The 576,716-nt window shown below is 39.5% G+C and overlaps 1 protein-coding gene across 7 annotated transcripts; it reads left to right on the top strand.

The window, feature by feature from the left end:
- The first annotated feature begins 152,196 nt into the window (after positions 1-152,196).
- On the top strand, positions 152,197-513,753 carry LOC149251416 (Rab3 GTPase-activating protein catalytic subunit). Of its 7 annotated transcripts, XM_089459429.1 has the most exons (16): positions 152,201-152,528; positions 152,704-152,805; positions 153,033-153,118; positions 248,772-248,858; positions 270,820-271,029; positions 316,058-316,161; positions 401,689-401,888; positions 401,995-402,185; positions 417,000-417,365; positions 417,487-417,551; positions 417,748-417,796; positions 417,961-418,117; positions 475,965-476,049; positions 476,164-476,233; positions 512,849-512,992; positions 513,137-513,753. In XM_089459429.1, exons 1-16 carry the CDS (start codon positions 152,495-152,497, stop codon positions 513,479-513,481), a joined length of 2,295 nt encoding a protein of 764 aa, XP_089315555.1. In that variant the 5' UTR covers positions 152,201-152,494; the 3' UTR covers positions 513,482-513,753. The 7 variants fall into 7 exon arrangements, with proteins under 7 accessions (XP_089315553.1, XP_089315557.1, XP_089315552.1 ...); XM_089459427.1 differs by having other exon boundaries at positions 152,197-152,805; positions 402,007-402,185; XM_089459431.1 differs by having other exon boundaries at positions 152,198-152,805; positions 512,922-512,992; positions 513,137-513,394.
- Positions 513,754-576,716: the final 62,963 nt, after the last annotated feature.

Below are 576,716 nucleotides of genomic sequence, written 5' to 3'. Positions count from 1 at the left end.
CTTGCAACTTTGAATCTTTGCCCTCAGACTCCTCCGTGTATCTCCTATATCAGGAGAATTCTCTTCTCCTTGTTGCTCAACTGACTTTTCCCATTCCACTGGTTTTACGTCAGGCCTGAAAGAGGATTCATGTGAACTATATTCCACCACTCTACTCTTCATATTTGATCTTCAAACTCCTCCAAACATAGCATGTTAGATAAACCAAATATAAGACATAATCAAATTTATACCTCAGTGTATCTCAGGGGAGGCTATCACATCTGCACAAATCAGTCCATATTATCACAATATATATAATAATAGCTACGCATATCAACATCATGATGCATGCATAATAATAATACAAAATTGTAACAATAAATTCACACATGATAATCATAACCATCTACATGTACCCCAAGGTCAACTGTTGCAAATTCGCTCTGATACCACCTTGTAAACACTCCATCCCACATTTACCCACTTTTACAAGCTCTCTAGGATAAACATGAGTTGATTGTTACTATGACATGACCAAACCTCCAAGTTCCAGTTATGGAAGTGGGGTCTACTAACCGAAAACATATTTTCATCCCTTAGGGACACTAGATCACCCAAGTGACTGAAAACAACCACTAGTGATCAATCCCTGAGCTGGAAATTTCACTTCTCAAGATTTACACCCCAACTACATGCTTGACACACTGTGCATGTGATTGGAAGCCTCCGACTGCACTCATGATCCTTCCTGCATCTGGTTATAAGCAAATTTCTTCAGTTAAAAGGGTGTGGTTGCAATATTTGTGCCATGTTTTCAGGGATATCCTACAGTCCATTACCCAGTACCACCAATGTTAGGTCCCTATAATACGAGTGATTACCCCATTACTATTGTAGTTGTATCCCTTATTAATATTGTTGTGCCCTTATTGTCCCCATATTGTTATTACTGTGCCCCATAGAATCCCTCTATTGTTATTTTTGTGCCTTTATATTATTATTGTTAGGTCGGCTGGGTTATACTGTGACTCCTTAAACTCCTATATATAGAAAGGAGGTTTTGTCATTTGAATCATCAAAGAATCATTCATTTGTGTAATGTAAAGGAGGTTGCCCCCTCGAAGAGGCTGAATTCTAAGGCATTGATCTATCTTTTCTATCTTTTTGTGAGTTGGTTTCATAACATTTGGTATCAGAGCTTTGGATTCTAGGGTTTCGCTGCTCCAAATAGGTCATCGTGGCATTTTCACTATAAAAAAATTTATGCGTTGTTTCAGAAGCAAAAAAAAAACCCATTTGAGATGAATTCGCATTAAACCTCGGGTCTGAATTTCAAAGTTTTTCGTGTTATATTTGCAAAGATATGATCTGAGGAAGTTGGTCTTTTTGCAAACTCCTAAATTACATTCCAAATGGGTGACCTGGGGAAAATCATCATAACTTTCTCTCTGAGCATTGGATTGAAATTTTGTAAGAAGGTACAAAAAGAGTATGGACTGTAGTTTCTTGTATATATTTTTCAGAGCCAAAGGTCGACAAGGACACGTGGCACATTGTACAAGTTCGCTCTTCTGAACTAGTCTATAATCATGTCATTGTGTGAGATTTGGCATAACTCTTCCTTGGAGAATCCAATTGGGATCAAACTAGTGGCATTGGAAAGAGGACATAGAGGGCTACTACAGGTTGCAATTTCAGAACTGGATGGTCTGAAATTACAGATATACATCAGAGGCAATATCGAGCTCCTACAAAGTGAAAAAAGGTGTGTAGATTTTTTTTAAATTTTTGCTTAAGCTTGGTTTGAAAAATTATTTTGAAGGAATTAAAAGGGCATAGTAGAGCATTATTATCAGTAACTGATGCACCGAGGAATGAAAATGCAAACACCTAGTAAGCAACCTAAAAGCTCTAGCATGACTCATGAAGAGAGGAAGAAATGCTACATGACATATCAAAATTACAAGACCAAGTGCAACAAATTTCACTCTCACAAAAGCTAACAGAAGCTAAGATGAATGGTGTGGAATCTAAGATAAAGAGTGTGGAAGCTAAGATTGACGATTTGAAGATAGATTTGAAGACAGATTTGACAAATTTTCTACAAGAAATACTTACTAATGATGAAAGGGCAGTAAAGGAAACTCATGATGCGAACAAAAGAAATGTTAATCATGATTTCATAGACTCTAATTTTGGATCGAAGACCCACCATATTCCAAAAATCGATATGAGGAAGTTTGATGGCAAGGATCCCGCAACATGGATATTACAGATGGAGCAATTTTTCGATCTCAATAATGTGCAAAACACACAAAAGGTACGTATTGCAACTTTATATTTGGAACCAAATCATTTTGTATGGTATCAATGGCTTTGCTCTCGTAAACAAATTATCACTTGGGCAATTTTTAAGGAGGAATTGACAGCACATTATGAGGATACAAAAAGCAACACTTTTTTTAGCCAAATGATAAGTCTCAAACAAAAGGTTTCAATAATGGAGCACATTAAGGAGTTCCAAAAATTGAACATAAGGGTAAAAAAATTCCAGAGGAGCATAGGATTGATGTGTTCATAGGGACTTTAAAGGATAATATCCAACATGATGTTCGCCTTTGGGAACGTGATTCATTAGAGAAGGCATTCAGGTTAGCAAGAAAAATGGAAAGCAAAATTATGGCAAACAGGAAGCATACCAGTCACAACTATAAAGATGGAAGTGTTGTTTCCCCTAGTCTTCCACAACCTATACGGTTGACACCACAAAAATTGGAAGAAAAAAGAGCAAAAGGGCTTTGTTACAGTTGTGATAGCAAATACACTAAAGGTCATAAGTGTGCTGAGAAGAAATTATTCTACATAGATTGTGAAGAGGAAGAAGAAAAGGAGCAGGAAAGGTCAAAAGAAGAGGATATACTCCAAGAAAAAAGCCTAGATAAATAAGAAATGAATCTGACCATATCTTGTAATGCATTGGTTGGAATTACCACTCCTCAAACCATCAAGATAGAAGGACAAATCAAGAAGAAAAAGGTAATAGTGTTGATTGATTCAGGAAGTACCCACAATTTTATTCATTGTAAGGTAGCAAAAGAATTGAATTGCTTCCTATATCCAGCACCAAAGTGTTAAGTAATGGTTGCAAATTGAGGAACAATAAATTGCTCTGGAAAGTGCCATAATATCAAGTTATCCATGGGAGAATATATATTGACTAGCCCAATGCTTTCCATTCCAATGGGAGGTGTTGATGTTGTACTAGGAGTCCAATGGCTACAATCCTTGGGTACAATAGTTTTTAATTTTCAAGAACTTTTCATGAAATTTTATGCGGAAGGAAAGGAAGTTGAATTAAAGGGTATTGCAGGGAAACCGGGAAAGATAATCAACTCTAATGGTATGACAAAGCTTCTAAAAAAGGAACAAAGAGGTGTAATTGCACAATTATGTTCGCTAGATGTTTCCACATCGAAATCATCTATTTCTCCATATCTCCAAAAAGTCTTGGACAATCATTCCAAGGTATTTGAGACTCCCAAAGGTCTCCCACCTATTCGTGATCATGATCATGCTATTCATCTGATTCCAGGAAGTGTTCCTCCAAACATCAGTCCGTACAGATATCCTGATGCCCAAAAGAGTGAAATTGAACGTATGGTTACAGAAATGCTAGAGGCTAGTATAATTCAACCTATTCAAAGTTCTTTCTCTGCTCTAGTAGTATTGGTGCACGAGAAGGATGGATCATGGCGCATGTGTCCAGATTATAGGGAGCTCAACAAGCTCATTATTAAAGATAAGTTTCCCATTCCTGTCATTGATGAATTACTAGATGAATTGCATGGATCAATTTACTTCACCAAGTTGGATCTTCATTCAGGATATCATCAAATCAAAATGAAGACTGAAGACATTCTGAAAACAGCATTTAGAACTCATGAGGGTCATTATGAATTTTTGGTCATGCCTTTTGGCCTTACCAATGCACCTTCTACATTTCAAGTTTGATGAATTCCATTTTCAAACCCTTCCTTAGAAAATTTGTGTTAGTATTTTTTGATGATATACTAATCTACAACAAGTCTTGGAAGGATCATGTTGAACATGTTGACATGGTGCTACAATTATTGAAGGAGAAACAACTATATGCAAAAAGATCCAAATGTTTCTTTGGATTACAAGAGGTGGAATATCTGGGTCATATTGTATCTCATGAAGGAATCAAGGTAGACCCTAGCAAAATTAAAACCATTACGGAATTGAAAATCCCCACATCCATAACGCATCTACGAGGATTTCTCGGGTTGACAAGGTATTATGGCAAGTTTGTTAAGAATTATGGGAGAGTATCAGCACCTCTAACAACATTATTGAATAAAGATGCATTTTCATGGACTCCAGAAGCAACAAAGGCCTTCGAACATCTTAAAGAGGCAATGTGCCAAGCACCAGCCTTAGCTACACTAAACTTCACAAAAACCTTTATTGTGGAATGTGATGCTTCAGGAAATGGAGTTGGTGTTGTTTTAATGCAAGATGAAAGACCCATTGCTTTTGAAAGTCGTCCAATCAAGGGAAAGTTTTTACACAAAGCTATTTATGAGAAGGAAATGTTGGCAATACTACATGCACTTAAGAAATGGCGACCCTACCTAATGGGAAGACACTTCGAGGTAAAAACGGATCATGATAGCCTTAAATACTTTTTAGAACAAAGATTATCCTCTGAAGAGCAACAAAAGTGGGTCACAAAGATGTTGGGTTATGACTTTGAAATCTTCTACAAAAAGGGAAGCAAAATGTGGTGGCAGATGCACTCTCAAGAAAGGATGAGGATGTGGAAGCATTGTTGTGCGTCATTTCTATTATCCAACCAGATTGGATAAACGAAGCAAGGAAGGAATGGAAGAATGATGAAGAAGTGTGGGCACTTACTCGAAAGTTACAACAAGATTCCAATACATCTGATACATTTAGCTGGTAAAGTGATTCACTATGGTACAAAGATTGCTTATACCTCTATAAGAATTCCCAACTCAAACAAAAGATTCTTATGGAATTTCACACTTCTCCCTTAGGAGGGCACTCAGGATTTTTAAAAACTTACCACAGGGTTAAAAAGGAATTTTTTTAGGATGGCCTTAAACCGGATATTCAAAATTTTGTGGCAGAATTTTTAGTTTGCCAACAAAATAAAGTTGAAACAATTAAGACCCCGGGTCTATTATAACCTTTATCCATTCCAAGCCAACGTTGGGAGGAGGTTTCAATGGATTTTATCACAGGTTTACCCAAGTCTGAGGGAAAGAGTGTCATCATGGTGGTAGTTGACAGGCTTACCAAGTATGCACACTTTTGTGCATTATCACATCCATTTAAAGCCAGTACAGTTTCTACTGCATTTATGGAAACAATTCAAAAGCTACATGGAAACCCAAAGATTATTGTAAGTGACAAAGATCCCATTTTCACTGGAAATTTTTGGATAGAATTATTTTCTTGTCTCGGTACTCAGTTAGCTCATAGCTCATCTTATCATCCTCAATCTGATGGGCAAACTGAGATAGTAAACAAATGTTTGGAAGGATATCTTCATTGCTTTTTATCTGATAAACAGACACAAAGTGTCAAATGGTTGCCTCTCGCTGAATGGTGGTATAACACTTCCTTCCATACAGCAACAAAAATGACTCCATTTATGGCACTTTATGGATATCAGCCACCATCCATCACATCATATTTAAGAGAAAATTCTAAGGTTCAAGCAGTGGAACATCACATAGAGCATCAACAACAAGTCCTCCAACTCTTAAATGATAACCTCATGTTGGCACAGAATAGAATGAAACAACAGGAATATCAACATCGCAGCGAAAGAAGTTTTGATGTAGGTGATTGGGTATTCCTATGGCTACAACCACATAAACAAATGTCCCTCAAGCAAGCTAAGAAGGATAATAAATTATCACCAAAGTATTATGGTCCGTACAAGGTGTTGCAAAAGATTGGTACTATGGCATACAAATTGGAGCTTCCTGCAGCTTCTTGAGTGCACCTAGTTTTCCATGTTTCATGTTTAAAGAAGGATATAGGCGACAAGCTCCCAGTTCAAACAATATTGCCAAAACTTGACGAGGAAGGAAAAATTATATTGGAACCGGAAACAGTCACAGAAACAAGAACTCGACAGCTACGAAATCTATCAATTTCAGAGTATCTCATCAAGTGGATGAACTTATCCGCTGAAGATTCCACATGGGAGGATGAGAATTTTATACAGAAGCATCCAGAACTACTCAAGCGTTGAGGATAACATTTTTTTGAAGGAGAGGGGCATGTTAGGTCCCTATAATACTAGTGATTACCCCATTGCTATTGTAGTTGTATCCCTTATTAATATTGTTGTGCCCCTATTGTCCCCATATTGTTATTATTGTGCCTCATAGAATCCCTCTATTGTTATTTTTGTGCCTTTATATTATTATTGTTAGGTCGGCTGGGTTATATTGTGACTTGTTAGACTCCTATATATAGAAAGGAGGTTTTGTCATTTGAATCATCAAAGAATCATTCATTTGTGTAATGTAAAGGAGGTTGCCCTTTTCTATATTTTTGTGAGCCGATTTAATAACAACCAAGAACTCTTCAAAACTCATTCTAGAATGACAAGAATTATTTACAATGAATACTAAGGCTATAACTTGCCCAAACATGTTAGTCGCATGATAAACATTTCATCAAACATATGGTAAATAGAGTAGTTACAGGTCACGAATGTATATTTGATCATGATCTTATTAACTTCATCAAATAATCATTAAGAAGGCTCAATTCCCTCTCAATCTAGTTGCAACAACACTTGTTAGACCATGCATACATTAGCCATTCCATAACTAATCAAATCATGAACAAGATCCATAGTAAGAGCACATCATTCAACCATGCCTATAAAAAACTTATAACCAAAATAAAATCCATGAAAAACTAGCCACAAGATCAACATAATACCCAATACATGTGCTCATCAATCATAATAAGAAAATAGCTCATATTAATCATATGCAAAATCCAACCAAGTCAGGGAATTCTACATACTACCCAACCATAGATTGGGCTGAACCAAATCTCTCTTTTAGCCAATCACCCATGTTCCATATTCCAAGCATGAATGTGGGATCATATGGGTTAAACCAAAATACAACCAATCAGGGTGTCTAGAGGCCAAACCACCTCAACGCTCAACCACAATGATTTCACTTAAACCGATCTAGAAATAACCATGAAATAACTAACATAAAAATAAGCTTGGATTCCTCTGACTTCCTTCACTAGCTCTGGAGGAAGTTTCCTATTTACACTCATCCATCAAGAGTTCCAGGGGAAATCCCATCTCCACGCTTGATTATTGGGAATTTTCCCGATACCACCTCAACCAAGATCCAAGTATACTGGCCATCCAAAACTTAATCAAATAGAGAACCCACTACACCATGGCTATCCAGGAAATGGCAAGGCAAGACTGAAACCACTATCAACCCAAGAAAATCCAATGTTAATGACAAAAAAAAATAACCAAAGAACCACATGCATATACCATACATCCAAATCTCAGCAAGGAAATCAAACATGAAACATGTTACCTGCATGAACTTCAATTGTAGTTATTGACCCAACCTTGTTTTCTGCTGCCCACAATTTTTGTCCTTATCCCATGCTTACTTCTCTCCAAGTCCAGGTGAATGCTAGGATGCTCCAAGAATTCTCTAAGTGTGCAAAAGTGTAAGAGAGCTATAATGAGTAAGAGTTGAACCAAAAACTGTAAAAAATTGTGAATTGATCAAAAGTTTTGAATTGTTTCTCTTACGCCTTTTTTAATTGATGTCTAGAATCTTCCTTTCCTTTTTCCTTCTTTTCTTCATTTTTTCTCTAATTTCCCTTGCATGCATATTTGTGTCTCTTCGTCTTCTTTTTCTCCTATTTCCCTTTATTTCCTTAATTAAATTCCAATTATTGCCTCTTTGCCTTTACTAATTTCCATAGCCATTAATAAATTACAAGTGATGTCCACTATAATGTTTACCCACCATTCAACTGGGATATGTATCCCATGACCTTGGTTTTATTTATTTATATGAAAAATCAACTAGGGTTTATTACATTGTAGTATTTCACCAAGAATTCATATCCCTTGAATCCATTATAGATAAAACTTGGGAGGGGAGTGAACAGGCTTATGGCCAATTTGAGGAATTTATAACTATATATAAGAGGTTGCACCATAGTGACCTCTTCACCAAAATATTGTGCAACAATTTCCTCTCTAATATCATCATCAGTAGAGTAAAGACTAACCAAAAGTGTCATTTTATTATCAATAACAAATTTCATTGATGAAATAATAATTGGACACGAACTTGATATTGGAACTATGATAGACTCTACTAAAATGATGCATTTTTCCTATCATGAGGGAGTGTAAAGAACCACAACACCTATTGTGCTAGAAGTTAGTGATAATTCCCATAAATAGGTACATTTTGAAGATTAATATGCCATCATCCAGCCTTAAAACTGTCATTCTCTTGCATTAATTCACATTTTTCATTATATTATTCTTAGTAAGAGGAGTAAAAGGCGTTTGTCATAGTATGTGGCCTAATGTGATTTAATTTGAGGAAAATGAAGCATCTTTTAGGCTATTATTATGCAGGGGCCTAATGGAGACAACTATGAGAGAATCTAGGGTTTCCACCTCCTTAACTCCCTAAAATCGGCTTGGGATCACCATATCCTCTCTCACAAGTTCGATTTCATTAGCGGTCGAGTGACTCTTAGTCCAAGTGAAGATTAAGAAGGACAAGATCCACCATTTTCGAGATCAAGGAGGGAAACATTCCTACTTTCAAGGGAGCTTATTCAAATTCCCTTTTGTATAAATAAACTAGAAGAAGAGCTCATTATGATTTGAAGTTTTTGTTCAACTAGGTGTAGATATTGAGCTCTAAGCTTGACATTGTTACTTTCAACTCTTTTGTGAAGTATTAGATTTATGCTTTTTTATAATGAGAAGTTGGATTTTGAGCTACATCTGAGTTAGTTTCAAAGGGTTGAGACCCTTGGGTTTGGGCCTAACCTAGAGGATTTTTCTGTCTTCTTATACTTATGCTTCTTCTTAATTCCAAGCAGTTCATAGTTTCTTGCATTTCAGTAGAAATTAACCTATAAAATATTGTGGTTGTAGCCTCTACATCACCTCCCTTGTGGAAGAATGAGTGGAAGGATTCACAACCACAGCCCAAAAAGATTATGTTTATGATTTCTTGGAAATAGATTAGTGTGAGTTGTCATGTTTTGCATTTTCTTTTTGTAGTTTAGAATTTAGTTTAGTGGTTAGATCAGTGGTCCTGAATGAATTAGATGTCATTTAAATTCATCTTATATTTTCTATCATAAGTTATTTCATTTTATAAATGATAAATGGATGCATGCATGTGATTGATTACATGGTTGATTGATCTGTAGGGAAAGTCACCTTCACCACTTCCATCCTAAGCTCTTTCATCTCCTCCTTCCACATCCGAACTTTATCCCAAAAACCCTGTTTTATACGTTATTCTGCCTAGGTCAATGAGAGCACTCATCCTAGTGCAAGGCAGGTCTCCAAGAGGTTCTGAGCTTGGCTAGGGGCTCAAACCAACATCCTTTCATTTGCTTCAACTATTATCACCCTCTCCATACCCTCAAACCAATGTTTTTACCCTCAAAAACCACTCAAATGCCCTCATGTAGCATTACAGGCCTTCTTGTAGCATTACAAGCCTGTTGTAGCAATCACATGTAGCAAACTTGTAGCAACATTTTCCTTCATCATTTTTAACCTCCACTGCAACTTTAACTTAGCATATATGCATAATGACCCCCAGTTGTGATAACATGATCGGGGAAATCTCCTAGGCCACTCCAAACCTTCATCTTATTCACTGCAAAAATATAGTAGAGTTAGTTTCTTTATTATGCAAGTAGGTTATTTATTTATGAAAGTATGAGCTAGGTAGATGGTACATGCAATTCTGATTAGTAGTTTGATGAATCATGCAAGATAAACTAGTTTCATTTCTGTAAGTAAATGAGGTAATTTGATGAATTCTGCAAGATAATATAGCTTTATTTCTGCAAGTGGGTTAGCCTTTATCCTTTCATGAATTGAGTAGTTAGGGTTTTACAAGTTGAGTAAATGGCATTTCTATTTTCATAGCTAGAAGCAATTTCCAATTTTATTTTTATCAAGATTTCATTCTAATTCAATAGGAGGAAGGTTCTTTGAACACTTTTTGATCTAATGTCATAACTAAGGGTGGCATGAGTGGAATCTTATCTATTGTGCATATAGCATTGTCACCTCAAAGTTTGTATGAACCTCAGGTTGATAATTTGAGTTGAGGTATTAAATTCCTACCTAACCTTGTCATTACTCTTATTTTAATGTTTTGTTCGTGGTGTTGCACTGTCTTAGAAGAATTTCTTAATTGAATATGAACTTACCCAATGTTCACAATAATAAACAAGAAGAAATAAATGAAATGAACCTTCAAATCATTTTTTCCTTGTATATGTGTCTTAATTTGCAAAAAATTTAGGTTTTTCTAAGGACGTTAATGTTTTGGTTTGCCCCATTGTTGTTTTTATTTGAGAAATGTGCACATGCATCATTATAACCCATAAATAAACGAGACATGAGTGAATGAACCAAAAATAAGACAATCAAACTGGTCAATCTCCCTTCCTCCACACTCCTAAACTAATATTGCAATGGCTTGGTTAATAAGTAACTCTATCTATTCCTTTATATTTATTCTATTGGATTAGTCACTCAATAACAAACCATTCAATCTATGATTATTTTTCCTTAAAATATAAAACTCACATGCATTACCAATGCATCTACCTTCTATTTTCAACAAGTTTCCCCTAAACCTTATCAAAGTTTCACCTTAATACATAGAACCTTTAACCCAAAGTATCTCTAACTCTATGATCCCTAATCCTTAACACTATATATGGTCACATACATGACCTATATAGGTGATCCTCAACCTCCATTTATAAATATGAGGGACATTAGTAGGTTTTTCACACTAGGAATTGGCCTTGTGGTATTTAGCATGTCCGAGGAAGAAAAACAAGGCCTTTGGCCCTAAACGAACATTATTAAGCTCAAGTGCCATGAATGAAGCATTGAAGCACCATATTGGTCCTCTCTAAGGGAAATTTGACTTCTTTAAGGGATAATGATGCAACTAAAATGATTTATGCACCATAAATGATTTGTGGGATTAAGGGAGGAAAACAAAGGTCTTAGACCCTAATTGAAGATTAAGGTTAAGCATTGTGGAGTCCTTAAACCACCACCATATAAAGTCTTTATAGGTAACATATTACTTCTTATTACAAATATAGGTACTACTACCAACGATAGGCACCAATCCATAATAAGTATCAAAACACTTACTTCATAATACATCTCAGGATGTTAAAATAGAAATTAAAAAAATCATAAAAACTAACGAAACTAGCACAACCATATAAATTAAAAGGTTGGTAAATGCTAATATGCATCAATCCATAATAAACATCAAAGTGCTTACTTCATAATGCATTTCACATTGTTAAAAAAAAAAAAAAAAAAAAAAAAAAAAAAAAAAAAAAAAACTAAGTATATTATAACTTTATTATTATCATTATTATTATTATTATTTAAAAGAATAATAATAATAATAATGTATAAGTTAAGCATCTATACATTACATTTGAAGAAACATGGAACAAGATTTTTATCCATGGAGATTTATCTTCATTTTACCATGGGGATTTTTAATTTGTAAATTGACTTTGTTATAATACCATGAGCCAGTACCATAGTACCACATACCTAAAAAACCATAGCTTATTTTATATGACACATTCATATCACATTTTTTTAATTAATTAAAAGAATAAAAATGCATAACTATTTTGGAGATAAATTTCAACCTTTGGCGTATATATACTACTAAGAATATTCTATAATATTCCAGGGAAGTTAGATCCCTGCCATCTACTTAATAACTATTGATAATTAAATTAAAATTATGGAAAGTCTATTCCAAAATACACATGCCTATTAGCATAACTAGTCATTTATAAAAGACATGACTACTTTGAATATAAATCTCAATCTTTGTATGTATATAACTAAGAATATCCTAAAATATTCCATAGAAGTTAAACTCATACCATTCACCTAATAATTATTAGTATTTACACAGAAAATGTCTTTTTTTTTTAAATTAGTCATGCTAGAGATTGTAAAGTTTTTGAACAGAGAAAAATGGTAAACCCAGGTAGGAAGAAATACCTTTAAACTGTTTTTTTAACGTGTAATTGGGGTAATTTCATTCAATGAATTCATTAAACCAAGAAGAATATGGTATTACTCATCTAAAATTTTGATGTTGATTTAAAATTTAACGTTACAATTTACATAAATGGCCAACAAAAAAAATCTGTGAAGAGAATGTCATTTATTGTTCCTCTTGCACATCTATAAAAATATGTGTTTAACTAGTTTGTTTATGTTTTATTTTAATAATATATGTGTTTAACTAGTTTGTTTATGTTTTATTTTAATAATATTGGAGGTACGTTTTGATTTTGCACGCAAAAGGCACCACGCATTAGTTAATTTTACAAATTTTATGTAAAATTGAAAAGTTTTTAAAATTATAAGTTTTGAGTTAAGTACTATATAGAATCATAGTGTTTTATGGATTTTTTAATATATATTAAATTATTAATTAAAATTTATATTAATTTAATATGTTAAAATATTTATGTTTCATATATTTATTATAAAGTAAAAAACTATATAATTATATTTATAAATTTTAAATTAAATTATTATTATTAAAGAATTTATTTAATATTAAATTTTAATTGGATATCTATCTTTTTTTTTTGTGTAAGTTGAGGTTATATCATGGTCATGTCCAAGAATAACACCCAAATAAAGTGGAGAATCTATTCAAGGCCTTATAGACTAGTTAGAAATCTAAAGAATAATGTTTCTCCTCATTACTACGCATGTTATAGCTTAGATATAATACGTATATAAGATTTTGACATATCACTACATGTTATAGTTTGGATATAATATTTTGACATAGTGATATGATTGGAAAAATGATTTAACAACATCTGTGAGGCAAGTGTGAGATTGTTGCAAACATGAACGCATTTTCTCCCCTCCATCCTCCACCCTTTAGGTTGTTATCTTTCCTTTGCTACAACATTTATGCAATAACATCATAGGCATGTTCTATTCCTTCAGTGTATCTTTGCACCTTTAGGAGCAATTGCTAGTTAAATTAAAATTATAGAAAGCACATTCTAAAATATAGATGCATATTAGCATAATTAATTGAACTATAGTAGCCATATAAATTAAATTGTTAGTAAATGTCAATAGGCATCAATCCATAATAAGCATCAAAACACTTACTTCATCACACATCGAAATTGCTAAAATTAAAAAAAAATAAAATAAAATAAAAAAAAAAAAATCATAAGAATTAACTAAAATACAACATTACTTAAAATAATTAAATTATTATTATTATTGATGATAAAAAGAAAATATATATAACAAGATTCCTACCCACTTTATCCTGAAGATTCTTAATCTATCAATAGGTTTTGTTCCAATACCAAGGGTCAATATCATGGTTAACTAATACCACCAGATACTCAAAAGGCCATAACTCATTTCATATTACACTTGTTCATATGACATTTTTTAATTGATGAATTTAATTAAAATGGAATAAACACATAACTACTTTGGAAATAAATCTATCTTTGATTTGTGTATAATACCAAGAATATCCTAGAATATTCTATGGAAGTTAAATATCTACCATCCACCTAATAATTATTGATAATTAAATTAAAACTGTGGAGGTCCTATTCCAAAATAAACATACATAATTATAATTTTATTTTAAATTATTATTAATAACTATAAAAAAGAATTAATATATAAGTTAAACATATAACATTAAAAAAATACATGGAACAAGATTCTTAACCATGGATACTTACCTCCACTTTACCATGGAGGTCCTTAATATGTAAATAGGATTTGTTACAATACTATGGGCCAATTTCTTGGCACTGTCTTTTCATGGAGGGGACATTACAAAGTTGAGCCCTTAATATGTAAATAGGAATTGTTACAATACAATGGGCCAATTTATTGGCATTGTCTTTACAAGGAGGGGACATTACAAGGACATTACAAAGTTGGGCTAGCTCATCGAAAAACAGGGAGTCGTCCTATAAACTATTTTTAGTCTTATGGACATTAAACTATCATTCATTCATTCAATACCAAACACCAAAAAAACATAACTCACTTCATATGACACTTGTTCATATGACAGTTTTTTAAATAATCAATTTAATTAAAAGGAAAAAAGGATATAACTGCTTTGGAGATAAAAACCTTTGGTTTGTGTATATTATTAAGAATATTCTATGGAGGTTAAATCTATAACATGCACATAATAATTATTGACCAGCTTAGATCTTTCTTAACTTTGGAAGTGTTGAGAGGGATCAAACCTCTCAAGATGCAAACCTCTTTTTTTAGTACAAAACTTGAGGAAAAGTTTGCACCTCGAGAGCTTGATAGATCGAGAGCTCTTTTTTTAGTACAAAACTTGAGGAAATGTTTGCACCTAGAGAGTTTGATAGATCTAGAGTTAAGATGGATCTCAATAAGTTTAATTATTAATAATTAATAATTATAATTATTATTTTTATGTAATTTAAAATCACATTTCAATTTTGCAGGTCCACGCATTTCGATCACGACTTGGATGAATATAGTGATCCAACTATGTGATTATATTTAAAATGAACATTAAAGTAAAACAATAAAGTATTTAAATGAACATTACATAATTTATAAAATAATCAATACAAATGTTGAACAATTAATACATTAATTAATATATATAAAAAATAACTAAATTTATTCTAATTTTAATAAAATATTGTTTATAATAATAGGTTATTATTATTTTGATACTAACACCATTAGTGGGCCAACTTATCACCTAGCTTAATATTTAGCTCGGAAGCTTAAGCCTATGGTTGGCCTTTCTAAATCTTTTGTCAAGGATTCCTCCTCTTTTGTCAATGAGTTAAAAGGTTTAAAGCTTGAACCAGAGGAAATTCTTGTTAGCTTTGATGTTCTCTCACTTTACACCAATATCCCTATCAATGAAGTTGTTGAAGTGATCAATCGCATCACTAATACGGATATAAAAAAATTGATAGAGATATGCCTTACCTATACTTTTTTTAGCTTTGAAGGTGAGTTCTACGAACAAACCTGTGGTGTTTCCATGGGTTCCCCGCTCTTCCCTATGGTTTCCAACCATTTCATGGAAGATTTCGAATCCAAAGCCTTGGATTATGCTCCTTTCAATCCTAATCTTTGGAAGAGGTTCATGGATGATACCTTCATTAATTAGCCTCATGGTCGTGAGAAGTTAGATTTGTTCCTGCAGTGTCTAAATAATCTATCAAGCTCCACTAAGTTCAAAATGGAGGCTAAAATTAATGGCAGCCTTCCCTTCCTTGACGTTCTCATCTCCAAGAGAAATGATGTCTCTTTCTCTCACCATGTCTTTTGGAAGAAAACCCACACAGAGCAATACCTTCATGCTAACTCCCATCATTTTCCGGCTCAAAAGGTTGGTGTTCTCAACACTTTTTCCACTCTTGCTATAAATTTCTCTAATAAGGAAGACTTGGAAGATGATAAAACCCATCTCCTTAAGGTTTTTAGGAATAATGGCTATACTAAGTCCCAAGGTCTCAGATATTTCTTGAATGCGAGCAAAGTTCCAAAATTAAGGAAAGAACAAAGAGAATTGGTTACCAATGTTTAGCTTCCCTTTATCCAAGGTACCACAGACAAGATTTCTCTGATTTTAAGGAAGCACGGGATCTCTTCTACCTTTATACCCCTGAACACCATTCGTAGCTCCCTCAGATATATTAAATACTAGTTGGATCCAAAAAACATGAAAGATGTTTATTTAATCCCATGTTCCTGTGGGACCCCATACATCGAAGAAATAGGACACTCTATAAATCAAAGGATTTAGGAGCATGTTATTGATACAGAAATTGTAAGACGCACTCCTCAGCTTTGGTGGAACATGTTGAGAAAACTAAACACCACGTTTGTTTGGAATATTCTTAATTCATTACAAGGATTGACAACTTCAATCACCGGAAGTTTAGGGAGGCAATCAAATTTGATAAAAGGTTTATCACGTTGAATAGGGATGATGGGGGGAAGGTTAGCAGTTTTTGGATCCCATGTATTTTTTCCTAAGTTAGCGCCTTTCCCCTTCTCTTTTCTTTCTTAGTGTTGTTCTCCCTTATTTTTGGATGATTGTTGAAAGTTTTTTCTCATTTTTCTAATTTTCATTTTTCCTTTGTTCACTCATTCTTTTGTTTTAATTATGTTCCCTTATATTTATATATTGGATTATAACATCACATGAAGGGAAAATGGCTTTGTTTTTCGTGTCACCATGTCTGAGGCCACTTCAGGACGCGGGTTAGGGTTTCCTCTCGCACCATTCACACTGGATGGCCTGCCCAGGAGGTAAATTTTGAAGATCTCATAGTTTAGCATATGTTGATCTATGAGGGGATAATGTTTCTCATTAAAATGGGCAATGAGTGATTTTTTTTTCTACTAACAAGAGGCAATCTGGATCGCGGTTGACAGTGCGAGCAAGTATATTATTATTCCGGAATTTTTCTTCCATGACAAAGTGGAATTTCGGAATGGAGGAGTTGGTAGACTCTTCAGAAGATCCTGTCGTGAATATCTCCATTTAGACAAGCCCTCCACATCAGCACCAAGGGATGGTGATGGATCCGACATATGGAGGTGAAAATATGGGAATATTTTCTTCGTTGTTAAATTTATTGGAAGGAATTCCCATCCACTCTACAGTCCTCCCCAAACGCTTGATTTCTCGTAGAGCCGCCCCCAGTTTGAAGATGAAACACTCCTAGAAACCCTTCCCTATAATGTTCGGCACCATAAAAGAAACTAGACTGCCTAAAATATTTTTCAACATAAGCCCTAAGATTCGCGAAGACTTGTATAAACCCTAGAAGCCCATACTACACTACGGAACTTCGAATATCTGGAGGCTCAACTTAGGCAAGTTAGATTGGCGAGAAGCAAGAATTACAGCACGTAAAGGAAATTATTGAGGAAAGGGCACCTAACATTATTCAACATCTGGTGATTTTTGGCAATTCACTGGAACTCACAAATCCTAGTGGGGTAAGGAACTCTTAATTAGCGAGAGATTTCAGTGGAAATAGGGCATACAATAGATTACCCACATCGGCACTACAAGGGAATGAGGATCTGGCTGGGGAGCAGTATCTACACAAGGTTTTAGCTTCTCGGGACCAAGAGGGGAGTCATAAGAAGAAATCCAAGGAAATAAAATGCCCTAAAGTCAAGGATAAAAATAGGGCACTTGTGCTGAGGGAAGGCATTATAATTGATGAGATTATGGACATGACAGATAGGGTTTTGGTTGACAGAGTAAGAGGAATAAACTATTCCTCCTCCCGTCTCAGGAAATGGACACAAGAAATATGGGGACAAGTCTTAGAGGCCCTCACTCCGGTTTTCACTATGTAAAATGGATGTTTTGCAATGAAGTTCAGTAGAGAAGAACATGCAAGTTGGGTCCTCTCATGCTACTAAAACATTGAGATGGATCTGGTTTTATTGAAGCATTAGTCCCCAATGTTTGACTCGAAGCGAGAACATTTGGGTTCTGGTCCCATTTGGGTCTGACTTCTGGGCCTACCCCTTGAGCTCTGGAAGAAAGACATATTTCAATTCATAAATGAAGATTTAGGGCACTATTTGGATTTTGGTAGATCTTATTTAGAGACTGGCAGAATGTCCTTCGCATGGATATTGGTATATCTAGACACTAGGGAGGGTTTGGTGGATTATTTGATTATGCATTATAGAGGGCTTCTTCGCAACCAAATCCTAAACTACGAGGGTGCCCCTTTCATATGCCACTGGTGCCATCAGGTTAGGCATGTTTACAAATATTTCCCCATATCACTAACTGAGAATCGAAGTATCATCAATGATAGGAATGGAAATCCGTTGGTCGGAGGCTTTGTGTCTGCAGAGGAACAAGACCGTGGGAATCCTAAATAGCCTAATTGGGTTCCTCTAACCAGGATGGCTTAGAAAAAGGGAGGAACCCACAGAACTTAGTGCTTGGACTACACAAGGGTGAAGAGGATTCAAGGAGGACCCAACAGACATCAGCTAATCTTTCGGGTACTGATACTCTTTTTCCTTCTCTTTCTTGTAGCATTGTTTCTAAGGTATCTACATATATGACCTCTTCTATTTCTCCCTATTTTGTTGGCTATAATATCCCATCTCAAAATTTGAGGTTTCTATCCTACCCAGTAAATATTATATCTATTTGTATCTCGGCTCCATCTCCTACATTGCTCGTACCTAGTAAAACCTCCTCGGGGTTAGACAAGGGGCATATATACAATCTTTGATCCTTGTATAGACCTCCCATTAGACATGTATCTATCACCGGCCAAAGGATAGGTTTGAGCCCTCTCTGCCCCTCTAAGGTTCCTAAAATCTCTCGTGGGAGACAATCACATATAGCCAAATGCATGAATAAGGCTAGCCTTGATATTGTTGTAGGCAGACAACTTTCACTGGAAGGGTTTCTTAGAGCAAGGAATGTCTCATCTTCAGTTCTCCCATGAATTTGTTATCTTATAACTTTCAAGGGATAGCTAGTCCCTCCAAGAAGCTAGCACTCAAACACCTGATCCTATCAGATGGTCTCGACATCATATTCCTTCAAGAAACACTAGGTCCATGCTCTGAGGTTGATCATAAGCTGGCTAGTTTATTCAAGAACTGGAACTTCTTTGATGTCAATGCGAGGTGTCACTTCACGGGGGAGGTGGAAATTGGTATCAACTGTAAAATTATTCAAACCATTAATGTTTGGGGACATCACAATTATGTTACATCTGGCATTTTTTTCGGAAGAATTTGGAGTTCAATTTAGGCTTGTTAAAATATACTATCCTTGTCATAACCGAGTCTCCTTCTGGAATGATATGATGAATAAGTATTTTACGAATATTGATCATCTCATTATGGGGGGGATCTTAATTTATCTATTGGTAGGGATGAATGCTATTGATCATCTCATTATGGGGGGGATCTTAATTTATTTATCCCAGACTTTTTCTCCCACCTTCTTGAATCCCATCACCTCATTGGCATTGATATTGCCAAAATACTTCCTACCTAAAGAAATCGTTGTGTGTGGGGGGATATGATTACTAAACGACTTGATCATTTCTTGATTAAGGAACATTTCTTGGATCAATTATCTTGGTTCAAATAGTGGGTTGGTTCATGGGGTTAATCTGATCACCATCCTATCTATCTTCAGTTAGCAGGTCAATTCGACAAGTCTAGAGGCCCCTTCAAATTTAATGTCACTTGGCTTAAAGAGGATTTTAGGAACATGGTTATTGGGAATTGGCATCCATGTGAGTATACGGAGGAAAAATCGATAAATTCCCAATTTAATGAGAACCTTTGTAATATAAAAAGGAAAAAGTTGGAGTGGATTAAAGGTAAAAGACAAAGGGATGAGGAAGCTCTAAAGAAGATTGATGTTGAATTGGAACAATTGGAAAAGCCTGAAGGAGGGGGATATTCATCAAATGAATCAACATTACATCTTATACAATTAGAAATGGCTAGAAGGAGACTACTGGAACCAAGAGAAGAGTCTTGGAGGTTTAAAAGTAGGGCGATATAGCTACAGGAAGGGGATGACAACACTAAATTCTTTCAACAATATGTAAAGGGAAGGAAATCCATTAATACTATCTGGTCCCCCGTAAAATAGAAAAACATAATCTCAGGCATCAGTAGGACCCTGAACTATATCTGGAAAAATCCTTACTGCAATCCCTCAGGCAGCAGGCTCACCATCTCCAGCCTACGCCGAGATCCATAACCAAATTGGAGGATCTGAACATAGCTGCCAGGTTATAGAAAATTTACATTATGATCCTTTACAAGAGGGAAAATCGTGCAATCTAAGAGAAGGAGAGGGAGAAATGAGTGGAACTGCTAAGTCAAAGCCACAGTTGTCTGAATTAGGATTTCTTATGATCCTAGATCTGGGTAGTGCCGCAAAACCACCTCAGATTGAGAATACTCCACTTACTTAGATAGCATCCCCTGAACTCCCTGAGGGACATTGGCACATTTTTGACCAAATGGAAAACCAAGTACCTTAAGGTCAAACCTCGACATTGGAATACCCCATAGTCAACCCAATGGCCAATGCCCCGATGAAATCTATTCCCTTGCAAAACATCCCAACCTTTCATGGGACGACCACAAAGGATCTGGACGCTTTCTTATTTGAGTTTGACATCCTGTGTAGAGGATATGATTATACCACTGACCCTCAAAAACTGAAGTTGTTCCCTTCTACCCTAAAAGGATAAGCTTTGAGGTGATTCATGGGTTTAGGTGGACACACTAATAACCCTTGGGATGACATGAAAACTTCTTTTCTCACAAAATATCAGGACTATTGTAGGACTAGGGAATTAAAAGATGAAATCTTTAAGATGTCTATAAAGGATAATGAAACTCTAGATGAATATGTCGAACGTTATCACTACAATTTGCAAATATCCCCTCACTCCACATTACCAAAAGAAGTCCTTAAAGCCATCTTAATTAAAGGAATGAAAGACGAATGGATAGAAACTTTAAATTTGATGGGGAAGGGAGACATTTCTCAAGAGGATTATGATGAAATTGTTCGCTTATGTATCAGGTGTTCGTGAGGTAGCACACGCACCGGGTGAGGGAGCCAAGATCTTATGACTAGAGGAAGCAAACCTCACAATGGAGGCGTAACAAGAATAGAAATCGGTAACCTCCTGGAGGACTTCAAGACAGAAATCCTAGGCACCCTCACAATGCAGTTGGATGTCCTACAGGCCAAATAGAAACAAGCCTTAGCAAAACAGAACTTGGCCATTTTTTTCCCACACTGCCAGAAGAAGCACAATCAACAGGAGTGTCCATTGGACATGGTCCAGACATGTGCTATCTACACTAAGGACCATGCCATTGAGCAGTGTCCATCACTTCCAGAGCTGAAAGCAGTTTTTAAAGAAGCAGAAGAAGAGACAAAACTAATATACTTAATGAACCAGCGTCGATAGTGGCAAGGCCGACCCACAGGTATGTCATAAGACCCATATCAGTTCTTTCCTTCTTTTCCATTTAATCAACAACAGAATTGTGAAATAGCATGGAAAGGTTAATCACCTTTCTCGAATTGGCAGTCCCAACCATTTCCTATGTCACCTTGGCCAACTCAATCCTTTCCGGGTAATGGTTGGCCAAATTCGCCTTTTACTCCTTTTTGGCAAAGTAATCCATACCCATCCCAGTGGCCTGCCTCTACTTCACAAAATTCAAACTAGTCTTCGAATTGGCAACAAACTCTAGGGATAACTAATATGCCTATGGGGATAGGTCCTCAACCTCAACCTACATTATCAACACCATATCCATTACAACAAAATCCTCATCCCCAACTATTGGCTCAACCAAATCCAAACCCCAATAATAGACCAGTTCAGCTGGTGCAAATTATTGAAAACTCAAACTATGAGACCAAACAAAAAGAATGCAATGAACTTAGAGTGAGGGTAGGACACATTATCACTCCTGAGGAAGACAAAGACCAACCACTAATTGAGTTAGAAACCCCACCTGTACATACACCATCGACTATGACTAACATAGAAATCAAACAAGGAGAAGACATAGTTGAGAATAAAGATCCTGAAAAACGAGTAGTTACTTCTTCCCTGTTCCTTGAAAGATTAACAATACCTATACCATTTTTTTATCCAAACTTTTATCTCATAGGGGAACTAAAAAATAATTGCATTAAAATTCCTCTCCTCTAGGCCATCCAAGATATTCCTAGTTATGCTAAAACAATTAAGGAACTATGTGTGAAAAAGCCTGTGAGGAAAGTAAAATATCCACCCACTATTCATGTTGTAGGGACCTTGTCTAATTTACTCTTGGCTGGGGAAGCACTAATAAAATATGAATATCTTGCGAATCCCATAGTTACAGTCTAAATATATGGCCACTCCTTTCCAAATACATTAGTGGATTTGGGTGCAGCCATTAACATCTTAACCACGAAAACTTGTAAGGCACTTGGTATCACAGCTCTAGAACCAACCACCGCCCTACTAGAACTCAGTGATCATTCGGTGGTAAGACCAGAGGGAACTTTACAAGACATTATTTTTTTTGTGGATTCATGGGAGTACCCAGTGGATTTTCTTGATATAAACCCAAAAATTCGATTAGATGGGAACCCTATAATTTTGGGCTGACCTTGGCTAGCAACAATTGATACTTACATAGGCTTCTGTGAGGGCATCATGACCATTACTAAGGGGGATGCCGTAAAAAATCTGGTTCTATACCCTCTTGCCAAACCAAGTCCTCCCATTGTGAAAATACATAAACAACCATCCATATACCTGGAAGAAAGTATTCATTCACCACTTACAGTAGTAGAGGAACTTGAGTTCAAGAATCATATTAAAGATGATGTAATCAATAACTTTATTAATCAGCCAACCACTATGAATAATGTCAAATGTCAAATGTTAAAAGCAGTTCTTGACAATGAAGCCTTGGAAGACCCTTTGAAAGATACTAATGATCAGCATATCCAGACAACTATCGTTCATAACAGCAAGCCTATTGAAATTGAACCAGGAAATATTTTAAACATTAATGGTAGTTTGGACAGTGACCAACAGCAAAAGCTCATTCAAGTTGTGCAAAAACATAAAGGGGATTTTTCTTGGGACTATCCAGGCATGAAGGGAATAGACCCACAGTTATGTACGTATCATATCTATACCAAAAAGGATGCTCATCCTATACAACAACCTCAATGGAGATTAAATCCGCATCTCAAAGATATTGTAAAAGAAGAGCTACAGAAGTTGCTAGATGTGAATTTCATTTATCCCATTTCGGATAGCAAGTGGGTCTCTCCACTAGCAGTTATTCCCAAGAAAAAAAGGAAGTGGCGCATTTGTGTGGATTATCAGGCATTGAACAAAGCCACGCAAAAATATCACTTCCCTCTTCCATTTATTGATCTAGTCTTGGATACATTGGTAGCAAAACAATTCGTTTCCTTTCTGAATGGCTTCAGTGGCTACAATAAGATCCAAATCACCCCTAAAGACCAAGACAAAACCTCCTTTACCTACCCATGGGGTACATTCGCTTACAGAGTGTTACTGTTCAGCTTATGCAATGGCCCAACTACGTTTCAGAGGGCCATACTCAGTGTTTTTTCTGATCTGATAAATCAAGGACTTGAATTTTACATGGATGACTTTACCCTGTATGGGGACGTGTTATAGACATATTTGGGCACATCAACCCCAAACTTATATTTTGATGAACTAGGGATCATCAACCCCTAAAAGAGTTGATTCATACCCTAAATGAACTTAGTCATCTGAGTGCACCATTCCCAAAAAGCTCCACTTCAAAAATCATCCAGAAAGAGCCTAAATTGGACCATACTGACTGCTCCACTGATAAACTGCGATGCATACTGACTGGTACACTGTCAAGGTGTGATGCATACTTTTTAGGCCTTCTATAGGGTGCGATGGGCGAGGATGGACCAATTTCTGAGACTATTTGTTAGTTGGTTTCTCACAGAATCTTCTAGAAACTTCTCCTGTGCCACTTGCCTCTCTGAATTCCCCAACGGAATCGCCAATTTGTTTTTGGGAAACTTAGTGTCTTATCGAACAACTAACCCTCTAGGTTTGGCAGCTACCATAGAAACAATAGTTTAAAGCAATTCAATGATTTTTCCTACGTGTAACAAATAAGAGAAAGATAGTGGAACCAACCTGGAACTTCTGCTTAATCCCTTGCTTGATCTCTCTCTCCTTTGGCAGATCCTGCAACTCCTCCCCGTACTTAACACGCTTGGAGAGTACCTACACAAGTACAGCAACAAAGAACCGTCAAAGCATCGTGATCTATTACAACATAAACATTACAGAATCAGATATATAATGAACAAAATGATAGCATTCACAATTGCACAATCATATGGGAGGAAACTTGAAGAGCTTTATTAATAGAAAGGAGAATTATGACCTAGTTGTTTGATCCAGTGCCATCCTCCCAGCTTCAATCCTTCTTCACCTCATGAAATAGCAAGATAACACCAACAAGGATACAATACTCTCTCCTCAATCACAAACTATCAGCACTTACTTGCAATTCACAAAATTCCAGCCTTCTGATCTCTTGGATTGGAGATCCATTTATAGATGTTTGCAAGGGTGTGAGTCATCCATGGGGTTTGATTAATGTCATTCCACTTGTTACAATTGGTTCCACAAGAGATGGGAATTGGAGATGGTTTCCTAATTCCCATGAAAAGTAAACATAAAAAGTAGTTTTAACATTTCAGTTTCATCATTTCATTTCAAATTTGATGGAGTTTTGAGTAGGTTGAACAACTGATAAAAGAATCTGATGTGCTAAACAGTGAATTGAACATCTTTGACCACCAAGCAAAATTTTTGTCTTCTTTTCGAGCTTTGATTCAAAAATGAAAAGAAAACGATAGAGTCCTCTTTAAACCCTTTTCAGACTCGTTAAACATGAAAATATTGTCGAGCGCTTGTCCTTTCCAGCTTGTTAAAGTATTGGAAATGTCATCCCTCCTGTATTATTTTATCCTTTTTCGGACCTGAGGGATTATTTTACGAAAAAGAACTTATGAAGTTTTCTTTCTATCCCTTTTCAAACTCTTTAAACATGAAAAGGACCAAGTTATCTTTGTCGTTAAACTCGTTAAAATAATAGCGACAAACTTGTCCATCTAGATGAGACCGAGTTTCACTGTCGCTAGACTCGTTAAAACATTAAATAGCGACAGGTTTGCCCGAAGGACAAATTATAGAACAAGCATATGTTATCCTCCTCAAGCTTGACAAAAATAAAGAGGTACTGGTCAGCAATGACTGGGGAAAAAAGGAAAAAAAATTGAAGAATTTACTGTAGCAAGTCACTCTTGAACATGACACTTTCACTTTATCTCCATGATTGAGTTGGGTTGGGTTATTATATTCACCGGTCATCATACCATTGGTCTTTCATACCATCCATATTTTGGGGCTAACACTACCAATTCATCTTAGTGTCACCGACATGTTCAAGAGAAGTCATCTAGGTGAGAAGTCATACAGTTAATGTCTCATACACTGCAATACCTCCAACCTTCATTTTTTCATGACCACCATTCCTGAACCTTGTGTCATCAATTCATTTTCACCTCCAGAAATCATTTGCTTCGTTTCATGTTGTAGATGTGGGATACATCAAGGCCCTCCTATGATGAGTCGCTTCTTGTCGACATCAGCTCATTATTCAAGAATTTGACTTAGAAACAACCCTTTCAGTGCTTTGAAGCTTACATACATCAATGGCAAGTTTCTCACTTCCGGCGACAGGTTGACATCAATGGCCTTCAACCAAAAGATTTTGCATGGTGTTTGACATCGGATCATGTATTCACACCACGTGAATTGTACTGTAGTACCTTGAGGATCATTATCGTTATCGGTGATTCCTCTCGCGTCTGTTAACAGCTCACATCATTAGCTAGTAATCAGGCGATGTCTTTCCATGTTTGACTCCTGAACATCCCTTCACATGGTTTGACTTGTACATCGAGCGAAGATTGAACGAGTTTGAAGACCCCGGATCTAGTTTCATCCATTCGGGCTGCAATATATTCAGGGATATTAAAACGTCAAATGTACAAAGACTCTACACAGATGGCCATCCTAATCATGGATAATGACTCTATATCTGTAGAATCACTTGTCTGTATCTGCAGATGACTATCTGATCTATGTATATGAAATGAAATTTATAAAGCTGAGCATGGGAATGTCTCCCTCAGCTAGATCATGAAAATCATATTATGATGATGTGTTGTATTGTAACTTATGCAGGTCACCTTCCAGTTCGAAACTTCATATCCTCATGATAAATCATTTCACCCGACATGAATATTTATGACCTCATGCTTTAGGGGGCAACTGTTATAGACATATTTGGGCACATCAACCCCAAACTTATATGTCGATAACCCCTAAAAGAGTTGTTTCATACCCTAAAGTAACTTAGTCATCTGAGTGCACCATTCCCCAAAAGCTCCACTTCAGAAATCATCTAGAAAGAGCCTAAATTGGACCATACTGACTGCTCCACTGATAAACTACGATGCATACTGACTGGTACACTGTCAAGGTGTGATGCATACTATTTAGGCCTTCTATAGGGTGCGATGGGCGAGGATGGACCAATTTCCAGGACAGTTTGTTAGTTGGTTGCTCATGGAATCTTCTAGAAACTTCTCTTGTGCCACTTGCCTCTTTGAATTCGCCCAAGGATGACCAAGGGAATTAGGAAACCATCTCCAATTCCCCTCTCTTGTGGAACCAATTGTAACAAGTGGAATGACACTAATCAAACCCCATGGATGACTCACACCCTTGCAAACATCTATAAATGGATCTCCAATCCAAGAGATCAAAAGGCTGGAATTTTGTGAATTGCAAGTAAGTGATGATAGTTTGTGATTGAGGAGAGAGTATTGTATCCTTGTTGGTGTGATCTTGCTATTTCATGAGGTGAAGAAAGATTGAAGCTAGGAGGATGGCACTGGATCAGACAACTAGGTTGTAATTCTCCTTTCTATTAATAAAGCTCTTCAAGTTTTCTCCCATATGATTGTGCAATTGTGAATGCTATCATTTTGTTCATTATATATCTAATTCTATAATGTTTATGTTGTAATAGATCACGATTCTTTGATGGTTCTTTGTTGTTGTACTTGTGCAGGTACTCTTCAAGCGTGTTGAGTATGTGGAGGAGTTGCAGAATCTGCCAAAGGAGAGAGAGATCAAGCAAGGGATTAAGTTGAAGTTCCAGGTTGGTTCCACTATCTTTCTCTTATCTGTTACACATAGGAAAAATCATTGAATTGCTTTAAACTGTTGTTTCTAGGGTAGCTTCCAAACCTAGAGGGTTAGTCGTTCAACAAGACACTAATTTTCCTAGAAACAGGACGACTTTGATCAAGTGCTACATACATTATAGAAGGTTTTGGAATGATGCATTGCCATCAGGCTATGTTTAAGTAATATCAAGTTTCACATGATGATGACAAAAGGCATAATCCTAGGACACTACATTTATGAAGCTGGGATACAGGTAGATCCAGGAAAGATACAGATAATTCTCCTACTACCTACACCCTATACTCAGATGGAGATACGTAGCTTCCTTGGATATGCATGTTATTATCGCAGGTTTATCAAAAAAAAATCACAAATTGTTGCACCTTTGTATGCTTTAATAGGAAATATTGACTTTAAATGGTCTGATAAATGTGACACATCTTTTACAGATTTGAAGAAATTAGTTTTGACGGCACCAGTATTGCATGGACCCAACTGGGAGCTGCCCTTTCAAATCTCTATGAATGTGTCAGATGCAACAATAGGTGTTGTCCTTGGCCAAGACGAGGACATAAAGCCTTATGCTATGTATTATATCATCAAAAATATTACTACTACTGAACTTAATTATACAATAACATAAAAGGAATTTTTAGCTGTCATTTATGCCATAAACAAATTTAGACATTATATAACTGGCTATCAAGTTTTTCTATATACTGATCATTCCATCATTAGATACTTAGCTAACAAATGCATTACAAATGGTTGAGTGACTCCTTGGTTGTTACTTTTGCGGGAGTTTGATAACACCATTAAAGATCGTCCAGGGAAGGAAAACCCAGTAGCATATTTTCTATCTCGAATTCCAAAGATAAATGATCTGTTGGTAGTAGATGACCAATTTCCAGATGAACATTTGTTTATCGTAGCAGTTAAAACTCCATGGTATGCAGATGTAGCAAACTATCTGGCTGTAGGAAAGCTGCCCAGACACTTGACAACAAGGGAAAGGAATTAGATTTTCCACCGCAGTGCTTGATTTTCTTGGATTGGCAGATATATTTTTCATACAGGGTCTGATATGTGCATATGCAGATGAATTCATGAAGATGAAATCTACAACATCCTAAAGGCTTTCCATGACGATCCCTGCGGAGGACACTTTGCATATCACAAAACTGGGCATACAGTACTAGAGACGGGCTATTATTGGCCCACCATTTTTAAAGACGCTAAGAAATATGTTCAGGCTTGTGATAGCTGCCAAAGGATGGGTCGTCTTGGTCGATCTGACAAAATGTCGTTGCAGCCCCAATTGGTAATAGAACCTTTTGAATGATGGGCGTTGGATTTTGTTGGTCCATTTCATTTTCCATCAAACCAAAAGGCCTACATACTGGTTGCTATGAACTATGTAACAAAGTGGGTAGAAATAGTAGATTTGCCAAGAGCTACAAGAGAAGCCATAATTAATTTCCTTTTTGGATTATTTGTGCGGTATGGTTTACCAAGGGAAGTGATAACAGATGGAAGAGGGTCATTCGTAGGACATAAGATTACAGCCACTCTACGGAACCATCACATCACACATAGAGTCACTTTCCCGTATCAACTACAGGTGAACGGGTAGGTTGAAAGCACCAATAAGATCATCGAAGAAATTCTGACCAAGACATTTTTGACAAATTGGCAGGACTGGGCTGCTAGACTGCTAGTGGTCTTGTGGGCCTTTCACACAACTTGGTGAAATACTACTAGATATTCTCCATACCAACTTGTATTTGGAAAATAACCTATCTTTCCTATTGAATTTGAAATAAAGACTCCTAGAGTAGCCTATGAAGTGGGATTGGATATGACAGAGGCCCAAACTAAATGACTTCAACAAATAAATGAATTGGATGAGGCTCAACTTCTTGCTCTACAACACACCACAATTATGCAACAGAAAAGGGAAAAGTGGCACGACAGTCTTATTAAAAAGAAGACGTTTCAGAAAGGAGATTGAGCACTCCTCTATGATTCCAAATTCCAATACTTTTCGAGAAAGTTGTAGACAAGGTGGCTTGGCCCTTATGAAATTCAAGAGGTACACAATAATGGCACTCTCACTCTGGCTACCACTGATGAGACTGGCCATTCTTTCCGGGTGAATGGACATCGAGTGTGTCTTTATCATAAACTACTCACCAAAGAGTATTTTTTCCAACAGGTACGTGATGATCCCACTATGCAAATTTTAGCTGCAGGGAGTGATGACCTGACAACTTTACTTTCATAAAGTTTTATCTTTTTTCAGCTGTAAATAATGTATATATTCTTTTTACGGTTGGTTGCAATTTAGTTTAGTCACCACTATGTAAATACGAGGATTTCTCTTGTTTTTTTTGGGTGTGTTTAATAATTTCTATTCAATTGAACAATTGTTGTTCAGTCAATTGAACAATACTGATTTATTTTTGTGTGTTTTGTTGTTCAATCAATTGAACAACACTGATTTATTTTTTTGTGTTTTGTTGTTCAATCAATTGAACAACACTGATTTATTTTTGTGTGTTTTGTTGTTCAATCAATTGAACAACACCGATTTCTTTTTGTGTGTTTTGTTGTTCAATCAATTGAACAGTTGATGTTCAATAAATTGAACTGCACCTATTTCTTTTTGCGTGTTTTGTTGTTCAATCGATTGAACAACTGTTGTTCAATCAATTCAACAACACCGATTTCTTTTTGTGTGATTTGTTGTTCAATCAATTAAACAACATTGATTTCTTTTTGTGTGTTTATTGTTCAATCAATTGAACAGTTTTTGTTCAAGCAATTAAACAACTGTTGTTCGGTAGAACGAACAACTGTGATCTATTTTTATTGTTCCATCTATTTTTGTTGTTCCATCGTTGGTCATTCTTTTTTACCATTTTTCTCTCCCATGGTTTCTTAGTAAAACCATCTGCTTGGATTTTGAATTTCTACCTAAGGTAAAATAAAAATAGTAATATTAATACCATTATGACTTGTAAAACCTTTGATGGTCATATTTATTCCGAAATTGACCTGGTTCATCTATATAATGTCTGGTTGAATATATTCTCTTTGGACATATCATAAAATGATTTACTATCTTAATACCATGCTGGTTTATCTTTCACACTTTCAATTAATAATTCCCTTTGGTATGGTGATATAAGGATAAAAATCATAACTTTCATTGGCATGTTTTACTTCTCACGCCATCCCTGACTCTTAAGGAGTAAATGAGCCTTCTTCCCTTTACAATAAAAATATGAAAATGCAATACACATCTTCTTAAAGAGGATAGGGGGTCTCATCATGAGCCATCCTACCATGATCATAAGGGTGCAACAACTAACATTTCATTATGGCCACCACACCAGGGTAATGACCTTCTTGATAATAAAAACTGTCAAAAGAACAGGAGGTCTCATCACGAGCCGACCTGATCACTTTGTTATATCCTGGTGAATGGCACTATGATTATATGGTTACCAGGGCAGCATAGTGGTCTATTTATAGCAATGAAAAGGAAAATCATATAAATACTAAATGGAGTACTCTGGCTCATTTTTGGGTTAAAAAAAAACCTTGTTAAGGCTCTGAATGCCTACTGGAAGTAGTGGCTCTGCTTGTGGTATTGAAGTGCTATGCTATATTGCCAAATATTCCTTATCGTATTATTTCATATTGACTCATTTCTAAAGGTGAATTTACCATTTGAACAACATTTATAACTAACGTGCATGGTAAAATATATCCTTATATGCATTATATCATTATTGTTTGATCAATCAATACCAATAGTCATTATCATTTATCGTCGGTCATGTGTTTGTAACCTTTTCAACCTAAGGCAAATATCTCTTCACGTAATGATCCAATCTTTGTTTTATTCCTTTTACAGGCATTTCAAATCTTTTACGACCTGCACTGCTCCAACCATTTTTGTCGTATTTACGGCACTTTGATTGTTGTCTGGCTGCAGTTATGAATTCCCGACGCCCTTTCCCTTTTTCCCATGTTTTATGGTCATGGACGCCCTTTTTTGATTGGAGGGGGGAAGGTCTGCATTATGGATAGCATGTGTAATTATTATCAAACTATTTTCTGATTGGAGGGGGAAAGGACTACATTATGAATACACGTGCGTAATAATTATTAAACCATTTTCTGATTGGAGGGGGGAAGCTAAGCATTATGGATAGCATGTGAATTAATTATTAAGTTGTGCCAAAAATTGATGATGTGACAAACAACACAATTGCCTTTAATATTAACTCTAAAACAACGTCACTACTCTGTTAATAACTTTAATGTTTTATATACAGTTTATGATGCTCTTCCAAACTGTGAAATTGTGAGAAGAGTGCATGCAAAAGTGCAAGTGAACTAGCTACTGAGAAACAGAAACCATGCGAGGAAAAGCCATCCGTAGTGAACCTATAGTACTCCGAGTATCAGAATAGGCTCACGATATTCTTGAGCGTGCCGGCTGGCTTCAATACCTGACCAAATTACAGGGATTCCATGAGGAAATAACACTTGAGTTTTTGCAAAATCTATAGATGGAAGCACTACTATGAAGGGTAGAAATATAATAGTTTCTGAGGTAGTTATAGTTGAAGTCTCTGAACCTCCAGTAGAAGCCACAAGATGGACTGATAAGCATGTTCTTCTGCAGGACGCAGTCGCAGTATTTCAAGACCCAGATGAACAATTGGTTTGTAAAGGCAAATGGATTCACCACAGAGCTTTAAAGAAACCATGGTAGGAATTGGTGACCATTGTTCAGAGGTATATCACTTGTGATGGACATCAAGATGTGGTAAAACCTCGACAACTCAAACTATTAGCTATTCTGAAGCAGAAAATTACAGTTAATTTGCCATTTTATTTAAATTATTTATTGCATGACATTGCTAGTCGGGTCAGGAAGGCTAAGGACCCACATTCTGTCATCAGCCATCATGGTCTGATTAAGTTAATCATCATTCATGGACTGGCCCAACACCAATTAACTTGGGATAACCTTGTAAATCCTGCCTTAACCACACCATAAGAAAATTCATAGATTGAACAGTAGGGGGTAAAGGTAATATGTCCAAAAAGGACAAGAAATATAAGGAATCCTTCTTTGGCCTCAGGCCCAGCAAAGCGTAGGCGCTCTGCAAGGATAAAATTGTAGCAGCGCACACCAATTCCAATAAAAGAAGTAGGGTCGTCTCACATTCCCCCTCCAAGTCTGCAAGATGATTTTCTACAGGGGTATGAAGAAGAAATGGCTCGAGTATTAGAGAATATGGGAACATACTGTGAAGAAAAGGAGCCATCTGGAAACTCTGAAGGGCAAAACCATTCCCTTAACTAGTTTGCCTATGCCGACAGTTCTGGCCATGTTGAAACATTGCCATTTGTTGATAATTTGAAGGGTCAGAGGGAATCAATTCCCTCTATCAATGAGTCCCTTGAGAAAGAGGCCAATGCAGAGGAAATGCTCGGGGATGGAAATTAACCAGAGGTTACTATTCCATTGGAATCCCCAGAGAAGGAAGCCCCTATAGAAGAAACCCTAGAGGATGAAAATCAACCAAGGGATATTGTTTTAATGAAGTCCCTAGAGGACGAGGCCCATGCAAAAGAAGACCCTGAAAATGACAATCACTAAGGAGATATTGTTCCATTGGAGTCCCCTAAGAGAGAAGCCCATGTAGAAAAAGACCTGGAAGACAAGAATCCATCGAGAGATACTGTTCCATTGGAACATTATCTTGATATTGGCACATCTCCTCCTGAACCCGAAATAAACATAGTTGTGCCACCTCTGATCATAAACCCCATGACGAAGAAAATTTATAAGGATATATTGAGGAAGTTTCTTAAGAAGTATAGGAAGCAGAAGAAAATAGTTAAGAAATTGAGAGAATGGTTAAGGGAAGCAGTTAGAGTTTGAAAACTGAAAGTGGAATTGGAAACTGTAGGGACCCAAACAGAACACTGTTCTTTGGAGGATATTGAAACCCAGACTGAGAGTCCTTGTGTTTTTTTGAAAGGGACCCAAACAGAAAAATGTCCTTTGAAGAATATTGGGACTCAAATCGAAGGTCCTTTCGTTTGCTCAATGGAGACCCAAACGAACTTTCCCACCACAGATGTTGTTGTCCAAACCAATTCTAAGGAGAATACCCAGGAAGACTGTTGTATGCCCCAAGGAATAGTTGAAGTTGTTGTTCAAACTGATTTTGAAGGAAATTCCCAAGCAAATTGTTGTATGTCTCGAGAAGTGGCTGAAGCTGTTGTTCAAACTGATTCAGTGATAACACAAGATGATGAAACTCAGACAAAGGAAACACCTCACTACGTTCCTCTGGTAAGGGAAGCTATTATCATAAAATTGCAAAATGAATTAACCAAGACCCAGCAGGAGTTGGCTCAACATAAGGAAGAAGTAGTTCCGTTACAAGTACATCAGGAATTGCGGAAGAAATTCGAGGCACTTACTATAACATAAGGCAAGACGTTCACCAATTTCAAAGATGAGCAGAAGAAATTAGAGAAAGCACAAGCCAAGCTGCAGAAGGTTACGGAGAAAATTGAAACTATTTGTTCTCTTTACTCTGATGATTTGTCTTGTCAATCACTTGCCACCAATTATGCACTCTTCTTCTTAGAATGATACCGCTTGCTGAAAGTTAAAGTTGTCAAGGCTGGAAATTCAGCGGAATTCAAGACCACTCCAGACTTTGTCAAATGTTTTAAGGAACAAAATGAACAGGTACAATGCCTTCTATGCAAATTATACATGCACAATTTTTTCTTGGAGGATGAACTAGATAGTAAGCCGGCCCCTTCATTGGGGATATTCAATTTCAATATTTTCTCTCTTTTGCTACCAAACAGATTAAATGGGCTAAAGCCTATAACACTTTTCAAAAAATGGTATATGGTATAGATTTATGGGTCAAGGGAGAACCCACGAAACCCCTACATATTTTTGTCTAGCATAAACAGTTCATGAAACGAATAGCAGTCGTGGCTCAATTAGGACCACTCCATATAGATATCATATAGGCACAAAAGGAATACTTTCAGGAAATTAATGAGGAAGCTTTGTCAGCAGCAAGGCAAAGATGGGAAGCTTCCACTAACAATGTCAGAAATAGGGATCCATTTAGGTATAGAAATTTCAAAGATGCTATTACTCGCATACATAGATACAACAATATGGTCCTAAGCATGGGCCCTGACTAGATATGATGTTGCTACAAATGTCCTATTATCTGGTACCCTCCTCACAGGTATTACAATGATTATAATTTTCCAGATTACCATGTAAACTAGGCTTTTGCAATACTTAAACAAAAAAACGGTTTTAGGCTATATAAGGAAGAAGTTTATCCTACTTATTCTTTCACACAACTACACCTCAATCATCTTATTACATGAGGACATGCAAAAAGGTAAGCACGGGAGTATGTTGGGCCATGGAAAACGTATTTTTAATCCTCATATTAGCTTAATTAATCATTTGTCTTTATGTGTTTATCTTCGTTTTAGGAATAAATATAGAAGAAAAAAGTGTAGAAGCTAGATAAAATCGATCATTAATGAATTGGGTAAATCTAGGCATGAAAAGCTAACTTTCGCTATCTTTATATGCAGGAACATGAATTGAACATTGTTGTTCAAACAATGGAACAACAGCGACCAAGAAAGGAAAAAGGGCAATGTCTCGATTATGAAGGCCAGTGGAATACTAGGAGAACCAAGCCTATTTTGTGATGAAATCGAATTTTCGGTTGCGAAATCCTAAGGATCTCCTGATCCTGAGGATTTGCTTCTATCCATTTGTATTTCCTAGTTTATTTAAAGCCAATAGGTGAAATGAACAATTAGCTAGAAACTGCGAGATTGTAACTATTCATTTTTGACACAAGGTACTTTCATTACTATGACTTTGTAACTCTATTATCAAGTTTAATGAAGAAGAATGTGTTTTACCTATAATCGCATTCTGAGTATCTTTCGGTAGTGACTTCTGGAGACTTTGTACCTGGTCGATAGGAGATTTACTACTTCAATTGTGTCATATTTATTTATGTTTACTCTTACAATTGTTTATTACTGTTATGTCATGAAATTAAAATTATTCTGATTGTTGTGAGTATTGATTGTTCCAATTTACTTTTACTGTTCAAACTAGATTCTAGATCTTGTTGTGTTTTACATATACGTGTTAATCTTTACCGAATTTATCAAGTTAGTTTAAGTATTTGATTGTTGTTCATTCTGAAGTAGTGTTACCAAAGATATTAAGCTTACAATTGATTGCTTTCCGTGAGATGTTTGAAGAATTACTTGTTGTTCATTTGTTGTAGCTTTCCTTCATGTTGAACGAATTATTGTCTATACTAGTTACAATTTGCTAAGAGTGATTCCTTTTACTTGCATTCCAGTTCAGTTCTCTGCATAATAGATTAAAGTATATTTGAAAATTCTTTAAATATTTCTTCCAGAATTGTTTTGGATTTAACTTCGAGAATTAGATATTAATCATTGCAACGATTCTAAATCATTTCATTATGAATTAGCCTCTGAATTCACTTGCATATACAATTCTCAAGACTCTTGAAATAAACAAACTTGCCCTGGTTTGATAAGTCATGTAGGTATTAAGGTTTCTTTTAATAGTCATCTTCGTGCACCAACAGGGACTTCAACATTTCCAATCTCTAATGTCGACACCTTGGGAAGCCTCTCTTGGGGAAATCACGCATATTTCCTAAGCCTTCCCTCGATATTCTATTGAGGAGGACAATAAAGACTTATTGTAGCTCGTATCGACTAAGGAGTTGGAGGTTTTCCTTCACTGGCTCAAAAAGGATAAAATCCTAAGCCCTGATGGGTGGACTATAGAATTTTTTCTCAATTTTTATGAAATACATGGCCCTGACATGTTGAAATTCATGGAAGAGTATTGGATATCATGTAATATGTATGGAGCTTTCAACTCTACCTTTATAGCTCTTATTCCTAAACAGATACACCGACTACATTTTACGACTGCAAACTGATGTCGCTATGTAATGTCATATACAAGATGATAGCAAAAAGCATTGCCAACAAACTCATGCTGATTCTATCTCATCATATTTCACAAGAACAACTTGACTTCTTGGAGGACTAGAAAATAGATGAAGCCATAATTGTGGCTCAGGAGGGGCTCCATACATTCAAGACAAAGAAATTGAAGGACGTGATTCTTAAAATAGACCTATCAAAGGCACTTGATAGAGCTATTTGGCTTTATCTCATATTTATACTTACCCATTTAGGTTTCAACATATCCTTCATCAACTAGATTATGTGTTGTACGTAGAAATTTCTCTATAGATTAGCTAGCTCTGATACCATGTATAAATTCCACTGTAGATCAACAGATTATGCAATATACTAAATCAAAATACAAGACCTAATTCTACATCAAACTTTACGGAAGCTTAATCGAATATGAGCTATATCAATCAAAACACATATGATAGAGAAGAAGAAATCATACACATGAAACACAAAAGAAATAACTCGGGGAAAGCCTCAGCCCAAAACCCCAGTCTCTGTATTATCATACAAGTGGAAATCTTGTTCAAGTTACAAAAAGAATCAGCTCACAAGCTATCCTTCTCTCTTTGCAATCAAATAATACAGCTCACTGAATGAATAAACACTGTAGATGTCCTCCTGTTGATGCCTCGGAAATTGCTGCAACAACATCGGGGAAAACCACCTGGTCCAGACCTTAAAGGCATCTCCTTTTCTGTTTGGTGTGGTGGCTCCGATTGGAAATAATGGGACCAGTTTCCCAATGATTGGTAAATATGATGGATAAGTGGTTGATTCTCTAATATCTAATGATAATGGATGAATGATTTAATCTAAAAGTAAAATTATGAACAACTATCCTATCCCGGGAAATTTCTGCTTTAGTGTAACTTTTGATGATATTTATACACAAACATGCATATAGATGACTCTATTGGTAAACAAAGACATTTATTCATATGATAATTACTTTGTTCAAGTAGTTGAACAAAGTAATCAAGAAAACATTATTACATTATTTTTCATATATATCATAGACATAAATATGATTGAAAGAATAATACTCCTTAGACATTCAATAGTGATAAGTATAAGGATTACTGTTAACACACATACATATATCCAATGATAGCAAGATTAAATAAATGCTGATTCACATGCAAGAATGAGGCAAGAGCATAGATAATAGTACCATATGTTATTTGGATCACTCCCAATATCAATCGCATTCAAATTCCTTCTTCTAACTTAGAAACACTTCCACAATAAGGCAATAGTGCACATCTCATCAAAGCTTTCTTCGTTAAAATTCAGAATACTTGCCTAGTCTTCATAAAAAAATATATTAGATGCACAATAGTGTGACTTACTGATCTGAGTTCATACAAAAACTGAGGACCCTTTCTAAATGCATGAAAGGGCCTATAAATACTAATTAGGCTAACTAATTACAAAATAAAAATGCTATTAATTGGTACAACTAAGTTATGAGTATCTCCTCAAAATCGGCTTGTTTGCAGTCGGCAGCATGATTCATTGTTTCGGATGATCTCCCTTTGGCTTGAGTTGGCAGATAGCAAGCATCGGTTGCAATTCTGGAGGGCGACTCAGACGAGAATGTAGTTGGGCTGAGTATGTGGCATCATGGATTTCGAGAATCATGCAACGGATGGCGTCAGTTAAACATTTGAGTGCGGCCCTCTGACTGTATGGTTTAATTAAGAAAAACCAAAACGTATCCCAAGTTAAACTTTGGATGTCGGCGATTAATCTTCTATTCTTCTCCAATTCTTGATTGCACGTTTGTTCCAATGCTTTGGCTGACGTCAATTTACCTGGAGTGCACTACGAAATCATGTTAGACAGATAAAGACTGTCATTGATTAACTCAATTAAATTACTTGTTGATAATCTGCATCTTGAGGTTTCTCTCTCTGCTTTCATCAGTTGTGACTGCCATTCTAGAAAAAGGATTTCTTTGTGTGACTCTAGAATTTTAGGCAGATTCGCGGCTTGCCCTTCACTGGTGTCTTGCCAAGCAAGAAAGTTGGTTAAAGTCTCATCAGCCTGTTCTAAATCCTGTCTGGCATCGACTGATTTGTCAACTATTGATGCAGTAATCTCACAAAGGGGCTCAACCAGAGAAATGTTATGACATAGCAGTTTTAGCTGTGTAATCAATGCTTTATTGATTTGGAGAGCTTCAGTCCTGAACTCTACTAGTTGAGGAAGACTCTTGAACTTTTCTACTTGGTGTGACAGTTGAGCGATTTGCTCATCTTTAGTCTTACTCATTTGTTCGTTCATTGTCTTCAACCTGGCTAATGCTTCTGATAATTCCTTTTGTTTCTGTACTGCGCTTAAGTCTATCCTTTGCTTCTCCTTGAGCAATTGCTCATTTAATTGATTATTCATCTGTTGTTGTGTTGATAGTTGCTGTTTTAACTGTTCTATTTTTCAATGTGCTTTAGACACCTGTGACTGCAATGAAACAATTGTTTGATCTCTTTATTTAAGTAGATTGCTTACTTCCGAGGTTTTATCCATGGTGGCTGACGAATAGGCTCCGGCATACTGAGAAAGTTTTGTAAGGTCATTGGAAGGGTTAAATTCCTCCTTCCACACCACATTAGCCATCTCTGTTTATTCTGGTAAAAGGGAAGATTGATCAAGTCTCCTCCTTTTTCTTTGTCTTTTCACTACAGCCCTGTGTTTGGGATTGTAAAAGACATCTAATGGTGGTATGTCTTCTATCTGCAAAACAATCTGATCAGATGGATCTTTAGGAATTATTTCTGCATCTTTGTTGATGGATAGGCCGTTGGTTCCTTCAATTGGAACCGTAGTTGTTGTTGTTTCTTGACCGACTGTTACTTGAGGTGTGCCGAACCCTTGTGAAGTCTCGGGATTGCTTATAATAGAGTCAAATTGTTGCCACTCTTTGAGGAGTTTGGGATCAATCTGAGTATCTAGATCAATATATTCACTGTCCTGTTTCTTTTCTTTCTCCTGCTCTGTCTCCTGTTCTGGCTCTTTTCCCTTTTCGAGGATTTTCTCTGTAGCAGGAGGTTTGTCAATAATTCGTTGTTCAGGCTCACTTGACTGAGTTGTTGGGGTAGTAGCTAGTAAGTCCAAAGGCAGAGTTTGCAACCTCTGTTCTCTGAGCCTATTGAATTCTAGCAGTCCTTCATCTCTATATTTCATTTGGCCAACGTTTTTACCTGAAATAATGATTCTGATGAAGAAAACAGGTCATCAAATTGATCTTTTTCGTGGTCAAACTTTATAAGTTTGGCTTGTTCAAGCACATTATAGGCAACTTTCCTTGGGTCGTATTGTCTGTTGGGGATGGTTTCAAGTTTGAGCATGTTTATTTTTCTGTCTCTTTCTCCACATGTTTGTAATCATGTAGAGTGTAAACACCGCACCTCAAAGGAAATGTAGGCCATGACTGCTTTTTAGAATTCCTAAGAGTTTTGGATGTTCCTACTGTGGTTATCTAGTAGGCCAATTCTCGAGCCAACAGCTTATCAGGTATATACAAAGGAAGGACATGGGGTCTTGCGAGGCTACCATAAACCCTTATATATGTGAACTTTTCTTCCCCAAACCAATTCCCTACAGTAGTCAAGTCAATTGCTACCTCCTTGGAAATCCTTGGGGCAGGCTTATCAAAAATGGCATAATAGATAGGTAACGTGAAACCATTACAAATTTGGTACAATTGGTCTTTATAGTGTGCCTTCCATAACATCTGATGATAAATGTGGATTGGCTTAGGATCTTGTGCAGTCCATCTCCACCCGAGTACCGGATATTCGGAATTAAAGCAAAGAGTATCCATAATATAAGCACTATAATAAAAAGGGGGAATGGTTATGGTGGTTTTACGTGCATTTGTTCTGAAGTCAAGAATTGCAATGGCTAATTTATCGGACAATATGTTTACCCAATCCATCACATAACTATTAACCGACGCTTCCATTAAAGGAACCATTTCAATAGTAAACTTTGTTGAATCATGCATTCCATCATTGCCCCAGCATAACAGTAAGGAGATGATAATGAATCCACGGAGTACTTACCCGATGATTCATGTTTGTGCTTTGCGGGATTCTGTCTCCATTGCTTGATTGGGGCCGACTCAGTCTCATTCTCTGCTGCGAATTTCTCCAGAAAGGCTTTGTTGTATTTCTTTTTGGGTTCGGGTAAATGGTACATCTTCCTTAAGTCATCAGGCTGAAATGAACCAAAAATTCTTCCGTCTGCTGTGCAAAACGTTCTATTTGAAACTGGGATTTCTTCAACCACCCATCTGACTACATCAGTGTATGGAAGAATTTTCTCCCGTGCTGCTATCCTGTGCAAATATGAGTCAGCTAAGTCTTTCAGGGAAGCTTCTGATTTATTAGTTGAGTCTGCAGTAGCTTCTTCCGATACTTCCTCAGGATCCTCTGCTTCAATTAAATTATAGATACTTTTCCAACTTGTATTTCCAAGGCCGAGACATGTAGTGTCTGAAATTAAACCTTTTTTACTTGGTCCTGGATCACTGGTTGGCTGCACTGTTGCTGTAGGGGCCGCTGCTGCCGCGGATTTCCTGGATTTCTTTCCCATTTGTTTAAAACTTGTTATTTCGGCGGAATTCTGCACAAGGAATGAAACCAGCGTGATACAGAGAATAGGTAGTATGAGCCAATATGAAAGAATTATATCATTTAGCGAATAATAAAGGCTTATAGTGAAACTGCCGCAGATACAATCTAAGGGAAATCTCGGCATAACTGCTTCATTAATTGGTCGTTTAACCTGTCAATCAAGGTAAAGGAGTTTTTTAAATACCCATCATAACGTTTATATGATGAATGATCCATTCAAGCATGGCTTAGATTTTTGGCGGATAATCAGAATTAAATCATAATTGACAATTGGTAACGTGAACGGGAAGGTTTTAATAATAGTCCAAAATATCCTTCAATCACCAAAAGGTGATACAATGCATGCAAGCCTTTCCAATAGGTTTCGAAACACGCGCCTTGATTTAATGCATTGCAATCGGGGATGGGTTCAGGTCATGGTAGTTATGTCATTGCAAAATCGCTGATGGCGATACGCCTCATCGCATCGGAGGATTTGAAAGTGTCACAAGTCATGTATTGGGTTGTTACGGCCGATTGCCGATGGCGATACCTTTTATCGCATCGGGGAAATGGGGGAGGTGTTTTCTCTATACGATGTGTTTTTGCCTTTCCCCGATATCCGATAGCGATTTCCTTTTTTCGGATCGGAGTGAGTCAATGGGTCTTTTATATATGTTTTTCTTATTATTACGATATGCGATCTTGCGATCGCTTTATCGTAATAATAAAGAGCTTTATAATTATTTAAAAGACCTATTGTATTATTATTCAAAAGGTTTATAATATATCATTTCCATTGGACCTTTTGATGAGGGTTTTTCTAATGATGAGTTAATACCAATTTATTCACACATCTAAGTTTAAAAGGGACCCATTTCATATTATGATTTTTAAAGAAAAATTTATGAAATGGGGGGTTGTTGTACAACACAACACCTCCTCAAGCCCTCCAAGCCTCCTATTTCCTTGCGCAGTTTTTCCTGGGGTCTAGTGCTTCCACTTGTGTGAATTCCCACCTCACACTGCTCACTTGGCTCAGAAATAATTGCACAAACCTGAAGGAGATAAGTCCTTCTGCATGGATGAGTTTCCTATATAGGAAAAATCCTCCAACTGATAGTACATTGTCCCTTCCTCTGATCTCAACTGGGTCTCCGACTGAACTGACATGCATGAGTTATTTACGAGAGAATATTCAGTTATCTGGAGAGCAGCAGTTACATGCATGCAAGCATTAACTAATTAAACTCACAATTAATTCAACAAATTGTTTGAATTAATCTAACTAGACTTGAGTCAATTAACTGAGCCAACTAATTACAACTCAATATTGCAACTCATCCTTATCTTTTTAACTGATGGATAAATTCCTCAATGAATGGAGAAATTATTGCATGTCCCCACATAGACTTCATGTTTGATTTTCTACAACTAATTAACTCATGGTGAATTAATTAATTATTTTACAAACAACTACTAAGATCAAATTCGAATTTTACTTCTCAATTTTAGTTCAGGGACTAACTAAAATTGGAATCTAACCCGAAATGCTATTTATAGCAATGTTATTTTTAGCACTTCCATTTTTCATTCCTTGTTGCTATGTCCAACACTGGTACCCGAACTACTATTTATAGTAGTGCTATTTTTATCACTTCTACTTTTAGAATTTCTTGTTGTTGTTTTCAACACTCCCTCTCAACAAGAAAGGCATTCAAATCGAACCTGATCCTGAACCTTTCAAATGTTTTGCGTGCAACACTTCTCCCAAGTGTGGTTGCTCCAACAACTATAGAAACAAAAAAAACTCCCAACTGACATCTCTTTTGGGCTAGAAACATACTCTGATGGTGAAGCTCCCTCTGTCGTTGACAAGTTCTCCCTCTCTGACCTCTAAGCTGCTGCAACACTCCATGCATCTCGCACCATTGCAAACCTCCCATCCTGCACTGGTGCAACACTCTTGTGCCTCTCGCATTGTTGCAGCCTACTAGCTTTGCACTGTCTTGGGATTCCTGCACTGTATCTCTCTCTGCTGCTCCATCCGCATCTATCTTTACCCACTTAGACAGTCCTGCTATTCCTCGTCAGGGCTCCCGTAGCAAGGTCTAATCAAAGAGTTTGGGTACCTCAATGATCCTACCCCTATTCCAAACTTCTTGGAATTGTCACTCCACATTGCCCTACCTCCGACCTGGAGGTATGGATGCATGTGATCCCTCCGCCCACTTGGCTCGAAATTTCCCCCTACTGGAGGTCTCTACATGAGTAGATGTCTCTACTTGATCTCCTCTCGACTTCTCCAGTTGTGGCTGCTCCACAACCACCTGAATCTTTTTCACCAATTGTGGCTCCTCCACAATTATCTGAGACTTCTTCTGGCACTACATGTTGAGAGGTAATGTACTCTCCCTCTCATCCACCAAGTCTCTAACAGTTTCCTTGCTCCTCAAGGCTTTTCGTGCATCTTCAACCACAAGAGCATATAGGTTCTTGACTCGTGAGCCGATCTGCTTCACCTGTCCCATGGTGATGTGTCTAAGGAAAACCTTTCCCTTACTGAAGACTACATCATAGCCTTTGTCTTCCAGCATTGCGATCGACACCAAATTTTTCTTCAGTACTGGTACATACTTGACATCGGTCAAGGTAATGCGAGCTCCATGCTTCCTCTAAAAAACATTCGTGCCTACACCTGAGACACTATACTTTTCATCATTACCCATCGCTATGAGTATTTGGAGATCTTTCTCCTCTAAGTTACTGAACAAACTCTTGTCGCCGGTCATGTGGAAAGAAGCTCCACTATCAAGAAACCAACCACATCCCACCATGGATGAAACCATGCATGCGAAGAGGGTGAAATCCAACTCGAACTGTGAGGCCAATGCCTCACCTTCAAATCCTTCCTTAGATCCCATCTTGGATTTATTCAGTGGACAATTTGTAGCAAAATGGCCCACCTCATGACAATGAAAGCATCGCACTTTCGATTTGTCAAACTTCTTCCCACCATGAGAAGAACTGGATTTGGGATGAGAATCCTTCTCCTTCCCTTTCTTTTCCTTACTCGATAAGGCTAGAATTCCCTCATCATCTTGCTTCGATGAGCATCCATCTCTAGTGCTTCTTCTTATCTCCTCCTGCATTAGATCTGACCAAAGTTGTTCCCAATCTAGCAGTTTTTCCCTTCCATTAACTGAGTCTTGGTAGCTATGCCAGCTCTTAGGAAGATCGAGGAGTGCAAGACTCACCATATCATCATCAGCGGTCATGATCCCTACACTTCCAAGCTAATCCCTGCAGGTGGTGAGGTTGTTCAGATATGTAGAGATCATGTCGCCCTTTTCACACTTGATTTTCCGAAGCTTGTCTTTTAGCGCCAGCTTCCTCTGATCATTGTTGTTGTGATATAGATCTTTCAATGTTTTCCACATTGAAAACGATGTCTCCTTCCCATGGAGACTCAAGACTATGTGGTCTTGAACTCCCTCCAGAAGGACTCTCCTTGCTCTAGCCACACATTTCTTCCATTCCGCCAATTGAGTAGCATCAGTCGGCTTGGGGACTTCTTGATCAATGAAGTCCTTTGGGCCATTATCCTCTAATACTGCTTCCATGCGATCCTTCTAGGCTATATAATTCAAGCTGCCATCAAGGGCATACTCGAGTCTTAAACCACTGAACGCCATTGGTGAAATTGAGATGTGATAAGAACTCGATTTCTATATTTAGGAACCTCAAACTTCGAACTTCGAACTTCCTATATACAGTTCTCTCCTTTGATCACCTTTCCTCTGATACTATGTAGAAATTTCTCTATAGATCAGCTAGCTCTGATACCATGTAGAAATTCCACTGTAGATCAACAGATTATGCAATATACTAAAGCAAAATACAAGATCTACTTCTACATCAAACTTTGCGGAAGCTTAATCGAATATGAGATAGATAAATCAGAACACATATAATAGAGAATAAGAAATCATACACATGAAACACAGAAGAAATAACTCGAGGAAAGCCTCAGCCCAAAACCCCAGTCTCTGTATTATCATACAAGTGGAAATCTTGTTCAAGTTACAGAAATAATCAGCTAACAAGCTATCCTGCTCTCTTTGCAATCAAACAATACAACTCACAGACTGAATATACACTGTATATGTCCTCCTCAAGCCCTCCAAGCCTCCTATTTCCTTGCAAAAATTTTCCTGGGGTCTAGTGCTTCCTCTTGTGTGAATTCCCACCTCACATTGCTCACTTGGCTTAGAAATAACAACACAAACCTGAAGGAGATAATTCCTTCTGCATGGATGAGTTTCCTATATAGGAAAAATCCTCCAACTGATTGTACATTGTCCCTTCCTCTGATCTCAATTGGGTCTCTGACTGAACTGACATGCATGAGTTATTTATGAGAGAATATTCAGTTATCTAGAGAGCAGAAGTTACATGCATGCAAGCATTAACTAACTGAACTCACAATTAATTCAAAAAACCATTTGAATTAATCTAACTAGACTTGAGTCAGTTAACTGATACAACTAATTACCACTCATCCTTATCTCTTTAACTGATGGATAAATTCCTCAATCAATGGAGAAACTGTTGCATGTCCCCACATAGACTTCATGTTTGATTTTCTATAACTAATTAACTCATGGTGAATTAATTAATAATTTTACAAATAGCTGCTAAGATCAAATTCGAATTTTCATTCTCAATTTTAGTTCAGGGACTAACTAAAATTGGAATCTAACCTAAAATTCTATTTATAGCAATGCTATTTTTAGCACTTCCATTTTTCATTCCTTGTTGCTATGTCCAACACTAGTACCCAAACTGTTATTTATAGCAGTGCTATTTTGAGCATTTCTTGTTGCTATTTTCAACATTGTATCACATCTACATCATTTGTTGTATTGATTAATGGTGTTGCATCAAATTTCTTCCACAATGAGAGGGGGCTTCGGCAAGGTTTCCCACTATATCCCTTATTATTTCTACTAATAATCGGGAGGGTTTGAGCAGACTGATTCATAAATTGATAGGTCGAGGCACTCTCAAGGGGGAAATTGTTGTGGGCGAAGCATCCCTCTCTCACATTCTGTTCGTTTATGATGTACTGATATCCCTGGATGGATCACATAGTTACTTGGTAGAATTAAAATATATTACAGACTTTTTCTCCACGACAATAGGTATGTCTCCAAAATACCTAAAATCTACCCTCACATATAATGAATGTTCAAAGCCTGAAACAACTTTTTCTTGCTGTATTTTTCCCTTCCAAATAAAGACCCTCTTTGAAGGGATTAAATATCTTGGATTTCATTTGAAACAAAATGACTACAATCAAGGTGATTGGATGTGGCTTGTGGCAAAATTTGATAAGAAAATAAAATCTTGGTGTCATAAGTGGTTTCCTAGAGCAGGTAGGTCGGTGCTCATCAAATTTGTATTAGAAGCCAAACCAATATTCTAAATGTCTTTATCTTGGATTCCCAAAGGCATATTGAATACCATCCAAAGACATTATTGTGGCTTTCTTCGGCGAGGTGTGAAGAAAGGGCGAACCTTTGCATGGGTCAGATGGGAAAGAATTTCTCACCAAAAAGTGGGGAGGCTAGGCATAGAAGACCTATATTTCTTCTCACAAGTGTTGTATGCAAAGGTTGGATGGAGACTTATCATGACTCACATTCTTTGGACAAAATTTGTGACCCAAAAGTACATACATCCTATAAATACAAAAGATTGGATTCAGTTACTGAATAAAGTGAGATCTAACATCTCCACTATATGGAAACCAGTCCTAAAATCCTTCAACATTATAGCCTCAGGTCTTGACTAGTGAATTGGCTCAGATAATCGTGTCATAGTTGGAATCGATCCATGGTATGGATGTGACAATCATCATATCCCCCCCCCCCCAAATTTGGTTTCCTTCCTATCTTCCCACAAGATCAAATATCTAAATCATATTGTGGATCTGGAGCATACATATATGTGGGGGCAATGATGGTTCTCTGCGAATGCCCTGCAAATACGAAAACAATGGCACCAAGCTTGGAACAACTATATTGGGGGGCTAGCTGCATCTCACACTTGAATATTTGATCGGGAAGATGAATTACTGTAGGTGCACACCAAACATGAGTCATATTCACTCAAAGTTGGTTATTTATATATCATTGTCTCAAAGGAACGTGAAATTCACCACTAGTGGTGGAAGCATCTCTGAAATTTGAAAGGACCATCCAATGAAAGGATTTTACTATGGTGCATACTGGAAAATAAATTACCTACTGATGAAAATATGAAAAATCATTCCTTGCATGGCCCAACTTGGTGTGTTTTATATAAAAAATCTGAGGAAACTATTGAACACTTATTTTTAACATATATGTTGGCCTGTCAAGTTTGGAACCTAATTTACCATAGGTTGTCCATAAATATTTAATGGCAGGGAGAAAACCTCCCTCGGGCTTGGGAGAAATGGTGGAATGAGGCAACACCAAAACAATTGATGGAACATACCTCTAATTACTTGTTGGGCCATTTGGATTGGACGAAATCAAAATATTTTCTAGAATATTACTTTCTCTCCTGAACTTATGGCAGCACAAATTTTTGCGACATATAACCTCCTTCCTAATGATGTAAATAGACATGGACCTCAAACCATCATTGCAGAGTCTATTGATCATTCACTCCCCTAGGCATATTTTGATGGCTCCTCACAACAAGGTAGATGCACAAGTGGCAACTGGGTCAGGGTTCAAACGATTTTGCAGAGCTATATAGTTTAAAACTTCTCCACCTTTTCTATATTGAAAAAAAATTGTCAGCACCTACAGGGTTTTGGTGACTCAAAGGTGGTAGTTGACTAGTTTAATCAAAAATCCACATGACACACACACAGACACACTCAGAGGCATTTTGGATGAAGTTACGTTGCTAAAATCTCATTTTGATTCCATTTCCTGTCAACATATTTACAGGGAGTGGAATTGACTTTCAGAACAACGAGAGCCAAATCATTATCAGTATTATCGTCGCCCATTTAATGAGGATACATTGGACACAAAAGTCACACATTGATGAATATATTTACTTTTTTCATACCTAACTCATCACATTGGCTATGGAAGATTCACAAGTGAAATCATTTTGTTATATTTTTTCTTATATGATACAACACTCTACAGTACTCGCCACATATTCAGCTCATCATTATAGTTCTCAGACTTTTAAGTATTTTGAATTATGCTTTACAATGTATGTATATATATTAGTACTAGTTTAACAGACATTTTGTGGCTTGTTGATATTGTTGATATGATTAACAGTCATTTTTGGCATGATAATATGATTATATAGAATGTAATTTTCATCACCATATTAATTTTTCCTAGGCATATATATATGTGTGTGTGTGTGTTTGACCTTTTTATTTACTTCTTCTTCTTCTTTCTTCATCTTCCTTTTTTATCCTTTTTATGCTTTTTTTAATTAATATTTCTTTATTTTACAACTTTTATTTCTTTTATTGTTATAATAAGTCTTCAATATTAATATTATTACTTTATTAATATATAACAATAATAATAATAATAATATATTATTATTATTATAAACAATATTTTATTAAAATAAAAAAAAAAAAATTAGTAATTCTTTTTTATATTAATTAATTTATTAGTTGTTTAATTTTTATATTGATTATTTTATACATTATGTAATATCCATATTAAATATTTTATTATTTTTCTTTAATGTTCATTTCTCTATCTGTTTTGCATCTCTACAATATATAATTACATAATTGGATCAATTCGTTCATCCTAGTACCAATGATGAACCACACTCAAAATTGAAATGTAATTAGTACCAATGATGAACCACACTCAAAATTGAAATGTAATTTACATATTATCTTGAGTAACATTATGAATCATAGAAGTTTGCAGAGATTACAACAACCCTCCCATACTGGGTTGGAGAGTGTAATAAAATTAAATTTATAAAGAATATATGTATTTATAAAATATTTTGATTGTGAAATGAGAGATGGTTTTTGGGCATGTGGTATTGATGAGCCATGGAATTGGCCCATGGTATTGTAACAAATCATATTTACAAGTTAATAATATCTATGGTAAAATAGGGGTGAACATCCATAGTTAAGAACCTTGCTATATTGTAAGTATTAAGTTTTTATGTGCTTATTAATGAAATATGGTTACAAAATTATTTTTTTAATTTATATGATAAAATGGATAGCTACTATTTATATCTTATATATTTTAATTAGATAGAGAGTTTAGATATGGCTCAAAAGTAATTATATTATTTTTTCTTTTAGATCTAATTAAAAAAAATCAAATAAAATATCTATAAAATATTTTGATTGTGAAATGTATAGAAATTTCACCTGTAGATCAAACTTATATATGCAATGTACTAAAGCATAATACTTGATCTATTTCTACAAAACATTAAGCAGAAGCATAATCAAACTCGTGAGCATCATCAAGCATAAACACATATAACTAATCAAGAGAAATAATCACACATAACACAAGATATATCGCTGGGGAAAGCACCAGCATAAAGCCCCCAACACTGTATTATCAATCAAGTGGAAATCCTCTTATGTTTACAAAAAGAATTAGCTCAAGAGCTCTCATGTACTCTCTGTAATCAAAAGATGAAGATCATAGACTCCCTATGCCTCAATATATAGGCCACAAGTCCTCCAATCCCCTATTTCCTTGCGCAATTTTGATTGGGGTCCAATTACAAACATATGTGAATTGGGCCCAGATCATACCTGCTGTCAACCTCAGGTCCAACTACGCAATCCTTCAGGACACTAGTTCCTCCTGCATGCAAGAAATACTTACTAGAAATATCCAATCATCTGATAGTACATTGTCCCTCATCTAATCTCAACTGGGTCTCTGTCTGAACTGCCATGCATCAGTTATCCATGAGAAAATACTCAATTATTTGAAAATAATAGTTGTCACATGCATGCAAGCATCAACAAACTGTATCTCATTATTTTAACAACTTGTTAAAATAATCTAACTAGACTTGACTAAGTTAAACTAAGACAATTGATTCTCTCATTATAGAACTCATACTTAATTCCTCAATCAGAGGAGAGAATCAAGGATAAATTCCTCAATCAGTGGGATAACTAATTGCATGTTCTCACAAAGACCTCAAATTTAGTTTTCCATAACTAATTAACTCATGGAGATTAAATTAATATTTTAAACTGCTGGTAAGACCAAATTCGATTTTACTTCCTATAGTTAGACCAAGAACTGCTAAAAATAGGAAGGGACCCAGAAATGCTATTTTTACAAGATTCTATTTTTTAGTAGTTTCACCTCTCACCCAAGGTGGCCAAAATGCTTATTGGCCAAATTGCTATTTTTAGAAGTGCTATTTTTAGCAGTTCTATTTTTAGCACTTTCTAAATTTAGCATTTCTTGTTGCACACTTTTCAACACTCCCTCTCAACAAGAAAGGGATTATCAACAACCCTGATCCTGTCTCTATGGAACTCAAACTTACCCTTTGACAATGCCTTTATGAAAATATCTGCATCCTGTTCCTCGGTCGAAATGTACAGCAACATCATGATCATCTTGACCACACAATCCCGTAGATGATGATAGCGAACATTTATATGCTTGGATTTGTCTTGAAACACTGGATTCTCATAGAGTTTAATGCAACTCTGACTATCACAATATATCATGGTAGGATCCATCATCTGACCAAACAATCCCACTAGAATCTTCCACATCCAGATGGCCTCACATGCAGCCTGACTCGCAACCATGTATTCAGCCTCCGCTAAGCTAAGTGCAACTGATCTCTGTTTCATGCTATACCAAGAAACCGCAGCTGACCCAAGGTTGAAGATTCCTCTAGAAGTGCTCTTCCTGTCTGATGGACTACCTGCCCAATCTGCATCCGTGAATCCTTGGAGCTTCACTCCCTCTGTTCGCCTGTACCATAATCCATACTATGTAGTGCCTCTGAGATATCTCAGCACATGCTTTTCCGCCTTCCAAAATAAGTTGGTTGGCTGAACCATAGCTTGACTCAATTGGTTCACCGCAAAGCACAAATCCGATCGTGTGTTCACCAGATACATGAGTAAACCCACAAGCTACCGATAAACAGTAGCAGCTACTGCCTCTCCTGAAGTAGCATCCTCCTTCCTCCAGTTACCTACTAGAGAAGTCTCCATGGGCTTGCACATGTCCATGTGGAAGCGCCTGAGTATCTCATTGGCATACTTGCCTTGAGACACAAATACTTCCCCATCTCTCTGCCACACCTCCATGCCTAGAAAGTAGTGCATGAGGCCCATGTCCTTCATCTCAAACTCTCTTGCAAGGTCCTCCTTGCAAGACTTGATCAACTGATCATCACCTATCAAAATCAGATCATCGACATAAAGTACAATAATCAATAGCTTACCTTCTACCATGATGTGGTAGAGGTTCGCATCCGCTTCACTCTTGGTGAAGCCCAACCCAGTGAAATAGTTGTCGATCCTGGTATACCAAGCACGGGGTGCTTGCTTCAGCCCATACAATGCTCGCTTGAGCTGGCACACATGCGACTCATGATCAAAGGTCTCAAATCCCTCAGGCTACTCAATGTATACCTCTTCCTCAATCTCCCCATTGAGGAAAGTTGTCTTCACATCCATCTGATGGATCTTCCAACCCATCTGTGTTGATAGTGCTAGAATCGATCTAATGAGTACCTTGCAACAAGAGCAAAAGTCTCATCATAGTCAATCCCCTCAATCTGTGAGAAACCACAGGCAACAAACTTTGCTTTGTGTTTCTCAATACTGCCATTAGCTGCATGCTTTACCTTGTAAAGCCATCGGGAAGTAAACATTGACTTGTCCCTCGGTCTAGGAACAACATCCCACACACTATTCCACATGATAGAATCATACTCCTCTACCATCGCATCCACCCAAACTGGCTGCTGCACTGCCTCCTCAAAAGAACAAAGCTCGGTTGCTACACACTCCCCAACCAGGGCCATGTAGCCAGTGTATTTATTGGGAAATCTCCTCTGTCTGCGATGAGAGGATGGCTGCCCCACATTCTCTCTCACATCCTACATCAATCTGTTAGCTTCCCGTAAGCGTTTCCGCCCATCTCTGGAAGACTCTCCAGCAGTGGTGATCTCCACTACTGGAATCTTTGCATGCGGCTGCTCCGCATCATTAGGAGGCTCCTCCCCCTTAGGAACTAATAGTTCCTCATCATCACCATGCAACTTGAGCTCCCTCTCAAGTGACACTCGCATGGCTCACTGCTCATCAAACTTCAGATCCCTGCGCACTATGGTCCTCTGACTGGCAAGCAGAAACACCCGATAGTTGTGAGGTGTATCCTTGTACCCCACAAGTATTCCCAACTTGGTTGTTGGGTCTAGCTTATTCCGAGCATCTTTTGTCACATGACAGAAGACTGGTGATCCAAATATGCAGAAGTGACTCACATCTAGTCGCTTCCGCGAAAACGCCTCCATAGGTGTCTTCATCGCCAAAATACGATGAGGACTTACGTTCTGAAGATACATTGTTGTATTGCATGCCTCAACCCACAGATGAAGTGGTAGGCCTTGGTCATGCAACATCACTCGAGCTGCTCCCACAATAGATCTGTTCTTCCTTTCGGCCACCGCATTCTGCTGTGGGTTATGAGGTGCCGTGAGCTCCCGTTTAATTCCTTCTGAAGCACAGAAGTCCTTAAACTACTGGGAAACATACTCTCCACCGTTATCACTCCGCAAGGCCTTTACTTTCTTCCCTCATTATTTCTTTGCCAAAGCTTTGAACTCACAAAACTTCAACAAGGTTTGATCCTTCTTTTGCATGAAGTAGATCCAATATCTACGAGAAAAATCATCAACAAAAATAACATAGTACCTATGCTTCACGGTGGAGGCTGTAGAGAAGGGCCCACATACATCTGAATGAACTTGCTCCAGAACTGTTGCTGCTCTACTATCCTGATCATGAAATGAAGCTTTTGCATACTTACCCAAAGTGCAACCTTTGCATGTGCTCGTTTGCTCCAGCTTGCACTTGGGTAATCCGGTAGAAATTTGCTGCATGATCTTCAAGGCCCCATGATGCAAGTGGCCCAGTCTCCTATGCCATAACTCGCCAATATCTTGGCCATGCACCACCTTTGCTTTGGAACTCAATGCAGCACAGTCTTCTACCTGTAACTTATAAAGATTCTTAATTCGAATCCCTATCTGTTTGGTTTGTCCAGTGCCGATATGCCTTAGGAAAAACTTTCCCAAACTAAAGACTACATCATAGCCTTTATCCTCAAGCATAGCAATAGACACAAGATTCTTTTCAACCCTGGTACATACACGAATGGTGCTTACTGAACCTCCATAATATTGAGCAAGTCGAGTCTTATGCCGGTCATATAGAAAACCGACACATGGAGAAGGGGCTGGAGGAACCGGTCCATGGCTTAACATCGGTGGAATGCTACCTCCAATTCCCTGTATGTTTGTATCTGGATAATCTGGAATGCGATGTGGCATACCCGAAAGCCCCAAGAAATGCATGGGAAAGAAGGTCGAATTCACCCTAAAAAGAGTGATCCGAAGATGGATTTGACCTAAAGTTTCAGGGTATGTTCGACCAGGGATTTTACCCAACATTAGAAAGAGTGATGGGATAACCATGCTCCCTTTGAAACACAACTGTACCTTCACCTGAGACACGGTATTTTCCGTCATCGCCCATCTCGATCCGTATCTGGAGATCCTTCTCCTCCAAAGTGCTGAAAATATTCTTGTCACCTGACATGTGGAAAGAGGCTCCACTGTCCAAGTACCAAACACATCCCATGCTGGATGAAACCATGCATGCAATAAGTGAGAAATCCATCTCAAACTGTGAAGCTAGTGCATCACCATTAGATTCCTTGGAGGAACCTTTCTTGGACTTCTTCTTTGAGCAATTAGTAGCATAATGGCCCAACTCATGACAATGAAAGCATCTCACCTTCAACTTGTCAAACTTCTGCCCTCCTTGAGAAGACTTGGATTGGGATGCCTTCCCTTTCCCTTTCTTAGCTTTAGATGCTAAAGCCAAGTTCTCTTCATCATCATGTTTTGATGAAGAAGCTCCATCCCTGGTGCTCCGTCTCATCTCTTCCTACATCAAATCCGACCATAGTCGTTCCTAATCCGATAGTTTGTCCCTTCCATTCACTGAGTCCTGGTAGCTATGCCAACTCTTAGGAAGGCCAAGGAGTGCTAGACTCACCATATCATCATCAGTTGTAGTAACCCCTACACTTGCAAGCTCATCTCTATAGGTGGTGAGCTTGTTCAGGAACGTAGAGATAATGTCACCCTATTCACACTTGATCTTGCAAAGTTTGTCCTTCAGTGCCAGCTTCCTCTGATCACTGCTATTATGATACAAATATTTCAATGTTTTCCACATTGCATGTGGAGTCTCCTTCCGATGGAGGCTCGAAATTATGTGATCTCGAACTCCCTCCAAGATGATTCTCCTAGCTCTAGCCACACACTTCTTCCATTCCGCCAGTTGAGTAGCATCAGTAAGCTTAGGGACTTCTTGATCAATGAAGTCCTTAAGGTCATTATCTTCCAATACTGCCTCCATGTGATCCTTCCAAGCTATGTAGTATGAGCTACCATAAGGGCATACTCAAGCTCAAACCATAGAAAGCCATCGGTGAAATAGATGTGATAAGAACTGAGATCTATATCTCGAATAATAAACTTCGAATTTCTCTTGCCTGTATACTATTCTTCCTTGATCACCTGTTCTCTGATACAATGTAGAAATTTCCCCTATAGATCAAACTGATATATGCAATGTACTAAAGCATAATACTTGATCTAGTTCTACAAAACATTAAGCAGAAGCATAATCGAATCCATGAGCATCATCAAGCATAAACACATATAAATGATCAATAGAAATAATCGCACATAACACAAGATTTATCACTAGGGAAAGCACCAGCGTAAAACCCCCAACATTGTATTATCAATCAAGTGGAAATCCTCTTCTGTTTATGAAAAGAATCAGCTCAAGAACTCTCTTGTACTCTCTGCAATCAAAAGATGAAGATCATAGACTCCCTATGCCTCAATATATAGGCCACAAGTCCTCCAATCCCCTATTTCCTTGCACAATTTTGATTGGGGTCCAATTACAAAATATATGTGAATTGGCCCCAGATCATACCTGTTGTCAACTTCAGGTCCAACTACGCAATCCTTGAGGACACTAGTTCCTCCTGCATGCAAGAAATACTTACTAGAAATATCCAAGCATCTGATAGTACACTGTCCCTCATCTAATCTCAATTGTATCTCTATCTGAACTGCCATGCATCAGTTATCCATGAGAAAATACTCAGTTATCTGAAAATAATAGTTGTCACATGCATGCAAGCATCAACAAACTATATCTCATTATTTTAACAACTTGTTAAAATAATCTAACTGAACTTAACTAAGTTAAACTAAGTCAACTGATTCTCTCATTATAGAACTCATACTTAATTCCTCAATCAACTGAGAGAATCAAGGATAAATTCCTCAATCAGTGGGACAACTAATTACATGTTCAAGAAGGGACCCAGAAATGCTATTTTAGAAGATTCTATTTTTTAGCAGTTTCACCTCTCACCCAAGGTGGCCAAAATGTTCATTAGCCAATTTGCTATTTTTAGAAGTGCTATTTTTAGCAGTTCTATTTTTAGCACTTTCTAAATTTAGAATTTCTTGTTGCACACTTTTCAACAAAAAGAGAGATGGTTTTTGGACATGTGGTATTGATGAGCCATGGTATTGGCCCATGGTATTATAACAAATGTTATTTACAAGTTAATAATTTCTATGTAAAGTGGGAATGGATACCCATGGTTAAAAATATTGTTATAATGTAAGTTTATTGTAAATATTAAAGTTTCTTATTAAATAAATTTAAATAGCTTATTTTAGTTTTTAATTTATAAGGTAAAATGAATCTTAACTTATAGCTACCACTTATATGTTATATATTTTAATGTGAAATGTATATTATGATTTTCTTTTATTTAAAAAATATTCATAATTTTATTAATAAAAAAGAATTACAATATTCTAAAGCAAATAATATTGATGTGATTAATTAGAAAGAAATTTCAAAATATTCATTATGGATAAGTCTTAGATCAAATAGAAAAATTACAATACAAAAAATTGAATTTTATCATTTTTATTACTTTTAACTTTTTACGGACACTATAACCTTTTATTGTTATTTAATTGAGGCTAATGTAACATATTGAGTTGAGATGTGAAAATGTTTACATACTTTCTTACATTAAACTTACGCATCTCCCTTATACTAGGTTGTAGAGTGACTCTCAATGCAATAATTAAATTAAAAACGTGGAAGCTTTATTCCAAAATAGGCATACTACATAATTATAACTTTATTTATAATAATTATTATTATTATTAATTATACAAAAAATTAATATATAACACAATACATGTAAAAAAACATGGAATAAGTTTTTAATCATGGAGATTTACCTCCATTTTACCATGGAGATTCTTAATTTGCCTAGGACCACATTGCCAAGAAACCATAACTCAAGCCATATGGCACAACATTTTTTAATTAATCAATTTAATTAAAAGAGAAAAAAGAGCATAACTACTTTGGAGATAAATCTCAACCATTAATTTGTGTATGCTACTATGAATATTCCATAATATTCCATGGAGGCTAAATCTCTACCATCCACTTAGTAATTATAGATAATTAAATTAAAATTTTGAAAGCTCTATTCCAAAATAGACACGCCTATCGATGTAATTAGTAAGATTTGCACTTAGAAATGGGTTTATAGGTTATCACCATGGTTAAGGGGAGGAAAACAAGAACCTTTTTCCCTAAACAAAGCTTCTCAAACTCAAGTGCCATGAATTACAACTCAAATCACGGCAAAAATCATCTATAAGGAATCGTTGGCATGCATTGTGTTATTACGAGGTTTTGTACATCATGGATGGGACTCAAGGCCTTGACCATGGTTAGAGAAGCCACATAAGTTTTGTATGGCCTATTTTAATTTTATTGGGCTCAATCATTGTGATTAGCCCTCACATCACTACATAGGACTTCTAAAGGTAATAATCTATCTTAGATTATAACTAGCATTTGCACCACATGGTACAAAGGAAACGTCGTAAGGCAATGGCATAAGAAAAAATAACATAGAAGAAAGAAGTCAAAATTTTATGCAAAAGTTTATCACAACAATGACCTTGGATGCAACTATAATCTGCTTGGAGACCCAATACGTTTATAGGACCTCTTAGTCTTTAATCAGAATAAAAAACAAAATTAATAAAACTATAGTCAATGACTTCAATAAAAAAACGTGATTGAGAATCTTAATTTTTAAGAGGTTATTTCATTGGTTTAACATCTCTAATTATATATCAATTTTCCAAGTTTGTTTTGGTTCTGATCAGAGGTTAATTATGTACCAGGGTAATTATAGTGTTACAACAATGAACCTTCTTTACAATTACCTTGTTTTGGAGCGCTGCCAAGGTTTCTAGAGTAGTTACTTCTCACAAATGAGAAAAATACTTAGATTTGATTATCCCTTACATACTCCAGCAAAACCAAATTAACCTTTGTTGCAATTTCTTGTGGTAAACCTCACTACCAGACTCTAGGCAAATAACCAACAGAATGAAATGCTAATTTGTCTTGCAGTTCCTCTGCCTTAATTGAAAAGACATGCAAGTATCAAGATTCAGGGGAGCCTTAATTGAAAAGACATGCAGGTATCAAGATTAAGGGGTGTTTGATATCGTATAGGAAGATTGACAAGAGATTTAACACTTTATTTTATCACAACAATCACCTTGGATGCCCGATATCCCTCTCAAAAATTGATGTTTATGGTCAAGAGTCTTAGATGGAGCCAGTCAACATAAAGGGTTCACTAAGAAGTGAGTATGCATATCTGTTGACAAGCTATGAGTACCCGTAACTATATAGATCACTCGTTTGAATTATTCTCTTCATCATAATTCAAGAACTCTTTAATGGACATATGTAGAATAACTGTCTTATATTATAAGATAAAGATAATTAATCTCCCTACCTACCCAAGCCAGAAGAGCCCTGTGGTCAGCACTTCTAATAAGCTTTCTACTTGTTGCAAAGGTATAGACTGCCTATTCATCCAAAATCTATGGAATATAATTCCACAACAGGTGCAACTGCTACCTTAATGGTGGACTTACCTCTTATGGATCATCAGAAGAAAAGAACCATTAATGTGACCACTGGAAAAGCAGGCTGAACAGGTAACAATAACACATCAGGGTTGCCAACAAGAACCACCATCCAATGACACGAATAGGAAACCAGAGAAGAGAAAGAATAACAAATAGTCTTGCACAAGGACCTCACCAAGAAACAATCAGAAAATATATGCTCAATGTCCTGGTTTTGCCACACTGCAAGGCCATCCAGGAGGCCTGTCTCAACTAACCTATATTTGATGAAAAATGAGCATAGACATGACTTTGAGCTTAGAGCACACTAGGGAATACATACAACAGTAATTATTTTCAGCCACCTGCTTTTTTAAGTCTACCTTAATTGATAGCTAAAGGTCTTTGCCTAATGCACTGATAAAAAGCATGGGTATTATATCAGAAATACGTCAACCATTATGGCACCACCTTTATTTCCAACTTTATTTGCTTCATTTTAAGGCAAATTTGAAATTTGAATCTCACCTGAATAAAAGGCAGACATAATATCCATGTTGAGGGCTCATGTTTTTTGTGAGGCAATAATATCCCAGATAGATTCCTCTAGGAATATCAATCTCCTCTGACAGAATCCTAAAAATCCATCCAAGACGAGACCCCCAAAAGAGGTCATTCTCACTCCTCTTTGATTTTATTGGGGAAACAAGCACTACATTTTGGTGTCGGATAGTTGCTAAAAGAATTATAGCATTACAATAATGAACCTTCTTTACAATTATCTTGTTTTGGAGCACTGCCAAGGTTTCTAGAGTAGTTACTTATCACAAATGAAAAATTAATTAGATTCAATTATCCCTTACATACTCCAGTAAAACCAAATTAACCTTTGTTTCAATTTCTTGTGGTAAACCTCACTGCCAAATTCTAGGCAAATAACCAGCATAATGAAATGCTAATTTGTCCTGCATTTCCTCTGCTTAATTGAAAAGACATGCAAGTATCAAGATTCAGGGGAGCCTTAATTGAAAAGACATGCAGATATCAAGATTAAGGAGTGTTTGATATCGTATAGGAAGATTGACAAGAGATTTAACTCTTTAGTTTATCACAACAATCACATTAGATGCCCAATATCCCTCTCAAAAATTGATGTTTATGGTCAAGAGTCGTAGATGGAGCTAGTCAACATAAAGGGTTCACTAAGAAGTGAGTATGCATATATGTTGACAAGTTATGAGTACCCTTAACTATATAGATCACTCGTTTGAATTATTCTCTTCATCATAGCTCAAGAACTCTTTAATGGACATATGTAGAATAACTATCTTATATTATAAGATAAAGAGAATTAATCTCCCTGCCTACCCAAGCCAGAAGAGCCCTGTGGTCAGCACTTCTAATAAGCTTTCTACTTGTTGCAAAGGTGTAGACTGTCGATTCATCCAAAATCTATGGAATATAATTCCACAACAAGAGCAACTGCTACCTTAATGGTGGACTCACCTCTTATGGATCATCAAAATAAAAGAATCATTAATGTGACCACTGGAAAGGCAGGCTGAACAAGTAAACAAAAACAAAACAGGGTTGCCAACAAGAACCACCATCCAATGACATGAACAGGAAACCAGAGAAGAGAAACAATAACAAATAGTCTTGCACAAGGACCTCACCAAGAAACAATCAGAAAATATATGCTCAATGTCTTGGTTTTGCCACACTGCAAGGCCATCCAGGAGGCCTGTCTCAACTCACCTATCTTTGATGAAAAATGAGCATAGACATGACTTTGAGCTCAGAGCACACCAGCGAATACATACAACAACAATTCTTTTCAGCCACCTACTTTTTTAAGTCTGCCTTAATTGATAACTGAAGGTCTTTGCCTAATTCACTGATAAAAAGCATGGGTATTATATCATAAATACATCAACCATTATGGCACCACCTTTATTTCCAGCTTTATTTGCTTCATTTTAAGGCCAATTTGAAATTTGAATCTCACCTGAATAAAAGGCAAACATAATATCCATGTTGAGGGCTCATGTTTTTTGTGAGGCAATAATATCCCAGATAGATTCCTCTAGGAATATCAATCTGCTCTGACAAATTCCTAAAGATCCATCCAAGACGATAGACCCCCAAAAGAGGTCATTGTCACTCCTCTTCAATTTTATTGGGGAAACAAGCACCTTTTGGTGTCGGATAGCTACTTAAAGGCTACACAACTCATCAAATGTCTTTATAGCATAGCACATTTTATAAAGCTCCATTTGAGAGTTGGTTTGAAATCCAAAAAACTCTATAGCAATTACTGAAGACAAAAGTAAAATTGATTGCCAAAGGAAGTTGTTGAAAAGTTGAAATAATTATGCATATAAGTTGCATATTCCCTCATTTTGGGGATGTACCATAGCAAAGTAGTTGTGGATCTTGGAGGGATGTTGCATATTTTGCGTACTAGTTTGAGTTGTATGGTGTTGTGGAGCTTTGAACACCATATTGAGAAGCAGATGAAATTCCTCCATATGTAGTTTGTGTTGCATATGGAGGCTAAGGTGCATATGTTGAAAGGCCTGATTGGATATGATGAGAAACCAATTGGTGGTGATACAAAGACTGGTACCTATGGCCCTGGCCTATGATATGAGTTCAGGCTTGGATAGCCTGTTCCATAAGTTGTCTGCATATGTGGAGATACTGCAGGCTATGATGATAGTTTCTCCTTTTGACCATCAGCTGCAAGTTTCACAGTAACAATCCTTCCCTGCATGCCAAGCATAGGACATAGGTGTCAAGATCAACAACTGCCCTTCAACTAATATGACCAACATTATACAGTACTAGCTATTACTTACATCAATGGTTTTGTTTGGTTCCTTAAGAGCCTACTTTGTAGCCTCCACAGTCTTGAATATCACAAAAGAAAATCCCCTGTAGGTGACAAATACATACAACATTAACGAATACAAATACAACCAAACGAACTAGGCCTCGGAAAAACATGCATAAATCTCTAACAATAGAAGCATGTTAAACTGCCCATCATAAAGCAAACTGATGTATATTAGATTTGTAATCTGGATTTATTGGTATTCTTGTCATATGCAGCTGAACCTTCTTCTATCTCTCCATATTTGGAGAAAAAAATGTAGAAGCTTATCATCGGTCATGTCATATGAAAGACCACCAATGCAAAGTTTCCTTTGAGCCTGATCTACACTTTGACCAGGACCTGTGCTCACAATTGCCAGATTTCTTACAGTAATCTTCCCCTATACAATAAACAATAATGGATATAAAAATTACCAAAAATAGGTGTAAATAATGAATCAGAGTTTTTTGATGATAGATCTTCCACCCTATGTAACAATGGAGTACCATAGACTTTAAGAACTCTGAAGACTCAGACAAAACAACAATATATAAATGGAATACCACTTTTAGCAACAATAGTTGGATTGCTTTCATTTTTCTTCAAACAAGTTTGGGGTTTTACAATGAGCCTTCTTTACAATTACCTTGTTTTTGGAGCACTACCAAAGTTCCTAGAGTAGTTACTTCTCACAAATGACAAAAATAATTAGCTTTGGTTATCCCTTATGACAAAAATAATTAGCTTCGATTATCCCTTACATACTCCAGCAAACCCAAATTAAACCTTTGTTACAATTTCTTGTGGCAAACATCACTGTCAGATTCTATGCAATTAACAAGCAGAATGAAATGCTAATGTGTCTTGCGATTCCTCTTGCCTTAATTGAAATGCTAATGTGTCTTGCAATTCCTCATGCCTTAATTGAAAAGACATGCAAGTATCAAGATTCAGGGGAGTTTGCTACGGTATAGGAAGGATCACAAGACATTTAACACTTTAGTTTATCACAACAATCACCTTGGATGCAACTATAATCTGCTTGGAGACCCAATACGTTTATAGGACCTCTTAGTCTTTAATCAGAATAAAAAATGAAATTAATAAAACTCTACTCAATGACTTCAATAAAAGAATTTGATTGAGAATCTTAAATTTTAAGAGGTTATTTCATTGGTTTAACATCTCTAATATGAATTTTCCAAGTTTGTTTTGGTTCTGATGACAAGTTAATTGTGTACAAGGGTAATTATAGCATTACAACAATGAACGTTCTTTACAATTACCTCGTTTTGGAGCGTTGCCAAGGTTTCTAGAGTAGTTACTTCTCACAAATGAGAAAACTAATTAGATTCGATTATCCCTTACATACTCCAGCAAAACCAAATTAGCCTTTGTTGAAATTTCTTGTGGTAAACCTCGTTGCAGATCCTAGGCAAATAACCAGTAGAGTGAAATTCTAATTTGTCTTGCAATTCCTCTGCCTTAATTGAAAATACATGCAAGTATCAAGATTCAAGGGAGCCTTAATTGAAAAGACATGCAGGTGTCAAGATTAAGGGCTGTTTGATATCGTATAGGAAGATTAACAAGATATCATCACCTTGGATGCCCGATATCCCTCTCAAAAATTGATGTTTATGGTCAAGAGTCTTAGATGGAGCCAAGCAACATAAAGGGTTCACTAAGAAGTGAGTATGCATATATGTTGACACGCTGTGAGTACCCTTAACTATATAGATCACTCATTTGAATTATTCTCTTCATCATAACTCAAGAACTCTTTAATGGACATACACAGAATAATTGTCTTATATTATAAGATAAAGATAATTAATCTCCCTGCCTACCCAAGCCAGAAGAACCCTGTGGTCAGCACTTTCAATAAGATTTCTACTTGTTGCAAAGGTGTAGACTGCCTATTCATCCAAAATCTATGGAATATAATTCCACAACAAGTGCAACTGCTATCTTAATGGTGGACTTACCTCTTATGGATCATCAGAAGAAAAGAACCATTAATGTGACCACTAGCAAAGCAGGTTGAACAAGTAACAAAAACAAATCAGGGTTGCCAACAAGAACCACCATCCAATGACACGAATAGGAAACCAGAGAAGAGAAACAATAACAAATAGTCTTGCACAAGGACCTCACCAAGAAACAATCAGAAAATATATGCTCAATGTCCTGGTTTTTCCACACTGCAAGGTCATCCAAGAGGCCTGTCTTAGCTCACCTATCTTTGATGAAAAATGATCATAGACATGAATTTGAGCTCAGATCACACCGGGGAATACATACAGCAGCAATTCTTTTCAGCCACCTGCTTTTTTAAGTCTGCCTTAATTGATAACTGAAGGTCTTTGCCTAATGCACCGATAAAAAGCATGGGTATTATATTAGAAATACGTCAACCATTATGGCAACACCTTTATTTCCAACTTTATTTGCTTCATTTTAAGGCCAATTTGAAATTTGAATCTCACCTGAATAAAAGGCAGACATAATATCCATGTTGAGGGCTGATGTTTTTTGTGAGGCAATAATATCCCAGATAGAGGAGGCAATACTAAACTAAGTAATCTACTGTGCAAATGTAGCAAATACTATCAACTCAAAGCAACGTGTCACTTCTAAATTTATTAAGCCCAGAGAAAACTACACGATAAGTTAAGGATTTTAGTTGTTAAAAATATATACGCGACGTATAACACCTTGTAAGGCAGAAGTAGAGAAAAAAAGAGAAAGAGAGTGTCTGCAACACATCATAGATTTTAGGAAATGCAAAAAAAAAATCATTCATATCAGTGTATGATATAAGGATAAGATACGAAGTAACACAATATCGTTCGACACTCCTATTTCAGCAAACTCATAAAACAATACCACCTTTCTATCACAGAGGAATATAAAGTGGTAATCATGTACCGGACTTCTTAGAATACCCCAAATAAATTATTGCCAAAGCTATCCCCTGAAGCATGATTGAGAAGCCTTAGGCGATAGCAAGATTTTATGCAAAACTTCTAACAAGCAATGCATATATTCATGTGCATCCTCCTGCTGATACGCCGAGGTTGACAAATCTTAAAGGGATAACTTAAGTTCAAGACACAAGGAAAAGCATAATACATGTAATTTCAAAAACCTAGAAAACTAAGACAAGAAACAAAATAGGACTAGATAATGTAAGCACCTCAAATAGAGAATGGTAACACATTTGAAATTTCAAGTCAGACAACCAGAAAGGATTCATATGGAAGATAAACAATCGACCATAGATGCTATTGTTCCAAGAGATTATATGAAAAGGATACTGCAAAGATTATCAACAAGTTCAGAAGGCTCAATGACTCCCCCAGAAGGCTCAAGTAGTTCTATATTTTTAATATATCTTGATCTCACTGAGATATTTTAGGTTTATCAGAATTTTATTAGCTAAATATGCAAGTGGATTTGGATTTTTTAGAGATCCTTGTTTCACTAAGAAATTTTAGGTATATCATTGTTTATTTAGAAAACTGATTGACATCTTTTCATGTGATTGAGTTTGTAAAGAGAAACTATCTTCTCATTGGATATGAAATTTCAGAGTATAAAGGTGTGGATGATAGGTGTCTATTTTTTTCTATAAAACCTAGCAGCTAGGCATCTTCGCCATAAACTGAAACAAAATGACTCTGGTATTCATTTGAGTTAAATAAATAACCCATTTAAGTTGATAAGTCAAATAAATTTTTCTGTGATTAGGACTTTCTTATAGTTAGCCCATTGATAGTGTTTATTCAAGCCAAACAGAAAAGCTCATTTGTGTTGATTCATACACAATTTTGATTAACACATTCATATGATTTGGGATTCCTATTAAAATCCATTGTTGCTAGTAAGAATTCAGGGCACATCAAAGAACTTAATTTTAATGGCTCATCCTGGCTCGAACAATCTAAAAAAAAACAAATTGTATCTATGGAGGCAATATTAAAGAGTTTGTTTTAGAGAATCCATCTAGGGCTTACCTCAAGATACATATCCAAGGCTCTGTAAATCACATCACAAGAATCTATGGCATCGTCTAGCAATGATTCAAGAAGCAAGTAAAATTTTGAGGGCTTGAGATTTACATCGGGGGCCACCTCCGTAATATACTTGTCCATGAGGCTACCCACCCTCTTCAACCAACACTAGTAGAAAATGCCAAAAGTGGGCTCAGCGGTGCCCGTGGGAAATTCAGGTACAAAAACCATCGCCTAATCCATGAGGAAAATCTGCACATATCTGAGAACAAGATCCACATCATAGAGGCAACCCATCTTAATATACTTTTCCATGAGGCTACCCACCCTCTTCAACCGACACCAGTAGAAAATGCCAGAAGTGGGCTCGGTAGTGCCCGTGGAAAATTCAGGTACAAAAACCATCGCCTAATCCATGAGGAAAATCTGCACATATCTGAGAACAAGATCCACATCATAGAGGCAACCCATCTCCCAGGGTGTAGGAATCAGTATGTTATCTAATGTAGCATTGTCCAAATGTGATCCAATCATAGTGTCTAGTTGTTTCCTGCATAATTTAGAGGCATTTAACACAGTGGCCACTCTTAGGATCCCAAACAAGCTCCTGCATGTGACTATGCTTTCTCCAAAGAATGAAGCAAACCCACAACAGTTTCAAGATCTTCCCTTTGCATTTTTTGGGCATAATGGTGCATAATCTGCTTTTCCCTCCCACATTTTTCTTGGGGGATATGGAGCTGTAGCCAAGCATTGGCAAGCGAGACTTCAAGTAATGCAAAATAAATATGCTGATAACCTAGTTGTCCATTTTCACAGACCACCCAATGACAGGCTATGTTGGTAGAATTCACTAGAAGTAGGCTAAATTCTAGCAGAGCAGAAAGGAGTTGTTCTTCACCTTGCAAACCCTGACACAATTGTGTTTCACATCGCCACCTCTCCTACAGGTGGTAGTTGTTTCTGATCGAGAAGAGGTTATGGTGGAAGAAGCAGTAGAGCGAAACGGAACCAGTCTAGACTGTTGCGCCACGAAGGTATACATTTTTTCCATAATTGTGTGGCGTAACTGTTTTTCTAATTATTAATCCAAGGGCACAAAAAACTTTAATCATCTAACATCTGATTGAACACCCCAGATAGAGACACAATGGCAATTTGGGGAATGGTTTTCAAAGGGGAACGCCTTGCGGCATAAATATGAGCACAATTAGTAAGTTGTGCACACCATGAATGTATCACTTGGCCTTTATCATGGCTAATGGAGAAAAACAAATGCCTTAGGTCCTAAAATAATAATATCAAGCTCAATGTACATTAATAAGACCCCAAACCACCACATAAGCCCTCTCCAGGGGATTTTTAGCATAAGAATGGGATATAAACACCATTAGGAGGATCTACTCACCACAAATTGTTCTCATGATCTTAAAAATGGTTAGATAAGGAAAACAATAGTTATGGACCCTCATTAAATATTTGTGGGATTAATCATTATCAAGGATTCCCTTCAATGTATGTTTCCTTATACCCTCATCTTTTCAAAAATTTGATTTGACCATGTCCACATCAAGATTCTAGATCCAGTTTTTATGGACAACTATAACAATGTGGACACAAGGTTGTTGGGTTTGTTCTATGACCAAAAATATTCATTGTGTGTGATACATTGTTATATATTGTTAAGCATTCTTCTGGAAATAACTATTTATGCTTCAATGCAATAATGTCTTTAGACACCACCACTACTCTTGGATATGTTTCTCTCCTATGTAATTATTTATGTTTCCCAACATGGTATCAGAGTACCTAAGTTCATGATTATGATTCAGGGTTCTATGAAGAGAAACTAAGAGATATGGTATTTCTTTTCATGCATATGTATTGATGTCTTGATTGGTTGTTTGTGAGTGTTTTTTACTGCAAACTTGATGTTGAGATGTGTTTTGAGTATCTAGCCAAAGTCTAAAGAGTATATTGATTGATGCATCAAATCTTAACTAGAATAATGTGAGATCATTGACTATCAGTGTTGCAACTACTATATGTTTGTCACCTTCTAAGTCCCATGACCAACATAAAATAAAAACACCAAGGCTATTGTTGAACCGCAAGGATATAGCCTAATTTTTAGGATATGTCGAGCTCTGCTTTACTATATTGTTTGGTATTTAAGACTCGACTGTAATGAGACTTTCTTCATTTTTCTATTGTAACCCAATTGATGTTTCTAGTTAATTTCCATCGAATGGTAAGTCTCGACTTCATTCAACTAATACAAGTCTCATTTTTTTTTTAGAATTCAATGAACTAGGTTTCATTCAACCATGGCCCATTTTGACTATTTTTTCTGATTGAGCAATTGTCATTGACTGCGGTTCACTCAACCAAAAAAATTGAATTGACATCAACCTTTTTCTTCAACTTGGATGCCAACCTTCCCCTCTTCTCTCTTTCAGCCACTATTTACCATCATAAATTCGTACCCTTGTCAACTACTTAATATTCCACTAATATAGCTATATTGGGTGTTAACAAGAGAACAACTAGCTTGAGTTCAAGCCCACATGGATCGACTTCCGTGGTAGCTTTCATGAACAAGAAAAATTGGATTGAATCACATTCATATTTGATGTGTCTTGATGAGGAAAGTTTCCACTGATTTTTGTGGCCACTTCCACTTTTTAATTTATCTAGAGTTTGAAGTTGGACTTATTCTTCAAAATATTTTCCTTGCATTGGACAACTAATTTCCTCTAGGTTTGTTCTCTAGCAATTTTCCTTATTTACTTTGGAACTAAGCCCATTGAATTCATCTAACCTTTTTTTAATCGAATGAGGTCTCTAATTCAACTAGAGCATTGTTTACTAGTTCTTATTTACATAGCTTGGTTGATTATATTACTTGAGATTGAACTTATGCATTGGTCTTAAATATTCTGCCTTATGTTTTCTCTCTTACTAACTTGACGCGAAGTTAACATTTCAATCAAAATAGGTAAATAATTGAAGGAAGTCCATGAGAAGAAGGTTGATGATCAAATTCATAACAAAGTGGTTTCCCTAATGGTTTGCTATTATGTTGTCACAAACATAGAATATAGAGTAGAAAATTCATTCAAATAATCAAGCGTCTTTGTCCCAAACTACCATGTAATGAGAAAATAGGGAATATTATTTTATTTTTTCTAGAACACCATGGAATGTTTTGTTGAAAATAGCAACAAGAAATGCTAAAAACAAAATTGCTATAAATAGCAGTTCAACCAGTGTTGAACATAGCTATAAGGAATGAAAAATGGAAGTGCTAAAAATAGCATTCTATAAATAGCATTTTGGGATACCTTCCTATTTTAGTCAGTCCCTAAACTAAAATAGTGAAGTAAAATTCGAATTTGATCTTAGCAGCTATTTGTAAATTAATTAATTAATTCATCTTGAGTTAATTAGTTAAGGAAAATCAAACATGAAGTCTATGTGGGGACATGCAATAGTTTCTCCATTAATTGAGGAATTTATCCATCAATTAAAGAGATAAGGATGAGTTGTAATATTGAGTTGTAATTAGTTGACTTAGTTAACTGAGTCAAGTCCAGTTAGATTAATTCAAACAGTTTGTTGAATTAATGTAAGTTCAGTTAGTTAATGCTTGCATGCATGTAACTATTGCACTTCAGATAACTGAGTATTCTCTCATAAATAACTCATGCATGTCAGTTCAAACAGAGACCTAGTTGAGATCAGATGGAGGGGCAGTGTACTATCAGTTTCTAGAATATTCCATTGTGAATATTCCTTACATGCAGAAGGAATTCTTTCCTTGAGGATTGTGCAGTTACTTCTTCAAGTTTTGTGAGTGTGATTAGGCCAATTCACACATGTGGCACTGGACCCAAGAAAAATTGTGCAAGGAAATAGGAGGCTTGGAGGGCTTGAGGAGGACATATACTATATCTATTCAGTCTGTGAGCTGTATTGTTTGATTGCAAAGAGAGAAAGATAGCTTGAGAGTTGATTCTTTTTGTAACTTGAACAAGATTTCCACTTGTATGATAATACAGAGTTGGGGTTTTAGGCTGAGGCTTTCCCCGGGTTATTTCTTCTGTGTTATGTGTGATTGATTTCTCATTCTCAGTTATATGTGTTCTCTTTATCTTTCTCAATTTGATTAAGCTTCTGCAAAGTGTTGTAGAAGTAGATCTTGTATTGTGTTTTATTATATTGCATAATCCATTGATCTACAGTGGGAATTTATACATGGTATCAGAGCCAAGTTGATCAAGGTGAAGAACAGTATACAAGAAGGAGAAGTTCGAAGTTTGTGGTTCCTGAATATAGAAATTGAGTTCTTATCACATATCAATTTCACCAATGGCATTCAACAGTTTAAGACTCGAGTATGCCCTTGATGGCAACTCAGGTTATGTAGCCTGGAAGGATTACATGGAGGCAGTATTAGAGGATAACAATCTAAAGGACTTCATTGATCAAGAAGTTCCCAAGCCGGCTGATGCTACTCAACTGGCAGAATGGAAGAAATGTGTGGCTAGAGCAAGGAGAATCTTCCTGGAGGGAGTTCAAGACCACATTACCTTGAGCCTCCATGGGAAGGAGACACCATTTTTTATATGGAAAACATTGAAAGATCTATATCAGAACAACGGCGATCAGAGAGAGCTGGTGCTGAAAGACAAGCTTCGTAAGATCAAGTGTGAAACGGGCGACATGATCTCCACATATTTGAACAAGCTCACCACCTGCAGGGATGAGCCTGGAAGTGTAGGGATCACGACCCTGATGATGACATGGTGAGTCTTGCACTCCTCGGTCTTCCTAAGAGCTGGCATAGCTACCAAGACTCGGTTAATGGAAGAGAAAAACAGCCAGATTGGGAACAACTTTGATCAGATCTTATGCAAGAGGAGATAAGAAGAAGCACCAGAGATGGATCCTCATCGAAGCAAGAGGATGAGGAAAATCTAGCCTTAGCGAGTAAGGCAAGGAAAGGGAAAGGGAAGGCGTCCCATTCCAAATATGGTTCTTCTCATGGTGGGAAGAAGATTGACAAATCGAAGTGTGATGCTTTCATTGCCATGAAGTGGGCCATTATGCTACAAATTGTCCACAGAAGAAATCCAAGAAGGGTTCCTCGAAGGGATCTGATGGTGAGGCACTGGCCTCACAGTTTGAGCTGGATTTCTCACTTATCGCATGCATGGTTTCATCCATGGTGGGATGTGTGTGGTACCTGGATAGTGGAGCTTCATTCCACATGTCAGGTGACAAGAATCTTTTCAGTACCTTGGAGGAGAAGGATCTCCAGATGTGGATTGAGATGGGTGACGATGGAAAGTACCGTGTTTAAGGTGAACGTACAGTTGTGTTTCAAAGGGATCATGGAGCTCCCCTCACCCTAACTAATGTAAAGTATGTACTAGGTCTGAAGAAGAATCTTGTGTCTGTCGTTATGCTAGAAGATAAAGGCTATGATGTAGTCTTTAGTAAAGGAATGGTATTCCTGAGGCATATCGGTACTAGACAGACAAAGCGAATAGGGATTCGAGTTGAGAATCTCTACAAGCTGGAGGTAGATGATTATGTTGCATTGAGCTCCAAAGCTGAGATGGTGCAGAGCCAAGATGTTGGCAAGCTATGGCATAGAAGATTGGGCCACTTGCACCATGGAGCCCTGAAGATCATGCAGCAGATTTCTATTGGATTACCCAAGGGAAAACTTGAGTAGACGACTACATGCAAAGGTTGTACCTTGGGTAAGTATGAAAAATCTTCCTTTCTGGATCGAGATAGTAGAGTTGGAGCAAGTTCACTTAGATGTTTATGGACCTTTCTTTACAGCCTCCACCACTAAACAAAGGTACTATGTTATTTTTATTGATGATTTTTCTTGTAGATGATGGATCTACTTTATGCAAAAGAAGGATCAGACCTTCTTGAGGTTTTGTGAGTTTAAAGCCTTGGTAGAGGAAGAATCTGGAAACAAAATAAAAGCCTTGCGTAGCGACAATGGTGGAGAGTCTGTCTCCCAACAGTTTAAAGGCTTCTGCGCTGCAGAAGGAATTAAACGGAAACTGACGGCACCCCATAACCCACAGCAGAATGGGGTGGTCGAAAGGAAGAATAGATCGATTGTGGGAGCATCTCGAGCGATGTTGCATGACCAAAGCCTACCACTGCATTTGTGGGCTGAGGCATGCAATACAGCAGTATACTTGCATAACAGAAGCCCACACCGTATACTGGGAATGAAAACACCTATGGAGGCCTATTCCAGGAAGCGACCTGATGTAAGTCACTTCCGAATCTTTGGATCATCAGTTTACTGTCATGTGACCAAAGATGCTAGGAAGAAGCTAGACCCAAAAGCTGAGTTGGGAATACTTGTGGGGCACACGGATACACCCCACAATAATTGGGTGTACCTGCCTTCCACTCAGAGGACTATGGCATGTAGGGATCTGAAGTTCAACGAGCAGAAATCCATGCAAGTGTCACTTGAGAGGGAGCTCAAGTTGCATGCAGACAAGGAACTTTTAGTTCCTAAGGAGGAGGAGCCTCATATTGTTGCGGAGCAGCCGCATGCAGAGGATCTGGGAATGGAGACATCCATATAGGTTTTAACCCTGTATAAAAACTACCTGCATACAAATTCTAAAACACAGAAAATAAACAATGCGAGAGCATAACACATATACACAGAGATTTTCCCCTGGATCCAAAAACTAGGACTACCAGCTTGATTTTTCCTTATGTTCATTTCAATGTTACAATACATATTTATACATGCAGAAGCATCCAATGCCATGGACCGAAAACCATCGCGTCCAAAACCATGTCCAAAAAACATGCACAAAAACCATAGGTAGGTCCGCCCAACCTAATATAGGGTCCAAAACCAAAAAATTTCGGAGCACTACCCCGGACCCCATAGAGTGGGGTTACCTGCACCCCTCAAACCCCCTATGACACCCCCCACTACGCAATTGACACAACGAACAGGGGGTTGTTCCCCCCTTCTAATCCCCTGGTTAACTACGTGGTTAATCATTTCCCTACGTGGGCTAGTTGTGGAAAGAATATAACACAACCCAACATTCTCCCACTTGTTGTTTTCTTTCCACAAGGGGCTACAAGAGAGCTTAGTCATTTATCCAGCCCTGCAACGTCCATTATTTCTCTACACCAAGAGAACTTCTCAGAGCTCACATATTTTGTCAATGCATCTACAGTATTCTTCAAAGTGTCCACCTTTAGCAACAACACCTTTTTGTCTTCTATCATATCCCTCACAAAGTGATACTGAACATCAATGTGCTTTGTCTTTGAATGATATGCAGGGTTCTTTGCCAAGAAAATTACACTTTGGTTGTCACAGTCTATCCTTATAGCTCCCTGTACTAACCCCATACTTGAAGACAATCTTTGCAACCAAACTACTTCCTTGCTTGCATGAGTGGCTGCCATGTATTCTGCCTCTATAGTTGATAGTGCCTCTATAGGTAGGTCCGCCCAACCTAATATAGGGTCCAAAACCAAAAAAATTCGGGGCACTACCCCGGACCCCATAGAGTGGGGTTACCTGCACCCCTCAAACCCCCTATGACACCCCCCACTACGCAATTGACACAACGAACAGGGGGTTGTTCCCCCCTTTTAATCCCCTGGTTAACTACGTGGTTAATCATTTCCCTACGTGGGCTAGTTGTGGAAAGAATATAACACAACCCAACGTTCTCCCACTTGTTGTTTTCTTTCCACAGGGGGCCACAAGAGAGCTTAGTCATTTATCCAGCCCTGCAACGTCCATTATTTCTCTACACCAAGAGAACTTCTCAGAGCTCACATATTTTGTCAATGCATCTGCAGTATTCTTCAAAGTGTCCACCTTTAGCAACAACACCTTTTTGTCTTCTATCATATCCCTCACAAAGTGATACTGAACATCAATGTGCTTTGTCTTTGAATGATATGCAGGGTTCTTTGCCAAGAAAATTACACTTTGGCTGTCACAGTCTATCCTTATAGCTCCCTGTACTAACCCCATACTTGAAGACAATCTTTGCAACCAAACTACTTCCTTGCTTGCATGAGTGGCTGCCATGTATTTTGCCTCTATAATTGATAGGTCATGGGGAGCCAAGCTCAAAGGTACACTTCAGCTCAATTTTTCCTATGCTACAATTCCCGTTTTTGGTCAAATGAGGAAGTTGTATCGGGAACAAAAGATGAAATACATGATCACTAGTAAGGAAAAGCCCGTCAATCATCCTGTAAATTATATACAAACAGATTTAGAATCTTTCATTTTGTTTGCGGATAATTTCAATGAGATAGATAGTCAGTTAGTTCAAGCAGAAGATATACCAGATATTACAGAGAATTTTAGAGAAGTTTTGAGAAAGGAAAGTGAAGAAAGGTCTGCTGTCATAAAGCCAACAGCTGAAATAAATGGGCAGCAAACAGAGAATGCATCGACATCACATTTTCAGCACTTAGAAGACGATGAGGATGGTCTTTGGACCATGGATTTTGATGGCGCGGTGGGCAGCGATGGTGCTGGTATAGGTGTGTGGATTCGAAGCCCATTTTCAGTTCAAAACCAAGTCCCTAGCAAGGTACGGGTATGTTCATATAAATTGGCATTTGATTGTTCAAATAATGAGGCGGAATACGAGGCTCTTATTGCTGGTCTGAAAATCCTTCGGAAGTTGAAAGCAAAGAAGATAGCTGTATATGGCGACTCCGAGTTGGTTATCAAGCAAGTGAAAGGTGAATTTTAGGCCAAACATCCTCGTATGCGAGCATATCGGAATGTTGTCCTAGATATCTTAAAACTGTTTTCAGAACATACTTTGACATGTGTGCCCCAGATTCAAAATGGTGTTGCGGATGCATTGGCTAAGGCAGCAAGTAATCTGAAAATACCCATGAATTCCAGCAATAAGTTTGAGATATATGTGAAGCATCGTCCTACAGTTCCAGATAATCAAAGGTGTTGGCAAGTTTTCCAAGATGACGAAGAAATCAAAGATTTTCTGCAAATTGAGGGTAAATTCGAAGACATCTCAATAGACACGGAAGCAGATTTAACCTCTATAGTTGATAGTGCCACTACAAATCTTTTCTTACTCATCCAACTGACTGCACCTCCAAATAGGTTAAACACATACCCACTTGTAGATTTTCTCTGATCTAGATCTCTAGCCTAGTCTGCATCAACAAAGCCACGAATATCCAACACTCTGTCCAATCCTGGTCTTCCTTGGTAGCACAAACCATAATCACTAGTGCCACGTAAATACTTGAAAACCCGTTTCACTACTGTCCAATGCTCCTTTCCTGGTTTTGACATAAACCTGCTCAATACTCCCACTGCATGTGCAATGTCTGGTCTAGTACAGACCATTGCATACATTAGGCTACCAACTACACTTGCATATGGAACACAAGACATGTCCTCTTCCTCTTCTTGTGTCTTGGGACACTGTTCAGCATATAACTTTACACCTATAGGAATAGGAACCTTCACCGGTTTACTATTCTGCATATTAAACCTCTACAGTATTGTCTCGATGATCCAGATTTAAACAGGAACGCAACAAATTACAGAGATAACCATATACACAAAGATGCAGCGGCAATAATACTTCATTTTATTAATGGAAAATACTGAAATATGCTTACAACCAGAAATGGAAATAAACCAGCTAGGGCGATGGTAGCTTATCTCTAAGAAGAGATGTGATGGCTACATGCCTCTGAACTCTGTTACAATGAGGCTCGAAGGCCTATTTATTGTTGAGAAACAATGGAAAACCCTTAACATTCCAAAACCTAACCCTAGGAGATGAAACGCCAAACTGTGGGCCCCGTTTGGGGTAAATTGGTACATCAATTTCCCGGGGTCGTAACTTTGGCATATGATCTCCATTTGACGCGTACAATAGCTCATTAGAAAGATCTATCTGAGCACTATCATTGTTGGAACGAGAAACATCGGTCCATTCCATGGACCCATGTTGCCCCCGGATTCCCCAAAAAACGTCGTTTAGGGCCTCAAAACGGCTCCGGAAGTTCAGGACCCGAAAAACTACTAAAAATAGTAAGTTGTGCTACAATTAAGGAAACTGAAAATGCTGAGAAAGACAATGGTGGGGGTCCAGGTGGACTTGGCAGGTGGCCACCAATATCCACCTGGATCATTCCTCCCCCCTTAGGAAGCAATGGTCTCCATTGCATTGAGCTCCTCCATGAGATGAGGAAACTTCTGCTGAACTTGTTCCCTGGTGAGCCACTTGCCCTGCTGAAGGAGTTGGCCTGCTTTGACAACTCGATACAGTTGGATATTCTGTTGGCGAGTGTTCTTGATCTGTGTGTCCATGATCCGATCAGTTGCAGCTTGTTCCATGCAATCTGGATTTAATTCTGTGGGTTTGAGTTGTTCTGCAATGTCGGATGTGTCTATCAATGGTGGAAAGTATGGCCGAAGGCGGTCCACATTGAACACTGGGTGCAGGCCAAGGAATGGGGGAATGCTGAGCTCAAATGCATTGTCTCCCATAGCCTTAGTGATGGTGTAAGGACCATATCGGAGTGGTCTCAATTTCCGATAGGCTCCAGTAAGGCGTTCCTTTTGCAAATGCAACCAGACTTTGTCGCCCACCTGAAACTTGTGTGGCACCCGATGTTGATCATGTCGCTGCTTGTACTTGGCATTTGATTTCTCAAGAATGTCATGGACCTGCTGGCGAATATGTTGGATGCGCTCAATGAAGCTGGTGGCCTTATCTGTTTCGGATTGGACATGAGCTGAATTCATGTGAGTAGCTGCAAGTGGCATGGCCACATCAATGGGGCATAGTGGCTGGAATCCCAAACCCACCTGAAAAGGGCTATGGCCAGTGGATCTGTGAAGAGCTTGGTTGTAGTTGTGCTGAACATAGGGGAGGCTCTCGTCCCATGTGCGTGGATGCTTTGAGTTATACATGCGCAGAATGTGCACAATCATCCTGTTGACAACCTCTGTCTGGCCATCAGTTTGAGGATGGAAGGCTGTGGACTTCGTGAATTTGGTGTCCAGCATTGACCAGAGACTGGACCAAAATGTGCTGAGAAACCGACTATCCCGATCTGAGATGATAGATTGTGGGATCCCAAAGTGCACCCACACTCGTTCAAAGAAGAGTTTAGCAGTGGCTTCTGCTGTGATATTCTTCTTGCAGGCCACCATAATGGCCATCTTCGAGAACCTGTCGACGACCACAAAAACACAGTCATTTCCATGCTTAGTGGAAGGAAGGCCTGACATGTAATCCATGGAGATGGATTCCCAAGGTTGACTAGGGGTAGGCAACGGGGTATAGAGGCCGTGCTTCTTAATGGTCGGTTTGGCAATGGCACAGGCAGTACATGATCGGATGTACTTCCCAACATCCTGTCGAAGATTCAGCCAATAGAAATAATTTTGCAGTACTGCCATTGTTTTCTCGACCCCGAAATGCCCAGCAGCCCGACTGTAGTGTGCTTCCCAAATCATCTTGGCACGCTCGCTTGAAGGAACACAAAGGTGACCGAGGTGGCATAATAGGGCATCCTGGAGGTGAAAATCTGCAACATGTCGACCCTCCAAGAGTGTCTGGTATGTGTGGCCGAATTCTGGGTCACTTTTGTAGAGAAGTGGCCAATCAGAAGTCTCGTGCCCACAAGAGTTGAGCATGGTGGTTAGCACCATGATCGGTGGCCGACTGAGGCAATCTGCAACATTATTGGTGCTGCCCTTTTTATACTTGATATTCAAGTGAAACTGTTGCAGGTATGTAGACCACTTTTGATGGCGATCATTCTGCAATTTCCCTTGGGTCTGTATGAACTGCAGAGGTCGGTGGTCTGTGTGGATGACCGTTTCCTTCCCCAAAATGTAATGCTTACATTGTCGGCAGGCCTGTACAATGGAATACATCTCTTTATCATAAGTGGGGTACTTCTGGACTATGTCTGAAAGTGTTTCACTGTGATATGCCACTGGATGTCCATGTTGAGTAAGGACTGCCCCAATAGCATAGTCAGAGGCATCTGTCTCGACCTCAAATGGTTGTTGTAAATCTGGTAACGCGAGCACTGGTGCCGTGCAGAGGCGATCCTTCAACTCCCTGAATGCCTTCTGTTGAGATTCAGACCAAAAGAATTTTGCTTTCGCCCCGCCCTTGGTGACTTGACTCAAGGGCCAAGAAATATGAGAAAACCCCAACACAAACCTGCGGTAGAAGTTGGCAAGACCTAGAAAGTTGTGGAGCTCTGTTAGAGTGGTTGGAGAGGGCCAATCCCGAATGACTTGGATCTTGGCTGGATCGACATGCACCCGCTGTTCATCAATGATGTATCCCAGATACTGAACCTGGGTCATGCCAAAAGTGCATTTCTCCAAATTGGCACATAGCTTGTGCTGCCGCAGTGTTTGGAGAACCTGTCGGATGTGGTGGAGGTGCTCTTCCCAACTCTGGCTGAAGATCAGAATGTCATCCAAGTATACTACTACAAAGGAGTTGGTGAATGGCCGCAAGATGTCATCCATTAGCCTCATAAAAGTTGCAGGAGCATTCGTCAATCCGAAAGGCATGACCAACCATTCGAAGAGGCCCTCCTTGGATTTGAAGGCAGTCTTCCACACATCGAAGGGTTCGATTGGTACCTGGTGATATCCTGACTTCAGATCGATCTTGCTGAAATATTTCGCCCCCTTTAGTTGGTCTAGGAGGTCATCAATCCGCAGGATCAGGTACCTATTACGGACAGTGATCTTGTTCAGCGCCCGATAGTCAATACATAGTCTCCACGTCCCATCCTTCTTCTGTACCAACACGATCGGGCTCCCACAGGGCGATGAACTCGGACGGATGTGACCTTTCTGCAGGAGCTCCTGAATCTGCCTCTTGATTTCATTGTTCTCCATAACGGAGCGCCGATAAATTGGTCCATTGGGTAGCGGCGCACCTGGGGTCAGATCGATGGAGTGCTTGACTTGACAGTGCAGAGGAACCCCTGCCGGGGAGGTGAAGATGTCCTCGTACTCCGCCACAACCTTGTCCATCTGTAGTTGTCGTGCAGAGGGACCCCGTTTGGAGGCCGCGGCCACTGTCTTCTTCTTTCCTTGAGGGCGTATCATCAGGAAAACAAATTTCCTGGTTTTGGAAATGATCTTACTGCATTGTTTTGCAGTAATCAAAGAGATGGCGGCAGGTGGTGCTACCTCTGGTATCCTGAACAACTTATTTCCCAATGTAATAATAACAGCACGGGACCTTGATTCATACACAGCATGTCGCTTCCACAAGTATGGCTGTCCTAGTAATACATCACAAACTTCAAGGGGAGCAATGTCACACAATACCTCATCCGTGAAGGGCTTGAGGTTGTATGGACGGCGACACTGCTGGCTCATGTGAATATCTCGTCCTTGGTGAAGCCACCCAATGGTGTATGGTTGTGGATGTGTTGTGGTCGGTAAGCCCAACCGCTTCACGACCTCTGCCGAAATGAGGTTCTTTTGACTCCCGCTATCAACAATGAACTGTATCGGGGAGCCCTTTACCCACATCTGGGAGTGGAAGAGACGCTCCTCCTCCTCTGGATCTTCAGGTTCATTTTTCTGGATCTTTGCGGTAGCAATAGTGGCGCTGGGATCCGCATCAATGATCTGCTTCCCTTTTTCATACCCCTTATCGGGTTCTGACTCAGAGTCGGAACAGGCATCTGATTCTGAAACCTTTAGCTCAGCCACCAGTGACTGCTTGGCCCGACACTCACTTGTGTTGAGAGTGGAGCTCTTATGGAACTCGCACCATTTTCCAGTGTCCTTTCTCGGCTTCGCGGCACTGTTCTTTGCTTGCAGCTTCAGCTGGTTGTCTTGGGTTGTCCCGCCTTGGCTTTGTCCTTTGTTCTGTGGTTTAGGGGCACCTTTCCCCTGCTTTGGATTCGCAGATCCAAAGTCTCGCTTCTTTTGTTTAAACTTCTGGTCGACCTTGACGGCATATCGATATGCTGCGCCGAGCGAGGGGATGTTTAGGAATTGTATTTCTTCCTGGATGTACTTGTGCAGGCAGCCACGGTATTTGAGTATCAAATGTTGCTCCGAATCCTTGATACCCAACTTTGTGCGAAGGGTATGGAAAAGATTGGTGAACTCCGGCACGTCTTGGTCCCTTCCCTGCCGCAGCGTGGTCCACTTTATGTATTCATCCTCATAGCTTCCGACAGGGTAGTACTGCTCCTTGATGGCATCCCGGAACGAATCCCAGGTGGGTGCGGCTGAAAATAGTGAGCCAGTACTTTCATCCTTCTGCTCACAGTAGGTTTCCCACCAGTCCTTGACGTGGGGGGTTGCTTTGAGAAGAGCAAAAACAATCTTTTCCCGACTCGAAAATTCATGAACAGAAAAATAACCCTCTAGCAGATTTAACCATTTATCTACGGCATCTGCGTCTATCTGACCCTCGAATATGGGGATTTCAAAATTAACTTGTACCTTAAAGGGTGTGGCGTTTCCAGAGTAGCTGCTGGAAGCTGATGCGTTGCTTCTGGGTAGCCGCTGAAGGATCTGGGCAAAGCTGTCCATCATCGTGTTCCGCTGTCGCTCGAGGGCTTCTTCGAGCAAGATTTTGATGGGATCTCCTGCCCCCTCATCTTTCTTCTCGTCCGCCATGGGAAGCCATCGGGATTTGCGAGGCTGGTCTTGCAAAGGTTCAACCAGTTCAAGCCCTAACTCCTTATATCCCGACCTTGTTGGGGACATGCAAAGAAAAACAGAGAAAAAGCAGACCGCTCTGATACCACTGATCCGGATTTAAACAGGAATGCAACAAATTACAGAGACAACCATATACACAAAGATGCAGCGGCAATAATACTTCATTTCATTAATGGAAAATACTGAAATATGCTTACAACCAGAAATGGAAATAAACCAGCTAGGGCGATGGTAGCTTATCTCTAAGAAGAGATGTGATGGCTACATGCCTCTGAACTCTGTTACAATGAGGCTCGAAGGTCTATTTATTGTTGAGAAACAATGGAAAACCCTTAACATTCCAAAACCTAACCCTAGGAGATGAAACGCCAAACTGTGGACCCCGTTTGGGGTAAATTGGTACATCAATTTCCCGGGGTCGTAACTTTGGCATATGATCTCCGTTTGACGCGTGCAATAGCTCATTATAAAGATCTATCCGAGCACTATCATTGTTGGAACGGGCAACATCGGTCCATTCCATGGACCCATGTTGCCCCCGGATTCCCCAAAAAACGTCGTTTAGGGCCTCAAAACGGCTCCGGAAGTTCAGGACCCGAAAAACTGCTAAAAATAGTAAGTTGTGCTACAATTAAGGAAACTGAAAATGCTGAGAAAGACAATGGTGGGGGTCCAGGTGGACTTGGCAGGTGGCCACCAATATCCACCTGGATCACTCGACATACTTCCTCTTTTCCCAGTCTCTTTTAATTTCCATGCCCAAAATATAGTTTGCAGCACCAAGACCTTTCATGTCGAATTTGGAGGACAATTGGGTCTTCAAATCCTGGATAATTTCTTTGTCATCTCCAACCAGCAACGTATCATCCACATACAAGACCAGATAAATAACACGGTCACCAATTAATTTAAAGTACACACAATGATCTGCTTTGCTTCTGGTGAAGCCAAGTCCCTGTATAAATGTATCAAATTTCTGATACCACATCCTTGGTGACTGTTTTAATCCATACAGAGACTTCTTTAAATTGCATACCAGTTCTTTCTTACCCTTCACCGCAAAACCTTCAAGTTGCTTCATGTAGATCTCCTCTTCTAGATCCCCATGAAGAAATGGTGTCTTCACATCCATCTGTTCTACCTCAAAATCAAAAGTAGCAGCAATAGATAACAGTAATCTAATAGAAGTTACCTTGGCAACAGGAGAAAAAATATCACCAAAATCAATTCCCGGCACCTAGGAATAACCTTTTGCTACCTGTTAGCCTTGTTGGCAAATGGCCCAAAAAATGGATCCAAATATGCCCCAAAGTCTCCAAATTTGCTTAAAAACATGCCAATGGATCCATATATGCTCAAAGTCAAAACCATTGCATGCCAAGAGCCCTTGGAAGGGCATAAATACACTATCGGGAGGCAAAAACACTCCAAAACCATGAAAAACCATGAAAAATAGTCCAAATCACAGCAGCCGTTGGATCTGGCCGATCAACGGCCTAGATCTAAGCGGAAAATCGCAATCGACACAGGCAAGTAGCGGCAATAGGTGCAAGACATTGCGGATCAGCAATCGCCGATGATTGGATCAGCACATCACATCGGCGGATCGCAATCGGCAGAAACCAAGGGGCGAGGGCAACAGTGATCGGCGAATAAACAAGGACCGTCGATCGCGCGATTAGATCGACGGCACATCGCATTGGCAGATCACAATCGGCGGAAACCAAGAGGCAAGTGCAATGATGATCGAAAATTAGACGAGGACCGTCGATCACGCGATCAGATCGACGGCCCACATCGCATCGGCAAATCGTAGTCGGGGAGGCGAGTCATAGGTTATCGGCGCAGACAGTATGCAATGAGCAATCGCAATCGACGATTCAACATGGATTGTCGATTGCGCGCACAGATTGACGGCCCACATGGCATCGGCGGATCGCAATCGGGAAAACCAAGGGGCACAAACTTTACATGTATATGTGCGCGATGCAATAAGACCCGAACCCGATGGGTTTCAGAAGCAAATTGTATAATCTTTCACATCCGCCAAAGCCCATTTTCAATGTATTTCATTATATAATGAAATACAAAGGGAAACTCGGTAGCGCCGATAGCGATGAAGCCCAAACCCGAAAGGGTTCGGGAATGAAATCTGTAATATTTGAAGTCCGTAGGGAGGAGTTTTTCATGTATTTCCTGTGGTTTTTCAAGTATTTCAAGGAACAAAGGGAACAAAGGGACCATGCCATCTGTGATAGGCAACAGCGACCTAAAGGGCGGACCCGATAGATATATATGCCATGTTTAAGGACTTTTGAAGTCTGAAACGTTGAAGGTTTGGCAGGATTTCTCACAGTTGCATCATTTCTTCGTTATAACAGAAAGCAGTCCCCGTTTGCATTTAGAAGATAAAAGAGGCCCGAAGACCCATTATATCACATAAATAAAGGCCAGGAAATAAATTCCGGGAGACAGAGGCCGAGAAGCAATCATGGGCATCGACAGCACATCTCAGCAAACAAACAGAATGATTGTGGGGCATCTCTGGCATGATAGAGCTCTCAGACAGTGCAAACTACCCAAAATATCTGAATGCGGTTATTCCTTTGTCAGAAGAGGAAAAACGCCGAGCCATGCCTGCCTATTGAGGGAATCAATTAGTTAAACAAGACAGAGGGATAGATTAAGATGCCTGAAGCCTCAAAAGGCTCAGGACCATTGTAAACAAGATAAATAGCTGAAAACAAGATGTGACAAAGGTTCAACTTCTGGAGACTATTGAGACTTTGCTACTCAATCTTCTCATCTTCATTCTAGCAATATAAGCTTCTTTTACTATTATATGTTCAATTTCCATTTTCTCTTTTGTTCCAAGCTTGCACTTGAATAGGTTGTTCATGTTTCTTCTGTGTCTAATGCCAGATAACTGTCATCTTATCTCTGCATTGATAAATTAGATTTGCAAGCTTCTTTTACTTCCTGTAGTTGGCCATTCATATGTGTTTATATATGCATCTGCTGGTATAGTAGGTATTCTCCATCCATTCATTAAATCTACAAACTATTGAGCATTAGTGGTCTAAAGCCTTGTAAAGTTGAGGGTGTTCATGCATGTCTTGAGTAAAAACAGAGTTGAAATGGTTAATCTGGCTTGATCCAAACCATCTTTCATTCCAATAGTTCAGAGAACAATATTGAAGATTATATGTTACCAGGCATCTCTGAGCTACAACCATAGGAGAGTTTCCTGGAGTGCTAACATTAATTGGCACCACTGCCGGGGAGAGGAAACTGAAGCTCAGCTTCCCTAGGAAACGACACAGACCCAACTTTGATGATAGACAAAGTTTGGGCACATTTTTGGTTGTAATCATCTATTTGGCGACTCTACCGGAGGCCGAACCTCTTGGCGACTCCACTTCATAATTCTGGCTCAGTTTGTGAGGCATACTCGGAGAAATCCTCAGAAATCGCAAGCTGACCTAGTACCTGACCCGGAAAAGACCATCAAGGAGAAGAAAGTATTGCAGAAAGGAGCATCGGGTTCAGGTAAACCTAAACAATATTCTATATCTCTTCAAGAAGATCCTGCAATAGAAAAAATACATGTTGAGAGTACAGATTCTAATACTAGTAGTGAAGAAAAGCTCTCAGAAATTCATAAAGCTCCTTATTCTTTAGTTTTTCCTTTTGTTGTTAGCCCAAAGGGAACCTCACCTCCTATTCACCATACTCCTTTGGTCTCGTCAATCACTCCTCTGCCTTCTGTCATTCAGACTTCTAGTACTCTTTTAGTCACCACAGTTATGGCAGGTCTGCAAGCACCCACCAAAATGGAAAGAATCATAGCCGCTAGGTATGGACCTCTAATACTGCCCACTCCTTTGAATGTTATGCCCACTGGAGAGTATCAGAAGTATATGCCTAAGTTCACTGGGACTGAAGGTGTCACTGCTGAAGAACACCTTGAGTCATTTTATAGCTATGCTGATAATCTAGATATTGGTGAAGGTGATGTGTGGATGAGAGTCTTTGTCCAAAGCCTGGATGGGGAGGCTAGAAAATGGTTCAGAGAACAAGCCCCAAGATCTATAGCAGATATCGAAGCTTTAGATGATACATTCCTAAAACATTGGGGGGATAAGAAGGATCTCCTCTATTACCACACTGAGTTTGGGAACTTAAAGAGAGAAAATGGTGAACTGCTGTCTGATTTTAATAAGAGATTTAACTGCATGTACAGCAAGATACCAGCTGAAGTGAAGCCCACTACTACCTCTGCTAAACTCACCTATGCTAATGCTTTTGATTCTGACTTCTGCCTACTGTTGAGAGAGAGGCGGTGTGCTACTTTGGTTGACATGCAGGATGCAGCCTTGGAAGTAGAATCAAACATCATGGCTATAGAAAAACTCAAGGGAAATGCTGATAGAAGAAGACAGAGGGGTGAGTCTTCATCCTCCTCTGATCCTAAGACAGATAAAATGACCAAAATGATCGATTCATTAGCCTCCAAAATTTCCAAATTAAAGGTTAAGCAGCACTCTGGGAAAGGGAGAGTTCCCAATACCTTTTCTCCTAGAAATCCAAATCCAGATAGAAGAGCTAATGAACAGTTGCAGATATTGCAAAGAAGCAAAGATGCCCATGAAGACCAAAGAGTCAAGACCCCTTTCCAGAATGTAGTCATGGAGGAAGAGCAGTTTGAAGAAGATGATGAGATCCATTGCCTTGAAGACAAAGGCAATGCTTCCTTTTTTACAGCAGCTGCCTATGAAAAGTCATTATGCCATGACCAGACTAACCAAGAATGGGGTGATGGAGCTGTCCTACAAGATGAAGATCAGTGCAGATATAATCTGCGGTTGAAGATAAATAATGCTAAGGAAACTCCAGTTCAAAGAGCTGCTGACCCTGCAGTACAGCAAGCTAATAAGAAAAAACAACCAGCAGTTGATCCTATCATCCTCAAAGCTCCAGCTCATGAGGTAAGAGGCCTTGACAAGTCCCCTTCTCCTTTCAGTTTCAATCAGAAATTCAAAAGCTAAGAATACCTATGCCTCTAATTGAACTAGTGAAAAGTGAGTCCTTCAAAAGATCCATCCTCGAAGCCCTTGAGCCTAAAGCCATCCAAGCCTCCACCGACTGTGTAAATCTACAAGATGATAAGCCAGTTGTCATCCTCAGCCCAATGATTGAAAATGGTGAGGACAGCTCCCCATCATTCTATGTCTCTCTGAACATTCATGATAAAATCCTCCACAACTGCCTTTTGGACACTGGAGCTAGCCATAACTTAATGCCAAAGGCTGTCATGGACGAGTTGGGTCTCGACATCACTAAGCCTTATCATGATTTGTTTTCTTTAGACTCTAGAAAAGTGAAATGTCTAGGATTAATCAAGGACCTAGCCATCACTTTGTCTTAGCTGCCTATGAAAAGCATGATCATGGATATTGTGGTAGCAGATGTACCTCCCAAATTTGGCATGTTACTTTCTAGAGGTTGGATCAAGAGACTAGGTGGATCATTACAAAACAATCTAACCTATGCTACTGTCCCAGTTTTCGGAGGTGAGAGCAAGAGATTATACAGAGAGGCATAGTTGGCTTACATCATCAACAATGAGAAGAATCCCACTAATCATCCCATCTACATTGTTGATACTGATTTTGGAGCATGTATTCTTCATATTGAAGAGTCTCAGTTGGCCTCCACACAACTTAAAAAGCCAGTTTTCCAGATCACGTAGGATGGAAACCCGTAGATTTGGGGTATGTTCTTTGATGGGGCTTGCTCCAGAGAAGCTGCAGGGGTAGGTGTAGTCCTCGTGTCCCCAACACATGAATACATTCATTTGTCGTTCAAATTAGCCTTTCAGGTCACAAACAACATAGCAGAGTATGAAGCTTTGATTCTGGGCTTAAGCGCTGCTAAGGAAATGGGTATCAAAGGCCTGCAAGTGTTTGGGGATGCAGACCTCATCATTCAGCAGGTAAATGAACATTCCAAGCAAAGCATCCAAGGTTGCAATAATACAGGGATGAGGTATGGAGGCTCAAAGATTCTTTCAAAGTTTTCAGCATTTCTTATATTCCAAGAATGAAAAACCAGCTTTCTGACTCCCTTGTTGTCTCTGCTAGCACGTTTGTTCCCCCTTTGCCTCCTAAATTGACATATGAAGTTTAGGTAAAATACAAACCGTCCCTGCCAGACAATGTCAAGTATTGGAGAGTTTTTGAAGACGATGAGGAAATTAACAGGTTTTTACAAGTCGTTGAGGAATTTGCTAAAATGCACATCGACCAAGAAAATCAAAACGTGGAAGAAGTCGGCCAGTCCAAGCTAAAAAGTGAAATCGACCGAGAAAGCATCATCCAGTTGCCCAGTAATCACATACCAAAGGGATTGGTGCCTCTAGAGAAGCTTTTCGATCATAATGACGTGCCCTACAAGCCGGCCAAAATAGAGAATGAGTCCACTGTTTGTAAACATAATATAGGGAGCCCAGCCCATCCGAAATTCATCAATCTTTCTACTCATTTGTCTCCTACGCAGAATTCTGAGTATTTCTCCCTCTTGAAGCAATTCACTGAGATTTTTTCCTGGGAATACAACGATCTCAAAACCTATGACCTAGACATTATTCAGCATAGGATCCCACTGGAAAAGAACACCACCCCTTTTAAGCATAAATTAAGACCTGTCAACCCTCTCTTACTGACTTTGATTGAGAAATAAATAAAGAAGTTTTTGGATGCCAAAATCATAATTCCCCTAAGATATTCGAAGTGGATAGCCAACCTGGTGGTGGTAAGGAAGAAAAATGGAGAAATCAGGCTTTGCGTTGACTTCAGAAATCTGAACAAGTGCTCTAAAAAAGATAATTATCCCCTGCCCAAGATGGAACACTTGCTACAAAGAGTTTCAAGGGCTAGAGTCATGTCTTTCCTAGATGGATTTTCAGGCTACAATCAGATTGTTGTACATCCTGAAGATCAGGAAAAGACCGCCTTCACTACTCCTTGGGGCACTTTCATGTACTCCAAGATGCCTTTCGGACTGATGAATGTTGGGGCTACCTTTCAGAGGGCCATGGACATAGCCTTCGTGGGAGAGAAGGACAAGTTTGTCCTTATTTATCTTGATGACATAACAGTCTTCTCCAGCAGCCACAAAGATCATTTACAACATTTGAAGAAATTCTTTCTGGAGTGTAGAGGGTTTGGAATTTCAGTCAACCCAAAGAAGTCACAGTTTTCTCTAGAAGAAGGCAAACTTCTGGGACATATTGTTTCTGCTGAAGGTGTGAATATTGATCTAGCCAGGGTTCAAGCCATTCAGACATTCTCCATCCCAAGGTCGAAAAGGGACATCTAATCCTTCCTGGGTAAGATCAACTTTGTAAGGAGGTTCATTCCAAACTTTGCAGAGTTAGTAAAGCACATCACTTCCATGCTAAAGAAAAGATCAGAGATAAAATGGACAGCCGCTTCAAGAAGCTCTTTTGAAGCCATCAAGTAAGCTATCATGGAGGCTCCCACTCTAATCAGCCCAGATTACACTAAGGGGTTTTGTATCTCCTCTTTTGCCTCTTATGATACACTAACAGCAGTCTTGTTGCAGAAAAATGATGAAGGCATAGAGCACCCTGTGGCCTTTTTCAGAAAAATTCTAAGGGATGCTGAACTAAGGTATGACCTTATTGAGAAGCAATCTTATGCTCTCATAAAATCCTTGAAAGCATTCAGGATTTATATTCTGCATTCCAAAGTAATTGCATATGTGCCCTCAGCCTTAGTGAGAGATGTCTTGACTCAGCCAGATATTGATGGAAAGAGGGAAAAATGGATTGCAAAATTCATAGAATTTGACATAGAGGTGAAGCCCACTAAGCTTGTCAAAGGCCAGGGCTTGGCTAAGCTCATGGCTGAAGAAAATTGTAGCTTGTTAGCCATAAATTTCATGAGTTTAACTTCAGATGATGAGAAAACAAGGGTAGCATCAGAAGAGCAAAAGTAGAATCAGTCCGTGGCTGAAAGTCTAGGCACATGCGAATGGTATGCCAGCATAGTTCAATTCTTGCAGAAGTTGGAAGTTCCTCCAAGGCTTAGTTCAATTCAAGCTCGTACCACTAGACTCAGATCAGCCAAATTCTACAGTGACAAAGATCTTCTTTACTGGAAAGACCCATCAAGAATCCTCTTGAGGTGTCTAGATAAAGAACAATCTATAGAGGTCATACACCAATTTCATTCTAGCATCTGTCGTGGGCATCATTATTGGAAAACCACGGCTCACAAGATCTTGAGGGATGGGTATTATTGGCCTACACTGTTCTCTGATGTGTTTTCTTTTGTAAAAGCTTGTGACAAATGTCAGAGATTTGCAGGAAGACAACAGCTAAAATCTCTGCCCTTAAAGCCAATACATGTCAATGGTCCCTTCCAGCAGTGGGGCTTGGACTTTATAGGTGAGATTAACCCACATTCCAGTGGCCAACACAAATGGATCTTAGTAGCCACTGATTATTTCACCAAGTGGATTGAGGCTATACCCACTAAGAATGCCAATCATCAAGTTGTCATACAGTTCTTGAATGAGAATATTTTCACTAGATTTGGTTGCCCAACCAAACTAGTCACTGATAATGCAGTAGCTTTTAAGGCAAAAGAATTGATGGACATGGCTGAATCCATGGGCATTAAAGTGGTGCAGTCTACCTCATATTATCCTCAAGGCAATGGCTTGGCAGAATCATTTAACAAGATTATGGTAAGGATAATCAAAAAACTGTTAGAAGACAACAAAAAGAGCTGGGATTCCAAGTTGAAGTTTGCACTATGGGCTGACAGAGTTTCCATCAAAATTTCTATAGCAAACTCTCCACTTAAACTGGTTTATGGTGCTGATGTTGTTTTCCCTATCCAGCTGATCCTCCCTGTGGCTAAGTTCTTGCATGAAGAACAAGATGAAGAGAATGACTTAGTAAGAAGGATGAATAACCTAGTCCAATTACACGAGATCAGAGAGCAGCTAGTTGAGAAGTCACAGATCCATCAGAAGAAAATCAAAGGAACTTTTGATAGGAAGGCAAAAGTGGACAATTTCCAAGTTGGTGATTGGGTGCTCAAATGGGATGCATTGAAGGAAAAGAGAGGTAATCATGGCAATTTTGACTCCTTATGGACTGGTCCTTTTGTCATCACTCAAGTTTAGCGCAACAATACATTCATCCTGCACAATCTGGAAGGAGGAGAACCTTTTGGTAGCCCGGTAAATGGGCGGTTCCTGAAAATCTATTTCATTTAAGGCTCGAAAACTTTATTATTGTACATATGTTTTTTTTTTTTCTTTCAGTTTATGTTATGCTAAAAAGACTTCATGCCCAATGGAACACTAGGGGAAGAATTTAATTTTGTTTTATAGGAAAGGCATTGCTCTGTAGTTCTTCAAACCTCACAGGGAGGCTTTCATCCCCAGAAGGAGCCAGTGTCAGCCTTGTTGGCAAATGGCCCAAAAAATGGATCCAAATATACCCCAAAGTCTCTAAATTTGCTTAAAAACATGCCAATGGATCCATATATGCTCTTGAAGTCTTCAAAAGCCTATTAGGGACCATTCAAAATCAAAACCATCGCATGCCAAGAGCCCTTGGAAGGGTGGAAATACACTATCGGGAGGCGAAAACACTCCAAAACCATGAAAAATAGTCCAAATCACAACAGCCATTAGATCTGGCCGATCAACGGCCCAGATCTAAGCAGCAAATCGCAATCGACATAGGTAGGTAGCGGCAATAGGTGCAAGACATCGCTGATCAGCGATCTTCGATGATCGGGTTGGCACATCGCATCGGCGGATCGCAATCAGCGGAAACCAAGGGGCGAGGGCAACGGTGATTGGCGATTAAATGAGGGCCATCGATCGCGTGATCAGATCGACAGCACATCGCATCGGCGGATCACAATCGACGGAAACCAAGGGGCGAGGGCAACGGTGATCGGCGATTAAACGAGGACCGTCGATTGCGCGATCAGATCGACAGCCCACATCGCATCGGCGGATCGCAGTCGAGGAGGCGAGTCAGAGGTTATCGGTGCAGACAGTATGCAATGAGCGATCGTGATCGGCGATTCAACGTGGACTGTCGATTGCGCGCGCAGATCGACGGCCCACATCGCATCGGCGGATCACAATCGGGAAAACCAAGGGGCACAACCTTTACATGTATATGTGCGTGATGCAATAAGACCTGGACCCAATGGGTTTCAGAAGCAAAATGTATAATATTTCACGTCCGCTAAAGCCCATTTTCAATGCATTTTCAATGTATTTCATTATATAATGAAATACAAAGGGGAACTCAGTAGTGTCAATAGCGATGAAGCCCGGACCCGAAAGGGTTCGAGAATGAAATTTGTAATATTTGAAGTCCGGAGGGAGGCCTTTTTCATGTATTTCCCATGTTTTTTCAAGTATTTCAAGGAACAAAGGGAACAAAGGGACCATGCCATCTGCGATAGGCAACAACGACCCAAAGGGAGGACCCGATAGATATATATGCCATGTTTAAGGACCTTTGAAGTCTGAAACGTTTAAGGTTTGGCAGGATTTCTCACAGTTGCATCATTTCTCCGTTATAACAAAAAGCAGTCCCCGTTTGCATTTAGAAGATAACAGAGGCCCGAAGACCCATTCTATCACATAAAAAAAGGCCGGGAAATAAATTCCGGGAGACAAAGGCCGAGAAGCAATCATGGGCATCGACAGCACAACTCAGCAAACAAACAGAATGATTGTGGGGCATCTCTAGCACGGTAGAGCTCCCAGACAGCGCAGCAACTACCCAAAATATCTGAATGCGGTTATTCCTTTGTCAGAAGAGGAAAACCGTCGGGCCATGCCTGCCTATTGAGGGAATCAATCAGTTAAACAAGACAGAGGGATAGATTAAGACACTTGAAGCCTCAAAAGGCTCAGGACCATTGTAAACAAGATAAATAGCTGAAAACAAAAGGTGACAAAGGTTCAAATTCTGGAGACTATTGAGACTTTGCTACTCAAGATCCTCATCTTCATTCTAGCAACATAAGCTTCTTCTACTGTTATATGTTCAATTTCCATTTTCTCTTCTATTCCAAGCTTGCACTTGAACAGGTTGTTCATGTTTCTTCTGTGTCTAATGCCAGATAACTGTCATCTTATCTCTGCGTTGATAAATTAGATTTGCAAGCTTCTTTTACTTCCTGTAGTTGGCCATTCATATGTGTTTATATATGCGTCTGCTGGTATAGTAGGTATTCTCCATCCATTCATTAAATCTACAAACTATTGAGCATTAGTGGTCTAAAGCCTTGTAAAGCTAAGGGTGTTCATGCATGTCTTGAGTAAAAATAGAGTTGAAATGGTTAATCTGGCTTGATCCAAACCATCTTTCATTCCAATAGTTCAGAGAACAATATTGAAGATTATATGTTACCAGGCATCTCTGAGCTGCAACCATAGGAGAGTTTCCTGGAGTGCTAACACTACCAACCGAGCTTTGTTTTTCTCCACCTTTCCTTCTGCATTTGTCTTCTTCTTGAACACCCATTTGCTACCAATGGGTTTCCTTCCAGCTGGAAACTCCACCAGATCCCAAGCCTCATTTTTGCGCAAAGATGCCATTTCATCAACCATGGTCTTTTTCTAGAGTTTTCCATCCTCTAAATCTACTGCTTCATTCACAGTTCTAGGATCATCATCAGTAATAGATAAAGGAAAATTTGAACAGAAAGCAGATGGACTATACCTTTCTAGTTGCCTTCTTTCTCAAACTGATCTTCTCACACCTGGAGTTTGTGGCTCTTCATCTTCTGATTCCTCCTCTGCTATAGAGTCTGATTCTTCCTCCTTTAGCTCAAATTCTATCTTCTCAGGTTCCTTTGGTTGGAATTCATGTTTAATAACATCTTTCACCTCTCTGAACACCACATCTTTGATGTACACAACCTTCCTTGTTATTAGGTTCGAAAGCTTATAACCCTTTAAACCATCCTTATACCCAATAAAGATGCACTTTTCAGATTTACTATCCAACTTTGTTCTATTTTTCTTTCAAACATGTACATATGCATCACATCTAAATACCCTCACATGTGAAAGATAGGGTTTCTTACTAGTCCATACCTCCTGTGGAGTCTTATCCTCCAATGCTGATGAAGACGACCTGTTGACCAAGTAACATGCAGTCTCCACCGCCTCTACCTAGAATTCCTGTCCTAACCCGGCTGACTATGCTTCTTGCCCTTTCCATCAACATCTTGTTCATTCTTTCTGCAACTCCATTTTGCTGAGGTGTATATGGAGTAGTCTTATGCCGTGCTATACCACACTTCTCACAAAATTCTTCAAATTCCTTACTGCAAAACTCTGCACCATTATCTGTCCTCAGCACCTTTATCTTCTTTTCTATCTGGTTTTCCACTAGAGCCTTGAATTCTTTAAACCTGTTAAAGACTTCAAATTTCTTCTTAAGGAAATATATCCATGTATTCCTTGAGAAGTCATCTATAAATGATACATAGTACACAGACTTACCCAGTGATGGAACCTTCACAGGTCCAAACACATCACTATGCACAAGCTCTAATATATGTTTCGCCCTCTTACCACCAGAGTGGAAACTCACCCGATTTTGCTTCCTATATACACAATTTTCACATAAATCAAAATCCAGAGAGCTATTACTCATACCTTCTACCATACCTTTACCATGAATTATTCGAAGGCCCTTCTCTCCAATATGTCCAAGCCTTTGATGCCACAGCATGGTCTTCTCTCCAGAGACCACTAGATTTTCTGCTCCACTTTCAGGAAACACATAACTGTTGCACCCATCAACAACCGTGTTACCTTGTAGCTTGTACAGAGTTCCAATCCGAACTCCCCACATCAATACGAGTGCTCCTCAAACCATCTTGCAGGTATCCTTCTTAAACACTGTTTTACACCTGCATCATCCAACTTGCTTACAAAAATCATATTTCTGGCCAATGCAGATATATGCAGAACACCTAGAAGTGTTCTAACCGTTCCACCTTGCAACTTCAACTTTACTTTTCCGCGACCAACGATTCTAGCCTTCCTATCATCCCCTAAGAAGACATCACCACCATCGTATTTCTCATACTCGTAGAACCACTCTCTATGGGGAGTGAAGTGAAAGGATGCACCTGAGTCAATCAACCATGCCTCATGATCTACATGTGTACTTGAAGAAGCCAAGTACACATCCTCACCTTCATCTGAGGTGGTTTTGGCCTCTGCAGAAGGAGCATCATCAGATCCCTTTCCTTTATCAGGAGATTTAGATTTACAGTCCCTTTTGTAGTGCCCTTCCTTTCTGCATTTCTAGTACACCACCTTTACAGGTTTTCCTGGAGATTTAGATCTCCCACTCGATGACTTATTTTTGTTTCTATTCTGGGATCATCCTCGTACAAACAAGGCATCACCATTCTGTCTCTCCATATTTTTCCATCCCATCTCCTCCGTCAGCAAGGATGAGACTATTTCATCAAACTACAAGGCAGTTGCATTGCTACCTGTTGCAATAACCAGACTATCCCACGAATCTGGTAGAGAACACAACAAATTGATGCACTTATCTTCATCTGAAATTTTAATACCAAGAGATGCTAACTGACTTACCACAATATTAAATGCGTTCAGATGCTCTGTCACCGAGTCTCCATCTTTCATCCTCAAGTTATATAGCTTTTTTTACAACAATAGTTTATTCACTAGAGACTTAGATTGGTACAAAGTCCCTAACTTGTCCCACAAAACCTTCACCGTAGCTTCCCCTGATACATTCAGCAATATTGAATCTGAGACACACAATCGTATTGTGTTGTTTGCCTTCCGATCCAACTTCTTCCATTCTTCATCGGACACTCCCGTTGGTTTAGTACCTAGATCTACCGCGATCCACTGATCTTCATCCACCAACAGATCCTCTGTCTTGAGTTTCCACAACTCAAAACTCTGACCATTAAATTTCTCGATCTCTATCTTTCCACTACTCGCCATCTTCTTTTACCACCAAAATCGATCTCGCAGATCACCCACTGAACAGGGTCTACCATAGGCCCGAACGAAACCCCTCAACAACAAGGGTGTCCCCTTAAAGCCAAAACAACTCTGATACCAAATATAAGTTTTAACCCCATACAGAAATTACCTGCATACGAATTCTAAAACACAGAAAATAAACAATGCGAGAGCATAACACATATACATAGAGATTTTCCCCTGGATCCCAAAACCGGGACTACCAGCTTGATTTTCATTATGTTCGTTTCAATGTTACAATACATATTTATACATGTCGAAGCATCCAATACCATGGACTGAAAACCATCACGTCCAAAACCATGTGCGAAAAACATGCACAAAACCATAGGTAGGTCTGCCCAACCTAATATAGGGTCCAAAACCAAAATTTTCCGGGGCGCTACCCTGGACCCCATAGAGTGGGGTTACCTACACCCCTCAAACCCCCTGTGACTCCCCCTGCTATGCAATCGGCGCAATGAAGGGGGGGCTCTTCCCCCCTTCTAACCCCCTGGTTAACTACGTGGGCTAGTCGTGGAAAGAATATAACACAACCCAACAATCCACTTATGCTGATACTTCCAGAGATGGGTGGAAATGCTCAAGGGAAGCTAATAGGTTGATGCTAGATGCACGGGAACATGTGGGACAACCATCTTCTCAGCGCAGATAGAGGAGGTCACCCGAGGGATACATTGGGTATATGACCCTGGTTGAGGACTGTGTAGATACCAAACCTTCTTCATTCAAGGAGTCAGTGCAGCAACCAGTCTGGGTTGATGCAATGGTAGAGGACTATGATTCTATCATTCGGAATAGTGTGTGGGATGTTGTCCCAAGGCCTCAGGGCAAGTCAGTGGTGAGTTCCAGATGGCTTTACAAGGTAAAGCAGGCAGCTGATGGCAACGTTGAGAAACACAAGGCAAGATTTGTTGCCCGGGGTTTCACACAGGTCGAGGGGATCAACTACGATGAGAATTTTTCTCCCGTAGCAAGGTACTCATCGATTAGATAGATGTTGGCACTATCAGTTCCGATGGGATAGAAGATCCACCAGATAGATGTGAAGACAATGTTCCTCAATGGGAAGATTGAGAAGGAGGTGTACATTGAGCAACCAGAGGATTTCAAGACCTTTGATCGTGAGTCGCATGTGTGCCGACTCAAGAGGGATTTGTATGGGCTGAAGCAAGCACCCTGTGCTTGGTACACCAGGATTGACAACTATTTCACCGGTTTGGGCTTCACCAAGAGTGAAGCAGATGCGAACCTTTACCACATCACAGTAGAAGTTAAACCATTGATCATTGTTCTTTATGTCGATGATCTGATTTTGACAAGTGATGATCAGCTGATATAGTCTTCCAAGGAGAACCTTGCAAGAGAGTTCGAGATGAAGGACATAGGCCTTATGCACTACTTTCTAGGCATGGAGGTGTGGCAGAAAGATGGGGAAGTATTTGTGTCTCAAGGCAAGTATGCCAATGAGATACTCAGGCACTTTCACATGGAGAAGTGCAAGCCCATGCAGACTCCTATAGCTGGGAACTCGAGGAAGGAGGATGCTACTTCAGGTGAGGTAGTAGCTACTACTATTTATCGGTAGCTAGTGGGTTCACTTATGTATCTGGTGAACACACGACCCGACTTATACTTTGCAGTGAACCAGCTGAGTCAAGCTATGGTTCAACCTACCAAGATATTTTGGAAGGCAGCGAAGCATGTGCTGAGATACCTTAGAGGCACATCTTAGTTCGAATTATGGTACAGACAGACAGAGGGAGTGAAGCTTCAGGGCTTCACGGATGAGGATTGGGCAGGGAGTCCATCAGACCGGAAGAGCACTTCTGGAGGAATCTTCAACCTTGGTTCAACTGCACTTTCCTAGTACAGCACGAAACAGAGATTAGTTGCACTTCGCTCAGTAGAGGCTGAATACATGGCCACTAGTCAGGTTTCATGTGCGGCCATTTAGATGTGGAAGATTCTAGTGGGATTGTTTGGTCAGAGGATGGATTCTACAGTGATCTACTGTGATAACCCAGTTAACTTTCGTCATGTTTTTTTTCTTACCTCCATAATAAGAATCTGATTTAGAATGGTGTTATCACCAAAAATTGATCATCTAGCCATGAATTACTAGATGGATCGAAATACACCATGTAAGGCCAATTTTACCATAGTAAAATTGCTTTCACTATAAGAAATTACTTATTAAACCACATTTGTTAAGTCATTTCTGATTAAACCCATGAAGAATAATTAAATAAATCACTATTTATTTAATTATCTTCTAGAAATAATTAATTAAACCATTATTTAACTAATATTCCTTGTTATGTTTGACCCATCTATGAGAAATAAATAGATAAATAATTAATTATCTTATTTTTCTCTAGGAATAATTAATTAATCACTAATTAGTTATTATTCCTTGTCAAGTTTGACTAAATCCCCTAGGAATACTTAAATAAATCATTATTTGTTTATTCTTCCTTAACCATATTTCTTGAGATGATAAATAAATTATTTATTTATTTATTATTTATAAATAAAAGTATTTAACCAATTTAAATACTTTTTCCCTCCAACCAAATATAATAAAATATTCCAAATGGTTAATTCTAGAATTTGGTTAATAATTGTTGGTATCATCCCAAGACCCTTTTTCCTTCCCAAAAAAACATATCATTTATCCATACATTTTCATTATATATCCCTCAAAATCCTTGAATATTGATTATTAATCGTTTTATAGTTATTAAATTGCATAGAAATTAATTTAGGGGTTTTATGTTCAAGAATTGGAAGTTTTTGATGACATAGTTACAGGAAGTACCTACATCCTGTAATGAGCTTATCGTTTGACATGTGGCGCAGCAGATGAGCTAGAACGAAAGGCATGGGCGAAAAGCAGAATGTCCAAGCATGGACAAACACCTATCTCCCAGCCAAATCGAACCTCCTATGTATGCGGTCAACTCAAGTCAACGCAGGGCACTCTGACAGACAAAAGCAGCAACAACATTGTTCCATTTTCATTTTAGTTTTTTTGTTCTTTTTGAAACACTTGGCATGGAAACATTTTGAAAAGGCTTATGTGATAAAAGCGGCAACAGCCGAATGTACATTCATTGTATCGATGACATGGCTGTGCGTACGCATATGTAAATACAGTCAGGGTTATGTTTAGAGTTTAGTTGTTGAATTGTTGAATCGTTTTTCTCAGAACAGAGTTTTAAGTTAATACACAGACCTATTCACAGTCACGACGTGTGTATACTTCTTGCGTTGATTTGATAGCTGATCAGTTATAGCCAGTATACCCTTAGGCGCGGACGGGCCCTGCGTTCTTCGATTGGTATACTGTTCACTTGTTTTGTTACATTTCAGTTATCACATGTTCGCACAGTATTTATATTGGATTTGATTTATATCGCATATGGTTTGCATCACAGTTATGATTACATAGCTTTTGATTTATATAGCATATGGTTTGCATCGCAGTTACATAGCTTTCGATTTACACAGCCTTTGATTTTCATTGCATGTATATTGTGTGCGCTTATGAATGGTTTATGGTTATGTTGAATGGTCAGCACTAGGATCTGGAAGGGAGTCTTGTAAGGGATTCGATCCCTGTGTGACTCATAGAGACATTGTCATAAACTATGTTTTGCTTTACAGTCCATTTATGCTCTCTTTATATAGTTTGATAGTGTAAATATCTTTGCATGTTGTGTGTGTTTACCAAACAAGGGTTTTCTGGGTGATATCTCTGTAAGGAGGTTAAAATCATTGTTATAGTCATACACAGTACTTAGGTTCATGGTTTGATTTGATAGATGCATCTCATAACAAGCACTGTAATCAAGCATATCAGTAGAGTAATCTAGGTGTGTGAATGTTAGGCTACATATTCCGGTCTTCCGTAAAGAAGCCTTGTATCCTACATCCTAATCACTTGGCCAGAGATTCTTTATGTCTATATATTTTAGACCACGCCTCTAAGCTTACGCACCTCGGTCGATATTAAATATAGAGTCTAGTCTAGTACCCTAGTTGGAACCGCTACATTTTGGCGCCGTTGCGGGGGAGGCGTACGTAAAGGATTTAAACAAAAAGAAAAAAGAAAAAAAAAAATCAATACACAAAAACCAACAAAAACACAGTTAGAAATCATGCTCATTTATGCCTAGACTTAGGGACAATCAAGGGAGATTTGTAAGACCCCCCCACCATCTCAAAACTAACCCATCATCATCAGGAGCAGACTCTCCAGGGAATACAACACCATCTGAGGAGGATATCCAAACATTGGCAGAAAGATTTTATTCGGGACAGCACATTACTCTTGCTGAGAGGGAAATTCTATTTGCATATAAATCACAGCAGCAACCCTTTCCTAAATCTTCTACACAAGGGAAAAGTAGTACCATTACCAAGCAATCTTCCTTTCTCTCTTTTCCACCAAGAGACACCAAGAAACCAATTAGAATGGCTGAGGAGGGATCTGGATCAGTTCCCCATCAAGAGGAGGAGGAATCAACTTTTAAATTCCCTATACAAGAACCACAGGAGGATGAGGAGATCAAAATGAAAAATATACCCCCATCCGTGCTACCCAATTTCTATGGTATGGCTTCAGAGGATCCGGACTCGTTCTTATTCGAGTTTGACATTGTATGTCGAACTTATGGCTATACGGATGATGCTCATAGACTCAAATTGTTTCCAGCCACATTAAAGGCAGCAGCCTTGAAATGGTTTATGGGGCTAGGTGAGCATGCCATAGTAGATTGGGATGGCATGAGGAGAATATTTCTGAGGAAATATCAGCCTTATTGCAGATCCAAAGACTCTAAAGATGACATCTTTAGAATGAGTCAGCAGGAGGATGAAACCTTAGAAGAATATCTAGAACGGTTTGTCTATAACTTGCAAAAATCTAAACACCGAACAATGCCTCCTGATCTAGTCCGCACAATATTCTTGAAAGGTATCCGGGAAGAATACATGGATGATCTCAACTTAATGGGCAAAGGTGACATATCTGCCTTACCCTTTGAAGAAATAGCTGAATTGTGTGAGAAATATTAAAGAAGTAAAGCCAAAATGGGAAAGAGAACTTTGTCATCTAGGGTCACAAAAACTGCCTCTGCTAGTGTCACCCGGGCTGAAATTGGTAATCTTTTAGAAGAGTTCAAAACAGATTTGTTGAGCACTCTAGGAAACCAAATTGATACCTTAAAAGCCAAAAAGAAACAGGAGGAAGAAGACAATATCATGGCTATTTTCTGCCCCAAGTGTCGCAAGAAACATGCATTAAAAGACTGCCCTCTAGAGAATATCCAAGTATGTGCTTTCTGTACTGAGCATCATGATATGTTTAACTGTCCTAAAGTTAAAATTTTGCAGAACTGTAACATGGCAGCCAGCACAGAGATGGAGAACGTGTACTACATGGGTGCAAAGCGACCATGGCAGCCAAGGCAAGAACCCCCAGGTATGTTTCCTAATCAAAATATGCAATTTCCTATGAATGATCAGATGTATGCACAAAACTCATGGAATATACCTATGCCATGGCAGCATGGAAACCAACAACAAAATCAATGGAGACTGTCTCAATAGTATTCCCAATCCTACCATCCATATCCTCAATCATACCCACCTTACTCACAGTCATATCAGCAATACCAACAGCCATATCCATCACATTCACAGCCATATCAGCAGCACCCTCAGCAAGTTGTTTATCAGCCCCAACCCTCTCAACAGACCTTGCCTGCTCCTCCACAAATAAATGTACCACAACTTCAATTTCCAACTAACCCACAACCTCCCAGACCCACACAAATACCTACTCAAACTGTCCCAAATCCGAACAATAGAGCAGAGAGGCCAGCCTATAATGTAGAGGAAGGAATTTACTACTCCACACTGCCTTTGCAAAACATTAATCTGAGGTCTGGTAGGGTGCTTCAAAAGGATTCTCCAATAACAGATCAGCAAGAAGAAAACTTAGAAAAAGAAAATGAAATGACAACTCAAACAAAACCAAACAGTGAAACCAAGGACAAACAGATGCAATCACTGCAACCACCTTTTCCAGACCGTTTGGTCCAAGTAAAACCACCACTGCCTCCACCACAATTTGATGTCTTGGATGAACTTAAAAATGTCTACATAAAAATCCCTTTGCTGCAAGCTATAAATGACATTCCTATCTACACCAAAGCCATCAAAGACATGTGTCTCAAGAAACCTGCTAGAAAGAGGATTGATCCTCAGACCATTCATGTTTTAGGAAATTTAGCAGGCCTTATGACCAATACCATCTCTATGGAGAAGTATGTTGATCCGGGCATTCCAAAAGTGACCACCATCATTAACAACATACGGATTCCAAACACTTTGATAGATCTAGGAGCCGCAATCAATGTCATGACCCTTGAAACCATGAGAACACTCTAGCTTATGAATTTGCAACATACCACGATTGTTCTTGAACTAGCTGATAGGTCCAAAGTCATTCCTGAGGGGATTTTGGAAGATATCATTGTCTCACTGGACTCTTGGGAGTATCCAGTGGATTTCCTAGTCCTTCAACCCAAATCCAATCTAGGAGGACATCCTATCATTCTAGGTAGACCATGGTTAACGACTGCTGATGCATTTATTGGATGCCGATCAGGTAACATGATTATCTCTAGAGGGACCGAAAGGAAACAACTCACCCTCTATCCCTCGGCACAATCACCTGCAGTAACACATAACTTGTGGCTTGATGATAAATTTAATGACAAAGAGGAAGTACAATATGTTTTTAGCATTGACCAGATCTATGATTTCCACGAAGACAATAATGATTTGGTAGAACTATTTCTTTCTCAACCTTATGTATCTGAAAATTTGAGAAATGAACAATATAATGCTGCAGATGTACTTCTGGCTCAAAACTTTCAAGAAACATGTACTATCCACTCCTTGCAATCTACATTTCATGATATCTTTCCAGTTCAATCCATCACCAATACATAGAGTCAAGTCATAGAGATCAGTCCAGGGAAAACTTTGAACATAGGCAACCACCTAGACTCATCTCAACAAGAGAAATTGATTAGACTCTTGACGAAGTACCAAAAAGCCTTCGCTTGGGATTACACTGACATGCATGGGATTCACCCTGACACATGCACTCACCACATCTACACAGATAGCACCATTAAACCGGTGAGGCAACCACAAAGAAGAATGAACCCCATGCTCCAAGACATTGTCAGAGAGGAGTTGCAAAAACTTTTGAGAGTCAACTTTATATATCCTATTTCTGACAGTCAGTGGGTATCCCCATTGGTTATTGTGCCCAAGAAAAATGGCAAGTGGCGCATCTGTGTTGATTACAGACAGCTGAACAAAGCAACGCTTAAAGACTACTTCCCACTGCCATTCATTGACCAAGTGTTAGACACCCTAGCCGGCAAATCATCATTTTCCTTTCTTGACGGTTTCAGTGGCTACAACCAGATCCGGATTGCCTCTGAAGACCAGGACAAAACCACCTTCACCTGTCCTTGGGGCACCTATGCCTACAATGTTTTTCCATTTGGACTTTGTAACGCTCCAGCTACATTTCAGCGAGCTGTGTTAGCTATTTTTGCTGATTTGATTCATGATTGTGTTGAAGTGTATATGGATGATTTTTCAGTATATGGCAATTCTTTTGAACATGCATTAGAAAATCTAGAGAGAGTTTTGAAAAGGTGTATTGAAGCTAACCTGTCCCTCAGCAACGAAAAGTGCTTCATGATGTTAAATGAAGGGATAGTGTTGGGCCATTATATCTCTTTTCAAGGCATCCAGGTTGACCCAGCCAAGATCCAGATTATTGCCGATTTGCCTATTCCACAGAATCAGAGAGAGGTAAGAAGTTTTCTTGGGTATGCTAGTTATTACCGCAGATTCATTGAACATTTTAGCAAGATAGCCTTACCTTTGTTTAAACTTCTCGCCAAAGATGTACCTTTCAATTGGACTGCGAACTGCCAACATGCATTTGAACAACTCAAAAAGAAACTATCTACCGCACCAGTCCTGAGGGGGCCTAATTGGAGTTTACCATTTCATATTTTTACCGATGCATCTGACACTACAATAGGTGCATCCTTAGGCCAAAAAGAAGAATCTTGTACATATGCAATTTATTTCATTAGTAAAAATATCACCCCTGCCGAGCTAAACTATACAGTTACAGAAAAGGAAACACTTGCCATCATTTATGCTGTGAATAAAGTCCGCCATTACATAACTGGTTATGAAGTCTTTGTACATACTGATCATTCTGCCATTCGACATCTCATGAATAAACCAATAACTAGTGGCAGAGTTACCAGATGGTTACTATTGTTACAGGAATTTAACATCACAGTGTTAGATAGACCAGGCAAAGAAAACCAGGTGGCAGATTTTCTGTCTAGACTGCAAAATCCAGGTGAGATTGTTCCTGTTGAGGATTCTTTTCCGGATGAGCACTTATTTGTAAATTCCATAGTAACTCCTTGGTTTGCTGATTTAACTAATTACTTGTCTACAGGTAGAACACCTCCACATTTCACTGCAAAGGAAAGGAAAAGACTGATCAAACAAAGTGTTAGATATTCATGGCTTAATGGCGATCTCTTTTACACTAGTTTTGATATGATCATTAGGAGATGTGTACGAAATGATGAGGTAATTGACATTTTAAAATCTTGCCATGATGAACCATGTGGTGGGCATTTTGCAGCGAAGCGAACAGCCTTCAAAGTTCTTACTCTTGGATACTACTGGCCATCCATTTTCAAGGATGCCAAGAAGTATGTAAAGAGTTGTGACAGCTGCCAAAGAATGGGCAGACCAACAGCTACCGATCAGATGCCCCTTCAGCCCCAAGTTCACTTAGAACCATTTGATAAGTGGGCTCTGGACTTCATAGGACCTATCAACCCAGCCTCTAATGGTAAGAAGTACATCCTAGTATGTACTGATTACGTCGCAAAGTGGGCAGAAGCAAAAGCACTGGTAAGAGCAACCGAACACACAGTAGTCAATTTCCTTTTTGAGGAGATCTTTGTGAGGTATGGAGTGCCAAGAGAAATTGTCACTGATCAAGGTACTCAATTCACCTCCAAGCTCATGAAGGACATCACAGACAAGTACCAAATAAAGCATAGAAAAAGTACCCCCTACCATCTGCAGGCCAATGGGCAGGTGGAATCAACCAACAAGACTTTGGAGGGGATCATTACCAAAACTGTTGCAATGAACCGGAAAAACTGGGAAGAAAAGCTCAAAGACGCACTCTAGGCTTACCGGATTACTTGTAAAGATACCACCGGTTTTACACCATACCAATTGGTGTACGGTAAGGATGTCATGCTTCCTATTGAATTCCAAATTCACACTTTTAAATTAGCTGCAGATTTACTAATTGATTTGGATCAAGCACAAAAGGAGAGAATCCAGCAGTTGAACCAGCTGGATGAGATGAGACAGCAAGCAGAACAAACCACCACCCTCGTGCAACAGCACAGGAAGCAATGGCATGATTCACACATTAAGAAGAAGCACTTCAAGGAAGGTGATTGGGCTCTGCTTTTTGATTCAAAATTCAAGGATCATAAAGCTAAGTTCACCACTCATTGGATGGGCCCCTATGAAATTGTTCAGGCTTATGACAATGGTTCAGTAAAACTCCAAACTATTGATGGCGAAGGTCATTCCTTCACAGTCAACGGTCATCGCCTGAAGCTGTACAACAAGCCCATCAGCAAGCAAGATTTTCTCCATACACTATCTCAGCAAGAGGAGGTTGAGATACTGCAGCCCTCAGCTGCAGTATCACTGCCTTAGTTTCATTTCCTTTCAATTTAAAAATCAAAAAGAAAAACAAAAAGAAAAAAAAAAAGAAAAAAACAATTAAAAAAACAAAAAAAACAAAAACTAAAATAAAATAAAAAATAATAATGGGTTAGATGTGAAAACCAGTATCTGGCACAATCTAACCCCGAATTCCTACCTGAAAACCAATTTATTGGCGGGTATGAATTCTCTTTCTTTTGTTCATTGTTTCATTTCTCAGTTGAATCGTGACTTGAGGACAAGTCAACCTTTAAGTCGGGGAGAGAGGCATATGTTCTGTTACTTTTATCTCTCCCTTGTAAATACTTCAGATTTCTTATTCTATATTTCACTGTAAATTTCCAACAACAGCTTGTTACCAGCAGTAATTCCAGACTTTAACAAATAAGCTGTTATGTCATGATTTTATTTCAGAGGGACCTAGTTATAAATATTTTGCAGGGGGACCTGTTCTGTTCAGACATCTATGCTACCAACACTAGTAGTCCAACACCAGCAGCCATGGGACTTGTTTAAGATTTTCAGAAGGGACCTGTTAAAGCAATTGACACCTGTTAAGACATTCCAACCAGCAGTAATGGGACCTGTTTAAAACATTCAGTTGGGACCTGTTAAAACAAAGTTTTTGACACCAAAGGCTACTTCAACAGACTTTCACCAAGCTTTTACAAGGATTTGGGTACCAACACTTCAGCAAATGGCAAGCTCAGTGAACCTGTAACAATACAAAGAGCTGCATGAACATCTTCAGTTTTCTCAAAGGACCTGTTACATTCAGTTTTCTAAGGGACCTGTACATTCAATTTTTTTTAAGGGACCTGTTACATCTTCAAAAAAATTTCTCAAAAGACCTGTGCATTCAACCTCCCTCAAAGGACCTGTCAAAAAGAACAGTCAAAAAGAATTAGCAACTCAGCATGTCAAATGATCAACAAAGGAGTAATGTATTTCTGTTCTTAAGCATTTAATTTCCTAGATTGGTTTTTAATGTAACTTTGGTGACTATAAGCTGTTGTAATTGATTTCAAGGACACCCATATACATCAATCCATCACCCTTATCCCACCAATTCTCATCATTCCCCTACATTAACCTATCCATATCCATTACCAACACATCTACCTTGTCATATACCCTACAGGCATACCAACATTCTCTATGTGACCGAATGCTAATTGAAGAGGGCACGTGGTGAGCTGTGTATTTTTAAATAGAAAGGATGAGATAGATGTGGAAGCGGCCTATATATATATATTTCACTCCATACAGTTAAATCATACCAAGCGGCCTATATATATTTGACTCCACACACAGCCGAATCATAACTTCGCCACCCAGCATTATAGCCCAGCACTATGGGTACGCTCTCAGCGTTCTTGTGATAACATGCATGCAAGCGTACAGCACTCTGTTTTTAAATGAATGATTACATTGTAAAGTGAGTACAGGGTTATTTCACTTCCATAACGATGAATGATTCCCATAACTTCCAAGGTGAGAATCAAAAGCAAGGAGCGCGAGGAGATTATTATCATTTGGGTGGAGTTACAAAGTGAAACTCTGAAGCAAGGAGCGCCGAGGAGAGTATCACCGTTTGGGGTCGGTTTACACAGTGAAACCAGTGAACGCCGAAAAGGGAAAGCATCACCATTTTATTTCTAACTCCCATCACAGTCATATCGACCGGCCAAGCACCATATTGAAGACTGAAGGAAGCGATATATACCAGGTAACCAACTCGACATTTCTGTGCTTAAATTTTAAAGGGTATAGACAGAGAAGGGTTAGAGGCACAACCCTCTGCCATCACCATGACTAATAGGGTCGAACCCAGTATATTTGACAGCTTACAATACCATAAAGATTGCATTGAGATTCTTAGAGAAGCACAGTGGTTACCTTTTCTGGAAAAATTCCATGGGAGTAATGAGGAAATCACCAAGCAATTTGCCTTCACCTTTAATGGAGAAAAGGCCCTAATAGGCACCTTCTCCTTCAGAATCTCAGAGGATACTATAGCTCAGGCAATTGGAATTAGTCCTGAAGGAGAAAAGTACTTTAAAACCAAACAATTTAAGGAGAAATCATGGACACAGTTCATGTCCAGATCTAGAGTTTCCTCAGTAAACTGGAAGAAGGGTGTTCCAAGAAGTTGGTTAGTTCATCCTTGGGATGAAATGGTTTACATTCTTCAAAAGTTCATAACCTGTGAAGGTAGGTATAGTATTGTTTATCTATACCACATCAAGCTACTCCTCCATTTAAAGAAACAATGTGTAATCAGTGTGCCATATTTTCTGCTACAAAGTTTAACAAAGATGGCCAAAACTATCCAGAAGCAAAAAGGAAATGAAGACAAAAGCCTGTACCATTTTGGCCTAATTAAAATCCTCATTGAACATGAGTTGCAGAAGCGAGGGAAGCCATGGAAAGAATTCTTAGCTGTCAATCAAATCAGAGATGAGGAGGAAAAAGAGGAAGTGCAAGAAGATTCAGGGTTTATGAAGGACATTGATGAGGAAATTCCAGTGTCCAAAGCCAGCAGAGCACCTCTACCTGTGGGCAGCATAAGGACCAGGAACATGCAAAAAGAGGATGCCAAGAGGGCTGAGAAAGACAAAAATTTTACCACCTACTCACGAAGAACAAGGAGGACACCAAAAACTCAGCTCCAAGAAGAACAGTTTGAATCTTATGCACCTGCACAAATGGATTTTGAGAGTGGTGACCATTCACTACCAGCACCAGAAGTTGACATAGAGGTAGAGAGCCATAACAAACAAGAAAAATGTTCACCACCTCCCACCAAAAGACAGAAGAAATTAGAAAAACAAATTGAAGAATTGAAGGAAGAGCTCATGGAAGCTAACATGTTGGAAAAAGTTATAAAAAGGGAAAATGAAATGCTCAGGGCACAAAGCAAAGAAACACAGAAAACAAATGAAAAGCTAAAGGAAAGAATCAGTGAGTTGGAGACCGAGCAAACTGAGATTTCCAACTGGGCCACTAAGTGGTACAATCAGAAGAAGGCTCTTAAAGAAAAATATAAAAAGTTAAAGCAAGAGCTCAAGGGACAGAAAGATCACCAGGTGCAGAAGAATGTAGATACCTTGCTCAAGGCAGCAGAGATCCATGCAGGGACAGAGTTCAAGGGGAGTACTTCTGGGGTAGCATGAGGACATGCTAAGTCCTTAAGTCGGGGAGAGATGTTGGTATCATCCCAAGACCCTTTTTCCTTCCCAAAAAAACATATCATTTATCCATACATTTTCATTATATATCCCTCAAAATCCTTGAATAATGATTATTAATCGTTTTATAGTTATTAAATTGCATAGAAATTAATTTAGGGGTTTTATGTTCAAGAATTGGAAGTTTTTGATGACATAGTTACAGGAAGTACCTACATCCTGTAATGAGCTTATCGTTTGACATGTGGCGCAGTAGATGAGCTAGAACGAAAGGCATGGGCGAAAAGCAGAATGTCCAAGCATGGACAAACACCTATCTCCCAGCCAAATCGAACCTCCTATGTATGCGGTCAACTCAAGTCAAAGCAGGGCACTCTGACAGACAAAAGCAGCAACAGCATTGTTCCATTTTCATTTTAGTTTTTTTGTTCTTTTTGAAACACTTGGCATGGAAACATTTTGAAAAGGCTTATGTGATAAAAGCGGCAACAACCGAATGTACATTCATTGTATCGATGACATGGCTGTGCGTACGCATATGTAAATACAGTCAGGGTTATGTTTAGAGTTTAGTTGTTGAATTGTTGAATCGTTTTTCTCAGAACAGAGTTTTAAGTTAATACACAGACCTATTCATAGTCACGACGTGTGTATACTTCTTGCGTTGATTTGATAGCTGATCAGTTATAGCCAGTATACCCTTAGGCGCGGACAGGCCCTGCGTTCTTCGATTGGTATACTGTTCACTTGTTTTGTTACATTTCAGTTATCACATGTTCGCACAGTATTTATATTGGATTTGATTTATATCACATATGGTTTGCATCATAGTTACGATTACATAGCTTTTGATTTATATAGCATATGGTTTGCATCGCAGTTACATAGCTTTCGATTTACACAGCCTTTGATTTTCATTGCATGTATATTGTGTGCGCTTATGAATGGTTTATGGTTATGTTGAATGGTCAGCACTAGGATCTGGAAGGGAGTCTTGTAAGGGATTCGATCCCTGTGTGACTCATAGAGACATTGTCATAAACTCTGTTTTGCTTTACAGTCCATTTATGCTCTCTTTATATAGTTTGATAGTGTAAATATCTTTGCATGCTGTGTGTGTTTACCAAACAAGGGTTTTCTGGGTGATATCTCTGTAAGGAGGTTAAAATCATTGTTACAGTCATACACAGTACTTAGGTTCATGGTTTGATTTGATAGATGCATCTCATAACAAGCATTGTAATCAAGCATATCAGTAGAGTAATCTAGGTGTGTGAATGTTAGGCTACATATTCCGGTCTTCCGTAAAGAAGCCTTGTATCCTACATCCTAATCACTTGGCCAGAGATTCTTTATGTCTATATATTTTAGACCACGCCTCTAAGCTTACGCACCTCGGTCGATATTAAATATAGAGTCTAGTCTAGTACCCTAGCTGGAACCGCTACAATAATATTTTATTATTTCCCATTATTCGAGAATAACCTAATATTTTGTTATAAATATAAGCGTTTTACATTCATTCTTCACTTTTGATTCTTTTCATTGTTGTAACTTTGATTATTATCACTGTGGCACACCATTTTTCTTTTCCATTTGAGTTCTCATTTAGCTCAAACATTTTGTTTGTTGGGTTTTACACATTATAGAGGAGAGAGACTCGACAAAATATGAAGACATTGAGGATAGCCAAGAACCCATCCCATAGAGGGGGACTGTTAATATTATTTGTTCCCTTCACAAGTGTCATTTAATAAAATATATTCTTTATATATTTGGTTTCCATTGGATTATTGGGGTTTCTTACGCTTATTTTCGTATTTTGTTTTGTTGTTTAATTATTTTTGTCGCATAGAGGTAGGGTTTGTTTCTACCATTTGATGCAGATCCACATTGTTTAACAGCCACTTTTACAATTAGGGTTGTTTTTAATCCACAGCCTAAAGTGGTTTCTTTTCGTACACCTTCGAGAAAAATACTACATAACAAACTGGTGACTCCACTGTGTTTTTAATTCTGATTCAGAATCTTGGGTAACCTTCAGTTTTCATCTTAGGGTTTTTCTTTTCAATCTCTTAGTGTTGTTTACTAGCATTCTAACACTAGATCGGTCAAATTTCTAACTTCCACAAGTTTTCGAGTTATTTCCGCAGGTCAAAGGAACCAGTTGTGACAGAGATGGAAAAGTTTTCTGAGACTTTCCGCTCAAGAACCGAGGAGAATAAATCACACTTTTCTACCACAAACCTACGATCTGGAGGTCACGAATGCAATTTATGGCCCAAAAAGTGTGATATCCCCCTAAATAGGTCAGTACCTACGATTTTAGGTTTCTGGGATTTTTTTATTATCTTTTTATGGGTTTTGCCGAGAGCAGTCTACTGGTTTGGGTTACCACTGTCTTAACCCGCTTATGCCTTGATCTACTCGATTTCGCTCGTCGAGGTGGAATTTAGCCCTTTAGGGCTTCTAGTATGCTTCCACCTTTATAGGAGGAGCTTAGCTGAGTAAGAAGTCTGATTTTTTGCAGAGATTTCAGCCATATTTTCCATATTTGTACCTTCTTTCTTTAAATCTTCAAAGATAGGTTGTTTCCATCCAAAGTTCCCTCTTGAACCTTGTTTGGTCATTTGCCTTAGGGTACCACTGTTTGCCCTAGGTTTCACACCCATCGCCCTATCTTTTGCAGTGATTTTCCTCACTGGTTTTCGTTGTTGCTACACCACTTTCCAGTAGCATAGTGTCATTTGATCCCAGTCACACCAACACTTAGATCTCTTGGCCTTTTTCATGTGTTTTCAGTTGATTTCGCCACCAATTAGCATAGTGTTTGCAAACCCAGTTTGGGTGGGGTTTAGATAGTTGATTTACTTTCAGTTCATTTATAGTATTTCAACAATCTTTTTTCTTTTTTCAAACACGATCTGGGCTTAATTAATAAACACACTTGCACACACAAGCACACCTTAAGCGAAGGGCACTTGGTTTACACCACCAAGCCAAGACTTAACTTAATTAATTTATCTCCCCACATAGAGACAAAGACATTTTTATCTCTCTTCACCATTTTTGTGTCACTTGTGTCTTACAACCATTGCACCACCAAGCCATTTATCGTGGAGACTCTTAGGCCTATATCCCCAGTTTCTGCTTGGGCGTATTACTCCTCTCCATAGGGTTCAAGTTCATCCTCCCCCGAGTCCCCATACCGACTCTTCTTTTGGTTCATCTAATTCCTCATCTGATGCCAAGCTTCCTTCACCGCATACTACCATCATGTTAGGACCCACTGAAGGTGCAGGAAACCAACCTGGTATTGGCTCCGGTTCTACCCTGGTAGTCACATCTAGCGGAACCATTACATGAATCGTTCTAGCAACTCCAATTCTACCTTTCATGGTTGGGTTAAGCCTCCTCGATTTTAGCCATATGATTAATGACCCTATACACCATGATGTTGGTTGGCTATCTATGCCGACTAAGCTTCCCTCTGACATTCCCAAGTTTGAGGGTAATTCTAGAGAGGACCCCACCAATCACGCCTGCTCCTTCCATATGTGGTGTTCATCCAATTCCATCACCAATGATTCCATTCGTCTTTAGTTGTTCCAATGCATGCTCACTGGAGATGTTGCAAAGTGGTATGTTGACCAACCAATCGCTTCTAATTCCACTTTTGTGATGCTTACTAAAGCGTTCCTTTTATACTTTCAGTTACCTTTCTAATACGACAGTTGTATGAAGCTCTTGACTGCATTTTGTCAGTCCTCTTCCACCCGTCCTTCTGATCATGTTAAAGAATGGCGTAGAAGGAGGAGCATGTGTCGTGCCCCACCCTTCGAAGACCGTGTCTACCTCAATTAGTTTGTTAGGACCCTTTTAGTGCCTATTTCCAAAGATGTCGCGTCTCAGACAAAGGAAGAAGCTCTCCAAACTGCTATGAGATATGACTTGATTTAAGCTCAATCTAGTTGTCTATACCATTATACCAGACCTCCCTCATCCTTATGGTGCTAATGCACCAGGGGCATCTCATGTTGCCAACAGTATCATTGGAGTTATTTCACATCCTTCACCATATACTAGCAGAGTTATTTTTATCCGCAGGGGGGCACCAGTTCCTACAACACTTATCCCCCTCCTTCCAACAACATGTATTCAGGACAAAGCACATCTTATGCATTTACCCAACTACATCAGCAGATTCTAGGGCCATCTAGTAGTCAACCTATCTGTTAGGCCCCTATACCACTAGTGTAACCCCTTATTGTTATTAGTACAGCCCACTTATTATATTGATGTACCCATGTAGTGCCCATATTATTACTATTGTGCCCCATAGAAGCCCACTATTGTTATTATTGTGCCATTACATTATTATTGTTATGTCGGCTCTAATTATGTTATGACCCCTTAGACTCCTATATATAGAAATGAGGCCTTTTCATTTGTATCATCTAAGACTTGTTCATTTATGTAATGTAAAGGAGGTTGCCCCCTCGAAGAGGCTAAATTTTTAGGCGTTGATCTATCTTTTCTATCTTTTCTTGAGCTAGTTTAATAACATTTGGTATCAGAGCTTTGGATTCTAGGGTTTCGATGCTCCAAACAGGTCATCGTGGCATTTTCGCTATAACTTTTTTTCTACGACGTTTCAGAAGTTGAAAAAAAACCCATTTGAGAAGAAATCGTGTTGAACCTCGGGTCCAAATTTCAGAGCTTTTTGCGCTATATTTGCGGAGATATGATCTGAGGAAGTTGGTCTTTTTGCAGACTCTTGAATTACATTCCAAACAGGTGACCTAGGGAAAAGCGTCATAAATTTCTCTCTGGAGATTGGATTGAAATTTCGTAAGAAGGTACAAAAATAGGACGGATTGTAGTTTCTTGTATGCATTTTTCAGATCCAAAGGTTGAAACAGTGACTCATGGCACGTCGTACAAGTTCGCTCTACTGAACTAGTCTATAATCAAGTCACTGTGGGAGATTTCGCATAACTCTTCCTTGGAGAATCCAATTTGGGTCAGACTTGTGGCATTGGAAAAAGGACACAGAGGGCTACTGCAGGTCACAAATTCAAATCTAGATTATTGGAAAGTACAGAGATACATCAGAGGCAATATCGAGCTCCTACAAAGTGAAAAAAAGTGTGTAGATTTTCATAAATTTTTGCTTAAGCTTGGTTTGAAAATTTATTTTGAAGGAATTCAAAGGGCATAGTAGAGCATTATTATCGATAACTGATGCCCCGAGGAAAGAAAATGTAAACACCTAGTAAGGAACCTGAAAGCTCTAGCATGACTCATGAAGAAGAGGAAGAAATGCAACATGATATATCAAAATTACAAGACCAAGTGCAACAACTGTCCCTTACACAAAAAGGAACATAATCTAAGATGGATGGTTTAAAGAAAGGCGTAGAAGCTAAGATGGATTGTTTAAAGAAAGGTGTAGAAGCTAAGATGAATGACGTGGAAGCTAAAATGGATGATTTGAAGATAGATTTGAAGACAGACATGGAAGAATTGAAGATAAATATGAATAAGTTGCTACAAGAAAGGGTCACTAATGGTGAAAGGATAGTAAAGGAAACTCATGATGAGAACAAAGAAATGTTAATCATGATTCCATAGACTCTAATGTTGGATCAAAGACCCACCATATTCCAAAAATCGATATGAGGAAGTTTGAAGGCAAGGATCCCGCAACATGGATATTACAAATGGAGCAATTTTTCGATCTCAATAATGTGCAAAACACACAAAAGGTACGTATTGAAACTTTATATTTGGAACCAAATCAGTTTGTATGGTATCAATGGCTTTTCTCTCGTAAACAATTTATCACTTGGGCAATTTTTACGGAAGAATTGATAGCACATTATGAGGATACAAAAAGCAACACTTTTTTTAGCCAATTGATAAGTCTCAAACAAAAGGGTTCAATAATGGAGCACATTGAGGAGTTCCAAAAATTGAACATAAGGGTAAAATATATTCTAGAGGAGCATAGGATTGATGTGTTCATAGGGTCTTTAAATGATAATATCCAACATGATGTTCGCCTTTGGGAACCTGATTCATTAGAGAAGGCATTCAGGTTAGCAAGAAAAACGGAAAGCAAAATTATGGCAACCAGGAAGCATACCACTCACAACTATAAAGACGGAAGTGTTGTTGCCACTAGTCTTCCACAACCTATAAGGTTGACACCACAACAATTGGAAGAAAAAAGGGCAAAAGGGCTTTGTTACAGTTGTGATAGCAAATACACTAAAGGTCATAAGTGTGCTGAGAATAAATTATTCTACATAGATTGTGAAGAGGAAGAAGAAAAGGAGCAAGAAAGGTCAAAAGAAAAGGATATACTCCAGGAACAAAGCCTAGATAAAGAAGAAATAAATCCAACCATATCTTGTAATGCATTGGTAGGAATTACCACTCCTCAAACCATCAAGATAGAAGGACAAATCAAGAAGAAAAAGGTAATAGTGTTGATTGATTCAGGAAGTACCCACAATTTTATTCATTGTAAGGTAGCAAGAGAATTGAATTGCTTCTTATATCCAGCACCAGAGTGTCAAGTGATGGTTGCAAATGGAGGAACAATAAATTGCTCGGGAAAGTGCCATAATATCAAGTTATCCATGGGAGAATATATATTGACTAGCCCAATGCTTTCCATTCCAATGGGAGGTGTTGATGTTGTACTAGGAGTCCAATGGCTACAATCCTTGGGTACAATAGCTTTTAATTTTCAAGAACTTTTCATGAAATTTTATGTGGAAGGAAAGGAAGTTTAATTAAGGGGTATTGTAGGGAAATCGGGAAAGATAATCAGCTCTAATGGTATGACAAAGCTTCTAAAAAAGGAACAAAGAGGTGTAATTGCACAATTATGTTCGCTAGATGTGTCCACAGTGGAATCATCTATCTCTCCAGATCTCCAAAAAGTCTTGGACAATCATTCCAAGGTATTTGAGACTCCCAAAGGTCTCCCACCTATTCATGATCACGATCATGCTATTCATCTGATTCCAGGAAGTGTTCCTCCAAACATCAGGCCGTACAAATATCCCTATGCCCAAAAGAGTGAAATTGAATGTATGGTTGCAGAAATGCTAGAGGCTGGTATAATTCAACCAAGTCAAAGTCCTTTCTCCGCTCCAGTCGTATTGGTGCACAAGAAGGATGGATCATGGCGCATGTGTCCGGATTATAGGGAGTTCAACAAACTCACTATTAAAGATAAGTTTCCCATTCCTGTCATTGATGAATTACTGGATGAATTGCATGGATCAATTTACTTCACCAAGTTGGATCTTCGTTCAGGATATCATCAAATCAGAATGAAGATTGAAGACATTCCGAAAACAACATTTAGAACTCATGAGGGTCATTATGAATTTTTGGTCATGCCTTTTGGCCTTACCAATGCACCTTCAACATTTCAAGGTTTGATGAATTCAATTTTGAAACCATTCCTTAGAAAATTTGTGTTATTATTTTTTGATGATATACTAATCTACAGCAAGTCTTGGAAGGATCATGTTGAACATGTTGACAGGGTGCTACAACTATTGGAGGAGAAACAATTATATACAAAAAGATCCAAATGTTTCTTTGGAGTACAAGAGGTGGAATATCTGGGTCATATTGTTTCTCATGAAGGGGTTAAGGTAGACCCTGGCAAAATTAAAGCCATTAAGGAATGGAAAATTCCCACATCCATAAAGCATCTGCGAGGATTTCTCGGGTTGACAGGGTATTATCGCAAGTTTGTTAAGAATTATGGGAGAATAGCAGCACCTCTAACAACATTATTGAAGAAAGATGCAATTTCATGGACTCCAGAAGCAACAAAGGCATTCGAACATCTTAAAGAGGCAATGTGCCAAGCACCGGTCTTAGCTACACCGGACTTCACAAAAACCTTTATTGTGGAATGTGATGCTTCAGGAAATGGAATTGGTGCTGTTTTAATGCAAGATGAAAGACCCATTGCTTTTGAAAGTCGTCCAATCAAAGGAAAGTTTTTACACAAAGCTATTTATGAGAAGGAAATGTTGGCAATACTCAATGCACTTAAGAAATGGCAACCCTACCTAATGGGAAGACACTTCAAGGTAAAAATGGATCATGATAGCCTTAAATACTTTTTAGAACAAAGATTATCCTATGAAGAGCAACAAAAGTGGGTCACAAAGATGTTAGGTTATGACTTTGAAATCATCTACAAAAAAGGGAAGCAAAATGTGGTGGCAGATGCACTCTCCAGAAAGGATGAGGATGTGGAAGTATTGTTGCGCCATTTCTATTATCCAACCAGATTGGATAAACGAAGCAAGGAATGAATGGAAGAAGGACGAAGAAGTATGGCCCTTATTCAAAAGTTGCAAAAGATCCCAATTCAAACAATATTGCCAGAAATTGAAGAGGAAGGAAAAATCATATTGGAACCTGGAGCAGTCACAGAAACAAGAACTCGACAGCTATGAAATTGATCAATTTCAGAGTGTCTCATCAAGTGGAAGAACTTACCTGCTGAAGATTCCACATGGGAGGACAAGAATTTTATACAGAAGCATCAAGAACTACTCAAGCATTGAGGACAACGCTTTTTGAAGGAGAGGGGCATGTTAGGCCCCTATACTACTAGTGTAACCCCTCATTGTTATTAGTACAACCCACTTATTATATTGATGTACCCATGTAGTTCCCATATTGTTACTATTGTGCCCCATAGAAGCCCACTATTGTTATTATTGTGCCCTTACATTATTATTGTTATGTCGGCTCTAATTATGTTATGACCCCTTGGACTCCTATATATAGAAAGGAGGTCTTTTCATTTGTATCATCTAAGAATTGTTCATTTATGTAATGTAAAGGAGGTTGCCCCCTCGAAGAGGCTGAATTCTAAGGCGTTGATCTATCTTTTCTATCTTTTCTTGAGCTGGTTTCATAACACTATCTACCAAACTGTTGCCCCCTCACCATCTTACACCTATGCATTGTCGAGCGCTCCATCCCCTCAGGCATTAGCGCCATAGCCTCCCATGCATCCTCAGCCCCAGCAACCACCACCCCCTCAGGGTCAAGTGTATGCACAACAGAGTGTGACCAATCCCCAAAATTCAAAGAAAAATAATAAGGGGAAGGGTAAGAATGCTAAACAAGGTAACCAAGGTAATGAACCCTAGGGGAAGCAACCTAACACCAACAACCAACAACCAACAACAGGGCGACCAGTCCAAGTAGAACAAGGTTATTCGTACGAACAAGCCTTGTGCATGTTATGGTGTGTGTGGCCATTATACTCATGAGTGTCCCCTCTTACTCGAGATGCGCCAAATGTGGGAAGCCCAAGCAGCTTCTAGAGGTCAATTGCCCATGCAGCAATCGCCTCAGAATCCTGTGCCATCTCAACCAGCCATGCTCACAAATCCTTTCCCTCAGCAAGGATTTGTTGTTTCTCAACCTCAACAAGGTCAAGTAGCCCACCCTCCCCAACCTTCTGGTCCTGGTGACTACCAAATCCTCATGATGAATTCTGACAAGGTCAATACCTCTGATATCAACTTGCAAACTCAGTCGCGTCAATATGACAAGCCATCATCTTCATCCGCAACTGAGACCAAAACCAAAGCATCTACTGAGCCTCTTATGACACCAAATGGTCCATTACAAATCCCTCAACCTAAAGTTGAGTCAATTCCTAAGATCCCCAAGGGACCATTATGCCGTAATGCGGCTTCTAACCAAGTTTCCCATACATACATTATAGTAGACGACTTGGTGCAATCACTTGTAACATGTCGATGCTAGAGGTTCTCCAATCGAGCCCATCTCAAAAGAAATCTCTACTAACTACTTTGGGCAAAGTAGATCCTTCAAACAATCCTTTGATTGTCTTTCTTATTGATACGTTAAAACATCCTCCATTACCTGCATCCGTTGTTTTCCAAAGACCAGTCTGATTCCGTAATGCCATCATCTCCTGATGTATTATTGACAAAGTTGCATCCACCTGTGTGATGTTCACTGTTGTTTAGAAGCAACTCAATTCATGTGAATTTTTCCCATCCACCATCACTTTGCGTGCTTGGGATGGTCACCCCTCCCATCCTCTTGGCATGTGTCGCAATTGTCTAGTGACTCTTGTAGGGAAGATTGTTCATGTATACATTGAGGTTATTGATGCCCCTCTAGATTACAACATTCTATTGGTTCATAGTTACAGATATGCCATGTTAGCCATTGTGTTTGTGATTTTCCGCAAGATGTGCTTCCCCCATGAAGGGAATATTGTCACTATCGATCATATGACATATTATGAGTCGTCATCCTTAACCTTCCCTGAGTCCATTATCTCATCGATGTCCATCAAGAAGTCTACCACCCCTCTCACCAGTGTTTCACCCGGAGTCTACAAATATTCCACCTTTTTGGGTGCTTTCCATGGTCCTCCCCCTCCCATCTCTGAGACTAGATCTTTGAGTGTTTACATGTTACAAGCATCATGGGCTGCTCAAAAGTAGTTTGGTACTTCTAGTCAATAGCTAGCTCCTTCGCACTCTATTGTTACCATATTAGTCGAGCCATCCAGATCCACCCCCCCAGGACCTCCTCCGTTTGTGGATGCCTCTCCTTTGTTCCCACCAAGAACTATTCCTTTAGGTATTAACCATCTAAGATTTGTTCCGTCGAGACACTACCCTGCAGGACAAATACCTTTTTGGTTTCCACCTCCTAGAATCTTTTCTTTCCCTGTCATGGCTTCATTGACTCTCCCTAATATGACTTTTGGGATCCTAATCTAGTACATTGATCCCCTAGTGAACACTCTGCTTGGTCAGCTCATACCATATCATGCTTTGACCCCAGTTCAACTGGTCATTAAGACCCCTGTCGCTGCTTCAGTTCCACCGCAACCTCAACCAAAACCCACTCCTGTTGCGAAAGCATTTGGACAAGGCTCCCTAAGCTCCTCTAACCCCCAAAGCTCCAAATCTGACACCTTCGTGTTCTTTGTGTGAGGTTGTTGGGCATGCCACCAATAATTGTCCTGAAATTCCTCGTCTCAAAACTTTGGTTAATGAAACATTTATTGAGTCTTATATCCCTTAGGCCCAAGTTACTTTACCACATTCAGCCAAAATACTTAAACTGTTGTGCACAAATCACCCTTGTCCCTTGTGCGATCATTATGGTCATTATTCCCATTATTTTCCATATCTTAACGAATTTCGTGAATGCCTCCAAGTGCTTCGTGACTTTGAGGCCACTCGTAGTGGATCATCTACTCCTCTACCTGTGGATTCTTGTCCCACTAGTACACTAAAACAGGGGTACTTTGGTCCCACCATCCTGATCCCTCCCCCCGGAGTCGAGATGATGGAACCACAGTCCATATCCTTTACCTATCGTTGATTTCCTCATAGGAAAACCCTTCTGAGGTTTCTACGCGTGCTTCTATCAAACCTCCTTCGTCAGAAACCTAGGTTTCAACATCGGTAGATTTTCCATCTACTAGCTCGTCGTCTACCATTCCAGATGATGCGTATGTGAACTTTCATTCTCAAGATGATGCACCAGGTACCACCGCTGCATCTTGTAGTCAATATTTCTTCTGTCCGCACATCCTCCATTCTGATGAGGACATCATAGAAGATATGTCTACCCCTAATTACCCTTGGGATGATATGCACCATCATGGGTACTTCCTACCGCAGCAGTCTCACGACCAATATGTTGTGGAATCCAAAGACTTCATCCATGGTGAAGTCGATGGGTTTAGATTCCCTGCCTCGAATTCTTTTGAATCATTATGGATAATACCTTACATCATTCGTAAGACCTTAGGCAAGAGGGAATCTCTTCTGGAGGATTTTGAATTCCAACTCCTTCCTAATCCTCTCAATTCATTCCACCTTAAGAAATTTCAGCCATAGCATATCCCATTGATTTGTGTGTATTTATTTCTCTCATGCATTTAGGTAGGTTGCATCATCTCATTTGTTGTCTTTTGCACCTTTCATATTTATCCATAATCCACATTGTATATCGATTGTGTCGATGGTGCAAGTTGCTTCTCCAGGAATCTAGCCTTGGCATCGTGGTCCATTTTTACCCCCTTGTATACATTAGTCCATTCTAACGGCGTGTGCATTGGATCTGCCATCAATAACCAGGTTGAATATTATGCAGTGATAGGTTTGTTATTCGATGCCCTTGCTCATCACATCCTTCATCTTCATTTTTGTTTAGATTCCTTGTTTCTTGTCATGCAATTGAATGTTGTGTATCATGTGCATAACCAAGCCTTATTTAGAAAATATCTACACGTTAAGTTGTTGGTACGTGAATTTGAAACCATTACTTTCATTCATGTTCCTCAAGCCCAAAATAACTATCTAGATACCATTGGAAATAACATTCTAGATTGGCATTTATCACATGTATACCACAGAAGACAAGCATAACCAAAACAAATGGCGAACCACTATCGTCATATAAAACATGCATAACAAAATTATGTATCAACATATAAAAATAAATGTGTTTGGAGTCTACCACTCTAAATACATCCGGTACACCCATATCATACTAGGATGCACATAGACCCCTACATCTCCTTATCATCCTTTGGAGGATATCATGCCAAGTTGGGTCAAGATGCTTGAATCCCTTTTTCGAGCACTTGGAACATAATGGCGCTCCACAAACTCCTCCTAATAGGGGGCATCATTCCTTCCTTTGCATACCAGATCAGTCCCTCCATCACATATGCTTGCGGGCAGTATCCCGTGCTTGGGGACATAATGGTTTTCCCCTAGCCATCTTCTCAAATTATTAACATAATTTTTTGCCTAGACCCCACTGGATCTAGGTATGGTCGATTATCCTCCCATTCCTTCCATAGTTTTTCCTACTGGCCTCTCCGATGAGCCATATTCACATCACATATCGTAGACATTTGATAACATATCTTCAAATATTCTACTCTATGTCATACCACCTTTACCACATAGTCCCCATGTTTGACTTAGTGGGTGAGGATAATTCTAGCCCTCCTCTAAGAGTTCATTCACGTTTTTCTCTTCCCTTAATTCTTCACCAAGAACCATCATTCCAAGAAGCATTAAGGCCATCTTTAGACAAGTAAGGCCACTTGCCTGAAAGTCGCAGAACCCAATTCTGATGGTCAGTTTTTTCTGCTATGATCTCCACAAGATTTAGGGCCTTTTCCTTCTCTCCAAATTCACTACATCTCACTTAGTAAATGAATTCAAATTGGAGGGAAAACGTCCTTTTATGAAAAAACCCACAGTTTTTCTATCGCCCATTACGATCAAACCTTAGCTCAGTTTGATGAACTGTTAGCACCATTGGAAAGCTCTCATCGATTACTATAATGGGTCTTTCTTATTTTTTGATGATTTGACACTTCACCTGGAAACCATTTTTCCAAGAAGGGTCACTTCGTCCCCTCTTAAAATTGAATTTCTTCCTATGCGATGCTTGTACTTTGGGGACCACCCTCCCTTTGGGCTTATCGTCTCATGTGTCGATTTTCGTCATAGGAAACCATCATTTTCTCATGTTTTCATGGTCCCCATCGGGCTTATTCTATGTGGCAGCATCATCGAGTCACCCTTGTTCAAAGCATCCGCGATGAGTCACTTTTGCATCCATTGAGTCTGTTTCGCATCCCATTGTATCATGTCACAGTATTACATCCATTTTTGCATACCATTCATCCTGCATTTCCCATTTTGGCCTTCAGTCATACTGTCTAACATCCCCTACGAAGTCGATTCAATCACTGCCAGGTCAACCATGCACTTTATGCTCTCACAAGGGAAGTCGTATGTTTGTCCCTCAGACCCATTTTCCCCATTTTCCCTGGTGTCAGTCCATCAATCACATTACTATTTTCCCTCATGCCTTAGTTGAGGTTCCTCATTTCCTCACCTATGGCAGGCCCTATTCTGTCAACGTCAACACATCTATTCTAGAAGAACGGCCTAGAGGGTGATGCATCTTGGTTCCATCTTCCACTCTTGTTTAGTGCCTCAGATCAAGCAAAGGGAATCACCATTTCCCTTTGACTTCATTGTTTCATGATCGTGATTCATACATTTGATGGTCTAGTGATGCTCGTGATTCGTACATTTGTAGATCTAGTGGTGCTCATGGTAACAGGTCACAGCCTGTGCTATCATGCGCAAAAGCCTAGCCTAACGGTTAGGAACACCAAGAGTGTGGCGATGCAGCCTCATAGGTAACTCCTCGATTCGGATAGGCAACTCTGCTAAGGTCTCAGCCAAATCCAAGTCCCGGAGAACTGCTCTCCCGATGTTTTTTTGTGTTGGCCCACCTGCAACTTGTTGGCGTATTGTAAGTCAAACAATACCCACATCTGTATGCATAAGAGTAATTTTAATTTAGTCTTGGAAACATTAAAAAACACAAAAAACATGTAGAAACTTGAAAAATCAAAAAGCACTTTGGTCAAATAACTTATCCATAGCACCCCATTATGCTCCAACTGGTAGAATCAAATTTGGATCTCCACGATAATCCATCCTTGAGTATGGATGCTTCTCGATAACAACATGTTGTCATTCAAGCCAACTGAAAAATGCAGGGGAGAAAATGATTGTTGACTGACCAACATGTCGAGCCATCAATTCAACCCACCTCTGCATATGTGGATCTCTAGGACTAGCCAAACCCAGTGATACATGTTGTGGTTGCATCAATGGGATTTTCTCTAAGGAAAAAGCAATCAAGATCAAACCATAGTAGAAATTCTTCATCTTTCCGCTTTTTACCTTAGTCAGTTGTTCTTTCAGCAGTGAAAGTACAGCCTCGCTCCAGTTGAAAACTTTTGGCTCTAAACACTCCAGTGCATACTGCATATAAGATCTATTCGCCAGATGTAGTGTCACACTGCCAACCAATTTTGCGATCGTGAAGAGGATCATTCTTAAAGGCAAATCACTTACATCCCTGATATTTATTTTCTCGTCCTTGCTAGGCTGTGTACCTGGCCGACAAAACTGTCTAATGTAATCTCTCACTGATTCACCTCCACGGGAAAATCCAGAAAGTGAGATGGGGGCACCTCGCCTCGACAGTCCAGTAAGAAAGTAAATATCCTCAATGGTAATAGGGACCATCTTGTCCCTAATGTGAAATGTCTGATCTGTCAGATCCCATGCACGAATAAGGAACTGCAATAGTTCTATTTGTTGCCTCATTCCGGACAACTTAAAGTATTTGAGTAACCCGCAATTCCTGAGGGCCTCAACTATACCCGGGTTATTTAGGGAAACCATGTCTTGTTCTTCATGCTCTCTTTCTCGCCATGTAATCGACATTCTGATCCGATGAAATCCTGAAACACAATCATAAGCTAAATTAGGATCCTTTCCATGCAAAAAACAGGACAAATTTTGGAGCTAACAGCTAAAACAAACTTGGGAAACTCGCCCAGCGCAGCCCAGGCACAGAGACAGTGCACTGCAGAGCATCTAGCCTTCTATTTGGGTGCTCTTCAACGCAGTTTTCGATGTGAAAGCCTGCGCTGATCCCAGGGCAAAAAAAATGAAACCCCAGGGGCCCCAAAAAACCCTAAAATTTGCATGAAATGACAAAAGAATGGATTGAAAAGAAAGTAGAGAGGTTTAGTTCCTACCTGGTCTGGACGGCTCAAGAAATGGTCCACAAAATCTTTCACAATCAGCTGGTGAAGTTTGAGGTAAAAACTGAGCTCAGAGCACAAAACTAGATGGTAAGTTCCAAATGGTAAAAATGATATGGTAAAAACTTGTTTTATGTTTATTTCATGTTAATTAATCGAATAAACATTAAACATTAGTATTTTCCTATTTTAGCCTATGAAACAGATATTTTTAATCCATTTGGTGATGCTTTAAGCAAGTTTTACAACTGATTTGCAGAATTCAACGTGCTTGATACTTTTGACCACAAAGCACACTTTTATCTCTTTTTCAAGGTTTGTTAAAAACGAAAAAGGAACCCCCTTGGGGTCCTCTTTAAGCTCTTTTCAGACTCTCTAAACATGAAAATATTGTCGATTGCTTATCCTTTGCAGCTCGTTAGCGGATTGGAAATGATATCTCTCTTGTATTGTTTTACGCATTTTTGGACTTGAGAGATTAACTTACGAAAAATAACTTGTGGAGTTTTATTTTTGTACCTTTTCAAACTCTCTAAACATGAAAAGGGTCGAGTTACCTTTGTCGTTAAACTCGTTAAAAACATCCAATAGCGACAAAATTGTCCATCTAGACAAGACCGAGTTTCACCTTCGCTAGACTCATTAAAACATCAAATAGCGATGGATTCGCCCGAAGGGTGAAATTATACAACAAGCATATGTTATCCTCCTCAAGCTTGATAAAAATAAAGAGGTACTAGTCAGCAATGACCTCAGAAAATGGAGAAAGGGGAAAACCACTTGATGGTAGTAGGTCACTCTTGAACATGACACTTTCACTCCATCACTGTGACTATCTGGTTTGGGTTATGAGCTTGATGGTTATCATACCGTTGGTCTATCATACCATCCATCACTTTGTTTTGGGTTAATGCTACCAATTCACTTTAGTGTGCCAACATGTTCAAGAGAAGTCATCCAGTCAAAATCCATCATTTACAATACCATAAACCTTCATTTTCATGACCGCCATTCCTGAACCTTGTGTCGTCAATCAAATTCCATCTCTAAAATCACTACACTCGTTTGGTATCATTGATGTGGGATACATCAAGGCCCTCCTGCGATGAGTCACTTCTTGTTGACAACAACACATTATCCAAGAAGTTGACTTAGAAACACCCATTCAGTACCTTGAGGCTTGCATGCATCAATGGCAGGTTTCTCGCTTTCGGCAATAGGCATACATCAAAGGCCTTCGACCAAAATACTTTGTATGGTGTTCGACATCAAATCATCCATTCACACCATGCAAAATGTACTGCAGTACCTTGAGGATCATTATCATTATCGGTGATTTCTCTCGCATCTGTTAACAGCTTACGTCATCGGCTGGTAATCAGATGGCGTCTTCCCATTTTTGACTTTAGATCACATATTCACATGTTTAGACTCGTACTTGAGCGAACATTTGAATGAGATTGAAGACCCCAGATCTAGTTTCATCCATCCGAGCTGCGATATCAGGAGTATTAAATCATATGTACAATGGCTTTACATTGATAGTCATTCCGATCATGGGTCTATATCTGTAGACAACTATTTATGTACATGTAATGAAAGTTTATAAGCTGAGCATGGGTATGCCTTCCCTCAGCAATTCATGTAAAATCAAATATCATGATATATGTATTGTAATTGATGCAGGTCACCTTCCACTTCGATACCTCCTCATCACATTGTAAAGCATTTCATTCGACATTGGAATTTTTCCGACTTCATGCTTTAGGGGGCAACTGTTATAGATCCATTTGGGCACATCAAATCCCAACATTCAGATCAGTGTTTTAGGGTTCATCAAACCCTAAATTTAGTTGTTTCATGCCCTAAACAAGTCAATCCTTTGAATGTCTCCTTCCTAGACAATTTCATGACTTGAAGACATCTAGAAGTTGCCTCTAGAAGGACCAGCGCAGGTAAGCCCTTATGAAGGTGTGCTGCAGAGCAGTTGAGTCCACTGCCATGGTGCTTTGCATAGCACTTAGGCTTCCTTTCACCTGCGCTTGGCGAGAACGAGCGAAATTCACATAGGGTTTGGGGAATATTCTTATCTTTTGGAGTCATCTAGAAGTTTCCCTGTCTTATCAACTCTTATGAGCTCGAAAATGGATGAGGAATGAGTTAAGGAGCATCCTATTCTCTCATCCCTTCCTCCATGGAACTAATTCTAAGTATGGAAGGCCATTCAATGTCACCATTAATGACAAAACGTCCTTCATTTTCCTATAAATTGACCACTCATCTAAGTGATCAGGGGCTGGATTATGTTGAATTGTAAGGAGATAATGCTGCTATGAGACTTGACTTTGGAGCAAATAATGTGATGCCACAAGTTTGTCTTGCTTTTGATGTGATGTGGATGGGATCCAAGCAGGAGGAATGGGTTTGAATCAAACACTGAAGGTTGTAATTCCTTCTTCTATCTAATAAAGTGTTTGAACCTTTTTCCATATGATGTGTTCTTTCATAATGCTTATATGTATGAATTGCTTATGATTCCTTTCATTTATATTCAGTGGATTGCATGCTTTGATTGGTTTTCGTCTTCTGTTGCATTTACAGGGTACTTTTCAATCTGATTAAGTACGGGAAGGACGACAGAATCGATACAAGGGAGACGAGAGGAAAGCAGAACTACAGGTAGGCCTTTTATCCTCTCTTCTTATCTATTGCTTATAGGGAAAGTCTAAAACACTTTAAATTGTTGTTCTAGGTACATCTACTTGTCTAGTGAATTAGTATTTATTCATAGATGCTAAATTCTCCAAAACAATCTTGTTGAGGGCAGATTGGTTGTCGATTAACTAACACCAAGCCCCAGTTTTGTATCTTGTACTAAGGGCCATTATCCCTGGTGCGGGAGCCCTAGACTGTTGTATTATATGTTGTTAATATAATGAAGTTGGGTTGAAAACTGTAAAAAGTTGTCTATGTTATGTGCATGTGTGATTTACTACTTTATATTTCCATTGTGCAAAGTAGTTTATGGTAGATATTCTTGGTTGGGTAGCGTGAGTGATTTTAAGACTCTAACCTAGACCCAAGGTCGTGGAAATTCAACATCTATTACAAGGAAGTACAACCTCGAGCTACATGAGCATTTGTTAATGGAAACACTTTTATATCCAGATTGAAAATGCCCACCCACATATGCTACAAAGTATATGTACTATGTATAATAGTTGCCAAAAGTGGACTCGATAATGTTCCTATACCTTCAAGTCACTTCTCCTTATGATATCAAGCAATATAAGCCCCATCCTTGGCCATGTCTACATAATACCAATTTTTCATCATCCAACTCAAGGAAACAAGGATTGACAAAGAAGATGAGTAATGATGTTTATCATATTTCTTGCCTTGACCCGACTTCATAGTTAGCCAAGTTTCTAGATGTAGATCACTAATAGCACTGAGGAGGATTTCACAAAAGTTGGGATTCAAGCTACATTCATTTTCATGACTACCCCATTATGCATCATACTAATAACAAAGGTGGTGAATGAATGAGGATTCCCCGAATTCAATTAAACTTCTAAAATCCTTCCTATATGGCACTAAAGTTGATTGATTCTTATGATTCCATAATTAAAGTGAGTCCAATGGGCCTTTAAAAATTCTGGATTACTATAATTCATAAGGACTTAATCAAGGCAAGGGGGAAAATGTAACTTTCCCATTGATCTTAAGTTCCCTTAGTTTCAATTGCACTCCTTGACTAGCCATAACATCTGAGTTATCAACTCTTAGCACATGATAAAAAAAATTGCAAAAGTAAAAATGGGAATGATATCTTTGATCCTCTTGATAATATGCTTTAGTCTATTGTCACGAGGGAGGGAATTGTCTACTAAATAATTGATAATAAGTTTTGAATCACCAATATGATTCAAGGAAGGGATATTTTGAGTGTTTGCTATCACTAGCATTGGAACTATGCATACGCTTCCACATGGTTATTGGGAAGGGATCCTATACCCCAAGCTTAAGACAATTTTATGTTTCCTCTAGGGTAGAAATTCACCCCACACCCTCTCTCACATGTCACCCTTGAAAAAAAAAAATCATTTTTATTTGTGATTACTTTGACAAATTATTTTTGCTTCCTTGATATTGACTTTTGTTTTTTCTTGAAGGATCATTTTCGAGATGTTTTTAAAGTGATTTAATGAAAGTATTATCATTTTGACTTATTCTAATGTCCTAAAATGTCATCATCATCTTCTTACAGGGAAACATCATTTTTAAAATTTTTGCCATGATTAAAATGAAGGTACCTAGTTTTTCAACTCAGGGTAGATCAAGAATTATGTCGATCTCTTCTCTAAGCATAGTTGAACCATTAAATTGAGATATACATTCATAATTATCAATTGTCATTTGCAAGTCCTTAATTTCATATTGTCCCCTATTAAAAAAAGAAAAAACAACAACAACTAAACTTTTTTTATTTTCAATTATACTTAGCTCTAGAATTAATACTTAATTTGCCAAATTAATATTAATGTAATTTTCCCTAATTTACAGAAATTGATATTAATCTCTTCTCTTTAAATACTCTTTTTTAATATAAATAATTCACCATTAAACAAATTTTATTAAAAAATATTCCTTCCTTTATTAAAATTAATCTTAAATATTAAAATACTCCTTTTATCTTTTACCATACTAATTTCCGAAAAACCCGTTTGCATAACCTTACTGTATTTATATCATAACCTTATTGCCTTTATGATATAAGGTTAACCCTTAAATCTTTAATTATCAAAACTTATACTTCTTTATTTATTGTTTCACATTTTATAATCCTTTTTAATGGTTCCACTTTTATATATATATGAATGAGATTGTTTCTCAATAACTCTTTTTCTCCATTACGTTCACGTATATTTAAAAAGACTCAAACTATCTGATAACTCTTTTTCTCCATTACGTTCATGTATATTTAAAAAAACTAAAACTACATATACAAAACTTTGAGTAATTTCTTTACCTTTTCATTTATAAGATTCCTTGTAATTATATTTTATTTTCCTCAAAATTGGTTTCCTTGTACTATTTATTATATAAAAAATAAATAGTATTTTGATATTTTTAATTAATATATTCCACAGTAAGTAAATAACCTTAATACCCATAATGGTAGTTCAAGGATATAACTAATTATGTTGATGTCGTGTAAGGTCACAGTGTTTTTTTTTTTTCAGAGAGAAAATCCACATATGGCCGAAGCCTACAGATATATTTACAATACGGTCGAAGCCAGCAGCATATGGCCGAAGCCAGCAGAATACGGCGTAGCCGTTCGAAATCGCCAAGTGAGGAGCCGCCGCAGGACTCGATCACGGCTGGGGGGTGCGAAAGCCAACCGCCCCAGCCGTCCTAACATGCACGTCATGTGCAAGGTCACAGTGTTATATGAAATTGATTGAAATTAATATTGTTGAACACTTATATGTAGCGAAAATACCCTTATTTATGGTAGAATTTTTCAGGTAGAGACGGCTATTATTCACGTTTTGTGATAGATAGCAACATCAAACTATCAATACCTAGCCATATATATTATTCCAACTCTTATCAGAATAGGGTGACACAATAATTATATGGTAGGATTCTCTTCAATTTGTTTTTAGTATTCAATGGATTATGATATAGATTTCCTAAAATATAGTGTACGGTCTTTCTAGCTAAAATACATCTCAACAATTGTTTTATTCGTATAACTGGCATGCTAGATTTTGTGTCATGAGAAGATTCAATCATTCTGAGGAGAAAATAAAGCTCTAATATAGATGAATTGTGTTACTAACCATTTAACTTTTGTGATGTTGGTTTATAAGAGTTTACTTATAATAAATTTTTGTGAACTTCTAATGTTTGAAATGTGGTGTCAACACTTTTTTTTCATAATATTAATTTTTTTTCAAGCTTTTTAAATTCTTTTTTTTGTTGCAAGCTTCTCATTCCCAATAGAGAGGAATCTAAATTTTTCCAAGCCACAAACAAGTGACTCTATTATTCCTACGCCAAAATTACACATACATTGTTCATTTCATCACAAATTTACTATGTGACATGATCCATGAGCATACCTTTGAATTTATTTTCAGCTAGTAATTATTTTTTCTTTATTTTTCTCTTCTTTTTTTAGATTTGTTCATCAAATTTAAATTTGCATTGTTGCAACAAAATAACCTTCTTTAATGGATTTTTTAAGCTTTTAAATGGCCAATGGCTAATTTGTGGTCTTTGACTAAATTTTTAGAGAGACTTTGAGAAAATCAAATTTGGCGAAAAGCCAGACTAAACAAAGCCTGAACAAAGTGTAGTCAATGGCCAAAAAAAAAAAACTTTGATACCAAATGTGACAACCAAACTTGGCTCACAAATTAAATCTCCAAAATATTTGGAATGTACATATATTTATTTAAGATAAATATATAATATATTTAAATGTATGAGTAAAAATGATATGGCATCATTACATCTGAGGGCTTAGTATTTATATCTGAGTGATAATGTCCTTTCATTGAGAGTCATGTCCTTTAGTTGAGACATGACCTTATTATTACTAAATAACACTTATTAATTATTAATTAATGATTCTTTGTGGGATGACCGAGTGGTTGCACAATACGACATTATCTCTTCCACCCAGTTTCAAATCCCACGAGATGACATCTTTGGCCTGTTGTGATAATGTTCGAGGAGTAGGCTCCCCCACCCTCATGGAGTCTCAGCTCTTGCTAAGTCATAAATTTCTGGTATATCTAGCTTATGTGTTGTTGGATATATTCTTGGTGTTATAGTGCCAATGACCGAATTTAAACAGGAATGCAACAAATTACAAATATGACCATAAACACATAGATGCAATAGAAATAAAACTTCATTTCATCAATATCAAGGAACTGAAATATGCTTACATACATAATGGAAATAAACTAGCTCAGGCGATAGTAGCTTATCTCTGAGAAGAGATGTGGTCGTTACATGCCTCTAAACTATGTTATAATGAGGCTTCAAGGCATATTTATTATTGAGAAACAATGGAAAACCCCAAACATCCAAAGACCTAACCCTAGGAGATGAAATGTCAAACTATGGGCTGCGTTGGGGTAAATTGGTACATCAACTTCACGGGGTCGTAGTTTTGGCATACTATCTTCGTTTGATACCCATAACATCTCATTAGAAAAATCTATCTGAGGAATACAACTGCTGACAGAAAATACCAAGCTTAAATCTTTTATTCTGCCCGGTGATTTTCCAAAAAATGTCGTTTAGGGCCTCAAAACGGCTCCGGAAGTTCAGGACCCAAAAAACAACCAAAAATAGTAAACTATGCTACAATTAAGGAAACTCGAAGAAACAATGGTGGAGGTCCAAGTGGAATAGGCGGGTGGCCACCAATATCCACCTAGATCATTCCCCCCCCCCAAGGAAGCAATGGTCCCCATTCGTTGAGTTCCTCCATGAGATGAGGAAAATTTTGTTGAACTGGGTCCCTGGTGAGCCACTTGCCCTAGTGAAGGAGTCGGTCTGCTTTGATAACTCAATGTAGTTGGATCCTTTGTTGTCGGGTGTTCTTGATCTATGTGTCCATGATCTGATCAGTTGTGGCTTGTTCCATGCAGTCTGGGTTTGTTGGTGTGAGTTGTTCTGCAATGTCGGATGTGTCCAACAATGGTGGAAAGTAGGGCCAAAGGCGGTCCACATTGAACACTGGGTGCAGACCAAGGAATGGTGGAATACTGAGCTCGAAGGCATTGTCCCCTACTGCCTTGGTGATGGTGTATGGCCCATATCGGAGCGAACGAAGCTTGCGGTGGGGCCCAACGAGGCACTCCTTCTGCAAATGTAGCCAAACTTTATCGCCCACTTAGAACTTGTGTGGCACCCGATGCTGATCATGTCGTTGCTTGTACTTAGCATTGGCTCTGTCTAATATGTCATGGACCTATTGGTGGATGTGTTGAATGTGCTCAATGAAGTTGTTTGCCTTGTCATCTTCGGACTGGACATGAGTCGAATCTACCTGAGTAGTTGTAAATGGTATGACCACATCAATGAGACATAAAGTTTGGAATCCCAAGCCCACCTTAAAAGGGTTGTGGCCAGTCGAGTTGTGGAGAGTGTGGATATAGTTGTGTTGGACATAGGGGAGAATCTCATCCCATGTGCGTGGATGCTTTGAGTTTTACATGCACATACTGTGTACGATCATCCTGTTGACAACCTCTGTCTGGTCATCAGTTTGGGGATGGAAAGCTATGGACTTAGTGAGCTTGGTATCCAGCATCGACTAAAAACTAGACCAAAATGTACTAACGAACCTGCTGTCCCAATTTGAGATGATAGACTGTGGGATCCCAAAGCGTACCCATACTCGTCCAAAGAAGAGTTTAGCAGTGGCTTCTGTTGTGATATTCTTCTTGTAGGCCACCATAATGGCCATCTTTGAGACATCCTCATTGCCATGCTTAGTAGAAGGAAGGCCCGACATGTAATCCATGGAGATGGACTCCCAAGGTCGACTAGGGGTAGGCATCAGAGTATAGAGGCCTTGCTTCTTGATGGTCGATTTGGCAATGACGCAGGCAATGCAGGATATGATGTACTTCCTGGCATCTTGTCAAAGGTTCGGCCAATAGAAATACTTTTGCAGTACTGCCACTATTTTCTCGACCCTGGAATGTCCAGTGACCCGACTACTGTGCGCTTCCCAAATCATCTTGGCACACTCGCTTGAAGGAACACAAAGGTGTCCCAGGTCGCATAACAATGCATCCTGGAGGTAAAAATATGGAACTTGCTTACGCTCTAAGAGCGTTTGGTATGTGTGGCTGAATTCTGGGTCACTTTTGTAGAGAAGTGGCCAATCAGAAGTCTCGTGCCCACAAGAGTTGATCACGGTGGTTAACGTCATGATCGGTGGTCGGTTGAGGCAGTCTGCAACATTATTGGTGTTACCCTTCTTGTACTTTATATACAAATGGAACTATTGCAAGTATGTGGCCACTTCTAATGGCGATCATTCTACAACTTCCCTTGTGTTTGTTTGAACTATAGGGGTCAGTGGTCTTTGTGGATGATCGTTTCCTTCCCCAAAATGTAATGCTTCCATTGTCGACAGGCCTGCACAATGGAACACATCTCTTTGTGGGATACTTCTGTACTATGTCTGAAAGTGTCTCACTTTGATATGCTACTAGATGCCCCTATTGAGTAAGGACTGCCCCAATAACATAGTCAAAGGCATCTGTCTTGATCTCGAATGATTATTGCAAGTCTGGTAATGTGAGCACTGGTGCAGAGTAGAGGCGATGTTTCAACTTTGTGAATGTCTTTTGTTGAGATTCAGACCAAAATATTTTTTCTTTCGCTCCTCCCTTGGTGACTTGACTTAAGGGCTAAGTGATATGAGAGAACCCCAACATGAACATGTGGTAGAAATTGACAAGACCTAGAAAGTTGCGGAGCTCTATCAGAGTGGTTAAGACTGGCCAATCCCGAATGACTTGGATCTTGGCTAGATCCACATGCACCCCCCATTCATCAATAATGTATCCCAGATACTGAACCTAGATCATGCCAAAAGTGCATTTCTCCAAATTGGCACATAGCTTATGTTGCCACAATGTTTGGATAACCTATCGGATGTGGTGGAGGTGCTCTTCCCAACTTTGCCTGAAGATCAAGATGTCATCCTGTTAGGTTCCTATACCAATAGGTGTCGTATTTCATGATTGACTGTGGAAGTGCCAAATATGGTCATCCTTTACATGCTGCAAAGGTTCCATATTTCCCAAAAAATCAAAAAATTAAAAAATAAAAAGAGGGTATGCCCTAAAAGAAAAATCAAAGGGCAAACGAATAAAATGGTCAAGAACAATGAAAATGAACCCCAAAGAAAAGACCAGGAAAGTGTGCTAGTCCAAAATGCCACTACTGATTCATTTTTGAACAATTCCACTGTGTGCAATTAGTTGATTTTTACCACAGCTGACGGAGGGCCAAACAGCTCAATCTTGGCCAAGTCCATATTTGAATTTACTTGTTTTAGAAATAGAGAATAAAGTCTATCCAAACAGTTCAAGCTTGGCAGACAAATAGTTAGGTAGAGAAGCAAAGGGTCTCAACAGCTGAATCTGAGCCCCTGGAAGAGATAAGGGCAGACTTAGATAGGAGGGCAGTCAAAAGAAAACAGAAGAGAATCAGGGTTTGCTAGTTCAAATGCACCCAAATAAAATGAAGAAAAAATGTTAGGTGTAGCAGAATGGGTAGGTAATTTTGGTGTTACAGAAGCAGGTTGATGAGCAGTGCTGTCTATAGGAGGGAATTCATCTCTCATGAACATCATAAGTGCAATGGCAGTTGTTTGGTTACAGTTCAGGTGGAGCATGACTAATTTCCCTTCTCAATCTCCCCAAAAATCATTTACTAACATCCCCTCAAGGACATTGGGATCTGCCCAGTGGTCCTACTTCACTTCATTTTATGAGGAATACTAAGTAGAACTTTGTGTTTACTTAGCCAAAACAAGCCACATTTCTTGTGTAAAAAGATCCTTCCATTTCCCTTTCATTTCCCTAAAAACCTAAGTTTTTACCTTATAAACTTAGTGTTCCCCATTCATAAAACCATATTAACATTAACTTTACTGTATAGCTCCTTTATAATGTTTCCCCACCCCTATTTTATAAAAATATACATAAAAACCCCCAAAAAACTTAAATATTCCCTGCCCCGGCAATTATAGCCATAAACCATAGTGTTTTGGGAATTATAGGTTCATTTGGAACCTTATAATAACCCCTCCGTGGACATGAACCTTGGGATTTAATTAACATTCGGTTGATTAAATAACCAAACCCGAACAATACACCCAAAGCATGAATACATTAAAAACCCCGCAGAACATTACAAAACATTGAATATTATACGGGCGGGCCCCGCGCCGTACCTCCCTGCCAACTCCTCGTCCCGTCAACCGTCGGATCCGATCCCACAGATCGGACGGCTCGCGTCCATATCGGAACCCCTCCGATGTCCGAAAAATAGCGCCCGATGAAAAGCGGTATTCCCGCCGTACTACGGGACGCGTGTCGCCCCCACAGTTTATCGCGTCTGTTTGGCCCAAAACCACCATGGTACATAAAGCGGTGCGATAAAACCATAAACCGCCCCCGCTTTCCGCTGCTGACGTCGTCGCCCACGTCGGCACCCACGTCAGCTGCCACCCCGTCACTGTTTCGTCCGTCGTGTCCGCCACGTCATCCGACACGTCACCTTCCGTACCCCGCTACATGACAAAATTTACGTCATGATGACGTCATCACAAAAAAGCGCCAAAAAGCCCGTAAAGCCCAAATTTTGTTAAAAACCCGTGAAAGTGATTGTTTTCGTCCATTTCTATTCGTTGATTTGCGGAACCTGTGCATGCAAATTACGACGAATTTGCCACCAAAACTCCAGTCCGTCACCTTGACCACCATAATCCGGCATCCTGCTCTACAAATCATCGTCCAACCGGCCAATTACTCTCAGCGCGTCGCTAAAACACAGGTATTTCTCCATTACTCCCAAACCCTGAGTATTTCTGGTTTTTTCTCTGCATTCCACTCGAAGAACCAATAATCCAACAAATTCAGTCCATAACTCTTGAAAATACGCCCCAACCATACCTCTTTTGTCCTTTTTTTCCGCAAAAAACTCGACTGCCGCAGCTAAAAACACAGTGAGCTGAATAAAAACAGGAGTTTACCAATGTCTTCTTTCCAAGCCCCCTGTTTTTAACTTTCCTCTGCAAAATCTCCAAAAAATGCCCAAATATTGAGTTAAATTTGTCAAAACACCTGCAAAAGGAGCACCATTACCACTGTTTTATCCAGCTTTCCAACTAAACTCTGCAAACTTTGTTTTTTACTATGAATTTTACCAGTGAGGCGATTTCTAATTAAAACTCAGTCTGCAATTTCCTGAGAAAAACCTCAGAGCCAGTATTTTGTTTTCTGTTGCTGCACAGACCCACATTCCAATTAAAAACACAGACAGTTGAAGCATGGAGGCTCCAGTGGCCCTCAATATTTCCCCTCTCAATGCTCCACATAAAGAACTTGAATGGATGCCCCTTGCTGACAGGGATTTCCAAATTAAGGATATGATGGGTGACAAGCCTCACTTGCAAGCCTTTTGTGAAATTAGAAATAGCTACAGAAGCAACACTGATGTCTTTGGAATCTGGGAGTCCAACATGCCTATCTACTACCTCCCTTCAGTAAATGTGCTCCCTGATTTCATCCATTTATGCTGTGCAAATTATGACCCCACACAAAGAGCAGTTATGGCTCCATCTGGGACTATCCTCTTCTATATTACTCCTCAATCCATAAATGAGATGCTGAACTTTAAGCCAACTCAGCCTCTGGCTCCCCTCACCATGGGACTCTTGCTTGACCAAGGTGCCAAACTACCCAGTTCAGAGATTACCAGAATTGCTCAATTATTCATGAAACCAGACCGCCAGCCCAGGCATCCACCTCCTTTTAATCAAGTCTGGTTCAATGAAGCTGGAACACTCATTACTGATATGATTTCCTACATCTTGGGTTTCAAAACCAGTGAGCATATTGATGAGACTGTCTTAGTGTTGATGTCCATATTTACTCCCGGACAGCCCCCTGCTGTCAAATATGATTATGCCACCTTCATAGCTAATAAAATCCATGAGCAATTCATGAGCTTGGACAGAGAAAGAGTGTTCAAATACACATCCTACATCTATCATTTGTTGTTGTACTATCAACCTGATAGTTTTCAAATTTCTCTTAGAAGATTGGACCTCAAAGGAGAAAGGAGGTCTGTAATTTTCTGGACCTCAGTATTCCATGAAGTCCACAACTCCCCTTATACATATTGTGAGTTTATTGACCTGTTCATATATCCAGCCACTTCTTTGTTGATGACAACTCCTCCTGCCAGGCTCTCTGCTGAAATGCAGAAAATTTTACATCTCTCAAAGGACTACAGTATAGGTGACTGGTATTTTTACCAAAATCACACAGTGATCAGGATTTATGGCTGTGAATTATCCCCCTACAAGCTGCCAAAGTATGTCCCTATGAGACTCTTTGCCCTGGAATACTTCAGGCAATTTATTAGTTCATATTTGACTCATTTCTATGGTGCTAGGAAAAAGGCATAGCTCAAGATAAGAAATCAATTGGGCCCTTTTATCTTCAATAAAAGGGAAGAAGCCTGGGAAGAAGCAGATAAGATTTTAAGGGATCAACTTATGTTGAAACAAAGTTTTCATTGGTCACCATATGACCCTGAACATTTCATAAGTTTTAGAAGAGTCAAAAACAAGCTTACAGGATATGTTCACCACAAAATCCCTGAAATTCAACAATATGCTAATCAACAAGAATGGGTAGAAGGCACATTAGTTGAAGAGATTACTGAAGAAGAGAAATTAGAAAAAGCAATGAAAGGGCTTGAAAAAACACTTGACCTGGACTCTTTTGGACAGGTCCCTTTCATATTGCCTCAACACATTGGAGCGGGCACATCATCTACTACAACTTCACAACAACCTGCCCAAGAGAGTACTCCACCTGCAGGGACATCCAAAGGCAAAGAAGTACAACATTCAGAACAGCAAGATATAATGGCAGACCGGCCAGATACAGCAAAGGAGCAAAGCCAAGGGCAAGGTCCTTCAACACAAACAAAGGTACCTGAAATCCCTGTGTTACAAACTCCTCTCAATGAGGAAAGAGCCAAGAAAAGAGAGAGAGACAAGAAGACACACCTATAACTGGATCAGCAAAATAGCAAGGGGAAAAGAGGCAAAGGTTAAATCCTTACTTTGAAGAGGAACTCTCGGAAGAGACAACAGGCAACCTAAGGGGTGAGGGAACAACTGAACAACAGATTCCTCCAATTTTGGAAACATCAACTAGCTCATATCAACAAGAGCAAGAGAGGCAGCATGGTGTGGAGGTTACATCCACCAGGCCACAAAGCAAACAGCAAAGCAAGCAAGGCTTGGACATCAAGAAAGAATTTACTGAAATAAAGGCTAGAAATGAGCCGATAAGGATCCAACTTTATAATCAATTGCTGAGAATGGCCCCCACAAATCAACAAAGGTTAATGGCAGCTTATGATATACAAGAAGGAAAAATGACCCTTAGTCACTTCAGGCCCAAAATGCAGTAGCCACAGTCAACTATTGATTATATCAGGACCAATCTGGAAGTTCTCTCTAAAGACATCCACCCAATGGACCAGATTGAATTACATAAGCAAACCGGAGAAATGGTGTACTCCACCTTGGCAGACAAGGCATTATTAGCTCACAAATTGCAGAATTCATTGCACAATACCTCTGCCCAATTAGAGTTGGAAAAGGCCTCCTCATTAGCCAAGGATAACAGGATCAAATCCTTGGAGGAAATTATTATTGAGCTGGGACATGATCCCAAGGATCCCAAAGGCATCCAAGCATTAATAAGAAAGAAAGAAGAAGACATTGCAGCTCTTAGGAAGCAGCTCAAGCTGCCCATTACAATGCACCCACAAACCACAGAAGTTGCACAGCAGAAAGAAGAGGAGGACATGATGGGTTTACTGATGAGGATGAATGAGAGATTAGCAGAAACAGAGAAGGCATTGGAGGAAGCACTACAAGGAAAGCAGGGAGTGTCGACCTCCCAGCCACCAGAAACAGCTCCAATAAGCACAACAACTCCTCCTACAACTACAGCAGCAGTCCCTCCCGCTGTCCCAGCATCAACAACAGGTACCTCAGCTTCAGCAACAACTACAGCAGCAACAACAACAGTACCAGATACCAGCATGAGCATGGAAAAGTTGATGAAAGAAATAAAAGAATTAGAACTCCAAATGGCAGAGCTAAAGGAAGCCAAAGAGAAACTAGCCAAGTTAGAGGTGAATTATGATAAATCAAAAATAACTGTGGCTGAAAAAACAAGAGAGGTAAAGGCCTTGGAAAATAAGGTAAAATCCTTGGAGAAAGACCTTACTCTTCATAAAACTCTGTCAGAAATCAAAACAATTTTGTGGACCAAAATTGGCCAGTCCATCACTGATCAATGGAGATCAATACAGACTATCCATGAGCAAATTGAATTGATAGAAATAGCTCAAGTTGAGATTCAAAAGGCCAGAGCATTATTAGGGAACATGCCCGAACAAGCCAATAGACTAATTCATTTTTTGAACACTCACACCAGGGAACAACTAGCAGCTCTGGATATCAAGGACAGAACAGGCACCATTTTGACAGTGAAAAAGGTGCTGACCATGAGGAATTTTGTACAAAATCTGGAAAGAAAGTGCCAAGAAATGCAGACAGAAATAAATGCCTTTACAGAGAAGTTCACAGTCTTGCAGAGCAAAGGGTTACCCAGCTTATTGACCAGCAATCAAAGACTGTTGACACATGAACAATATGCTCACAGGGTGAATACATATGTTACCAATCAGATCACAGCATCATCAAGCACTTCAGAAGACATAGTACCTCCCTCTGGGCAGAGCTTATATGACAAGTTGGAAAATCTGTTCTATATCGAGCATGAAATAACACATCTTTTTGAAGTCCAACCCAATTACTACAGGTATACTGAAGCTGATGAAACATTGATAAAACTACAAAGACACCAGTTGCCAACAAACCAATGGTGGCAGGGCATGTTAGAGGTTTTACCAAGGTAGTTTTAGCTCTCTTTTTGATCATCTGCATTTAATTAAATTTAATGCGCGTGCCACATATTATAAAGATGAAAACAACAGAGGAAGGCAATCAAGCTAGAACTGTAGCTCATTTAAAGCAGAATCAGGCACAGATGGAAGGGCCGGGACAGCAACGCAGGAACGCAAATTAAAGAGACAGCTACCAGCTGACTTGTTGAGTCAAAAAGTCAAATATATCAGACCACCTAAGGCAGCCAGTACAGCGGAGTTACTCCTGCATTCATTGCGCTCTGTTTTCAATGTCATTTACTTCTTTGAAGAAGTAGATGGATAAAGTTATTGCTTGATATTTTCTCTATGAGATATTTTGTAACTCTTTTTATAAATACCTCCCTTAGAGATGTATTATTGTTGGTTGGTGAATATCATTCTGGACCTGCGCTGTAAATTTTGAGAACTCTTCTGAATAAAGATTGCTGGAATGCTTTGCTGATGAACTTGTTGGTTGTGGAATTAATGGCAGAAGAATATGTTACAGAATTCTCGTATTACCTCATGGATCAATAAGTCTTTTTAACTCTTGTTTATTGTTCCTATGTTTTGTATATCATCTATATATCATGTTCTAAATTACAGGAAAAAAGAATAGCCCAGAATTTACTTTGCTGTACTTTGTGTTCAATTCCTGTCATTTTTCATGTTTTCTACAGGACTAGCATAGGCAGGAATTCTTGACTGCTCCTGTCTCCCTGGTTCTTACACTCTGAATACAATTAGGGAATTCTTAACTTCTCCTTGATAGTATTTACTCATTTTCCCTCTGTTAGCATAATGAAATATTCTTAATTGCCTTTCATTCCCTGACTTCATTTCATCTTATTACAACTTGAAAATTGTTCTATGTTTAACTATCTTGCTCTGCAGTTCCTCCTTTTGCCTGAGAAACCATACCTAGAAGTTTATTTTCATTAGACTCCATTAACCCAATGGTCTGAACTTCTCATACTTTGCAGCTCCGTTTTATTGAATGTCACCTTCCAAACACCAAACAAATACTTGTACTTCATAACTAGCCTAACATATAGCAAAACAAAGCTAAATCATAAAGAGAGAGCCCTCTCTGGTTGCAGATTGGCTAGAATCTGCAGCTAAAAGACTGGTTAGTGGTTACCTCGGCCGTATTCCCTTTTCCACTGCTTTTGGGGAACAACCTGAGTGATAACACATCCAAGTATACCACTACAAATGAGTTGGTGAGTGGCTGCAAGATGTCATCCATCAACCTCATGAAGGTTGCAGGAGAATTCGTCAACCCGAAAGGCATAACCAGCTATTCGAAAAGGCCCTCCTTGGCTTTGAAGGTAGTCTTCCACACATTGGAGGGTTTGATTGGTACCTGGTGATATCTGGACTTCAAGTCAATTTTGTTGAAATATTTTCCCCCCTTGTGTTGGTCTAGAAAGACATTAATCTGTGGGATCGGGTACTTATTCTGGACAATGATCTTGTTCAATGCTTAATAGTCAATACAGAGTCTCCAAGTGCCATCCTTCTTTTGTACCAATACAATCGGCCTCCCACAGGGCGATGAACTCAGCCGGATGTGACCTTTCTGCAATAGCTCCTGATCTGCCTCTTAATTTCGTCGTTCTCCATAACAGAGCGTTGATGGATTGGTCATTTGGGCAATGATGCACTTGGGGTCAGATCGATGGAGTGCTTGACTTGACAGTGTAGAGGCACCCCTGCGAGGGAGGTGAAGATGTCCTCGTACTCCTCCACGACCTTGTATATTTGTTGTTTTCATGCGGAGGGGTCCTGTCTGGAGGTCGTGGCCATCGTCTTCTTCTTTCCTTGAGGGTGTATCATCAGGAAAACAAATTTCCCAATTTTGGAAATGATCTTACTACATTGTTTTGCAATAACCAAATAGATGACAGTAGGCAGTCCTACCTCCAATATCCTGTACAACTTATTTCCCAAGGTAACAATAACAACACGAGGCCTTGACTCATACACAACATCTCGCTTCCACAAGTATGGTTGGCCTAACAATACATCACAAACATCAAGAGGAGAAACGTCACATAATACCTCATCTGCGAAGGGCTTGACGCTGTATGGAAGATGACATTGTTGGTTGACGCGAAGATCCCGTCCTTGGTGAAGCCACCGATCGTGTATGGTTGTGGGTGTGTTGTGGTCAGTAAGCCTAGCCGCTTCATGAACTCTGCTGAAATGAGGTTCTTTCGGTTCCCGCTGTCGACAATGAACTGTAGCGGGGAACCCTTTACCCACATGTGGGAGTGGAAGAGGCGCTCCTCCTCCTCTGGATCTTCGGCTTCCTATTTCTGGATCTTCGTGGTGGCAATGGTGGCATTGGGCTCTGCATCGATAATCTGATTCCCTTTGTCATTCCCCTTGTCAGGTTCTGACTCAGATTCAAAACATGCATTTGATTCAAAAGCCTTCAGCTTGGCCACCAGTGACTTCTTGGCCCAACACTCACTTGTGTTGTGAGTGGAGCTCTTATGGAACTCACACCACTTTCCCGTGTCCTTCTTCGGCTTTGCAGTGTTGTTCTTTGCTTGTGGCTTTGGCGGGTTGTCCTGGACCGCCCTGCCTTGGCTTTGTCCTTTGTTCTGTGGTTTAGGGGCACCTTTCCGTTGCTTCGGATCGCAGATCCAAAGTCTCACTTTTTTTGTTTAAGCTTTTGCTCGATCTTGACAGCGTATCGATACACTGTGCCGAGTGAGGAGATGTCCAGGAACTCCATCTCCTCCTGGATGTATCTATGTAGGCAGTCACGGTACTTGAGTACCAAATGTTTCTCATAATCCTTGATACCCTACTTCATGCAAAGGGTATGAAAAAATTTGGTAAATTCCAACACATCTTGGTCCCTTCCCTGCCGCAGCGTGGTCCACTTTATGTATTTATCCTCATAGCTCTCGACAGGGTAGTACTACTCCTTGATAGAATCCCGAAACGAATTCCAAGTGGGTGCGGCTGAAAACAATGAGGGCGTACTTTCATCCTTCTGCTCACAGTAGGTTTCCCACCAGTCCTTGACGTGGGGGGTGACTTTGAGAAGAGAAAAAGTAATCTTTTCCCGGGTAGAAAAATCATGAACAAAAAAAATATCCTTCTAGCAGATTTAACATTTATCTATGACATTTGCATCTATTTGGCCCTCAAATGTGGGAATGTCAAAGTTTACTTATACGTTAAAAGGAGTGGTGCCTCCAAAGTGGCTACTGGATGTGGATGCGCCGTTGGTGGGCAATCGTTGAAGGATTTGGGCAAATTTATCCATCATCCTGTTCCTTTGTTTCTCGAGGGCCTCCTCGAGCAATATTTTGATAGGATCTCCTGCTCCCTCATATTTCTTTTCTTCCCCCATGGGCGGTCATCGGGTTTTGCGAGGCTGATCTTGCAAAAGTTCAACCAAATCGAGCCCTAACTCCTTATACCCCGATCTCATTGGGGACATGCAAAGAAGGATTGAGAAAGAGAAGACTGCTCTGATACCACTGATCCAAATTTAAATAGGAATGCAACAAATTACAGATATAACCGTAAACACAAAGATGCAACAGAAATAAAATTTCATTTCATTAATATCAAGGAACTGAAATATGCTTACATACATAATGGAAATAAACTAGCTTGGGCGATGGTAATTTATCTATGAGAAGAGATGTGGCAGCTACATGCCTCTGAACTGTGTTACAATGAGGCTTGAAGGCCTATTTATTATTGAGAAATAATGGAAAACCCCAAACATCCAAAAACCTAACCCTAGGAGATGAAACACCAAACTATGGGTCCCGTTGGGGTAAATTGGTACATCAACTTCTCGGGGTCGTAACTTTGGCATACTATCTCCATTTGACACCCACAATACCTCGTTAGAAGTCTCTATTCGAGGACTACAACTGATGACAACAAATAACAAGTTGAAATCTTGTATTTTCCACCGGTGATTTTCCAAAAAAAAACGTCTTTTAGGGCCTCAAAACGGCTCCGGAAGTTTAGGACCCAAAAATTTTCAAAAAATAGTAAACTATGCTACAATTAAGGAAAAAAAAATAGTGGGGGGTCCAAGTGGAATAGGCGGGTGGCCACTAATATCCACATAGATTATTATAATATATATAAATGTATGAGTAAAAATAATATGGCATGATTATATATGAGGGCTTAGTATTTATATATAAGTGATAATGCCCTTTCATTAAGAGTCGTGTCCTTTAGTTGAGACATGACCTTATTATTACTAAATAACACTTATTAATTAATGATGTCTCCTTGTGGGATGACCAAGTGGTTGGCATAATACGACATTATCTCCTCCACCCAGTTTCAAATCCCATGGGGGGACATCTTTGGCTTGTTGTGATAATGTTCGAGGAATTGGCTCCCCCACCCTCATGGAGTCTTAGCTCTTGCTAAGTCATAAATTTCTGGTATATCTAGCTTACAGGTTGTTGGATATATTCTTGGTGTTATAGTGCCAATTACTAAGTTCGATCTTAGGCCTCGCCCAAATTACTCCAATGAGTTACCGATTCACCCATATATATATATATTACAAAATTAGATTATTACAATAATCCATAATGAATATACTATGTAATATAATCATGAACCATGAACCTAAATTTAATAATTTTAGTATTTTATCCCAAATTTTGTATAATGATGGACTTTCATAAATCATTGGATGAATGGTTACTTTTTTTTACGAGGCTATAGATGTAAGTGAACAAAAACAAACTTCAAATTTTTTGTGATGATGGATCAAATTTAGAAATATCATGTAAAGGGATTAATAACACTTTTGAATGCCATTGGAATTTGAATGCCTAGATGATATACATGTTTACTATCTTATAATATAAAGTCATGGCGGGGGCTTCATAGTGCTAGTTTGTTTAATTGTCAATACTTTTCTAGGGCCCCTTTATTGTAAATTTTGAAGTTAGGCCTTGAATTTGATGTAGAAGTCACTTCATTTTGGAATTAGAAATATGGAAAGATTATTGAAGTATCCATATAAACACACAATACCTAGTGCCAAGTACATCTCTTTTGTTATTGATCCATATAGTATGAAACTAAGAAAATGGACTTGTCATTAGAATTTTTCGTTGTTGAATCCTTCTCACATGAATTATAATATATGCTTAAGGAACTACCTAAATGGTTGCATATCTTTTGTCCGACTTGAAAGTGATCCTTATCTTATAGATAGGCTTCTCTTTCATCTAATTGCAAGGAACATTATTTCCTTATCATTAAATGCCTAGTCATTTGTTTCCACACACAAGTCTAAGGAATATTAAAACCAATTCACCAGAAAATTATACTTCAACGAATTTACAAGAATTGCAAATCTATGTGCTTAGACCGTGCTATAGATAGATTCTTGATGAGGAGAATTGGAAATAGCTAAGGATGGTTGAACCTATACTCCATTAGGAAATTAAAGTAGGTAGACATTTGAATGTAAAATGTGAAAGTTCATAGGCTGAATGTGCCTAAGAGGACAATGGAGATTGATTGAAGATAAGAAATTGAGACAGATCTTTGAACATATAAATTCCAAAATTGGCACTCCATAACTAAAAAAAGTTGAGGTAGATCAAGGAAAATGTTGTCTCATTGCAATATATGTGATTGATTCATGCTTTGTTTCATAGACTTCGGGTATTCTATGCAAAATAATTAGTTTCCCAATTGCCTAGTTAGTGTTAATATAATTTAGCCATGAATTAACCCTTTGGACAATCACATAACTAAAACATGTAGTCTAACAAGGCCACAAATTTGCCCAAAAAATAGTGGAAATTCCGGATAGATTTTAACAAAATCTGGAAGAAAATTTTAAAATTTTGGGTTACAACTGTTAAACTTCAAGATTTTGGGTGCCCCAAGGGTTTTTGATGGTGTTGAATCCATTCTCACCATCGAAAACATGATTCAAACAATCCCATGGTCATATTTATTGAAAAAAACATTGCTAGATTTCGAAAAAAATGGTCGTCAGGGCAAAAGCTTAATTAAAATAACTAACTCACCATAATGATGTCATTTCTTTAAATATATTAAACAATTTGGCCTCAACATAAGGACAATGTTGAAACCTTAGGTTTTTAATACAACTCAATAGGTGCATGTCTTGCAATCACAGTCATAGCTCGCCAACTCTCTTTCCTCTTCAACCTACATAATTGAGAGAAGTGGATCTCCTTCTTTGCAATGTAATTCCTTGAGGTATCTCACCTCTTACTTGCGCTCTATCACATATTAGCACAGGAATCTCTCTGTCAGGAGTTATAAATAATCATTTATAATGTAACTTTCAAGGTGAATTTACAACCATAATAATAGTCTTCTATTACATGTTTAAATAGCAGGTGAATCCCTCCAAATTGTAGTTCGAATGATGCATAATGATGGCCTCATCCCACTAAACCTAAGATTAAATTTGCATGTTCCTATCTAGCCACTTAACACTCAAGGAAGTTCACTTCTCAACTAAATTGACACAGATTCCAAGGTTGATTTGGCCTTTTTGCATAAGGTAATGTAGGTTGCTTTAGTTACAATCTAAGATTATTTTCAGACTCCTCCCACCCCGACTGCCTGAGCCCCTTTAAGCCTCTCTCACATTTTTATCTTATGGAACCTTATTCATGTTCCTCTCATATCATAGCTAACAATGCATTTTATTAATAATTTTGATGTACCCATTTACATAGCTTGGGCCTCATCCATATTGTTTAATTTTCAACCTTGATTATATATATATATATACACACACACACACATAACATTAGAGTGTTTATAAAATAACATAGATATGATGCATTCAACATGTATTTTAAAATTATGTGTTCCACACAATATAAGTTGTACCAATGCCTCTTACATATGTACATACTAGTGTGTCTCCAATAATAACATACATAAACACATTGATGTTAGTGGTTCACAAGTAATACAAAATAACTTATAACATCATGTGTAATGCAATTCCATAAGTACAATGTGTCATTCAATTTTAAGTGTGTTTTCCCATTAGCAGTGTGTCAATGCAACTTGAATGCGATGTGATACAAAGGAAATTGTTCATATAAATACTATGGTGCACTGACATGGAAATGATGTATCACTCACGACACATCCAATGTTGAACTAAAATGTGGGTTTCTAGTAGCAATGCCATGCAATATACATACAGGACAAATAACATGTCTAGTGAACATAAAAGTGCTAGATAATGTAGGTTGATTAATCCTTTCTCACCTTCATGCATTTAAGACGATAGAATATACTATGTATAGTATGTGGCAACTTACACATTGACACATATGTAGGTGCACTTTACTTTGCATTGACAATGGTACATCTAAGCAATAAAAAATCATTGCAAAATCCACATTACACATGGTTGATTTTGTAATGCATTCAAGTTATTAATGTACAATATAATGCATTGACATGGGTGCATCAAGAGGCACACACATCTAGTTAACTTGAATGCACCTCATAACACTTATTGACATGTTTAATTTGATAAGACACACCATGTGTGGTGTATCATGCACAACACCATCGTCAATGCATGATGTGCTACACTATTGTGATGCTTTACCAAAACGAAAATGCACTAGATTTATGTGACTAGTGCATGCACCATCAATGATGCACACAATTTGTATTAGATCCATTGATGACATTTTAAATAAATGAAAAATTAATTACTCATTTTAGATTGAGAAATAATAAAAAAATAAAAAATAAACAACCTATAGAAATGAAAAGCAAGGGATAACAAAGAAAATTACTTGGTTCACTTTTTGTGATTGACAAGGCTTGGTTGTAGAAATGCGAAAAATATTTTGGACACTTTTTAGAATCAAATTGAGAATTTTAATCATTGTAGATGGAGAAAGAAGATCATATTTGGTAATTCAAAAGCATCAAACTTCGAGTAGTGGTACAATGAAAATAAACATCAATGCTTGGAAGGGAGAGAAGCACTAAAAGATGATAAAAATAGGAAAATTTATCAAGGTGATTCTATTGATTTACTTTCTTCTTTCATGTAACTAAACACCCCACCTCCATCACATAGGTAAGGTAGAAAAGCTCAGAGCCATTACAACAATATATTTGATATGAACTTAATGTGCACTTGTGAGAATTGAACTTGGGTGGGAAGGATAACAATCATTCCTCCCAACCACATAAGATAAAGCCATTTGATATATTTCATATACTTATGTATTATTATTATAAGTATATTTTTTACCTTACCTATATTGCGTCTTTATTTTAATTAATTGGGGCATTATTTCATATTGCACTCCAACACGCTTAGAGAATTATGGTTCATCAAAGTACCTTTTCTCATTAAACCTACATGGGAGAAAGTAAGGGAGAAGGGACTTTGATAAAACCTCTTTTTTTCCTTATAGTTAAATAAGTATTAATGCCTTGCTCTTATTATCTTTAATGAAAATGCAAATCCCATAGAAAGTTAATTCATTATGGAATAAATAAACACTATGGCCTTTTTTGGACTTCTATGATGTTACCATTCTTATCTTTTTTGTTTTGTTCCCTCTCTTACTCCTTTTGTGCTACTTTATTATGGAATCAAGAAATCAATACTATTGGAACCCCTTTTTTCTCTTGATAAACCTCAACTTCTTTTCTCTTCCCTTAGGCTTAGGGTTTTTTTCCTATTTCCCACTAGGGCCAAGATTTTGGATTCTCTTGATTGTTTTAGAATCTTCTTGGAAGGCCTTATATTGCTAGACCCACATGCACAAGTGACATGGGAGCTAATGTGGTTTCCACGTGGTGCTAAAGTGGACATAACGATAGTCAACTTGTTGAGGACAACACTTTCTCATACTCACTCCAAATAGGGTGCTTTTTAGCTCATGAGAAAGATATTTATAATATCTACAACACAAAAAACATGTAATGCATTTTACCCTAGGTTTGGACTTCAAAATTATGTTTAAAGTTTTGAATAGACTTTGAAAATTTGAGATCCAAAAATACAAAATCCAAATTTTTTCTTGAGATTGACTTAGTAATATCATAACTCTAATTACATCACTTTGTTTAATAAATGAAGAAGGAAAAATAAATATGATGATACTTTTAAAATCAACCTTACTATAGATTATATTAGTTAGGCTAGATAGATCAAAACTTAACTAGCCTTGAGGGTTAGTTGAAGTGGTAATGAGCCATACATGAGATCTTTCTCCCAAAGTTAGGGGGTCATGAGTTAAACTCTCTTGATCCTCTTAGGGTGAAGCTCCTTAATGAGGGATGATGGTTTACCTTATTTAACATTCATGTATCATAGGGAAGTACTCAAATTGTTTTTTGCAATGTTGTCTTTGGGAAAAAAGGTCAAAACTTAGCTAAAGAGTTTCAAACACTTAGAAAGATACAATCTTTGCCTTACTTTCCTATAGAAAAAAACAAAGTTGTGAAAAAGTATATTGAAAAACAAGAGTTGTTATGCAAAATTTATAAAGTAAAAGAAAAAAAACAATTAAATCATAATTAATATGAAAATAAATTAAAATTTTAAAATAAACAAAAATTTGAAAAATATATATTGAAAAAAAAATTATCATATTAATTTTTTTTTTTATAAAATTTATAGAGTAAAAAACAAAATTATAATTAATAAATAATATAAAAATAAATCAAATTCTTAAAAAATTAAAAGTAAAAATATTAAAATAATGTGATATGAAAGAAGCCCTTGATATGGTAATAAATACATATAATTCGAATCAAATAATACTTGAAAATAAATATATGAGAGAAATATTGGATATTAATACTAACTATTAGATTATGAAGGAATGAATATAAATTAAAATGACAAATATAATTAAAAGGAAAAAAAATTGTTAATAAAATATAAAAATTAAGTATAAAAGTAATAAAATTAAGGTAAAAGATGATGAGAGTTTTGTAAAATTTTGGTCTTGTAACTAAATTTTAGTAGTTGTGTTTTTTTGACTTATCATTTGCTTTTTTTTTTAAAGGCAAATGCTAGTAGAAGGAGAAAACCTCTTTTCTATAGTAGGATTAAAACATGATTGAATAGTTTGGGGCAATTTCTGCTTCCAATCCCAAAATTTTTGGACAAACTTAGTGGGGATCAACAAAATCTCCAATGACACATCACAAAATTAGGGAAATGAAGGCCAAGAAGTTGTCTTCCTAAAGCTGCAGTAGACCCTAAAAATGAAGTTCAATCTAGCCGCATCAGGGAATATATCCAATACATGCGAGATTACACACTAATTGTGAAATTTCTTGGTATTTGGCCTTTAGAAAAATCTCTCTTTCACTATATTAAGCTAAAAAGGACACCCAAGGGGCAATTTAAGATGGAATTTAGGGCCAAAGGTTTCTTTACCATAATATTTTCCAATATTGAAGTCAAAACTCGAGTATTTGAAAATGACCCATACATTTTTAACTTAGCAAGGTTGTATCTCTGCTTTTGGATAGGGTGACTTATGTTTGATAAGGAAGATTTTACTGCAACACCAATTTTGATCAAAATGTATTTACAATTGCAAGAATTCTAGGACAAGGAAACTCTAGTTGGTGTAGGTAATGCCCTTGACCATTTCATGAAAGCTTCATAACCAAGAAAGCAACGCAGGTAAATTACTTATACCCATATTTGTGTATATATGGATATTTTCAAGCCGCTTTCTTAATCCATTGATATTTATTATCAGGATAAGCTTTGGAAACAACCCCTGGATTACAAGCACATCCCTTTTTTATGTCGAAGATGCCATGAATGTGGCCGCCTTTATCATTTGTTGGCTATAAATGACAATCTTGAGCTATATTCCACTTCATATGATGAGGGTTTCACAAAATTTGGAGGCAATCGTAAGAACCCAAAAGCCCCTACCCTGCAACCCAGTCCCTTGGGGGACCCTCTTCTAACAATCATTTTGATCTACCACCCTTGGGATATCCCAAACCCCTCGAACTTCACCATCTCCTAAAATTTTCATGCATGACCCCATTTCGCCCCATCCTCCTTAGCTGTGTCGCCCTCCTCTTCTCTCGTTCCCCCGCCCCCTTTGCCAGTGCTCCAATCTTCCTCGTGAAAGGAGCCATATCAATCCTTAGACCAAAATAAGGATATGGAGCTGGACTCACTTGATCAGTCGGAGCTGGTTAAAGCCTATAAAGACAAAGATGCCTTTTCTCTTCTAGAACATCAAGTTAAAGTGTTAGGCCATGCATAGTTTAAATCCCACCATTTTGCCTTAAAATCAACATTAGGGCTATCTAACATGAGGCTGCTTGGAGTTCAATTCCAGTCATTGAAGGATCTAGTAAAACCTCATAGGGAGGAAAAGAAAAAAGGCAGGAAAAGAAACTAGCAAATCCTAGATGAATTGGGGGGTATGTTGGTTAACTCAGGATGCATCATAAAGATCACAAATGTCTTCCTTGCATCCAATATACCCATGACATGAAAATCATTTCATGGAATATCAGAGGCCTTAACTGCAACGACAAATAGAGGTTCTTCAAAGCAAAATGGTACTATGAAAACTTCAAGGTCATATAGGTCCTCTTTTTAATCCTTGTATGGTCAATTTTGATTTTTTTAAATACTATCATATCTTATGCCTCTCTACAAAGAGTAAACTTTTGGTTATTGTTTGATCTTCCTAATGAATGATCAAGCTAAGATTCTAATTTTTTCATATACTCTCTTGTTTAGAAGGGGATATAAAATTTACCTCACAAAAAGAAATAAGTAAAAGAAAAATAAGTACTAATTAGGGAAAACATGAAAAAAGTTGAGTGAACTAAAGATCAAAAGGTTAATGATAATATAATTATCAATGGAAAAATATAAAGTGAGTTTGAAATTTATTAATGAAAATGGTTTATAAGAGAATTTTAGGAGGTTTAACTCATATTAATCTATTTGATTAAGATGTTTATCTATTTTAGGTTCTTTTAATATTCAAACAAAAGAAAAAAGAATAAAAAACACAACTGCACGTTTGATTTAGTTAAAACAAATTAAATATTTAATATTATGAAAATAGTTGATAATGTAAATTTGGTTAAATATTTATGAAAAATATTAGTGACATGTTCTTTAAACTAACTAATGAATTTGAATGATGTTCATTAATAATTAATTTAATATTAATTTTATTATTATTTAATACCTAATATTTATACATTTTTAATAAATTATTAATGAGTTTATTTTTTAATTATAGTTTCTAATTTTATTTTATATCTATTTCTTCACATAAATTTGACTCCCATGTATTAATTTATTATGCATTCTTTTATTTATTATTTGGTTTTCGTTGCATATTTGATTTAAAAAGTATTGTTTAACTATTCCATGTTTTGGAGTTTTTGACATCCTACTAAACAATATTTGATCTTCGTTTTTTTTTTTAATTTATTTTTAATTGCATAAATAAATTCAATACTTTAAAATTCTCGAGCATTTAGATTGTAAATAGTTTATATATTAACTTTTGATTCCAACAAATTCTTGCTATACAAATTTGATTGTGACCAAACACAAAAAAAAACTTCCAAAACATAAAACAATTATACTAAGACACTTTTAACATTAATTATATTATATTTTATTATTAATATTGATTAATTTTACCCATTTTTATTTATTAATGAAGATTTTCGGAAAAAATCACATTACCAATATTTAATCCTGATTTAATTTAATTCCTTCATTTTCAAATTTTATAAATTTAACTTGATTTTATCATTTATTAATTTATTATTCAACAATTAACTTAATAAACTATTTGCTACACTTCCTCTCTCGTAATTTTTCCATTTTTTATTATTTTTTAAAATCCTGCTGGGACTCCAATTTCCTTACCACTATAAAAATTTTTAGTAAATAATTTAAAAATAAATAAATAAAAGTAAAATTTAATAGTAAAAAAAATGTTTAAAAAAAAAATACAACTGCTTTAAATATATTTATCTATAGTTATTGCAATTTATGTTGGTAAAACGAGCCCATCTTAAATCACATCAACCAACCTAAATGTAACCATGAAGTCGAGAGAGAGCTATCAATCATACAACATTTTATATAAGAAAAAAAATGAAAATGGGAACGCGAAATTTTAAAATCTTAAAAACGAATTTAAAATGTAAAATACATGAATCCACAGTATACAACACGTTTCGCGTACACAGAGGGAAAAGGTGTACCGAGGAATATCTCCCTGGATGCAAGAACCATAATATGTTAAATTTATGATAATGTCGCGCTCACAACCCGCTAAATTTATATTATTGTAGTTGAATTTAACAAATAACAAAGACCGTCGCATTAATTATGAATAAAAACAATAAAGTTATAATTAAAAAAAATATTGACTCGGCAACTGGATGGCATGGTATTAACATAGAAGAAGCTTTGGGCGGGGGGAAGTGTTGCTTCGTCCGCCCGATTGATTGATGCCGAGTCTGGGAGGGAGGGAAGGAAAAGACATTTTCTTTATTTCATGGGATAATACTAAAAGAAAACAGGAAAGGATTCTGGAATTAAGGATTCTGGGATTATGGATCCTGGAATTATCATTTGACAGAGAGACAGAAAAACGTGTTTCAATTTCGAATTCCACATCTTCTCATCACATTTTCTCGATACTCATGTATGGAGTCTTCGTTCGTTTTCAAAGCCAAAACAGGTGAGGTGGGGTGCGTTGCGTGGTTGGAGGTTCGAATCCCTGTCAAGTAGCACAGTCAGTTAGTCGATGTTGTGGAAGAATTTACGATTGTGCGTCTCGGTTTTTGATTTTAGAGGAGGATTGCAGATCATTGGTTGTGATTTCTTAATTGGATGGTACTTATTGTTTGGAACAGCACTTCATACAGCAGCCGCTAAGGCAGAGCGGGTGCTGACGGAAATTAAGGCAGATTTTAAGCAGGATTTTGGGCTGAACGGTGCTGCTTCTGCAAATTCAGGTTATTTTATTTGTTTGATTATTTAAAATTTTCCTCTAAATTTGCTGCGAGATCCTATGCGACAGAGGTTTGTTTGCTTTATCGTTGATGGAAGACTTCGGTTTGAATTTGCTGGAGCTATCCAGTGCCAAAATCTATGTCATTTAAAACAATTGTGAAATTTTATATCTGTTGCGACACATAAGATCCTAGATTGATATCTGTAAAACCAATTTTGTTGATTGCAGAGAGTGAAACAAAAGCAGAGTCGTCTTCAGTAGGTAATACAGAATATGAAGACAAGTGTCAGAATCCCAACCTTGTGGACCCAAAGGTAAGTAATTTCTCCCCATACATCTCGTTTCTTTTTTCGCACAACTCCATACATCCATTTCCTGTAATATGTGCACTTGTTTTTGCCATTGTTTCCTCATTAATTTGGAAGAGTCAAACCTTTTGTTTTCACTGGTAACATGGATACCGTGGAAAATAAATGATCTGCATCCTCCCAAGAGGGTTTCTTGCACTCACTTGCCAGTTCTGTATTAAATGAAATGCATATCATTTGGGAAACTATTTTATATTAATCTAGAAATTTTTAACCGGGTTAAAAAAAGTGTTTTACTTTCCTTAGAGAGACGGGATGTGTTGAGAAATCTAGGGCATGGGATTAGGTGATGTCTCTTCTATGCTAACTGCCTGTGATTCAACTTTTCTTAGTCTTTAATTGGCTTCTTTTTTCTCTTGATTAATGTTAATGTTTTCTATCATCAAACAACTACCAAAACATAAATAAGCATGAGACAAGAGACACAAAATGTAGGCGATTAGCCAGGGCCAAAACCTCTCCAACTTGAGAGGAAAACCTAAACGAATTCTTCTTCTTATAGAAACTTCAATTGATGAATACCAAGACCAAGACCCTTGACATATCAACCTCTCCAAGACCAAGTCACAAGACCCTTCTTCACTGCTTCTTCTTCTTGCCCAAGTCAACTTTAGTCAAATTGACTTCTAGCACTGCAAATTTTGGCTATTCTAAAATTTCGGCCCTCCTCCACAGTCCTGCCATTCTCAGCTGCCTGAAACTTCTGCAAGTTCACAGGTGTGGGATGAATTATAGATCTTGATAGTGTTTTCCTACTTTGCTTGACTTCAGAGCTTCTCCTTGTGACCTTGGCTAGCAAGAATGTTGGTTTAGTGACCTTCCTCTTGGCTTCTTCAAAGGCTGGTGTAACCCTACTGTAGAAACCCTAACCCTTGTCACATGTGTGAGAAAAATGACCCAAGAACAGTGCCAAAATACTTTGGTTTCTTCTCCTTCTTCCTTCGCTGGATGATAGGTTCCTATTTCTCTTTTTCTCACACTTCTTGATGTATTTCAGATGCTTGAGACTCTGTCTTTCAAGTGAGGTTGAGCACTTCTATATATAGTGACCTGTTCATGTAAAATAGGCCGGCTTTTGCCATTGGATGGACCGACATGCTTTTCTAGAATGATATTCATCTCCTTTTGAAGGCCGACATGAGGTAGTTCTTGAGACAAGGTCTTGGAGGGTTTGTGACTCAAAAAAATTATCTGTTTACAATGTGTAACATGCCCAAATGGGTCTTCAATACTTGACATTGACTCAATAGGCTTTATGACTTGATGACCAAATCTAATCGCTAACAATGGGAGCTTCATCTATAAAATAAAATTCCTTGAGCATGAAACCCATAACTCAAGCATTACAAAATAATTTTATTTTTCTTCTTTGCATCAATTACATAAAATCGTGATTACACATGTCATTATGAAGACTTAACCTAGTGACATATGTCAACACTCCCTCTTAACTAGGGAGGATTTCATAATCCATACAAGGTACTTGGACATTCTCAATCTGAAGAATTGTCATCAGAAGAGTCGGATTGGTAACCCATCTGCATCATATCATCCAACATTGTCACATAGCAAGCCCTCGACTATCAACTCTATCTCTCCATAAGGTTAGAGTACAATGCTGGTGAGACTAATGATTTATAGACACCCTCATCATTGTCTCTCTCAGAACATACCCCACTCGGGTTCTCTCAGAGTATGTTCCACCAGGACTATTCTTATCTTGGATTTCCAGTCCTCATAGAAAATTGGTCCTTTACGGCTACTCTGATCTTGGATGCCCTACCACATCCTCAAAGAGTATTGGATGCTAGATGCTTACCTAATCCTCCATTCTATCTTCCTAGGTGAAGACAAGAATGATCTGTCTATCTCTCCTCATGGCCTTCACTAAGACTTACGGCTATTAGTCCTGGTCTAGTGCATGACACGTGAAGTAGAGAGCCATATCTGTCACTCCCTCCTAACCAGGGATGACCAATCCATTCCATAAAAGGAATGTACCCAAGCTCCCTCTTAATTAGGGACTTATCCATGCTCCCTCTTGACTAGGGACTTGCTTCCAACGACTTTTTAGGTGGTGATCATGGGACAACCAATTGCTTGAAGAGCTCCTCCTTTTGATGTCATGAATTTCTTTTTCTTTATTCAAGAGTCTTTATCTTTTTGAGACTTCTTCATAGGGCATCGACCATCCATCACTTTCATTCATGAATTATGTTAGTCATGTCATCCTTTCTTTCGTTGGAAAGTGATCTATTAGTCCATATTTGGCCTTTCCTTCATGCCTTGCTACCTTCTTTGCATCATGTTTCCTTCCGGATCTTTCATCTTATCACATGAGTGTCAGTTGTAGATGACATCTACAACTCTTCCTTTGGTAGCCTTGCATTAGTCCATCTAGATATTATTCAAAAATAGAAAATGAATATTAAATCAAAATTACCTTTGTGATGATCTTTCATCATGGCATCTCCTTGTTTGCATCAACATCCTGCATATATATTGACACATCTCCAAAAAGGTATACAACATCAAGGGTCTCTTTTCTTTTTTCAGACTTTATAGGATCTTCATATCTTTCCCATGGAGATATCATAGTCAAATCTTCCTGTCCTTGGATGTTGATTTCCTTTTCCATAGTTGCATTTTCATGATCTCTTCCTTTCTTTATTCACACATTTCCTCCAAGGAACTTCCAATCATAGTCCTTTCAACTTTGTCAACCACCTCATATTTCATATGAGGACATATTATGTTGATTTCATCTAGTCAATGTGTGAACCATGCCTTCATGCATCCTTTCACAGGAAGAGATCCTTTCTTTTGATCATGCTCTTGAGGTAGAGCATCCATTCATGATATCTGCAACCATATGACATGACTTAATTAAACATATGCGTACATATCTCATTTCTTCCTTTAGGTCATCTAGACTTCCTTTAGCAACTTCCTTGTTTGAAAGAGCTCCAATCATCTTGACTTGCTTCGTATCTTATGACATCATAACTTTATTCCATGAATCCCATACAAGGTGGAATTCTCGAAACACTTGCTCCTTTCAATAGGTGAACCTTCCAGTGAAGATTCCAACGGAGGATCTTGATTATCCTCATCCGGCAAATGCTCCTCTTGAATGATGTATGATGAACTTTTTATACTAGATGAATTTCTTCTTTCCATAAGTGCTACTTATGCTTCTAATGAGCTTACCAAGAGCCACATTCTTTATAGCTGATTGCTATAAACCTCTATTTTAGCTATCTTTCATGTTGTCATGAGGTCTTGCTTTCACTTGTATGCTTCTATGATGCCATCTCCTAACATGATGCATCCTATCATGCTTCTAATGGTTCCTATCATGATCGTTATACTTCATAACAGGAAAACTTGAAAACAGAAACTTGAAAAGAACTAGGTGAGGAAGACTATCTCAATCATAGTAAAGATCTTTTACTTCCTCTTCTTGGATTTCTTCTTTTCAGCTTCCTCCACTTCTTTAGTGATATGTGCTTCTTCTCTTCCTCTTTTGATGTTGTCCTTCTTGAGTTTAGGACGATCTCTATTATAGTACCCATATTTTTGACATCCATAGCATTGAACCTTTTCCATGTTTTTCTTTCTTTTCTGAGGACCAAATTTCCCAAACTTCTCTTTTCTCTTTGCCATAACAACATATGCTTGAATCTAGTCCCTTGATCCTACATCAAATTTTGCCTTTAACCTGGTTTCTTCAATTTTGCATAGTGACCATAGATCCTTGAATGGAGTAGCTTCCTTCTTCCCATAAATGCTTGATGTAAAGTTACCCCATTCCTCAAGTAGTGCATTAAGTGCAATAGTAGCCATCTCTTTGTTAGACATAATTTCTCCCAAATCTTGAAGTTGATCCATTATTTCAGATATCCTCATAAAATATGAGGCTATTCCTTCTTCTTTTGATATCCTCAGTTTGTAGAGTTCTTGTCTTAACAAGATGACTTCTCCTGCAGTGCTTATGGAAAACAACTCTACAAGTTTTTCATAAATTTCTTTTGAAGTTTCTAGTTTAGATACATAGGGAATGAGGGGATCCTTGATGGATTCTATGAGAATCCTTTGAACCCTTACTTCCCCTTTCATATACCTTGCAAGTGCTTGAGCATCTTCCTTTGAAGGTTTAGTGAATGAGCTCTTAACATGTTCCATGACCTCATTTTCTATGAGTTTCAAACCTGTCCTCTTCTTCCATGCAATAAAATTTGAAGCCCCAACCAATTTGTTGCTTTTCTTGCAAAAAGACATTTTGACAGGTGCAAATGTAGACATAAATATGCTTACTTGTGAGGATGCTCCTTCAACCCGCTACCTTCTTGAATTTGATGATGATATAGGTAATTGAAATCTTCTTCTTGATGAAATTAGTTTTCTTCAAGAGTGATCCTTGACTCCAACGAGAGGGAGATCGCTTTTAGAAATTTTGATGATGATGACAATGTCCTCGTTCTTGCTTCTCTTGGATGAGTAGAGTTCAAGTTACTTTTATTTGTAGATCTCTTCAGCTTGAGTAGAGGTAGGGTCTTTGTGGTCTCTTTCTTTGATGATGAATTGAGTGAGAATCCCAAGGCTTCTTCTAGTGAAGAGTTCGTCTTTGATCGATCTAGAGTTTTGACACTTCCTTTAATGATGATGTAGACCTTGACTTCAAAATGATTTGAGGATGAGATGATCTTCTAGATGCTTTGATGCCCTTTGTTCTTGAATGCTTGAGTGTCCCTTGTTGAGCTGCCCTTCCTTCATTTGCCACCTTAGCTCTGATACCATGTTGAGAAATCTAGGGCATGCGGATTAGGTGATTTCTCTTCTATGATAACTGCTTGTGATTCCATTTTTAATGGTCTTTAATTGGCTTCTTCTTTCACTTGATTAATGTTAATGTTTTCTATAATCAAACAACTACCAAAACATAAATAAGCATGAGACAAGAGACACAAAATGTAAGCGATCATCCAGGGCTAAAAACTCTCCAACTTGAGAGGAAAACCTAAACGAATTCTTCTTCTTATAGAAACTTGAATTGACGAATACCAAGACCAAGACCCGTGACATATCAATCTCTCCAAGACCAAGTCACAAGACCCTTCTTCATTGCTTCTTCTTGCCCAAGTCAATTCTAGTCAAATTGACTTCTAGCACTGCAAATTTCGGCTATTCTGAAATTTCTGCCCTCCTCCATAGCCTTGCAATTCTCGGCTGCCTGAAACTTTTGCAAGTTCACACATGTGGGCTGAATTATAGATCTTGATAGTGTTTTCCTTCTTTGCTTGACTTGAGAGCTTCTCCTTGTGACCTCAACTAGCAGGGATGTTGGTTTAGTGACCTTCCTCTTGGCTTCTTCAAAGGCTAGTGTAACCCTACTGTGAAAATTTCTAAATAGAAATCCAATTGTAGTGACTAATATTATTTCTTCTACTTACTATTTCAGAAATAAGTTTTTCACAGTGTTTCTACAACAAATATCGAAAAAAATTCTAATGCAGCCTTCACAATTAAAATACTGTGGAAAGTAAATGCAAGGAAAAATACTAGCACAAGTATAATCACAATGACATAGTTATTTTTGGACAATTGTCCTCGGAAAAACCCAATGTGGGAAAACTGGTGCAGTAGATGAGGGTTTCTTTATTGATCTTCAGCAAAAATCTCATGTACAAGATACAACCAGCAGAATAGAAGAGGAATTTTTGTGAGAAATATTACATACGATATTCTCACGCTTCTTAGCTAAATTCCGACTCTGGAGAGGACCTACTGCCCCCTCTGCGTCTCATTGCGCCAGCTTCTGCATAGGGACTGCGCAGTCCCAACGTCATAGCCTCAATGTTGTCCCTCCTTTGCTCTGCGTCTTCTTTCTGCTCCTGCACCCCTGACTGATGCTGATGCCCTCTCTCCTTCTCACCTGCAACTCTCCCTCTCATTCGATTTCCTCTTGCTGAACTTTGACCAGTGAGAAAATTGATCTTACTTGGGTAATTGATTATTTGCCCGGTGTGTTTTCCAAATCCTTATAATCCTCCATTTGATTAATCAACGACCTAGATTCGAATCAATGGCTCAGATCATATTGACTTGATCCTCGTCTTCTTCTAGAAATTTCAGCCACAGTTTGATTAATACTCTTTAATTATTTTAATTTCCTAAGTTTAGACTTGGGCACCCATTAAAAATAATTAATTATTTTAATAAAACTGTCTTCGGGTGGAATTTCCCAAAACGATTTATGGGTATTATGGAATACATGTGTCCAAGCCTCCCTGCAAAATTTGAGGCTTAGAGCACATCTGATGCTACCATAAATCAACACTCCCTCTTAACGAGGAATGTGCTCTAGTAATGCAACCTTTTGAAGCATCACTCTGATTCTGTGACATCTCCCTCTTTGCTGCCGATGTTTGACACCACTATCCATCGACTACTGCACAAATGTTGCATCCGTACTGCTGCTGGCCTTGCCACCGCCAACACTGCATCTGTACTGCAACTCCCTCTCATTTCTTGCCACTGCAACTGAGAACCCACTTGTTTCTGCTACTGAAACAGATTCTCTACCATACCCATCTGCTCCTTAAACTGAATGAACTTATCTCTTCCTAGAGCTTTTGTGAGTATGTCTGCTACCTGATTTCCTGTGGAGACATACTGCAACTGTACTGCCCCACATTGAACACAGTCTTTGATAAAGTGACATCTGATATCAATGTGTTTCGACCGATCATGAAATACTGGATTCTCAGAGAGTTTAATACAACTTTGATTATCGCAGAAAACACTGGTCGCTTCCATCCTCTTCCTGAACAAACTCACAAGCAGTTTTCTAAGCCATATAGCTTCGCACGTAGCTGTGCTGGCCACCATATATTCTGCTTCTGCTGAGCTCAGAGCTACTGACTTCTGCTTCCTGCTGCACCAAGAGATCATTCCTGATCCAACACTGAAGCAATACCCAGAGGTACTTTTCCGGTCTACTGAACTACCTGCCCAATCTGCATCTGTGAATCCATTCAATTTGACGTCATCTCCTCGGGTGTATTTCAACCCATATTCGACTGTTCCACGCACATATCTAAGAATGTGCCTAGCTGCTGCCCAATGCACTCTTTTCGGTTCCACCATGCACTGACTAAGGGTGTTGACAGCGAAGTAAATGTCTCCTCCTGTTGCATCTATTTTCTTCCAGTTGGTGATCATGGGCGTAGCCATGGGCCAACAATCTTGCATTCTGAATCTCTTCAGAATCTCTATAGCATATCTTCCTTGCCCAAGGAAGATCTCTCCATTCTTCTGCCAATCTTCCAACCCTAGAAAATAATGCATCAACCTCATATCCTTCATGTCGAATTTTGCTTCAAGATTCCTCTTGCAGTACTTTATGAGCCTAGATGACACTGTTAGAAACAAGTCACCCACATATAATACCAGAATAAGTGGCTCATTCTCCACCACTAGATAGTAGAGATTGGGATCAACATCACTCTTGACGAATCCCAACTGCTGCAAGTAACTATCAATCTGACCATACCATGCTCTGGGTGCCTGCTTGAGCCCATACAGGGCTTTCTTTAACCTGCATACATGAGTTCTCTTTTCATGAGTTTCGAAGCTTTCAGGCTGTTCTATATACACCTCTTCTTCTATCATCCCATTCAAGAATGCTGTCTTGACATCCATCTGGTGAATCTCCCATCCCATTTGAGCTGCTAGGGATATAACGGATCTGATAGAGGTATATCTGGCTATTGGGGTGAAGGTCCCTTCATAGTCTATTCCTTCCTTTTGTGCGTACCCCTTAGCCATGAGCCTAGCCTTGTACTTCTAGTTCTCTATGCTACCATCTGCAACATACTTGATCTTGTAGATCCACCTTCATCCTACAATTGATCTATCCTCTGGTCTAGGTACCACTTCCTAGACATCATTTGTCATTATAGAACTATACTCTTCTACCATGGCATCCACCCAAACTTGGTGTTTTATGACTTCCTAAAAGCTGGAGGGTTCTTCAACCTGTGTTACCAAGGCTTGGTACCTATTAGGCCGTCTATGTTGCCTCTTCTCGATTCTAGGAGTTCCGACAAACTCCTCTGCTTCCCTCAGTGTTTGCCGTATTTCCCTGTTGGTTCTACCACTCATGGTGGGAGGCTTAATCAAATCCCCCTCCTATTCTTGCTGTTCCATCTTGCTGAGAACTGCTTGGATTTCCTACTTTTGAGGAAACACTGGTGCTGGTCACTGTGCTCGATCCAGGTGTCTGTCCTCCTGCTTGTCCTCTTTGTTGCCCTCTTTGCTGTTGGGCTAATGGAACATCTACTGACTGACCTTCTGTTGGCATCTCTCAAGATGTCCTGAAAGCTCTATCTTCCATGAACTTTGCATCTCGTCTTACTACAATATTCCTGCTGCTAGGAATGTAGATTCTATATGCCTTCGAAGTCTTGCTATATCCTACGAGGTACCTGTTGATTTGGGGTAGCATCGGATGTGCTCTAGCCATGCAAATTGGTGGAGAGGCTAAAGCACATGAGATCTCCAAGACCCAAAAATGGAGTTCCTAAGTCTAAACTTAGGAAAAATAAAATATTAATGGGTATTAATATAAAACTGGGTTAGAAGGGTCCAAAAGTCATGGATCTAGCCAAATCTAATCTTAGCCGTTGATTAGAGATTTAATCTTGGCATTTGATGGACCAACGAGAAAAGTATAAGAGGAGGATTGAGGGTCAGTTGGAGAACACACCGAGTTGATCAGTCATTCTATTCTCTAGAGTGGGGTTTGCTAAGAGAGATAGAATCAGTGATCTGAGTTGCAGCTAAGGGGCAGTGAATATATAGCAGAGAGGCAAAGTTAGCACTAGGAGGAGCAACGCAGAGTTGGGAGAGGTTGATGCAGAGCCAGCCAGAGGCCACGTAGGTTGACACAAGGCCAGCTAGAGGCCACGCAGAGCTAGAGAGGCCAACGTGTGAGACGCAGAGGGCTTAGGGGCTAACGCAGAGGCTCCAAAAGTTGACGAAGAGGTTCCAGAAGTTGACGCAGAGGTTCCAGAAGTTGACGCAGAGGCCACGTAGAGCCAGAGAGGCCAGCGTGTGAGACGCAGAGGGCTTAGGGGCTGACGCAGAGGCTCCAAAAGTTGACGAAGAGGCTCCAGAAGCTGACGCAGAGCCCAGAGAGGCTGACGCAGGGCCTAGAGGCAGCGCTGAAGGATTTTGTGAGACAGACTGGGAGCTGGAGAGCTAGATAGGGTGAAACAGTCCCTATCAGAGTGACGCAGAGCAGCAAAAGCTGTATTGTTGCTGTGGGATCGTTCATCTGGTGATTTAGCTGGAATATCTGTCTCCGACTGAGAGGTACTACTGCCGAGGGCATTCTCTATTGGGTGAGCCATTTCTGGCACCCAGGTTGTATTCTGAAATTGCATAATAATAAAACCCTCTGAATAGCTGCACCGGTTTTCCCTCATTGGGTTTTTTCGGGGACATTAGTCCAAAAACAACGGTGTCACTTGTGTGCTTGTTTACTTTCAGTTGATGATCTATATGTGTTGATACTGTACTTGTATTTATTTTCAGTATTTACATGATAAATAACTTGTTAAGTAAATGAACAAGTAGGAAGAAATAAATCAGATAGTACAGGAAGAATTTCTAACGGGTTAAACTTAGAAATTCCAACAGTACCCCTTTTCTGCAGTATGATCCAGTTTACTACGCTTCTCGTCTGAAATGTGGCAATATGCCACACTTCCGAATATCCTGAGATGATTCACCTTCGACTTCTTCCCTGTGAAGATACCTTCAGGCGTTTTCTACCCCAATGCTCAATGAGGAGTTCTATTCTGGATATACACCATTGTGTTGCAAGCCTTTGCCCATAAGAATCTAGGCAAGTCTTGGTCATACAACATCGCCTTTTCCGCCCCAACGATAGTTCTAGTCTTTCGCTCTGCTACTCCATTATGCTCTGGATTATATGGAGCTGTCCATTCTCTTTTGATGCCCTTCTTTGCACATAAATCTGTGAAGTCTTTGTCCATATACTGTCCACCATTATCTGAATGCAATACCTTTATCTTTTTCCCTGTCATGTTCTTTTCCTTGTTATGTTCTCTACTAGAGCCTTAAACTCTTTGAACCGATCAAATACCTCATCCTTGGTCTTTAAGAAATAGATCCAGGTTTTTCTAGAGTGATCATCAATAAAGGTGACGAAGTATTCGCCACCACTAAGAGCTCTTGTGGACATTGGGCCACAAATATCTGAGTGTATCAATCCCAATACGCCTTCCGCTCTGTTGTTACTTCTAGAAAAAGCTGCTTTAGTGTACTTCCCTAGTACGCATCCTCTGCATACATCATCATGCTCAGTACTAAGGACTAGAACTCCTGTAACAGTCTCTTTGAGCATCCTCAGTGCTCCATGGTGTAAGTGTCCCATTCGCCTGTGCCACAGTTCATTCAGTTCCTTTTCACCATTATGATTGCTGCCTATTAGTGCCATTGGAGACTCGAGCTGCAATCTATACAGTCTGTTGCTTCAAGCTCCAATTTGTCTCTTCTTCTTCCAGCTTGGATGTTTGACGTATACTTTCCTTCCAATGAAGTATACATCATATCCCTTGTCTTGTAACTGGGACACTGAAATCAGATTCATTCCTAACCTGGGCACATGCAGAACATTAGTGGCTCAGATGTTGGTTCTTGCTTCTGTCTGAAATGCTATGGTGCCTCTCCCTACTGGAGTACACTTCGTTCTGTTTCCCATAGTAATCTGGAAGTCCATTTGCTCTTCTTGATAGCTCGAGAAATATTCTCGTACTCCAGTCATATGGGCTGAAGCCCCGCTATCAATATACCAAACATCTGCTGACGCTGAACTTGACAAGCATGCGAATTCTTCTTCCAATCTGGAAGATAATTTAGAGACATCTTGATTTTCCATCCTTCTTTGTGCTATTTTTCCTATCGATTTCTGATGCTTTCCTGTCAACTGCTGTAAACTGCGTCTTGACCTGAAGATTGCTCTGTGTTGAAGCTTATGCACTGCTCCCTCTGTCACTGGCAACCTTCGATCTGGAAATCTTCCTCTCTGTCGACTCTCTCAGAGAGAGATTTTCGTATGAAAATTTTGCCCTCTTAGACTGGACTTATGCAATTCCTCTGCGAATTCGATTTTCTACCTATGCAACAATTTCGAATTCCCTTCTTCTCTTCAATGTTGGCTCTTTCTGTTTGCACTCTTGTTGAACTCACCTCTAATACCATGTGGAAATTTCTAAATAAAAATCCAACTGCAGTGACTGATATTATTTCTTCTACTTATTATTTTAGAAATAAGTTATTCAAATTTCACAGTGATTCTACAACAAATGTCGAAATAAATTCTGCTGTAGCCTTCACACTTAAAATACTGCAGAAAGTAAATGCAAGGAAAAATACTAGCACAAGTGTAATCACAATGACAATTATTTTTGGACAATTGTCCCTTGAAAAACCTAATGTGGGAAAACCGGTGCAATAGATGAGCGTTTCTTTATTGATCTTCAGCAAAAATCTCATGTACAAGATACAACCAACAAAATAGAAGAGAAATTTCTGTGAGAAATATTACAAACGATATACTCACGCTTCTCAGCTAAATTCTAACTTTGGAGAAGACCCGCTGCCCCCTCTGCGTCTCACTGTGTCAGCTTTTGCATAGGGATTGCGCAGTTCCAGCGTCAATCCCAGTGTCACAACCTTAGCGCTGCCCCTCCTCTGCTCCACGTCTTCTTTTTGCTCTTGCACCCTTGATTGATGCTGATGCCCTCTCTCCTTCTCACATGCAACTCTCCCTCTGATTCGATTTCCTCTTGCCGAACTCCGACAAGTGTGAAAATTGATCTTACTTGGGTAACTGAGTATTTTCTCGGTTGTTTTCCAAATGCCCATTGAAGTCCTTCTTATAATCCTCCTGTTGAGTAATCAATGACCCAGATTAGATTCTAATCAATGGCTCAGATCATATTGACTTGATCCTCGTTTTCTTCTAGAATTTTCACCCATAGTTTGATTAATACCCTTTAATTATTTTAATTTCCCTAAGTTTAGACTTAGGCACCCATTAAAAATAATTAACTATTTTAATAAAACTGTCTCGGGTGGAATTTCCCAGAACGATTTCTGGGTATTGTGGAATACATGTGTCCAAGCCTCCCTGCAAATTTTGAGGCTTAGAGCACATTCAATGTTGCCATAAATCAACACCTACTGCAAAAACCCTAACCCTTGTCACACGTGCGAGAAAAATGACCCAAGAACAGTGCCAAAATACTTCGGTTTCTTCTCCTTCTTCCTTCGTTGGATGATAGGCTCCTATTTCTCCTTTTCTTTCACTTCTTGATGTATTTCAGATGCTTGAGAGTATGTCTTTCAAGTGAGGTCGAGCACTTCTATATATAGTGATCTATTCATGTAAAATAGCTGACTTGTGCCATTGAATGGGCCGACATGCTTTTCTAAATGATCTTCATCTCCTTTTGAAGGCCGACATGAGGTAGTTCTTGGGACAAGGCCTTGGAGAGTTTATGGCCTAAAGTTTATTCTCTTTTTACAATGTGTAACATGCCCAAATGGGTCTTCAATACTTGACATTGACTCAATAGACTTTATGGCTTGATGACCAAACCTAATAGCTCACAATGGGAACTTCATCTATAAAATAAAATTCCTTGAGCATGAAACCCATGACTCAAGCATTACAATTTTTTTCTTTTTCTTTATGTCAATTACATAAAATCATGATTACACAGGTCATTATGGAGACCGAACCTAGTTACATATTTCAACAGGATGAACATCAACATAGATAACAACCTCAAGCCAAAGTGGTCCTACAAGAGATGCCACCGAAATTCCCTGTCATGTTAGTATTGGACTAAGAGAGGATACTATCACATCAACCCTAGGATTTGCACCCCAAATCCTTCTGCAGGATTGGCAAACTTGTTGCAAGTAGTGCCTTATAAACAGTCTCTATCTCGCAGTTGTTACTCACACACCCACAATTAGTAGGAGAGTATTAATGTGAAATGGAATTCTAATAACAGGATATACCAATGCAGTACTAAGGCTTGCAATTGTTATGGACATCGTCTAGAAGACTAGATCACAACCGTAAACCAGGGAGAGAGACAAAGATGCCTCAGTACAACTCTTGTTATCATGCGTGTGCAAGGATATTTCTACGCGTGCATTTGCAAAATTGAAAAGTTGTTACTTACTAGATCTTGCAATTAGCTTCTTCTTGAGATCATTCTGTACAAGACATTTTACTCATCCTATTCACCACTCTTTGCAGAATTTATATTGCAAAGGGAACAACTTCACATTGTTAGGAGGAGATGTGAATCCAAAATGACTAGGTGCTAAATTTGCACTATTTAAACTTTAAAGTCTTGATAGTTTATACATATCATTTAGTTGAGTGAATTCTACTCACATCGTTCATACCTTGTCTCTGCTTGTTTTTGAAGAAATTGATGCCCTGGCTTAAGTACAAAACTTTATTCCCTCAGATGTCAGTGGTCATGATGTCAAGAAAAATGCGCTGCAACATGGTAAATTTTGATAACCTTGCTGTTTACCAAACACCTTCCTTATGTGCACAAGGGCGATCCTTTAAGTTTTAAATCTACAGTGAAGTTTGAACCAGTGTTATCAGAACTGGACTGGAACCAGTGGAACCGGCTGGTTTGACCGGTTTGGGGACCAAACTGGTCCAGTTCGAGGTTTGGAACCGGAAATGGCCGGTTCGGCAATTCTGTAATGGAATCGACTTTTTTTCGCCAAACCAGCTGGTTTTGTATCGAACTAGCTGATTTTGTATAAGTTGATCAAAGATGTTTGAAATGCAAATTTTTAAAGAAAAAATAGGAATTTTTGAGTGGGGAAGCCTAATATTTAGGCCTGTGGCCCTGGTATTGTTGTGCAATTCATGGTAAAAGTGACATTCTGCTTTATCTTTCATTTTCATTCTTTTACTTAAATTTTTAACATTACCATGAAATGGCTCAGGATGTTTGAGAGTGGTTCTGACCTCATTGGATTTCATATGGAGAAAGTAGAATTTTAGATCTCACTCAAAATCCAGCAAACTTAAATAATTTTTCAGGATTTTAGGTCTGGGGGCATTGCAACGTTTCCATCAGATTTGGTTATGTACTCGGGTATGGAACTAGTATTTAATCAAGAGCACCAAACTCTCTTATGTACTTTGATGTTAGTAGCATTGGTTTTCGAACTCCCCTATCACGACCCTACTAAAAATGTACCCATCTCTCAAACAAAATTTTGACTCGACATGTTACGTTTTTTCTATGTTATTTTAATGCTTAGAGGGTGATATTGATGAGGAAAATCCCAATATGGGCAATCATTTTGATGACAGGTAGGCATTTGTTGTAGCATGATTTTTTTGGGATGCTAGAGGCCATCTAGAGCCTGTTTGTTGATGTATTTTTAGTTCAGAGACGGATTACACTCGATGCTATTATGGTCATGTGCACTCTTACATGCTATATAAATGAGAACTTTTGCTTATTTGCGCATAAATGATTTGGGTTCATATGGATGCACATGAATATATATGTTTTTCTTTAAAATTTGATTTTATGTGTTTTTGGTCGGCCATTTTTTGGTTCGGTGTTTTTATTGGTTCTGGGTTCTTACTGATTCCCGGTTCAGATGGTTTTCCATTTCGATCACTAGTTCCGTTCTGATAATATTGGTTTGAACCAATAGCTTGGACTTATATAATAGAAAGATGAGTCTAAGAGCGTGACCTCATGGGTCAAGATGATGGGAATATCCTTTGTAAAAAGCAACCAGTGGTCTGGTAGGATGTTAGACCACTCTTTAGGAAAAACTTTAAAAAGTGCATTCTGGGATAGCTGATATTCATTTTTTAAACTGACTTATTCTCATGAAGGTCCTGGTAAAAGGAAAGTCAATGCAATTAGATTTTTTGTGACATAAAAGCTTTCTTTGACTAATAGTAAAATGTTATGTAAAGAGATTTTATACAAAGAGGGCAGACTGCTCATGCAGCCTCAACAAGCACTGGCAAAAACTATTAAATACTTCAGAAACAGGCTCCACAATCACCCATCTACGGACAGAGACCCAGATTGAGTGAACATCACACCAGTATTGACATATATCCTTCCCTTTATAAAACTGAGGTATTCATTGAATGGAGCAGCATGAGGTTGGGGCCTGGGAATCGAAACCAGATAAGCATCCCTCACAAGTTGCTGATAAGGTGTGCAGGGAAGAACACACCCCAAGGCCATTGTGAATGGAGAAAAGCTGAAGTCAAAATCCCAAAAACACAATGGAACATGACAGCAGAGAGCTGCCTGCTAGGGTAAGAGATTAACTAGCACCTGAACCACTAGCGTCACTGAAAGATTATGAAAGCAGCATGCATAGGCCGTTGCCCATCTGAAAACAAACCCACCTACACAAACCACAAGCTCCATGGCAACCCAAAATGAGCTGCACACTATCGAAAGCACGGTCCCATATGGAAAGCCAGCCACCATCAACAGAAAGCCATGAAGTTGGGTGAGAGAAAATGCCTCCAGTGTAGATTTGTGTGGCTGAAACGCCACCAAAAGCAGAGAGAACAGAAAATGCCATGGCAAAATGGAAGCCCATAAGCCAAACTACAGTGAACATGAAGCAAGAAACCGATTTCTTTTCCAGAGGCATTGAGTCTCTGATATCCTCCCCAACTCAACCACCTCCTCACTCTTCCTGGCCACTGGCAAGAGACCTGTATTTTGTAGGCAAAACCTTGAAAGGGTTCGGGGCAAGGGTTACTGCAGATAGGAGGTGGAAATTGCCTCTCCTTCCTGTCTTACCATCCTTAATGCAGTCATATTTTAAGCAGAAGACGAAGGTAATTCGTAAGTGTTTTTCACTAGATTATTAGTTTTGGTGTTGCTCTTGAATAAGGATGCTGTAAGGCTTTCGACAAAAGTATGAAAACATAAATCTGATGTCTATACAGTAATGATCTAGCAGGAAGACCCCAAACTTTAATTGCACAAGTCTTTAAGGCTGTGTAGTCCTTCATAGTTTGTGAGACTGGTAAGAAATTGCATCAGTTAATTGTGAAGAACATGTTCATTTATGCCAATAGTTACTATTCTCAGGAAGTCGTTGCAAAATTCATAGGCCATATATTTCAAATAGTGACAGTGTTGATTATACAAGAAATGGATTGTTTCTCCAGCACAAGGTCAAATGTTACACTGTCAAGGGTTTCTTAGCCAAGAGAATTCCTGATATAAGATTCATAACAAATCTAGAATGATATCACAAAATATCACATTCACTTGAGAGTGTGTAATGTCCCTTTTTCTGAACATCCAACTCATGGAGGCCAACTCAGTAGCCTAGTCAATTCCCATAGGCTACCGATTATTTGGATTGTTGAAGGTCACTCAGCTAAAAGGAGCAACATGTGAAAGTGATGGGGATTAATTAAAATTAAAAGTGACTATAGAGAAAAATGAGAAATTTTATAAAGTCACTTTATTAAAAAAGGGAAAACAAGGAGACCTATGGTATTCGGATGACCCATGGTAATTTGATAGCTCATGATTAATAAGGAGGGATCATCTAGATTCCTCACAGGTGCTCAATTGGAGAAGATTATTTGTAGGAGATCATGAGAGTTAAAGGAGAGTTGTTTCATCATTGCAGTGGCTCTAAACGTTCACTAGGGTGTCCATTATAATAATTCAAAGAGGCCAAATTCTTATTTGTGTAAGTCGAAAATTCTGGCGAGGTTGAATTTCTTTATGCAGGAAGAGGCCGAATTGTTGTAAGTCAAGTTCATTTGCAGGGGTTGAGTTTAGTTTGTGGCTATGTTGCATGAAACGTCTAGGATTCTTTTTCATGCCCATTTGGGATCCTGGAATTGGCCATGGCATACAGGTTCTAGATTGTATCTTAACTATGTAATTGGGGTTCTTCATGTTCATTTGGGATCTTGGAATGCAGGTTTGTATTGCATGGGGAGATGGAATTCATTTCCAAGGATGGTAAGAAAATAATCCTAAGAGGCATGACCAAGGGTGCCCCTAGAATTGCCATAGCCAAGCAAATGAAGTGCATGATCAAGGATGAGTACATATCTGCGACAACATAAAATGTGGGCAACACATGACCTAGCTTGAGAGCATTGTCTCAAATTGATTCCATCTTTTCTGAAAGGCCAGTAGAAGCAATCTTACCGAGGGATTATAAGCACAAGAAAGTTATCTAAAGTAGAGCGAGGTAGCTATTTACAGCTTGGAGATATATTTTATATGCTTAAGCAACAGGTGCCAGATGCCTGTCCAGGTGAGAAAAGACGGATAATGGAGATTGAGCCAATAAGGATAGAGCTTCAAAAAAAGGATAATCCATGGAGAGAGTATTGGGTGATAGATAGAACAAAGAGTTATCTTGTTTTCATCAGTACACTAGCTCCCTGTAACATTTATTCCTACATTATCAACTGTTATTTCAAGCGGGTGAGATCTTTTTCCATGCTTTCGTATCTTGAACATAATCCCAGTTTAGTCATGCAACAACAACTAGATCAATAGGATTGCATCACATGTGGCAAAAAGGAGAAATCTATGGACCAGGGTAATGCTTTATAGGTCAAATACCATTATAGAAGCCCGCTACAAACTTGGTAGATGGAGCATGTGACAACATATGGCAACACTTAAGTCCTTTGATTGGTAATCTTGCTAATACTTTGTGTCCTGAGGACTTTGCATTTGTCAATAGTTCACTATTGAGTAGCATAATATGGCTTATCACAGGAGAACTTCAAGTTGTACCTGAGACTCAGGAGAATCCTCATTTAATTATAAAATATGATGTGTTTGGAATCCTCCCTGAAGGACACATGGAATACGCTACAGAGGGGGATCATGCGGAGCTATGCTCTTCAACTTTACCAAGATTTTTTTATGAAATATGGTTTACATTTTTGTGGATTGCTTCAAGATATGGTAGAATGTGGCGATGATGTAGAGTTAAACAGGTTTGAGATGATACAACAGTTATATGCTGAAGCATTCTACAAACATGTTTGGGATCTTGGTATTGATATGCAAGGTATAGATTTCTTGATAACAAGCAATTTCGGGAAGGGAGGATTGTATGTCCCTTTTTTCGAACATCCACTTATGGAGGCCGACTCAGTAGCCTAGTCAATTCCCATAGGCTATTGATTAATTGGATTATTGAAGGCTACTTGGGTAAAAGGAACAACATGTGAAAGTGATGGGGAATAATTAAAATTAAAAGTGACTATAGAGAAAATGGGAAAATTTATAAAATCACTTTATTAAAAAAGGGGAAAACAAGGAGACCAATGGTATTCGGATGCTATGTCACACGGTTCGAGTTCGAGTTCGAGTTCGACAACGATTAAGTTCGATTCGAGTTCGAATTTTCCGATCAGGTTCGAATGAGGTTTGGCATTAGGTTCGACTATACATATTTTTCAATATATATATATATATATATATATATATATATATATATATATATATATATTTATATATATATGACAAAATAATAGAAAATTCAAAATCAATCCATAAACACATGAACACAAATTCTTATTAGTAAACATACATCAATAATGTAATCATTCTAACATCTAGTTAAATGTAAACATACACAATAGTAGTTTGCAAAAAGAAATGACATAATTTTCAGTCTTCAAAATTTAAATGAATGTCAAATACTAGTAATCTTTTAAAAAATCACATAATCAAAACATGATCAAAATTTAAACATACACATCATTGTAGGACATCTTCAAATTTCAAAATTTTAAACATCATCAAAGTCATAATATCATCAAAGTCATCAACACATGGAATTCCATCATTTGGCTCATCATCATCAATGCTAATATAATAAGGAAGTCATAAAGACCATTGCCAAATAGTTATAATCCATAAAATTGTTCTAGGAAATTCAAAAAACATAGATAGTCTATACTTATGGCCTACTAGACTCTAGTATGATAAAAAAGCTCTCAATCATCATGTGCATATGGCATAGTAAAGGCACTAGAATGGGGATCATCAAAGTCATCAATAGATGGAATTCCAACATTTGGATCATCTAGTGAATCACCATCACTGCTAATATCATCTTCTTCTGGCTCTAAATCAGCATCAAACCATGGCTCGTAGGAACTGGATGCATCTTTGGCCACACTACTCAAGGCCAACTTCAAATTACTGCGAACATAAACAAGGTCTTCCAACCTTGTAGACAATAATTTGTTTCTTTTCTTGGACTGGATATGGTTAAAGCTACTCCAGTTCCTTTCACAAGCAGAGGCACTTGATCCCTGGCTCAAAATACGAACTGCAAAACGTTGCAATTCAGGAGTCTCTGATCCATAAAACTGCCACCATCTCCCTGGAGGAATATTGGGCCTATCTTGTACTGCACTAGACCTTGCAAATATTCCCTCTTCCAACCTGTATGCTCGGAGCTGCTCTCTAATTCTCCTGCATTCTTCTTGATCAGGGACCAACCGTTCAACTGCATCATAAAGGCCATTCATGACTTCTGCATCATTTGTTCTTTCTATCCCAAAGAGTCTAGGATCCAAATAACAAGCTGCTGCATGTAAAGGACTATGCAACATCTTCCATCTTTCATCAATCATCTCCCATATTGCAATGTACTCATTTTCCTCATTATTAAAAGATTTTGCAATGGCTTCTTTAGCACGATCCATGCCCTCATAAACAAAACCCATGGAAGGGGTATCACTATCAACCATGCGAAGCATATCAACAATTGGTTCACATACTTTTAAGACCTTCTCAGCATTGTCCCAAAAAGCAGTCCCTAAAATCACCTGTTCCAACTCCTTTCCTTTAGCTTCCTTTGAAAGATGAGACTTTTCCCACTCATTGTTGCAAAAAACACCTCTTATACTCCCTTTTTCTTCAACTAACCTTTTGATAATAATGTAATATGTGGCAAACCTGGTGTCACAAGGCCTTAGCAACTCTCTAGATGCTTTATTCCTATACAAGCTCAATGTGAGTTGATGGTTAAATATGAAGTGAGAAATTTGTTTCCCCTTCCGAACTGTCTCATTAATCCATGGAAACTTTGCCAAGTCATGTAACAATAAGTCAAGACAATGGGCAGCACAAGGTGTCCAATATATTCTTCTGTATTTATCCATGACCATTTTTCCTGCTCCAACACAATTTGAAGCACTATCTGTTATAACCTGGACCACATTTTCTTCTCCAACCTCAAGAATAGCTTCCTCTAAAATCTTGAAAATAAATTCAGAGGTCTTCTTATTCCCTGATGCATCAACTACTTTAAAAAAAAGTACCCCTTTAGGGCAAGAAACCAACACATTAATAAGAGGTCTATGATTCATATCTGACCAGCCATCTGATAAAATTGTGCACCCTGTTTCCTTCCAAGAGTCTTTGATCTTCTGCAAATTGTTTGTAACTCTTTCTTTTGACCTCTTCAAAATAGTGGTCCTTATGGTCTCAGAACTAGGAGGGAGATATCCATTACCAAAACCTGCCATCATCTTATATGCGTTGATGAAGTAAGGGCTTCTTGCCACATTAAATGGAATTGCACATTCAAAAAACATATCACCTACAACATCATCAACTGTTTGTTTCTGCATGGGCTTCCAAAGAGTATTTAATGTGGCTGTCCCACTTGATTTACTGATCTTAGACTGAGATGAACCCCCAACACCAACCGTGCTTGAAGAAAATGCAGAGAATGAATTGTAATTCATTGCAATTTCTGTTTGAACACGTTGTCTTTTGTTTTCATTCATTTTCTTAGCCTTTTGTATATTGTCATAATCTTTCTGAAGTGTCTCCTTGAGCTCTGCAGACACATTCTTGCAACCTTCAACGCCACCTCCTTTGCCATTAGTGACAGACAGTAAGTGGTCCATGACTCTAGTTAAAGATCCAAAAAATTCATTATTACATAACTTGCATTTCAAATGCCTCCCATGAGGCCCATCCAATTTCTCCACATATTTCCATCCTTCTGCCGTTGACTTTGGAGGTGCCATGACAAATATGTCTGCATTTTTGTTGGCAATGGCATATTAAAATTCGAATTTAAATAAATGATAAAATAATGAAATTCAAATATAAATAAAACTTGATATCTTGATTAAAAAGTAAGAAGTAAAAAAAATCTATTGAATCACGCCTATTGAGTCAAAAATTATGAAATAATGATTTCTAATGCATGTCAAAAGGCTGTGACCTCTAGTTGTTTGTGTTGAGGCAGCGAAGGGGTTAGGACTTTTTAATATTCTCCAAAGGCTACAGCCTAGTATGATCTCATTTGTACACAGCCTAGTATGAAACTTTCGACTTGAAGTTGAAGCCTTGAAAGTTGAAGAGAATAAAATTATAGAACTAATTTATAATCAAAGAAAATACTCTACAAATTGTGTGACATTTAGAAAATGAAAGGTTTCTGGTATAATGTAACATCTGCAGCATGCTCTATCACTATGGGCCATCCAGAAAGCAGGGCATCAAAACAATGCCATCATAAACATGTCAAGGCTCAACATAATAAAATAGGCATTTAAATAACCTCCTATTGATCATCCAGTAATAACATTGCAATGGATGTAAATATTGAAAATAGGCAGTAAAACTTAAAAGACAGTCATGTTCAGCTGCCAGCCTGCCAATACTGTCTACTATCAAGATCAGAGTGCTGGATTGCTTGGTGCTAGTAGGCTAGTAGCTACTGCTAATTGCTAATTTGCTATATAACAGCCAATTGTTGAAATGTTGATTACATAACTAAGGCCTAATGAATGACTATTGTGTAATTTTGTCATTGCATAGGAGGTTAACTTTGCTATTTACAAATTACCATGGGGACCTGGGGTAGAATCTATAGACCTAAGCTTTAGGAATGATGCGTGATTCTGGTGTATTTCTCACTGTTTAGTAATGAATATAAGATGCAATTAAAAAGGAAAAAAGAAAACAACTACTTGATTTCATTCTGTATTGTTATGAAAAGTTTGGCTTGGAGTAATGAAATGCAGAATCTATAAACAGTGGTGAGTCGGTGACCACTTCTGAGTCTCTGACTAGATGGGCTGGTTCTCGTCAGGCAGTTCAGAGTGGACTTTTGAAGCTGAAGGGAGTGGAGTTACTGACACCTCTCTGACTTTTTAGGAGTAATTATGGAAGTTCACGTCTCTGGAGAAGATAGTAAAGAAGTATTTCGTATTGTTCCTTACACCATCGGCTCACTGTTCTTGAAATTCAGAGACAAGTATATAACCCTCAATCGGAGCAGGCAGATCATCACATCCTGGTCCAGGTTAAGTTCATTTTACATTCCAAATTTTGGAACTCTGTGATTTTGTAGATGATCAACAGCAAGGTTGGAAACTTTAAAGAAAATGAAACATACATGGTAAGGAGGTTGATGGCCAGTTTTGCAAAACTGTGTAGAGGCAGGCACCAACAAGGGGCATCTAAACTTTTCACTAAACTGAACTTACAGGGAAAGATTAGGGTAAAGCCTTTGAAATATAAAAAGAATCCTTTCAAATTTAAATTGTAGATATTTACATTTCCAAAACTGACAAAAAAAGGCCTCATAAAGTGACAGAAGAATTCCAACAGTGAGAAATCTAATGAAGGTTTTAAGGACTCAATCGATTGAACATGGGTATACTTTCAAGTTTCAACAGATTCAGACTCAAGCATAGAGGTGAAAGAGGCAGAAGGAGATGAATTGTAGGAACAGAGAGAGCTGCAGGGGAAACGCAACATTGAAAATGAATTTAGAGAGCTTCCCAAAGACTGGTGGCATCAGCATGTTGAATGTACAATACGCTTAGACACCTAAATATTAAGGTTAACAGAGATGCAAAGCTGAGTTAGAACAGGAATAACTCAACATTGAAGTTAAACTAAACCAGAAAAATGCATACCCCAAATTAGTCCAATCACACCAATCAGTTTAAATAAACAAATGTACAAGAAACAATCACAATAATAGAAATATACAGACAATCGGTAGCTGAAAAGTTGATACAGATTATGACTAAGTAAAATGAACTCTAGTTCTCACCCATTGCATAACACAAAAACAAATCAGGTGTACAGTGAGTAATACAATAGAACTCAACCAATTTTGATCATCATGAACCACTACTTGGTTGAGAGTCGAGACCAGAAAGTTAGAAACCAGTGCTTGACTGTACAGTGTAAAGGATAGATCTGGAAAACCAGTGCTCTGTCATTAATTACAAGGTGGAGATTTGGTCATTCAGGACAGTTGTTTACTTGGGTATTTCTAAACCAGGATTATATTGATCTATCAGCACCCAGTGCAATACTAATATCAAATAAATTACACACAGAAAATATGGAATAGGAAAATATGGCTGCTTTCTTGTTTATCCCTGTGGAAAACTACTGGCATCTGGCAGCTTTCACGTAAATATTATCATCCACTGTAAGAGATCTGCGTGACCATCTATTGAAGTGTGAGACCATCCACTCCAGATCGCAGTGATACTGAGTAGAGAGAGATCATGTCGAAGTTAGAGCGAGACTATCCACAGGGAGAGCAGGCCATAATACGTAGAGCGAGGCTATCCTGAGGTAGAGCGGGACTATGCCAAAATGCTACTGTGATGGTAAAAGAATGGGAGAAAGTCTCGAGCAAAAAAGCTTGCACATTTTACATATTTTGAATCTTTGATAGGAAGCCAAATGATATCAAAACACCCGCAGGACTATTTTAGATACACAAACCAAACAGTAAACTTACAAGTTACAAGGTGAGAGTGTAACTGAAAGCTGAGGAAATGGGCTGCGGGCAGTGGCACTGGAGTCTGGGCCAGCAACTCACGTCGACGATCCGGCAGGCCGCAGCAAGAGTCACGACTCACGATCCGGCACGGGCAGGCCGCAGCAAGACAACGGGCGACTCAGGACTCACGATCCGGCAGGACTCAGGACTCACGACTCACCACACTCAAGAAATTCAGAACGCGATTCACAGAATCAGTCACTCAGCAATGACAAATGAAACCAACAGCTTGTGCCAAATGCCTCCAACACGGTGGTTTTTAAAGAAATTCTTGGCGGGAAGAGATGAAGAAAACCGCGAATTTTGTGACCCAAGGTTTTCTCATAAACAGCCAACTAAAACCGCCGAAACCATCGAACCTAAAAAAACCCTTGAAATTCGCGTCAAACTGTTCAAGTTCGATTTCAGGTTCGTTTTTTTCAGGTTCGAATTCTTCAGGTTCGAACAGGTTCGGGTTCGTTCAGGTTCGCCTTGAGGTTCGCCTTTCAGGTTCGGCGAACCTGAACGAATTTGAAAAAAAAATTTCGGGTTCGGCGAATTTCGAACCTGAAGCTTCAGGTTCGCCGAACCCTGTGACTTAGTTCGGATGATCCATGGTATTTTGGTAGCTCATGACAATAAAGGAAGATTGGATCTTGCTATTGGGCATGTATTGGATATTTGGAATTTTGATTTAGAGGGCTCTTAGAGTTGTGTGTAAGGGTGTGAAACCCTAGTGGGAGATTAGCTTTGGTGGTGAGACTATCCACCCTAATTGATCAAGATTGGTTTCGGTGGTGAAACTATCCACCCAAGCTGGTCAATAAGGAGGGATCATCGGTGAAACTATCCACTCTAGCTGGTCAATAAGGAGGGATCATCCAGATTCCTCATAGATCCTCAATTGAAGAAGATTATTAATAGGAGATCGTGGGAGCTGAAGGAGAATTGTTTCATCATTGCAACAACTCTTATCCTTCACTGGGGTTGAATTATTTCATTGGGGCTGAATTGATTCATTAGGGCCGAATTGACTCATTGGGGAAAAATTTAACCAGTGGAGCGATTTTTATTGTGGACACTGTTGGAGCAACACTTTGAGGAAAGATTTTGGGGATCTGTGCAAAGGAGCATCATGCAGAAGGTTTACACGCAGGAAATTCAGCTAAGAGTCAGCTTGCAAAATGCTGAAAATAGGGAAAGTCGTTAGGCTTAGATTAAGGGTTTTTGCCCATGGTAATAGTTATTGCCCATAGTAAAAGTAGGTTGTTTGTCGGCTATGTGCACTAATGTAAATCAATCCATAGCAAATGGCTTCATAGATTTGAGTTTTTAGAAGTTAAAGCAGATAACACAGCGGGGGGCATTCTCACTCTCTGGAACCCCCAAAAAGTCAGAGTATTAGATGTAGAGGCATCCAGAAACTACTTATCAGTAGTCATTCAACCAGTAGGGGTTTCTGAAACCTTCCTAGTCACTAATGTTTATGGTCCTCAAAGAATAGAGGATAAGCTCAGATTGCTAGAATCCCTCACTGATCTCAGGGACAGGCAAAATGGTATCCCTTGGATCTTTGGAGGGGATTTTAATATGATCAAATCTCTTTCGGAAAAGAAAGGAGGTACCAGAGTGCTAAACAAAGACTCATTGGCGTTTCAATTGTTCACAGAGAACTTGAAATTTGTTGACTCAGACTCAGATAATGGACTCTTTACTTGGAACAACAAGCGAGGAGGGGAAGCTCAGGTGGCCTCTAGGTTAGACAGGTGTATGGAATTACATTGAGACCTACGTATAGGGTATATTAATGTTCTATAAGGATTTTGCGTTGTAAACTTGATGGATTAGGCTGGTGAGCCATGACAATTGCAATGTAATGATGAATTTTCAGAAGTAATACAAATTTACAAAAGATTTTTCGGCGAAGATCACATGAAACATCATTTGACAAATGATGTTTCAAGTGATCTTCGCCGAAAAATCTTTTGTAAACTTGATATGGATCACAGAAGCCTAAACTCTACTAGTAATACAAATGTTTGTTTGGTTCCATTGTTTACTATTGCACACAATGTTGTGGATGATCTGATGTATCTGTTATATTTTGTTAATGATTGATTTACTATGTGAATTAAGGGTATACATCAAATTAATTTTTTTTTTCTTCGAGAATAATAACGACAACATAGGGTCCATGTCTCCTTCATCACTGTAGAATTGTCGAGGTTCCTGCAGTCCCTCATAGATGCCTCGGGTGAGACTTCACCTGCTCGTAGGTCATGCCGAAAGGGCTGGTGTCTGAGGGGTTTTGTTGGTTGTTTCACTCCAAACCTAGGTCTGCCCTTTGCGTGCAAACAAATGGTTCCGTTGGCGGGACTAGGATCTGCGATTGAAGCGGATGTGGTGTTGAAAAGTGTAACTAGGTTCGGTCTTCATAATGACATGTGTAAATATGATTCTATGTAATTGATGTAAAGAAGAAAATAAAATTATTTTTGTAATGCTTGAATCATGGGTTTCATGATCAAGGAATTTTATTTTAGTTAAGGTTCCCATTATGAACCTTTAGGTTTTGTCATCAAGTCATAAAAGTCAAATTGAGTCAATGTCATGTATGAAGGACCCTTCTTGGGCATGTTACATATTTGTATTAGTCATTAAAAGAACAAAAAGGCCCTCCAAGACCAAGCCTAAGCACCTCCTACAAGTCGCCATCAAGAAGGAATAATAAAGATACTCCAAATGATATGTCAGCCCAGGAAACTGTCAAGTCGGCTTATTTACATTGGCAAACCACTATAAATAGGCAACTCGACCTCATTTCAGAAGAAAGTAATTCTGTCAAGGTCTGAAACAAAAAATAAGTGCGAAAATCTCATAAGAAGTCTCTCTCTCCAAGCGAAGAAGGAAAAACTAGAAGATGATTTGTTTGGGTCTGTTTTAGGGTTGATCTCCACTCACACGTGCGAGGAAAAGGAATGTCACTGTTGTAGAAAAGGGCTGAAGTATTCCTTACTATGCTAGAAGCTGAATCAAGAAGTATATAAGTCAGTTCATCAAGCCGAGTTGGAGAAGAAAGCCATTTAGTCCAAGCGAAGGAGATTAAGGGGTTAAATCACCATATATCTCTCACATGTGCTGCAACTAGGGTTTCCAAGGAGGCTGAAATAGATTGCAGGTCTGAAGCAGAGAAAAAGGGAGCTGAATTCTGAAGGGTAGCCAAGAAGGAGGAAGAAGCAGAGGTTTGACTATTGTTGACTCAAGCAAGAAGGATCTCATCAAGGAAGCTTTGTGTCTTGGTCTTGGAGTGGCAGCTAGGTCAAGGGTCTTGGTATTCGTCAATTGAAGTCTCTATAAGAAGAAAAATTCATTTGGGTTTTCCTCTCAATTGGGAGAGGTTTTGGCCTTGGCTGATAGCCTACATTGTGTGTCTCTTGTCTCTTTATGGTTTATGCATTGGTAACTGTTTGATGAAGAAGAACACTATAATAACATAAGTAAAAGAAGATCCTAATCTAAGAAGTAAAAAGCATTCACAAGCAGTTATCTATCATAGAGAAATCACCTAATTGCTATGCCCTAGATTTCTCAACATGGTATCAAAGCTAAGGTGACAAAGTCAAGGAAGGGCATCTTATCAAGGGACACTCAAGGATCAAATCTCGAGGAAGGCATCAAAGCGAATCTAGAAGATCATCTTGAAGTCAAGATCTACAAAAGAAGTATCAAAAACCCTAGATTAAAGAAGAAGTCTACACTAGAAAGAAGTCTTGGAATCCTCAAGTCATCTTAAGAGACCTCAAAGACTCTACTCAAGTTGAAGGATTTATACATTAAGTTCCTTTCTAGAGAAGCAAGACGAAGATCGTTGTCATCAAGATTCTAAGGCGATCTCTCTCTCATTGAAGCAAGCTTCTTACCATTGAAGACATCATCAAGAAGTCATCATTGATCATCATCATCAAAGACATCACCATCAAAGGATTTAAAGAAATCTCCCTCTCTGTGGGATCAAGGATCATTCTTGAAGAAAACTATCTTCATCAAGGAGAAGTTTTCTATTCTCTATATCAACATCAACATCAAGGAAGCAGTAAGTAGAAAGAGAATCCTATCAAGTAAGTATATCTATGTCCACATCTGAATCTGTCAAAATGTTTTTTGCAAGGAAAGCAACAAATTGGTTGGGGCTCCAAACTATCTTGCATGGAAGAAAATGACAGATCTGAATCTCATTGAAAATGAGGTTATGGAACATGTCAAAGGATCTTTCACCAAACCGGCAAAAGAAGATGCTCAAGCACTTGCAAAATATATGAAAGGGGAAGTTAGGGCTCAAAGGATTCTCATACAATCCATCAAGGATCCCTTCATTCCATATGTATCAAAACTAGAAACTTCAAAAGAGATTTATGACAAATTGGTAGAGTTGTATGCCGTAAGCATTGCTGGAGAAGTCGTCTCATTAATGCAAGAACTCTACAAGCTAAAGATGTCAAGAGAAGAAGGAATAACCTCATACTTTATGAGGATATCTGAAATCAGGGATCAACTACAAGATCTGGGAGAAGTCATGTCTGATAGAGAAATGACTACAGTTGTACTAAATGCACTACCGGAGGAGTGGGGTAACTTTACTTCAAGTATTTATGGGAAGAAAGAAGCTACTCCATTCCAGGATCTATGGTCACTATGCAAGATTGAAGAATCTAGGCTAAAGGCCAAATTTGATGTAGGATCAGGTGAGCAAAATCAAGCTTATGCTACAATGACAAGAAGAAAGGGAAAATTTGGAAAGTCTGGTTCTCAGAAAAAGAAAAGGAACATGGCTAAGATTCAATGCTATGGATGTCAAGAATATGGGCATTACAAAAGAGATTGTCCTAAGATCAAGAAGGACAATAACAAAAGAGGAAGAGAAGAAGCCCATATCACTGAGGAAGTAGAGGAAGTTGAAAAGAAGAAATCCAAGAAAGAGGAAGTAAAATATCTCTATTATGATTGAGATAGTCTTCCTCTCCTAGCTCTTTTCAAATTCTTTTTTCAAGTCTTCCTGTTGTAAAGTATAGCTATTAGGAACCATTAGAACCATTAGAAGCAAGAGCTCCTGACATCATCATAGGGAAGCATGAATGATAATTGAAGTATTATATAGCTCTTGGAAACCTCATTCGAAGCATTTAAGGGAAGTCATCTGGTACAAGGCTCATCATGCATCTGTCAAAAGGAAACATCTGCTGGATGAGGATACTCAAGGTCCTCTATTGGAACCTTCGTCGAAAGGATCACCAATCAAAAGGAAGCAAGGGTTTCATCAAGAATTCCAACTTGTGGAATTTATGGGATGGTGGTATGATGATAGAAAAGGTGAAGGAGATCATGGGATTGAAGTTCCTTCAATCAAGGAAGTTGATGAAGGAAGTCTAAGATGACCTAAAGGAAAATGAGGTATGCATGCTTGTGTTCGATGTTGTAGAGTCATGTCATACGGTTGCAGGTAAACATTGCTAAATGCTCTATCTCGAGAGTATGATCACAAGAAAGGATCTCCTCCTTTCAAAAGGATGCAGGAAGACATGAGTCACACATTGTCTAGATGAAATCAACATAATATGCCCTCATATGAAATATGAGGTGGTTGACAGTGATTGGAGGAACTTTGATTAAAAGTTCCTGGGAAGAAAATGTGTGAAGAAAGAAAGGAAAATATCATGAACTATGCAACTATGGAAAAAGGCAATCAACATCCAAGGACTGAGAGATTTGAATATGATATCTCCATGAAAGATATGAAGACTTAGATGAAGTCTGAAAAGGAAAGAGATCCTTGACAATATATATCTTCGGGAGATGTGTCAATGTGTATGCAAGATGCTGATGCAAGCTAGAAAATGTCATGATGAAAGACCATCACAAAGGTAATTTTGATTTAATGTTCATTCCTTTATTTTTGAACAATATCTAGATGGGCTTATGTAGGGTTGCCAAGGGAAGATCTATGTATATCTTCCAACCATAATGTCCATGTAGTAGGATAAAAGATCCTTAAGGGAACATGGCGTGAAGAAGGGAACATGGCATGAAAAAAGCCAGATAGGAACTGATGGATCACTTTCCGATGAAAGGAATAATGACATGACTAACTCATGGATGAAACTGATGGATGGTCTGTGCTCTACGAAGAAGTCCCAAAAACATGGAGACTCTTGAATAAAGAAAAGAAGTTCATGACATTGTGAGGAGGATAGGGAAAATTTTAAGAACCCCCCTAAATTTATAAATATAATAAATGGGCGAATCTCCATGGTATATAGGAAAAATGGAAGGCGATTTTATCAATAATATAATATGTATATATAATTTTTTGGCGAATCTCTCACCAGGCATGGCGAATATTTTACTCAATTATAAAATCTTGTAAGATCTTGGCAATTCTTTCACTAAATAATAAAACTTTGTAAATTCCTAGTGAATCTTAGCATAGGTCCCATTTAAATAGGCTACATTCCAGGTGAATACCATGGGTCAATACCATGTGCCATTTTGGTGAATACCATGGGTCAATACCATGTGCCATTTTTATTTTTATTAATTCTAATATTAGGGTTAATAATGGTTTTTTGCATGGTATTAATAACAATCGAGTCCATGGTATTTGTCCCATAGTATTTTGGCCATAGGTTTCACCTAAATATAACCCATTTTTTGAGTGTTCGTAAATATAAGGTGAATTATGGAGTAAATATAAAAAAATGTTTTATTTGTTTACCATACCTCTCGTTTATTTATATTTTTATTAATTTACTATACCTCTTTTACAAATATGGTATTTGGCCCATAGGATTCACTTAAATAAAACCTCTTTCTTGAGCCTTCATAAATAGAACGAGGGTTATGGACTAAATATAAAAAGAGGTTTTATTTATTTACGATACATATAGTTTATTTATATTTTTATTTATTTACCATACCTTTTGAGTAAGTATAAAAAGACGTTATATTTATTTACCATACCTCCACTTTACTTATATTTTTATTTGTTTACACCCTTACATGTATATAAGGTGACTTATGGAGTAAATATAAAAAATGTTTTATTTATTTACCATACCTCTCATTTATTTATATTTTTATTAATTTACCATACCTCTTTTATAAATATGGTATTTGGCCCATAGGATTCACTTAAATAAAACCTATTCTTGAAAATGGGCGAATGGATTCACTTAAATAAATTATAAAACCTATTCTTGAAAATGGGCGAATGGAAGGTTGTAAGTCCTAATTTCAAGGGCTAAATTTACCTTCTCTACCCTCTCCCTTAAAATAAGGTGGGCTATTTGAGGTGATTTGTAAAAATGTACTATGATACAAAATATTCGCCCACTAAAAATTTAAAACCCCTTAATTTCGCCAAAGGGCGAACATTCGCCCCTAAAATTATCCTTGGAGGAGGAGTTCTTCAAGTTGTTGGTTGTCCCATGATCCATCATCTCCAGCTAAGGAGCTACTGCAGGTCCCTAATTAAGAGGGAGCCTAGAAACAAGTTTCTTACTTGGTAGAAACTTGGAAGCAAATTCCTAAGCCAAGAGGGAGCTTAGGTACATTCCTCCCGTAGGAATGAGTACATCCTTTCATTGGAATAGGTATGTCCTACCTGATTAAGAGGGAGAGATAGACACATCATTCTTGTCTTCACCGGGGAAGACAAAATGGAGGATTTGGTAAACATCTGGCATCCGATGCTCTTTGAGGATGAGTTAGGGCATCCAAGATAAGAGTAGTCGTAGAGGGCCGATATTTTTTAAGGACTGGGAATCCAAGATAAGAACAGTCCTGGTGGAACACACCCTGAGAACCTGGGTGGGGTATGTTTCGAGAGAGACAATGATGAGGGTGTCTATACATCATTGGTCTCGCAAACATTGAGCTCAGATCTTGTGGAGAGATAGAGCTGTTAGTCAAGGCCTTGCTATGTGACAATGCTGGTTGATATGATGCTATATAGATGGGTTACCAATCTGACTCTTCTTATGAGAATTCTTCATATTGAGAATTACGAAGTACCATTATGAATACCTCCCTAGTTAAGAGGGAGTGTTGAAAAGTGTAACTAGGTTCAGTCTTCATAATGATATGTGTAAATATGATTTTATGTAATTGATGTAAAAAAGAAAATAAAATTATTTTTGTAATGCTTGAATCATGGGTTTCATGATCAAGGAATTTTATTTTAGTTAAGGTTCCCATTGTGAACCTTTAGGTATTGTCATCAAGTCATAAAAGTCAAATTGAGTCAATGCCATTGTCATGTCCCTTCTCAAACACATTTGTAACAAGGTGTTTCCACACATTTTTGCACAATTTTGGCTTAGGCAAAGAATGCAACATTTTCAACTTAGGGACTTAGGAGGAAATTTGACTTAATTTGGTTGCTAGTGGAAGGTGGGAGCCACTCACATGGGAATTCGAACTAGGTCATTCGAATGGTTTGGAGGGAATTCAAAGGGCTGGATGGAGGGGCCCACATGAGGCAAGGAAGGCCCACAAAGATAAAGGGAGGAGAGAGTTCTCATTTGGATTCATTCTTACACCTTGTAATCAAAATTACTTGACTTTTCGCTTTGCTGTTTAGCTGAGTCAACTGTCTGTTTAGCCACGAATCTCTCAAGCAGGAGTTTCAACCTCTACTTCGGGGGACCATTCGTGCCCACCCTAGAGAGGCAGTTCCATAAGTATTTTAGGAGTTCGGGAGTGTGTACAACACTATCATTCAGCCACAACTGGGAGTGCGTATTTTTGGCTAGCTGGCGAATACACAGGGGGAGTTTGGAGCTATCAGATATCAAGCATTTGCCAGGAGAGTTAGAGGATTGGGAGAGCAACAAAGGGCCAACCTTTCTTGTGATTTTTGGAGCCAATAGAGCCAACATCCCAGCAGTTTGATTTACAGTTACTCGGGGCCTGCGCAAAGAGCCACCACTAGGCTCACGTGGGAGTTGGAGGAAGGAATTGTAGAGTTGGAGCTGGCCGGGAGAAGTAGGAGATCACTTGGAGGGCCATTTGAGGAGGATTGCTGGAGTTGGGAGAGCAAAGATTGACAGGATCAGTCACAGCAACAAAATTCGAAATTGGAGGAGGGCCAAGCTGTGAAAGGTCAATTTTTGAAGGTTGGAACCAAGGGAAACCCTTTCTGGGTTTTGGGCAAGGATCACACTCTTGAAAATTATAGAATTTTCTGGGCAGATCTAAGGGGCCAAACAGGGGTCCCAACTTAGCCAACAACTAGAGGAGCTAAGGGGAATTTGGGCCAAAATTCCGAGGTCAACATTTGGCCAATTCCTTCGTGGGTTTTTTTGGGTTTAGGCCAAGGAGCAAGGAGTTGAAATCTCATAATTTTCTGAGCACGGGAAGTAGTGATTCCAGCCCTTCGAAGTCAGTAGACAGAGCAGTTTCTTGGGGCATTGTAGTTCAATTTGGTGTTGCAGTTATAGCAGCCATTAGTTCAACATTTTCTCTCCTGTGTTTTGTCAAGCTTGTCCATTGAGACAAGCCCAGGTGCACCATTCTATTTTACTATTGTATTTTTCTCTTGAAGAAGTAATAAAATGGCTCAACGATTCTCTATTTCCAGTGTTTCCATGGTTGTTTAATGTATATTTCGTTTTTCTGATTGCTGGATTGTTTGCATGCTTTGTATATCACTTACATTCCTGTTTAGGATCATTACAGCCATGTATGAAGGACCCTTCTTGGACATGTTACATATTTGTATGAGTCATTAAAAGTATAAAAAGGCCCTCCAAGACCAATCCTAAGCACCTCCTACAAGTTGGATTCAAGAAGGAATAATAAAGATACTCCAAATGACATGTCGGCCGAGGAAACTGTCCAGTCGACTTATTTACATTGGAAAACCACTATAAATAGGTAGCTCGCCCTCCTTTCAGAAGCAAGTAATTCGGTGAAGGTCTGAAGCAGAAAAGAAGTGCGAAAATCTCATAAGAAGTCTCTCTCTCCAAGCGAAGAAGGAAAAACTAGAAGTCGATTTGTCTGGGTCTGTTTTAGGGTTGATCTCCACTCACACGTACGAGGAAAAGGAGTGTCACTGTTGTAGAGAAGGGCCGAAGTCTTCCTTATTGTGCTAGAAGCCGAATCAAGAAGTATATAAGTCATTTCATGAAGTTGAGTTGGAGAAAAAAGCCATTCAGTCCAGGCGAAGGAGATTAAGGGGTTAAATCAACATACATCTCTCACATGTGTTGCAACTAGGGTTTCCAAGGAGGCCGAAATAGATTGCAGTTCTGAAGCAGAGAAAGAGGGAGCTGAATTCTGAAGGGTAGCCAAGAAGGAGGAAGAAGTACAGGTTTGACTGTTGTGTTGAAGAATCTTGGGCAATTAGGTGTAGTGTGATTCTTCTTGACTTGATAACAAGGCACTTTTACAATTATCTTAGCTTGATCTTCTTCTTATTATTAGTGTGTGCATTTCATCAAATTGCTACCAAAAACATAAAGACAAGAACACAAATGTTGGCTCTCTGCTAGGGCCAAAACCTCTCTCCTCTTGAGAGGAAAACCCTTTGATAAGTTTTCTCTTATTGAAGCTTCTTTCTTGATCAATGCCATACCCTAGACCCTTGACTAGAAGATCCTCCAAGCACAAGTCAAGTCCTTTTCTCTGCACTATGTTTTCTCGACACTTTGTTCACCTCCTTCCGGCACTTCATTTCCTAGCACTTCGTTCTTCTTCCGACACTTCGTTCTTCCTTAGTGTGACAACACTACAACCCTAATTCTTGCACGTGAGAGAGGTACCCTAGAGAATTAGGGTCCTTTTTCCTTCGATAGAGAGAGTTTTCTTTGCTTGGCTTGAGAGGCCTTGTAGGCTTAATTTCTGACCCAAACAATGATGAACATGTGACTATGACCTTACTGCTGATATAACTGCAGACTGTCCTATCCTTTCTCGCACGTGTGACTTTATTGACCCTAGAAAACAATCCTTTCCACTTCGACTTTTCTCCTCCTTCCTTCGCTGCCCTAGAAGACCTCTTCTTCGTTCTTTGTTACCCTTTTTCTAGCCTCTTCTCTTTGCAGATTTCAGAGCTACTTGGTTGACGTTGTAATGGAGTGGACAACCTCTATTTATAGAGGACTGTTCCTCCTTTTAGGCCGACATGTAGACTGTTTGCAGGCCGACTTGTTATGCTTACTTTGGATGGTTTCTTTGGTGGTGTCACATGCTTGAAGGAGACTCTTTGATGGTGCCTTTGCATAGGAGGGGATTTGACTTAGCTTGGAGGTTATTTCTTTGACTCTTATACACAATGGAACATACCCTTAAGGTCTTTAACATTATTCTTTTGACCTTTTGATTTACCTATAGCACTTTAACATGTGCTAGACCTACTTCAATGAGCAAGAAATTCATTGATATATATTATAAAAATAATATTTCTTTTCTTGAATAAATATGAATATCAAAAGTACATTTATGAAGAACGAACCTAGTTACATTTCCTTCAACACTCCCTCTTAACTAGGGAGGTATTTATACAATATTACAAGGTGTTTGGCTATGTTTCAGTGTTGAAGAATTCACATAAGAGAAATAAGATTTGCAATCCATCTATTATAGAATCATATTAATCAACATTGTCATAGTGTAAGGCCTTGACTAACAACTCCGTCTCTTCATGAGATCACGAGCTACAATGCTGGCGAGACCAATGATTTATAGACACCTTCATCATTGTCTCTTAAGGTACATACCCACCCGGGTGTTCACTGAGTATGACCTTCTAGGACTATTCTTGTCTTGGTTTCCTAGCCCTCAAAGAATATCGGTCCTCTTGCATACTCTTGTCTTGGATGCCCTACACATCCTCAAAGAGTATTAGATGCCAGATGATTAACTAATCCTCCCATTCTTTCTTCCAAGTGAAGACAAGAATGTTGTGTCTATCTTGTGTTTACATTTCCATTCATGGCCTTCATCTAGACTTACGATTGTTAGTCCTGGTCTAGTGCATGATACGTGAAATGGAAAACACAATTGTCACTCCTTTGTAATTGGGGGTGATCCAAAACTCCCTCTTGATCAGAGACCAATCAGAGCTCCCTTTTAATTAGGGACTCTTTCATTCATCATCAACTTCTTCTTTGTGGGTCCTTGAGCTGCTTGATCTCCTTCCTTTCTTTGATGTCATGAAGTCTTTGTTCGAACTTCTTCTAGGTAGGGCACCATCCATCAGTTACTTTCCTTCCTAGTTTGTCATGTTATTGCTTCCTTCGTGGAAAGTGGCTTTCTTGTTATACATTAGGATTTCTTGTCATCTGGCTACTCCTTTGTCCTCTGTCCATGCTTTGAGATACTCTTCACATGGATGCTTTGTTGTACTTGCTTTTTTACATGCTTCGATCTAGTAGCCCATCGTGACTTCATCTTGATATTGCTTCAACATTGCTTTTTCTTTTGCTGGATGGCTTCTTCATCACGACATCGTTGTAGAGTAGAATCAATTATCTGCATGTTTCATATCTCCAAGGCCTTCATAGGTGTCAAGGGTGCTTCCTTCCTTTGTCAGAGTTGTCCTTCCTTTTTTCGGGAGTTATCTTCAAAGTGTCTTGTTAGATAGTGATTCTTGGTGATCATGGTGTTCTTCACATGCTTGATCTCTTTCTTCATTTGCTTCTCTTTGGATAAATTGGTCAACCATCTTATGCTCCTTGAGAGCACTTCTCCATTGCTTTCTTCCTGGACTAGTCAACATTTCTTCTTGCTTCTTAGTCAGCAATCTTATACTCCTTATGTGAGCATATTCTTTTGTTGACCTTCATTGCATTGTAGTACATGCCTTCGAGCATGTCCTTGGTGAAAGAGATTCTTTCATACTTGACCATGTTATAGAACTATTCCCATGACTCAATATGATAACATGACTAAACTTTGATGCATACATACCTCATCTTGATTCTCCTTTGATCATCTTAGCTTCATTTGGTTGTCCTTGGTGTGGATCTTCTTGCTTCATCTTAGCTTGCCTGCATATCATCCTTTTCTTGAATCCCATGAATGGGATTCCCAATGAGACATCTGCTTTGGTTCATGAACCTTCTTTTGAAGATTCCATCATAGGATCTTAAAGACCCTTGCCTTGCAAATGTTTCTTTTCTTTTGATGATAGATGTCTTCTAAGATTCTTAATCATGATCAATCTTTTTTCATCGTGGATAAGGTCCTATACTAGGTATGCTCCTTCTACATGAATATCTTGAGCTATATCTACCATGCTCCTATATTCTAGAAGATATTTCTAACCATGCATTTTATTCTCATTATAAATGCTACTTCTTCATGAGTATCGAGAACTCTATGTACTTCATGCTTCTAGATTCTAGAAGATGTTTCTAGTCATGCAATTTTATTTTGTTCCTACATGCTCCTATCCTACTCAAAACCTTGAAAGAAGACTTGAAGTAAAGAGTTTGACTTAGTCATAGTAGAGATCCGGAGGATCTTCCTTCTTTTGCTTCTTTTCTTCTTCTTTCACCTCTTGAGTCATGTGAGCTTCTTCCCTCTTTCTTTTGTTGTTGTTGTCCTTATTAAGCTTAGGACAATTCCTTTTGTAGTGTCCATATTCTTGACATCCATAGCATTGGATTTTGGACATGTCTTTGTTGTTTGTTCTTCGTGGACCAAATTTGCCAAATTTACCCTTTCTCTTGGCCATGGTAGCAAATGCTTGCTCCTTTGATCCCACATCTTCCTTTGCTTTAAGTCTGGTTTCCTCTGTCTTGCATAGAGACCACATTTCACTGAGTGTGGTTGCTTCCTTCTTGGCATACATGCTAGATGTAAAGTTGCCCCAATTCTCAGGTAGAGCATTGAGTACTACATTTGTCATTTCTCTGTTAGACATGACTTCCCCAAGCTCTTGAAGTTGAACTCTCATCTCAGAGATCTTCAGCTATTCCTTCCTTTGATATCTTCATCTTGTACAATTCATTCCTTAGAGATATCACTTTTCCGACTGTGGATATCGAGAATAGCTCTACTAGCTTATCATAAATTTCTTTTGATGCTTCAAATTTGGAGACATAAGGAATGAGAGAGTCTTTGATGGATTATATTAGAATCCTTTGAGCTCTTGTCTCATCCTTATTATACTTGGCTAAGGCTTGAGTTTGTTCCTTAGCAGGGATAGTGATATTCCCTTTGACATGTTCTAGAAGTTCATTCTCCTTGAGAAGTAAATCAATCCTCTTCTTCCATGCAAGAAAGTTATTGGTACCTACCAATTTGTTGCTTTCCTTGCAAAAAGACATTGATGTATATTCAGAAGGGGACATATACTTACTTGATAGATTTTGAAATGTAGTTGACTTCTTTTCTCCTTGAAGTCTTGATGGCTTGCTTTCCTTGAATCTTGATGTTCCTCAAGATGTCTTCTCCAAGTGGGCTTGCTTGATGATGAGACTTGCTTGATGATTTGTGGCTTGATGTAGGTCCCTCTTTGATCTGCTCTTCTTTGTAGGTGCCTTTATATAAGGCTCTTCTTCTCCTTGAGTGGATTTGGCTTGATGCTTCAACCTTGTAGATGCCTTTCCTTGTTGTGTCACCTTAGCTCCGATACCATGTTGAAGAATCTTGGGAAATTAGGTGTAGTGTGATTCTTCTTGACTTGATAGCAATTTGTGAGGCACTTTTACAATTATCTTAGCTTGATCTTCTTCTTATTATTAGTGTGTGTGTTTCATCAAATTGCTACCAAAAACATAAAGACAAGAACACAAATGTTGGTTCTCTGCCAGGGCCAAAACCTCTCTTCTCTTGAGAGGAAAACGCTTCGGTAAGTTTTCTATTATTGAAGCTTCTTTCTTGATCAATGCCAAACCCTAGACCCTTGACTAGAAGGTCATCCAAGCACAAGTCAAGTCCTTCTTTTCTCTGTATTATGTTTTCCCGAAACTTTGTTCACCTCCTTCGGCACTTCGTTCCCTAACACTTCGTCCTTCTTCCGGCACTTGTTCTTCCTTAGTGTGACAACATTGCAACCCTAATTCTTGCACGTGAGAGAGGTACCCTAGAGAATTAGGTTCCTTTTTCCTTCGATAGAGAGAGAGTTTTCTTTGCTTGACTTGAGAGGCCCAGGCCTAATGTTTGACCCAAACAATGATGAACATGTGACTGTGACCTTATTGCTGATATAACCGCAGACTGTCCTATCTTTTCTCACACGTGTGTCTGTATTGACCCTAGAAAACAATCTTTTCCACTGCGGCTTTTCTCCTCCTTCCTTCGCTGCCCTAGAAGACCTCTTCTTCGTTCTTTGTTACCCTTTTTCTAGCCTCTTCTCTTTGCAGATTTCAGAGCTGCTTGGTTGACGTTGTAATGGAGTGGACAACCTCTATTTATAGAGGACTGTCCCTCCTTTTAGGCCGACTAGAAGGCCGACATGTAGACTGTTTGCAGGCCGACTGATCTGATAATCACCCTATGAGTGACCTCAGTAAAGATTTATTTAACAGGAGGTATTACAGACTCATGTGCTGGTGTGTGTGTTCTGTGTTATTGAAACAACAGATCGATCAGATTGCCAATACACAGACATTTTGAATGGAGAGACAGCAGAGAAATGTAGTAAGCAAACACAAAGACACAAGCAATTTTTAATAAGGAGTTCACCCTATTCTCCAGGGCTACGTCTCCGGTCCAGCTTCAGTGGTGGCCTTGTTTTATTATGTCTTTGAGTAGAGAAATTACAATACAGGGACTCAATATGAGTTCTCTTGAAGCAGATTTTTGCTTGGCAGGGTGGTTCTTGGATTCCCTAAGCCACTTAGAGTACACAGACTCTTGTTCTTCCTACCTACTCTGTGACCCTCGGTCTACAGTGGAAAGAGCCAACTGTGATGCTCAATCCGGACAGATCCCTCTATGGGAAGGCTTGATTCTTCAAGCTCTCTGGTGCTTAATGCTGCCTGTGGTCAGCTCGGCCCTCTGTCTCCTCTGCTTGGCTTTACTGCTCTCTGTGCTCAGTCCTCCTCTCGGTGTTCACTGTCTCTCTTGGTCACTTGGACTCTTCGAGCTGAATCTCCCTTCTGATCTCTCCCATTCGACTGCCTTCGTTCATGGTTTTAGTCATTCGATCCTTGGCTTGTTCGTTTCCTCTTCTTCCTGCGTCGATTCCCTTGTCGCCTGTGTGCTTGGAATTCCCTGTTCGGCGTCAGCATAACGCTCAGGAAGTAGCCACGTGTCTCCATCGGAACTGCGCCAGCCCGCTTGTCGATTCGTTGCTTTCTCCACCGTGGCGGTCAACGGATTCCAAATCCTCTTAAATCGCGGCTTTATCCCCTATCAATTCCGCTCTGTCTATCAGGGCAATCTCAGCCGTCCGATCTGGGCTCCTCCAGATCCAACATCATTTGCACGTCGAGCATGGTTGACTTGCTCGACCGATAACACGCGATCGCGGCGGTTTCTCTCTCTCCTTCACTGCCACGCGTCGATCGTTGATTGTGATCGCTTCGCTTTCTCCAAAACCTCTTACCGTTCAAGGGCATCCCGATCAAACCGCCGGTTTCCAGGCCGTGGGTCCCACCATCATACATTGGCGCTTTTTCCTTTTTTCGCCCGCGGTCCTCTGGCTCCCCGATGTGACCGAGTGCTTAAGCCCTACCATTTCGGCCCTGTTTGCCCAACAACGCGCATCGAAAACCAACTCCTTTTCCCATTCCGGGGCTCCCAGGGGCTATTTTGACCTCCTGCACAGTCTCCATGGGCCTCGGTCAGCGCGCTTTGACCGAGGTCCTCGTCGTTCCACGCCGGCTGCCATGGCCACTGGTTCAGGGTGTTTTCGATTGCTGTTTTGGATTCTTCAAGGATTTGTTCGACCTGTTTTAGTCACGGTTCTATGACAGTCGTTTATGGATCCGATTCGGATCACGACCTCCCAACTGAAAAGCTTTTGGACCACCAAAAGTTGGTTTTCTTTTAAGCATCGACTAAGTGAGGAAATTGCTGTCTCACTTGTCCAATCTCAATCCACTTCACATTGCTCGGCTTCGAACCTTTAAGCCCAATTCTGAGGTATTCCACCTGTCCACTACACGTCGTCCTTACCTTTCTGTCCAACACTGTATCTTCCTGCAGCTCATTAAGATATTCCAGTAGTAGATCATCGATAGAAGGCAATTGACTCTGCTCTTCAGGGTCCTCAATCATTGAAGGTTCAAACAATCTCAAGCAATCTGCGTTCACGACTGAGTAGATGTGCATGTAAGCTGGCAGATCAAGGCGAAAAGCATTTTCACCAATCTTCTCAAGTATCCTGAAGGGTCCATACCTGATAGGTTTTAGCTTCTTACCTTCACCTTGCATCCTGTCCTTGCTGATATACAGCCAGACTTGGTCTCCAACTTGAAAACTATGCTCCATCCGATGCTTATCATGCCTAGCCTTGTACTTGGCCTGGCTCTTTTCCAGCTGTTCCTGTACTGCCTGGTGGATCTCCTGGATCTGTTCAATGAACCTAGTTGCTTTGTCCACATCACTATGTCCATCGACCATGGTATCTTTACCAAAGGCAAAATCCAAGGGAGACCTTGGTATGAAACCAAAGCAGGTCTCAAAAGGAGATCTCTGTGTAGAAGAGTGTTTGGCTCTATTGTAAGCATGCTGCACATAGCACAAGTGCTCATCCCAAAGCTTAGGATGTTTGCTGCAATATCCTCTCAGTAACCGGATCATTGTCCTGTTTACTACTTCTGTCTGGCCATCTGTTTGTGGACGAAAAGCTGTGCTTTTCTTTAATTTGGTGTCCATTAGTTCCCACAGACTGGACCAAAACTTCCCCATAAATCGGGTGTCTTGATAAGATATAATAGAAGTGGGTAATCCAAAGTGAACCCATACATGTTCAAAGAATAATTTTGCAGTTTGTTCAGCTGTAATCTGTTTGCTACAAGGTATCAAAATACACATTTTGCTGAACCTATCCACAATGACATATAGATAATCATGACCTTTCCTAGACTTAGGCAGTCCTCCAACAAAATCCATGGAAATGCTCTCCCAAGGGTGAGAAGGAACTGGCAATGGAGTGTACAGGCCTAGTTTTCTATTACTGGGCTTGCTTTTAGCACACATGGCACACCCCTTTACATATCTAGAAACTGTCTCACTCATTCTTGGCCAATAGCAGAACCTTTGCAGCTGTGCAACTGTTTTACTTACCCCAAAGTGATCTGATATCAGAGAAGTGTGTGCTTCCCTAATTATCTTTTCTCTCTCAGTTTGTGGAATGCAAAGTTTCCCACAATGATATAAGAGTCGGTCTTTCACATGATAGTCCAATTCTTCTACTCTCTTGCCTTGACTCAAAGTTGCATATACATCTTTAAAGTCCACGTCCTGAGCATACTGTTCTATGTAGCTTTCATGTAGTACAAAATTATGCTTAAGGATGGTAGATGCATTTATAATGGGTCTAGATAACATGTCTGCAACCTTGTTATGTATGCCCTTTTTATATCTGATGACTAAATGAAACTGTTGTAGAAAACCCATCCATCTGTAATGTCTTGATTGTTGCAACTTAGTTTGGGAGTGTAGATATTGAAGTGGCTGATGATCAATATGTATTACTGTTTCTTTGCCCATTAAATAATGTTTCCACTTTTTCACACTCTGAACTAATGCATACAATTCTTTATCATAGGTAGGATAGTTAACTACTGCAGGATTAAAAGTCTCAGAATGATAACATATGGGTTTACTGTGCTGTGTCAACACTGCTCCCATGGCATAGTCACTGGCATCAATTTGTATCTCAAATGGTCTCTGTAGATCTGGCAGTGCCAGTACAGGCGCTGTACTAATTTTGTCTTTCAAGGTGTCGAAGGCTTTCTGCTGTTTGCCTCTCCACTGAAACACCTTGTTCAATCCTATCAAAGCATGTAAGGGAGCTGCAATGGAGGAAAAGTTTGAAATGAACTTCCTCCAATACTGTGCTGCTCCTAAGAAGCTTCTCACTTCTGTAGCAGACTTGGGTTTAGGCCAGTTTACAATCACTGCCACTTTAGAGGGATCTATTTTCAATTCACCTCCCCCTACTATATGACCCAAATAATTTAGAGAGGTTTTGCCAAATTCACATTTTGAGAGTTTAACATAAAGTTTTTCTCTTTTCAAAACATCTAATGTCTGCTTAACATGCTTCAAATGTTCTTCCCACGTTTTACTAAAAATCAGAATGTCATCTAGATACACAATAACAAAATCATCAAGAAAAGGTCTGAGTACATCATTCATTAATCTCATGAAAGTAGCAGGGGCATTGGTCAAGCCAAAGGGCATAACCAGCCATTCATACAATCCCTGCTTTGTTTTGAAAGCAGTCTTCCATGCATCTTGCTCTGCAACTCTGACCTGATGGTATCCACTGTGCAAATCCAGCTTGGTGGAATAAACAGCTCCCTTCAATTGATCTAAAAGATCATCTATGCGAGGAAGGGGATAACGATTTTTGATCGTTATTTTATTCAGTGTTCGGTAATCAATGCACATTCTCCACGAGCCATCTTTCTTTCTCACCAAAACGATTGGTGACCCACATGGTGATGTGCTAGGCCTGATGAACCCTTTCTTGAGCAACTCGTGCACTTGCTTCTTGATCTCAGCATTCTCTAAAGCAGATAATCTGTACATCCCAATGTTAGGCAAAGGAACATCTTGCTGCAAAATAATATCATGTACTATTTCCTTTTTGGGTGGCAGACCTTGAGGTTCTTGAAACAAGACATCATACTCTGAAACAATATTTTCTATATCAGCTTGCTGATCAGAATTACAGCCCTCAAATACATCAGTTTTATCAGTTTTCTTTTCTTTTACAACCATTAGTAAGAACTGTTTGCATGAATTTATCATTCTTTTCATTTGTCCTGAGTTTATGAGAGTATAATTATTCTTGAGCTTATGAGCTCTTACAAAGTATTCGATTCCATCTTTAACAAGTAGATACTTGTTCTCAGCTCTATAGAAAATAGCCTTTCTATCATACAAGTAAGGACTTCCTAAAACAATTCCACATATATCCAAAGGAATTACATCTAACTCAACCTCATCTACAAATGCTGACCCAAAAGAAAACTTGAGTTTGCACTGTCTAGTCACTTGTAGTTGTGCTTTATCATTCAACCATCCTAATGGGTATGGCTTCTTATGAGGTGTAGTTGCTAATCCCAATTTCTTTACAATTGCTTCAGAAATCAAATTTACTTGTGAGCCGCTATCAAACAAAGTATCAATCTTTTGATATTTGGAAACAACTCGAATATGGAAAAGCTCATGCCTTTTTCTCTCATGTTCTTCATCAATAACAGATTGAGCAGAATTACTAGTAGATGCTTCAGAATTCTTACCTTTTATACCTGTGGCTGCTATGATTGTTTCATCTCCCGAGTCTGACCCCAAATCTTTCTGAATAACTGCAGCAGTCGTCTTCTTCTTGCCCTCGGACTTCTTAGGTCTCAGCTCTGGATGCAGAATCCAACAGTGCTCATCATCATGCCCCTCCTTTTTACAGTGAGTGCATGAAGCTTTGCCTTTTTGTGCAGTGTTGGCCTTCCTTGCTTTCCATTTCTATGTTTATTTCTCCGTGCTTTTGCTTACAGTGGGTTGGGATGGTCCCCCAACTTCTGGATTTCCATTCTTTCCTCTTGCTTCTAGATGAGTAGCTTGTACAGATACCTCATCTATACTAGTGGGATTAAACATGAGGATAGTGTGCCTCATGTAGCTGTGTAGACCCCCAATGTACTTCAAAATAGTTTCTGGTGAGTCTAATGAAATACAGAACATCAATGCTCTCTTTCGGAACTCTTGAGTATACCCTTGTACACTTTGCCCTTTCAACTGCCGAAGAGTTTGCCAACTCGTCATGGCCTGTTGCATGTAGGCCAATGGATAGAACTGCTTTCTGATGGCAGAAACAAAGTCACTCCAGACAAGGATGGTCTTACCATGCTTCTTCATATCAGCTTGGGTTTTGCCTTCCCACCAAACCAAGGCAGTGCCTCTTAAGCGTAGGCTTGCCAGCTGAATCTTACTCTTGTCTGAGTCTATGTTCTGCACCCTGCAATACACATCAATTTGTCTTATCCAGTTGTCCAACTTTTCAGCATTCAACTCTCCATCATATATAGGCAAATCAAATTTAACATCTAACTTAATCAAAGATGCTTTCTTATTATGCACAGGGCTACTAGGAGGTGTAAGGAAGCTTTCTTCTTTTTCCTTCCCTTTGGAATGGTCATGGGAATGAGGTTCATCTTCTTATTTATCTTGCTTAGAGCCTGATGTATCCTCACCCTTACGCTTTCTAAAGTCCCTATACATTTCTTCCACCATGGACTTTATAGCTAGGAAACTTTCTAGGAATTGAGGGTTTGGCCCTACAAAACCTTCTTCTGACATTGTCTTTCGAGAATAGACTCTTCCATTTTTAGGATTAGTTTCCTCCAATTCTCCTTCTCCTACTCCTAATTTGAGCTTTGATCTAGTGATCATTCACAGCTAAACAAACACAAGCTTGTCTAACCTTACAGCCTAGTGCTCTGATACCAATTGATCTGATAATCACCCTATGAGTGACCTCAGTAAAGATTTATTTAACAGAAGGTATTACAGACTCATGTGCTGGTGTGTGTGTTCTGTGTTATTGAAACAACAGATCGATCAGATTGCCAATACACAGACATTTTGAATGGAAAGACAACAGAGAAATGCAGTAAGCAGACACAAAGACAAGCAATTTTTAATAAGGAGTTCACCCTATTCTCCAGGGCTACGTCTCTGGTCCAGCTTCAGTGGTGGCCTTGTTTTATTATGTCTTTGAGTAGAGAAATTACAATACAGGGACTCAATATGAGTTCTCCTGAAGCAGATTTTTGCTTGGCAGGGTGGTTCTTGGATTCCCCAAGCCACTTAGAGTACACAGACTCTTGTTCTTCCTACCTGCTCTGTGACCCTTGGTCTACAGTGGAAAGAGCCAATTGTGATGCTCAATCCGGACAGATTCCTCTATGGGAAGGCTTGATTCTTCAAGCTCTCTGGTGCTCAATGCTGCCTGTGGTTAGCTCGGCCCTCTGTCTCCTCTGCTTGGCTTTACTGCTCTCTGTGCTCAGTCCTCCTCTCAGGGTTCACTGTTCACTGTCTCTCTTGGTCACTTGGACTCTTCGAGTTGAATCTCCCTTCTGATCTCTCCCATTCGACTGCCTTCGTTCATGGTTTTAGTCATTCGATCCTTGGCCTGTTCGTTTCCTCTTCTTCTTGCGTCGATTCGCCTGTCGCCTGTGTGCTTGGAATTCCCTGTTCGGCGTCAGCATAACGCTCAGGAAGTAGCCACGTGTCTCCATCGGAACTGCGCCAGCCCGCTTGTTGATTCGTTGCTTTCTCCACCGTGGCGGTCAACGGATTCCAAATCCTCTTAAATCGCGGCTTTATCCCCTGTCAATTTTGCTCTGTCTATCAGGCGCAATCTCAACCGTCTGATCTGGGCTCTTCCAGATCCAACGTCATTCGCATGTCGAGCACGGTTGACTTGCTCGACCAATAATGTGCGATCGCGGCGGTTTCTCTCTCTCCTCCACTGCCACGCGTCGATCACTGATTGTGATCGCTCCGCTTTCTCCAAAACCTCTTATCGTTCAAGGGCGTCTCGATCAAACCGCCGGTTTCCAGGCCGTGGGTCCCACCATCGTACATTAGCGCTTTTTCCTTTTTTCGCCCGCGGTCCTCTGGCTCCCCGATGTGACCGAGTGCTTAAGCCCTACCATTTCGGCCCTGTTTGCCCAGCAACGCGCATCGAAAACCAGCTCCTTTTCCCATTCCGGGGCTCCCAGGGGCTATTTTGACCTCCTGCGCAGTCTCCATGGGCCTCGGTCAGCGTGCTTTGACCGAGGTCCTCGTTGTTCCACGCCGGCTGCCATGGCCACTGGTTCAGGGTGTTTTCGATCGCTGTTTTGGATTCTTCAAGGATTTGTTCGACCTGTTTTAGTCACGGTTCTATGACAATCGTTTATGGATCCGATTCGGATCACCGACTTGTTATGCTTACTTCGAATGGTTTCTTTGGTGGTGTCACATGCTTGAAGGAGACTGTTTGATGGTGCCTTTGCATAGGAGGGGACTTGACTTTGCTTGGAGGTTATTTCTTTGACTCTTATACACAATGTAACATACGCTTAAGGTCTTTAACATAATTCTTTTGACCTTTTTATTTACCTATAGCACTTTAACATGTGCTAGACCTATTTTAATGAGCAAGAAACTCATTAACATATATTATAAAAATAATATTTCTTTTCTTGAATAAATACAAATATCAAAAGTACATTTATGAAGACCCAACCTAGTTACATTTCCTTCTACATATTGTTGACTCAAGCAATAAGGATCTCATCAAGGAAGCTTTTTGTCTTGGTCTTGGAGTGGCAACTAGGTCAAGGGTCTTGGTCTTGGTATTCATCAATTGAATTCTCTATAAGAAGAAGAATTCATTTGGGTTTTCCTCTCAATTGGGAGAGGTTTTGGCCCTGGATGATAGCCTACATTGTGTGTCTCGTCTCTTTATGGTTTAAGCATTGGTAACTGTTTGATGAAGAAGAACACTATAATAACATAAGTAAAAGAAGATTCTAATCTAAGAAGTAAAACGCACTCACAAGCAGTTATCTATCATAGAGAAATCACCTAATTGCTATGCCCTAGATTTCTCAACATGTGGAGGTTGACTAAAGAAGAAATACAACAGTGGACACAGACGAACGAACACAAATTTGCGATAGAAGAAATCAGACATCAGCGAATCGATCCGGAAGAATGGTTGCAAAGGTATGTCTTTACAGACTTGCACGAAATTTTCTCTGCTGAATTCCCTGTTATTCTAGCCAAGTGGTTTTCGCGGTTGTTAGAGAACATTGGAAATTGGCACCCTATTGTACCACATAACTAGAATTCGAAACTGGTCTGTAGAGTAAATTTTATAAGTAACAAAGTTTCGTGCGCAGTTGATTTATGGTTAAATAGCATATTGGAGGGTTATATTGTTGAGTTTGCGATAGGTGCTACTCAGTCGTATAGTGTAGCTAAAAGGAAAATTTTCAAAGGGCTGTGAGGGAAATTTGTAAAATCGCTATTTACTTGGATAAAGATGCTATTGTGCGACAAAGGAGTAATGATGCTGGAATCTATGATGGGGAATTTAGGGGTTGATTAGTGCATGGCTTGAGGGAATAAAGGAGAGGGATACAATAGAGCAAGTAGAGGACTAACCTAACGATGCCGATACATCAGAGGGATAAAAGCGCAGAAGATACAAGAAGGGTTAGAGCATATATATTGGCATAGGAAGCAAACACAACAAAAGAAGCTAGTGGAGTGCTGCACAGTGGAGTGAGATTTTGGCACAAAAGTGAACGAAGAGAGAGATTTGCGTCGGAACTTGCGACAGACATAAGTATAGTAAAAGAATGAAGAAGAAGGGAACACAATGAAGATTGGGGAGAAGGAATAAGCGCAAATCACTTGCTTGAGGGAGTGCCATATGATAACAAAGAATTGCGCAAAAGAAGAGGAAGGACTAAGGAAGGAAATCCTTAGCTTAGCCCGGAGTGAGAAGAACCAACATATCCTAGTGACCCTACTCAGTCCATACTCTGCATTGAACCCACGACCCCACACGCATCGCCAAGCCAAGATTCTCACCTAGTAAGTTGTTGCAATTAGTTTTAGTTAGTGAGGAGAATAGTAAAGGTAGTCAAGATAGCAGAAATAGTCAAACAGGACCCAGAATACCATTGAATCAGCCACAAGTATCACAGAGCAGAACTGCGTAGAACACTTTGATCGACGTTGGCCCTTCTATGTGAATGCCGATCTTTTAGGTGCTGGGTCAGAGGACCCTGAGCAACATCTTTTTGTTTGTGAAGTAGTATGGACTGTCAAGTAGGTCCAAGACAAACAAATAAAGGTGGCATAGTTAGAGACCACTTTCAGGGATTGCACATTAACTTGGTATATGAAATTTAAGAATACTGCGCTGAGTGGACAAGGTAGTGCATTGGGAGAAGTCAGACAGACATTGCTAAAGGAGTTCCAGAAGTCAAACCAGAATCTCAGTGTATCACAAAGGTCAAGGAGATTAAGTAGCACGTTGTCAAGTCATATGCAACCAAATGTTTGAAGTTTTGTTGGATTGATTATCATTCCTGATTCTGGATGCACAACATAAAGAATATTTTATTGCAGGTTTGTTGCTGCATATACATGTTTCGTTGACTCAGTAGAAATTTGCGTTGCAATCTGAAGCCTTAAAAACTGCGATGAAGCTAGAAGCATCCCCTGTAGGTAGCAATAATAGTGCAGGGATGGCCCAAGTTCAGTCACAACTATCAGCTTTATCAATACAGTTGCAGGACCTGACAAAAGGCAAAGAGACTCGTGAATAATTTTGGTGCACAATATGTAGGAAGGAGGGCCATCATAGAAACAAATGTCCAATGATGACAACATATATGGCTACAAGCACTGCGAATTCATTGGTGCAAGGTAGGGGACAATCATGTGAGGTTTGTAGAGTTTGGGGACATATACCAACATCTTGTTTGATGATACAAAAGTATTAAAGCTCGGTTAAGACTCTGTTTTGCGATTTTTGCAAATCAATAGGACATGATATACATGTCGCGTATTAGATTTAATGAGAGAGCACCCTACAGATACGTACTAGGTACCGGAAGCAAAAGAATCTGAAACTGCGATGCCAATTTATAACTCACCTCGAGCATATAATCAAGGAAAACGTCAAGGGATGCAGGGAAGGGGACAAGGATTTCCTGATAGAGACAGAGGAGGATTTGGAAGAGAAAGGGGCTCGATAATTTGTTATAATTGCAGGCAACCAAGACACATTGCAGGGGATTTCCCTAACCCTTGCACAACATGTACATATTTTAGGCAATTGGATCATGCCATCGAAGATTGTCCCCAACTTATTGCTAAGTGACAAGAGAAAAAGGCACAAAACATGCAAATGATAGCTGCTGAAGAGTGCGCAAATCGTCCATAAGTAGGAGCAATTATGTGTGAAGGAGCAAGGACGGGAGCAGATGCAAGTGGACAAGGGATCCAACCTTATAAATGGGTGTGAAAAGTGACAGAGTCACCTCTTAGGTTTGACCTAGTAAAGGAAAAGGAAACCTATAAGGAAGCTAGAAGAGAGCTGGTTGCAACGGAATGGTGTATGTCAAGCTCGAATGTGCAACAAGCACAACCAGTATACGACATGCCACCAATATATGACATATCTGCATCAAAGGAAGGGGGTGAAGAGGGGAGTACCATCACAACATTTTTGAAAGGTTGTTTAGACTTAATAAAGGTTGGTTTGACTTTGGATAAGTTGCATGGGATGAAATACTAGTGTGCACAAGAATGAGGAATGTCGACAAAGTGCGCAATTAAGCATATGATGCACAAGAAGAGAATGAGTAGGGAATTAAGGCTTAATGCACAGATTAGAGCATATGATATGGACCATATTATCCTAGACCTCAGTTTGCATGTGAACATTCTTCCGAAGTAGACATGGGAGATTATGGGCAGACCAAAAGTTAGTTTGGCCACCTATCCAGTTGATAATGGCCAATCAATCCAAAATCTTTCCCATTGGCAGATTAACAAGGGTAGAGGTGAATTTTGATGGAGTAAAAAGCATTGCTGATTTTGAGGTGATTGAAATTGTGGACCATACTAATCCTTATCCTGCGCTACTTGGGATCGACTAGGATTTTGACAATCAAGTTATAATCAACCTCAAGAGGAGGCAGATGATCTTCGAATCATAGGGGATTTGAGGGTGATGGTGCCATTAGATCCAACAAAAAGAAATCGATATGTAGTACCAATGAGGGGTGGATTGAACGCAAAAAATCTCGATAACATTTACAATGTGACTATGCGTAGGGATGATCGCATTAATCTAATTGCTAATGGGATGCTAAGCTGGCAAAGTGTTAGTTCTCGTGCATCAAATTTTGATGAAGCACTTGAAAATTGGTAGCATAGATTGTATGAGGTATCCACGAGACGATGAAATCATATTACTTGCGTAGCGCACTAGATTGGGACAGAGGTACATGAACCCCCAAAGTATGATGATGGAATGACAAATGTAGATGTTTTTGTAAAAGAATTCGAGTTATAGGTGCCAGAGCAGCTCAAATTGCTAGCCTTAGATGTAGCTTTGAAAGCAACTCCAACACAATGGTGGGCTGCGCATAAAAATGGAATGGAGAATTTGCAGAAATTGTTATAGATCGTGCATAGGATGTGGGAAGGAAGACTCTGCAAAATGGTGCACACTCTCCAAAGTACCGAACAACTGTCAGGCACAAGCAAAAGGAAAACCGTAGAAAACGGGAAAATGTAGGAGACACTGGAAAAGTTCAGGGTCTATATAACTGTAAAAGCATTACATTGATGACAATTCGGTTGTGCTTTAAAGACACAGTCCTTGCAAAATGGCAAATTTGGCTAGTACATCTACACACGCGAGTCCATGCACTGAGGTAGAATGAACCTGAAGGAATAAATATGAAAGGATGCCAAATCACACTTGACAGATTTGGAGTATTGCGGCTAGAAAATCGCGCAGTAAGGTGGTTAAGTATAAGTGGGGGAGACATGATCAACAAAGCTCATTTTGCGTACGGTATTTGAAGAGTGGAGAGAAGGTCGAAGCTGTGAGATATGCCTTAGTTGTAGAGCCAAGAACCATGACATTTGTTAGAGGAGGAACCTCTGCCCCGACACGGAGAGCAAGGACAAAGGCACCAGGGGTGCCTTCGACCCTTGCTCAACCAGTAGCAGTAGCAGAACCAACATCAACAGAGTCGATAATAGGGAAGTTTCTAATGGTATTTACACTACCAAGAAAAGTCTCAACCCCACCAATGCAACTCCAAAAGGATCTCAAGTATCAAATGGTGACACCTCTAATCCTAACTACAATGCTCTCTAAAGAAAACATGATTGGTGCAATTGAGGAGTTAAAGTTTCATACCATGACATTACAGACATAAAGAAATTTACAGAGCTTGCGTCGGACAAATACCTCCAAGCGGTTGGGAAACCAAATGACTTGGTCATCACAGTGGAGCTACTGGACTGGGCGCATAACTTGAAACAATCATGTTTTTTAAATTTCTTTGAAATCTCGGATTTTGGAAGAAGCGCATAAATTAATATAAAGGGTCAAATACATATTGAGTTGCGTTCATGAATGGTTCTTATTGCGCTGTATTTCTCTACATGCCCGAGTCCATGCACTGAGGTAGAATGAACTTGAAGGAACAAATATGAAAGGATACCGGATCACACTTCACAAATTTGTAGTGCTTGCGGCTAGAAAATCACGCTGTAAGGTAGTTAAGTATAAGTGGGGGAGACATGATCAATGAAGCTTATTTGCCTATAGTATTTGAAGAGTGGAGAGAAGGCCAAAGATGTGAGATACGCCCTAGTTGCATAGCTAAGGACCATGACATTTGTTAGAGGGGGAACCTTTGCCCTAACATGGAGAGTAAGGACTAAGGCACCAGGGGTGCCTTCGACCCTTGCGCAACCAGCAGCAGTAGCAAAACCAACATCAACCAAGCCGATAATAAGGAAGTTTCTAATGTATTTACACCGCCAAGAAAATTCACAACCCCACCAATACAACTCCAAAAGGATCTTAAGTATCAAATTTTCTCTCTCTTTCCCACATGTGTGAAGCTGTGAAACTGCTGTAAGGGGGCCGAAATTTTGCAGTAACTGGGAGGCCAAAATTCTGCGACTGGGAAGTCGAATTACTGGATTGAAGCTGCTGGATAAGAAGAAGCTATTATATCAACTTAGAAAGTTGACTTGGTGAAGGAGGAAGGTCTATTGTTCTAGGGTATTGGTCCATCTCAATTTGAATTACTGAAGGAAGAGTTCTTAACTAGGTTTTCCCCTATATAGGGATTTTAGCCTTGGCTGAGTGCCTATATCTGGTGTCCCTGATCTTTGTGTTTTGGTTTTGGTAATTGTTTGATGAACTAAGATAAAAAGGAACATAATAAAAATAATAAGAATTCAAAGATGTCACGAGCAATTATCAAGAAGAGAAAATCTATTTGCCTTTCTAATTTTCTAACATGGTATTAGAGCATAGGTGAAAAAGAAGGAAAAAGGTAGGTTAAAGGCTCTATTGAGGAAAAATGAGATCAAGAAAGGACATTAAAAGGGGATCACATAAGAAGACAAGCCTACTATTTACAGGAACAATGAAAAACTCAATGAAGGGAGAAAACAAATTAGAAGGGGCCTCCAACTATAGGGCCTGGAAAAAGAGAATAGATCTCATTCTCGAAAAGAACAAAGTTTTAGATCTTGTTCAAGGAAAAGTCAAGAAACTTACTAATGAATCAAGTAATGCAAAGAAAGTGAAGTTTAGAGAACTTGAAATCGTGACTATGAATCTAATAGTGGATGGAGTTAAGGATAACTTAATTTCATACATATCCAACATAAATTTTGCTCAAGAAATGTATGAGGTTCTCTCCAAGTTATTCACAATCAAGAACATTGGTCAAATAGAAAGCCTCAAGAATGAACTAAGAACTGTTAAGATGACAAATGATGATACTGTTTCATCATACTTTATAAGGATATCTATAATCAAAGATGAACTCCAAGCAATAGACGAAGTTGTCCCAGAAAAGGATTTATCTCCCTTTTAGGACTACCTAAATCTTGGAGTGCTTTTGCATTAGGGCTTAACAGTTGGAAGGATACTCCAACATTTGAACAAATGTGGAATGCATGTAGTTAAGAAGCGAAAATATCAATGGTAAACAACAAGGAGGATGAAGAAGAAAACACCTCGAATGCTTATTCTGCTCATCACAAGAAGAAGGGAACCTCAAGAAGTTCAAAAGACCAGAGAAGAAAATGGATCTATCCAAAGTTGAATGTTACAATTGCCACAATATGGGACATTACAAGAGTCATTGTCTTGAGAATCCAAGAAATAAGAAGAGAAATAGGGATGAAGCTCATGTCACTGATGAAGCTCCATCTAAAAAGAACAAGACTGAAGAAGAATCAGAAGTCAAGGACTGATATTACTAAGTCTTTCCTTTCACATATCCTCCTTGGTCTTCTATTCTAAGTTTTGAACTTCCTTTATGTTTTAATTTCTAAAATTTGTAGGTCTAACATGTTGTGTTAAGACACTTTTGAATTATTTTTAGAAGTTGTAGGTATCCCTCAAAGATTGGATTAAGAGGGAGCCTCCATCATTTACCAAAAGATAAGTCATGTTACTTGTTTCATCTTTTCATATTTAGCTTCTTCCTCACATTAAGGTTTGTATTATATGCTAATAACTTGTTCTTCATGACTTTCCTTGGTAGAAAAAGCTTGCAGAATGCACAAAGGCTATGAAGGAAACCTCAAGGGATAGACTTAAAGCATGAAATAGGTTCTATTGAAGCCCTTCAAGCATTGATGTCTTACAAGGTTTGGTAAGAAACAATCCAAGGTATGTCTTAGCCTATAAGTTTTTTTACAAAGTTCTCTTCACATAAAGGTACGATCATTCTTCTTTTAAATTATTTTGTTCTACATTACTAAAATTGTTATGTCTAGGGTTTTGAATCGTTAGAGATTCTTGATTAGGTGATTAATCATTAGATTGAATCTACCCTCATTATATTTTAATCATTCATATGGAACCCTAAAAGGTTCTCTATAAAACCCTAACCTAAGGGTATGTCTATAAAACCCTAGTCTACTTAGGGTTGATGATAAAGTTTAGAAATTCTATTCTCTTAATGTTTAGAGTCTTGGTATTGTTATAGAAACCCTAGTCCTTTAGGGTTTGCGGTTATTGTTTAAATAAAAACCTTAGATCTTTAGGGTTTGGTGCATTAGGGTTTGTGAACAAAGCCCTTGTAAGTAAGATTCTAGGAATGAAACCCTAGGTGTATATTAGTCTGATCGAAACCCTAGTCTGAATGAAATTGTTGTATACCTAATTTTGATGTATTGATGTTTGTGTCTTGGGTTTACCTAGTAGATATTGTTGTACATAATTATGAAATCCTAGATATGTATATGTGAGTATGCTAACCTAATTATTGATGCTCATAGTTTGTGAATTCTAGGATTTGTAACAAAACTTTAGTAGAAGATTGATATTCTAGGATATAATGATATTGTTTCCAATATGATTTAGTTTTGTTGATAAAATTTAGGGTTTGCAACAAACCCTAGTAGAGTCTAACATATAAATTCTGAAAATTGTTGATCCCTTAGATGCATTGTAGAACTGATATCTAAGGCTTTATGTCTCGAAGATGGATTCTAGGGTTTGCAATATATCATAAAAGAGGCTGTCATATATCTCTGAAAGTAATATTGAGGCCCTAGATATAATGAGACTGATATCTTGATTGAGTTGCTCGAAGATGAAGTCTAGGGTTTATGACAAAACCCTAGCAAGAAGTTGATGTCTAGCATATGTGTCTCGTAACTAGGTTCAAGTATTTGAATGTTTTGATGCTTCAATTATATTGACATAATTAACTTCATGCTTCTATATATTTGTATTTGGTTGTACTTGCTATTAAAGGTACATAATCTTCAAGATGATGAAGATGCTCAGATGATATTAATAAGCATGATGAAGGAAGTTATATAAATAATGATGATCAAGATAACCTTGATGCCGTAAGAAGGGATGGAGCCATGAAAGGTTCTCCAATGTTATAGAATAAGGAAGCAGTTGATCTCCCTAAGTTGAGAGGGAGCCAGGATAGAAGAAAGGGTATATCTCCCTAGTTAAGAGGGAGGACATATTATGACAATGAATACCTTGAAGTAAGCAAAAGTACTATTGATGAATATGAATTTGCAAACAAAAGACTTGAGAAGATCTGAGGATGTATTTGGTGCTGCTGAAGAAATGAAAGAAGAAGAATGCTTCCAACAAATTATATATGAATAACTTGATGATGAAAGGAGGATTGGGATTATTGAGGACCTCAAAGGTTTGTGTTTACTTATATATATATTTGAAAGTTTATTGCTGATTGGGGTTTGTACAGGTAAATCTCTCCTTGAAGAAGGATGAACACTTGGGAAGCATACTTGGACAAATGGATATATCTAGTTTATTAGGGAGAGTACAAGCATCTAATGGCGGATGCTTGGGAGGACATCTCGCCGACCTGTGTTTTGATGTCTAGATCTCGAAGAGGGAGGGTGACGTTTGTCTTGGAGCTCTGACCTTGGATACGTGCCTAGATCCCTGGGTTGATTGTTAGTTAGTAAACCCGATGGTATGTAGACTGGCTGAAAGCTTTAGTCCAGCTTAGTCCTGCCTAGATAGATAACCTGGGTCATGTATCTAGTTCGTGGCACCGAGTGTGCCTGAACTCTTCGTAGTTCATTTGGAGATCTTCCATGTACCTCTATATAGTTGTAATTATGAATACCTCCCTAGTTAAGAGGGAGTGTTGAAGAATGTAACTAGGTTCGGTCTTCATAAATGTATTTAAGTCACAATATAATGTATTTGTCAAAAGAAAGAAAATGAAATTTTATTATTATTAAAATTGACTTATTAAAGCATGGGTTTCATGCTTGGGTCAATTATTTTTAGGTCAAAGCCTCCATTGTAGGCTTCTAGGGTTTGTGTCAAGTGTCCTTGTCCATGTCATAATGTAAAGAACCCTTCTTGGGAATTATTTGTCAAGAAAGAAATTTATTTTATATTAAAATTAGTCTTCTAGGCCTCCTCCACCAAGTTGGCCTCAAAACTAGACAAGTCGGCCTAAAACTGGGCAGTAGAATCACTATATAAAGGCAGCAACTCGACCTCATTTGTCACTCACTCACAACAAGTTCGATCTGCAGTTTCTGGGCTTAGAAAAAGTGCGAATTTCAAGGAAGAAGGAGAAGAAGGATAGTGAAGAAGGTCTCTCTCAAGCATAAAAGGTCAAATTTTTCTCTCTTTCCCACACGTGTGAAGCTGTGCAACTGCTGGAAGGGGGCCAAAATTCTGCTGCTGGGGGTCGAAATTCTACAACTGGGAAGTCAAATTACTGGATTGAAGCTACTGGATAAGAAGAAACTACTATATCATCTTAGAAGGTTGACTTGGTGGAGGAGGAAGGTCTATTGGTCTAGGGTCTTGGTCCATCTCAATTTGAATTACTGAAGGAAGGCTTCTTAATTGGGTTTCCCCCTATATAGGGGTTTTAGCCATGGCTGAGTGCCTATATCTGGTGTCCCTGATCTTTGTGTTTTGGTTTCGGTAATTGCTTGATGGATTAAGATAAAAAGGAACATAAGAAAAATAATAAGAATTCAAAGATATCACAAGTAATTTTCAACTAGAGAAAATCTTTAAGCCTTTTTGATTTTGTAGCATAAAGATTATTGGGTTTTCCCCCTTGTGGGGTTTTGTCCCAAGAAATTTTGGTGTCTCTTGATTTATTGTTTTCTGTGATCTCTATTGCTCTATTGAAGTTTATGGTTGAAATTTTCAAGTATAGCTACTTAATGATTGGAATGCTCTAAAGAAATCAAATTGTATCATTGGAAGTGGTTATTAGTTTGAAAATTTATTCTAGTCTTGCTTGCTACTAGAAAACACCATTGTATCATAGCTTTGGTGAAGGAATAGAGCCTTGAAGGGAATTGAGATCACCTTGAAGAACATTGAGCTCACCATGAAGAGCATTAGGATTCTACATCTTTTGTCTTAATTGATCATCCTCATCATGAATTCCTTCATGAAGACATAAAACAAGCTTGAAGGAGCTACAAACCTCAAAGCATGGACGACTAGAATTGACCTAGTGCTTGCAAGGCATAAGGTCTTGAAAGGAAAAGTTATTGAACCAACTGATCAAGCAGGGAAAGACAACTTTCAAGAAGATGACATCTTGGCTATGAGCATCATTGTGGACTCTGTTAGAGATCATCTAATTCCTTATATTACCGATCACAAATCCTCTAAGGAAATGTATGATGCTTTCATTGGATTAAATACCATCAATAACATTAATAAATCTATAAGTCTAAGGAATCATCTTTGTGATGTGAAGATGACAAAGAATGATACTATAGCATCATACTTCATAAGAATATCTTAATCAAGAGATCAACTCAAAGCTATTGATGAAGAGGCATCCGACAAAGAATTAGTAGTTGTAACCATTGGTGGTCTGCCTGACTCTTGAGATTCTTTTGCATCAAGCATTATTGGCAGAGAAAATGCACCTACCTTTGATAAAATATGGGCTGCTTGCACTCAAGAAGAATCAAGGCTCTTGTCTAAAGGTACGATTCCAAACATAGGTGAAGATTCTCTAGCCTTTGCAACACACACAAGGAATAGCAAGGGAAGAAGAAATTTTGGAAGATTTTAAAGAAACACAGGAAGAAGACCCACTCTAAGATCTGCTCCAGAAGAGGACTTGCTCCACAGAAAAGACCTCCTCCTCCCTCTCATGAAAGAAGTGACATGTCAATTGTTCAATGTTTTTATTGCCAAGCAGATGGTCACTATCAAAATGGGTGTCCTCAAAGGAATGATGATCAAAAAAGGAAAGGGAAGCAACGTGCTTCTGCGACTGATTTAATGAACCATCTCATAAGAGGAGGCCTAGGGAGAAAGATTCTGATGATGAATATTCCTTTTATTCTGCTTTTATAGGTTCAATTGTAGGTCATGATGGAATTTGGCTGGTGGACAGTGGTGCCTTTAGGCACATGACTGGAAGTCGTGATAATCTCTCTTGAAAGAACCTTAAATGAAGCAGGACATGCAACACCTCGTGGCACCATCAGAGAAAGTAAGAAGCCTAAGCAGTATTTAGGTTATGCAACAATGATATGTAAGATCATTGAGTCTGAGCCATCCACCTATGAAGAGGCAGTTGAACTTCAAGTTTGGAAAGATGTTATGATTGAAGAATACCAGTCCATATTGAAGAATGATGTATGTGAAATCGTGTCAAGACCTAAAGGAAAATCTATTGTGTCTTCCAAATGGATCTACAAAATCAAACATGTAGCCGATGGAAGCATTGAGAAGTACAAGGCAAGATTTGTGGCCCGTGGATTCTCCCAGAAAGAGGGAGAAGATTATGAAGACACATTTTCTCCTGTTGCTAGGTACTCTTCTATTAGATCTATTATTGCTCTTGCTTCTATTGCAGGTTGGAAACTACATCAAATGGATGTTAAAATGCTTTTCTTAATGGAGTCATTGAAGAGGAAGTATATATTGAACAACCTCAAGGCTTTGAGATACATGATAGAGAGACACATGTTTGTAAATTGAAGAAAGCCTTGTATGGGCTTAAGCAGGCTCCTCATGCATGGTACTCTTGAATTGATGGCTATTTATTGAGTCTTGGTTTCACAAAGAGCGATGCTGATCCAAATTTGTACTTCAAAGTTGTTGAAGGTGAGCCTTTGATTTTCTATTGTATGTCGATGATTTATTTCTGATAGGGGTTGAGAATATCATCGTGTAGTGTAAGAGGGAGTTGATTTCAGATTTTAAGATGAAGGATGTTGTTCTTATGCATTACTATTTGAGATTGGAAATATGGCAAAATCTTGATGAAATATTTGTTGGACAAGGAAAGTACATCATTAAGATCCTTCAGAAATTTGGCATGATGGATTGTAAGTCCATGGATACTCCCATGGTGACAAATTTGAAGAAGTTGTGAGATTGTGATTTTGATTTGGTTGATCCCTCTATGTATCGTAAATTGATTGGCTCTTTGAAGTTTGAACTATCTGGTTAACACCAAACCTGATATTTGCTATGGTATGAACACATTGAGCCAATTCTTTGTTGAGCCCCGACATGTGCATTGGGTTGCAATGAAACATATATTGAGATATCTACGTGGCACCATTGATTATGGTTTGAGATATGTTTCTAATGGAGAATGACAACTGCATGGATTTTTTGATGCTGATTGGGTTGGATGCACTAAAGATAGAAAGAGCACTTTTGGTTTCTGTTTTAGCTTGGGCTCTGCTATGATTTCATGGTCAAGTAAGAAGCACACTTCAATTGCTCTTTGTGCGGATGGAGTTGAGTATATAGATGCTTGTTCAACTTGTTGTGAAGCAGTTTGGCTTCGAACACTGTTTGTTGGTTTGTTTGATCAGGTGTTGGAATTGATCATTGTATATTGTGACAACCAAAGTTGTGTAAAGTTTTCTGAGAACCTAGTTTTTCATGACAGGTCGAAGCACACTGAGATCAAATATCATTACATCTGGAATATTGTCTAGAGAGGAGCTGTGAGGTTCGAATACATTCCCACTGATGAATAGGTTGCTGATGTTTTGACGAAGCCACTTCCCAAATGAAACTTGCTTATTTCAGAGAAAAGCTTGAAGTGGCTATGAATCCCTCTCTTGGAGAGAGAGAACATTGATTGTATAACATCATGAGATTGACAATCTTCCTTGGGCTTAGTTGAGAGACCATGGTCTATGGTTGGGAATATTGTCCTAGCTACTCCCTTGGGTCATTGAGATTGATTGAGAAACCATTATGATTAGGGAGTTTGGTCTTGAGGCTTGGAGTGATCCCTTAATTCGTTGTGTTTGAGAGACCAACGGGTTTGGTCAAGGAGATTGTTTTTTGAGTTCTCTTCTTGGAGTCATTGTGTTTGATTGAGAGACCAAGTGGACTTGGTCGAGAAGATTGATTTTTTTTTAAGTACCCTCTTGGTCATTGTGCTTGACTGAGAAACCATTGCATATGGTTGGAGAGTTTGGCCTCATTGATTGATTCCATGGTCAGTTGGGTTCTAACCTTGATGGAATTGGGTTGGCTTGTGGGATGAGTTTGATGCTATGTATCTTTCCTTATGATGAGACTTGTATATCTGATCTCCCCCTTAGGCCATTACCGAGAGATCAATGGATTGGTCGGGGAGATTGATCTTGAGAGAGAATGAAAACTACCTCCCTAGCTAAGAGGGAGCGTTGGAAAATGGTAGCTTTAGGCGGTATTTTCAAGGTAAAATTGAAGAAGAAATTAATTATTTTCCAATTGTCAAAGTCGGCCTCAAATGGACAAGTCTATCCCACCACTTGAAGGGGTTTGACCCCTAGGTCAAAATCCTGCTCTTGACTCATATATATACTGACATTTGTTGATCTAATTTGGAACACACATCAAATCATCCATTTCATCTGAAACAAGGAGTTCTGTTTACATGTGTGAAGGAGGAAAAAGGCAAAAGTTTCCAACAAAGTTTAACCTCTCTTATCTCTGCTTGGACCAGCATTGACTTGGATCTTCTTCTAGCTGTTTGACTGCGTTTTTGACTAGTCTTGGAGGTCGAATATTCTCTGATCCATTCACTGTTCATTGACCAAGATTTTGTTCCTTTTCTAGGTGTTGACCGAGGGTTGATTGTAGGGCAAACCCTGTAATTTGACCGAACTTTGAATAAGGCATTTCAGACCGAATTTTGGCCCTTTGACCAGACTTTGACTAGTAAGCAATATGTTGACTTTATCTTTTGACTTGGAAATTAATGTGGTTAATGGTTGACCTTTGACTCAAATATTTTGATGTACATTTTGATGAATTGAACACTCTATCATAAGGAAATATTACCAAGTTTTTCCCCTTGTGGGGTTTTGTCCCAATCAATTTAGGTGTCTCTTGATTTATTGTTTTCTGTGATCTTTATTGCCCTATTGAACTTTATGGTTGAAATTTTCATATATAACTGCTTCATGTTTGGAATGCTCTAAAGAAATCAAATTGTATCATTGGAAGTAGTTATCAGTTTGAAAATTTGTTCTAGTCTTGCTTGCTACTAGAAAATCAATATTTTTCTCTTCATGAAGTGATTCTTTCTCCTTAATCGTTTGATCTTCAATGAACTCTTGCTCTTCAAGAGAAGATTATTCATCTATGTTTGCTTTATTTGCATAATCCTTGATGGAATATGCTTCTCTCGCAATGGGTTTTCAAGTGCTTGTTCTTCCATGGAATCCTGAGGTGCCTCTTCTTTCATAGGTAGGAGTGCCATGAAACTATTGAAATTATGTAGCTGCGGTCGGTGTTTAAGTCAACAAAGTAAAAAAGAAATAAAATATTATTTTACTGTTCATGTCTACCCCAACTTGATAGGTCTGCCCCAACTCTTGAAGGGTTTTAACCCTACCCACATGGTTTGACTCCTATATATTGACATTTGGACCTCCTCATTTGGCATCTCATCAACTTGGATATGTTAAAGAAGACTTCTGTTCACTCGAGCAAAAGAGAAGGACACTTGAAGTTGACCAATGAAGTTTGACCAACTTTATATTTGTTTGACCAATGTTGACTTGGCATTTTTGTGTTGCTTTGACTTGGAATCTTTAACTGGTTATTGGAGCAAATATTTTGGCTATCTTTGATTGAGCAATGACCAAATCTCTGGGCAGAAATCTGGACATTGACTAAACTTGTTTGACCAATGTTGACTGTACGTAATGTCCCCATTTGTATCTTCCTCCATGGTACAACCAGAGTGGATTTCCAGGGCAGGTGATGGTCAGGTCAGTGGAGCGGGTTTATGTCATCAGGGATCCCGATGGAGTTTTTGTGGGGTTTGATGGCATTCTCTTGGCATATTCATCATCATGAGTAGTGCCGCACATCTTGTTTTTGGTTCTGTGACTTTTTGATAATTCCCATAAAACGGGGTTATTATTGGCATAACTTAATTAATTATGCTCGAGGTGGCATTACGGGGAGATTAATTGATGGAACACCTCAGTGTAATAGCTCGTTGGAACCGAAATGAGAAGATGTACATGATGGGATGTTGAGAAGTGACTTCCAGTGGCCAAAAAGAGTATGGTGGGCGATTTACCATTTTCCTTAGTTAAAAATGACTTTAATTAGTCATTTAATTAGGGAAAAATAATTAATTAGGGGAAATGGGCCAAAGTGACTTAAGTAGAATAAAATAAAATAAAAGGGTCACTTAAGATAAAGTCAATGGAGGAGCTTACAGAATAATAATAAAGTAATAAAATAATAAAATAAGATGCTTTTAGAGGCTTGGAGATCTATCCTTGAGATCTATAAAAGAGGAGGAGAAGGTCATTTGGAGACATCTTGGATCTGATATTGTTTTTTGTATGAGAGGTTGAGAACCCAGTTCTCTACTCCCGCAGTAGCCCCAGGATGAGAACCCTTGGGTTATTCAATGAGAGTGGGCGAGCACCCATCTCTTCCCTTGGTGAATCCATTCAAGATTCACAGGTTGCAGTTTATTGGTTTTCAGTTTGTTTTGGAGGCCGATTGCGGCATTATTGTAGATCTGTTTGAGGCCAGTTTATCTCAGCTATATGGGTTGTATGTGCATGTAAACCCCAATTTATCTAATATAATAAAGCTGAGGTTGTTCCTGTTCATTGTGTTATGGGATTGTAGTGCTTTTTCTGTTTAATTATACATGGCAATCTTCTGTTAAATGTATGATATTTTTATGTGAAGTGTCAGTTCCAAATTTTTTCCATTTGGGACATTAGACTATAGGTCAATTGTGACAGTTCGACCAAATTTTCGAGGAAGTTGCAGGGCCAAAATTCAGCCCCTTTGACTGTAGTTGACTAGGAGCAACAAAGACAAAAATTCAGCTTGTTGACCAGACTTGACTAGCTGAACATAAGGGACTTTTCTCTCCCCTTTGACTAGGTTTGACTTGGAAAGTTGTGTGGTCAATTTGTTTATGTTTTGATTGGAAAATTCAGATTACATTTGATTAAATTGGACAATTGTTCCTAGGAATAGATTGCTTGGTTTTTCCCAGAATATTTTTTTTTGTCTTTTGTTCATCATTGATTTAAACTTTTATTGTGATCTCTATTAGTTTGTATAGCACTGGACACAAGTTCTAATCTCAAATGACGCTAAGAGGCTACGAAACATTAGATCTCCAAAACCCAAAAAGGGTTTCGCGAGATAAGCTTGGGAAACACCTTAATTAAATTAATTTGCCCTAATTAAATTAAATTCCTGCTACGCGGTCTTTGTGGGGACTGTCATAGCCGAATTTTTCAGTTTGGGCCACGAAGGTTGCTGTCAACGACAAATTGGCTGTCGGTTTGACTACAGGAATTATGACGCGTCTACATTCCATGCAATCATAGCACAGTAAGGAGTTTGATCTATAGAAGAGATTCCACGTCCAAACGTGTCGTAGGAGCTAAGATTGTTGAGGATTGTTGTTGATGGATGCCCGTGAATCTTGAGCGTCAACAGAGGAGATGATTGATCAAGTGCCATAGTGAGGAGGTACATCGACAGTATAAAATACCTGATAGAGGCATTTTATATCCATAGTGACGAGTTAGTTGAATGGATCCTTTAATCTTGCTGACCGAGTTCCATCAACAAATTGCATGAGACCAAGATCAAATTAGGGGCCAACTATTTACAGTCAAATCAAGTGCGCAACCGAAGGTTCCATGATCGTTGCCTGATGGAAGGTCAGAGGTCGAAGTATAAGATAGCTAGAGTAGGATTCCACTTGTACGATGTGTCTCTCTCGCAATTGCATACCCGAATGGTATATGTATGTGCTCTTGTCTACGACTGATGTGTTGGTCCAATATGGAGTGAAATGAACGACGACCAAATCATGGATTGCTGTCAGAGCATGTGTATTGGATAGAGCAGATATTTAACAATGCCATCGGAACCTGTACTAGTACGCTGGTAATTCCTGAAAAGGACCTGTAGCCGACATTTCTCAGATCAGTGACATAGAGGAGAAGTGTATATTGATTGTTTGAGCTGTAGCTGGTCACTGGGATCGTTTTGCTGGAGCTGACTGTTGAAACTCTCTGGAGCAGCGTATGGAAAGTAATGCATTGTCATCCTGATGTCTGAAACAACTCATTTCAAGGAGGTCAAATTGATAGCAGATTTATAACAGCTCTGGAAAGACATTTCTATACCTTTAGCGACTTTCTTTAGAGTATAGCCAAATTGTCCCGAAGGTGTTATTCAGTGGCAGCAACTTATTGGAAGGGACAACAGTGGTACTTTTGGACTATATCACTAGCTGGAAAACATAGAGGGCACCCAGAACAAAGAAAACGACCATCTATAGTAACCAGGTTCCACTGTATATGTTTTGTCCTTGGTTATTTCTTTTTCTGCTATGAAAATGTTAGAAATATTGGACGATGTTGAATGTATACTTCATATTCTGGACTGATATTCAGAAACGAAAGAGCCTTTGAATATATGAACTTGTGTGCTCATTCTCATAGCCCCTTATTATTTGAAATAAAAATGCTTACAACTACATCATTGTTGGAAAAATTAATAATACATAGAGTTGACTGCATTTGGAGTTATGCCTGTAGCAGCATTTTAGAAGGAATCGAGTTGGTTGTCAAGCTCAGTTTGGATCAGATTACTTTCCCAGGTGTCAAAGAGGTTTCTAATATTTTTGGAAACACTTGCTTGAAAAATTGTGCACTCTATTTGCTTGGTACACTACAGTAGCCACTATGGATGATTGGGTCAAAGCCTTCATAAACACCCTTAGTAACAGTTCATCACTTGATTCCATGAGCCAAAGAAGAAAACCAAACAACAAAGTTTTTTCAAAAAGGGTACATGCTATCTTACAACTGGAGCAAATAAGGGATTTGCAAAAGGAACAGGAGGTAGGAAATTGGCTTTATGCACTTGGATCAGACTTGAAGGACATGAAGGTGACTGAAAAATCCCTCTCTTATTTGAAGAAATTGGATTCACATCTTTCTAAAGTGAGCCAATCCGATTTGAGGGTTCTAAATTGGGCACTCAAACCAACAATGCTTGCCTTGATCTAGCAGAGATTCTTGGAGCACACTTGTGAAGGGGTCAGACTTACAGTTTCCTCCTGTCTCAGTAGTATCATGATGTTGACCGCACCTACACCCCCTTACAATGATGACATTATGAGGAGAGTCTTCAAGCTGATAGTAGGGACCTTTCAAGACCTGGATAACAGTGAGGACCCTACCTTTCAAGACCTGGATATGGCAAACTCCGAACCTATGACATCATGTTTGATCTAGAGTGTGATGATCTGATTTTTCAGATGTTCCAATACTTTTTCAGCATGAAGAAACATCATCCAAACATGGTCAAAGCACACATGCAGTCCATCTTGTCTTCAATTATGTGAGATCGTGATGCCATTTGTAGGGAGTTACGGACTAGATTGTTGAGCATTTGGAGGAGAGGACCACTGGTCTCACCTTTTTCTTATGAGCTCGCTGAAAGGTTGGTTGAGCAGAACATCAGGTTGTTCAGGAGACAGTTGACCAGGGAGGAGCTACTCAAGTTTGGTGGATCATGCAGCAAGAATGAGTTGAGGAGGAAGGGACTTTGCTTCATTTGCAAGGGACCTTGGGGACCTGACCACTCATGTTTGGGTGACGCCGAGGAGGTGATATAGGTAGAGCGGGAGGAGATTCCTTTTGACTTTTAGGGTGAGGATTTTTCTTTGGACGAGTCCATGGGTTCATATGATGATACCTCTGAGGAGCACGAGCAGTCATGTGGAGTTGATGACAGTAGCCCAAATGTGCACCCATGTGTGGTAGAGGAGTATGACGAGCAACTAATTGTTCTCATGAGGGAAGGAGATCCGAGATTAGATGAGTGACTGATGATTTAGCATAGAGAGCACATAGATGAGCATGAGACAGATGACACACACAGTGTGCAGGATGGGCCAGCGTTGGAGAGTCAGCTAGTGGCTCATGTTGAGCCCATGATGGAGGATGAGCAGACACCCTTGGAGCCAACCATTGGAGTGGAGCAGACAGATGTGCAGGTAGCCTCCAGGGAGGCAGTATTTGCAGACACTTGTCCTCAGGAGATGTTGGAGATTGACAGGGTAGTCTTGTAGGAGGTTAGTAGATGACAGGAGCTGCTGGAGATGGTGGTGCATCCATCTTTGGGCCAACCCACTAATGAGGTGCGGGTAGATGCATAGGCAGTTGGCAGAGCTGTAGGACTTTCAGGGAGCAACCCTCTCCAGGAGTACATAGATAGGGCTTGCAACACAGTTTGGCTACTTGAACCCATTACAGGGAGAGAGGCAAGGCTTTCTCGATGGATATTGTTGACTGACCAGACAAGGTTGCATGAGTGGGGCATGGTGCAACATAGGGGACTTATCACCTATACAGATGCCTATGCATCCGATCCTTCCCACAGGTTGGATTGGTGAGAGATCATGAGTTGGTATCCTATTGATGGTGTGATATCCTTAGTTAGGGGCGTAGTAGAGTGGAGACCCCCAAACATGTCAGAGACTACATGCTCCAGTTGGCAGTGGGATACAGGTCGACGACTCTTCAACATTCCTTCCTCGGCATCAGGAGAGTAGGATTAGCATTAGATTGAGTCAGGGGTTGGACTGGAGAGAGGTGATGAGTTGGTACGTGGTAGATGGAGAAACATTCATGGTTGGTGCTATAGCACAACAGGAGCCGTGGAGCATTGATGCTCCTTCTTGGTGGCATTGGGATCCAGGAGGATTTGTTGATGACAGGTTCAGTTGGAGATTGGTCTGGGATCCGGGCATTGAGGAGTCTATTCATGGTGGGTTGACACAGGAGCAGAGCATCACCCAGTCGTTTGTATGGGATCTTGGCATTGGGTCTCAGTTGCGTTGGGCCACCAGATTGGTCCACAAATTTGGATTCCTTGAGGGCAAGCAATCTTCGGGCGAGAGGACAGTAATGTCCCCATTTGTATCTTCCTCCATGGTACAGCTAGAGTGGATTTCCAGGGCAGGTGATGGTCAGGTCAGTGGAGCGGGTTTATGTCATCAAGGATCCCGATGGAGTTTTTTTTTGTGGGGTTCGATGGCATTCTCTTGGCATATTCATCATCATGAGCAGTGCCGCACATCTTGTTTTTGGTTCTGTGACTTCTTGATAATTCCCGTAAAATGGGGTTATTATTGGCATAACTTAATTAATTATGCTCAACGTGGCATTCCGGGGAGATTAATTGATGGAACACCTCAGTGTAATAGCTCGTTGGAATCGAAATGAGAAGATGTACATGATGGGATGTTGAGAAGTGACTTCCAGTGGCCAAAAAGAGTATGGTGGGCGATTTACCATTTTCCTTAGTTAAAAATGACTTTGATTAGTCATTTAATTAAGGAAAAATAATTAATTAGGGGAAATGGGCCAAAAGTGACTTAAGTAGAATAAAATAAAATAAAAGGGTCACTTAAGATAAAGTCAATGGAGGAGCTTCTAGAATAATAATAAAATAATAAAATAAGATGCTTCTAGAGGCTTGGAGATCTATCCATGAGATCTATAAAAGAGGAGGAGAAGGTCATTTGGAGACATCTTGGATTTGATATTGTTTCTTGTATGAGAGGTTGAGAACCCGGTTCTCTACTCTAGCAGTAGCCCCAAGACGAAAACCCTCAGGTGATTCAGTGAGAGTGGGCGAGCACCCATCTCTTCCCTTGGTGAATCCATTCAAGATTCACAAGTTGTAGTTTATTGGTTTTCAGTTTGTTTTGGAGGCCGATTGCGGCATTATTGTAGATCTGTTTGAGGCTAGTTTATCTCAGCTATATGGGTTGTATGTGCATGTAAACCCCAGTTTATCTAATATAATAAGTTGAGGTTGTTCCTGTTCATTGTGTTATGGGATTGTAGTGCTTTTTTAGTTTAATTTTACATGGCAATCTTCTGTTAAATGTATGATATTTTTATGTGAAGTGTCTGTTCCAATTTTTTTTCATTTGGGACATTACACTGTAGGTCAACTGTGACAGTTCGACCAAATTTTCGAGGAAGTTGCAAGGCCAAAATTCGGCCCCTTTGACCGTAGTTGACTAGGAGCAACAAAGACAAAAAATTCAGCCTGTTGACCAGACTTGACTAGCTGAACATAAGTGACTTTTCTCTCTCCTTTGACTAGGTTTGACTTGGAAAGTTGTGTGGTCAATTTGTTTATGTTTTGATTGGAAAATTCAGATGTACATTTGATTAAATTGGACAATTGCTCCTAGGAATAGATTGCTTGGTTTTTCCTTGGTTTGGGTTTTCCCAGAATATTTTTTGTCTTTTGTTCATCATTGTTTTAAACTTTTATTATGATCTCTATTAGTTTGTGTAGCATTGGACAAGAGTTCTAATCTCAGATGGATGCTAAGAGGCTACGAAACACTAGATCTCCAAAACCGAAAAAGGGTTTCGCGAGATAAGCTTGGGAAACACCTTAATTAAATTAACTTGCCGTAATTAAATTATTTCCTAAGTCTAACTTAGGAAAAGTGGTAAATTAAAGTCGATTAATTAAGGATGTTCAAGGTTTCTCTAGAGACTTCTATTGATGAAGTCTAATTGATCTTAACCGCCAATGGAGATTAAGTCGTGGTTGTTGAAGACTCAACGAGAGATTATAAGAGCAGGTCAAAGGGCTTGGAGATAGCATCAGCGAGAGGTCAGTATGATCAAGTTGTGAGAGGTAGATTGAGCTACCCAGTTTGCTGTCTTCAACAAGGGTACAATTCGAGCTAGAGGGAGAGCATCAAAGAGAGGGAGCAACAAATAATTTGGAAGCAGAATTCTGGAGAGATTCCCTGTTTTTTCAAGTGCCAGAGTATTAGGAAAAGAGAGGCCGAACTTATTTGCAGAGGAGGCCATACAAGCAGTGCGAATAGCCAAAAACCCCAGTGCGAGTTGGCAGAAGAGTCACAGATCAGTAGTTAAAGGCTAGATCTATTTCCGGAAGGCAGAGCGAGTGATTTCTAGTGACAAAAGAGGGCAGGATGGCTTAGTTAGAGCAAGTTTCCAGGTAGTGCGAGTGGATCCACGAGCCACTAGTGCACATTTTGGGCAGAGGTGCGAGTTGCCAACAGGGAGTGCGAGTGGTTGGATAGAGGTCGAGTTGGTTTGTAGAGGAGATCTGAGATTTCCTGATCCGAATTGGATCATTATATTTTTGTCATCCATCTCGATACATTTGGAGTGGAAAAAGTGGAGGAATTAGCTCATGGGACTGTTTTTACTGGCGGGACCTAGTTTGGGGCAACAGGGTCTGAAACCTTCTAGGAGCGTTTTGAGGCATCAAACAACGTTTTTTGGGGGTAAAACTTTGCCGCAAATGCACAACAACTTTTTATGCTATTGTACACACAACAATCTTTCCAACAACGCAAGAATCGTGTCAATCGGAGTCCGTATGCAAAAGTTATGCCACCCAGAAGTTGACCTTCTTGTTTACACACCTATAGTTCGGGAGGATGCTGTGTCAACCCCCATTATTCATGAAAAATGGGCTAGCCACGTGTTTGTGATGTAAAAGACTCTAGATGGGTCTATGTTGTAACTCTTGTTAAGAGTTGATGTAGTCAAAATTAAGCACTAGTAGGCTATGGGGCTGTGTTATTACTAGGCCACTAGGAGGAAGAGGCAATCCATTCTTTCAAGACAATTTTGTTCCATAGTTGAGCAAAGATAGCCAGGAGAGATAGGAGGTAGAGCACACAGAGAGGATCTGTGCATTGTAGCAACCCATGGGCCACAGAGATTACTTCTTTGTATCTTCAGCCATATTTCCAGACAAAGGAAGAGAGCGAAGCGACCTCACTTTCCAACTGGGTTTTCTCTCGAAAGAGTTTCCTAGAGAGAATATCTTGTGTATTATGTGTGTGTGAGCTTATTTTGTCATTCTCTACTTTTATGCTTGATTTACTTTTACATGCATGCACTAATTACAGTTAGTTTTATAGATCTAGAAATTAAATAAAATTGTAATAGTGTAGAATATTAGATTTTTAATATAATATTATCAGATCTATTATGACGAACTGTCCAGTGGAATATCCACGACATTTTATGGATCATCTCCAGTATACTTTGCCAATTGTTATCTTTATTTTCCGGAGGATTGCTAGCTGGGCATCTAGTTGTAATAATTTTCAAATTGTTGCATAATAAAAAATAAACCTCATTTGTTGCACCGGTTTTCCCTTTGGGGTTTTTTCGGGGACGTTTAGTCCAAAAACATTGGTATCATTTTTATTGTATGTGCATTTATTTCTCAGTTCCTGATTTATAATTTTGCAACATATTTTTATTGTGAAAAATGCATAAGTGATTTAATCGTTATTTTCTGTAAACAAATAAACTGTTAACATTTAGAATATTAAACTCTAGTTGGTGCATTTGTGGAAATTTCACATGGTATCAGAGCATTGAAGATCAGATCAAAGGCTTAGAAGCGAAGGAAGAAAATTGTGTAGTTTTAGAGGGAGATATGAGCACAATAATTCAATATGTACACAGGCCAGCCAGGTAGTGCGAGTAGCAGAGAGGTAGAAATCGATTTCTAGTTCAGAGTGAAGGAAAAGCTCGATTTGCCTCAAATCTATAGCAACGGGCAATGGATTTTCTAGATTAAGGGTTCCAGTGAGCAAATTAGTGATTTCACAGAGCAGATCTGGACTCAGAGAATTGTAGGAAGGGTTGGCAATTGTAGATCTGTGTAGGGTAGGAAGAGAAAAACACATGAAGGATTATACCCAGGAGTTCTCCAGGGTATATGAAGACTTAGGTTTTCTAGGCTGTAGAGAGATTCAACATTCAGGAGGTTACGTGTTGTCTTCCAGATTGGAAGATTAATTCGCTCAGATAGCTTGTCTCTCTAGCTCAACTTCACAGGGTGTTTGGTATATAGACACTGGAGCATTAGCTCATGACATGTGTTAGATATTACTTCTCCAGCTACATGGAGGAGGAGATGGAATTCTAGATCTAGATGGGAAACAAGAGTAATTGTACTCTAGTTGGGAGAGGTACCATTGAGATTTAGAGGTAGTCATGGGCAAGCACTAGTGTGACAAATGTGCTGAATGTATCCATCTTAGGCATGAACCTAATTCTAGTGTCAGAACTATAGGATAAGGGATATGATGTCTACTTTGTAGGGAAGAAAGTGTTCATCAAACACTAGAATTGGAAGAAGGTGAAGCAGATTGGAGTTCATAGCAACAGTGTTGTACAAGTTGCAGTTCGATTCTCCAAAGGCATTAGTGAGCAACAACAACAGTGATAACAATAGTAGTGGGAGAGACCTGAATGAACTATGGCATAGGAGAATGGGTCATCTACAACATGGAGCACTTAGGATGCTCAAGGAGATAGTGACAGGTGTTCCAAAATTAAGCACAAAACACGATGATGTGTGCAGGGGGTGCGTACTTGGGAAATATGCTAAGGCAACATTCCCAAGAAGTGACAATAGATCACATGGTGTGTTGCAACTTATACGCTCAGATATTTGTGGTCCTATGTCCACCAGATTCCTCAGAGGGTACGTGTACTTCATCACCTTCATCATTGACTACTCCTGGAAAACCTAGATCTATTTCTTGAAGACCAAGGATGAGATCTGCAATCATTTCTGAGAGTTTAAAGCTCTAGTGGAAAATGCGATAGAAAAGCGGATCAAGGTGCTTCGCACGGATAACGAAGGAGAGTACATAGACAATGACTTCACGGGCTTCTGTGTGAAGGAGGGCATCAAGAGGGAGTGGACAACTCCATACAATCCACAACAGAATGGAGTAGTGGAGTGAAAAAACAAATCTATAGTCGGGGCAACAAATGCTATGTTGTATGACCAGGACATGCCCAAGTTTCTATGGGCTAAGGCATGTAACACAACAATGTATATACAAAACAGGGTTACTCATAGGGTGTTGGGGAAGATAACACTAGAAGAGGTTTTCTCAGGGAAGAAGTTAGAAGTCAGTCACTTCAAAATCTTTGGTAGTGTAGCGTACTGCCATATACCAAATGAGAACCGCACTAAGTTAGATTAGACTGTAGAGAAGGGGTTCTTTATTGGGTATAACAAAACCTCAAAGACATACAAGATCTATATTCCTAACAACAGGAAGATTATCGTGAAACAAGACGTGAAGTTCATGAAGGACAGTGCCTTCAAGAGATCTTGCGAGATGCCAGCAGGTGATCAGAGTGAGCTAGCAGAAGTTTCGTTGGTCCAGCATCAGGGGTAGCCATAGGGACAACAACAAGGATAGTCACAAGGATCTAGTATAGTTACCAGTACTAGCACGACCTCAGGTGTAGGAGATCTTGTGAGTTTGCAGTAGAGGCAGGATGAAGCGCTGGTCGAACCACCCACCATTAGTAGTCGAACCAACAGAGAAGTTTGTTAGACGTTGAGGGATGTGGAGGAGTTTATGGGAGCTCCTAGGACGAGCAAGAGAGAACGCAAACAACCAGACAGGTACCAAGCATTGGTGGCACATGTTGTTGAATCTTCCAACTATCAGGAGGCTGCACAACATTAGGTGTGGCAGGATGCCATGGTGAAGTATAACTCCATCATGACTAACGATGTTCGGGAGGTAGTGCCGAGACTTGTGCATAGGTCAGTTGTGGGCTCTTAGTGGATCTATAAGATCAAATACGCTGCAGATGGCAATGTGGAGAAGTGCAAGGTTAGGTTCATGGGAAAGGGGTATGCACAGAAGGAAGGCAGAGATTATGAGGAGACCTTTGCCCCAATTGCCAGATATACTTCCACCCTATTCGTTATATCTCTAGCAGCGCAGATGGGATGGTAGATTCACCAGATCGATGTTAAAACATCATTCTTGAACGAGGTGATAGAGGAGGAGGTATACATCGAACAACCAGAGGGCTTCGAGACACATGAGGGGCACACGTGTGTGGACTGAAGAGAGCACTATACGGGCTCAAATAGGCTCCCAGGGCGTGGTATGGCCAGAGTGACACTGCTTGCAGCAGATGGGATTTTTCAAGAGTAATGTAGATCCCAACTTTTACTATCTTATGGTAGAGAGTGAGAAACTCATCCTAATGTTGTATGTGGATGGCCTCTTTCTGACAGGGTCATCAGGGTTCATGGAAGACTACAAGTGGAACCTGGCAACAAAGTTTGACATGAAGGATCTGGGATTGATGCATTACTTCCTAGGTCTGGAGGTATGGCAAAGAGACAGGGAGATCTTCCTTGGTCAAGGGAGATACACCACAAAGATTTTGAAGAGGTTCGAGGATGAGGACTTGGACCTTACCTTGTATGAACAACTTATCGGTTCACTCATGTATCTGGTCAACACCAAGCTAAACATCTGCTTCGCAGTCAACACTCTTAGTCAGTTTATGGTGGGACCCAAGAGAGTGCATTGGACAACGAAGGCATATACTGAGGTATTTGCACTGCACAATCGAGTATGGGTTGAGATATACTCGAGGTGATGGTGTTAGGTTATGTGGTTTTATAGATGCAGATTGGGCAGCGAGTTCAGCAGATTGGAAGAGCACATCAAGGTGTTGCTTCAACATTGGATCAGGGGTTGTATCTTGGTGCAACGGGAAGCAAAAATCCGTGGCACTGAGCTCTGCAGAAGCAGAGTACATGGCAGCTAGCATGGCCACATGCGAAGCTATTTGGCTTCGGAAGCTGTTAGTGAGTTTGTTCAGTCAGAAGATGGAAGCGACCAATATCTACTGTGATAATCAGAGTTGCATCAGGCTCTCTAAGAATCTAGTGTTTCATGATAGGTCGAAACATATAGACATACAATACCACTTCATCAAAGATTGTGTGCAGCGTGGACCATTCCAACTACAACATGTTCCCACATAGCATCAGGTTGCAGATATACTACGAAAGCTTTAGGGAGAGTTAAGTTCATCTATTTCTGAGAACAAATGGGTGTAGTAGAGAACACCTTCATTGGTAAGAGGGAGTGTTAGTTTGTGTGGCATCAGATAAGAGTTCTGGTTTCAGATGATGCTAAGAGGCTAAGGATCACTAGATCTCCAAAACCCAGAAAAAAATTCGTGAGATAAGCTAGGGAAACACCTTAGTTAAATTAATTTTCCCTAATTAAATTATTTGCTAAGTCTAACTTAGGAAAAGTGGTAAATTAAAGTCAATTAATTAAGGATGTTCGACATTTCTCTAGAGACTTGTATTGATAAAGTCTAATTGATCTGAGTTGTAGATGGAGATTAAATCGTGGTTGTTGAAGACTCAACAAGAGACTGTAAGAGGAGGTCGAATTTGGAGATAACATCAAAGAGAGATCAGTGTGATCAAGTTGTGAGATGCAAATAAAACTACCCAGTTTGCAGTCTTCAGAAAAGGTGTAGTTTGAGCTAGAGGGAGAGAATTGGAGAGAGGGAGCAACAAATAATTTGGGAGCAGAATTCTGAAGAGATTCCTACTATTCTTCTAGTGCCAGTGTGGCAGAAAAGGGAGGTCGAATTCATCTGCAGAGGAGGTCGTACAAGCAATGTGAATAGCCAAAAACCCCAGTGCGAGTTGCCGGAGAGCCACAGATCAGTCGCTGAACGACGATTCTATTTCTGGAAGGCAAAGCGAGTGGTTTTCATTGACAGGAGGAGGTAGGACGACTTAGTTAGAGCCAGTTTCCAGGCAATGCGAGTGGATCCAAAGCCACTAGTGCACATTCTAGGCAGAGGTGCGAGTAGCCAACAGGGAGTGCGAGTGGCTGGATAGAGGCCGAGTTGGTTTGTAGAGGAGATTTGAGATCTCTAGTATATTTTGCCAGTTGTGATCTATATTTTCTGGAGGATTGCTAGTTGGGCATCCAGTTGTAATAATTCTCAAATTGCTACATAATAAAATAAACCCTCATCTGCTGCACCAGTTTTCCCTTTAGGGTTTTTCCGAGGACGTTTAGTCCAAAAACATGGGTGTCATTTTTTGTGTGTGTGTGTGTGCATCTATTTCTTAGTTCTCGATTTATAATTTCGTAGCGTATTTTTATTGCAAAGAATGCATCAATTATTTAATCATTATTTGTCGCAAATAAATAAACAACTAACAATTAGAAGATTAAACTCCAGTTGGTGCATTTGTGGAAATTTCACAATATCTACTGCCCTATTGTATTTATGGTTGAAATTTTCTAAAGTGTAATTGCTTAATGATCTGGAATCCGCTAAAGATATAGTTGTATCATTGGAGGTAATTATATGGTAGAAAATTGTGCTTATCTTAATTGCCCTTAAAAATCAACATGGTATCAAAGCTTTGGTGAAGGAAAAAGTGCATTGAGATCACTCTTGAAGAAATCTACTTCTACAATCTGAACTTTTGACCAAATCTATGACCATGAGTTCCTTTACTAAGACAAAAAACAAGTTGGAGGGCGCTACAAACTTCAGGGCATGGAAGACAAGGATTGATCTTATTCTTGCAGAGAATGATGTTTTGGAGCATGTGAAAGGCAAGGTTACTGAACCACAAGATAATGAAGGAAAATCAAGGTACAAGAAGAATGAAATCACTGCCATGAGGATTACTGTTGAATCCTTTAGAGATCACCTTTTTCCGTATGTTTCAGGATTGGATTCTTCAAAGATGTAAGATATCATAATGGGATTGTACACCGTCAACAACATTAGTTAGAAAATGAGTTTGAAGAATCAACTTCGATGTTGCATGAAGCGGGGACGAAACGGGGACGCGGAAGCGTCATTTTCTAAAAATCTAGGAAGCGAAGCGTCTGCTATATATATACATTTTATATTTTTTTTGCATTTATATTCAAAATAAACATCCCAAATACCAAATTAGTGGTAGAAGACATGAAAACATGCATATTTTTGCATAAATCAAGATAGATATGGCATCCATGATTCCATTTTAGTTACTAGTATGTACATCAATGATTAATTATTTGAGCATCAACCATCTATATTCTAGCAATTACAAACATACATCAAATTTTTAAGCATATTATAAAACATAAAACATTTAAGCATATTATAAACATAAAACATTGAGCATATTATGATTTATTTAGCAAGTGAGCAACTGTCAACATTTGTCATGTCCAAAATTCAAATAATAATGTTTACAAAATAGGTCACTTAGTCACCGCCAAGACAAAAAGGTTCAAATTCACAAGCCTACAAGTCTAATGATTAATTTATGACAAAAGTAGTAAATTGTGAATATATCTACTAATCTCTCCTTCCACCACGAAGAGAACATGGCAGTAGGCCTCCATGTGGTGGCAATGAAGAAGATTGTGCCTGTGGAAGTTGTGGCACTGAAACTGATGAAGACGAACCCATTGTTGCTGGTGTTGAACCATGGAACCTAGGAACCAAGGGACCAGATGGGGGTGGCATCTCAACTCAATCATCATCATCTTGGAATCACTAATTGCATGCATGCTCCCGAATGGACCAGTGCTAAGCATATAGTTGCTCAATTATCTTCGTACGAAACACATTTCGGACAAAACCGGAACGCATTTCGGAAAAACCGAAACACAAATCCAGAAAACCGAAATGCAGATAAGAAAAAACTGAAATGCGTTTTGGAAAAAACCAAAACGCAGATAAGAAAAAACTGAAATGCGTTTTGGAAAAAACCGAAAAGCAGATCGGGTCGTAAGGTTTTGAAATGGTAGGAACCACATCTTTTAGCCCGATCCACGTTTTGGAGGGCGGATCATCCATAAATTTCTACGGATCGCGGATCGGGCTTTTGATCCGGGGAGGGGACGTTTCCTGCAACACTGATCAACTTTGTGATGTCCAAATGACAAAGGCTGATACATTGGCTTCATATTTCATGAGGATATCTTAATTGAGAGATCAACTTCAAGCTATTGATGAAGTTATTTCTGATACCTAACTTGTGATTACAACACTTAATGGTTTTGTCTGACCCTTGGGATTTGATTGCTTCTAGTATTTGTAGCAGAAAGGATATTCTAAGTTTTGAGGATCTACAGCCTCATGTACTCAAGAAGAATCTGTACTTGTCTCAAACAGGAAGATTCCAAGACCTCAAGATGGTGATTCTCAAGCGTTTGCATCCCACTCTAAGAATGGCAGAGGAAGGTGAAATTTTGGAAGGTTTAAAAGGAATGCAGGAAGAAGTCTTGCTCCAGGAAGACGACCTCCTCCCTCTCAAGGAAAGAAGGATATGTCGAAGGTTCAATGTTTTTGTGGCACAAGTATTGTCACTATCAAGAAAAATGTCTTAATGGAAATAATAATAATAATAATAATAGGAAGAGGAGGGGCAACCAACATGCCTCAATTGCAAATTTTGTCAATGGCCATAAGAAGAAATCAAAGAATGACAATTCTAACGATGATAATTATTTCTTCTTTTCTACTCTTATAGGGTCTATTGCAGATGACATTGACATTTGGCTGGTTGATAGTGGTGCTTCCAGGCATATGACAGGAAATCGTGAAAGTCTCATAGAGTTGGTGGAAAAGAAGACTACACAAAAGGTGGAGCTTGGTTACAATGGAAAATATGCAGTCAAAGGCATTGGCTCAACATCCTTCCAGTTGGAATTAGGAGGTAACAGTTTTATTAATGATATATTGTATGTACCTGGTCTTAAGGAAAATTTGCTTTCCACTTCTTCTTTGGAAGACAAGGGCTATAGAGTTGCTTGTGTTGATGGTCAAGTTCTGGTATGGAAGAAAAGCTCAAGTATAGATTCTACTAAAGTGATTGGTGTTTGAGAAGGAGGCCTATATAGACTTTTGGGATGATCAATTCAAGCATTGATACATAATAACACCGATCTATGTGAATTATGGCACCAAAGATATGCTCATATTCATTAGAAGGCTTGACCTAGATTGATTGAGATGGTAACAAGTTTACCACAAATACAAGTGGACCATGAAGGTGCCTGCTTGGAAATACCAAAGGACCATTTCCAAACAGTGATAGTAGGTCCAAAGGAGTTTTGGATCTAATACATTCTGATGTATGTGGACCCATGTTCATGATATCCTTGGGTGGTTTTATGTACTATGTAACTTTCATTGATGACTTCTCCCGGAAGACATGGATTTATTTCTTGAAGACCAAGGATGAGGTCTTCAACAAGTTTCAGGAATTCAAGGCTCAAGTGGAAAATTTTACAAGGAGGATTAAAATTCTAAGGTCAGATAATGGAGGAGAGCACACCTCCAAGGAACTTATTGCCTTTTGTAGGGAAGCTGGAATTAAGAGGGAGTTGATAGTCCCTTACAATCCTCAACAAAATGGAATTGTTGAAAGGAAGAACAAAGTTGTCATGGAAGTTGCCAAAGCAATGTTTCATGATAAAATCTAACTATGTTCTTATTGGGAGAAGCATCTAAGACAACAATTTATGTTCAAAATAGAAGTCCTTGCCGAATATTGGGGAACATGACTCTTGAAGAAGTCTTCACAGGTGAGAAACCCAAGGTTGGACATTTGAGGATTTTTTGCTGTCTTGTTTACATTCATGTACCCAAGGAGAAGAGGACCAAGTTGGAGCCTTCTGGGAAGAAGGGAACTTTTGTTGGATACAATGAGTCATCAAAAGCCTACAAAATTTATGTTCTAGGACAACAACAGGTGGAGATTAGTTGAGATGTTACTTTTGATGAGGATGCTGTTTTCTGGAAGTCCAAAGGATCTCACTTAGATATTGATCATGAGGAGCATGAGGCTCCCAAGGATGTGGGTTTAGGACATGTAAAACAAGAATGTATGGAACATCCCTTAGATCAAGAAGAAGAACCAAAAGGGACAAACCTGTGGACCCACCTAGGGTCATTGTTCTAGAGATCAAGAAGAGGGTGGCATGGGTTCAAAGTACATTGCAGGAAGTAGAGGGATGTGCATCTCCTTGTGAGACTTTTAGAGAATCCAAATGTGTTAAGAGATACTCAGGATATGCAACATTGATGAGTAAGATCATTGAGTCCAAACCATCCAACTATGAAGAAGCAACAGGTCAACAAGTTTCGAAAGATGCTATGTTAGAAGAGTACAAATCTATTATGAAGAATGACATATGGGAAATCGTGCCGAGACCTAAAGGGAAGTCAATGGTGACTTCCAAGTGGATATACAAGATTAAGCATGCAGTTGATGGCAACATAGACAAGTACAAAGCAAGATTCGTGGCTAGAGGGTTCTCCCAGAAAGAGGGAGAGGATTATGAGGACACATTTTCTCTAGTTGCCAGGTACACTTCCATTAGATCTATTATTCTATTGCTTCTATTGCAGGTTGGAAACTACATCAGATGGAAGTTAAAACCGCTTTCTTCAATGGAGTGATTGTCGAGGAAGTGTACACAAAACAACCTCAAGGCTTTGAGGTACATGAGAGGGTAACTCATGTTTGTAGAGTAAAGAAAGATTTGTATGAACTCATTCGCTAGTCTCTACCGACATCCGCTAGTCTCTACCGACATCCGCTAGTCCTGCTACTCTTTGGGGCTCCCGTAGCAAGGTATAATCCAAGAGGTTGGGTACCTCAAGGATCCTGCCCCTCATCGACTGTAGTCCTCTTGACTACAGCTCGATGTCTCCCCACGTCTCCTCAAGTGGCACATGAGCACCCATGGCATAATCGTCCTCCACCTCGACTTCTTTCTCCGCCTTTGCAGGCGCTGCCTTCGAGTCTGGAGCCTCTCCCTTACTCTTCTTCCTAGGACACTGGTTCACAAAATGACCTAGTTCCCCACAATGGAAGCACTTGACCTTGGAGAGGTCCTTCTTCTTCCTCTTCTCCCGCTTTCCCGCAGATGCTACAGTCGCATTTTCTTCTTCCTCCTTGATCTTGACCCCTTTTCCGCTACTCCCCGCCTTGGCCAGCCATCTGATCTCTTTTTGACGAAGAGCCACCCACAGTTCTTCCCAATCTAGAAGACTCGTCCTGCCCAATATGCACTAGACAAATACCTCCCAATCCTCGGAAACTGTGTTCAGTGCGGTCCTCACCATCAATTCCTCATCCGTTGTGGCCCCTATGGAAGTTAGCTGGTCATGGATCTCCTTCAATCACCGAGATAGACATCTATCTTCTCTCCCTTCTGCATTTGGTATGCCCTTAGCTGATTTTCAAGTAACATCTTCCTCTACACGGAAGTATGCTGGTACAATTTCTTTAGGGCAACCCACATCTCATTTGTCGTGTCCTTCTTGGCAATATTCGACACCACATGATCCTTGACCCCATCAAGGATGATGCACTTCGCCTTGGCCATTGCCTCCTCGTACTTCTCATTTTCAGCTGGATCAACTGGGATCACTATTATTTTCAAGGCGAAGTCCTTGATGTGATATCTGTCTAGAATGGATAAGATCCTGGCCTTCCAGACTATGAAGTTGGAAGCTTCGTCCAGTCTCTCCTGATCTCTTAGCCCATTCATTGCCATCTCGCTGCTCTTCTTTCGACTCCTTCGAGTCTCTCTACTTCCCTTCTGGAAGTCCTCTGATCAACTCCTGTTGAGTCTCTCAACTTCCCTTCTGGAAGTTCTCGGTTTGACTCCCTTTGAGTCTCGATTTCCCTTCTGGAAATCCCTCTGCCTATGTCGAGTTGCCCCACTCTGATCGTTTGTGCAACTGCACCACTGATCCATATTTCTTGTCTAGAAATCTGCTTTGGTAGCAACTCCCTCAACCTTGGTCTTGCAAGTTACCCATAGCCCCCATGCCCTAAGAACTGAAGAACTGAGCCTCTACGCTCTGCGCAATCCCGACACCAGAAAAATCTGCACCTCTTGGCCACAGCATCAATCCTTCCTGACTGAGAAAGATGACCGGGCACTTTGTAGGTCAGGTCTGCTCCTTTTCGCCACTGCGCTGATCCTCCACTTGGCTTGAACTGATGACGCAAGCCCTCTGTGTCACCCCTTCCTTGCCGCTTTCTGCTAGGAACAACTTCTGTCACTTGGGACAGCTGTTTTCCATTGCTACTGCTCTGGTCGGCCGATGCCTTCAGTTATCCTGTGATCTGCAACCACGCTTTGATACCATGTTTGAATTTCTAAGTTTAACCCGTTAGAAATTCTTCCTGTACTATCTGATTTATTTTTTCCTACTTGTTCAATTACTTAACAAGTTATTTACCAGGTAAATACTAAAAATAAATACAAGTACAATATCAACACATACAGATCGTCAACTGAAAGTAAACAAGCACACAAGTGACACCGTTGTTTTTGGACTAATGTCCCCGGAAAAACCCAATGCGGGAAAACGGGCGCAACTATTCAGAGGGTTTTATTATTATGCAGTTTCAGAATACAACCTAGGTGCCAGAAAATGGCTCACCCAACAGTGAATGCCCTTGGTAGTAGTACCTCTCAGTCGAAGACAGATATTCCGGCTAAATCACCGAATGAACGATCCCACATCAACAATGCAGCTTTTGCTGCTCTGCGTCACTCTGATAGGTACTGCGTCACCCTATTCGGCTCTCCAGCTCCAGTTTGTCCCACGAAATCCTCTAGCGTTGCCTCTAGGCCCTGCGTCAGACTTTCTGGCCTCTGCGTCAACTTCTGGAGCCTCTGCGTCAGCCCCTGGACCCTTTGCGTCTCACTCGCTGGCCTCTCTGGCTCTGCGCAACTCCTGATTGCCTCTGTGTGGCCCCTAGCTGGCTCTGCGCTGATCCTCCTGGTACTAACTTTGCCTCTCTGCTATATATTCACTGCCTCTTAGCTGCAACTCAGATCACTCACTCAATTTCCTCAACAAACCCTGCCCTAGAAAATCGAATTCTTGATCTTTCTTGGTGTATCTTCCAACTGACCCTCAAGCCTTCTCTTATACTTTTCTCGTTGGTCCATCAATGACGGAGATTAAATCTCTAAGCAACGACTAAGATTAGATTTGGCTTGATCCATGACTTTTGGAATCTTCTAACCCGGTTTTATATTAATACCCATTAATATTTTATTTTTCCTAAGTTTAGACTTAGGAACTCCATTAAAAATATTAAGTATTTTAATATCTCCCAAATCGGTTAGAACTTGCCCAAACCATTTTTGGGTCTAGGAGATCTCATGTGCTTTAGCCTCTCCACCAATTTTCATGACTAGAGCACATCTGATGCTACTCCAAATCAACATGCTCTAAGCCTCAAATTTTGCAGGGAGGCTTGGGCACATGCATTCCAAAGAACCCAAAAACCGTTTTGGGAAATTTCACTTAGAGACAATTATATTAAAATAATTAATATTTTAAATGGAGTTCCTAAGTCTAAACTTAGGAAAATTAAAATATTAATGGGTATTAATCTAATTGTGGGTGAATTTTCTAGATAAATATGGAGATCAAGTCAAAATGATATGAGCCTTTGATTAGGAGTTAATATAGGCCATTGGTTATCCAACAGAAAGATATAAGAAGGGGTTTGAGAGTCATTTGGAAAATACACCAAGAGATCAAAGATCGAATTTCTGAAGTGAGAAGTTCTCAGGAGGAAATTCTGATCGAAGAGAATTTTTGCAGTAGAAGGGTAGGGACAACGATTCGAAGGAAGATTTCTAGATCCGAAGAGGCAGTAGCAAGAGGCTGAGTTATTCCCAGTGCAAGAACGCGAGTGCAGGAACGCACAAGTGCAAGAACTAGTGAATGCGGGAACAGGTGAGTGTAGGAATGTGAGTGCAGGAACGTGCAAGTGCAGGAACACGCTAGTGCAGGAATGCGAGTGCAGGCAACACGAGTGCCGAGGTTGCTTAGGGAATATCTCAGCCAACTTTTCTTGCTGTTTGGATTGCCGGTTGGACATCCATAGATGTACTCAGATTTTACTGCTGCTTAATAATAGTAAACCCTCGGAACTGTGGCAATGGTTTTTCCGGGGACATTTCTCCAAAAATAAATGTGTCCTATGTGTTTGTATTTCCTTGCTCAGTTTCTATGTTTCATAATTATATTTAATTTGGTGTAGGCTGCTTCAGTGATTTACTTCAATGTTTCAAGAAGAAATCTGAAATAAGTTTGTAATTTAATTTACGAGCTAGGTGAAGTAGATTCAGTTGGTTGCAGTAGGATTCCTGAGATTGTTAGATCTAGGAATTTTCACATGGTATCAAAGTTGTTGATGTGAAATAGGAAGAGCTGATCTAGCACTGAAGCAAGGGTCAACATGCTGCAACAAGCAACAGTTTGAATCCCCTAAGGGATTGCGCAGTTCTAGCCAAGAGGGCTATATTTTCGTGGGTGTCACTCTCTGATTGAGCTGATAGAGAGGTAAGACTACCAGATTGAGAATTTGCCAAGGCAGAGGGAACCACGCAGATTATCAATGCAGAGCTAGAGGGACGCATTTTTCTGCAAGCTAAGTGTTGAAGTTTCTAAGTTTACTTCATTTAGAAACTGTTCATGCACTTATTCTGATTTATTCCTACCTACTTGTTAATTTTGCTTTAACAAGTTATTTACAAGGTAAACACTGAAAATAAACACCAGTGCATGCTCAACATATTACAGATCAACAACTAAAAGAAACAAGAACAAACACACCACATGACACCATTATTTTTGGACCAATGTCCTCGGAAAAACCCAATGCGGGAAAATCGGTGTAGCTATTTGAGGGTTTTCTTATTAAGCAATATCAGAGTACAATCTGGGTGCCGTAACTGGCCTACCCAACTGAGAATTTCCTTAGTAGCTATATCTCACAGTTTGAGAGAAATCTCCTCGTTGAAACCTCGGAAAACCCTTCCTGTAGCTCCTCAGCACAAAACTGCTCCTGCAACCCCAACGTCTGCCCAATTTGGATTGCATCAGCCCCAGGAGGCCCTGCATCAGCTTTGGGAGCCTCTGTGTCAACTACGCTGGCCCCTTTGGTGCTTTGCGCAGCACTTGGCTGCCCCTGCTTGGCCCTGCGTGAACCCTTGCTGGCTTTGCGTCACCCTCCTTGGCTGCTGCGCTACTCTCCCGACACAATCTCTGCCTTCTCTGTTCCTCTGTACTCAATGCCCCTCAGCTGCTCTCCCGATCACTGATTCTATCTCTCTTACCAAACCCCGCTCTAGAGAATAGAATGACTGATCACTCTGGTGTAATCTCCAAGTGACTCTCAAGCCTCCTCTTATACTTTTCCTGTTGACATCTCAACGACCGAGATTAAGTCCCTGATCAACGACTAAGATTAGATCTGGTTTGATCCATGTCTTTTGGACCATTCTAACACAGATTCATATTAGTACACATTAATATTTTATTTTCCCTAAGTTTAGATTTAGGGACTCCATTAAAAATATTAATTATTTTAATATCTCCTGATCTGTTTAGAATCTACCCAAACTCTTTCTGGGTATTGGAGATCTCATGTGCCCCAATCTCTCCACCAAATTTCGTGGCTAGAGCACATTCGATGCTACCCCAAATCAACACTGAGCGCTGGGCAGAAAAGCCGTCGGAAGAAGGAAGCAGATCACATAGTGAGGGAATACTTCTTGAGTGATTTCTTGCCGAGGAAATCAATATTTCTCATTTGTTAAGCAACAGAGGAGCAACAGATTTACTAGCTCCATCAAGGAGTGCGTAAGGAAGCCTAGAAGCTACGCAGTAGGGAGAAAGAGGGAGCTGTTCGATAGTTTTCGGAGGATATGGCAACCAGTGGCTTGAGGGATTAGGACAGGTAGGACGGAGCTTCCAACTACGTCATCTAGAAGACTAGAATGTCCTTCCTTCTAGATGAGCATGCCCTTAAGATGTATGTTGATAGTGTGGTAGCCGTCCCTGCAGATGCAGATTCGCTGAAGAGGTACAGATTTGAAATGGCAAAGGCCAAGAGGATGATCCTGGATGGAGTTAAGGATCACGTGGTGTGCCACGTTGCTAGCTGAGCAATTGCTAAGAAGATGTGGGATGCTTTGGCCACATTGTATCAGGGATCTTCTGAGTAGCGAAAGATGTACTTGGAACAAAAGGTGAGATTTGTAAAAATTTCTCATTTCCCACCCTGGTTTTCAGTTTCACCTTATTTCTCCAAAATAGTTAAATGCCCTTTCCCATATCCATACATTCAACAACTGGAAAATAAATTTTGCTGAAAACACAAATTCTGGAAATTTTACAGAATGCTCGAAAAAGCAGAAATATAAAAATCAACACATACAAACAGCCATTCAACACATTTAAACATAGTGATTTTTGGTCAAGGTGACCCTGGAAAAAACCCCTTACAACTCTTGGGGAAAACCAGTGTGAGAGCTCTTTCTTATTTCTGGAAATGCTTTTTACAGTGAGAAATATTTAGCAAAAAATCAGCAATCAAAATTTTACAACTTATCTCGTTTTCCGTGCCTCACAGCCAACCGGAAAAACTTGCAAACAGCAAAACGGAACAGTAATAAATGCTGTACGGCCTCCTAGAAAAGCGTGCAAACTGCCATAAATACGCTGTACGGATTTCCTCGATTTGCATGCAGAAAAAATAACAGTACAGTTGTACGAATTTGCCTCGATTTGCGTGCCAAGGTACAACCACTTGCTGTATGGATTTCTGCTCCTCGATTTCTGTGCACTTGTTGTACGGATTTCTAGAAAATCGTGCCCAATATCAGCCTTTCACTTTGTGCTAACTCAGCTGTACGGATTTGCTAAAATGCTGCCTTGGAATGTGTGCCAAGCTGCTGCCTCCTCCTCCCTGTCCAGAAATCTCCCTTGCTCTCCTTCTCTCAATTTGCTCATGAAAGAATGAATGACCTTTTTCTCCTTTTCCTCCTTTAATCTAACCCTAAGTGACTTTTGGGGAATCCCTAAATCCAATGGCTGAAATAAATTGAGATCTAGGGCTGAGATTAAATGCTCATTTAAATCTCACTTTTTATTTTTTAATTCACCCTACTTTAATAAAGATCCACTTAGTCATTTATTTCCAAAGTCACTTTTCCTTTTTAATTTTACATTGACTTTATTAAAGTCACTTTAAAATTAGACTTTAGTAACTTTATCACTTAAAATCACTTTTAAATTAGATTTGACTTTATAAAAATTATAAAGTCACTTTAGGAGAAAAAATTAAATTCTTTTGGACACTTTTCCCTAGGCCAAAGATCAAAGCCTTAGGGAACCACCTGTCCTCTGGTACCAAATTTTAATACTCCCTCTTACCGAGGAAGGTGTTCCTCACCACACCCATCTTGTCTCTGAAGTAGTCATGCTTGCCCCGTGGTAAGGCTTTGGTAAGAATATCTGCAACCTGCTCATCAGTGGGAATATACTCAAGCTTCACAGCGCCCTTCTGAACACAGTCTCTGATGAAATGATATTTGATCCCGATATGCTTTGACCTGTCATGAAACACTGGATTCTCCATGAGTTTAATGCAACTCTGATTATCACAGTAAATCACTGAAGGTCTTAACGGCTGACCAAATAAGCCAAACAACATCTTGCGAAGCCAGATGGCCTCACAACTAGCTAGACTGGCTGCCATATACTCTGCTTCCGCTGAACTCAATGCTACTGATTGCTGCTTTTGGCTGAACCATGACACTACTGCCGAACCCAACCCAAAACAACACCTTGAAGTACTCTTCCTATCAGAAGCACAACCTGCCCAATCAGAATCAGTATAACCTGCCAATCTCACTCCATCCCCCTGCCTGTAGTCCAGACCATAATCCACTGTCCCCTGCAAGTACCGCAAAATGTGTTTTGCAGCCACCCAGTGAACCTTCCTAGGCTCACACATAAACTGACTCATCGTGTTGACTGCAAAACAAATATCTGGTCTAATGTTGACCAAATACATCAAGGAACCAATCAACTGCTTGTACAATGTGGGATCCACAAACTCGGAATTCGAAGCATGAAGCTTCTTCCAGTTGGTGATCATCGGTGTCGACATGGGTTTACTATCCTCCATGTGGAATCTGCCAAGGATGTCCACAATATACTTCCCCTGCCCCAGGAAGAAATGCCCCTCCTCCTGCCACACCTCTAAACCCAAAAAGTAATGCATCAAGCTGATGTCCTTCATCTCAAACTCCGCCGCAAGATCTCTCTTGCAGCGCTCTATGAGTCTCTCTGCACCTGTAATGACCAAGTCATCCACATACAACACCAGAATGAGAGGCTCCTCACCAATTACAATATAGTAAAGGTTCAGATCTGCCTCACTCTTTGTGAAACCCATCCCCTGCAAGTATGAATCTATCCTAGAGTACCAAGCTCTGGGAGTTTGCTTCAGGCCATAAAGGGCCTTCTTCAGTTTGCACACATGGGACTCCTTCCCATGCACCTCAAAGCCCTGTGACTGCTCAATGTACACCTCCTCCTGTATGAAGCCATTGAGAAATGCAGTCTTCACATCCATCTGGTGGATCTTCCAACCCATCTCTGCTGCTATCAATATAATGGAGCGGATCGAAGTATATCGAGCCACGGGAGCGAAGGTCTCCTCATAATCAACTCCCTCTACCTAGGAGAACCCTCTAGCCACAAACCTCGCTTTGAATTTCTCAACGCTGCCATCTGCAGCATGCTTTACCTTGTAAAGCCATTTGGAAGTAACCACGGATTTGCCCTCAGGCCTCGGCACCACCTCCCAAACATCATTCTTCATGATAGAAGAATACTCCTCCTGCATGGCCTCTCTGCAGACCTGCTGGCCAACTGCCTCCTCATAGCTAGAAGGCTCAGAGTCAAGGATGCTGGTAGCCATTGCCATATAGCTACAAAACCTCTCAGGTGGTCTACTCTCTCTGACCGGCCTCTTAGGCTCAGCAACAGATGTGGCATCTCTCAAGGTGTCTTGAAGCCACTTGGGCTTCCTCTTCCCTGAGCGTACTTCTCTCGTTGGAGAATGAAATTCCTCCTCCTCATCATCATCAGGAGCCTGAACTCCTGACTGTCTGTCTGCTGTCCTCCTGCTTGCACCTGAACCTGTAGAAGCTGAGGTACCGTGTGAACTGTCCATCAGTGGACTCCCTAGTGAATTGCTCTGTGGACTGCTCTGCATGCTGCCTGGAGCACCACCCCTCTGGCTCGGCGAGCCACTGCTCACTGACGGACCTGACATCCTCATAGATGTACCTCTGAATCCTCCTGATCCCTGCCCACTGGATCCCTGCGATTGAGTCAACTGCTGTTGAGGGTCTGGCTGATCCAGATACTCTAACTCCCGTGACCTCCTAAAGGCCCTGTCCTCCTCGAACTTCACATCCCGCCTGACAACAACTTTCCTCTGTGCAGGAATGTAAATCCGAAAGGCCTTTGAGGTCTCACTGTAGCCCACAAAGATACCCTTCTCTGCGGTGGGCTCTAGTTTGGTCCTCTTCTCCTTGGGTATGTAGGAGTATGTAATGCACCCAAAGATACGAAGATGACCAATATCAGGCTTCTTCCCAGAAAAAGTCTCTTCCGGAGTCGTGCTCCAAGGCACGATGCGGACTCTTGTTTTGCAAATAAACAGCTGTGTTATCGGCTGCAGGGCATACACCTCATGATTAAGAGTTAATGAGACTGGCCCTAAATTCTGTCTCGGATGAGTGGCAAGTCTTTGTCCAGAGTATCTTGGGCAAAGCAACATTGCCTAATTGGGATGAGATGTGGGCAGCTCTAAAAAAAGAAGAGATGAGGAGAGATCTGGTCAAGGTCAAACTTGACGGAAGCAGCAATAGTAGTGGGTCGAAGCCCAAGGAGGAGGAGGAGAATGCAGCCCTTGCATCGAAGGGTCAGCAGGGGCAATAGAGATGAAAAACGGACATCTTCAAGGTGAAGTGTTTCGGATGTGGTGAGATGGGCCACTATGGATCCCAATGTCCCTTGAAGAAAAAGGACTAGGATGAGAAGCACGATCCTAAGGTTGCAGATGCAAAGATCGAACAAGAGGACGAGTTCGCCATGACAGCCAAGATACCTCCAGGAGGGAGGTGGGTTGATTTAGAACTGTAGTTCAATAGATCTACAAATGGGCAGGATCCTTGAGGAGCCCACCTCTTGGATCATTGCCTTGCTACAGGAGCCCATGATCAGTAGTAGCGGGATGAAGGAGTTCTCAATTAGTGCCATGGAGTGTTGATTTGGTAGATGCAGTAGTTAGTAGTGCCAGAATGTGAGCAGCGCAGAGTAGAGAGGCAACATTGCATGGAGGCATAGCGCAGAGCTTCAGAAATCAGTGTGGTTCTAGCAGCAGTCAGATTTTCAACACCAAGGTGTATCCACGGGATACTTATCCAGTTTTGGGTGTTTTCAGTTGCTTCACTTAGCAACTGAGTTGTAGTACGGATGTAGTGTTAGTAGTGGCAGTGCTAGAAGCGGAACGCGCAAGTGTAGGGACGCGCAAGTGCAGGAACGTGAGTGCAGGGAACACGAGTGCCGGGGTTGCTTAGGGAATATCTCAGCCATATTTTCTTGCTGTTTGGATTGACAGTTGGGCATCCATAGATGTACTCAGATTTCACTGCTGCTTAATAATAATAAACCCTTATAATTGCTGCATCGGTTTTCTCGCATTGGGTTTTTCCAGGGACATTTGTCCAAAAATAACAGTGTCCTATGTGTTTGTATTTCCTTGCTCAATTTCTATGTTTCAGAATCATATTAATTTGTTGTAGGCTACTTCAATAATTTAATTCAACGTTTCAAGAAGAAATCTGAAATAAGTTTGTAATGTAATTTATGATCTAAGTGAAGTAGATTCAGTTGGTTGCAGTAGGATTCCTGAGATTGTTAGATCTAGGATTTTTCACACCAGGCTCCCTCTTAATCTCAGGGAGATCTCTCTTATTCAGGCTCCCTCTTAACCTAGGGAGATCAACTTATTTTCTTCGACATCGGAGAATCTTTTGTGGCTTCCCATCATTTCATCAGAGTTATCATTATTCACATTTGCTTATCACATCAATGAACATCTTCACCATATTGAAGATTGTGTACCTGCACAACTTAGATAGCAAGTACAACCAAATCTATAGAAGCATGAAGTTAGCCATATCAGAATTACAAAAGCATTTCAACTTTATATATATCAGATACCCAAACTTAATTATAAACAAGAGACACATACTCTTCAACATCTTGCTAGGAACTTTGTCATAAACCCTAGACTACTACATAACAACTTTCATTACATCTAGGGTTTCAATGTTTCTTTCAAAGGTATGACATACTCTACTACAACATATAGCAAACCCTAGAAACAATTCAAACAAATATAGATCTACAAGGCATCTAACAACTTTCAGAATTCATATGTTAGACTTCCCACTAGGGTTTCATACAAATCTTAGATTTCATACAAGAGAATTAATCAACATGACCAACTTCCACTAGGGTTAGTTGCAAACCCTAGTTTTGTCAATCAAACATCAATCACAATTAAAACTCAGATTTCAACAATCTTACACAAATCTCAGATTATCACATTGTCATCTGGAGATTTTCACTTCTACTAAGGTTTAACTCCAAAACCCTAGAATTTCACAAATACTATCATCCTAGAGAAACAAACTTTGACTAGGGTTTTGTTCCAAACCCTAGGATTCATGGCTACTGACAAATAGGTCAACTCATATATCTAGGACTTCATCATATAGGCATTTCATATCATGTGTTAGTAAAACCCAACTTCACAAATATCAATAAGAGTTAGGCATACAACAAACTTGATTAGACTAGGGTTTGATTGGACAAACACACATTCCAAGGTAATCATTTCTAAGACTTTATAAGGGTATTGCTTACACTATCCACCAAACCCTAATGCATTAGGGTTTCAATATAAGAACATAGCAAACCCAAAATTACCAATACTTCAAAGGTTCAGTTTTTTAGACTTTATCATTCAACCCTAACAAGTTAGGTTTCGTCGATCATACCAAAACCCCAAACATGACATCATCAATAAAAAAACTTCAAGTAACATTTCTCAATAACCCTAAGCAGTTTAGGGTTTCAGACATTCACATTAGCATACCCTTAGGTTAGGGTTTTTCAGAGAACCTGTCTAGGGTTCTATAACCAGTTAAGAATTTGAGTGGGGTAGATTTTTCAAGTGATGAATCACCCAAAACAAGAATCATTATGATTCAATATAGCTAGACATAACAATGTTAGTAATAGATTGTTAAGTGAATAAACATTTATTATAAAGAAATCAATGTTTTGTAGTTTAAGGCATACCTTTGTTTCTTGACAAACCTTATCTTGGGTGGCTTTCTTCCATACTCCTTGAGGATATAGTAGATGTTTTCCTAATCAAGACAATAGAGGGAGAATGGTGATTAGTGTTTAATATAATCAAAACTTAAAACCAAAAATTGAAAGCAATTGAAATACTTATCTTTGGGAGATGTTGGGGGCTCCCTCCAAAGCTTGAGGGATACCTATAAACTTATAAAAACAAAAAGAATGTCTTTTCCAAAAACATGTTAAAAACCTATAAATTCTAAAACATCAAAAAATACAAAATAAGATATCTAAGACTACAAGCAAAGGACTTAGTAGTGTAAGTCCCTTATGTCAGATACTTCTAGTTTGGATTTCTTTGGATCTTCTTCTTCAACAATGTTAGCATGATCTCTATCTCTCTTCTTATACTTTGGATTGTTTGGACAATCACTCTTATAGTGACCCTTCTTATGACATTGATAGCATTCTACCTTGGACATATCTACTTTCTTCCTTGGTCCTTTTGGTTTCTTTCCTTTTTGTTGAATAGTGTAGGCATTTGAAACTCGTTCAGGATTGGCAACTAGTGAGATCCTTAATTCTTCTTGATTGCAGGCAGTCCATAGTTCTTCAAAAGTGGAAGCTTCCTTCCAACTGTTAAGTCCCGCAGTAAATGCACCACAAGTAGGTGACAATCTTAATAGATCAGTGATCACGAGTTCTTTGTCTGGAACAATTTCATTAATGGCCAAAAGATCATCTCTGATTCTTGCTATCTACACAAAGAAGTAGGCTGCTGCGTCTTCTTTAGTCGTTTTTGTGGTCCTTAGTTCATTCTTCAAGCTTGCTGCTTGACCATTGTTCTTAATAGTGAATAACTTTGACAGGCCCTCATACATTTCTTGAGCATGATTAATGTTGGCTATAAACGGAACAAGGTTGTCCTTTATTCCTTCCACGATTAGGGTCATGGCAACTAATTCTAATTCTCTGAACTTCACTTTATCAACATCATTGGAGTCATCTGTAGGCTTCTTTACTTTTCCTTTGACCAAGTCTAGAACCTTGTTCTTTTCAAGGATGAGGTCAATCCTCTTTTTCCAAGACCTGTAGTTAGAGGCTCCTTCAAGTTTGTTCTCTCCCTTGATTGTGTTGGACATCGTCCTTGAAGATAGTAGACTTCTTCCCTTGAATAATCCTTTTGAATGATTCCTTGATCAAGTGCTTGAGACTGCCTTTTCCTTCTTGCTTCACCAAAGCTCTGATACCATGATAAAAAATTAGAAAGACTGAAAGACAGGAAGATTTTCTTATACTTGATAATTACTTGTGATGTTCTTGAATTCTTATTAGGTTTCTTTATATCTTCTTTGTTTTAGTTCATCAAACAATTACCAAAGCAAAAACACATAAAACAATGGATACCAGATATAGGTTCACAGCCAAGGATAAACCCCTCTCTAGGCGAAAACCCAGTTAGTAATTCTTCCTTCAATAGTTTTTCGTAGATATTCCAAGGCTCTAGACCTTGACACAAACTTTCCTTCACACCAAGTCAACCTTTCTCTTCTCTTGCAGATGATCCTACTTCACCTGGTAGTAGCAACAACAGTAGCAACACTTTCTTCAACCTAGCCACTTCGACCTTGCTTTGGAGACTTCGAACTTCATTGAAAGACTGAAATCTTTACATAAGAACTTCGATTTTTGGCCCAATACAACTTCCTGAGGCAACAACACCCAACACCAACAACTTCAACCTATACTTTGATTTGGTAGGAGCAACATACGACAATTGGCTACGGCATCAACAAGAGAACTTCGATCTTAAAGTTCAGGGTATGAGAGAGAGAGATAGATACACCAAAATTTCGATCTTCTTCCTTTCCTTCTCCTAGACCAAACTCGCACTTCCTTCTCTTCCTCCTTCTATTTCACACATTTTCCAGCTTCAAGGAGATATCGAACTTGCTTGTGAGAGAGTGCTTCAAATGGAATTTGAATTGCTTCATTTATAGCCCTTTGGTGAGGTCGAATAGCCCTCTTTGAGGCCGACTTGATCATCTTAAGGCCGACTTGGTGTGGAGACAACATAATTCATATTTGACTCAATACTTAACCTTTTTACATGATTCAAAAGCCCAAGAAGGGTCTCTTTAAAAGTACAATGACTCTATTAACTCATAATAAATCCTAGAAGTCCTCAATGGGGACTTTGACCTAAAACATGATGACCCAAGCATGAAACCCATGCTTTAATAAGTCATAATAATAATAATAATAATAATTCTTTTCTTTATTCTTTTGACAAGTACATTACAAGATGACTCAAATACATTAAATGAAGACCAAACCTAGTTACATTTTCCAACAATTTCGAGTCTAGAAAGTCTTTGAATCTCCAAGAGTACAAGTCGCCCTAAAGGAGGGAATTCAACCCCTTGAGAAGGCTATATAAGGAAGCAATTCAACCTCATTTGGAGACACCACTCAAAAGTTTGATCTATCAAGGAAAGAGTACGATCTATAGCTGGGAAGCTGGAAAAAGGAGAGCGAAAGTCTAAGAGAAGTAGGGAAGAAAATTTTTGTTGTTTTTGGGCTCTATCTCTCTCACACGTGCGAAGGAGCTAGGGTTTCTGTAGCCAGAAAGAGGCTGAATTTGCAGGTCTGAATTGCTTGGGAGCGAAGTTGTTGCTGGGGAGCAGAATTGTAGGAACAAGTTGCTGGGTAGAGCGAAATTCTTGTCTTGACCTTTTGACTTTGGGGAGAGTTGTTTTGCTCTAGGAAGGTCTCAAAAGGAAGATATATAGAGTTTCTGCAGTAGTTGTTGGGACATAGTTGTTGGGTCAAGTAGTTGCGCAGTTGCTGGCACGTCAAAGTTGCAAGGAAGAAGCAGTTTAAGGGAAGGTCTTGAGGAAGGGCTGACTTGGTACTGGGAGAAGGACTTGGTCTAGGGATTGGGTCACTGTATCTCATTTGAAGCAGATTCTAAGAAGAGAAGAGTTTCCGGGTTTTCCCCTTGGAGGGGTTTTGCCTTGGCTGAGAGCCTATATCTATGTCCTCTTTTATTGTTGTTGTTTCTTGATATTGTTTGATGAAAAGATCTAACTAAAGAACATAAAGAAGATAACTAAGTTTCACAAGCAAGTATCAAGGTTAAAGAAAATAAGTTATAATTGCTGCCACTTTACATTTTCTAACATGTAGTACTTTGATCAATGTGATTCCTCATTTACATACCTTAGATTCAGTGGAAGTGCCACTTCAGCTTCATATTGAGCAAATAATAAATAGTGAATAAATCTCCAAAGGGACAAGTTGTTATATTTAAGGATTGAAAAGGTGGAACATAAATAGTATTTTTGCAGGATTATATCTATGTTTTTATAGTTGCTGAATTTCATATTGGATCACAAAGCACCCAATAATTGTTACAATATACCTTGTCAACAGTGAATTACAATCACTTTTCTCTTATTGAGGTTTGAATTGAATTGAATTCAGGATTGATGGGTGCATTTACATTTTACAGGGACCAAAATTCTTATTGGATAAACAAATTGAAGAAACAACAGTCAATGGATCTTCTGTAAGACAGTATTCAGACGACATTTCCAAGGTGTTGTCTTATTCTCTTGTGCAGGACATTTTGTTGTTTATTTTGCTTCAGTTAGCTCATACAATTTCTCATATTTGTACATTGTTACTGTGAATTATTTGTCACTGTATGATGCTCTGGATGATTGTGACTGATTATGTAATTCACAGTTACCATTGCTTTTCAATTTCCCTTGCTGAGGAATCAGGACATATTCAAGTCTATTTCACTTCAATCAGGTCATATAATTGCTGGTATTGTTTTACCTTTAGTCAGGTCACACTTGCTATTTTACCTAGAGATGGAGCACATGGGTTCAGAAGGATTTTTGTGTGCTTTCCTTCTTAACACATGCTATTATTACCTGGAGATGGAGTGCATGTCTTGAGGAGGATATTTTTGGAGTTGGAGGAGCTTTTCTTGGCTTCTATTTATCAGGAAAATACTTTTTTATATACCTTGAATGCACACAAATTGCTTGAGGAGTCTTGGAGGTTATTCTTGGAGATTAGAGTGTTACTCTCCCACCTTAGCTATTCTTCAAGGAAGTTTCACTGGTGGAGTTCTTTTCTTAGTAAGATTTTGTCTATTATGATGGGTTTCCATTATATTGTTCATGTGACCTAGTTGAGGGTTGCTTTCTTTGACTTATCTTTAGCTCTTCTATTGATGGTTGTGCTATAGGTACACCACCAAGACTATTCTGTAAAAGCTAGTGGGGTAGTGAGGAGAGGGGTTCTTTGGTTCATGAGATTTGTTATTGCTGGAGTTCTCTTGTCTTCATACCTTACATTTTGGTTCGAGTGAGTGAAAGAGAACATATTATTCATTGAGAGTTATAGGTCACTCTCGTTTTGTTCACTTGTTTATAGCTAAACATTGGTGGGAGAAAGCTATTTGGAAGCAGTCTGACATCCTTTGAAGTGCTTTGTAGTTGAAGCCATTATCTCCAAACCTTGTACTTGCAGTTTTGGAATAAAGGTAACATCTTTTTTGGCGGCTAGATCTTAGTTGTTGGATGTTTTTGCTTGATTTTTTTTGAATCAACTAACATTGGGACTTAATCTGGCTTAGTTGATTTTGTACTGCATAACCCATGGAATTGAAGGCACTATGGTCACAGTTACTTAGACTTAAAGCTGGCTGTTTTTTTATATTTCTACACACAGATCTGCACTTTAAAGGGCGGATTGCACAGTTTCAAAGGAGGAACTATATGATGAGGTGTAAATCTACATTATAGCTTCTTGTCTGTATTAATTTTACGCACATTTTAGGTCTGATTTTTATATCACAGCAATTATATTTTAGAGTTTGGAAATTTTTTTGGTCTCCCAGGTTCCTATTATGTTTCTAGAATGCATAGGGACTCCCCCATGGGTTTAGGAAGCACTAACCTGATGTGCAGAGACATTGTATGAGGTGATAGTGTACTTTCTTGAGTTACCTTGGAACTCTTCCAATTTCAAGAGTTAGCATGCATATTACAATAATGGGGTTATATGTTGTAATGTTCCTTGCTAAAATATGCTAACTCAACTTGCCAAATTTTTTTAATTCATTCTGACAAACATTTTGTATGCAAGCATTTCTTGAAACACTTTGTATGCTAATAAAATGAAACATTTACAGCAGGGATATTCTTCAAATATTTGGCATGCAAATAAAAATGAAACCTTTAATAGAGTTCCCAAAGCCCAGCACAATTTTATTGAATTTGATCAAGAAATTACATGCCAAATATTAATTTCTTGAACCTGTGAGCATCTCCGACAAATTGGCTCAATTTCCTCCAGATTAATTCGGCCTTCATAAAGAACATGACGCTCTCAAGGATTTTTGTCCTCAACAAAATTAATCAACTTCCTCGGGGACAAATGCAGCCTTCACATTGACGAACTCGATACAAAAGATGAATATAGCTTTGGCCCTTCATGAAATAGCTGTGGCCTCCACAAGAATAAATGTGGCCTCCTTGTTGAGAAACTCAACCTCCACTTATGAGCTCGACTACTGCAAATGAATTTGGCTTCCACCAAAACGTGCGCTGCTGAAACTAACTTGGCCCCTCAACATAAACTCAGCATCCAGAAATAATGTGTCCTCTCCAAGTAATTCTACCCCCAACAAATGGAAACTCAACCCCCTGCAGATGATCCTGTAATTACAATGACCAAAGCTCAGAATATTAACCCCTTCAACCAAGGGTTTCTCCTCTGGAAATCTGTTCCAAACACCTGCAAATTTCTTGACTGAACACAAACGGAAGATCTGAAGTGACCTCTCCCAAAGAGCCAACTAGGGTGGCACTCTAAGTCCACCGAAATCAGCTGAAGAGTTACACTTGAAACCCTTGCACGAGACTCACTTGAGCCAAATTGATTTTCAGAGAAATGATGAATATAATAGAATGATTGAGAAGTGACCCCCTCTCCCTTTTTAAAGATTTGCTGGATCTTTCTCCAATCTTCTAGAAGCACCTTATTATTTTTATTTTTAATTGATAAAGTCACTAAGTGATTTTTTCTTATTTTCTCCAAGTGACTTTTGCCCCTTTTTGTCCTTTTCTCCAATTAAATAATAAAAAGCACTTTTCCCCTCTTTTATTTAATAAAGTGACTTTTATTAACTAATTAAAGTCACTTTTAAACCCAGGAAATGCTTAATTTGCCACCATGATTATACCGACCACCCCAAAACCCCTTTTTGTCATTCTGCCTTGTAGATATTTCGTTCTGATTCTGACAGTCTATTACACTAAGGTGTTCCTCCAAATAATCAGTCCTAAATAACACCTTAAGCGTAAATATTTAAAATATGCCTGATAATAACCCCGTTTTATGGAAATGATTGGAATGCAATAGAACCAAGATTGAATTGTGCGGAACTGATCCTGATGATGAAATATGGCAAACGAACCCAACCGGACCCCATAAAACTCGTCCAAACCTCCAGGCCTACCAATGGTTTAATCCCGGTCCTATGACCTGGTTGACACAAGCTCTGGAAATCTCCCTTAACCACATTACAAGGTAATCCAAAAATTGGGTACATTACATATGTTTTCAGTGTGCCTTCTTTGAATTTGGTTGTATGAAACTTCTAACATTGTTATCAGATCCTTCGGATTGAATTGGAATTGAATTGTGTGAAATGGTTCACAAAAACACTGAGAACCGAATGCTAAATTTGGATAAAATTCATTGGTTCTAATTTGGAGTGGTCCCTGAAAATCCAGGTCACCCCTGTGCACCATCATGCCCAAAATATCAAAATTTTTAAATTGATCTGCTCTATAACTCTATTTTCAACCTGGATTTCTGGGTAGTTCTAGTTTAACTCATGCGTTTGGTCCCAGTTTTGGTTATCATAACATTGATTTTTAGAGGGGCTAAAAACATTATAATTTTGAGCCCTATATTTTATTTTTATAATGAGAGAAATGTCTGTAAAAATAATATGTACGGTGTGAGGTGTTTTAGGGGCAAATAAGAAATGGGCTATGGGTGTGCTATGTTGAGTTGTCCGATAGTTAATTTGCACCCTTTGTAATTTTGATGGGGGACTGTAAATAGTGGGTCTATCGACCTCAATTATTTTGAAAAGATTGTAGCTGGGGTAACAATGATTCACATATGTTAAGTGGACGAGTAATAGTATTTGACAATTAACATATTTATGAGCAAGTAAACAGCACACCAGGACTTTTTGTGCAACAGTAGAAGTGATATCAGCACAGGAACCAAGCCAGACTTGTCCTAACATTGTGTTAAGGTAAGCTTTTGTAAATTTTGCTCTAGACACACATGCCAATAACTTGCCTCGAATTGACAACACTTAGCCTTGTATTAGAAGACCAACACACCACACAACTATGTGTCAGACTGCCACCAACACTTGGACACCTGGGGCCAACAAGATCATGCATGGTTGCCAAATCTTATCACTGCTCTGTAACACATTGTTCTCTCTTTTTGCTCCTTTGTATTCTCTTAAATACTCTATGTAGTTTTAGTTCAACTCACACAGGACTTTTGACAATCTTACAATTAATTGTATTAGTCTTTTCTTAACCTTGTCATGGGTTTTGGACACCTAATCCTCAATGGGTTAGTGTGGAAGCCGAATGGACAAAAGGAGTCCAAGAGACCTTGGGATGTGGAACCCAACGGTCAAACAATGTACTATAAATGTATATCAATTATTAATAAAAATTGTATTGTCATGATTTATCTTTTATATTTCTCTTGCTGTCCATGTGTGTTTAACATGGTATCAGAGCAGGCGTATTCCTGCCCTGCATAATTAATTTGAGCCATTTGTTTTATGGCCTTTTTGTGCAAGTTATTTCTGCCATGAACTTCATGAATATTTTCTCATGAATATTTCTTCAGCTAAATTTTAGCTGCAACCTGTTAATACCGCTGCTGGTATCTGCTCTTCTCTGAGCGGTTTTTATAATCCTGATACATATAATGTTGCGCTGCCCTGACGCTATTTCATATAATTTGCTGTTCATTGCTATTCCTGTATTGCCCAGCGCTGAGAACTATGTTTAATGATGCGCTGCTCACCTCTGCCATATGACTGCATTTGTTAGAACTGTGTTTAATGATGCGCTGCTCACTTCTGCCATATGACTGCATTTGTCAGAACTGTGTTTAATGATGCGCTGCTCACCTCTGCCATATGACTGCATTTGTTAGAACTGTGTTTAATGCGTTTTTATGCCGGTTTCATATTCTTCTCTGACTGCAATGCTCCCACAGAGAAACGCCCAAAATTTGTAACGCTGGTCCGTTGATTTGAATCCTGGTGTCAGAGGATTTCATGTATAACCGCCACAGTACGCTTCTCCATTTCCACCGAAGCTGGATCTAGATGTCTGGCATCTAATAAGGTGATATGTATGGCTGTTCCATCCAATGCTCCGTTGTTTAATGCTGCTCCGTTCTTGTATTGCGTAAAAGGATTTACACTGCTCCAGTAGAGGCTTTCCATGGTCTAGCTTAGCAATAGGCTGTCCTCTTACATTCCAAACTATACAAATTCTTTTGCTCGACTCTGCAGCGACTCTATTAGGAGACCGAAGTCTAATTGTTGATCCATATATGAAACTGCAATATGATTGTGCGCAGATGCTGCACACTTGCGCGTTATCGTGATGTTGATATATGTATCAGAACCAAAAATGCTATGCACGATCTATAGAACCAGTAGCAGAATTTGACGGGACGAATGATTTAGTAAATAGTGCGAAATCAAGAAAATGGTGTTAGAAATGGGGCAAAACCTTGTGGTGGACCGGTTATGGCTTCGACTGCTCTATGTGAAACTTCAACTCCTTATATTGGTGGGAGTGGGAGCTTCAGCTGTAGCTGTTGCTGCTCGTTCATTGCATTAACGTCTACGTTGAACGTGTCGTGTGAAGTTGAAGAACAAGAACCAAAGTTTCAATGCCCCTTCGTCTATCCTGTCTGCGCGCCAGCCTGTCTGGAAGGAATGTAATCTGAAACGACAAAGATCCAACCCGGCTACAACTATCATTGAAGAGCGCTTGAGATGTGAGTATGTATTCAATGAAGTTGAGTAATTTTTCGTACCCAAATAACCCTCCGTGCGAGACAACGTGCAGCCGTATCTGTTTAAGATCGAGACCCAAGAATCATTCGTTATAGTTTACTCGTTCTGCAATATAATCTATTGTTTATACATTTGATTAGAGAGCTTGGTCCAAATCTCCTTTTGTTAACATGGTATTTCACCATTGCACGAATAGTGTACCATCGTTGTCCATTCAAGTAACGCTGTCTCATGTGACTTTAAGTAACGCTGCCTCCATATCACATTGTGAGTTTCCACCTAACAGTGTCACGGTAAAGGGTCCTCACATTATGTTGTGTTTTTAATTATGATTGCTTCCACACGTCAATTGTTCAGAAGATTCTGTGCTGTCATTAATTCTGCACGCTGCTGAAGCAACTCAGAGTCAAAATCGTCTAACAGTGTTACTAAGGGCGAGAGGAATGCAACTTTTGGTTGGGTCAATTTGTTACTGTGCTTCAAGAGATGCACTCACCGAAAATTCTTTGACAGATAATATTTCCTCACTTCTTGAACATGTATCAATCAGAGTTTAATTTCCTGGGATGTATTTAGGTATTCCTTGCTATCAGCAGAGTTAGCTGCTCGCTCATCAAAGTCGGATGCAATTGCAAGAGGCTGATGTGTTAAGGAAGGCCACAAGCTTGGCAATTGTAAGGTATTATTATTTGAAACATTATTGATATTCATTGCTGCAGCAGGTTCCAGGTTCTTATTTTGTACTGTAAACTCTTATTTGTAAGTTCAGAAATCAGTAGAGATGCATGGCTAGTATCTTCTGTGTTGTTTCCAGTGAGTAAATTACTCCTAGTGACTGATGTAATGTGCTCAACGGTGATTTAATTTAATGGTGAAATCATTGAATATATTATATTGCTGATTGAGAGGTTTCTGGAGGCATTATACTCTCACTGTGCATCTCAATTTGGAGTAAAACTCAATAAATATACTTACAGCTGTCTGTGATCAAAGTGTTTAACTAAACTCCTCGCTGAAAAAATCCCATCTAACTCAGAAAAACTCAGAACTATTTTGGAACTTTTCCAAGAGGAATTTCACAGTAGGCCAAGGAGCCACTGATCATATGTTCCAGAATTAATAGTAGACTTATCATTTCAAAGGGGTCGAGTAGCACTTGTTAGTGGTGCCAACTCTAGACAAAGAGGAGCCTATTTCAAGAGGTTGAGTTGGTTGTAGCTTATCCAAAGAGGAAAAGTTGGTTTCAAAGACATTTGCAGATCAGTCATAGTTGCCTGTTGTGTGTTGAGGACGAATTTCCGGGAACAAACTTATCCTTATTACTGTGCAAACTCGTGATTGTTCCAGGTTCCTTTATCAATACAACACTTCTTTGCCTTGCTTCCTTGATTCATTTGCTGCACATTTATAAAGGATATTGCTGAGTACTGTGAGTGATATTACTTTTCTGCGTTGAGTAGTAGTTGTGTTCAGTTTTTAAGGTATCATTCTGACAGTAAAAAAAAGAAAAGAAAAAAGGCCAGAATCAATGAAGTATTAGAGTTCCTCAAAACTCTCATATTGTCTACTACTCATGATACATTAAAAGTCAACAAAGTTTGTCTCACAGACATTCAGGTCTGTCTACAAAATGCACAAGAGAAAATTGATTTTTTGCAGCTCGAATCCCAGCTACAGCAAGAAGAACTAAAACAGAGGAGTCATCATTCTGAACCTGTTTCTGTTCAGAAGATTGAAACAGACCCCCATAAAGCAGCAGTTGTACATGCAGATGTAGAAACTCAGTCTGCACTTCCCAAGCCCATCATCAGACCTTGGGAACAGCTTGTCCACAACAAGCACATAACCGGTCTTGGATATGAGAAGGACTTGTCCTTTCATATTCCAGACTACTCAAAGCCCATTCAGTTTCAGAGTGCAGGATTCATTCATGACAGTTCACCTGCTCCTCATGACAGTTCAGCGTCAGCTGTTCCAGATTCTGCCCCTCTTCCACAGCAGCAACAACAACAGATTGTGAAATGCCAACAGTGTGACCGAGTTGGCCATTTGAAAGATCTCTGTTTTGATCTTCATCCATGTAAGCACTGTCATAAAACCAGCCATTCTTCACACAGATGCTTCAGAGATAAACGTCCTGCAAGAACAAAGATTCATCTTGGATGGATCGCTTCTTGGAAATGGGCATCAACAGCCAAGAAGATATTACAAACACATGTCAGAACTTGTTCCAGAGTAGTGAACAATCTTGCAGTCGAGTTTTCTCCATCATCTCAGCTTGTATCTGACGGGGGGGGAAATGATGGTCATCTACAAGCTTCAAAGCCACATCAAGCGAGCCTGAGCCACAACTTGCCACACCAGTTTCAGATTCAGAAACAAAGATGCCCGTAAACATGCCTTCAGTTGGCAATCTGGGACACTTCCTCTAGCAGAAGACTTTAGCTTCTTGCCAGTTTCGGAAGAATTCTAGGAACAAAATTGAGAACACTTCCTCTAGCAGAAGACTCCAGCTTCTTGCCAGTTTTGGAAGAGTTCCAGGAATTGCATTAAGCATTCCAGAGTTGTTGGTCATCCTTAAACCATCACAGGTTGAGACTTCCCTTTTCAGGTTGAAGTTCTCCCTTTTATGCGGGGTGAGACCTCCCTTTCATGGTTGAAGGTTTCCCTCTTCAAAACAATAGGAGCACTTCCTCTAGCAGAAGACTTCAGCTTCTTGCCAGTTTTGGAAGAGTTCTGGGAATTGCACTAAGCGTTCCAGTGTTGGTGGTCATCCTTAAACCACCACCCTTTATACCAACATTTCAGAGAGCACATTCAGCCTAGTGTTGCCATGCATTTTTGCACATTTTGTATTACAACTTTCTTCTTGGACTCATACATAACCCTTCGGATTAAGGGGGGGAATGTTGGACACCTAATCCTCAATGGGTTAGTGTGGAAGCCGAATGGACAAAAGGAGTCCAAGAGACCTTGGGATGTGGAACCCAACGGTCAAACAATGTACTATAAATGTATATCAGTTGTTAATAAAAATTGTATTGTCATGATTTATCTTTCATATTTCTCTTGCTGTCCATGTGTGTTTAACAATGGGACTATCCTTACAACACATCTTTGGGTCCTAGCATAGAGTCTTATGGCTAACTACTCATGTTCATTGTAATATATTCATGGAAAACATATAGCATTATAGTAGGATATTCGATGTCTTGATGTTATGGTTGTGTTGTGCCAACCATTGTATATATAGTGTCATGTTTTATTTGAGTGTCTGTTACCCACCATTTTGTGGGTGATATCCCTAGGAGAAATTTTTCTCCAAGATGGTCCTGAACCGGCAGCCACCAACTAGCTTGTTGTGCCATTTCTCCGCCACCTGAGCCAGCCATGTGGTCCCTCACCCATTTGTCATGATTGTATGTTTGAAGGTGGGCCTCCCGAACCTAAAGGTATGCCTTGTCATTTGGTAATTGAGTATTGTAGTATGCTTATAATGGACACTTTTGAGCATGGATTAATGGGGGGATTCGGCGGAAAGAGTGGCTAGGTCTGTGCTTCTGTCCCCTAGACCTCTTTTGGATGTTACCCTTGGATCTTAGAATTGTGGGATCTCTTTTACTGACCTTTGGGTTTTAGGGTGGTACTACATGGGAAACCCCGATTTTGGTTGTGGTCCCGCTCCCTCATCCACATACATTACCCCCTTTCCATTCATTATTCTTCTTACTTGGGTCCACATTGCCCCACTGGGTCCACATAGGGTTGGCCTCCCCTTCCCCTTGCCCACACCTTGGGCCGGGTTTGAAACGATGCCCCAGATGTTGATGCAACTAGAAAAAAAAGTAAAAGCATAATTGGCCACATTCAACAGGAAAATGTACAACAAAATGCAAAATATGGCTGGGACAAACACATTTAGCACGTGGGCAAAAGCTAATTGCATGAGCTCTACCCCATACCCATGGCCATCACCCTGGTTCCTAAGGCCCTAGATGAGCCTCCTTTATCATTCTAGAACCCATGATTGTCCCCACCCTTCGTGGGCAATGAACTGCCCTACCTTAAAAGGGGTATCTACTACCATACCTCACACATCATGCTCTTATCCTTTGATCCCTGAGCAGTGAATCAAAGAAAAATCATAAAAGGCCAAAAGCATATAAAGAAGGGTGGAAAAATCAAGACCGAGGTGTTGAGTGCACTACGATTTCTCCCTCCTATACATTATATAGCAAAGTGTAGGCTTCCCTTTATTAGCTACCCTTGTACCTCGACATGTGGCCCATAATTGCCCCTCTCATTCCCTATTCCATTCATCTCTTTATCACATGCCACCACCATTTGAAGGATGTACCTTGGACATACTATCCCCTCTAAAGGTAGAAACCACCTAATAATATACTTGGTTAACCCCCTTTGGCGCTTGGAGACATTAGCACATGTCAAAGCCCACTATGGAAGGGCATGCCATTATGAAGTTCCCACCTATTGTCCATGGTTTGTAAGTTCCTTAACTAGATTTCTTTAAATAACTGGTTGTACTGGAAGGCTAGGGGACGCATTGGATCTTATGAAGGATTGCAGATGGTTTCCATTTTGGCTTTGGTCTCCCTATACGGGGTCCTAACTCTCTAGAGGGTTACATTGGCACATGTAGGGTGTGTGAAGAGAGACATGGGCCTCCACAACAGTAGAAATTTTTTCATGGATCCCAGAGATGTTAAGAGATTATCCGAGATTCACTTATTGGACGAGGAAGATGCACCTGGTTCACCATGCCAAACTGGCCCCATAGTTGTACCATGCACTTGTCAGATGACCTAAGACTTGTATGCTGATGTGGCATCACTTACACCATCATCTGAGCCCTTTCAGATGGTCTATAGACATCTTCGATCTATTTGGAGACCCATGAGGTTACTTGTGTGCCCTCACACCCATTGGGAGCACCACATGTTTATTATTTGGAGAACAAGGGGCCAATACCTTGTCCACTACTTTTTGGAGTCCTATTCATCATTATGGGACTTATGGACTTCATGAGGCTTCTTAGAAGGTCCAACGACATCTATTATTGATCATTCGACCTCTTGAGAGGGTTATTCTTTTGTTTATGATCTAGTTTGGTGGGCTTGTTACCAATAGTTAGTTATTTTGCACATTATTTAATTCTAGGGGCTAATGTAGGCCTAATTAGCTAAATCGAACTCATTAGATTTTTATAAATACAAATGATGTGAATTCATTTTAGCATTATCATTTGGATTGGACTTGTATCTCTCTTGAGAATTTCGCTATACTTCTTGGAGGACGAATTTTGGAGCATGGAATGAATTTTGATGTTTGGATTATTTTCTCTTGTCTTGGAGCTTCTTGATTGACAAATTATTGATGGTTGATATACTCTTAATACATGTAAGTGCAATTTAATGCTATTTTATCTTTCTATTTTTGTCACATACATTGTTGCTGGAATTTCACTATACTAGGGTAAATTACTGCATCCATTTATGCGAAGTTGTGGAAATTCGGTTTCTAGATAGTGATGCTTCATGTATGGGCCATGTATTATGAATGAATGCTCCTAGAGATGCTTCTTCATTGAAATTCATCTTGATAAACCATCAATTTTGCAAAACGAAGTATAAAGTTCTTGAAGCTGCTTTTGCTGCTATCCTAATGCTATGCAAAGTTGTCTTTGAGGCCTCCTTGACATAGAAATTCCAAAGTCCATAATCATAATTTACTTGACTTCAATCTCCCCAAAAGGATTAGGCACTAGTCCTCCATAGGCAATCACCTTAAAGCTTATTTCTTTCACCTTCCCCTCTTTTCTAGGTCTAGCCTACATAGGTCACCTAGGGCATCAATTATCTCACAATCTAGACATCCAAACACTTCTATTTTCAGTCCACAACTGCGCTGGTGTGTCCTCAAGAAGCCCTCCAAATTTCATGAGATTCCAACGGTGGGATCTTGAGATATCGCAAGCCCTAGCTTGAATACAGATTCTTGCCCCTGGTTTCCTTAGGCTAGAAGCCTCATTGGGATCATTGCATTATCTTTCATTGAAAATTCATTCCTTGATCCCCTTCTCCCCCCTGATTAGGTCAAGTATATCATTGGTTGCTAAACTCTACCACCTTGACCTAACTCGGGTCCACTTGGTCCCACAACTTATTGAAGCCAATTTCACAGAGACCACTTGGAAGCCAAGTTTCCACAAGGATTTTAGGAGCTAAGAATCTTCTTGACAAGTCATATACTCAAACCCAAGCTCTTAGAATTCCCCTAAGCCCTTCCTAGAGAGCCTTTCATCTTGGTTTCAAGGCAAGCAAGCCATATATTCGAGCCTCTCTTGTGAATAGGCTTTTAGGATCACCTCTCATCCTATCATTGATCCATTCAATTTCGTGATCCTTATTATAATGGGTCTCCTCCCATCGATGACAAGCTATAAAGAGTAGGGAGCCTTAGCTGAGGTGATGGTGGGTTATTGCTCCATTGTTGCCCTTGATCTAGTGGTAGCCCTTCAAGGATCCCCATTTAGGACCCCTGCTAGTTTGAGCGGTAAGAATGTCCAACTACTTGCAACATTAATATTTGAATTGTGTTGTCTCTCTTTGCACATAATGATGAATGATTATAGGGTTTCTCATAAGCATTCACTTCCTCAAACTGGTGGTTGCCCCTTATTTTTATTCCTTGGAACACATAAATTTTGTTGGTCACACTTGTGAAAGTGTTCTCAACTACACACGTATCAAAAATCAATGGTAATAGAGTACTTTGCATTCCAATTTTTTGAATACCTATCTGGACAAGAGTAGAATGAAAGAAACAAAGAATTTCTCCTACAACTCCACAATCAGACCTGCCTTATAGCTCATTGTCATCTCAATGGCAACCCAACATCATTGTCAATGCTTTCCTTGATGATTTTAGTGCGCAACAATAAAAGAAGCATTTTAAAGGCAGGAAGACTAGATTTATGGCCAATTTTCATAGATCTTGATGAGGCTTTCATCCTATTTAGTACCTTGTGCATACAAAACTAGCTTTATCAATGACTTTAACTCAATTCAAGGTTTGATAGTTGTTAGTTTGAAGATAGAACAAATGCAGAGGCTTTAGATGGCTAGTTGTAGGTGGAAGCATATTTTACTATTACTCATATTCTCTATGATGAAAAGATGACATTTCCTATTTGTAGATTCGTGTTACATGCACTAAACTTATGGGAATCACACAATAGAAAATGGAGTACAATGTAATGCCAATTAGATTGTTGAGAAAATTCTTGGAAGGTGTGCATAGTGAATTTTATCCTTTGAAGTAGTATGACAACTGATATATGAAATGGTACTAGTTACATAGTGCAAAGGTCCTAGAAATCAGGGCTATACCAATGAGTTTAATATGAAAATAATAACAACAATGGAAATACTCACAACTAACAATGCTAAAATGCAAGTATGCAAGCATTAGATAAGATTGCTGAATTGTACCCTTGTTGTACTCTATGCTGTTGAGGTTGTAGCTTGGAAGGTGATTTTGCATGGATCAGGTGATCTTAATTATATCCTATGGTAGTTAATTGATGAACTTCCTAAGTCAAGACTTGAAACGACAATTTAATTTAATTGTTGGGTACCTTTTTATAAAAGGGAAAATAAATCAACAACAGATTAAGTCGTAGTCGTTGATCTTAGTGAGTCGAGATCTAATCTCAACTGTTGAGATTAAGGATTTCACTTGAGATTAGGATTTGATCTTTTTAATAGGAGGTTCGAGCCAAAGGAGAGACATATTCTATTTGACAAGAGTTAGGATTTAGCGGAGTGCAATATTTGGCAGTGAGAGCAAGAAAAGGCTAGACTGACCTAGCTAGAGCGAGATCAGGGCAAGCGAGATTAATCGAGAGGTCAAGTTTTCTCTTTTGCCAAGAGGTTGAGTTTCTTGAGTTTCTTTGTACCTATAAGTTTTCTTTTGGTCGGCTTGTGTGGGTCATGCAAGAGCCGAGTGAGTGAGAGGGATGAGATCTTTTATTGGGTATTTGTTAGAGAATTTTTTTGTGTAAATGTCATAAGAAAGTATTTCTCCTGAAGCTGAATAAGAAGCCCAAAATTTGTGTAATATACACGAGTAATTTAGACTGCTCAATTAAACTTCTTCAACTAAATATTTCCAAAAATGTTTATTAATTCTCTGTGACACCTTTCTACAAACAATTTGAATGCAAACTCAAAAATTCTACTCAAACAGATAACACAGAGGTATTGTTAAACAGTTTGTATGCAAATTGGAATGGAATTAATTTGAGGCAAAGAATGAACTTTCATTGAGAGCAAATAACAAGATTACAATGCCACTGTGGAATTTACACCTGGAACATGCATCCACGAACAAAACTTGATTTGAGAGAGTTTGGAAACTAATTTGGCCTCTCAAGAAAGTATGCTTCAGGTCTAATACCAATTTGTCCCCTTCAAAATTGTTGGAAAATGTAACTATGTTCGATCTTCATTAATGTACTTGAGTCGTCATGTAATGTACTTGTCAAAAGAATAAAGAAAAGAATTTTTATTATTATTATTGTGACTTATTAAAGCATGGGTTTCATGCTTGGGTCAACATGTTTTAGGTCAAAGTCCCCATTGAGGACTTCTAGGATTTATTCTGAGTTAATAGAGTCATTGTCTTTTTAAAGAGCCCCTTCTTGGCCTTTTGAATCATGTAAAAAGGTTAAGTATTGAGTTAAATATGATTTATGTATCCACCACACCATGTTGGCCTAGAAGAAGATCAAGTCGGCCTAAGAACCCTATTCAACCTCACATGGAGCCTATAAATACAAGCACATTTAATTCATTTGAAGCATCATTCTCTCACACAAGTTTGATATCTCTTGTAGTTGGGAAAAAGTGTGAAGCTCTCTTGTAGCCGGGAAAAGGTGCGAAGTCTATTGCCGGGAAGCCGAAGTGAATGCGAGTTTGGGGAAGTCTAAGGAGAAAGTGTTGAATTTTCTAAGTGTATCCGTTAGAAAATTAATCTGTATTCTGCTGGTTTATTTCTTCTACTTGTAAATTTTGAACAAGTTATTTAAAACATATAAATAACGAAATAAACACAATACAGTCTCAACATCTACATATCATCGGCTGAAAGAAAACAAACACACAAGTGACACTGTTATTTTTGGAAAAATTTCCCCGGAAAAACCCAATGTGGGAATATTGGTGCAACTATTATGAGGGTTTATTATTATGCAATATTTCCTTGAGTACAATTGGGTGCCTAACTGGCTCACCCGACAGAGAAAAATACATGGTAGCAATACCTCTCTATTCGGAAACAAGTATTCAGAAAACATGTCCCACGAAACCCTCTCCAGCAACTCTGAAGCTCTGCGCTGGCCCTTCTGGCCTCTGCGTCAACCTCCTGCTGCTCTACATCAGCCTCAAACCTCTCTGCGTCAGCCCTCCGAGGCACTGCGCAATTTCTGGGACCCTCTGCGTCACTCTCTCTGTCGTCTACAAGGATGACACAGTTCCTCTGGGCTCTGCGCTGTCTTTGCTGGGCTTTGCGTGGCCTGCTCTGGCTGCTGCTTCTCACTCTCTGCTTTTGCACTGGTCTCTTGGCACTGTCTCTACCTCTCTGTCTCGTACTCACTGCCCCTCGCTGCTGATCATTGATTCAACTTTTCTTAGCAACCCTGCTCTAGCAAAATGAATGACTGATCACGCTGGTGTGTTTTCCAATTGACCCTCAAACCTCCTCTTATATTTTTCTCGTTGGTCCTTCAACGGCCGAGATTAAATCTCTAATCAACGACTAAGATTAGATTTGGCTTGATCCATGACTTTTGAAACCTTCTAACCTAGTTTTATATTAATACCCATTAATATTTTATTTTTCCTAAGTTTAGACTTAGGAACTCCATTAAAAATACTAATTATTTTAATATCTCCTAAATCGGGTACAATCTGTCCAAACCATTTCTGGGTCTTGGAGATCTCATGTGCTTTATCCTCTCCACCAATTTTCATGGCTAAAGCACATCCGATGCTACCCCAAATCAACACTCCCTCTTAGCGAGGATTGTGCTCTAGTAATACTCCACACTGAGCATCACTCTGATTATCTGGCACCGATACCTGTGCTGATGCTAGGCCTCCCCGCCCAACATCCTTTGCACTGCTGCATCTTGTGCTGCTGTCCATGGCCCTGCCACTGCCACTGTTGCATCCGTATGACAACTCCCTTTGCATCCGTGTTGTCGCTGGTCCATCCTCCCAACACTGCATTTGCACTGCATCCCCCTCTCATCATGCTGCATTGTGCTACTGCATACTGCTATTGCATTGCAACTCAGTTACTAAGAAGTAAGTAACTGATCCACCCAACTTCTGACATCCCTGTTAGGCTAGAAACACTCCCGATGCTGAAGCTCTCTCTGCCGCTAACAAGTGCTCGCTCTACTGACCTCTACGTTGCTGCAACAACTCCCTGCATCTCGCACCGCTGCAAACCTCTATGTGCCATCGTGCACCGTTGCAACACATCCGTGCCTCTCGCACTGTTGCAGCCTGCTAGCCTCACGCTACCTGGGGACTCCTGCACTAAAGCACTCTCCGCCACTTCATCTGCATCCATCTGTACTGACATCCGCCAGTCTTGCTACTCTCTCTTCGAGGCTCCCGTAGCAAGGTATAATCCAAGAGGTTGGGTGCCTCAAGGATCCTGCCCCTCATCGTCTGTCGTCCTCCTGACTACAGCTTGATGTCTCCCCACCTCTTCTCTAGAGGCACATGAGCACTCATGGCACAATCGTCATCCTCCTCGACTTCTTTCTCCGCCTTCGCTGGCGCTGCCTTAGAGTCAGAAGCCTCTCCCTTGTTCTTCTTCTTCGGACACTGGTTCGCATAGTGACCCAGTTCCCCACAATGGAAGCACTTGACCTTGGAGAGGTCCTTCTTCTTCCTCTTCTCCTACTTTCCCACAGATGCCAGAGCTGCATCCTCTTCCTCTTCCTTCTTGATCCAGACTCCTTTGCTGCTACTTCCCACCTTGCTCAACCGCCTGATCTCCTCTTGATGAAGAGCCGCCCACAATTCTTCCCAATCTGGAAGATCCACCCTGTCTAGTATGCTCTGGACAAATGCCTTCCACTCCTCGGACACTGTGTTAAGTGCGGTCCTTACCATCATCTATTCATCTGGCGTGGCTCCTATGGAAGTCAGTTGGTCCTGGATCTCCTTCAACCGATCGAGGAAGTGATCTATCTGCTCTCCCTTCTGCATCTGGTATGACCTTAGCTGATTCTCAAGTAACATCTTCCTCTACACGGAACTATGCTGGTACAATGTCTTCAAGGTGTCCCACATCTCCTTTGTTGTTTCCTTCTCGGCAATATGTTGGACCACATGATCCTTGACCCCATCAAGGATGATGCATTTTGCCTTGGCCATTGCCTCCTCGTACTTCTCATTAGCTACTGGGTCAACTGGGATAGCCATTGTTCTCAAGGCAAAGCCCTTGATGCGATGTCTATCTAGAATGGACAAGATCCTGGCCTTCCAGACCACAAAGTTGGACGCTCCATCTAGCCTGTCCTGATCTCTCAGCCCATTCATGGCCATCTCTCTGCTCTTCTATCGACTCCTCCGAGTCTCTCTACTTCCCTCTGGAAGTTCTCCTTTTGACTCCTGCTGAGTCTCTCTACTTCCCGCATGGAAGTTCTCTGCTGGACTCCCTCTGAGTCTCGATTTCCCTCCTGGAAATCCTTCTGCCAATTGTCAAGTTTCCCCTCTCCGATCGTCTGTGCACCCGCAACACTGATCTGGATTCCTTGGCTAGAAATCTGCCTCGGCAACAACTCCCTCTACCTTGGTTTTGCCCTGTTAGGTATTGTTCTGACCACAGTACCCCACTAGCTTCGCTCCCACAAACTTCCCACAACTTCCTATGCCTTAGCAACTGAAGGAATGAACCTCTAGGCTCTGCGCAATCCCGACACCGGCAAAAACACCTCCCTCAGCCACTGTGTCAATCCTCCTGGTCTCTGCGTGGCTCTGTGTGAGCCTCTCCTTGCCCTCTTCAGCCTCTGCGCTGGCCTTTCTCTGGCCTAGACTGATGATGCAGTCCCTCTGTGTCAACCCTTCCTCTGTCGCTTCTGCAAGGATTAGCTACTGTCACTCGGGACAACTGATTTTGTTGCAAATTCTCTGCTCAGTTGATGCCTTCAGCTCTCTTGTGATCTGCAACCACCTTTTGATACCATGTTGAATTTTCTAAGTCTATCCGTTAGAAAATTAATTTGCTGGTTTATTTCTTCTACTTGTAAATTCTGAACAAGTTATTTAAAACATTTAAATAACGAAATAAACACAATACAGTCTCAACATCTACAGCTCATCAGTTGAAAGAAAACAAACACACAAGGGACAGTTATTTTTGGACAAATGTCCCTGGAAAAACCCAATGCGGGAAAACCGGTGCAACTATTCTGAGGGTTTATTATTATGCGGTATTTCCTTGAGTACAATTGGGTGCCTAACTGACTCACCTGACAGAAAAATACATGGTAGCAATACCTCTCTATTCGGAAACAAGTATTGAGAAAACCTGTCGCACGATACCCTCTCTAGCGACTCTGAAGCTCTGCGCTGGCCCTTCTGGCCTTTGTGTCAGCCTGCTGCTGCTTTGCGTCAGCCTCAAACCTCTTCATGTCAGCCCTCTGAGGCACTGCATAGCCTCTGGACCCTTTGTGTCACTCCCTCTGCCCTCTGCGTGGATGACACATTCCCTCTGGGCTCTGCGCTGTCTCTCCTGGGCTCGTGTGGCCTGTTCTAGCTGCTGTTCCTCGCTCTTTACCTCTGCGCTAGTCTCTTGGCAATGTATCTACCTCTTTGTCTCGTACTCACTGCCCCTCACTGCTAATCACTGATTCAACTTTTCTTAGCAACCCCTCTCTAGCAAAATGAATGACTGATCACTCTGGTGTGTTTTCCAACTGACCCTCAAGCCTCCTCTTATATTTTTCTCGTTGGTCCTTCAACGACCGAGATTAAATCTCTAATCAACGACTAAGATTAGATTTGGCTTGATCCATGACTTTTGGAACCTTCTAACCCAGTTTTATATTAATACCCATTAATATTTTATTTTTCCTAAGTTTAGACTTAGGAACTCCATTAAAAATATTAATTAATTTAATATCTCCCAAACCGGGTACAATCTATCCAAACTATTTTTGGACCTTGGAGATCTCATGTGCTTTAGCCTCTCCACCAATTTTCATGGCTAGAGCACATCCTATGCTACCCCAAATCAACAGAAAGGAAAAATCAAAATTTTGGTGTCTCTCTCTCTTTGTTTCGTGTCCTAGATTGGGAGATCAAAGTCTTCCAAGTTTCTTTGTTGTCGGAAGCTGCCAGTTGCCGGAAGCTGTTGCCTAGTTGAAGTTGCTGGAAAGGGGTCAAAATTATGAGAGGCTGACTTGGTGTGGAGGGAGGGTCTTTTCTTGGTTTAGGGTGAAGAGTGTCAAGAATACTATTGAAAGGAAGAATTTCTTGATTGGGTTTTCCCCTCGAGGGGGGTTTTTCCCTGGCATAGTGCCTACATTTGGTGTCTATTGTTTTATGTGCTGCTGCTTTGGTAATTGCTTGATGAACTAAATGAAAGAAGATATAAAGAATTATAATAATAAGAAACATCACAAGTAATTATCAAGAATAAGAAAATCTTTCTGCCTTTCCAATTTTCTAACATGGTATCAGAGTTTTGGTGAAGAAGGAAGTAAAAGGCAGTCTGAAGCACTTGATCAAGGAACCATTCAAAAGGACTATCTCAGGGAAGGAGTCTACTATATTCAAGGGAGACGTCTAACACAATCAAGGGAGAGAAAAAAGTTGAAGGGGCCTTTGACTACAGGTCCTAGAAGAAGAGGATTGACCTAATCTTTGAAAAGAACAAGGTACTGGACCTGGTCAAAGGAAAAGTAGAGAAACCTACAAAGGATTCCAGTGATTCTAACAAAGTGAAATACAGGGAATTAGAGTTAGTGGCCATGACTCTGATGGTAGAAGGATTAAAGGACAACATCGTCCCATTTATAGCTAACATCGATCATGCTTAGGAAATGTATCAAGCCTTGTCGAAGTTATTTATTATTAAGAACATTGGTCAAGTTGCAAGACTGAAGAATGAACTAAGGACCACGAAGATGACTAAGAAGACACAGTGGCAACCATCTTTGTGAAGATAGCTAGAATCAGGGATGATCTCTTGACAATTGATGAAATTGTTCCAGACAAAGAACTCGTGATCACTGCTCTATTAGGATTGCCATCCTCTTGGGGTGCATTTGCTGTAGGTCTTAATAGTTGGAAGGAAGCTCCCACTTTTGAAGAACTATGGACTGCCTGCAGTCAGGAAGAATTAAGGATCTCATTAGTTGCCAATCCTGAAGGAGTATCAAATTCCTACATTGCTCAACATAATGGAAAGAAATCGAAAGGACCAGGGAAGAAAGTTGACATGTCCAAGATAGAGTGCTATCAATGCCATAAGAAAGGTCACTACAAGTGTGACTATCCCGACAATCCAAAGAATAAGAAGAGAGATAGAGATCATGCTGTGAAAATTCCTAAACCGGAATTCCTACTGCAACAATTGATGATATTTCTCCTATTTGTTAGATTCCTTTAAACAAATTACTTGCAGTTTCATACGAAAAATATTGAAATACATACACTGCAACGCTCAATTAAATTATATGCAGAACCAAGAAACTGAGCAAGAAAGAAAATACAACACAATAACACCGTTATTTTTGGACAAATGTCTCTGGAAAAACACAATGCAGGAAAACTGGTGCAACAGTCCTTGAGGGTTTTATTATTATGCAGTCGTAAATCTGATTACAACTTCTAGATGCCTTCCCGACAATCCAATTACAAAGTATTACTGACAAAGAAATTTGTGAGGTTACCTCACACTATCACTAGAAGTCTTGGCTAATCCAGCCTTCGAGTAAAGAGCCTCTGGCTGCCTCTGCGTTGTCTCTGCGCAGTGTTTGCATCAGGGCAACATCACACTGTCTAGGATCTGCGTCACTCTTCCCGGTTGCTCGATTTGCCTTTGGAAATTTGACTTCTGCTCTCCCAATCTCTCACCCCGGAATCCAGCCATAGAAATCGATTTCCCAACAAATTTTCTGACTTCCTCTTGGCTTCTGCGCTGCCTCTGCATCAACCTGTGCTGCCTCTGCATCAGCCTGCGCTGCCTCTCCGTGGCCTTGCATCAGCCTCTCTAGCTCTGCTCTGCCACTGCTGGATCTCTCTCTGTCTTCTCTGCTAAGTAATCTCTGACTGGGAATAATTCCCTTCGGATACTATCCCTGCCCCTCACTGCAAAAGCTCACTTCGAATCTCTCTCTGTATATTGTAATTTGTAGCTGACAGGATTTTTTCTGCAAAATTGCAAAAGCAAAGTTTTTGGAATATTATCAACTAGTTTGGTTGCTTGTTTGCATTTCAGCATTCCTGTATCAAAAATAGATTGGCATAATTCAGTTCTCTACACACTTTGCTTGGCACCCAATCTAGAAACATCTTGTTTGAGCCTTGTATTAAATGTTCATTTGTTTTTTTATCAATGAGGTTTGATGGCTCATTTTTTCAAGAAATCTCTGGCTGTATAACTTTGTGATGCCATGAGCTAGTTTTTATTATTTGTAAAACCTCCCATATCTTGGGGTCATACCGCCGCTCAAGAACAAAAATCCATTTCCACATTCACCACCTGCTTGGGTGGTTATTCATAAACGGGCTACTAATAGAGGACACCATGGATTAGCCTGAGAAAGATCAATATTTGGCCACACTTTGATTGCTTTTTGATACTTTGTACATATAATGTGCCCTTGTAAGTTATTCCCCATGAGCCTCCAATTGTGCAGAAGCTGGCAAGAGCTCTTCAGTAATTTTTGCTGCCTCTAATCTTCACATTGATGAACTCAAGTAGGGTTAATCTGTGAACTGGTCAAATTCAAAGGCAACTTCTGGGAGGAATAGCTAGTACTAATATACTTTTGTGTCATAAATATTCTATTTTCTGTGGTCTGCTTCATATTTGGCTCAATATATACTTCTGCATTGGTACCAGCTTTTGTCCATGTGTGATTCCTTTCAGAGTGCTTAATGTATTAAATATCAATCGAGTGTTGGATGACATTCCTATGCAACTCGTATGCTGCTTTATGTAAATGACAGCAACATAGATTTTGGATGAAAAAATATTAGTATAGACTCTTGTTATGAGGTAGTGGTTGTTTGATTCCCACATTCTACATCTAGTGTCTATCTGAGATAACCATAATGGCTTGTTACAGCAGCTTGATGGAAATTTGCAGGATGACAGTACAAATCATGTACCCAAGAAAATGAGGGAGCAGGAGTTTTGGAGACGTTGCTTTGCAACAGTAAAACAAGGGAAGCACAACATCTTGGAGAAGGATAAGAAACAAGATATATCTGTTGTACCACTAACTCTAGATGAAGGATCCTGCATGAATGCAGCAGTGCCAAATTTAGAGATGGAGGTAACCATCCATAATTTTTGTTCTTGCATTTTTAGTAAGAAGGTGCTTCGTCAGTAGCTCCTCTGCTCTCTCATGTAATCCATGATGTAAGCTTGTTAGAATTGAGTGCAATATACAACTAATTTCTTTAAAATTTCCTTTTTCTAATCTCTTCTGGGCACTAATCAAACAGTAAAGGGCCAAGGCTGCATAATATGGTATCTTTTTTATAGATATACTGGTGTAATTATTGTGGGCAGTGGCACTGTTAAAAAATAATTTTTTTGTTTTAGATTTTCTATAAGAGCTAGCTAGCTTGTTTCCAGATAACTTATTCGACCATTTATCTATAATTTCATTAGACACTCCATCTTACAACTTTACTGACTTTCTTAATGAGAGATTGATCTGTAGTTCCAAACAGAAGTCATCATCTGCAGTAAAGAAAAAGAGCTCAGTTTTTGTTATCATGAAGATGGCTCAAGTCTTGGCTTCTTTCATAAATAAAAAGCTAGGGCTGAATGGTTCAATATAATGTTATAATGAGATTTTTGATTTCGTAAGAAGTTCCAAAATCAATTCCAGGATATATTAGAATCTATATTTTGCAGTCAACAAAGCTTTTCACTCAGCCCTTCACTCTAGAACTAAAAACAACCCTTCCTCTACCCCACCTATAGCTCTTGTTTCTTTCTGCTACAATCATGGCGTTACTGATCATATTTTAAAGATCCTAGCTAAATAGAATATCAAAAGTCTTTTTAAGCACCATAAAACCCTCAATCATATTTTAAAACCACTAAGGATAAATCTGACCCTTGGCGAGGCCATGGAATTTACCAAATTCTATGCTCTTGTGGCAAATCTACACTGGCCAAACAGGTGGATCAATTAAAACATGCCTTAAAGAGAATATAGCTGAGACTATCACTGAACACTCCAACTATTTATAAAACATTATTTTTTTGACCTTGCTAAAATCATTGCAGCAAAACCTTATTACTCTTCCCATATCATTTGAGAAGTTCTTGAAATTGAAAAGCACCCTAATAATTATAATCAGGAAGATGGTTACTAACTTAGCCAATAATGGGAGCCCATTATCCATCAACTAATTCAATAACTCTCTTCTTTCTTATATTACCCCACCCCCCCTGATTTATTTTCTCTTCTGTTTTTTCTTTAATTTCTCAAATCTCTTTCTTGCTTTCTTGTCTGTGTTAATTTTCCCATTGAACCTAGTACGAAGCACTTTATTAACCTAGGAGATTATAGATCTACTGAATAAATGCATAGCTAGGTACTTAATACAATTAGCAGAACCAAAATTACACCAATCTAAATCACAAGTGACACGAACAGATTCAACGCAATCAACAATCCTTCATTCATAACTCAAAACCTACTTGGGCTCGCATCTTGGGATAATGGCCCGCCACCCAACTAAAGAAAATAAAATTACAACATACCTTGGATATGATCCAGTAAATCTGGCCCTAGAACTGCTTTTGATCTCCTTGGCTGATCTGTATCTTCCATGCTACACTTATACTTTCCTCAGATTTGGCACACTTAAGAGTCACACTCCTCACTTGAGAAAATCCCTCTCTCAATGTCTATTGCTGCTGTATGGTGTGTCTTTCTCCTCTCCTTAGCCTTGTTTTTACAACTTTACATTGAGCTAAATCCTTGCCCCTAATCTTCATCGATATTAGATCTTGCCTCACTTGAGATCAATGGTTGAGAATCGAGATTAAAACATAATTCCTAAAGTAAATTACTTTACTTTTCCTAAGCTGCCTCAGCTCAATAGCCAACATAATTAATTATATGCTTTTCCTAAATTAGACTTAGGCTAAGTTACAGTAGCAACTTGCTCACACTTGAGTGCTAAGTCACCGGATTCGCCGTATTTAATCCATAAAATTCGAAATTCGCCGTATTTCAAGCTCAAACGAATATGTTCGTTCCAGTTCGCCGTATTTCATGCCGTATTCGAATTTCATGCCGTATTTGAATTTTTGTCGATTAAATTCGCCACTAAAATCGTTTAGATGCGTTGGAATTCGCCGGCAGCGGATTAAAATTCGTTTTTTTTCGCGCCCGCGGGTATGAGTGTTGCTGTAGCCTGTTTTAGGTTTCTTTGGTTTGGTTGTTTATGTTTTCATTGCCGCCGCAGACGCCATAGACTACAGACTACAGTCTACAAATATAAATATAGGTTATTTGCAATGCAAAAAGACTGGTACAGAAATACTGACAGTGGCTGGTTTTAAATTGGGATTGAACGAAGATTTCTATTTAAGACGTTTCGTTGTTCTCTGTCACAAAATAAGACGAGAAGATGAAGTGATGGTGACAGAGATTGAGTAAGGTTTGTATATAATGATGATTTGGAACTGTAACGTCTATTTTCATATAAACCAAGTGTCCCCTTCATCAAAGTTTAGATCTGAATAGAGTTACCATTGGGATTTTTTCTGGCTATATTTCTTTTTATGATTTCTTTTAAAAATGTTTTTCTTTAAGAATTAGAATTAATTTATATAATTTAAAAATAATAAAGTTTTTGAAAGAATTAAATTACGTTTTAAAAATACAAAATAAATAATAGAAAATATATAATATATTTTTTAAGTTTAATTAATGAAACATATATATATGTTTCTCGATATATAAGCACTTGCCAACATATTTTTTGTTAATTGAAATATTACCCACACACAAAAAATAAAAGATAAAATATCTAATTATATAATATTAATCTCTAAATAAATTTTGATTAATATCATTAAAATATTATATATCAAAAATTTCAAAGAATAAATAATTGATGTTAGTCCATGTTAAAACTTAATAGGATATTATCTATCTGAATAGTTTGATAGTTTAAAGGGAAATAGGAACTTTTATATCAAAATTAGAATTGTAGTGACTTGTAATATTTTAATGATAATATCTTTAATTAATATTTATTTTTCTTCTAGAAGGTTGAAAAATAATTATTATACTTAATTCAATTATATGAAGATTATAATTCAATTATAATGGTTCCCTCCTGGTCAAATTTATGGGTATTCCATAGCTGAATATGAAGTATATTTCAGTTAATATAATTTCTAACAATAAAATAGTCTTTATAAGTGTATAAATCTGCCCTCTATCTTTAATATACATTTTTTTTTTCGAATTTCTATATGTCGAATTTAATGTCGAATTTTATCGACAAAATTTGAGTTGCCGAACTTTATTCGAATTTCAAGGTCCTCGAATTCGAACTCGAACTCGAACCTGGTGACTTAGCTTGAGTGAGGGTCGTAAGGAGACTTTAGGTGACTTCTGCATGCCTAGACACTTAGGCTTATGTAGAAATACCTACCCAAGCTATAAACATCAACACTCCCTCTTATTGAGGGAGGTACTTCTGCTCTTTAGAACTAGCTTCGATCCTAGAATTGCATCCGCTGCCATGGCTACTCCCTATGAACTGGAAGCCTTCCCTGCCATCTGGTTTGGAATTATTCTCGAAGACCGGCTCCCTTTGGACTTGTTCCTAGAGGCCTCCTACACCTGAACATTCTTGTAAGGTTATCCTATACCAAGAGACCTTCTTGATAGAATTGGAGGGATCTACTGACGACTCTTCCTTGAATCTGAAGGCTAGCTCCCTTTGAACTGCTCAACCTTCGGAGCTTCCAGCTCCTTGTTGTCTATCACTGTTATGCTTCTTTCCATTGCTTGAGTAGGTTGGCCCTTTAGCTTATACAGGTTCCTCTCTTTAACTCCAGTGACGCAATCCTTGTTAGAGCTACATCCCATGGGTCTGATCAGTGCCTGTCCATCATGGAATGCTACATAGAACCCCTTCTTCTCTATCATTGATACTGAGAACAAACTCCACTTGAGTTCTGACACTTATAAACATAAATATGTATAAAATTTTAAATAGTATAAATAATAATAATAATAATAATTAAGAAGTATAATTAATGATTATGAAAAGAAATGTCACAAAGGACATGGCTGTTCATGAAAGGGCATTCCATCTAGTATATACACGGTGCCCCTTTGTACTTTCATATCATATTATTTTACTCAACATCTATATATATTATTTATTCGTGCTTCTGGATATTTTCATATTCCAGATATTATGAACATTTTGTGTGTGAACGAACTTTGTTCGTCTCATTTGGTATCAAAGCCTTGTTATCTGATTTAGCCCCTTTTGGCCACACTCATATCAGAGCTTTGTTTCTAATCTTAACCATTGACCATGCAGGTTATTAACAACACTGAAAAAAATTTCAGAGTTCTTTAAAGAATTGGTCTTTGATTATAATGGGCCCTTGGCCATTTGGAATCCAAAATTCCACTGCAACGTGAAATCCCACTACCAAGAAATAGAAAAAAAAGGAAGAAAAAAACCGTAAATTCTCTTAATTAAAAAAACTTAGTTCACTACAACTTAAAAAAAAATCAGAAGAGCCAAGCCATACAATTGTACGACCACATATTACAAGACCATACTATCTAGCCGCTAATTCATACTAATTTTGTGAGATTTCATTGCCATACACCTAGTCTTCTGTTTGGTTGTACACCCAACAACACGCTTAATTAAAGTTCAGTTGTACAATCTGGTCTACCTATTCATATTGGTTGTACACTACATATTTCGATCCGTGCAGTCATTGTACCACTTGTGTCTGTAAAATCACAATTAAAATTTAGTTGTACAATCTGGTCTACCTGTACATAGTGGTCGCACACTACATATTTCAATCTATGCAGTCATTGTACCACTTGTGTCTGTACAATCACTTAAAAATAATTATGTTTGTGCTGTCCCAACCACTGTCATACCAATTTCATGTCCCTAGGTATCAAAGTCAGCTACCAGCCATTTAATGAAAATTAAATTGCCTGTGTAGTAGCCAACTGCTTCACACTGTTTCAATATCCGACGTGTCTGTATGGTAGTAAGCGTATATTTGCCACTCACATTTTTGAACAAAATATGATGGAGCTTACAACTGAATGTACAGCACCATTACCGTACTACCTAGGTATAGCCACAGCTTTAAAAATTTGTGTGATAGTGTGGTTGCAATGGAAAGAAGTTGATTGGTAGCATGACGTATTGATTGCACCAATAGTCACGACCCTAAGTATCTACAACAAATCATTAAAGTTAAAAATCATTAAAAAGGATAATGTTATTTTCATGCGGTGAAGGGGAAACAAAAGCAATTTCATATGCCACTTCATATGTTTTATAATATTGAAAGTATAAAAGTTGAATAATTCAAATTATAAAGGGTGTTAAAATTAAAAGTGAAAGGGGATACTTTTAAAATTGAATTTCATTAAAAGTTCTCTAAAGTTTTGATTCAAGTTATAAAAGGAGTAATTATAAACTTTCTTTTACAAGTAAAGAGTGATATTGTTACGAATAAAATATATAAATCATATAAATATAAGTAACGAGGATAATTGTAATAATGATTAGTTAATAATAATCAGTAGTTAGGTTGAAGAGGCATGTCTAAATGGGACATGACTCTCCATGAAGAGACACTTGCGGGATATATAAGCAAGCCTCTCGTTCTTATTGTAAATCATTCTCATTCATACATTTAATATATAATATTTGTATCCTCATGGATATCTTTATATTCCAAGTCTTTTGGAGTAATTAATTTATAGAAGGAACTTTGTTCGCTTCATTTGGTATCAGAGTAGTCGATCCACTGGCCGCTCCACCGCTGCACAGGGTCGTGTTCTTTGATCCAAGTCCTTGACCATCAAATTCGTCAACATCGTTGCCGTTAAAGCGTTTTGCTACCAATTTCTGGAGATTCTCCATACTACTGTCAGGCCTTTGGCCATTTAAAAGATTCAGAAGAAAAAAAAAAGAAAAAAGAAAAAAACGCTGACCTATATATTCATATAAAAAGAAAGAGGTTATATATAAAAAATAGATTGATTAAAAAAAAATGACAGCCACTGATCGACAGAGTCGCCCAATGGGTAGTCACGGTAGACAAAACCACTGACAACATCGCCGTGGCAGTGTCCACCACCATCCACCACTGCTCCGTTCGAACTGTTTAAACGCCTTGTTGCCCTTTGTTGCCCAAGCCACGAACGACTACCACAACCGTCATATTGTTTTGTTTGCCCTGACATTTTTTTCAAACATCTGCATCCACTACCGGCTCCTCACTCTGCCTTTTCAGCGCTGTGTCCGCTCCTTGTTTCCGCCCGTTACCCTCGTTATTCGCTGCGTACACTGTCACAGACCTGCGTACCCCTGCTTCGTTGCCGCTGCATCGACTGTCCACACTCCCTTCACTCGTGCTCCCTTCCCTTCCCCGTCGTCTAGTTGCAGTGCAGCCCGATCCCTTTCCCTTCCCCTCAGTCTAGTCGCTGCTCGACCACTGCATCTGTCATCAACTGCCACCACCACACAAACAAACCATTGCTCGATTTATTTACAGCGCAAACAATTGAGCACAAATTCTCGATTCTCCACTGTAGTTTAGGCTTGTAACTGGTAAAAAACCCAATATAATGAGTCTGGAAGATGCTGAAATTATTTGGAAAGTTTCCGCCGTGAATCGTTGTGACTATTAAAATAGCCACGATTGATATATATATATATATATGGTTAACAAAGAATCATAAAAGATATACAAGGTTGATATATTAAGAAAAAAAAGTAGAGGAGCACTTATAATATTATTAATGCATACGTGGGCACGAAGCATTAGTGTAAAAGTAAAAGATTTCCTTCAAAATCAAGAGTTTTAAAGCTTTAGAATAGTTAAAAACTAAAAAGTAGAATTAAACATAATTATAATATTTTATGCAATAAAAAATATAAAATTATATAAAAAAGAAAGAGCTATATATATAAAATAAAAAGAGAAATTATATAAAAAGAGAGTTAAGAAAAAAAGGTGATTTAAAAAAAAAGTATTTAATATTTAAGAAGTAAAATGGAGACTAGTAATGAAAGGTTTCCTAGAACCTTTAGTAAAAGAGTTGATACATTATTTAAAGTCAAAGGATCACTCGCAGGAAGAGATATCATAATCTCTATCAGTCTTGCTGAAGAAAATAATTATGTTAGTCATAAATGTGCTAACCAATTGGTGATTCCTGAATCAAATATAATTGAAACAAATTGTTCTGGCATATGTGATAAACAATACGACATAAGCAATCTACACCTAAGTATTGGAGATTACACTTTTACCTCGCAATTCATCGTGAAAACCTTATTTCTTGACGATAGTGACATTGTTTTGGGATCACCCTGGATGGAAACTCTAGGATCTGTCATCTTAAATACGAAGAAAAAGTTTTTAACATTTTTTTACAAGAAGAAGAAAATAACGCTCCAAGATTTTACACTAAAACCAAATTCAGTAACACCAGAAGATATTTCAAATATTTCAAAAGTAATGTCTCAAGAAGGGAAAAAGGTATTACAAAATATGCAAAAAGAAATTGACAAAATCAATGTTGACAAAAATGAAGAAGTTTCTCGATTTAAAAACCATAGCGAAAAATTACTGACGCAAATTAAGAAACTTAAGAAGGATAAGAAGTCATTAGAAAACAAGGTACAACAACTTATCGAGAAGGAAGCATCAAATGTAAGAATTCAAGTTGATGACAAAACAACGAATACTGACCTAGTGAATATGACAACTCAAGAAGACAAGCAAGTTGAAGAAAAGACGCACTTAGATGTTGCAGTTCAGACAATGAACATCCCAAGTGAATGTTCCATAACCAACTCAACAACATCTTCGCCAGAAGAAAATATAAAAATTGTCACATGCCCAAAAAAGGAAAGTCAAACCAAAAAAGTACCCTATCAGCATCAAAATCATGAGAATAGAAAAATCAACCATGCTATGTATCGGGACTGTTGTCGCGCAGATTGACACGACAACCCTCAGACCGGGGGCTGTCACTTTGATCCCCGATCCCTCCGTTTAAGCCTGTCTCTCGCGGCTAAGGGGGGTAGACCCTGTGAGATGATGAAGACCAACTGTTGACCAGTTTGTTGGGAGACACGAGACACGATATGATAAGCACTAGATGGATTTGATTAATTTAGCAAACCAGTGCCTTAAGAGATTGTTGTAAAAACAATTACTTGTTAAATGATATAGAAACATGAACCATGAACAACAATCATTTGTCATAAAAAAGGTATCATGCTAAATCACAATGACCAAAACGATATCCAGCAACTGAAAATTTTAAGAAGATAAATGCTTTAAACCACCACGAGAATCGTAAATCATTAACCAGATATCGTATTCGTATCTCGACTTGAAAAATTTTAGATCTCAGCATGAAAGATGATAATTCCCGAAAATAACTGGATCTGACGAAGAAAATTTTCCACAAAATTTTTTTATACTTTTTTCGAATTTTTTTTTTTTAAATAAAATCTAAAAATGAAAACTAGAAATCCAACTAGATAAAAAAATTAAACTAAACCTAAATTAATTTAAATAAATCCTTTTTTTTTTTAAATTATAAAAATTTAAAATACAAATTAAACCAAAGTCTAATCTCAAATCTAAAGACTAAGTATTAAAATCTATATACTAAAACTAACACTCTAACCTTAAACTTAAATCTAAAATTAAAATAACCTAAATACCATATAAAATCCAAAACAAAATGAAAGTCGATTTATATATATTTTTTTTTTAATTTTTCATTTAAGTTAGAACCTAACGCATGAAAAGTAAAGAATGAAAAAACTAAAGCAATACCTTTTACCTTTTCAGAACTTGGATCGATATTACCGTCTGCGTAATGAAGGGAATAGGCCTGCTGCCGGCGCGAATAAGTTTTGATGCCCATGCGAATTTTAGAATCGGAATACAATTTCAGGATATCACCTGCGCCGATGATGAGGACACTAGACAAATTTCAGTGATTGAGGATCGAATCGAAGCTGGTTTTCTTACCTGGAGCTCCCACTGTTAATGTTTTGATACCTCCACGCACAACGCAGCGAAGGGACTTGACAGCGGATGCTGAGAACAGATATACCTCCGGTCGAAATCGGTTTAGAGCTCCACTGTCTGCTACTGACAGATCAAATCATGTTTCTTGAATGCACACACGCATCAGATCATGAGCTTCCAGCTCCCGTCGAGGTGATAGCTCAAATCAATTTAAGATGGCTCTCTCTTTAATGAACCCTGCCCATGTAACAACAACGTGGTCTCTTGCGAACCCAAATGGATTCTTCCATGGACATGAAAGACCTCAGAGGATTGGCTTATGTGGGATTGAGAGTCATGGCTCTAATGTGATGAAAACGATTACGAATATGGCCTTCAATAATTCTGATACCGATAGCAGCTATTCAATCTCCGGCAAAGTAATATTAGCTTTCCAATGGCTTGAATCTGTACTCTGGATTTTGAAATGGCACGACTATCTTCTGCTCCTTATGCATAGTATGTCTGCTTGTCAATTTTGACGGTGGTATGCTTGGCTCAAAATTTGTTTGATGAAACCCCGAACCTCTAAATCGCGTGACCCATTATTGCAAAGAGACAAAACCCTATGCCTGCAATCACAAAAGAAAACAAAAACCCAGTTGAAAAATCTATGCGAAGCAGAAATTTAGAACCCTAGGACAGCTGATTAATGTACAGATTTGGCCCCTTAATAACCAGATTTAGCAATAAGCACGGAAATATTTTAAAGAAATAAAATTTTAAGGTTTTCACTGTGAAGAACTTCAGAAAATCTCTCATGCAACTTAGAAAAATAAAACGAATGATAGACCCAGGATCAAATCCAACTGGGCTCAACAAAAAATGCTTGCGGGAGTTGGCTGGTTCAGCCGAGAACTTCCCCGAACGCCCACAAAATTCCTTCAGAAAATGTTTTCTGCACAACTCAGAACAACCATCAGTAAAGAGGGCAAAATTGCTGCTAGATCTCAAAAAGTAATGGAGATACCTGCCATCACTTCAGAAACCCTAACAGCACTCAAACCCTAGCAAGTGAACAAGATACCTGTGCTCACACTACTCCACAAAAAGCTATTATTAATGGCTGAAAATGAAATATGCAGAAAATTTAAACAATCTCACAGCATTTCAAGAGAGTAACACCAGCAAGATATGGACCCCAAAGTCTTCTTTTATTAACCAGAAATAGATTTACAAGAGAGCTTCTTCAGTACCAGACTCACAGATCTTCTTCCTCTGAAATGACCCCTAGCACCCTATATAAAGGAAATGATCCCAACGGCTAGTTCGAGTGATCCATGTCGAAATGATCTCGACTGTCGATGAAGATCAAGACATCTCTTAATCCCATCCGTCGAATTATTAAAAAATAATATTTTGCATGCATTCACTTAAAATATTATTATTTTATTAATTAGGGTTTTTTGCTTTTTTTTTTTTAAATTTATTTATTTAGTTTTTTAATTTTTTTTATTTTTTCAAATGGATCATCGAACTAAGCCTTTGGAAACATCACCTAGGACCTAGGACTTAGGACTCATGAGGGGATTTAAAACATTTTTCAACCCTCAAGACACATTACATCATGACTTTTACAATTTACATCTTAAGGGGACAAACCCACTTAACATAGACCCTCATAAATCACCCAGTTCTGCGACACGACTATAATCTAGCAGATTAACACACTAGGATTCTCCTAAAGTTCTAATAACAAAATGCATCCCGGCTTTGGGGTCAGGCTGAAGGAAAACTCTGCCGATCGTAGATCGGTGAGACGAAAAACCTTCCGGGACGTAGATTATCATTAGAAAGTTAGGTCCACCTAGGCAACTTTACATACATGACTCTGATCTGCTAAGATTATTTACATTTCATACATGCAGACTGGGTTTACAATCAAAATGATTAAGCTGCTGATGACTACAGGATGGCACGGACACGCTGATCAGGTGCTGCCCCTTTTTACAAAGAAAAAGGGGGGTGTACTGCATGGGTAGTTGACCGGTACTGGTCAACAGGGACCATTCAGACCAGAAACAACAAATTGATGTTCCAGAGAATAGTGATGTAACATCAATTCCGTCTTATACTGACAAGTCGTTACAAAATTCCAGTGATCACAATACTACGCAGAAGATTAATCTAGGATGCTCTGATCCCTTCTCAGTGCGACAATTTTGTTTATCACTTAGAAGATCATATCAGCTTGCATCGACAAAGATGACTGTTCCGAGCCAGAAAAACATTCGAAGCCGAAAAAGAGATCAAGCCTTTTTCATTAACAAGCTTTGAGTGCACCACATTCTGCACACCAATCTCCCAAATGAACGCATCTAACAACTCACATATCGTTGCTGCATCTTTGATATGTTCTGATGCATCCACTGATTTAATAAACATGGTACCTTTAAGACAATGTACCAAGAAATTTAGAAGGGTCCTACCCTTCCTACTTGTCCAACCATCAGAGATCACTGTGCATCCAGTAACTTCCCATGTTTTTTTCAACTCCGCCAATCTAGAGTTGATGTCTTGTTTTTCTGCTTGAAGAATTGGCCCCCACAACTCCTCATATGTAGCACTTTTGTACCCTGGGCCCACAACAGCAATAACATCACACATTGTCTGCCAAAATGGATTGGTTTTGGTGATGTTGAGAGGTAAGTCGCTCCAGAAAAGACACCTCCCCATGACTTTATCTGCTTCTTGCTTCTTATTTTTAACAAGTGATTTTATGCCAGGTTGTGATCCATGTCCTGTTCGTGGAACAAAAAATGATGACCTCGCACTAGAAGTAGCTGGTGATGCTGTGGAGCCCCTCCCATTACCCTCAGCATCAAAATCAGGAGAAGATATCCCGAAAGATCTACCTGCACTTTCAACCTTGTTTCTTTCTATCTCTTCCTTCTTTTGTCTTTTTCATCAATTGCCTCAAGAGCTTTTTGTATAAGCTCCGGACTAAAAACTGTACAAATCCCAACATCATGTCTAGTGAGTCTAGCCAAATGGTATTCAATCATGTAACCCCTCCTGTCATCCTGGTCCCACACAATTTGCATGTAAGATATGCTCGATTTGTCCCACCATCAGGCTCCCCGTACTCCCAAAATGGGTCCAAGGCTTTTGGCATGTTTGAATTTTGTAGTGAGCTAACTCAAACCTAGGGCACCAAAAAAAATTAATTTGGAATTAATAAGTAATAATCACCTCATTTTACAAAATAATTTTTTTGCTACATTATTTGCAATGTTAATTCAATGAAAAACCATAAATGACAATAAGAGGGTGCATTTGAAAGTTAAAAAAAAATGGAGTTTGCTGTCCAAATATGGAGAAAACCCTTGCATTTGCTCATGGGCATGAAAATCATAGCAAATGGAAAAAAAAAAACAAGCAAAACGTTTGTAGGCAAATAGGCAAGCAAGAATAATCCTAAAACTATCAAAAAATTCATTAACATAGGGGTTTATTTGAACATACCTGTTAATGGAAGAAATGAAATTGTCTCATTGTTCTTCAATCTTAGATCAACAAAATCTTTGTTGTTGGTGGCGATAATGGCTATTTAACACTCAAATCCTCCTTGGCAGCGAGCACATAGCTCTCCCCTTCCTTTTCCAGCAATCGGAAATGAAAATGAATGGAAAAAAAAAACAAAATCGACCTTCTCTAGCCGCGACGACAAGTTTTTTCTGTGCCTGGGCGATATTTTGCGTCATAGCGCAATATTTTCCCGAGATATCGCTGATATTTGGGAAATATCGCGATATTTTCGGGGAGACAAAATATTGCGATATTTCCTCGGCGATATCTCGTCTCCCTGAAAATATCGTGATATTTGCAAATATCAGCGATATTGTCAACACTGCTTGAAAGAAAGAAAGCTTGATGATATAGAGGAAAGAGGGAGTCAGGCAGTGATGGAGAACTGGTAGCTGATACCCTTATGAAGACAAGTTGTAAGGCTTGTGATGATGATTTCCCAAATAGAAAGGAAGTCTAGATCTCCTCTGATTTTGAGAGGGAGTAAAGGAGTCTCCTTGTATAGGAGCAAGGTTCTATTCTCAAGATTAAAGGAGAATAGGGATGTCCTCTTTGGTTGAGAGGGAGTGATGTTGGACATCACATGCACATTCTTCTCTTTAGGTGATGAAGAGAGAATGGCAGAGGATTGGATAAGCATTTGTGGTTTCCTTGAGGATATAGCATCCAAGAAAGGAAAGGGATTGATACTCTTTGAGGATGTGACAGGTATCCAAGAGAAGAGTGGTTGAAGAGGACCGATATTCTTTGAGGACTCAGGATTGGAGATCCAAGATAAGAATAGTCCTAAAAGGACATACCTTGTAGACATCCGGATGGGGTATGTACCTTGTAGAGGTAGTGCGGTATCACACGTAAAACCTCCCAACATAATGCTCTTGATTAAAGTAGAGCTTGTCCAGTTAGGCCTCAGGGACAATGCTGGTCATGATTATGATGCTTACAGTATGGCTTATTAGTCCAACTCTTCTTGTGAGAACTCTTTACTTTGAGATATGATGTTGTGCTAGTTGTACAATTATGAATACCTCCCTAATTAAGAGTGTGTTGAGAAATGTAACTAGTTTCAGTCTTCATAATCATTGTACTCATTTCATTATGTATCTTATGTAACAAACAAGAAAAGAAAGAAAATTATTATTATTAAAGCATGGGTTTCATGCTCATTATTGATGGTCTTCTATGTAAAAGCATGTTCTTCACGATTCTAGGGTTTGTTAGGTCTTAGGATTTATTGTCATGAGTCAATGGAGTCAATATCATGTTTATAAGACCCTTATGGGCAATTTGTAATTACAAAAAGAATTATTTTTCGAGTCTAGAAAGCTCTGGAATCTCCAAGAGTACAAGTCGGCCCTGGGATCATCAAGTCGGCCTAAAGGAGGAATTTGACTCTTGAGAAGGCTATATAAAGGGGCAGTTCGACCTCATTTGGGACACTCTCACTCACAAGTTTGATCTACAAGAAAAAGTTCGATTTGTATTTGGGAAAGGCTGAAGAAGGAGAGCGAAGGTTTAGAAGAAGCTGGGAGGATGAAATTTCTTGTTTTTGGGCTCTATCTCTCTCACACATGCAAAATTCTAGGGTTTCTGGGTTGTAGAAAGATGCTGAAGTTGTAGGTCCGAGTTGCAGTAGGACAAAGTGCAAAAACTGGTAGTTGGAAGAGGGAAAACCCTTATCTTGACCTTGTTGACTTTGGGAGAGTTGTCTTGCGCTAAGTAGGTCTCAGGAGGAGGCTATATTAGGTTCCTAAGAAGCTGCAAGGACGAAGTTGTTGGGTTGAAGTTGCAAGTTCAGTAGCAGTGCTGTAGCTGGCAGGTCGAAGTTGCAAGTTGTAGTAGTTTGGTGTAGGATAAAGGAAGGACTTGTGAAAGGGTCAACTTAGTACTGGGAGAAGGACTTGTTCTAGGGATTGGGTCTTTGTATCACATCTGAAGCAAATTCTAAAAAGAGAAGAGTTTCTGAGTTTTCCGCTTGGAGGGGTCTTGCCCTTGTTGAGAGCCTATATCTTTGTCCTCTTTTTGTTACTGTTATTGTTCGATGAAAGATCTAACTAAAGAAGCTAAAGAAGATAACTAAAGATTCACAAGCACTATCAAAGTTAAGGAAAATAAGATATAATAGTTGTCGCTTTACATTTTCTAACACAATGAACTATGGCTTGAGGTATGTTGCAAACAAGGATGTACAACTTCAGAGTTATATAGACGTTGATTGGGCAGGAAGTGCTAAAGATAGGAAGAGTACCTCGGGAGTATGCTTCAGTTCGGTATCCGTTATGATATCGTGGATGATCATGAAGTAGAGATCGATCGCACTCAAAACTGCTGAAGCAGAGTACATTACAAGCAATGAGGCATGTATTGAAGAAGTATGGTTTCAGAGGTTGTTTGCAGGATTGTTCGACCAAGAGTTGGAACTGAGAGTGATACACTGCGATAATTAAAGTTGTGTGAAGCTTTAAGAGAATCTCGTGTTTAATGATAGGTCGACACATATTGAGATCAAGTACCACTACATCCATGCAATGGTGCAGAGGAGAGAAATAAGGCTCAAGTACATCTTCACCGATGAGCAAACAACTGATGTTTTAACGAAGTCGTTGCCAAGGGACAAGTTCGTGTATGTCAAAGATAAGTTGGGCCTCGTGGAGATCACCACTCTAATTGAGAGGGAGTGCTGATTTGTATGCAACATGGATGGACATTCCCCCAAAAGGGAGAATGGGTCCAAGAGACCCAAAGTGCTCAAGAGGGAGTGTTGTGTGAGTGTTCCTTGGAGGAGGACCCCAATCACACACCAGAAATGGAGGAGTGAGGTCCTGAACTCTAATCATACACCAGGCACGGTGGAGTGAGGTCTTGAACTCTGATCACACACCAGGCATGGTGGAGTGAGGTCTTGAACTCTGATCACACACCAGGCATGATGGAGTGAGGTCCTCCAACATCTGGACCCTGATCACACACCAGAAATGGTGGAGTGAGGTCCTGGACCCTGATCACACACCAGAAATGGTAGAGTGAGGTCTTGGACCTTGATCACACACCAAGCATTGTGGAGTGAGGTCCTTCAGCATCTGGACCTTGATCACACACCAGAAGGGTGGAGTGAGGTATTGGACCCTGATCACACACAAGGTAGGGTGGAGTGAGGCTCGGTTCAACATCTAGATCCGATCGCCAACCAGGAAGGGGTTGATTGAGGTCTTGGCCCAAATTGCTCACTAGGAAGGGTGAGTGAGTGCTTGCTAGTTGAGGTTCTCAACATTTTTAGCCTAGGTGGTAGCCATGGGATTCAAGGACTGATCTCTCTAGAGGTGTAATGTTCCAAACTAGGAAAAATAGTGTTACGCAAAGCAAACAATAAAAATAACACCATAAAATCGAAACATTCAGTGCACACCCATAAAAAGTCCAGGAATTACCAACAATTGAGCCATTTTATTATAATCTAGGAGAAAAGTACAATAATGTGGAAGTGGTGCACCTAGGCTTGCCTCAATGGCAAACGTGATCAAGCCCAGGTGGTAATATGTCAAGCCCAGATGGCACCAATAATTGCTGCAATGATGCCCTGCACTACCCTTGTGAAACGGTGATGTCTGTTGCAAAGATGCTACTGGAAACCCCACCTTCGGTGCTCAGAAAATTACGGAAAATTAACCCCGGCCTATCCACCAAATACCCAAAATAACCCACGAAGGAATTGGCCAAATGTTGACCTCAGAGTTTTGGCCCAAATTCCCCTTAGCTCCTTTAGCTGCTGGCTGAGTTGGGACTCCTGTTTGACTCTTTAGATCTTCCCAGAAAATTCTATAAATTTAGGAGTGTGATCCTTGCCCAAAACCCATAACAACCCAGAAAGGGTTTACCTTGGTTTCAACCTTCAAAAATTGACTCTTCACAGCTTGGCCCTCCTCCAATTTTGAATTCTGTTGCTGTGACTGATCCTGTCAATCTCTGCTCTCCCAAATCCAACAATCCTCCTCAAATGCCCCTCCAAATGATCTCCTAGCCTCCCAACTCCAAACTCCCCCGATGGTGCTGCCCCAAAGAGTCTCACTCCAATGACTGCGCAGTCATGGAGGAGATGACACAGTCCTGCATGTGATGAAATGAGAGTTGCGTGTAGGATGGCCCTCTTGTCTGTAGCTGCCCTCTATACTCCTAAAAATGATGAAGGATGCTCCTGTCTCCCCAACTTCCCGGAGTGCCTCACACTGTGACTGTGCAATCCCTGCGTTGTTGTTACTCCCCCTGCTGCTGGTACTCAACTTACAGCGGCTGTAACTCGTCTCCCTGCTGCTGCTACGAACTGAGATGAAGAAGAACTCCCTTCTAGGGCTGGCACTCGAAGTCCACGGAAGCAAGGGTTGAGATCTTCGCTCGGAGATGCTCGTGTGCTAAACAGGACAGTAACCCAACTAAGCAGCTCGAGCAACTAAGATTGAGTTCAATATGTCAAAAGATAAGATGCTGAAATGAGGAGAGTTGCCTTATATAGATTTCATGGAGCACTTTTCTCTCCATTTTCCCTCCATTATGGGTCCCTCACTTAACCATCGTTTTCCCCTCCACGCAAATCGAACTAGGGAATGCGTATTCTCCTAGTGTGGGTGCCCCCCACGTACAAATTAACCACATCGAAATAACTTCTACTAAGTCTAGCCTCCTAATAAAATCGAATGGGTCCCATCACCTCCAAAATTGGGCTCCAAAATGTAGAAATTAATCCTATTCCAAAATAATTTAAGAAGGGACATTACAGGAGGTGTGAGTCCTGATATGCTGATGACTTTGCCATGGGTTTGGTACCACCTCAGATATGGCTGCCAACAGATGTTGATAATAGATGATGATGGTGGTGATAATGGATAACCTTTTCCTTCAGAGAAATTTGTTCAATTTGAAAATATCTATGATGATGATTATGAAGACCTCACTAGTTAAGAGGGAGTGTTGAATTTGTAACTATGGTCGGTCTTCATAATGTACTTTTTGTCACTTGATGTAATTATATTTATCATTGTAAAGCATATTTATAAATGTTTGAGTCAAAGGAAAATTTATTTGGGTCAAAGTCCCATTGTGACTTTAAAAAAATGCAACTTTGAATTTTTGAAATGAATTTTTTGGCTCCAAGAGTGACAAGTAGACTTCCCTCCAAGTCAAGTTGGCCCTTGCCAAGACACATGACCATTCACCCTAGATAAACTACTATATAAAAGTAGCTCGAGTTTCTCATTTGGGAAATTCACATCTCTTCTCATAAACATCTTTTGGGAAAGCAAGCGAAGGAACAAGAAGTCCATGCAGGGAACAAGAAGTGCACATGTGTAATAGGAAGTCCACGCGAGGAACAAGAAGTTTGCATGTGTAACAAGAAGTCCACACGAGGAACAAGAAGTGCACAGGTTTCATAGGAAGTGTGCAGGTGTCACAGGAAGTGCGCATGAGTCACAAGAAGTGCACGAGTCATAGGAAGTTCATAGGTGCCATAGGGATTGTGCATGAGTCACAGGAAGTGCGCATGAATTACGGGAAGTGCGCATGAGTTGCATGACTTGCAGGGGTCGAAATTATGAATCAGATTGGGAGGCTTGACTTGGAGGAGAAGACCAGGTTTGACCATAGGTCTAGGTGCATCTCTTATTGAACTAGAAGAATTTCTCTATTAAAAAGGTTGCTGGGTTTTTCCCTATAGTGGGTTTTCCCAAGGTAAATCTTGTCTCTCTTTTGTGCATTGTGATCTCTACTGTTTTACTGTTCTTTATTGTTGAATTTCTGAAGTATAATTGCTGAATGATATATTGGAACAAGTTAAAAGAAGATCTACATCAAAAGTAATTATCAGAATTTTAGAAATATTGTGCTAACCCTAATTGCACTAGAAAATCAACAAGATGTTGATTTTCCCATCCCACTAGATTCAAAAGATTGAGGTCCTTTATTCTTTTTAGGTGGGTATAGCCATGACCAATCCTTCGTGTGTGCCTTTGCCCATGCATCCACTTCCCTTCCTAGGTTCTTGTGAAGCTCTACAAGCTTCCACGAAGACTTTGCATATTCCTTCCCAGAAAATTGATTACAACTGCTCCATCTTTAATCAACTCTCAAGGTTGGCAGGAGAGCCAACTCTGATGCCAATGTAATGTCCTAAGGGGATTTTTCCCTTAGGGTTTAGAAAAATAAGAGGCACCAAAATTACAACACTTTTTTCAACTATTCTTAATGGTCATTAATATGCAGTAATAGAAAGATAAATAACATCAACAGAATCCCTTAATTTATATTTCTCACAGTTTACTTGCTAATGCAGTTATAGCATTTGGAACTTAGGAACAACAGTACACCAGAAAATTGTATTTCAACTATTCATAATTCATAAACATGAAACTAGGTCCTCATATATGGATTTAATCCATAATCCACCAATAATTCACATTACAGCTGAATTAGTAGCTCTTGTGCTAGCCTATTAAACTGCCTGACCTCAACTTCAAAAATTGTTTACTGGCTGTACTCCTACTGTTGCTTGTTATAGATTGACTTGCGGCCTCAGCTTGATGTGATCCTTAACCTGGGTTAAAGCCTCTTTTGCTGACAACAAAGGTCATTCAGATGGGGTCTGTAATGGTACACTTGCGGCTAGACTTGGTACTGTGGTTGCAGCCTGCGACCCTGCGACTACGGTTTGCGGCTGCAGCTTGTGGTCTGTGTCTCATGGTTTTCAGCCTCAAAACCTGCAGTTCAAACTTCAATTTGCTCAGATCTTTACTAACTGCTTCAGATAGGCTTGATCCTTGGTAGAATGGCCATAATACATCATAGGATCCTTGGTTCTATATATATGTTGTTTTAGAATGCATTGAACCTTTGCCAAAAAAGAACAAAGTATCCCAAGAGATCAAGTTATAACATAATAGAAAAAGAGAGATCTTTCGCTGCTCCTTGAATAGAGTTGGTTGACCTAGGAAATGTCCAGAGAGAACTTCAACCTTGCTGTGCCAGAACAAAGAAAGGGGTGTTTAGGTAGGGTGGGATTAGGTCCACAAGAACTAGACAAAGGATTAGGTAGGGTGGGATCCCTGGGGTCGTAAAACCCTTAGAGCCTAGGCTCAAGAAAATCGGAGATATTCCAATCGAAATTGTTGATCCAAAATGATTCCAACTCCCCTTTATTTATAGTTTTTCACATGGAGTTCTCTCAATGTGGAGGGTTAGAAGTGCAACCTCCAATTTGGGCTTTTTGCACTAGCTGACCCAAAATTTACCTAATGTTGCCCCAAACATTGGATAATTGCATTTTCCCCCTTTATCAAGACTATAACCTACAAGTTTGGATAGGCTACTTTGTCCTCCCGCAGGTAATTAATCCATAGGGAAAATTACAATGGGGGGCGAGTGATTTTGTTGTATTGGAGAGGGGGCCCCGTAGCGGGTGTACGTTTGCGACATACCCTCAGTGGTAAACTACCTTTGTAACATTTCATACCTCCTCATCTGTTATCCATCACACAACTTGGGGGGGCTGAAATGATCCTCTGACGGTTGATCTATTCCCATGGATGATGCACCTATCGAAGAAGCATGTGCTTTAATGTGCCATGGAATAGTGGCAAAATTTTTCAAATTTTCAAAATTTTCCTAATTTTATTTAATCAAAATAAACTCCTGTGCATAGTAAAATTCCTAAATGAAACCTGTGCACACCAAAAGCTGAGTTTTTTTGAGCTGCAACATGTCAGAAGGAAATATTTCGTATATGAAGCACCATACCAATAACTTTGAAGTATTCAACAATTACTGAGAAGTTTACCGGTTATTTACTAGCATTTTCTCTGAACCATATGAAGTTTGCATGCAATTCCATTCATCTCACCTCCTCAGGATGCATAAATTATTTTAAAAGTTTACTAGTAATTTGTCCAAATTAGAGGTAGTTTGTAGGCAGTGCCCTTCATCTTCCCTCTAGGATCTATAAGTTATTTTAGAAGTTCAATGATCAATTTCTATCGTTTTCTCAAAAGTCAACAGAAAATTTGTAGACAATTTCCTTCATTTCCCCCACATTCTAGATAGAAAGAAATAAAAAAAGAACAAATAGGAAAAATAAAACTAATCCTAGCACCCATTATGAATCTAGAATATGTATAATACAATAACATGGGTGCCCTTTCTATCCTTGAAATATTTGAGACAAGAGTGGATATTAAAAGCATAGTATGAGGAGAAGTTAGTTGAGTTTAAAGGTATGTGACATAAGGACAATATGTTGTAGTTGGTAGTCTGCAAACCTGTAGATAATGTTTAATGGCCACCCTAAATCTTTTAGGAAATGCCTCTTATAATGATCATTGCCACTTGGTCCATGCACATGAATTGACAATGACCTCATTGATTCGTTGCATGTGACTCCACCCTTTTGTCCCATAACAACATAGAGAAGATATCATAACCATTGTGCTTTAGAGCTTTGTAAATTTCACCACTAAAATTCTATTACAACGACTGTAATTAATTATTCTAAATGTAAATTAATTTAGCAGCTTATTGCTACGACAACAACAAATTAATCACACTACCATCTTCACAAATAAAAATATTGCTGAAGATAAATTGGATACTGAAAAAATACTAGCACACACACAAAAATATAACACCATTATTTTTGGACAAAAGTCCCTTGAAAAACCCAATATGGGAAAATCGATGCAATAGCTGAGGGTTTTTATTATTAAGCAACGGTGAGAATTCTAAGTACAATAAATATCGCCAAATTGGTAAATTTGTCCAAGAGAAATATTGACAAAAATTCACTGAGGGATTTCACCCTCTTTTTGAGCAATCCTGACACTTCATGACCTTTGAAAAGCTCGTCGTCCATGTGGTTTGCGCAGACCCTGCGTCACCCTAGTGTTGCTTGCCACACGCCTTGCCTGAAACAACTGCCAATCTAGCCGGCCTGTTTGTTGCTGACTGGGAAAATGCTTCATCGACCCTCTGGAAAATCTTCTTGGCCTCTCTAACTGAAAACGTTTTCCTCTTCAGCCAAATTGAACTGCCCACTTGAGGCTTTGCATTGCCTTTGCACAACCTCTTGGAAAATTTTTTCAGCCTCCTCTTTTTGACTGTCCATAACTGGAAAACTTACTCCAGATTCACTGTCTCTACCCCTCTCTATCTTTGCTTCCCTTCTTTGGCTTGAACTCTTTCGGCAAAATGCTATTGCTTTCTAGAAAGTTGAACTGCCCAAGGAAATTCATCTCAAGTATGTTCCTCCATCTACCCATCGACTTCTTCTTATAATCTCACTATGGGACTCCAACGATCAAGATTAAATATTAATCAATGGTTGAGATTATTTCCTAGTCGATTTGTGTGAATTTTTAGAGAAATCTCACCTTCCTCAATTAATCACTGTTAATTAATCATTTTCCCTAAGTTAGACGTAGGAAAAATTTAATTACTGATTAATTAACTTAATTAACTTAATTAAGGTATTTCTAGGTGGATTTTCCTGAAAGCTTTTCTAGGTAATGGAGTCCTAGTGTTTCTTAGCCTCTCTAACAACTGTCGAGACTAGAACACCATTCTATGCATCGTCCTCTTTACACGTTGCTGATGTTGGCCACTTTGATTGCCTGCCACTGCCCATCAACCATTGCACAACTCCAATGCTGCATTTGTGCTGCTGTTGACACTGTTATACTATTGCCAACTCTGCATCTGCACTGCAGCTCCCTCTCAATTGTTGTTGTTGCTACTGCAACTGAGAAGCATCCAAAATATTGAATCAACTGTGTTTCTGTGCTGCATTTGTCTCCTGAGCATCTAACTTCTACTAGCCTCCACACTGTCGACTAAGGAATGTGCATCGCTACTGACTTTGCTACTGAGTCTCTTGCTCGGCTGTCAACACTGCTCTACACTCCTTAGCACCTGACTGCAACTAGTTTGGAACTGTCACTTTGGAATTTCACTGCATCATTGACATTGATCCATCTTGCTACTGAATACTGTGGGCGTCTATAGCAAGGTAATGATCCATGACGAAGACACCTCAATGGACCCTGCCCAAACCTCTGGGCAACTTTGGGATTATAGCTCCATATCGCCCCACCTTACTCCTGGAGGTATCGCTGCAAACATGGCGAAATTTTCCTCCAACTTGGAGGACAATTTGTCTATCTCTGCGGATGCTACCGCTTGGTCCTGCTTCTCCTAGTTGTCCTTCTTCCTTTGAGGACATTGAGTACTGTAGTGGCCAAACTCGCCACACCTGAAGCACTTTACCTTATATAGGTCCTTCTTTTTCTTCTTCTCCCCTATCCCTGACTGGGACCCTTTGATGCAAGGGCCACATTCTCTTCCTCCTTCTCACCTTTCGAACCCTTACTACTGCTTTCATTGATGGAGGTCTTCACAAGAGCTCGCTTCATCTCCTCCTGCTGCAGGTCTGACCGCATCCTGTCCTACATAGGTAGAGTATCCTGTCCCACATAAGTAGAGTATGTCGTCCCAAAATTCCTTGGACGAAGATCTCCCAATCCTCTGAGACACTGTTTAGTGCCAAACACACAAGCTCTGTGTCTTGAGGCGCCTCCCTAGGAACAACTTCCCTGCTTGGAAGGATTTTGATATAGCTGAGCAAGAGCATCCAACATCTCCTTGGCAGTATTCTTGCCAGATATATGTGAGACTATATGGTCCTAGAATCCATCCAAGATCATCCGCTTTGCCTTAGCCATTTCTTTCCTGAATTCCTTTAGCTGATCTGCATCAGTAGGTTCTGCCACAACATTCTCTACATAGGTCTTCGGGTGAAATTCCTCTAGCAGGAAGGACATCCTAGGCTTCCTGTTGACATAGTTGGAGGCTCCCTCTAACCTATCCCGATCTCTAAGCTCAACTGTGGGCATCCTTGAAACTGGAATGGAAATTTCCCTCTTTCACCTGCTCGACTACTGAATCTTCTATTTGCACTCCCTTCTGGAGTGGGAAAATTTGCTTGCAGTTACCATTGGCTGCAATTGAAAATTTGAAGTTCTAAACTAGAAACCCTCTAAGAGAAATTCCCTCTGTGTGCGCACTTTCTCTTCCATTCGACACTGATTCTGCTCTAGCAAAACCACTGCAAAACCCTTCTGTGTCCAAACAAGGAATTTCAACATAAAAACTGATTTGCTCTATCGGAATTGCTTCCTAGCTTTACTATTGCCTGCTGAACCTACTACCGGGCTTTGCGAATTTTTTTAGCCACTTGTTCTGGAAAAATCGAATCTTTTGCCCAACAGTTCGAACTTCCTCTGCACAAATTTGGAAATCGAGCTGCCAGACTAGCTTTGAATCTGGATGATTTATTCCTTCCGCTTTTGAGCTTCCTGTCTGATCAAATTTGCTTTGATACCATGTGAAAATTTCATCACTGAAATTCTATTGCAGCAATTGAAATTATTTCTTCTAACTGTAAATTAGTTTAGTAGTTTATTGCTACGACAACAACGAATTAATCACATTGTAATCTTCACAAATAAAAATACTGCGGAAGATAAACTCGAAATTGAGAAAATACTGGCACACACACAAAAATATAACATCGTTATTTTTGGACAAAAGTTCCTAGAAAGACACAATGTGGGAAAACTGATGCAACAATTAAGGGTTTCTATTATTAAGCAGTAGTGAGAAAATTCTTAGTTCAATAAATATTGTCAAGCTGGGGAATCTATCCAAGAGAAATACTGGCAAAAAATTACAAGCGGTTTTACCCTCTCTGAGCAATCTCGACACTGTTTGACCTCTAAAAAGGTAGCCGTCCAAGTGGTCTGCGCAGGGCTGCATCACCCTAGCACTGCTTGCCACACACACTGCCTGAAATAACTGCCAATCTAGCTGTCCTATTTGTTGCTGACTGGAAAAATGCTTCACCGTCTTTCTAGAAAATCTTCCTGGCCTCTTCTTCCATGCAAGAAAGTTTGATGCCCCAACCAATTTGTTTCTTTCCTTGCAAAATGAAGTCATTTTGATTGCAGATTCAGTCATAAATATAAAGGTACTTACTTGTCAGGTGAAGATGCTCCTTCATGACAATATCTTCAACTTGATGCCTTTTTGATTTTGATGATGATGTTGATAATAGAAGATGTCTTCCTTCAAAAGTGATCCTTCAAAGAGAGGGAGATAACCTTGATTCATTGACATCGCCTCTTCTTGCTTCCCTTGAATGTAGAGACTTCGAGATGCTTCAAAGTGTAGTCCTTCTAGGTAGGGTCCTTGAGATCTTCTTTGATGATGATGTGCAAGCTTCCCAACAATGCTTCAAGTGAGAAACCCTTCTTTTGATAAGCTAGGGTTTTGAGGTCTTCTTTGCTTGTACTTAGTCCTTGTGAATGTCTTCTTGATGGTACGATGTCAATTTTTGATCTTTCTTGATACTCCTTTTGATAGTCCTTCTAGTGCTTTGGCCTTTGAGTGTCCTTCTTTTAGCTACCTTTCCTTGTCTTGTCACCTTAGCTCTGATACCATGTTGAGAAATCTAGGGGTAGCTAGAGTAGATGATTTCTCTTACTTTGATAACTGCTTGTGATGTATTTTTACTTAACTTGATTAGCTTTCTTCTTTCACTTGATTATTATGAGTATTCTCTTCATCAAATAGCTAGCAAACCATAAAGAACAATAAGACAAAGGACACCAGATATAGGCGATCAGCTAGGGCCAAAACCTATCCAAATGAGAAGAAAACCCACAAGAATTCTTCTCTTCTTAGAAAACTTCAATTGACGAATGCCAAGACTTATGACCTTGTTGTGGTCACAACCACCACGCTATCAAAACTTACCTTGGTAGCAATTTTGAATGGGTCCCCTAAAAGTTGGTCTTCTACCTCTCCGAATGATCTGTTTAGTCCCAGAGACTTTAACTCGCTGCCGAGCCAAATTTTCATTTCTTAATGGTTAAGACCTCCTTTTTAATCCCTGTTGCACAGTCCATTCATCACCCAGCCTAGCTCTCCATTCATTCCCCCCATCGGAAACTTTTCAGCCCTCAAAACCTTCTATCCCATCATTATTCCCATCAGAACTCTTTATAGTAGAAATACTTCGCAAAACATGCATAAATCCCTTTTTGTGGCCTATCACAATTAACAATACGCACTGTTTCCTTCCGGATCCGACGACATTATCAACCCAAATTCATAATTTTCGGGTCCCTGAGCCATGTCGCAAGTTGCTATCGGCCAAGCCCAAGGCTATATGTATAAAAGGCGCATATGTCTTCCGAACCCGAAGGCTGTATTAACCACGATATATATTTTATCGGGTCCGCCCCCCTAATCGCTTATCGCAATTGGCGGGTCTAGGGGTTATACATATATATTGCGCCATGGTATACCGGACCTGCCAGGGCTATTAAAATATAATGCATATATATATCAAGTCCAGCCTAATCGCATCGCAATTGGTCGGGCCCTAGGCCTGCGCATATTGCGATATGCGATATGGCGGACCCGTCGATCCGATTAAACATAATATATATGCTATTGGGTCCGCCCCTCCCCATTGCAAATCGCTATTGGCGGGTTCTAGTGTTGATGCATAAGGCGTGACACCATACGCCGGACCGACTGATAATTTTAGGTTCGGGCATATAAAATTTGAAGTTCGGCTGTACTGCTTGGACGCAGGTTTTTCCTGTGTTTCTTGTGTATTCGGTAAAATGCGATGGCCGCGGTTCTTTATGGGAAATGCCTTCTGTTGGACCCGATAGGGTATAGGTTCCCGCCCATAGTATTTCAAGTTCAGGTTTTGGGTTTCGCTCTGTGTTTTGCAAGGATTTGCAATGTAAATTGGATTTACATTCACGGTACTTAATCAATGTATAAATTAAAAGGAAGGGGGGATTCTTTCACATTTGATGTTATAAACACAACATTCATGTTTTGTAGGCCTGTTTGCCATATGTCCCACCGTCATAGCTGATATGGATTATTTTGCAGGCAAATTCGAGCAGACCTGGTAACGGATAAAGGTGAGTTGTATCAAGATGACGCCTCTGCCCTACCGATCCAGGAAGGGGAACGCTCCACCAAGGGTGACCTCAGCGTGTCAGCAGTTTCACGGACCGTTCTCATCTGCATATGCTGACCTATGTAATGAAATGGGGGAAATGAAAGGTCATGGAAGACCGAGGGTCATTTAAGGCTACATAAGTATTACCGTGAATAAAGAAAGACTGTTTGGTTCAATAAGGAGCCTGTGTTTCAGATTGATTTTCCTCTTCTTTTATGTGTTTTGATCAAAATGTTGTCGCTGGCATAAATGCAAATGTATGTTTGTTTTTTTTTGTGCATATTGATAACTTACAGTTCATGGTTATGCTTGGTTATTTGAACATGATTCAACATCATGGTTAAATCATGAAAGGTTGTTGATTCGAGACTATGTTGGACATCAGTTGCAAGCTTTTCTTCCAAAAAATGGAATGTGTATTCTTGTATGAATGATTGGATTGCAATTAGGATTTAATACAACCTTGTTCTTAAGTGGACCAGTAATTGATTCATTTGGACTTGGGATTTATATATGATGTTTAACCTCCTTCGTTTGCTCCTGCAGATAGGTTAGGATAGTTAGGATATAGACTAGAGTAGTTAGAAATAGCTTAGATAGGATTTGATACATATAGGTTAGCTGTTTTATTTTGTTGATTTAATTGAAGTATTCTTCCCAGAAGCAATCTTTCAACTCATTTAACAGTTCACGGGGTCCCTTAAAACCCGTTGGAACTAGCCATTCCAAGCGAAAGTAGGTCTAATTGGGGCTTGCGATCAGGTTAGTTCCCCTCGTTAGTATAGCGAAAATTCGCCATGTCAACAAATTGGCGCTAGAAGGAGGGCCTGAACTGCCGTCCACAACTTTTTATGATTTCATTTATAAATGTCTGCATGGACTCGAAAAGATTAATGCATGGATAGTGAAGGTCGAAAAGACCCTTCCTCTCATTCGGAAAAGCCTCATTTCGAAGAAGAGACACTGTGGGAGCATCCTGTCACTTAGGAACAACCAGTCATAAGACTTACTTGGGCTTATGCTCGTTCCCTATCACAACTTCCTATCTTTCAGTCATTACCTCCAATAGCAAAAAGAAAGCCAAGGGTCTATCACATAAACGAAGAGACATCTGCAGCCCCTTCTCTTGAAGATATTGTGCTTGATTCTTTGCAAAGTATTGACTCTCCTTGGGAAGAAATTCCTGAGGATTCCCCTTCTGAGGGCAATCCCTAGCCTGATTTGGAAAATCCTAACGAAGAAACCCTCAACCAGGACATCCCTATCCTCGATATGGCTAATATTCCTCAACCGGGTGGAAACCAACTCCCACCTCCTCCGAGAGCACTTCCTCCCTAGCTCGCTCAGGACGCCGTAGCAGTACCTGGGCAGCAACATCCCTTACCCAAGAATGCAGAAAGAGTACTGCCTAAATTCGACCCTGAGCAGGGAGACATTGCTGAAAACCATATTCATTCTTTCTTCCTGGCTGTGCGCATGCTGGGGGTAGCTGATGAAGATATAGTTTGTCTCCTATTCCCTTTTACCCTGATTGGTGTAACTTCCACATGGTACTTTAGCTTGAGAACAGGATTAATAACTTTGTGGGCTGCCTTTCAATAGGCCTTTTTAGACAAGTATGGCGATGACAAAACCCCTGCGGCCTTAGTTCTAGAACTATCCCGTTTGAAAATGGAAACGAAAGAAAAGGTCAAAGATTTTAACATCTCGTTCAACAGAATCCCTGCCACCGCTAGACCTACTGAGGAGGTGCTCATGGAATTCTACATCACTACTCTCCTTGTCCCTACTGCGATGTGGGTCAAAAGGAGTAACGCCAAAAGGAGTAAAAGTCGAGAATGAAATGCTTAGTCTCACAGAATGCCATCATACAACCAGAGAAAAGAAAGTGTCCCAAGCATCTAAGAAGAATAATGGGAGTGATAACAAAGGGGCTAAAACCAAAGCAAAGGATACCAAAAATGTAGAAGGTTTGCATCGGATCATTAAGAAGTTGACAAATACAGTCATCGATATGAAAAGGAATTCTGGAGAGAGTACAAGCGGGAGTGGAGGAGAGTATAACAACAGAAAACCTTTCAAACCTTTCTATTGTAAGAAGGTAGAAGGTGGTCATGGTCCACTTGCATTGCCTGCCCCGCTCAATGAAGAGAATTTAAGTACAGAAGAGCTGGCTCTTATTAGATTGCTCCTTAACCAAGAAGAACCTATATTGGAGCTAGAACCAGAACATGAAGATGAGGAAGAATACCAAGTAGAAGAGCCCTTGGAAGAAGAATCTCAAATCAACGTACTGTGGGATTTCTATACAAACGAGAACGATGATGACCAAGGAGATAGTATGGTAGAGATCCACACTAATGAAATCCACGCACAAAGCAAAAGGCCACTTGCTGGTGTGATGAAGCCTGTAGATCAGACCAAGAAAGATGTCCACCCTGTGAAGACACCCACTCCCAAAGTTCCTGTTGAGAAGGGTAGACCTAGTGGTCAGTCCAAGAATACCCCAGTGGCAAACCATCCAGAGAAAGAAAATGCATCTCCCACTGCAACCAAGGCGACTCAAAATGGTAAACTCCCACCTAGGAATGGAAAAACCGGTATGTTTACTTTGCCCTATGCTGTTTATAACATTGATTACAATATTGTGGATGATCTTAAGAAATCCAGGGCTAATATCATGTACTTTGATTCGCTAAAATTAACGCAGCAAAGAGATTTGCTCTTGAAAGCTATGAATGAGCGGAACTGCAAAACTCCCACCACCCTGAGCAGCCAAACCCAAAAGTCAGTCTCCAGACCTGTTAGTACTACCAGGTCAACCCAAAAGCCAGCAGCCATGGAAGCCACCCTATCAAAAATGAATCAAAAACCCCAAGATGTCAGTGTAGCCATGATAGGAAGGAAATCAAAATCCATGACTCCCCCTTTCCTTATCACATTTGAAATCTTCAACATGAACGTACACAATTGCTTGGTGGACTCAGGTGCCTCGTCCACTGTGATGCCTTACGCTGTTGCTAAAAGACTCCATGCGATACCTAAGAAGATTGGGACTCGAATCATGCAATTAGACAAGACAAATGTGAAAGTAATTGGGGAATTGAAAGATGTGTTGATCCGGGTGACTGCTAGACCATAGTACACACAAGTCATTGATATAGTGGTAGTCGATATACCCGAGGCTTATGGAATGCTACTTAGTAGGGATTGGTCAACAAAACTCAATGGATATTTCTCAATTGATTGGTCCCATCTCTTGCTGCCTCAGAAGGGAAAAGGTGATATGCTGAGAGTTGATCGAGAAAGATACATGAAGTATGTGGTAACGGAACTAAATGGTCCCAATGAACCTGTAATGTTTACCAACTCTATCCTTGGGAACTATAGTTTCAATGTTTATGCTACAGAAACCTATTTTGGAGAATTCCATGCAGAAACAGTTGAAGAAACTTTGACATACACACAGTTGGAAGCTCCCTCCCATAATCCAACTGATGAACTATCCTGTATTATAGTAGATGATAGGACTAATTTCGTAGATAGCAGTTCAATTGATGTAACATTAGATTCTTTATTTTGGACACTCTATTTTGATGGCTCTAATTGCCTTGAAGGTGCAGGTGCTGGGAGCATTCTCATTGACCCGCAAGGGAACCAACATTTGATGGCCAACCGGTTGGAGTTTGCATGCATCAACAACATGGCAGAATATGAAGGCTTGCTGCAGGGCTTGAAGAAATCCATTGATTTGAAGGTGAAAAATCTTAAAGTCTTTGGTGACTCGTAGATAATTGTGGACCAGGTAAGGAAGAGGATACACTGCAATTCGCCACACTTGGTGAGGTACCAGCATGAGGTATGGGGCCTAATTGACAATTTTGATTCTTTTAATATCACATACATACCTCGAGGGCAAAACCAAGATGCCGATCTGATGGCTAGTATGGCTGCTAAACTTTTGCCTGATTTTAGATTGAAGAAGAATAAATGTTATGTTGAATTGATTTTCAGACCATCCGTGCTTGATAACATCTCAAATTGGCAGGTGTTCGAAGATGACGAGCAAATCTTAGAGTTCTTGCACTGCGAGAAGACATTCAAGAATGCAGTCATTGATGAAAAAGAGCACGATAGGCTTATGAGCGAGAGGGAAGATGAGGAAAAGGATCAGTCCAATATGATTCCCAAGTCAGTTGTCAAGATGGAGCACTTGTATGACCTGCATAGTAAATTCATGAAGCCAACTAATTGCAAAACGCATAGCTCCTCCATGGAGTAAGAATCAGTCAACCTTGAGACCAAAGAAGACCCAAAAACTGTTAATTTGGGCTTGGGTTGCTCTCCACAAGAAAAGGCTGCATTTGTCAAGCTATTTAAAGAATACAAGGACGTCTTTGCATGGACATATGGAGACCTAAGAACTTTTGATACCAACGTTATGCAGCATGTAATTCCTTTAGAAAAGGAGGCTAAGCCCTACCAACAAAAGCTTTGCAAGATGCATCCAAGCCTAGAACCGTTGGTGAAGAAAGAATTAAACAAGATGCTAGACACTAAAATCATCTTTCCGGTCAGACACACCCGCTGGGTAGCCAATCTTGTGCCAGTAAGGAAGAAAAATGGAGATATTAGGCTGTGTATTGATTTCAGAAACCTAAACAAAGCATCACAAAAGGATAACTATCCTGTCTCTTCTATGGAACACATCCTTAAGTGCGTTTCTGGGTCTGAAATGTTGTCTTTATTAGATGGTTTTTCAGGATATAATCAAGTGTTGGTATCTAGTGGGGATCAGCTGAAGACAACCTTCAACACTAAATGGGGCACCTACGCATATCGTAAAATGCCTTTTGGACTTATTAACACGAGCGCCACATCCTTGAGAACTATGGACATAGCTTTCTGAGGGTTGATTAACAGATCAGTAGTGGTTTACATGGATGACATCACTGTGTATTCATATCACAAAAGGGGTCACATTTATCCCCTGAGACAGATTTTCGAAAGATGCAGAAGGTATGGAATATCATTGAATCCCAAGAAGACCGTCTTCGCAGTCACAGAAGGGAAACTACTGCGTCATATCCTCCCTAAAGAAGGGATTGTTATTGATCCTGAAAGAATAGAGACTATTATGAGAATACAACCCCCTGCAAATAAGAAGGCCATGCAATCTTTCTTCGGGAAGATCAATTTCGTCAGGAAATCTGTCTCAGGTTTCGCTGAAATAGTGCATTTCATGCAGCGAATGATGAAGAAAGACGTTGTGTACAAGTGGAGCGATGAAGCCAAGAAAGCGTTTCGGCGAATCAAGGAAGCCATCGCTGAAGCTCCTGCATTGGTCAACCCCGATTTCGGCAAGGAATTCCTCTTGTACGCTTTTGCTTCTGATGTTTCATATGCCGCAATACTGACCCAGAAAAATAAAAAAGGCAACGAAGTCCCTATTTCTTATATGAGCTCTAATCTCCAAGGGGCAGAACTCAACCACCCAGACGTGGAGAAACAGGGCTATGCAGTCTTCAAGGCCATAAAACATTTCCGCCCTTATTTACTAAAGGCCAGAACCAAAGTAATCGTCCCCCATCCTGTTGTAAGAGCCCTCTTCGTGCAGAAGGAAATGGGCGAACGGAGAGGGAACTGGATAACCGCCCTTTAAGAAATCGACCTCGAGATAAAGCCGACATAGATAGTTCGTGGGCAAGGACTTTATAGGCTAGCAGCAGAAGCCTTGTCGGATAAAGAAGGGGCATCCGAAGAACCAGAAACGCAGAGCATGCAATATGCACAAATGGAACTTAGGGAGGAGCCCTTATGGATTAACGAAGCGCTGATGTATGAGTGAGAAATGTCAGAAGCCTTTTTGGACCTTGAGTCATGGTACTACGACATATGCTTCTATCTAGTACGAGGATCATGTCCTGAACACATGGATGTATCACAAAGGGGAGCACTCAGAATGAAATCCAATCAGTATCATTTGGCCAATAACATCTTATACAAAAAAAATTACGATGGAATCTGGCTGAGGTGTTTAGAAAAGGATGATGCCATCCATGTCTTGAAAGAAATGCATGACGACCCAGCAGGTGGTCACTATGGGGGAGAGACCACTGCTCACAAAATACTAAGAGCCGGATATTATTGGCCCACAGTGTTCAGAGACTCGCATACCTATGCCCGCAAATGCAAGGTGTGTTAGACCGTCGCAGGACGAGAAAGAAGGCCAGCTTTTCCCCTCAGGCCTGTTATGATTTATTGACCATTTTAGCAATGGAGCCTAGATGTCATAGGCGAGATCACTCCAAACTCTCCGCAACAGCATAAGTATATACTCACAACGATCGACTACTTCACCAGATAGACTGAAGCCATCTCGCTTCAGAAGGTGAACGAAGATGAGGTAACATCATCCATTGAGAAATTCATTATCAATAGGTATGGCATCCCTGACGCTCTCATATTTGACAACGCTTCTTACTTTTCATCATTGAAATTGACTGAATTTGCTATTGATAAATCAATCCACATAAGGTATGTGACAAACTATTACCCCCAGGGAAATGGAGTTGCAGAATCCTCAGATAAGAACTTCATATGCAAAATTCGTAAGTTTGTCGTAGACAACCAGAGGAACCGGCACAACGCTCTAACAAATGCCCTTTGGGCCGATAGGGTCACCCCAAAAGTGGCCTTAGGAAACTCCCCATACTTCCTCGTCTATGGACAAGAAGCCATCCTGCCTCCCAACATTACCCTTCCCTCTTTACAGCTCTCCCAAGTTTCAAGAGGAACCCCCTCTGCCTTACTCCAAGAAAGGATCAACCAAATGGTGAAGTTGGAGGAATTGAGAGAGAGCCAGAAATAAATTCAAAAATCACCAAATGATTGTAAAAAGATGGTTCGATCATCATCTGGCAGGAGATAAAGACTTCCAAATGGGAGAACTAGTCCTGAAATGGGACAAGTTGAGTGAGCCAAACGGTAAACACACGAAATTCGAACACTTATGGCTGGGCCCATTCCAAGTTGTGGAAAAAATTGGTCAGGGAACTTACAGATTGAAAACTTTACAGGGAGAAACTGAAAAACTCCCTGTTAATGGCCAACATCTCAAAAGATACTTCCAGTAGCCACCACATGGTGGTTACCTCCTGAGTAGGTTAGGATTTATTTTATTTTTGCTGTTAGTTTAGTTGCACTTTTGTCCTTTCCTTTTTCTGCAAAGTTTATTTTCTTGTTGTTTTGAATCATAGTCCTTTTCAGCCAACCGATTTCGGTCCTCCTGTCTTGTTTTTCTTTTCTCAGATTTGCCCTCATTCACCACCTTCAGCCTTTCCCTTCCTTCTTAACTTGCTGATGAGTCTGCTAATCCTAAATCCATCATTACCTTGCAAATCAAACGAATTTTCAAGAAGCCCATGAGAACTAAAAATCAGAAGTGGAATTCAAACCGGGGCCACTCATTGGCCTCTGTTGGGAACCTGGGTAAGATCTATTGGTAACTTGGATTTCTGGAGCATGTGGGGGCATCTTTATAAAACAAAAAATGTGTAACTACAACTGGACTGGCATGGAGGAACGCTGCATTTTAAATAAATCCCACTTAGACCTAGCCTATACTTGCCTGTAAGGTTTTAAGTCATTCTCCATTGGTCCCATCCACCACACTAAATTTTCTAATACCTGTCATCTACAAGTAAACCTCCTTTCATGGGCTAAACTCACTGTCATATACCTGTGGCAAATCCAATTATGCTCTAGTCTTTGTGCCTGAAACTGGAAGGACTTGTTTAAAAGGAAAAATGTGAGGTCCTTGTGCCAAACTGGAAGGACAGGTTGTTTGGGAAGCCAGTTAGAGTAGGGACTGTTGCTGGGCTCAGAGTACTGGTTGATACAGCAAGCCCAACCTTGCTTAAGTGGTTTAAAAATATGGCAAGATCCATGACTGCGCCCCATTCAATCATATGAAAATACAGCACTGAAATTCTTATATAAAGTGCAGACATCAAGTTGATGAACAATAAAGAGCTGAGTTAGACACCTAAACAGGTATGGACAGACCAGTGATGGCCCCAAAAGGATTTTTGAAAGTGGGAAACAGGTAAAGGGAGGTTAATAAACCCCATAATATTGCCATCGGAGAATGCCTGTCAAAATCCTATCAGTAAGTAGAAGCTATTTGTCTCTATCCCACCTAAAGCAATTAATGTTGAAGTGGAACCCATGCTTGTCCATCTATATAGTCTGCATTTCAAGTTTATCCTAACACCCTGATGTTCTATTGATCCAAGGTTTATTTGGAAACAGAGATAACTGGTTCGCCCAACAGTTTGCCATTTGTTGTGGTCACAACCACCACCCTATCAAAACTTGCCTTGGCAGCAATTTTGAATGGGTCCCCTAAAAGTTGGTCTTCTGCATCTCTGAATGATTTGTTTAGTCCCAGAGAGTTTAACTCGCTGCCGAGACAAATTTTAAGTTCTCAATGGTTAAGACCTCCTTTTTAATCCCTGCTGCACGGTCCATTCATCACCTAGCCTAACCCTCCATTCATTCCCCCCATTGGAACCTTTTCAGCCCTCAAAACCTTCTATCGCATCATTATTCCCATCATAACTCTTTATAGCACAAATACTTCGCAAAACATGCATAAATCCCTTTTTGTGGCCTATCGCAATTAACACTACACACTGTTTCTTCCGAACCTGACGACATTATCAACCCAAATTCATAATTTTCGGGTCTGGAGCCATGTCGCAAGTCGCTATCGGCCAAGCCCAAGGCTATATGTATATTTTATCAGTCCACCGTCCCAATCGCTTATCGCAATCGGCGGGTCCAGGGGCTATACATATATATTGCGCCATGGTATACCGGACCCGCTGGGGCTATTAAAATATAACGCATATATATATCAGGTCCGGCCTAATCACATATCACAATTGGTCGGGCCCTAGGCCTGCGCATATTGTGATATGCGATATGGTGGACTCGACGATCCGATTAAGCATAATATATATGCTATCGGGTCCACCCCTCCCCATCGCAAATCACTATTAGTGGGGTCTAGCGCTCATGCATAAGGCGTGACACCATACGCCAGACCCGCCGATAATTTTAGGTTCGGGCATATAAACTTTGAAGTCCGGCTGTATGGCCCAGACGCGGGTTTTTCCCGTGTTTCTTGTGTATTCGGTAAAATGCTATGGTCGTGGTTCTTTATGGGAAATGCCTTATGTCGGACCCCATAGGTATAGGTTCCCGTCCATAGTATTTCAAGTTCGGGTTTTGGGTTCCGCTCTGTGTTTTGCAAGGATTTGCAATGTAAATTGGATTTACATTCACGAGACTTAATCAGTGTATAAATTAAAAGGAAGGGGGGATTGTTTCACATTTGATGTTATAAACGCAACATTCATGTTTTGTAGGCCTGTTTGCCATATGCCCCACCATCATAGCTGATATGGATTATTTTGCAGGCAAATTCGAGCAGACCTGGTAATTGATAAAGGTGAGTTGTATCAAGATGACACCTCTACCCTACCGGTCCAGGAAGGAGAACGCTCCACCAAGGGTGACCTCGGCGTGTTAGCAGTTTCACCGACCTTTCTCATCTGCATATGCTGACCTGTGTAATGAAATGGGGGAAATGAAAGGTCGTGGAAGACCGAGGGTCATTGAGGGCTGGATAAGTATTACCTCCTGATAGGAGAGGAGGGCTTTTTGTTGGGAAAAGGCAGCTTTGATTTATTGTGAATAAAGAAAGACTGTTTGGTTCAATAAGGAGCCTGTGTTTCAGATTGATTTTCCTCTTCTTTTATGTGTTTTGATCAGAATGTTGTCGCTGGCATAAATGCAAATGTATGTTTGTTTTTTTTTTGTGCATATTGATAACTTATAGTTCATGGTTATGCCTGGTTATTTGAATATGATTCAACATCATGGTTAAATCATGGAAGGTTGTTGATTCAAGACTATGTTGGACATCAGTTGCAAGCTTTTCTTCCAAAAAATGGAATGTGTATTCCTATGCGAATGATTGGATTGCGATTAGGATTTAATACAACCTTGTTCTTAAGTGGACCAGTAATTGATTCATTTGGACTTGGGATTTATATATGATGTTTAACCTCCTTTGTTTTCTCCTGCAGGATAGGTTAGGATAGTTAGGATATAGACTAGAGTAGTTAGAAATAGCTTAGATAGGATTTGATACATATAGGTTCACTGTTTTATGTTGTTGATTTAATTGAAGTCTTCTTCCCAGAAGCAATCTTTCAACTCATTTAACAGTTCACAGGGTCCCTTAAAACCCGTTGGAACTAGCCATTCCAAACGAACGCAGGTCTAATTGGGGCTTGCAATCGGGTTAGTTCCCCTTGTTGGTATAGCGAAAATTCGCCATGTCAACAAACCCTTGACCAAGACTCCTCCAAGACCTGGTCAACTTTCTTTCTTGATTTGCACAGCTTCCAACAACAAAGTTCGACCTTCTAGCAACTTCGACCCTCAACAACAATTTCTGCAACTTCGACCTAGTAGATTCACAACTTTGACCTTGATGTAGCTTTACAACTTTGACCTTGCAGCTTCATAGCATCGACCTAGAAGCAACTTCACAACTTTGACTTTGCAGCTTCATAGCTTTGACCTAGAAGCAGCTTCACAGCTTCGACCTTGCAACTTCACAAATTCGACCTAGAAGTAGCTTCATAGCTTCGACCTTGCAACTTCACAGCGTCGACCTAGAAGCCACTTCAGAATTTTGTCTTGCCCCAAAACTATAGAAACCCTAACACAAGAGATAAAGAGAGAGAGAGAGAGATGCCTAAAACTTTGATCTTGCTCCTCTTTTTTTTGTCCCTTTTCCAACTTCTATCTTAGGAGATCGAACTTGCTTGAGAGTGTGTCCAATTGAGGTCGAGTTCCTTCTTATTTATAGGCTTTTGAGGGGTACAGATTGCTATCTTTAGGTCGACTTGCCCCTTCATGTATGCCGACTTGATCTTTGTACCATGACAAGGTCTTGGAGGGTCTTTTGACTCAATTTTTTTTTCTTTACAGTATGTAACATGCCCAAAAGGGTCTTTCATACATGACAATGACTCAATTGTCTTGTAGGCTCAATGGCAAGCCCTAGAAGCACTCAATGGGTGCTTGACGTAGAAATAAATCTCCCTTGAGCATGAAACCCTTGCCTCAAGAATAACAATACATTTATTTTTCTTTTTTTCATTAAATACATAAAATCATGATTACATATGTCATTATGAAGACCGAACCTAGTTACAGATTTCAACAGGAAGGAGGGTAAGAATTGTATAAATTGTTGCAAGGGTTAGGTCATGCCTTGTCTTGGTGTATCATGCTGGACTTGGAATGTCATAATCCCATCATTGAAATGTTTCTACATTTCTTTGCTGCTGCTAGTGAGAATCACATAGAAAATGTCTTTGTTTCATTGCAATTGATTATGACTTTGGGTTTTGGATGAGATTGAAGATATTTTACAACACATATTATTTTTGTTGTCAAACTTGAAGAGATAAGAAAAGATATTTCATTACTGTCAAACATGAATTTCCTTCACCTTAGCAGCTTGGCAATTTATTAACCTAGAAGATTATGCAGATCTACTGAATAAAAAGCATGACTAGGATTTTAACATAAACAAAGTAATCAATAGAAGCAAAATTAAACACCAATCTCACAATCACTTGCACACGATATTTCTGCCCTTCAGAATTTCTTCTTCATTCATTAAATTTCAGTTTACAAGGGATCCTTTCTTGGGATAATGACCCACCGAGGAAAACACATACAACAATAAACTAGAACTGATCCAGCTGATGAAGCCCTACATCTGTTCTTTGATCTACTTCCCTGATTTGGATCTCCCTTGCTCTTCCTTCCACTTTGCTCAAACCCAACACACTTGAGTGGAAATCCTTCACCACCAAAGAAATATGAACTCACTCTCATTATGTCTTGTGTGTCTTCTCCCTTAGCCTAGCCTTTCTTTTATAAGTTGGAGTCACTAACTGAATCCGCAACCCTAATCTCTAAAGTGACTGATGGTTCAGATTAGATCTCACCTCACTTGAGATTAACGATTGAGATTCATCTAATTCACTAATGCAAAATCCTTTGCATTTCATTAGTTTAACTCATTTGTTCTTATAAAAGTCAATTACTTTAATATTTAAAGTAATTGCCAAGGTTGAGGTTCAATTAGGTGACTTCTGCATGCCTAGACACTTAGGCCTGTGTAGAGGTACCTGCCCATCAACAAAACAAAAGACCACATTAGTAGGTTTGGTACAAAGTGGGTGTTGCAAGGTATATCCTATAGCAACCCTAAAAGCAAAGAGATTATAAGATCAACAATCAAAAAGCTGGTTAGAGACTAGATGGTAAAGATAAGTCAACCAACACCACATCCATGGAGGAAGAGATGATCACTCCATTTTATGCTCACGACAAATCTCAGAGAATCAAGATAACCTTCATCTGAGATCCTATGTCACCTCTTGAATCCCAGTGTTGAGATCCTTCTTGAATTACTTTTGCTATATCGTCTTCTACTCACTATTTCTCACTGACTTGTCATATTTGCAAATTCTTCTAATTGCTCAGGGAATTTAGCTACATATCTTCATGATAAACGAGGTTTTTGTGCACCAATTTAAGAATATGATATGTTTTTCTTTTTGTCTCTGGCATCAGTCTGCTGATCTTGCTTCATGGGGTGTTGACCACTACATGTCAACGACCCATAGCAGTACACCCCCTTTTTTCACAAAAGAGATAGCACCTGATCGACGTGTCCGTGCCGTTCAACTATCATCATCAGCTTGATCATCATGTTATATTGTAAACCCTTTCTGCATGTGTAAATTGTAAATAATCTCAGTAGATCCGTGTCGTGTATGTAATTGCCTAGGTAAACTTATTTTTCTTGTGATGATCTACATTCCGGGAGGTTTTTTGTGTCACCGATCCATTCTTGGATGGTCGGCAGAGTTTTGTTTCAGCCTTACCCCAAAGGCGGAGTGGATTTTGTCACTGAGATTTTAGGGGAGTCCTAGCGTTCTAGATTGAGTCTATGTAAAAGTGATTTGGGAATAATCCTAACTATTTGGTTAGGTTATTTTATTACAAATTGTTTGATTTGCTAGATTATATTTGTGTCGTAGAACTGGGTAGTCTGTGAGGGTCCTTTTCAGATGGGTTTTTCCCATTGAGATGTAAAAAATGTAAAAATCATGATGTAAAGTGTCTTGAGGGTTGAAAAAATAATTTATCCCCTCATAGGTTAATTAATTAAATTTTCTGGCAAAAATTAATTAAAATCCTAAGCCAGAAATTTAATTAATTCTAGGTCCTAGGTAAATTTAAATTCTCCGAAGGCAAAATTCGTCGGTTTTAAAAAATTAAATTTTAAGACGTCCAGGGACTAAGGTATATTAATTATTTTGCTGAATTTTAAGCCTTTGGTCCATGGGGTTAAGTCAATGTCAAAATTTTGAGGAAATTAATTTAAAAATTTAATTTTTGAATTAATCAAAATGCATTTAATTGAAAAATTCGAATTTCCTCAATAATTTAAATTTTCGACGGATGAGATTAAAACAAATTTTGGTCCTCATCAATGGTCGAGATTGCTTTGACGAGGATCACTCGAACTAGCATTTGGAGGATTTATCTTTAAATAGGAGATCATTTGTCAGTAAGTTCATCTGATCTGTGGATCGTGCACTAAGCTCTCAAGCTCTCTTGTATACTTTTTTGAATTAATGCAAAAGTCTTTGGGGTTTCACCGTGCTGTAGTGTTCCTCTTCAAGAATTTATGGTAACATTGTTTTAATTTCTGCTTAAGATTATGTGAAAACTATCAATCAGTAGCTCTCTTAGAATAATCTGAATACAGGTATCTTATTTAGTTTGTTGGATCTAGGGTAACATTTTTAATTTTGATTGAAGTAGTAGGTATCTCAATTTCTTCAGAATTTTATTGTTGTTCTATTTCTCTACTTGATTTGATGGTTGATATAGTGTTTGCAGATGATCTCTCAGGTTTTCATTGAGCGTTTGGGGATAGTTCTCGGTTGGACCAGCCAACTCTCAACACATATTTTCTGAAGAGCCTACATCATATAAGCCTCAGGATTTATCTAACGATAATATTTTTTCTGCAGGGTGTTTTTGGGCTAGTACCTCTCTAAAATTTCAAAATCTTTTATATATTTTGTGGAAATTTTGATAGATCTGGCTATTAAGAGCCTTATAGTATCAGATCTGGGAGCGGAGTTGGACTCATACTCCTCAGATCTGATAGATCTGTAAATTATTTGTATAGATCTGCTATTTACTTGTGTAGATTTGAAATTTTTTTACATAATTTTGAATTTTAACACTTGGGTTTTTGGGATTTTCTCTATGTGTGTACATATTGGGTATTGGGATTTTCTCTTTTCACTTGTGTAAAAATAGATTTGAAAAATTAGCCAAGAAAATCTTTAGATCTGAGCTAGATCTAGACCCTGGAGGGCAAGATCTAGGCTCAAAGATTGTTTGCAGGAATAGATATGAGAAATCATCCAAGAAAATCTTCAGATCTAAGCTAGATCTAGACCCTGGAGGTTAAGATTTGGGCTCGAAGATTGTTTGCATGAATAAATCTGGGAAATCAACCAAGTAAATCTTCAGATCTGAGATTTTTTCAAGTAGATCTGGGGGTTTTGAGACGGATCTAGGTCCTGGAGGGAAATATCTTGTCCCAAATATGTTTGCAAAGCCAACCATTAAAGATTTTGCAATAAATCTGAATATCTGAAGCAAAATAATTTTTTCAAAACACGGGTTTCAAGCTTTGGGGCTCCTAAGCCCAGATCTGTCTTCTCCTAGCCCAACGTTAGTTCTATTGGGCCTAATGTTCGCTCTCATTGGCCCTAGATTCCCCTTGCTCCATTTCTGATTTGAATATTTGATTTTCTAAAGCTAATCATTGGTGGGTGTTTTGCAGAAAATTTGGTAAAAATTTGTGTTTCATGTATTGAAATTTTTTTGGCAACTTGGGCAAGTGATCTTCAAGGCCTAGGGCCTAAGGGTTTAATCTCTAAACCATCTTTTTCCTCACTGTTTGCCACAACAATCATATACCTTTCTAATAGTGGTGAAAAACACATCTAAGTGGTTTGAAATTAACTAAAAAAATTGCTAAATACATTAATAAGTCATTTATGTTTGATGTGTATAAAAAATCTGGCCTAGATCTACATTTTAGGTGACTGTTATCTCTGAATAATTCTGTTTCTGAAGTTTGAAATATAACAGTGGCAAAATTTCATGTGAGTTAGCCTAAAATTAGTTCCTAAGTTGTCTAATACATTAAATAATTAATTTCTTGTGTTGGGCATTCATCATTAGACTTATTTCATGTTTTAATTGCTCGTTGTAATAAGTATATCAGATCTGATATAATTCTGGAACTCACATCATAACAGGTTGAAATTTTTTGATAATTCATGTGAGCAAGTTTGGAAACTTTTCGGAAATTTTTTGGCATAAAGGTATCATTGATAGCTTATTGTTTTCATTGTCATATTGTTGTTGTCATAAAGTTTTTCTTACTGCTGTCCTAAAAACTAATTTTCTGAAAATTAAGTACTTTTTCATGGAATTGTGATAAAATGCATATCTTTTGTTTCATAAACTGAGTATTTTTTGAGCATCTGTTGACATTTATTGCAAATAAGTTTTTATTCCCTTTGAGATATAATTGTATCAAAAAAGATTTGAAATAAGCTTGTGGTTTAATTGTAATATTTTCAGGGGTTTATTTTAAAGTCTTCATCCAATAAAGCGAACATTTTATTTTGGTGATTAAGGGCTTTTGCGACACAAGTGTTTTTAATTCTCGGGTCTAACTTCTTCTCATCATCTGGTGCATTTTCATACCAGTTAACTTTGCATAGAAAAATTTACTTCCAAGCATAAGCTTGGTCGATAGGGAGATAGGTATCCATCAATCTTTGCTTGAGAAGTTTGTTTTAATAGTACTTAAAACGGTGACCTTGTATTCGTCAGAGCCACAACTCTCTGCAGCGCCAGAGGCACCGGATATGTTCGAATTTCAGGAGAGATATTGTTAATCACACCTTAGTGTGCTTCTCCTTATCTTCTCTCTGCCAATTACCATGAAATCAGGCTCAACACAGAAAATATTTAAGGATTCACATTTAAATAGACATTTAACTAAAATTAACCAAGATTCTTGCATCTCACATTAGTTTTAGGATCTGCATTTCATATAAGACAGTCATTCATCTAAGCAGCAGTAGCTAATCGATTATTTGGTCTTAATTTCCCTAGCAAGTTCGTTGACTCCATAAGGCACGGGTATCAATCATTTAACATCTAATCAAATCCCACGTCTTGTTAAATCTTAATCAAGTACTTGATCGCCTCATTGTGTCTCCCGAACTGGTTGGTTCCCAAGTAGTTCTTCTTCATTCCATTTTTCCATAGGGTCTACCCCCTTTAGCCTGCTATAGGGAGACAACTTAAACAAAGAGATTGGGGATCAGGGTGACAACCCCCGATCTGAGCCGTAGTTGTAGTGCCTAGACATTCTGTGCGACAACAATGGGCAAAGCAAGTCATGTGGGAAACATGTAATGAACATAAATTACATTACATTAGTTATATTAATAATTCCTAAGATTACATCCCTTAGTGTGGATGTGTCTCTTAGAAACTACTGAATGTGCCTTCTTGACTAGCAATGGCATTTATGAGGTTCTTGTGCCTTTTTCCATCATGGCTCCGTGAACAAACTATTTGGTTCGTTACATCTACTCCAAGATCAGGTCAGTAATTGCTCCAACCTTATTAAAAGATGAATACACAATATACACGATGCACAAGAGATGTGGAAGATATGATTTTTATCTAAATGGAGTCATCGGATACAATGAAGGAGATTCCATTAATTTTCTTCATTACATAGTTGTTCTACCTACTCGACCTAACCACTTTATGTTAGTGACACTTTGTAAACTATAATGGTCACTTAATCTGATCGTTACTGCATATCTAATTCAATTTATTGAGCTTGGACTCAGTATATTAGTGTTCCTGACAATTTTTTTGTTAAGACAAGGACATAATTCATTTAATATTTCCTATGGAAAAAAGTCCTTGGACCTTGGGACTGATATCACTCAACTCTATGCCATTTTTGCCATGTTAGGCTGCAAGCAATACCATATTAAAGAGCTGTGTAATTTTCCTACATCAAAAATAATACAAGAATACATTAAAGTTGGGCAATAACAGAATCAAGTTTGGATTTAGAATTCACCATGGTAGTAGATTATTGGGCTGCAGAGGTCTTGTTGAAGTAATGCATGCCTCCATAGTGGATGATGCCCACTTAGAATCAGATGATATCTCTTGTAGATGATACAGCCAGGAGTAGAAGACTAGATAATTATTATCTGAAATAACTAATGCATGTCTTCAAATGAATGTATCTATCATTGTTTTTCACGGATGTCCTTGTTTTCTCCTAAATGCTATCCTTGTACATGATCTGTTTGAACTCCAATATTTATAATATATGAAAATTGTGATATTCAAAATTGCTTAACTGCTCACCTAAAATCAATTGTTTGTAACTTTCTCATACTTCATCTTTTTGGGACTTGTGACTGCTTGATTTGATTGCCAAGATCAGCTCTACATAATGGTTATTGAAATTGCTCTTATGTTTTCAGCTTTACCAGTTCTCCAATATAAATTTCTTCAGTAAAAAGGTTTCCAAAATGTACTTTATTTGTTGATTGATGGCTAATTGGGCATTTGAAAGACTAACTAATTAATTCCAAGATGTTCTGTAACATTTGGTCTTTTTCTTTCACGCCACCCATGCTTTGGTAGGTTTGGCCATCATATAATATCGATTATAAATGTCAAGTTACCTGGAAAAGTAATTGTTTTAATTTTTAAAGTACCTAAAAGAAGGCTTGGATAGCAATTAAGAGATGAACCTTGAATGTTCCGCTGGTGTACATAGAGTTTAACATTGTCTTCTATGTTTCAATGGAGTGGTGTTGGCTTAAGTACTCCACTGGCATTCATCTTCTCTTTCCTTTTGCAGCATTATATACCTATCAGTCCGCATGCAATATCTAGATTAAGGAAGTTAAAGTTGTGCATTTACTTATTCTGCTTGATATTTAGTTTACTGTTATTTTTTTCTATTCATTAGACTTTATTTGGTAAGTTCAAGAATTGTTGTTTGACTATGGGCATCCAAAGTTGCATATGTATACATCTGCAAGTACTTAAAATGTGATTTGTAATGTGGTATTTTGGGTTAATTTTCCAGAGCCCAAAGAAGGATCCTGCAGAAGAAGAGGCCTATGCAAAAGCCTTCACCATGGTTTCAATCCCTCCTTCATTAATTGTTAGACAGTTAGCGTCGGCTGTTGAGTAAGGATTTTGTTTCTGAATATTACATCTCATATGTATTTGAAAGCTCTATGAATTTTTGGCACAACTAAAATTTCATTGCTTCAACAACACCTGTCTATGGAGTGGTTTCTATTCTTGTTTGAGTCACTTAACTAGTTTTTTTTGAATTTCCAGGCATTAAAAGCTCAAGCTATAAATTTTATATCAGGCATTATTCTTGTTTCTTTCATTTGGTTTCTAGTTGTCATTTTCTGCATTTAATATTCAAGGCCCAATGGTTGAATTTTTAGTATAGTTAATTCTATTACCACAGGATGGGGTGTATAATTATGTTTTTTGAGAATGTTGTTGTCTTCATAGTTAAAGACTTGAAATCATGCCAAGAAGTTTGTACTAGTTTAAAATGGCAGACATGGTAAATGGTATCTGAGATTTTTAATGTAATTATTTTAGTTAATGTCTTACTGATGTTCCTTCAAAAAAAATACCTTTCAGGAAACGATGTTAGCCCTGAAATGGTCATTGCTATGAGTAATGTAATTATGTACATGCAATAAGAGTGATATATATATATATATATATATGAATGTCATTTAATAATGATGAGCTAAGTCACCTGACACGATGACATGGGACATGTAGGACATGGATAGATGAGTGTCCGACATAGGACATGGCAACCCTGGAAACAGGTGATGAAGTACAACTAGTACTATATCGATGATGATAAAATGACAAACACATGAGAAGTTAGAACCATAAACTGCAGTTTTCTCATTAAGCCTTCAAAATCAAAATGTATTACATAGATATTGAGTCATTGCTACTATACGTGGTAGTGTTGATGGAAATTACAAAATAAAGTAGATACTAGATACTAAAACCGTAATTGATAACGTCCATGATTTTAATGGTAAGATCAGTGTTGCAGGAATCGTCCCCCCCTCCCGGTTCTAAGGGCATATTCGTGTCCCATGCGGATCTGTGGGCGAACCATGGTTCCACCTAAAATTTGCAGTTTTTGGACATTCAGAACCGTGACAGTTCCGAACCACGGTTCCGCAGCCCTGAACTGTGTTTTTGGCACGGTTCAATAGGATCGAATTGTGGTTCCACCATAGTTTTGGAAACCACTCGCACGATTTTGAGTGGGTTTCCTTTTTTGGAATTTTCGAACGCTATGTGAGGAACCATGCCTCTTGGACACTCCCAAGGTGTGTTGAGAAATCTATAGGGCAATAGTTGGGACGATTTCTCTTTCTATGATAACTGCTTGTGATGTCTTTTTACTTATTAGCTTTTTCAATTATTATTATGTTCATATATCATCAAACATCTACCAAAACAAGAAGAACAATAGTAAACAAGAACACAGAATGTAGGCTGCAAGCCAGAGCGAAAACCTCTCCACTTGAGAGGAAAACCCACAAATCTCTTCTCTTCTTGTAGATTCTTCAATTGACCAATTCCAAGACCTCTAGACCAAGACCAATACCCTTCAAGACCAAGTCCAAACCTTTCCTAATGATGTGCTTCCTTTGTCCAAGTCAAACTCAGTCAAATCTCTTCCAACAACACAACTTCGACCCCCAACTTCAGAATTTTGGCCTCTACTACATGTCTGAAATTTTTGCCCCCAGCTTCAAAATTTTGGCCTCTACTGCATGTCTGAAATTTTCGGCCCCTAGCAACTCCTGCTGCAATCACACGTGTGAGCGAAATTAGCTTTACAAGGCCTCCTACCAACTTCGCTTGCCTTGCTTCCTTATCTAGGGCTAGTAGATGACCTATTAGGTCCTTCTTCCAACAACTATGCTCCTTTTCCAATAGATAGAGAATTTCGACTTTGAAGCAACAAACCCTAGGTTCACTTCTTCGCACGTGTGAAAGAGTATTAGCCCAGAAACAATCTTTCTTCGTCCTCTTCCTTCTTTGCTAGCCTTCTTACTCTTCTCCTTCGCTTGAATGAGTGAGTGATGAATGTGTCTCAAGGAGGTTGATTTCCTTCCTTTATATAGGCTTCTCATGGTGGACGCAGCTCGCCAAAGTAGGTCGACTTTCCAGCTGCGAGGCCGATTTGCTCTTGAAGGGTATTTTGACACTTTTAATGAAAAAAATAATTTTCTTTACAAGTAAAAATGTGCCCGACGGAGTCTTCAACTTATGACAATGACTCATTTGACTTCTTGACCTAGGAAAAACCCTAGAAGCACCCAATGGGTGCTTGATTTCTAAAATAAAATACCTTCAGCGTGAAACCCATGCTAAAAAATAACAATAATATTTTTTCTTTCATTTTACAAAATAGAAGAATCAAAAGTACATTTCATATTTATGAAGACTGAACCTAGTCACACATTGTTAGATCTAAGACTTTTGTGATCCATAATGTAGATAAATGTCTTTCGGATTAATCACATTATTAGGATTTGGTCCTAGTTACACATTTTTTCAACAAGGTGCTCCCTTGATGCTCCCTGGACATTGGGGCACTTTCACATCACCACTTACACAGAGTTCGCTAGGAGATTGTTGGAGAGATTTGAGAGGAAGGACCCGAAGCTACACTTCAGAGAGCTAGCCCACTTGAGACATACTAGCAGTGCAGAGGCCTACATTATGGAGTTCCAGAGATTTGCAGTGATGGTGACATATATTTTAGAGGCACGACTGGTCATGTTGTTTGTAGAGGCGATTGTTGAGCCTCTGTGTGGATGGGTGAGGGCTTACAAGCCCACATCACTACAGGATGTTATTTCTAGGACCTGGGACATGATCGATGTAGTGCCCAAGAACTGAGCCTTTATTCCCACGAGACCCACAGCCCCACAGGGGAACATAGATGCAAGGCCACCATAGAGATGGAGGACACAGCCAGTTGGATGATGACACCCGAAGGGACCTCAGGAGGAGGAGGTTGTGTTTCACGTGCCAGGAGCCTTGGGCACTGGGGCATAAGTGCACCAAGGGCAAAGCCCATTTCATCGAGGTGTTCTCAGATAGCGAGCCTAAGGAGGAGGAGGCCGAGGCAGTAGAGGAGCCGGGAGATGAGGAAGGACCATCATTAGGAGGGTCACCACCGTTGCCACCACCACCTAGAGGAGGGCTGTTTGCCCCAACCAGGGGAGTCCTTGCTTCACTTCGGAGTGTGTTGAAGTATGTAACACTCAGGATCAGGGGGACTATACAGGGATAGTGTGTGTTAGTCTTGGTTGACCGTGGGGCCACCCACAATTTCATTGATGACTAGATGGTGGAGCGTAGGGGCATCCAGACAACTACATTTGAGGCGTTCTCAGTTTTGGTACTTGGAGATCGGACCATGCAGTGTACTAAGTATGTACCCGGGTTGACCTTGAAGATGGGGAACTACTCACTCACTGACCATTTCTTCGTGGTTATTGTCCGAGACACCAATGTGGTGTTGGGTGTCCAATGGCTGTTGCATTGGGGAAGGTCACTACTGATTGGCAAAAGCTCGAGATGGAGTTCAAGGGGCTGGATGGGAAGCCGATAATACTAGGGGGAATGCACTCTTATCCCCCTCAGACAATTTCATCCCACCGGATGGAGGCAGATTTGCGACATGGGGATGTGGAGTGGGCAGTTGAGTTGCAGATTTCTGAGTCGGGGACACGGGCGCAGGCCACACATCCAGACATACTAGCCTTATTGGAGAGGCACCAGGGGTTTTTTGGGGATGTTCCACCAGGTAGGCCGCCAGACCATGGATTTGAGCACACCATCGAGCTAGAGGAGGGGGTGAACACAGTCATCACCACCCCTTATAGGCACCCAAAGGCCTATAAGGATGAGATAGAGCGGGCTATCCAAGAGTTGTTGAGATTGGGATACATCAGGCCTAACTCAAGTCCATTTGCTTCTTCCATGGTGCTAGTGAAGAAGATGTCGATTTGGGGTAGCATCGAATGTGCTCTAGCCTCGAAACTTGGTGGAGAGGCTAAGGCACATGAGATCTCCAATACCCAGAAATGGTTTGGGTAGATTCTAAACAATTTGAGAGATATTAAAATAATTAATATTTTTAATGGAGTCCAAAGTCTAAACTTAGGGAAAATAAAATATTAATGTGTATTAATACAAAATTGTGTTAGAATGGTCCAAAAGTCATGGATCAAGCTAGAATTAATCTTAGCCGTTGATTAGGGACCTAATCTTGGCAGTTGATTTGTCAACGAGAAAAGTATAAAAGGAGGCTTGAGGGTCACTTGGAGAAAACACCAAGTTGATCAAGATTTTGACTTTTTGGGGCTGGGTTTGCTGAGGAAGTTGAGAGAGTGACCAGATTTGCAACGGAGGGGTAGTGAATACATAAACAGAGAGGCAAAGATAGCACCAAGAGGATCGGCGCAATAGCTAAGAGTGAGGGACGCAAAACCAGCCAGGGGTTCATGCAGAGCCAGCCAGGGCTCACACAGAGGTAGCCAGGAGTTGCGCAGTGCCTCAGAGGGCTAGCATGGGTGACGCAGAGGGCCAGAGGGTTGACACAGTGCCTCCAGAGGTTGACGCAGGCCAAGCCAGAGTGACGTTGGGCAAACACTGGACCAGAAAGGGTTGACACTATCCCTAGAGGCTGACGCTGGGGTTTCGTGGGGCAAATTGGAGCTGTAATGCTGCCGGAGTGATTATTTGGGGTTTTAGCCGGAACATCTGTCTCCTACTCAGAGGTACTACTGCCGAGATTATTCTCTGTTGGGTGAGCCAGATTTGGCACCCAGATTGTATTCAGAAACTACATAATGATAAAACCCTCAGATAGCTGCACCGGTTTTCCCGCATTGGGTTTTTCCGGGGACATTAGTCCAAAAACAACAGTGTCACTTGTGTGCTTGTTTTTGTTTCCTTCAGTTGATGATCTGTAATGTGTTGAGCATGTACTTGTATTTATTTCCAGTATTTACATGGTAATTAGCTTGTTAATTAATAAAACAAGTAGGTAGGAATAAGGGTTTCTAACAGTTAGACTTAGAAATTCCAACATGGTATTAGAGTGTGGTTGCAGATCATAGGAGATCTGAGGACATCAGTCGAGCAGAGCAGCAACAACAGAAAACAACTGTCCCGAGTGACAGAAGTTGTTCCTAGTAGAGTAGCAGCAAGGAAGGGGTGACGCAGTGCCTGCATCATCAAGATTGAGCCAGGAAGAGGCCAGCGCAGAGATTGAGGAGGGCAGAAAAGGCTCACGCAGAGCCACGCAAAGACTGGGAGGGTTGACGCAGTTGGCTAGGGGAGCATTTCAGCCAGTGCCTGATTGCGCAGAGCCTAGGAGCTCTAACCTTCAGTTTGCTGGGGTTTAGGAGGCTGTGGGTAAGTTGCAGAGTGGAGCTAGTGGGGTACTGTAGTCAGAATAGTACCTAACAAGGTAAGGCCAAGGAGGAGGGAGTTGCTACCGAGGATTTCTAGCCGAGAAATCCGGATCAGTGGTGCAGCTGCACTAACAATCGGAGTGGGGGCATCTCGACATTGGCAGAAGGGTTTCTAGGAGGGAAATCGAGGCTCAGAGGGAGTCACACCAAGAACTTCCAGGAGGGAAGTAGAGGAGCAACGAGATGGCAGTGAACGGGGTAAGAGACCAGGACAGACTAGACGGAGCCTCAAACTTCGTAGTTTGGAAGGCCAAAATCTTATCCGTTCTAGACAGGAATCGTGTCAAGCACTTCGCCTTGAGGACGATAGCAATCCTAGTTGACCCAGCTGATAACGACAAGTACGAGGAGGCAATGGCGAGGGCCAACAGCATCATTCTTGACGGGGTTAAGGACCATGTAGTACCACATATTGCCGAAAAGGACACGACAAATGAGATGTGGGAGGCCCTAAAGAAATTGTACCAACATACTTCTGTGCAGAGAAGGATGTTACTAGAAAATCAACTGTAGTCATACCAGATGCAGAAGGGAGAACAGATCGACCCCTTCCTCGGTCGATTGAAGGAGATCTGGGATCAACTGACTTCCATAGGAGCCATGTTGGATCAAGAATTGATGGTGAGAACAACCTTGAACGCAGTCTCAGAAGACTGGGAGGTGTTTGTCCAGAGCATACTGGTAGGGCAACTCTTCCAGATTGGGAGGAAATGTGGGCGGCTCTTTGCCAAGAAGAGATCAGAAGGTTGAGCAAGGCGGGGAGCAAAGGCAAGGGGATCAGAAGCAAGAAGGAGGAGGAGGTGGATGCTGCCCTAGCATCTAAGGGAAAGAAGGAGAAATGGAAGAAGAAGGACCTCTCCAAGGTCAAATGCTTCCACTGTTGGGAGTTGGGTCATTATGCGACCCACTGTCTGAGGAAGAAGAGCAAGGAAGAGGCCTCCGAGACCAAGGCTGCGCCAGCAAGGACAGAGAAGGAAGTGGAGACAGACGATGATTGTGCCATGAGTGCACACACATAACTTGAGCAAAAGTGGGGAGACATCGAGCTGTAGTCAGACGGACTACAGGCGATGAGGGGCAGGATCCTCGAGGTACCCAGTCTCTTGGATTAGACCTTGCTACGGGAGCCTCGAAGATGAGTAGCAGTACTGGTGGATGTCAATAGAGATAGATGTGGATGGAGCAACAAAGGGAGCTACAGTGCAGGATTCCCATGATAGCGCGAGGCAACAGTGCGAGAAGCATGGGAGTGTTGCACCAGTGCAAGATGGCACAGAGAGGTGTGCAACAGTGCGAGATGCATGGAATAGTTTCAGCAGCGCAGAGGTCAGAGAGGGAGCACTTGTCAGCGATAGAGGGAGCTTCAACATCATGGGTGTCTCTAGCCTGACGTAGATGTTAGAGTTGGGATATCAACTACTTACTTCTTAGTAACTGAGTTGCAGTGCAGCAGTTAGTAGTGGCAGTGCTATGGGCAACACGATGCAGCATGATGAGAGGGATTGCAGTGCAGATGCAACAGTGGCAGTGGCTGTGGCAGAGCCATGGGTAGCAGCACAGATGAAGAGGGAGTTGTTGTATAGATGCAACAGTGGCAGTGGCAGGGCCATGGGTAGTAGTACATGACGCAACAACTTCAGAGGATGTTGGGCAGCAGGCCTAGCATCAGCATAAGGGCCAATGCCGGATGATCAGGGTGATGCTCAATTAGGAGTATTACTAGAGCACAGTGCTCGCTAAGAGGGAGTGTTGATTTGGGGTAGCATTGGATGTGTTCTAGCCTCGAAACTTGGTGGAGAGGCTAAGGCACATGAGATCTCCAATACCTAGAAATGGTTTGGGCAGATTCTAAACAATTTGAGAGATATTAAAATAATTAATATTTTTAATGGAGTCCCTAAGTCTAAACTTAGGTAAAATAAAATATTAATGTGTATTAATACAAAACTGTGTTAGAATGGTCCAAAAGTCATGGATCAAGCTAGAATTAATCTTAGTTGTTGATTAGGGACTTAATCTCGGTCGTTGATTTGTCAACGAGAAAAGTATAAAAGGAGGCTTGAGGGTCACTTGGAGAATACACCGAGTTGATCAAGATTTCGACTTTCTGGGGCTAGGTTTGCTGAGGAAGTCGAGAGAGTGATCAGAGTTGCAGCTAAAGGGTAGTGAATACAGAAACAGAGAGGCAGAGATACCACCAAGAGGATCAACGCAGTATTCGAGAGTGAGTGACGCAGAACCAGCCAGGGTTCACGCAGAGCCAGCCAGGGCTGACGCAGAGGCAACCAAGAGTTGCGCAGTGCCTCAGAGGGCCAGCATGGGTGATGCAGAGGGCTAGAGGGTTGGTGCAGTGCCTTCAGAGGCTGACGCAGGTCAAGCCAGAGTGACGCTGGGCAAACGTTGGGCTAGAAAGGGCTGACGCTGTCCTTAGAGGCCGATGCTGGGGTTTCGTGGGGCAGGTTGGAGCTGTGAAGCTGCCGGAGTGATTATCCAGGGTTTCAGCCGAAACATCTGTCTCTGACTGAGAGGTACTACTACCAAGATTATTCTTTATTGGGTGAGCCAGATTTGCTACTAGATTGTATTTAGAAACTGCATAATAATAAAACCCTCAGATAGCTGCACCAGTTTTCCTGCATTGGGTTTTTCTGGGGATATTGGTCCAAAAACAACGGTGTCACTTGTGTGCTTGTTTTTGATTCCTTCGGTTGATGATTTGTAATGTGTTGAGCATGTACTTGTATTTATTTCTAGTATTTACATGGTAAATAACTTGTTAATTAACAGAACAAGTAGGTAGGAATAAATCAGTAAAGTACATGAAGGGTTTCTAATAGTTAGACTTAGAAATTCCAACAGAAGAAAGATGGAACGTTGTGCATGTGTATTGACTATCGAGCTCTCAATAAGAAGACCTTGAAGAACATATATCCCATTCCACGCATTGATGAGTTGATGGACAAGATTAGGGGAGTTAAATACTTCTCTAAGGTAGATCTGCGTTTGGGGTATCACCAGATTTGCATGAGGGAGCCGACTGCAGGACATTCCGAAGACTACTTTTCGCTGCCAGTATGGACACTTTGACTTCTTGGTGATGCCCTTTGGGCTAACCAACGCTCCAACTACTTTCCAGTCTTCTGTGAACCACGTTTCCTGTGGGCGGCTGAGGCGCTTTGTCCTGGTTTTCTTTGATGACATACTCTTTTACAGTAGGACATGGGAGGTGCACTGTTAGCACTTGGAGTAAGTGCTTTGAATTCTTGAGGAGCAACAACTGTATGCGAAGTTGTCCAAATGTGAGTTTGGACTAACGAGGATGCTGTATTTGGGGCATGTGATCGGGGAGGATGGAATGAAGGTGCATCAAGAGAAGATTCAAGCTATATTGGATTGGCCAACACCCAGGAATGTGACGAAGTTGAGGGGGTTCTTGGGAATTTGTATGTATTACAAGAGATTTGTGAGAGGGTTCTCATAGCTTGCAACACCTCTCACGGATTTGACGAAGAGGGGAGCTTTTGAGTGGACGCAGGTGGCAGAGGAGGCTTTTGAGTGCCTCAAGAGGGTCATGAGCAGCTGCCTGGTTTTAGCCTTGCCAGATTTCACACGGCCCTTTGTGCTGGAGTGTGATGCCTCCGGTGAAGGGGTTGGGGCTGTTTTGACATAGGGGGGCCATCCTATTGCGTTTGAGAGCAGGAAATTGTTGCCTCATGAGCGGTTGTACTCCGTGTATGACAAGGAGATGTTGGCAGTGATGCATGCACTGGCCAAATTCAGACAGTATCTAGTGGGCAACCGGTTCAAAGTGAAGACTGATCACAATAGTCTTCGATTCCTCCTTGAGCAGTAGTCATTAGAGGAGAGGCAACAAAAATGGGTGAGTAAGCTCTAGGCTTACGATTTCGAGATTGAGTATGTGAAGGGTAAACACAATGTGGTAGCTGATGCCCTCTCTAGGAGACCAGCAACGTTGTCTTTGATGGATGTCACGTAGGATTGGAAGGCTCAACTATTGGTTGAGTACTCCAAGGATAGGCAGGCTTGCGATATTTTGGATGGCACACACAGGGATGACCGGTTCAGGGTGATGGACGATGTGATTTACTATAAGGACTGAATCTATTTGGTACCAGGATCTCAGCTGAAGGAGAGGATCATGCAGGCAGCCCATGATTCCCCCCTAGCAGGGCACCCAGGCTTCCTCAAGACATACCGTGCTGTCAGGGAGAGATTCTCTTGGCGGGGGCTCAAGGGAGATGTGTTGAGGCACGTGAGGGAGTGCGTGGATTGCTAGAGGAACAAGGTGGAGTTGACCCACCTGGCCGGTTTGCTACAGCCGCTTCCCATTCCGGAGAGGAAGTGGGAGAGCGTATCCATGGACTTCATCACCGGGCTACCAACTGTGCAGGGGCGAGACTGCATCTATGTGGTGGTCGACAGACTGACCAAGTTTGCCCACTTCTTTGCTATTTCATCGAGATCTTCTTATGGGGGCTTTTAGCGCAGGAGTTGTCTGGGGAGTGGGGACAAAACTTACACACAACACTAGCTATCACCCCCAAACCGATGGGCAGACAAATATTGTGAACAAATGGTTGGAAGGGTACCTGCGCCACTATGTGACTGGGCAACAGAGAGTGTGGATCAAGTGGCTACACCTCGGGGAGTTCTGCTACAACACGACTTATCATATGTCCATTGGTATGTCTCCTTTCTGAGCACTCTATGAGTATGATGCACTTTCTTTTTCTAACATGGTGTTTGGAGATAGCAGGGTGCCAAGGGCAAAGGATTGGGTTCAAGAGAGCCAGGAGATTCTCCGAGCTCTCAAGAACAACTTACAGGTGGCCCAGAATCAACAAAAGGTATATGTTGATAAGCACAGGGTGGAGAGACACTTTGAGGTAGGAGACATGGTCTACCTACGCTTGCAACCATACAGGCAATCTTTGCTCAAGCAGAAGGGAGCAGAGAAGCTTCGACCTCGATTTTATGGGTCGTATAAGGTGGTTCAGAAGGTTGGAGAGGTGGCCTATGAGCTAGAGCTACCTATGGAGAGCCAGATTCACAATGTGTTCCACGTCTCATGCTTGAAAAAGGCATTGGGACAACATGTTACAGCAGCAACTGAGTTGCCTCCTTTGGATGATGAGGGGCACTTAGTTTTGACACCTGAGACCATATTGGAGACTCGGGAGAGGAGGTTGAGGAATAGGGTGATCAGGGAGTACTTGATCAAATGGAGGGATTTGCCAGAAGAGGATGCCACATGGGAGAGTGAACAAATCTTGCAGCATCCAGTTTTGCAGTTGCTTGGGGACAAGCAACATCTGGGAGGGGAGGACTGTAATGTCCCTTCCTAATTGTTCTCCCAAGGAGAGGAAAAACAATTTTGGCAATTTTGTTATTTTTGGCTTAATGCATTTTTGGTGGAAGAACTTAGGAGAAAAGGGGGTCGATATGCCTTTAGTGGATTGTGGGGGCCACTCACCCACCAAAAATACGCACCCCTTGGAGGCAACTCGATTTTCCTAAGTTGGGGGTCGAAATATTTGATGGGACCCACGTGGGGCCCAAGGGAGCAAGCATAAATAGAAGGAGAGGAGCAACATTTGGGGCCTTTTGCTGATTTGAGAATTCATTGTTGCTTTGGCTGTTCAACTAAGCTACAACGTGTTGTTTAGCACAAGAGCTTCCCAAGGAGTGAAGCTCACCCCTTTCTTCGGTGGACCTCGAGTGCCACCCTAGGAGGGCCTTTCCTTGCAGTTGGAGACAAAGAGAGTGACCACCATCAGAGGATTGTGTTGCCTTGGCTCAGCAAGGACGCAGTGGGAGCAACAGGGACGCAGTGGGAGAGACTGCGTGTTTGTGTGGAGCAGTAGAGTCGGGATTTGGGAGTGAAGTGGTTGTTGGAGGCATTCTTATCAGGTTTTCATCTCAGAGGAGTGATATTACAACAGGAGGAGGAGCCAATCACCCAGGTCGAGTTTTTGGTGCAAGGGACTGCGTCATCTTCACCCAGGACTGCGTAGTCACTAGAGGGGGTTGTTTGGAGGGAGTTTTACCTGGAGGATTGAGGAGTTGGGTTGTGGGGAATTTGTTGGGAGGCTGATTTGGGAGGTTTCTTGACATTTTGGGAGCAGGATACAACAATTCCAGCTACAGGTGTAGATTCCCAGTGTTGGAGGAGGGCCAAGCTTTAGGAGGCCGAAATTGAAGGGTCAAAACCAGGGAAAACCCTTTCTGGATTTTTTCTGGGTTTTTGGCAAGGAGTACACTCCTAAATTTATAGAAATTTCTGGGTTGTTTTGAGGGGAGAAATCAGAGCTTGAAGTCAGCTAGCAGTGCAAATTTGGAGGGACAACACAGTTTTCTGGAGAGAAACACTTCTACAACAGTTGGGCTCTTTTGTATTGATCACTTGTGGCTTGTAGCTTGCCTTGTGCAAGCCCAAGTGCACCTCATCCATCTTCTATTGTACTCCAACATATTTTATTAATGAAAATGAGCCAGTTGGGTGTTTGATGAAGAAATTTTTGTTTTTGTGTCAATTGCTGAGTACATTTTGTTTTGAAAATTATTTCATGTCTTTGTTATCACTGCAAATTTTCCATTAGGAATATTACAATATATATATATATATATATATATATATATATATATATATATATATATATATATATATATAACGCTTCGCTTTCGAGGATATTTGGAAAATGATGCTTACAACACTTTGCTTCCAAAACACATCCCAGTTTCGTGCAGCATTGGCTAAGATGTACCCTCTCCCACCTATTGAAATATGTAACTAGGTTCGGTCTTCATAATGTCTTATGTAAATTTGATTTTATGTATTTGATGTAAAAAGAAAAATAAAATATTATTATCTTTATTTTGTAGCATGGGTTTCATGCTCAAAGTCATTTTATTTAGAGGTCTATGAATTTGTCATGAAGTCAAGAAGTCAAAGAGTCATTGTAATATGTAAAAACCCTATTGGGCATATTGTGTCATGTCAAGAGAGTTTGTGTAAGTCAAAGTCATGTCTAAAGTCCCTCCAAGATCAAGTCGGCCTGCAGTCAACATGTCGGCCTACAAAAGATGACAAGTTGACCTCATAAGGGCTACTTGACCTCCACATGAAGCATATATATAAAAGGTACTCGACCTCATTTGTGACACATCCAAGTAAGTTCATTCAAACACAATAAAGATAAGAAGACCTAGCGAGGAAGGAGAAAAGATCTAAAGAAAGAGAAAATCGAAATTTTATGACTGTTTTGGGCCACATGTGCGAAACTAGGGTGTCATTATTGTTGCAGCTAGACCTCGTTGCAGATCTATCAAGTGAAGTTGAAGTCTGGAAGCGAAGGAATCAAGAAAGGAAGTTGAGTTACCAAAGAGGAGGAAGTCCCCTAAGCGAAGGAGAGAGAAGATCAAAATAGGCCTAAAATTTGTCACACGTGTGAAGGAGGAGGCCGAAAATTGCAGGTTAGGGAGGCTGAAATTGCAGTCATAAGTTGCAGGTCTGAAATTGAGGTCGAAGAAGAGGTTATAACAATTGTGAAGTGAGTTTGGCTTGAGTTGACTTTGTGGAAGAGAAGCCCATCAAAGTGAGGTTGACTTGGTCTTGGAGGGGTCTTTGTCAAGGGTCTTAGGTCTTGGAATTTGTCACTTGAAGATTCTATAATAAGAGAAGAATTCTTGTGGGTTTTCCTCTCAAGAGGAGAGGTTTTGGCCCTAGCTAGCAACCTATATTTTGTGTCCTCTTGTCTCATTGATCTTTATAGTTTGGTAGCTATTTGATGATAAGAACACCATAATAATCAAGTGAAAGAAGAAGCTAATTACAATTACATCAAGTTAAGTAAAAGAACATCACAAGCAGTTATCAAAGTAAGACAAGTTACCCTAATCTAGCTGCCCTTGATTTCACAACATGGTGTACCATTTCATAGCTAAGGTGACAACAACAAGGAGAGGTAGCTTGAAGATCACTCCATTGAAGAAGGATACATAAGGGCTGAGCATAAGGAGATGATCAAGGAGAACTAAATAGCATCAAAGAAGACTAGTCTACACATCATCTTAAAGGAAGAAATTCTTGAAAGAAGAAAGAAGACCTTAAGGACCACACCTCCACTCAAAGATTCTACACTACATCCAAAGGAAGCAAGAACGTGCACTCCATCATCGAAGGAATCTAGGCAACAAGACAATCTCCCTCTCTTGAAAAAGAAGCATTATCATTTTTGAAGAAGACATCATCAAGGAAGCAATCATCATTAAGGAGGCATCTTAAATTATCAACAACAAAGGAGTAGTGGATGTCAACATCTTTGCTTGCGAAGTAAGTATTCTATATTTTATGTCTCAATCTACAATGACTTCTTTCTGCAAGGAAAACAAAAAACTTGTTGGGTTATCGAATTACCTTGCATGGAAGAAGAGAATAGATTTGATCCTCATAGAAAATGAGTAAGTGAATATGTCACAGGCTCTATCACCAAACCTTCTCAAGAGCAATCTCAAGCACTATCAAAGTATATGAAAGCAAAAATAAGAGCTCAAAGAATCCTTATTGAGTCAATCAAGGATTCTCTCATTCCATATGTAGAAAAGTTGAAGATAACGAAAAAGATCTATGAAAAATTGGTGGAATTGTTCTCCGTAAGTACGAAATTGTATTATTAAGAATTGAACTATACAAGATAAAGGTATCAAAGGTAGAAGGGGTATCGTCATATGTTATGAGGCTATCTCAAATAAGAGATCAATTACAAGAGCTAGGAGAAGTAATGTCTGATCGAGAGATGACCACCATTGTGCTCAATGCACTACTTGATGAATGGGGCAACTTTGTATCAATTATTTATGGAAAGAAGGAAATTACCCCATTCAGTGATCTGTGGTCATTATGGAAAATTGAAGAAACCAGATTGAAGGCAAAGAATGATGTTGGATCAAGTGAACAAACTCAAGCATATGCAACTATGGCAAGGAAGAAAGGAAAGTCTTGAAAAAGATTTCAAAAGAAAATCGACATGTCTAAGATTCAATGCTATGAATGTAATGAATATGGGCGTTTCAAAAGGAATTGCCCTAAACTCAAGAAGTGTGAAAATTTGGTGACCTCGAATCCTACTACAACTACTGATAATGTTTCTTCTATTTTTTAAATTAATCAACAAATTATTTGCAGTTTCCTACGACAAATATCGAAACATATACAATGCAAGCTTCACAAAATAAATATTGCAAAAGAAATAAAAACACTGGTAGAATAGATGCACACACATAATAATACACCATTTTTTTTGGACCAATGACCCCGGAAAAACCCAACTTGGGAAAACCAGTGCAGCAGCTAAGGGTTTTATTATTATGCATTAGTAAATTTCAGTACAAATCTATGGAAGCTCAAATCTAGCTTTCCATATAGGGAAAATGACTGACAAACGTCTAGTGAGAAAATATCACTTCCACCGATGATCCGACACTGACCTTAGCTCAAGATGAGCCGCTCTCAATTGCCTCTGCGTCACCCTATGCAGATCTGCGTCAGCCTTGCTTAGACCAATGTCTCTCACACTCTGTTGATCAACTGCTGCTTTGGAAACTCGAACTTCTAGACTCTGGGCTCCCACTCTGACTCCTGCCTTTGAATCTCAACTTCTCCTCAACAAATACAGATCTCCCTTTGAAGCTCTGCGCTGCCTCTCTGGACTGCGTTAGCCTCTCTGTGGAGTACATTGTCTCTTTGCTATGCACTCACCGGACTGGAAAATCTTCCTTTCGACCTTACTATCCCTGCCCCTCTCTCACTGCTTCGAAACTACTGAATCACCTTCGGCAACACACAACTACTACTCTGGAGTTCGATTTCCCAGCAATATCGAATTCCTTGCTCCTCAAGTGTGTTCTTCAACTCACATCAAATTTATTCTTATAATCTCTCGTTGAGGCCTCAACGACCAAGATTAAAACATAATCAATGGCTAAGATTAACTAGAAATTGATCCATGTCTTCTTCTAGTAGATTCTCACCATGACTTAATTAATACCTTTTAATTAACTAGATTTCCTTAGGAACCATTATAAAAAATTTAATTATTTTAATTAAGTTGTCTCTAGGTGGAATTTCCAGAAACGATTTCTGGGTTTTGGAGAATACATGTATTCTAACCTCTCCACAAAATTTAGTGGCTAGAACACATCTGGTGCTACAAAAATCAACACTCCCTTTTAGCGAGGAATGTGTTCTAGTGCTGCAACCCACTGTAGCAACACCCTGTCTCTGCACCACCTCTTGTTACGCTGCTAATGTATGGTTGCTGTTGCCCACCAACTACTGCGCAACTCTGATAAACGCTGCATCCGTGCTGCTGCTGGCCCTGCTCTATTGCTTCCAACACTGCATTTGCACTGCAACACCCTTTCCATCTATTGCGGCTGCAACTGCAACAACTGCAATGGAAAAGCATCCAAAATATTGAACCAACTATGGTCAGTATGATGCATCTATCACTTGAGTCCTCATTGCTGCTAGACTCTGCGCTATCACTGAACCGTCTGCATTGCTGCTGACTCTGCTCTGTAACAACTGCACTGTTGCCAACTCTTCACTACGTTGCCCAACATCTGACCTGCTACTAGCTACTGCATCTGTCACTCTGGCACTTGACTGCACCAATTGCCACTGATCCATCCTGCTATGGGCTCCCGTAGCAAGGTATTGATTCATGAGGTGGACCTCCTCAAGAATCCTGCCCATCCTGTAGCTCTTTGGGGCTACAAAACCAAATCACCCCACCTCTCTCGTGGAGGTATCTCGGTGATCATGGCTTACTCTTCCTCCAATCTGGAGTACAACCTGTCAATCTCGCGATGCAGCCTGCTGATCCTGCTTCTCCTCCTGCTCCTTTTTTTGAGAGGACATTGAGTGTTGTAGTGGCCAAGATCACCATACCTGAAGCACTTGACCTTGGAAATGTACTTCTTTCTCCTGCGCTGCTCTTGCTGCCCCTTTGATGCGAGGGCCATATCTTCCTCTTCCTTTACTTGCTTCGTCCCACTGCTGCTGCTGCTACCATTGATGGTGATCTTCACCAAATCTCTCCTCATCTCCTCCTGCTGCAGATTAGCCGACATGCGATCCCAGTCTGACAACTTTTCTCTGCCCAGAATACTCTGGACGAAGACTTGCCACTCTTCGGAAACATTGTTTAGAGCAAAACGCACCAACTCAGTAGGCTGAGGTGCTAACCCTGCTACAGACAGTTGATCTCGGATATACTGAAGCCTAGTAAGGAATGGGTCTATGCGTTCCCCTTTCTGCATCCTCCTGCATCTCAGCTTCTCCTCAAGATACATCTTCTGCTGCTCGGAAGATACCTCGTATAGTATTGCAAGTGCTTCCCACATCTGCTGGGCAGTATCTTTGCCAGCTATGTGAGACATCACGTGATCTCGAATCCCATTGAGAATCAACCTCTTTGCTTTTGCCATCTCCTTCTTGTAGGCCTTAAGCAGATCTGCATCTGCCGTACAACTACCACATCGTTGATATAAGCTTTTAGATCGTACTCATCTAGAAGATAGGAAATTCTCACCTTCCAGATCACGTATTTGGAGCCAACTGAACATGATCTCTCAACCCTGCTGATGCCATCTCTGCAAAAATGTCGAAGTCCTCTTCTTCTCTGCGTAGCTGTTGGCCAGCTATTCACACTCCCTTATGGAGTGAGAAACTCTGCACACAACTACTGCTGCTCTGCTAGGAAAATTCGAACTTCTGTGCTAGAAGTCCCTTGACGAAAGAATTCCCTCAGTGTGTGCTCTTCCTTCCTCCTGACGCTATTTGACTAGCAAGCTGCTGCAAAATCTGCATCCCAGCTGAATATCTGCTCTGCAAGGAAAACACTGTTGTTCCCTTCCGCCTCTGGTAAGATTCAATCTAGAAAATCTAATTTCTCTGTCGACTCACTCAGAGAAATAAACCTCTCCTCAAAATTCGACCCTCTTGGTCCAAGGACAACGCTGCCTCTGGGGTTATGAATTGTTTCCTATGCAGAAATTCGAACCTCCTTCTCCTCTTTTGCTACTAAGCTCTTCAGCGTACGATCTGTGCTCTGATGCCATGTGAAAATTCGGTGACCCCGAATCCTATTGCAGCTACTGATAATGTTTCTTCTATTTGTTAAATTAATCAACAAATTATTTGCAGTTTCCTATGCCAAATATTGAAACATATACACTGTAGCCTTCACAAAATAAATACTGTGAAAGAAATAAAAACATTCGAAGAATAGATGCACACAAAGGCGCTGTGGAAAGATAGGTCTTTAGATCTTGCATTGTAAATTCTCCTTATTGATCATAATGTGTAAGTGGTGTGTATGCTTCACACCTTGCACCTCATCTATGTGTGCAGTTGTATGCGCACATGATGGAGTTGAAGCTGAATGATGGGTCAAGGCTCATAATTCTACTGGATCTGATAGATTTCGTTTCAGGTTGAAGCATTTGGTTGAATGAGTAGTTGGTCAAGTGTTGAAAGGTAGCGGAATCAACTCTTGGTTCGAGCAAGGAGTGATGGAAATGGGAAACAAGGATTAGTTCAACAAAGGTCATATGGGCCCTTACCTTTCACTCTTCCGAACAACCAACACTCTCTAGCGTAGCAATTTGATGACTTTTTAGTAATACACCGTTTTTTTTGGACCAATGTCCTTGGAAAATCCCCACTTGGGAAAACCAATGCAGCAATTGAGGGTTTTATTATTATGCAGTAGTAAATCAGAGTACAAATCTATGGAAAATTCAAATCTAGCTTTCCATACAAAGAAAATGATTAACAAACGTCTAGTGAGAAAAATATGACTTCCATCGGTGATCCGACACTGACCTTAGCTCAAGATGAGCTAATCTCAATTGCCTCTGCGTCACCCTACGTAGATTTGCATTAGCCTTGCTTGGACCAATGTCTCTCTCACTCTATTGATCAACTGCTGCTCTAGAAACATGATCTTCTGGCCTCTGGGGCTCCCACTCTGACTCCTGCCTTTGAATCTTGACTTCTCTTCAACAAATAAAAATCTCCCTCTAAAGCTCTGTGTTGCCTCTCTGCACTGCGTCAGCCTCTCTATGGAGTACACTGTCTCTCTGCTATGCACTCACCGGACTTTAAAAACTTCCTTCTGACCTTACTATCCCTGCCCCTCTCTCACTGCTTCGAAACTGTTGAATCACCTCTGAAAACACACAACTGCTACTCTGGAGTTCGATTTTCCAGCGATACCGAATTCCTTGCTCCTCAAGTGTATTCTCTAACCCCCATCAAATTTCTTCTTATAATCTCTCGTTGAGGCTTCAACGACCAATTCTTCTTATAATCTCTTGTTGAGGCTTCAACGACCAAGATTAAAACATAATCGATGGCTAAGATTAACTAGAAATCGATCCATGTCTTCTTCTAGAAGATTCTCACCATGACTTAATTAATACCCTTTAATTAATCATATTTCCTAAGTTTAGACTTAGGAACCATTAAACAAAGTTAATTATTTTCATTAAGTCGTATTTAGGTGGAATTTCCAGAAACGATTTCTGGGTTTTGGAGAATACATGTATTCTAGCTTCTCCACAAAATTTTGTGGCTAGAACGCATCCAATGCTACAAAAATCAACAAGAAGGACAATAAGAAGAGAAAGGAAAGAAATACAGCCTGTTGTCGCACAGATTGTCACGACAACGCTTAGACCGGGGGTTGTCACTCTGATCCCCTATCTCTCCGTTTAAACCTGTCTCCTGCGGCTAAGGGGGGTAGACCCTATGGGACAATGAATGACCAACTGGAGACCAGTTGGGTTGGGAGACACGAAGGGAAACCAACACTAAATTGATTTTATTAAATTAATAGACCAATGCCTTATGAAACAAATGATTAAACGATTATTTATCAAATGCTGCAGAAATATGAACTTATCAAAATCGCTTACCATCAAACAAAGTTTAACTTTTACCAAATGCGAAATAATCAATAAATGCTCAATGACTTAATGATACTCCAACAATTAAAATTTCGAAAAATAAAGTGCTTCAACCACGTAAAATGCTAACTAGAGATCACATTCATGTAGTTAATTTTCAAATGAACATTAAAGCATGTTAAACATTAATTCCCACATCAAAATTTTAGCCTCAGCAGAAAAGATAAAACATAAGAAATTCTTGAGCCAAGACTGAAATTGGCAAAAAATTTCCCAAAATATTTTTATATTTTTCTGATAAAACAAAATTTAAAATAAAAAATCTAAATAATATTAAAATCTAAACTAAATAAAAGAAACCCTTTTTGTTTTTTATAATTTTATAATTTTTTATGAATTTTTAATAAAATAAAATTTAACTAAACTATAACAAATCTAATTTAAACCTTTTTATCATTTTTTTTTTAAATTAAAAAAAAAAAATCAAATATTTTAAAAGAAATAAAAAGGGGACTTTTTTATTTTTATTTATTTTTTATGAAATTTCTAATTTTTCATATAAAATCCTAAGCTTGATATACATATAATCTAAATAAACAAACCGAAAATTAATATTTAAATGATACAACTCAAATCTAAATTTAAAACCAAATAAAAATCTAAACTAAAATTTAATTAAAAAAAGAGCTAACGCCTAATCTAACCTAAATCATATAAACATAAAAAAGAAATTTAAAATCGAAATTTTTGCTTTTTGTGATTTATTAAAAAAAGAAAAAAGAAAAACTAAAACAAAAATAAACCTGAACTAACAGCCAATAAAAAAATGAAAATCGATTTGTAAAATTTATTTTTTATTTTTTTATTTATAAAACAAAAAGAAAATAAAATTTTAATCTAAACCAAAAATCAAAACTAAACAAAAAAAAACTTCAGGATTAAAACTTTTTTATGCTTATATATATATATATATATATATATATTTTTTATTTTCTATTATTTTATTTTTATAAAATAAAACAAAACTAACCTCTAAACTTAAAAAAAAAAAATTAAACTCAAATTTATTCTAAACTAAACTAAACTAAAGATTTTTTTTTTTTTTTTCAATTTTAATTAATTAATTTTTTTAAAACCAAAGTAACTAAAACTTAAAATTATTAAACTAAACTAAATAAATATGTACAAAAAATCTAATTCTAAAAAAAACTAAATAAAGATTATAAAAAATCTACCCTAACATTTTATTTTTTATTGATTTTTTGAATTTTAAAGCAAGGTGAAGATTTAATTTAAAACTAAAAGCTAAGCTAAAAACAAAAAAAAAGAACTAACATCTAATATATATAACAAAAATGAAAATTTAAATCTAAAAAAAATAAAACTCAGACTTAAAAATCTAAACTTACCAAAATGTTTACCATACGTATCACCATGAAGACTCGTAAAAAAAAAAGGTCGAATTTGCTTTGTTTGAGATTGCAGGTCAGCGTGAGGGATTTTGAGGGACGTGGGTAGCGTTTGTTTTGCAGGCAGAGAGCGGAACGGAAGGGATGGGCAGCGTGCTGGTGATGACTGCGTGGGAATTTTTGTTTTTTTGCAGGCGTGAGGATGGAACTTTGGAGAAGATTCGCAGGAGTTTGTTGCGGATCTGGAGAAAGCTGCGGGAATGGAAGCTATGTTTGCAGGTTTGCATGGAACGTGGAGGAACGCAGAGCTGGAAATGAGGGTTCGCTGGCGAGGAAGAAAGGCAGGCAGTGAGGAATGGAGCTGCGTGAGAGGTGAATGGGACAACGAACTGCGGGTTCCTTCGTTTTATTTTGCAGGCATTGAAAGCAGTGTTGAAGGCTATGGGAAATGCAGAAAGATTTTGAAAGCACCAGCAGCAATGAGAGAGGCCTGAGGGTCTTGAAAATTTTTCGAAATTTTGATGCAGCATGAAACCCTACCAGTCAGCCAATCGATCCAAACAAATTTCACCAGAAAAATATTTTCCAGAAATCTTAAAAAATTTAAACTGATATGCTTTAGATTTCTCAATGAAAACCTTCGAATAACAGTTCCCAGATCCAAAAAAAACTTGGACTGCAGGAGTAATGCCTCTGCAAGAAATGGTTCTGAGCCTAGATCTTACCCTCCAGGGCCTAGATCTGGCTTTCAGTATCAGATTTCGACTTCAAATCTGCAACCTGCAACTTGTAAACAGACAGTCAGAACCTGAAAATGCTAAAAAAATAAATGAAACCCTAAAGACCCTAAGAACAACTAAATAATTACAATATTTAGAAATTGAAGGCTCTAAGTAGCGAGATTTATCGTTATGCCATAGAAATATTTTCAGAATTTTAAACTTAATGTGAGGTGCTTCAGGAAAACCTTGCATGCATTCATAAAAAATTTCAGATGATAAGCCCGGGATTAAAATTGGCTGGGCTCTTTCAGAAAACGCAACAGGGAGTTGACTGGTTCAGTCGAGAACTTCCCCTAACGCCCGGTAAACTCAAAACTAAGATTTCTTGCACAACTTAAAATCAACCGTTAACATAGAGAGAAAACAATAGTGAAATCCAGATCAAATGGAGATACCTGCCATTATATTTCAGAATCTAAACTATCATTCAAACCCCAGAGATCAGACATGATACCTGTGCCTGAATCAATCTTCATCAAGCTAAAATCAATAGCTAAAAATAAAATTATGCAGAAAAATAAATCATCTTACAACACTTTCAGAAGAGTAACACCAGCAAGATTTTCAACCCCAAAGTCTTTCTTTATTGCACAAAAACTGACAACAAGAGAGCCTTCTTTAGCACCAGACTCTCAGATCAAATCTGATCTCAAATGACCCCTAGCACCCTATTTAAAGGAAAAATTCCCAACAGCTAGTTCGAGTGATCCATGTCAAAATGATCTCAACCGCCGATGAGGATCAAGATTTCTTTTAATCTCATCCGTCGAATTTTTAAATGCATTAATTAAAATTCTGCATTTATTTACTCAAAAATTTGACTTATTATTATTTTATTATTTTTTAATTTTTTTTTAAATTTTAATTTATTTTATTTTTTAATTATTTTTAAAATTTTATTATTATTTTTATCTATTTTTTAATTAATTAATTTTTTTAATTTTTATTTTTGGATCCTCGAACTTAGCCTTTGGAAAAATCACCTAGGACTTAGGACTTAGGACTTATGAGGGGATTAAAACATTTTCTAACCCTCAAGACACTTTACATCATGACTTTTACAATTTTACATCTCAAAGGGGAAAACCCATTTGACATAGACCCTCATAGACCACCCAGTTCTGCGACCAAATATAATCTAGCAGATCAACACACTAGGATTCCTCTAAGATTCTAATGACAAAATTCATTCCGGCTTTGGGGTTAGGTTGAAGGAAAACTCTGCCGATCATGGATCAGTGAGACAAAAAACCTTCCGGAACGTAGATTATCACTAGAAAATTAGGTCCACCTAGGCAATTTACATACATGACTCAACTCTGCTAAGATTATTTACAATTCACACATGCAGACTGGGTTTACAACATAAATTGATCAAGTTGACGATGACTGTCAAATGGCACGGACATGTCGATTAAGCGCTATCCCTTTTGCGAAAAAAGGGGGTGTATTGCTATGGGAAGTTGACACGTAGTGGTCAACACAGCCCATGCCACCAACAAAGTGGAAGAACCAGAAAATAAGAAGTCAAAGGAGGAAGTGAAAGACCTCTACTATGACTGATATAACATCATATACTTAGTTCTTTTCAGTTTGTAGAAGATATCAAGCATCACAAGTATGATAAGATGCAATATAGTAGAGATTGAGATGACATCATCATAGAGGCATGGAAGGATAGCTGAAGTAGAACTTTATATGGTTGAAGTAGTCATAGTATATGATAGAAGGAAGTAGCTCATGGCATCTTCATTGGAAGCATAGAAGGATAATCGAAGTAGCAATCATTAAAGCAAGTCATCTAGCAAGATAGAAAGATAAAAGTTTGTCACACCCCATCATCATTAGAAGGAAGCATTTGTAGAATGAGGATCATCAAGATCCTCCATTGGAATCTTTGTTAGAAGATTCACCTCTACTTAAAAGAAGCAAGTGTCTAATAGATGTGAAAATTTCTGAATCTAGCACATCAGAAACCCCTACTGCAATATCTGGTTTATTATGTCCTACTTGTTCTTTACATTAACAAGTTATTTATATGCATAAATATCAAAATAAACACAATTGCAACCTTCACAAACATACAGATCAACAACTGAAATAAACTGAGACAACACAAGGGACACCGTTATTTTTGGACAATCGTCCCCGGAAAAACCCAATGCGGGAAAACCAGTGCAGCAGATATGAGGGTTTTATTATTATGCAGTTTTCTGAATACAAATAGGGTGCCAGAAATGGCTCACCCTTCAGAGATTTTCCTTGGCAAAAGTACCTTGCTCTGGAGACAGATATTCCGACTAATCAGCAACCAGATGATTGGCCCCACAATAACTTCGATTGTTCCTTAGCTGGACAACGAAAGCTGCTCCAAGCTATCTTCTGGAACTATGTCAACCTATAGGCACTGTGTCACCCTTCTATGGCTCTGCGTCAGTGGATCAACTATCAGTCTGGCCCACGAAATCACCTTAGTGCAACCTCTTCAGCCTAGTGCAGCTCTGCAGCCCTCTGCGCTGCTTGCATCAGCTTCTGCTTCCTTTGCGCTGGCCTCCTCAGACTTTGCGTCAACCTTCCTAGGCTCTGCACTATCTCTATGGCAATTTCTCTCTCTGATATGTATTCTTGGCCTCCTACCGAATTTCCCGTCGCTGCAACAGATCACTAACTCAATTTCTCAGCAAACCCTACCCCAGAAAATCGAATTGACTGATCAACTTGTTGTGTCTCCAACTGACCTTCAAGCCTCCTCTTATACTTTTCTTGTTGACAACTCAATGACCGAGATTAAGTCTCTAATCAACGACTAAGATTAGATCTGCCTTGATCCTCGTTATTTAGAACTTTCTCACCCATATTATATTAATACACATTTATATTTTAATTTTCCTAAGTTTAGACTTAGGGTCTCATTAAAAATATTAGTTATTTTAATATCTCTCCATCCGGGTGAGATTTCCCCAAATGATTTCTGGGTCTTGGAGATCTCATGCGGCTTAGCCTCTCCACCAATTTTCATGGCTAGAGCACATCCGATGCTACCAAAAATGAACAAAAGATAGTCTACATTCCACATAGTTTGGGATCCACAGTTTAGAAGGATGATGGTATGATGACAAAGATGTGCAACATGTTAAGTTGGTTGAAGTATTTTCATCTTCAAGCAAGGAAAGGAAGCTGCTAAAAAGTCTAAATGACCACATAAAGTAAGAGGTATGTATATAGTTGGTAATAGATAGATAAAATCATGTCATCACATAGTTGCAGATAGAATGGTTAGAATGTTCTATCTCATGAGCATGATGAAAATAGAAGAAACTCTTCCATTAGAATGATGCATGAAGGCATGTAGACACTGCGCCTTGATCTCTTCTACATATTGACAAGATGAAATCAACATAATATGACCTCATGCAGAATATGAGGTGGTTGACAACTGTGGTTTCTATGATGAAGGAACCATGTATAGAAGATCCGAGAAAGAAATATGTGAAGAAGGTGAAAGAAGAATTCATGATAGATAGTCATGTAAGATAAGATAAGTGATCACCATCTGATAACTAAAAGGATTAGCTATGAAATCTCCATGAAGAAGGTATGAAGACCCTGATATGTATGTTGGAGAAGGAGAACCTTGGTAATGTATGTCTTGGAGATGGATTCATAGTGTATGCGGAAGGATATTGATGTTGCTAAAAGCAGATGTCATGACAAAGGGCCATCATAAAGAGGTAATGTTGATTTGACATTCATTTTTGATTTTTGAAAGAAAACCTCTAGTTGGGTTGTAACAGGGCTACCGGAAAAGGGTTGTAGAAGTTCATCTACAAGTAAGATTGGATGGAAGATCCTGGAAGGGACATGACTTGGAAGAGGTAGTAGTATGAAGGATAGCTAGATGTTGGTAAGAAGGTCACTTCCTGATGAAGAGAAGGATGACATGACTATTGGTTCAACACTATTGTTCATTGAAGGGAAGTGATGGAGAAGATGTCTAAAGCCCTACGAAGAAGTTCTGGAAGAAGGCTCGATGTTGAAGAAATTGAAGTTCATGACATGATGCAGAAAGGAGGAGCTCTACAAGCAATTGATGGTACCATGATCTCCACCGAATAGCAGATAATTGCTATTGATAAGAAGTCCCTAGTTAAGAGGGAGCTTGGGTATATTCCTTTTATAGGAATGAGTAGATCCTCTCTGGTTAAGAGGGAGAGATAAAACACATCATTCTTGTCTTCATGCTATGAAGAAAGAATGGAGGATTGGGTAAGCATATGTGTTTTGATACTCTTTGAGAATGAGGTAGGGCATCCAATAGGTAAGAGTAGTCGAAGAGGAAATTCCTTTAGGATGTGTTAATCCAAGACAGGAATGGTCCTAGAATGACATACCTTGTGAAAATCTAGATGGCGTATGTGCCTTGAGAGACAATGATGAAGGTGTCTATAAATTATTTGTCTCTCCAACATTATGCTCTAATCTTGTGGAGTGATAGAGTTGTTAGTCAAGGCCTTGCTATGTGACAATGTTGGTTGATAGATGCACTGATATAAGCTGAGAAGATGGCTTACCAATCCAACTCTTCTTATGAGAATTCTTCAGTATGAGAATGTCCATGTACCTTGTATGTATTATGAATACCTCCCTAGTTAAGAGGGAGTGTTGAAATATGTAACTAGTGTAAGAGTCCTATCCTATAGTAATCAAAGTCAACTTTAGTCTTTTTTTCATTTTGGTCAATTTGTAAAAGTGTTGCTATGATCTCATAGAGATCAAGTCCTTAGTTTTTGTGAAGAGTGTGAGATCAGAGTTTTGGCACTCCTTTTTATGTATGGAGGTTCAAAGAAGGTATTTGATATTGTCAACATCATCCATCAACCATTTTTCTCGGTCAGAGACTTCAACACTTGGTCAAACCCATGCAAGTGAAGTTTCGTTGTGCTCAATCACTGCGTTTTTTTTGTAGGTGATGATTTTCAAGAATGGAGGTTTGCAGTTTGAACATATGTTTTCTAATAGGTATCTGATGTTTTAGGGGTTGTCTTCGACCTGTCTGACACATTCAAAAGTCTAGGAGATGATCAGAAGTACGAGAATGATGAACTCACTGTGTTTTTGTTGCACTGTTTTCTGAAGAAGTAACGCAACAAATTTGCTGCGCTTCTACATAGTCAACAATTTAACCTTTCAACCTGACTCCAAACCTCTTGAAATCAGTTTATATGGTTATGACAAGTTTCCTTAAGTGTCTTGCAGATTCACATCCACAGGTTTTATATTTTCCTTTCAATATGTGCAAGTTTAGTCACAGGTGTATGAAAAGATGCCAGGATGATCAAATTATTGTTTTGGTATGTTGAAGGATGATGTGTAGACTGATACAAGTTCATTAGTATGCTCAGAAGACATCAACATTCAAGCATTGATTATATAGTATGAAAAGGAAATTTGTTGCGTTTCCGCTTGTTTTCTTTTGGAGAAGTGTATTGCTGCATTTTTGATTGTTTTAACAATCACCTTCAAGATTAGTTTTTGGCCAAATGGAGAAGAATCTGGAAAAACCAAAAGAGCTTTTTGTTAAACACGAGCTAAATAACAAAAACCTCCTTCAGTTTCTTCACAGTGTCATAGATTGGAAGATTCAAATGAATCTTTATAGACTATTTTTTAGATTTGATCATTTCTTGTTTAGTCATGATCTTTGGGTGCAGATTTTGAGGAGTTGGAGAAGAATTTTCGAAAACTGAGAGAGGTTTCTCTCAAGCACAAGCTCATCTACAAAAACCTCCTTCGGTTTTGTAACAACTGTCATGATTCAAGAGATATGATCTAATCTTTGACCCATATTTTCCAGAAATTTGATCCCTATTTCCTAGCAGGTAGTTCTAAATCTTAATGTAACTGATTCTATCTTTGGGGAAATGGTTGAACTCAACCTCCTTAGCTTGGGAAAGTGTTTTTTCTTTATATTTTGTAAATTTCTATGAGAAGAGGGTTGGTCAGTGTGTGATAAAAATAGACATTGTGCATTGTATAATTTCATTTTGAAAATTTCAGTGAATGATGAGGCAGAAGTCAACTTGTTTAGGGATACCTGTGTCAATCATTTATGGTGATGTTTATCTCCTGTTTATGTTTCTTTATCTTCTGTTATAGCCATGCTTAAATGTTATGTCTTCAGTGTTTAGTTAAATAAATTCATTTCAGAATTCACTTTCAGGTGCTCTGCTATAAGTAACTAAACATTTCAGTGTTTTTTCCCTCCACCATAATATCTAAAATTCATCCTCAGCTAGATGCTTTAGATATTATCAATTTCATTATTCCTCTACTCACCTCTCTACAATGAAATTTGACAAAGACACCATAAATGATTGCCTACCTTGCCCTTGTCTAAGGATTCTTCATTTTCCCATCATAGCACTGAAAATCATTAGCTTAATTTGACTCCATGCCCAATGGATTTTCCCTCTCCCCTGCCATCAAATTGTTGAAATTATTCTACCTTAATCTATAGACCTAGCCTAAGATCTAGAAGATTTCATAAGGGAGAGCCCTCTATGGGTTTTGAAGTTCTAGCTTCCAGTCCTAAAGATTGGTTTGTGGTTACCTTTGGGTTCCTCTCCTTAGCGTGGAGGAATTACAGAGTGTTAACAACTAGGTTTGGTTTTCATAATGTCTTATGTAAATTTGATTTTATATATTTGATGTAAAGAGAAAAAGAAAATTTATTATTGTTATTTTGTAGCATGGGTTTCATGCTCAAAGTCGTTTTATTTATAGGTCAAGTACGCATTGAGTGCTTCTAGGATTTTTTCATGAAGTCAAGAAGTCAAAGAGTCATTGTAATATGTAAAAGACCCTATTGGGCATATTGTATTGTGTCAAAAGAAATTGTGTAAGTCAAAGTAATGTCTAAAGACCCTCCAAGATCAAGTCATCCCGTAGTCAACAAGTCGGCCCAGAAAATATGACAAGTTGACCTCATAAGGGCTACTCGACCTCATTTGTGACACATCCAAGCAAGTTCATTGAAACACAAGAAAAACAAGAAGACCTAGCAAGGAAGGAGAAAAGATCTAAAGAAAGAGAAAATTTAAATTTTAGGGCTGTTTTGGGCTGCATGTGCAAAACTAGGGCGTCATTGTTGCAATTAGAGCTCATTGCGGATCTATCAAGTGAAGTCGAAATCTGGAAGCAAAGGAATCAAGAAAGGAAGCTGAGTTACCAAAGAGGAGGAAGTCCCCTAAGCGAAGGAGAGAGAAGATCAAAATAGCCCTAAAATCTGTCACATGTGTGAATTTGCAGTAATTGCAGGGGCTGAAAATTGTATGTTAGGGAGGCCAAAATTGCGGTCATAAGTTGCAGGTCGAAATTGAGGTCGAAGAAGAAGTTACAACAGTTGTGAAGCAAGTTTGACTTGAATTGACATTGTGGAAGAGAAGCCCATCAAAGAGAGATTGACTTGGTCTTGGAGGGGTCTTTGTCAAGGATCCTAGGTCTTGGAATTTGCCACTTAAAGATTTTATAAGAAGAGAAGAATTCCTATGGGTTTTCCTCTCAAGAGGAGAGGTTTTGCCCTTGGGTAGCAACCTATATTTTGTGTCCTATTGTCTCATTGATCTTTATAGTTTGGTAGCCATTTGATGCTTAGAACACCATAATAATCAAGTGAAAGAAGAAGCTAATTAAAAGTACACCAAGTTAAGTAAAAGAACATCACAAGCAGTTATCAGAGTAAGAGAAATCACCCTAATCTAGCTGCCTTTGATTTCTCAACACCACCAATCTTATTGGAAATGTAACTAGTGTCGATCTTCATAATGTAATTCAAATGTACTATTGATGTATTTATTATTATTTTATTTCCATTCAAAGCATGTTCTTCATGCTTATAGGGTCAATTGAGTCAAAAAAGAATTTATTAAGAGTCAAAGAAATGTAATTGAGTCAAAGTCCCATTGGACTTCTTATAAGAAAAGGAAAATTATTTTTTGTCTTGACCCAAATCTTCAGCATTAACTCAATGACAATATGCTCCCACTACAAATTGTTCTTTGTCTCTCCATCAATACATCAACCTGACTTCACTACAACTCAACTACTTACCCTGCTCAAGCATTACTACAATACTTGTGACTATATGTGCACTCATTACTGACAACAAGACAAATAAATTTTCCATCCTAGTGTCACCATGAAATATTAAGGATTCTGACCCGGTACTAAACTCATCCACACACACATTTTTGTAACATAGTATATGGAAACTATATACAATGCTAGCAATGTGACAGTATATTGATAATCCTCAAAACCCAGCTACAAAAACGACTCAGGTAGACTGATGGCAATATCTAAAAAAATGAGGGCTCGCAAATTGCATTATAGAAAAATCGATTAATCTCCATACCTCTGCCATCGATCCACCAACAACATAAAACTTACAAGGCTCAATTAATTGGCCCAACATCGAATGTATGCTCAACGCATTTACAGTTATATCAACACTTTGAAATTCAAATATATGCAATGGACCTCTGGTAGCTGCAATCTTAACACCCTTAAGCACATTCTCTTCTACACTGTACAACAACACACAATTTCATGCTTCAACTTGACGACAATTGATTCCAACGTACAACTCTATAGTCTGCAATACGCCTATAACACAACTAGCATACTAATGTTCGTCCACAATCTAGGATCCGCTTTTATAACGATCCCTTCTCTTCAATTTTGAACTGAAGGCGGTTCCCTGCAAATATGAATATTCGACTATGGCCCACTAGGAGACAATAATTTTGGATGACTCTTTTAATGACTCCTTCAAAAATGAAAATTGATGATGTTTGGTCTCTGCAAGTGAGTAATCAACTCCACCATGAGTCCTCCAATTTATGAGCAGTGGATCAGCAAATCGATTCCAAACAGGTTGCATCACTAGAGGGATGATCTAGCCCACGTACACTGTTATTCTGAATATGTATTGGCTTCAATCGCACAACTTCAAGGGGACTTGATTGAACGCACACACCAATTTATATCTCCGTGCATACAATGACTGTGTATGGTATCTACAACAACTGCTCCTGCAATCTGGATCAATTTCGGCTCTTGTTTTAATCGCACAACATACCAAATTGTACAACATCTAGCGTTTAAAACTGCAAAAGCTACGCCCCTTATATCAATACTAGATTTGATCCTGGCTCTTGTAATTTCAACAGAGCTGACTAGTGGATATACCGATCTTCATAGAGTTAACAATTAATATTGATCCCCTTGCAGAGTATGGCTCTGTCCAGTATTGAACAAATTGAGTCTCTGTTTGCAATAAATGATGTTGCAAACAATTCGGTTTGTGCTCTTTGGCCCAGAGAAAAACACGTTGTTGGAAAACTTGGCCCTGCAGCCACTCACAAATTAATATCGTGATTAATCTTTTGACGACTGACTCATTCTTTGTATGACTCGGTCTCCAGTTATTCTGACAGGTAATATTTTGCGATTCGGCCTCAAATGAATATTCTTCCTTCGTGCTTTATTCCTGGTATTGGCTCGACCCTTGTAAGCATGCAATAGTGCAACCCACGTGATTAGATCTTTGTCCCACGATCCACCAACTCGTCCGCTCACTACTATCAACCCTTTGATCACAAATCTGACCAAATAATCAGTCGACCTCCACCGCTCGACATAGTGCATGCACATAACAATCCTTTGAACTAGTCGATCCCAAGTAGCGAGCCGCATGCATCAACTCGAACTTCTAGATAAAAAATAGACTTGACGTATTACGTCCTTCTCCAGTTTGTGGCAGACTTAGCGAGGGAATCGAGCCATCTTGGAGTGTAGCGGCGCACTTTGTTGCGATTCTCTTTGACCAATTTGACTTTCGACTAGTATTTTGGCTTCCACCGTGTTACAATATGCCTTGTGTTGCACTTTCTAGATTGCACTGAGTAACCCTTGCCAACTCGTTTTCCCCGGTCTAACAAGGATGCGGTCCCACTACGAGCTCTCGGTATAATTAAAATATGTTGGTCGAGGGATCAACAAAATTTTGTGTAATGAATGTGTTGAATGATAATTGTGTCTGCAATAATTTGTTCATAATTTGCAGGACAATAAGTGCGAGAAATTTGTAATTATTGAGCTTGATATACCCTGACCATGTTCTTTAGCAATGATCTAGCTTCTTTGGCAAAACCCTCTAGCAATAATAACACTTTTGATCTTCTTGAAATTGATCTGCAATTAACCTGTAGGCTAGCAAGATGCACTGCTCTGATACCACTATAATATCCCATACTCAAATCTTTGCAACTTCTCGAAATTAATTCAACAAATGCTCCATATAAAACTTCCATTCATTAACAAAACATTGCCATGTAAAATTCAACAACATAGAACAACAAAATAACAACATAATGAGCAAAAATAATCTCAACTTTATTTATAATATATATAAACTGTGGGTTTTACATGCTGAAACAACTACTATAGATGAGATAGAACTGGCCTCAAGAATTTGCTCCAATGTTGCATTGGCCCTCTACCAAAACTGAACTAAACTGCCACTGCTAAGCTCTACTGTGAATTTTGGATGAATTCACCAAGGGGAGATGCATACTTGTCCAATCTCACTGAATCACCCGAGGGTTTCCGTCCTAGGGCTACACATGAAGTAGAGAACCAGGTTATCAAACCTCTCATACAAGAAGAAGATCAAATCCAAGATGTCCTCTAATGGCCTCCTCCTCCTCTTTTTTATAGATCTGATGGACCCCTCTAGAAGCTCCTATTTTATAATTATTTTAATCATTGAGCACATTTCCCTTAATTAAAATATTTTTTTTAATGTGGGAAAATGATAAATTGGCCACCATGCATTCTCAAGCTTCCGAAAATCACTTATATCCATCCCATCCTGTAGATATTCTAGTTTCGGTTCCAACGAGCAATTACACTAAGTTGTTCTGCCAAGTATTCCTCCCGAAATGCCACCTTAAGCATAATTAATTGAGTCAAGGCCATTAATAACTCAATTTTTTGAAAGTTGGTGGAATGCAACAAAACAAAAGGAAAACTGTGCAAATGATGGAATATACCAAGCGAATGCCATCAAACTTCATAAAAGCTCCCCAAAACCCCATGAAACACATCTAGAAGCCCTTGGGCCCGTTGATGAAGTGAACCTGTACTTGTGACCTGTCTGCCCCAACCCTGAAAGTCCATCCTAACCATGTCATGAGGAACACCAGAAAAAGGAACATTACAGTCTTGGTCTTGGGTTTTGGATATCTCACTTTGATTTGATTCTATAAGAAGAGTATTTTTGGGTTTTCTCCCTTGTGGTGTTTTGCCCTGGCTTGGAGCCTAATTTCTGGGGTTGTTTGTCTCTTTGTGATCTTTATGTTTGGTAATTACTTGATAAAGAGAACATAATATTAATAAGAAGCCAACAAACATTCACATAATTACCAAGTTAAGAGAAATCATCATTATCTACTTTCATTTGGTTTCTCAACATGGTATCAGAGCTGAGATGAAGGAAGGAAGCTTAAAGATCACATCTTGTTGGCACTCTTTGTTTGAAGATATTCTTATAGCAACTATCCTCTCTGTCCCTCTCCAAATGGAAAAATACATGAAGGAAGGTCTCAAGACTCTTAGGAGTCTCTTTGAATCCATTAAAAGATGCATCTCAAGCTCATTTCTAAGCTGTCTAAAGAAGTCAAGGATGGAAGTCTCTATTTTTCTCTTATAGGTTCATTTGAAGTTGATAATACATGGGTAATTGATAGTGGAGATTCAAGACATGACAAGGGAACATAGTCAACTCAACACTCTATCCAAAGGAAACTCTTCTCACATAGTTGAACTTGGAGACAAGAAAAGCTGCTCGGTCAAAGGGATTGCATCTATCTCTTTAGAGCTGGAATCTGTTGGGAACATTCATCCCAACAACATCCTCTATGTTCTAGGTTTGGGATTTGCTTTCTATTTCTTTCTTAGAAGATAAAGGAGATAGGGTAGCATTTGTTGATGGCAAAGTTATTGTTTAGGCAAATGGATCTAGTATAGAAAATGCAAGGAGTATTGGGATTCGTGAGGGGAGGTTGTATAGACTTCTAACTCCTTCTCAAGCTCTAGTACATTTAGACATCGATCCATGTGAATTATGGCACATAAGCTATGGTGATCTCCATTACAAAATATTGCCATCATTGAATCAAATGGTTATTGGTATGCCTCAATTAAAAGAAGAGAATGAAGGAGTCTATAAGGGATGTGCTCTTGCTAAGAATGTGAAGAAACCATTCACTAGCAGTGACACAAGATTCAAGGAAATATTGGACCTAATACACTTTGATGTTTGTGGACCTATGTCAGAGAAGTGATTGGTCATTAATACTATGTAACATTTATTGATGATCATTCCTGAAAGACTTGGATATATCTCTTAAAGAATAAAGATGAAGTATTCAAGAAGTTCTAAGAGTTCAAGGTAGAAGTGGAAAATATGACAAAAAAGAAGATCAATACCTAAGATCAGATAATGGTGGAAAATATACTTCTAAAGAACTTGTGGCCTTTTGTAAAAAGCATGAATTAAGAGGGAGCTAATAATTCCCTACAATTCTCAACATAATAGTGTGGCCGAAAGGAAGGACTGATCTATTGAAGAATGTGTAAGAGCCATGCTACATGACCAAGACCTTCCCAAATTCTTATGGGGAGAAGCCTCTGTGATAGCAGTCTACATACAAAATAGAAGTCATCACATAATTCTTGATGACATGACCCTAGAAGAAGCATTTACAGGCAAGAAGCCGAATGTTGATCAACTTAGAATCTTTGGATGTCATATTTACATTCACATTCCCAAGGACAAAATGAAGAAGTTAGATCCGGCAGGTATGAAAGGTATCTTTTTTCGATATAGCACCTCATCCAAAGCATATAGAGTCTATATCAAAGAAGAACGTCGTATTTGATGAAAGCGTTGCATATAAGAAGTCCAAGGATATCCCCATTGACTCTGATGAAGAAGAACCTATCTTTCCCAATGAAGAAAATTCAACACAGGACAACCCTCCAAAATCTACAACTAATCATCGTGAAGGACCAAAAAGACCAAGTGAACCGGTACAAGCAGTCATCATTCTAGAAACTCGAAAAAGACTAGCTTATTTAAGATAAACTCTACATTAAGTTGAAGGACATGTAAGAACAAAAGGGACATTCAGAGAATGCAAGAAAACCTAGAGATATTCAAGCTATGAAAGTTTGAAACATACATGACCAAACTCATTGAAGCAGAACCTGCCTCTTACGAAAAAAACGAAACATAAAGCATGGAAAAATGCAATGTTAGAAGAATACCAATCTATAATGAAGAATGATATTTGGGAAATTGTTCCTAGACCAAAAGATAAATCGTTTGTGAATTCCGAATGGGTGTACAAAATCAAGCATGCAGTGGAGGGAAGTATTGACAAATATAAGGCAGGATTTGTGGCAAGAGGATTCTCTCAACAATAAGGAATTGATTAGAAAGAAACTTTTGCTCCAACAACTAGATATATAACCATGAAATTCCTCATTTCTATTGCAACTACTATGGGATGGAACATTCATGAAATGGATGTAAAGACAACCTTTTTGAATGGGACAATTGATGAAGAAGTCTACATTGAGCAACTTCAAGGACTTGAATTATGGCAGAAATCTAGCGAGATTTATCTTGGTCAAGGAAAATATGTGATCAAGATTTTACAAAAATATGGTATGATGGATAGTAAAATGATGACAACTCCTATGATCACCAATTGAAAAAGTTAAGAAATTCAGACTCAAGTTTTGTTGATCCAACATCCTACCGACAATTGATTGGTTCGTTGATGTACCTTGTGAACACCTGGCCAAACATATGTTTTGCAGTAAACACTCTTAGCTAGTTTCAAATGGAGCTAAGGCATGATCACTGGATAGCAGACAAACACATTTTGAGATTTCTTTGTGGGACTATACATCATTTTTTGAGATATGCTGTAGGAAATAAGTTTCATTTATTAAGCTACACAGATTTAGACTGGGCAAGCAGTGATGCAGATGGAAGAAGTATGACAGGTGGATATTTTCATTTGGGATCCTCTATGGTTTCATGGATGAGCAGAAAATAAGACTCGGTTGCATTAAGTAGTGTTGAAGTTGAATATATAGCAGCTAGTGAAGTTGGTTAAGAAGCAGCTTGGCTTTGAAAGTTTCTTGCAGATTTATTTGAAGGACCTTTGGAATCTATTATCATATGTTGTGATAACCAGAACTGCATAAGGTTGAGAGAGGACCCGGTTTTCCATGCAAGGACAAAGCACGTTAATATCAAGTACCACTACATTCGAATCTTGGTGCAGGATGGGGTTGTGAAGCTACAATACATCTCCATTGATGTATAGGTAGTAGATATATTGACAAACTTTGTTCCTAATAGGAAGCTTGAGTATTTGAGAGACAAGCTTGGGCTTGCGGATATCTCCTCCCTAGTTGAGAGGGAGTGAGGGTGGACACCATATTCTCCTTGTGTCATGTACTATGGCCAGGACTAACAACCGTAAGTCTAGTAAGGGCAAGAAGCAGAATGGCGGATGGGATAAGCATCCGAGACCGATATTTTTTGAGGATTTGTATCCAAGATAAGAATAGTCTCGAGGAGCGATATTCTTTGAGGATGTGTATCCAAGATAAGAATAGTCCTGTGAGGACATACTTGGTGAACATATAGATGGGGTATGTGTCTAGAGAGGCAGTGGTGATCAAATTTATGCCTCCCAGCATTATGCTCTGATCTAGTGGAGAGATAGAGCTTGTTAGTCAAGGCCTTGCTATTCTTGACTATGTTGGTTATGATGATGCTTATCAATCTAAATCCATTCTTATGAGAATATTTCAACTTGAGAGTATCTTGTTGTGCCATTATGAATGTTGAAGATGTAACTAGGTTTGGTCTTCATAATTATCTTTGTACTTGTATCAATATGTATTCCTTGTAAAAGAAAAAAGAAGAAAAAGATATTTTACTATTATTTTATAGTCAAAGAATGTTCTTCATACTTCTAGGGTTTATTGAGTCAAGAAGAAAGTTTTTCATGTGTCAATGTCCGATTTGGACAATTTGTAAGAAAAATAGACTATTTTGAGTCAAAAAGAGTCATTTTGTCCCACAAGACCAAGTCAGCCCTGCCTTGTCAAGTCGGCCTTGAAGATGCGCTATTCAACCTCCTAGATGGTTTTAAAAGGAAGAGAGTTTGACCTCATTTGATCACTCACTCACACACTTCGATTTCTATTCAAGAGAGAAGAAGAAGTAGAGTGAAGGCCAAGAAGAGAGAAGAATCTAAGGAAAGAAGGAAAATCAAAGTTTTGCTTGTCTTTGTTCACACGTGTTAAGTTGCTGGGGTAACTTTGCAAATTCAGGGCCAAAATTTTGTCTCTGCGAAGGTGCTAGGGCAACTCTGCAAAGTTGAAGGTCCAAAATTCTGATTAAAAGAGGCTTGGCCAAGTTTGATTCTTGCTGACTTGATTTGGTTGAAGGAGATTTGAAGGAGGGATAGCTTGGTTCCTTGTGAAGGTCTTGGTCTTAGTCTTGGTCTTGGATGTCTCGCGTTGATCTGATTCTATAAGAAGAAAAGTTTGGGTTTCCCCTTTGTGGGGTTTTGCCCTAGCTTGGAGCATAGTTCTTGTGTTCTTTGTCTCTTTTGATCTTCATGCACTTTATGTTTTTAGTAATTGCTTGATGAAGAAGACATAATAAAGTAATAAAAGCAAACAAACAATCACAAGTAATTAACAAGCGAAATCAACCCTAATCTACAAGCATATTGATTTCTCAACATGGTATCAGTGCTAAGGTGAAGGAAGGAAGTTTGAAGATTAGATCCTTGTTGGCGCTCTTGACATTCTTGAAGTATCTACATATCTTCTCTCTCCCTCTCAAATGGCAAGCTATATGAAGAAAGGCCTCAAGACTCTTAGGAGTCTCCTTGAATCTATCAAAGGTTGCATCATCAAGTTCATCTCCAAGCTATCTAAAGAAGTCATGGATGGAAGTCTTTATTCCGCTCTTATAGGTTCATTTGAAGATGATAGTACATGGGTAATCGATAGTGGAGCTTCAAGGCACATGACAGGAGAGCATGGTCAACTTTAGACTCTATTAAACGGAAACTCTTACCACTCAGTGGAACTTGGAGACAAGAATAACTATTTAGTCAAAGATATTAGATCTACCTCCTCGGAGCTAGAATCTGATGGGAATATTCATCTGAACAATATTCTATATATCCCAGGTTTGAAAAAGAACTTTCTTTCTATATTTTGCTTAGAAGATAAAGGTGATAGGGTGGCATTTGTTGATGGCAAAGTTATTATTTGGGCTAAGGGATCTAGTATTGAAAAAGAAAAGACTCTTGGGATTCGTGACGGGAGGCTGTATAGACTACTAACACCTCCTTTTCAACCTTTAGGGCATTTAGATATGAACCCTTGTGAATTATGAAATAGAAGGTATGGTCTCCTTCATTATAAGATATTGCCATCATTGAATCATATGGTATCCCTGTTGATTTGGGGTAGCATTGGATGTGCTCTAGCCACGAAATTTGGTGGAGAGGTTGGGGCACATGAGATCTCCAATACCCAGGAAGGGTTTGGGCAGATTTTAAACAAATCAGGGGATATTGAAATAATTAATATTTTTAATGAAGTCCCTAAGTCTAAACTTAGGGAAAACAAAATATTAATGTGTATTAATATGAATCTGTGTTAGAGTGGTCCAAAAGACATGGATCAAGCCAGATCTAATTTTAGCCGTTGATTAAGGACTCAATCTCGGCCATTGAGATGTCAACAAGAAAAGTATAAGAGGAGGCTTGAGGGTCACTTGGAGATCACACCAGAGTGATCAATCATTCTATTCTCTAGAGCGGGGTTTGCTAAGAGAGATAGAATCAGTGATCGGGAGCGCAGCTGAGGGGCATTGAGTACAGAGAAACAAAGAAGGCAGAGATTGTGCTTGGAAAGCAGCGCAACAGCCAAGGAGGGTGACGCAGAGCCAACAAGGGCTCACATAGGGCCACGCAGAGGCAGCCAAGTGCTGCGCAGAGCGCCAAAGATGTAATGATCCACCTATAGCTATAAATAAAATACAAGTATTAGCATACATATGAGACCTCCATACGATAACTACTTATGCATGGACCTGTATGTAACGCACTATATATATGATAAACCCTCAAACAAACAGAAAATGTTAGTTTTAATGTTAAATTTTAATTTGTAAATTAAAATTTATGAAATTAATTAATTAAAATTATAAATTAAATAAATTAAATAAATTCATTAAAATAATAAATAAACTTTATCAAATCAAATTTAGATATTCGAGTAAAATCACCAAATAAAATCAGATTTTGTTTTATAAAATTAACACGTATCAAAATTAGGACACGAAGATGGAGGGAGGCGGTGAACGGAGACTTAAAAGAAGGAAGGTTATCTTGAGAGAAGCGGGGGGAGAAAAGAGGGATCAGAGGGCGGTTTGAGGAAGGACAGTTGAGAGGAGGAAAAGTTGTAATACGAAGTTATCGACAGTAAGGACTGAGCCTTGTTTATTTTGAAGTTTTTGGGCACGGGGGAAACAGATTGCAGCAATTGAGAAACATTCTGGACAGAGTACCTAGGTTGTACTCAGTTTGGTTGGGAGGTTATGGTCGTTTGGTAACATGAGCGAGAGTTGGAGCAATTTTGAAGCCTTTTCATCTACAGGAACCCAGGTAGGTACTTCTCATCAAATCAATTAATTTGATATATGAAATTTTGTTAAATTTTAAAGCAGGTTCATGAAGAGTTCATATTCTGTTTAGACTAAATATCTGGTTAAGTTATTTTTTAAGCATTACAAAAGAGGCTAGCGTGTCTGAAGCTGAGGCCCAAAAAGCTAACGCAGGGCCTCCTGGCGCTGACGCAGGGCCAGCGTGAGATAGAGAGGGGCTGACGCAGTCCAGATTAGGCAGACGCTGGGGTTGCAGAGCAGTTTTGTGCTGAGGAGCTGCCAGAAGGATTTTCCGGGGTTTCAGTCGGGAGATTTCTCTCAAAAATGTGAGGTATAGTTGCTAAGTAAATTCTCTATTAGGTAGGCTAGTTTCGGCACCCAGATGGTACTATGATATTGGTTAATAAGAAAACCCTCAGATAGCTGTACCGGTTTTCCCACATTAGGTTTTTCTGAGGACATTGATCCAAAAATAATGGTGTCATGTGGTGTGTTTGTTCTTGTTTCTCTTAGTTGCTAATCTGTAATATGTTGAACATGCACTGGTGTTTATTTTTAGTATTTACTTTGTAAATAACTTGTTAAAGAAAAATAAAAGTAGGTAGGAATAAATCAGAAAAAGTGCATGAAGGGTTTCTAAACTAAGTAAACTTAGAAACTTCAACAACCCCAACAATAGGCTAAGGGGGGTAGACCCTACGAAAATGGAGTGGAGTAGTTGGGAACCAACCAGTTCGGGAGACACGGTCAAGCGACCAAGTATTTGTTTTAGATTTAGCAAGACTTATAGGATTTGATTAGGTTTAAACAATTGATACCGGTGCCTTATGGAGTCAACTATCTTGCTAGGAAATTTAGGACCAAGTGATTGATGAACAACTATTGTTTGAATGAATAACTATCTTATATGAAATGCAAATCTTAAAACTAATGTGAGATGCAAGAATCTTGGTTAATTTTAGTTAAATGCCTATCTAAGTTTTAACGCTTCAATCCTTTCTATATTGAGCCTGATTCCGTAGTAAGTGGCAGAGAGAAGATAAGGTGAAGCACACTAAGGTGTGATTAACAATATCTCTCTTGAAAATCTAACATACCTGGTGCCTCCAATGCTGTAGAGAGTTGTGGCTCTGACGACTGCAAGGTCACCATTTTAAGTACTATTAAAAGCAAGGTTCTCAAGAAAAGATGGATGGATACCTATCGTTCTATCGACCAATCTTATGTTTGGAAGTAATTTTTGATTTTGTAGAACTAACTTAATATGCAAATGCATGAAATTATTAGAAGATGAGATGAAGTTAGATTCAAGGATTTGAATGTACTTATGCCACGATTTATTTTTGATTTAAATGCCAAAGCCTTAAATGGAAAAATCAATATTCACTTCACTAGATAATAATTGAAAGATAAATTTCTCAGCGATATGCTTAAAATATCACAATATAATGCCCAATTAAATCACAAGCTTATCACTTCAATTTATCTAGATTCTTTTCAATGCGATGTTAGCTCAAAGAGAACAAAAATCTCTTCACAATTTAATATCAATGCCAATTATATAAATGCTCAAAGATACTCTGATTAGGAAGCAAAACATATGCAATTTACCACAATTCCATGAAAGAGTACTTAACAATTACTTGAAAAATTCGCCAAAAAATATGCAATAAATATCTAATAATTCAAGTAATTAAGCCACAGTTAGGATTAATTAAATGACGAGCAATCTCAATAGATGTCAAACATAAAAATGTTCAAAAAACCCTTAGCATGCAAAGACTTAAGCAATTAAATTTCGAAAATTAATTACCATGTAGAACCATGAAATTCAAATGCTAAACAGTTCAAACAATTCCGTATTTAAAATATTTTTCTTAAGTGACCCAAATCCAGAAACATTTATTGTTTTCTTATAGTCAAACTTTAGAGATGATTTAAAAAATATTTAAATGTGTTTTGACTATACAAAAATTCAAATTTTTTTTAACACCACAAAATTTTCCCTTTTAATTTTTTATTGCCCCAAACACCTAACACAAAAACCCCAAAAGGAACTTTAGGTTAACAATTTAATTATTCCTTTGGCAATGAAGAATTTTTTAAATGTGGCAAATATGAGAAAAAGGGTTAGTTAATTAAAATTTTTAATGGGCCAAAGGCCACATAAAAAATTTAACTTGATATTGTTGAAGCCTTTTAAATTTTCCTTTAAATTTAATTCCTTTTTTTAAAGCCCAAATGAAAATCGAAATTTTAAATCTCTACAAATCAAATTAAAAAAAAAAAAAAAAAAAAAAAACCAAAACGAAAGCAAATAAAAAAATTGATTTATTTCTTTTTATGAAACTTAACTAAAAAAATAAAAATTCAAATCTGAAACTTCCCTGCAAACGAATTGTTTATGCGACCATATTTTGCCCTCTAGGGCCTAGATTTGCCTAAGATCTTGAAAATTTTCCTTGAAAAACATTCAGATCAACACTTGCAAAATAAGAAAAACAAAAATGCCCAGATCCCAACATACAAAAATAAATAAAACCCTAGAAACCGAAGTTATAAAATTTTCAGATCTATACAAGAAATTTACTGACTTATGCAGAAGAGTTGCGGATCTGTAAGATTTGAGGAGTATGAGTCCAACTCCACTCCAAGATCTTAAGATCTAAGGCTCTTAATAGCCAGATCTATCAATTTTTCTACAAAATATTTAAAAGATTTTGTAATTTTATAGAGGTACTAGCCCCAAAACACCTTGTAGAAAATCTTTTTATTTTTAGATAAATACTAGAGCTTATATGAGGTAGGCTCTTAGAAAATATGTGTGGAGAGTTGGCTGCTCCAACCGAGGACTACCTCAAAATGCTCAATGAAAACCTGAGAGACCTCCTGCAAACACTAGATCAACCATCAAACCAAGTAGAGAAATAGAACAACAATGAAATTCTGAAGAAATAGAGATCCCTGCTATTTCGATCAAAATTAAAATGTTACCTTATATCCAACAAATTGAATAAGATCCCTGTGTTCAAATTATTCTAAGAGAGCTATTGATTGATAGTTTTCACGTAATATTAAGTAGGAATTAAAACAATGTTACCATGTTAATTTTAGGTATGTTCTATGCTAGAGCAATTTATTTCAATTTTTACAGTTAGCTCAATATCTTTTCCAAATTAGCAATCACATCAGCATTAAAGTAAACTGCAGATAGAACATAAATATAAATCGTAGAAGACAAGCAAAGACAAGAGGACACAAGATGTGGCGCTAGCCAAGGACAAACCCCAATGTGGGGAAACCCTTGATCAATTCTTCTTATATGTTCTTCAATAGTTTAGCAGAGAGAGAGAGAGAGAGAGAGAGAGAGAGAGTACATTTACAACAGAAGTCAACACTTAGACTTTCTAGATTCATCTCTACATGAGACCAGTTGAAGACATGCTGCTTCAATTGATTCTCCAATGTGACTCCTTCACCTATCATAGTGCTGCATCTCGTCCACATGTTGCACCTCACCGTGCTACACCATACTGCTCTCAATTGCTGGACGTCATGCTACCACTGCTGTCCCATGTACCATACTACTGTCCCATAGTTAGTGACATTGTCATTCCATGCTTGCCATACTGCTGTCCTGTTTGGTTGCTCCATCAAGCTTCATTGCTGTCCCAAGGCTGCACTATATAGCACCATATGTCTTCATCATGCTGCCACCTATCACATCATTATGCTACTGTACATACTTTGCACTGATCTGCCCCAAGCCTATCCACATTGTCTCTTGTTTTGAGGTGATAAGGCCTGCTGCCTATCACAGTATAGCTGTCATCTACAACTCTCTCAAACTATCTTGATTGCAGTCCAAACTATATTGATTTCAGTCCAAACTATCTTGATTTTTGGCTTGGTCACCACAACCATACCCGCAGCTCCTTTATCCTTGAGACAACCTTGTTCAGGATCTCTTTGCACCCTCAAATAGCCCTCATACTAATCTGCTCTTCAACAACAACTTGGCCTTTGATCTAGGCTCTCCATGCTGTCCTGAAGTGACATTACCTTGTTGTCTCTTCTTGCTGTGGCAAGGGCATCCAATCATCATCTTTGGGCTGCGTTTGGCTATGTATAGACTGCGGCTAAGTCTCCTTGTTGCTGCGTCTAAGGGCTGTCCTAAACCCTTCCAAAACAGTGTAGTATGACTGCGTTTAGGTCTTACCTTGTTGCGTATAGATGATCCTCTAAACAACTCCCTTCTTGCTGCGGCTAAGTAGCCTCTGGTGACTGCTGTTAGGGCATTCTTTTAGACAACGAGTTAGGGCAGGCTAGGGCAGCGTATAGGAGCAAGTTAGGGCAGCGTATAGGGCAAGTTTGGGTAGCGTATAGGAGCAGGGATCTCCTCTCTTGGATTGTGGCTTAAACCACCCTCTTTAGGACTGTGGCTAGGGAAGTATTGACCTCTTCATGGCTGCGACTAAGGTTCTTTTGAACATCGTATAGGTCTCTTTCCTTAGGGCTGCGTATGGGTGCCTTTTAGGACAGCGGATAGGGTCTCTTCTAGAGCAACAATTAGATCTTTCCTTGCTGCGTTATGTAGACTTCATTAGGGCAGCGTAGATCTCCATTAGGGCAGCACAGATCTCTTCTCCATGAGGGCAACATTATCCCTTAGGATCTCTCCTCCTACTAAAACCCAAAGACAAGAAGAGAGGAAGAGATCCCAAGTGAGTGTGTAGAAATGACTTTAAGGCCACCTCTATTTATACTAAAACGTTGAGCACAAGTGGGGTTTGTTTGGTTGCTGGTCAACCTTGACGAATTGTCCCATCACACAAATAAATTCATATCTTCATGAATACTTATCGAAATCGGATGATCTTTAGATCAATTTTACACTTTGATGAGAGGGATCCAAGAAAAATATCAGCTGCCATTAATAAGATGACCCAGTTGGAGTTTGGCCCTAGTTGCCAATTTTAACACTCCCTCTCAACTAGGGAGAACTCCATCCGCTGGTCCATATGTCTGATTGTACTATCTTTGCCATCAGTGGCCTACAATGCTCTGCTCTGGTGTGCTGTGCTGAGCTATGCTGTGTTGTGCTGTGCTGAGCTCAACTCTGCTATGTTCTGTTGTGCTGAGCTCTACTCTGCTCTGCTCTGTTGTGCTGAGCTATGCTTTGCTTAACTGAACCATGAAGAAGAAGAATTGAACGAGAATGTCTCATATCATTCTCTACTGACCCGAAGTCAGTTTTATTGATCCCACATCAATATCGCAAGAGAGCGTCTCAAACCACTCATACTGATCCCAGATCAGTTGAAGGTCATCCTAGCATAGGGAGTACAGTGGATACAATGATGCGTCCATCAACAGTACTACTATGGTCCCTAACCCCATTTCTCTGCTCATTGATCAGATGAGAGGTACTTCCCATGAGTCCCAGACTGCATGGGTAGGATGCCTTGATAGGAGAATTAATCATCCTGGCTCATAGGAGAACGAATCATCCGGTCCCAAAGTCACCTCGGGGTATCACAAGGAAGGGTGAGCTATTCACCCTGTACACAGCGCACCATTAGGGGAGGTTGAGTCGCCCTATGTTCGTGTGTTGCTCCAGTAAGTACCCCAAGCCCCCAGAGCTCCTAGAGCTCAATGCATGCAACATGCAGGACCCTTATACGAAGGTCTCTCAATGACTCCAAGTCGTTTGGGAAAGCCACAGATTTGACCTTTCCCCGGGGCTTTGACAAAATATTTGCGACCTGTACATCAGTCTCAATGCGGTGGAGCCTCCTCGTTCATTGACTTACCATATCCCAGATAAGGTAGTATTTGATGTCTATCTGCTAGAGCAATCATCGAATACGAGATTCCTCAATAATTGAATCCCCCCTGGTTGTCACAGAGAATCACAATGGTATCCATCATGTGTACAAACAGTGCACTGAAGAGCTTCCACAACCAGGTAGCTTCATACGAGATCATACTCGTAGCTATGTATTCTATCTCGGCGGTGCTTATAACAACCGACTTTTGCTTTCTGCTCATCCATGATATCGAAGCAGAATCCAAAGAGAACCAACACTGAGAAGTGCTCTAGTGATCCACCACACTGCCTGCCCAGTGAGCATTCGAATAATCATGCAACGTCAAATTTCTGGCAGTGTATCTCAATCCATGAGAGATTGTTCCCAGAAGATATCTCAGAGGATTCTTGGCACCAATCCAGTGAGGCTCAATCAAATATGAGCTCACCATGCAAACTGCAAAACATGTATCCGAATGGAAGTTCACCAAGAACATCAATGCAAATGAGTTTATGAAACTGAAAGGCATTTCCCAAATCTGGTCTGGCATCACCACCATGTAACTTCTGAAAGTTAAGCTCCTAGAGGTAGTCACGGGCTTGCAGTTTACCGTTCCATATCCGGAATCCAACTCCCTCTTACTTCTGCAAATGAGAGGGTCTACACCAGTGTTGCGGGGGAGCGCCCCCCCCCCCTCGCTCCCGCTCCCGATCCGCGCTCCGGGCGGGAGCGACTCGGGAGCGGGTCGGGAGCGGGAGCGATTTCGGGAGCGCGCTCCCTAAAAAAAATTTCGCTCCCTGCCTTTTCGGGAGCGTTTTCGGGAGCGTTTTGCCTTTTTTGCATTTTTTTTTTTTTTGTAGTAATGTTCGAAATGCAATTTTTTTTGAAAGAAACAAATAGTTTTTGAGTGGGGCAACTTAATGATCAAGTCTAGGCCCTAGTATTGATATGCTATTCATGGTAATGTTAAATTCTTAAAGTAAAAGTGACATTTTCTTTAATTTTCATTTTCATCCTTTTACTTAAATTTTTAACATTACCATGAAATGACTCAGGATGTTTGAGAGTGGTTTCGTCCTCATTGGATTTCATATGGAGAAAGTAGAATTTTAGATTTCATTCAAAATCCAGCAGACTTATCAGTTTTTCAGGATTTCAGGATTGGGGGATTGCAATGTTTCCATTGAATTTTGTCATGTATTAGGGTATGGAACTCATATTTAATCAAGAGTACCAATCCCTCTATGTACCTTGATGTTAGTGACATTGGTTGTCGAACTCCTCTATCATGACCCTTCTAAAAATGTACACATCACTCAAACAAAATCTTGACTTGACATGCTATGCTTTTTCTATCTTATGTTAATGCTTAGAGGGTGATATTAATGACAAAGATCCCTATACAGATACAAAGGTAATGACAAAGATACCTCTGGATATTAATGCTTGGAGGGTGATATTAATGACAAAGATCCTGATTTTGCAACAAGACTAAAAAATTAGACATTTCTCGTGGTGGCAAGAGGCCCAAGCATAAGAAATAGATAATAGATTTACTTCTCTTTTCTAGTTTCTAGTAGCTTTTATAACTATTGACTGTTTCATATTTATTATGATATTTTTTTAAACAATATATGACAATTTAAGTTTGAAGTTGGCAATTATAACTCATTAGTAATGAATTATGAATATGATGCTTCATGAAAGTTGAAAGTTATTTCATTTCATTTCATTTTATAACATTTCATTTCATGTTAGATATTATTTGTTGTAATGGTTACACTTAGCTTACAAGTACAACTTTGGTGATCAATGATGATAAATGTTATATATTGAATTTTGAAAGCTTGAAACTTTAAGATTGATGAATCATGAGACTCAATATGTTGTATGTTACTATGTTACTAACTTGCGGACGTGGTTGATGAAGATTATAACTTCTAGATGATTGTTGTTATATGGTTCAATCTATGCCTTTTTATGTTTTTTATATCTAATTCATCATTCTACATGTTTTTGTTGACATATATGTATCAAAAATTAAAAAATATAAAATATATATATTTTTAAAAAATCGCTCCGGGATTCGCTCCCAAACCGGGAGCTTCTGAAAATGGTCGCTCCCGCTCCCGCTTCCGCTCCCGCTCCCAAGTAACATTGGTCTACACCTGTCAGAAATAGGTCGTCCTTGGAAGGTGCTGGTATGAGAGGTCTATCATCCACAACCTTCAAGCAAAGGTTTGGATCGGCTTCACTCCTAGTGAATCTCAGCTTCATCAGACAACTATCAATCCTCTCATACTATGCTCGGGGTGTTTTGCTCTAAGCCACAGAGGGCTTTCTTCCACCTGTATACATGAGATTCCCTATCATGAATCTCAAACTCCTCGGGTTGTTCCAAACCTGTGGACTTGCTACATAAGGGCAATGGTCCCCTTGTAAGATTTTCATTCGGTACATCTCAGACATGTACCTTCATGGTCTTCTTGAATTAAAGCATCCCTGTCACCTTCTAACCCACATTGGGTAGGGCCCCACAATAAGTAGACCTCCGGGGCTATAGATGAGATGTGTCAACTAACATGGTCCCTAATGGACCATCCTGCAACTTGGTACAAATTTCCAATCTTGAACCCATGAGTAAGAGCATCTTTGAAAATTATATTTTCATACACGTACCTTTCCATCATTGAATGCCACCCTGTAACCTTTGATTGTTGGCATTATGATGTATGTGTTGTACTTGATGGCAACCCATTTGTAGTAGAACAACTCACTTGTATGTGGTAACTAGATGAATCTACAGAAGAGATATCAGATGTGACAGACAGATGTGATGCAGGGCAGTTCAAAGGAATTAGTTCAGAAGTAATGTACAATGGCAACTCAGTTCACAGTGCAGCAAGTTAACATTGCCATCAAGTCCAAAGGGGGAGATTGTTGGCATTATGATACAGGTGTTGTCCTTGATGGCAACTCACTCAGATGAAGATCAAAGTACTGCAGGTTAACAGTATTGAATTACAGTTCAGGCTACACAGAATGAAGAAAGAAAGGTATACACAGGTTCACCTTGACCAACCCGCGTATACACGTAGGTTCATTGAACAAAAGGAGCGTATACGTACACACGCACTTTCACAGAAGGAAAAGCGCGTATATCTTGGGAAAACAAGTTTTTGGGTCCAAGGTATTTCTTTGGTCCAAGGTATCTGACCCAAGGTATTTGGTCCATGGTATTGGTCCGAGGTATTTGGTCCAAGGTATTGGTCCTAAGTGGTTTTGGTCCATGGTATTGAGAAAGGCCTAAAACTATATAAGGAGGAGAAGATCATTAGGCCAAGGCAAGCAAGTATTGAATATCTGATGAAGTATGAGATCAAGTATGCAGGTTATGGGTTTGTGATGCTTTGCTTGATCTGAACTAAGGATGCACCTTTATGGCTGATGAAAGTTGATGGATCGGGAGCATGAAGACTTATATGTATTATCATTATGTGGTTTGATCTTGAACATTCTAGATCTGAATACTGACGCATGTTTTTATTATGTAAATGTGATGATCTAGGTATGAATGAAGTTTGAAATAGTTGTGATGCTTTAAGTTAGCATTTCCAGATCTGTACGCAGGTTGGCCTTGGTAAAACAGCGTATACACACTGATTCAGCATACAGAAGTAGCGTATACATCACAGAATGGAATTTGCAGATCTGTACGTTGGTGTCCCTTGGTAAAAGGGCGTATACATGCTGGTTTGGCTTATGGATGTAGCGTATATCTTCTGAAGTATGATCTATAAGGGTTCTGTTTAATGTTGCAGTATTCTGGGTTTTGCATTGTGTTCTGGTGACTGTTTTCTGGTAACAGTATTTTGCATATTCAGATTGGTTGATTGTGATTAGCTTCAGTATTGATGGATGAAATCTAATGAGGATCTGATAATGAATGGACTAGATCTGATCACTAACACATGTTTCATCCTCTATGTGTGATTATGTCTGAAGTCTGGAAGTGCAGCAAGGTGTTTGCAGATATACACGCTGGTTGGCTTCAGGGAAGCTGCGTATACACGCAGGTTGGCTTCTGCCAAATAGCGTATACAATCTGAAGCATGGTTTTAAGATTACAACTGATTCTGAATGATAATGTAACTCAGATCTGTGTACTGGTTAGAGTGATTTATCAAGTGATCTATCTGTTGCAGTTGATTGGTTAAAGTATGATTGATTCAGTTGTGTCAGAGGTTCAAAGGTTGTTCGTGATTGATTGAGTTTGGTTGATTTAGATTGAGTTTCAGTAATGGGTTGATGCAGATATAGTTGATGGATATATTGCAGTGGTGATTGATTTTGAGCTTCAATGTTGTTGATGGGTCCAGTATGAAAATTGGATGAAACGTGGCCTTCAGATTATGATGTTGTGTTCCAGGAGTATCCAGTCTGAAAATTTATGAAACGTGGTCCCTGGAGGAAGAGAGAAGGTCGTAGCCTTCTGTAGGCCGACACCTACGTACTAGTAAATATATCAGCTAGTACAAGATCTAGGGGGTTGTAGCTCCCTTCCAGTAGAAGCTGGAGAACAAGAGAAGGTTGTAGCCTTCTGCAGGTAGATGCCTGCGTACTGGTATGAGTCTGCGCCAGTACAATGTTGTAAACAGTTTTTTTAATATTAAAAGAAGACAGAGACAACAGCAGCAGGTGCTTTTCACCCACATTGGGTTTCCACCTTAAATCATGGTGTTCATGTGTGTTTCTTATGTGTGATGATTTGCTCTGTTTTTACTACACCTGGTTACTGTTTATATGGTTAATGAAGTTCTGATGCATTGATTAAAGATCAACATATGATGAATTCACTGAATCATAAGTTTGCTTGATATATGCTAGTTGCATTAAACACAGTTGCGTGTACACGCGAGTTCCCTTAACTGAAGTAGCGTATATGAATCTGATTATGGAAATGAAAAATGTATTGATTTGCTAATACTGATTCACCCCCCCTCTCAGTATTATTTCCAACAACTTCCATTGCTGAAATGGACACCAAGTTCTTCTTGCGATCAGGTACATAAAAGAGATTCTGTAAATGAATCGAGTTACCCTCATTCAATAGAGGGGTAATGTTTCCTACACCCTTTCCGGGATAGGTGGCATCAACTCCAGGGATAATCTCACAATTGTTCCCATCTCTACCAAATTAGAGAGAGCACCCTTCTATCTGTTGAAGTGCTTTGGAGTACTACAATCAATAAGCCAAATTCCTAAAGAATCTGAAGGAAAGAGCCAATACAAGATAACGCTTCTTTATTTTATCAGAAACAGCATTTGAATCTTCATACCTGGGGTTCCTTGCTTTCTCTGAAGAGTCGGCTGTTTCCTCGATGACCTATATTACCTGTCATTCCTCTAATCATTGAAGATGTCCTTGGAATGATTGTTATTTTCATCAAGTGATGTGTCCCTAGCATTCGGACACTCCTTCACATAATGGCCGAACATATCATCTGCCTTTCCTTCCACCCTTAGATCCAGACTTCCCAATGAAGAGATCTTTTGGTAGGCCATCATAAGCTTCCGCTTTGCCATTCTGATAATGTTCTCTTTTTCGATTTCATCCTTGGTGAATATGAAGAGGGATGAGGAATCCATTGATCCTTTTGTCCTTTCCCAACTGTCTTCAATGATTGCTCTTTCACTCTTGCTTGGGTATTGTCTTCATCTCAGCTCTAATACCATGTTAATTTTAGATATGTTCTATGCTTGAGCAATTTATTTCAATTTTTATAGTTAGCTCAATATTTTTTCCAAATTAGCAATCACATCAACATTAAAGTAAACTGCAGATAGAACATAAATATAAATTGCAGAAGACGAACCAAGACAAGAGGACACAAGATGTGGCGCTAGCCATGGACAAACCCCAATGTGGGGAACCCTTGATCAATTCTTCTTATATGTTCTTCAATAGTTCAGCAGAAAGAGAGAGAGAAAGAGATAATACATTTACAACAGAAGTCAACACTTAGACTTTCTAGATTCATCTCTACATGAGACCAGTTGAAGACATGCTACTTCAATTGATTCTCCAAGGTGACTCCTTCACCTATCATAGTGCTGCATCTCGTCCACATGCTGCACCTCACCGTGCTGCACCATGCTGCTGTCAATTGCTGGACCTCATGCTGCCACTGCTGTCCCATGTACCATACTACTGTCCCACTGTTAGTGACATTGTCATTCCATGCTTGCCATACTGTTGTCCCGTTTGCTTGCTCCATCAAGCTTCATTGTTGTCCCAAGGCTGCACTATACAACACCATATGTCTTCATCATGCTGCCACCTATCACATCATTATGCTACTGTACATACTGTGCACAAATCTGCCCCAAGCCTATCCACGTTGTCTCTTGTTCTGAGGTGATAAGACCTGTTGCCTATCACAGTATAGCTGTCATCTACAACTCTCTCAAACTATCTTGATTGCAGTCCAAACTATCTTGATTTCAGTCCAAACTATCTTGATTTTGGGCTTGGTCACAATAGCCATACCCACAGCTTCTTGATCCTTGAGACAACCCTATTCAGGACCTGTTTGCACCCTCAAATAGCCCTCATACTAATCCGCTCTTCAACAACAACTTGGCCTCTGATCTAGGCTCTCCATGCTCTCCTGAAGTGACTTTACCTTGCTGTCTCTTCTTGCTGCGGCAAGGGGATCTAGTCATCATATTTGGGCTGCGTTTGGCTATGTATAGACTGCGGCTAAGTCTCCTTGTTGCTATGTCTAAGGGTTGTCCTAAAACCTTCCAAAACAATGTAGTATGACTGCGTTTAGGTCTTACCTTATTGCGTATAGATGATCCTCTAAACAACTCCCTTCTTGTTGCAGCTAAGTAGCCTCTGGTGACTGTTGTTAGGGCATTCTTTTAGACAACGAGTTAGGGCAGGTTAGGACAACATATAGGCGCAGGTTAGGGCAGCGTATGGGGTAGGTTTGGGCAGCGTATAGGAGTAGGGATCTCCTCTCTTGGACTGTGCCTTAAACCACCCTTTTTAGGACTGTAGCTAGGGCAGTATTGAACCTCTTCATGGTTGCGGTTAAGGTTCTTTTGAACAACGTATAGGTCTGTTTCCTTAGGGATGCGTATAGGTGCCTTTTAGGACAACAGATAGAGTCTCTTCTAGACCAACAATTAGATCTTTCCTTGCTGCGTTATGTAGACTTCCTTAGGGCAGCGTAGATCTCTTCTCCATCATGGTAGCATTATTCGTTAGGATCTCTCTTCGTACTAAAACCCAAAGACAAGTAGAGAGGAAGAGATCCCAAGTGAGTGTGTAGAAATGACTTGAAGGGCACCTCTATTTATTCTAAAACGTTGAGCACAAGTGGGATTTGTTTGGTTGCTGGCTGACCTTGACGAATTGTCCCATAACACAAATAAATTCATATCTCCATGAATACTTATCGGAATCGGATGATCTTTAGATCAATCATACACCTCTCGATGAGAGGGATCCAAGAAAAATATCAGCTGCCATTAATAAGATAACCCACATGGAGTTTGGCCCTAGTTGCCAATTTTATCATACCACAAATTCATGAAGAGGAACACCACCGCATGTTGAAACCCCAAAGACTTTTTCATTTATTCCAAAATGTATACAAGAGAGCTTGAGAGCTTAGTACACGATTGAAAGATCAGATGAAAAGACAGACTAACACTGACTTCTAATTTATAGGTAAAATTTCCAACGGCTAGTTGGTTTGATCCCCGTCAAATTAATCTCAACCGTTCATAAAGATTTAATTAATATTTAATCATTATCGTCGAAATTATTTAATTTTTGAGGAAAAATCGAAGTTTTCATTTAATTGATTTTTAATTAATTCAAATTAAAAAAATGACTTTGACTTAACCACCAAAGCCCAAGGGTCCAAAATTTCTTGATTTCTTCAATATTCCCTTGGCTGGAGACCTCTAAAAATTAACTTCTTTAAAACTCACGAATTTCACCATTTGAGAATTTAGTTTACCTAGGACACAAAATTAATTAAATTTAGGATTTTAATTAAATTTTGCAAGAAAATTTAATTAATTGACTTATGAGGGGATTAATTATTTTTCCAACCCTCTAATATTTAGCCATGGTGTCTAATTATGAGGGACCATGCACTAAATCAAGATTTTCCATTTTGACATGGAGGGGGAAAACTGGTTCGTTATAGACCTAAAAAAAATACTCATTTCTGCGACACAATATAATTCAGTAGACCAAGTGACTTGTAATAAAATTATCTATCCAATTAGCTAGGATTATTCCCAAATCACTTTTACATAGACTCGATCTAAAACATTAGGACTTGCCTAAGATCTTAGTGACAAAATCCATTCTAACTTTGGGGTAAGAGTGGATGGAAAAACTATGCCGATCATTTGTGTCTAAAGATAAATGAATCAGTGAGACAAAAAACCTCCTAGAATGAAGATTGTCACCAAAACCATAGGTTTACCTAGGCTGCTACATACAAACATGTTAATACTAGGATTATTTACATTATACATTAAAGCCCAAAATGAAACTCGAAATTTTAAATATTTACAAATCAAATGAAAAAAAAAAAACCAAAACAAAAACAAAAAAAAATGATTTATTTAATTTTATGAAACTTAACTCTAAAAAAAACTAACACAAACTATGAAAAGGAAATCAAATAGAAAAAAAGAAGTCAAACACTAAGAAAAAAAACTAACACAAAATATGGAAAGGAAATTGAATTAAGAAAAAGGAGTCGAGGTTGCGTTTTACAAGTTGGAGCGGTGGCAATTAGAGCAAGCTCAATGGAGGAGATAAAGGGAGTATTGATGTAGGTTTGCAGGTTGAGGGAGCTTGGGCAGCAAGGGAGGAAAGTGAATGCAGGGAAAAAAGGGATTACGCAGCAGTGGATGGGAAGAATGCAGGTCGAGGAGAGAACGCGTATGAGGGAGGATGCAAGGATGAAATGAAGCTCGCGGAAGAAGGGAAACGATAGATGAGGGAGCTGGGGGGATCGAAGAAGAATGCAGATGCAGAGAGGGAGGAGCTAGGACGCAAGCAGAGATGAGACTAGGGCTGTAGAGTAGAAAAGGATGAGGAGAAAGGAGGAAGGGTTTCAAAAAGGGTTGAGCAGACAGGGAAAGAAGACAAGAAAAACACAGTAGAGAGCCGAGGGTTTCGAAAAGGAGCAAAGAGAAAAAAACACAAATGAGAACCTTGGCAGGAATGCTGATGAGGGGAGGAAAATTTCAGAAATTCAAAGTAGATAGCTAGAGCCTCCATGCATTGAATAGGGTAAAAATGGTAGACCAAGAACCTTGAAAATTTTCCAGAAAATATCAAACTGATATATTTCTGCCTCAAGGTTTTTTTCTATAAGAAAAAAAATCAGATTTGAAACTTCCAGGCAAAAGAATTGTTTATGAGATCAGATCTTGCCCTCCAGGGCTTAGATTTGCCTCAAATCTTGAAAAATTTCCTTGGAAAACCTTCAGATTAGCACCTGCAAAATAAAAAAAATAAAAATACCCAGATTCGAACATGCAAAAATAAATAAAACCCCAGAAACCCAAGTTATAAAATTTTCTGACCTGTACAAGAAATTTACAGATCTATGCACTATAGTTGCGGATCTGTAAGATTTGAAGAGTATGAGTCCAACTTCGCTCCCAGATTTTAAGATTTAAGGCTCTTAATAGTCAGATCTATCATTTTTTCTACAAAATATTTAATAGATTTTGAAATTTTAGAGAGGTACTAGCCCCCAAAACACCCTATAGAAAAATAATTTAGTGTTAGATAAACCCTGGAGCTTATATGAGGTAGGCTCTTTAGAAAATGTGTTCAGAGTTGGCTGGTCCAACCGAGGACTATCTCCAAGTGCTCAATGAAAACCTGAAAGACCTACAAACACTAGATCAACCATCAAACCAAGTAGAGAAATAGAACAACAATGAAATTATGAAGAAATAGAGATACCTGCTACTTTGATCAAAATTAAAAATGTTACCCTAGATCCAACAAACTGAATAAGATACTTGTATTCAGATTATTTTAAGAGAGCTATTGATTGATACTTTTCACATAATATTAAGCAGGTATTAGAACAATGTTACCATAAATTCATGAAGAGGAACACCACCACATGTTGAAACCCCAAAGAATTTTGTATTTATTCCAAAATGCATACAAGAGAGCTTGAGATCTTAGTACACGATTCAAAGATCGGATGAAAAGACGGATTGACACAGACTTCTAATTTATAAGTAAAATCTCCAACGGCTAGTTGGTTTGATCCCTGCCAAATTAATCTCGGCTGTTCATAAAGATTTAATTAATCTTTAACCATCACGGTCGAAATTATTTAATTTTTGAGGAAAAATCAAAATTTCATTTAATTGATTTTTAATTAATTCAAAATTAATTATTTTGAGTTAATTTCCTAAAAAATTTGACTTTGACATAACCACCAAGGCCTAAGGGTCCAAAATTTCTTGATTTATTCAATTCCTTTGGCTAGGGACCTCCAAAAATTAATGTCTTTAAAACCCACGGATTTCACCATTGGAGAAATTAATTTTACCTAGGACACAAAATTAATTAAATTTCTGGCTTAGTATTTTAATTTAATTTTGCAAGAAAATTTAATTAATCGACTTATGAAGGGATTAATTAATTTTCCAACCCTCTAATACTTATCCATGGTGTCTAATTATGAGGGACCATGCATTAAATCAATATTTTCTAGTTCTGCATAGGGAAAACCTATTCGTTATAGGCCCTAAAAAAACCCATTTCTGCGACACAAAATATAATCTATTAGACCAAGTGACTTTTAATAAAATGATTTAGCCAATTAGCTAGGATTATTTCTAAATCACTTTTACATAGACTCGTTCTAAAACACTAGGACTCACCTAAGATCTTAGCGACAAAATCCATTCTAGCTTTGGGGTAAGAGTGGAGGGAAAAACTCTGCCGATGATTTGTGTCTAGAGACAGATGAATTAGTGAGACAAAAAACTTACTAGAATGGAGATCGTCACCAAAACGATAGGTGATGATGAGATGCCAAAATGAGGTGACCATATGGTGTATTTATGGTGGTCAACGTGGGAGAAGGGACATGTCTTTTCAACAATGAGCCGACTTGAAAAAATTCCTTTTGTAGGTGTGCAAATATTCTGATTTTGAAGGAGAAGGGAGATGCCATCAAGGGTGATCAAAATGTGTCATGAGGCATCAAAGGAGGGGCTTCCAAATGGGTGAATTAGCCCCAAGTTGCACTCTTCAACACGAATTGAACTAAAAGCATGAAGGAGTCTATAAGGGATGTGCTCTTGGAAAGAACGTGAAGAAACCTTTTACTAGCAGTAACATGAGATTCAAGGAAATTTTTGATCTCATACACTCCGATGTTTGTGGACCTATGGAAAAGAAGTCGCTTGGTGGTTATCAATAATATGTAACATTCATTGATGATTGCTCTAGAAAGACTTGGATATACCAACTAAAGTGTAAGGATGAAGTATTTGAGAAATTTTAGGAGTTCAAGGAAGAAGTAGAAAATTTGACAGAAAGGAAGATCAAAACCTAAGATTTGATAGTAGTTGAGAATATACTTAAAGGGAATTGGTAGCTTTTTGCAGAGAAGCAAGAGTTAAGAGGGAGCTGATAGTTCCCTACAATCCTCAATAGAATGGTGTGGCTGAAAGGAAGAATCGATCCATTGAAGAATGTATTAGACCCATGCTACATCCAAGACCTTCCCAAGTTCTTATGGGGAGAAACTTCTATAACAACAATCAATATATATATATATACAAAATCGAATTCCTAATAGAATTTCTAAAGACTTGAACCTAGAAGAAGCATTCACAAGAAAGTAGCCAAGTTTTGATCATCTCTGAATTTTTGGATGTCGTGTATATATTCATATTCCCAAAGACAAAAGAAAGAATTTGGTCCCAACAGGTATAAGAGGCATCTTTGTTTGATATAACACTTCATCAAAAGCATATAGAGTCTACATCAAGTAAGATTGTCGTATTTGTAATGTCCCCAATTAAATTAATTTTGTTCAGAAGAATTTCCACTTTTGCAATTTGGGAATTGGGAATTTTTTGGCATGTAAAACTTAGAAAAAGTGGGTTAAGGGATTCCCCACTTAATTTTTGGAGAAATGGAGGCCACCAACATTAGGGAAAAATAAAATTAAATTGGTAGTGGGGATGTGGGGGCCACCCAAAGGGGGAATTCGAACCCCACAGTAACTTCGACTGTTTCTTAGCGGGACAACGAAAGCTGCACCAAGCTATCTTCTGGAACTGTGTCACCCTTCTACAGCTCTGCGTCAACTAATCAACTCCTAGTCCGCCCCATAGAATCACCTCAGCGCAACCTCTTCAACCCAGCATTAGCCCTGCAACCCTCTGCGTTGCTGCGTCAGCTTTACAACCTTCTGCTGCGTCAATCTTAGCTACCTCTGCGTCAGGCCTTCTTGGCTCTATGCTGGCCTTCTTACCCTCTACGTCACACCTCCTTGGCTCTGCGCTCTCTCCGACACTTTCATTACCTCTCCGCTATGTATTCTCGGCCTCTTGCCGAATTGCCCCTCGGTGCAACAGATCACTTGCTCAATTTCCTAAGCAAACCTCGCCCCAAAAAATCAAACTCACTGATCAACTTGGTGTCTTGTAGTCTCCAACTAACCCTCAAGCCCCCTCTTATACTTTTCCTGTTGATGATTCAAAAGCCGAGATTAAGTCCCTAATCAACGGCTAAGATTAGATCACATGATGGATACCACCGTGATCTTCTGTGTCAACTAAGGGGGGGATTCGATTGTTGAGGAATCCCCTTATTCTATGATTGCTCCAACATATAGACATTAGATACTACCTTATCTGGGATATGGTACATCGATGAGCGAGGAGGCTCCATTGCATTTAGATTGATATACAGGTCGTAGACATTCTGTCGAAGCCCCGAGGAAAGGTCAAATTTGTGACTTTCCCGAACGACTTGGAGTCGTGAGAGACCCTCTTATGAAGGTCCTGCATGATGTATGCATTGAGCTCTGGGAGCTCTAGGGGGCTTCGGGTACTTCTTGGAGCAACAAGCGAACATAGGGCGACTCACCCTCCCCTAATGGTGCGGTGTGTACAGGGTGAATGGTTTAGCCTTCCCCTGTGATATCCCATGGTGACTTATGGACATGATGAGTAGTTCTCCTGTCGAGGCATCCTACCCATGCAGTCTGGGACTCATGGGAAGTACCTCTCATCTGGCCAATGAGTAGGGAAATGGGGTTAGGGACCATAGTAGTACTATCGATGGATGCATTGTTGTATCTACCGTACTCCCTATTCTAGGATGACCTCCATTGATCTGGGATCAATGAAACTGATCTGGGATCAGTATAAGTGGTTTGTGACACTCTCTTTTGATATTGATCTAGGATCAATTGGAGCTAACTTCGGGTCAGTAAGAGTGATATGACTCACTCTCTTGGCACTGATCTGGAATCAGTAAGAGTGATATGACTCACTCTCTTGGAACTAATTTGGGATCAGTAAGAGTGGTATGACACACTCTCTTCATATGGAACTGACTTCAGGTCAATAGAGAATGGTATGAGACATTCTCGATCAATTCTTCTTCTTCATGGTTTAGCAGAGCAGAGCAGAGCAGCAGAGCTCAGCAAAGCAAAGCAGTGGACGACACAACACTGATGGCAAAGATAGTACAGGCGGATAGATGGATCAACAGATGGAGTTCTCCCTAGTTGAGAGGGAGTGTTAAAATTGGCAACTAGGGCCAAACTCCATGTGGGTCATCTTATTTATGGAAACTGATATTTTTCTTGGATCCCTCTCATCGAGAGGTGTAGGATTGATCTAAAGATCATCCGATTCTGATTAGTATTCATGGAGATGTGAATTTGTTTGTGTTATAAGACAATTCGTTAAGGTCGGCCAACAACTAATCAACACCCACATGTGCTCAACGTTTTAGTATAAAAAGAGATGACTTGAGAGTCATTTCATACACACTTCTCTCTTGATTCCTCTCCACTCTCTTTGGGTTTTAGTGGAAGAGAAATCAAGGAGTGGAAGTGCTAGACTTTAGGGGAAAGGAGGCTGCCCTAGCCGCAACAAAGAAGACAAGCCAGCGAGGAAAAAGTTTAACGCAGCTATGGAGGAGGCCTTAATAAGCCCTAGCCGCAGTCCTAAAGTAGCCCTAATGCTGTCGTAAATCTGCCCTAATTGCAGGTCTGCCCAGCCCTAACTGCAGGTTTGTTCAAGCCCTAGACATAGGTCGATTGAGGTGTCTTGGGTGCAAGAAAGGGCAGCGTATGACAATAAGAGGCCAAGGCAACGAGGGAGTTAAGGTCTGGTTCAAGGCTAATCGAGCTGTTGTTAGAGGGCCGAGGAGCTGAGCTTGGAGGCCAAGTTGAAGAAGGGTGATCACAGGTCTGTTTGGGGCAGCGAAAAGGTAAGGGAATCTTGTTTTGAGTGGGCTGTAGGTGACAGCGTGGGACTGTGGTAGGCCGTAGTCCTAACCACCTCAAAACAGGGACAGCGTGGAGAGGTTGAGGGCTCAAACATGCCCAAAACGACAATGTGCTAGGGGAGGTGTCTCATGAAGGTGTGCCGTAGCCTTTGAGGGCTGTTTGTGGATTGTTAGAGGAGTTTATGGCTGCCCTAGTGCCCTAACCAGAATAGCCACGAACAACAGTATCCTAACATATTTAGAGCAACATTTGTATGGTGTGTTGGCAGCTAGATACATGGGACAGCAAGGTCACTTAGTGGAGAAAGAAATAGGACAACAATCAATGACATGGTGCAACAAGGCTACAATGGGACAAGAACAATAGCATAGTGTTGCAAACTCATTAGGACAGTAGCAAGGTACAACATGCCAAATGGGACAGCTAGGCAATGGTGCTTGTTGGAGCATAGCATATGGGACAACAGTCTGCCAAACATGGAATGGCAATGTCACTAATAGTGGGACAACAATATGCCACATGGGACAGCAATGGTTAGCATGATGCAGCTATGGCACATGGGATAGCTTTGGCAGCATGGTGCAACAATGACACATGGGACAATAGTGGCAGCATAAGGTGCAACAATATGATGTGTGCAACATGGTTATGAGGTCCAACATAGTGGCAGCGTAAGGTGCAACAATATGATGTGTGCAACATGGTTATGAGGTCCAACATAGTGATGATGGGTGCATCATGGTGCAGCACGGTAAGGTGCAACATGGTGCAGCACGGTAAGGTGCAACATGGTGCAACACAGTGAGGTGCAACACAATGATGAGGAGCAACACAATGATAGGTGCAGCATGGTGATGGAGTCACCTAGGAGAATCAGTTGAAGCAGCTTGTCTTCAACTGAGTTCATCTATCTCATGTATCATCTACTTAGAGATGATCTATGTTCTTACTTAGATAAGTCAAAGTGTGGACTTTTGTTTTGTATGTACTATCTCTCTCTCTCTCTCTTTGCTGAACTATTGAAGAACATATAAGAAGAATTGATCAAGGGTTTCCCACATTGGGGTTTGTCCTTGGCTAGCACCACATCTTGTGTCCTCTTGTCTTGGCTTGTCTTCTGCGATCTATGTTTATGTTCTATCTGCAATTTACTTTAATGTTGATGTGATTGCTAATCTGGAAAAGATATTGAGTTAATTGTGGAAATTGAAATAAATTGCTCTAAGCATAGAACATACCTAAAATTAACACCGATTGATGCATTGGTGGAGACAGTTGAGCACACTCCCATAGGACCATCCATTGATGAGGTCCCGGTAGGCATAGAGGTACTTAGAGCCGTGACAGAGTTCCCAAACGACAGCGACCTACAACAACATGGACAACACCTTGAGGAGCATGAGCTAGATGAGGATGTTATACTTGAGGAGCTACCTGTGGTGGGGCAGCTCGAGACTCTTGTTGAGCCCATGATGGAGGAGGATGGACAGTCATCTTTTGGGTTTGCCATCGACGGGGAGCAGATAGATGTGCAGGACGCCAATAAAGCGACAATACTTCTAGGTAGTAGCTCTCTTTGGGCTTACGTAGATGGGGCGTGCAGTATTGTTACGTTACCTCTGCGCGTAGGAGGGAGAGTCACTGAGTTACCAAGATAGATTGTATATGTTGACTGGGCTAGTGAGACGAGGCGACATGAGTTGCATAGGGTGCAACACTCTAATGATGGACTTGCTAGGTACTTGGGGGCTCTTGCATTTGAACCCTCTCATGGGGTTGGGTGGCGAGAGGTATTGAAAATTGGCTAGGTTTTTGGATACATCCATGGTTGAGAGCATAGTTCAATAGGGGTTGTGGTTTGCTAGAGGGGCTCGAGGAATGGATCATTGTTGGGATCTAGGTGGGACTCCCCACCACTCCATGGATTGGGTCAATCATGGTATTAGTAGGATGGTGGATCCAGTGATTGGACTTACCCCCATTTTCATATTCCCACCAGAGTTCTGGACAACACCAGTGACAGGTCGAGATCAAAGAGGAGTAGACATACTCCATGAGTTGTCTTGGCATGTTGGCTGTGTGTGGGGGCATTGGATGATCAGTGTACCTTGGCAGGAGGTTGTCAGAGGAGGTGGCATCAATAGGCCACTAGATAGAACCTTGCATGGAGAGGAGGATTTCCCATGGATATATGGGGCACAGGTGTCACCAAGGGGCAACACCCTAGTGATAACCCCATAGGTACATAGGGAGATTCACCTGTCAGATCTCTCTGGGAGGATCAAGATGGGAGGTCCACTCATCCAAAGTTATGGAGAGAGGAGAGTGGATACTGTGGTACTGACGAGATGTGTATGCATACTTATTGACTCAGTTTTAGACCATGGCATCCAGGGATGTATACGGGCATGTAGCAGTGTGCGACGATATGCAAAGGTGCACGATGGTGTGTAGTGGTGTGCAAGGTCACACCGGGGTTTAGGAGGAGCGGTTCACATCGTAGTGCATTTCCTCATAGTGTAACAGACGCATCGATACAGGAGGAATGCTAGTTGATTCGAGACGATGTGACAACTTGTAACAGGGTCCAGCGGTGCACAAAGATGTGCAATGGGTTGCAGTTGTATGCCAGGGGGATGAGGACCCATGGTTATATGCAACAACGTGCAGGGCTGCAATGCGGACCGGGGGAGTGTTGCTAGTAGGGAGGCTACTTGACGAGAGTATGAGGCATGCCTTTGTGGGGGACATACCCAGGTTTGGAGAGTGGTTCGCTCATGGAGTTGGTAATTAGTGTCCACATGGTTCTCGACCATAATCGCCAGAGCCCAGGGATCGCTCACTCATTGGCATTGTAGGTAGTTGAGGAGAGATTTGGTGTGTTCGATCGAGGCCTACATTGTGGATAATAGGACTTGGGAGACTTGCTTGAGATGACTTTATGGGATTTAGTGCATCAGAGGCACGATAGGGATTCCCCGGTGGAGGAGTGGGGTTGGTACTCAAGTCGGTAGCCACAGACTAGGAGATGAGGTGATCTTCTGCAAGGGTGGTATACAATTTATCTTTGGGCCCACACTTGGGGAGTTGATCATGGGCGAGACATGTGCCTCTACTTCACTAGGGCTTGTTGGGATCTTGCATGAGTAGGGGATACCTTGTGCAGTTGAGGCAATTTTCCAGTGGGTATCCGAACTTCAGACATTGTATTGGCACATTACGGAGGGTGTAGATGGCAAACTCAGTGGTGATGGTTGGCAGGAGCAGGATGGATCCACATACACTCAATCGATTGCAAGTATCAAATACCCATTTATTGGTTGCATTCAAGGGGTAGCTATTTGGCACATGTGGTTTCTAGTTGTCATCAGTACTATGCAGTGGCAGGTACATGACAATTTATCATGCATCAGATTAGTTCATGATATATGGAGCCTATATATTGGTTTCATGCAGGGACTAGAGACGAGGCATAGATGGATTCCAACAGTTGTCAAAGCTATCCTGCCGCAGGTCTGGCTATGGGATCCAAGGGTTCAGTTGGTTGATAGATCACTCTGTCTTGTGATGAGCAAAGTCATGGCAGAGAGTGATCTAGTTCACTCTTGGGTTGACACGTGGGGTTCGTGGATGCCTTCATCGTATGGTGAGGCAAACTTTCCCTGTTGGTGCACACGTTCGGGGTTAGCTTTGGATGAGTAGACTTTGGCATCATGGAGATGCTTGGGCATAATGTATTGGGTCTTTATTAGTCTTTCACCATCGGGTTCCAGAAGAGGAGGATATGGCATGCAGATGATGGGCAGTCAGTTGTAATCAAAGTAGTGCAACGTTGGCATCATGGCATCTTTTTGAGATTAGCATGGGACCTTGATATCGAGGGATTCATTTATGATAGGATGGTGCACAGATTCAGGGTGACATAGTGGTACATTTGGGACTCCGGTATTGTGTGTAGTGATTGTTTGGGTTAGCTGATCGAGAGGGTGCTTGTTTAGGCATTGCTTGAGGACAAGAAATTTTTAGTGGGGGGGGGGATTGTAATGTCCCCAATTAAATTAATTTTGTTAAGAAGAATTTACAGTTTTGCAATTTAGCGTTGGGAATGTTTTGGCATGTAAAACTTAGGAAAAGTGGGTTGATGGAATCCCCACATAATTTTTGGAGAAATGGAGGCCACCAACATTAGAGAAAAAGAAAATTGAATTGATAGTGGGGATGTGGGGGCCACTCAAAGGGGGAATTCGAACCCCTTTGGAAAATCGAGCTAGGGAGAAGAAGGGAGAGAAGGAGGTTGAATTGGTGGAGCCCATAAGGAGAGAGAGGGGGCAACAAAGATAAATAGAAAGAAGAGGCACCATTTTGGGTTTTTTTTGACAAATTGAATTTCTGATTTAGAGTACTCTTGAGCTGCTTAGCCAAGACTACCAGTGCTGCTTAGCACAAGGAGATTTCCAGGCAAAGATCTTAGTTCTCTCTTCAGTGGATTTAGAGTGCCACCCTAGGAGAGAATTTCAGAGCTTATTGGAGAGGAGATTGCAAGAGTTTGTGGGTCATTTCCAACCATAATTCAGTCAGTTCGAACCTCCAAGAGGATGCAAAGCTAGAGCTTGTTTTGCTTGGTTGTGGGGTCTACAAGGGGAATTTTAGTGGGAGAAATTAGGAGTAAATTCCTTGATTTTGTACCGGACTTAGTGGGGAGTTTCAGGGCTAGAGATTGCTGATCCAGTGAGAACCAATTTCGACATTTCTAGGGTCTGCGCAGTGTTTTCTTGGGTAGAAATTCGTGGGGTTTGCTTGCTGGGTGGTGCAAGGATTGAGGAGTAATTCACTTTCATCTTCTGGAAGAGTTTTGTAGGAAGACTTACAGCCTTATGGGAGGAGTTGAGACCAAAACTGTAGCAGTGGCTTGAAGGTGATGCAGAACTAGCGAATGAGGGCGTAGCACAAAGTTGGGTAATTCCGGGAGGTCAGAATCAACCCAAAACATTTCTGGGTTTTGCTAGCATCAAGGAGCCTGCTCCTAATTTTGCAGAATTTTTGGAGGAGTTTCGGTGCACCAAACACCATAAATTTTCTGTAGTTGTTTGGCAGCTAGTTGGGAGGAGTGAGCTTAAATTTTGGGTCCTAGGTGGTTGGTAAAATTTGCCCAAACCTTTTTGGGTTTTATGTGGGGAGACTCCAGCTAAAATTGCAGATTTTTTGGGCACTTTTGAGGGGTGTGATATAGGGTTGTTTCCATGTTCAACAATAGTTTACACTAGACAGGGGACAATTTCTTCTGGGAGCTTTTCCGGCACTTGGAGCCATTGATTTGACACCTGGCTTTGGCCTTGCTTGTTGTAGCAAGCCCAAGTTTCTCTTATCACAATTATTGTACTCATAATTTATTATATTAATACAATGGCTCAGAGTTTTTGCCCACATTTCAGTGTTTATTTGTGTATGGTTGTGCATGCTTGAATTTTATAGCTGTAGCTAGTTCTTTGCTTCTGTTATCTACTGTATTTTTCCATTTGGAACATTACAATATTGAAGTAAGCAGAAATGTCAGTTTTGACGAAAATATTGCATATAAGAAGTCCAAGGACATTCCTATTGATTCTGATGAGGAAGAAGAACATATCTTTGCATATGAAGAAGTTTCAAGGCTCCAGAACCTACAATTAATCATGAAGAAATTGAAGGACAAAGTGAACTCATGCAACAAGTCGTGATCCCAAAAATTCAAAAAAGGCCAACTTGGTTAAGGTCAACTCTACAGGAAGCTGAAGGACATGCAACAACTAATGGAACATTAAGAGAAAGCAAGAAGCCTAAGAGATATTCAAGTTGTGCAACTTACATGACTAAACTTATTGAAGCGGAACCTACCACTTATGAGAAGGCAACCGAACATGAAGAATGGAAGAATGCAATGCAAGAAGAATACCAGTCAATAATGAAGAATGATGTTTGGGAAATTGTTTCCAGACCTAAAGGCAATTCAATTGTGACTTCCAAATGGGTGTACAAGATCAAGCATGCAGTTTTTGGAAGTATTTGCAAATATAAAGGAAGGTTGTGTGGCAAAAGGATTCTCTCAACAAGAGGGAATTGATTATGAAGAAACTTTTGCTCCAACAGCTAGATGTACGACCATTAGATCACTCATTTCTATTGTTGGTACTATGGGATGGAACATCCATCAAATGGACGTAAAAATAACCTTTCTCAATGGGACAATTGATGAAGAAGTTTACATAGAGAAGCCCTAGGGATTCGAAGTTCATGATAAGGAAACACATGTTTGTAGGTTAAAGAAGGCTCTATATCGCTTCAAGCAAGCACTAGAGCATGGTGTGCTAGGATGGATGCATATCTACTAAGATTTGGTTTTCTCAAAAGTTCTGTAGATCCTAATCTCTACATCAAGCTGGTTAAGAATGAACCTGTGATCATATTACTATATGTGGATGACCTACTAATAATTGGTGTGGAGCGTTGTATTCGAGAATGCAAAAAGTAACTTGCAACTGAATTTGATTTTAAGGACCCTGGACTAATGCATTACTACTTGGGACTGAAAGTATGGCAGATGGTGGTATCTATCTTGGTTAAGGGAAATATGTGATCAAGATATTGCAAAGGTTTGGTATGATGGACAGTAAACCGATGAGAATTCTAGTGATCACTAATTTGAAGAAAGGAATTTAGATTTGAGCCTTGTTGATCCCACATCCTACCGACAATTGATTGGCTCGATGATGTACCTCGTGAATACCCAACCAGACATATGTTTTGTAGTAAACATTCTTAGTCAATTCCAGATGGAGCCCAGGCATGATCATTGGATAACAACTAAACATATTTTGAGATATATTTGTGGGACTATACATCACTGTTTGAGACATGTTTGTAATGAGATGCAGTTATTGGGCTAAACATATTCAGATTGGAGAGACAGTGATGCAGATGGAAAGCGCACTACTAGTGGATGTTTTAGTTTGGGATCTTCCATGATCTCATGGATGAGCAGGGCACAAGACTTAGTTGCATTGAGTAGTGTCGAAGCCGAATATATAACAGCCAGTGAAGTTGGTAGAGAAGTTGTTTGGCTCGAAAAGTTGCTTTCAGATTTCTTTGAAGGACCTTTGGACCCTATCATTATACATTGTGACAACCAGAGTTGCATAAGGTTGACAGAGGACTTAGTTTTTCGTGCTAGGACAAAGCATATCAATAATAAGTACCACGATATTAGAAGTTTGGTACAAGATGGGGTCATGAAGCTACAATACATCTCCACAGATAAACAGGTAGCTGACATATTGATGAAGTCTCTTCCAAATGAGAAGCTTGAATATTTGAGAGACAAGCTTGGACTTGTGATATTTCCTCCTTGTTTGAGAGGGAGTGATGAGGGACATCGTATTCTCCATGTGTCATGCACTAGGCCAGGACTAACAGCCATAAGTCTAGTGAAGGCACTGGTAAGGAGAATGGAGGGTTGGATAAGCATCTAGGACCAATACTTCTTGAAGAATGGAATCCAAGATAAAAGTAGTCTTGAGGACCGATACTCTTTGAGGATGGGGTAGGGCATCCAATATTAGTCTTGAGGGCCGATATTCTTTGAGAATTAGGAATCCAAGATAAGATTAGTCCTATAAGGACATACTTGGTGAACATCTGGATGGGGTATGTGCCTTGAGAGGCAGTGGTGGTGGTGTCCAAATGTATGCCTCCTAGCATTGTGCTCTAATCTAGTGGAGAGTTAGAGCTTGTTAGTCAAGGCCTTGCTATTTTGTAATTGACAATGTTGGTTATGATGATGATGCTTGATGATGCTTATCAATCCAAACTCTTCTTATGAGAATATTTCAATTTGAGTATCCTTGTATCCCGTTGTGTAATTATGAATACCTCCCTAGTTAAGAGGGAGTGTTGAAAATGTAACTAGGTTCGGTCTTCATAATTATCTTTGTACTTGTATCAATATGTATTCCTTGAAAAAGAAAAAAGAAAGAAAATATATTTTATTATTATTATTTTCTAGTCAAAACATGTTCTTCATGCTTCTAGGATTTATTAAGTCAAGAACAAAATTTGTCACGTGTCAAAGTCTCATTTGGACAATTTGTAACAAAAAAAATATATTTTGAGTCAAAAAGAGTGTAATGTCCCTTCCTAAATTAATTTGTCTCAAATTTATTTCGACAATTTTGGCATTTTTGGTGACCATGGGACCCATGAATTTTTGGGAGAAAGACTTGGGAGAAAAGGGAGGCCGAAATATCTCGCTAGTGGAGCGCAGGGGTCACACGCATAGAGGAAAACACACTTGCCCAGGAAGGAATTCAAATAGCCAAGAAAAGGAGGTCAAATAGATTGTTGGAGGGGCCCACGTGGGAAAAAGGAACTCACAAATTATAAATAGGAGAAGCTCAGCCTCATTTTGGGTCTTTTGCCAATTGAACTTACTCTTGTTGCTCTAGCTGCTTAGCCATGTCACTTTGCTGTTCAACAACGAGTTTTCCAAGCGGAGAGATCACCCTTTCTTCAGGGGACTTCAAGAGCCACCCTAGGGAGGTCAATTTGTACCAATTTGGAGAGGCGTTTGGAGGGATTCAGAGCTAGACACTGAGCCACTCACTCAACTAGTGCGTATTCCAGGAGGACGCAGAAGGGGATACGCTTGGGTCATTTCAGTTTTCTTCCGGGTAGCAATTTCCAGGAGAAATTCGGCATAGGAGCTTTAGGGAGAGATCAACCTATTGGAGGAATTTTGGAGTAGGAGATTGCTGATTGAAAGCAACACGATTTGGTGCATCTAGGTCCAACGCAGAAGTTGCTCACTGGGCACACGTGGGAGTTTTTGGGATGCGTTTTGGAGCCGGGTTTTGCCAGGAGAAATAAGGAGAATTTTGGGGTAGTGTGAATCAACGTTTTGGGAGTGATTGGAGGACTTTTTTGGGGTTTTGTAGGCAGACAACATTTCCCAGCTATTGGAGGAGGACGTGGTATTTGGGGCCGAATTTCGAGGGTCAGAACTAGATCAAACCCTTTCTGGGTTTGGGTGGGTTATTTGTGAGGAGATTTGGGCTAATTTTATAGAATTTTCTGAGCACTAGAAGTGGGGTTTTCAGCAACGGCTTTCCAACAGACAGTGCCGTTTTCTAGGGCAGCGCAAGGCATCATTGGAACAACATATTCTATCATATGGGATTTCTATTTTATCACCTGGGTCTTGCCAAGCTTGCCATTGAGGCAAGCCCAGGTGCACTCCTTCCACACTATTATACTATTGCTCCAATTACTTAATAAAATGGTTCAACTAGTTGTCATTTCTAGAGTTTACATGGGTGTTCACTGAATGTTTTGAAATTTTGTGTTGCATGTGTTGTTTTGCTTTGCATATCATTGTTTTTCCTAATTAGGAACATTACAGTGGTATCAGAGCTCCGATCTTGGCTCAGCTGTGGGGGTACTTTCCTATGAACGAGGAGTATAGGCAGAACGTGACTTACCAGAGATAGAGGTACCGAGCAGGGAAATGGAGTTGGAGATTACACCTGATATGGAGGCATGTGGGCAGGTAGTAGTAGTAGCAAATATGGGGGAGCCAAAGCATAAGGAGGAAGTAGCATTTGATAGCCTCTTGAAGGCCCTAAATGATTTAGCTAAGGAGCAGAAGGAGATGTTGGAGGAGATCAAACAACAGAATAGGGACAAGAGCATTCATCATGAGTTCCTATTTGGAGAGACTTTAGGGGCGTCACAACAGTACGACCACCCTTCACCAGTGACTCACCAACCAACTTTCAATCGGCAAACTTGAACCACGCTACCTACTTTTCTACCATCAACACCTAGTGAGCAAGGAGGGCCGGATGACCAGATGCCCATGGGAGATTTCTTCAGGGAGTGGCAATCCATGGGGGGAGATTTCAAAGCAACCTTGTCATTTAGAAATTATTGCCAGTTCAAACAGAATGAGAAGGGTAGGTACAAGTGGGGACCAAGCACACAGAGCTCAAAGTTGCAATGTATTATTGGGAGGATGTCCTTCCCCACATATGATGGCTCTACCAAGTGCACAACTCGAGCTTGGGTGGAGAAGTAGGATACTTATGGGAAGCACACAATTGGTGGTTTATTGGCTTGTCCACACTAGGGCATGCTTGCGTGACCTCTTATGAGGACTCCACACGGAGAGTGGTAGAGCGTTTTGATAGGAGTGACATGGAGGCTCACTTCAGGGAGTTGACCCAACTCAGACAGACTGGCCACCCCGAGCATTACATATTAGAGTTTTTGAGGGTTTTAGTTATGGTGCCAGACTTGTTCGATGCCAGGAGAGTATACATTTATAGAGGGTTACAACAGCCTTTGCGGGGACTGGTGAAATCTCACAGACCCTCTACCTTGTAGGAGGCTGTGACTTGTGCCAGGGATTTGCAAGGGGAAATCCTCAAGACTAGAGCACCCATTCCATCATGAACTCCCTACCCAGGCCCCCACCATAGCGACTAGCCAAAGGGTGTGGGCAGTTAGATGAGGAGACCAGGAGAGACCTACAGAGGAGGAAACTATGTTTTACTTGTCGGGAGCCATGGGCACCTCGCCACCGATGCGCAGCGGGCAAGGCCCAGTACATCAAGGTCTTCGCAGATAGTGACCAGGAGGACGATGTGGAGTTGGAGTTTGGAGGGGGAGACAACGAGGGTCAAGCATAGAGGGGACCACCACCACCACCACCACCTAGGGGAGCACCTTTCACACCACTAGGGGAGTCCTCACTTCGTTGCGTGGAATTCCCAAATTTTTGACCTTGAGGATCCGAAGCACAATGCAGGGACAATGTGTCTCACTTCTGGTAGACATTGGGTAAACCCATAATTTCATTAATGTCTGGATGGTTCAGAGACAGGATATCACTACAGAGGAGTTTGAGGGGTTCTCTTAGTTCTGGTACCAGGGGACAGGACTAGGCAGTGCACCCGATATGTCTCTGCTTTGATAGTGACTATGGGGAACTACTCGATGATAGATCATTTCTTTGTTGTGGATGTGCTAGACACCAATGTGGTGATGGGTGTCCAGTGGCTTTACTCCCTTGGCCGGGTAACGACTGATTGGAGGAAATTGGAGATGGAGTTCATCGGGCTGGATGGCAAGGTGGTGGTTCTTCGGGGCATGCATTCATACCCTCCACAGACAGTTTCAACATATAGGATGGATGCTGACTTGAGGCATGGGGACATATCATAGGCAGTGGTGCTAAGGATTTCAGAGGTTGGGGGATAGCGCAAGCCACCACACCTAGACATACATGCCATCTTGGATAGGTTCTCGATAGTGTTTGGGGAGATACCACCAGGGTAGCCACCTAACAGGGGATTTGAGCACACGATTGAGTTGGAACTTGGGTGCAAGCAGTTATCACCACTCCTTATAGGCATCCCAAGGCCTACAAGGACGAGATTGAGCGTGCCATTGAGGAGTTGTTGGCGTTGGGGCACATTAGGCTGAGTTCTAGTCCCTTCGCTTCATCAGTTGTTCTGGTGAAGAAGAAGGATGGGACTTTGCACTTGTGCATTGATTATAGGGTGCTCAACAAGAAGACTTTGAGCACTGCTACCCCATCTTGCGCACTGATGAGTTGATGGATGAGCTTAGAGGAGCCAAGTACTTCTCTAAGATAGATTTGCGCTCGGGGTACTGCCAGATGAGGGTGAAGGATTAGGACATCCCCAAGATGACTTTTAGTTGCCACTATGGGCATTTTGAGTTTTTGGTCATGCCCTTTGGGTTGATCAACACACTTGCCAATTTTCAATCGTGCATGAATCATGTATTTCGTGCGCCGTTGTGGAAGTCTGTAATGTTGTTCTTCGATGATATTTTGATTTACAGCCAGACGTGTAAGGAGAATTTGCAACACTTGGAGATGGTATTGCGCATCTTAGAGGAGCAATAGTTTTACGCCAAGTTGTCCAAGTGTGAGTTTGGATTGACAGAGATGCTCTACTTGGCACACATCATTGGCGCAAATGGAGTGAGAGTGCATGAGGAAAGGATCAGGGCCATCCGTGATTGGCCAGAGCCCTGGAATGTGACCGAGTTGAGGGGATTTATAGGCATATGCACCTACTATAGGAATTTCGTAAAGGGCTGCTCACAGTTGGCTGCTCTCCTCATAGATCTGACAAAGAAGGGGGCTTTTGCATGGACGGACAGAGCACAGTCGACATTTGATCGCTCAAGGAGGTGATGAGTAGTTGCCCAGTTTTGGCATTCCTGGATTTCACTCAATTGTTCACCTTGGAGTGCGATGCATTAGGTGAGGGGGTGGCGCAGTATTATCTCAGGATGGACACCCCATCGCTTTTGAGAGCCAGAAGCTCCTTCCGCACGAGAGGTCATATTCTATTTACGATAAGGAGGTGTTGGCCATCATGCATACATTGGCCAAATTCTGGCAATATTTGGTGGGAAACAAATTTCGGGTGAAGAATGATCACAATAGTCTTCGTTCTTTTATGGGGCAGCGGGGCCTCAGTGATAGGCAACAGAGGTGGGTCAGCAAGGTGCAGGCTTATGACTTTGATATTGAATATGTCAAGGTCAAGCCAATGTGGTAGCAGATGCATTATCCAGGAGCCTCGCGACACTTTCACTAATGAGCATTTTCCATGATTGGAAGGCACAGTTGTTGGTGGAGTATCCAAGGATAGGTGGGCATGTGAGATTCTGGAGGGAATTCACACTAAAGAGTGTTATAGGGTAATGGATGACGTCATATACTACAAGGGGCGCATATTTTTCGTGTCGGGTTCACAGTTGAAGGAGAGGATTCTCCATGCAACTCATGACTCTCCACTATTAGGGCACTAGGCGTTCCGGAAGACATATATGACGATTAGAGAGTGATTCACATAGAAAGTGTTATTCACGAAATCCCTTCAGCAAATATTAAAATAAATTCTACTGCAGTTATCACACAATTGCCCAGAGAAAAATACATGCACAAGAACAGATCATGCCAACATGGTTGTTTTTGGACAATTGTCCCCGGAAAAACCCAATGCGGGAAAACTGGTGCAACAAATGAGGGCTTTATTAATCTTTAACAGCAATTGCTTTTACAAGGAATGATTTTATAGAGAAACTGAAAGAAAACACTTGAGACTTTCCCTTTGAGACTTTCTGACACTTTGGAGACCCTGCTCCCACTCCTGCGTCACTTCTGCGTCACTCTGCGTGGCTCTGAGTGGCTCTGCGTCCCTCTGCGTCAGCCTGCGTCTCTCCTTTGGACAACGTCTCTCTCTGCGTTGTCTCCCACTGTCCCCGTATCACCTCCTGCTCAGTCACTACTTGCTGCTGATGCCCTCCTCTTCCTCCACCCTGCAACTCTCCCTCTGAAATCAATCTCCTTTACTTGAGAATCGATTTTCCTAGAGATACTGAGTATCTGCCGGTGTTTCTCCAAATGATCCTTAAGTCCTCTCTTATACTTTTCCTGTTGATGAATCAACGACCGCGATTAAGTCTCTAATCAACAGCTAAGATTAAAACAGACTTGATTTTTGTCTCTTAAAAGCTTCTCACCCTTATCTTTATTAATACCCATTAATATTTTTATTTTCCTAAGTTTAGACTTAGGAACCCGTTAAAAATATTAATTATTTTAATAACTCCTCATGAGGGTGGACTTTCTGAAAACGATTTCTGGGTCGTGGAGATCTCATGCGCCTTAGCCTCTCCTCCAAATTTCAAGGGTAGAGCACATCCGATGCTACCAAAAATGAGCACTCCCTCTTACCGAGGAATGTGCTCTAGCAATGCTTCACTATAGAAACATCACACTGATTGACCGCATCGTTACCCGTGCTGATGCTTGGCGTGCTGCCTCACATCCCTGCACTACTGCTTCCTGTACTGCTGCCCACGGCGCTACCATTGCCACTGCTGCATCTGTACTGCAGCTCCCTTTCAACATGCTGCCCATAGCACTGCCACTGTTGCACTGCAACTCCTGACACTTATCCATTTGTGCTACTGAAATGGATTATTTACCATCCCCATCTTCTCCCTGAAATAAACAAACTTTGTTCTTCCTAGAGCCTTGGTGAGGATGTCTGCCACCTGTTCTCCTGTAGGATTGTACCTCAACTGTACTACTCGTTGGACATAGTCTCTGACAAAGTGACACCTGATATCAATGTGCTTCGACTAATCATGAAATACTGGATTCTCAGAGAGCTTGATGCAACTCTGATTATCACACATGATCCTGGTCACTTCTATCCTTTTCCTGAATAGATTAACTAGCAATGTCCTAAGCCATATGGATTCGCACGAAGCTATGCTAGCTGCCATATATTCTGCTTCAGCTGAGCTCAAAGCCACGGATTTCTGTTTCCTACTCCACCAGGGGGTCATTCCCGATCCATTGTTGAAATAGTACCCAGTTGTACTTTTCCGATCTACTGAACTTCCAAGCCAATCTACGTTAGTGAACCCACTCAACCTGATGTCATTGCTTGTGGTGTACATTAGTCCATGCTTGACCGTTCCTTGTATATACCTGAGAACATGTTTGGATGCTGCCCAGTGCGCCCTCTTAGGTTCCACCATGAACTGATTGAGGGTGTTGACAGCGTAACAAATGTCTGGCCTAGTATTGACCAGATATATCGGGGAGCCTATAAGTTACTTGTACAAGGTGGGATCAACGTCTTTATCTTCTAATGCATCAATCTTCTTCCAGTTGGTGATCATTTGAGTAGCCATAGGTCTACAATCTTGCATCCTAAATCTCTTCAAGATCTTTGTAGAATATCTCCCTTGTCCAAGGAAGATCTCATCCTTCTGCTGCCAAACTTCCAACCCCAGGAAATAATGCATCTGTTCCAAATCCTTCATGTCGAATTTTGTGGCTAGGTTCTTCTTGCAATCTTTGATGAGCCTGGATGATCCTGTCAGGAAGAGATCATCCACATATAACACTAGGATTAGAGGCTCATTCTCTATGACAAGATAGTAGAGATTAGGGTCTGTGTCACTCTTGACGAACCCCATCTTCTCAAGTTGCCATCAATTCGATCGTACCATGCTTTAGGCCACTGTTTAAGCCCATACAAGACTTTCTTTAATCTGCATACATGAGATTTCTTGTCATGTGTCTCAAAACATTCTGGTTGTTCAATGTATACTTCTTCTTCTATTACCTTGTTCAAGAATGTCGTCTTGACATCCATCTGATGAATCTCCTACCCCATCTGTGCTGCAAGAGATATGATGGTTCTAATAAAAGTATACCTGGCTACTGGGGTGAAGGTTTCTTCGTAGTCTATCCCTTCCTTCTGAACATACCCCTTAGCCACAAACCTAGCTTTGTATTTCTCCACACTTCTGTCTGCAACATATTTGACCTTGTAGATCCATCTCGAATCTACCACTGATCTGTCCTGAGGCCTAGGTACCACTTCCCAAACATCATTGACCATTATAGAGCTGTATCCCTCGACCACAACATCTACCCATACTTGACGCTGAACGACCTCCTGAAAACTAGAAGGTTCCCCAACATGAGCTACCAAGGCTTGATATCTGTCTGGCTGTCTTCGCTCCCTTTTATTAGTCCTGGGTGCACCAATGAAGTCCTTTGCATCCCGTAGAATCTGTTGGAGTTCCCTGCTCGTTCTTTCACTGGTAGTAGGCACATCTATCAGTTCGTCCTCTTCTTGAGATTCCTCTTGTTTTGAAGCTTTATCTTCAAAAGAATTTCTAGTACTAGTTTCTGTTGGTTGAAGTGGTTTGACCAACGGCTCGTCTTTCGATTGCTCCTTCGAAGGCATTTCTCGGGATTTCTGAAAGCTCTGTCCTCCATGAACTTTACATCCCGCCAAACTACTTCCTTCCTACTCCCTGGAAGGTAGACTCTATATGCCTTAGCATTCCCTCTATATCCCAGAAGATAACCTTTCTCAGCAGTTTGATCTAATTTCTTTCTCGTTTCTTTGAGTATACGACAATACTCTAAACTCCCAAATATCCTGAAATGACGGATTTCAGGTGTCTTCCCTGTGAAGACCTTCTTCGGAGTGATTTTGTCCAATGCCCTGTGTGGAGTCCCGTTCTGGACATAAATTGTCGTGCTGCATGCTTCTGCCCACAGAAATTTAGGCATATCTTGATCATACAACATTGCTCTAGCTGCTTCCACAATAGCCCTGTTTTTCCTTTCTGCTACCCCATTCTATTCCGAATTGTAGGGAGTTGTCCACTCCCTTTTGATGCCTTCGTTAGCACAAAAATCAGTGAAGTCCTTGTCAACATACTCTCCACCATTGTCTGAGCGCAACACTTTTATCTTCTTTCCTGTTAGATTTTCCACTAGAGCCTTGAACCCTTTGAATCGACCAAAAACCTCATCCTTGGTTTTCAGAAAGTAGATCCAAGTCTTTCTGGAATGGTCATCGATGAAGGTGGCGAAGTATTCAGCACCATTAAGAGATTTTGTGGACATCGGTCTGCAGATATCTGAGTGTATGAATCCTAGCACACTCTTAGCCCTATTGTTACTTCTGGAAAACACTGTTTTGGCATACTTGCCCAGAGCGCATTCTCTGCATACATCATCTCGTTCAGTACTTAGTTCTGGAACTCTTGATACTGTTTTCCTGAGAATTCTTAGAGCCCCATGGTGTAAGTGTCCCATCCTCCTGTTCCATAGTTCATTCAAATCTTTGTCTCCATTACTCCCTATTAGTGCCATTGGTGATTCTAGTTGCAACTTGTACAACCTGTTACTTCTGATTCCAATATGGGTCTTCTTTTTCCAACTCGGGTGTTTGAGATATACTTTCTCCTTAATGAATAAAATGTCATAGCCCTTGTTTTGAAGTTGAGATACGGAGAGTAAGTTCATCCCCAATCCTGGCACATGCAGCACATTGGTTGCTCGAAGCCGCTCTCCTGCTTCGGTTTGAAAGACCACAGTACCTCTTCCTACTGGAGTACACTTTGCCTTATTTCCCTCGACCGTTTGAAAATTCATTCTTTCTTCTCGATAATCTAAAAAAAATTCTCAGATTCCTGTCATATGCCAGGAAGCTCCACTGTCTATATACCAAACCTCAGAGGAGGCAGAGCTTGCTAAGCAAGCGACTTCTTCTTCCAATCTGGAAGCTAACATAGAATAATTGTAATTCATGTCCCTTGTGCATTCTTCTGGAAATCTGCGCGAGTCCCCTTGAGTGGATGCCTCTGCATCATGCTCTTGACCCATAGTTGATTTTCCTCTCCTGTTGCCGGATCTCTGCTCTGATACCATGTGAAAATTTCTAAACTGAAATTCTACTGCAGCAACTGATTTATTTCACCTACTTATTATTCACAATAAGTTATTTACGAAATCCCTTCAACAAATATTAAAATAAATTCTACTGCAGTTATCACACAATTACCCATACAAAAATACATGCACAAGAACCAATCATATCAACACAGTTGTTTTTGGACAATTGTCCTAGGAAAAACCCAATGCTGGAAAACCAGTGTAGCAGATGAGGGCTTTATTAATCTTCAACAGCAATTTCTTTTACAAGGAATGATTTTATAGAGATACTGAAAGAAAACACCTGAGACTTTCCTTTTGAGGCTTTTTGACACTTTAGAGACCCTGCTCGCACTCATGCGTCACTTTTGCGTCACTGCGTGGCTCTGAGTGGCTTTGCGCCCCTTTGCGTCAGCCTGCGTCTCTCTTTGCGCTGTTTCCCACTGCCCCTGCGTCACCTCCTCCTCAGTCACTGCCTGCTGCTGATGCCCTCGTCTTCCTCCACCCTGCAACTGTCCCTTTGAAATCGATCTCCTTTACTCGAGAATCGATTTTCCTAGAGATACTTAGTATCTGTCGGTGTTTCTCCAAATGATCCTCAAATCTTCTCTTACACTTTTCCTGTTGATGAATCAACGACCGAGATTAAGTCTCTAATCAACGGCTTAGATTAAAACAGATTTGATCTTCGTCTCTTCGTCTCTTAGAAGCCTCTCGCCCTTATCTTTATTAATACCCATTAATATTTTTGTTTTCCTAAGCTTAGACTTAGGAACCCATTAAAAATATTAATTATTTTAATAACTCTTCATTCGGATAGAATTTCCCAAAACATTTTCTGAGTCTTGGAGATCTCATGTGCTTTAGCCTCTCCACCAATTTTCATGGCTAGAGCACATTTGATGCTACCAAAAATTAGCAAAGGCCTCAAGGGGGACTTGTTGAGATATGTGTAGGAGTGTGAGGCTTGCCAGAGGAATAAGGGGGAGTTGACCCATCCAGCTGGGTTGTTGCAGCCACTTCCCATCCCCAAGAGGAAATGGGAGAGTATCTCCATGGATTTTATCATAGGGCTCCCTACGTGCAGGGCAAAGATTGTATTGATGTCGTGGTGGATCGATTGACCAAATATGCTCACTTCATCGCCATTCCGACACGGTATTCAACATCACAGGTCGCCGAGTTGTTCTTTAGGGAGGTTTTTTGCTTGCATGGACTCCTTAAGACCATAGTCAGTGACAGAGACAGTCGGTTCATGGGGGCATTATGGCAGGAGATTTTTAGATTAGTGGGCATTGACTTACACCCAACACTAGTTACCACCCGCAGACTGACGGTCAAACTCAGAGGGTAAACAAATGGTTGGGGGGCTATCTTCAGAACTGTGACCGGGCAACAAAGAGCATGGATTCGGTGGTTACATTTGGGCGAGTACTACTACAACACCACCCATCACATGTACATTGGTATGTCACCTTTACGTGCCTTGTACGGTTATGATGCTTTGTCTTTTGTTGACATTGTTTTTGGAGATAGTCGGGCCCTAAAGGCCAAAGATTGGATCCAAGAGAGCCAAGATATCGTCAAGGCTCTCAAGGATAACTTATTGATAGCCCAAAATCAGCAGAAGATGTATGTGGATAGGCACATGATTACAAGGCAGTTTGAGGAGGGGGACTTGGTATTTCTGCGGCTACAACTATATCGCTAGTCTACATTGAAGCAGAAGGGGACCAAGAAGCTATAACCACGTTTCTATTAGCCGTATAGGGTGACTAGGAGAGTTGGGGAGTTGGCGTATGAGCTGTAGATTCCACCAGGGAGCAAGATTCACAACGTCTTTCATGTCTCATACCTCAAGAAGGTGTTGGGGAAGCAGGTGACAACAGCGACGAAGTTGCCTCCACTTGATAATGAGGGGCATTTGGTTCTGGAACTGGAAGCCATTTTGGAGACTAGGGAGAGCAAGTTGAGGAGAAGAATTATCGGGATTACTTAGTACATTGGAGAAGCTTACCAGATGAGGATGCCACCTGGGAAGGTGAACACGTACTTGAGCATCTAACACTGAAGTTGGTTGGGGACAAGCAATATTTGGGAGGGGAGGATTGTAATGTCCCTTCCTAAATTAATTTGTCTCAAGTTTATTTCCACAGTTTTAGCATTTTTGGTGACAATGGGACCCACAAATTTTTGTGAGAAAGACTTAGGAGAAAGGGAGGCTGAAATATCTTGCTAGTGGAGCGTGGGGTCACACACATATAGGAAAACACACTTGCCAAGGAAGGAATTCAAATAGCCAAGGAAAGGAGGTTGAAGAGCTTGTTGGAGGGGCCCATGTGGGAAAAAGGAACTCACAAATTATAAATAGGAGAAGCTCAACCTCATTTTGGGTCTTTTGCTAATTGAATTTACTCTTGTTGCTCGAGCTGCTTAGTTGGGTCACTTTATTGTTCAACACCGAGTTTTCCAAACAGAGGGACCACCCTTTGTTCGAGGGACTTCAAGTGCCACCCTAGGGAGGTCAATTTATACCAATTTGGAGAGTAGTTTGGAGGGATTCAGAGCTAAACACTTAGCCACTCACTCAGATAGTGCGTATTTCAGGAGGACGCAAAAGGGGATACACTTGGGTCATTTCAGTTGACTTCCGGTTAGCAATTTCCTGGAAAAAATTAGAATAGGAGCTTGAGGGAGAGATCAACTTATTGGAGGAGTTTTGGAGCAGGAGATTTCCAATTGAAGGTAGCACAATTTGGTGCTTCCATGGCCAGCGCAGAAGCTACTCACTTGGCACACATGGGAGTTTGTGGGACGAGTTTTGGAGCTGGGTTTTACCAAGAGAAATAAGGAGAATTTTGGGAATGATTGGAGGAATTTTCTGGGGTTTTGCAAGCAGGCCGTATTTCTCAGATGTTGGAGGAGGACATGGTATTTGGTGTCGAATTTTGGTGGTCAAAGCCAGACCAAACCCTTTATGAGTTTTGGTGGGTTATTTGTGAGGAGCTTGGGGCTAATTTTATGGAATTATCTAAGCACCCGAAGTGGGGTTTCTAGCAACATCTTTCTAGTAAATAGTGTAGTTTTCTGGGGCAGCTCAGGGCATCATTGGAGCCACATATTCTATCATTTGGGCTTGCTATTTTATCACTTCGGTCTTGTCAAGCATGCCATTGAGGCAAACCTAGATGCACTACTTCCACACTATTGTACTATTGCTCCAATTACTTAATAAAATGGCTCAGCTGGTTATCATTTTTGGAGTCTACATGGGCGTTCATGGAATGCTTTAAAATTTTGTGCTGCATGTATTGTTTCGCTTTGCATATCACATTTTTTGTAATTAGGAACATTACAAAGAGTCATTTTGTCCCATAAGACCAAGTCGGCCTTACCAATTCAAGTCGACCTTGAAGAGGTCCTATCTGACCTCGTGGATGGCTATAAGCGGAAGAGAATTTGACCTCATTTGATTACTCACTCATACACTTTGATTTCTGTGCATGAGAGAAGAAGTAAAGCGAAGGCCAAGAAGAGAGAGAAGAATCTAAGGAAAGAAGGAAAATCAAATTTTTGTTTTCTTTGTTCACATGTATGAAGTTATTGGGGTTACTTTGCGAATTACATGGTCAAAATTATGTTTCTGCGAAGGTGCTGGGGCAACTCTGCAACGGTGCTAAGGCAACTCTGCGAAGTTGTAGATCCAAAATTCTGATTAGAAGAGGTTCAATGAACTTTAATTCTTGTTGACTTGGTTTGATTGAAGGAAATCTAAAGGAGGGATGACTTGGTTCATTGTGGAGGTCTTGGTGTTGGTCTTGCGTTTTGGATGTCTAACTGTGGGTGAAACTTCTAGAAGAAGACGAAGATCAAGTCCAAATGATCTGAGCCATTGATTAGAATCTAATCTGAGCTGTTGGTTCTCAACTGGAGGATTATAAGGAGGACATCGATGGGCACTTGGAGAACACATTGAGTGAAGATCAGAATATCGATTTTTTGAAGTAGAGCAGCTGTCGGAAATAATTTCGAAGTGATCTTTTATAGAGAGGGGAAGGGATAGTATTTGATGAGGAGTCTTTTATTGGGCTAGAGAGTACAAGGCAGAGAGGACAAAACGATGTCCAAAGAGAGGTTGACGCTGGCTCACATAGTGCTGATGTAGTGGCAGCACAGAGCCTAGAGGGAGATCGAATTTCCTATTGAGGGAATCGAGTTTTAGAAGCCGGGAGTCGGGGTGTGAGCCCATGAGGTTGGAAATCGAAGTTTTTGGGCAGTAGAGGATCCAAAGGAGGAGCAACGTAGTCCCCAACAGAGGTGATGTAGATATTGCGTAGGGTTGACGCAGTTCTACTCAGAAGCTGACGCAAAAGGGACACAGAGCCTCTTTCCAGTGAGATTAGGGTCAGATTTTTCCAGTGACAGGGTGAGCATCTCACTACTTGTTTTGTCCAATTTCTCTCTATATAGGATAGCCAGTTGGGCATCCAACGAATTGTACTTAGAATTAGTACTGCATAATAATAAAACCCTCAGCTGCTGCACCGATTTTCCCGCATTGGGTTTTTCTGGGGACATTTGTCCAAAAATAACTGTGTAGATGTCTGTGTGTTGTATCTCTTTCCTGTTCAATTTCTTATTTCCGCTTATAATTTAAATGGTGTAGGCTACAGTGTATTCGTTTCAGTGTTTACTGTAGGAAACAATAAATAATTTGCTTCAATAATTAAAAAATAGGAGAAACATAATCAGTTGTTGCAGTAGTGATTCGGGATTCCGAATTTTCACATGGTATTAGAGCTACAGGTGAAGCAAGAGAGCAGAGTCAGAAGAACCCAACGATGAAGAGCAAGGAGTTTGAATTATCATTTGCTAAGCAGCAACGTAGAGGGGTAGATCTACAAGCTCTAGCACGGAGTGCATAGACTGGTCTAGTGTTGTGCAAAGGAGAGAGGAGGCTATTCGACTTTTTCGTTTGGCAAGGATGGCAGCTAGTGGGTTGAGAGATTAGGACTGGTTGGATGGTGCATCCAACTATGTGATCTAGAAGAAAGGATGTCGTGCCTTCTGGATGAGCATTTTCTCAAAACCTACGTTGACAACGTGGTAGTTGTGCTCGCGGATCCAGATCTGCTCAAGAAATATAGGGGAGAGATAGCGAAGACAAAGAGAATGATCCTTGACAAAGTGAAGGATCATGTGGTCTGTCACATCACTGGCAGAGGGACTGCTAAGGAGATGTGGGATGCATTGTCAACGCTGTATCTGCATCTCCCGAGCAGCGGAAGATGTATTTAGAGCAGGAGATGAGATCTCTGCAGATGTAGAAGGGGGAGCGCATTGATTCGTTCCTCACTAAGCTTCAGGAGACCCGAGATGAGCTAGAAGCTGTGGGGTCAACACCTCAAGGTTCTGAGATGGTAAGATTGGCCCTAAATTCAGTATTTGAGGAGTGGCAAGTCTTTGTCCAAAGCATCCTGCGCAGGGCGACTTTTTCAAATTGGGATGAAATGTGGGAAACTCTTAAGCAAGAGGAGCTGAGGAGAGACTTGGTCAAGTGTAAGCTTGACAGAAGCAGTAGCAGTGGGTCAAAGCCCATGGAGGAGGAAGAGAATGCAACCCTCGTATCCAAGGGACAGCAGGAGCAACGAAAAAAGAAGAAAGATGTTTTGAAGATCAAATGCTTCAGGTGTGGTGAATTTGGTCACTACGCAACACGATGTCCTCTCAGGAAGAAGGAAAAAGATGAGAAGCATAATCTGAAGGTTGTAGCCACGAAGAACGAGGAGGAGGAGTTTGCCATGACAATCGAGATACCTCCAGGATGGAGGTGGGCTGATTTAGAGCTGTAGTTTGAAACATCTATAGATGGGCAGGATCCTTGAGGAGCTTGCCTCTCGGATCAATTCCTTGCTACAGGAGCCCGGATCAGTAGTAGCAGGATGGACCAGTGTCAGTTGGTGCAGAGGAGTGTTGGAGTGACAGTTGTAGAGGCTAGTAGCACCAAAGACTGAGCAGCACAGAGCAGCGTTGGCAGTATTGCAGATGGCACAAACAGAGGCTTCAGAGTGTCAACATAGAGACTAGCAGCAATTAGACTCCGGCAACGAGATGCATCATATTGAACACTAGTTCAATAATTTGGGATGCTTTTCCGTTGCTGATGCAGTAGCAACAGTAGTCAGAGAAAGTTGTAGCGCAGATGCAGTTGGTAGTGGCAGTGCTAGCAACAACATGGATGCAGAATTGAGAGTGAGTTGCATTACGAATGTAGTGTTGACAGTGGCAAGGTCAGCAACAGTACAGATGCAACATTTGTGCAGTTGTTGATAGACAGAATGTCATACATCAGCAGCGCAAAAGGAGATGTTACAGAATAGAGTGATGCTTCAACACAATGCATTGCTAGAGCACATTCCTCGCTAAGAGGGAGTGTTGATTTCTGGTAGCATCATATGTGCTCTAAGTCTCAACATTTGCAGGGAGGCTTAGACATATGCATTCTCCAATACCCAAAGACAGTTTTATTAAAATAATTAATTATTTTTAATGGGTGACTAAGTCTAAACTTAGGAAATTAAAATAATTAAAGGGTATTAATCTAACTGTGGGTGAAACTTCTAGAAGAAGACAGAGATGGAGTCCAAATGATCTAAGCCATTGATTAAAATCTAATCTGGGCCGTTGGTTCTCAACTAGAAGATTATAAGAAGGACATCGATGGGCACTTGGAGAACACATCGAGTGAAGATCAGAAGATCGATTTTATGAAGCAGAGCAGTTGCCGGAAAGAATTTTGAAGTGATCTTTTGCAGAGAGGGGCAAGGATAGTATTTGGTGAGGAGTCTTTTCCTGGGCTAGAGAGTACAAGATAGAGAGGACAAAATGATGTCTAGAGAGAGGCTAACGCTGGCCCACCCAGTGGCAGCGTAGAGCCCAGAGGGAGATCAAATTTCCTGCTGAGGAAATTGAGTTTCAGAAGCCGAGAGCCAAGGTGTGAGACTAGGAGGCTAGAAATCGGAGTTTCTGGGTAGCAGAGGATCCGAAGGAGGAGCAACGTAGTCCCCTACAGAGGTGACACAGAGACTGCGTCGGGTTGACGCAGTTCTGTGCAGACGCTGACGCAGAAGGGACACAAAGCCTCTTTCCAGCGAGATCAGGGTCAGGATTTTCCAGTGATAGGGTGAGAGCATCTTACTACTTGTTTTGTCCAATTTCTCTTTGTATAGGATAGCTAGTTGGGCATCCAACGAATTGTACTAAGAATTACTACTTCATAATAATAAAACCCTCAGTTGCTGCACCGGTTTTCCCGCATTGGGTTTTTCCGGAGACATTTGTCCAAAAATAACTATGTAGACGTGTGTGTGTTGTATCTCTTTCTTTTTCAGTTTCTTATTTCCGCTTATAATTTAAATGGTGTAGGCTGCAGTGTATTCATTTCAGTGTTTACTGTAGGAAACAATAAATAATTTGCTTTAGTGATTAACAAATAGGAGAAACGTAATCAGTTGCTGCGGTAGTTATTCGGGATTCCAAATTTTCACACCATATACCTAACTAATAACTGCCAAATTAATTACTATATTAAATACCTCATTATTACATCATTTATTAGTGAGACTTTATTATTATGTCTAGTCTAAGTCTTAATATGCCAGAGTTTTAAATATGACCATTATCTCTAACAACATGTTGGTTGCTCCAGCAAGTATTCCTCTCTGCCGACAGTAACTCAAAGTAGTTTCTAAAATGGGCAACTATTTTGTTACTTAGATGCAATAGGTTTTAGTGATGGGGAATATATGACTTCTAACATAAAGAAAGCATATGATGTAGTTAAAGCAATGGGGATGATGTTGATTCCATAAAGCCTAAAAATAAGACTTGCTACTACAAAAAGTTCAACAGTTATGCTTCAATGTCACAGTAATGTTTTGATTCTTGAGACACAAGATGGATATCAACAGACCAAGAACCTACTCAATCTGGAAATGGCAAACCTCAAAATGAGCTTTGGGAAGAATGGATTTGAAAATGTAGCAGAAATGACACACATTAGTAATGTCTGGGCTCTGCTTACAAAGATGTTTGAAGTAGTTCTTAGATAATTAAAGATAAAATCTATCAACTGTTGACAGTGAAAAATCAAAATGAGTTTATAAATTATATAGGAAATATCAGACTAGCGATTGAAAAATAGTTTATAAACCAGTATGATTTGAATGAAGATGGATACTGTGTAAAGAAAAAAAAAATTATTCTTTGGAAAGAGAGGTATCTTCTCTGTTTACCTTGTATTTCTGTTTGTGTTACATGGATTACTACTAATCTTGTCTTTTTGATTTTGTTCTTTCTCCTTCTCGGTTTTATGTAGACTTAATGACTTCCTTTTTGTAAACAATTACGGTTGTAACTTGTATAATATGTACATGCTCTGTATAGGGTAGGACGGAGCTTTAAATTAATGAAGGAGTTAGCAGTGCTAAACAGGGATCCCTTGCAAGGAAATGATTGGCCTGGTTTTGTGCCTAGTTTTTCTGCAATGAAAGTTCTATCCCTCCGAGACAAGGATGGAAAGTTGAGGGCACAACTTGACATTGATGGAGGGAATCATTCGTTGCTTTGGTCTTTATTTGGTTCAGGTATAATTCTCTGTGAATGCATATTCTTCATGTGGAAATCAAAAGTTTATTCTCTAGAATCCAACATTCTTAGTAATTTTGTCATTGCATGTTGTAATTCTCTCAGATAGAGTTGCAGATACAACATATTCCAAGAAAAAATGTAATGATGGGTCTATTCTTTCTCCAAAGGCACAATTAGCAGGAGATGTTCATGGTGCTCCTCCAGGGAGCTTTGTTTCTCAACTTGCTGAAATCATGGCAGGCATCAAGACTACACAGAAGATGGCTGAGTTCTGGTTACAGGTTGTTGCTGAGGTGTGTTATTCTCTGCTTAAAAGTTATTCTGATATAGAAGAGGTGATTGAATACTCTTTTTGCATTATATCACAATGAACCTCTATGTTAACTGCATATTCCCAATGGCCATAAACTTGTATGCACCTTTCAATAACCAAATCTGATCAATAGGATCACTATGTACACACACATGACAAATAGCAATAGGGGGACGAGCAATCTCCCACCAAAATCTAAGAGTAAAAGCAATTCCCGTCGAAATACCTATGATGGAAACTACAAATTGGAAAGGAATTTAGTGTGGTATGGTTGGTTTTGATTTGTGGCTAGGATAAGTGCTGTGCATCCATGAGATAAGGTAATATAATCTTATTAATGTCCAACAAATGCTCACAAAATTCGGTCAATGGGACCAAATGAGTACATCCTGGGTAAGTACAAAATGAGAGTGCGGATGTGACTCACATCAATGCTAAAAGCAGGAAAAGTCATAACGAACTATGTACCTAGCAGATTAAATGTTTAGCTAAGAGAAGACGTAAAATAAGGTCAGTGGGACTAAATGCGTACATCAAGTGTAGGTGCAAAGTGAGTGTAAAAGTGACTTCTACACCAGTACAAAAAACAGGAAAAGAAGAAAACAATTGTGTGCCTAGCTAAAGGCTAAATGTCTAGCTAAGAGAAGATATAAAATAAGGTGCAAGTGTCATGTCAAGCCAAGCTGGACCTAAAGCTGTCTGCAGATGATGAGCGAGGGGGACCATGGTACAAGCTTCTCATTGGAGCCATCAATAATTGTTAAAAGGCTAATGTATTGGCAGATGATATCTTCTGGAGAGTGTCCAGTTACAGTACTGAGAGGGCCTGGCTGCATGATAATGGAGGGAACACGAGAGAGGAATCTCAACACTTATAACATTCAAAGTTGTGGCGAAGAAACTCTGGATGGAATACTCACTACTGAAGCAAACCTGAGGAATATGGTATCCTCGTATAACTTAGACTGTTCATCTACTACTGGGTTTATGAGGGTTTTAATTAGATCTGTTTGTAGATTCCCTAATATTGTCTTGGGTAGTCACACTTTTCTCGACATTTGAGGTAAAATTTACTTTTGTCATTGCATAAAGAGTTGGTCACGCAATTGCATCACAGTAGCTTAAGTTGTGACCAAGCTTCAGTTGTCTATGACACATCTTTTATTGGCCTATAGAAATGTGCTTTCAGGGCATGTGTTGGAACTTGGGGGACATTGTTTTCTGATTACTTTTGACTTGGACATCCTCATATACCTATAGGTGCAATAAGTTGCAAAGATGGGGGCATTTTGTAACTTGTTCTATTCATTCCTAAGCTGCACGAAACACCGAAACGTTTTGGAGTTTCTGAAATGGGTACGTTTAGAAACGTCACCTCCCAAAAATGAAAACATCGGCTGAAACGTCAACCGAAACTTCATATATATATATATATAAGTGATCAACACATCATCTTGCAAGAAAAAATAGAATAAGACCCATAGATGACAATTTAGAAGGAAAAACAAGTCTATATTAACTCTCATAGATGATTACATGATGGTCGAGTTTCGGCCAAGTTTCAGAGTTTCAGGTACGGGTACGGCCAGAAACGCAGGGTTCGTAGAAGTTTCGTGCAGCATAGATTCATTCTCAATGCAGGTCTACTTCTCTAGTGATGGAACATACCTAGATAATGAGGGTATATATCTGAATTTCTTTCAAGTTGAAGATGGAGCGGGGTTCGCTGAGAAATTCGAGCTAGTGGTCTGGAGAGCAGCAAGAGGCAGTGGGTACGGAACAAAGAGTCAGGAACAACACTAGAGGACTGATGCAGAGGTTAGAGAGGCAGACAGAACTGTGCAGTCATTGGAGGGCCTTCGTGAGTGATGCAGAGAGGCCTAGTGATGATGCAGAGAGGCAGGCGAAGACGCAAAGGGTTTGGGAGTTGCGTAGAGGCCAACAAGCCTGACGCTGAGACTGGGAGAAGTGCTTGAGAATTTTTTCTCTATTGGGTAAGCCAGTTTGGCACCTAGTTGTACTGAAGAATTGCTAAATAATAAAAATCTTCCTCTGCTGCACCATTTTCCTGCATTGGGTTTTTCCAGGGACAATTGTCCAAAATATTAGTGTTGATGTGTCTGATTCTTGTGCATGTATTTGTTTCTGTATTATGGTGTGATATCTGTAGCAGAATTTATTTTAATGTTTACTGAAGGGTTTTCGTAAATAACTTATTGGGAAATAAGTAGGTAAAATAGATCAGTTGTTGCAGTGATAGAATTTTCACAACCTCCTCAGTCACTGCCTGCTGTTGATGCTCTTCTCTTCCTCCACCCGGCAACTCCCCCTCCGAAATCGATCTCCTTTACTTGAGAATCGATTTTCCTAGAGATACTAATTATTTGCTGGTGTATCTCCAATTGATCCTCAAGTCTTCTCTTATACTTTTCCTGTTGACAAATCAACAACCAAGATTAAGTCCCTAATCAATGGCTAAGATTAAAACAGATTTGATCCTCGTCTCTTAGAAGCCTCTCACCCTTATTTTTATTAATACCCATTAATATTTTTATTTTCGTAAGTTTAGACATAGAAACTCAGTAAAAATATTAATTCTTTTAATAACTCTTCATCCGGGGGAAATTTCTCATAATGATTTCTGGGTCTTGGAGATCTCATGTGTCTTAGCCTCTCCTCCAAATTTCAAGGCTAGAGCACATTCGATATTACCAAAAGTCAACAGGCAGTGCCAATAGCAGCACGGATGCAGACATTCAGAGGGAGTTGTAGTAGAGATGTAGCATTGGCAGTGGTAGTATCAAAGGCAGTAGTATAGTTGCAGTAGTTGGTGGACAACATGTCAGACATCAACAACGCAGAGAACGATGCTTCAGAGTCAGAGTAGTATGCAGTACTAGTAAATTGCTAGAGCACATTCCTCGCTAAGAGGGACTGTTGATTTGGGGTAGCATTGGATGTGCTCCAAGCCTCAAAATTTGTAGGAAGGCTTAGACACATGCATTCTCCAATACCTAGAAATCGTTTTGGGAAATTCCATCTGGAAACAGTGGTATTAAATAATTAAGTATTTTTAATGGGACCCTAAGTCTAAACTTATGAAATTAAAATAATAATGAGTATTAATCTAAACTAGTGTTGCGAAAATTGCGATTTTTTCACTGAAACGATTAAATTGACGATTTTTTGGGAAAAAATCTTAATTTTGATTTTTTTTTTTTTTTTTTTTTTTTTTTTTTTGCCGATTTTTACCGATTTTATCCCAATTTTTACGATTTTTTCCGATTTCAGACCCTCGCCGATTTAATCCCGATCGCGATGTTCGCAAAATTAATCTAAACTATGGATGGAACTTCTAGAAGGGAGGGATCAAGTCAAATGATCCTAACCATTGATTAGAATCTAATCTGGGCTGTTGATTGATCAACGAGAGGATTATAAAAGGAGATTTGATGGGCACTTGGAATACACAACAGAGGAAGATACTCAATTACTTGAGTAAAATCATTTTTCTCACTGGTCGAAGTTCAACAAGAGGAAATCGAGTCAAAGGGAGAGTTGCAAGTGAGAAAGAGAGAGAGGGCATGAGCATATTCAGAGAGTGCAAGGCAGCAAGACGCAGAGCAGGAACAGGGTGATGCAGAAAGAGGTAGCATAGAGGCATTTTGATGCAGAGCCTGCGTGGGCAGCTTGATGCTGATCCAGGGAGAGTAGTTTGACGAGAGAGGATCAGATGGATTCCGGGGAGTAAGAAGTGCTTCACCTTGGGTAGAACTTGGTCAAGAAGTTTCTGTAAAATTTCTCATTCCTATTTTGCTGGCTGTAATTTGTACATGAGAATTTGCTGAAGAATAATGAAACCCTCATCTGCTGCATCGGTTTTTCCACATTGGGTTTTTTCGGGGACGATTGTCCAAAAATAACTGTCATTGTGATTGTATTTGCACCAGTGTTTTTTTCGTAAATTTACTTTTTGCAATGTTTTAATTGTGAAGGATGCAATAGAATATATTTTGATATTTTCCGTAAGAATACTATGGATAACTTATTTCTGAGGTAATAAGTAGAAGAAATAATATTAATCAATGTAGTGAGATTTCTATTTAGAAATTTTCACAATCAGGAGTTGGGATAGTGGATTTCATTGCATGGTCTGGCAAGAGCAGGGTAGGTTGGCATGCTTGGGACAAATTCGTGATACTTGGGGTCTGCCTATGGTATACATACAGGGGTGAGGGATGAGGACTATATGAGTTCTAGAGGGTCGTAGTGCTACGTAGCGATAACCCATGAGGTGTGGGAGTTGTGGACCCCTAGTATGGTTATGGGAACTAGGGATCCAGTTGATGTGGGGGACACTCCATTACTTAGTGAGTACGGTTAGGATAACCGGTGACTTGGTTCATTATTAGGTTAAAACACTGGGGATCACTGAGGTCTTCATCATATGACGAGGCAGGGGGTTGTTTAGGATTGGGGTCAACCATGGAGTGATAAGCGTGGGCATTGCTAAGTCCCCTTGGAAAGTTGGGCATAGCCTTGATCATCACATATATTATGGAAGAGAGTTGTAGGAGATGACATTTTGGTACGAGCATGTTAGATAGTTAGTCATGACTTGAGTGTTGCAGGGGCTACATGATAGTTTCTTCCTGCGATGGGCTTGGGACACTGGCATCACAATACTTGACGATTCAACTACCTTTAGGGGTGAGCTGGGTTTGACAGGGGAGATCATTCTGACCTTCCATTGGATTTTAGTGATTCTTTATTGGCATGGGGGACTTCACCAGCATGGAGGGATGACCAACAGGGGGAGTTCAGGGGAAGCTCGTGCGGGCAAGGATTTATTTCCAGGAGTTGGATTGTATCTTCAGGTGCCCACCCTTCGAGTACATGAGATGGATGACTCAACAGAGCATCTGCACGGGGAGATAGACATGGCTTTATATGATCGTGTTGCTTTCTTTACTAATGGTATGCAGAGGGCTTCAGGTGCCTATACTAGGTTGGACAGTGAGTGGAGCAATGGGTGCTTCACATTGACCAGGACGACTTAGGGTCCTAGTATCGAGGGACTCCTTCATGACAGGATAGTGTTGGGGACAAGGATGGCTCAGTGACACATTTGGGACCCTAGTATCATTTGCAGTAGCCATTTGGGTAAGCTAATAGAGGGGGTGCTTGTTCAGGCACTGCTTGAGGACAAGTATTTTTTGGTGGGGAGCACTGTAATGTCCCCAATTAATAATTTTGCTAAGAGAATTCTCAATTTTGCAATTTTTGGTAGTTAGTAAATATTTGGCATATAAACTTAGGAAAGGTGGGTGAAAAAGGAAATTTATAAAGGTGCCAGCCCCAAACATTATAAAAGCCAAGAAATTCGATGGGAAGTGGAGAGTGGGGGCCACTCCAAGGGAATATGCACCCCTTGGAGGAATTCAAATTGGGTGAGAGAGGGAAATTGATGGGTGGAGCCCAGAAGGAGCATGAGGGATGGCTAGCTATAACTTGGAGGTGAGGCTCTCATTTTAGGGGCTTTTTGACATTTGATTATCCATTGCTACTCTAGCTGTTCAGCTGAATTACAAGTGCTTCTTAGCACGAGCTTCCCAAGGAGTGAAGCTCAACCTTCTCTTCGGTGGACCTTGAGTGCCACCCTAGGAAGGATTTCTATCTTATTTGGAGGCTGGGAGAGAGGCATTACAAAACACCATGCCATTCTGGTTTAATTGAGACGCAAAGGGAGAGGCCACACAGTGATTGGGAGGATTGGTGCCAGGAGTTGGGGTCTCTATTGCTGCAGGGGTATTCTTGATCATATTCCAACCAAAGGAGGGAGATTTTGGGAGGAAAAAGGGAGTCCCTCACTACTGTATGAATTTGTTGAAGCTTGCTAATGCGTCATCTCTCACAGTGTTAAGTTATGGTATGTTCTATGCTTATAACAGTTTACTTCTTTTTCTTATTATATTCCACCGATTAGCAATCACATGTACATAAAGTGAAGTGCAGATAGAACATTAAACGATCGACAGAAAACAAGCCAAGACAAGAGACACAAGATGTGGCGGCTTGCTAGGGACAAACCCCACAATGTGTGGGGAAACCCTTTGATCAAATCTTCTTTTATCTTCAATAATTCAGCAGAGAGAAATAGTAGAATAAATCTGATTCATATCAGCAGTAGCAAACCCTAGATCAGCAGCATCAGTATTAGCGGCTTCATTATCAAACTAGGGCAGACGATATCTCACAAACCGACCGTCGGATTGACTTCATTCCACCACTAAAAGTTTCAGCTTCCAGAGGAGGTTTAGATGAACCTACAACGCATTTCAGATGAGGAGATCTTCTAGGCCACGCAAGTCAATCTTTACTTCTGCAGTTGCAGCTTCAGTTTCAGCAGTTTCCGGCTTCAAACTAGGGCAGTCGATATCTTGCAAACCATTCGTCGGATTGACTTCATTCCACCACCAAAAGTTGCGGCTTTCAGAGGAGGTTCAGATGAACCTACAGTGCAGTTCCAAAGATGAGATCTTCTAGGCCACGCAAGTCAATCTTTACTTCTGCAGTTGCAGCTTCAAATTCAACAGCTTCCGGCTTCACATGTGTGAGAGAGAGAGACCCATTTCAGCGCAGTAGAGAGAGAGAGATGTGATGAGATGAGTGAGTCCAAATGAGGAAAAGTCCTCTTATATTTATACACAACGTTGGTGGGTGAATAGATGCGACTGTTGGGCTTCTGAGCCTACATGAGTTGTAGGTCGGCTTGATAATAATTCCATAATCAAAATAAATTCATATCTCCATGAATACTTATCGGAATCGGATGATCTTTATATCAATCCTACACCTCTCGACGAGAGGAATCTAATAAAAATATTATTAGCCATGAATAAGATGACCCACATGAAGTTTTGCCCTGGTTTCCAATTTTAACACTCCCTCTCAACCATGGAGAACTTCATCTGCAATCTGTCTATCGGTCATTACTATTCATCCATCAAATGCACTGCTCTGTACAGCCTGACCCTTGCCCTGCTCTGCTCTATTCTGCCTGTTCTGCTTTGTCTTGTTCTGCCCTGCACTGATCTGTACTGTTTTGCTCTGTTCTGCTTTGCTCTTGCATTGTTCTGTTCTGCTCTGCTCTTGTCTGAATTATGAAGAAGAAGAAATGATCGAGGATGTATCATACTGACTCAAAGTCAGTCTCAGAGTATGTACCACTGGTCCCAGACCAGTCTCAACCAACCCGAAGTCAGCGTCATAGTGAGTACAACTCCACTGGTCCTAGACCAATATCATCCACCACTGACTCAAAGTCAGTCTCAGAGTATGTACCACTGATCCCAGACCAGTCTCAACCGACCCGAAGTCAGCGTCATAGTATGGTACAACTCCTACCATCGGTCCCAGACTAGTATCATTGATCCTAGATCAATGGAGGTCATCCTAGCGTAGGGAGTACGGTAGATACAACGATGCGTCCATCGGTACTACTATGGTCCCTAACTTCATTTCCCTGCTCATTGATCAGATGAGAGGTACTTCCCATGAGTCCCAGACTGCATGGGTAGGATGCCTCGACAGGAGAACTAATCACATCAATCCTGCTACAATTGCCATGGAGAACACATCAATCCAGGCCTCACAGGAGAACACATCAATCTTGCTACAATTGCCATGGAGAACACATCAATCCAGGCCGCCATGGAAAACACATCAATCCAGGCCTCACAGGAGAACACATCAATCCTGCTACAATCGGCACGGAGAACACATCAATCCAGGCCTCACAGGAGAACTAATCATCCTGCTACACAGGAGAGCGAATCATCCTGTTCCACAAGAGAGCGAATCATCTTGTCCCACAAGAGAGCGAATCATCTTGTTCCAGTGTGCACCACCAGGGGAGGGTGAGTCACCCTGTGGTCGTATGTTGCTCCAGTAATAACCGCAAGCCCTCAGAGCTCCCAAAGCTCAATGTATGCAACATGCAGGACCCTTGTACAAGGGTTTCTTACCGACTCCAAGTCGTTTGGGAAAATCACAGATTAGATCTTTCCTCGGGGCTTTGACAAGGTGTATCAACCTATACATCATCTTAATGCGATGGAGCCTCCTTGCTCATCAACTTACCATATCCAAGATGATGTCTATTTGCTGGAGCAATCGACGAATACGGGATTCCTCAATAATCGAATCCCACCTCTGGTTGTTATAGAGAATCACAGTGGTATCCAATGTAAATCCAAACAGCTCACTGAAGAGCTTTCGCAACCAGACTACCTCACACGAGGTTATGCTAGCAACAATATATCCTGCTTCGGCGGTGCTCAAAGCCACCGACTTCTGCTTCCTGCTTATCCAGGATATCGAAGCAGATCCCAAGGTGAAACAGCACCCGGAAGTGCTCTTATGGTCCACCACACTGCCTACCCAATCAACATCAGTATATCCAAGTAGTCTTACATCTCCGGCAGTGTATCTTAATCCATGAGAGATTGTGTCCTGAAGACATCTCAGAAGATTCCTGGCATCAATCCAGTGAGGCTCAACCAAATATGAGCTCACAATGCTAACTGCAAAAAATATGTTCGGACGGAGGTTCACCAAGAACATCAATGCGAATGAGTTTATGAAACTCAGAGGCATTTCCCAAATCTGGTCCGACATCACTACCATATAACTTCTAAAAGTTAAGATCCTCGAGGTAGTCACAGGCTTGCAGTCCATCATACCAAATCTTTCCAATATCTTTACCACATATTTTCCTTGAGATAGGAAAATTTCCTTTGGCTTCTGCCACACTTCAAGTCCTTGGTCCTTCATTTCAAATTCAGAAGCTATCTCCCTCTTACATTTGTGAATGAGAGGGTTTGCACCTGTTAGAAAGAGGTCATCCACATACAACACCAGTATGAGAGGCTTGTCATCTTCAACCTTAAAGTAAAGGATAGGATCGACTTCACTCCTAGTGAATCCCAGCTTCATCAAGTAGCTATCGATCCTCTCATACCATGCTCGGAGTGCTTGCTTCAGCCCATAGAGAGCTTTCTTCAACCTGTATACATGAGATTTTCGATCGTAAATCTCAAATCCTTCGGGTTGCTCCACGTAGACCTCTTCTTTGATCGAGCCATGCAAGAACGCAGTCTTGACATCCATCTGATGTAGGTTCCATCCTTGTGAAGCGGCAAGGGCTATGATCGAGCGGATGGTCGTATATCTGGCAACAGGTGCAAATATCTCATCATAGTCTATACCTTCCTTTTGGGAGAAACCTCGAGCAACAAAACGAGCCTTATACTTTTCCGTGCTTCCATCTGCTGCATGCTTTATCTTGTAAAGCCATTTTGAAGTAACAATTGTCTTGTCCAGGGTCTGGGAACTACTTCCCAGACATCATTCTCCATAATAGACTCATATTTTACGGTCATAGCATCCTTCCATACTTGATGCTTGACGGCATTTGAGAATGACGAAGGCTCATTTTGTATGATCGTGCTCATGATGGTCAGGTATCCTTGATACCTATTAAGTTTCTTACTTTGACGGAAGGTTCCTCAGGGTGCAACATGTCCTTTAGCATCATCAAGTATCCCTCTAAGCCATGAAGGCCTCTTCCTAGAAGAGGAAGGCTCATGTGGATGAGAATCTATCAGATCCATGGGTTCTTCTACATCAGGCATTGATTCATCATCCTTTTCTTTCGGTTCCCTGGTGTTGGCTTCTTGAGAGCTCCTCAAAGTCGAAAGATTGTTCACCTTGCGATGAACTTTTCTTTAGGAGTCTTGGAACCCAATGCTTGATGAGGGCATCAATTTTGTACATATACGACGATGATTGTAGTTTCAGCCCATAGAAACATCAGAAGTCTTTGATCATGTAGCATGGCCCAGACATCTTCCATCATCGTGCGATTCTTCCTTCCCACCACACCATTCTGCTCAGGAGTATGTGGTGTAGTAGTCTCCCTCTTAATGCCAACCTCAGGTATGCCTGAGTGAACCAATTGTAATATATCAGAGGTCTTGCTTTGGCTTGAGGGGAATGGTCCCCTTTTGAGCTTTCCTTCGGCACATCCCGGACATACACCTTCTTTCTCTACTTGGAATTCAGGCATCCCTGTTACCATCTGTCTTACATCGGGTAGAGCTTTGTAATGAAGGTGGGCAAACCTCCGATGCCAAAGTTCGGACTAGAGAGTTGTGTCACAAGACATGACACCTAGCGGACTTCCATCGACCTGATATAATGAATCAACACTAAACCGAAGAGTAAAGGCATCTTTAACATTATTTTTCCATATACATACCTTGCCATTGCTGAAGGTTACCTTGTAGCCTCTGTCTTCCATTGCCAAGATGGACACTAGGTTCCTTTTGAGGTCAGGTGCATTTAGTACATCCTAGAATTTCTAGCTTTCTTGAATGCTTGTTCTCTTCCTTGATTCCCTGCTCTCCTCTTACCTTTGCTGTTGAATTTGTCATTCCTTTGATTGCCATCAGAGGGATTTCGAGTTGCACCACTGCATACTGTACCATGCTTCTCTAATCATGATTATCATCATGCTGCCCATGTCCATGATTTTATCCATCATAATGCTGCTCAAACTAGTGTGCATCATCATCATGCTATCCTATATGTCCATGATCTCATGTTGCCCTTTATGTCCATGATCTCATTCATCATCATGTTCTCATACATAGTGACTTGCTTTATCGCAAATGTAACATCATCATTTTCTTCTAGCCTTAGGTCCAGCCTTTCCTTTTGATTTAGTCCCAGAATTATTTCTTTTCTTTGCATGAGAAGAAAAGGCAGCAGGAGGACCTTTAGGCATGGGCATTTCTTGCACTTCTTCCCTTGTTTCTTCTTGAATGCATCTAGCCATTCGAAACCAGGAGTTACATTATAGTTCAGAAGAGTAGTCCTGAACACATACCATTCAGATGGTAATCCTTCAAGAGTTGTGAGTGCCATTTCTCTGTCAGTAATAGTTTCCCCAATAGATAGGAGATCGTTCTTGATCTCGGTGATTCTTAAGAAGTATGCTTGCATACTTTCATCTTTACCCTTCTTGATTTCCCTCAGCTTATTTCTAAGAAACAAAACTTGATTTGCATCATTAACTTTAAATAAACTCACCAGTCTGTCGTAGATTTCCTTGGAGGTGTCTAGATCAGAGATGTAGGCCACTAAGCGCTTGTCGATAGAGTCTCGGATGATCTTCTTTGTTTTGACTTCTCCATTTTTCCATTTGTTCCAGGCAGCAGCAGATGCATTTGATGAAGGCTCAACACTCCTTGATCTTCAATGGTTAGATCAATAGACATCTTCCATCCGTGATAGTCAGCTTTCTCACGGAGCTTGTCTTCGGCAGGAAAGAGTGTTGAGGACCCCATAGTTCTTTTAGGATAGCCTTGCCAATCTTCTCTTCAATGATTGCTCTTGCTCTTGCTCGGGCTTTGTCTTCACCTCAGCTCTGATACCATGTTAAGTTATGGTATGTTCTATGCTTATAACAGTTTACTTCTTTTTCTTATTATATTCCACCGATTAGCAATCACATGTACATAAAGTGAAGTGCAGATAGAACATTAAACGATCGACAGAAAACAAGCCAAGACAAGAGACACAAGATGTGGCGGCTAGCCAGGGACAAACCCCACAATGTGTGGGGAAACCCTTTGATCAAATCTTCTTTTATCTTCAATAATTCAGCAGAGAGAAATAGTACAATAAATCTGATTCATATCAGCAGTAGCAAACCCTAGATCAGCAACATCAGTATTAGCGGCTTCATTATCAAACTAGGGCAGACGATATCTCACAAACCGGCCGTCGGATTGACTTCATTCCACCACCAAAAGTTTCAGCTTCCAGAGGAGGTTCAGATGAACCTACAGCGCAGTTCAGATGAGGAGATCTTCTAGGCCACGCAAGTCAATCTTTACTTCTGCAGTTGCAGCTTCAGTTTCAGCAGTTTCTGGTTTCAAACTAGGGCAGTCGATATCTTGCAAACCGTTCGTCGGATTGACTTCATTCCACCACCAAAAGTTGCGGCTTTCAGAGGAGGTTCAGATGAACCTATAGTGCAGTTCCAAAGAGGAGATCTTCTAGGCCACGCAAGTCAATCTTTACTTCTGCAGTTGCAGCTTCAAATTCAACAGCTTCCGGCTTCACATGTGTGAGAGAGAGAGACCCATTTCAGCGCAGTAGAGAAGAGACTCATATCTGCGCAGTAGAGAGAGAGAGAGATGTGATGAGATGAGTGAGTCCAAATGAGGAAAAGTCCTCTTATATTTATACACAACGTTGGTGGGTGAATAGATGCGACTGTTGGGCTTCTGAGCCTACATGAGTTGTAGATCGGCTTGATAATAATTCCATAATCAAAATAAATTCATATCTCCATGAATACTTATCGGAATCGGATGATCTTTATATCAATTCTACACCTCTCGACGAGAGTAATCTAATAAAAATATTATTAGCCATGAATAAGATGACCCACATGAAGTTTTGCCCTGGTTGCCAATTTTAACACACAGGCCTACACAATTTTCTTAGGCGATTGTTATGTGGAGTGTTGGTTGGAGGATTTAGGGGCTGAGCTGCTAGGATTTCATTTGGAGCGATATTGTGGGGAGATTGCTAGCATTTTGGAGTAACAATTCATCATTTTCTGTTACAGGTGAAGCGTTCTGGTATTTGAGGAGGACCAAACTATTTGGGGTCGAATTTGGAGGGTCAAAACTAGAGAAAACCCTTTCTGGGTTTTTGACAAGGATCACATCCCCCAATTTACAGATTTTTCTGGGTAGTTTTGAGGGGCCAAATCAGGGTGCCAAGTCAGCTAGCAGTGTAGAAAAACTGGGCCACTGCATATTTATGGAGGGACAAACTATTGCAGTAGTTGGGCATTGGGAGATTGATCACTTGGGTATCGTAGTTTGCCTTGAGCAAGCCCAGGTGCTGTCCTTCCAATTTTATTGTACTCAAGCAGTTTATTTATAATAAAACTGGCCATTTTGGGTGTCCCAGAGCATTTTTCTGTTCATGGGTGTTTGCTGAAATTTATTGTGTTGTTATTTCTGTGCATGTCCTTGATTATCTTTTTAAAATTTCTATTTGGAATATTACAATATGCATGTCTCATATGCATGCTAATATTTCTATGTTCCCTATAACTTGAGGTAGGTCATTACACTGGTTCTGTAACTTTTCCCAATACAATACCAAGACCTTACGCCTTGCAAGGACAAGGTCAATTCTAATCTTCCATGTCTTGAAATTAGTAGCTCCTTCAAGTTTGTTTTCTATCTTCATGAAGGAATGCATGATGAAGATGACCAATCAAAACAAAATATGTAGAATCCCAATGCTCTTCAAGGTGCTCTCAATGCTCTTCAAGGTGATCTCAATGGTCTTTCTGTTCACCAAAGCTCTGATACCATGTTGATTTTCCAGTGCAAGCAAAGCTGGTACAATTTTTCAAACTGATATATATTTCCAATGATACAATTTGACTTCTTTAGAGAATTCCAATCATTAAGCAGTTATACATGAAAAATTTCAACCATTTACTTAAGTAGAGCAATAGAGATCACAATAAAATCAATGAGACAAGAGACACCAAAATTTTGGTCAACGACGAAGGCAAAACCCCAGAAGGGGGAAAACCCAGCAATCTTTCCTTATGAGAGAGAGTTCAATTCATCAAAATGTACATCAGAATATTCCAGTCAAAATGCCAATCTCTGACCTCAATATTTGCCAAGAGAAACCATTCAAATGAGGAAAAAATCAGCGCACTGTCAAAGTCAAATATTGCAACATAAGGGCTGAATTTTGGCCTGAGGTAGCTGGTGAAAGGGTTGAAATTTGGCCTGCAATACCACAGTCAAAGTCTCAGTCAAATCATAGGAATTGACCTGCAGTCAACCCTCGGTCAACAAGCCATAACAGGAGCAGAACTTCGGTCAACCACATTCAACGAATCACAGATAAACTTGACCTCAATATCCGTCAAAATCTCAGTCAAACAGCAGCAGGAAGTCCCAAGTCAACACTGGTCCAACAGAAGTCAAGTAGCTGGTCAATGCAAAGACAAATCTTCTTCTTCTCCTTGCACATGTGAACAGATCTTCTTGTTTTGAGATTGAATGGATGAGTGATGGATGGATCCAAATGAGGTCAACGAATGCCAATTTATGTGTGCTAGGAGGTGGGTTTTTGACCGTAGGGTCAAGACTCAAACCCCTTCATGTGGTGAGGCCGACTTGTGCAAATGATTCCGACTTGGTCAACATAAAAATACATAATTTCTCCTTTGTTTTTGCCAATGAAAATACTGACAAAAGCTACCAATTTTCAACAATTTTATTACTCGTCCTTTTTAAGAGACACCTTAGGTATTCTTGCATTGACATTTTGAATGTACTTTAGTGTGCCATTAACTTTTTTTTGGTCATTTGCATACATTAATATAATTTCTATCTTTGCATCTGTCTATCTGTTCTTTCCTAGAAACTCTCATAAGGTCTAGGGCAATCTGAAAGCCAAGGATAAGTTTTGAAAGCTTCTGCAATACCCATGTTGCAGTCATCATTTTCTTTGAGATCTTAAACGTTCCTTAAATGTGGTCCTGCATTTACATAGTTGATTTCGGCTTTCTCTAAAAGGACAAGACACTCGCAGTAAACCTAGGCAGATTGTAAAATGCAATAGAGCACATACCATATTTTTTTGCTTTTATAGTGATATTATTGCCTTGGTCCTACAGCTAAGGCGACTTTGGAATGAAGGACAGCCAATACCATGGTTGCCAATTGATGACAGTCCGGACTTACAATATTGCCTTTTGCATCAACGACTTCAAGTTATAAACTGCTGTATTGCCAGGAAGAAGCGACACCTTGCAGCTCTGAAAATGCTAGATTCAGGAAATGAGGAAGATGATCCTAACAATAAAGACCAGGTGACTTATTCTGTCAATGAAACATGGGCACAGAATTTGAATACAATTGCTCCTGCATTATATGCAAAAACTAAGACGGGGGAGCTTGTTCCTAGACTTGGAGTACTTCATCCAGCAGAAAATTTAACGATGTTGGAAACTGGTGAACCTGTGTTCTCTCCTATAATTCAGGTGTACTACTCAGCTTAGCGTTGGTGTTATGTTCCTCTTTATGGTTGAAAAGCTCCTGTAAATATTTTTCTCGAGCAGAGTTTTTAGTGAGTTGATATATTTTTATTGTAATCTGATACAGGAGGGTCCTGTATTGACTGAGGATTTAATTAGAGAAACAGAGGAGTTAATTCTTCGAACGGGAAGGTGAATTTATAAGTAACCTGATGCTTTCATTTGCCAATTGTTATGCTTTGCTGATTTCTCATAAATAATTATTGAGTTCTTGCACCACAAAAAATGCATACATGATTTCTGCCACTTATAAAATCTGCAATATTTGTTGTAGTTATTGTTTAAAAAGGGAATAACTCATTTTCTGAGACTTACTTTCTGTTCTCAGTGTTGGTGCTGGATGTTCTCAACTTTTATCTGATATGCAGGCATTCAAGGTATGCCAACATTGATGAATCCTTAAAGGATTGTTATTGGTATTTTTAGATTCAATGATATTGATCTTCAGATTGTTAACCTTGAGTCATTTCTCTAATGAATGACACCCTTTTAGATGTTGCCACATTATGTAACTTTCATATCTGTCTTGCTTACTTTGTAGGCTGCCAATCCAGGTTGTATCTTAGAAGATTTTGTGAGATGGTACTCCCCACCTGATTGGAGTGAAGTTGAAGTGGATCATCTTTCTGATGAGACCAGTGCTAAAGATGACGTTTCTAGCAGACGTGGTCGTCTTAGTTCAAGGATGCAATCTAAAGGTAGCACCCATCAAATTTTAATTTGCCTGTCCTCGTTTTGACTTGATAAGAGAGTTAAACAAATCTATAATGATTTGAAAGAGTATTTTTTAGTACATGTGAGTGGATCTCATGGTTAACCATTATCTATAAACTTTTCTTTTTGTTTTTATTGGCTGTGAATTTTCTGTTTTCCGCTGTTTCAGTCGAAAATTACTTAGTGTCTCTGTAGTGTGAAGATTCGGTGATCCCAAATCCCTACTGCAGCAACTGATTAAATTTCTCCTACTTGTTAATCTCTGAATCAAGTTATCTACAGTGTTACACAATAAACATTGAAATAAAATCTACTGCAGCCTTCACAAAATAAAATACTGCGGAAACAAAATACTGCACAGCAATGAAATAAACACACACTCGTACACGGTTATTTTTGGACAAATGTCCCCGGAAAAACCAAACTTGGGAAAACCGGTGCAGCAGTTGAGGGTTTTATTATTAAGCAGTAGTTTTCTGAGTACAAATCATTGGATGCCCAAATTGGCTATCCGATACAGAGAATAAACTGGCAAAGAGGTAGTGAGAAAATATCTCACACTGTCACTAGAGATTCGACACTGATTCGGGCTCTGGATGAGCTGCCCTATGCTATCTCTACGCAGTCTCTGCGTGGGCTCATGCAGTGACTGTGTCACAGCTCAAGGGACTGCGTCACCTCCTCCTTTTGAACTTCTGCCAACTGGAAACTCGACCCTCTGGCCCTCCAGACTCACACCCCGATTTCTGGCACGGGATCTCGACTGCTCCTTAGCAAAATTGCTGACTCCCTCTGAAGCACTACGCTGCCTCTCTGAATCTCTGGATGCCTTCTTTGCCCTGTACTCACCGGAACTAGAAAAATCCCCTTTGGTCTACTATCCCTGCCCCTAACTGCAAGAAGATCACTCGATCTCTTTCTGGCAATTCAGCACTGCTACTCTTGAGAATTCGATATCTAGATCTCAATATCTCGGTATGTTCTCCAAGTGCCCATCCGACTCCTTCTTATAATCTCTCTTTGGAGCACCAACGACCAAGATTAAAACATAATCAAAGGCTAAGATTAACTGAGAGTTGATCCTCATCTTTATCTAGAAGTTCCACACCAGATTTAATTAATACCCTTTAATTAATCACATTTCCTAAGTTTAGTCTTAGGAATATATTAAAAATGATTAATTATTTTAATTAGACCATCTATAGGAGGAATTTTCTAAAACGATTTCTGGGTTTTGGAGAATACATGTATTCTAGCTTCTCCACAAAGTTTCATGGGTAGAACACATCCGATGTTACAAAATCAACACTCCCTCTTAGCGAAGAATGTGTTCTAGCGCTGCAACCTACTGAAGCAACACCTTGTTTCTGTAACACCTCCTGTTACGTTGTTGATGTTTGGCTCTATTGCCCACCAACTATTGCACAACTCTCATTTCTGAATCCGTGTTGCTGTTGGCCTGCTGAATTGCTGCCAACACTGCATCTGCACTACAAACTTCTCCAACTGTTGTTGCTACAATTCAACAACTGCAACGGAAAAGCATCCAAAATACTGAACCAGCTGTGGTTAGTATTAGTATGATGCATCTGTCACCCAAGTCCCGATTGCTGCTAGACTTTGCGCTGCCATTGAAGTCTCTACATTGTTGTTGACTCTGCTCTGTGCCAACTGCACTGCTGCCATCCCTGCTCTGCACTGCCTAGTATCTGACCTGCTACTAGCTACTTCATCTGTCACTCTGGCACCTGACTGCACCAATTGCCACTGATCCATCCTACTACTGCTTGTTTTGGGCTCTCTTAGCAACGTATTGATTCATGAGGTGGACCTCCTCAAGAATCTTGCCCATCCTGTGGCTCTCTGGGGCAAAACCAAATCACCCCACCTCACTCCTCGAGATATATCGGTGATCATGGAAAACTCTTCCTCCAATCTGGAGGACAACCTGTTGATCTCAGCGGGTGCAGCATGTTGATCCTGCTTCCCCTCCTTGTCCTTCTTTTTGAGAGGACATTGAGATCTGTAGTTGCCAAGCTCACCACATCTGAAGCACTTGATCTTGGAAATGTCCTTCTTCCCACACTGCTCCTGCTGCCCCTGTGATGTGAGGGCTGCATTCTCCTCTTTCTTTACATGCTTCACATCCCACTACTGCTACTGCTACCACTAATGGTGCTCTTCACCAAATCTCGCCTCATCTCCTCCGGCTGTAGATCAACCCACATATGATCCCAATCTGGTAGATTTTCTCTACCTAAGATACTCTAGACAAAAACTTGCCATTCTTCAGAAATGCTATTCAGAGCTAATCGCACCAACTCTGCAGGCTGGGGCGTTGACCCTACTAAAGGCAACTAGTCCCGGACATCCTGAAGCCTAGTATGTAAGGGGTCTATAATCTCCCCTTTCTGCATCCTTGTGCATCTTAGCTTGTCCTTAAGATATATCTTCCGTTGCTTGGAAGATCCTTCGTATAGTGTAGCTAGTGCTTCCCACATCTGTCGGCAGTATCTTTGCCAGCTATGTGAGATACCACGTGATCTCAAACCCCATCAAGAATCAACCTCCTAGCTTTCGCCATCTCCTTCTTGTACTTCTTAAGCGGATTTGCATTGGTGGGTACAACTACCACACTATCGATATAAGTCGTGAGATCATGTTCATCTAGAAGGCAGGAAATTCTAGCCTTCCAGATCACATAGTTGGAGACTCCCTCCAATCAATCTTGATTTCTCAACCCAGCTGATGCCATCTCTCAGAAAACGTTGAATTCCTCCTCTTCTTCGCTGCGCAGCTGTTACCTAGCTATTTGTACTCCCTTTTGGAGTGAGAAATTCTACACACAACTAATGCTATTATTCTAGGAAAATTCAAACTTCTTGTCTAGAAGTCCCCTGAGGAAAGATTACCCTTAGTGTGTGCTCTTCCTTCCTCCTAACACTATTTGCACTAGTAAACTGCTGCAAAATCTGCGTCCTAGTTGAAAAATATTGCTACTCCCTTCTGCCTTTGGTAGGCTTTGATTTGGAAAATCTAATTTCTTTGTCGATTCACTTAGAGAAATAGACTTTTCCTCAAAACTCGACCCTCTTGGTCCAAGGACTGTGCTGCCTCTGGGGTTTCAAATTGCTGCCTATGCAGACATGCGAACCTCCTTCTCCTCTCCTGCTCTGAGCTCTCCTTCTTACGATCTGTGCTCCAATACCATGTGAAAATTTGGTGACCCTGAATCCCTATTGCAGCAATTGATTAAATTTCTCCTGTTTGTTAATTTCTAAATCAAGTTATTACAGTGTTACACAATAAACATTGAAATAAAATCTACTGCAGCCTTCACAACATAAAATACTGTGCAAACAAAATACCGGACAGGAAAGAAATTGTAATGTTCCAAACTAGGAAAAATAGTGCTATGCAATCAAGCAATTAAAACAACACCATAAAATTGAATCATTCAATGTACACCCATAAAAAGTCCAAGAATAACCAACAGCTGGGCCATTTTATTATAATCTGGGAGGAAAGTACAATAATGTGGAAGTGGTGCACTTGGGCTTGCCTTAATGGCAAGCTACAAGCACCAGGTGATGAATACCAGAAAGCTTAACGACTACCATAACCAACTCCTCCAGAAAAATGCGTTGCAGCTCCAAAGTTCAAACTACATTGTTGCCTGACTTCGCCCCCTGATTTCCCCACTCTAGAGTGCCCTGAAAATGCTATAAAATTAGGAGCGTACTCCTTGCCAAAAACCCAGAAAGGGTTTCCCTTGGTTTCAACCTTCAAAAATTGATCCTTCACAGCATGGTCCTCCAAATACGAATTTTGTTGTTGTAACTGATCCTGTCAACCTTTGCACTCACAACTCCATCAATCCTCCTCAAATGGCCCTCCAAATGATCTCCCAACTCCCCAGATCCAAATCCCCGGGATAATGTTGCCCCAACAAATCTCATACCAATGGTTGTGCAGTCCCTGCACTGTTGTTACTCTCCTTGCTCTGCACTGCTGCTACTCTTCCTGCTGCTAGAACATAGCCTCCTTGTTGCTATTTTCCTACTGTTGCTCCTTTCCTTGCGACTGTAACTCGACCTCCTTGTTGTTACTTCCCCGCTGCTGGAACTCGACTACAACCGATGTAACTCGTCTCTGTACTGTTGGAACTCAACTATAGCTGTTGTAACTCGTCTCCTTGCTGCTGCTATGAATTGAGATGAAGAATAAGTCCCTCCTAGGGCTGGCACTCGAAGTCCACCGAAGCAAGGGTTGAGATCTCCGCTCGGAGACATTCATGTGCTAAACAACACAGTAACCCAGCAAAGCAGCTTGAACAACTAAGATTGAGTTCAATATGTCAAAAGATGTTGAAATGAGGAGAGCTGCCTTCCTTATATAGATTTCATGGTGGACTTTTCCCTCCATTGTGGGTCCCTCACTCAACCATCAATTTCCTCTCCATGCAAATAGAACTAGGGAATGCGTATTCTTATAGTGTGGGTTGCCCCCACGTATAACTTAACCACACCAAAATAACTTCTACTAAGTTTAGCTTCCTAATAAAATCGAATGGGCCCCATCACATACAAAATTGGCCTCAAAATGTAGAAATAATCCTGTTCCAAAATAATTTGGGAAGGGACATTACAATCCTCCCCTCCCAAATGTTGCTTGTCCCCAAGCAATTTTAGTGCTAGATGCTCTAGAATGTGCTTGCCCTCCCAAGTAGCATCCTCATCTGGCAAGCTCCTCCAATGCACCAAAAATCGCTTGTTCTCAAGCAATGCCTGAACAAGCATCTTCTCTAACTGTTGCTCCCGACTATCACTGCAAAATGTGTAATGTCCCTTCCTAAATTATTTTGGAACATGATTTATTTCTACATTTTGGGGCCAATTTTGGAGGAGATGGGGCCCATTCGATTTTATTAGGAGACTTAGGAGTTAGAAGTAAGTTATTTTGGTTTTGTTCACACAAGGAAAATAAGCACCTCTCGCGCTGTTTAGCTAGGTCACTTGCTATTTAGCAAGAGTTTTCCAAGTGGAGAACTCACCCTTTCTTTGGGGGACTTCGAGTGCCACCCTAGAGAAGTTCATCCATTATCATCCGAAGGAGATTTGTAGAGAAATTTCCAGCATTTGTATACAGTTCGCCCCAACAGTGCGTATTTCTGGAGGACGCAGTAGTGTATCTAGTGTGACCATTGCAACATTCTACTGAAGGACTATTTCTTGCCAAGAGAAATAAGGAAAGTATTGGTGGAGTTGATTGCTACATTTTCGGAGTGTTTAAGGAGGATTTTTCTGATGTATTGGCGGGCATTGTGCTTCAATAGATTTGGAGGGCATAGAGCCTTTTGGGGGTCGAATTTGGAAGGTCAAAACTAGACCAAACCATTTCTGGGTTTTTGACAAGGACCCCAGATATAAATTTTCATAATTTTCTGAGCATTGGAGGTGGTGTTTTCAGCCATATCTTTGCAAGAGACAATGTGGAATTGCTGGGGATTGCACAGTGCCTTTGGAGGCCGAATTTGGAAGGTCAAAATCCGGCCAAACCAGTTATGAGTTTTTCTGGGTTTTGGACAAGGATCCCAGATATAAAGTTTCAAAATTTTCTAAGCATCGGAAGTGTGGTTTTCAACCATATCTTTGTAGCAGACAGTGAAGAATTGATGGGGATTGCACAGTGCCTTTGGGGGTCGATTTTGTGAGGTCAAAATCAGGCCAAACCATTTTTGGGTTTTTGTGGGTTTTGGTCGAGGAGTTTGGGGCTGAATTTGTAGCATTTTCTGAGTAGTGGGAGTGGGGTTTCTTGTAGTTTCTTTCCAGCCAACAATGCAGTTTTCTAGGCAATGTAGAGCATTAGAGGAGCATACATTTTCTAGTACTTGATATCATTGTCTCATCACTTGGATTCTGTCATGCTCGCCATTGGCAAGCCCAGGTGCATTCATCCATGCTATTGTACTGCTCCATTGATTAATAAAATGGCTCAACTGGTTCTTACTTTTGGAGTTTTAATAAGCATTTGCTAATTGTTTTTATTCCTTGTGTCACAAATTGATTTTGTTTTGCATATCACTATTTATTTAAGTTTGGAACATTATAATGGTATCAGAGCATGATCTTGGCCCAGTTGTGCATAACGAGTAATATCAAGGGAAATTTGGGCATGTATGCATAGTGACAGGTTACACCCATGGCTCAAGGGAGATTCAGTATGCAAGAATTCTGGGGTGGAATCTGCTGGAACGATAAGAGGTTGGCTCAGTTGAGGAAGGTGTCAGACCAGATCCATCCTTGTCCTTACAACAGAGACACTAGATCTGCACAAGCCATGGGAGTACAACCATCTACACTATGTGGGGAAAGCCGACAGAATCAGGGCACCGAATCTCTTTTAAAGGAGTAGGCAGGCCAGAGATAGTTAGAGGATGAGACAAGGAGACAATTTCGCTGGTGGAGACCTGGTTCTAGACAATGGGGGCCTGAGGAGGAGATTGAGCATGAGGCAGAGACACACAGGAGTGTGAGGAGCACATTAGTATACCCAGTGTGGCACAGGAGTCACCATTGTTGGAGACCTCTTTGATAGCACCAGTTGACACCTTGGGGGAGAGAGAAGAGAATACACCCATAGGGTCATCCATTGATGAGGTGCCAGGAGACACAAACATGTCCATCGTTGAGAAGGTGACATCCCTTGTTGAGGTATCTGGGCTTGTGACTGAGTTTTCAGGTGATAGCAACGCACGATGGGATGATGAGGTGACAAGAGACATGACCACCCTTGATGAAGATCCGATAGGTACAAAGGCACCCAGATCTACAATAGAGTTGCAGGATGACAACCACCTACAACAACATGGAGAGAACATAGAGGGGCGTGAGCTAGTCACGGAGAGGCAGTTTGTGACTCATGTTGAGCCCATGGTGGAGGAGGATGAGCAATCTTCTTTGGGGCCAACCACTGACTTAGAGTTGATAGATGCATAGACCGTCAACAGAGTTGCAGTACTTCTAGATAATAGCTCTCTCTGGGATTATATAGATGGGGCTTGCAACATTGCTAGACTACCTTTGCACCACAGAGAGAGAGATGCAGAGACTCCCCAACAAATTTTATGTGTTGACTAGGATGGTGAGTTGAGGCGACATGAGCTGCGCAGGGTGCAACACTCACAGGATGGAGGGCTTGTTCTATGTGCTAGAGTTTGTGCATTCGATCCCTCTCTTGGGGTTGGATGGCGAGAGATTTTGAGTTGGTACCTGGTGGAGTGGGCTAGACTCATGGAGATGGTCGTACTCCTGAGTAAAGCTTAGTGGGAGCTCTCAGACATCAAGGGTGCTGGAGGCCCAGGTTAGCATTGGGATCTAAGCGAGGCTTCCTATCCAATATCAGATATGAGGGATGGCTATGGCATTGATGAGGTAGTCAACCTCGTGCTTGAGCGCATGCATTCCTTAGGGGAGTTCCAGTTGACGCTAGTGGCCAGGTGGTTTGTGAGCAGACTCCATTGGTTGTTTTGGCATGTTGGTTGCGCATGGGGCCGCAGGATGATTAGCATTCTCTGGCAGGAGTTGGTTGGAGGAGGTGGCATGGGTAGGCCACCAGACCAGATATTGTATGGAGACGATGTTCTCCCATTGAGGTTTAAGACTCAAGGGTCACAGAGGATCGGCACAACAGAGATATCCCCTCTAGCAGGAGTGGAGTTAGGGTGCTCAGGTCTACCAAGATGGACGAGGGGACATGATGCGTGTCATGGTGGGGTCACTATTAGGGTGGCAGACACTTTGGCACATGTGGGATACCATATGTTACAGGGTGGTATGATAGTAGGCAGTGGTACACAAGAGTGCACAGAGTCAGGTTATAGTGTTGAGTGTTATATAGAGGGATGTGGTCTGATGCATACAAACCCAATTCTAGGCCATATTACCCAGTGGTGTGCAGGCCTATGCAACGAGGAGTAGTGGCCTGCAGAGGAGCATGGAGATACATGGTGGTATACCACAACATGCTGGTTCACACTGTGGTGTAGGTGAAGTGACTCGTATCGCATTGAGTACGTGCGAGGAGTGACAGGTGCAGTGACACAGGCAGAACACAGGATGGTACAAGATGGTATAGACATAGCTGGGGGTATCCAGTGGTGTACAGGGACAGGTTGTGGCATACAATGGCATGTCGAGGAGTGTGGTGGTACTTGGTGGTATGCAATGACACATGATGTGGTGCAACGAGCTCTTGGAGCGTTCCCTCTGGGGAGACTTATGGAGAGGGACAGTAGGTGTACCATTGGATGCAACCCACCTAGGATTGATGAGGACATTGTCGAGCATTTGGGGACACCATTTTTAGTGGAGGTAGGGCCTTGAGGGAGTTATTAGCAGATCCGAGGCGGAGAGAGGGTCGTTCGTAGGATTACTCTTGAGCATTCCAGCCAATGTTTTTAAAACCGGAACCGGTGACCGGACCGGTCCACCTAATGAACCGGTTTACCGACCGGAACCGGTCTAACCGGCACTGGTTTGGTCTAAACGAACCGGTTTTAAAAAAATACATTAAATAATCAATTTTTAATGAAACAAAACTATTTTTAGATGTAAAACCATGATTCCAAGCCAATAGAGACAAAATATGCAAAGTTTGCTCATTTATATACCATGTAAAGGTGAATACATCAAAATGGCACCGAGTGCAATACATATCATCAACAAAATAGCAAAATACATAACAAATGAGGCTCTAAATGGCCTATAAAGTCCAAAAACATTGCTGCAAGCTATGAGGCCATTGGCCTACTACAAGTCTACAGTATACACATGATCAATCATCAAGTTCATTACCACTACTAGTAGTAGACACAAGATCATCATCAGGAGCTACATAGACATCATCTGGTTCAGAGTCTGAGGATGCCTCAGCCTGATCTGCAACCTCAGTATCAATGCCACCAATGACAATAGAAGTGGACCTAATGGAAGCACGAGTTTGTCGACCTGCATGACTAGTGCCTTCCATTGGTTCCTTGCCTTTCCTTGATGCCGCTATTGATCCTGGTTCTGTTGCCACCACATAATCTGCTTCATCCCCTGCCAAAGCCATGTCGATATCAAAATCAGCGTCAAACACAGGTTCTTCAGTCTCCTCCACCCATTCTGATGTTGGATCAATATCGTCCAACACAATGGGATCTAGATCAGGAGTTTTTCTTATCATTTGGAGCTCTAATTGCATTTATTGTTTACCCCTAAACCATGAAATCCTGAAAACCATTAAGTCTGCTGAATTTTGAGTGAAATCTAAAATTCTAGTTTCTCCATATGAAATCCAATGAGGTCGAAACCACTCTCAAACATCCTGAGTCATTTCATGGTAATGTTAAAAATTTAAGTAAAAGGATGAAAATGAAAATTAAAGGAAATGTCACTTTTACTTTAAGAATTTAACATTACCATTAATTGCCAACATTGTTAGGGTTGAAACACCCTTAGTCCCCCCCCAAAACCCCTCAAACACAGTGAAAAACATGTTTTTTTAACTTTATGGTGGTTGTGCCTAAAACCGGCTGGTTTAGAACAAAACCGGCCGGTTTGTAACAAACTGGTCGGTTTTCACCGGTTAGGGCCAAAAATCGGGCAAATGAAGGGTCTGACCGGGTTTTTAGGCCGGTTCGGACCGGCCAGCTAGCTAACTGGCCGGTTTGACCGGTTACCGGTTTTTCTGAGCGGTTTTTAAAACTATGATTCCAGCAGACTCTTGATCATACTCTTTGAGACATACCCACCCATCATCCTCCAGTGTTGCTTACAGTCGCAAAGAGTTTGGTTGTTGCACTTTGACACTCTCCATTCAGGTAGCAGGGCATGGGGAACTCACCCTAGGCACTTGGATGAGACACCACGTGTCATGGGTCGAGAGGAGACTCTCCAGTTGAGACACTTGGTAGGTGCACGAGTTGACGGTTATAAACTTAGGGATGGCATGGTTGATTGTCGAGGTAGCATATGTTCCACCCCTAGTCTCACATTTGGGGAGGTGACCGAGAGGGAGTTACATGGTGTTTTTTCAGTTGGACAACTTGAGGCATTAGGGGAGCATGAGGTGCGAAGGACGGTAGTCCTTGTTGGCAGGATGATGCCTATGCTTTTGGCAGTACCTGAGCACATCATCAGGAGTTGGGATAACAGATCTCGCTATGTGATTTGGCAGGCACAGAGCTGCTAGATATTTGTGACACAGGTTCTTGATGCTCGGTGCCTACCTATTAGATACCTACAGGAGGCAGAGATGGGGCACCGAGGGGTCCTAATAGCTAGCAACATATCACAACGACATACAAAGAGGATTGGAGGTTGTGGCCCACCAGTATGGTTATGGGATCCAAGGATCCAGTGGGTTGGTGGGATACTCCACTCAGTGAGCATGGTCAGGATAACAAGCGGATTGATTCATTCACAGGTGAACACATGGGCAATCACCGAAGTCCTCACTATAGGACAAGGCAGATTGTTGCTCAAGATTTGGGCTAGCCATGGAGTGATAGGCGTTGGCACTGTTAAGTCACCTTGGCAAGATTGGCCTAGCCTCGATCATCACATAGATTATGGCCAAGAGTTATGGGAGAGGAGGTCCTGGTACAAGCATGCTAGGCAGTCATTCATGACCAGAGTGTCACGATGTCAGTAGGATAGGTTCCTTCTGCGATGCGCAGGGGATTCTAGCATAGCAGGGCTGAGCAGTGCAACTACCTGTATAGGTGCGCTGGTTTCTACAGGGGAGGGTCATTCAGATCTTCCATTTGGTTTTAGTGATTCATTGATGGTGTGGGGAACTTCATCGGTGTGGCAGGGTGATCGATAGGAGGAGATCAGGGGAGGCCTGAGTAGAAGAGGGTTAAATTTCACTAGCATTGGATTTCATCTTTAGGAGTTTACTCTTGTAGTGCATGAGATAGACTACTCAGTAGGGAAATTTCATTGGGAGTTGGGTAGAGTCCTACATTATCATGATGCTCTACTTATTGCTAATATGCAAAGGGCTTCTAGTACCTGTATCTGGTTGGATAGCGAGTGGAGCAAGATGTGCTTCAGGATGGATTGGGACCCTGGTATCGAGGGATTCATTCATGTTGGGACAGTGCTGAGATTGGGGATGACTCAATGGTACATTTGGGACCCTGGTATTATTGGTGGTTATAGTGGTGATCAACAATTAGAGAGGACACTTGTTCAGGCATTGCTTGAGGACAAGCAATTTTTGGCGGGGAGGACTGTAATGTCCCTTCCTAAATTATTTTGGAACATGATTTATTTCTACATTTTGGGGCCAATTTTGGAGGAGATGGGGCCCATTTGATTTTATTAGGAGACTTAGGAGTTAGAAGTAAGTTATTTTGGTTTTGTTCACACAAGGAAAATAAGCACTTCCTAAGCCAATAGTTTGAATTGCATGAGAGGGAAAATCGATGGCTTAGTGAGGGACCCACGAAGGAGGGAAAATGGAGGGAAAAAGACTCCACGAAATCTATAAAAGGAAGGCAACACTCCTCATTTCATCATTCTTGGCTTATTGAATTTGATTCTGTTGCTCGAGCTGTTTAGCCGGGTCACTTGCTGTTTAGCAAGAGTTTTCCAAGCGAAGAACTCACCCTTTATTCAGCGAGTTCGAGTGCCACCCTAGAGAGGTTCATCCATTATCCTCTGAAGGAGATTTGTAGAGAAATTTCCATCATTTGTATACAATTCACCCCAACACTGCGTATTTCTGGAGGACGCAATAGTGTATCTAGTGGAACCATTGCAACATTCTACCAGAGGACTATTTCTTTCCAGGAGAAATAAGGGAAGTATTGGTGGAGTTGATTGCTACATTTCCGGAGTGTTTGAGGAGGATTTTTCCGGTGTATTGGCGGGCGTTGTGCTTCAATAGATTTGAAGGCCATAGGGCCTTTTGGGGGTCGAATTTGGAAGGTCAAAACCATACCAAAATATTTCTGGGTTTTTCTGGGTTTTTGACAAGGACCCTAGATTTGAATTTGTAGAATTTTCTGAGCACTGGAGGTGGTGTTTTCAGTCATATCTTTGCAGCAGACAATGTATAATTGCTGGGGATTGCACAATGCCTTTGGAGGCTAAATTTGGAAGGTCAAAATCCGGACAAACCATTTATGGGTTTTTCTGGGTTTTGTGACATGGATCCCAGATATGAAGTTTCAGAATTTTCTGAGCACCGAAATTGGGGTTTTTAGCCATATATTTGTGGCAGACAGTGTAGAATTGTTGGGGATTGCACAGTGCCTTTGGGGGTCAATTTTGGGAGGTCAAAATCAGGCCAAACCATTTCTGGGTTTTTGTGGGTTTTGGTCAAGGAGCTTGGGGCTGAATTTGTAGCATTTTCTGAGTAGCAGAAGTGGGGTTTCTTGCAGTTCCTTTCCAACCAACAATGCAGTTTTCTGGGCAGTGCAGAGCATTAGAGGAGCAGACATTTTCCAGTACTTGATATCATTGTCTCATCACCTGGATTCTGTCATGCTTGCCATTGAGGCAAGCCCAGGTGCATTCATCCATACTATTGTACTGCTCCATTGATTAATAAAATGGCTCAGCTGGTTCTTACTTCTAGAGTTTTAATGAGCATTTACTGATTGCTTTTATTTACTGTGTCACAAATCGATTTTGTTTTGTATATCACTGTTTATTTAAGTTTGGAACATTACAAAATGTGCCAAGGTCCTAGATGTGCTACTGAATCGTCCCTGACCTCGACATTGTCCTAATATGAAAGAATCCTTCAATATCCGGATCCCAGGCCTTCTTGTCCAATATGAAGCTCCCCTTGCTCCACTCACTATCCTGCCCAATACAGGTACCAAAAGTCCCTTGCTCCTTTAGTTACTCACTAAAGCCCAATGTAAGATCTGTATGATCTCCCCCTGTAGTAGCCAACACATTCCTAAAGGTTATTGAGTTGTGATGCCCCAGTTCCCTGCTAGTCCCAGAGTGGTGTCACCATGTTGACGCTGTGCTACTCTGGCTATGACATACTTCCCATCGTGTCCAGACACTATCCTCCTCTCCTGGAACTCGATGGTGGAATACTGATAGAGGCGAGACACATCTTGCCCCGACATCTCCATGATGCCAAAGTCTACCCATCTAAATCTAACTCCGAACCGGTGCCACCACAAAGAAAGTCTGCCTCGCCATTTGATGAAGGCCATTGTGTACCCCAATGTGCCAATCCCAAATTGAACTAGACCACTCTCTTCCATGACTCCGACCATCATGAGATAGAGTGATCTATCAATCAACTGAATCCCTGCATCTCCTAGTTGGACCTGCTGCAACATAGCTCTGACAACTACAAGGATCCATCCATGCCTCATCTCTAGTCCATGCATATGACCAATTTATAGGCTCTGTTGACCACTACATGTCAACGACCCATAACACTACACCCATTTTTTTCACAAAAGGGATAGCATTTGATCAATGTGTCCGTGTCGTACAACTATCATCATCAACTTGATTTCCATTATGTTATGTAAATACTTTCTACATGTGTATAATGTAAATAATCTCAACAGATCCATGTCATGTATGTAACGACCTAGATAAACCTACTTTCCTAGTGACGATCTCCATTTTGGGAGGTTTTCTTGTCTCACCGATCCATTCTCGGATGGTCGGCAGAGTTTTCCTACAATCTTACCTCAAAGTTGGAATGGATTTTGTCGCTAGGATCTTAGGCAAGTCCTAGTGTTCTAGATCGAGTCCATGCAAAAGTAATTTGGGAAGAATCCTAACTATTTGGTTAGGTTATTTAATTAAAAATTGCTTGGTCTGCTAGATTATATTTGTGTCGCAGAAATTGGTAGTCTGTGAAGGTCTATTATAAATGGGTTTTCCCCCTTATGATGTAAAAAAATATGAAAATCATGATGTAAAGTGTCTTGAGGGTTGGAAAAATAATTTATCCCTTCATAGGTTAATTAATTAAATTTTCTGGCCAAAAATTAATTAAAATCCTAAGCCAGAAATTTAATTAATTATAGGTCCTTGGTAAATTTAAATTCTCCGAAGGCAAAATTTTCTGGTCCTTAAAAATTAATTTTTAGAAAGTCTCGTGACTAAGGTAAATTAATTATTTTGCTAAATTTTAAACTTTTGATCCCTAGGGGTTAAGTCAAAGTTAAATTTTTGGGGAAATTAACTCAAAATTGTTATTTTGAGTTAATTAAAATGCATTTAATTAAAAATTTCGAATTTCCCCAAATATTTAAATATTTCGACAGATGAGATTAAAATAAATTTTAATCTTCATCAATGGTCGAGATAGATTTGACGAGGATCACTCGAATTAGCCGTTGGAGGATTTATCTTTAAGTATGAGGTCATTTGTCAGTTGAATCATTCGACCTTTGAGTCGTGTGCTTATCAAAAAGCTCTTGTGTAATCTTTTTCTGGATAATAAAGAAAGACTTTGGGGTTAAATTTTGCGGGTGTTACTCTTCATGGGAATACTGTAAGATGTGTTGTTTTCATGCATAATTTTTTCTAAAGCCATTGATGATAGCTTCTGATGAGTGATTTGAGTACAGTTATCTTGCTCAGTCGCTGGGGTTTGAATAATAATCTAAATTCTGAACGTAATAGCAGGTATTTCTATTTGTTTGATTTTTTTTATTATTTTCTCGCTCTATTTTGATGGCTGGATTGAGTTTTGCAGGGAATTTTTGATTGTAGATCTTTAGGCGTTAGGAGAAGTTTGCAGTTGGACTAGCCAACTCCTGATCTGTGTATTCTGAAGAGTCCAACAAAATTAATCTTGGGCTTATGATAAGATTTTTTGCTGTATTGATGCATGAGGGTTTCGAGTTAGCACCTTTAAAATTTAAAATCTTTTAATTTATGTGCAACATAATGGTAAATCTAGCTGATTAGAGCCTGCAATTTGTAAATTTTTACTTATTTTTCTAACATGGGTTTTTCTGGTTTTAGTTTTTATCATTGTATATATTGTTTGGGTGTTTTCTTGTTGTCATGCAACTACAATTTGAGAAAGAAATTTGTGTAGAGTCCAGATCTAAAGCCCTAGAGGGTAAGATCTGGATCTCTGGGGTTTATTCACATAGTTTTCCAGGGATATTATTCAAATTTTTTGGAGTCCAAGGGTTTAAAATTTCTTGGATCTGGCAATTTTCATAAGGGTTTCAGGGATAAATTTGAAGGAAAAGGATTTAACATTTTAAGAAGAATTTTTGGAAATGTTTTAAAGGGTTTTCTGGCTACCATTTATCTGAGTTTTCCGATCTGCGGGTTGGGTTTTCGATTCGCTGCAAAGACTTCGAATATATTTTTTTTCTCTGCTACCTAAGCTCCCTGCTCTTCTTCGTTCCTCAAACCCTCCTCGCAGCCCTGCCTTCTTGCTTGCAGCTCCAATGCTGTAGCTCCATCCCTCCAGCAATGCATTACCTCTACGTCCCTCTTCCATGCAACATTTCCATAGTATGTTCCCTTCATGACCCTCCCTATTCTACCCTCAAAACCCCTCGTCATTGCTCAACCCTCATTCCTTCGCCGTCAAACGCTGCCATCGAAGCCCCTCGCTGCCTTCCGCCACCATCCAAGCTTCAACCTACAAGCAAATCCTCATCCTCCGTTGCTGCCAAAGCCCCTCGCTGTTATCATCGGTCTCCATCTCCCTGTGTGTTCCTCCATCCGCAACCTCCTCACCTATCCGCATAAGTTTCTCTCTTTCCCATCATTCCTTGTTGCTCTCCCACACTCCTTTGTGTCTCACAACTGCTCTTGCTGCAACCCCATTGCCCCTCCGTCGAGCTGCTCGCTACCTCTGTCGCCAGACCTTCATATCCATGCTCGCAGTCCCTTCCTCGCTCTGTCGTCAAAGTCTACCTGCACACACAACGAACCAATTTGATTTTCTTTCTTATTCATTTGTATGCGTTAGGGTTAGCTCTCCCTTAAAATTTCGATTTCATTTTTTTTTTTAGACTTTGGTTAAATGTTTGATGTTTTATAAACATAAAAAATAAAAATCTACTTTTTTGTTTAGGTTTCATTTTTAATTTTTAATTTATTTATTTTCTTTTCCTTTTTTTATGTTTATTTTTTTTTTCATTTTAACTTTTTATTTTTTAATTTTAATTTTTGTTTAAATTAAAAAAGAAAGAAAATTAAAATTTTGATTTCAATTTTAATAATTTTTCTTTTGAGTTAGATTTCCTTTAAATTTTTGCTTTTCCCCTTCGGTTTTGATTTTTTTTTAAGCAAAAAACTAAAAAAATTTAAATTTTTTTTTTCATTCTTGTGACTATGAGATTACTAAGTAATTAATCAAAAGAGGACCTACACTTACATTTTAAACATCAAATTTTTATGTGGCCTATGGCTCATTAAAAATTTTAATTTATTAAAGTCCTTTTGATTTTTATTTTTTTTTGTCACATTAAAAAATTCATTTGCCACATTAAATTTGGTTCATAAGCCTAACACATTAAGCTTGCCTAAGGGATAATTAAACTATTAATCTAAAGTTTCTTCTTGGTGTCTTTTGTGGTAGTGATTTCTCTATTGTCAGGTGCAATTAATGTTTTAAAATCATTGACTATTGGAGAGTGATAAATTATTCTAGATCTGGGTTATTAATAAAAATCATTTTAAATCTGGATTCTGGAATCATTGCTTAGCATTTAAATTTCATAATTATTCACATGATTTAATTACTTGAGTATCTTGTGTGATAAGGTTTTGTGCATTAACATTTAATTGTTCATGATCATCGGTTTTCCATATTTATAAATTGCTTGGGATAACTTGTTTCTGTTTAGTCTCTGGTTAATTGAATATAAAGGCATTAGTCTATAATTATTTTTATCTTGTGGTTGTGTTTTATTTTAATCTATCCATCTCAGTTGACCAAGATTTGTTCTAAATTGATCAAGTTGTCTATTTTTAAGTCTCCTAGAGCTTGTGTTTCACAGGCTATTCTCATTCATTGACCTTAGGGACTACCTCCCTTGACTTGTTTAGGAGAGGCTCTAAACAGAGTGAGTAAGGATTAAAGTGACAACCCTTACTCTGAGCATTGTTGTGGTGCCTAGACACTTTGTGTGACAACAGGCTCCATATATCATGGGATAATTTGATGCATGCTAATTTGCGCTGTGCCTGCCACTGTGTAGTATCGATGATCATTGGAAGCCACGTGTGCCAAATAGCCACCCCGTTAAAATTGGCAACAAGGGCCAAACTCCATGTGGGTCTTCTTATTTATGGCAGCTGATATTTTTATTGGATCCCTCTCGTCGAGAGGTGTAGGATTGATCTAAAGATCATCCGATTCCGATAAGTATTTATGGAAATATGAATTTATTTTGATTATGGAATTATTATCAAGCCAACCAGCAACTTGAGTAGGCTCAGAAGCCCAATGGACATGCCTATTCATCATCTACGTTTTAGTATAAATAGAAGAGGACTTGAAGTCATTTGTACACACTCTTTATGTGATCTCCTCTCCACATCTTGGGTTTTTGGTGAAGGAGAGACACAAGAGTAAGCTGGGCTAAGTGTATGATGCCCTAGCCGCAGGTCATAAAGATTCTTATACACAGATCATGGAGACCTTATACGCTGTACATATATGCTGCTCATAGTGAATGATATACGTTATTCATAGTGGATACGCTGTGGATGTTATACACTGGTTTCACGCAGTCATAACAAATATGTTTATGCAGTCATGGGAGATATTCACGCAATCAATGTTCATGTAGTCATGGGAGATATTCACGCAGTCCATGTTCACGTTGTACATGTGGACACTAATACGCAGATCAATGAGTCTCATATATGCTGTACATGATGACACTAATACATAGTTATAGAAACTCTTATGCACAAATCATGAAGATACATATCTGCAGCAAATGGTGGAGACCTTATATGCTGTATACGCTGGTATGAGGGACACTAATATGCAGTCATGAAGACTCATGACCTTGAAGACAGATACGCTGTCAATGATGTCATCCTAACACAGTTGTAGAGACACTTATACGCTGGTATATAGAGAAACTTATACGCTGGTATGAGGGACACTAATACACAGTCATGGGAGATATGTTCACACAATCATTGTCATGAGAAACATGTTCACGCAGTTAGAAGAGACATGTTCATCCTCTGCTCATGGATTGACATATAGCTGCTACCATAATAACAATGGTCACATATATCATCTGCGGCTCAATATTATGACTTGTTTAGGTACTATGACTTGATGGGTAGTAATGTGTATAGCAGTCAATGGTATAATCTAGAATCGAATTGTGTCAGCATATGCATTGACATGGCATGGGATGGAAGGCACACTATGTATAATGGCAGAGGGCAGCATGATGTATGGACAACATGATGTAGATCATGAGCAGCATGATGTATGGGCAACATAGTGAGTAGATCATGGGCAGCATAGTGATGAGAGCATGAGCAGCATGATGATGCATGATGCAGCATGATCATACTACACGGTAAGGTGCAGCAAATGGACGAGATGTAGCACTATGATAGGTGAAGGAGTCACCTTAGAGAATCAGTTGAAGCAATACGTCTTCAACTGATCTCTGTAAATATCAAAAGTCAAAATGTTGACTTCTATTATAAATGTACTATCTCTCTCACTTTCCCTGTTGAAATTTGAAGAACATAAAAGAAGAATTGATCAAGGGTTTCCCCAGATTGTGGGGTTTGTCTTTGGCTAGCGCTACATCTTGTGTCCTCTTGTCTTGGCCTGTCTTCTGCGATTTATATTTAAGTTCTATCTGTAGTCTACTTTAATGCTGATGTGATTGCTAATGTGGAAAAGATATTGGAAAATTAAAATAAATTGCTCTAGCATAGAACATACCTAAACTTAACATGGAATCAAAGCTGAGGTGAAGACAATGCCCAAGCAAGAGTGAAAGAGCAATCACCAAAGACAGTTGGGACAAGATAAAAGGATCAATGGGTTCCTCATCCCTCTTCAAATTCACCCTGGGTGAAGTCGAAGCAGATAATATTATCAGAATGGCGCAACGGAAGGTTTTGATGGCCTACTTAAAGATCACTTCATTGGGAAGTTCGGATCTAAGGGTGGAAGGAAAGATAGATGCCTTGGTTACAATAGGTTCGGCCATTATGCGAAGGACTGTCTGAATGGCAGAGACACTTCTCTTGATGAAGATAAACAAATCATTCCAGGGTCAAGGGAATGATAGGTAATACAGTTCATCAAGGAGAAATGGTCGACCCTTCAAAGAAAGCAAGGAACCCCGGGCACTTCATCGGATAGATAATTGTGGGATTATACTTGGAGCCGATATCACCTATCTCGAAAAGGATGTAGGTAATGTTACCCCTCAATTGAATGAGGGTAACTCGATTCATTTACAGAATCTCTTTTATGTACCTGATCGCAAGAAGAACCTGGTGTCCATGTCAGCAATGGAAGTCAAAGGTTACAGGGTGGCACTCATCGATGGAAAGGTACGTGCTTGAAAATAGATTTTTCAAAGATGTTTTTGAGTTCAGGGTTGTATCAAGTTGTAGGAAGTCCACTGGGAACCATGTCCATTGACACAACACCAGAGGTCTGTGAGTCAGATGGTGACAAGGATGCCTGAATTCAAAAAGAGCATGAAGGTACATGTCTGAGATGTACCGAAGGAAAATCTTATAAGGGGACCATTCCCCTCATGCCACAGGTCCACAGGTTTGGAACAACCCGAGGAGTTTGAGATTCATGATCAGGAATCTCATGTATGCAGGTGGTAGAAAGCCCTCTATGGCTTGAAGCAAATCACCCCGGGCATAGTATGAGAGGATCAACAACTGTCTGATGAAGCTGAGATTCACTAGGAGTGAAATCGATCCAAACCATTACTCGAAGGTTGTGGATGATAGACCTCTCATACTGGCACCTATGTCTGCTAGGTGCAGACCCTCTCATTTGTAGGAGATAGAGGGAGTTGGATTCCAAATGTGGAAAGATAAACTGCAAGCCTGTGACTACCTTGAGGATCTTAACTTTCAAGAAGTTATATGGTAGTGATGTCAGACCAGATTTGGGAAATGCCTTTGAGTTTCATAAACTCATTTGCATTGATGTTCTTGGAGAACCTCTGTCCGGAAATATGTGTTACAGTTAGCATGGTGAGCTCATATTTGGTAGAGCTTCACTGGCTTGGTGCCTAGAATCTTCTGAGATATCTTTAGGGCACAATCTCTCATGGATTGAGATACACTGCCTGGAATATTTCAAATGTTGAGTGGGCAGGTAGTGTGAAGGATCACTAGAGCACTTCTGAGCGCTGGTTCTCCTTGGGATTTGCTTCGATATAATGGATGAGCAGGACGCAGAAGTTGGTGGCTTTGAGCACCGCTGAGGCAGAGTATATTGCTGCTAGCATGGCTACCTGAGAGGCAGTCTGGTTACGAAAGCTCTTCAGTGAGCTGTTTGGATACCACTATGTTGCAGGATTTTAGTGCTCCTGTGAGGTCTGGATGATGTGTTCTTCATGACAACTATGTAGCAGGATGATTAGTTCTCCTGCGAGGTCTGGATGATGTGTTCTCCATGACGACTATGTAGTAGGATGATTAGTTCTCCTGTGAGGTTTGGTTGATGTGTTCTCCATGACGACTATGTAGCAGGATGATTAGTTCTCTTGTGAGGTCTAGATGATGTGTTCTCCATGACGATTATGTAGAAGGATGATTAGCTCTCCTGTGAAGCCTGGATGATGTGTTTTCCATGGTGATTGTGTAGCAGGATGATAAGTTCTCCTGTGAGGACAGGATTGATTAGTTCTCCTGTTGAGGCATCCTACCCATGCAGTCTGGGACTCATGGGAAGTAACTCTCATCTGATCAATGAGCAGGGAAATGAGGATAGGGAAAATAGTAGTACCAATGGACGCATCGTTGTATCTATCGTACTCCCTATGCTAGGATGGCCTTCATTGATCTGGGATCAATGATACTGGTCTGGGACTAGTTGTACGAGTTGTACCTACTATGACGCTGACTTCGAGTCGGCTGAGATTGGTCTGGGACTAGTGGTACGTACTCTGAGACTGACTTCGGGTCAGTATAGGACTGGCCTGGGACCAGTGCAAGTGGTACATACTATGACGTTGACTTCGGGTCGGTTGAGACTGGTCTGGGACCAGAGGTACACACTCTGAGACTGATGATACTAGTCTGGGACCAGTGGTAGGAGTGGTGCCCCCTATGACGCTGACTTTGGGTTAGTTGACACTGCTCTGGGACCGGTGGTACGCACTCTGAGACTGACTTCGGGTTAGTGGAGAATGGTATGAGACATTCTCGATCAATTCTTCTTCTTCATGGTTCAGCAGAGCTAAGCTGAGCAGAGCAGAGCAAAGCCAACAGAGCTGAGCAGAGTAGAGCAGAGCCAGCAAAGCTGAGCAGAGCCAGCAGAACTGAGCATAGCTAGTAGAGCTGAGCAGAGCTAGCAGAGCTAGCGGAGTTGAGTAGAGCAGTGTAGGGCACTGATGGCAGAGATAGTACAGTCGAACATATGGATTAGCGGATGGAGTTCTCCCTAGTTGAGAGGGAGTGTTAAAATTGGCAACTAGGGCCAAAATCCATGTGGGTCATCTTATTTATGGCAGCTGATATTTTTATTGGATCCCTCTCGTCGAGAGGTGTAGGATTGATCTAAAGATCATCCGATTCTGATAAGTATTTATGGAGATATGAATTTATTTTGATTATGGAATTATTATCAAGCCGACCAGCAACTTGAGTAGGCTCAGAAGCCCAATAGACATGCCTATTCATCATCTACGTTTTAGTATAAATAGAAGAGGACTTGAAGTCATTTGTACACACTCTTTATGTGATCTCCTCTCCATGTCTTGGGTTTTTGGTGAAGGAGAGACACAAAAGAGTAAGCTGGGCTAAGTGTATGATGCCCTAGCCGAAGGTCATAAAGATTCTTATACACAGATCATGGAGACCTTATATGCTGTACATATACGCTGCTCATAGTGAATGATATACGCTGTTCATAGTGGATACGCTGTGGATGTTATACGCTAGTTTCACGCAGTCATAACAAATATGTTTATGCAGTCATGGGAGATATTCACGCAGTGAATGTTCATGTAGTCATGGGAGATATTCACGCAGTCAATGTTCACACTGTACATGTTGACACTAATACGCAGATCAATGAGTCTCATATATGCTGTACATGATGACACTAATACGCAGTTATAGAAACTCTTATGTACAGATCATGAAGATACATATCTGTAGCAAATGGTGGAGACCTTATACGCTATATACGTTGGTATGAGGGACGCTAATACGCAATCATGAAGACTCATGACCTTGAAGACAGATACACTATTAATGATATCATCCTAACGCAGTTGTAGAGACACTTATACATTGGTTTATATAGAGAAACTTATACACTGGTATGAGGGACACTAATACACAGTCATTGGAGATATGTTCACACAATCATTGTCATGAGAAACATGTTCATGCAGTTAGAAGAGACATGTTCATCCTCTGCTCATGGATTGACATATAGCCGCTGCCATAATACCAGTGATCACATATATCATTTGCGGCTCAATATTATGACCTGTTCAGGTACAATGACTTGATGGGTAGTAATGTTGATAGTAGTCAATGGTATAATCTAGAATGGAATTGTGTCAGCATATTCATTGACATGGCATGGCATGGAAGGCACACTATGTATAATGGCAGAGGGCAGCATGATGCATGGACGGCATGATGTAGATCATGAGCAGCATGATGTATGGGCAGCATAGTGAGTAGATCATGGGCAGCATGATGTATGGGCGGCATAGTGATGAGAGCATGAGCAGCATGATGGTACTACATGGTAAGGTGCAGCAAATGGACGAGATGTAGCACTTGATAGGTGAAGGAGTCACCTTAGAGAATTAGTTGAAGCAATATGTCTTCAATTGATCTCTGCAAATATCAAAAGTCAAAGTGTTGACTTCTATTGTAAATGTACTATCTCTCTCACTTTCTCTGCTGAACTTTGAAGAACATAAAAGAAGAATTGATCGAGGGTTTCCCCACATTGTGGGGTTTGTCCTTGGCTAGCGCCACATCTTGTGTCCTCTTTTCTTAGCTTGTCTTTTGCGATTTAAATTTAAGTTCTATCTTTAGTTTACTTTAATTTTGATGTGATTGCTAATCTGGAAAAGATATCGGAAAATTAAAATAAATTTCTCTAGCATAGAACATACCTAAACTTAACACACCCCTTGAATGCAACCCAAAGATGGGTATTCGATACTCATAATCGACTCGGGGTATGTGGATCTCTCCTGTCCCTGCCAACCATCTCCCTTGGGTCTACCATCCACCCTCTCGATAGTGTGCCAATATAAGGTCTGGAGCCTGGACATATACTGTGAAACTACCTCAGCCACTAAGTTGCACGAAACGGGGAAACGGAAACGAGTTTCCGAAACGGGAAGCGAAACGAAACGCAACCTCCCCAAATTTTGGAAACGGGGAAACGCGAATATATATAATATATATGTATATATATATATTAAAAATATTTAAAAATTATTATTATATATATGTGCAATCATAAAGCATGAATGATACATTTACATTATATGATTATAATTTATTACATTTAAACATTAAGATTAAATTTACATCACATTTACTCATGAGTCATGAATGATCACATAATGAAAATAAAAATATAGGAAAATCCAAAATCAGCCTTTATTTATATTAGTATATGAGGCTGCAAGTACAATAAAGACTATAAGGCAAGAACTATAGAGACAAGTCACAAAAGACTAATCCTCATCATAACAATCCTCATCAAAAATAGAAGCAGCGGAATGCTCAACAGTGGATGGTGGTGCTGAAGAAGATGATGCACCAATTCCACTTCCAGAATCGTCCTCAATATTCAGGGCAGCAAGAGAGAGATCCAAATCAGGATTTTCTGCATCCACATCCCATTCTTTAGAAGGACCACTGTTGTATTCTGGACCCCTACGAGATGCAAGGCGAAGGTTGGAGTGCACATAAACAAGATCCTCTGCTTTCTGTGAGCCCAACCTATTGCGCTTCACAGAATGAATAAAACCATAAGTGCTCCAATTCCTTTCTGCTGATGAAGAGCTTGCCACTTGTGAAAGAATACAAATGGCAAGGCTTTGCAAATGTACACCATTTGCTCCATGACAAATCCACCACCTAACTGGATTCATGGTGCTTCTCTCCTCCAAAGCTGATATATCTGCATAATCATCTATTCCTGCAGCAAAACTGGCAAATTCCTCCTTTACCTCCCTATGTAGATGAGAAGGAAACATTCTCATAAGTGCTTTTTTCACCCCAGTAGCCACCTCTCTATCCTTATGGGGTGCCTTCCTCTTCCCATTGCTTTTAGCAATAAGCTCATCATCATAAAATTTGGGGTTCAAAGCATGTGCTAAAGTGTGCAATGGTGTATTGAAATTCTTCCACCTGTCAACAATGATTTTCTTGATCAAACCAGCAAAATGATCATCAACAAACAAAAGTTGTGGAGACTCCTGCGAAATGATTTCCATAGTTTTCTCAACCATGGAATCCATGCGATCATATACCTCTCCCAAGAAAGGTTGGTCAGTGTCAGCACTCCGGAGAAGCTCAAATGCAGGGGTTGTGAACTTTAGCAAGAAATCTACCTTGCTCCACCAATCCTCATCAAGGCACAATCTACGCACCATAGATCCCCGCTCTGAATCTGCTTGTCTCCACTCAATCCAAAGTTGACTCACCACCATAGAAACTAATGCATGCTTAACCTCAACAAGGCGGCGCAACATCACGAAGTTTGAGGCATATCTTGTCTCACCAACTTTTAACAACTCCAATTTGGAGTACTCTCGAAATATGGCCTGAGACTGGTGGTGGTTGGTGATGAATTTGATAATCTCCCTTGCTTCCCCTGTGACTTCCTTTATCCAGGAAACTTTGTTGTCGATCTCCTCTAAGATCAGATTCAGATTATGGACAATGCATGGTGTCCAAAAGATGTGGTCATACCTCCCCTCAATAATTAAACCTGCAGCTTTGCAAACTGGTGCATTATCCGTGATAATTTGCACCACCCTGTTAGGCCCTATTTGTTCAATAGATTTTATAATAACATCAGCAATGAACTGTGCATCTTTCACCTCTCCTGAGCAGTCTTCTGCCTTGATAAACATTGCTCCTTTGGGGGAAGTGGCAATGATATTTATCAATGGTCTGCGCCTCATATCTGTCCAACCATCTGAGACTATGGTAACCCCAGAGCTACTCCAGGAAGAACGAATTGGAGCTAAAATGTCCTCCACAAGTTCCTTCTCATTTTTGAGAAGCTGGGTTCTGACTTTCTCATAGTTGGGCCCCTTGTACCCTTGAGGAGCTTTGTTAACTGCCCTTATCATATCTTGCCAGTAAGGAGAGCGAACAACATTGAATGGGATACCACATGCATAAATGCACCTAGCCACTCTGGAATCAGCTTCTTCTCTTGCTTGCACATTCACCAATCTAGCAATTCTGCTATCCTGCACTGAATGGGATGCCCCTGTGCCTCTGGTATTTTTGGGTGCTGGTTGTTCATGTTCTTGAGTGTGACTAGCTCTCCTCTTTCTTGCTTCAGCTACAATCCTTGGCTCAATGTTAGATGGAGCTTGACTAAGGTCATCATGCCTTCTCTTAGTACCATCCGCCTCATCTTGCTCTCTTTGATATGCCCTCCTTACCAACGGATCTGATGTTTTTGTGCAACCTGAAATCCCTTGTCCTCCTCCATGCAATAGATGCGCCTTCACTCTTGGGTAGGAGCCCTTGTACGTATTATTGCAAAGATTGCATCGCCATTCCCATGAGCCACCACCTCCACATCTTTGAAGCTTCGTCACATGCCTCCAAAGAGGATAATATTCAGCCCTTGGGTTGGCCCTAGGGCTTGAAGTTGCAGCTGCACTTTGGCTGGAAGCCATTGCTGCAAAAATAAATTAAAAAAACAAATCTGTAAATAAAAAAAACGTTTTTCATATTTTTGGCTGTATAAACCCTAGAAAAATTAAAGAAATAGTAAGAAAAAAACTAAGAAATGAATGTGGCTTACCCAAATTAATTTTCTGTGGCTGAATCTACCCTAAAATGCCAGAAAAGAGGAGAAATATGGCTGTAGCTGAGCCAAATCTGCTGCAAAAATAAATTTAAAAAACAAATCTATCAATAAAAAACGTTTTTCATATTTTTGGCTGCCTAAACCCTAGAAAAATTGAAGAAATAGTAAGAAAAAACTAAAAAAATGAATGTGGCTTACCCAAATTAATTATCTGTGGCTGAGACTACCCCGAAACGCCAGAAAAGAGAAGAGAAATATGGTTGCAGCTGAGCCAAATCTGCTGCTACTGAAATCTCCTGCTGAAATCTCTTTCTCTTGCTGCTGAAATCTCTTTCTCCTGCTGCTGAAATCTACTTTGCTCACTGCTCAAAACACCCTAGTTGAAACAACTGCCAGTCTCCAAGAGAAATGACTTGCTGAATAGTGTGATGAGAGAATGAGCCAAGCTGCTCTTTTATAACTTTAGAATAGGTTTCTAGAACTACCTGGAAACCCTAAAAAAATTTAAAAACAAATTAAAAAAAAAAAATTAAAAAACAAGTGTTTTTTTGGGGAAACGTGGCACGTACGGCCTGGAAACGCGTTTCCGGCCGTACGGTATGGGGAAACGAGTTTCGTTTCGTTTCCCCTGGGGAAACGGACCCCCTGCCCACGTTTCCTGCAACTTAGCTCAGCCATACCCGGTATCCTCTGCTCATGCATGGTCTCCACATGCCCTGAGAAAAGAGTGACACATGTCTCCCTCGTGATTAGCTCCTTAGACATAGGCTCCGTGATGAACGATATGCCACCCCTGCAGATGATCACCTCATCCCCCAACCTGTGGCTATCAACTGACACACCAACCCAATGCCACTGTTGAGAAGTCTCTCCCCTAGTGCGCTGAGTGTCACCTCAATATCTTGGGTGAGCTCCTCATCCCCCGTTGCTCATGCCTAGGGTGCAAAAAGTCTACTACGCCCATGAGGGATGTAGAAAAGGGTCAGGCGTATGAGTCCCCTCGGATACCCTCAAGTATCACTCATCGGTGTCCCTGTCGATCCTGGGTGAACTATGCCCAAAGTTATGCCCGGTGTTTCCGTCCAAGGGTCTCCCTAGAGGCAACACTCCAAGACCTCGCTGTGCAACACTATACACCCCTTTATACCATCGATCATCCCAGTACTTCTGGACATGCCACTGTACACCGCGGCCTACCCCTATACACCACTAGATACCCTCGGCTACGGCTATGCCATCCTGTACCATCCTGTGTCCCGCTTGTGTCCCTGTACTTGTCAATCCCGACATGTACACAATGCGATGTGATGCACTCCCACTCCACTGCGCAGTGCAACATACTACAACACATCCTCCTGCTGCTTTTTCTTCTCATGCTAAGAAAAGAAATAATTCCGGGTTTAAATCGAAAATAAAGGTTGGACCTAAGGGTGGAAGAAAAGGACGATGTTACATTTGCAATAAAGCAAGTCACTATGCAAGATAGAAAGGACTCTCATCGTGACGATGATCAAAATCCCTCTTACGGTAATCGAAGGGATGGAAAATTCAATAACAAAGGTAAAAGGAATGCTGGAAATCAAGGAAGAGGACAACCATTCAAGAAGGCTAGAAATTCCAGGATGTATTAAATGCACATGACCTCCGAAAGAACTTGGTGTTCATCTTGGCAATGGAAGACAAAGGCTACAAGGTAACCTTCGGCGATGGCAAGGTACGTATATGGAAAAATAATGTTAAAGATGCCTTTACTGTTGGGTTTCGTGTTGATTCATTATATCAGGTCGATGGAAGTCCGCCAGGTGTCATATCTTATGACACATGTCTTCAGTCTGAACTTTGGCATCGGAGATTTGCCCACCTTCATTACAAAGCTCTACCCGATGTAAGATAGATGGTAACAGGGATGTCCGAATTCCAAGTAGAGAAAGAAGGTGTATGTCGGAGATGTGCCGAAGGAAAGCTCAAAAGGGGACCATTCCCCTCAAGTCAAAGCAAGACCTCCGATATATTACAATTGGTTCACTCAGGCATATCTGAGGCTAGCATTAAGAGGGAGACTACTACACCACATACTCCTGAGCAGAATGGTGTGGCGGAAAGGAAGAACCGTATGATTGTGGAAGTTGTCTGTATGGGTAGATGATGTAACAATGCTTGATGTGAAGGTACCCATGGATCCTATTTATCCACCTGAGCCTCCCTCTTCTATGAAGAGGCCTCCATGGCTTAGGGGGATACTTGATGATGCTGAAGGACATGCTGCACCCCGAAAGTAAGAAACCTAACAGGTATCAGGGATACCTGCCCATCATGAGCACGATTATAGAAAATGAGCCTTCATCATTCTCAGATGCCGTCAAGCATCAAGTATGGACGGATGCTATGACTGAAGAATATGAGTCTATTATGAAGAATGATGTCTGGGAAGTAGTTCCCAGACCCCAGGACAAGACAGTTGTTACTTCCAAATGGCTTTACAAGATAAAGCTGCAACAGATGGAAGTACGGAATGGTATAAGGCTTGTTTTGTTGCTCGTGGTTTCTCCCAGAAGGAAGGTATAGACTATGATGTGATATTTGCAACTGTTGCCAGATATACGACCATCTGCTCGACCATCTGATGGAACCTACATCAGATGGATGTCAAGACCACGTTCTTGCACGGTTCAATCAAAGAAGAGGTCTATGTGGAGCAACCTGAAGGATTTGAGATTTATGATTGAAAATCTCATGTATGCTGGTTGAAGAAGGCTCTCTATGGGCTGAAGCAAGCACCCCGAGCATGGTATGAGAGGATCAATAGCTACTTGATGAAGCTGGGATTCGCTAGGAGTGACGCTGATCTTAACCTTTACTTTAAGGTTGAAGATGACAAGCCTCTCATACTGGTGTTGTATGTGGATGACCTCTTTCTAACATGTGCGTACCCTCTCATTCACAAATGTAAGAGGGAGTTGGCCTCTGAATTTGAAATGAAGAACCAAGGACTTGAAGTGTGGCAGAAGCCAAGGGAAATTTTCCTATCTTCAGGGAAATTTTCCTATCTCAAGGAAAATATGTGGTGAAGATTCTGAAAAGATTTGGTATGGTGGACTGCAAGCCTGTGACTATCTCGAGGATCTTAACTTTCATAAGTTATATGGTAGTGATGTCGGACCAGATTTGGTAAATGCCTCTGAGTTTCAAAAACTCATTCGCGTTGATGTTCTTGGCGAACCTCCGTCCGAACATATGTTTTGCAGTTAGCATTGTGAGCTCATATATTTGGTTGAGCCTCACTAGATTGGTGCCAAGAATCTTCTGAGATGTCTTCAGGACACAATCTCTCATGGATTGAGATACACTGCCGGAAATATGAAACTGCATGATTATTCGAATGCTGATTAGGCAGGTAGTCTGGAGGATCATTGGCGCACTTCTTAGTGCTGTTTCTCTTTGGATTCTGCTTCAATATAATGGATGAGCAGGAAGCAGAAGTCGATTGCCATAAGCACCACCGAGACTGGATACATATCTACGAGTATGATTTCATATGAAGCTTCCTGGTTGGGGAAGCTCTTCAGTGAGTTGTTTGATCACATACCACTGTGATTCTCTGTAACAAGCAGAGGTGGGATTCGATTATTGAGGAATCCCGTATTCGTCGATTGCTCCAGCAGATAGACATCATCTGGGATATGGTAAGTGGATGAGCAAGGAGGCTCCATCACAATAAAATGATGTACAAGTCGATACACCTTGTCAAAGCCTCGAGGAAAGATCTAATTTATGATTTTCCCAAACGACTTGGAGTCGTCAAGAAACTTTTTTACAAGGGTCCTGCATGTTGCATACATTGAGCTCTGGGAGCTCTGAGGGCTTGCAGTTCTTACTGGAGAAACATACGACCATAGGGTGACTCACCCTCCCCTGGTGGTGCGCACTGGAACAAGATGATTCGCTCTCGTGTGGGACAAGATGATTCGCTCTCTTGTGGAACAGGTGATTCGATCTCCTGTGTAGCAGGATTGACGTGTTCTCTTGTGGGGCATGGATTGATGTGTTCTCCATGGCAATTGTAGTAGGATTGATGTGTTCTCCTGTGAGGTCTGGATTGATGTGTTGTCCATGGCGATTGTAGCAGGATTGCTGTGTTCTTTTGTGAGGCCTGGATTGATGTGTTCTCCATGGCGGTCTAGATTGATGTGTTCTCCATGGTGATTGTAGCAGGATTGATGTGTTCCCCTGTGAGGACGAGATTGATTAAGTTCTCCTGTTGAGGCATCCTACCGATGCAGTCTAGGACTCATGGGAAGTACCTCTCATCTGATCAATGCGCAGGGAAATGAAGTTAGGGACCATAGTAGTACTGATGGACGCATTGTTGTATCTATCGTACTCCCTATGCTAGGATGACCTCCATTGATCTGGGATCAATGATATTGGTCTGGGACCAGTGGTACATACTTTGACACTGACTTTGTGTTAGTGTAGTACTGGTTTGGGACCAGTGAGAGTGGTACATACTATGGTGTTGACTTCGGGTCGGTTGAGATTAGTCTGGGACCAGTGGTACACTCTCTGAGACTGCGATACTCATCTGGGACCAGTGGTAGGAGTGGTACCTACTATGAAGCTGACTTTGGGTGGGTTGAGACTGGTCTGGGACCAGTGGTACGCACTTTGAGACTGACTTTGAGTCACTGGAGAATGATACTGGTCTGGTACCAGTGCAGTTGTACCATACTATGACGTTGACTTCGGGTTGGTTGAGACTAGTCTGGGACCAGTGGTACATACTCTAAGACTGACTTTGAGTCAGTATGATACATCCTCGATCATTTCTTCTTCTTCATAATTCAGACAAAGGTAGAGCAGAGCAGAACAATGCAAGAGCAGAGCAGAACAGAGCAAATCAATACAGATCAGTACAGGGGAGAACAAGACAAAGCAGAATAGGCAGAGTAGAGTAGAGCAGGGCATGGGACAGGCTGTACAGGGCAGTGAATTTGATGGATGAATAGTAATGAACGATAGACAGATTGCAGATGAAGTTCTCCCTAGTTGAGAGGGAGTGTTAAAATTGGCAAGTAGGGCAAAACTTCATGTGGGTCATCTTATTCATGGTTGATAATATTTTTATTAGATTCCTCTCGTCGAGAGGTGTAGGATTGATATAAATATCATCCGATTCCGATAAGTATTCATGGAGATATGAATTTATTTTATTATCAAGTTGACTTACAACTCATGTAGGCTCAGAAGCCCAATAGTCGTATCTATTCAAACACCAACGTTGTGTATAAACACAGGAGGACTTTTCCTCACTTGGACTCACTCATCTCATCACATCTCTCTCTCTCTCTCTCTATTGCGCAGAAAAGGGTCTCTCCCTCACACATGTGAAGTCAGAAGCTGCTGAAACTGAAGCTGCAACTGCAGAAGTAAAGATTGACCTGCGTGGACTAGAAGATCTCCTCATCTGAACTGCGTTGTAGGTTCATCTGAACCTCCTCTGGAAGCCGCAACTTTTGGTGGTGGAATCAAGTCAATCCGACGGACAGTTTGCAAGATATCGACTACCCTAGTTTGAAGCCGGAAGCTGTTGAAACTGAAACTGCAACTGCAGAAGTAAAGTTTGACCTGCTGGACTAGAATATCTCCTTATCTGAACTGCTGGACTAGAATATCTCCTTATCTGAACTGCGCTATAGGTCAGTGTTTTACAACCAGGACCAGGTTTCCGACCAGGCCGAGGATCGACTCCGACTCCGACCAGGATTCGGTAATGATCAGGCCTAGTCGATTTCAATGACTCGGTCGTTGTAAAAAATACATTAAATATTTATTTTTTTTATAAAAAAACATAATTTTAAATATTTTAAACATAATTTTAAAGATTTTCATTCATGTTTCCAAACACATAGATATAGATGGAAGACAACATATGATCAAAGTAGGCTCATGAACCAATCCATTATATCAAAATGGTACCCAATGGCAATACATAGTCAACTGTCATACATGATCAAAGACTCAAAACAAAATACAAATAACCAAGGAGGCTAGAAATGGCCTCTACATCAAAAGTAAACTGTGATGCTGACCAGACTCCAATACTAGTACTACTGGCTACTGCCAGAGGAGCCAAGATCATATCGACCAATCTCTGGATCAGACTCATCATCATCATCAGAGTCAGACAAGGTGCCCCATGCCTCCTCATCATCATCGTCTCCAACTGCAACTGTAGAAGTGGTGCCAGTACCACTAGCAGATGCACGCTGAGATAGAGTAGATATGCGGCTGCGCTTCTGTCGTGGCTGAGCAGAGGAAGCACCTACAACTGGAGTCCTACTCCTCGGAGTCCTTGCTGGCTGTGACACTGAGGCTGGTGGATCGGGATCTGCATTCAACTGAACAGGCGGAAGTTGATGTTCCAGACCCAGGCCAACTTGGCCAAGTTCATCAAGATCCTCATCAGGATCAAACTCTGGTGCACAACTCTCCACTACCCAATCTGATGTTGGATCAATGTCTTCCAGCACAATGGGATCTGAATCAGGTCTTTTGTTCAGCAATTGGTTCCGTCTGAGCCGAAGGTTGTATTGGACAAAAACTAGATCATTCAACCGTTTTTGCTCCAAATGGTTTCTCTTCTTTGTGTGAATCCTCTCAAAGACAGACCAATTGCGCTCACACCCAGATGCACTGCAAGTTTGACTCAAAATACGAATTGCAAACTTTTGCAATTGAGGGCACTGGCCACCAAAGGCCTCCCACCATTGTGCTGCAAAAAACATAGGAGTGTAATGAATTATGAGTTAGATGAAGGCTGAAGCTCAACAAAATTACAAATTATATCTAACTTTCAAATTATAAATGATTTAACAAACTTTAGTCTTTAATAAAAAAAGTAAAACTGTAAAACCGTTAACAAATTGAAAATTGAAATTTTTGTTTACCTGGCTCATCTGCTTCTCTTGCAATCTTTGCTAGGTTCTTCCCAAAGGTACCTGTTGCATTGCTGAAGGATGTGACCTGTTGATGTATCTGCAGCTGATCAGACTCCGATGGGATCATGCGTTCAATGCAATCAACCAGTCCATCTCTGACCTCCCCGCTCAAAGCTCCTGACTCCTTAGCTCTATAATGATACCGTGGGTTCAAAAAATACCCAGCTGCATGTATAGGGCGATGGAGTTGATTGTTCCATCTTTCATCAATGATTGCCCAAATGGGCCCATACTTTGCCACTCTATCCTTGTATGCTGTCTTTATTTGCTCCTTTGCTTGATCCATAGCCTCATAAATGAAGCCCATAGCCAACCTTTCCCCATCCACCAACCGCAACACCTTAACCAGTGGCTCAGCAAGCTTCACAATCTCTGCTGCCTTTCTCCAAAAAGTTTCATCATGGACTTTCCTTTTCAATTCTCTGCCTTCTGGTTTGTTAGACCAATTGGTTTGATTCCATTCATCACTGGAAAACATCTTTTGCAAGTTTCTATGTTGGGAAAGCATAGATTGCAATGTCAAAAAATGTGTAGCAAATCTAGTGATGGCAGGCCTAATAATATCCTTGCCTCCAGTGTGTTTCCTCATGAGACTCAAAACCAGTGTATGATTGTAGATAAATTTTGTTATGCTTTTGGCATTATCTACAGTGTTTCTGACCCAATCTAATTTTCCAATATCCTCAAGCATGAGGTCTATGCAATGTGCAGCGCATGGGGTCCAAAAGATGGTCTTGTGTTTTTCCTCTAACAGTTTACCAGCAAGAACATAGTTAGAGGCATTGTCAGTGATGATTTGAACAACATTAGCCACCCCCACATCCTCAATAACCTCATCCAATAGCTGAAACAACAAGTGGCCATCTTTTACCTTATCAGATGCATCAACTGATTTTAAAAACATGGTTCCCTGTGGGCAGAAGACAAGAAAGTTTATGATGGTACGGTTTCTTTGATCAGTCCATCCATCTGACATGATGGTACACCCTGTTCTTGCCCATGAGTCTCTGAACTCTTGCAAATACTCATTAATGGATTGAATTTCTTTCTGCAAACGAACCCCCCTTAGCTCTTGCATAGTAGGGCCTTTGAAGCCTTTTCCAGCAGCATGTATGGCATCAAACATAGGCTCATAATATGGTGAACGAGCAGCATTAAAGGGGATATCAGCATCATACCACCATCTAGCTATGTAGTCACAAGCAGTCTCCCTCAATTCTTTCTTCCAATGGTCATCTAAAGTGGGCTGAATTTGACCTTTACTAACTTCAGGACCATGTGCATCTGATGGAGAGGAGGGAGTGAAATAACTTTTGATAGTCACATTACCCTTTATTCTACCCTTTCCCTTATCTTGAACTGAACCAAAAGAGGGAGGAACATAACGGAAAGGGTTGGATGCCTCAGTTTGAGGGATAGAGGAAGAACCCTCAAAATCATAGTGGGGGTTGGTAGCCATCATTCTTTGTATCTCCCTCTTCCTCCCAATCTCAGCCTGTATCTCTTGTTGCCTAGCCTTATCTTCTTTAAATTTTTCAAAGCTGGCCAACAAATTCTTTCTAATCTCCTCAATTTCATCAGAGGGACATGGGGTAATTTGGCCTTTAATCCCTGCCAAGTGTAGTTTCAGCCTATTAATCCCCCCAGGACCTGCCTTTATTTTCTTATGGAAAAATTTGCATTGCATTTGACTATCAACCATTTCAACATATGCCCAAGCAGGATCTTTTGCTCTAGGTGCCATTTTTTGACTAGGAAAACAATCTGAAAATGAAAAAAAAAAATAAAATGATTCAATGTTCATTTATTTGACAAAAAACACTCTCTAAGCTTTCTTGATATGCACCTAAATTTTACTAAGCAAAAACAGATTTGTAAGGGTGGAAAAAAATACCTCCAGGCACAAACTGCCTCCTCAAGCTTGCTCCAAGAATCAGCTCCTCAATGCTGCTCCAAATGGCTGCCCAAGAAGCTCCTCACTCCAGCTACAATGCTCCTCCAAGAATCCTCACTGCTGCTCCAAAACAAGCTCAAGAACTGCTCACTAACTCTCAAAGAAGACTCTCACTCAAATGCATAAGACTGCTGTGAGTGAAATGAGAGCATTTAGCTGTCTTAAATAGAGTTTGGGAGGGGGAAATGGACCCCAAAAGCATTTAACAATTTACCATAACCTTTTTGGAATCCACAAACCCTATTTACTTTACCAAAAATCAGCAAAAAAGTGAAAAAAAAACAAGTTTAACGCTGCCCACGCGTTTTTTAATGACCCGGCCTGGTCAATGCGGACTCGGCCTGGTTGACCGAGTCAGCTATGACTCGGCCAAACTGGCCGGTTACTTGGCCTGGTCGAAATTTTTTTTAATGACCCGGTATGACCAGGCCGTTTCCGTTTCGACCCGGCCTGGTTGTAAAACAGTGCTATAGGTTCATCTGAACCTCCTCTGGAAGCCGCAAATTTTGGTGGTGGAATCAAGTCAATTCGCTAGACGGTTTGCAAGATATCGATGACCCTAGTTTGAAGCCAGAAGCTGCCAAAACTTAAGCTGCAACTGCAGAAGTAAAGTTTGACCTGCATGGACTAGAAGATCTCCTCATTTGAACTGCATTGTAGGTTCATCTGAACCTCCTCTGGAAGCCGCAACTTTTGGGGGTGGAATCAAGCCGATCCGATGGTCGGTTTGTGAGATATCATCTGCCCTAGTTTGATGATGAAGCCGCTAATGCTGATGCTGCTGATCTAGGGTTTGCTACTGCTTATATGAATCAGATTGATTGTACTATTTCTCTCTGCTGAATTATTGAAGATAAAAGAAGATTTGATCAAAGGGTTTCCCCACACATTGTGGGGTTTGTCCCTGGCTACTAGGCTAGTCGCTACATCTTTTGTCTCTTGTCTTGGCTTGTTTTTTGTCGATCGTTTAATGTTCTATCTGCACTTTACTTTATGGACATGTGATTACTAATCTGTGGAATATAATAAGGAAAAGAAGTAAACTGTTATAAGCATAGAACATACCATAACTTAACAGGTGCATGAGAGGTTCTAACACACGGGGGTTGAGTTGAGTGCGCCCCTTGGAAACCTATGATAGCATGGGGTTAAGAAGAGAACACACGAGCAAAGATGCATCACAACATGGAAGACAAGTTAGCTAGCAATCCAAAGTGATGGTTAAAACAACAACACATTTAAGAAAGATTCATAATACATACACAAAAAGCTATACATGCATGCGTAAGCAAATAGATTCATATATCATTTATAGTAAACCAGATAGCATAGAATACAATACAACATATGTATGAAACATGATGGCTCTGTTATATTAAGAAGTGTAAGTTCCAATCATACAATACATCCATGTCCAAGCACTAGTTCCGATAGCGGAACGTTATAGCCACAACCGCCTGCTTCTCCAAAGAGATGTACTAGCTCTGCGCAGTGGAGAAGCCAAGGCTCATTACAATATTGTCCAAGCTCTCTCTAAGATAGTCCTATCGAAAGCTTGGCTAACCAAAAGCCTATACAATGAGTTATGAGGGATTATTTATAGCAAAGGGTGGGGTGGCCCTTGACATTCCCCTTTGTGACAGTTTATCTACCCTCATGACTCTTCACCTACTCTATGACTATTACGTCCAACTATCGACACTTGACTTACACTTGACAAGATGTTACATTACAATGCACATGTACCCATGTGAGACAAAAAGTGGCTTGAACAAGCCATGCAAGATATCACTATGACTCAGACAACCGTGGGAAGTCCAACTCTTTGACATCCTCACCATGATCAACCATAGCGTACTGATGCCAAGATTGGTAGTCTGCTATGGTATCTGTATACTCCAAGCTGACATCTTTCTGGAACCTGAGTCTTGCCTCCATAGCATCCAAGTACATTGCATGGGCTCCTCTGTCCAACTCATCTGAAAGCATGCGCATCATTGTCTTCAATGTGGCTGGACCAACAACATACTTGTGCATGATGTTTGCACTGATGGGCAAGTCTGGGCTGGTGGCAATGCGCATCAACTCATCAAAGTATGAGTCAAACTCTAGTTGGACCTGTGCCTTTGTCTTCGCTTGGGTGAGAGTCCCAATAGATGGGATCGCATTTGCGCACACCACAACATCCATACTCTTGAATTCACATGCATGGGAAGCCTGAAGACTAGTGATGAGTTGCGGGAGCTCTTCATAGTTTCGGATCTGACTTCGGATGCGTGCCTTCAGCTTGACCGCTCTGAGCTTCATCATCTTAGGCAAGTGAAGCGGGGCTCCCTTGTATCTCATCGTCCATGTTTGCATGTAATCAACAACATCATGTGCGTTCGCCAAGATACATGCTCTTCTAGCACATCGCTGCTGCCATCCATTGAGATGGACGATTGCCTTGTGCATGGTACCAAACTTGGAATACAACGCCTGCATGACTGTTTCAAGGGACAACACTTCATCTAGTATTTCCTTCTTCAGTTCTGCTCGGGCAGATGCTGTTACCAACTCTCGTCCTTGCTTGGCTGTTTGTATTTGCTTAGCCATTCGCTCATTCTTAGCTATTAGAAAGCGAACACTTGAGCTAGTGGCTTCGACATATGCTCTGGTAGCATCGACCAAGGCTGCTGGATGTTTGCGCACGTCAGAAACGATCACTTGTTCCTCATATTGTGCAGGAGATGTATGATCTTCCGGAGTTGACACTCTGCGAGATTTCACAACTCTATGCGGAGATTCGTCGAATGAGATGTTGTGCATCTCTCCTTCCGGCTGATCTCCAAGGATCTCAATATCTCCTTGGTCGCTTGGGACTTTCTCATCTTTTGGATGCAGTGAAGCTAGTGGGTCGACCACTTGGTGGTGAGGCATGAGGTCGATGTCCTATTCTAACTCCTGTTGTTCCACATCCGTATCCATCAGTTCAAGCACTTGCTCTATCTCTTGAATGAATTCCTGCTCTTGCGATGGTTCACCCTGTCTGCCTGATGCCAACTATTCTTATGAGTCCACTACCTGAACGGGCGCTGTTTCATCTGTTTGCACATGTTGCGCCCCCTGCTGTACCTATTGCTGCTGCGCTTCCCTGTCTTGTTTGCGCAACACCTGTTCCTTTCAGAGTTGCTCCTTCAACTCATGCAACTCCTCCATTTCCTCCATTCTCCGTTTCTCTCTCTGCCTTTGCGCGTTTCGCTTGTCACATTGTTGCCTCTTTGCCTCTATAGCCATAGCTGCTTTCTCCACAAGTGGATCTGCGAACTTGCAGCTTTGCTATTCCTCCATGCGATCGACAATCTTCCTCTTGCCCTTGTCGCGCACTGGTATGTTCTCGTCTGTTGCCGTTGCTACTTCTGGTGCTCTTGGAGATGCTGCTTCACGTTGCTTCGCTAACCATTCCACAGTGAAGCCGACCCGTTCATTGGGTTTGGAGAAACTATAGCAATATCTCCATGGGTCCTCCTTCGCCCAATGAAATGCCCCGTGGATCCAGTTGAACTGTACTCTCGCGTAGTGATATTTCATAAAACAATGTGGGTCATACGGATTGTAACTTCAGAGGTTGAATGGATACTTCTTCGTCTATTCTGCTTCGACATCCGTTTGCTTGAAACTCCGGATCTCGTATACGCCAATGCGTGGTGGAAGAGCGGGCCAAGGTGCCTTCTTCTTCCGATGCAACCTAGCTGTCAATCTTACCGATATGTGATATGCTACTTCCTGCATGACGAGTATGTCCAAGGAAAACTTCGGTAGAACATGCGGAGGCTTCTCCGCACTGTACATTCGTATGAAGGTGTCGGATGGTGAGGCATACCAATCAGCTATGTCTATCAATGCCTCCATTGCTGCCTTCGACATGCAGGGTGGATCCTGTTCAAATATCATCTTGTAAACCGGGGTGACAAAATGATTGGACAACCGTGTGATAACTCCTCTGAAGCTGCATTCAGACAACAACTTACAATAAGTGTTCACAGCAGTCTCTACCGGTGACCATGCCCACTTCAAGCCCGGGAACTCCTGTCGGGCATAGATTGCATCCAAGATGTAGGCAGACATGTAGATCTCTACTTGCATACCTTTGGGTGGTTGTCGAGCCCTTGTTACCTGTTCCTTCAGCTGATGAGCCAACATGTCGGACCAGTTACATGGTTTGCCCTCTCTGGCCAGTTGGTCCAATGCAATCACCCAACTCTGTGGGAAGGTTTCCGTGCTTTCTTGGCCATACAGTCGACATGCAAAGATGACCAAGTATTGATACGCCTTCTGCAGTATCTTCGTCTTGTAGATTTGGTTGGGTGTCATCCTAAATCTAGCCGACTCCTTTACCCAGTTCTTCAAAATGTCTCTAGAGTTGGCATTGCTGCTAGGTAAGCTAAAGGGAGTCTCCATGATAGTCATGGGCTCCAACATTTGATACATCTCATCATAATCCTGTGCCCAGAAGGTTGCAATCTTCATCTCACTGACACTGCTCAAAGTCATCGTCTCGGGATCAATGTGTGAGACGATCTAGTGTATCATGTCTGTGCATGGGAAAATGGGGTATTTGCATGCAATCCAGTACAAGTCGGACTTGTGAATGTTCACGTATACTTGGCGGTCCTCGAGGTCTTCCCCAAAAGTGCCTGCAAATGCATCATTGACCTCTTGCCATTTCAACTTGATGTCCTTGTCTAGAAACAGCTTGGTATCTTCATAGATCGATAGACTCGCGGGCACTCGCTCAACTGCTGCTCTAGTTGCACTTCAGTCAGTGTCCTTTGATCCTGCTCTCTTGGAGGCCATTGATTCTAAACTGCTAAGAGGCGGACAAACACTTGCTAGATCTGGAGACAAAGTGACATGCATGGCAAGAAATCTATCAGTGAAAACCAAAGCAAATTCAGGGAACGACATAACACATACCTGGGGAATCATTAGCAAGGATTGCGTAATTTCTTCTGGGAGGCTGGAGACTGGATGCCAGACTTGCGCAAAAGGCAGTCTGGATTGTCTGGGATGCATGACTGGCTATTGGAATTGCGCAATCCAGGCTAATTGTTGACTGTTGGAATTGTGCAATGCGCAATTTCAGCTGGCAATGAGTGCAGGCTCAGTGATTGCATTGCGCAATTTTCTGGGCCAATAGTCACTGTCCCTCAGAATTGTGCAAGGCAGGCCTGGAGGACAGTCACTGGGCAAAAATGCACATTTCTGGAGAGGAAGACAGAGCCTTCCCTCTCAGGATTGCACAATGCTGTCTTGGTGAGGCAGAGTTCGAGCCAAGCCTGGTTGGACTCGCCGACGGGCAACTGAAAGCAAATGTGAAAATGAATGCATGGCAATACTGAGTGTAAGAAGAAGCAAATGATCGTGCATGCAAATAGTGAATGAAAGATTCAGAAAACAGAACAACATGCATGTGGGTGAAGCGAGTCGCCGAATCGACGACCGTTCATGCAAAACAATTTCATGCATGCGATAATAGTGAGATGCTAACGAAAACTGAAACGGTGCTAGTACAAGCTAGTATGCATGTAAATGATAGCAAGCGTTCAAAGAAATCAATCAAACAACACTCACATAAGCGAAAACACAAAAAGCGACAGAAATGCTGAAAAAGACAAGTTGAGACCACTTACACGTGAATAGCTAGGCCGATTGTGTCGAAGAGTCTTGGATGTGTTGTGGGATGCTAGAGGTCCAAGTTCGATGTGAAAGAATGAGCTCTGATGCATCGAATAAATAATTTTGGGCTCATGACGCGCATGCCACAAATCTAGGATAAAGCGACACTTGGAGGAAAAATTCTAAAACGATCTTTGCATGTAATCTCCAGCTGCTAAAAATAGCTACCTGAATCAAGGGATGATTTTTGCTTGTTGCCTTTTGCTATTCTGGGAAAAAGCAAGTCATGCATGCAAGTCAAGTTTCCTTGGTCCTGGGTGGAACTAGTCAACCCAACTGCACATGCAAGAGGCTGCTCAACTGTTGGGAGAAAATGCACATTTCTAGAAGGGAGCTGGGCTGGCTGCCCAAAAGATTTGCACAATTTATGGGCAGAGTAGTTGACTGCTGCCCAGGATTGCGCAAATTCTGGGCTGAGCAGCCCTACTGGGAGGAATTGCACAATTTTTTGGATGAAGCCTGACTGGCAGAATTACGCAATTTTGGAGCCTAGCAGGCTGCCAGATAGAATTGCACAATTTTTGGAGGGAAGGCTGGTTGCGCTCCAAAATTGCGCAATTTCTTGAGGGAGCTGCTCAGCCTGCAATTGGACCAAGTCTGGAGGAACAACTTGTGAGAGAAATGAAACAAGCTTTGATAGACAGGCTGTCTTTCTGCAAGAAAATCACTGAAGCTTGTGTACTTGACGAAGCAAGACATGGTGCTGTGAAAGGTTGGTAGGGAGGCTCCGAAATGAAGCTAAGGCAAAATTTTGGAGCGTGGTTGTAGCCGCTACAACATAGGGTTAGTTGCAAACCCTAGATTTCCGATCAATTATAAATCTCAACCAAAGATTTAGACTTCCAACAATCTTTCACATATCTCAAATCATCATATTTCAAAGATTTTACTTTGACTAAGGTTTAACTCAAAAACCCTAGAAATTCATAGATCTCGGATTGTTACATTACACATACTAGACAATTTTAACTTCACTAGGGTTTAGCTATAACACCCTAGATTTCCAAACATCAACATCCTAGAATCTCAGACAAGGACTTCTATTAAATCATGACCATCAATGACTAGGTCAACATATATCTAGGAAATCATAACCATACATCAACATATCATATGTCTAATAACATAAATACATTTGACCTAGTCCAACCTAGGACTTTAACCAAAAGAACATATCCATATATATGCCTAGATTTTATCATCATGCAAATATATATCATATCATGTGTTAGTCAAACCCAACTTCACAAATATCAATAAGAGTTAGATACACAATCATCTTGATTACACTAGGGTTTGATCAGACAAACACACTCATACCAAGGAAAACATTTCTAAGACAATATGAGGGTCTTGCTCACACATTCCACCAAACCCTAATGAGCTAGGGTTCCAATGTAGAACAAACCCTACATTACCAAAAACTCACAAGTTCCAGGATTTTAGACCTTATCATTCCATCCTAACAAGTTAGGATTTCCCGATCATACCAAAATCCCAAACATGACATCATCAATGAAGACTTCAACTGGCATTTCACAATATCCCTAATCAGCTTAGGATTTTAGACATTCACATTAGCATACCCTTTGGTTAGGGTTTTCAAGAACATGTCTAGGGTTCTACATAGTCAATCAAGAATATGAGTGGGGTGGGTAGATTTATCAAGAGATGAATCACCCAAACAAGAATCAGTAAGATTTAATACAGCTAGTCATAACAAGGTTAATAATAGATCATCAAATGAATACTTCTTTCAATCAATGTATTCAAAGCATACCTTTGCTTCTTGACTAACCTTGTTTTGAGAGATCCTCCTCCTTGCAGAATATTTTTCCTAATCGAGACAACATAGGGAGAAAGGTGACTAGTATTTAATATACTCAAAACTAAATGAGTACATGAACCCAAAACTGAAAAGACATGAGATAGTTATCTTTGAGAGTTGTTGGGGGCTCCCTCCAAAGCTTGAGGGAAACCTACAAATTGGAACAAGCAGAATGTTGTTGAGGTTGATGTTGCTTCCATCTTCTAGTTTTATGGATGATGATCCAATGCCTCTTATTGTCTACAAGTTCCACAAAATATGAGGATTTTCCTTTTTATAAGGTCTTTAATTGGTGGGAGTGACCATTCATGTGCCTTGATGCACACTTTGATGACTTTCTTGAGATGGCTTGCAATCCTTTTGATGAACTTCTTCATTGTAGAGGAGATCTTCATGATGCCCTTAGAGAACCAAAGCTCTGATACCATGTTGATAATTCAATAGGGCAATGTATATGTTAATTCTCTTAGCTTGATAACTGTTTGTGTTACCTTTTTACTTATTAGCTTTGATATTTATTATTCCAATGTGCGATACATCAAACAGTTGCCAAAACAGTAAGAACAGTGACATAGTATATAGGTTACAAGCTAGGGCCAAAACCCCTCCTCTTGAGGGGAAAACCCGAAAATCGCTTCTTATCTTTCAGATCTTTCGATGAGTACCATGACCTAGACTCAAAGAAATACCCTCCAAGATCAAGTCTTCCTCGGCCTCCAGTTGCAGTATCTTCGACTTCCAGTAAATCCCAAATTCTGCTGCCCAGCGACTGCTGCTTCTTCTCTGGGAGACTTTGATCTCCCTCTAACTGCTCTTCCCTTGACTTCTCTTTCCTTTATTCGAGTCTTAGGGCTAGTAGGAAACCCCAAGGGACCTTCACTTGCCTTCTTTCTCTTCTTGCTTCGAAAATCGAACATTAGACTTCCCAGTGCAGAAACCCTAACTTCGTAGTTCCAAAAGAATACGCTGCTCAGACTTTGCATTGCCCCAGAAGATTCTGCTATCCAGATTTCGTACTGGCCCAGAATATTTCGCTGCCTAGATTTCGTACTGCTCCAGAAGATTTGGCTACCCAGAAGAAACTGCTGCTCCGATTTCGTACTGCCCTAGAAGAAACTGTTGCCCAAATTTTGTACTACCCCAGAAGAAACTGCTGCCCAGATTTTGTACTGCCCCAAAAGATTTTACAACCCAGATTTCGTACTGCCCTAGAAGATTTTGCTGCCCAAAATAAACTGTTGCCCAAATTTCGTATAAGAGATGAGCGAGTGAATGATCCAAATGTAGGACAAGTTCTTCTTATATATAGGTTTCCTTCAATGGTGGACATGTCTTTTCACTTAGGCTGACTTGACAGCTCTTGGAGGCCGACTTGATCTTGGAGGTATTTTGACATTTTCAAGACAAACCAATTTTTCTTTTACAATTTACAATGTGCCCATAGGGTCTTCCATATATGACAATGACTCTTATACCTAGGATAAACCCTAGAAGCACTTAATGGGTGCTTGACCTATAAAATAAAAGAACTTGAGCATGAAACCCATGCTCCAATAATAATAATAATTTCTTTTTCTTTTTATATATACAAGAATACGTTTCATACAAGTCTCTACACTGACCCTCTGAAGCCTTCGCATTGCTGTTGACCTCTACTTTATGCTGTCTGCACTGCTGCCAACTCTACTTTTCGCTGCCCAATCTCTGGCGCTGCTAGCCACTGCAACTGTCACTCTAACACTCCTCTGCATCAACTGGCCCGGTCCATCTTGCTACTTCTGTTCTAGGCTCCTGTAGCAAGGAATTGATCCGAGAGGTGGGCTCCTCAAGGATCCTGCCCATCTGTAGCTCTTTCGAACTACAACTCTAAATCAGCCCACCTCCCTCCTGGAGGTATTTCGACTGTCATGGAAAACTCATCCTCCTCTATCTTGGCAGCTACAACCTTCGAATCATGCATCTCATTTTTGTCCTTCTTCCTGAGAGGACACTGTGTTGCGTAGTGACCGAGTTCCCCACACTTGAAGCATTTGATCTTTGAAACGACCTTCTTTCGCCTTCATTGCTACTGTTGCCCCTTGGATGCGAGGGCTGCATTCTCTTCGTCCTCCTTGGGCTTTGACCCACTGGTGTTGCTTCCATCAAGTTTACACTTGATAAAGTCCCTTCTCATCTCCTCTTGCTTAAGAGATGCCCACATTTCATTGCAGTTTGGCAAAGTCACTGTGCCCAGGATGCTCTAGACAAAGACTTGCCACTCCTCTGAGACTAAGTTGAGGGCCAGTCTAACCATCTCGAAACCCTGAGGTGTTGACCACACAACTGCTAACACGTCTCAGGTCTCCTGAAGCTTCATGAGGAACAGATCAATGCGTTCCCCCTTCTGCATCTGCGTAGATCTCATCTTTTTCTCAAGGTACATCTTCTGCTGCTCAGAAGATCCCTGATACAACGTAGATAATGCATCCCACATCTCCTTAGCAGTCCCTCTGTTAGCGATGTGACAGACTACATGATCATTCACCCCTTCTAGGATCATCCTCTTCATCTTTGCCATATCTCCCTTGTACTTCTTAAGCAGATCTGTATCCGCGGGCTCAGCCACCACTCTGTCAACATAGACTTTGAGAAAATGCTCGTCCAGAAGGAACGACATGCTTGCCTTCCAGATCACATAGTTGGATGCCCCATCCAACTTGTCCTAATCTCTCAGTCCATTGGCTGCCATATTTGCCAAATAGAAAGTTGAATGACCTCCTCTTTCCTCTGCACTGCTGCTGGGCTAGCCTACACAGTCCCTACTAGAGTCAGTAGATTTGCTGCTTCCTGCTGTTTCTCAACTCGTGAGAATTCGAATTCCTTGGTTAGGAATTCTCTGAGGAAGAAATTCCCTCAACTGTGTCTAACTCTTCCCTTTGACATCTTTTATTCCCAACAACTGCCTGCAGAAAACTGCATCCCACCAGGAAAAATCCCTCTTCGCTGGATCTGGTGCGCTCCTCCCTCTGACGCTAGCAAACTTCGATCTGAAAGTCTTACCTCTCCGTCAACTCGCTCAGAGAGTTTGCCCTCCAGTCTGGACTATGCAATTCCTCTGGGAATTCGAAATGCTGCCTCTGCAAGAATTTCGAATTCCCTTCTTCCTTCATCGCTGGGTCTTTTGGCTTTGTTCTTTTTGCTTCACCTACGACTCTGATACCATGTGAAAATTCCTAAACTCGGAATCCCTACTGCAACAAACTGATGTTACTTCTCCTACTTGTTAATCCATACAAGTTATTTATTGTGTTATACCGTAAATGTCGAAGTAAATACAACTATAACATTCACTATTTAAAATAATATGCCGAAACAAGAAACTAAACAGGAAAAAGATACAACACAATGACACAGTTATTTTTGGACAAATATCCCCAGAAACACCCAATGCGAGAAAATTGGTGCAGTAGTTTTGAGGGGTTTATTATTATGCAGTAGTAAATTTGAGTATAGTTCATTGGAAGCCCAATCAGCTATCTGATATAGAGAGAAATTGGACAAAACAATTAGTGAGATGATCTCACCTTTTCATTGGAAGAATCTGACCCTGATTTCACTGGGAGGAGGCTTTATGCCCCTTCTACGTTAGCCTCTACGCAGATCTGCATCAACCCTACGCAGTCTTTGTGTCACCTCTGCTGGGGACTGCGCTCCTCCTCCTCTGGATCCTCTGCTGCCCGGAAACTTCGATTTTCAGCCTCCAGATCTGACACCCCCGGCTCTTGACTTCTGAAACTCGATTTCCTCAGCAGGAATTCGATCTCCCTCTAGGCTCTGCGCTGCCACTGCGTCATCTCTGCGTGGGCCAGCGTCAGCCTCTCTCTGGACATCATTCTACCTTCTCTGCCTTGTACTCTCCGGCCCATGAAAACTTCCCTCTTCCGAATACTATCTTTGCCCCTCACTGCAAAAGATCACTATCGAAAATCTCCCCGAGAGCTACTCTACTTCAGAAAATTGAACTTCTGATCTCTCCTCTGTGTGTCCTCCAAGTGCCCATGAAGTCTTCTCTTATAATCCTCTCGTTGATCAATCAACGACCCATATTAGATTCTAATCAATGGCTAGGATCATATTGACTTGATCTCCGACTTCTTTTAGAAGTTTCACCCACAGTTTATATTAATACCCTTTAATTATTTTAATTTCCTAAGTTTAGACTTAGGGTTCCGTTAAAAATAATTAATTATTTTAATAAAACTGTCCCCAGGTGGAATTTCCCAACTGGGTATTGGAGAATGCATGTGTCTAATCCCCCCTGCAAAATTTGAGACTTAGAGCATATCTGATGCTACTAGAAACCAACAACCAACAACCACAAAATGTGGCTAGAGAGAATGGCCCTGAGAGCATCAAGGCTCGAAGTGCTCCCCATGTTGGAAAATATGGAGACTTATAGATTAGAACTTATTTTCCTTATCATGATAATTACTTGTGATGTGATTTGGTTCTTTATTACTTCCTTATATCTATTCGTCAAGCAATTAACACAATAATGAAGCTCACGGAGAGACAAAGTACACAAGATATAGGCTCCAAGCTAGCGAAAAACGCCTCCAAGGGGAAAACCCAGAAAATGCTTCTCTTCTTCTTTATAATTTGCTTACAAAAGAGACTTCCAAGACCCAAATATCCAAGCCCCAAGCCAACCCCCAGCAAGATCTTCCTTAAGACAGCTTCCAGAACTTTGATATTGTTACTGCAACTATGACCCTTGCAACAAAATTTTGGCCTTGCAATTTCGACCCCCTACAACTGTTACAGAATTTTGTTTGCCTACAACTGGTAGCATCACAAACGCTAGCGAGACAAGAGAAAATCTTCCTTGATAAATTTTCGACTTATATTCTTCTTCTTCGTCCTCCCAACTACTCTTCTTCTCCTTCGTTATTGCAGATCGAACTTACTTGTGTCTTTGTCCAAATGAGGTCGATCTCCCTTGTATTTATATCCTTACTTGAGGGTCAAATACCCCTCCTTCAGGCCGACTTGATCTTGCTCTTGGGTTGACTTGGTCTTGGGCTTCTCCATGGCTTTTTCTCGATAAAATGAATATTTTTTCTTCATTACAATGAATCCAAATAAGACTATGACACATGACCAATGTTATTCTTTATCCTAGAGAGACCTAAAAAGACCTAGAAGACCTAAAAGCACGAAGAACATGCTTTTGAGTCAATCTTGAGTATGAAACCCATACTCCAAAAATAAAATATAATTTCTTTTTATTTTTCTCTCTTTCATTTTTTATAAAGAATATACAATGTCATGCTTAGAATTACATTATAATGAAGACCGAACCTAGTTACAACTTTCAACACTCCCTCTTAACTAGGGAGGTATTCATGGTACAAGGAGTCTCAATCTTGAAGCATTCTCATAAGAAGAGTCAGATTGGTAAGTCATCTTTGTCAGGCATCTTTTTATCATAACCAACACTGTCCCTGAAGGCCTTAACTGAACAAGCTCATCTTTAATTATGAGCATTATGTTGGGAGGCTTTACGTGAACTTCCACACTCCTCTCGAGGCACATATCCCATCCGAATGTCTACAAGGTATGTCCTTTTCAGACTATTCTTATCTTGGATTCCCAAACCTGGATCGTCAAAGAATATTGGTCCTTTTCGACTACTCTTATCTTGTATGCCCTAGCTCATCCTCAAATAGCATCGGTCAACAACTTCTTTCCCTAGATTCTACAATCCATAAGAAGTTCCAATCTAGATGCTTATCCAATCCTTTAGACTCCATTTTTTCTTTATGGCCTTCACTAAGACTTACAGCTGTTAGTCCTAATCTAGTGCCTGACCCATAAAGACAAGAACTATCCAATATCACTCCCTCTCAATCAGGGAAGAGATATCCACCAAACCAAGCTTACCTCTCAAGTACTCAAGCTTCTTGTTTGGTAACACTTTAGTCAGTATGTCTGCTACTTGTTCATCTATAGGTAGATAGTGCAGCTCCACGACCCCATCTCGTACCAAGCTTCTAATGTAGTGGTACTCATTGTTTATATGCTCTGTCTTCGCACGAAACACCGGGTCTTCCATTAATCTTATGCAACTCTGATTATCACAATGTATCCATGGAGGGCTAAGTGGTCCTTCAAACAAGACAAATAGTAACTTCCTAAGTCAAAATGCTTTTCGACAGACCTCGCTTGCAGCAACATATTCAACTTTAGTGCTACTCAGTAATGACCCACCTATAATTACCAATATAATGTGAATATTAGCATGCATACGAGGCATGCATATGATAGCTACATATGCATGCATCACATGCACTACACTAGTATACATGTTAACTAATTATGAAAAGTCCAATGAATGAATTATTGAGACATTGAGTAAATACCAAACTCGACAGAATATAATGTATATATTAAGATGGGTTACTTACTATGTAAACCACCATTAACATATTATCCAAAATAAAAGTAAATACAAAGTGTTATACAAAATAAAAGGTAACTATAATATTATGAATTATATTAACTAAATAAGAACTTTAACATAATATTATATTAATTATTGTTAATTATTAAGTATAAAAATGAAATTATATATTTTGTATTAATTATAATATAAAGGAATTTAAGGAAATATAATTGAAGGGACATAGGACATAAAAGTTTAAACAAACTATAACCTTTTAAATAAAGCCTATGAATTAAACTTGTCAACTAAACATATCCTTTAAAGGTGAATAACTTACTCAATCAAATCTTATCAAATAACATAGGGTTAAAGCAGATAGAAGAGCATGCTGAGTTCCATGTAATAGGACACCAAGACACTGAGACGGTGAAAGGGAAGAAAGACGGTGGTTTTGAGAGATATAAGGAGAAGGGGTGCGACTTAGAAGGGGGTCTTGGCCTTTGGAGTGAATTGTAAGGAGGAATTTTGGGGAAATTGATAGAGAGACAGTAGGAAATTCTCACAGTGTTACTGATAGAAGGCTAAATTGTTCTTGAAGTTTTGGGCACGGGGGCCAGAGTACCTCGAAATTGAAGTACTTTGGAGCTGGGTATTGAAGTTGTGCTTAGTTTGGAAGAGAGGTTTTGGTTGTTTTGGTAACACAGTGGGAGAAAGAGTTCTAGCAGAGTAGAGACATTTTCAACCATAGAAATCTAGGTTGGTACTCAATAGATTAATTGATAAATTTTGTATTAAAATTATATATACTGGTATAATGTGAGCATATTTTTGTTAAACCTTGTTAAATTGTGAATTTAGGCCTCCACAGTTTTGAATTTAGGGCTTCACAGTTATTTTGAGCATGAATTTGTTAAACCCTGTTAAATTATGAAATTAGGGCCTCACATACTAAAAGAAATCGTATCCTGCTTTCTTCCCATCCATGAGACCATGGAAGATCCTAGGTTGAAGCATCCACTTGTTGTGCTTTTTCTATCTTTCTCACTGCCATCCCAATTTGAAGTTGTATATCCCACGAGTTGGACTTCATTACTAGTGTACTGGAGGCAGTGACATATAGTTCCACATAAACACCTCAAGATATGCTTGGTTGCAATCCAGTGATCATGTTTTGTCTCCATTGGAAACTAACTTAGGACATTCACTGCAAAAAAAATGTTCGGTTTGGTATTTACTAGATACATCAAGGACCCAATCAATTGTCTGTAGCAAGTAGGATCCACTGAACTAGATTTTGAACTCCTCAACTTCTTTAAATTGGTAATCATAGGAGTCATCATAGGCTTGCAATCCATCATGCCATACTTTTGAAGCATCTTGATCACATACTTACCTTGACTAAGATATATCTCTCTTAGCTTCTGCCATACCTCTAGTCCCAAATAATAATGCATAATCCCAAGATCCTTCATATCGAATTTTGCTGCTAACTGCTTCTTGCATTCCTGAATTCGATGCTCTACACTTGTAACTAGTAGATCATCCACATACAAGAGTATGATAACTGGTTCATCCTGGACCACCCTGATATATAGGTTAGGATCTGCAGTACTCTTGGTAAAACCATGTCTCAATAGATATGCATACATCGTAGCATACCAGGCGCTAGGTGCTTGCTTTAAGCCATGTAGAGCTTTATTTAATTTGCAGACACGAGTCTCCCTCTAATTTATTTCAAACCCTTGAGGCTGCTCATTGTAAACCTCCTCATCAAAGGTCCAATTTAGAAAAGTTGTCTTGACATCCATTTGATAGATGCTTCATCTCATAGTAGGAGCTAACGAAACAAATGATCTTATTGTTGTATACCTTGCTGTGGGAGCAATTCCTTCCTTCTGCGAGAAGCCTCTTTCTACAAACCTTGCTATGTTTTTGTCTATGCTCCCATTTGCAATGTGCTTTATCTTGTAAATCCATTTTGAAGTGACTGTAGACTTGTCACTTGGCCTAGGGACAATTTCCTAGACATCATTCTTCATTATGGACTAGTATTCTCCCTACTTAACATTCCTCCATTCTTGATGTTTAGTTGCATCATCATAGGAAGAAGGTTTCGTTTCAATAAGCTTTGTCGTGTATTTAGCATACCCAGAATACCTATTCGGTCTCTTACTTTCCTTGGATGTTCTTGATGCTTTATGTCCTTCGGCCTCTTGAAGAGTAGTTTTTAGCTAAACAAGTCCTTTTTGATTTTCTGGAACAATTACTTGTTTTATAGGCTCACAAGTAACTTCAAGATCTTCTTGAGCAGGTCCCATTTCTTGAACATCACTTTCCCTAAATATATCCTCAAAGACAGGTATCTCTTCTTCATCAGAGTCAATTAGAACATCCCTTGATTTCTTGTAAGCTATGCTCTCATCAAAGATGACATCCTTGCTTACTTCAATTCGACGATCCTCCTTGATATAGATTCTATATGCTTTTGATGAAGCACTATATCCCACAAAGATTCCCTTTAGACTGGTTGGATCTAGCTTCTTCCTCTTGTCCTTGGGTATATGAATATACATAGGACACCCAAATATCCAAAGATGATCCACACTTGGCTTCTTTCTTATAAATGCTTCTTCCGAAGTCATGTTGTTAAGAATCCTATGAGGACTTCGATTCTGTAAGTAGATAGTTGTCATGCATGCCTCTCCCCATAGGAATTGAAGGAGATCTTGATCATGTAGCATAGCCCTGACACATTCTTCAATAGTACTATTATTCCTTTCTACCACGCCATTTTGTTTAGGATTATAGGGAACAATGAGCTCTCTCTTGATTCTTGCTTCCTTGCAGAAAGCTATTAATTCTTTGGAGGTGTATTCTCCACCATTGTGTGACCTTAGAATTTTGATCTTTCTCTCGGTTAGGTTTTCCACTTCATTCTTAAACTCTTGAAACTTTTTGAATACCTCATCCTTGTTCTTGAGAAGGTATAGGCAAATTTTCCTTGAGTAATCATCAATGAAGGTTACGTAATACTAATGCCCACCAAGAGACTTTACTACCATAGGTCAACATACATTCGAGTGTATGAGATCTAAAATTTCCTTAGATCTAGTATCACTACTTGCAAATGGTTTCTTTACATTCTTTCCTAGAGCACATCCCTTACAGGTCCCTTCATGATCTTCCTTCATTTCAGGGATACCATTAACTATTTGACTCGGAGATGGCAAAGTCTTATAGTGAAGGTGTCCATTCCTTCTATGTGATAGTTCGGAAAGTCTCACTTCTAAGTGAACTAGGGCTTGATTTAGAGGTGTATAGAGTCTATTCAATGTCCCTTCAGAAATCCCAATCACCCTTGCTTCATTAATGCTAAAGCCCTTACCCAAAACCAAAACCTTGCCATCAACAAAAATAACCCTATCGCCCTTATCATCTAAACAAGAAATAGAAAATAAGTTTTTCTTCAAACTTGGAACATATAAATGTTGTTGAGGTGAATGCTTCCACCTAACTTGAGCTCCAATGATGTAGATCGAATGCCTTCCACTAGATAGCTCTTGTCTCCAAGTTTGATAAGGTGAGATGAGTTTCCCTTAGATAGGGTTTGGAGTTGACTGCATTCTCCCGTCATATGTCTGGAGGCACCACTGTCAGAACCCATACATTCTTGTCCTTGAATGTGTTGGATAAAGAAGACAACAAGCTTCCATCTGATACCTCCTTTGCAAGCTTGGAGATGATCTTTAATAGACAATTCTTGATATATGTAGTGAGATTTACAAGAACCTTGAAACCCTTTCTTATAACCCTCGCCTTAGTGCCAGCAAAGATGTGATCTTCAGTCTCATTTTTGCACCTTAGCTTTGATCCCATGTTCGAAAATATGGAGACTTGTAGATTAGAACTTATTTTCTTTATCATGGTAATTACTTCTGATGTTATTTGGTTCTTTATTACTTCTTTAGATATGTTCATCAAGTAATTACCAAAACAATAAAGATCAAAGAGAGACAAAGTACACAAGATAGAGGCTCCAAGCCAGGGCAAAACCCCTCTAAGGGGAAAACCCAGAAAATGCTTCTCTTCTTTAGAATTTGCTTACAAAAGAGACTTCCAAGACCCAAAGACCCAAGCCAATAAACCCTCTAAGTACCAAGCCAACCCCTAACAAGATTTGCCTTGAGACAGCTTCCAGAACTTCGATATTGCTACACTACTACTACAACTTTGATCCCTGCAACAGAATTTCGGCCCCTTGCAACTGCTACAGAATTTCGTCTGCCTGCAATTGACAACTTCACAAACCCTAGCGAGACAAGAGAAAAACTTTCTTGATAAAATTTTGAATTCTGCTCTTGTTCTTCATCCTCCCAACTACTCTTCTTCTCCTTCACTACTGTAGATCGAACTTTCTTGTGTCTTTGTCCAAATGAGGTCGAGCTCCCTTGTATTTATAACCTTTCTTGAGGGTCAAATACCCCTCCTTTAGGTCGACTTGATCTTGCTCTTGGGTCAGCTTGGCCTTGGGCTTTTCCATGGCTTTTTCTCGATAAAATAATTTTTTCTTCTTCATTACAATGAGTGTTAATGGGACTATGACACATGGCCAATATTATTCTTTATCCTAGAAAGACCTAGAAAGACTTAGAAGAGCTAAAACGACGAAGTACATGCTTTTGACTCCAACTTGAGTATGAAACCCATACTCCAAAAATAAAATATAATTTCTTTTTCTTTCTCTTTCTTTCTTTTTAAAGAATATACAATGTCATGATTACAATTACATTATAATGAAGACCAAACCTAGTTACAACTTTCAACACGCTAGATGGGCGAGTGCGTGCCTTTAGCATCAAGCAAGAGAGTTACCATTCAATCAACATGCAAGAATGGTAATAGCCCAAGATTTCACCATAGGTCATAGGTGTTGACCAGGGTCCAAGTGACAACTTGGATAATTGGTGAATTGCTCTAAGTGACGACGTGTTGTTAGTTGAGCATGATACTAATGCAGGATGCCTTCCACAACTAGTGGATTGATGCATCAACATAGCTAACTCATTCAACCTTTCCTTGGAGTGTTGGATTTTTTTTGTTGCTATGGTCATTCTTCATATTTAATAATTTAGCCCTTCAAATATATATGTAATATTAAATTCAAGACGTGTTCTTCATGTCATTTCAAAGGGAAAAAAATTTAATTTTTAAATTTGAATATCTTGGCATCAAGAAAGTCAAGTTGGCCTAGCTTGTTGTGGAACCCATTTGGCCTCCCAAGAAGTCTATATATATGTCATTCTATGTTGCAGGAAACACTAGATTTAGTGGCATACTAGTACTCGAGACATCTCGAAACGCCGAAACTTGATTGAAACGCTGCCAAAATGTTGTCGACCATATCTTACGACGTTTCATGATTTGGAAACGCCGAATGATACGGCCAATGGTGTTTCGACGGAGTTTCGGCCGCAACAGGCTGAGTTTCGGTGGCCAAAAAGAAAAATAGAATTTTTTTTTGGGCCTTTTTCGGCCATCTCAAAGAGTGGAAAAAGGGTGTGGGCCCCAGCTAACACCAAGACACACTAATAAACTAATTTTTATGTGGTTGTTAGCATTCAAACCTACACCTTGTGTCTCATAGGAGTGAAGAATATACAAGTGGACCTCATAAAGAATGGGATGTGGATGCAGAATGTCCAGATTTAGAGCTCTCTCTTTCTGCTCTTGATATTTGTGCCAGTGGTGATGCAAGTGCAACTGGAAGCACTAGTAGAGTTGCCTCTTCTGCTGAACAAGCATCTTGTTCTATCTTTGCTGATGAGGATGAGGAGTTTTATTAGTAATGATATGTTAATGTAGCCATGATTGTCTTTAGTTCATGTTTTATTTTAGTTTTAACACATATAGCCTCACATATAAAGGCTGATTTTGGAGTATTAGATGTAAAGCCTCATCTATAAAGGCTAATTTTGGATATTTGCATCATGTAATCATCTGTTGGAGTTAATATAAATTTGGATTTCCTTCTAAAATGTCATTTATATGTCTCATTCTTTCTTTTCTTGCAAAATAATGTGTTATAATTTATTTAATATTGACTCTATATATACAGTGTTCCACGCGATGCGTCCCCTAGGGTCGGGTGCACGCACTCCTCACACCCCATGCACCCCTGATAGGAAGTCTACTGGGGGTGCCTTTTTCCACGCACCCTTTTTGGGGAGTCTTGGGGAGACGCAAGAGGACGCGTTTCCCCGGTGTGGGTGATGAGACTCCCCAAAAGGGGTGTGTCTGGGCGTCCCCCCTCAAAACTTCAATATCTAGTATATAGTGTATGGTAATATACTAGTATGTTTTGCTTTCAATTTAGATTCTAGAATGATGAATGAATATGGATCAATGTATTTGAATATTTCATTATTGAATCTCATGGTATGGATGAATAATGAGTATGTATCAAAATGAGTGATGAGGATGGATCAATGTATGTCATTATTTAATTCAATTATGAATTTAAATTTTATGTCTGAATCAAATTTCAATTTTCAATGTATTGGTATCCATATTACTATTAGTCTATTTAATATTTATGCTTTCATTATTGAACAATGAATATGAACTTGAATTATATATATATATATATATATTAAAAATTATATACCCCGACGTCCCCTCGCACCCTTGAAATTTCCCTAAAATTTGAGGGTACTCCCACACGTCCCCCATGTGCGTCTCCCCGCACCCGCGTCTCCCCACACCAGAGTCTTGGTGATATATATATATATATATATATATATATATATATATATATATATATATATATGACGTTTCGGTCGTGTTTCGGGCCGTCCCCGTTTCAGAATCTTCTAGACGTTTCAGCGTTTCATGCAACTTAGATGTCATTCAACCTCCTCCTCTTGGGACCATTCAATCACCCAAGACATAACATCTTTTGATCTAAGCGAAGGAGAAAAAGGGCAAGAAGGACGAAGACAAATCCAACATCTTATCTCTCCATGTTGACCTCGCACGTGTGTCTTTCTCTCTTTTTTAACTTCACTCGTGTGGACGAGTTTCTAGGTATATTTGGCAGCAGGGTTGAATTTTTTTAGTGTAGGAGGCCAAAATTTGGCCCTAACAGAGCAGACGAGGTCAAGTCTATTGGGAAGCATTTTGACTTGATAAGTAGACAGTTTGACTGGGTTTGACCAAGGTTCTCTTGCTGGTCTTTTTGAATTTATTTTGACTAGGAAAGATCATTTGTATCTCTTGTTGAATTGAAGAATTTTTCTAAGGAAAACGTTGTTGGGTTTTTTCTCAAGTGGATTTTGTTGGACATTGGATAAACCAATGCTCTCCATGTGTTTCACAACATGTGATTAACCGTCTCTTGTGAATCTGTTAATTCTGGTGATGCGTCCATTTACTAACACTTGCGGGTTTTGGTGTAGCGACAATCATGATTCCAACAAGTGGTATCAAAGCCAAAGGTCTCAAGTTTGAATCGCACCCAACTCGCCTTGGGGGGGATTGTTGTTCATTGGATAAACCAACGCTCCCCGTGTGTTTTGCGACATGTGCTTAATCACCTCTCGTGAATCCGTTAACTCTGGCAATGCATCTGTTTACTAACACCTGCAGGTTTTGGTGTAATGGCAATTGTGATTCCAACAGTTTTTCCCAAGGTAAATCTTGTGTTGTCTTTGTGTATCATTGTTTCATTGTGATCTCTACTGTCCTACTACTTTATGGTTGAAATTTTGAAGTATAATTGCTTAATGATTTACTGAAAGTGCTAAAGATAATCACCATATCATTGGAAGAAAATATCAGTTTCAGAAATAAGTATTTGTATCTATTGTACTTGTAAAATCAATAATGGTGAATAAACAATTTGGCTAAGCAATGCTTTGCTAGTTTCATTTGTTCCACAACTCTGCCAAATCAATAAAATAACATTTTCCTACAACATAGGAAAACATATTTGTTGTTCAATATTTTTTTTTTTTTTTGGAATGAGTATTTTGTTAGCCTCACTTTCTTAAAAATCAATAATAAATCCAATTATTAAATTAAATAAACAAAATCATGAGAATTCCTCAAACTAAGGAGTCTAGTTTTGGATGAGAGATTCTCTCCAACTAGCTCTCCTAAATTAGTGTGTAAGTTGAGAAATTGTCTCAACCAAGTGAGTCTAAGATAGACGCACTATCTTAAGACCACTTGCTCATGTATTTAAATGTGTTATTAAATTATTTGAATAAGAGAGAATTACATGAGCATGAGAGGCCACATGATAGCTCTCTGCCTTTTCCGCCAATTTAATGTTTTTGTGTTTATTTGCTGTGCATATGGTTTTATAGCTTTGTGATTCTTCTTTATATTTTTGAAATTTTTTTCATGTAATCTTGGGATACTTGTCAAAGTTTGCTTCATGATGCAGTGCACGTTTTTTGTTATGTCAAACTCTTAAACTTCTTGTTGGTAAAATAAGCTCTTTCAACATATGATATTAAAGTGTCAAAGTAAAGATTCACTAGCTTCTTATTGCTCTTCATTTTTTCATACTTTATAACACTTTTGGTGCAATAATGATGATAAAGGATTGCTGTTCTTTTATGTTTCCTCCATTATTATGCTAATAGCTGAACTTTTTCTGTTTTTCAAGGGAATTTATGGCAAGAACTATGGGAATCAGCAAAACCAATTCCTGCTGCTAAACAGGCACCACTGTTTGATGAAGATTTGGCTGGGTAATTGATTTGGCCAAATTTGTAACTTTAACTGTTTGTTTACTCCTGCAAGATTTCGAATTTTGATTTTCTTTGTTTGCATTGCATGCTTTTGAAATCAATTTTCTATTGCAGTGAAAGCACTCTAAACTATTTAGAGGAAATTGCACCTTCAGATTTCTTTGAGCAACTCTTTATTGTAGCTGTAAGTAATGGAAAATCCTTTTTCTATGTTCATTCTGAGTTATCGTCATTTAAACTATTATGCAATTCTGTTCCAGTCTTCATAGTTTCTTACTTTTTCTGGATGTTCTATTTATAGGGCAAATCTTCCATTTGCATTAACATGATTAGCACAGCACAATCAAATGTTCATTAGAATGACTTATATGGATTTTCTATACTATTAACAGAGTTTTTTTCCATTGCTACCCTTTATACAAGGATTAGATAATGTTCCAAATCTTGTATTTAGTACAACTGTATAACCCATAATACCTACACGCCAAAAATGTAAAAGTAGTACAATTCTATCATTTATAGAGCCATGTAAACTGTCCAAATTGGCTTTGTCTCATATATAAGTTGCTCATGGACTTTTTCAACTAGTTTTATTGTGAGAGTTGATATAAAATAACTGCGCCTGTTGACCTGGGCTTAGGTTGGCTATATCTGCATGTTCATTGGTTCTTTTTTTATTTCTATGCCCATATATATATATATATATATATATATATATATATATATTCCTTGCCTGGTATTTACTCTCATTTTGAATGTAATGTTCCTTTTTCTGGTGTTCCTTGTGACATGGTTAGGATGGACTTTTAGAGTTGGAGGCGGACAGGTCATAGGTGCAGGTGGGTGTCATTAGCGGGCCCATGGGCTTTTGGAGGCGTTTTAAGGAGTTTATGTGATGTCTGATGGCATTCGCTTGGTATATTCCATCATCCGCACAATTTGCCTTTCGTTTTGGTGCATTTCGACAATTTAAAAAAAACAGAGTTATTACTGGGCTAGACTCAATTAATTACGCTTAAGGTGGCATTTCGGGAGGAATACTTGACATAACACCTAAGCGTAATAGCTCATTGGAACCGAAACGAGAAGATCTACAAGATGGGATAGTTAGTTATGAGTTTCAGTGACATGAGGGGAGATCGTCGCCGATTTACCTTTTTCCCGCATTAAAAAGAATATTTTAATTAAAATAAAAGAGGGAAAATTGCTCTATGATTAAAATAATAATAAAATTGGAGGTTCTAGAGGGGTCCATCAAATCTATAAAAGAGGAGGAAGAGGCCATTGGAGGACATCTTAGATTTGATATTTTTTCTTGTATGAGAGGTTGGAGAACCCAGTTCTCTACTTCCTTGGTAGCCCCAAGATGGAAACCCTTGGGTGATTTAGTGAGATTGGGCGAGCACCCATCTCCCCTTGGTGAATTCATCCAGAATTCACAGGAGAGCTTAGCAGTGGAAGTTCAGTTCAGTTTGGAGGGCTAGTGTAGCAACACAACAAATTATCTTGGAGGCCAACTTTTCATATCAGCGATTTTGTTTGTATGTGTATGTAACCCCAATTTATACATTATGAATACAGCTGAGATTATTTCTGCTCATTATTGTTATTTATAGTTCTATGGGGTTGAATTTTATGTGACAATCCTCTGTTTATGAATGAAAGTTTTATTTGAAGAAATCTTGAGTTAAAATATCGAGAAAACCCATTTTTTTTGCATTTGGGACATTACATTGAACCATCTTCTTGATAAATATATGGTATATTTAGATTTCCCAGATTGGCCTAATGGCTCTTGTCAATTTAAGAAGTGGATTATATCCAATTTCTTTTGGTAATACAGTTACCCCATTCTGTTTTGATAAAATATTTTACCTGTGCATCTTTGGTGATGAACCAAAAAGACCTACCTATGACAAAGCTCTTGGTTTTAGATTATTTCCAAAATGTCAGTCGCAATGGTTTTTGAATTATTGAGCAAGTGATGGGGGTATAATGATTTTGAAAATAATCTGGCAGGGAGTGGAAGCTATTGACGAAGCACAATTTCATGTCATAGGGATAAGATCTCCAAGGTCTTAAGTTGTAACGATAAAAAAAGAGAAAAATATTGGTTCAAGTCAAAAATTGTCTCCTCTAAATAACCATCTATCTCCTCTAGGTGCTTTCTTCCAAGCTGAAGCAACGTTTCTTAGGAGCGGGAGCGGGGAGCGACATTTTCAAAAGCTCTTGGTTCGGGAGTGCATTTTTATATATTTTGATGCATATATGTGAACAAAAGCATGTAGAATGATGAATTAGATATAAAAAACATAAAAACATGGATTAAACCATATAACATCATTCATCTAGAAGTTATAATCTTCATCAACCACGTCCACAAGTTAGTAACATACAACATATCGAGTCTCATGATTCATCAATCTTAAAGTTTAAGCTTTCAAAATTCGATATATAACATTTATCATCATTGATCACTAAAGTTGTAACTTGTACTTGTAACCATTACCATTATCAAGTAACCAAACGATAACAAAGAATATCTTAACATGAAATGAAATGTTTCAACTTTCAACTTTCACAAAGAATCATATTCATAATTCATTACCAATGAGTTATAGTTGCGAACTTCACACTTCAAACTTAAATTGTCATATATTGTTTACAAAAAATATCATAATAAATATGAAAGAGTCAATAGTTATAAAAACTACTAGAAACTAGAAAAGAAAAGTAAAGCTATTATCTACTACTTCTTGTGGCCCTTGACACAAGAAATGTCTAATTTCTGAGAAGGTCTTGGTGGTCTACTGGGAGTCTCCTCCCGCATAGTCGGACAACCAAAACCAGAAGGAACATGACCTCCACGTGAGGATGTAGATGGAGGTGGCGGTAGCAAAGGCAAAGATTGTTGAACTCAAGCACTGTTAGTGGATGATGGGGGTGGCATGTTTGTTGTTGCTTCATCATCATCTTTCAAAAATTTTGTTTCCAATTCTTCTAGATGTAGAGCACCATCCTCCAAATTATCTTTCTCTGGGTTGCTGCCCCAAGTTGTATATAATGTATCATCATGAGCCCGATCACAATAATGACTCAACAACCTCAAGTTGTAGTGCACATAAACCAAGATTTATGCCCAGTTTTCATTGAGTTTGTTTCTTCTCACATTATGGATGAAGCTATAGGTGCTCCAACACCTCTCTATAGAAGTATTTACAACCTGTGAAAGCACTTTTTTTGCCAATTTTGCCAAAAATCCCCAGTCACCATACATGTCCCACCATGTGACAACATCAAATATGTCCCTATCTTCCATTACATGCAAAGAACCAAACACTCCAGTGCTTAATGAAGTATTTGCCTAATTCAGGACGTAATCTAGCACACTCCTTGTCAGGGACTAGCTTGTCTAATGTTGTTGTATACCCATGTTGGCATTATGTTATAGGTGTTGTCCTTGATGACAACTCACTCACAGGTTAGTTCAAATTTGATAAAGGGCACTCACATTGTAACAGGTCAATTCAGAGGTAACAGGGCAATGGTACAAAAGATGAGGAAGTTGGAACAAAGGACTACAGATCAGAATCAAAAATTTGAAGAAAAAGGATGTTTTAAGTTAGTTTAAGCTGTATACACAGGTTGACCTTGTCAAAGTAGTGTATACACGCGGGTTCACAGAATAAAAAGGTCTTATAAGTATGCACACACCTTCACAAATGAAAAAGCATGCATGGGTTGGAAAATCAAGGAAATTTAAGATTAAAGAATACCAAGGGTCAATACCATGATATTAGCCCACAATATTGAGCAGAGTAACGGTTATTTGATCCCGTCCAAGAATACCATAGGTTCTAAGTGTTTTTTGGTCCGAGGTATTGAGAAAGGCCAAAAACTATATAAGGAGGAGAAGATCAAAGGGCCAAGTGTGCAAGTGAAGGGTTTCTTAGGAATACTTCTATCTGAAGTATATTTTATGTTGCTGGGACAATGAATAGGATATGATCTGAAATATTCTGTGCACCTTGGATACAATGTTGGATTAGGATCATGAGACCTGAAATGACTTATCATTGTATGATCTAATATTGGTTGGGCTAGATCTGATTTCTTACGCATGTTTTATTCTTTAAATGTCATGATCTGGGTATGTCTAAAGTCTGGAATAGCAGCAAAGTTGTAAGTTAGTATTTGAAGATATATACACTGGTTCTCCTTGGTGAAGGCGTGTATACACGCTAGTTCGACTCTTCCAAGTAGGGTATGCAAAAGAAAAGCCTGTTGTTCAGAAATGACCGATCTATCTAATTACTGCTGCTGTTTTACTGTTGTCTGTCAATGATGTCTTTTTAGATCTGAAAGTAGAACTGAATGCATAAGGAGATTGAGTTTGATTGATTGATTGATTAAGTGAGAAGGGTGATCTTTGCTGCTGTTTGTTTAGATCTCTGTAATTTGACGGTAGATCTTTTGATTGTTATTGGTTGATACAATTTTGTTTTAGAGGTTTTTATGATTTAGTAATTTTGGAGGTATACGCAGGTTTAGCTAAAGGAAGTAGCATATACACGCAGGTTGGCTTCACTAAAGAAGCGTATACATTCTGACATATGATTTTTGAGGTTACAGTTGGTTCTGGTTGATGATGCAGGGTTTTGGGATTAGCACAGTGTTCTGGTGGCAGTGATCTCACTGTTCAGATTGATTGATTGTTGGTAGATGCAATTATTGCAGTGGTGATTAATTGTGTGCTTATGTACCAGGAGCATCTAGTCTGAAAATTTGTGAAACGTGGTCCCTGGAGGAAGAGAGAAGATCATAGCCTTATGTAGGTCGGCGCCTATGTACTGGTAAACATATCGACTAGTACAAGAGCTAGGGGGTTGTAGCTCCCTTCCAGTAGAAGCTGCAAAACAAGAGAAGGTTGTAGCCTTCTGCAGGTGGGTGCCTACGTATTGGTATGAGTCTACATTAGTACAAGATTGTAAACATATTTTCTTTATATTAAAAAGAAGACAAAGACGACAATAGTAGGTGGTTTTTCTCCCGCATTGGGTTTCCACCTTAAATCTTGGTGTTCATGTGTGTTGCTTATGTGTGATGGTTTATTATGTTATTACTACACATAGTTACTGTTTAATAAAGTACTGATGCACTAATTAAAGATCAACACATGATGAATTAACTGAAACACTGGTTCACCCCCCTTCTCAGTATTATGTCCAACAACCCATTTTGTACCTCTAGATCTGTATGGGGTTTGGCCCTAACCCCACCTCCAGGTGTAGGTTTTCCCAACCAAGATGGAGAGTAGTATTTTGGCATAAGGATATACGCCAAGGCATGTAGTGGAACATTAAGTTTATCCCACTATGCACACACAAAATTGTGAATAATATCATACAAGTTGGGATCTTTTTGCTGAACAATATATTTTATTTGCCTCAACATGTTATCCATTTACTCATACACCTCCCCAATCATTGGTACATTTTTATCTACAAAACAAATCATGTTATAAATGTGTTTGGTGTATTTCAAAACTTCCCTCACATGTGCCCAAACAAACCATCAATAGCGGTCTCCTCCACCTCTTCAAAACCTTTCTTTTCAACTACTGTTGGAGCCTTGTCCTTTTATACCTGCCAGTGTTGACTTGATACTATGCTAGCCAATGACTCTCTTACTTTCAAAAGGTGCCTAAAGGTGAGGTAATAGCTAGCAAATCTAATCTTCACAATCTTCAACAGTGCCAATCTTGAGTGACTGCGGAAAAGCCCATGGGTATTGCTATGATTGGTAATAAATTTTATCATTCTCTAGTCTCTCTTGTACAAATCACCAATCCATTCGTATTGAGGGTGTTTGTTCTTAATAATATTATGCATGAAAAGGTTCATTGTGTGAACCAAACTCCCAGACCAAAATATGTTAGGGTATCTATCCTCAATAATTGCTCCCACTGCCTTACAATTAGAAGCATTATCAGTGATGACTTGGATGACATTGTATGGCCCAATTCTTTCAATTGTTTGAAGTAATGGTTTTGCAATGTTGATGGCGGTCTTGAACTTTTTAGAGTAATCATATGCTGAAAGGAAGACTTCACCACTAGTAGACACAACAAGAACACTTATCAATGGCTTTCCTTTTACATTTGTCCATCCATCAGATACAATGGACACCCCATGGTCATTCCAAGAATTTTTCATTTTACCCAAAGCATGCGTAGAGAAACCGGTAAATTTTTTGCATCCACATCAATCCTACACCCTTTTTCAAGCAATTCTGATATGGTTCTACGCCTTAAAGAGATCTTTGTTCATATGCCTCCATATCCACTACCATGGGAGGATGTTGATGGAGTTCTTAGTGTATGTGATTGTGGGCTACTGGTGTCATGTTCAAAGTCACCCTTTGATTTTTTAGATTTGTATTGGGATTCCTCCTCTTCCCTTATGTATTTGGCTCTTTGATCTAGGTGGATATTGGTGGCCACCCGCATATTCCACTTGGACCCCCACCATTGTTTCTTTCTGTTTTTCAGCTTCTTTATTTGTAGCACAATTTACTATTTTTCGCAGTTTTTTAGGTCCTAAACTTTCAGAGCTATTTTGAGGCCCTAAATGATGTTTTTTGGGAAAACTGGAACGAACATGGGTCGTAGACAGATGTTGGTCATTCAAAAGTTGTATTCCTCGGATAGATCTTTCTAACGAGGTATTGTGCACGTCAAACGGAGATCGTATGCCAATGTTACGACCCTGGGAAGTTGATGTGCCAGTTTACCCAAATGGGGCCCATAGTTTGGCACTTCATCTCCTAGGGTTAGGTTTTTGGATGTTTAGGGTTTTCCATTGTTTCTCAATAATAAATAGGCCTGTGAGCTTCATTGTAACATAGTTCAGAGGCATGTAGCCACCACATCTCTTCTCAGAGATAAGCTACCATCGCCCGAGCTAATCTTATTTCCATTCTATCTGTAAGCATATTTTAGTATTTGATATTAATGAATTGAAGTGTTATTTCTACCGCATCTTTGTATTTATGGTTATATCTATAATTTGTTGCGTTCCTGTTTAAATCCAGATCAGTGGTATTAGAGCGGTCTGCCCTTTCTCTATTTTTCTTTGCATGTCCCCAACGAGGTCGGGATATAAGGAGTTAGGGCTCTTGAACCTTTGCGAGATCAACCTTGCAAACCCCAATGGCCGCCCATGGGGGACGAAAAAAAAGACGAGGGGGCAAGGGATCCTGTCAAAATATTGCTTGAGGAGGCCCTCGAGAAACGAAAGAACGCGATGATGGATAACTTTGCCCAGATCCTTCAACGGTTGCCCATTAGCGACACATCCACATCCAGCAGCCACTCTAGAGGCTCCACTCTTTTTAAGGTACAAGTAAACTTTGACATTCCCATATTTGAGGGTCAAATAGATGCAGACACCGTAGATAAATGGTTAAATCTGCTAGAAGGATATTTTTTTGTTCATGATTTTTCCAGCCGAGAAAAGATTACTTTTGCTCTTCTCAAAGCCGCCCCCACGTCAAGGACTGGTGGGAAACCTACTGTGAGTAGAAGGATGAAAGTACGACCTCACTATTTTCAGCCGCACCCACTTGGAATTCGTTCCAGGATGCCATCAAGGAGTAGTGCTACCCTGTTGGGAGTTATGAGGATAAATACATAAAGTGGACAACGCTGCGACAGGGAAGGGACCAAGCTATGCCGAAGTTTACTAATATTTTTCATACCCTTCGCACAAAATTGTGTATCAAGGATTCTAAGAAACATTTAGTACTCAAGTACCGCAGCTGTCTACACAGGTACATCCAGGATGAGATGGAGTTCCTGGACATCTCCTCGCTAGGCACGACATACCGATACGCTCTCAAGATCAAGAAAAAGTTTAAACAGAAGAAGTGGGACTTTAGATCTGGGAATCTGAAGCAAGGGAAAGGTACCCCCAAACCACAAAACAAAGGACAAAGCCAAGGCGAGGTGGCCCAGGACAACCCGCCAAAGTTGCAAGCAAAAAACAACACTGCGAAGCCGAAGGACATGGGAAATTGGTGTGAGTTCCATAAGAGCTCCACTCACAACACAAGTGAGTGTCGGGCCAAGTAGTTGCTGGTGGCCAAGCTGAAGTGTAATGTTCCTAAACATGAATATAAGTGATATACAAGCATGCAAACAATCTAGCAATCAGAAAAACGAAATATACATTAAGCACCCATGGAAACACTGGAAATAGAGAATTGCTAAGCCTTTTTATTGCTTCTTCAGGAACAAATACAATAATAAAATAGAATGGTGCACCTGGGCTTGCCTCAATGGACAAGCATGACAAAACCCAGGTGAGAAAATGCTGAATTGAAAGCTGCTACAACGGCTGCACCAAACTGAACTGCGCTGCCCCAGAAAATTGTTCTGTCTACTGACTTCAAAGGGCTGGAATCACTGCTTCCTGTGCTCAGAAAATTATGATATTTCAGCTCCTTTCGCCTTGGCCTAAACCCAGAAAACCCACGAACGAATTGGCCAAATGTTGACCTCGAAATTTTGGCTGAAATTCCCCTTAGCAGCTATTGGCTCAATTGGGACCCCTATTTGACCCCTTAGATCTGCCCAGAAAATTCTATAAAATTAGGACTGTGATCCTTGCCCAAAACCCAGAAAAACCCAGAAATGAATTTGTCTGGTTTAGACTTCTGAAATTCGACCCCCTTGGAGCCCAGCTTCAGCTGCAACTGCAAAACTCGGCCAGCTGGAATCTATCTGTAAATCCTCCTGGAAATAGACCCAAAGTGCTGGGATGACCTCTGCTATCAATCCCTTGACTTCCTGGATGGGCTTCCGGCCTATGGCACCTGCGCCTTAGCTCCATGAAATTGTTGGACTGGCCCTTTGTCTTGTGCCCAAGCCCAGTAATTCGAACTGCTGGGATGTTGGCTTTGCTAGCTCCAAATATCACAAGAAAGGCTGGCCCTTTGCTGCTCTCTCAATCCTCTAACTTTCCCAGAAAATGCTTGATCACTGATAGCTCCAAACTCCCCTTGCGTATTCTTTAGCTAGCCAGAAATACGCACTCCTTGTTGTGGCTGAATGGTTGTGCTGTAACACACTCCCAAAACTCCTGAAATACTTGTGGAACTACCTCTCTAGGGTGGGCACGGATGGTCCCCCGAAGTTGAAGTTGAATCTCCCTTTTGAGAGATTCGTGGCTAAATAGTCTATTGACTCAGCGAAACAACAGAGCGAATAGTCAAGTAATTTTGATTGCAAGGTGTAAAAATGAATCCAAAATGAGAGTTACCCCCTCCTTATAACTCCTTAGGCCTCCCTAGCCTCATGTGGCCCCCTCCATCCACCTATTCGACTTTCCCTCCAAGCTATTCGAATGGGCCTATTCGAACTCCCATGTGGGTGACCCCCACATTCCACTAGTAACCAAATAAAGTCAAATTGCCTGCTAAGTCCCTAAGTCGAAAATGATGGGTTCTCTTCCTTAGCCAAAATTGTGCAAAATTGTGTAGCAGCACCCTGTTACAAATGTATTTGAAAAGGTACATGACATGAAGGCTTCAGAATTAGATGCATGTTCCGACTCTGAGTCAGAACCCGACAAGGGGAATGACAAAGAGAAGTAGATTATCGATGCGGAGCCGAATGCCACTATTACCACCACGAAGATCTAGAAGGAGGAACCCGAAGATCCAAAGGAGGAGGAGCGCCTCTTCCACTCTTAGATTTGGGTAAAGGATTCCCTGCTACGGTTCATTGTCGATAGCGGGAGCCAAAAGAACCTCATTTCGGCAGAGGTCGTGAAGCGGTTGGTCTTATTGACCACAACACACCCACAACCGTACACCATTGGGTGGCTTCACCAAGGACCAGATCTTTGCGTGAGCTAGTAGTGTCGCCTTCCATACAACGTCAAGCTCTTCACAGATGAGGTATTATGTGACATTGCTCCCCTTGATGTTTATGATGTATTATTAGGCCAACCATACTTGTGGAAGCGACATGTTGTGTATGAGTCAAGGCCTCGCACTGTTATTGTTACATTGGGAAATAAGTTGTACAGGATACTAAAAGTAGCACCGCCTACAACCATCTCTTTGGTTACTGCAAAACAATGCATTAAGCTCATTTCCAAAACTGGGAAATTTGTTTTCCTGATGATACGCCCTCAGGGAAAGAAGAAGATGGTGGCCACGACCTCCAGACAGGGCCCCTCCACACGACAATAACAAATGGACAAGGTCGTGGAGGAGTACGAGGACATCTTCACCTCCCTCGCAGGGGTGCCTTTGCACTGTCAGGTCAAGCACTCCATCAATTTGACCCCAGGTGCATCATTGCCCAATGGACCAATCTATCGGTGCTCCGTTCTGGAGAATGACGAAATCGAGAGGAAGATTCAGGAGCTACTGCAGAAAGGTCACATCTGACTGAGTTCATCACCCTGTGGGAGCCCGATCGTGTTGGTACAGAAGAAGGATGTGACTTGGAAACTCAGTATTGACTATTGAGTGCTGAACAAGATCACTATCCGGAATAGGTAATTGATCCCACGGATTGATGACCTTCTAGACCAACTAAAGGGGGCAAAATATTTCAGCAAGATCGACTTGAAGTCCGGATATCACCAGGTACCAATTGAACCCTCCGATGTGTGGAAGACTGCCTTCAAAGTGAAGGAGGGCCTTTTCAAATGGTTGTTTATGCCTTTCGGGTTGACGAATGCTCCTGCAACTTTTATGAGGTTGATGGATGTCATCTTGTGGCCATTCACCAACTCATTTGTAGTGATATACTTGGATGACATCTCGATCTTCATCCAGAATTGGGAAGAGCACCTCCACCACATCCAATAGGTTCTCCAAACACTATGGGAGCACAAGCTGTGTGCCAATTTGGAGAAATGCACTTTTGGCATGACCCAGGTTCAGTATCTGGGATACATTATCGATGAGTGGGGGGTGCATGTGGATCTAGCCAAGATCCAAGTCATTTGGGATTGGCCAACCTAACCACTCTGACAGAGGTCCGCAGCTTTCTAGGTCTTGCCAATTTTTACTACAGGTTCGTGTTGGGATTCTCTCATATCACTCGGCCCTTGAGTCAAGTCACCAAGGGAGGAGCGAAAGCAAAATTCTTTTGGTCTGAGTCTCAGCAGAAGGCATTCGCAGAGTTGAAACATCGCCTCTGCTCTGCACTAGTGCTCACATTACCAGACTTGCAACAACCATTTGAGATCGAGAGGGATGCCCGTGACTATGCTATTGGAGCAATCCTTACTCAACAGGGGCATCCAGTGGCATATCACAGTGAGACATTTTCGGACACAGTCCGAAAGTATCCCACTAATGACAAAGAGATGTATTCCATTGTGCAGGCCGCCGACAATGGAAGCATTACATTTTGGGGAAGGAAACGGTCATCCACATAGACCACCGACCCTTGCAGTTCATACAGATGCAAGGGAAGGTGTGGAATGATCGCCATCAGAAATGGTCCACAGACCTGCAACAGTTCCATTTGAATATCAAGTATAAGAAGGGCAACACCAATAATGTTGCACACTATCCCAGTCGACCATCGATCATGGCATTAACCACCGTGCTCAACTCTTGTGGGCACAAGACTTTTGATTGGCCACTTCTCTACAAAATCCACCCAGAATTCAACCACACATACCAGATTCTCTTGGAGGGTCAGCTAGTTCCAGATTTTCACCTCCAGGATGCCCTGTAATGCCACTTGGGGCACCTTTGTGTTCCTTCAAGCGAGCATGCCAAGATGATTTGGAAAATGCACTACAGTCGGGCCGTTGGGCATTTTAGGGTCAAGAAAACGGTGGTAGTACTATAAAAGTATTTATATTGGCTGAATCTTCGACATGATGTAGGGAAGTACATCAAATCATGCATTGCCTGTGCCATTGCCAAACCGACCATCAAGAAGCAAGGCCTCTATACTTCGCCGCCTACCCCTAGTCGACCTTGGGAATCCATCTCCATGGATTACATGTCGTGCCTTTCTTCTGCTAATCTTGACAACGCTTGTGTTTTTGTGGTCATCAACAGATTCTCGAAGATGGCCATTAGGGCAGCCTGCAAGAAGAATATCACAGTAGAAGCCACTGCTAAACTCTTCTTTGAACGAGTGTGGGTACACTTTGGGATTCCACAGTGTATCATCTCAGATTGGGACAACAGGTTTTTCAGTACATTTTGGTCTAGTCTCTGGTCGATGTTGGACACCAAGCTCCCTAAGTCTACAACTTTTCATCCCCAAACTGATGGCCAAATTGAGGTCATCAATAGGATGATCGTACACATTCTACGCATGTACAACTCAAAGCATCCACGCACATGGGATGAGAGCCTCCCCTATGTCCAACATAGCTATAACCGAGCTCTTTACAACTCGACTAACCACAACTCTTTTTAGGTGGGCTTGGGATTCTTGCCACTATGTCCCATTGATGTGGTCATTCCATTTGTAGCTACTCAAGCAGATTCAACTCATGTCCAATTCGAAGCTGATAAGGAAAACGATGTCATTGAGCACATCCAACATATCCGTCAGCACGTCTACGACATTTTGGAGAAATCAAATGCCAAGTACAAGCAACGACATGATCAACATAACACAGTTCAGAGGCATGTAGCTGTCACATCTCTTCTTAGAGATAAGCTACCATCGCTCAAGCTAGTCTTATTTCCATTCTGTTTGTAAGCATATTTCAATATTTGATATTAATGAAATGAAGTGCTATTTCTATTGCATCTTTGTATTTATGGTTATATCTGTAATTTGTTGCATCCCTGTTTAAATCCGGATCACTCTTTGATGTTGTGACACACTTCTACAAGTTTTGATTCCTATTTGTTTATTTTTATCCCATGGCATTTCCCTACAGAGATGCTTTCTGACACGGGTGTGTGAACGTGTGTAAGGGTGTAATGCCCCAAACGAGATATTTTGCTAAATTTGCAGAAATTTACTCAACCCAAAATTTCACCGTAAAATCAACATTCGATTAACAGAGGATTGTCATGTAAAATAAAACAAAGAGTATTGAAATCCATTAACACAATGAACAGGAAATTTCTCAGCTTTTATTATAATGGGGAAATTGGGGTTAGAAGCACATATAACGAAAATAATTGAGAAGAAAAGTTGGCCTCCAAGATAATCTGCTGCGTTGCTATGCTGGTCCTCCAAACTGCACTGAACTGCACTGTTGAGATCTCCTGTGAATTCTGGATGAATTCACCAAGGGGAGATGGGTATTCGCTCAATCTCACTGAATGACCCAAGGCTTTCCCTCTTGGGGATTCCAATGAAGTAGAGAACCTGATTCTCAACGTCTCATACAAGAAGAAATATCAAAACCCAAGATATCCTCTAATGGCCTCCTCCTCCTCTTTTTATAGATCTGATGGACCCCTCTAGAAGCTATATTTTATTATTATTTTAATCATTGAGCACATTTCCCTTAATTAAAATATTCTTTTTAATGTGGGAAAATGGTAAATTGGCCACCATGCTTCCTAGTTAACTCAGTCGGCTTGGTCACCGACGCAAAAGTACAACCAACGAAGTGTTTTAGGGGGGAAATTGGACCCCACAGCCAACTCCAATTTGCCTTAGGGTGATTTTGAGGTCCATTTACCTCTCCCAACCCTATTAAAGCTACTCAACCCTTCTCATTTCCTCATAGCTATCTCATTGCATTGGTGTGAGAATTTGTGAGGAGTTTGTGAAGAGTTGTGGAGTTTGTATTTGGCGTAGCAGTGAGGAGTCTTGGGCAAGCATTGGAGCAAGAATGAGGAGCTTCTTAGGCAGCCATTGGAGCAGCATTGAGGAGTTGGTTTGTTGGAGCAACATTGAGGAGACGGTTTGTGCCTAGAGATATTTTTTTTCACTTCTAAAATATGTTTTTGCTTGTTTATTTTTTTGTGCAAATCTGGAAATTGAAAAGAGTTTTTTTGTAAAAAAATGAACATTGAAGCAATGTTGTTTTTTTTGTTTTCTTTTTCAGATTTTTTTCCTTTCATTTCCAAGTCAAAAAATGGCTCCTAGAGTGAAAGATGTTGCTTGGGCATAAGCTGAAATGGTTTATAATCAAATGCATTGCAAATTTTGCCATAGAAAAATTAAGGAGGGCCCTGGGGGCATTCATAGGCTGAGACAACACTTGGCTGGTATTAGAGGCCAAATTACTCCATGTGAATCACCACAGATTGGGGAGATTAGGAAGGACTTGTTAAATAGCTTTGAGAAGTTTCGAGAGTAAAAAGCTAGGCAAAAAGAAATAGAGGTTGAAATTGGGAGGAAGAGGGGTATATAAAAAACGATGGCTACCAACCCCCATTTTGATTTTGAGGGCTCTTCATCTATCCCTTGTACTAATGCATCCAACCCTTTCCGCTATGTTCCTCCCTCTTTGGAGTCCATGCAAGAAAAAAAGGGTAAGGGTAAAATAAAAAAGAAGGGTGATACGAATATCAAAAGTTATTTCACTGTCATGCCCTCCTCTCCATCAGATGCACATGGTCCTCAAGTTAGTAGAAGTCATATGCAACCCACTTTAGATGACTATTGGAAGAAAGAATTGAGGGAGACTACTTGTGATTACATAGCTAGATGGTGGTATGATGCTGATATCCCATTCAATCCTTCCCGTTCACCATATTATGAGCCTATGTTTGATGCCATATTTGTTGCTGGAAAGGGCTTCAAAAGCCCTACTATGCATGAGTTAAGGGGTGTAATGCTCTAAATAATTTAATTAATAATTTAACCAGATATTTAGTCTAAACAGAATATGAAATCTACATGAAACCTACTTTAAATTTTAACCAAAATTCATATATCAAAATTAATTAATTTGATGTGGAGTACCTACCTGGTTCCTGCAGATGAAGATGCTTTAGCTTCAAAATTGCTCCCGCTCTCGCTCCCGTTACCAAAAGACCATAACCTCCCAACGAAACTGGGTACAACCTAGGTACTCAGTCCAGAATGCTTCTCAATTGCTGCAATCTGTTTCCCCTGTGCCCAAAAACTTCAGAACAAACAAGGCTCAGTCCTTACTGTCAATAATCTTGTGTTACAAATTTTCCGCCTCTCAACTGTGCTTCCTCCAACAACCAAAAGGCTCAGTCCTTACTGTCGATAATCTTGTGTTACAAACTTTCCGCTTCTCAACTGTGCTTCCTCCAACAGCCAAAAGATTCCCTCCCACCCCCCCATTTTAGTCCTCCTTCCTTCTCCTTTTATTTCTTATGACCACCGCTCATTCATCCTTCATTGCCTTAGTTGTATGCCCCCTGTCTAATACGTGGCTCCTCATAGTGAATTAAAGAGGTAGTCACACTTACTATTGACACTCATCACTTTATAAGGTTGTAGGTGATACCAACTATATTACGTAGTCCTTTTGTTAATAAGTTTTATTTAATATTTTATTATATTATACCTCATTTAATGTTTAACCTTTAATTAAGAGTTACTATTTTTATAATAATATAACTCCCTTTAAACTTTTATAATTTAATTTAGAACTTTTGGATAATGTTCTATGGTTACCTATTATGAATGACGACTCATACTAAAATACATATTCCAATATGTTTTGCAAGTTAGATATTTATTTAATATCTTCAACAATTACATCTTTTATCCTATATTTGGATTTTTTTCATAATTTAATACTAATAGTGCAGTGTAGGCAACGTATGCTTATGTAGCTATCATATGCATGCATTGTATGCATGCTAATAATTCACATTTTGTTTGTGCTGGTAGATGGGTCATTACAAGGGGGTCTCATTTGCGAAAAGAAATTTCCTCCATTAATGAGTATTTGAAAGATTTCAAAAACTCATGGGCAAAAATAGGATGTACCATCATGTCAGATGGATGGACTGATCAAAGGATCTGTACCATCATAAAACTTCTTATCTTTTGCCCACAGGGAACCATGTTTCCTAAATCAGTTGATGCATCGATAGGGTGAAAGATGGGCAATTGTTGTTTTAGTTATTGGATGAGGTTGTTGAGGAGGTGGGAGTAGCTAATGTTGTTCAAAGCATCACAGATAATGCCTCTAACTATGTTCTTGCTGGTAAACTGTTAGAGGAAAAACGCAACCATCTTTTGAATCCCATGTGTTGCACATTGCATAAACCTCATGCTAGAGGATATTGGCCAATTAGAATGGGTCAAGAACACTATAGAGCATGCCAAAAGAATAACAAAATGTATCTACAATCATTCATGGATTTTGAGCTTGATGAGAAGACACATAGGGGGCAGGGATATTATTAGGCTTACCATCACTAGATTTGCAACTCATTTTTCGACATTGCAATCTATGCTTTCCCAACATCGAAACTTGCAAAAGATGTTTTCCAGTGATGAATGCAATGAAAGCCAAGGGTCTCACAAACAGGATGGCAAAGATTTGAAAAAGAAAGTTAATAAAGAAATTTTTTGGAAAAAGGCAAGAGAGATTGTGAAGGTTGCTGAGCCATTGGTTAAGGTGTTGTGGTTGGTGGATGGGGAAAGATTGGCTATGGGCTTCATTTATGAGGCTATGGATCAAGCAAAGGAGCAAATAAAGACAACATACAAGGATAGAGTGGCTAAGTATGGGCCCATTTGGGCAATCATTGATGAAAGATGGAACAATCAACTCCATCGCCCTATACATGCAACTGGGTATTTTTTGAACCCAAGGTATCATTATAAAGCTCTGGAGGCAGGAGCTTTGGGTGGGGAGGTTAGAGATGGATTGATTGACTGCATTGATCGCATGATCCCTATGGAGAGTGATCAGCTGGAGATACACCGACAGATCACTTGTTTCAGCAAAGCCACAGGTACCTTTGGCAAGAACCTAGCAAAGATTGCAAGGGAAGTAGATGAGCTAGGTAAACAAAAATTTCAATTTTCAAATTCTTATTTTGTTAAATTGTTTATAATTTGAAAGTTGGATATAATTTGTTGAGCTAACTCATTACACTACTATGTTTTTTGCAGCACAATGGTGGGAGGCTTTTGGTAGCCATTGTCTTTAATCGAAGAAGTTTGCAACTCATATTTTGAGGCAAACTTGCGGTGCTGCTATTGGGTGTGAGCGCAATTAGTCTGTCTTTGAGAGGATTCACACAAAGAAGAGAAACCGTTTGGATAAAAAACGGTTAAATGATCTAGTCTATGTCCAATACAACCTCTGGCTCATACACAACCAATTGCTGAACAAAAGACCTGATTCAGTCCCATTGTGTTGGAAGATATTGATCAACATCAGACTGGGTAATGGAGAGTCATCCAGCAGAGTTTGATTCTGATGAGGATCTTGATTTGGATTTACAGACGGAGAATGTTCAGTTGAATGCAAATCCACTTGTACTAGCCTCAGGTCCAACCCCAAGTCCTCCAGTTGCAGGCGCTTCCTCTACTCATCCACGATGGAAGCGCATATCTCATCTATCTCAGCGTGCAACTATTGCGCGACCTACTAGTGCTACCGCTTCTATAGTTGCAATTGGAGATGATATGAGGAGGAGCCATGGGTTTCTCTGTCTGACTCTGATTAGGAGTCTGAGCCAGATGATGTTGGCTCCCTAGCAGTAGCCAGTAGTACTGGTGACTAGTGATGTTTCACAGTTTACTTTGTCGTAGAGGCCGTTTCTAGCCTCCTTGGTTATGTGTTTTTGTTTTAATCTCTATATCATCATTCATGTATGTATTGGACAATGCACTAGGTGCCATTTTGATATAATGGATATATTCATGAGCCTACTTTGATCATATGTTGTCTTCTCTCTATATTCTAAAGCTTTGTGTTTGGAAACATGACTGAAAATCTTTAAAATTATGTTTTTTTATAAAAAAATAAATATTTAATGTATTTTTTATAACGACCGAGTCATTGAAATGAACCAGCCAAGTTGATACCGAGTCAAAGTTGGAGTCGGAGCCGACCCTCGGCCGTTTTTGAACTGGAGTCAGAGTTTTAAAACATTGCTCTCAAGTAGTGCCCCTCCTATACTGTTGGGCTATTAGGGGAGATCCCACTAGACTAGGATTGAAAATTAACCCCCCATTTAAGGTGAGGGAACAAGATCACGACCAAGACCCTTCTTTCTTTCAAGTTACTTCATAATCCATGCCAAAATGCCCAAACACAAACAAGCATAAGCACCTGATTGCAAAATGAATAAAGTACCTTTTGATCAAAAGACCACCTTCCAACATGTGCTCTTGCCAGATAGGGGAGGAAACATATGACTAATGCAAATGGCAGAGACATAAATGGCACATCATCATCGGCTACTAGTGGCTCTCAAGGGTTGCTGGCTATCGACTAGAAGAGATGAATAGGAGGAAATTTTCTCTTACAAGTCGCCCACTTTTGGTTGATAACACTCATTTCCAAGATTTTGGCCAAAAGAAATTTAACAATTGTATTCAAACCTCCCAAAATTATTAAGAAAATATTCCGGTCACCCAAAGATAAATTTGATCCTATGCTAGGTTCGAGGATCTCCATATTCCTTGTTCTTGCAGTAAGTCGTACATTGGTCAAATTAGTCGACCCTTCAAAACCAGTCTTAAAGACAAAATTGCGAATACAAATCACAACCAATTGTCAAAGTCTACGATAGTTGAGCTCTCTTTTAATTCCAAGCATCTCATCTGTTTTTATCAATAAAAAATCTTAGCCTTTGTTCCTTTTTATAACTCTTGTATCATTAGGGAAGCCCTCGAAATTGAGAAGCACCCCAACAACTTCAATAAGGAAGATGGCTATAGGTAAGCCAATCTTGATAGCCTGTCATCCGTCAACTCACCCATTTAGTTTTTCCATTAGCTCCCTCTTGGAATACCCTCCTATCTCCTTTGATTTTTTACTTTTTCAAGCCCCATCGAGTTCCTTTCCTTAATTCTTTGATCTAGCTCCTCCTGGTTGTTAATTTTTGCACTGCTCTATGCCATATTAATTACTTTATCCCAATTCACTTCTTCAATTAGCAATTTTCAACAATAATTAATTCTTCCAATGAGCAATAGTAACTGAAGATAGAATAGTAAATGCAATGACAATAGGAGACAATCAACACATCAACAAGAGACACTGATTTGGTCAAAGACCAGGGAAAAAACCGCACAAGGGGGAAACCCTTTGAAATTCTACTTTTATTAGATTGTCTTCAAATGTTCAGCAGAGAGTACAATGAGCCCAAATCCATAAACAATATCAAAGTCAAAGTTTTAACTTGAACTATAAATCTACCAATCAAAATATGTGCCAATAGTTAAATTTGGTAAACTGTCTTATTATGCAACTAGCTCACAAATAGATAGATCAACAACTTAAAAATTATCCTCTTCGAGGGGTCATAATATAATCAGAGCCAACATAACAATAATAATGTAAGGGCACAACAATAACAATAGTGGGCTTCTATGGGGCACCATAATAACAATATGGGTACTATATGGGCACAACAATAATAATAAGGGGGTTACACTGACAATAACAATGAGGGAATACACTAGTATTATAGGGACCTAACATGCCCTTCCTTCAAAAAAGTGTTGTCCTCAATGCTTGAATAGTTTTGGATGCATCTGTATAAAATTCTCATCCTCTCATGTGGAATCTTCAGTGGGTAAGTTCTTCCACTTGATGAGATACTATGAAATTGATCGATTTTGTAGGTAGCAAGTTCTTGTTTCCGTGGCTTCTTCAGGTTTCAATATGATTTTTCCTTCCTCGTCAAGTTCTGGCAATATTGTTTGAACTGGGAGCTTGTCATCTATAACCTTAAGCATGAATGTTATGCTCTTAACCTGCAAGACGATACCAAAATACCAAATATGCAAAGAAATATACCCAGAATATAGAACAATGAGAAATAACAGCAAGTATTTTATTATTCAGAAAGCAATGTTCACTTTCCTCTTCGAGGGGGCAACCTCCAATAGAGCTGAGCTCAATTACAAAATAAGACACGATGCTCCTCGAGGGGAGTCTCTATCTTTTATATAGGGGTCATACATGCAATACCATGGGGCAATACCATGGCCCATTTGCAACTAACTGTGGTCCCTTCATTAAATGCGGGTTAACCATTTACAATTATTAATATGGGCTTTATTGACTCTTTATTTAACTATAACTATGACTTGATCCTATTACATAAATAAGGGGGTTAGGGTTGGACCCTAACATGCTCTCCCCCATAAGAATAGCCTTGTCCTCAAGGCTGAAGTTATGGAAACTGCTGAAGGATAGTGGCTGGTTCCCAGGTTGCATCTTCCGGAGAGGTGTCTTTCCACTTGACGAGGACTTCCTTGATCGTGCGGCCACGCAGGTGCCGTTCTCGTGTGTCAAGAACCTGTTCAGGTTGGAGCCAGATTGACCCTTCTTCATCCAGTTCAGGTAGGCTGGTTTGAATTCTACAATTGTTCCCAATCACTTTCTTGAGGCATGAAACATGGAAGACTGGATGGATTTTTGCAGTGGGTGGCAAAACTAGCTTATAGGCAACTTCTCCAATGTGCTGGAGTACTTGATACAGTCCGTAGAATTTTGGAGATAATTTCTGACAACCCTTGTCTTTGAGTGATGTTTTCTTATATGGTTGCAGCCTCAAAAATACCTAATCCCATTCTTGAAATTGGCGTTCTGAGCGATGTTGATCTACTTGTTGCTTCATGCAATTTTGGGCTTGATGAAGATTCTCTCTAAGGTGGGCCAACATTGTTGTGCGTTTCTGTAGGAGTTGATCCACTGCTTATACCTTCAGGCATCCCTTGATATAAGAAATAGGGTAGGAGGGAGTTGACCATAAACTACTTCATATGGAGTCCTTTTGGTGGTGGCATGATAGTTGGTGTTATACCACCATTCGGCTAGAGGTAACCACTGTACCTAGAGATGTTGCTTTTTTGAAGTGAAACACCTAAGGTAGGTCTTGAGACATTTGTTGATTGCTTCAGTTTGACCATCAGTTTGTGGATGATAGGAAGTACTGAGTTGTAGTTGGGTACCTTGTAGCTGGAAGAGTTCCTACCAAAAGTTACTGGTGAAGATCGGGTCACGATCAAACACAATGGAAGTGGGCATGCCATGCAATTTGAAGATCTGATCCATGAAAGATTGAACGACCAAAGTCGGTGTAAAAGAGTGGGTTGGGCGCAAAAATGAGCATACTTAGAAAGTTTGTCCACAACCACCATGATGACTGACTTGTTTCCCAACTTTGGAAGACCTGTAATGAAACCCATAGAAACCTCCGTCCAGATTGAGGTCGGGATGGGTAATGGCTGTGATGTCACTAGGGATTTGACTGTTTCTCCTTTGTGGCATTGACAGACATCGCATTCAGCTACAAAAGTAAGAATGTCCTTTTTCATGCCTACCCAAAAAAATGATCTTCGAGTGCGAGCATACGTCTTCTGAAAGCCGGAATGTCCTGTAGTGGGAGATGAGTGCAACTCTGCCAAAATGCGGCTTTTGAGGGTGGATGTTGGTGATATTACGACTCTGCCCTTATAGCAAAGAATCTCATCCTGCCACGAGTAGTCCATTGTGGAATTTGGATCTGCCTGCGATTGATTAATGAGTTGGGAGAGCCAGGGATGTGAAAACCATTCCTTGCGAGCCTCTTCAATCCATTATGGACTGGGAAGGGAAATTGCGAGCAGGGTACTTTCCTCCTCAAATTGGCGAGATAACGCATCTGCTATAGTATTTTCGCACCCTTTCTTGTAAATTATCTCATAATCATATCCCAGCATTTTGGCGAGCCATTTATTTTGTTGTGGTGAGGATAGGCGTTGCTCCAAAAAATATTTAAGGCTTTGATGGTCTGTGCGGATTTGGAAACGTCGCCCCAATAAGTATGGTCGCCAGGTATCTACTACATGTAAGATGACCATCATCTCCTTCTCATAGGTAGATTGTCCCAGATTCTTCCCACTTAGTTGTTGCCTCGTGAAGGCCAAAGGTCGACCTTCTTGCATTAAGACTGCCCCAATACCCGTACCAAAAGCAGCACACTCAATCACAAAAGATTTGGTGAAGTCGGGTAGTGCTAAGACTGGAGTGGAACACATGGCATGTTTGAGAGCTGTAAAGCCCTGTTGTGCTTCATCATTCCAGAGGAATGAATTTTTCTTGAGGAGTTGAGTGAGGGGCCTAGCAATGCGACCATAATTGCGGACAAATTTGCCATAGTATCCTGTGAGACCCAAAAATCCTCTCAAGCTCTTCAAGGTCTTTGGTTGAGGCCAATCTTGCATTGCCTGGATCATTTTGGGGTCCACCCTGACACCTTCACGTCCCACAATGTGTCCCAAATACTCAACTTCTTCCATGCCAAAAGAGCACTTGGACATCTTGACAAATAATTTATGCTTGCGGAGTAGTTGCAAGAGGAGATCCACATGCTGAAGATGTGTGGCCCAGGTGCGACTGTAGATGAGGATGTCATCAAAAAAAACAAGGACAAATTTTCTGAGATATGGTTTGAGCAGGTGGTTAATAAGGCTTTGAAAAGTGGATGGGGCATTACAAAGACCAAATGGCATGACCAGGAACTCATAATGGCCTTCATGAGTTCGGAAAGCAGTGTTTGGAATGTCTACTTCTTTCATGCGAATTTGGTGGTAGCCTGAGCGAAGGTCGAGCTTAGTAAAGAATTGAGCCCCATTTAGTTCATCCAGCAAATCATCGACAACTGGGATGGGAAATTTATCTTTGACTGTCAACTTATTGAGGGCCCTGAAGTCTGGACACATATGCCATTCCCCATCTTTTTTGAGCACCATGACCACCGACGATGAATAAGGACTAATGCTGGGATGAATGACACCTGCTTCCAAGAGTTCCTTGATTATTTTTTCAATTTCATTCTTTTGGGCGAACGGATATCTATATGGGCGCACATTTGGTGGTTGGGCCCTTGGGACCAAAGTAATGCTATGATCATGTTCCCCTCTCAAGGGTGGAAGCTCATGAGGCTTGTCAAAGACTGGCAAATGGTTGTTTAAGATCTGTTGCATCTCAGGATGAATATGAAGAGAATTGGGTTCGAAGGTCTGGATGGCATTAAATTGGGCTATAACTCCATGGTGGCCTTTTTTTAACAATTTTTCCATCCGATGTGAGCAAGTGATAAAGGGAGCTTCCGCCTTGCCCTTAGAGAGTGTTTCATTTTAAGGTCTTCGGTTGCAAAATGACATCTTGCAATTGTGATTCAAGGCTGTCAATCCTCTCATTGGCCATAGCTTAAGCTCTAGTTTGTACCATGCACCGATCCAATGTACTGGAAATTTGGGACCGCCCGAAATTTTTGGCCCTAACAATTGAATGGTACCTCCTTGCTCAGCTCGTCGACCTAATTCTTATGGGCTAAGTCACCAATAAGCGTCCTGGGGGGTCTCAGACTTTTTTTTTTACTCCGAACAAAGTTTTACTCCTTGCTTAGGAATACTGCAGTAGCCGAATCCCAGAAATTTCAATGCTGCCCAAAGTCCTGCGAAAATCACGCCCAAGTATAGGAACCCACACAATTAGTCAGATTTGAATGGCGGATCTGATTGTTGCAACTGCTATAGAGCCCAAACTGCTAGATCTAGATGGCGGATCTGATGGCTCTGAGAGATCTGAATGGCAGCACTGATTGCTGCTGCGGATCTGATGGATCTGATAGATCTGAATGGCTGATCTGATGGATCTGAAGGGTAGAACTGATTGCTGCTGCTGCAACAAAACCCCACTTGTGAGATCAAAGATTATGCATGATCCAAAGACAGAGAAGGGAACTATGGTCTCCAGGAGTGTCAGGTGCTACAGATCGCAATATACATAAGGGTTTGATAGTAGTATTCGGCGCAATTTTTCAGGGCACTAACCAAGGAGGATCAACCGTAACCTTAGTCGTACAATCCGACTACCCTATCGTACGCGCGAGTAATCTCTTCGAGTGTTGTTCTCGGTGTACTGTAGCAGCAAGACGGCTAACGGTTTATCTATGGCGAGGTTTCAAGGGAGCTAGGGGGCTTCCGATATACCCAGTGGGTACTTGGAAGAGAGTCCGTGCGCAGTCTTGTCTAATGCGCTACTAGTTGAAGGGGTACCCACAGGGGTTAGAAGGGAGTCTAACAAGCATGACCACCTCTTGTATTTCTTACGTGCATGCCTCCCCAAATCTGCAGGTTTATGCGCTCAACGACAGATCCCGTGGTTTAAAGACATCGGAACACGTCTCTAGCCAAAAAAAAAAATTGCTAAAAATTGGAGATCCCACCAGCCCTAGAAAGCGCTTTGATACCACTTGTTATGCTCTTAACCTGCAGGACGATACCAGAATACCAAATATGCGAAGAAATATACCCAGAACATAGAGCAATGAGAAATAACATCAAGTATTTTATTATTCAGAAAGCAATGTTCACTTGCCTCTTCAAAGGGGCAACCTCCAATAGAGTTGAGCTCAATTAAAAATAAGACACAATGCTCCTCGAGGGGAGTCTCTATCCTTTATATAGGATTCATACATGCAATACCATTGTTCTTATTAATACCATCTATTTAATACCATGGCCCATTTGCAACTAACTGTGGTCCCTTCATTAAATGCGGGTTAACCACTTACAATTATTAATATGGGCTTTATTGACTCTTTACTTAACTATAACTATGACTCGATCCTATTACATAAATAAGGGGGTTAGAGTTGGACCCTAACAATGAAACATGGAAAACTTGGTGCACTCGAGAAGATGCAAGAAGCTCCAATTTGTATGCCATAATGCCAATCTTTTGCAACACCTTGTAAGGACCATAATACTTTGGTGATAATTAATTATCCTTCTTAGCTTGCTTGAGGAGCATTTGTTTGTATGGTTGTAGCCGTAAGAATACCCAGTCGCCTACATCAAAACTTCTTTTGCTACGATGTTGATCTGCTTATTGTTTCATTCTATTATGCGCCAAATTGAGGTTATTATCCTTTAAGAGTTGGAGAACTTGTTGTTGATGCTCGATGTGATCTTCCACTACTTGAACATTAGAATTTTCTCTTAAAGATGATGCGATGGACGATGGATGATATCCATAAAGTGTCATAAATGGGGTCATTTTTGCGGCAGTATGGAAGGAAGTGTTGTACCACCATTCAGCCAGAGGTAACCACTTGACCCATTGTGTTTTTTTATTAGATACAAAGCAACGAAAATATCCTTCCAAACACTTGTTCACTATCTCAATTTGCCCATTAGAATGAGGATGATAGGATGAGCTATGAGCTAATCGAGTACCCAGACAAAAAAATATTTCGTCCAAATATTTCTAGTGAAAATGGGATCTCTGTCGCTTACAATAATCTTAGGATTTCCATGTAGCTTTTGATTTTTTTTTCCATAAATGCAGTAGCAAATGTACTCGCTTTAAATGGATGAGATAATGCACAAAAGTGTGCATACTTCGTAAGTCTATCAACTACCACCATGCTGATGCTCTTTCCTTCGAACTTGGGTAAACCTGTGATAAAATCCATTTAAACCTCCTCCCAACATTGACTTGGAATAGATAAAGGTTGTAACAGACCCGGGGTCTTAATTGTTTCAACTTTATTTTGTTGGCAAACCAAACATTCCGCCACAAACTTTTGAATATTAGATTTAAGACCATCCCAAAAGAATTCCTTCTTAACCCTGTGGTAAGTTTTTAAAAACATCGAGTGCCCTACTAAGGGAGAGGTACGCAATTCCAGAAGAATCTTTTGTTTGAGTTGGGAATTCTTACAAAGGTATAAGCGATCTTTGTACCATAATGAATCATTTCTCCAGCTAAATGTATCAAATGTACTAGGATCTTGTTGCAACTTTTGAATGAGTGCCCACACTTCTTCGTCATTCTTCCATTCATCCCTTGCTTCAATTATCCAATCTGGTTGGATAATAGAAATGGCACAAAGCAATGTTTCCACATCCGCATCCTTTCTTGAGAGTGCATCTCCAACAACATTTTGCTTCCATTTTTTATAGATGGTTTCAAAGTCATAACCCAACATCTTTGTGACCCATTTTTGTTGCTCTTCTGAAGATAATCTTTGTTCTAAAAAGTGTTTAAGACTATCATGATCCTTTTTTACCTTGAAGTGTTTTCCCATTAGGTAAGGTCGAAATTTCTTAAGTGCATGTAGTATTTCCAACATTTCCTTCTCATAAATAGCTGTGTAAATACTTTCCTTTGATTGGACGACTTTCAAAAGCAACGGGTCTTCCTTCTTGCATTAAAACAACACCAATTCCATTTCCTGAGGCATCACATTCCACAAGAAATGTTTTTGTGAAGTTTGGCATAGCTAAGACCGGTGCTTGGCACATTGCCTCTTTAAGATGTTCAAAGGCCTTAGTTGCTTTTGAAGTCTGTCATGTCCTTTCCTAAATTATTTTGGAACAAGATTGTTTTTTGTATTATGGGGCCAATTTTGGAGCTAGTGGACCCCACTCGATTTTATTAGGACATTAGACTTAAGAAAAGTTATTTGTGTTGTAGTTAAGTTACACATGGGGGGCCACCCTCACTAGGGAAATACGCACTCCCTAGTTCGATTTGCATGGAGGTGGTTAAGTTTTGCATGGTGGTGGTTAAGCGAGGGTCTACGATGGAAGACGAATTGGAGGGAAAAGTGCTCCACGAAATCTATATAAGGAAGATATATCTCCTCATCCCATTCATCTTTTTGGTATATCAATTTCTCTTTGGTTGCTCAAGCTGCTTAGCCGAGTCACTGGTTGTTTAGCATGAGTTCTTCAGGCAAAGAGCTCACCCTTTCTTCAGGGGACTTTGAGTGCCACCCTAGGAAGGTTTTTTGCATTTCTTCAGGAGGAGGACCTCATTGTGATTCCCAGCAGTGGCATTCACTTCCAAGTGGTGCCTATTATTGGAGGACACAATGAAGAGGAGGCCAATTTTGTTGACGGTGTCTTGTAGTGGAGTTTAGGTGTGAGATTTTTCAGAAAGGAGGCTAGGCAAGATTGTCGGAAGTTGGGAGAGATTGGGAGCTGGTTGTGCTTGTTGCTTTGTAGTGTGACTTTCGCACTATCTAGGCCAACGCAAAGGCAGTACTGGGAGCTCACTTGGTGGGTAGAGTATCAGTCCTTGAGGCTGAGCTTTGCCATGGAGGTTAGAGGAAATACTTGGAGTGGTGTTTGCTTCCCTTTCGGAGCTTGGAGGAGGATTTTGTGGCCATTCCTTGCAGGTCGTATTCTTGGAGCAGTTTGGAGGGCGTAAGACATAGAGGAGGCCGAATTTGGGAGTTTGGGTTTAGGCCAAACCCTTTTTGGGTTTTTCTAGGTTTTGGCCAAGGAGCGTGGGGATGAAGTTTCATCATTTTCTGAGCACCGAAGGCGGGGTACTTGCAGTTCCTTTCCAACTAGCAGTGCAGTTACTAGGAGACAACGCAGAGCATTAGAGGAGCAATCATCTTTTCAACATTGAGATTATTGTTTGACACTTGGGTTCTGTCAAGCTTTCCCTTGAGACAAGCCTAGGTGCATTTTCCATACTATTGTACTCACTCCATTCCATTAATAAAATGGCTCAGTTGGTTCTCATTTTTGATGTGTATTGGGTGTTCGCTGATCGTTTTATTTTTTTGTGTATAAATCATATTTGCTTTTTGCATATCACTGTTTGTTTAAGTTTGGAACATTACAAAGTCCAAGAAAATGCATCTTTCTTCAGTAATGTTGTTAGAGGTGCAACTATTCTCTCATAATTCTTAACAAACTTGCGATAATACCCTGTCAACTTGAGAAATCGTCGCAAATGCTTTATGGATGTGGGGATTTTCCATTCCTTAATGGCTTTAATTTTGTTAGGGTCTACCTTAACACCTTCATGAGATACAATATGACCTAGATATTCCACCTCCTTTACTCCAAAGAAACATTTTGAGGTTTTGCATATAATTGTTTCTCCTCCAATAGTTTGAGCACCCTGTCAACATGTTGAACATGATCCTTCCAAGAGTTGTTGTAGATTAGTATATCATCAAAAAGTACTAACAAAAATTTTCTAGGGGTTTGAAAATGGAATTCATCAAACCTTGAAATGTTGAAGGTGCATTGGTAAGGCCAAAAGGCATGACCAAAAATTCATAATGACCCTCATGAGTTCTAAATGTTGTTTTCGGAATGTCTTCAGTCTTCATTCTTATTTGATGATATCCTGAACGAATATCCAACTTGGTGAAGTTTAAATTGCTCCATGTAATTCATTCAATAATTCATCAATGACAGGAATGGGAAATTTATCTTTAATAGTGAACTTATTGAGCTCCCTATAATCCGGACACATGCGCCATGATCCATCCTTCTTGTGCACCAATACTACTAGAGTAAAGAAAGAACTTTGACTAGATTGAATTATTCCAGCCTCTAGCATTTCTGCAACCATACGTTCAATTTCACTCTTTTGGGCATAGGGATATTTGTAAGGCTTGATGTTTGGAGGAACACTTCCTGGAATCAAATGAATAGCATGATCATGATCACAAATAGGTGGGAGGTCTTTAGGAGTCTCAAATACGTTAGAATGATTGTCCAAGACTTTTTGGAGATCTGGAGAAATAGATAATTTCGTTGTTTTGAACCTCTAGTGAACATAATTGTGCAATTACGCCTCATTGTTCTTTCTTTAGAAGCTTGGTCATGGCATTAGAGCTGATTATCTTTCTTAGTTTCCCTGCAATACCCCTTAATTCAACTTCCTTTCTTTTCCAAAAAAATTTCAAGAAAAGTTCTTGAAAATTAAAAGCTATCGTACCCAAAGATTGTAACCATTGGACTCCTAGTACAACATCAACACCACCCATTGGAATGGAAAGCATTGGACTATTCAATACATATTCTCCCATGGATAACTTGATATTATGGCACTTTCCAGAGTAATTTATGGTTCTTCCATTTGCAACCATCACTTGACACTCTGGTGTTGGATATAGGAAGCAATTCAATTCCTTGGCTATCTTACAATGAATAAAATTATGGGTACTAATCGAATCAATCAACATTATTACCTTTTTCCTCTTGATATGTCCTATCTTGAGAGTTTGAAGAGTGGTAATCCCTACCAATGCATTACAAGATATTGTCGGATTCATTTTTTATTTCTCTAGGGTTGGTTCCTAGTGTATATCTTATTTTGATGTTTCTTGTTCCTTTTCTTCCTCCTCTTCACAATCTATGTAGAATAATTTATTCTCAGCACACTTATGACCTTTAGTGTCTTTGCTATCACAACTGTAAGAAAGCCCTTTTGCTCTTTCTTCCTCCAATTGTCGTGGTGTCAACCTTGCAGGTTGTTGAAGACTAGGACCAACAACATTTCCATTTTTATAGTTGTGAGTGGTAGACTTCCTTGTTGCCATAATTTTGCTTTCAACTTTTCTTGCCACCCTGAATGCCTTCTCTAATGAATCAGGTTCTCAAAGGCGAACTTCATGTTGGATGTTATCTTTTCAAGTCCCTATGAAGACATCAATCCTACTTAGCCAACTGTCACCACAGTTAAGTCTCCCTACTCTTTACGAACTTTCACCAATGGGAGGAGTCCCAATAGTGTAGGGATCACTTGTAAAGTATATGTCAATGGATAGGTGGACAACTAAGTTGCACGAAACGCTGAAACGTTTCAAAGTTTCCGAAACGGGTACGTTTAGAAACGTCACCTCCCAAAAATGGAAATGTCGACTGAAACGTTAGTTGAAAAGTTATATATGTCTAGATATATATAAAAAATGGTCAGAAATAAGTGAATAACACATTATCTTGCAAGAAAAAAGGGAATAATACCCATAGATGACAATTTATAAGGAAAACCAAGTCTATATTAACTCTCATACATGATTACATTATGGTCGAGTTTTGTTCAAGTTTCGACCAAGTTTCAGAGTTTCGGGTACGGGTACGGCTTGAAACGTCAAGTTCTTAGAAGTTTTGTGCAACATAGGTGGAAAGTGACCCTGGAAACCCTTTCCCGAGGATGGAACTTGCTTGCTCTTTAAGTAAGGGACTTGGTCTTCCAAGGGTAAGGGGTGAGGATTGGAGGGTTGAGGGAGAAGGAATAGGCTTATAGGTGAGGTTCTCAATCCCTAGAATCCTTGGGAAACTTGGATTCCCAAAGGGTCCTTGACAAATAATCTTTATTTAGAGGTGGGACCACACGAGGCCAAGTGGATCCACAACCCAGATTCGGGGATGGAATACAACAACCAATGATGTTCCTATCTTGGACAAGGTGAAGGGAAAGGACCAAACAAGAATATTTACTTCAAAAGGTTGATTGATCCTATTGAGGTCTAGCCTTGGGGATGCCTAGGCAAAATTCGATCCTAGAGCCAGGGCTTGGTATTCCTAGGGATTCCACCATTAGAATTGCCTCAAATTTGGAGGAGATGGATGGGACCCTCCAATGCAGTAGCTTGTAGGAGATCAAAGTTTCCCGGGAAATTGATGCTCTAGGTAACCTTTGAGGGATAGACCTGGGAAAAAGTAGTAAAAGGTGAAAAAGGTGAAGGAGATGACCACCCTTCTTAGGGATATGTGCCTAATTCACTTGAGGATATGGAGTCAAGGATGATAATGAGTAAGAACTTGGTTTCTTGATCAAGAAGGCCTAGAAAGTCAGCTTCATCCGATATTGAGAGAAAGAAAAGAAAAGTGACCTTCAAGCATTTATACTTCAAAGCAAATGATGCAAGCTTATCGAGACAAATAATCTCTAGGACATTTCATTCATATAACATTGGACCATACATTAAATTAGCTAAAATATGCTTAATTCCACATTTCAATTATGCAATAACTAGCCCTAATTTTAGCAGTATGTAGCAACAAGAATAACAACATTACAATTTACTTACAATGTTATAGAGTATATCCAATCAGTATTTCGTTTACAAGACAAAGCTCCAAGACAAGAAAAATAACCCAAATCCATGCGTGAAAATTCATCCATCTCCAAAAATATTCTTCAAGAAAAAAAAGTTTTCTAAAGATTAGAGAGATCTCAAGTCAAGTGATGATCCAAAGGAATGTACTTAACAGCAATATATAGCCTCCTAAGGAATTTGAATTAGCCTATGGGCCTAGATTAGCCCTAATGATAAAATAATGTGCAAATAAAACCCCTATTGGTGACAAGCCCACCAAACTAGCTCACAAGTGGAAAAATAAAGCTCACAAGGGGCCAAATAATAAGATGTACATGTCATGGGGCCCTCCAAAGGCCTAATAATGCCCTGAAGTGCCATACTGAGGAATAAATTCCTCGGAATATGATGGACAAGGGGGTGGCTCCTTGTTCTCCAAGTAGTAGACCTATGGTGCTCCTAGTGGGTCTGAGGGCACATAAATGACCCCATGGGTCTCCATATGAATCAGAGATGTCTGTAGATCCTCTGCAAGGATTCGAGTGGTGGAATGAATGCTGCCATGATATCGTACAAGTCCTGGGACACCTGCCAAGAGTGTGAGGCTCTTGTGGGGGGGCTTGCTAGGCACAATGTACCAAGCATATCACCATCATCCCAAAAGTGGATCACTAGTAGTCTCTGAGCATTGATGAAGATCTGTGGAGTGTTGCCTGCTATTGTGGAGGCCAATGGCTCTCTGTGCACACCCTATATGTGCCAATACAGACCTCTAGGGGTTAGGATCCCGTATAGGGAGACCAAACCCAAATGGAAACCACCTACAATCCCGAATAAGATCCAATGTGTCCCCTAGGCTTCCAGTACAACCATTCATTAAAATAATCAAGTAAAATAGTTTACAAATCATGGATAACAAAGTGGGCACTTCATAATGGCATGACCTTCTGTAGTGGGCTTTGGCATGTGCTAGTGTCTCCAAGCTCCAAAGGGGGTTAACCAAGTACCTTATTAGGTGGTTTCAACCCTTAAAAGGGATAGTATGTCCAAGGTACATCCCTCTAATGGGGGTGACAAGTGATAAATAAGTGGAATGGAATAGGGAGTGAGGGGCAATCTTGGGCCACATATTGGGGCATAGGGGTTAGCTAAATAAGGGGAAGCACACACCTGAGTATGTAATGTATAGGAGAGAGAAATCGTGGTACATGAGGTGCCCTAACCTTGATTTTTCCACCCTTCTTTATACACCTTTTGCCTTTAATGAAATTTCTTTTAATGAACTACTCGGGGCTCAAAGGACAAGAGCATGATGTATAAGATATAATAGTGATTACCCCTTTAAGGTAGGGTGGTTCATTGCCCTCTAGGGGTTGGGACAATCATGAGTTCTTGAATGATAAAGGAGGCTCATCTAGGGCCTATGGAACCAGGGTGATGGCCATGGATTGGGGTAGAACTCATGCATTGGCTTTTGCCAATACAGACCTCTAGGGGTTAGGATCCCGTATAGGGAGACCAAACCCAAATGGAAACCACCTACAATCTCGAATAAGATCCAATGTGTCCCCTAGGCTTCCAGTACAACCATTCATTAAAATAATCAGGTAAAATAGTTTACAAATCATGGATAACAAAGTGGGCACTTCATAATGGCATGACCTTCCATAGTGGGCTTTGGCATGTGCTAGTGTCTCCAAGCTCCAAAGGGGATTAACCAAGTACCTTATTAGGTGGTTTCAGCCCTTAAAAGGGATAGTATGTCCAAGGTACATCCCTCTAATGGGGGTGACAAGTGATAAATAAGTGGAATGGAATAGGGAGTGAGAGGGGCAATCTTGGGCCACATATTGGGGCATAGGGGTTAGCTAAATAAGGGGAAGCACACACCTGAGTATGTAATGTATAGGAGAGAGAAATCGTGGTACATGAGGTGCCCTGACCTTGATTTTTCCACCCTTCTTTATACACCTTTTGCCTTTTATGAAATTTCTTTTAATGAACTACTCGGGGCTCAAAGGACAAGAGCATGATGTATAAGATATAATAGTGATTACCCCTTTAAGGTAGGGTGGTTCATTGCCCTCCAGGGGTTGGGACAATCATGAGTTCTTGAATGATAAAGGAGGCTCATCTAGGGCCTATGGAACCAGGGTGATGGCCATGGATTGGGGTAGAACTCATGCATTGGCTTTTGCCCACGTGCTAATTATTTTGTGTTAGCCATCTTTTGCATTTTGTGGTACAATTTCCTATTAAATGTGGCCAATTATGCTTTTTTCTTTTTCTTTTAATTGCTTCATCCTTCGGGGCATCATTCCAGGCTTGACCCAAGGTGGGGGCAAGGGGATAGGGAGGCTAGCCCTATGTGGACCCAGAATGGAAATGTGGACCCGGATGGGAGAAATGATGAATGGGGTATAGTGAGTGGAAAGGGAGTAATATACGTGAGTAAAGGAGTGGGACCACACACCCAAAGTCGGGATTTCCCAAGTAGTACCACCCTAGAACCAAACAGTCAATGAAGGAGATCCCAGGGGACTAAGATCCAAGGGCAACAACCAAGAAATATCAAGGGGACAAGAGCACAAACTAAGCCCACCCTTTCCGCCAAATCCCCTTATCAATCCATACCCAGAGGTATCCATGATAAGTAAACCCAATACTCAATTACCAAATGATAAGACATACCTTTAGATTCGAGAGGCCCACCTTCAAACATGCGATCAATACAGGTAGGTGAGGGACCACATGGCTGGCTCAGGTGGTAGAGAAATAGCACAACAAGATAGTAGGAGGCTACAAGGGGTTGCTGGCTGAGGCTCATCATGGAGAAAAATTTCTCCTGGCGATATCACCCACCAAGTGGTGGGTAATAGGCCCTAAACTTAGATCCTTGCAATTTTAATCTTTAATCCTTGTGATTTTACCATGCTTATATATTCACTATATATATATATATATATCTTAAACTAATCTATATTAATTTTAAATATTTGACTTAAATCCTTAATGGTTAATTAAAAATTTTATCGAGAATTTCAATATATAGACATATTTATCTCATTTAAAATTTTGACTGTTGACCTATTAAATTTCCTCTAACAGCTACTTTGTGTCCTAGTCTAGTTAAAGGCTCCTCAACACTTGTTTGGACATATCAAGCTTTTTAGTCCCTGATGATGGGTGGAGTGTCCACCAAAAACATTGTAGTTTTCTTCCAGAAGTTTTTAACAACATGATAAATCATAATAAAATGCCTTAAATTCTCCACACTTGTGGGAGAATCATCTCTCCCACATGATGTCATCCTCCATAAATGAGCATCTCCATCAAGTAAGGTGACAAAATGTGTCCAAGAGTGCTCCTCACTCTAAGATATCTCATCAAAGTGAATGGATGTATCTCCAAGTACATCTTCTCATTCAAGGCATCATCATCAAGAAGCCACTTGCATTACCTTTCTAGGGTTTCCGTGGGTGATGTCGCAATCCTAAGACATGACATTAGCATCAAAATGGATTGTGCCAACCCTTCCAAAGTGGCTCAAGTGATCTCCATCATAGGTATAAGGCTAGCCTCAGGGTGTCCTGGGTCCTCTAAGGCACATCATCAATCAATCTAACACCTTGACTTCTTGGCTAAGCGTTTTAGCATCTAGAGGTGTAGAAGGGCCCATAAATCCACATGGAGGCTCCTCAAGGTCCAACATTGATCTCTGGATGGGCAATGTTGGGGATGCAATGTCACACATGCTCTCATAGTTGGGATAGATGTTCTCCTCAATTTGCTGGAAAGGTATCAAGCCATCCATAAAGGGACATCCATTGTATCTGTGAGAAGCCACCTGAAACATACCCTCAAGATCAATTGAGATCAACATCACTAGGTAAAGAAACCATTAAGGTATTGTAGCAGATCATATTCAGTGCTAGGGACACAAAAATACTTCACACAAACCTTGCCTTAAAATTTCTTTCTAGCTGATGATTTGTAAGCGAGTTACCACACATGTATTAGGGATGATTATGCAATTAGTCCTATAAGGTGTTTTTAGCCCCAAAGGAGAGAAAACAATTCCTAGGAAAACCAATCAATCCATAAATGCATGTAATAAATGTGGTCATGGGGTGGGAAAGGCTTCAAGGAAGATGTCATAACCATGGTGCTAGTTGAACTAGGCCCAACGTCTTGAGTATAATGGTGATAAGAGGGAGCAATAGTGGAGGCTTGAGTTACACCTTTCTCGGCCTGTTTTTTCCACTCTTCTGGTGTGCCTTTTACTTCAATGGTTTTCTTTTCTTTATTTGCACAGCTTAGGTGTCCATCTTGCTTTGTGCTTTTCCAATATCCCTTAAAGATGTAGCATTTTATTGCTCATTGGGTTTGGGACATAATAAGTTCCTTTGATTTAGAGAGAGCATGATATGCTTAGGAACTGGGTGATTGCTAATAAGAGGGATAGAGCTCAGGCTAGGATTTTGCCCACATGCTTATTAGTCCCGACCATATTTTGCATTTTTCATTTTCTTTCAGTTGTGGCCATATATGCTTTTATCTTTCTTTCCGCTGCATCAACCTCTGAGGGCAACATTTCTAGGCCCTGACTCAGAGATGTGGATATACTATATAGGGTACTAGTGCCAATGATAGATGACAATCAACCCAAAGAATTGAAATGAATATCAGGTATAGATGGGAAATGACAAATATGGATTACCTTGGGCACACTATATCAATCAATGTCGACCATTCACACCTCTCTTGAACAATGGAAAGAAAGGGTCTTACGGGAGGTCACACTGGACTAGGGTCAAAGAATAACCTTCTAGGTGAAGTGCGGGTACAAGGGTACAATCAAGAGCGATCAATCATCCAGCTTGACTTGTTATCTATATTAGAATGCTCTTAACATTTAATGAAAGCACATGATTATAGAAATGGTTAGTGTAACTTCTAATAGATGGCCCACCTTCCTTCAAGAAGTACACCAGAAGGGAAAGAATACTAACTGGAGCATGGGTGGAGAGCTTTCAAGTAAAGCTATTTGTGGAACATCATAGGGCTGCTGATAAAAAAGGAACAAAATGTTCTCCTAGGGGTTATCCATTTTGGTGGGTAACAAGGCTGACTGTCGTTATTTCTTATCTGTTAGTTATTCTTATTATTTTGTGGCACACATTACACATCTCCATATCGGGCTGTAGAATGCTCCTGCTGTTCTTAAAGATGAGAAAAGTTGGCATATTGCAAAAAAAGAGCAGTAAAAGGATTGTGGCTTGCAGTGTGGATGTTGTACTTCACAAAAGGGGATAAGCACGGTCATGTTGCAAAATATGAATCAAAGTTTTTCTAAAAGAATTTGTGTAGCTATCATATTGAAGCTATTTATGAAAATTAAACATTGAATGAATAAACTAAAATGAAAATTATTATTTAAGAAAATGACATAAAGAACTTAAATAAATGTATCCTAGCCTTGTGGGTTTTCTGGCAAAACCATTAAACCGCAGGCCTTGACAAAAAATTTCGTTGCTATATTTCTTAGGCAGAAAAAAGTGGCATTTTTCTGTTGTTTTCTGATGCTTTTGCTACCGTGTTTAAGACTAATGGTTGTAAATGATATGTTTGACTGTGATCCCATCAATTATTAAGACCTGTGGTCTTGTTTCTGTACAATTATTCCAATATATCAGTAGCAGTGGCATTGAATACTTGTCTGAGTGTAGACTCTTTCTTTTATCATTCGAGAGGTACATAATTGTCTTGGATACCGCCAAAATTTCCAACTTCTTTTAAATGTCTGTTGCAGTTGAGTTCCGGCTTTATAATTGCAGAAGCTGCACCTGCAATGAAAAATGATATTATATCGAAATGGTTTACAGAGTGCAAGGAATATGTCATCTCTACATGTTGTAATAGCATGGATACAGAAACACTTGAGGATCTTTGCCAGGTAATTTGGAGGATGAATATCTATCTTGATGGTCATGAACGGCAGGGTTAGCTTATCAAATGTACTTGGACTTCACCAGTTTATGTATTTAAATGATGTCTAGTTGTTTTTCAATTTTCCTTATAAATTTTCAAATGATTGCAGGTTTATGAAACAATGGAGGCCATTATAGTCCATCCTCATGAAAACATTTTGACCAAGGCAGTTGTATCTACAAATATTGAAATTCCAACTGCAGAAGTACCAAAGGGACCTCTAGAGAAGTTTGGTATCCATAGTGTTCATCTGCCTAAAATTGAGAAACATATATTCGGGAAACGTGTTCAGGGGAAAAAGAGGCAAACAGAGCGGGATGAAAATCATCATAACTTCTTGTCTCGTTTCATGGAAGGGAAAAATTCACTGTTCGGGAAGAAGCTACCGAAACCAGCTTCCATGGATCAAGATAAAAAGTTGGTTTTATCTGAAAATGAGTGGACTATTCTTTGAATTTTAGTCTTGTTGAAACTTGATTGAACTAGTCAGCCTTCGGAATTCATGGAACTGTTGATGTTGTTGGACCAGGAAAGTATTTACCAACATTAAATGAATGCAGTTGCTTGTGTGAGAAAGGATTCTAGTTGCGTTGGAATCTGTGGATTTATCTTCTCATTGAACATATTTTGTGGCGAGATCCCAAAATGTATAGCCCTATGATACGTGATTTTTTAAATGTACATGTAACTGAAGATATATTACAATTTAGAGTCTAGACTCTTGTATATATTTTTTCCGATGGAAAAAGGTTGCCCTTCCATATCCGTATAATAAAAGGATTGCATTCTTTACATCACAAGATTCGTAGACAGAAGTTCTGCCTTCAAGAAATCCGTAAGTAAAGATCTTCATCCACATCTATTATACACCTTGTTTATACCTCAAAAAATTTACGCAAAATCCAGCACTTCAAGACAGCAGTCTACCTATCCGATCATTAGTAACAAAAAGAGACTAAGAATTTCCCTGTTCTCATAACCATCTAAAAATCCATAAGACTTCATACACGAACAAAGATATAATTAATTTTTGGTTAGAACAACAGTAACCCAGAAATTGTGCTTCCTACAACACTATTTAAAAAAGATTCTAAGCATGTACTAGCAGCTGAGTTTCAGCCTGTCTAGTACCTCCTCGGAACTCTCATATTAGAACAGAATTTGCTCTCATCAACAGTTTGGCCTTTTCATCTGCGTGAGTATTAAGTTCTCAAAAAATACAATGGAAATATTTTCTTGAGAATAAAGTATTCATACCTTAAACATTTTCCAGAATAGGATCAACACATATTCCTATGCCTGTAGCTGCCCTTCTCCAATTTGCAACCACCTCAGAGTCCCCATATAACTGCAGTGGAGAGATCCTTTGATCACAGGCTGACCTCAATATTAGCCTCAATGCCATATGCTCTGAATAATTGTTTGAACCCCTGCCATGATCTGCTTTAAAACAAATAAATGTGCATCAATGATGAATAAACAGCCACCAGCACCACACACAAAACTCTTTCTTTGCTAGGGCCCTGAAAGTACCCCTACCTTATTGATTTATCGATTTGAGGATGTATTAATAATTTAGCCTTCTAAGGTTTTGGGCAAGTTTTGAAATTTCTAAAAACTGCTTGGATATGGGATGCACAATGAAAGTGAGGAATATATCTTTCTTGAAAAATCACTGAATTACACGCTAATTCCCACACAATCATAAAAGAAAGAACTATGTAGGCTTTTAAATCTTTATTCTGCAACCATTGCCTCTTCCACTGAATGTTTGTGCCAACAGCCCCGCAACTCTCACAACACCATCTCTCCACATACTAGGACAGCACAAGGACAAGAATGTAGTAAGTTGTCAATAGATTCACCATATTGCTTACACAAGGTAATTTTGAGGCACATCCCATGTCAAGCCTTTGTTCTCATAAACTTTAGCTTTAATGGTGTTGTCTGCTTCCAGACTACCTTCCACCACCATAGCACTTTATCCTGATTATTATCTTCACAAAGAACTTTGTGTCCCAATCATTGAGTGTACTCACCCATTACAGGATTCCTAAAGCAGACTATATAACACTCGTCATCTTCTAGTCTGTTATGACATTTTTTTAATTGGCCCACGTAAAACTCCCACATCTGAAATTCTAAGTTCATACAAACTTAGATCTCCCTACTTTTCCAACCTTGAATCAAAAAAGTAGTAATCGTTTCATTTGTAGCGTGTTGTAATGTACAAATACTTTGCAAAATAACATTTCTTTTCCAACCTTGAATTAAAAAAGTAGTAATCGCTTCATTTATAACCTTTTGTAATGTACAAATTCTTTGCAAAATAACATTTCTTTAATTGGCCGACGTAAGCCTCCCACATCTGAAATTCAGGTTCATTGAAACTTAGATCCTCTACTTTTCCAACATTGAATTAAAAAAGTAGTAATCGTTTTAGTTGTATCCTGTGTAATGTACAAATGCCTTGCAAAATAACATTTCTTTAATTGGCCCATGTAAGCCTCGCACATCTGAAATTCAGGTTCATACAAACTTAGATCCTCTCTACTTTTCCAACCTTGAGTTAAAAAAGTAGTAATCGTTTCATTTGTAGTCTGTTGTAATGTACAAATGCCTTGATTTTGCAGTTTGACAATTAATGCTCGAGGAAGTCTATATCATAAATCACTTCCAGTCCAAGGATATATTCCCATTCTAACTTTATCCACTTTTCCTATTTTCCTATCCACATGAAGAAAAGAAAACACCCATTTGGAAAAATATCTTCCTTTCTAATCCATTTCTTTTGAGGAGAGAGGGTCAATTGAATTATCACATGTCCACATTCCTTATTTTGATATAATTCCCGAGAGGCATTTCATTGTCAAGGCCTTAACGAATACATTGACATCTTTATGCCCCCAAACTCCTCCATCCTTGGTTTTGCCAATGATTGCCATTTTACCAGGAGAATTCCTTCATTATCTCTCTTATCAGGCCAAAGGAGCTTGAAACTTGTTTTCTTAATTAAGTCCAATACCCCTTTAGAGATCAGAGCCATAGTGTGCTAGTAAACTAGAATTGCTACACTTTCTTGACAAAGGCCAATCTGCCTCCCCAAAATAGCCACTAATTACACCACGACATAGTCCTCTACTAAATCTTTTCAATCAACCAACTCCACTATGTTTCTTAGTCATTTCGTTCAAAGTAAAATTCTAGATATATGAACCCTACCTAAAAGTCCGAAATGTGATAAGTAAAAAATTGTGTCGGCCTTATTGAGAAATTTGGAGGGCAACAAGTGTATGTGATTTCTCCTACTTTGGTAACTGCTTGTGATGTATTTTTACTTTACTTGATTAAATTATTCTTTCATTTATTATTATTAGTGTTCTCTATCATCAAACAACTACCAAACCATAAAGAAAAATGAGACAATAAGACACAAGATATAGGCGATCAATGGTTATTTTTTCTTAGGGTTATATGGTTATTTGCTTTGATAATTTCATTTCTTCATTAACACATTAAGTTTACCCCATAACATCATAACATTATTCAGATTTACATCATTATCCATCATCATATGCAACTATGTAGAAAGAACAATATCATCATCATCAATGCAATGGAACATAAAGGAACAATAGAAGAAAAACATCACGCATAGAGACACCAGGATTGGTCAAAGACCAAGGAAAAACCCACTACAGGGAAAATCCTTGCAAATTCTTCTTCTTAGATTGTCATCAAATGATTCAGCAAAAGAGAGCACAATGATCCATATCTTCATTTATGAAACTAACCAGCAAAACAACACATCAATGAAAAGAACCCAACAATGTATATGCTCAAAACTCTGATTTTGAACACTGTAATGAACTGTCACTGTCTGCAGTCAACTATCGAACCCTGCGTCACTGAGCGAAATCTTCAGAAGGCTGATATTTCATCTTGTAGATCTTGGTCGCATGGAGGAGGTGTCATGCGAGCGACTATCGGTTTCCCAGTTGCTCCCTTAAGCCTGGCATGTGAGCGAATGGGGTCAGATCTGGACTACGGAAACCCTAAACCCCCAATCGCACGAATGAATAGTTGTTCGTGTGACTGGTAGGCTCTAGTCGCACAGATGAGCTTCTGTGCGTGCGACTACAGTCGAATTCTTCCTGATCTATGCCTGTGACTGGGGCCCAAAAACTTAAATCAAAGATGCGAGCTTTGGACCCTGCAATTTCACCTCAAAGAGAACTTGATCCTCTGCAGACGAGCCTCAGACATATGCGAGCCAAAAATCAAGATAGAAGAGTGTTTCATGATTATGTCCAAATGAGGTAGAGGTCACTTGTAATTATAGCCTTAAGGGTGTCTACCTTACTTTAGGGTCGATCTTGTCAAATGTGCACATGAGGGCTTTTCTTCATAAGTACACTTTCCCTTATCCATTTTGAGTGATCTTTAGGTCGATTTTTGTCCTATCGAAAAGAGGAATTCAATGTAAGCATTATCTCCATCAGGCGAGCTATCCAAAGTGGAATTTGACCGCAGTTGCATATTTTTAATAGCAGCGAGGGCCAAAACCTCTCCAACTGAGAGGAAAACCCACCAGAATCCTTCTCTTCTTATAGAAATTCAATTGACTAATTCTAGAACCTATGCCAAGACCCTCCAAGACCAAGTTATACTTCCTTCTTGATGATATTTCCTTACATAGCTTCCAACAACAAAATTCGACCTTCCAACAACTTCTTCAGCAACTTCGACCCCAACAACAATTTTTGCAACTTAGACCTAGCAACTTCAACAACTTTGACCTAGTAGCTTCATAGCTTCGACCTAGCAGCTTCAAAACTTTGATCTAGAGGCAACTTCACAGCTTCAATCTAGAGGCAGCTTCACAGCTTCAATCGTGCAGCTTCGACCTTGCAACTTCACAACTTCGATGCAGCGTTAAAATTTCCTTTAGCCCATAAATTGTAGAAACCCTAACAAAAGAAAGAGAGAGAGAGCCCAAAAAATTCGATCTTGATCTTCTTTTTCTTCTTTTCCCTTTTCCAACTTCTATCTTGAGGAGATCACTTGCTTGAGTGAGTGTGCAAATGAGGCTGAATTCCTTCTTATTTATAGGCTTGTGAGGGGTACGAATTGTTATCTTGAGGCTGACTTGTCCCTTCATGTAGGCCAACTTGGTCTTTGTGCCATGACAAGTCTTGGAGGGTCTTTTGACTCAATAATTTTTTTTTTACAATATGTAACATGCCCAAATGAGTCTTTAATACATGACAATGACTCAATTGACTTTATGACAAACCTAGAAGCACTCAATGGGTGTTTGACCTAAAAATAAATTTTCCTTGAGCATGAAACCCATGCCTCAAGAACACAAATAATAAGTTTTTTTTTTTTTTTTTCATTAAATACATAAAATCAAAATTACATATGCCATTATGAAGACCGAACCTAGTTACATATTTTAACACTCCCTCTTAATTAGAGAGGTATTCATAATCCATGCAGGATATTTGGACATTCTCAATCTAAAGAATTCCCATAAGAAGAGTCGAATTGGTAACCTATCTGTATAACATCATATCATCCAAAATTGTCACATAGCAATGCCTTAACTAACAACTTTATCTCTCCATAAGATCAAAGCACAATGTTGATGAGACTAATGATTTATAGACACTCTTATCATTGTCTCTCTCGGAACATACTCCACTCGGGTTCTCTCAGAGTATGTTCCACCAAGACTATTTTTATCTTGGATTCCCAGTCCTCAAAGAATATCGTTCCTCTACGACTATTCTTATTTTGGATGCCCTACCACATCCTCAAAGAGTATTAGATGTCATATGCTTACCCAATCCTCCATTCTTTCTTCCCAAGTGAAGACAAGAATGATGTTTCTACCTCTCCCTCTCAACAAGGGAGGATATACCCATTCCAATGAAAAATGCACCTATTCCTATAAAAGGATTGTACCCAAGCTCCCTCTTAACTAGGGACTTGACCAAGCCTCCCCTTAACCACGAACTTGCTTCTAGCAACTTTCTAGGTGGAGATCATGGGACAACCAGCTGCTTGTAGGAATCCCTCTTTTGATGTCATGAATTTCTTCTTTGTTATGGAGCCTACATCTTTTGGGACTTCTTCATAGGGCATCAGCCATCCATCACTTTCATTCATGAATCATGTCATTCATGTCATCCTTTCTTTCATCAAAAATTGATTCACTAATACATATCTGACTTTCCTTCATATAGCTACCTTCTCCACATCATGTTTTCTTCACGATCTTATCATCCCACCACATGAGTATCAATTGTAGATGACATTTGCAACTCATCCTTTGGCAACCCTACATTAGCCCATCTAGATATCGTTCAAAAATAAAAAATGGACATCAAATTACCTTTGTGATGGTCGTACACACGACATTTGCTTGTTGTATAAACATCTTGCATTTATATTGACACATCTCCAAAGAGATATTAAATGTCAAGGGTCATCTTCCTTTCCAGACTTCTTCAGAGTCTTCATGCCTTTTCCATGGATATGTCACGATCAATTCTTCTAGTTATCAGATGTTGATTTCCTTTTCTGTGTGACAATAGTATCATTTTTCATGATCTCTCCTTACTTTCTTCACATATTGCTTTTCATGAACTTTTATTCATAGTTCCTTCATTTTATCAACCACCTTATATTCCATGTGAGGACTTATTATGTTGATTTCATCTAGTCAATATGTGAACCATGTCTTTATGCATCCGTCCAAAGGAGGAGATCCCTTTCTTTTGATCATGCTCATGAGGTGGAGAATTTATCCATGCTATCTACAACTATATGACATGACTCAATTTTATCAAATACAAGCATACATACCTCATCTCTTCATTTTGGTCATCTAGACTTCCTTCAACAACTTCCTTGATTGAAATAAATTCAATCACCTTGAGCTGCTTTACTTCTTTTGACATCATATCGTCATTCCATGAATTCCATACAAGGTGGAATTCTTGGCGAGACACTTGCTTCTTCCAGTAGGTGAACCCTCCAATGAAGATTCGAATAGAGGATCTTGATCATCCTCATCCTCCAAGTGCTCCGTTTTGAATGATGTATGATGAGCTCTATACTAGATGACTTTATTTTTCCCATAAGTACTACTTATGCTTCTAATGAGGTTACCAAGAGCTACATCCTTCTATAGGTGACAACCTGTTGTACTATGTAACAACCCCCCCATTTATACGGAGTAATAGTTAATATTTGACATATAAATGGGGACCCTTTTAAATTTTTAGCCTTTGAAAATAAATGCTAACTCTACAAATTGCCTTAAAACCTTTAGAATACAACCCATGCTTAGAACTTTTATCACAAATCACATTTCGCAGTTTTCCATGTGACAATTATAAACATCCTAAAGAAAACCTTGAAATTTGATATGCAATAAAGCCCTTGCTGCGATTTTCCGATCACAACACTTTAAGAACACGTGATCTCACTTCGCAAGTCGCAAATTAATAAAGCATGCCATTGTGTCACCCCTTAAAAAATTGCGAAATGTGATATTGCGATTTTCGTAATCACATTTTTCTTTACCTCCAAGCTACACTATATTGCAATGTTTGAAAGTCGCGATGTGGCGAATAAGGCGTAAAGCATGGGAAGTTAATGAGTTTTAATGAAATATTAAGTGGTTTGACAGAGTAATTAATGTTTAGCAGCTCGAGGAGAGAAATTGATGTTTTCAAATTATGGCTAGTTAACACAGAAATCGCATTCAAAATCTTCCCACGATTCAAAGTCATTTCAAAGAGTTCTCAACCCTAAATTTCCCTCTATTGTGCACTGATATATCACTCTTTCATTTGAAGAGATGTCATTACAGAAGGTAATGCAAAAGTAGAGCAACAGAGCATTTTAGAGTCTGAGGTTTCAGAAATGTCACCCATATTTGCTGATATAGTTTGCAGTGTTGATGGAGGAGTGACGACATGGGAAGTCATCTACAACGGACTTGAAGATGAGCGGCCTAAAATTATTGTCACCAAGGCAACAACAAACTTAATAAAACCTTTGGGAGTTCAATTCAAAGATGTTGCTTGCTCTTTTCTTCACAGAATAGGAGCAAGAGCCAAGATACTACCATACATGGATATGGTTAGATGGGTGGTGGAAAATCTCAGTATTGAAGACAGACAATTCAAGAACTCAAAGATGGAGCTAATGGGATCATTCAAAGCTGAAGACTTGAAACAAATGTATCATCTTCTTGACCCTCAGGATATATATGACAAATCATTCCTGGCCAAGTTCGCAAAGAAGAATTAAGAACCCTTCAAGATGATTGAAGGATGGAGAGTCTTAGAAAACAAATTCAAATATGATAAGATGGGTATGTACCCCATAACTTCTTTAGCAAATCCCCATAACTATGCAGCTTCTATGTTATGTAGATTATATGGATTGCCTAATAATACCAAGTTCTCTATAGAATGGGTCCCTTTAATCGATGCTTGTGTCAATTCCCATATAATGAATTGGGTCACTATCCTATCCAATAACCTAGCTACTACTATTTTTGAATATTGTCAAAATAGATCCACCTCCACAGAGAACCTTCCTCCATTTTATTTGAGTGCCTATATCATGGATGCCATCTGTTTCTGTACTAAGTTTCCAATCATGGGTTGGAAATGGACTTTGCAAGACCCCTACCCCATCCATCTCAATCACAAATAGATGTGGGAATCCCATTTTATACCCCATTTTTACAAAATATGCCATGGTGTTATTTTACCATTACATCAACTCATTTTTGATAAGAAAGCCCCCATATTTTCTAAGGAAGCCGCTACAGACCTTCTCGTAGTAGGCAAGTACTTTGTTGAACAATGGTTCACATATATCAGAGTTTACGACAGTACAACAAACCCACATGTACTCCCTTTATATGTCTCCGACAAATTGTTAGCTAGAGAAATAACTCACCAAACTGTTGGGAAGGGCTTAACCAAGACCTTGAAAGATAGAAAAAAATCATTATGGCCACCCTTTCCCATCTGGTGTGGTTATTTTTCGTTGGCAAACTTCAACCATGCAAACAAAGAATTACTAAACTTAGAGAGCCTCAAGCTTCATACTCTGCCAAAGAGGTAATTTGACCCTGAGAATGTAGCACAAAATGTTGATACAACACTAAAGGTGAAACCATATGTCCATGAAGTTCATGAATTCAAAGATCTTTTACAATCAGTTGAATCATTCAAACAAGCATTTGATTGGGCGAAGGTGAATTTGAATCCTGATGACTTTGAAAGGTTTCAGGAATTCAGAAATCAAAGGCTCAAAACAATCCCATTGCATTTGTTAAGAGTTGATGACAAACCTATGCCCAGTGTAACTATTAATAGTGAAGGACCAAATTCTCGTATAAAATCTCAGGTGAATACAACCCAGGATATAGGGAAGACACAGGAAACAAAGAATACAACGGAATCCAGCAGAAGGTCAGCCAAGGAACAAGTCAAAAGTGACCTAACTGAGGATACCGTTCCCAAAATCAAAAGCAGTGATTTGGAGTAGGAATGGGACCAGTTTAATAAAAAGCTCAAAGATACTCCCAAAACAACAAATGTCCCAGATACCACAGAATATCATACTCCAAGGAAAACGCAGAAAATTTTAGAGTTGGAGCCAATGAATGAGCAAGGGACAAGTTCGCAGAATACAGAAATCATTCCTGCATTGCTGACATCTGAAATTATCCTAAAGGTTACAGAAATACCTCCTTTAGATGTATTCTACAGCCCACTACATAAGGTTGTAGTAAGAAGATAGAGGAAAAGAAGTAGAGTAGAAACACCTGAAATCCCACCAAGGAATGAACCAATGGATATAGTCTAGAGGGATATTCCTTCAAACCCAGCTGAAAATGTAAATAGATTCTCGCAATTTACAGGGGCATATACTACTGCCACCATGGATATAGCCACTGTGGTATTTGTTTTTTTAAGGGAAAGGCAAGAAAAGATAGCACATCTCAAGCAATAGCTGGAAATTGAGAAAGCAAATGTGAACAAGCAAGCCGTTGAACAAATAGCCCAATTATAGTAGAGTATGGAAGTACTAAAGATAAGCTATGAAGAAGACATCTTTGCAAAGAACATGCAAATCCAAGATTTGCAAGAAGCCATGGCAAAATATAAAGATATCCCTACTGTTGATGAATTCATCAAAGAGGCGTTGGAGCTAAACTCCATTCTGTAAAAAAAAACAAGATCTATTCTGCCAGAGAATGTCTCATATCACCCCTTATCTGATTACCAGTGATAAATTAACAGATAAGGCAACTGATTAGAGAACCAATTTTAATGACTTAAATACTAAGATCTCTGACTACATTGAATGGCAAGAATCTGAAGAAGGAAGAAGCACTAATCTGCCAAAAATAGAAGAAACACACAAAGATATATTGTTCATAGATTGGGATGTGCGGATCAAGTAGGCAGAATTAGTAGTAGCAAGAGCAGCAAGAGTGGCTAAAAATATAATAAAAGCAGTCAATCACACTTTGCACACCACTAACTTGATAAAAGAAGGTAACCCAAAGTCACTGCCAGATTTGAATGACTTGGATAAAAACTGGAAGGAAAAGATGAAAATCCAAAGGGAGGCGATCACAAAATTATCAAAGACTGACTGGGAGGCATATTGGCAATTCCTTGTCAAACCTCACAGCCAAATTATGACGTTGAATTTTTCACTCAATTCAACACAAAGGATGTTGCCACCTCTTACAGATGCCATCTTCGCAAGACAGGTCAGAACGCAATTTGGGGCACCTCCTCAAGTGAAACCAATGGCTGATATATGCGACCTAAAGGAAAAGCTGGCAGACAACAAGACATCTTTATAACCTCTGGTCATCAAATCACTTTTATTTTTAGAGTTAGTTGCTAGTTAAGAGGAAGGTTGTTTGAAACCTCCTCAGATATTTTGTATAATCTATTTTTGAACTTTAGTTAGATAGTATTTATACCCTTCTCATGCATTTAGAGAAGGGTCCAGAATTTTATCAAAAACATTTGCAAAGAATGCACTTCTGTAAGTTTGTGAATGCCTTGATGAAATTATGGAACATGGTCATTACTTTTGAATATCAAACTACTTTCCTTTGTTGATGCACTACTGTATGCTTGGAGAATAATTTGATTTGAAGGAGTTGATATATGTCACTAGTCAAAAGAGCAGAACCTCATACATCTGATATTTTTATCTTGTATGATCAGTTCTATTTTGTTAAATTAGTGATAAAAAATTTGTTTTCATGAATTATATATGGAGTATGTTCTTTCTGTTATGTGTTAATTTCACTATTGTATGATGCCTAGCTGAAAGTATTTATTTTCATATATGATCATTAAATATATGTGATATAGTTTATACATTTCTTTGACTAACTATTTAGTCAAAGAAATTATTTTTACATGTTATCATCTCTGTTTAATACGTGAATGATCTTTATTATCACATACCAAACAAATATCTTTTTAGATTGCATATCGCACAGAATACCCCGAGTTTATATTAGATTAAGTTAGCTAGAGATTTGCATGCTAGAATAGGTCATTTAGTTATCATTATTCTTATTGCAATCACTTGAAAACCACCCATTCTCATTTTCAAACCCATTATGGGAAATTGGTCCCATCATCCCCAATCAGAGCCACCACATCAAACGGAAAAGGAGTTGTCTTCAAGATCCGAAACGGGTGGTTATCCCGCATGTTGGAGCAGCAGAATTCTGAGGTTTCAACATATTGGCGCTAGAAGGAGGACCATCTAACTATGAATGGCATATAAACCCAAAGATCAATTGAAAACATTCATAAGAGTCAAAACCCCTCCATAACTTCTATACCTTCTAGATCTCGTTCAAAATCTCTGAATAAGAAATATGAAGTTGTAGAAACCTCTCCCTCGTCTCCTGAAGTATTTAGACAAGTACCTTCTTCAAAATATACTCCCGAGTCGCCCGAAGTTCGCTCCTTGATATAAAAATTGGAACATATATCCAATTTTGTCGAGAAACCCGAGAAACCCGAAGCCTTTGAAGAAAGTGTCACTTCCCTATTACGAGAAAATGGTCTATTAACTCGATTACAAAGTGAAAGGCTTGGAGTAACTCCTTTTGAGTTTCCAATTCATTCACAATGTAAGACAGTTACCACATCAAAGATCTGAATTAGATACCAATGACATCACTTCATCTTCCCCCCATTCACTTCTACTCAATCCACCTCTTCTCAAATATCCATTTCTTCAACCCAACCAATTAGTGATGCTACTAGTAGTACTAGTCCAGTAGTAAGTTCTTCGCCATCAATATCTACTTCTGGACCTGTCCACTCATCTTCCCAATCCTCAACAAAAGTTACGGCCAATCAACCCGCTCAACCTTGGACAAATCATGTTGTTTCACTGGTTGCTAATCCAAATGCTCTTCCAACAAACCCAGAAAAATGGTTACCTAAGTATAATCCTGATGATGGTCTTCCTGCTGAAGAATATCTAAATAACTTTATGTTAGCCATGAACCTTAATGGAGTTGCACATGAAGTAATTAGATTGTTTCCTTATACTCTCCAGGGCTCTACAGGATCTTGGTACTTTTCCCTTCCAGCAGGCTCAATAAGAACTTGGGACACTTTTGAAGAAATATTTCTTGCGAAGTTTGGTGATGATAGAACCATGGCATCTTTAATCAATGATCTTTCCAACCTAAAAGAAAGATCGGATGAAAGGATCAAAGACTTCAACTCCAGATTCAACAAGTTATTAAACAAAATCCCAGTTGCCTCCAAACCTATAGTAGATGTGCAAATAGAGTGGTACATATCCTCCCTTCCTTCTAATATCGTAATTTTTGTAGATAGAGCCAATAAGGCTACTCTTGTAGAAAACATGAAAGAAGCCTTGTCTGTAGAAAGGATAATTATTGCCTTAGAAAAAGGATCACAGATAGAAGAAAGGAAAGCAAAGAAAGTGACATTCAAGGAAGATTCAAAAAATAAAGCTCCAAAGAACCCTTTCGACCTTGAAGGCCTTCAAAAGGTGTTAAAGACCATGTCAAATGAAATGGTCGAAATCAATAAACAATTTGCAGAATCATCTGCTCCCAAGAAACCTTTTCGCTCATTTTAAAAAAAATCCTTCTTCTACATCTCAACCACCAAATACTATTTCAAATGCTGAATGTGATCAAGAACAGGAAGAAGACTCAGCAATCGAAGAAGTAGAAACTGAAGAAGAAGTTAAGTCAAATGGAATGAGGGACTTTATTCTGCCAACTGAAGAAGAAGCATAAGTTATGCCAGCAACTACAAGAAGTAAAATTTCTACTGATATGTCAACAACAAATCAGAAATAGAAAATTGCTACTCCTGTAAAGGAGAAAACAGTAAGTAAAAAATCTAAGACTACTTAAACTAATTTTATTCCATTATATTCTCCAACTGCTTCTAAAACTTTGGTAATCTCAGATACAGTGGAATATAATATAGTTGAAGATATGAAAAAGATGAGAGCAAATATTTCATTACATGAACTAACTAAACTCAAACAACAACATAAAATCTTACTTAGAGAGTTAAAAGCAGTTATTGTAGCTTCTTTACCATCTGTTGTAATTACTCAAGCTACTTATGATATGGGAAAACCTCCTTCATCCTCAAACAAATTAAATCCCATGGATCTAGTTCTAATAGGTGGTAGATCTATCTCTCATACTCCATTTATTCTTACTTCAGATATTTTCAACAGAAATGTCCATAATTGCCTTGTTGATTCAGAAGCCTCTTCGAACATTATGCCAACGACTGTGTGCACTAAATTAAATATTACACCTCAAAAAAATTTTGTACACATAGTTCAATTGGACAGGACAAAAGTAGAGGTACTCGGAGAAATGATATCAGTTTCGATCAGGCTTTCCTCCAATCCAAAAGTTTCACAGATAATTGATATTCTAGTGGCTGATATCCTTGAATTTTACGATTTAATTCTGAGTAAGGATTGGTCCGAAAAGTTACACGAATACTTTACAACTGATTGGTCTCATATGTGGTTACCATACAATGGTAAGCCTAACCAAATCAGAGTAGACCATGAGAAATTCATGAAGTACACAGCCAATTATTTCGAAGGAAGCAATGAACCTATAGCTTTTACCAATAATATCATCGAAAATTACTCAGCTGAGTCATTCTTGGGATCCTTTAATGCACAAAGATCTCCCTTTCCGGATAATGTTGTAGTATCTCAGATAGAAAATTTTTCACAAACAGATGCTTCCAAGTGTATAGATGTAGTTGATAAACTTGTAGATAATTCATTATTCTGGACTCTTTATTTTGATGGTTCCAAGTCTGAAGATGGTGTAGGTGTTGGATGTATCTTAATCAGCCGACAAGGAGAGAAAACCATGTTAGCCCACAGGCTTGAATTTCAATGCACTAACAATACTGCAAAATATGAAGCATTGATTCAAGGGTTGTACAAAGCCATTGACCTTGATGTCAAGTATTTTCAAGTATATGGAGACTTTGAAATAATCATTAAACAAGTAAGAAACACAATCCATTGTGTGTCTGGACATATCAAACATTATCAATCCTTAGCCCTAAATCTTACTTCACATTTCATTGCTTTTAACATTTCTTCAATCCCTAGATTACAAAATGCAAGTGTTGATTTACTTGCCAATGTAGAATCTAAGCTTATACCTTCGGAGGAATTTAGTCCAAATAGATTTTCTATAGATTTAGTTTTTAGACTGTCCATCCCTGATAATGTAACAAATTGGAGAGTGTTTAATAATGATGCTGATATAATCAATTTCCTTACATCAGAAGGATCTTATGAGGAACAAATCATAGATGAACATGAACATGACTTGCAAATCAACCATAAACAAGATCAAAATCCAATTCCAAAGTCTGTAGTCAAAATGGAAGATCTCTATGATTTGAAAGACAGATTTAAAAAGATTACCAACTCCAAGACTCAGAGTTCTACTTTAAGATTTGAAGTGGTAAACGTAGGCACAACCTCAAAACCTTAAAATGTCAACCTAGGTCTTGGTTTATCATCCGAAGAAAGGATATCATTCATCAAGTTGTTGAAAACATATAAAGGTGTCTTTGCCTGGGATTATTCAGATCTCAAGACCTATGATACCTCTGTAATTCAACATACTATACCAATGACCTCTAATGAGAAACCAGTTCAACAAAAGCTTAGAAAGATTCATCCAAACCTTGAAAGCCAAATCAAATTTGAATTGAACAAACTTATGAAAGAAAAGATAATATTTCCCGTTAGACACTCAAAATGGGTATCAAATATGGTTCCTGTCAAGAAAAAGAATGGAGATATTAGGATTTGTATTGATTTTAGAAACCTAAATAGAGCTTGTCAAAAGGATAACTTTCCTTTGCCTACCATGGAGAAAATATTGCAATCAGTTGTAGGTTTTGAGTTAATGTCTTTTCTAGATGGATTTTCAAGATACAATAAGATTCTTGTACATCCAGATGACAGGCTAAAGACGACATTCAGGACCAAGTGGGGGACATATGCTTATTAGAAGATGCCTTTTGGACTTATCAATGCAGGTGCTACATTTCAACGCGCCATGGATATTGGTTTTAAAGGTCTGATTAATAGATCAATTTTTATTTACCTAGATGACATTATAGTCTACTCTAGGCACAAGAACAATCATTTGAACGACCTGAAGCATATTTCTGAAAGATGCAAGAAATATGGCATTTCTTTAAATCCCAAAAAGTCATATTTTTCCTTAGCAGAAGGAAAGCTTCTCAGATTCATAGTGTCCAAGAAAGGAATTTATGTTGATCCTGATAGAATCCAAGAAATTGAAAATATTTCTCTCCCACATATTAAAAATACCGTGCAATCATTCCTAGGCTAGATTAATTTTGTAAAAATATTTGTTCCAAAATTTTCACAGATTGTTCTACCCCTTCAATCAATGATAAGAAAGAATGCAGTCTTCAAATGGGGTAACGATGAAAGAGAGTCATTTGAGGTAATCCAAAAAGCCATTACCAATGCTCCTTCTTTAACAACTCCAAAATTTCTTAAACCTTTTGTATTGTACACATTTTCATCTGATACATCATATGCAATGGTTTTAACATAGCCGAACGATAAAAAAATCGAGGCAACTATCTCTTTTTTCAGTTTCAATCTACAGGGTTCCGAGCTAAACTACTCAGTTGTTGAGAAACAAGCTTTTGTGGTCTTTAAAACCTTGAAACATTTCAGACCTTTTCTCCTCAAAACTCATACAAAAATAGTAGTACCTTACCCTGTAGTAAGGTAATTGTTGATTCAAAGAGAGGGGGGGGGGAAGAGCTAATTTGGTCACTGCACTTCAAGAGTATGATGTAGAAATCTGACCAGCTAAAATTGTTAGGGGCCAAGGTTTTTGTAGGATGCTAACTAGAGATTCCCACTTATCAACAGAAGAAGACCAAGGTAATGAAGTGAAAATATCAGAGGTAAGCCTCAACGATGCACAATCACAATATGTTGATTTGAAGTTTTATTTAAAGAATGGATATGCTCCTATGCATCTCAATTACAAAACAAAGCATGCTTTAATGTTGAAATCAAATCAGTATGAATTAATTGATGATGTATTATTTAGAAAAAATTATTGTTCAGTATTATTAAGATGTCTATAAAAACCTGAAGCTGAAAAGGTTATGTAGGAGTTATATGATGGACTAGCTAGAGGTCATTTCGGAGGAAACACAACAACTCACAAAATCCTGCATGCAAGTTATTATTGGCCAACACTATTTAAGGATGCACATGACTATGCAAGAAAATGTAAAACGTGTCAAATTGCAATTGGAAGAGAAAAGAAACGAGCATTCCCTTTACAACCAGTGAATATCCAACAACCATTTGAACAATGAGGATTAGATATAATTGGTGAGATTGTTCCTAACTCTTTCAAGTAGCACAAGTACATCCTTACAGCTACTGATTATTTCACGAAATGGGTAGAAACTATCCTACTAAAGGTATCTAATATAGAAAGTATTACAAACTTTATTGATCAATACATAATCACCAAGTTTGGCTTACCCACGGCTTTAATGTTTCATAATGCATCTTATTTTTCTGGAAATACTATGGTAGAATTTGCCTAAGAGGTTTCAAATTGAAGTATTTAGTCAACTATTATCCACAAGGTAATGGATTAGTCGAATCAACAAACAAAAACCTTATTAGAATCATCAAGAGGACTATAGACCAAAATCATAAGAATTGGCACAAAGAATTGACATTTTCTCTTTGCACAGATAAAATAACACAAAAGGCCTCAATCGCTTCTTCTCCTTTTTCTTTAGTTTATGGAAAAGAAGTAATTCCCCCCACAAACATAGCAATCCCATCTCTCGCCCTAGTGTAATTTATTAATGAAAATCCTTCCTCTTCTCTTCAAGCAAGACAATTTTAGATCCCTAAGATTGAAGAAGAAAGAGAAAAAGCTAAAGCTACCCATTCCCATCATCAACAATTAGTCAAAGCCTCTTTTGATACAACCTCCGCTAGTCATAAAAGCTTTAAAGTAGGTGATCTGGTTTTGAAATGGGACAAAGCACATGAGGAAAAGGGAAAACACACCAAATTCCAAAGATTGTGGCTTGGACCATTCCAAATCATTGAGAAAATTGGTCCATCAACATTTATTTTACAAGATCTGTCAGGTAGAATTGATTCCTTGCCTGTTAATGGGAAAATTTTGAAAAAATACTTTTCCTAGAAGACAACCTCTTCTAATTTTGTATCATATTGTCTTTAAGATTCGTAGGAAAATAAAGGTTAAGTAGTATTTACTTTTGGCTTCTCAAAATAAAGTCTCTGATAATATTTTGATTTTTTGCTTCTATAAATAGGAAAAGTTAAAGAAATAATTAGAGCATTTGAGTATCAAAGTGAACCTTATTTCTTTGGAAAAACTTGACCTTGCTAAAAAAACTTATTCTATGAACAAGCTCTTATCTTTATAAAGTATAGATGTTTTGTTATCAGTCAAGAAAATAATTTTTAACCTAGCAAGGACTTCCTACAGATAAGTATCTCAAAACTTTATTATTATCATCCAAAATTCTTAAAAAGGGCCAATGATTCACCCCATCTGATAAAATTTTATTTTTTCAGAGTGTAATTCTAAAATATGCAAAACTTAAAAGATAATAAGTCTCATTACGAGCTTGTTTACCATGATCATAGGGGAATAATTAAATTGATATTACCAAAACTGCATACAAAAACAGGGTAATATCCAATGATCTAATCAATCAAAGGACAAGTGGTCTCTTCAAGAGCCAACTTGTTTATTTTAGTTACAACCAATGAATGGAATTGTCATTATTGGGTTACCAAGCCTAGACAATGTCTTTTAAGAAACTTGAAAAGAAAAATTACATAAAAGAAAAAAAAAAACAAGGTCCAAATGAGAAAGAAAGCAAATGAATATCATTTTGAATTCTAAAAATTGCTTCAGATGGGACAATGAATCATTGTTGGTTAAAAGATAACCCTACCGAGGCTATGAACGTCTACTGCTAGCAAAGGCTCTATCTATGATAAATGAGTAAACAATAAAAACTAATATGTAGAAGACACCTACTATATCTCTTTAAATCTTAGTATTGACTGATGCAAACATTTGTATTTTTATCACTACAAGAGTAAAGTAGTTGAGTAAATAAATTTAGTAAGTGATTATGATTTCAAATAAATGTTGTTTAGATTATAACTCGTAATTATTATTCCTATAACTCTTCTAATTTTGAAAGTTTTAGAAATTTCAAAAGACCGATCAGAGATAGCTGGTTCTCCCAAGTGAATCGACAATTGTCGTACTATGTAACAACCACCCCATTTATATGGAGCAATAGTTAATATTTGACATATAAATGGGGACCCTGTTACATTTTTAGCCTTTGAAAATAAATGCTAACTCTACAAATTTCCTTAAAACCTTTAGAATACAACCCATACTTATAAATTTTATCGCAAATTGCATTTCGCAGTTTTCCATGTGATAATTATAAACATCCTAAAGAAAACCCCGAAATGCGATATGTGATAAAAGCCCCCTATGTGATTTTCTGATCACAACACTTTAAGAACACACGATCGCACTTTGTAAGTCACAAATTAATAAAGCATGCCATTGTGTCACCCCTTAAAAAATTGTGAAATGCGATATTGCGATTTTCGCAATCGTATTTCGCATTACCTCCAAGCAACGCTATATTGCGACGTTTGAAAGTCGCGCTGTGGTGAATAAGGCATAGAATTTACTGAGTTTTAATGAAATATTAAGTGGTTTGACAGAGTAATTAATGTTTAGCAACTCGAGGAAAGAAATTGATGTTTTCAAGTTATGGCTAGTTAACACAGAAATCACATTCAAAATCTTCCCACGATTCAAAGTCATTTCAAAGAGCTCTTAGCCCTTAATTGCCCTCTATTGTGTGCATTGATATATCACTCTTTCGTTTCAGGAAAGTTTCAAAAGAGATGTCATTACGAAAGGTAATGCAAAAGAAGAAGCAACAGAGCATTTTAGAGTCTAAGGTTTCATAACTGTCACCCATATTTGCTAATATAGTTTGCGGTGCTGATGGAGCGACGGCATGGGAAGTCATCTACAACAGACTTGAAGATAAGCGGCCTAAAATTATTGTCACCAAGGCAACAACATACTCAATAAAACCTTCGAGACTTCAATTCAAATATGTTGCTTGCTCTTTTCTTCACAAAATAGGAGCAAGAGCCAAGATACTACCATACACGGATATGGTTGTTGTGGAAATTATCACTATTGAAGACATACAATTCAAGAACTCAAAGATGGAGCTAATGGGATCATTCAAAGCTGAAGACTTGAAACAAATGTATCATCTTCTTGACCCTTAGGATATATATGACAAATCATTCCTGGCTAAGTTCGCAAAGCAAAATGAAGAACCCTTCAAGATGATTGAGGGATGGAGAGTCTTGGAAAACAAATTCAAATATGATAAGACATGTATGTACCCCACAACTTCTTTAGAAAATCCCCATAACTATGCAGCTTCTACGTTATGTAGATTATATGGATTGCCTAATAATACCAAGTTCTCTATAGAATGGGTCCCTTTAATCGATGCTTGTGTCAATTCCCATATAATGAATTGGGCCACTATCCTATCTGATAACCTAGCTATTGCTATTTTTGAATATCGTCAAAAGAGATCCACCTCCACAGAGAACCTTCCTCCATTTTATTTGAGTGCCTATATCATGGATGCCATCTGTTTCTGTACTAAGTTTCTAATCATGGGTTGGAAATGGACTTTGAAAGACCCCTAACCCATCCATCTCAGTCACAAATAGATGTGGGAATCCCATTTTATACCCCATTTTTACAAAATATTCCATGGTGTTATTTTACCATTACATCAACTCATTTATAATAAAAAAGCCCCCATATTTTCCAAGGAAGCCGCTATAGACCTTCTTGTAGTAGGCAAGTACTCTGTTGAACAATGGTTCACATATATCAGAGTTTATGGCAGTACAATAGACCCACATGTACTCCCTTTGTATGTCTATGAAAAACTGTTAGACAAAGAAATAACTTACCAAACTTTTGGGAAGGGCTTAACCAAGACCTTGAAAGATAGAAAAAAATCATTATGGCCACCCTTTCGCATCCATTGTGGTTCTTTTTGGTTGGCAAACTTCAACCATGCAAACAAAGAATTACTAAAATTAGAGAGCCTCAGGTTCCATACTCTGCCAAAGAGGCACTTTGACCCTGAGAAAGTAGCACAAAATGTTACTACAACACTAAAGGTAAAACCATATGTCCATGAAGCTCATGAATTCAATGATATTTTACAAACAACTGAATCATCGAACAAGAATTCGATTGGGTGAAGGCGAATTTTAACCCTGGTGACTTTGAAAGGTTTCAGGAATTCAGAAATCAAAGGCTCGAAACAATCCCATTGCATTTGTTAAGAGTTGATGACAAACCTACGCCCAATGTAACTATTAACAACGAAGGATCAAATTCTCGTATATAATCTCAGGTGAATACAAAAAAGGATACAGGGAAGACACAGGAAACAAAGACTACAGCGAAATCCAGTAGAAGGTCACCCGAGGAACAAGTCAAAAGTGACCTAACTAAGGATACCGGTCTCGAAATCAAAAGCATCGATTTGGAGCAAGAACGGGACCAGTTTAATAAAAAGCTCCAAGATACTCCCAAGACAACAGATGTCCCAGAAACCACATAATATCATACTCCATGGAAAACTCAGAAAATTTCAAAGTCGGAGCCAATGAATGAGCAAGGGACAAGTTCGCAGAATACAAAAATCATTCTTATATTGCCAATGTCTGAAATTATCCTAAAGGTTACAAAAATACCTCCTTTATATGTATTCTACAACCCATTTCATAAGGTTGTAGTAAGAAGACAGAGGAAAAGAAGCAGAGTAGAAACACTTGAAATCCCACCAGGGAATGAAGCAATGGATATAGTTTAGATGGATATTCCTTCAAACCCAGCTGACTGTCACAATTTACAGGGGCATATGCTACTGCCACCATGGATACAACCACTGAGGTATATGTTTTGTTAAGGGAAAGGGAAGAAAAGATAGCACAGCTCAAGCAACAATTAGAAATTGAGAAAGCAAATGTGAACAAGCAAGCCGCTGAACAAATAGCCCAATTACAACAGAGTATGGAAGTACTAAAGATAAGCCATGAAGTAGACATCTATGCAAAGAACATGAAAATCCAAGTGTTGCAAGAGGCCATGGCAAAATATAAATATATCCCTACTGTTGATGAATTCCTCAAAGAGGCATTCGAGCTAAACTCCATTATGTCAAAATAGCAAGATGTATTCTGCTAGAGAATGTCTCATATCACCCTTTATCTGATTACCAGTGATAAATTGACAGATAAGGAAATTGATTATAGAACCGAGTTTAATGACTTAAATACTAAGATCTCTAACTACATTGAATGACAAGAATCTGAAGAAGGAAGAAGCACTAATTTTCCAGAAATAGAAGAAACACACAAAGATATATTTTTCACAGATTGGGATGCGTGGATCAAGAAGGCAGAATTGGCAGTAGCAAGAGCAGCAGGAGTGGCTAAAAATATAATAAAAGTAGTCAATCACACTTTGCACACCACTAAATTGATAAAAGAAGGTAACCGAAAGTCACTGCGAGATTTGAATGACTTGGATAAAAACTAGAAGGAAAAGATGAAAATACAAAGGGAGGCGATCACAAAATTATCAAAGACTGACTATAAGGCATATTGGCAATTCCTTGTCAAACCTCACAACCAAATTATGACGTTGAATTGTTCACTCAATTCAACACAAGGGATGCTAACACCTCTTATAGATGTCATCTTCGTAGGATAGGTCAGAATGCAATTCGGGGCACCTCCTCAAGTGAAACTAATGGCCAATATATGCGACCTAAAGAAAAATCCGACAGACAAAAAGACATCTTTATAACCTTTGGTCATCAAATCACTTTTATTTTTAGAGTTAGTTTCTATTTAATCAGAAGGTTGTTTGAAACCTCCTCATATATTTTATATAATCTATTTTTGAACTTTAGTTAGATAGTATTTATATCCTTCTCATACATTTAGAGAAGGGTCCAGAATTTTATCAAAAACATTTGCAAAGAATGCACTTCTGTAAGTTTGTGAATGCCTTGATGAAATTATGGAACATGGTCATTACTTTTGAATATCAAACTACTTTCCTTTGTTGATGCACTACTGTATGCTTGGAGAATAATTTGATTTGAAGAAAGGAGCTGATCTATGTCATTAGTCAAATGAGCAGAACCTCACACATATGGTACTTTTATCTTGTATGATTAGTTCTGTTTTGTTAAATTAGTGATAACATTTCATTTTCATGAATTATATATGGAGTATGTTCTTTCTGTTATATGTTAATTGCACTACTATAATGTGCCTAACTGAAAGTATTTAGTTTCATATATGATCATTAAATATATGCAATATAGTTTATACATTTCTTTGACTAACTATTTAGTCAAAGAAATTATTTTTACAAGTTATCATCTATGTTTAATACGTAAATGATCTTTATTATCACATAGCAAACATTTATCTTTTTAGATCGCATATCACACAAAATACCCTGGGTTTATATTAGATTAAGTTAGTTAGAGATTTTCTTGCTAGAATAGGTCATTTAGTTATCATTATTCTTATTGCAATCGCTTGAAGATCACCCATTCTCATTTTCAAACCCATTCTGGGAAACTAGTCTCATCATCCCTAGTCAGAGCCACCACATTAAACGGAAAAGGAGTTGTCTTTAAGGTTCGGACCGGGTGGTTATCCCCCATGTTGGAGCAATAGAATTCTGAGGCCACAACACAACCATAGACTTTTATTTCAGCTATATTTCATGCTTCGTTATGATGATGTTACGATCTCTTGCTTTCAATCATATTCTTCTATGATGCCATCTCCTAACATGATGCATGATATCATGCATCTAATGATTCCTACCATGATAGTTATAATTTACAACAGAAAACTTGAAATAGAAACTTGAAAAGGACTAGGCGAGGAAGGCTATCTCAATCATAGTAGAGATCTTTTACTTCCTCCTCCTTGGATTTCTTCTTTTCAGCTTCTTCCATTTCTTGAGTGATATGGAATTCTTCCCTTCCTCTTTTGTTGTTTTCCTTCCTGAGCTTTGGACAATCTCTCTTGTAGTGCCCATATTTATGACAACCATAGCATTGAACCTTCGACATGTTCTTCTTGTTTTTCTAAGGGTCAAGCTTCCAAGACTTACCTTTTCTTCTAGCCATGGAAACAAATGGTTGAGCTTGCTTGCTTGATCCTACATCAATTTTTTCCTTTAGCCTAGTTTCTTCGATTTTGCACAATGACCATAGTTCATTGAATGGATTAGCTTCCTTCTTCCCATAGATGCTTGATGTGAAGTTACCCCATTCCTTTCGTAGTGCATTGAGCACTATGGTAGTCATTTCCTTTTTAGACATTATTTCTTCCAACTCTTGGAGCTGGTCTCTTATTTATAACACCCTCATAAAGTATGAGGTTATTCCTTCTTCTTTTGATATCTTCATCTTGTAGAGCTTGTGATTCTTCTTTTAGCGGTTCGACAATTAAACCCTTAACATGACCAACGACTTCATTTTCCATGAGGATCAAATATATCATCTTCTTCCATGCAAGAAAGTTTGACGACCCAGCCAATTTGTGGCTCTCCTTGCAATATGAAGTCATTTTGACATATTCAAATATAGAAATAAAAATACTTACATATCAAGTGAAGATACTCCTAGATGATGAAATCTTCAACTTTATTCCTTGATTTTGATGATGACATAGATAATAGAAGATGTCTTCTCGGTGAAGATGAATTTCTTCAAAAGTGATCCTTGGCTCAAAGGGATATCACATTGATTCCTTGATGATGATGACAAATATTTTTCCTGCTTTCCTTCCTTCATGACAATTCTATTTAAACTTGTTTCACAACCATGAATTTTGACCCTTCTTTAGAATTTCGGCTTGATGTAGCAGTTATGAAATTTCGACCTTTTCTGCAATAACCCTAGTTCACACGTGTGACTAGACTATGGAAAAACTTGCCTCCTTTCTACTTCGCTTGACTTTGACTTCTTTTTCTCGTTATTTCAGCTTACAAAGGAGACTTTTCTTGGCATAGAACTCGATCCTTGATGGTGGTTGCAATTTTATACTTGTTGTTGTAGAAGGATGTGTTAATACTTCGCACGTGTGGAGAATATAGCCTAGAAAAACATAATCAAAAGTTCTTCGCTCTTCCTTCCTTGTGATAATGATTATAGAATGTGTGATTTTCCCAAGAACGATTCAAGTGTGGAACCCTTCTTTGGATGAGCTAAGGTTATTGAGGTCTTCTTTTATGCTCTTAATTATCCCCTTTCAATATGATGAGATTGTTAGTCCTTCTTGATGATTGATGCTCTTGATGTTTCCAAGATTATCTCTTTATACTTCAGCCCTAGAGTATCCTTCTTCATGTTTCCCTTCCTTGATGTAGTCACCTTAGCTCTGATACAATGTTAAGAAATCTAGAGGGAAACAAGTGTAGGTGATTTATCCTAGTTTGATAACTGCTTGTGATGAATTTTTAATTTACTTGATTAAATTCTTTTTTCCTTTATTATTATTAGTGTTCTCTATCATCAAACAACTACCAAATCATAAAGAAAAATAAGGCAATAAGATACAAGATATAGGCGATCATCCAGGGCCAAAACCTCTCCAACTGAGAGGAAAACCCACCAGAATCCTTCTCTTCTTATAGAACTTGAATTGATGAATTCCAAAACCTATGACCCTTGAACGAGACCCTCTAAGGCCAAGTCATCCTTCATTCTTGATGAGATTTTATTACACAACTTCTCCAACAACTTCAACCCTAACAACAATTTCTGCAACTTTGACCTAGAAACTTCACAACTTCGACCTTGATGTAGCTTTAGCAGCTTCAACCTAGCAGCTTCACAGCTTCATTCGAGAGGCAACTTCACAACTTTGATCTTGTAGCTTCACATCATTAACCTTGCAGCTTCACAACTTCAATCGTGTAGCTTCACAACTTCAACCTTTCAGCTTCAAAATTTTGTCTAGCCTAGAAACTGTAGAAACTCTAACGAAAGAGAGAGAGAGAGGCCCCAAAACTTCGATCTTGATCTTCTTCTTCTTCTTTTTCATTTTCTAGCTTCTATCTTGAGGAGATCAAACTTGCTTGAGTCAGTGTGCAAATGAGATTGAATTCCTTCTTATTTATAGGCTTGTGAGGGGTACGAATTGCTATCTTGAGGCCAACTTGTCCCTTCATGTAGGCCGACTTGATCTTTGTGCCATAACGAGGTCTTGGAGGGTCTTTTGATTCTATTTTGACTCAATATTTTTTTATTTACAATATGTAACATGCCCAAATGGATCTTCAATACATGGCAATGAATCAATCGACTTTATGACAAACCTATAAGCACTCAATGGGTGCTTGACCTAAAAATAAATTTTCCTTGAGCATGAAACCCATGCCTCAAGAACACAGATAATACATTTATTTTTCTCTTTTCATTAAATACATAAAATCACGATTACATATGCAATTATGAATACCGAACCTAGTTACATATTTCAACAGGGATTCTAAAAATTCATCCACCCCATTAAGTATGGGACAAGAAGACAAAAGTTGGTTACGACATAGAAGGACAGGTCATATAAACTTTGAAAATCTAGTAAATTCAGCAAGATATAAGCAGTAATAAATATGCAAAGGATTTATGGGCTAGTAAGAATAAAAACTTTAAAAGGTGAAAGTTATTTTATGTTGCTTATTTATGATTACACAAGAATTGTATGGGTTACATTTCTTGAAGAGAAATATGAACCATTTGAAAATTTTAAACCTCTCAAATCCCTAGTTAAAAATGAGACTGATTTAAAATTCAAGTGCTTTAGATTAGACAGAGGAGGTGAGTTTTCCTCCAATGAATTTAATGATTTTGTGAGAATCATGGAATCAAAAGAAGTTTTTTGGCAACAAGGACTCCATAGCAAAATGGAGTTGTAGAAAGGAAGAATACAACTATACAAGAAATGGCTAGAACAATGTTGAATGAATCCAAATTACCAAACGCCTTTTGGGAAGAAGTAGTCAACACAATGATCTGGATATTCAATCAAGCACAAATTAGCAAGAACAAGAAATACACCTCATAAATTATAGAAAGGTAGACCGATTATAGTCAAATAATTCAAATTATTTAGGAGCAAGTGCTATATAAAGATAAATGAAGATAATTTAAACAAATTCTATTCCAGAATAGATGAAGGTATCTTTCTTGGCTATGCATATCGAAGCAAGGTCTACAAATGTCACAACAAAAGTTTGTGCAAGGTGGTAGAAAGTATTGATGTAAGAGTTGAAGAAAGCATTACTTAAAAAAAAGTCACAAACAAATGAAAAACCAGAGGAGACAATCTATAAAAGACCATAAAAGGAAGAAGAGGAGGAAGAAGAAAATAAATAATCTAAGAAATGGAGCACTAATATCTAAAGACACCATCCAGACTTGTCTAAAAGTATCATCCAAAAAATCATATTTTTGGTGATATAGATACAAGATTTCAAACAAGAAAAGGATTTTTAAGTACACCAAACCAAGAAAACTTTTCTTTGCTATCCAAGATAGAGCCTAAGAACATTACACAACCTAGTCAAGATAAGCATTGGCTTAATGCTATGGAAGAATAATTGAATCAAATTGAGAAGAATGAGACATGGGAACTTATGCCTAGACTAAAAGTCAAGAATGTGATTAGCGCAAAATGGGACTTGAAAAACAAGTTGAATGAACATGGTCAATTAGTAGTAAATAAAGCGAGATTGGTCTGTAAAGTGTACCTCAAGCTGAGGGTATTGAATTTGAAGAAACGTTTTCTCTAGTTGTGAGATTATAAGTAATCAGAGTGTTCTTGGCATTTTTTTGTTTCAATAACTTCAAATTCTATTAAATTGATGTCAAGTTAGCCTTTATAAATGGAAATCTAGAAAAAATATATATTGACTAGACAAAAGAATTTCAATGGTCAAAAAATGAAGACCATGTACGCAGATTGAAGAAATCACTCTATGGACTAAAACAAGCTCCTAAAGCTTGATATTCAAGACTTGACAAATACCTAAAACAACCATGTTTCAAAACAAGAGCTCCAGACAATAGTATTTCCTTCAAAACATAAAATGAAAATTTGTAAGCCATTGTGGTTTATGTGGATGATATCATTTTTGTAAATAATGTTGATAGATGAACCAAAAGTTTGCAGAAGAAATGTAAAAATAATTTGAAATGTCCATGCTTGAAGAACTTTCATACTTTCTAGGTTTGTGGACTTCTCAAACCAACAAAGGCATATTCATTTCTCAGACCAAATATATCAAGGAGATATTGAATAAATTTGAAATGGAAGGTCGTGCACCTATCAGTGAAACCATGATCATAGGATGTAAATTGAGCAAACATGATGAACCACCATAATAAAATAAAAAATTGTATAGGTCGGAGTTTGGCAGCCTACTATATATGACAACATCAAGGCCAAATTTCATGCAAGTAGTGTGATTGGTTGCAAGATTTCAATCAACACCAAGGAGACACATATGCAAGTAAAAAAAAAAATATTTAGATATCTAAAGGGTGTATTGGACTTTGGGTTGTGGTATTAAAAAAGTAAGGACTTCACTTTAATAACATGCACAACTGAAGTTTGGGAAATAAGTATTGATGACAAGAAAAGCACAAGCGGAGTAGCATTCTTTCTAGGCAGATGTCTAGTACCATGGTTGAACAAGAAGCAAACTTCAATCTATTTATTCACATTAGAAGCCAAATATATTGCAACAACATGATGTTGCACACAATTTCTCTAGATGAATAAAACCCTAAAGTATATCAAGGTCGAATATGATCAACCAATTTCAATCATTTGTGACAACAAAAGTGTGATTAAAATTTCAAAGAACCATATTATGCATTAAAATATGAAGTGTATTCCCATAAAGTTTCACTTCCTAAGAGAATAGGTAGCCGAATAAAGTGTTAAATGGGAATACATTGTCACTAAGGTTGTTATGTAACCATATCACAAAACAAACTAAAAGATAGATCAACGACTTGAAAATAAGCCTCTTCGAGGGGACAACCTCCTTTTAGATCATATAAATGAATGATTCTTGGATGATACAATTGACAAGACCTCCTTGGTATATATAGGAGTCTAAAGGGTCACAATATAATCAGGCCCTACATAACAATAATAATGTAAGGGCACAACAATAACAATAATGGGCTTCTATGGGACACAACAATAACGCTATGGGGGCTACATTACTATTATAGGGACCTAACATGCCTCTCTTCTTCAAAAAGTGTTATCCTTAATGCTTGAGTAGTTCTGGATGAAAATACTCATCCTCCCATGTGGAATCTTCAACAAGTAAGTTCTTCCACTTAATGAGATACTCTGAAATTGATCAATTTCGTACTTGTGGGGTTCTTGTTTCCATGGTTGCTTCAGGCTCCAATATGATTTTTCCTTCCTCGTCAAGTTTTGGAAATATTGTTTGAATTGGAAGCTTGTCACCTATAACCTTCTTTAAGCAAGAAACATGGAAAACTGGGTGTACTCAGGAAGATGCAGGCAGCTCCAATTTGTATGCCATAGTACCAATCTTTTGCAACACCTTGTAAGGACCATAGTACTTGGGTGATAATTTATTATCCTTCTTAGGTTTCTTCAGGGACATTTGTTGTATGGTTTTAGCCATAAAAATACCTAATCACCTACATCAAAACTTCTTTCATTCCGAGGTTGATATGCTTGTTGTTTCATTCGATTTTGCACCAAAGTTAATTTATCCTTTAAGAGTTAGAGAACTTATTTTTTATGCTCAATGTGATCTTCTACTACTTGAGCCTTATAATTTTCTCTTAAATTCTATGTGATGGATGAAGGATGATATCCATAAAGTGCCATAAATGAGGTCATTTTTTCTACGATATGGAAGGAAGTGTTATACCACCATTCTTCTGGAGGTAACCTATTGACCCATTATGTTTTTTTATCAGATACAAAACAACGAAGATATCTTAGTTTGTCTGTCAAATTGTGGATGATAAGATGATCTATGAGCTAATTGAGTACCAAGAAAATAATCTTGTCCAGAATTTTCTAATGAAAATGTGATCTCTATCACTTATAATAATCGTTGGGTTTCCATGTATATTTTGAATTATTTCCATAAATGCAGTAGCGACTATACTGGCTTTGAAAGGATGAGATAGTGCACAAAAATGTGCATAATTGGCAAGTCTATCAACTATCACCATGATGAAACTCTTTCCTTCAGACTTGGATAAAATTGTGATAAAACCCATTGAGACCTCCTCCCAATGCTGACTTGAAATGGATAAAGGTTGTAACAAACCTGGGATTTTAATTGTCTCAACTTTATTTTTTTGGAAAGCTAAACATTCTGCCACAAACTTCTGAGTATCAGATTTAAGGTCAACCCAAAAAATTTCCTTATTGACCCTATGGTAAGATTTTAAAAATCCTAAATGCCCTCCTAAAGGAGAGGTGTGCAATTCCAAAAGAATATTTTGTTTGAATTGGGATTTCTTACATAGATATAAGCGATCTTTGTACCATAATGAATCAATTTTCTAGATAATTGTATCATATATACTAGGATCTTACTGCAACTTTTGAATAAGTGTCCACACCTCTTCGTCATTCTTCCATTCATCTCTTGCTTCAGTTATCCAATCAGGTTGGATAATAGAAAGGACACATAATAATGCTTCCACATCCTCATCCCTTCTTGAGAGTGCATCTCCAACAACATTTTTCTTCTCTTTTTTGTAGATGATTTCAAAATCATAACTCAACATCTTAGTGACCCATTTTTGTTGTTCTTATGAAGATAATATTTATTCCAAAAGGTACTTAATACTATCATGATTTGTTTATCTTGAAGTGTCTTCCCATTAGGTAAGGGCGTCATTTCTTTAGAGAATGTAGTATTGCCAACATTTCCTTCTCATAAATAGTTTTTGTAAATATTTAACCTTGATTAGAAAACTTTCAAAAGCAATGGTTCTTCCTTCTTGCATTAAAATAGCACTAATTCCATTTCTTGAGGCATTACATTCCATAATAAAGGATTTTATGAAGTTTAGTGTAGCTAAGGCCAGAGCTTGGCACATTGCCTCTTTAAGATGTTTAAATGCAATATTTTCTTTTGGAGTCCAACAAAATGCATCTTTCTTCAATAATGTTGTTATTTTCCCATAATTCTTAAAAAACTTGTGATAATACCCTGTCAACCCGAGAAATCCTCAAAGATGCTTTAGGTTGTGGGATTTTTCCATTCCTTGATGGATTTAATTTTGTTAGGGTCTACCTTGACACCCTTATGAGATACAATATGACCCAAATATTCCACCTCCTATACCCCAAAGAAACATTTGGAGGGTTTTGCATATAATTTTTTCTCTTCCAATAGTTTAAGCACCTTGTCAACATGTTGAACATGACTTTTTCCGAGATTAGTATATCATCAAAAAATACTAACACAATTTTTTTAAGAAATCATTTTAAAGTGGAATTCATCAAACATTGAAATGTGGAAGGTGCATTAGTAAGGCCAAAAGGCATGACCAAAAATTCATAATGACCTTCATGAGTTTTGAATGTTGTTTTTGGAATGTCTTTTGTCTTCATTCTAATTTGATGATATCCAGAACAAAGATCCAACTTAGTGAAGTAAAATGCTCCATGTAATTCATCTAAAAATTCATCAATGACAGGAATGGGAAATTTATCTTTAATAGTGAGCTTATTAAGCTCTCTATAATTTGGACACATACACCATGATCCATCATTCTTTTACACCAATACTACTGGAGAAGGGAGAGAACTTTGGCTAAGTTGAATTATACCCACCTCTCGCATTTCTACAACCATACGTTCAATTTCAATCATTTAGGCATATGGATATTTGTAAGGTATGATGTTTGGTGGAACACTTCCTGGAATCGAGTGAATAGCATGATCATGCTACGAATAGGTGGGAGATCATTGGGAGTCTCATATACCTTGGAATGATTGTTTGAGGCTCTTTGGAGATCTAGAGAAATTGATGATTTCGACGTTTGAACATTGCGTGAGCATCATTGTGCAATTATGCTTTGTTGTCCTTTCTTCAAAAATTTTGTTATGCCATTAGAGCTGATTATCTTCCCGATTTCCCTATGATACCCCTTAATTCAATTTATTTTCCTTCCCACCCCCCCCCCCCCCCAAAAAAAAAAAAATCAAGAAAAGTTCTTGAAAATTAAAAGCTATTGTTCCCAAAAATTGTAACCATTGGACTCCTAATTTAGCATCAACACCACCCATTGGAATGTAAAGTATTAGATTATTCAATATATATTCCCCCATGGTTAGCTTGATATTATGGAACCTCCCTGAGCAATTTATAATTCCTTCATTTGCAACCATCACTTGACACTTTGGTGCTGGATATAGAAAGAAATACAATTCCATGGCTACCTTACAATGAATAAAATTATGGGTACTACCCTAAGTAGTGAGTATTATTACATTTTTCTTCTTGATATATCCTTCTATATTGAGAGTTTTAGGAGTTGTAATTCCCACCAATGGATTACAAGATATTGTCAGATTCATTTCTTCTTTCTCTGGGGTTGGTCCCTGGTGTATATACTCTTCTTTTGATGTTTCTTGTTCCTTTTATTCCTCCTCTTCGCAATCTATGTAAAATAATTTATTCTCAGCACACTTATGGCCTTTAGTGTATTTGTTATCACAAATGTAACAAATCCCTTTTGCTCTTTTTTCCTCCAATTGTTGTGGTGTCAACCTTGTATTGGGAGGCTAGGACCAACAATTACATCTTTATAGTTGTGAGCGACAAACTTCCTTGTTTCCATAATTTTTCATTCAACTTTTCTTGCCACCCTGAATCCATTTTCCAATGAATTAGGTTCCCAAAAACAAACCTCATGTTGGATGTTATCCTTTAAATTCATTATGAAGACAACAACGGTATGCTCCTTTGGAATATCAGTTACCTTTATATTCAATTTTTGGAAAGTCATAAATGTGCTCCTTCATTGAACCCTTTTGTTTGAGATTTATCAATTGGCTAAAGAAGGTATTTATCTTTGTATCTTCATAATGTGTTATCAATTCCTCCATGAAAATTTTCCAAGTAATAATTTATTTATGAGAACAAAGTCATTGATATCACACAAACTAATTAGGTTCTAAATATAAATATGTCATGCGTACCTTTTGTGTGTGTGGCACATCATGTAGGTCAAAGAATTGCTCCATATGTAGTATCCATGTTACCAGATCCTTGCCATCAAACTTCTTCATATCGATCTTTGAAATGTTGTTGGTCTTCAAACCCAACTTAGAGTCTCTAAAATCATGATTCATAGTCCTTTGGTTCTCATCATGAGATTCATTGAATACCTTGTCGCCATTCAAAAGCATTTCTTGCGGCAACTTTGTCAAACCTTCCTTGAAACCTTCCATTTATGCTTTTAAGCCATCCTTCAAACCTTCCATGTCTGTTTTAAACCATTTTTCAAACCATCCATCTTAGCTTCCAGTTCATTTTTTGTTACTCTTTGCGAGAGCGAAATTTGGTGCACTTGGTTTTGTAACTTTGATATATCATGTTGCATTTCTTCCTCCTCTTCATGTGTCATAGTGGAGCTTTTTGGTTTCTTACTGGGAGTATCCATTTTTTTGTTGTGAGGCATATTGGAACCAAATAATGATAGTTATGCTTTACTATTCCCTTTGAATCACCTCAAATTGATTTTTCAAACAAAAGTTATGCAGATTTAAAAAATACACACCTTTTTTCTTACTTTTTGGAGCTTGATCTCGAAACTATTGTATCACTGTAATTTCATCCTCTCAAGGTTTGAAATTTCCTCCTGTGGTAGTTCTTTGTGTCCTCTTTCTAACACCACTTGTTAGATTGAGATTTAATTCTTCAAGGAAAACATATAACTTAATTTAGACCTATAGAAATCAATTACTTTCTTTAGCTAGGTAATTGAAGACCCAAAAGGGACAATAAATTTTAATATATAAATAATAATATTTTAGACACTTTGAAAGAGAGTAAAATACATCGTAATAAATCATATATTACCTCCTCATTCATCGAAACAAAAAACAAAAACAAAAAACAAAAAACCCCTTTAAAACCCCTTAAATTCAAATTTTTTGAGCTAGGAATTCATGATACATGAGATATGCACACTTTTTGTGAAGGAAACGTATGTATTCCTAGTTGTACAAGCTGCTTTCATTTCAAAAAATGCTTATTCTTATATTTACAAGAAAATTTTCATGAAACTACATGAAAAAGATCTTGTCGGTCCTGATTAACGTTGTGGTCTTTAGTGAGGGTTCAAAACAACTAGAAAGTTATATTATAAGCTAATTCTAATGCTATAATTATCCAATACACGATTCAATTCACAAACTCTCTTATTAAATTTAGGAAAAAAAAATAAAAAATTTACAAGTCACCCATCTTGAATTTTCTAGAATTGCATACCTTTTCTAATGGTTGTGGGAGATCCTCCCTTAATTGTTCTTTAATTCCAAGTTTCTCTGAGTATTAGTTCCAATTATTCTTTTTCAAATATATTTTTGTTACTAATTAAAAACCCTACTAAATCCATATGGATACTCTTCTTCCCCAAGGACCCTTAAGATGTAATGGGTTGCATAAGAAGAGTATAAAAACTAGCATCCAAATTGTGTATCTCCTGTAAAGCACATGAAGTCCTCGAATCCAAATTACACACATAATCTTGATGCCAAATTCAACACTAGTTCATCAAGAAATTTTTTAGGATTATGACATCCTTCTAACATTAGGTGCCAAAGGGTGTACTTTGAAGCCCAATCCTATTTTCTTATATAAATTTTTGGGCTCATGCCATTTTTCCATATCATGCAATATACCAATTATTTTAATTACTAAATCCATATTGTTCACCCATCCATGTGTCACTACATGCATGAGTAATTACTTATTTAAAATCCAAAATTTAGATGATTAATCACATCCTAGACTTTTCTCCTATTTTTACTCCTATATGTTCCTCAGATTCCTTTCCTTTTTTCTTATTAATTAAAATTTATTTTCTTTCCATTTAACTCAACCCTTTCTATATGAATTACTATTTATAATCATAAAGTGCATTTTATTTCCCTTTTTTATATACCAAGCATGTGCATAAGTCCATATGATCAATGGAACCATTCACACAATTCATTCAATTTCCCATTATAAAATAGAATGCATATCCCAAAGGACACCTTCCCCCAAAGTATTCATAAACACAAGTACATATAAATCATTTCAAAGTCAATACCAAGAGTGAGATCCTTCTAATATTTAATACTATGATCTAAACATCTAGGCAACTCTTTAAGTACCTTACACCAAGAGCTACAAATAATATCTATGACTCTTCAAGTACATGATATCAAGGGTGTCATATTAATACATTCCCTTAAAGTACTACCCATTGATATGTACCAAGTGTTCCATTTCCCTACACACCCTTTAAGTATTATTTTTCAGTGATAGAGGACAGTGCCACATTTGGGGACTTGTAACATAACCCCTACTATCCCTAGCCCCTACTAAGGGTAGAAGAAGCTAGTTACTCTGATGACCTGACCTCCAAAATCTAGTTATGGAAGTGGGGTCTAATTTTATTTTTATTTTTTTCAACTATCTTAAAACTTAAAATGGATAACATCATTGTGTTCACCTAATCAAGACCTTTCCAAAGATATAAAATTTGCTTCCAAACTAACTCCAATATCAAAATATATAGTTGTTTAGAAAATGGCCTATTAGATAATGCCACATCACTCTAGACTGCCAGGTGGCACCCACATGAATATCAAGTCATGGCCATATCACTGCCACATGGAAGCACTACCTTAGCTACCGACCTGTTCATGTGTTGGTGCCATGGTTCACAAGCCCAATTCACATTATACACACACACACACACACACACACATCATGAGGACATGAGCCCCTTTATTTCCACCTCACCCAGGGTATAAAATCTAGGTGATTTCCTTTGCAGTTCCCCCATTGAACCATCAGGGAAGAAACTCTAGGGTTACTTGGAACCCCATTCCACCAAATCGTCATGTAAATCCACCACTAAGAATTCAACTAATCACATGAGGTTTAACCTCCACTGTGGACCCCTCCTCTAGCGCATCACACTACCCTTCTCTCATGGTCACACACGTGTGGGCTTCATCACTGCCATGTCACCTCGAGGATTGAATCTCAACGGGATTTCACCCAAATCCATAATAAATCATCGAGGACAAGGTGTCGAGGTGACGTTAATGGCCCTTTCCACCAAGATGATGTCATCCTCCATGTGGATCCCCTTCGGATGTGCCACGTGTCACCCATTTACCAACCACTTGGCCCCACCAAACCCCCAATTCTGATTGACACGTGTTTGTCTCTCAGTCCATCACACCACCCATAGGCCACATCACCTGCCATGTTGGTTGTGGGTCCCACTAGTGTTTTGTTGCATGGTAAAAAACATTATTTCATGCTATAAATAACTTTTGGGTCCTCCACTTGATTCACTAAATTCCTGACAAATGACACCATTGTGCCACGTCATCTCCACATTTAAATCCCGACAGAAATTGCCTTGGTATCCATTTCAAATTGTTGGGGTAATTCCTTTGGTACATGTGGATGATGCTAATCATTCAACAAAATCCATGACTCGGATGTCTCCAACCTTTTTTCCCTTGATCAAGGCTCTTAGCCATATGGCTTATAAGGCTTGGGTCTCTACACTTCTCTAGGCCCTAAACTTCCAATGCCGATGGCATAATCATATATATATATATATATATATATATATATATATATATATATATATATATATATATATATATATATATATATATATATATATATTCCCCAAGGAAAAATTGTAACTTTCATTATGTGAAATATTGAAAATTACATATTGTAGATGCTCTATGAGAGCATACGCCAAAACTGGTGGCCTCGCCACATACTAAAAAAGTCTTTGATGGTCTGTACAATTTTGTAGTTGGAGATCTTACAGAGTAACTAAACAAAACATAAATATATAATGACTAATATCATTACAAAAAGATACATAAGATCACCAAAAAAGATCTAGAATCAAAATTATAAATGTTAGGGCATTACTGCCCCAGATGTTGCTGCTATGTAAATGGACTGTGAAAGTACTGATAAAAGGCATTCTCATTGTGATCTTGGATCATCCAATAACCACAAGGTTGTTGCACATCTTCCTTGGAAAGGATGTCGAAAAGTTGATTCCTTTCCCTGTAAATATGTCGAACAGAGATATAGTCAAAATGAGATTTTAATTCCAGTATTTCATCCAATAAATTCTTGAGTGTGTTCATGTGGCATTCAGCTTGCATATTGAACCAGTTAATGACAATCTTTGAGTCACTAAATATTTGAAGACGACGAATGTATTTCTCAAGAGCATAAGTCAGAAGATGTCGAAGGTTGTTAAGTTTTGAAAAAGTATTTGTGCCTCTCCCTAAACCAATCTACATTTTATAATAGTGATCATCATGTAAATATAAGACAACACATCCCCCACAACCATTTTTCTCTTTCGACCCATCGAAATAGGCCCAAGGTATAGATTTATCTATGTTCTCAGCCACAATAGTCATGTGCTGCTATTGAGATTCATCATCTGGTAACAAATTATAAAGGGTTGTGATGTGAGGAATGGATGTCATCCAATTGGGAGTGGTGTCCTGAAAGATATATTTATTCTTACCTACCCAAATACACTGACAAACCAATAAAGTGAGATTGTGTAACTTGGATGGGTTAGCACAATTCCACCTAACTTCCCAAGCATCCTGGAGCGATGCTCCCAACCATCTCAAATGGATATTCAATGCTTGATATACATGATGCCAAAGATCAATTATTGTGGGGTAGTGTAGAAATAGATGGTTAATAGATTCCATGTCATTCTTACAAAGGATGCACCAAATAGGACCTTGAAAGGATTGCTTCTATAAGTTGTCTCATGTAGGGGAATTATTACAAAGTAAACATCACATAAGCATCTTGACTTTGATGGGGCTTTTAATTTCTAGAGCAAGCGCCAACACCAAACATAATTGTGGGGCTCATGTTTGGAAAAAATTAAAGGACAATTGTCCTTGGGAGAGTAGGTGCCAGATTTAGAGATGACCCAAGCAAGTTCATCATCCTGATCCTGAATTCTAATAAGTGATTTAGATAATGCATGGGTGAAGTGAATCCACTCTTGATGCCATGGATTTGGGATCCGAAGATCCTGAGCAGATTTCCATGCCTATGCAAAGATATTTGACTGGTCGTGATCCACAACTTGATTCAAGGTTCTAATGTCAAATGACTCCATAAATTGGATAAGATCATGTGAGATTAGTTGCACGTTGCCACTCCCAGACCAGGAATCCAAGCTGATACTAACCTTGACTCCTGATCCCACCTTCCAAGCTAGACTTGACTGGATGTATGAAATAGAGTTCAATACAAATCTCCAAATGGTTGATATAGCCTTTCTATTCCAAGTGGATCATCTTATCCAATCTAAAATGTTCTGTAGACTGATGTATTTTCTAATGATGACCTCGGTCCATAAACTAGTAGAGGTAAGTATCTGCCAACCCAATTTTTCTTTCAGAGCTTTTGAGAAGCATTCAAGGTTCTTCATCCCCCATCCACCCCACTTCTTGGGTAGAGAAATGTGTTCCAACCCAACCCATGTGAAAGTTTTGCCTTCCCTACTTCCCCGCCAAAAGAAATCGCAGCATAATTATTGAATTCTAGTTAAGATACCTTTAGGGATCCATTCTAGTGACATCCAATACACCAGAGCGCCTTCCAATACTGATTTGATAGAATAAGTCGCCCAGCTCGAGAAAGCCATCGATGATGCCATATGTTAATTCTTCTTTCTATCTTGGCCACCAACCATGACCAATCAACAATTTTATATGTGTTGGGCTTGAGGCGAAAACCCAGATACTTGAGGCCTTCATCAAAGGCCAAAATTTTGTAAGGAAATCTCTTAATGACATAATAAATTTCATATTGGGAGCATCCTAATGCTATCAGGGAGGACTTCTCTTGATTGCAAACCATTCCTGTGGCCTTGCAAAAGAGATTAAGAATGTCATTATATATATATATATATATATATAGATAGTTTGGGATTTTCCTCCCTTGGCACTTGGTCACAATGCTCTTTCACATGGCCTATTACAACATAATGGTCAGACCCTTAGTGCCTTAAGGTTAAACCCCCGCTTGATCCCATGCAAGCACATATATGTAGTTACAAAGCTCTCAAGGTTATCCCTCCTGAGCTTTATGTAAGTACTCAACCCAACTCGGCCTGTAGCATGTAAAAACACACACACAAACACACATAAACAAATGTTATCCCTCCTAAGCTTAAATGCCCCTTAGCCTGGCCTAGCATTACATAATGACGTATTTGTATAAAGCATATATATTCCTCCTGCACTTTACAATTCATAAAGCAAGGCCTACTAGCCACATCATTTTCATACAACCATCTAATTAATTAATAGGGGTCGTTTATCTCATCATACATAGGCCATTTAGACGAAATCACAAGCTCAATATGGATACATGAACAAACCCATTCCTAAGAGAATATTCAGGGAGAACTTCTATACATGAAATTGCATTCCTTGTGGTTAACCTGAGCATTTTATCAACACAATGGCTAGATATTCAAACATTTCAATGCAAGTAATTAATCATTAATAGAGATTACCCATCTTTTCATGCTTAGGCAACCTAGGTTAATTTCAAGCTCATAAATAACCACAGGAAATGAGCCATTCCTTAAAATATTTACACAAGATATTGATATTCCTCATTCATGCAAGAAATAACATTCCTCAACATTATCATGACATTGTTTAGCATAATAAACAGAGACATGATAATCACATGCACAAAGACATAACAAAATACTTATCTTTTAAAGAAATACAAAAACTAATATTGGGATTAAAACTCTCCACCTAACCTTAGACACATTGTAGCCAAGATTTTCTTGTAGTAGTCAACCCCCGAGCTAGATTCAAAAACTTGGGGAGGAGTGCTTAACATTGTAAAATCAGTACTTCCAATGAAACAGGACCTCCAAAAGTAACCCACATTTTCTTATTAGCCAATCATATAACCTGTTAAAATTGGAAACTAGGGCCAAATTACACCTTGGGACAACTCATATGATGGAGATGATTATTACATTGGATTCCTTTTTTCGAGAGTTTCAATTTTGATATAAATATTATCTCGTTTGGACAAGAAGAAGTATAATTTTGAATTTATTCTCTGTCATGCACAAATTGTTAAGGTCGGCCTCAACTTAATATCGGCTCATGAATCCCAATAGATGTGTCCTTTCAACCTCATTGAATTGTATAAATAGGAGTGACCTCTCTCCTCGTTTGGACATCACTCGTTCATCATTTTCTTCTCTCTCCAAATATGATTGGTTCGTACAACTTGAATATCAACTCTCTCTCTCTCTCTCACACGTGTGCATGGAAGGATGAATTTCTGGGTCAGACTGCAGGTCGTATTTCAGAGTTTCAGGTCAGTGTTGACCAACATTGACCAAGGCTTCATTGACCAAGTTTGACTGCATTTTCAGGGGAAAAATTTCGCTCCCTTGAGGCCACATTTATTGGCATAGAAATCAAGGTGTTTGGGACATTTTGACCAACGTTGACTTTAGGTTAATTTCTATTTTGACCGCAAAAAATCACGACATATTTTCTCTCTCCTTTGACTAGGTTTGACCAAGATGTTTTGGGCAGCATTTGACCTCCTCTTCAGGCTGAGTTTGACCAAGGAGGATTGAGTTGCATTGGTGAAGTGTTGTTGTTGTTTTGACCAGTGTTGACTTTCTGGTTAGGGATGAAATTGACTACAGTTGACTGCAGAATTTTACAGGGCTGATTTGATAGTGTATTGGGCAAGTGAATTTGATTTTTATACTCTCTCTTTCTGTTGAACTATTGAATAATAATAAGAAGATTTGATCAAAAGGTTTTCCCCACATTGGGGTTTTTCCTTGGCATCTGCCAAATCTAGTGTCCTCTTGCCTTGGCTTGTTTTTTGCATATGTTTTTATGTTCTATATGAATTTACTGTCAATGTGGTTAAGTCAATGTGATTACTACTAGAAATTATTGTAAATTGACATTGGACTGCTAAAGGAACATTGAAGTAAATTGTACTATGCATAGAACATACCATTGCTATCTAAAATTAACGTGGTATCAGAGCTCAGATGAAGACAAAGCCCAATCAAGAGTGAGGAAAAGCAATCACTAAGGGAATTTGTTGAACAAGAACTCAGAATTAGTCCCAATGATGACTACATCTTACTTCAAATCCGAGGACAAGCTTAAGGACAAATCCGACTATCATGCATGAAAGATGTCTCTAGATTTTACTTTGGAAGAAAATGATGCCATGGACTATGTCAAAGGAAGACTAGTGGAGCCTCCTTCAAATGCATCCACTACTGTAAAAACAAAGTACAAGAAAGGTGAGGTTACAGAGAAGAAAATTATTGATGATTCTATTCACCAGCCTTTGGTTGCCTATATTTCTGATTTGGAAACATCTAAGGAGATGTATGACAAGTTGGTTGGGATGTTCAAAGTAAATAATGCAAATCAAGTTCTTTTTCTGAAGAACAAGTTGATGGACATCAATATGGATAGAGGAGAATCCATTCAATCCTACTTCATGAGGATTGCCGAAATCAAGAATGATCTCGATGTGGTAATGGTCATCCTCCCAACAAGTTGGGAAACTCCAAGTATGAAGAAGTTAATGTTGTAGAAAAGAAAATAGAATTTTATCTCATTTATACACTTACCACTGCCTCTCCTCCAGACACATTAGATCATTGTTTGATTGATAGTGGTGCCTTAAGGCACTTCACTGGGTGTTGATCGGTGGTTGTCATTGATGTAACCCAAGCAGCACCAGGGGCTACACCTATCTTGCATGGGAATTTTGACTTGAAAACTTACTCTATTTTTATTCAAGGATCTTCTATATGGATTCTACTCTTTGATATGTTTCTGTTGATATATGGCGCACGAAGTAATTCTTCACGGTTTGAGAGATATTCATGTTTGAAGTTAGTAACCCCAATTAGTGGGCTAAAACCCTATGGGGTTGTGGCATGGCACTCATAATTGGTTCTGGTCATTGAATAGTCAATAATTAATAATGTTTTTTTCTCCTAAATTCCCTCCAACGTTCACTTGTTGAGGACCCCCTCAACTTAAGACATTCATATAAATAATGACCCTCATATCCTCCTCTAATAGGGATTTTGTGGCTTCAAATAGGTCATCATGGAATGTTCACTATAATATATATATATATATATATATATATATATATATATATATATATATATATATATATTTTGCAATGCTTCAGAAGCTAAAATTAAAACCGATATGAGTCGAAATTTGTATGAACCTCATGACTAAATTTCAGATCTTGGTTCGCTATATTTTCAGAGATATGAACTGAGGACGTTAGGGTTTTTGCAAGCTCCCGAATTCCATGTCAAACTGGTGACGTTGGGAAAATCGTCATAACGTGCTCTCTGAGAATTGGATTCAAATTTTTTAAATAGTCACAAAAAGAGAAAGGAATTTAGTTTGTTGAGTAGAATTTTTAGGGCCGAAGGTCGCAACAGTGACATGTTGCACTTCATACAAGTTCGTTCTACTGAACCAATATATAATCAGGTCATCGTGGGAGATTTGGCATTACTCTTTCTTTAAGATTCCAATATTGATCAGACCCATGAATTTGGAAAGAGGACTCAGAGAGCTACCACAGGACGAAATTTCAGACCTTAGAGATCAAAAATTACATAGATACAATAGATTCAATATCGAGCTCCTAGAAGGGAAGAAAAAACATGCATTCAAGGATCATTGCATTAAGGACCACACATCAACAATCAACGGACAACATAATTATATACAAGGTCTCGGTTATATCTCAATGTCTCTATATGTCATATTTAGTTTTGTTACCACATTTCGGATGTCCTATTCTTGATACTACACATTTGATGCTACACCAAGTCTACTAAATCTATATGATGTTGTAAGTTCATGTTACTTGTCTTGTCACAGTGGATAGAATGGTCTTTGTTGTTGTACTTAGAACTTGGTTCATCACAAGTCTAGGGTCTGTCATTAGTTTCTATTTTATATATCTTTAGGTTAGTTTTTGATATAGTCTTGCATAGAGTCCAGACCTATATCAAGAGTGGGAGGCTTTGTCTACTGCTGTAGCAAGTCAACAACAAAAGTGACAAGCACACTTCAGGTACGTATTGTAATTTTTAATTTGTATTTATTCATTATTATGCACTTACATGTGTTTTGCAAGAAGAGGTAAGTTGAATGGTATTTTGTTTTGTTTTGGGATTGGTTTCACTGGGAAAATTTTGCATGTAGCTAGAAGAAGATTCAAGTAAAACTTCAAGCAAGAATTCAAGAGCAGAAGTATCAAATCAAAAGAAGCATTGCAACAGGACATCCTTTGAAGACATGACAACCATATGTATATTTTGAAGAAGTGTTAAGGACGAAAGTCATCATTGTAAAGTTACAAAAGATTCATTTGTAAAAGTGTCATCATTGGAAGAGTCATTATTTTAAAAGAGTCAATCTGCCTAGAATCGAAAAGGCATTATTGGGAGGTATAGAAGTCTCTACTGGGATAATGTCATGTTTGGGTTGCAGGTCATGGTGTGATTGGGTGTTCAGTCAAAATCATTGTAAATCATATTGTATCATGAATCGTTGTCCTTGGTATGGGAATTCACACTCTTGTCTCATTTCAGTCATTATAGGGTGGTACAGAGGTGTTAGGCTGGTGCATGAAGTCGCCTACAGGTTGTAGCTTGTGAACACTTCAGGGTGGTATGTTGGTCTAGGATGTTGGGGCATCCATTCAGTTGACTACTGAAGAAACCAAGGTGTTGGGGCATCCTTCCAGTGGGAGCTGGAGAAGAATGCTTTTCTAGAATTATAGGAAGTTGTTTCTTTCATTTCAGTTGGGGTTGAAGATTAAATAATTTATTAGAAAAGAGTTTGGTGGTTTTTGACTCGGAGGGGGTTTTCCACCTAAAATTCTTGTGTCTACTATGTTCTTTTATTTACTTTTATTACTTCATAAACATTAATAATAATTGAAGATTAACCAATGCTCTGAAAAGATTTAAAAGTGTTAATTGCTAAGGAATATTGATTCACCCCCCTCTTAGTATTTCCAACAATTAGTATTATATCTTGGTTCCTTCAGTAACAACTTAACCACTGGAAGTTAGTTTTCAGAGCATAGGGATGGGAAAGTCAAAGAAGCTGGTTACAAGGATTTCAAAGGAAGGTACAAGTACAAAAAAATCTGAAGAAAGTGAGTATTGTGTACCAACCCCTGATTTTGATGTAGATAATTATTGGATATGGGAATCTAGGATGGAAGTACATTTGTAGGCACATGGAGTATGGGAATCAATTGTTTCTGGAGACACATCTACCGATGAAGCTAAAAGGTACAAATCAAAGGCCATGAATGTAATTTTGAATGTTTTTCCAAATTCTGTGAAATAAAAAGTTGGTCAATGTTCAATAGCTAAAGTTGTTTGGGAAAAGCTTCATAATATTTATTCAACAAAGAAATCAGGTCAAGATGTTATTGAAAATTTGAATCCTTCTAATTATGATGAAGAAATGGGAGAAATGAGTATAACAAAGTTTCAAAATCAAGTGATCAAGGTGATAAAGGAACTCAAAAGTCAAAAGGAAAAGACAAGACTTTTGGAAGCAGAATTGAAGACAACAAAAGAACTCATCAAAGAAAATGAAGAGTCTAAGAAGATGATTAGTAGTCTTAGAATTAAATTGGAAGAAATCAAGAATACAACAACACAAGACCTCAAGAGAGAAGTCCAACATAATCAATAAGAACTCAACATAGCATTTGCAGAGATTAGCAGGATCACACAACAGATGCAGGAAGTAGAAATTGAAAGGAAGGAATCTGATCAAAGATACATATTCGATGTTGAAAAAAAGCAAAAGGAATTACAAACATCTTCAGTAGAAATAAGTAGGCTTAGGGTTGAAAATGATAAGCAGAAGGAACAGATACAGGTTCTCAATAGAAAAGTAGAGAAGACCATTGTTCTCAAGCTACAGGTTGAGGAGGTAGAAAAAAGAAGGAAGATCTTGAAAATATGGTTTCAAGAAGATCTTTCTCAAAAGCAAGAAGAACTTGATGCGACCCATGATGAGATCAACAAACTCAGGGATAAAAAAAAGAACACATACAAGATAAGACAGATGAAGAAGAAAAAAATGAAGGCAATTAAAGATGGTAAAGCTTCAGTTGATGAAGGTACAATCTCCGCATCTTCGCAGGATAATTCTAAGAAGGAAGTTGATCAAAGTGAAGAGCCAAAGAAGAATGTTGCAACTCTAAAGAACAAGACCAAAGCAATCAAGAACAAAGGACCTCAACAAACTACAACACTGCCTCCAAAGAAGAATGAAAAATCTTCTAGGTATGTTCGTTTATTTAATGGTTATTGTTTTTCATGCGCTAAATATGGACATATGGCCAAGGATTGTAAAGTTATTGATAGGTACAACTATCAAGGATCATCGCATCTGAATGAACCATTCAAGTAAGCACATTTATTTAATGGTTATTATTTTTTATGTGATAACTATGGACATATGGCTAGGAATTGTGAAGTTTTTGACAGGTACAATCATTATCTGCAAAACCCTAGAAGCAAGTTTGTAGGATCACGAGATAGGTTCCACAATGATTTTTTCAGAAGAGAATATGTGCTAGATGGGCCAAACATTGAATGTTTCAAATGCCATAACTATGGCCATAGCGTTCGTTGTTGCTGATATCAGATGGAATCACCTATGGACAACATTGATGCTTCAAGTTTCATAACTATGGGCACATGGCTTGAGATTGCAGGATTAAGAAGGTCTGGAAAAGGAAACATGTACAAGAATACAAAGTAGATAACAAGGTTTCAGCAGTTATGATTTTAGGATTTGTAAAAGAAAAATGTCATGAGGAATTAGCGGTTGCTTCAGATAATGAATCAAGTCAAGATGGCCCGTTAGGTGACTCACTATTTTGAACAATCTAGCTTGTTGACTCCTTAATTTTTTAGAGGAGGAGTCTATGCCGCAGTATATGGCACAAGTCTACGATTAACAGGAAGGTAGTTTGAACAATATGGAAGTTTAATTACAGGTTTAGGGGGAGCACAACAGTTGAAGGATTACAGGTTACCAGGAACAAAGCAAGATTAGTTTGCAAAGGATATACATAGGTTGAAGGAATCGATTTTGAAGAAACATTTTCTCCCATTGCCAAAATGGAAGCTATCACGATGTTTCTCACTTATGCTTGCTCGAGAAAAATCAAGGTCTACCAAATGGATGTTAAATTATATTTTCTAAATGGTGAATTGGAGGAAGAAGTTTACATTGAACAACTCGAAGGTTTTCTACTCTCTGACAAAGAAGACTACGTTTACAGATTAAATAAGGCTCTATATGGTATCAAGAAAGCTCCTAGGGCTTGGTATGTCCGTCTTGATGGATATCTACATCAGCGGGGATTCAAGAAAGGAAGCGCTGACAACAATCTTTATGTGAAAGTGGATCAAGATAACCAAACAATTATCAAAGTATATGTGGATGATATAATATTTGGAAGCAGTGATGAAAAAGTAAGTAAATGCAAAGTGAGTTTGAAATGCCTATGATTGGCAAATTGAAATAATTTTTAGGGCTTTAGATTTCTCAACGGGATAAAGGAATATTCATATATCAAACCAAGTACATCAAAGAAATGCTCAAGAAATTACAGATGGAAGATTGCAAGCCAGTCCTTACTCCCATGGTAACATGTTGCAAGTTAATCTTAATTCGTCAAAGGATGTGGACCAAAGGTTGTATAGATCCATGATTGGTAGTCTCTTATATGTCACAGCCTCCCAGCCTGATGCAATGTAGGTAGTTGGATAAGTAGCAAGATTCCAAGCAGCACCAAAAGAATCTCATATTATTGCCATCAAAAGAATTCTTCAATATCTTAAGGGCATAATGGAATATGGTCTATGGTATCCCAAAGGAAATGATCTGGTCATCCAAGCTTATACAAATTCAGTTTGGGCACGAAGTGTTGATGTTCATAAGAGTACTATTGGAGCAACATTCTATCTAGGTGGTTGTCTTGTTTCATGGTTAAGTAAAAAGAAATCTTCAATCTCGTTATCCACAGTAGAAGTAGGATATGTCATGGTAGCAATTTTTGTACTCAAGTTATTTGGATGAAGAAAAATTTGCAAGATGTTCAAGTCAAGTTCGATGAGCCTATTCCCATCTTTTGTGATAACATCAGCACAATCAGTATCTCTAAGAATCCTGTGATGCATTCCAAAACGAAGCACATTCTGATTAAATATCATTTCGTTAAAGAGTAGGTCGCTAAAAAGAATATCAAGCTTGAATATGTTGGCACAAAGGAACAAATTTATGACATCTTTACCAAACCATTACCTCATGAAGCATTGGAGTATATTCGCCAAAAGCTTGGGATTCTCCCAATTTTTCATTAGACTCTTTCTCTTATCAACTCGAGTAGAGAGGGGGAGTGGAGGTGTGTACAGGTCCGCAGGATGGCTGTTTATCAGGGGGAGTTACCCTTTTCCATTGATGACAAATGGGGAGAGAAGGTAGTAGGAAGAGGTGTCACGATTGTAGGGGGAGTACTTGTGTTTTCATCAATGCCAAAGGGGGAGATTGTTGATCAATGGTTGTCATTGATGTCAACCCAAGCAGCACCAAGGGCTACCCCGATATTGCATGGGAATTTTGACTTGACAACTTACTCTATATTGAGTCAATGGTCTTCTATATGGATTCTAATCGTCAAGATGTTTCCGTTGATATATGGCATGCCAAGTAATTCTTCACGGTTTGAGAGATATTCATGTTTGAAGTTAGTAACCCCAGTTAGTGGGCTAAAACCCTATGGGGTTGTGGCATGGCACTCATAATTGGTTGTGGTCATTGAGTAGTCAATAATTAATAATGTTTTTTTTTTCTCTCCTAAATTCCCTCCAACATTCAATTGTTGAGAATCCTCTCAACTCAAGACATTAATATAAATAATGACCCTCATATCCTCCTCTAGTAGGGATTTTGTGGCTTCAAACAAGTCATCATGGAATTTTCACTATAACTTTTTTTCTCCAAAGCTTCAAAAGGTAAAATTAAAACCCAGTTTATCCTAAATCGTTATTAACCTTGTGACCAAATTTCCAATCTTGTTCACTATATTTTTGGAGATATGATCTGAGGAAGTTAGGGTTTTTGCAAACTCACGAATTCCATGTCAAAATGGTGACGTTGGGAAAATCATCATAACTTTCTCTTCGAGAATTGGATTCAAATTTCGTAAATAGCCACAGAAAAAGGAAGGAATTCAGTTTTTTGAGTAGAATTTTTAGGGTCGAAGGTCACAACAATGACACGTGGCACTTTGTACAAGTTCATTCTACTGAACCAGTATATAATCCAGTCATCGTGGGAGATTGGGGATTACTCTTTCTTTATGAATCCAATCTTGATCAGACCTGTGGGGTTGCAAATAGGACTCATAGGGCTACCATAGGATGAAATTTCAAACCCTAGAGATCCTAAATTACATCTATACAACAGATTTAATATCGAGCTCCTAGAAGGCAAGGAAAAGCACGATTTCAAGGATCACTGCAGTAAGGACCCGTTAACATGGCGAATTTTCACTATACCAACAAGGGGAACTAACCTGATCACAAACCCCAATTAGGCCTATTTTAGTTTGGAGTGGGTAGTTCCAACGGGTTTTAAGGGACCCCGTGAACTGTAATAGGTGTTGGAAGATTGCTTCTGGGAAGAAGACTTCAATTAAATCAATAGAATAAAACAGCTAACCACTATGTATTAAATCCTATCTACACTACTTCTAACTACTCTAATCTAGTCCTAACTATCCTAATCTATCTTGCAGGAGCAAAACAAAGGAGGTTAAACATCATATATAAATCCCGAGTCCAAATGAATCAATTACTGGTCCACATAAGAACAAGGTTGTATTAACTCCTAATCACAATGCAATTACTTATATAGGAATATACATTCCTTTCCATACAAATAACACCTGCAACTGATGTTTAACAAAGTCTGGAATTAGCAACCTTTCATGAATTATCAATGCTATTGAATTACATTCAAATAACCAAGAGCAACCATGAACTGCTAGTTATCAATATGCATGAAACAAATCAATTTTTTTTTTTAACAAGCAACAACACACTAGTTCCAAACATATTAGAGAAAAGGAAAATTGAATTTGAAACACAAGCTCCTTCTTGAACCAAACAATCCTCTTTATTTACAATAAATCAAAACTGTTTTTTCTCCAAACCAAAAATCCCCCCCCCCATCTTATCTGGAGGTAATACTTATGCAACCCTGAGTGACCCTTGGTCTTCCATGACCTTTCATTTCCCCCATTTCATTACACAGATCAACATATACATATGAGAACGGTCGGTGAAACTGTTGACACGCCGATGTCACCCTTGGTGGAGCGTTCTCCTTCTTGGGGAAATGAATGGATGCCTTTGGAACAGAGGAGGACTGTGTATCATTTCTTAGCACCCGTGTGGAGTGGCTATAATTCTCTGTCATTTCCTGAAGGAAACTGAAAATGTTGCGCTCATCATCCCCCATTTGGCATGCTTTGTGATGTATCTGAAAATGATGACATCTTGATGGATTAGCGTTGTCATGAGTGATTCCACTGAACTGAAGGGTGCCTCCATTATGCACTTTGGAAGTCCATCTTCCCTTTCGCAGATTGTGTTTCACAATGCTAACACCGGTGGAGCAGAGGTGTCATCTTGATACAACTCACCTTTATTCGTTACCGGGTCTGCTCGAATTTTCTTGCAAAATAATTCATATCAGCTATGACTATGAGAGATATGGAAAACAGGCCTACAAAACATGAACCTTGCGTTTATAACATCAAATGTGAAAGAATCCCCCCTTCCTTTTAATTTATGCACTGATCAAGTCCCGTAGGCGAAAATCTGACTTACACTGAAAATAATTACATAACACCGAACTAGATCCGAAATCTGGACTTGAAACATTATATACAGGAACTCATACCTTATTGGGTCTGCCGTATGAGAATTTTTCATTAAAAATTGCTACCGTGGCATTTTATTGAATACATAGAAAAACATGTTAAAACCCCGCAGCCCAGCCGTAAAACCGGACTTCAAAAATCATATACCGGAGCCTATAATCATCGGCGGGTCTGCCGCATTGTGTCACACCTTATGCCTAAGCGCAAGACCCCGCCGATAGCAATTTGCAATGGGGGAGGGGCGGACCCGATAGCATATATATTATGTTTAATGGGATCGGCGGGTCCGCCATATCGCCCATTGCAATATGCGCATGCCTAGGGCCCCACCAATTGTGATATGCGATTAGGCTGGACCTGACATATATATATATATATATATATATATGTGTGTGTGTGTGTGTATATATTTGATAGCCCCGGTGGGTCCGGTATACCATGGTGCAATAAATATGTATAACCCCTGGACCCACTGATTGCAATAAGCGATTTGGGGGGGGGACCCGATAAAATATATATCGTGGTTAATACAGCCGTCAGGTCTGGAAGACATATGCGCCCTATATATATATATATATATATATATATATATATATATAGCCTTGGGCTTGGCTGATAGTGACTTGCGATATGGCTCTGAACTCGAAAATTATGAATTTGGGTGGATAATGTCATCTGGTCTGGAAGGAAACAGTGTGCAGTGTTAATTACGATAGGCCACAAAAAGGTATTTATGCATGTTTTGTGAAGTATTTCTGCTATAAAGAGTTATGATGGGAATAATGATGTGATAGAAGGTTTTGAGGGTTGAAAAAGGTTCTGATGGAGGGAATGAATGGAGGGCTAGGCTAGGTGATGAATGGACCATGCAACAGGGATTAAAAAGGGGGTTTTAACCATTAAGAACTGAAATTTTTTCTTGGCAACGAGTTAAAGTATCTGGGACTAAACAGATCATTCGGAGAGGTAGAAGACCAACTTTTAGGGGACCCATTTAAAATTGCTACCAATGCAAGTTTTGATAAGGTGGTGGTTATGGCCACAACAGATGGCGAACTGTTGGGAAAACCATGTTGGACACAAATTATCATTGATGTCAATATGGCAATATTCGAGGAGCAGATAGAGACGAGAGGAGCAGACAGAGCCGAAGAAGAGGAGCACATAGAGCCATCAGAGCAGATGGAGATGAGAGGAGCAAATATACCACGGATAAAGCTTAGTCGTTGAGTCGCGTGATTCGACGGTGGTGATCGTATCAGAGGGAGCCATCGGGAGGAAATAAGATGGAGAAACGAGGGCCATCAAATCGCGGCCGTGCAGATCCAACGGCCATCGGGCAGCGGAAACGGGTGGTCGAGAGTCGTTAGATCTCCACGTGGAAAATCCAACGGCTATTGCGCAGGAAAGTGGCATGGAGGTTAATGCGCGGGAGACGTACAAACAGGCGGTAAGCAGGATTATCGCATTGCCTATCGGAGATGGGCGGTATCCGTATATGGCCGCGTGATCCAGTGAAATGGTGACACGTGGCCGGTGCGATGGGCACGAAACCGCTTTCCCCATGGGTTATCGCGGGCGCGGCTTGAGGGATGAGGGCTAGCGAACGCCGTCGGATGATATGGTGGACGCGATCGGATGACGAGATCTAATCATGCACGTTTATCGACTGACATGACATGTGAGGGCCCCGACAGGTAATATGATTTGGAAAAAGCACACGGTTATATGTGTTAACACCTTAGCGCCTAGGGCTTAAACCATGTGGATTCGTCGGATGTGATAGGGAAATATTACGTCGGGGTGCAGCGATCAACGGAAAAAGGCAGGTTATATATATATATATATATATATATATATATATGCACAAAATACGTGATTGGAGGAGAAACACACACACACACACACATAAATATACATCAGTGGCCAAAAACTTACATACATGCATTTAACATGATAGGAGGCGAAAAGTGGACTGGAACATATATGCACAGGAGGCTGTGGATGCCTATCATCATTGAAAAACGGGCTTGGATTACAGTTTTTAGCACACAGTGACCATAAAGCCAAGAAGTTGAATGAAAAACCAGCACAGAGGAAGTCACAACGATCAAGGAGGGAAGCTGAAAGATCAAGCGAGTCAGAGGAAACGACAACAACTAAGGAGGAAGCCTAAGAGATGGTGTAAGTAGAAACAAATGGACAAAGGAATGGGAATGTATGAAATAGTAGAAACAGAGAACTATTGGAGTTGTTATGGTGGTGTAGAACCCGAGGGTGAGATAGTAGAAGCAGCAGAGGAAAAAGAGGCAGAAAAAGCAGCAGAGGTTGTAGAGGCAGTAGAAGCAGCAGAGGTAGAAGAGCAGGAGTGAGACAACCTCAGCTGAATAGAGTGCAACAACATACCTGTTTATACCAAGGTTGGGTTGGAGCCCAAGAGGTTGGAGCCTCAGAACTGAACAGGACTGAAGTCATTGGGGTAGGTGCTCCTAAGTGCAGAACCACTGCAAAATAGAGTTGGTGATTTGGAGGTTGGAGCCTCACTGAAGTCCAAGTTGGAGCTTGGCAACTACTCACAATCATATTTATACTTATATTGTATTTATTTGTTTGCATTGTCTTGAGTTTTAATAAAAGCATTAAATTTAGTTGTGTATTTTTGTGCTCTGTGTATACATATACATATCTATATAGGTTGTTGGAAATCACTAGAACAATTAAAAAAAAAAATATTGTAAGCAATATTGATTCACCCCCCCCTCAGTATTTCCAACAATTGGTATCAAAGCAGGCTTCTTCATACTAGCCTAACAGCTTGAAGAAGGATCCGCAGCCATGATGAGAAACCATGAAGCATCAAGAAGACCTCCTTTGTTCGATGGCACTAACTTTGGTTTCTGGAAGAAAAGAATGACTAACTACTTAATCTCCCTTGGACCTGAAGTATGGCATTTTTTTCAAAATGAATACAAAACTACTTCCACTCTTCCAATAGACCGAGACGAGAGGAAAGCCTACATCGAAAATGCAAAGGCCATGAACTCCATCACTAGTGGAATCACTGATTCCGAGTTTAAAAAATCATGCACTGTACCTCGGCCAAAGAAATGTGGGAGAAGCTAGTTGGCTTGTACGATGGAGACTCAAAAGTCAAAAGGACAAAGCTTCAAACTCACAGAAGACAATTTGAAAGTTTGAGGATGGAAGATGAAGAATATATTGCAGCATACCTCCTTCGAGTAGCTGAAGTGGTAAATTCCCTGAAAGGATTGGACAAAAAAGTTGAAGAAAGTACCATTGTTCAAAAGGTATTAAGGTCTCTTTCAGACAGGTTTGACTCCAAAATAAGTGATATAGAAGAAGCAAAGGATCTAGATACCCTCAAAATGGATGAACTCCATGGAATTCTCACTGCCTATGAAATGAGGAAAGGTGGCCTAAGCTCCAAAGATGCAGCATTCAAGGCCTCAAGGTCAAAGAAGGGGAAAGAAAGGAATGACTGTAGTGATGAGTCAGATGTGGAATTCGAATTGGCTATATTTGTACAAAAGCTGAAGAAAGGATCTAAGCTTAAAGGCAAGTATCCTCTTATCTATTTTAAATGTGGTAAAATAGGTCATTATGCAGCAAAATGTCTTCATAAACATGACAAAAATGATGAAGGAAATTCTAAAAGAATGGCACATAAAAATAAAGGGTTCAATAAGAAAAACTTCTTCTCCAAGCAAGATGAGTCTGATGAGGATGAGTTTATGGTCATCAAAAGGAAATCAGATGAGGGAAGCGATCATGATGAAAGACAAGAAGCATTATTCATGGCACTTGAAAATGATGATGACTCAGGGTTGGAAAGAAATGTAGATGAACTGTTAATAAGTGCCATTGAAGAAAATGAGAAACTACGAAACAAAATCATTTCTCTCAAAGTGGAAAATGAGGAAATAAGAAGGAGAGAAGATATCTTGGAAGAAAATCTTAAAGAAAAGGAAGAGACTTGTGAAGAACACGAGACCGAAATAGTGTCTCTGAGAAAGGAGTTGGAGCAAATTAAAAAGGGCTTTAAAATCTCTCAAATACCTGAGACTATTCTAAAAAATCAAAAACCTCAACATGACAAGTCTGGAATAGGTTTCAAAGGAGAATCCTCAAGCACTAAGAATAATGCGAAAAGCTATGCCGATGCACTTTCCTGCAATCCAAAAGATGAAAAGTGCACCCCAGATACCAAGAATGAAGAGAGAATTACTCCATAGAAGAATGTGGAGTCGAATCATGGAAACTACAGCAAATACTAACCTGTACTCCACCAAGGGCCCATTGCAAATCCAAAGAACGAGTGAGGATTAATTCCCAAGAAGGAAATCGACTCAAACCATGGTTTCTTCAACAAGTACAAAACCATCTTTCTTGGACACTGCTTTCACTATAAAAACTTTGGTCATCAAGCTAGACATTGTATAGCTCGCAGAAGTGAAAAGACAAAGCTAAAGGATAGAATAATCAACTCATATGCCCCCAAAAGGCAGGGACAAATCAAAACCTTTATTTCATTTGATCCCTTGACCAAATTTGATATGATTTGCTCTTTCTGCTACAATAATGGACACTATGAACAAGACTGCCCACTCAAAGGAAGAAAGACGAGTAGCAAGAACTCTAGCATGGACAAATGCGACCTAGCTCTATATACTCAAAATAATGGAAACCAATGGTTTATAGATTGTGGGTGCTCCAGACACATGACAGGAGACAGAAGGAAGTTTGTCTCACTGAGAAAAAAGGAAGGGAATGTGTCCTTTGGAAGCGGATCTGGCAGAATTGCAGGAAAAGGAACAGTTACTATGATCAATGGAAAAGGAAAAGCTCAAGATGCTCTGCTGGTTGATGGACTCAAACACAACCTCTTGAGTGTCAGCCAAATCTGTGATCAAGGACATAAGGTTGTTTTCAGCACCAAAGACTGTGAAATAAGGAACTCTGCCTCAGGGAAACTTGTGGCAAAAGGGGTGAGGACACCAAACAACATTTACATTCTGAACAAGATTCAAGAAAATAAATGCTACCTGAGTCAGACAGATGAGAGTTGGTTGTGGCACAAGCGACTTGGACATACAAGCTTCGAAAATCTGATCAATATCAACAAGATCAAAGCTGTACGAGACATCCCAAGGCTGTTCAAACCAAATCAAGTAGTATGTGGTCCATGTCAACATGGAAAGTAGACCAGAATCAGCCACAAGACAAAGGAACACTCTACATCGAAGCCCTTAGAGATCATCCATGCTGATGTATGTGGGCCAACTAGAAATCAAGCACTCCAAGGAGAAAGGTACTTTGTGTTATTTGTTGATGATTATACTAGAATGATGTGGATATATTTCATAAAGTATAAATATGAAACTTTTGAGTGTTTCAAGAATCTAAAAGCCCTTGTAGAAAATGAAAAAGATTCAAAAATTAAGTGCCTCGGAACTGACAAAGGAGGAGAATTCACATCAAACGAGTTTAGTGAGTTCTGTAATATTCATGGAATTAAAAGGGAATTATTGGCTGCTAGAACACCTTAGCAAAATGGGGTAGTTAAAAGAAGAAACCGAATAGTCCATGAAATGGCAAGAACTGTGCTATTAGTAGCAGACTTACAACCTAGATTCTGGAGAGAAGCAGTAGGGATAGTTGTCTACACACTGAATCGAACTCAATTAAGACCAAATTGTGATAAAACTCCTTATGAGATATGGAAAGGAAGACCTGCTTCGGTGAAGTGCTTCAAGATATTTGGAAGCAAGTGCTTCATAAAAATAAATGATGGTTCACCAGGAAAGTTTGATTCTCGGGTTGATGAAGGGATATTTCTTGGATACTCTACACGGAGCAAGGCTTACAAGTGCTACAATTATCAACTGAAGAAAATAGTGGAAAGCATTGATGTAAAGGTTGATGAAGATCTTACAGTAAAGGAAATTGAAGAACATGAAGATGACTCTCTCATTGAAGAAGAAGAACCTAAAGAAGAAGGAATAGATGAGGGAGAAGAAGAAGAAGAAGAAGAGGAAAGAGAACCACCTAATACCCCTTCTAAGATGAAGTATGTCCAAAGACACCATCCAGAAGAGTAGATCATTGGCGATAAAGATGAAGGTGTGCAGACCCGAAGAAGGATAACAATTACACCAAAGAGAAAAGTCATTGCCCTCCTATCTATGATAGAACTAGAAACATTTGCAGAAGCAAGTAGGGATCCTCATTGGGTAAAAGCCATGTAAGAAGAAATGACCCAAATTGAGAAGAATAAGACATGGGAGCTGGTACCTTGTCCAAAGGACAAAAACATAATAGGAACCAAATGGGCGTTCAAAAATAAAATGAATGAGGAAGGATAGGTTATCAGAAACAAGGCAAGACTTGTCTGCAAAGGCTATTCACAAATTGAAGGAATTGACTTTGAAGAGACATTTGCACCAGTGGCCCGTATGGAAGCTATCAGGATGTTCTTGGCATTTGCTTGCTCAAAAGGATTCAAAATATATCAAATGGACGTGAAATCAGCATTTCTAAATGGGGAACTCAAGGAGGAAGTCTACATGGAGCAGCCAAAAGGTTTTGATCTAACAGCAGGAAAGGACTTAGTTTGTAAGTTGAAAAAGGCTTTATATGGGTTGAAACAAGCTCCTAGAGCTTGGTATGCAAGACTAGATCACTATCTAAAACAACAAGGCTTCAAAAAGGGAGTGGCTGGAAGAAATCTATACATAAAGACAGATCAAGGTAAGTTACTAATTGCTCTTGTTTATGTCGATGATCTGATTTTTGATAGTAATAATGATGAAATGAGCCATGAATTTTCTCAAAACATGTCAAAAGAGTTTGATATGTCAATGATAAGAGAGCTATCCCACTTCCTTGGACTTCAAATATCTCAAAATAGAGCAGGATTGTGTATATCTCAAACCAAATATCTAAAAGACATGCTCAAAAAATATGGAATGGAGGATTGTGCACCCATGAGCACACCTATGACCAAAAACTACAAACTGAGAAAAGATGATGACTCCCCTCTAGTATATGCAACTCATTACATGTCAATGATTGGAGCCCTTCTATACTTAACAGCTACACGACCAGACATAATGCAAGCAGTAGGAATGGTGGGAAGATTTCAATCTGCTCCCAAACAATCCCATTTATTAGCTGTAAAAAGAATTCTCTGATATCTGAAGGGAACTTCTGATTTCGGTCTTTGGTACCCAAAGGACTCAACACTGACTGTAACTGCATACACCGATGCTGATTGGGCTGGAAGTATAGATGATCGGAAAAGCACTAGTGGAAATGCATTCTTCCTAGGAGACTGTTTGGTATCCTGGCTCAGCAAAAAACAGTCATCCATATCATTATCCACAGCCAAAGATGAGTATATTGCTGCAGCAGACTGTTGTTCTCAGATACTATGGATGAAGGAAGCTCTAAAAGATCTCAACATATGTATAGATCAACCAATTTCCATCTTTTGTGACAACACAAGTGCTATCAGTCTAAAAAAAAATCCTATGATTCACTCAAGAACCAAACACATACCAATCAAGTATCATTTCCTCCTTGAACAAGTAGTTGAACAAAAATTCATCTTGGAATATATCAGTACTAAGGAGCAGATAGTTGATATTTTCACAAAACCTCTTCCTCGAGAAGCATTCGAACGTATGTGTCAAAAGATGGGGGTTATTTCTTTATCATCAATCAAGTTCATTCATAAAGATGTAGGAGGACAGGGGGAGCAGTTTAACAGGGGGAGTCCATATGCATCCCTTTGCCATTGATGTCAAAGGGGGAGAAAGCAGAAGAATATTGCCATCAATAACAAAGTGGGAGATTGTTGGACACAGATTGTCATTGATGTCAACATGGCAATATTCGAGGAGCAGATAGAGACGAGAGGAGCAGACAGAGCCGAAGAAGAGGAGCACACAGAGCCATCAGAGAAGATGGAGATGAGAGGAGTAAATATACCATGGATAAAGCTCAGCCATTGAATCACGTGATTCGACGGCGGTGATCGTATCAGAGGGAGCCATTGGGAGGAAATAAGATGGAGAAATGAGGGTCGTCGGATCGCGGCTGTGTAGATCCGACGGCCATCGGGAAGCAGCGGAAACGGGTGGTCGAGATTCGTTAGATCTCCACATGGAAAATCCAATGGCTATCGCGCAGGAAAGTGGCATGGAGGTTAATGCGCGAGAGACATACAAACAGGCGGTAAGCTGGATTATCACACCGCCTATCGGAGATGGGTGGTATCCATATATGGTCGCGCGATCCAGTGAAATGGTGACACGTGGCCGGTGTGATGGGCACGAATTCACTTTCCCCACAGGTTATCACGGGTGTGGCTTGAGGGATGAGGGCTAGCGAACGTCGTCGGATGATATGGTGGACGCGATCGGATGGTGGGATCTAATCATGCACGTTTATCGACTGACGTGATAGGTGAGGGCCCCGACGGGTAATATGATTTGATAAAAGCGCACGGTTATATGTGTTAACACCTTAGCGCTCAGGGCTTAAACCGTGTGGCTTCGTCGGATGTGACAGGGAAATATTACATCGGGGTGCAACGATCAATGGAAAAAGGCAGATTATATATATATATATATATATATATATATACTTTAACACTATCCACGACATAAATATACATCGGTGGCCAAAACCTTACATACATGCGTTTAACACGATCGGAGGCGAAAAGTGGACTGGAACATATATGCACAGGAGGTTGTGGATGCCTATCATCATTGAAAAATGGGCATGGATTATAGTTTTTAACACACAATGACCGTAAAGCCAAGAAGTTGAATGAAAAACCAGCACAGAGGAAGTCACAGCGATCAAGGAGGGAAGCTGAAAGATCAAGCGATTCAGAGGAAACGACAACGACTGAGGGGGAAGCCTAAGAGATGGTGTAAGCGGAAACAAATGGACAAAGGCATGGGAATGTATAAAACAGTAGAAACAGAGAACTTTTGGAGCTGTTATGGTGGTGAAGAACCCGAGGGTGAGATAGTAGATGTAGCAGAGGCAAAAGAGGTAGAAAAAGAAGTAGAGGCTGTAGAGGCAGCAGAAGTAGCAGAGGTAGAAGAGCAGGAGTGAGACAACCTCAGCTGAATAGAGTGCAACATCATACCTATTTATACCAAGGTTGGGTTGGAGCCCAAGAGGTTGGAGCCTTAGAACTGAACAGGACTAAAGTCATTGGGGTAGGTGCTCCTAGGTGCAGAATCACTGCAAAACAGAGTTGTTGCTCTGGAGGTTGGAGCCTCACTAAAGTCCAAGTTGGAGCTTGGCAACTATTCACCATCAGATTTATACTTATATTGTATTTATTTCTTTGCACTGTCTTGAGTTTTAATAAAAGCATTAAATTCAGCTGTTGATTTCTGTGCTCTGTGTATACATATACATATCTATATAGGTTGTTGGCAATCACTAGAACAATTAAAAAAAAAAAAATTATTGTAAGAAATACTGATTCACCCCCCCCCCTCAGTATTTCCAACAAACCAGTTATCTCTATTTCCAAATAAACCTTGGATCAATAGAACATTAGGGTGTTAGGATAAACTTGAAATACAGACTATATAGATGGACAAGCATGGGTTCCACTTCAACATTAATTGCTTTAGGTGTTATAGAGACAAATTGCTTCTACTTATTGATAGGATTTTGACAGGCATTCTCCAATGGCAGTATTATGGGATTTATTGACCTCCCTTTACCTGTTTCCTGCTTTCAAAAATCCTTTTGGGGCCATCATTGGTTTGTCTATACCTGTTTATGTGTGTACCTCAACTCTTTATTGTTCATCAAACTTGATATAAATATGTTTGTCTACACTTTATATAAGAATTTCAGTGTTGTATTTTCATCTGATTGAATGGGGCACAATCATGGATCTTGCCATATTTTTAAACCACTTAAGCAAGGTTGGGCTTGTTGTATCAACCGGTACTCTAAGCCTAGCAATAGTCCCTACGCTAATCGGCTTCCCAAACAACCTGTCCTTCCAGGTTGGCAAAAGGACCTGACATTTCTTTTTCTTTTTAAATAAGTCCTTTCAGTTTCAGGCACAAGGACTAGAGCACAATTGGATTTGCCACTTGTATATGTCAGTGAGTTTAGCCCATGAAAGGAGGTTTACTTGTAGATGACAAGTATTGGAAAACTTAGTGTGGTGGATGGGACCAATGGAAAATGACTGGAAACCTTACAAGCAAGCATAGGCTAGATCTGAGTGGGATTTTAGAATGCAACATTCCTCCATGCCAGTCCAGTTGTAGTTACACATTTTTTTTTTTATAAGGATGCCCCTACATGCTCCAGATATCCAAGTTATTAACAAATCTCACATAGTTCCCAAAATATGCCAATGAGTGGTTTCGATTTGAATTCCACCGTTGATTTTCAAGTTCTCATGGGCCTATTGAATTTTTTTTTGATTTTCAAGGTAATGATGGATTTAGAAATAGAAAAATCATCAGCAGGTTAATGAGGAAGGGAAAGATTGAAGGTGGTGAATAAGGAACATCTGAGAAAGGTAAGAACAGGACGGGAGGGCTGAAATTAGTTGGCTGAAAAGGATTGTTATTCAAAACAGCAGGAAAATAAACTCTACAGAAAACAAAAAAGGAAAAGGTAGAAATGCAACTAAACTAACCACAAAAATAAAATGAATTCTAACCTACTCAGGAGATAACCACAATGTGGTGGCTGCTGGAAGTATCTCCTCAGATGTTGGCCATTAACAGGGAGTTTTTTAGTCTTTCCTTGTAACGTTTTCAACCTATAATTTCCTTGACCAATATTTTCAACAACTTGGAATGGGCCCAGAAATAAGTGTTGGAATTTCGTGTGTTTACCTTTTGGCTCATTCAACTTGTCCCATTTCAGGACTAGCTCTCCTATTTGGAAGTCTTTATCTCCCACCAAATGATGATCAAACCATCTTTTTACAACCATTTGGCGATTCTTGAATTTATTTATGGCTTTATCTCTCAATTCCTCCAACCTCATCAGTTGGTTGATCCTCTCTTGAAGTAAGGCAGAGGGGGTTCCTCTTGAAGCTTGGGGGAGCTATAAAGAGGGAAGGGTAACGTTGGGAGGCAGGATGGCTTCCTGTCCATAGACGAGGAAGTATGGGGAGTTTCCTAAGGCCACTTTTGGGGTGACCCTATCGGCACAAAGGGAATTTGTTAGAGCGTTGTGCCAGTTCTTCTGGTTGTCTGTGACAGACTTACATATTATGCGTATGAGGTACTTATTTGAGGACTCTGCAACTCCATTTCCTGGGGGTAATAGTTTGTTGCATACCTTATGTGGATTGATTTATCAATAAAAAATTCAGTCACTTTCAGTGATGAAAAGTAAGAAGCGTTATCAAATATGAGAGTGTCAGGGATGCCATACTTGTTGATAATGAATTTCTCAATGAAGGATATTACCTCATCTTCGTTCACCTTCCTAAGCGGGATGGCTTCAGTCCATCTAGTGAAGTAGTTAGTCGCTGTGAGTATATACTGATGCTGCTATGAAGAGTTTGGAGTGATCTTGCCTATGACATATAGGCCCCATTGCTGGAATGGTTGATAAATCATAACAGGCTTGAGGGGAACAGTTGGCCTTATTTCTTGTCCTACGATGGTTTGACACACCTTGCATTTGCGAGCGTAGGCATGCGAGTCTCTAAACACTGTGGGCCAATAATATCTAACTCTTAATATTTTTTGAGCAGTGGTCTCTCTGCCGTAGTGACCACCTACTAGGCCGTCGTGCATTTCTTTCAATACATGGTCGGCATCATCCTTTTCCAAACACCTCAGCCAGATTCCATCATAATTTTTCCTGTATAATATTTTATTGGCCAAATGATACTGATTGGATTTTAGTCTAAGTGCTCTCCTTTGTGACGCATCCATGTGTTTAGGACATGATCCCCGTATTAGATAGAGGCATATGTCATAGTACCATGACTCAGGATCCAAAAAGGCTTCCAACGTTTCTCGCTCATACATTAGCGCTTCGTTAATCCATAGGGGCTCCTCCCTTAATTTCATTTGTGCATATTGCATGCTTCACATTTCTGGTTCTTTAGATGCCCCTTCTTTGTCGGCCATGGCTTCTTCTTCTAGCCTGCAAAGTCCCTACCCTTGAACTATCTGTGTAAGCTTAATCTCGAGGTCAAACTCTTGAAGGGCGGTTATCCAATTCCCTCTCCGTTCAGCCATTTCCTTCTGCGCAAAAAGGGCTCTTACAGTAGGATGGGGAACGATTACTTTGGTCTTGGACTTTAGTAGATAAGGGAAGAAATGTTTTATGGCCTTGAAAACTGCAAAGCCCTGTTTCTCCACGTCTGGGTAGTTGAGTTCTGCCCCTTGGAGATTAGAGCTCATATAAGAAATAGGGACTTCGTTTCCTTCATTATTTTTCTGAGTGAGTATTGCGGCGTATGAAACATCAAAAGCAAAAGTGTACAAGAAGAATATATTGCCGAAATCAGGGCTGACCAATGCAGGAGTTTCAGAAATGGCTTCCTTGATTCGCTGAAACGCTTTCTTGGCTTCATCGCTCCATTTGTACACAACGTATTTCTTCATCATCAGCTGCATGGGGCACACTATTTCCATGAAATCTAAGACAAATTTTCTAACGAAACTGATCTTCCTGAAGAAAGATTGCATGGCCTTCTTATTTGCAGGGGGTTGTATTCTCATGATGGTCTCTATTTTGTGACTGCGGAGATGCTCTTCTTGGGATTCAATGATATTCCATACATTCTGCATCTTTCAAAAATCTGTCTCAGGTGATAAATATGATCCCTTCTGTGATATGAATACACATTGATGTCATCCATATAAACCGCTATTGATCTGTTAATCAACCCTCGGAAAGCTATGTCCATAGCTCTCTAGAATGTGGCGCCCGTGTTAATAAGCCCAAAAGGTTTTTACGATACACGTAGGTGCCCCATTTTGTATTGAATGTTGTCTTCAGATGATCCCCACTAGATACCAACACTTGATTATATCCTGAAAATCCGTCTAATAGGGACAACATTTCAGATCCAAAAACACATTGAAGGATGTGTTCCATAGAGGGGACAGGATAGTTATCCTTTTGTGATGCTTTGTTTAGGTTTCTAAAATTGATACATAGCCTGATATCTCCATTTTTCTTCCTTACTGGCACAAGATTGGCTACCCAACAGGTGTGTTTGACCGAAAAGATGATTTTAGCATCCATCATCTTGTTTAATTCTTTCTTCACCAATGGTTCTAGGCTTGAATACATCTTGTGAAGCTTTCATTGGTAGGGCTTAGCCTCCTTTTCTAAAGGAATTACATGCTACATAACGCTAGTATCAAAGGTTCTTAGG

This window comes from Pinus tabuliformis, chromosome 7 (genome assembly GCF_031772625.1).
Source record: "Pinus tabuliformis cultivar Carrire ecotype Pingquan chromosome 7, CPIR1, whole genome shotgun sequence".
NCBI classification, from domain to species: Eukaryota; Viridiplantae; Streptophyta; class Pinopsida; order Pinales; family Pinaceae; genus Pinus; species Pinus tabuliformis.
The sequence above is the reverse complement of the archived record's forward strand: the minus strand, read 5'-3'. Positions and strand labels throughout refer to the sequence as shown.

Excerpts from the sequence above, each read along its gene's own strand:
- LOC149251416 (XM_089459425.1), top strand. The coding sequence starts at position 152,595 with ATGTTGTGGAAGAATTTACGATTGTGCGTCTCGGTTTTTGATTTTAGA. Across the intron at positions 152,806-153,032 it reads TGCTGCTTCTGCAAATTCAG|AGAGTGAAACAAAAGCAGAG; the intron begins GTTATTTTATTT and ends TGTTGATTGCAG. Across the intron at positions 417,366-417,486 it reads TGTTCTCTCCTATAATTCAG|GAGGGTCCTGTATTGACTGA; the intron begins GTGTACTACTCA and ends AATCTGATACAG.